The sequence below is a fragment of the Megalobrama amblycephala genome, linkage group LG13, assembly GCF_018812025.1.
Source record: "Megalobrama amblycephala isolate DHTTF-2021 linkage group LG13, ASM1881202v1, whole genome shotgun sequence".
NCBI lineage: Eukaryota > Metazoa > Chordata > Actinopteri > Cypriniformes > Xenocyprididae > Megalobrama > Megalobrama amblycephala.
Window position 1 is genome coordinate 18,380,637 of NC_063056.1, and position 559,566 is coordinate 18,940,202.

At 37.7% G+C, this 559,566-nt stretch overlaps 27 protein-coding genes, 2 long non-coding RNA genes, 13 other non-coding genes and 2 pseudogenes across 74 annotated transcripts; 36 read left to right on the forward strand and 8 right to left on the reverse strand.

Moving 5' to 3' along the window:
• Positions 1-6,192: 6,192 nt before the first annotated feature.
• Positions 6,193-27,287, reverse strand: rasip1 (Ras interacting protein 1). The gene is made up of 17 exons (XM_048153856.1): positions 27,046-27,287; positions 25,708-26,076; positions 24,547-24,668; positions 23,142-23,590; positions 21,561-21,821; positions 21,237-21,466; positions 18,944-19,105; positions 18,333-18,537; positions 13,834-14,132; positions 13,369-13,530; positions 12,451-12,491; positions 9,519-9,673; positions 8,853-8,965; positions 8,472-8,760; positions 8,148-8,311; positions 7,914-8,055; positions 6,193-6,741 (listed from the first exon to the last, which is right to left on the reverse strand). Exons 3-17 carry the CDS (start codon positions 24,666-24,668, stop codon positions 6,563-6,565), a joined length of 2,973 nt encoding a protein of 990 aa, XP_048009813.1. The 5' UTR covers positions 25,708-26,076; positions 27,046-27,287; the 3' UTR covers positions 6,193-6,562.
• LOC125243972 lies at positions 9,538-26,910 on the forward strand. Of its 5 annotated transcripts, none has more exons than XR_007179191.1 (7): positions 9,538-9,615; positions 18,317-18,411; positions 21,308-21,510; positions 21,631-21,829; positions 23,178-23,421; positions 24,519-24,692; positions 26,694-26,907. It is a non-coding gene; the product is annotated as an uncharacterized LOC125243972 (long non-coding RNA). The 5 variants fall into 5 exon arrangements; XR_007179194.1 differs by having other exon boundaries at positions 21,308-21,460; positions 26,694-26,906; XR_007179192.1 differs by lacking the exon at positions 9,538-9,615 and adding an exon at positions 14,048-14,177 and having other exon boundaries at positions 26,694-26,910.
• A 1,435-nt stretch (positions 27,288-28,722) lies between the features above and the next one.
• Positions 28,723-35,846, forward strand: LOC125243074 (cytochrome c oxidase subunit 6B1). 2 transcript variants are annotated; one of them, XM_048152355.1, is made up of 4 exons: positions 28,723-28,862; positions 29,366-29,492; positions 29,900-30,000; positions 35,543-35,846. In XM_048152355.1, exons 2-4 carry the CDS (start codon positions 29,387-29,389, stop codon positions 35,594-35,596), a joined length of 261 nt encoding a protein of 86 aa, XP_048008312.1. In that variant the 5' UTR covers positions 28,723-28,862; positions 29,366-29,386; the 3' UTR covers positions 35,597-35,846. The 2 variants fall into 2 exon arrangements, with proteins under 2 accessions (XP_048008312.1, XP_048008313.1); XM_048152356.1 differs by lacking the exon at positions 28,723-28,862 and adding an exon at positions 28,902-28,925.
• A 2,356-nt stretch (positions 35,847-38,202) lies between these two features.
• Positions 38,203-50,118, forward strand: slc2a3b (solute carrier family 2 member 3b). The gene is made up of 12 exons (XM_048152354.1): positions 38,203-38,410; positions 39,208-39,352; positions 44,457-44,558; positions 44,649-44,809; positions 44,909-45,149; positions 45,709-45,871; positions 46,030-46,217; positions 47,582-47,686; positions 47,874-47,975; positions 48,134-48,190; positions 48,306-48,506; positions 48,594-50,118. The coding sequence occupies exons 2-12, from the start codon at positions 39,329-39,331 to the stop codon at positions 48,849-48,851; spliced, it is 1,602 nt and encodes a 533-aa protein (XP_048008311.1). The 5' UTR covers positions 38,203-38,410; positions 39,208-39,328; the 3' UTR covers positions 48,852-50,118.
• A 7,783-nt stretch (positions 50,119-57,901) lies between these two features.
• On the forward strand, positions 57,902-126,531 carry ephb6 (eph receptor B6). Of its 3 annotated transcripts, none has more exons than XM_048153122.1 (19): positions 57,902-58,011; positions 81,102-81,166; positions 82,338-82,610; positions 88,891-89,054; positions 89,340-89,635; positions 102,939-103,094; positions 105,600-105,871; positions 106,826-106,907; positions 107,744-107,868; positions 110,034-110,196; positions 110,859-110,973; positions 111,111-111,166; positions 111,547-111,663; positions 117,347-117,594; positions 119,138-119,356; positions 119,552-119,701; positions 123,456-123,640; positions 123,727-123,882; positions 125,531-126,531. In XM_048153122.1, exons 1-19 carry the CDS (start codon positions 57,948-57,950, stop codon positions 125,634-125,636), a joined length of 3,012 nt encoding a protein of 1,003 aa, XP_048009079.1. In that variant the 5' UTR covers positions 57,902-57,947; the 3' UTR covers positions 125,637-126,531. The 3 variants fall into 3 exon arrangements, with proteins under 3 accessions (XP_048009079.1, XP_048009080.1, XP_048009081.1); XM_048153123.1 differs by lacking the exon at positions 57,902-58,011 and adding an exon at positions 75,519-75,587; XM_048153124.1 differs by lacking the exon at positions 57,902-58,011 and adding an exon at positions 75,566-75,636.
• A 2,389-nt stretch (positions 126,532-128,920) lies between these two features.
• trpv6 (transient receptor potential cation channel, subfamily V, member 6) lies at positions 128,921-140,080 on the forward strand. The gene is made up of 18 exons (XM_048152373.1): positions 128,921-129,667; positions 129,807-129,882; positions 130,776-130,936; positions 132,141-132,238; positions 132,341-132,463; positions 132,542-132,682; positions 134,522-134,620; positions 134,720-134,895; positions 135,008-135,154; positions 136,312-136,391; positions 136,842-136,977; positions 137,077-137,163; positions 137,285-137,361; positions 137,896-138,061; positions 138,154-138,220; positions 139,127-139,395; positions 139,475-139,581; positions 139,675-140,080. The coding sequence occupies exons 2-18, from the start codon at positions 129,826-129,828 to the stop codon at positions 139,931-139,933; spliced, it is 2,250 nt and encodes a 749-aa protein (XP_048008330.1). The 5' UTR covers positions 128,921-129,667; positions 129,807-129,825; the 3' UTR covers positions 139,934-140,080.
• On the reverse strand, positions 140,057-148,257 carry si:dkey-26c10.5 (uncharacterized protein LOC563797 homolog). 2 transcript variants are annotated; one of them, XM_048152374.1, is made up of 7 exons: positions 147,954-148,257; positions 147,630-147,731; positions 144,075-144,185; positions 142,345-142,461; positions 142,075-142,226; positions 141,877-141,977; positions 140,057-140,534 (listed from the first exon to the last, which is right to left on the reverse strand). In XM_048152374.1, the coding sequence occupies exons 1-7, from the start codon at positions 148,060-148,062 to the stop codon at positions 140,411-140,413; spliced, it is 816 nt and encodes a 271-aa protein (XP_048008331.1). In that variant the 5' UTR covers positions 148,063-148,257; the 3' UTR covers positions 140,057-140,410. The 2 variants fall into 2 exon arrangements, with proteins under 2 accessions (XP_048008331.1, XP_048008332.1); XM_048152375.1 differs by lacking the exons at positions 147,630-147,731; positions 147,954-148,257 and adding an exon at positions 144,270-144,773.
• A 307-nt stretch (positions 148,258-148,564) lies between these two features.
• On the reverse strand, positions 148,565-153,115 carry zgc:92606 (uncharacterized protein LOC100000242 homolog). The gene is made up of 5 exons (XM_048152376.1): positions 152,918-153,115; positions 151,193-151,282; positions 150,733-150,811; positions 150,341-150,459; positions 148,565-149,044 (listed from the first exon to the last, which is right to left on the reverse strand). Exons 2-5 carry the CDS (start codon positions 151,280-151,282, stop codon positions 148,979-148,981), a joined length of 354 nt encoding a protein of 117 aa, XP_048008333.1. The 5' UTR covers positions 152,918-153,115; the 3' UTR covers positions 148,565-148,978.
• Positions 153,116-155,088: 1,973 nt separating this feature from the next.
• On the forward strand, positions 155,089-166,879 carry leng8 (leukocyte receptor cluster (LRC) member 8). The gene is given in 16 exon segments (XM_048153630.1): positions 155,089-155,384; positions 156,314-156,452; positions 156,547-156,690; positions 157,626-157,700; positions 157,809-157,921; positions 157,923-158,227; positions 158,306-158,483; positions 158,687-158,857; positions 159,127-159,345; positions 159,813-159,977; positions 160,139-160,433; positions 160,584-160,685; positions 161,010-161,078; positions 161,158-161,287; positions 162,156-162,363; positions 162,461-166,879. Coding segments are annotated over 16 exon segments (2,517 nt in total). The 5' UTR covers positions 155,089-155,343; the 3' UTR covers positions 162,624-166,879.
• A 570-nt stretch (positions 166,880-167,449) lies between these two features.
• On the reverse strand, positions 167,450-182,700 carry tpi1b (triosephosphate isomerase 1b). Its single transcript, XM_048153631.1, has 7 exons — positions 182,502-182,700; positions 180,263-180,386; positions 180,055-180,139; positions 177,799-177,931; positions 177,629-177,714; positions 177,441-177,528; positions 167,450-168,087 (listed from the first exon to the last, which is right to left on the reverse strand). The coding sequence occupies exons 1-7, from the start codon at positions 182,611-182,613 to the stop codon at positions 167,969-167,971; spliced, it is 747 nt and encodes a 248-aa protein (XP_048009588.1). The 5' UTR covers positions 182,614-182,700; the 3' UTR covers positions 167,450-167,968.
• On the forward strand, positions 168,800-168,855 carry LOC125244274. Its single transcript, XR_007179285.1, has one exon. It is a non-coding gene; the product is annotated as a U7 small nuclear RNA (small nuclear RNA).
• LOC125244269 lies at positions 169,617-169,672 on the forward strand. Its single transcript, XR_007179280.1, has one exon. It is a non-coding gene; the product is annotated as a U7 small nuclear RNA (small nuclear RNA).
• Positions 170,584-170,639, forward strand: LOC125244273. Its single transcript, XR_007179284.1, has one exon. It is a non-coding gene; the product is annotated as a U7 small nuclear RNA (small nuclear RNA).
• Positions 170,943-170,996, forward strand: LOC125244270. Its single transcript, XR_007179281.1, has one exon. It is a non-coding gene; the product is annotated as a U7 small nuclear RNA (small nuclear RNA).
• On the forward strand, positions 171,555-171,610 carry LOC125244268. The gene has a single exon (XR_007179279.1). It is a non-coding gene; the product is annotated as a U7 small nuclear RNA (small nuclear RNA).
• On the forward strand, positions 172,933-172,988 carry LOC125244266. The gene has a single exon (XR_007179277.1). It is a non-coding gene; the product is annotated as a U7 small nuclear RNA (small nuclear RNA).
• On the forward strand, positions 173,763-173,818 carry LOC125244272. Its single transcript, XR_007179283.1, has one exon. It is a non-coding gene; the product is annotated as a U7 small nuclear RNA (small nuclear RNA).
• On the forward strand, positions 174,364-174,419 carry LOC125244264. Its single transcript, XR_007179276.1, has one exon. It is a non-coding gene; the product is annotated as a U7 small nuclear RNA (small nuclear RNA).
• On the forward strand, positions 174,706-174,759 carry LOC125244271. The gene has a single exon (XR_007179282.1). It is a non-coding gene; the product is annotated as a U7 small nuclear RNA (small nuclear RNA).
• On the forward strand, positions 175,232-175,287 carry LOC125244263. The gene has a single exon (XR_007179275.1). It is a non-coding gene; the product is annotated as a U7 small nuclear RNA (small nuclear RNA).
• Positions 176,650-176,703, forward strand: LOC125244275. The gene has a single exon (XR_007179286.1). It is a non-coding gene; the product is annotated as a U7 small nuclear RNA (small nuclear RNA).
• LOC125244267 lies at positions 178,520-178,575 on the forward strand. The gene has a single exon (XR_007179278.1). It is a non-coding gene; the product is annotated as a U7 small nuclear RNA (small nuclear RNA).
• A 1,385-nt stretch (positions 182,701-184,085) lies between the features above and the next one.
• Positions 184,086-184,139, forward strand: LOC125244262. The gene has a single exon (XR_007179274.1). It is a non-coding gene; the product is annotated as a U7 small nuclear RNA (small nuclear RNA).
• A 1,312-nt stretch (positions 184,140-185,451) lies between these two features.
• lpcat3 (lysophosphatidylcholine acyltransferase 3) lies at positions 185,452-211,540 on the forward strand. Of its 2 annotated transcripts, XR_007178930.1 has the most exons (14): positions 185,452-185,669; positions 187,406-187,513; positions 189,806-189,912; positions 191,350-191,443; positions 192,689-192,723; positions 193,915-194,096; positions 195,316-195,424; positions 199,688-199,774; positions 200,659-200,825; positions 200,945-201,092; positions 205,590-205,745; positions 205,869-205,996; positions 206,109-206,175; positions 210,047-211,540. XR_007178930.1 is itself a non-coding variant. In XM_048151938.1 (13 exons), exons 1-12 carry the CDS (start codon positions 185,585-185,587, stop codon positions 205,986-205,988), a joined length of 1,398 nt encoding a protein of 465 aa, XP_048007895.1. In that variant the 5' UTR covers positions 185,454-185,584; the 3' UTR covers positions 205,989-205,996; positions 210,047-211,540. The 2 variants fall into 2 exon arrangements, 1 of the variants encoding a protein (XP_048007895.1); XM_048151938.1 differs by lacking the exon at positions 206,109-206,175 and having other exon boundaries at positions 185,454-185,669.
• A 556-nt stretch (positions 211,541-212,096) lies between these two features.
• clstn3 (calsyntenin 3) lies at positions 212,097-231,953 on the forward strand. 3 transcript variants are annotated; one of them, XM_048151934.1, is made up of 19 exons: positions 212,097-212,421; positions 213,216-213,282; positions 216,389-216,511; positions 217,278-217,488; positions 217,601-217,809; positions 220,541-220,690; positions 220,807-220,992; positions 221,312-221,599; positions 222,977-223,089; positions 223,204-223,363; positions 224,583-224,645; positions 224,822-224,970; positions 225,175-225,323; positions 226,535-226,761; positions 227,248-227,409; positions 227,710-227,855; positions 228,010-228,145; positions 229,684-229,868; positions 230,461-231,953. In XM_048151934.1, the coding sequence occupies exons 2-19, from the start codon at positions 213,216-213,218 to the stop codon at positions 230,608-230,610; spliced, it is 2,874 nt and encodes a 957-aa protein (XP_048007891.1). In that variant the 5' UTR covers positions 212,097-212,421; the 3' UTR covers positions 230,611-231,953. The 3 variants fall into 3 exon arrangements, with proteins under 3 accessions (XP_048007891.1, XP_048007892.1, XP_048007894.1); XM_048151935.1 differs by having other exon boundaries at positions 224,586-224,645; XM_048151937.1 differs by lacking the exon at positions 213,216-213,282.
• A 1,868-nt stretch (positions 231,954-233,821) lies between these two features.
• Positions 233,822-253,602, forward strand: pex5 (peroxisomal biogenesis factor 5). 6 transcript variants are annotated; one of them, XM_048152514.1, is made up of 17 exons: positions 233,844-234,144; positions 234,512-234,570; positions 236,103-236,260; positions 236,937-236,975; positions 237,095-237,212; positions 237,290-237,433; positions 239,178-239,268; positions 239,960-240,050; positions 241,267-241,389; positions 244,916-244,999; positions 245,099-245,218; positions 247,793-247,936; positions 248,066-248,136; positions 248,259-248,480; positions 249,700-249,865; positions 252,397-252,554; positions 252,643-253,602. In XM_048152514.1, the coding sequence occupies exons 3-17, from the start codon at positions 236,147-236,149 to the stop codon at positions 252,881-252,883; spliced, it is 1,926 nt and encodes a 641-aa protein (XP_048008471.1). In that variant the 5' UTR covers positions 233,844-234,144; positions 234,512-234,570; positions 236,103-236,146; the 3' UTR covers positions 252,884-253,602. The 6 variants fall into 6 exon arrangements, with proteins under 6 accessions (XP_048008475.1, XP_048008471.1, XP_048008473.1 ...); XM_048152518.1 differs by lacking the exon at positions 234,512-234,570 and having other exon boundaries at positions 233,822-233,953; XM_048152516.1 differs by lacking the exon at positions 234,512-234,570 and having other exon boundaries at positions 233,844-234,166.
• Positions 253,603-254,043: 441 nt separating this feature from the next.
• cdca3 (cell division cycle associated 3) lies at positions 254,044-258,779 on the forward strand. The gene is made up of 7 exons (XM_048152520.1): positions 254,044-254,240; positions 254,436-254,587; positions 254,755-254,857; positions 255,612-256,222; positions 256,903-257,230; positions 257,718-257,797; positions 258,503-258,779. The coding sequence occupies exons 2-7, from the start codon at positions 254,450-254,452 to the stop codon at positions 258,593-258,595; spliced, it is 1,353 nt and encodes a 450-aa protein (XP_048008477.1). The 5' UTR covers positions 254,044-254,240; positions 254,436-254,449; the 3' UTR covers positions 258,596-258,779.
• A 1,581-nt stretch (positions 258,780-260,360) lies between these two features.
• Positions 260,361-271,818, reverse strand: gnb3a (guanine nucleotide binding protein (G protein), beta polypeptide 3a). 3 transcript variants are annotated; one of them, XM_048153990.1, is made up of 9 exons: positions 268,910-271,818; positions 267,011-267,137; positions 266,766-266,911; positions 266,341-266,404; positions 265,019-265,181; positions 264,797-264,863; positions 264,474-264,675; positions 261,243-261,459; positions 260,361-261,136 (listed from the first exon to the last, which is right to left on the reverse strand). In XM_048153990.1, exons 2-9 carry the CDS (start codon positions 267,065-267,067, stop codon positions 261,030-261,032), a joined length of 1,023 nt encoding a protein of 340 aa, XP_048009947.1. In that variant the 5' UTR covers positions 267,068-267,137; positions 268,910-271,818; the 3' UTR covers positions 260,361-261,029. The 3 variants fall into 3 exon arrangements, with proteins under 3 accessions (XP_048009947.1, XP_048009945.1, XP_048009946.1); XM_048153988.1 differs by having other exon boundaries at positions 267,011-267,150; positions 268,910-271,817; XM_048153989.1 differs by lacking the exon at positions 268,910-271,818 and adding an exon at positions 267,849-268,850 and having other exon boundaries at positions 267,011-267,150.
• A 2,594-nt stretch (positions 271,819-274,412) lies between these two features.
• p3h3 (prolyl 3-hydroxylase 3) lies at positions 274,413-284,462 on the reverse strand. Its single transcript, XM_048153933.1, has 16 exons — positions 284,097-284,462; positions 283,710-283,894; positions 283,410-283,568; positions 280,800-280,986; positions 280,517-280,648; positions 278,678-278,820; positions 278,412-278,501; positions 278,247-278,299; positions 278,084-278,163; positions 277,842-277,969; positions 277,629-277,724; positions 276,150-276,300; positions 275,930-276,047; positions 275,437-275,512; positions 274,920-275,060; positions 274,413-274,833 (listed from the first exon to the last, which is right to left on the reverse strand). The coding sequence occupies exons 1-16, from the start codon at positions 284,383-284,385 to the stop codon at positions 274,666-274,668; spliced, it is 2,196 nt and encodes a 731-aa protein (XP_048009890.1). The 5' UTR covers positions 284,386-284,462; the 3' UTR covers positions 274,413-274,665.
• A 2,555-nt stretch (positions 284,463-287,017) lies between these two features.
• usp5 (ubiquitin specific peptidase 5 (isopeptidase T)) lies at positions 287,018-301,333 on the forward strand. Of its 2 annotated transcripts, none has more exons than XM_048154193.1 (20): positions 287,018-287,351; positions 287,785-287,913; positions 289,286-289,352; positions 289,466-289,593; positions 289,831-289,976; positions 290,096-290,280; positions 291,530-291,624; positions 291,730-291,923; positions 293,581-293,652; positions 294,616-294,706; positions 294,901-295,026; positions 295,111-295,264; positions 295,399-295,573; positions 295,650-295,738; positions 295,878-296,063; positions 296,393-296,536; positions 296,631-296,773; positions 300,193-300,343; positions 300,445-300,529; positions 300,648-301,333. In XM_048154193.1, exons 1-20 carry the CDS (start codon positions 287,244-287,246, stop codon positions 300,739-300,741), a joined length of 2,562 nt encoding a protein of 853 aa, XP_048010150.1. In that variant the 5' UTR covers positions 287,018-287,243; the 3' UTR covers positions 300,742-301,333. The 2 variants fall into 2 exon arrangements, with proteins under 2 accessions (XP_048010150.1, XP_048010151.1); XM_048154194.1 differs by having other exon boundaries at positions 287,019-287,351; positions 295,878-296,006.
• Positions 301,334-301,841: 508 nt separating this feature from the next.
• On the forward strand, positions 301,842-306,618 carry cd4-2.2 (CD4-2 molecule, tandem duplicate 2). Of its 3 annotated transcripts, none has more exons than XM_048154207.1 (10): positions 301,842-302,122; positions 303,083-303,143; positions 303,269-303,427; positions 303,515-303,643; positions 303,746-303,973; positions 304,085-304,329; positions 304,763-304,865; positions 305,295-305,415; positions 305,545-305,616; positions 305,732-306,618. In XM_048154207.1, exons 2-10 carry the CDS (start codon positions 303,107-303,109, stop codon positions 305,853-305,855), a joined length of 1,218 nt encoding a protein of 405 aa, XP_048010164.1. In that variant the 5' UTR covers positions 301,842-302,122; positions 303,083-303,106; the 3' UTR covers positions 305,856-306,618. The 3 variants fall into 3 exon arrangements, with proteins under 3 accessions (XP_048010164.1, XP_048010163.1, XP_048010161.1); XM_048154206.1 differs by having other exon boundaries at positions 301,850-302,122; positions 303,095-303,143; positions 304,082-304,329; positions 305,732-306,617; XM_048154204.1 differs by having other exon boundaries at positions 301,851-302,122; positions 304,082-304,329; positions 305,732-306,617.
• A 14,564-nt stretch (positions 306,619-321,182) lies between these two features.
• Positions 321,183-345,144, forward strand: LOC125244178. Of its 3 annotated transcripts, none has more exons than XM_048154208.1 (9): positions 321,184-321,301; positions 329,999-330,112; positions 335,044-335,141; positions 335,242-335,394; positions 335,496-335,639; positions 338,402-338,650; positions 339,061-339,435; positions 341,695-341,769; positions 344,194-345,144. In XM_048154208.1, exons 3-9 carry the CDS (start codon positions 335,087-335,089, stop codon positions 344,316-344,318), a joined length of 1,176 nt encoding a protein of 391 aa, XP_048010165.1. In that variant the 5' UTR covers positions 321,184-321,301; positions 329,999-330,112; positions 335,044-335,086; the 3' UTR covers positions 344,319-345,144. The 3 variants fall into 3 exon arrangements, with proteins under 3 accessions (XP_048010167.1, XP_048010165.1, XP_048010166.1); XM_048154209.1 differs by having other exon boundaries at positions 321,185-321,301; positions 344,203-345,144; XM_048154210.1 differs by lacking the exon at positions 341,695-341,769 and having other exon boundaries at positions 321,183-321,301; positions 344,203-345,144.
• Positions 345,145-346,020: 876 nt separating this feature from the next.
• Positions 346,021-346,903, forward strand: LOC125280804 (ubiquitin carboxyl-terminal hydrolase 5-like). Its single transcript, XM_048211551.1, has 4 exons — positions 346,021-346,135; positions 346,220-346,373; positions 346,508-346,682; positions 346,759-346,903. The coding sequence occupies exons 1-4, from the start codon at positions 346,127-346,129 to the stop codon at positions 346,901-346,903; spliced, it is 483 nt and encodes a 160-aa protein (XP_048067508.1). The 5' UTR covers positions 346,021-346,126.
• A 5,451-nt stretch (positions 346,904-352,354) lies between these two features.
• On the forward strand, positions 352,355-357,350 carry LOC125244175 (T-cell surface glycoprotein CD4-like). Of its 7 annotated transcripts, none has more exons than XM_048154203.1 (11): positions 352,355-352,569; positions 353,524-353,573; positions 353,699-353,863; positions 353,952-354,080; positions 354,195-354,428; positions 354,553-354,800; positions 355,033-355,135; positions 355,643-355,818; positions 355,906-355,967; positions 356,195-356,231; positions 356,990-357,119. In XM_048154203.1, exons 2-11 carry the CDS (start codon positions 353,537-353,539, stop codon positions 356,993-356,995), a joined length of 1,197 nt encoding a protein of 398 aa, XP_048010160.1. In that variant the 5' UTR covers positions 352,355-352,569; positions 353,524-353,536; the 3' UTR covers positions 356,996-357,119. The 7 variants fall into 7 exon arrangements, with proteins under 7 accessions (XP_048010160.1, XP_048010159.1, XP_048010156.1 ...); XM_048154202.1 differs by having other exon boundaries at positions 352,364-352,569; positions 355,903-355,967; XM_048154199.1 differs by lacking the exon at positions 356,195-356,231 and having other exon boundaries at positions 352,379-352,569; positions 356,990-357,331.
• Positions 357,351-357,793: 443 nt separating this feature from the next.
• LOC125244174 lies at positions 357,794-379,584 on the forward strand. 2 transcript variants are annotated; one of them, XM_048154196.1, is made up of 11 exons: positions 357,794-357,963; positions 365,746-365,900; positions 368,635-368,732; positions 368,833-368,985; positions 369,087-369,230; positions 370,163-370,411; positions 370,826-371,203; positions 372,581-372,829; positions 372,910-373,016; positions 373,102-373,148; positions 378,992-379,584. In XM_048154196.1, the coding sequence occupies exons 3-11, from the start codon at positions 368,678-368,680 to the stop codon at positions 379,020-379,022; spliced, it is 1,413 nt and encodes a 470-aa protein (XP_048010153.1). In that variant the 5' UTR covers positions 357,794-357,963; positions 365,746-365,900; positions 368,635-368,677; the 3' UTR covers positions 379,023-379,584. The 2 variants fall into 2 exon arrangements, with proteins under 2 accessions (XP_048010153.1, XP_048010152.1); XM_048154195.1 differs by having other exon boundaries at positions 365,785-365,900.
• Positions 379,585-397,861: 18,277 nt separating this feature from the next.
• Positions 397,862-405,820, forward strand: cxcr3.1 (chemokine (C-X-C motif) receptor 3, tandem duplicate 1). The gene is made up of 3 exons (XM_048153748.1): positions 397,862-397,945; positions 400,618-401,004; positions 403,304-405,820. The coding sequence occupies exons 1-3, from the start codon at positions 397,892-397,894 to the stop codon at positions 404,042-404,044; spliced, it is 1,182 nt and encodes a 393-aa protein (XP_048009705.1). The 5' UTR covers positions 397,862-397,891; the 3' UTR covers positions 404,045-405,820.
• Positions 405,821-429,223: 23,403 nt separating this feature from the next.
• On the forward strand, positions 429,224-433,839 carry LOC125243551 (C-X-C chemokine receptor type 3-like). 2 transcript variants are annotated; one of them, XM_048153285.1, is made up of 2 exons: positions 429,224-429,805; positions 432,451-433,839. In XM_048153285.1, exons 1-2 carry the CDS (start codon positions 429,572-429,574, stop codon positions 433,141-433,143), a joined length of 927 nt encoding a protein of 308 aa, XP_048009242.1. In that variant the 5' UTR covers positions 429,224-429,571; the 3' UTR covers positions 433,144-433,839. The 2 variants fall into 2 exon arrangements, with proteins under 2 accessions (XP_048009242.1, XP_048009241.1); XM_048153284.1 differs by having other exon boundaries at positions 429,229-429,955.
• Positions 433,840-449,238: 15,399 nt separating this feature from the next.
• LOC125244150 (C-X-C chemokine receptor type 3-like) lies at positions 449,239-452,245 on the forward strand. Its single transcript, XM_048154164.1, has 3 exons — positions 449,239-449,415; positions 449,971-450,357; positions 450,999-452,245. Exons 1-3 carry the CDS (start codon positions 449,299-449,301, stop codon positions 451,608-451,610), a joined length of 1,116 nt encoding a protein of 371 aa, XP_048010121.1. The 5' UTR covers positions 449,239-449,298; the 3' UTR covers positions 451,611-452,245.
• A 39,185-nt stretch (positions 452,246-491,430) lies between these two features.
• Positions 491,431-498,155, forward strand: LOC125243632. Its single transcript, XM_048153405.1, has 6 exons — positions 491,431-491,556; positions 491,650-491,802; positions 491,904-492,047; positions 492,877-493,125; positions 493,541-493,918; positions 497,545-498,155. Exons 1-6 carry the CDS (start codon positions 491,502-491,504, stop codon positions 497,616-497,618), a joined length of 1,053 nt encoding a protein of 350 aa, XP_048009362.1. The 5' UTR covers positions 491,431-491,501; the 3' UTR covers positions 497,619-498,155.
• Positions 498,156-504,444: 6,289 nt separating this feature from the next.
• Positions 504,445-506,389, reverse strand: LOC125243743. The gene is made up of 2 exons (XR_007179107.1): positions 506,126-506,389; positions 504,445-505,431 (listed from the first exon to the last, which is right to left on the reverse strand). It is a non-coding gene; the product is annotated as an uncharacterized LOC125243743 (long non-coding RNA).
• Positions 506,390-520,809: 14,420 nt separating this feature from the next.
• On the forward strand, positions 520,810-520,926 carry LOC125244260 (annotated as a pseudogene).
• Positions 520,927-533,701: 12,775 nt separating this feature from the next.
• On the forward strand, positions 533,702-534,281 carry LOC125280805 (annotated as a pseudogene).
• A 4,419-nt stretch (positions 534,282-538,700) lies between these two features.
• Positions 538,701-541,119, forward strand: LOC125243664 (C-X-C chemokine receptor type 3-like). Its single transcript, XM_048153459.1, has 3 exons — positions 538,701-538,773; positions 539,345-539,731; positions 540,334-541,119. Exons 2-3 carry the CDS (start codon positions 539,375-539,377, stop codon positions 540,943-540,945), a joined length of 969 nt encoding a protein of 322 aa, XP_048009416.1. The 5' UTR covers positions 538,701-538,773; positions 539,345-539,374; the 3' UTR covers positions 540,946-541,119.
• A 3,865-nt stretch (positions 541,120-544,984) lies between these two features.
• cxcr3.3 (chemokine (C-X-C motif) receptor 3, tandem duplicate 3) lies at positions 544,985-549,915 on the reverse strand. Of its 2 annotated transcripts, none has more exons than XM_048153589.1 (3): positions 549,558-549,915; positions 548,727-549,070; positions 544,985-546,967 (listed from the first exon to the last, which is right to left on the reverse strand). In XM_048153589.1, exons 2-3 carry the CDS (start codon positions 549,066-549,068, stop codon positions 546,230-546,232), a joined length of 1,080 nt encoding a protein of 359 aa, XP_048009546.1. In that variant the 5' UTR covers positions 549,069-549,070; positions 549,558-549,915; the 3' UTR covers positions 544,985-546,229. The 2 variants fall into 2 exon arrangements, with proteins under 2 accessions (XP_048009546.1, XP_048009545.1); XM_048153588.1 differs by having other exon boundaries at positions 548,727-549,074.
• Between the last annotated feature and the right edge of the window lie 9,651 nt (positions 549,916-559,566).

The following is a 559,566-nucleotide window of genomic DNA, read 5'->3' on the forward strand; positions in this document are numbered from 1 at the left end:
GTGCAGTGGGTCCTGGGTTACTCCCTGGCGCCTCATGTGGCGAGTATGCAGGCAGTTCCTGGAGGATGAAGGAATTGATATCACTGAATGGCCCCAACGCTTGCCTGACCTAAATCCAATAGAACACCTCTGGGACATTATGTTTCGGTCCATCCGACGCCACCAGGTTGCGCTTCAGACTCTCCAGGAGCTCAGTGATGCCCTGGTCCAGATCCGGGAGGAAAAACCCCAGGACACCATCCATCATCTCATTAGGAGCATGCTCCGACGTTGTCAGGCACTTATTCTCTGGGAACAAGCCTTAAAATCTCACGAAACGCTGGCACCAATGCCTTCCAGGTTTTGGTCTGATACACTGTTGCTCCCAGATACCAGGCATCTGCAGCCAATCACTAGCAAAAAATGTGTCACTAGCAAAAAAAAGTTTGCCAACCACTTTAAACCACAAGTAATTTATTAGATTTAATTTAATAGTGGCTTCCCCAGTGCATGGCTACAACATCCATTTCTATTTTGCGGCAATTTCCCATGTGATGAAAACACTGCTCAATTCACATATTGTTTTTCCTACATTTCTATATGCAGAAATTAAATTCACAACTTGGATGCAAACAGTGTCTGCTTGCCTTGATTGGTCATGCCATTAAAGCTCACTGAATTGAATTGAAAGAGAGAGTAAGAGAGAAGCAAAAAGAAAGAGAGGCCAAGCGCCTGTTCTCAGACAGTGAGTGATGCCATGAGCTTCAAACACAGTGAAGAGGTTAAGTACCTATTATGGGATTGTGGAGGCGTAATAAGACTTGATGGAGTAGACGCAGGCTTGCCACCACAGCCAGGGCCCAGAGATCCCCACACTCTCTGAAAAGAGAGCGTGAGAGAGAGAGAAATAAAGAAAGAGTGAGAGCTCCCCTTCTGTCCCCTTTCTCCCCTCTCTGACACTAATATGGAAAAAACCATGTTTTGAGTGAATACGAATGCAAATATTATTCTTCCTGACTATTACCACTGCAAGCACCTCTGCGCGGGCAGCCAAAGCGTTGGGACAAAAAGGCCAAAGACTTTCTCAGCGCCTTCAAAGAGAGCCTACATAAAATAAACACTGCCATCAGATTACAGCCGCTAACATGGCTCAGTGTTAGGCCGAGGCCGGGCGCGCAACTGCCCGGTAAGTGTGGGGTCCGCTCAGTCAACACGATGACGCAGAACGGAACAAAAGCACGACAGAAAAAGCAGGTCTGTCGGAACACAGCCCCAACCCGCAGCACCGCTGACCCCACCGCCGCTGCCCAGACCCAGAAGAGAGGAGAGAGACGAGGGGATGAGAGGAGCGTGGAGGACAGAAGAGGTGGGATGGCCAAAGGGCTTGAGCCCGGAGTCGAGGTGTGGTGTGCGTTTTGGACGAGACCCCTAAACCCGAGACCAGAGCGGAGACTCCCAGGGAAGGCAAACCTGAAAGAGAGCAAATATAAAACAGAGGGAGGGGCAAGGAAAGGTGGGGAAAGAAATGCAGAGCAAAGGTTAGGGTGGAGTGAGAGAAGCTGGATGAGAGATGTAGGGAGAGGTAAAAGGGACATCTGAGTGGTTGATGTTTAGAGACAGACAGAACGGGAGCGTCACCGGTGGATAACCTCTCAGTATGACATCACAGGGCTCTTCTAATATGGTGGGCAGCGATGACGTAATCCGCCTGGCAGCAGGAGAAAGTGAATCGGTCCCGGAGGAGAGCTTGGGTGTTTCACTCATCCCGCGTCTAACCTCAAACCTACACACAGTCTCTCTTTCCCATGCACGCACACACACACACACACACACTGAAAACACACACGCAGTCCATTTCATATTTCTCTTTTACACATCAAGGATTCGCTTCTGTAAGAATGTAAATGAACATTGACACGTGTTCACTCCCTCTCCATTCACGGATAGAAATACACACGCAAATATGCAAGGATAGATTTTCTCTCTCTCTAACTCTCTCTCTCACACACACAAACACACACACACAGACTTTGTCAGAGCAGGGTAGGAAACTCAGGGCAGCTCAACCTCACTGACCGCACTGGCTGCAGACACATCTACTGCGCACACACGTCTCCATTTATACTATTCACCATCTTTTGGCGCTAGCATAATGATGATTTTTATTTATTTATTTATTTATTTTTAACTCTTAAAGTTCTTGATAAATTAATCAGATTGGATATTTCAGAATTAAAATCTGAAATGTTTTTTAATTTTTTATATTTACTCATATGTGCCCGAACAGGCAAAACAGTCATCTACAATAACAGGAAGCCAGGGATGTGTATCATTCATAATTTAATTAAGAATGCCTTTTAAACTCCACACTGTAAAAAAAAAATTGTTGGTTTAACTTAAAAAAGTAAGTTACCTGGTTGAATTCACTGAAATTAAAAATTTAAGTTAATACAAAGGCAATTGGTTTAACCAACAGAAACTCAAAATATTATGTTATCTGAACCACATTAATTATTTAAGTTGATTTGACAAAAGAAAAAATGTGATAAATCATGAAAATAATTTTTTACAGTGAACTTCAATTACTGAATTTAAATTTAATTAAAATGTGAGCATCAAAGAGGATGTAGAATTCGAATTTAGGAAATAGAATTAAAATGAAGTGAAATTCAATTAACTGTTTAACTGTCAATCAACTAACTTTAACTAGAAAAGCATAGCTGGGCAAAGGCAGTTGAAAGTATAAAAATTCAAATTTTGAAGGTTTATAGGCCTCACAGATGGATGGATAGATATTCAATTTTTATTTAGTTTATATATTTCATGTTTAATAAACTAACCTTTCTGGACCAGGGTGGAAGAACACTTCTGAATAATGCATTAACAGTGTTGTATTTCTACAATATAACAGAAAATAGTAGTAAATATTAGATATTTTTCTGAAAAGCATGGCTATACTAATCCACCACCTAGATCAGCACCAAATCAGCATACAACTGGACAGGCATACAGCCTGAACTAAACATTCATGCTAGTTGGTCTTTTCTGCAGTGTCAGTAAAGCATCTAAAAACAGCGTGATTCCACTTTACTTTAAAATCTTTTCGTTTCATTTCAGTTTTGTATATTTTGTTTATAGTAATTCAGGCCCATGTTTTCTTATCCTTGAACAACATATAAGGTACATCAGCTGAGGAGCAGCCGGTGGCCTTAAGGTTCAGGTTATTTGGGTCGCAGCCTGGAAAGCCCCATGTTGTGTAATGAAGGCAGATCTCAATAAGAACAGGATTAAGACTGTCAGACTATAAACACTTGCTTGCGTCAGAATTTTGAAAACTTGAGCATCATACAATATACTATATGCAGGAGACATGTCGTACGCACTCAAAGACACAGTTAGCCCACGAACACACACATCCCGACACATACAGAGACCCTCCCTTTCTCTCTTTCCTGACTCAGCAGTTTTGTAGGAAACCTGTTCCTTTGAAGAGGGAAGAATCTATCATTACTTGAGAGATGTAGAAAAAGAAAGCAAAGCAAGAATAAGTGCTCCATTGTCTACCCGGTCACCCCTCCTTCCCCCTCTGCCTCCGAAAAATAATTGTGTTGTCCTAATTACAGAGAGGAACTTCAACAGGTGCGGGGAGCTGCACCTGGAGGAATGGGTGTAGATCTACGCTCAGAGTGCATGTGTGTGTTTTTATGGCCGGCCATGTGAGCAATACAGACACACTTTTAAGGACCGGGCAGACAGTGACACAGAAAGAGGATGGGGAGGCTGACTGTTCACATCAACACTGGCATCACTGACCCATAGCTGTATGACCAGTATGGCTGAAAAACATCTTTACTGCTTTAACCCAAATAATAATCATAAATTATTCCATGATGAATGGATGACAAGTTCAAAATAGCCCCTGGACAGTCTCGCTCATAAACCACACAGATTTGCTAATCAGAAGTCGTATAGTAACTTAATTGATTAAATTTCCACCACAGGGAGGCTGAATCATGACTCATGCAAATCTGCCACCGACTTGAGACGATGACATGGCGCGGATGATGGGGTTTAAAACAAACGAGGACTGGTGCCGCTGGCAGGACAAATTTAAAATCCGGAATGATGTAAACGGCTCTCACGGGATCACATTCTTACCGTAAAAACTGCATAATGAAACAATTGACCGGAAGGGACGGAGATCTGGCACGTTGTCAAGATAAAACGCGGAAAAGACAACAGTGTTTTACAATAAGTGTGGAATAAAGACTTGATATGACGTAGGTGCACGTCTTGGGAATTTTTTTTCATATCCTCAAAAACATGCAAATCTAAACAAATGAAGCAAGGATGGGCTTGACGCCACTTCCATCCAGCGCTTCATTTAGTCAAGAACAGTGAGTGTTTATTTTCTAACGTCACTGGGTGAGAACTCAACAAACACTGTGAAGTGTCCTTTCTCCGTCACAACATAAGAGATAGCTCTGTCTACAGTAAATGTACACCAAATACACTTAACCCTGGGCGACGTTTTTAGTACCACTTTCAACCCTGGGTTATGACATTAGCACATCTTTTGCGTAGTAAAATAATACAATGCTAAGGGCCATTCAAACAAGTTGTTTTGTATTCCACTGCACTGCTTTTCGATTGTTTTTCTATGTAAACACGCGCTAGATGTTCGTGTTTGACCATTGTCTTTTGCAGCGTCTAGCATTCTAAAAACTAGTTAAACACAGTAAGTTCAACTTTTAAAAAAAGTCTCTGTATAGACCATTTTTATCATTTCACTACCCTCCCTCTCGCGCTTTTAACAGCAAAAATCATTGTGTGAATGGCGTCATGGACGGTTAGCAACAGTCAGCTAATCATAAACCGCCTTGGGTGCTTACCTCGTTAAATATCCATGCACTTACATGCACTGTGATTAGTGTCCATATCTTAGAAAACGGTTAAATGCCTTAACTGGAGTGTAGACACTATATTATTTGTGTCTGCCTCTCTTAATTGTTTATGTGGTGACAGCCAGAGCAGATTTACGAGGCGAACCTTCCAGAGATTAACAGGTAAATCATGAGCTGCATTCGCCCAATCACTGTTGCTGACCTCATAAATATGTAACGTTATCCTAGATAAATGTCGGAAACCCGAATACCATGCACTACTTAGGCGAATTTGTTGTTGTTGACCTCATAAATATGTAAATATGAACGTTAATCCTAGGTTTAAATGTCGGAAACCCGACTAGCATTAATTACTTAAAGCGAATTCCAAACGACGTTTTTGCACCCTTGCTTGAAGGGGACGCCATTTATAGAGGCGTGAACGAAAGTGAACAACTCAATCCCAAGTCCGTTACATGCGATGGTTTGTCGTGGTAACATTCAATGTGAAGCTAATGAGGAAATTACGTTGTTTTTTCATTGCTCCCTTGCTGCCTTCATTTATGACATACAAATGCTCACTTCAAAGTCCCCACTTCAAGGGCACTCCCCTTCGGAGTGAGTAGGGCATAGGGTATCACTTCCGATTGGAATTTGGTCAAATTAGTAAACATCGTCTAGCTTTATATGAACAATATGAAACACCTTAGAGATAACCCTTAATTATGTTTACCCTAGCTTCAAACTAATAGACCTATCTAAATGCTATTTTAGCCTTACAAATATTTAGGCATACCTTTAAAACCATCGGTTTCATGGAAACTACAGTTATTACTGCAATAAACTTGGTAGCCTATTAGTCGAACCGTCATCAAATAAATTTAAACGAAGAGAAATAAATCCCACATTAATTTTTTATGGCTTTCAGTAGTAACAACAACAATAACTGTAAACTAGTATGTTGTTGCCCTGGTAAATGTTTGTAAGGGCACCTGCAAGTATCAGTATTTCCACTATAAACACATGGCATATAAAAAGTAGGCTATTTATAATTCAAAACCCTTATAGAGTCCCATTTAAATTAGTTTTCAGGATACTGATCCGCATCAATGCATGTCATAAGTGATTTGCCTTTTTAGTGTAGGCTACTGGTGATTTAATTGACCAGTGGTGTCTCTCACTAACTAATCGTTGAATCCATTGCGATCATGCCACCCAGTGTTGATTAATAGAACAGCAGGTGGCCACCACTTTTTCCAACAGCCTCTCACAAAAAATATGATAATCCATTATTAATAATAATAATAATAATAATAATAATAAAAACATGCCAGGGGATAAATGTAATTTTTATTTATTACAGAAATACAAACAGTGAAAAACCTACTTTAATAGAACATTAGAAGACTGTGTAAAATAACAGGCTGACATTTATCATTGCAACCAGGCAATGAATTTCCTATAACATAAACCTTTAAGATAACCAATGCAATGAATTATACATATTTTTAATTAAGCCAGTGTATATCCATTAAAATTAAACAGATGTGCTTGACAGGCAAAGAAAGAAGTAATGTCACCTGAAATGAATTCTACATGAACAGGCCTTTATGTAGCCTATGATAGTATCTAAAGACTGATAGTTTCTCTATATGAGAACTAGATAATGTTCATAATTTCACAACTGGAATGATCTACTGTTACAGTCTAGTCCTCTGATTAGCAGGAAGTTCATCCTGGTCGAGCCCCCACAGGAATGTTCGCAGGCGTGTCACTTCCTTCAGTAGATCAGAGCTTGGGATTGGCTGAGTCAGGTCCAGGCGAGGTGTCTCGTTAGGCAGGATAAGTGGAGGATGGTCCAAGAAACTCTCAAAAATATCTGATAATATGTGAATAATAATAAAGACATAATTATATTGTATTTAGTATAATATCAATATAATATATTAAAGGGTTAGTTCACCCAAAAATGAAAATTCTGTCATTTATTACTCACCCTCATGTCGTTCCACACCCGTAAGACCTTCTTTCATCTTCGGAACACAAATTAAGATATTTTTGATGAAATACGAGAGCTGTCTGACTCCTCCATAGCAATTTAATTACCACTTTCAAGGTTCAGAAAGGTACTAAAAATAGTCCATGTGACTGCAGTGGTTCAACCTTAATTTTATGAAGTGACAAGAATACATTTTGTGCGCAAAAACAAAACAAAAATATCTCATTATTGGCCATCACCTGCGTCAGCATCACACGCATGCGTCATGCTGCTCACATGAACAGCGTCGGCCAATAATGAGTCACCGTTCTGACATAAAACCTGGAAGTGCTGATCGTAACAGTGTAGGAGAATGACACAGAAGGGAAGAAATTGTTGAATAAAGTCGTCATTTTTGTTTTGTTTTTGTGCACATAACATAATTTTGCTTCATAATATTAAGGTTGAACCACTGCAGTCACGTCGACTATTTTAATGATGTCTTTAGTACCTCTCTGGACCTTGAAAGTGTTGGTTAAATTGTTGTCTATGGACGAGTCAGATACCTCTCGGGTTTAATCAAAAAGTTCTTCATTTGTGTCGAAGATGAACAAAGGGCTTACAGGTGTGGAACGACATGAGGGTGAATAATTAATGATAGAATTTTCATTTTTGGGTGAACTAACCCTTTAAACTACAGTTGAAAACTTTGGTCAGTAAGATTGTTTTAATGTTTTTGAAAGAGGTATTTTATATTTATTTTATGTTAAGTAAAAACTGTAATATTGTGAATTTTTTGTTACAATTTAAAATAACTCTATTCTGTTTTAATATATTTTAAAATGCAATTTATTCCTGTGATGTTAACGCTGAATGTCCTAACTGTCACTTTTGATGAATTTAATGCATCTTTGCTGAATAAAAGTATTAATTTCTTTCAAAAAAATCGTACTGAGCCCAAACTTTTGAATGGTAGTGTATATGAAATAAGTAGATGTTAGCTATAGTTTAGGGGTTTATTATCATTACTTTATAAAAATCAGTTTTTATTATTTATTAAAGTTGTTACTCACCACCTCCAAGCTCGGTACCGAGAGGCGGAGCCCACGAGCAAGGCGGGGCTCTCGTTGGTCCAAGCTTATAATGAGTTAGAAGATGGTGAAGCTGGGAAGGACTTAGCAAAGAATGTTCTTCCTGTAAACTTGACCAGGATGACTGAAGGAAGATAGTGGAAATGTATTGTCATGTGACTGAATTATGGATGTTAAAAGTAGCATAGTTATTTCAGTTTGTTCTCAAACTCTCACCTGAATAAGGCGTGTCTTAGGTATGCACAGGAAATTGACCGTAACTGATAGCTTCTTTAGAAACTCTGACGCAATATCTCCAAGGCCTGCTCCTTGTAGCCAGTCCAAGACCAGGTCCAGATTTGTTCGAATTTGAACCGCACGTGACCAAGAGAACAGACTATCTGTTTAAGACGGAACAAACGAATCATTTTCAACATCACACTTGCATTCGTGCCAATCGTCCAGCCATAAACTCGTTGCCATCACAAGTCAGCTGCTGTCATCGCTGCTCGAAACCATGCGCAAACACAACTGTGTTTATGAAAGACTGTAAATTCTCACCTCTCTCCAAGAGTGTGTTGAGAAGAGACGTGTTTGTGAAGAAGAAGAGGTAGCCAAATGTTTGGGAGGTTAGCGGTGGAGAGAGGCAAGCTTCTCGGGAAAGCTGCAGAGAGCAGCGATACACTTCCACCAGTCCAGCGACGGTGGGCGGCAAAGTGGAGACGTCCTCTTCCTCGTCTCCTTCACCTTCACTACCTGCTCTGTCCTTTGCTCCTGCTTTTCCTTTCTTCTTCTCCTCACTGGAGAACGGGTTAGTGTCTAACAGTGCTGGGAGAAGGGAGTATAATGTCTGAAAGAGAGAAAGAAATGATGTTATAAATACATAAAATACATTATATTATATATGTGTCATTCAAGTAGCACCGATGCATATTCTCTCACCTTGGTCAAATGGTAAACACATTGCTGAAAGGTGTGCATAATGACATCATCCAACTGTGCCAGCGCCTCAGAGCAGGTGTCCATGTCAGCCGAGAGCACAGGGTCACCCGGGGCTACAGGTTAATGTGAGACGAAACTTACCATACATAACTCAAAATGTCCATAAAATCACATGGAGAAATTTTCAGATGAACATAAACCATCCCTGGTGACTAAGTAATTATTAACTTAATAATAACTGCAATTAGCTTCAGCATATTTGTTGACAATAAAATGTGTTATTTTATAAGCTCATCTTTGAAAGGAAAATTACTGCTTGTTGACAATGCACAATATTTGTTCATATAACAAACACATTTTGTACAATGATTTTAACGTTTATTCCATGAACTGCTTGTTTTTGAGTTGTATGAGCCATAAGTTAGTACATTTAATATATTCTCATTGTAATTCTATTCAAAGTTCAGGCCTATTTCAGGTCATAATGTTTGCTTAGACTAGCAGGTTTACCAAAAAGGACAAGATGGCATAATAAGAGATGAGAGAAAACTGATTCAGTTTAACAAAAGACATAACACGTCTACAGCAGAAGATATGGCGCATTGTGTAATACAAGTGTTTTTTTGTTTTCACAAAACATGCTGTAATTGCTGATCTCTCGCTCACCTTCAAATTCCCATTCTTTTTCCATGGCTTCGACTTTGACCTGAAAGAAGTTGAGGAGCTCCGTGGCATTGGACATCCAGAACATGAGAGGTCGAAGGTCAGAGGAGAGCTTCTGTACGCTTGGGGGAGGAAGTTCAACCTCAGCCTCTGCTGGGCTGAACACATCAAAAAACATTATAAAACAATTATAAAATGCACACATATATTTATACATTGCTATGTTTAAATGATTTTCTTTCATACTGTGTTTTCAAAATATGGATACATGCATCTGAAATTTTTAGTTTGTGGCATCTCAGGATAATTTCATCATTTCTAACGTTTTCAAACTCTCAAGGCCCGTTCACACCAATAAAGAGAACTATATTAGCGTCCACACCAGTGGACGATATAGTTCTGTTTATTCTAAGCACGCGCTGTAGTTTTGTTGTCTACCACTTTAAATGCCAGAGTTCTTTAAAGCAGGATAGAATCTAATTTTTTATCGTTCATCAGCAAAAATCGTTCTGAAAGTCATTACAATGATATTGTTTCTCTGTGTTGTTGTTGTTGTTATAGTTGTAGTGTAGATTCTGCTCTTCTTTGATATTTAGAAAGATTTTTAGATATCTTTATCATTATCATTATAGTTATCGCCCTTGGTGTGAACGGGCCTTTAGAGGAAAATGTTATAAATATATACACTGATGAGCCAAAACATTATGACCAGTCACAGGTGAAGCGAATATCGTTGATCATCTCCTATCAAGGCCACATATTAAGGTCTGGGTAGATTATATGCAAAGCAAACAATCGGTTCTCGTAATCAACGTGTTGGATGCAGGAGAAATGGGCAGGAATAAAGATCTGAGTGACTTTGACAAGGGCCAAATTGTTTATGGCAAGCCAACTGGGTCAGAATATCTCTGAAATAGCGAGGCTTGTGGGTTGCTACCGGTCAGCATTTGTGAGAAATTACCAACAGTGGTCCAAAGAGGGACAAACCACAAACCGGTGACATTATTTTGGGCACACAAGGATCATTGAGGCAAACAAGATTTTAATGATGGTTATGGGAGGAACACTCTGCTGCGTATGGGGCTGCAGACCAATTAGAGTGCCTATCATGACCCTTGTCCACCTTTGAAAGCGCCTACAATGGATACATGAGCAATGGAACTGGACCTTGGAGCAGTAGAAGAAGGTTGCCTGGTCTGATGAATCACTTTTTCTTTTACATCACGTGGACGGCCGTGTATGTGTGCACCATTCACAGGGGAAAAGTGATGGCATCAGGATGCACTGTGGGACAATGATAAGCCGGTGGAGGGAGTGTGATGCTCTGGGCAATGTTGTCCTGAGAAACCCTGGGTCCGGCCAATCATGCGTATTTAAGGAAGAGTTCAAGGTGTTGCCCTTGCCTCCAACTTCCCCAGATCTCAATTCAATTGAGCATCTGTGGCAGTGGCGATTTCTTTAAGACTGCAAGGGAAGCTCGGCTTCCCTTATAATGTCACAAAATTAATGGTCAAATATGTACTATTGTATTAACATTTTATTGACTAAAAATGCGTTAGAAAACGTTCATCTCAAAGACGAGTTCGTTCAGAATCAGTTACATATAGCAGGTCGGCTGACTCGATTCCTTCTCATACATTCCCGCAGCGTCACAGTGCATTTCCCTATTGAAGCCCAGCGTCCATTGACTTTAATGGGCTGCTTTGAACGTTTTTTTTCAGCGCTTCGAAACTAGACGGTCATTGGATAAACGCTGCGATTATGTCCCGCCCACGGACGCTCAGCGTCTCTGGGGGTGAATGGGGAGTGGGCTGGCCCGGACTCCGAGCTTCTGCGTGATGATTGGAGGGTCTGTCGAAAGACTGCATCTCCTTTTGACTGACAGCGATTCTGTACTATAAGGAATCACTGAAGCTATTCGCGCTCAGTCCCATTGCGGATTTCTCAAGTTCAGTCGAAATAAAAACTGCTGCAACCTATTTCTTTGATATTTGCTTGGCGAAATTGCTTGATTTTCATCATACATTTCACACAATTATACACCACATTCCTTGTTTCAGTTTTACAGAGTTTAATATTTTTTTTTTAGATCGCTCATTCATTCATTCCTTCATTCATTCATTCATTCATTCATATAACGTTAGTAGGCTAGGCTAGCGTCGTGGGTGAAACTGCGAGCTACATCTGCAGGTGTAGAAAGGAGCTTCTCCTGTTTAAAGCGACTCAAGTCCTACACCCGAAACACAATGGGCCAAGGCCGTTTAAGCAGCCTAGCTCTGCTGGCCATTGAGAGGACACTGGTCAAGTCACTTGAAAAGACTCCTAGTTGGTACGACAGGGTCACAGACCATTTTCTTGAAAAGGAACGTAGGGCAGAATTTACTTTTAAATAAATAGACAATTTTATGATGTAGGCCGAAAATGAGCTTCCCCTCTCTGACAGACCAGTAGCCGCCACTGATCTGTGGGATGTGCTGGACCAACAAGTTCGATCCACAGCGGCTCCACCTCACAACATACAGACTTGAAGGATCTGCTGCTAACGTCTTGGTGCCAGATACCACAGCACACCTTCAGGGGTCTTGCAGAGTCCATGCCTCTGTGGTTCGGCACTGTTTTGGCAGCACGCAGAAGACCAACAGCATATTAGGCTGTGGTCATAATGTTTTGGCTCATCGGTGTGTGTGTGTGTATATATATATATATATATATATATATATATATACACACACACACACACACACACACACACACACACACACACACACATTTATACATTAATTATACATTTAAACATTAAATACATAATAGCACAACACATGCTCAGTGCTGGGTAAGGTGAGAGGAATTTGCTGTTTACAGGCCTGTCACTGAGCAACAATGTTTGAACAGTGTATACAGATCTACAGCATGGAGAGGTAGTGCAGATTCTTACTTTTGTGTTGGATGTTTGTCACCGAACTCTTTAATTTTGTCCTGAAAGATGAATAATGGAACAGAGAGAGAGAGAGAGAGAGAGAGATTAAAGCAGACTCGGATGAATGCATGGGTGGGAGTGTTTGGCTGATGTGTCCGGACAATGACAGCACATTTTCCAAACGGGTGGAAATGACATCAGTCAACCTCTGTTTACAAACTACGGCGAAATTCCAGTGAAAGCCCATCTGTGTCTGCAGCTGTGGCTCCTCAACCACAGCTTCACAGAGTAGAGAGAGAGAGTCCATTTTAAGACTCTCCCATACAACACTCTCAGATAAACTATTAGTGTTTGTTGTGTGTTTTAACATTACTCCAGTTTTATCTATGCCTTAGTTTGACAAAACAACTTTGCATGAGCCAAAGAGGGCAGAAAAAGTGTGAGGAACAGTGATGGCCTGTTCAAATCATGTCATGTTCAATATCACCTTTGCACTCCAATAGCCGTCTCAGTGCTCTTATATAACAGCCCAACCCTGTACTTCACTATACTCCTAATGAAGGTTGTGGTTTTACACTTTATGATATTATGATGTTTCATGTCATCTAGACCAGTGGTTCCAAGACTATTTTGTCCCATGAGTGAGGCTCAAGCACCCCTTCATCAACATCAAATCAGACGTAATGTGCTCCTTTTAACTGGATATAGTTTATCATGATCATTAATATTATTACAATTACTATAATTACATTTGATTTGATGGGATGAAAAACATAAATATTTAAAAATTTGTTAAAATAATAATAATAATAATGATATAATATATTTTGTTTATTGTATATTAATTTAAAAACTGTCATTTCTGTTTTATAGGTTTAACCAAAATAAATATAAATAAAGGTTGGCAATCACTGTGCTAGACTTTTGGATACTTACCCAAACAATTCCTTTGATCTGATTGGCTGCCTTTAAAAGCAGTTGTGGTGTTAATTCAGGATCCAGATGTTTAGAGGCGTAGTCAATCATGAGCGACAGAAGATATGCAGGTGCTAAGGCCCCGCCCCCTGAATCTGGACTGGAATTCTTCGAAATAATTTCCTGAAATTAAAGTAGAAGTAGTGACCGATTTGTATAACTAAATATTATGAAGCCATGGCAAAATTTAAACTACTGCAGTATTTGTTACACCAGTGATTATATTTTTCCTAAATTAAGTTTCATTGCAACACTCACTAAGTATGCCATATTATAAACAACATTGATGCAGAACTGTTTTAAATCACTGTAGTCTACAGATTTCTGTTCAGTAAATCATTATGATCTGAACTCTGTATTTACATGCACTACTGTTTGTTTATGACAGATATATCAGAAGGAGTATTTGATTGTATCAGTGTTTACCTGCAGCAGGGCATCGGCATGTTTGGCCTGGAATTTCAGCAGTGATTCTGTGGACCCTAGATACTGCCTGAGCATTTCCTGTCTATCTGTCATCCCGCCAGGGCCGAAGGAAGCTGACATGTCACCTTGCCATGGTGGCGGTAAGGCCAGGGGCGGGGCAGGAGTCACACGGGGGTCACGGTAAAGAAAAAGGAAGTGGCTGCCAAGCCCCAACAAGTCTCCTGGCTTTAGGGCTGCTTCCCTATAAAGTGGAGCTCCATTAAGGGTGACAGGTCCTCCTCTGAATGGACGCGCCAAGGCTAAGGAAGAACGAGAACCAGAAGTATAATTGCAGACAGTATTGGGTGAGCTACTTAAAACATGTAGCTAGCTGAACATGCAACAGAAAAAAGCTAAGCTAAAAGCTGAAAAACATATTGCACTAGAAGCTACAGTACATGGCAAAAGTAGCTTGCTATTTTTTTTAACAAATATGAAATATTTAAAATAGTCAGCTGTAATTTTATCTAATAGAAGAATACATGTTTAAACAAAATTCCCAAAAGAATTAAAACAGAAACTATATTGCTAGTTGTTGTTTGTGTACACTGAATAATTACCATATTCATGTACAATGGTATTTGCTGGGTACTCCAATATACTTTAGCAATACCACAGTACTACCATGGTACTATCAAAAAATACAAAGAAACCCTGTGGTATTTAAGTGATTTTGTGTAATGTTAATATTGGTTAATGTTTTTTTTTTTGTTTGGTAAATGGTTTTACCTGCATCATTTCACAAATGTGAAAGAGTTTTGTTTTTGTTTTTGTTTTGTTTTTTGGAATACTGCAGTATTTATTATAAATGATTTATCCATGCACATCATTATTAATTTTTTTTTAATTCATGTACCCTTGTAATCTTTAATTAATATAACTTTCCCTCCCAATGCAGGGACATCTGTTTTCTGATAATGTGTTTACTGTCACGAGGGCGGGACAACCTGTCACGCACATGACATCACAGCAATAGCAAACCACAACCATGCAATCAATTCCAAGTGCGCAAAATCAACTCCCATCCTACATTATTTCTTGTTTGAGACGGTTTTACTCAGATATATGTCACAATAGGGAAGAAAAGACTATTGCAACCTGTTTCATATCAACTTTAATATTGACCTAGCAATATAAGCTAGTACAGTGGAAGGATTTGCATGTTTTATTTCCATGGGTTGTCGGTAGTGTCTTTTTTGCTGTCCTTGTTATGCCACCTACACACTACACAACTTTCAAAGTCATCAGATTGCTGTTCTTTTCACACTAGACAACTGCCTGTCATCACTGATGTCATTTCCATTAAAAACACATTTGACACTACAGGACTTGGATTGCAGACAGGTCTAGATATTTAGCGTGCTACATATCTCTCTAGCATCAGTGACAGTATTTAGCCTGCAAAATATCTCTCGGACACATCTGACTTCTCTCCGATTGCGTTAAAGGGTTAGTTCACCCAAAGAAATTTAATTTCTGTCATTATTTACTCACCCTAATGTTGTTACAAACCCGTAAGATCTTCATTCATCTTCAGAACACAAACTAAGATATTTTTGATGAAATCTGAGAGTTTTTTTTTATCTCCCATAGAAAGCAACAAAATTACCACACACTGTAAACCCTAACGCTCAAAATACTTATTTCGTTTGAGTAGGACAAACTTAAACAAATTAGTTCAGTTAAATTAACAGTTATGAGTATGTAAAACTTTCTTTTACTTTTGAGTTCACAGCACTGACATATTTCAAGTAAACTAAACTCTTTTAGTTGCAGCAGATTTCTAATTCCCAGCATGCTTTGCATCAGACTGTATAAATGTTGAAATTAAGTGTTATTTTGTGTGTTTTTGCATAATATTAACATTGGGAGACATAAGTTAGTGTTTAATGTTGTGTTATGTTGGGATTGACAGGGGGTTCTGTTATGTTAGTTTTGTAGGGTTACCATTCTGGTGAAGAGTAGACTGTGTGGTTAGGTTGAGGATGGGCTGCAAAACTTTTAAGACCACATATACTGTATGTTGTTTGATTATATACATGCAAGTATATATTGACAGTCTCTTTGATAGTTATAATAGCATGTGTTTTTTGCTAACTAACATTTAACCAAGATTTGAATGTGATGTTTATGTAAATTAACTATATGTACTTGAGTGGGGGAGGCTGAGAACTGTGGGAGCAAAGGAATGCCAGTGATGTGATTGTTAATGAGAGACACCTGTGCACCACACTGGCATTGCTCCACTTCCATGGCTCTCGGCCCCGCTCCACTTGTCACAAAAAAATTAAGTTCTACTAACTAAAAAAAATAAGTTAGTTAACTTAAATGTTTTGAGGTAATAAGTTTCCTCAAATGTTTTGAGTATTAAAGTAGTAAAGACATCGTTAAAATAGTCCATGTGGCTACAGTGGTTCAACCTTAATGTTATAAAGCAATGAGAATACTTTTTGTGCGCAAAAACAAATAAAAAATAACAACTTTATTCAACAATCTCTTTTCTACCCTGTCATTCTCCTACCCTGTTTACGCTGTACAGTGCAGGCTTCCAGGTTCTACGTCAGAACTTCGACTCCGGCTGTACACGTGAGCAGCACGACGCATGCATATGATGCTGATGCAGGAGCTGGCCAATACTGAGTCGCCATTCGGACATAGAACACGGAAGCGCTGCACTGCCTGTACTGCATCAATTGTGTATGAGACTGACATGGAAGAAAAGAGATTATTGAATAAAGTCATTATTTTTGTTTTGTTTTTGCATACAGAAAGTATTCTCGTCGCTTTATAACATTGAGGTTGAACCACTGTAGTCACGCTGACTATTTTAATGATGTCTTTATTACTTTTCTGGACTTTGAATGTGGTAATTTCATTGCTTTCTATGGGAGATAACAAAATAAACCCTCAGATTTCATCAAAAATATCTTAATTTGTGTTCTGAAGATGAACGAAGGTCGTACAGGTTTGGAACGACATGAGGGTAAGTAATAAATGACGGAAATTTAATTTTTGAGTGAATTAACCCTTTAAAACATAGCAACTGTAGCACCGATTTGCCTCCGATTTTGGACTGATCTCCATTAACTGTTGATGAGCGGAAATTCAGGGCTAAAATCGGGCAGAGTGTGGGCAGCATTATAAAGTATCTCGTTAGTGTTTTACTGAGTAAAAAAATGCTCCAAAAGATTAATTCCGTGAGTGATCTGTGTGCATGATTCAGACTGAATTAAAGGATTAGTTCACTTTTAAATAAACTTTTCCTGGTAATTTACTCACCCCCATGTCATCCAAGATGTTCATGTCTTTCTTTCTTCAGTCGAAAAGAAATTAAAGTTTTTGATGAAAACATTCCAGGAATTTTCTCCTTATAGTAGACTTGAATGGGCACCAAACGATTGAAGGTCAAAATTAGTTTCACTGCAGCTTCAAATTGTTCTACACGATCCCAGATGAGAAATAAGGGTCTTATCTAGTGAAACCATCACTCATTTTCTGAAATTTTTTTTAAAATTATATAAGTTTTAACCTTAAATGCTTATCTTGAACTAGCTCTCTTCTTCTTCTCCTCTATTAGAATTCCAGCAGTGTAGACACTGCTAAGTGTATTACTGCCCTCCACAGGTCAAAGTTTGAACTAATTTTTATATGCAATATGCTAGTGCAAGTATATAACAATTAGTTCAAACTTTGACCTGTGGAGGGCAGTAATACACTTTGCAGTGTCTACAAAGCTGGAATTCTAATAGAGAAGAAGAAGAAGAGAGCTAGTTCATGATGAGCATTTAAGGTTAAAACTTATATAATTTTAAATTTTTTTCAGAAAATGAGCGATGGTTTCACTAGATAAGACCCTTATATCTCATCTGGGATTGTGTAGAACAATTTGAAGCTGCAGTGAAACTAATTTTGACCTTCAATCGTTTGGTGCCCATTCAAGTCTACTATAAGGAGAAAAATCCAGGAATGTTTTCATCAAAAACTTTAATTTCTTTTCGACTGAAAAAAGAAAGACATGGACATCTTGGATGATATGGGGGTGAGGAAATTATCAGGAAAAGTTTATTTAAAAGTGAACTAATCCTTTAATTGATAGGGACTGACTCAAAAGATTCTTTCATTTGCGAATCATGTTCGCTAGTCATATTTTCATACATAACTTGATTGCTGAAATGTTGTCAGTGAAAAAGTAATGTTGTAGCGCTATTTAATCAATAAAATGGCTCATATACTAAGATATTTAGTTAAACCACCCAATACCTATTGCACTAGTGTTTCTTCACGTCAGTACTGCCTGTTCTTGTTTTATCACAAATGTTTGAAATCCTTGGTGCTGCATTATTGAATGTGAATGTAAAAAGTGAATCCAGAGCCCAGTTGCAACAAGTTTTGCAGCCTAGTTTTGTGTTGTGAAAGGTTATTCATTGCTTTTATCTGTTTTTAGCTCGGTGTCAGGGTACCTTGACCGCGTGGTTGCTCTGGGACGGCTGAGTCTCTTCTGATCAGGAGGTGTCGGGCAAGCAGGTCAGGGGCTGAGAGGTAAGTGTCCACTTTTAGAGGCCTCTTCCCCTTCCTCTCTCTCTCCCTGTCCATCTCACGCTCACGGAATGTTGGCTTCCGCCCAAAAACATGTGTGTGACCCGTCATTATGTACAACACAAAGTCCTGAACAAATAATAAGCAAGAGAATGAGAGAGTGAGAAGGCGAACGACTAAAGTGGAAAAAAGCTGTTATCATCATCATTGCGGTCTTTACTACAATCTGTGCCATCTCCTATCTTAAGTTACAGAAATACAGCGACGATAAGGAATGAAGAGTGTTACAGTTTTCGACAATATGTGCTTGTGTGAGGTCATTGTGCAGAGATGAAGCAGTAGACACAGCATGCTTGTGTCGGTATTGTCCAGCCCGCGTGTGTTTATAGAGCTTCTGTATGGCTGTTTTGTGCTGTTTGTTCAATGGCCATTCCACTCAAAGGTACGAAAGCTTTGATGGTATGTTGTGATTAGACGAATACAGGTATGATGTCATGGGATGGCTGTAAGATAAGTGAGATGATGCATGTCTAGCCTTGCTCTGGTCATAGCCCTGCAGTAACAGGAAGTAAGGCCGATCTGTCGGTGGAAGGATCAGACTCTGCGACATCACTTCCAGGTCACAGGTGTCTTTCTCTTCCTCTGCTGCACGAGTACGTCTGTCTGCCTCACATCCGCCACCTCTCGGCCCAGTGACCTGAAAAATCACACAAGGATAGTGCTGAGAATTACATGCAATTATCATGACTCACATGTATTAAATTGACTTATTTTGTTTTATTTACTGTGTTAGGGATATATGACATTATAGGACTATAAGGATGCCATTGTGAGAGAGTTTCATGGCCAGTTGATGAAACTGTCAGTTGACCTAATTAGCCATTGCTATATATCTTACCGTTTTCTTTTTTCTTTTTTTGTTGTTGTGAATTCTGCTTGTCAGATTTTTTCAACTATTAGCTAGGGGGTGAAAAGATGTAGCTGGCTAACATAGTTGAGGTTTTGTTGAAATTCCAATAACGACTTGTGATAGTCTTGGTAGCATCAGTAAGAATAGTTTAAAAGATTAGTTCACTTTCAAATGAAAATTACCCCAAGCTTTACTCACCCTCAAGCCATCCTAGGTGTATATGACTTTCTTCTTTCTGATGAACATAATCGGAGTTATATTAATAAATATCCTGACGCATCCAAGCTTGATAATGGCAGTGAGTGATACCAATGAATATGAAGCTGAAGAAACTGCATCTATCCATTATAAACGTACTCGATGCGGCTCCGGGGGCTTAATTAAGGCCTTCTGAAGCAAATGGATGCCTTTGTGTAAAAAAAAAACATATTATGAAGTAAAATATTTACCTTCCATATTCCGTATTCGAAAAAAACGGAACTGGCGTCACGTCAGTTAAGCTTTTTCTGTACGTTGAAAAGGGAAGGTGTAGGAAGTAGCGTAAGCTTTTTGAACTGCAAGAGGCATTGTACTTTCTTCTTAAGTTCAATACAGAAGGCGGTCTGGCGGAAGCTAGATCTTTTACTTCATAACTTGTTAAATATTGATATTTTTTACACAAATGCATCGCTTCGCTTCAGATGGCCTTCATTAACCCCCTCAGAGCCGTGTGGAGTACGCTTTTGATAGATTGATGTGGATGGAGTAAAGATTGGGGTAATTTTCATTTGAAAGTGAACTACCCCAGATGAATAGAGTAAAAAATTAACTAATAGATATCACCATATTTCCCCACTTGATTGATTACATTAAGAATTGCAAACATTTTTTGTATTACAAGTTTTCTGAAATGTTATGTTTAAATATGCAAATGAGTCATTAACTAATTAAATATGCACTAATTTGCATATATTTCTAGAACAAAAATCTGAATATTGGATGGTTCAAAATTCTTGTTTCATTTTTTTGACATATTAGAGTCAAAGGTTTTTAAAGGAGGGAATTTTGGATATCTCTTTTTATCACTCCATAAATCAGAAAATACTGTCAACAGCCAGAAAAAAAAAATTATTTTCACCATTTTTTTAGGTATAAAATGTTGTATAAAATCAGGCAAATTATATATTCACAAATCCCTTTGAAAAAAACCTTCAGAATATAGATAGGAATAAAACTGTAAAGTTTGGTGTATGTACGTTCAGCTGAAGTGGAGATTTCTGACTCAGAGCAGGAAAAAAAAGTAATTTTGAGAAAACACCCTTTAAAGATATGTACTGTAATTGAAATCTACAGACACAAATAGATAAAGTGTGATTTAGTGTGAGATAAAGTGTATCTTTCCACCAGTCCGAAAAAAAAAAAACTATTTATGAAAAGCCACAAAGATCTAAATCTCAAAATTGACAGCACGAAAAACAGGGGTTTTGTAGAGTGTAGAGTGTAGAGATTCCTTAAAAAATACAATCAGTAATGCTTTATCATGTATGACATATTTTTCTATCAAAATTGTTTATGAATTTATTTCTGTCTTGAAGTTTTCTTTATGATGATTTAAATTTTTAAAACAAAATGGGGGGGGGGTGGGGGGTGGAAAGGTGAGTAGAAATCAAGGTCAGTAAGTCTCTTAAAATATGAGATAATTTGAACTTTTCATGACAAGGAATGGTCAGTACAGGTGGTAATATGTTGTCAAATGTACTGTAATATGTTATATGAAATGTACAGTTTCAGTTTGTACATTAGAAGGGTGAACATGTTGGAAAGGCAAGTAGAAATCTGAACTACTGGCCAAGACCAGGCAAGCCCTGCATTTTCAATTTGATTTCCCATTATTGAGGTTGAAATGTATTTAAAAAGTTGGTCTGTATCTTTATTTTACCTCTCCACCTTCAGTTGCTATCATGCTCACTATGTTCTTTCTATCCTGTCCATTGTTTGGGGCATTTCCAGAACGCCGAGGGTCATTGCTAGCGTTGTTGCCCTGACGACGTCTTAGACTCAGGTTCATATCACTAATACTCCTCCTGAGTTCTGTGTTCCGCCCTCGATGACCTCGTTCTTCTTCTGCACCACCCCCGGAGGACATGCGGCTCCGCCTCCAACGTACTCCTGTTACCACAATAGTGTTTTCCCACAAATTAATGGGCACACTGGTTAATACACTTGTAAAATGTCTTACAGTTAAATATGAAGATGTTCCAACCTTGATAGCTCTCTCCATCCCTCTCTCTCTCTTTCTCCTTCTCTTTCTCCTCCCTCTCATATTCATCAAGGCGCTGGATCTCAAACCGTCGTTCGAAACCATCCTTTGGTCTCCACATATCCACTAGCTGTAAGGGGCATTCCCAGGATGCCACGCCCCTTCGGCACTCGGTTTGCCATTTAATGGCTCCATCTGGCTGCTGAATGGGCTTTCCAATGACATCACATAACAGGAAGTCCTCGGGGGAATATTTCTGGAGAGCTGACCAGGTGAACAGGAAGTTAGGACATTCAGAAGGGAATGATACAATGAGCGGGTAAAGCCTAATTTCCTATATTTAATCTGTGATGTCTCCACTCAGAATCCACATTTGATTATTTGCAGCTTGCCTTTGATGTTTTATTTTTCATCCATTACAAGACTGAGATAATGGATGAATGAACCCAATATGCAGCAGCAGACCCATATGAAACTTACATCATTATTTACTCAGCCTCATGTCATTCCAAATGTGCAATTTCTGAAGAATTTTCACTTAGTTCTTTACTTACAACAATTCAAACACCACAAAAGCACCATAAAAGTGATTCATATGGATAATGCACCAAGCTTTTTTGTGAGGAACAGAATACACTACTGCTCATAAATTAGTTTATATTGTTACAAAAGTTTTTTATTTCAAATTATTGCTGTTCTTTTGAACCCTAAACCCTTTGAAACCTAAAAATAATCATGGTTTCCACAGACGTATCAAGCAGCACAACTGTTTTCATCAATAATAATAATAAGAAATGTTTCTTGAGCATCAGATCACATATCAGAATGATTTCTGAAGGATCATGTGACACTGAAGACTGGGGTAATGATGCTGAAAATTCAGCTTTGCCATCACAGGAATAAATTACATTTTAAATTATATTAAAACAGAAAACAGTTATTTAAAATTGTAATAATATTTCACAATATTACTGTTTTTACTGTATTTTTATCAAATAAATGCAGTCATGCTGAGCCAAATGTAAAAAAAAAATCTTGGACTAATGGTATTTTGGCTTTAATGAAAATAAAATAATATTTTCATGATTTGTTATCACAATTTTCTTCTTTTGTCAAATCAACTTAGATAATTTATTTGGTTCAGATAACATAATAACTTGAGTTTCTGTTGATTAAACCAATCGCCATCATTGTATTAACTCAAATTTTTCATTTCAATTAAAGTTAAACCAACAATTCTTTTTTACAGTGCATGTCTATGTGCCATTTCTGAATCTGAAAGGGGTTCGCAAATGAAATTTCAGAGCAACGGTTTAAATTTCATGATATCTGTGACTAGTGAACTGATTATTTTAGTATTTTACTATGTATTTTACTATGTTCCTTGCACAAAACAATTTGCATTATAGGCCACAAGTCTGAAAGACAAGATTTTTTGGATACATTTATGGTGCTTTTGTCTTTTTTGGATTTTGACAGCTGTGGCCAAAATGATGCATCATTTTATGGGACTGTATTTTCACAAATGTACACATTAGTGACCACACCACAACTAACTGTTCACCATTACAGGGAATGAAATACCTGTGTCTTCACTCTCATTCTCTCTTTCTCTCTCAGTGTAGCGGGTGATGACCTGCTGAATGAGCTGGCGAGCAGTGGAGTTCATGTTTGCCAGCAGGCTCCGATAGTTAGCCCCACTGGATAGGGCATCTCCATAGATCTTGACCAGCCCAGGGGCATTAGAGGAAGCAGGAGGCAGGTAGTGATGTGATGAAGGGGTGGCAGAATGCGCCCATATTTCCCTCTCACGTTCTCCAATGGCACGGTCTCGGTCACTGTTGGACCGGCCTCTCAGGAAAAGGTGAGACAGCCTTTTGGCCCTGGACTGCTGATTGGCTGGGCGAGGGCGGAGGAAGGCAGGAGAAGGGGATGGAGAGGGTGGGGCAAGAGAAGGGGTGGAGTGAGAGAGGGAGGAAGGGACTGATGATGGGGCCTCGTGCAGGGAAGTGGCATCTGAGCTAGTTGTGGACCTAATAAAATGAAGCAACAGGACGGAGGTGATATACAAATCATATAGCCTATTGTGTATCAGTTGTTATTATATAAGCTGCCTACATACTGTATGTAAAGTATTGTCCATGTTGATGTCACATGGAATTCTTTACATAATGTGTCCTCCTTTTTTATTGTCCAGATCAATTCATTCATTAAATTTGTTATACAATGACTTAAATACATCTATGATGAACATTCATTTCAATATTTTTTGGGTGTCACAAATTCAAAAATATTAGGGTGGTACAATTGTCTTGATATCTGAATGAAGAAAAAAAAACTTATTAAAAGAATGAAATTACTGAAAAGAGAACCTTATTAAGTAGTCTGGCATAACCGTTTCTTATTATTTCTTAGAGAAAGTATTGTATAAATATTTGAAAACTTTCAAAGTCATGTGGTCAAAGTCAACATACAAGAAGATATGCAAATAAATCAGGAACTTAAATCGAAGCGAGAACCCTTGCAGAATTATTTAAAATCTTTCAAAGTCATGTGGTGCAACCAACACACAAGCAAATATGCAAATAAATCAGGGACTTATATCGAAGCGAGAACCCTTGCAGAATTATTTTAAAAGGCCTTGAATGTGTGTCAAGGTCATACGTCTCTAAAAATATTAGATAATTTGACCTCTTTATGACAAGGCAAGGTTAGTTCAGGTTATAAAATGTCATGTGGTTCGACTCCCCAAAAACTTTATGAATTATTAAATCATGATATTTATTTTTACACGTGACAGATTTAGAGTCATTGAACTAAAAGTTTTGTTGAAAATGGTATAAAAGTTTTTCCATATGAAATCAACATGACTACATTTCTAAGAACTTGGCACATGTGCTTTAAACTAGATTTTTTTTTCCTTTTCTTTGTCATGGAAACTCTTATTTGTCATCGATCCAGAGAGTAAGAGAAAGTTCAGAACACTGACTTGACTGATGCTGCACTGGGCCAACGAGCTCCCAGCTTGGCAAAGTGTTTCCGTGGAGAATTTATCCACAAGCCCACTGGGAAATGGAGCTTCCTAAATCGGGGACTGCCAGACTCCTCCATCTGAGGGAGTGAGAGAGGGAGGAGGTGAGGATTGGATGGGAGTGTGGAGAATGGAAAGATAAAATGGACGAAAATAAATTGAAAAAGGAAGGATCAGGCTAAGTAGGAAAAAGCAAGAAGGGGAAATGTCTTAACAGATGCAGAGAAACACCAGAAGAACATTGACATAAGATAACAATATTAGCTGTCATGCAAGACTTTGAAATTGTAAAAGATTTCATTATCAGGGTTTGTGTCACTGAGATTTATTCCTGTCCAAAATCAGATTTCGGCAGCGAATGACATTCAGTAGACAAATGGCAGGAAAAGCTAAAGTCTCGCTGAATAACCAGGACGTGCCGTGTCATGCATTCTTCATCATCTAACAGTCTATGAGTAACAGAGCATTAACGCAGCTAGCAGGGAATGCCACAAAGTTGACGGCAGGCGGTGAATAGTTATGGCTCTGAGAAAAAGATTTATTTCACATTCATGTCTACATGTCTAATGAAAAGCAGAGGTTTGGCACTGTTGCTCCTGAGCTAAGCAAACTCGTGGAAGTCAAATAAGAGTCAAGTGGCTTCGCCAAGAGGCCATGACGAAGATATCAACCTACATGAAACTATCACTGCTGAGGATCAGCCATGCAAGCCAAACCACATTCTATGAATATCATCCATTTTGTACTTTGATTAAAAGCTCTGAATGTCGGCTATACATAATAACATACATGTTTTTGTCCTCCACCCTGATTGTGGACTTCACCTCCATGTATCCTCTCAGACAGATGGGGAAAACCCCTGAACAGACCCCCTAAGTCTCAGCTGCCCTCTGTCGATCCTCAAAAGTGAAGTTCATTTTTAATATGTTGACTCTGTGACCATAATTGGTTTCATCACATTCTACAAAGTTAATGGTGGATGTAGAACAACCAAGACACAAAATTTACAACATTTGGTTGGGAAAGGTTTTCAGTATATGCTGACAAAAGCTTCAAACCTGTCATTTTGCATCAGTAAAATGGCTTTTCTTACCAGCGAATGATCTGAATGCGACTTACCCACTGTGATGGGCTTCCTCTTTATAACGGGATAAATCTTCGGAATGGCTGTTGTTGTTTGTGAAGTGTATTGTAATAATATTAAATAAATACCAGTGGAGGTCGGCTCTGTCTCCTTATTCCAAAATAATTTGGCTTAAATAGTCCATTTTCTGCATGAGGCCTTGCTTTGATTTACCGGAATTTGTCCTTTCACCCAGTTTTTAGTATGTCTTTTTCATTTTTGATGTAAAAGTTGTTCTAGAAGGGTCCTCTAGTCTTTATTCTTGCTTTCTATTTCTCCGCTTTTCTGCGTCTATAGATAGAGAAGCAGGCCCATTGTTCTAAATGACAGAATTTCCTTCCTCCCCAATGGACAACACCTATATCCTGAGAAAGAGAGAGAGAGAGAGAGGGAGAGAGAGAGAGAATATGAAATTTACACATAAAGGCATGTCAATGACACTGCTGTTTTTACAAAACGCAAGACAAAAAATGGAATAAGCGCAAGTCGGGATATCTAATATGTCCATGCGAAATCAAAACAGGGCCGGAAATTGTCTGACAGTAGGAGAACTCTATAGGCCTTAGTCAGGGTAGACGCCATTTTGAAATCTACGTGGATGAAAATGAGGCTGTGAGGGATAGACTTGAAGTATTTACAGTGGTAAAGGGCCTAGATCACATGTAATTTTCCAACTTTCAAAACTGTTTTCTTCTAGTGAAAGTTCTTTTTGTAAAGATGTTTCGTTTGGCATGTTGTTGAACAACACTACAATCCCTTGAACGCGTTTTACTTCAATACCTCACAGCCTCGTTTTCATTCCTGTCAGAAATTAAATATGATGCTACCCTGACTAAGGTCAATGGGGACAGTCCTCAGGAAATATAATACATCTGAAAGAACTAAAACAGTATATATGTTTATTACCTAAAAGAATGGGCACAAGACTAATTAACACTGGCCTCAGCATGTTTTATTCAACGCTCTTTGGTTTGTGTTGTAGGGCTTCTGAAAAAAAAAAAGAGGAAGCAGGAAACCTGGGACAGGATGTCAAAGACAGAGAGGCACCTGTAACCTTTAACCTTGTCAACAACAGAATGATGTGTCAGGAAAGAAGCATTTGTATATTTATGTGAATGTGTGTATATCTATATATCCTATTTGAGTGTAATGCAAGGTTTGAGAGGTTTATGCACAAAACAAGAATAAAATAGTAAAATAATTATTGTATGTAATTTTCCTATAACAATTATTTTTACTGGAAAACATGACAAAAATATGAAAAATAATTTTTTTTGTGTGTGTGTGTAAAGCAATCATGCTGTTCTACATAACATAAATACACAGACACTCACATGCACCATGTCAGACCAAAAACCATAGCCAAAAGCTTTGAGAGCAGTTGGTCTCTCAGACAGGAAGCATTGACAGCAGGCTGTGAAGGCTCCTGTGCGTCATTCAGACTTGTTCCTCCATGTTTGTTTTTAGTGTGTAAGTGAAAGCTCTTCCTGGCTCCTGGTCAGAGGGAACGTGTTTGGAATGAAGTGTGCATACAGTAGCACACGCTTTCTTTGGTAAAAAGTTACTGTATACATCTCTCACACTCCAACTCTAGCTCGTGAATGAGAAGATGGTTTGGTAGCCAGCAGTGCCCTACAAAGGCAGAGGACAGTAACTACACTGTGCTCAATTATTGTTCCCTATTTAGTGCTGCTGTGCACAGATTCTTTAACTGATTATTAATGATTAAAAAAAAAAAAAAAAAAAAATATATATATATATATATATATATATATATATAGAGAGAGAGAGAGAGAGAGAGAGAGAGAGAGAAAGAAAGAGACCTATATATATATATATATATATATATATATATATATATATATAGTCAAACCAAAATCTATTCAGACACCTTGAACATTTCATTCATTAATACAGTTTATTCACTATAGTTTAAAAAATGGTAATAAAATGTGACAAGATCTCAGAGTTAAACTGTGTCAGAAAAAAAGTAATTTTAATTATGTCAGATATCACTTAAGCAAAACATGGTCAGGTCAAAGTGTATGAATAATTTTTGGTTCCAAATTTTTATCAATTTTACTGGTAGTCCACTGTATGAAGAATTTTTGGGTATAATATTGCACCCACTAGTAAAAATATATAAAAAATATCAAAAACGTCACTATTTACATATATATATATATATATATATATATATATATATATATATATATATATATATATATATATATATATATATATATTATACAGCATTATATATATGTGTGTGTTTGCGTTTGTATGTGTGTGTGTACATATCTGGCTAAAACTGCAATAAACAATACTATTACATTTGTCAGAAAATAATAGAGCAAATATACATTATTGTATGCAAAACTACAACACAAAAATAAAAAATATACAGAAATAAATAAATATCCTGCTCCAGACAATGAATTTAGACCTATTCCAAAAATAAATGCTAAAAGAAACATTCTTTACAGAGTTGGAAAGGTTCTGAACATTAATCATGATATACTGAAGGCCTTTTTCCACTTTATGAATTAACTGTAGCCACTATTTTCATCATGCTCTATTTTGCTTTCAGTGTTTAGTCTGCTAAAATGGTAAGTGGTAAATGTCAATATTAGGTTGTCATCAGTTTACCGCCCCCATTCCAAAGATCAAGTGGAGTGGAGGAACTGAACCAGGACATAGGCGGGTGCCTTACTTTCTGCAGTAAGTCACATCCGTGCTTTCAGTTGTTCATTAATTTCTTTTTTTAAACTTTATATATATATATATATATATATATATATATATATATATATATATATATATATATATATATATATATATAGTATTTTATATTGTATATTGCTATTATTATTTTATTAAAATGACTGACACATTATTTTATAGCCTATTATCGTTTTATACTACTATTATTAATGTATTTGCTTCATATTGCATCTGAAGACTAGAATAAACACAAGAGGAACGTACGAAAATGAAGTGTGTAAATAATAAATAGGCCTACTGAAGTATTGGTCTCGTAAGCCCCGCCTCATCCTCATCCTCATGCTCCCCCCACATATTTTGACTTCCCATAATTCAGTGCGCTTAGAAAGTCTTTCGAGAGGACGTTACGATAAGGGCATAGCAAGAGGTAGGCCTCAGTATTTATATTTGTGTAGTCCAAGTTGTCGTGAAATTGTTTATCGTGTGTAAGGTTTGTTGAAACGCTTTACTTTTACTCTATTGTACAATTCATGAAATATCAACTGGCAGTTTACGAGAACGGGTTATTTGAGGTAGTTAGCGAGCTAGCAAGCGGGCTACTTAAGCCGGTTATACCAAGGTTATGTTACTTGAGTGAATGTATCTGCTGTTTACAGACTATTTAAAACATATTTTACGCGTTTACAGTTTCACTCTTACTTAAAATTTCTCCTTGAAATTATTTAAAAGAGCTCGTTTAGAGTATCACAAGTAAGTTTTAGGGCTCGTATATGATGAGACTCTGGCTGGCGTCAGTTCAAACTGTCTGTGAATATCACTCTCAAATGTCTTATTACGCTCTCCAGCTACGACATTTAAACAGCTCGATGGTGTACTTTAAGTTCAGTACTTTGGTAATGTTGTTGATCTGTGAGTGTTTATGTCACGCAGACCCATTATCTTTGACTGAAGATGGCTGATGTTATTGAGGACAAGATCAAGAACTATAGAACGGCTCCATTCGATGCCCGTTTTCCAAACACTAATCAGACAAGAAACTGTTTCCAAAATTACCTCGGTAAGTACAGTAGAAATTATTATATGATCCATATTTGTACAGAAAATAATGACGTGCTTTCAAATTTTGGGCAGGTAATCTATCACTGAATGCATCATTTATGAAAGAGAGAAGTGTCTTAGATGCTTTTCAACTGTGATTGTTAATAGTATACTGATTTCACAAGTAGTTCTCTGCAGCCTGTTTTGTTCAAGGTCACATCAAGCTGGGTTGTTTGCAGTAAATCTCCTGTTCCTGTCTCTCTGCTTGAGTTAGTCTAGTGCCAAGTTGCAACAAAGCTCTGAAGATATAAGCAATGATGAATCTATTAATTGTTTGACCTTATCAAAACACTGTATGAATTGAATGACACGCGGTGGATGTCAGGGTTTCAGTGCAGATTACTTACTGTTGTTTCTTTCTCTCAGACTTCCACAGGTGTAATAAGGCTTTGTCAAGCAAAGGGCAGGAAACTTCTCCCTGCGAATGGTATCAGAGAGTGTACAAGAGCCTGTGTCCAATGAGCTGGGTGAGTCTGTCTGAATAACTAAGTTAAAATGCCGTAGTCAACATAAAATCCACTTTGAGCCATTTATGTAATACACATTTATCAGTGTGCGTTTCATTAAAATAAATCGCTCTACCTCTGAAATTTCACTTTTCGCTGACGTCACTAAGCCCCCTTAAGTTTTTCTTTCTTTTATATATATACTTTTACAATGTATTTAAATGGTATAATATTGTAAATACACAGCTGTTTTGATAATTCAACACATTTTTTTTTTCTATTTGCATAGGATTGACAGTTCAGCTGTGTCATTTGGAATTATAAAAGATTATAGACACTATTTAGATAGGTGGTCACAACTAAAAAAGTGAAACCAGCAGGGGTGTGCCATCACAAATGGACACTTACCAATCAGGTATTTCATATTGTAAACTACAATAAGAGAAAATGGCACAAAGAGACATCTACCATTCTGAAATGCATTATGAAAACTGGCACCAATCATTCAGAAGTGTGGTGGACCTTGACACCGGCTCTTCTTCACAATGCAGAGTAATGTAGGTCTGTAGATATTATATTAAACTAGATGTCTATGATAATGTGGCTACAGCAAGGCTTTATTAAAGCTTTCAGGCATTTCCAGAAGGAAAGCATGTTCACGTTGTTAAAAATGGTTTTATTTCTTGACATAATTCCATAAAATTATTTGTGAAATATTAAAGCCATAGATGAGAACCATTAACCACAAATTAAATTATATCTAAATTTATTTTGATCAATATCAGACTGATTATGTGTTTTGTTTTTGCTACCGTCTAACTCGCAAACAAATAACAAAAACACCACCCGTGGATCTTCTTCGACTGTCGTAAGTTTTGGTTTATCTTGTGCTGGCCAATGTTACACTTACTTGTACTGACACCTACCGGTGTGCCTGCAGCATCATGAAAAAATAAAGGATTACAGTAACGGATGTAAATGTTAATGCAGTATTTGTAGTGACCCATTATAGATTTATTTTGTGTGTTTCCTAGAATTGCGTCATCAACATACAGTAGCACTGGTATTGCATAACAAATACAAATGTGCCACACATTGACTACACGTGTTTGAAAAATATGACCAATTTGTAAACATGTTTAATTGCTACTTTTTTCACTAAATTAGGCTATTTATTTAGGATTTTGTGTCACAGTATAGCTGTTTAATTTGACTGTTAGTCACTACTGGAGGTGCCACAACATATGGCACCATGTTCTGCAAAACTGTCAGCGGCACATGCCACTATCCACTGACACATGCCAATGAAAACCGGATGTGCCTCTAAGCATAGCGGCATGTGCCAATGGTTTCTGTGCGTAAGTTGCCATGCCACTTAATGTTAATCCTGCTAATTTTTTCTCCTACACTTTAATTGCACTACCATTCATTGTTAATGTTTTGGAAAGAAGATTTTTCTGCACAAGGCTGCATTTAATTGGTGTAATATACTGTATAACTGTAATACTGCAAATTATTAATTTAAAATGACTGTTTTCGGTTTTAAAACAATCATTCTGTTCTTCAGATTAGTTTAGCAGCTTAATATTTTTGTTTAAACCGTGCATTTACATGATTCTTTGAATGGAAAGTAAAAAAAAAAAAACATTTATTTGAAATAGAAATCTTTTGTAACAATGAGTCTAATTAGATTGTGGATTATTCGTGCTTATACACACAGGAGCACTTCTCACGAAACATTTCTGACATATAAATTTGACTTAAATCATAAGCAAATATATTGACTGTCTTCCATTTAAAATCTTCATCCGTGTCATTCGAGTCTGAATAGAATAGTCGAGTCTGAATAGTCGAGTCTGAATAGTCGTTCAGGTTTATTTTCTTAATCACTTTCTGAAATCATATGCAAAGTGTGAAGTTAGTGCCAAAAAGCCTCCACAAAATTGTCTATTGCTCTAATAAAAGCCAATATAATGTGGCTATAAGCCTTTTTTTGTTTTTGTTTTTAAAGGTTTACTTCAGGATTTAGCATTAAGCTTTGTATTAGTAGAATACCACTAGTATTTTCGAATTAGCGTGCTTTCCCCCTTCATATCAGCCCGAGATGAGAGATTTATGCATTTTTATTCTGTAAAAAAGCCTCCGATGACGCAAAAATCGTCATTTTGCGTCATCGGAGGCTTTTTTGGCCAGAGGCTTAAAACTACAGCCAGTAATAGCAGGTAGTTCCGCATTTTTTCACCACGCCCATACATATGCGCTTTTGAGGTTACTCACGGACATAGATCAAAGATTTTATCAAAAGTGGGTGTCAATTATATTTTTAAGCTTACAGTAATTCACTTTATTTTGTCTGCACTACATCAGTGATTCATCTCGCAAATGTATCGGTCTCTGCAGTCATCTCAACCAATACAGCAACAGGCTTTTGTGGTAACGTTAGCATAAATAGATAAATAAACTCAGTTTTACAGAACAGAGGCTTTACTTTGATAACGGTCAACTTATATGCAACTTATATGTAATTGTCTATCTAACGTTACTTTGCTAAGTTTGCAGTTTTACTGCTACCTACAACACTACATATAGGCTACTGTGTTATCAGTCTAGTATCAGCGAGTCTTACCTCTAGGCGAATACGCTTAGTACCAGATGCCCAGGCTGTGAAAGTGAATATCGATGGTATCGCGGTGTCCTTCAGAATGGTTCTCTTCATTGCAAAGATATTTGGTTCGTAGTCCTCGTGCTTGAAATGGAGACTACATATTCTGCGTTTTTTTAGGTTTTCTATAACGGTGTCATCTCCAAACTTCGGGTGTTTGATGGCCCACAGCCACTGTTTACATCGCTCCAAATCTTTAACTTAATTGGAAAATGATGGAAACTTACTTGTCCTTTCCTGGTTTTGGGTGTACATCCAGGTACAAAGCAATTTAGCACCATTTCGCTGTAAATGTATGAACTAACTCACGATTTATTTGTTTGAATTTTCCTGAATGCCGCCTGTAACCGATAGGCGTGGTTTGGGCGTGGCCTCGCAAGGGCAGCAAAACAAGTGCATTCTGGGAGTTGTTGTCTTTCATCCACATTAGTCAAAAATACATTTTCTGCCTTTTCTCAGTCTAGAAAGCTCCAAATTCAAAAATAATTTCACATTTCTACTACATAAATGACCAATTTTAAATACACATTCATCTTTCCAGGGGTGAAGTACCCCTTTAATAAACTTGATCTTGATTACATAAACATGGTAAAGATTGTCTCTTTGGATGTACATGAAGACTCATTCTGTTTATACCCTTTCAAAATGTGGCTGTGTAACAGCATACTTTGGGGAGTTGGCACTAGTGAAAGAATTCTTATAAGCTGCTGGCCATGTTTGCAAACATCAGTGTTACTGGAAATCCATCCAGCAGTTTTGGTATTTCATTAACTAGATTAAGGCTGGCAATCTCTGCAGATTTTCATTCAGTAGCTCCTCACTGCAGAACACACGAGATCCAGGAGGAGGTGATGGGTAGGTTAAGAGATATGTAAAGTGCAAGGAGTTGGATCCAGGGGGTGAAGATGGGTAGGTTTAGATCCAGGGGGCGGTGATGGGTAGGTTAAGGGATATGTAAAGTGCGAGGAGTTGAATTCAGATCCAGGGGGTGAAGATGGGTAGGTTTAGATCCAGGGGGCGGTGATGGGTAGGTTAAGGGATATGTAAAGTGCGAGGAGTTGAATTCAGATCCAGGGGGTGAAGATGGGTAGGTTTAGATCCAGGGGGTGAAGATGGGTAGGTTTAGATCCAGGGGGCGGTGATGGGTAGGTTAAGGGATATGTAAAGTGCGAGGAGTTGGATTCAGATCCAGGGGGCGGTGATGGGTAGGTTAAGGGACATGTAAAGTGCGAGGAGTTGGATTCAGATCCAGGGGGTGAAGATGGGTAGGTTTAGATCCAGGGGGCGGTGATGGGTAGGTTAAGGGATATGTAAAGTGCGAGGAGTTGGATTCAGATCCAGGGGGTGAAGATGGGTAGGTTTAGATCCAGGGGGAGGTGACGGGTAGTTTTTAGGGATATGTAAAGTGCGAGGAGTTGGATTCAGATCCAGGGGGTGAAGATGGGTAGGTTTAGATCCAGGGGGAGGTGACGGGTAGTTTTAGGGATATGTAAAGTGCGAGGAGTTGGATTCAGATCCAGGGGGTGAAGATGGGTAGGTTTAGATCCAGGGGGCGGTGATGGGTAGGTTAAGGGATATGTAAAGTGCGAGGAGTTGGATTCAGATCCAGGGGGTGAAGATGGGTAGGTTTAGATCCAGGGGGAGGTGACGGGTAGGTTAAGGGATATGTAAAGTGTGAGGAGTTGGATCCAGATCCAGGGGGTGAAGATGGGTAGGTTTAGATCCAGGTGGTGGAGACGGGTAGTTTTAGGGATATGTAAAGTGGGAGGAGATCCAACCCTGCCCCCTGTATCTCATGTTCTGCAGTGAGGGCCATCTCCTTTCATTAGTCACCAAAATATTGAGAAAGATTTAGGCATGGTTAGGGTGAAACCTTGCACAAAGAGTTCTCTATTCTCCATTATTGTCACATACCCAACATTTTCCCGGAGTTAGGTTCCACTATCACAGTTCTGATCTTATTACTCAAAAAAAAAAAAAAAAAAAAAACTTTCTCTTTTTTTTTTTCTTCCCAGAATTGCCTGACTATCAGATAACTAGTAGTCCTGGACTGCAGCCAGAATTGTATGTTGAAACTAGTGTGTCTGTTGGGCTGTTTCCATGCCTTTTTAGCTATAACATGTTAGAAGCATCTTGTTCGTTTGAACTTTTTCAGTATTTGCTACCTGAATAAATCAGTTAAAAACAAAAGGGTATATACCAGTTATTGGCAGCAGAAGTTTCCCATCCTGACCATCATAACAAAATGGCCCCTGTTCACAATGTTAGTGTAGATAAGCAACTTGGCTTAAGTAAAAAAACACTTATGCACAATAGGAGATTCTCTACAGAAAAAATGTTTTTGTTATACTGGTTGAAAGTCTCCTCATATCCTGATAACAATCACTGTTAAGTGGTCTAAATGTATTTTTATAAATGTATATCGTCTGTGGAAGTCGTAGAACCATAAAATGTTCATCCAATCTTTAAATTCGGTCTAAACAAAATAATACAATGTTCTACCTGCCTGTCAGCATATGTTTTTACACAGCCTTGCGCACCCTGTTCGCAGACATGCGTTCATGTGTTTTGGAGGTGTGGTGGATTTGGATGGCGATTTGCAGGGAGGGTGGGATCTCAAGCTTTCGATGCTAGCAGGCTTACATTAGCCATTTCCCAGATCTCCTACTGCAACTTTAAATGGAATATTGTATAGTACACTTTTTGAAGTCACAAAACCCTGAAATTTTAGTGAGGGTAATGTTTGAAGTCAACAATTTTCTAATATGTAACCTGATGTAATTGCTCTTTCCCTTCCCTTTCCTTCACTTTTATGAACAGGACACAAGCGAAGTATGATAAGATGTGTGAATTATGTTTGAAATACAATGTGTTCTTGTCTTTGTTGTTTCCTTCCTTCAGGTGGAGAAATGGGATGGACAGATTGAAGATGGAAGCTTCCCTGGAAAAATCTAAATGGTCTCTGTTACCTTCAATTCATGGACTCCCAACATTTTGTAGAGTACCTCATAATAATTATCCCATTTTGATGTTGTCTTAGTTATTGGTTTGCCCGCTGGAGGATGAAAGGTCATTCAGAGTGCATCTTGGAATCACGTGACCTTTTGACCTTTAGCATTTTGAGGTCCTACATTATCATCACGCTTTGTGTCACTCTACATCCTACTGTTGCAATTTACAAAATAAAACGCACAATTTGAACTGATTTCAATGCTGTTGTTTGTTTTGTTTGTTTTTTTATAAAGTGCAAACAAATTATAGTTTGTACTGAGTTTTTCTAAATCAAACATTCTATTAACCATCATACCAAGTCTGACCTGTTGAACATAGTCATTCAGTGGCTTTTGTGAGGTGTGGAGCTGAAGAATATCTGCTATATTAGGGTCTTCAGCCCTGCTCCTGGGGACCCACTGCCCTGCAGAGTTTCATTCCAACCCTGATCAAACACCAGAAGCAGCTAATCAAGATCTTCAGGATCACTTGAGAACACACAGGCAGGTGTGCTGAAGTAGGTTGGAGCAGGGTTGAAGACCTCTGTATTGATGCATTTAAAAAAAAAATGTATGTATTTATTAGACAGATGTCAGATTGCACAAAATGTTAAGTTTGCAAATAGTTGATGACCAAGGTGAACTGTTCTTTCTACATCCCTTATTTAATTAAGATACTGGATTTAACCATATAGACTTAAAGCAATGACACAAAAGCCAAATTCAGTTTGAACAGACAGGATGAGGTTACATGAAATCAGGAAGTTCTATATTAGCCCTCACCCCGCATTATTGGCTGTTGCTTGAAGTGATCATGCTCTTGGCTTTTAAAACAGCAGATGGCGGTAAAGTAGCATGAATTAGCCTCTTGCTGTGACGTAAACCATTGCTAAGACTGAAAAAATGAAGTGATAGCAGTCACAATGTTCCAGTTGCACCTAGAAATTCCTCTATTTCTATATCTTTTTAATATCTGATGCAAACCATGAGGGCAAAAGGACACACAGGAAGTGTATCAATCAAGATGAACTTAAGTCTTTGCAATAATAGTTGTCTTGGTCACCCTGCATAGAATGTAAGTTTAATTATTTGCATGTGTGTGTGATGATGATGATCAAATGTGAAATATATATATATATATATATATATATATATATATACTGTATATATAGGTAACTTTTCTGCCCTTTTTTGTTTGCTATTGTAGGTTTTGATTTGAATTTACATAAGCTGCTTCAAATTTGTTTCAGACTTCTTCACTTTAGTTTAATTCTGATAAACTGCTTTTATTATGTCCCGTAAATAACATCAATGCACATTTTAATGTGTTATCTACATATTTTCATTTGTACAACATTTGTACAAGTCTGTCCATGTTACTTTCAAGTCAGCGACAGATTTGGCACACAACTGAAGCATGTTAAAACTCGACAGTCTGTGATGCTCTAGGATTGTGGTAAATTGGCACCCTTCAGGTATAAGTTTTTTAACAAGTGATTAAAAATGTCGGACTCGTAGAGAATTTGTCTCGAAGAATCCAGAGTTAGTTTATACTAAAAGAAAAAAGGCCACAGTGTGATCTCAGTTCTCAAAATGCGTTTCCTTCAGCAAGTTCCTGTTTATCTGTCTTAAACAGTCAACTAGTCTAGTGTTGTGTGTGTGTGTGTGTGTGTGTGTGTGTGTGTGTGTGTGTGTGTGTGTGTTTTTGACATATCAGGACACAAATTTGTATTATGACATAGGTATTACAAGGAGAGGGTGAATTATGAGGACATTACCCCATGTCTCCATTTTTCAAAACGCTTATAAATCATACAGAATGAGATTTTGTGAGAAACTAAAAATGTGCACAGTTTCCTGTGATGGTTAGGTTTAGGTGAAGGGTTGGTGTAGGGCGATAGAAAATATGGTTTGCACAGTATAAAAACCATTACGCCTATAGAATGTCCTCACAATTCACAAAAACAAACGTGTGTGTGTGTATTATTAGGCTATGCATTATTACATTGTACAAATGACACTTTCATGTCATTTCCTACTGTATCTACACTGCCAGAAAAACAAAAACGCACATCTGTCATTAATTTCAAAGTTATCCTTGATTGTTAAGTGCGTCTAATATGATCGAAATTAATTTGTAATGGACAATTTCACTGAACAAATGACAGCTATATGCCCGTAGGCAACGAAATTGTTATCACTAGATCACACACTTGTATGAAGTGCCAGCAAACCCCGCAAATTGTCCAATCTCGGAAGAGAGGACTACTTGTTTACAAACATAAAAGACGTAATTTTCTCACAGAACCTCTCACATGACAACAATAACCGGTTTATTGTCAGGCAGCAGCTTTTTTTTCTGGTGGGATGCTGCGCGAGATGAACAGAGGCGCGATTCATGTCTAGTCTACTGTGTCGATTAACCAAATAAGGACATAAAATAGAGGCAGGTCTCAACATCTCATTAGCTGCCTATCTAGATAGAGTTCCCAACTGCTCGCGCCTATGATGCTCTGATGTTGTCTAGGTAGGCTGTTCTAGTTTTGTTTTGAGACACGACCATTTCCTATGAAAGGATGTTACGCGAATGAATTAAAATGAAGTTCTCGTTTAATCCGGTGACTCAAATGTTACAGAAACAGGGGGAGCATGGCTGTGACGACAAAAATGCAACGTGCTTGTGCTCGTGTCTCACTCCCCATAAAAACCACGAGCGCGAGAGTGTTTCATCACACACCAGCAACTACTTGATCGACGCACGAGCTCCGCAAACATAAACGTAAATATGACTATTTTACATTATCATTACATAAGAATATAACATACTATAATTAGCACTTGAATGATCTTGATAACAATATTGAGCAAAATTTTGCCTCATAAGTATCTAAACGTTATTTAAATGTTAAAATAGTTTAATTATTGCCTTAAATCGTTATTAAAATAACTATGCATGCAGTAAAGTTTATTGTAATTATTTTTGAACACTTTCAATTTTATTACTGATGAAGAAAATAGATAATCGTTTTAGTTGGAATGACAGAAATTTGCCTAAGGGAATGAAATAAGGATTTGTTTTTACTATAATGAAAAAAAAAGTTTTATTGATATAATTATCAATGTAATACTGTGTTTGTATGAAACTTTTGATGCATAAATGCAGCTATAACTTCAGACTATGTGCATAACCAGCAGATTTGTCTTTAATCAAGGAACTGCATGAAGCTTTTATAAACTAAAGCAAGATTGATTTTATTCACTGGTAGAATATTTAAAATGTCAGAGTACAGGAAAGTCATTAAAAAGTTAGTTAACCCATAAAACCACATTTGAGCGATATAGAGAGGGATGATCTTGAGCTGACAGTGATGCCTCTTATATATGACTTCCACATTTAGGCTACTTTGCAATTTGTGTTGCACAATAGTGATGCTTAACTTACATCTCAACTCAGCAGACATCCGTTGAAGGAAATCAACTTTTTTTCATGGTTTTTCTTAAAGAAGACATACAAGTTTTTTTCATTCCTTTGTGTTACTGAAAACAATTGTTCATATACTTTTTTTTCCACTCTAGAGCCTTTTCCAAATCCAGATTTGTGTTTAACCAAGAGGTTTTACTTGGTTTTACTGCAAGAAGAGGAAGAACAAGACCGCTGTCTCAGCTGCAATAACTGGCTTTCGCAACAAAGAGCAGAATGGAGAAGATGAAAGACAGTAAGGTAGAGGAATTTCTCTGTCACTCTCACTACATACAAGTTGTGATGTTTAGTTCTTCTTTATCGTTAGTAAGAAAAGTCTTTACCATACATCCCTTGTGAAAAAACTGTACTTGCAGAACATTAACTAAATGCCCGCTTAAGTGTACTTAAAGTGAGAACACTTTATTTTACAGTGTCCTTGTTACACATTACTATAGTAATAACTATAAATTTTGCATAATTACATGCAACTAACCCTAAACCAAACCCTAACCCATACATGTATTTAATTAATATTACTTAAATGTATAATTAGACTGTAACAAGGACATCTTAAAATAGTTTAACCTTAACACACTTAAAGGTGCTAAAGATGATGTTTTGTTTTATACATTTTTGCAATATTACTTGAAACTGTCTTTACTAAATGATAAAAGACGATTTATTAGGTGCACTGAAAGTAATAATATTAATATACATCATCTGTGCACGAGGTAGGGCCTTAAAAACATCAGCCAATCATTTATGCGATCATCGCGTAAACGATTGGCCCTCTGGCTTGTCAATCACTGCCGTGACGTTCCTTGTGAGAGACGAGCGCGGCTGCGCTCTCCAGTAACTTTCCACACTCCACAGGCGCCGCATGCAATGTTTTTGTCAGGAGACAGGAGTAACAACTGCAGGTTATGAGTTACATGTGGTGAGTCCGACATAATGAATCCAAAAAACACGACACAGAGAATGCCGGTGTTAAACACTCATGTTCCAATACTCGTGCACGAGTTTTGGGAGGCGTTCCTTTGAAATGAGCCGTGAAGGAGGGGGGCTGTTCTTACGCATGCGCTCATTTCAAAAACTCAGTAACAGTCATTGGATTCTCAGTCGACGAAAAAATCCTCTCTATCACCTTTAAGTACACTTTTAGTACTTTTACCCCCGGTTTCACAGACGAGGCTTAAGCTACTCCCACACTAAAATGCATGTTTGAGCTGTTTTAACTGAAAGCAACTTGCACTGAGATATCTTAACATATGTCAGTGTCATTGTTTTGTCTCAAGATGCACACCAATGGTGTGTTTTTTCTAGTGAAAGTTTATAAAAGCTAATTAAGTGTCCTAATTGAACTAAGACCTAATCCTGGCTTAGGCTAAGGCCTGTCTGTGAAACCGGCTCTTAATACTTTTAATCATTGTTTTAATCATCTATTGTCATGCTTTAAAAAGTACATTTATTTGGATCTGTTGACTAACATACAAGTTTCAATAGAAATGACATTAAAGTAAATTTTAGTTTACTATAAATGCTTGTCAGTACATTCAGCAGCACACTTTAACTTTAACTTATGACATATAGAGATACTTATGTTATTAATGTGCTGCGATTGGTCAGCGCCACGTGGCCGTTATCTGATTGGCTTGAGTAGTCGGTGGGTGGAGTCGACCTATTTGTGGATTTGTCTGAGGTCTTGACACTACAATTGTGTCAGAATCCACAAATGCGTGAGGTGATTCACAAATGCGCGCAGCGATCTACAAATGCACAGAAAGCAATTCATAAATGCACAGGTGGTGATTCACAAATAAATGCAGGCAGAGTTGTGCTTGTGATATAAAAACATATTTGTGAATATGTTTTTTATTAGCAAATCTCATTTTATTTATTTGTGAATTTAATTCATTTTTGTGAAACTCCTAACATATATTTGTGGATCTCATTCTATTCATTTGTGTATATGATTATTTTTTGTGAATATCTTTACATTTATTTGTGGATCATAATCTATTTATTTGGTATTTTGCTACAATTCTATCTCCATAGTATGTGAGTCAGAAAAGCCCCGTTAAGTTCAGCCTATTGCATTTAATATAAATTGATTCTAATTGCAGCTAACATCCAATTAAGTATCTGAAAATATTACATTCAGTTCGTGCTGAATTATATTGAAGTATATTCTTATTTCCTTAAGTACTCTTCTTAAAAATATGCTTAAACTGTACATCTTTTTCACAAGCGATAAGATGCAGAAACTGATTTTTGTGTAATATATACAACTACAAACTACATATACAAGTTTGTAGTTCCTAGATATGTTTTGGCTGCTATTTTTCATAATATGTGCCATTTTAATGGGGAGCCACCCTTTTGGTTACTTTGGTGTTACTACATATTCACGGATATAGTAAACTTTGGTTACCACGTTACCAAGCCATTGCGTTACCAAGAACTGTAGCAAATGTTCAGGGGATGTCTGAGTGGATTTGAAATGTTGTAATATGTTTTTATTGTAGATAAAGCTTGTTTTAGTTGCCAGTAAGGTTTACATTCTGATTGTGTAATGTTTGTGTCGCTAATGTGTTGCACTCGCAGGTTTAACTTGGTATTCTCTGATAATGTCAATTAGTGTAAAATTGATTTGATTAATCAACTAAAGAAATATGACATGCAAGTAACTGTAGTGGGACGTTGTTTGTCCTGCTTTGTCTTGTTTGGATGGTGTTTGGACCAAATCCCAAATGATTCTGATCCTAGTTCTTATTAAGGGAATCATCCTGGAATGTGTAAGACAATCTCTGTGCAATTTTGGAATAAAAGAGAGGATTACAGCATGTGAATTAAGAAACTGAGATGTGCAAAGGAGACCGACAAGGAGAAATGCCTGTTCAGAGCAGGGTTCAGATGGCATGTTCAGACTTGAGCATAATATAAACAGCATTCCGACTGGTTCTCACTTGTTTTGGAATGGACAGACCGAATGGAAATTCCAAATCCAATTGTGCAATTTTGCATCCCCTGCGAATCATTACAAATCTATTAAGTGAGTAATTGAATGTGTTGATGTAATAAATGAATAGGGAGGGAGACTGGGGGTGCAAATATGTGATCTGGTCTATCCTGATCGATAGAGATGAACGATGCAGTGATGGATCACACTTTATCAGCAGAACTAAAATCGTGATGAGCTTATACAGATGGCTCTGGCTTCTTACAGGTCACATGATGACATCCATATCCTTGTTTACAGTCACTCCTCCAGGAGTCAGCCGCTGTTTGTGTGTGTGCATGTTTGGGTGTGTTTAAGTCTTTATCATAACATCAGACTGGTGTGCACACGCAGGAGTTCCTGTGCGCGGGTTTAAAGGCGCAGTGCGCTGTTTTTGTATGAACATTTGCCAAATATTGCATGCAGTAGTGAGGAAGTTACTCAGTCCTCTACAGATTACCATTACTTCATGGAAAACATCATTACAAATGACTTAGTATTAGTACATAATATTAAGTTACTCTCTAAAAGGCCCTACAAACCTATAAAATTACAAATGTCACCCAATACATCCTATAGAACCGGCCATCAGATTATTGTTATTCGTGACTCATTACTCCCCAACTAAAAGTTGGCATGAAATGGAAGTTGCAATAGTCTTTGTGGTGCATATCCGAGTGAAACGGCTTCTCGAACAAGAAAAAATGTAGGGCAATGCTAAGGGGTGCCAGTTTATTGTGCCGGACACGTATTTGTTCAATCAATTGGATTGATTTTAACTCATTAATCTCCGATCAAGTTTATTCTATTTGCAGCCGTACAGAAGTAACATAGCTGACAATTAGCTTAGGTTGCTATTTATACTTTTAATTTGACACAAGAGGGAGACTGTGCGAGACTGTGATTAGGGGGAAAAAATGACACACAGGAACACATTCCAGTTATTATGTGAACTGATTCATGTCATTTTTTTGTTCCACTTTCATACATACTCTTTTTTTTTACTCAATTACTGTATTGTGTAATATGTTGTTTTCAGATGATCTTTGCGTAATATATACCTCATCTGCTTATTTTATGGCAAGTTTGTAGTTCCTAGATATGTTTTGGCTGCTATTTTTCATAATATGTGCCATAGTTTGTAGTAATTCTAATGGGGAGCCACCCTTGTGGTTACTTTGGTGTTACTACATATTCACGGATATAGTAAACTGTGGTTACCATGCAAGAACTGTAGTAAATGTTCAGGGGATGTCTGAGTGGATTGGATTTGAGTTCATTAATGTCTGATCAAGTTTATTCTATTTGCAGCCGTACAGAAGTAACATAGCTGACAATTAGCTTAGGTTGCTATTTCTCCTTTTAATTTGACACAAGAGGGAGGAACAGACGTCAAGTTCACCGCAGCCGGACTGTGATTAGGGGAAAAAATTACACATAGGGACACATTCCAGTTATTATGTCAACTGATTTATGTAATTTTTTTGTTCCACTTTCATAGAAATTACTGTATGGTGTAATATGTTGTTTTCAGAAAAGTTCAAACAGAAAGTTTGAAGGTTTATAGGCCTTACTTTTACTTTTAAACTACTGTGTATATATAAATAGAGAAAGAAAAAAAACGAAAGAAACATACAGCTATGGTTGTCAATAGAATCAAATCAATCAGTCTTTAGAAAGCAGAATAAAAAAAATTCTGTCATTAATTACTCATCCTCATGTCGTTCCAAACCCGTAAGACTTTCGGCTATCTTTGGAACACAAATGAAGATCTTTTTAATGAAATCTGAGAGCTTTCTGTCCCTCCATAGACAGCTGCACAACTACCACATTGACACTTCAAAACAGTCATAAAGTGATTGTAAAACCAATCCATATTTTATTCACATATAAACATTGATCAGCGAATATGAACAGAAGCTCAACCAAACCTGCGTGATGCGTGAAAACAAACCTCTTCCGGAAGCTCAAATGTGCTGTGTAACACACAAGAATGAACCTCATTGCTTTCTTGCACGGTTCTTGAGTTTTTGTTTACCACAAATGATGTGTGAGTTGATGAATATGTGAATAAAAGCCTAAATTCAATCTGTTCATCATATAAAGCGAGCGTTTCCCTTCAGAAAATTTGGAATAAACCACTCAATTCATATGGATTATTTTTACAATCTCTTTATGAACTTTTTGAAGCGTCAAAGTGTCAGTTGCGTAGCTGTCAATGGAGGGACAGAAAACTCTCAGATTTAAGGACAGCTCTTAGAAATAGGTCAGTTTTGAGACTTTGTTGGGTCATTGTTACTTTCATAATTACTCTTGTCATTGATTCTGCATGTCACAGTATGTGTATTCCTTCTTTTTGTTCAGATGAAGGAGGTGACATACTACCTGGTGTTCTGCGTGTCCACGGCCGTCATCGGCTCCCTGCAGTTCGGCTTCAACACAGGAGTCATCAACGCACCCGATGTGGTAAATGTTTCATTAATTGAGTAGCATTTTAGACTTCAAAAAAACAACATAGCATCACTTAATTGTGTCTGTCTCTCTCTTGATGATCAGAAAGTGCAGAACTTCATCAGAAAAGTGAATGTAGAGCGCACTGGAGACCCCATGCAGGACACCACGCTCACAACTGTCTGGAGTATCGCTGTTTCCATTTTCAATGTTGGCGGTATGATTGGGTCTCTTAGTGTTGGCGCTCTAGTTGACAAACTTGGGAGGTGAGGAAATAGTGACCAAATTCAAAATCACACAATTTATTTTGACATAAATCTAATATAAAACATTTTCTTGATTCATCTCCAAAATTCTCTTTACAGACGAAAATCAATGCTGCTGTCCAACATCCTGGCTCTGATTGGTGGAGGCCTGATGGGCTTATCCAAAGTCTTCACCTCCTATGAGGTGATGATAGTGGGCCGCCTGGTGATCGGTGTGTTCTGTGGTCTTTGTACAGGACTGACACCCATGTATGTGGGTGAAATTTCACCAACGGCACTGCGAGGGGCTTTTGGCACCCTTCACCAACTCGGTGTGGTCATCGGCATCCTGTTTGCACAGGTTAGATTTTCCTGTGGATGAATGTAAATAAGAGATTATAGGGATCACGTATATCATATACAATATATGGGATCATATTCTGTCATCATTTACTAACCCATATCTCATTTAACCCATAAAATTTGTGTGCTATAGTATGGAAGCTTGTTTCTGCTACTAAATAAAAAATAAAAAAGGTAATTGCGACTTTTTATCTCGCAATTCTGACTTTTTTCTCACAATTGTGAGTTTACACTCGCAATTCTCGACTTGTCTCTGAATTGTGAGATATAAACTCGCAATTGCGAGTTACAATGTCAAATTGTCAAAAATTTTTGGAATGTCATATATATTTGTGTCAATTTTTATTCAGTGGCGGAAACAAGCTTCCATACTATATCCCTCTGAAGTCACATGATAGCTTTGTGCAAGGGACAGGATGAAATTAAAGTCATTATTCCCTAAAGATCTTGACGTGTCCTCTGCACATTCAGTAATGATGTCAGATTTGTGGAGAAATAATTCTTTTTAAATGTAAATAATTATAAATCAGTCATTTTTGTGTATTTTTTTATGGTAGATCTTGGGTCTGGAGTCATTGCTGGGGTCTCAGTCTTTGTGGCCATTATTGCTGGCTCTGACGATCCTGCCTGCAGTGATACAGAGTGTTATGCTGATCTTCTGCCCAGAGAGCCCTCGATACCTGCTGATCAGTGTCAACCAGGAGGAAGAGGCACGCCAAGGTGAGTCTGTTATGACTGCTCAGGACTAAAAAAAAAAAATCTAGAAAGAGCAGGAGGCATGCAGAACACACCATTTAGCACTGCCCGAGCAACTAAAGTGGACAGTAATTACTCTTCCGCACTGACTATGTTGTTCTCTCTCTTTCTTTTGCTCTCAGTGCTGACACGTCTTCGTGGGCATTCAGATGTGGAGGATGATATTCGTGAGATGAAGGAAGAGGCCATGAAGATGTCCATGGAAAAGAAGGTTTCTATTCCGGAGCTGTTCCGTAACTCCGCCTACAGACAGCCCATTATTATCTCCATAATCCTGCAGCTGTCCCAGCAACTGTCCGGCATCAACGCTGTGAGTCTCCACACTCTTTCACCTACACTTCCCCACACTAGTTACGTAAAAGCTTTACATAATGATCTTTGATTAGCACATCCTGTTCACCCTGTAACATATTTATAGCCAGCAGTGACTGGTTTTCTCGGGTAAAAATACTAAACATCTGCAGTATAATACAAGATATAGAGTCAAACCAAAAATTATTTAGACATTTTTGATATATTTTTACTAGTGGGTGCAGGACACTTTAGTTCATTTATGTAAGTGAGGATAGCAAAATAAACTGTGACATATTATACCCAAAAAGTCTTCATACAGTGGACTACTAGTAAAATTGATAACAAAAATTTGGAACCAAAAATTATTCAGACACTTTGACCTGACCATGTTTTGCTGAAGTGTTATCTGACATAATTAAGATTTATTTTTTTCTGACACAGTTTAACTTGTCATATTTCATTACCATTTTTTAAACTATAGTGAATAAACTGTATTGATGAATGAAATGTTCAAGGTGTCTGAATACATTTTGGTTTGACTGTATAATATATGTACCTTGTAATTTTTTTAAATATATATTTTTCTTTTTCTTTGTCATCTTCTATTCTTGTTTAAAATGCCTCAAATATATATAGGTAATTAAGTTTTTTTAAAATGTATTTTATGATATATAGTTACACGGCTATAAATAATAATAATATATATATAAATAATAAATTTATATAAATAATAAATATAAATAATAATAAAATTGGAGGACTTCAGTATTTATAGTATTGTAATATTGTTGTAGTGGTCGTCTTTTTGCCAGGACAATTGTTTTTTATATTGTAATAGATTATAACATAATAAGCAGGTAAAATTTTAAAACAGTTTCAACTTGTATCAATATATTTTGTACACAAAATAATTTTTTGTTAAAGTGGTATGACTACATTAACACTTAAATTTTAACTTTTTTTAAGTGGTTTGTTCGTCATGGCTTACAGTCACTTCCTAGGAATTATTTTGCTTTGTGGAAGTTTTAAGCTAATAAAATATGTCAACTCAAATCAATATTTCATGTCCATATTAATTTGGGTTGAAATATATATATTTTTTTTAATGCTTAAAACAAGCAGAACTATTTTCCAATGAGTTAAGAAAAATAAACTTAATATTCTCTATAACAAGTCATGCACAATTTTCTCCAGTAAATGTATCTTGTTTTAATAATGTTCAGATATTTTTACTGGAAAACAAGACAAAAATACTGATTAATGAGTGTTTGTTTTAACCCTGAATTCTTAAGCTTCCTTCCATATTTTCCCGTTCAACTTCAAGTATTGACATGAACTGTTCTAGATGTTAAACAGTTGCGTTTTCTGTACATTTTCCAGGTAATTTATTACTCGACAGAGATCTTCCGAAAGGCAGGTATCACTGAGCCAGTCATTGCCACCATTGGAATGGGTGCAGTCAACACTCTCTTCACTGTCGTCTCTGTAAGTTTACACAGCTGAGCTAATATACTCACATAAACTAAACATTTGAAAAGTCCTGTACTGTAGGTAAACAGTTTTACATCACCCTTGCATTTGCAATGTCATGCCCTTGTATATCTGTTAAAATACTTTTGTGAGGGTGGAGTAAAGAACAGTGTGTTGATGCTCCCGCTGCTTTGCTCAACAGCTCTTCCTAGTGGAGAGGGCAGGGAGAAGAACACTTCATATGATCGGACTGGCTGGAATGACTTTCTGTGTTCTGCTCATGACTATTTCTCTTAAACTTGTGGTGAGTCTTGATGTACATTACATAAATGTAATATATATGATCATTAAATGGGCCTACTGATCTTCAGAAGTAAATGGGATAGATTTAACTAGGGATTATTTAAATTAAATATTAGAGAATAGAGACATTACATTTTTATTCATTCATTCTGTCTTCAGAACCCTACAGATGCTATTGCGAATAGCACTGCCACCGCCCAGCCTGCATCCGAAGGGGTGAGTGTGTGATCTTACTAATGAATGCCAACTTACATTATGTTAGAATTCATTCACTGAAGTGTATCTTTCCTCTTTTTTTCTCTTCACAAATGATTCAATTTCCGGCAAGCAGGGAATTTCAGCAGTCAGCATTGTGGCCATTCTGGCAGTGTTAGGATTTGTGGCCAGTTTTGAGATGGGACCAGGACCAATCCCATGGTTCATAGTGGCAGAGTTATTCGCTCAGGGTCCACGCCCGGCAGCCATCGCTGTGGCGGGATGCTGCAACTGGACCGCCAGCTTCATTGTCGGACTGTCTTTCCCACCACTATTGGTAAGAACCTTGTCTCAGAATTCAGCAGTATCACATTTTTCATGGACACAAGAACTAAACATAATTATGACCTTGCTTCCTTTCCAGAAATTGTGCGGCCCATATGTGTTTATCATATTCCTCATCCTCCTCGTCTTCTTCTTCGTGTTTACCTACTTCCGGGTTCCCGAGACCAAAGGCCGGACGTTTGAGGACATTGCCAGTGGATTTTCCAATGCTGCAGGCTCCAACGCTGCCACCTACACATCCCCAGAGGGTGCCATCACTATGCCAGTGTCCCCATCATCAGACAAGATTCAGATGACTGAGCTGGCTGGACAGGAGAAAAGTGGAACAAACCTATAGAGAAACCCCATAATCTACACACAAGATTGACATCCTAAATGGACAGATACAGCTAAATAATGGGCATTATTACAAAGGAGGTATTAGCTTGGATGGTATTGGAAGCCTTTTTATAATTGGCCATTTTAAAGTCATTATGGAGCAAATAAGTGTTACATGTGGTTGCAGATGCATTATGATAAATTGCTGAATGTTTAGTCAGATATAGAGTTTTGTTATATTTTTAAGATAACTAATGTGTATTCTACTGAGCACTAAGCACTTGTCTATAATCATGTGGAATATTAAACTGATTACTATGTATTTAAATAGTTAATTAACATAGTTAATTAACAAATTTCTCATATTGCCCAAAGACTTAAATCAGACTCGCGGTAATTTACGCACTAATCAGACTCTTATGGCCTTTAATACTGCCGTCCTTTAGACAACTTGTTGTGCTGTTATGGCTTCAGTCCATGAGTATCTGGTCTTTTGTGCAAAGGAGTTCACAGGGTCAGTGTCAAAAATGTTATTATTGAGTTGCAACTTAATTCTTATTCTTTTTACTATTTAATTGGATTTAAAATCTTAGATTTTCAATATAATTTTGAGTCCCACAGTACATGTTCAGTTATGTATTTAAGCATGTGATGACGTTTATGTAGGCGATACTGGTGTTAGAAGTCTTGCTGAAGGTACAGTAGGAATCAGTGTTTAAATGGTGTTATTCATCCCTGAAGTATTTCTCATAACGGCTGTTACTCCACCTGACTGTATGAACACTACTGATACAGGATCATATGAAAATTAATCATGACAGCCCAGCAATCACAAGCACACATTTATTGTTTAACATGGATCTATGTGCATCTCATATTTTCAGTTTTTAATTAGACCCCATTTGTTTTTTGGGGGTAATTAGGACTGTTTACTGTAAAAGTATTGCTCAACAAATGTAAATATGAATATACAGTTTTTGTTTGTTTACATTTATTACTGTATTTTGTTGCACTCTGACTGCATGATTGAGATGCTTTGTGGATTTTTACCACATAGGTACCAAAGATTTTTTATGACTGTTTTATATATATATATTTATATATTTTGTTTTATTTATAGCTTTTATAATTAAATATAATTAATTTTGTTTCCAAATTGTGATGTTTTTATAGCGCTTCACTTTTGCTTCAAGCACAATCTCCTAAATATGAGTATATGTAATACCGTAAGCACTTGGAAGCATATTTTATGATTGACAAGATTAAAACATTCCCACATGATTTGATTTGACTTGCGTTTGTGACTGTTTGCATCACAGGAACTCTGTACATATTTTTTGAGACCACTGTCATGTAACGGGCCTTTTCATTGTCGTGACAAGTTGTATCATCAAGAAGTGTCACATAATCAAATAGATATTGCTTCATTTGTAAGCCACAATCATGAGATAGTTGATAGTTGTTATTGTGATAACTGTAATCTAATAATAGCATCTGATTTATTTTTAAAAGAGGCTATTCCAAATGTTTAAAAGGTAAGCTATGTAACTTTTTTTTCCAAAATTGATCATCAATCCTTCTTTCAAAACGTGTTTTTGTCTTACCCTGATTAACAATTGTAAGCCTATTATAATTGTTTATATTTTAGTCGCGTCGGGATGGTTTAGAACAGTGGGTTTCAACCTAGGAGTTCTCAGTGATCCTAAAGGGGGGCCGCGAGATACACTATATTGCCAAAAGTTTTGGGACGCCTGCCTTTACATGCACCGTGAACTTTAATGACACCCTATTCTTAATCCGTAGGGTTTAATATGGAGTTGGCCCACCCTTTGCAGCTATAACAGCTTCAACTCTTCTGAGAAGGTTTTCCACAAGGTTTAGGAGTGTGTTGATGGGAATTTTTGACCATTCTTCTAGAAGCACATTTGTGAGGTCAGGCAGTGATGTTGGCGAGAAGGCCTGGTTCGCAGTCTTTGCTCTAATTAAGTTGAGGTCAGGACTCTGTGCAGGCCAGACAAGTTCCTCCACTCGCTCATCCACGTCTTTATGGAAGTTGCTTTGTGCACTGGTGCGCAGTCATGTTGGAACAGGAAGGGGCCATCCCTAAACTGTTCCCACAAAGCTGGGAGCATGAAATTGTCCAATATGTCTTGGTATGTTGAAGCATTAAGAGTTCCTTTCACTGGAACTAAGGGGCCAAGACCAACCTCTGAAAAACAACCCCACACCATAATCCCCCTCCACCAAACTTTACACTTGGCACAATGCAGTCAGGCAAGTACCGTTCTCCTGGCAACGCCAAACCCAGACTTGTCCATCAGTCTAGCCAGACAGAGAAGCGTGATTCGTCACTCCAGAGAACACGTCTCTACTGCTCTAGAGTCCAGTGGCGGTGTACTTTACACCACTGCATCCGACACTTTGCATTGCAGTTGGTGACGTAAGGCTTGGATGCAGCTGCTCGGCCATGGAAACCCATTCCATGAAGCTCTCTACGCACTGTTCTTGAGCTAATCTGAAGGCCACATGAAGTTTGGAGGTCTGTAGCTATTGACCCAGCAGAAAGTTGGCGACTTCTGCACACTTTGTGCCTCAGCATGCGCTGACCCCGCTCTGTGATTTTACATGGCCTACCACTTTGTGGCTGAGTTGCTGTTGTTCCCAATTGCTTCCACTTTGTTATGATGCCACTAAAGGTGATGATACATGGGGCAACTTTTTGAGCAATGTTGCTGGGCAATGTTGCCGTCAACGGACAACCTGATGAGACACAGGGCAACTAATTAGGGCAACAGACAGTTGGCAGCAACTAATCAGAAAGGAGCAAATCTATTGCCAACTCAATAAATACTTTATTATAAACACTTGTTAGGCACTTTATTTAAACTTTTCAAATATTTTCTTCATTTTTATTAAAAATAATTGCCTTTCCGATCTGATTTGTGACAGGAAAAGGGAGAAGAGCGAGTTCGGCAAAAGGCGGATTCGAACCCGCGTCGATCGCATCAAAAGGTACTCAAGCGTCAAACGCCCTACAGCCTACGCTACTACAGACGTTAAAAAGGCCCGTCTTTTTAGTATTTAACTTAAATCATTCAATAACTTCATTAAAGCATACGCACATTACTTTCGGACAGTTGTTGGTATTTTAAGCAATATATGAGGTAAATTCCCTGTTTTGGGTTGACGCATGACAACTTGCTAGTGTAAAAAGATAAAAGTTCACACTCCTTTTCTCCGCTCCACTGCCGCTGAGAGGCCGCCATCTTGTTTGAATTTTTTCTGAAATCTCCGAACCGGTCACGTGATCGGCTGCTAATATTCTGATTGGAGGATCTCAAAAAATTGCCCACGACCGATCTAACGTATCCAGATATATATTTGTTGCTCATTCTCAGTGGGAAAGTGCAACAGCAACGTTGCTCGGCAACATTGCTCAAAAAGTTGCCCCGTGTATCATCACCTTAACAGTTGACCGTGGAATATTTAGTAGTGAGGAAATTTCACGAATGGACGAATGGCTACAACCTATCACGGAACCACGCTTGAATTCACTGAGCTCCTGAGAGTACTTGAATACTTTCTTTCGTACACGCACAACACATATATTATGTAAACACAAACTTTTATTTTGGATGCGATTAATCGCGATTCATCTTTGACAGTCCTAGCAGAGCCGAAGCACAACTAAAACAATGTTCTTCCGCAGAATGCATACAGTTTTTAACCGCTACAGGGCCAAAAGTTGGTGCACCTTTAAGTATGCACTTTAATTAGACTTTCAACGACAGATGTTTAAAAAACATTAATTAAATATGTGGTTTTATTCTCACTGGTGTTATATTGTTCACTTCCGGTATGACATGTTGTCATATTTCATTTCACTTCACCTGCTCATCCCGTCCTTTGAAATATGGTAAACAAATGTAGCTTTCTGTCCTTGAAGGACAAGCTCACGCCCGAGGCTTACCTCGAGCTTCAAGCTAACCCCGATTCTGACTACGGAACTGGATAAAATAGAGCAGTGGTCGCCAACTATGTCGCCAACTATGTCGCCAACCCGTCGATCGCGATCGACTGGTCGATCTTTATCACTGTTCCAGTAGCTAGAAGTAGTCTGCATTCCTAGGTGCTTGATTTTATACACCTGTGGCCACGGAAGTGACTGGAACACCTGAATTCATGGATTTGGGGGGGTGTCCCAATACTTTTGTTAATATAGTGTAACTTAAAAATAATTTAAATATATTAATATAATTAATTAATTATTAATACATTACATTAAAAAAAAAAAAAACGATGAATTAAAAATACATTTAAAACAAGGCACCACCTCTCTCATACGTTTTCTGTTATTGTTTCGGTTCAGCCCGGGCCGTTTCTCATCGTGCTGCGGTGAAATACTGACTGAATGGTGGCTCAAAACGCAAACTCTCTCAGTTGGAAATGAAAACCAGAGTCGCTAAAAAGGTTTTGATGGATGACGATTGCAAAGAATGTAAGGGCGATTACAGTGACATACAGGAGTCGTTCATAAGGCATGCGCGAGTCCGTTATTATTATGCGCAAACAAACCGCACGTGCGCTCTCGACTCACTGATCGCTATAACATCGTATTTCAACCGTAGTTGTCAAAATTAATGTACTGGGAGTGTTTTATAACGGATGCTCGTCGAACAAGCGTGTTTTGGAGAAGTTTGAGAGGATGAGTGGTGTTATATGTGTAAAATAATTTTGAATGGATCCGCGTATTTAAATTCAGTCCTTTAGTATCTTCCTGTGGTCTTGTTTGGTATGGCAGGTTGACTTGAGCTTATGTGTTTAAGTTACTGTATTAAAGTATGTTTGCAAAAAATAACTGAAGGAAGGAGCAACTTTTCTCTATTTACAGAAATGAGACGCGCACGTGCGAATGACGTGTGTACGCAGTTTCCCTCAAAACTTTGGTTCCCAACCTTTTTTATGCCAAGGCCCCCCTCCTCTCCGAATCAATACTGCACGCCCCCCCCCCCCCTATTTTTTTTTTAAATTCACAAAAACATTTGTAGCCTATTGTAGTGTTATTACTTTTCAACCCCATGTTATTATTTCTTTAAAGAAGAAACTCAAGATATATTTAAATTAGAGCTGTCAAAAGATTAATCGCGATTAATCTCATCCAAAATAAAAGTTTGTGCGTATGCTACATGATATATGTGTGTGTACGGTGTATAATTATTATGTATATATAAATACACACATATTCATGTATATATTTAAAGGTGCCCTAAAATCAAAAATTTAATTTATCTTGGCATAGTTGAATAACAAGAGTTCAGTACATGGAAAAGACATACATTGAGTTTCAAACTCCATTGAAACTCAACCTGAATCAGTGCATAGTTAATGATGCCCCAAAACAGGCAGTTAAAAAATTATTTAAAAAAAATCTATGGGTATTTTGAGCTGAAACTTCACAGACACATTCAGGGGACACCTCAGGTAAATTATAATAAAAGAGAAGATGGGGGTGAAGAGGAACAGAGGAATAACTGTCAGAAAGGGAGGTGGCTGTTTATGATGGAATATTTCATAACAGGTTGTTATGAAAGCCCATTTTTGCCACATAACTAAAAAAACTATGCTTTTATAAATCATAATTGTCATTAAAAAGTCAAAATTATGAATGTAAACGGTCAACATTATGATTTAGTAGCTTAATTTTTTATCATAATTATGTCATAATTTTACTTTTTATAACTTGTAATTTGACTTAGTATGTCTTAGCATGCCTTTTTATGCCATAATTATGATTTTTTTTTTTTTCTTTTTTTCTTAAGCGGTGGAAATGAGCTTCCATAGATGGTGTGTAGGGCACCCAGGGCACCACTGATGTCCTCTGCAGTCACTATGTGTCCACCAGAAGGCGCTGTTTTCAAAGAGATAATTGCACAACACTAGTCTTCAGGAATACAACAGCCTCTATGTCTATATTGAAGAACCTTTGTATATATATATATATATATATATATGTGTGTGTCTGGAAAATGAGAGATAACCAAGGCCAAAAGAAAGTATTCAAAATATGTATTTTTTTCCAGGGGGAAAAAAGCAGTTGAAAGAAGAGAAGAAAAGAAAACACACAGGCAGGTTTCCAAGCTTAATTTACTGAGTGATGCATATTTCCAAAGTTGGCGACTTCTGCACACTGTGTGCCTCAGCATGCGTTGACCCCGCTCTGTGATTTTACGTGGCCTACCACTTCATGGCTGAGTTGCTGTTGTTCGCAATTGCTCCCACTTTGTTATGATACCACTAACAGGTGACCGTGGAATATTTAGTAGTGAGGAAATTTCACAAATGGACGAATGGGTACAACCTATCACGGAACCACGCTTGAATTCACTGAGCTCCTGAGTACTTTCTTTCGTACACGCACATATATTATGTAAACACAAACTTTTATTTTGGATGCGATTAATCGCGATTAATCTTTGACAGTCCTAGCAGAGCCGAAGCACAACTAAAACAATGTTCTTCCGCAGAATGCATACAGTTTTTAACCGCTACAGGGCCAAAAGTTGGTGCACCTTTAAGTATGCACTTTAATTAGACTTTCAACGACAGATGTTTAAAAAACATTAATTAAATATGTGGTTTTATTCTCACTGGTGTTATATTGTTCACTTCCGGTATGACATGTTGTCATATTTCATTTCACTTCACCTGCTCATCCCGTCCTTTGAAATATGGTAAACAAATGTAGCTTTCTGTCCTTGAAGGACAAGCTCACGCCCGAGGCTTACCTCGAGCTTCAAGCTAACCCCGATTCTGACTACGGAACTGGATAAAATAGAGCAGTGGTCGCCAACCCGTCGATCGCGATCGACTGGTCGATCTTTATCACTGTTCCAGTAGCTCGCGAAAATAACAGAAACATGAGTACAAAAATACATTACATTTCTCCAGTCTTTGTACTGTATTTTTGTATTTATTTTTTGTGTTATTTTCTGGAGCTACTAGGACAGACAGATAAAGGTAAATAGCCCACATTATGTCTGAGTCTGTAAATGGCCATTAACAAGAGGCCAGAGACGCTGAAGACGGACACGAAGAGGAGAAAATTCTGTAGCTTAGCAGGTAGAGCAGCTCACTGTTCACGATGCTCGAAATATAGAAAGAAAATATAAATATTGAATTGGAGGTGAGGGATTATGAATTCATCTCTTAAGTGGAGATCAATCTTAAGGAATATTTCGATGGCAATGGCATTTTATTTTCCTCTTACCTCCGAATAAAGTAGCTAATTATTAGCGTAAATAAAAAGCAGTGGTTCCCTCTAATTTGAAATGGCTATGTATTTTTGTTTATTATAAAAATATTAATAATAAATATCGGCAACCAGTATCAGAATCGGCCAATTTGCTTGTAAAAATAAATAAATCAGAGTCTACATTGACCACAAAAAAAAAATACAATGTGGGGTGTCTTTTTCTATCAAGTAGATCTTGTCTTTCAAAAAGGTCGAGGTAAGGGATCTTGGGCTTAAAAAGGTTGGTGACCACTGAAATAGAGGAATAAAATAGATATAAATGTGTAAGGTACAGGTAAATTATAATAAAAGAGAAGATGGGGGCGAAGAGGAACAGCGGAATAACTGTCAGAAAGGGAGGCGGCTGTTCATGATGGTATATTTCATAACAGGATGTTACGAAACCCCATTTTTGCCACATAACTAAAAAAATGATGCTTTTATAAATCATAATTGTCATTAAAAAGTCAAAATTATGACTGTAAACGATCAACATTATGATTTAGTAGCTTAATTATTTACTTTATCATAATTATGATGTCATGATTTTACTTTTTATAACTTGTAATTTGACTTAGTATGTCTTAGCATGTCATAATTATGACTTTTTATGCCATAATTATGATTTATCAAAGATTTTTTTTTTCTTAAGTGGTGGAAATGGGCTTCCATAGATGGTGTGTATAGGACAGTGTTTCCCAACCCTGTTCCTGGAGGCACACCAGCACTGCACATTTTGCGTGTCTCCTTTGTCTGACACACCCATTTCAGGTCTTGAAGCAGGGATGGGCAACTCCGGTCCTGGAGGGCCAGTGTCCTGCAGAGTTTATCTCCATCCCTGATAAAAACTCACTTGCCTATAGCTTTCTACTAATCCTGAAGACCTTGATTAGCTGGTTCAGATGTGTTTGATTAGGGCTGGAGCTAAACTCTGCTGGGCAGTGGCCCTCCAGGACTGAAGTTGCCCATCCCTGTCTTGGAGTCTCTACTAATGAGCTGATGACTTGAATCAGGTGTGTTTGATTAGAGAGACATGCAAAATGTGCAGTGTTGGTGTGCCTCCAGGAACAGGGTTGGGAAACACTGGTGTAGGGCACCACTGATGTCCTCTGCAGTTACTATGTGTCCACCAGAAGGCACTGTCTTCAAAGAGATAATTGCACAACACTAGTCTTCAGGAATACAACAGCCTCTATGTCTATATTGAAGAACCTTTGTATATATATATATATATATATATATATATATATATATATATATATATATATATGTGTGTGTGTGTCTGGAAAATGACAGATGACCAAGGTCAAAAGAAAGTATTCAAAATATGTATTTTTTTTTCAGGGGGGAAAAAAAGCAGTTGAAAGAAGAGAAGAAAAGAAAACACACAGGCAGGTTTCCAAGCTTCTTTTACTGAGTGATGCATATTTCCAATCTGGCTTGCCGTGCCCGATCAGCATGCCAAACCAGAGCCTTCACGAAATGTGACTGTGAGAGCGTCTGTCTCCTGCGTGTCTAGACACTTTTTCTGCGAACTAGCCGAACTCGTTTTAGGCTTTCCATCACGTTGAGTAGCTAAAGTCAGTTTACCGGTCCCTTCATCTCTCTCTCTCCTTGTTCTTTGCTCAATGACTTCTCAGTCATAATCATCATCATACATAAATACTCCTCCCTGCTCCCCCACCCCCTCTCTTTCTCTCCTCTCTTTAATCTGAGATAAAAACGAGTAGACAGACTCCTCCTCCCTTCTCTCTCTCTCTCTCTCTCCTCCTGTCTCCCTCTCCTGTGTTCTTCCTCTCTGGACTTCTCTTGTGTGTTGCTCTGATGGAAATGTGGAGGATCTTTCTGTCTGTCTCTCTTGTGGTCCAGCACAGTTCAGCTGAAGAAGGTATGAAACTTCCTTTGCTCCCCCTGGTGCTCTCAGCCCCCCATGTGTGTGTGTGCGTTTTGGAGGCTCTTACTGTCCGGTCCGGTTCAGAGTGTGTGTCAACATGTGAATGAGTCTCTGAATGAGTTTGTAGGTCTGTTTGTGGTTAGAACAGTTCGCTCTCATTAACATCTGTACATGTGATGGCTGTAGTGCATGTGTTTGTGACAGTCTGAGGCTGGAGATCTGAACGGACCCTTGTACTGTATAATGAGTGGCTGTTTATGAGTTGTTACTGTGAATTGAAGAGCTTTCTGTGGATCCTGCCAAGCTGCGTTTATGCTTAACAAAAGGGTGTAGAATAGAGCCAGCGGAGGGGTGAATAATTTGTTGTGTAACCTTTGTCTCTCTCTGACCCATGTGACCCCCCTTCCCAACTCTCCGGCCCCTTTTTTTCTGATATTATAGCTGTTATAATGGCCCTCCTTCTCCCCATAGACTCCTCAGTACTGTGATAATACAGAGACCCCACTCACCCACTTCACTTCACTGTACATCTCTGCGTCTTTTCATCTGCACTTTTTCTTTCTCTCTGTCTCATTTTTCTATTGGCTAAATGGGGTTTTCAGTCAATGCGTTGCAGACATGAGCAGTTTAAATAGATGGATTGATGAAGTTGGCATCTCATAGTGAGCTCTTGTGAAAAAGCTCTCAGTGACTCATTTTGTGTGTGTGTGTGTGTGTGTGTGTGTAAGGTATTTGGAATGCCAGAGTCTGCTAGGAACATGTTGTGTCACAGAAGCTTGTATCTACCATTCTTTTTTCTAATCTGAATCCGTTATTGTGCTTTGCATTTCAGCTCACATTATGATACGTGTTTATGCGCATGAATAGGAAAGACTATATGAGACTATATGCATTGTAAAAAGTCAAAGGAACTTTTCTACCTGATCTGACCATCAAAAATTACTTTTTTTTTGGTGTAATCAAGGAACATTGCTAAAATCGCATTGCCCCGGGACAATATTTTTATTATTTTCACCCATTCTACACAGGTAGTCAGGTTGATTCTATCATATTAAATAAAATTTTTACTTGCATAATCGCTGTTACCAGTTGTTAATAATTAAATTATAATTTCAGAGTACTTTATTGGCATTATTTTTACCAAAGGATCAGTGTACACCACAAAAGCAGTGACAAAAATGAAAAGAAATAATAATAAATGATAAAATCAATTAAATAAGGTACCAGAAATGGTAGGTAGGTAAGTAAATAAATAACACTTTTATTCAGCAAGGATCCATTAAATTGTTCAAAGTGACAGTAAAGATATTTATAATGTTCAACGCTGATGAGAAATGTTTCTTGAGCAGCAAATCAGCATATTAGAATGATTTCTGAAAGATCATGTGACACTGAAGACTGAAGTATTGATGCTGAAAATTCAGCTTTGCCATCACAGGAATAAATTACATATGGAAATATATTAAAATACAAAACAATTTATTGAAAACCAGTTATTTTAAATGGCAATAATATTTCATGATGTATTTTTTTTTTATCAAATTAATGCAGCTTTGGTGACCATAAGAAATATCTTCGTTGTTCGAATGTGTGTGTGTGTGTGTGTATACAGATTAAATGTTTAATTTCTAAACAATTAGTTGACCATAACACAGAACAGCTGGTTCTTAAGACAAGGGCCTGTCCAAGTGTTTTGTGCTCTTTCCCCCATTTTGCACTAATATTATATTAACCACTGCTGCACATCTGTCCCATAACACAAACTCATACCTCTAATGATTCTAGGTTGTTCCCTCAAGGCCATAACTCTAAACTAATTCAGCAAACCCTGTTACCTGCTGTCCTATAGCAAAATGCTATACCTTTCATCACTTTTAACTAGTCCACAGCCATTCCTTCAGGCCCATAACTCTAAACTAATGCAGTTGTACCTGCCCTCCTAGAGCAAAGGCCTGTACCCTTCATCACCTTTAATTAACTCAACAGCCATTCACATAGACGCTGCCTGTCTATTCACATAGACTTCAAGATCTACGGAAGACGTTTGTAGGTCTCTAGTGACAATGATCACATCAGACACAAGCACTCTTAACTATATTTAGCCTTTTGTAATTAAAGTATTTTTTGTTAGTTGCACTGGCCAATACGTATATTGACACCTAGTGGTGTGAATGCAACATAAACCACAGAGTTTTCAGTTACTGATGCCATTGTAGAAAGGCTGTTTGTAGTCAGCAGTGATTCATTTAGTTTGTAAAAGTGTCAGATAACGGGGGTTACCAAAATAAATTGGGTAGTATTTAGCTGTCATGCGATTTCAAAATGATGGTTTTGTAAGGCGCCCATAAGGTGACTTGTACAATATAACAGCTTTTAGAAGGCTGATATGACTGAAGTCTGTCATGCATATGATTTCAAATGTAATTTTCAAAGTTATTGAATGCAAAAATAATCTCTACTTGGCAACAAATGATCCTACACTACCATTTAAATATATTTTTGTTTGTTTGTTTGAAAGAAATTGATACTTTTATTCCACAAGGATGCATTAAAGTAAAAGTAAATACATTTATAAGGTTACAAAAGAATTTTAAATGGTTCCTTGGAACTTTTAATTCATCAAAAAATCCTGAAAAAATGCATCACTGTTTCCACAAAAACATTTAGCAGCACAAATTATTTCAACATTGATAATAATAAATCTTTCTTGAGCACCAAGATCAGTACATTAGAATGATTTCTGAAGGATCATGTGACAGTAAATACTAGGGTAATTCAGCTTTGCCATCACAGAAATAAATTATATTTTAAAATATATTAAAATAGAAGTTATTTTAAATTGTAATAATATTTCACATTACGTTTTACTGTATTTTTTTATCAAATTTATGCAGCCTTGTTGAACATAAGAGACTTAGAAAAAAAAACTTGTTACCAACCTCAAGCTTTTGAGCAGTAAATTGAAAGAAGAAAAAAAAAAATTGTTTTCAAGTAAAATATCCTTAAAAAATATATTTTCTTAAGAGAAAATATTTATTTTTTGAGAATATATATGCTTACCAAACATTTTTGTTGTTGTAAGCAGAAACTTTACTAAACTAAATGTGATAATTTATGATTAAAATAAGAAAGAAGTGGGGTAAGAAAAATAAACTTAAAATATATTCTCTGAAAACAAGTTTTAATATCTCCAAGTAGCTAGTTTTGCATTTTCAAAATTAATTATGTATTTTTACTGAAAACAAAATTCTGAATAGAGCAGTCCAAACTTTATCAAAACACAATTCAGCTCAGAAAGAGGGAGTTTATCCCTGCCACAATCTTGTCAGTTTGAACTGAAGACAGTGCCATAAGGTCAGTCCCTGCGGTCTGGTTGTAAAACTGACTGTGCTCTCCTTTTGTGGTAATTAGCCTCCACTTGACTCTTCAGGGGTGTTGTGTTGAAAAGGAGATTGTATGTGCAGACAGGGCTGAGTGTAAATGCACACAGCAGGGTGTTCCTCGCTGAGAGAAACAGAATGGTTTAAAAGCCTCACATTCTGGTAAAAGCAGCTTTTACACCCACACCCATGTAAAAAGAGGGAGATGTGAAGGAGGTGAGGAGGATGGAGAGGTGCAGTAAGAGAGGAGAAAAGCACAGTTTCATGTCATGTCTCACACAGTGCCACGAAAAGGTCCCTCAGGCAGCACAGCTTGGGCTTCACTGAGCTTTTCCCCCTCATTGGTAGCTCTGTTTCATGTCCAGTTCTTCTCAGGTTGGATATATGTGTGTGTGTACAGTATAGTTGTGTGTGTACGTGATCTCCTCATGAGTGATCCTGCTGTCAGTATATGGAGTCACGCAGCTGAGCTTTCAGATCTGTACCCATCCAAGCTCAAACTGTTGCCCCAGGCCAAACTACACCACCCCGTTCTGCTCTATCTTCAGCTGTAATATCAACCCTTCCCCTAGCCAGCTTTGGTCACTCACACGGTTACTTCCACAGCACTATATATATATATATATATTGGTGAATTAATTTGTTTTTAATTTGTTTTACTGGAAAATAAGAAAAAAAATACCTTTAAAATATTTAAATACAGTGAGTGAACTCTCATTTGCAAGTCTGTAGTGTAAAGATACTGTAAGATAGAATAAAATATAAATAATGTAAAAAAAAAATTACATTGTAAGAAAATTTCCCCCTCAGAAAGTCCCTGCTCACGAGGTAGTACTTTTTCAAAGTTCAGGAACTTTCGGGGGTGGGGACTTGTTTGCTATTTGAATCAACAATGGAGTTTAAAAAATACAACCAATGGGCCAACGATGAGGTTTAGGCTTCATTAAGCTTATATGCGGAGGACGAAATCTAGCGGGAACTGGACTAATCTTCGTGGTACTTTAGACCGCGATGGAAATGCAGACAGCGTCAGGTCTGGGGGAAAAAAGTTTCTGGGACAAATCGCTCCAGGTAATTTCGTTGGAAAGCAGCTTAAAGGGATAGTTCACCCAAAAATGAAAATTTGATGTTTATCTGCTTACCCCCAGAGCATCCAAGATGTAGGTGTCTTTGTTTCTTCAGTAGAACACAAATGATGATTTTTAACTGCAACCGCTGCCATCTGTCAGTGGTATAATGCAAGTCAGCGGGAACTTGGACTATAAGAGTAAATAAAACACGACAGACAAATCCAAATTAAACCCTGCGGCTCGTGACGACACATTGATGTCTTAAGACACGAAACGATCGGTTTGTGCGAGACACCGAACAGTATTTATATCATTTTTTACCTCTAATACACCACTATTTCCAACTGCATTCATCACTCGATTCGTGAGGTCTGATCGCGCTCTGACAACGGCAGTGATGTCTCGCGCATATACTTCAATGAGTGCGAGACATTATACCACTGACAGACGGCAGTGGTTGCAGTTAAAAATCATCATTTGTGTTCTACTGAAGAAACAAAGTCACCTATATCTTGGATGCGCTGGGGGTAAGCAGATAAACATCAAATTTTCATTTTCGGGTGAACTATCCCTTTAAGTCAAAAAATAATTTAACAAATAACAAATGATCATTTTAAGTTGAAATTTTGAGATATACAGTTCCAATTATGGGACATAAAACCCTATTTGTGAGATACATTATGAAAGTACAATTATGAGAAATAAAGTTGCAGATATAAATTGCAATCGTGTAATATGAAGTCATAATTATATGAATAAAGCTGCAATTGTGAAATATAAAGTCGCTATTATGAGATTAAATAAAATCTCAATGTGAGATATAAATTGCAGTTGTGAAATATTATGTCACAATTAAGAAATAATGTTGCAATTGTGAGATATTAAGTTGCTATAATGAAAAATAAAGTTGCGATATAAAATCACATTGTGAGATATAAAGTTGCAGTGGTGAGATAACATCATATGCAGAGATATAAAGTTAAAATAAAAAAAATAAGATCATAATTGTGAACTTGTGGGGTGAAAAGGCACAATTACCATGAATAAAAAATTATGAATTTATATCTAACAATTGTGAAATATAAACAGGCAATTATGAGATATAAAACCACATTTGGAATTATAAATTGCAGTCGTGAAATACTAATTGAATTACACATTAAGAAATGAAATTAATAAATAAATTTGCAATTGTAAGATATGAAGTTGCAATAATGAGAAATAAAGTCGCAGTTGATATAAAATAACATTGTGAGATAAAATTGCAGTCATGAAATAGTCACAATTATAAGAAATAAAGTAGCAATTGTGAAATATAAAATATCACATTGTGAGATATAAAGTCTCAGTTTTGAGATAAAGTCACAATTATCAGAAACAAATCCCGATTGTAGTTGCAATTGTAAGATATAGAGGTACAAATTCACATTATAAAGTCGCAATAACAAAAAATAAAGTCATCGGAGCCATAGTCTTCTGGTCAGCAATTCAACATACGGTGCAACAGCATTTCAGGCGACCTTGTGGTCCTTTCCCTGTCCTGTTCTTCTCTCTCCCCAATCATTTTCTGTCTCTCTTTCGCTATACTGTTGAATAAAGCCTGAAAATATAGTGTGCAGTTGTTACTTTAACATGATATTTCTACCTGATCCGACTCTAAAACCACTTCATTTCGTTGTTTCCATATAAAGCCCATATTTGAGTACCTGGCAAAACATTACAATGTAGTCTATGCAGCAAAATTTAGGTCTTAAACGGTTGCCCCATGGCAGTAACATGCTGGATGCACAACAATCACGTAAGAAGCCCTTTGTACTTCAGAAAAAAAGAGCGGAAAAGTCAACCCGCTAAGAGCAAAGATGGCAGAACATCCCGAGCTGCTTATTACTGTATGTTCCAACATTCGGCCTCCATCGCTGCAAGGGATGATTTTTAGGACACCGCATGAAATAAGTGTTGTGCTCAACTCGACTAACGTGGCTAAATAAAGGCAGGATACAAAGGCAAAAAGAAAAAGCACTTCACGCTCGCCTGGTGAATTGATGTGTGTGTGTGTGCACAGGTCAAGCCATTGATGAGATCAAGCAGAAAAATACAGCGCGCCTCTAGGGCCAAACGAGAGCCGTCCAGGTCCAGAGCTGCAGGCTATAGGAGAAGAAGGGTGCTGCCAGCGTGCTAGTGAGTCATAAGCAGTGTTTTGTGGAGAGAGACAGACTATATAAAAGCTTCAATTCAAGCTAAACCCAAAATGAGGAGTTCTGATAACATTCACTGACGTGCGTGAGCTTAAATCTGGAATTGTGCTAATCCCTGTCTCATTCTTGCCATCTCTCTCCGTGGTTTGGTGGTAATGAGGGAGTGACTGCGTGTGTCCTGGGGTGACTGTCTGTACACATAGACATCTGGAGCAAATTAAAGAGAAGCTGCCAAAGTTACACACACACACACATATGCATGTAAACACACTGCAACCAAAGGAAAACTTTGGATGCAATGTCACATTAGCACAGTCATGCCCATCTGGGTTCATGAGGGTGCTGAACATATTTTTCGGAATTGGTATGTTTTAAAAAAGTTAATGTGTTTGAATGCATTTAGATTAAGCGAGTATGTATCAAAGTGTTTCTTCAACTACTGCCACTTGTGGACGTTTAGATGCTAGTTTATTTAATTTGCCTATCAATAAGACCTAACAGTGGACATGCATTACAGGAGGATTGTGTCATTTTATTATAATAATAATAATAATAATAATAATTTAAATGACAAATTTCCAAACCTTAATGGCACTTTACAATAAGATCAATAAAGAGATCATTTTAACACAATTAAAGGGGGACTTGGTAGTATTTTAAATACACTGTTTGGAAGTTAGTTGGGCTGATACCAATAACAAACGTCTAACCAATCAGCATTAGGGGGCATATGACAGTTGAGGAGAGAGAACGAGATAGAGGGAAATTTGAAAATAAGAAAAAAAAAACTGCAGAACGAGAGATGGGACACAATACAAAAGAGCTCAAAAGAATATCACTGGAATGAAGGTTTATGCCTTGGCTTAGGACCCGCGTTTATATTAGAAAAGCTTTCCAGCGCTGGAGAGAGCTAAGTAGGAAGGCCTGAAAACAGACGCGGAGTCTGCTTTGATCCTGCTTCTCATGTGAGTACACTGGGTTTTGATTGTCTGGAGCTGCTGTGCTGTTGGCAACTAACAACGAACACTTTGTATTTACTCTTGTGTACTGTATGTTCATTTTTTGTGCTTTCATGTTGTTCATTCATCAACTGTGCTTTATTTTTCGTGAAGCATTTTGTTGCGCGTCAGCTGTGATAAACAGACATCCACTCGCATTGCGTGTGTAACAGTGGCCAGATAGTGAGAGTTTTGCAGTTAAACCACTGCACACTGATGACTGCTAGAGAATGAGGTGCTTAGTGTCATTGATAGTGCATTCGTCTCACATGCCAGCAGCAATTGGGCTGGGGTTCGAGACCGACTCGGAGCAGGGTGGGTAGGATTGGAGGGTAAGTTTTGGAGGCGGAGCAATGAAGAGAGGGGTGGGTTTGCTTGGGTTGATTTCAAATATCAACAATGTCCAAACAGCGTTGTTCAAATTTTTTCATACATTTTGCATAATTTGTCATGTACAGTCTGATTGTGCTCGCGCCATGGCGGATTCGCTATTTACATGGCGGAATTTGCAAGTGGAAAAACTGAATGCTTCTCTAGCGAGGACATTTTCGAATTCCGAATTTTCTGAGGAGACACAATGGCTTTTATATGATGAACAGATTGAATTTAGGCATTTATTTACACATAAACATTGATCAGAAGCAGAACCGTAGTTGACACGCGAGAACAATCCTCATTGGCTCTGTTGAAAATCTCTCAGATTTTATTAAAAAAAATCTTCATTTGTGTTCCGAAGATAAACAAAAGTCCTATTGGTTTGGATGGAATGACATGGGTGAGGGTGAGTAAATAATGACAATTTTCATTTTTGGGTGAACTAACCATTTCATGTGTCTGATTGGAAATGTAAACAGAATATTTTTATTGTGTGCCAAGTGATATTTTACCTTGATTGTTATTTTTTCTTCACACTTCACACATTAAGGCCCCTTTTTTTGATCTAAGTGCATGGTCTAAAGTGCACGGCACAAGTGCGCTTATGGCATGTCCGAATCCACTTTTGCTAGTTCAAGGATGGGAAAAAACGGTTGCTGTGCCCGGCACATGGTCTAAAAGGGTTATCCCTATTCTCTTATTGAGTAATGGGTATGTTTTGGGTTTCAGAGTCTCATCTCCCATTCCCTTTAAAAGCCAGTTGCGCTCGCGCCATGGCGGATTCGCTATTTACATGGCGGAATTTGCAAGTGGAAATACTGAATGCTTCTCTAGCGAGGAAATGTATCTGTTCACGCGTGAGGTTAAAGGGCAAGAGCAGACCATCTGCAGGAAAAGCCGGATTACCCCATAGCATTTTTATCCCTATGCACACAAGAATAATCTGGTACATTGTAATCCTTTTATTTTTAATATTTGGAATTTGTGTCCCTGTGTGTGTAATAAGCAGAGTGTACTCGCTTTGTGCACCCGCATATAGGCACATATTTCTAACGTGCTCTTTAAATAAGAAAACAAATATTGTGCCATTGACTTTAGACCAGGTTTCAATTGGTCAATGCCGCAGTCTATTTCAATTGCCTCAAAATAGCAACACGCCAACAATGCGCCTGCCCTGAACACACATCGTTTTCAGACCAGCGCGCTAATGGGTGCACAAATGGGCGTAAATGCATTTGATATTTAAACAACATGCAGCAGGATGTGAAAACGATAACTGTGTTGGGCTGAAACTAGCAAAAACACTTGCATCATGCCTGGCGCCGCATTACGTAATTATATAAATTCTGTCATCGATTACCTAACCATATTTCTGTCCCTCCATTGACATTCCAAGCAACGAACAATTCGACGTTTCAAAAAGTTCATAAAGAGATCGTAAAACTAATCCATATGAATTGAGCAATTTAGTCCGAATTTTCTGAGGAGACACAATGGCTTTTATATGATGAACAGATTGAATTTAGCCATTTATTTACACATAAACACTGATCAGAAGCGGAACCGTAGTTGACACGCGAGAACAATCCTCATTGGCTCTGTTGGAAATCTCTCAGATTTTATTTAAAAATCTTCATTTGTGTTCCGAAGATAAACAAAAGTCCTATTGGTTTGGATGGAATGACATGGGTGAGGGTGAGTAAATAATGACAATTTTCATTTTTGGGTGAACTAACCATTTCATGTGACCTTCATATAACAAAAAGAAGGTGAAATTAACCCTTAAAACGACCCATAATTGAAGAAACCTTTGCTGTGTATTTAACAAACATTTTGCTTGCATTTGATCACACCTGTGAGCTACACTCTTGCCGTATGTGCGCATATGTGTGAGAGGCTATTCTAGAAAAGTGTTGGAATGAAACACTCACACTTCACTACTACAGCAGGATTAACATTGTAGAGAGTTGTCTTGAGTGAGACTGACTAATCAAGCGTGAACTGGCACAGTGTGTTAACACTTCTGAGAACCAAGAAAGCCAAATACATGCATACTCTCACCCTATAAAGGACAGAAAGCATTACCCTTTCATAAGCAAGCACATATCCCAGAGTGAGAGCAAGTATGAGCACTCAAGTGAACAACTCACAGAGACACACCACTGCTAATGCAAGACACTCACATTTTAATACACAGCACAGACAGGCAATGAAAATAAAGGACAAACTACTGTTTATATATTATGTCTGCTGAACAACAGACTCAAGTTACTCTAATACTCTAAGACTGTCTACTCCAATTAATATTTGTCAGAAATCGACAGTTACTTTGGAAATATTTTCATTAGAAGAACGAAAATAGAATAGAATCCTGAATAAAATCAGTGTATTTGAACAAATGGGTTGGGTGTTTGATTCAGTGACTCACTCATAAAGACAGTCACCTACTGACATAATGGTTTTACCTGCAGAAAGAGTGAAAATCCCCACTACTAATGCAAATTCGGGCACCTCAAATTAATGTTGCATAAGGAAAAATATCATGTTTTGGCCAACGTTAATTGTAATAAATAAACGGCATCAAATCCAAACATATAAAACAAAAGTGACACCTTGCCCAAACATCAAATTTATAAGATATCAACTTGCCCTAGGGATACAGTTCAACCAATTATACAGATGGCTCTTGTATAAATGAATGCAAATAAGTAGATTTAAAGGTGCCCTAGATTATGTTTTTAAAAGATGTAATATAAGTCTAAGGTGTCCCCTGAATGTGTCTGTGGTGTTTCAGCTCAAAATACACCATAGATTTTTTTTAATAAATTTTTTTAACTGCCTATTTTGGGGCATCATTATAAACACGCCGATTTTATGCTGCGGCCCCTTTAAATCCCGTGCTCTCCGCCCACAGAGCTCGTGCTTGCCTTGAACAGTGCCTTAACAAAGTTTACACAGCTAATATAACCCTCAAAATGGATCTTTACAAAGTATTCGTCATGTATGCGGCATGCATGCGTCGGATTATGTGAGTATTGTATACTGTTATATTGTTTACTTCTGATTTTGAATGAGTTTGATAGTGCTCCGTGGCTAACAGGTAATGCTACTCTGTTGGAGAGATTTATAAAGAATGAAGTTGTGTTTATGAATTATACAGACTGCAAGTGTTTAAAAATGAAAATAGCGACGGCTCTTGTCTCCGTGAATACAGTAAGAAACGATGGTAACTTTAACCACATTTAACAGTACATTAGCAACATGCTAACGAAACATTTAGAAAGACAGTTTACAAATATCACTAAAAATATCATGTAATCATGGATCATGTCAGTTATTATTGCTCCATCTGCCATTTTTCGCTATTGTTCTTGCTTGCTTACCTAGTCTGATGATTTGGTTGTGCACATCCAGACGTTAATACTGGCTGCCCTTGTCTAATGCCTTTTATAATGTTGGAAACGTGGGCTGGCATATGCAAATATTGGGGGCGTACACCCCGACTGTTACGTAACAGTCTGTGTTATGTTGAGATTCGCCTGTTCTTCGAAGGTCTTTTAAACAAATGAGATTTATATAAGAAGGAGGAAACAATGGAGTTTGAGACTCACTGTATGTCATTTCCATGTACTGAACTCTTGTTATTTAACTATGCCAAGATAAATTAAATTTTTCATTCGAGGGCACCTTTAAGAATTTGGAGGACAGAATTAACAAAAACCAACATACCAAACCACTGCTAGAAGAAAAAAAAAATTAATTGAGATTTTGACTCAAAACCTTTTTGTTACTAAGACAAAACCATTGTGAGAACTTCTCCATATGACAGCCAGCCTGGTGTGTGTTTCCCAAAGCCAACTATGGTTGCAAGTTCCATCGTTACCAATAGAATTTGTGACCATAGTCGGCTAACGATGCTTTTGGGAAACGCACCCCTTGTCTCCTCCTATAGGTCAGAAATTACTGCAACTTATCTCTTAACCCTCTCACACGCACAGTCTGTCACTATGTTTCTGTCTCTAGCTGCGTGTCTCTCTTTCAGTGCTCCTGTGCTTCAGCTTTTTAAACAAACATTGTCTCTCTCTCCCTCTCTCTCACATCAATAATGTAACTAAATGTATCTCTGTGTTTAAACTCTGACAGGGCCCTTCTGTCACTTTCCTGTTTAATAATAAACACAAAAAGAGGGGGACAGAGAAACAGAGTGAAGGGGACAGTGTGTGTGTGCAACACAGGAATGAGAATGATATGCCAGTGGAGTGCATTACTCTAGCACTTACTTACTTGGTTTGGCCCACGCAGCAGTTTTTGCTTCCATCAGTGTGCAAACAGCCCCATCTCTCTGCATCACAATGGACCCACTGAGTGCAGCCCGGCACTTCATACATGTCCATGCTCAGAGTTACGGGGCTACCTGAGAATCTATTTAGGAGTTTGGGTCATACACTTTTAATTATAGTTAGGGAACTCAGAACGAGTCAAATCGGGGGAAAACCCTGCATGAAACCATTTTAAACTGAGATTAAACACAGATTAGTAAGTAACGGACTAAAGCGTAAGCAGAGTTAAAGGATTAGTCCACTTTTAAATAAACTTTTCCTTATAATTTACTCACCCCCATGTCATCCAAGATGTCCATGTCTTTCTTTCTTCAGTCGAAAAGAAATTAAAGTTTTTGATTAAAGCATTCCAGGATTTTTTTTTCTTCCATATAGTGGACTTCAATGGGCACCAAACAGTTGAAGGTTAAAATTAGTTTCACTGTAGCTTCAAATTGTTCTACACGATCCCAGACGAGAAATAATGGTCTCATTTAGAGAAAAAATCACTCATTTTCTAAAAAAAAAAAAAAAAAAAAAATTATACATTTTAACCAGAAATGCTCATCTTGAACTAGCTCTCTTCTTCTTCTTCTTCTTCTCTATTTGAATTCCAGCAGTGTAGACACTGCTAAGCGTATTACTGCCCTCCACAGGTAAAGGTTTGAACTAATTGTCATATACTTTTGAACTAGCATATTGCATATAAAAATTAGTTCAAACTTTGACCTGTGGAGGGCAGTAAGATGTCTCGTCTGGGATCGTGTAGAACAATTTGAAGCTGCAGTGAAACTAATTTTGACCTTCAACTGTTTGGTGCCCATTGAAGTCCACTATATGGAAGAAAAAAAAATCCTGGAATGCTTTAATCAAAAACTTTAATTTCTTTTCGACTGAAGAAAGAAAGACATGAACATCTTGGATGACATGGGGGTGAGTAAATTATCAGGAAAAGTTTGTTTAAAAGTGGACTAATCCTTTAATCTTGTTGAAGCCACTGTTGAAAGAAATCAACTTTCTTTTTCTTCCTCAATATATTTCATCATGCATTTTTACAAGAAATATGGAAATATAGCCATCCCCAGTGTTGAATAGCATATTCGAATGAATAATTATTTGGTTTAAATCAAAATGAAAACATATCTGGCATGGTGTGAAAAAAAAAATTATCTTTTCTAAATATAATTAGAAGAAATCAGTGATGTAAAGTACTTGATTAAATGTAATTATTTACTGTACTTAAGTACATTGTATTTAAGTGTCAAACTGCCAATGTCATGTGATTTTAGTAAAATATGCTTCATTACATCATAGCCATTTCAAAATTTCTTGAAATTTCAATGGTTTGCCACTAGGGGGCGATGATCTCTGTGAACCAATGAACCAATGCCTATGTCTATTATAAAGACGCTATATTTATTTAATGGTATTAGATGATTTGCTAATTGTGTTTAATAGATTACACCTTCAATAAAACATTTGTAATTTGTTTGTAAAAGGTTTTATGCATGTTTGGGCTAAGTTTTCACTGCATTTACAATGTTCGAACCAGCAGGGGTCACCAGCATGTGGCATTTCGAGCATTTCGAAATTCTCAATTGATTCAAAGTTTCGAAAAGTTTTGTTTCTGCCATATCTTTCATCTACAGGGCAATGAAGGTACTATATTTTGTGTGTTTTGCCTTTACTCACCCAAACTAGTTAACAAGCTACTTTACATGAATGTGAGTTCATTGGCAGGTAGTTGCTTCATATATGAGATAATGAGGATGTGGCTGCATCCGCATTTGGCAAACGACCCTGTGTTTGTGTTCTGGAGAGTGTCAAAGGTTTCTATTTACATGTTTTACAGCGTTGAGCAATGTAGCTGTCACATTCATAGACTCTTATTTTGATATTCTGTTATGTTTCCCTTAGTTTCTGTTTCTCTGCTTTGTTTAGTTTCAGTATCCTTGGTTTCTGATTATGTCCCTGTTTGTTTCTGTGGTTACTTATAATTATCAACTGTATCTTATTTAGTTACTTATTATCCCCTGCATATATACTCCCTGTTCCGTTCATTCCTTTGTCAGTTATTGTCTTGTGTAATGTTGTTGCTCCTGCATTCATCAATAAAGACTGTTTGTAGTATCCCTAGTTTGTGCATGTTGCTTATCCTCTACAACAGTGACAAAAGCCAATCAATACATATCTGTTGATTTCTTGAATGCAGTCGCCAATCAGAGGTGTTTAAGTTACTCAGAATCCACTCATCGCTCAAAAAGCAGTTTTTGTGCAATGCCAAGTTCTGCATGCTCGCGAATCCTCTCATTATAACAACGTGTAGACACAATGTAAATAAAAGATTCATTGTGCAGTGTAGACAACCTCATTGATTATAATGGAAGTTAGTTAGATTGCAATGAACTGGGATGAACTGAACTGAGAACTGAACTTTGTAGTGAATTTAAAGAGAGGGCTCTTTGTGTGCATTCTAGGCTATATGTAATCCATTAAGAATTGGAATAAAAGTTTTGTTTTTCATGCTGCTCAGAGGACCAAAGGCCACACTCTGCAAAGTTTCTTGACATCCACATATACATGTGGGAATCACACTCGAAATTCTATTAAACAGTATTAAAGGGTTAGTTCACCCCCCAAAAAAGAAAAGAAATTCTGTCATGTCATTCCTCACCCGTAAGACCTTTGTTCATCTTCAGAACACAAATTAAGATATTTTTGATAAAATCTGAGAGGTATCTGACTCCTACAGGACAGCATTTTAACCACGATTTTCTAGGTCCGTAAAGGACCACACTAAAGACATCGTTAAAGTAGTCCATGTGACTACAGTGGTTCAACCTTAATGTTATGAAGTGATGAGAATACTTTTTGTGTGCAAAAAGACCTTTCTGGACCTCAAAAGGTGCAATGATGTTGCTGCCTATGTGTGGTTCAGAAACCCTCAGATTTCATCAAAAATATCTTAATTTATGTTCCGAAGATGAATGAAGGTCTTTCAGGTTTGTGATGACATTAGGGTTAGTAATTAATGACAGAAATTTCATTTTTGGGTGAACTAACCCCTTAGGCACTAATTACATTTACTCAAATACTTTACACCACTGTCACATTGCAGCACCATTGAAATGAGTTAGTGAATTTAAAATGTTGATTAAAAGTGGTGAAACAATTAAAATCATAGGCTTAGCCTTCCCCCGGCCATGGGTCAAAAATTAACGGGGTCCTTAGACTTAAATTAAACTAAATCTAGTAATAAAGTGAAAATGAAAATGAAATGAAAAGTGTCGACTGTGGCATTAAATATAGATATGCTCATGTTGCGTTATAAATTGTATGCGTTTTACAGCATTGCGCACTATAACCAATCACACATGATTCTGTTGAGCTTATAATGGCCAATCAGAGGCGTTCAGATTAGTGATTGCTGAAATGCGAGTTTTGTTCAGTGTTCTGAACTGAATTCTGCACTCAGTCTCATCATAAACTGATAAACATAAATAGATTTGGTGATTGTGCTCTTAAGAAGCTAATAAGTGTCTTAGTGAGAAGCTAAGAGAAGTGTCGAAACTAATATAAATAGGTTTTTCTATTTACAATCACAAACATATTTGATGATTTCTTGAACTCATTGGCCAAAATGCATTTTTGTCCAGTGCTGAGATCTTCACAGTCAAATCCTCTCGTTACAGTTCAATGTTGAAAAAAAAAAAGTATAGATATTATGTAGGCTAAATAAGATATTCATCGTACAGTCAGCTTAATCGATTAGCAGAACTTTGTGAGATTGCGATGAAATAAGACGAGTGATAGCTTAGTGATTATAAAGGGAGTGCTTTTATGTATGCTTTCTAAGCAACATATAATTAATTCAGAATTTGAAGATAACATATATTTTGCTGCATTAGTTAAGGCAACGGTTAGGCTACTTATTATTCGAACCGGCTGCCATGCCAAATCATGCATACAGTATGCTTGCCTGTTCAAATTATAGTGGTTTGTGAACATTACCACTTTATTAACAAGAGCATTTATGCTGGGATGTGTAGAAGGCTGATGGTGACGCATAGACTAACTATAATGACATTCTATTTAAATGTGTTTTTATGGAGGAATCGCATCTACCCTAGAGTTGGTTCACCCTCCGCCTATATGATTAAAATGAATGGTGACCACTTACATAACTCAAAACATACTCTTTCCCCTATCCATATAAATGAATTTTAACCTAAATTCTTGATGTAAAACAGCTCATGTTTATTTGTCAACTACCCATCGGAGAATAAATGTTGTCAGTGAAGAAGAGTGACAAGACTCACTTTTCTATTGCCAGTTAGACCCTGTGGAAAGGGGGGCATTTTTAGGACCTCTGTGGTATAGCCTACACTTGGGCATATAAAAATTTTGTTCCGGCCCTGTGAATTCAGTAACAGCCCTGACCCAGAATCATCCCTCCTTTCATTCCATGCTAACAGATGGAGAGGCCATCTGTAAATGACAATTTGGAGTTTCTGGAGACACTTTTAGATCCTTTTAGCACTTTTAGACCTGCTAATAATATAAACAAAGCCTTAAAAGTACCTTTAGAAGTCATAGTTGTATTGGATCCTGATTTCAGTTGTGACATATTTATAACTGGTTGGATCATATTGAATTTGCCTATTAAAGAATCACATTCACTCCCCACATAAACTAACAAACGGTGATGTATTTCAAGGTAAATTTCCAAATAACAATCCACAGTATATGTTAAAATACAGTCCACACACATTGTATTTGCCTTAGGTACATGTATAAAGGTACATATAAGAGAATTAGAATTATTATAAATCATCCTGTGTATAATGAGGTCAAAAGGACGAACTCCCTATGGAGAGACTGTTGAATACTTTGTGTGCTTGAATGTGTTGGAAAAGGAAAAAAATATACTAATATACAGCAAGGTCATCAGAAATTATTGTTTAGGATCAAAGTAGGCCTAAATATTATTTTAAAATCAAATATTAAACTCCCCCTGTAATCAATCATTTTATCCCTTAAAACTCATCTTTGATCATCAAAATTACATATTTAAACGTTTTATCCTGTGAAAAAAATCTTAATGCCTAAAAAGTAGCTTGAATGTAACTTTCCTCATTTAATATAGCTACACGGATCTATGAATATGATAATTAGCCCCGCCTCCACTCACTCGCACGAGCCCAGACGAGATCCATTTGGTCGACTTACTGAGGTAAACGCTGCACAATGGTATCGCTTTTTACAACGTCGGACACATAACGGTAATTAATATGATTAGCGTTTTGCTTGACTACATTATCAAACAACTAATAATGTGTTGCTAATGTTACATAAACCATGTTTACATTAATAAGTCAAGACAGCTGCCTTCTAACAATCAGTTTCCTTAAAAACGCTTTGAACAACTCAGAACATCAAGGCATATAGTTCATCATAATATTCATCATACACCCGTCATATTGTTAAATCTACCCGATTTTTCATATCAACAGAAAAATATACCGGGATAACCTTCTTTTGAGACTCCCTTGCGTGGTCAGTTAATGATATGCTAAAGCCTGCCGGCACATTGACGTGATTGGTTACAAGGTAGTTTGTGATGTCAGAAACAGCAGTGATTTCAAACTGCAGGTTTAAGATTGTCTTTGGTTACTTTTTAAAGAGAAAATACTCAGCAATGGTGTTGACTTATGAATTTGCACATGGTTTGTCTTAAAGCACGTTAAAAACAGCAGATATACATATGAACAACATTAAAAACTCGATTTTGTGTTGACTTTCAAATGTATTCATGAAGTGCATCTGGCCAACAATACTAAGTAACATGACTAGTTGTAAACAACAGTTGAAGCTTACTATCTTAACATATTTGGAATTAACTCTGGGTCAAATATTGTATTAGAAGCCATATTACCAGAGACGGATGAATAAAAAAAAATAAAAAAAATAAAAGGCCTTTGACATGAACAACAGAAGAAAAAGTACTGTTCATACGTTTTTAAAGGTGCCCTAGAATTAAATATTGAATTTATATTGGCATAGTTGAATAACAAGAGTTCAGTACATGGAAATGACATTCAGTGAGTCTCAAACTCCATTGTTTCCTCCTTCTTATATAAATCTCATTTGTTTAAAAGACCTCCGAAGAACAGGCGAATCTCAACATAACACTGACTGTTACGTAACAGTCGGGGTGTACGCCCCAAATATTTGCATATGCCAGCCCATGTTTCCAACATTATAAAAGGCATTACACAAGGGCAGCCAGTATTAACGTCTGGATGTGCACAACCAAATCATCAGACTAGGTAAGCAAGCAAGAACAACAGCGAAAAATGGCAGATGGAGCAATAATAACTGACATGATCCATGATATCATGATATTTTTAGTGATATTTGTAAATTGTCTTTCTAAATGTTTCGTTAGCATGTTGCTAATGTACTATTAAATGTGGTTAAAGTTACCATCGTTTCTTACTGTATTCACGGAGACAAGAGAGCCATCGCTATTTTCATTTTTAAACACTTGCAGTCTGTATAATTCATAAACACAACTTCATTCTTTATAAATCTCTCCAACAGTGTGTAATGTTAGCTCTAGCCACGCAGCATAGCCTCAAACTCATTCAGAATCAAATGTAAACATCCAAATAAATCCCATACTCACATGATCCGATGTATGCAAGCAGCATGCATGACGAACATCTTGTAAAGATCCATTTTGAGGGTTATATTAGCTGTGTGAACTTTGTTTATGCTGTTCAAGGCAAGCGCGAGCTCCGGGGGGAGGGGGAGCACGAGAATTAAAGGGGCCGCAACCTATATATCGGTGCATAGTTAATGATGCCCCAAAATAGGCAGTTAAAAAAATGAATTTAAAAAAATCTATGGTGTATTTTGAGCTGAAACTTCACAGACACATTCAGGGGACACCTTAGACTTATATTACATCTTTTAAAAAGAAGTTCTATGGCACCTTTAATGTTTTTGATAGAAGTCTCAAAAATTTAGTAAATTTAGTAAAATTGTGAAAAACAGTATTATCAGAGTAAAAAACTGTTTTCTTTGTTAATACATTTTATTCACAATAATAATAAATATAAGTATATTTTGCTATTCTAACTGTGCACAATTATACAGAGAGTTGCATTTCATTATTTTCCATTTAGTATCATTTTTCCCCATACTGTCCCTGATTAAAGATCTTTATCAACAACATCATGACAATTGTTACACTAATGGGGAAGTTTCCTTGTGGGTATCCTCTCACTTGACACTAATCAACTGACTAATTACAAACACCAAACTTAGTCAGTTAAAATAATTAAATTGTTCTGCAACATTCATTAAATGTGTTTGAAAGGATGCATGAAATGCCTGAGAGCAATTTACTAACTGCTGATTATCCGCTAAGTGGTCAAGAGTCAGTAAAACTAAACAAGCTAAATCAGCATGAATTTCAGCTGTTTTTAGGAAAATTGCATTTGGGAAAAATATAGACTTTTTTTTATTCTTTTTTTAAACCTTACAAAAAGCAGAAGAATCCAAAATAATGTGCATATTTAATTCATATAAAACCTTTTTGATAACAGTGATTATTCTTAAAGGCACCATGAATTAGTGATTCTTGTTTTTTTTTAATGGAATATTATAGTATTTATTATAAATGATTCTTCACACACATCATTATTTAAAAAAAAAACAATATGGAAGAAGACAATTGCAACTTCCGTTTCACGCTGTCCCGGTACTAATGTTTAACATCAAGGAATGCATAATCCTTTAAAGCACAACATTTCCAAACACACTGTTATAGAAGTGCCCTCTTTTCATGTTCACTGGGTAAAGCTCTCCCAAATCCCAGCCCTGCATGCTCCAAGGCATCACTGTCTTTAGTAGGAAGAGAAGCGATGGATAAGAACCAAATAGAGAGAGACAGACAAGAGGGAAATGATAGATTGGCAGAGAGATTTGTGGGGTCCCCATCTGTGAACATAATCTAAAAAAAAATCTGTTTATGCACAAGCTAGAGAGAGAGAGATGGAGGGGTGGATTTAGTGTAAGCCACAGAATAATATCAGTTTCGTGGTTTTAAGGGTGGATAGAGGTGGGAGGGGTGAGGCAGAATTAAAAACACTCTCATCCTCAGTATATGTGCCAGCTGTGTGTGTGTTTGTATGAGGTTTAAGCCTTCTGTGAGTTTGTTTTATATGACTGCGCTTGTTTTGTGTTTGCTCAGTTTGGTTTGTTCAATTTAAGAGACTTTAGGTTCTTTACACGAGAGTTTGACCCATTTCACGCTGCCCTAGAGGAGCCAGAGCTCAGCCGCCCCTCATCTGGAAAAATATGTGGTATTAAATAAACATGAAACATTTCACAAATAATTCATTTGTAAACAGTACGACTGATTCCAGATAAAAATTCACTCGCTTCTTTTATTCCTCTTTTCACTCTCTTTCTCTGTCGGTGATAAACGGTTTATTAGATGAATGTCAGGGCAAGCATGAGATGATGGGAAAGGACAGCTTAGATGCCGGATTCTGGTCATATCAACCTTTTCTGTATTAAGAATTTTGACATAAGTTAAGCCTGTGGCTCATTTTTCATATAAGATGTTGACAGACGCATTCCAGTTTCATGCACATTTTAGCAACGCATTCCTTGTGACAGTCTTGTATTTTCCTGCTGACAGTGCCCTTATTATGCTATTTTAAAGGTTCCTAATTTTGTTTTGTAGGTCTCCTACAATAGGTTTACAGGCATCCAAGGCCAAAAAAAAAAAAAAACAACCTCTAATTTTCTCATAATATACATTACACATCACCTAATTTCTCAGTCTGAAAACTGTTCGTTTGAAGATTCTGTCTCTCTAAAACATAGACTGCTCTTTCTGAAGAGCATTTTTGAAACCTAAAGCCGGCCGTTGCCATCTTGACAGCGTGTCACCGCTCATCACTCCCGGATAACAGAAAATGGGCAAAGAGGCAGGATGTGGTGACGTGACGGCAGCAGACAAACGGCTAGTGATGACAGCAGCGGCAATCCATCTGTCACTCAAGTGGCCGCGCCTTTAATTATGCCGAACTTTAAGGCTTAATATAATTTAAACGGATGAGTTATAAAAAAATTCACCCCCCCCAGAGTTGTCATTTGCCAAAACCGCAATTTGTACCAGGCTGTAAACATGTTTTTTTCTGCTGTAAAGTTGGGCGTTTTAACATGGGGCTCAATGAGATTCTGCTCTCTTTTGGAGCCTGTCCCTAGCAGCCAGTCAATGAATTGCAGTTTAAGTCACTTCCGTATTGACTTCAAGAGAAACGGGGTGAGGTTGCCGCTTGCTCTAAACCCATCCTGTCTGAGAGCCTACTGTGCTCTGATTGGTCAGACGGATCAGTCTGTTGTGATTGGTTGTCAGAAACTAAACACCTATTACCATATCTAGATTTCAGCTCCAGAGGCTTCTTCATTGCTTGATTCACACTGTAGCTATGTTTCCATCCACTTATTTTTATGCACATTTTGGAATCGCGTAAAAAAATTCTGGATGGAAATGCCAGGATGCGCATAAATTCTAAAAATGCGCATTAAAAACTTAGTTGAGTCGGATAATTTTTTTAATGTAATACAAAAACTACGATGGAAACACTTTTACTGAATAAATTCCTTGATATGCATCAAAAAAGTGTGACTTTGCGATGGGATGGCATAACTGGACCAACCAGCGGACAGATCTCATTGCACAGCATCTGAAATGCTGTTTTGGTCATTCTGAATGACCATTCTGAAAAGTCTGTCGTTAAAGTGGTTCGGTATAGTTCCCTCCCAGAAGTGCCTCACACAAATGCATTCCCAAACACCAGGCATCTGAATGCATGACAGCATTTATTACGTTTTGTCTGTGCAATCTGTTGTGCAAATAATTTATTATATATGAAAATTATTATTATTATATACAGTGGCTTCTACTGCAGCAACTTCCATTTTTCTTAGTGTAATTTAGCGCAAGCTTATCAGGAAGTGATGATTTTGTTCTCTTTGACTCACTGGATTGCTTTATTCGCAAATGTTTTATGCAATATTCCAAATTTACGGACAAGTTAGATTAGCAATTTTGGATGGAAACATAGCTAGTGATACAAAAGATGTCGTTTTCAGCAGTTCAAAATTGATTCTTTGATTGATTCAAACTTTGCAGACATTCACCAATTGCTTAATTACACAATGCAAGAAAGGTAATATTCAAAAAAGCATAATAGGGGCACTTCTATTATCAACTTCTATGCATCTTTTCAGTGTTAATCAGTTTTGGTCCTAACCAGCTGCAATAGAGAATTCATATATATAGATGGTTTCTATTTCTGTAATATAGGGTGGTGCTTGATTTTGTCCATCGGGATTTGATTGGATCGTTAGATGGTTGTGGTTTTGCTATTGCTGTGATCTCATATGAGTGACAGGTCATCCCGCCGGTGAACATGTCTTCAGAGAAGAGAAGCGATGTCACTGCAAGAGGGAGGGGAAGTTATGTTGATTGAAGATTACAAGGGAACGTGAAATGTAAAAATATAATGATGTGCACGGATAAATAATTTATAATAAATACTGCAATATAAAAAAAATAAGAATGAACAATTTTGATTTCATGGTGACTTCAGTGCTGCTATTAGTTAAATCCACTAATAAACTGTCTGTTCATCTGTCTGTCTCTCTCTCTAATTCATCTCAGTTATGCTGCTGGACACTACAGAGTCCACCGCTGAGCTAGGCTGGACAACATATCCTGACACAGGGGTAAGATTCATGCATTAGATTAGAAACCGCAATTTATATGAATCTGAAACAGACGGATCACATTTTTGATTGGATTGAATTTATTGTGTGCGTGTTATTTGTGTCTTTCTATGTTTTTATTGTTTCTGTGGGCCTGTGAGTTTGTACTTCTGTTTTAATCCCTCGTTTCTGAAAACATAGCGTATTTAACCTTCATTCCCTTAATTCCTTCGTCCTCTTCTGTGTGTATTTGCTGTCAGCTCGACTGTGATGTCTCTGTGGCCCTGGGCCGTGCAGAGAGTCTGACCTACTGAGAAGCATTGAACTCAGTCCTCTACTTCCTGTCCCAGCTTCTCTTGCCAGACCTCAGTTCCTCTCTCTCTCTCACTCTTTCTGTCTGTCACTTGGTCTGCATACATATCTTTGTTAATCTATCCATCTGTGCTTTTCTGAATTTCGCCCCCTCTCCTTCACTCATCTTCTCATTCTCTCAAGCTGTCCACCTCATCTTTTTTTCTTCCCGTTCAAGACCATTTCTTTCTTTCGTTCCCTTTTTAGTTCTCTAAACAAATGTTTTCATTCCTCCAGCAGTCCTTTCATGTTAAGTTTTTTGATGCTGTGTTTCTCTCCGTCTCCTCTTAGTCATTCTGTCTGTTTGATTTATTTTCTTCATCCTCTGTCTCGCTCTTTCTCAGCGTGGCAGTTGTTCGCCGCCTTTTTGTGATTCAGTAAGGGTGTGTGTGTCTGTGATTTCTGTATTGTGTATTTCTGGAGAGATTTGAGGTTTGTCTGGGATTTTCAGCTTAAATCACCTGAAGAAGCAGGGAAGGGCAGGGCATAAATCTGATCTAATCTGTCATTTTAACAAAAATGGCATCTTTAATTTTTTTCACAGATCTATGGAATTATTATCTCCGAGCCCCATATACATGCAATAGTTCTCCACACATTATATTTTTATATTCATTGTTTTTTACATGTTTTTTACATATTTTTTAAGTTCAATGATGTCTCTCTCTCTCTCTCTTTATATATATATAATTTTTAAATAAAAATGTCATTAAAAAAATTCAAAAGGGATCTCAGATGTCTGGACCCCATTATATATTTTAAAGTGACTGAAAATGTGGTTGTGCAGTATTCATGCCGCCTCAGGCTCATTTTTATTCTCCAACATTGTTCCTCTTTTCAGTGGGATGAGGTGAGCGTGTTGGATGACAAGGGGAGACTCATGCGTACCTTTGAAGTCTGCAATGTCAATCAGAACCCTCGTCTCCAAGACAACTGGTTGGCCACGCCCTTCCTGTACCGGCAGTCAGCTCCACGGATCTTTGTGACACTCCGTTTCTCGGTTCGTGACTGTGCCAGTTTACGCTCCCCCTCGCCGACATGCAGGGAGACACTGACACTGTACTACAAACAGGCTGACTCCCAGAGAGAGCTGGAGAGAACCTGGGCAGCTGAGGTGAGTGATGAGGGATTATCTCACTTCCGAGGCCCGAACCACAGATTCAAATGAGATTAAAGAAGGATTGAGAAATTTGTACTAAGCTCAAAGTACATGGGTCGATGACATTATTTATATATATATATATATATATATATATATATATATATATATATATATATATATATATATATATATATATATATATAATCGTGGTGTGACTAAAAAGCCACAATCTCCAACAAACACAAAAAAAAAACCTGAAACAAAAATTGATATTGTAGACAGGACCCCTGCAGACACTCATGTCTGTGTGTCAAAGTCAATAAACAAATTATCAGATAACTGACCTTTTATGACAACACAAAGTTAATTTATGTTGTAAAATGTCATGTTGCGCAACTCCCCAAAATGCAATGATATTTATGTGATTAAAAATACAGTAATATTGTGAAATATTATTACAATTTAACTGTTTTCTATTGTAATGTATTTTAAAGTTTTATTTATTCCAGTGATGGCAACAAAAAAGGTCAAAATTTAATTTAATAATGTTAGCATTTAATAATGTGAAAGTTACTGTTGAATTGAATGCATCCTTGCTGGATAAATTTAATTATTTTTTTTTTTTTAAATCTTACTGTCCCAAAGGTTAATGGTAGTGTAATACAACCCAAATTCCAGAAAAGTTGGGACTTTTTAAAAAATTTGAATAAAATGAAAACGAAAAGACTTTCAAATCACATGAGCCAATATTTTATTCACAATAGAACATAGATAACATAACAAATGTTTAAACTGAGAAATTTTACGCTTTACAAATGAGCTCATTTCAAATTTGATCCCTGCTGTAGGTCTCAAAAAAGTTGGCACGGGGGCAACAAATGGCTGAAAAAAGCAAGAAATTTGCTGGGAGAACATCTAGCAACTAATTAAGTTAATTGATATCAGGTCTGTAACATGATTAGATATAAAAAGAATGTCTTAGAGAGGCAGAGTCTCTCAGAAGTAAAGATGGGCAGAGCTGTGAAAGAGTGCATGAAAAGATTGTGGAATACTTCACAAGGTTCCTCAACGTCAAATTGCAAAGGCTTTGCAAATCTCATCTACAGTACATAACATCATCAAAAGATTCAGAGAAACTGGAGAAATCTCTGGGCGTAAGGGATAAGGTATTGGATGCCTGTGGTCTTCGGGCCCTCAGACGACACTGCATCACTCATCGCCATGATTGTGTCAATGACATTACTAAATGGGCCCAGGAATACTTCCAGAAACCATAGTCGGTAAAACACGATCCGCTGTGCCATCTGCAGATGCCAACTAAAGCTCTATCATGCAAAAAGGAAGCCGTATGTGAACATGGTCCAGAAGCGCCGTCGTGTCCTGTTGGCCAATGCTCATTTAAAATAGACTGTTTCATAGTGGAAAAGTGTTCTATGGGCAGACGAGTCCAAATTTGACATTCTTGTTGGAAATCATGGATGCCGTGTCCTCTGGGCTAAAGAGGAGGGAGACCTTCCAGCGTGGAAACTTTATCAGGCAGGAATGGGACCAAATTTCAACACGAAAACTCCAGAAACTCATTACCTTGATGCCCAGATACCTTCAATCTGTTTTGAAAAGAAGAGGAGATGCTACACCATGGTAAACATGCCCCCGTCCCAACTATTTTGAGACCTGTAGCAGGCATCAAATTTGAAATGAGCTAATTATTTTTCCAGAATTCAGGTTGTAATTAAAATTTGTATAAATAAATAAAAAATAAAATAAAATATTTTTTTCAGTTTTTAAATGATTAAATTTAAACCAGTCCTGAATATGGTAGAAATGGTAAATAATAATAATAATAATAATAATAAAATACATAAATACATTTTTTTTAAAATTAAAAAAAAAACCACATAAACCAACAACAATAGAAAAGGTAAAAGAACATGGCTCAGAAAAGAAATGTTCATGCATATTATGTTCTGAAGTGATGGAATAACTTGTGATTATTAGTGAGAAGTATTATCTCCCAAAATCATAGATCCCTACTCAAATTATAATGATTGTTATGGATGGAGATATCTTGAGATCATGTCTGTAGAACAACGTAAGTCTTACTTTCCAATTATCTCATTTCTGCAACATGGTATTAGCATCATAAAACTAACATGAGTGTGTTAGCCTGTTATCAAATGCTGGTTTGTTGGATACCTTGTCCTACACCCACACACAGACATCATATGAAGGATTTTGGCAGCATTCAGTCTTGTACCATTCTGTTTTGTTTGACTGACTAAGATGTACTTGGAACATTTGTTATGATGGAGCCTGAGGATCTATGGGATTCATTTTCAAAGAAAATAAGACCCTTGTGCTCTTTGAATGACTGTATATTGTGTGAACTACATTTCCCCAGATGCATCACTCAGAAGAAAAGACGAAAACTACATAGTACCTGACACATGCCTGCAGGCTTCCAATGAAAAATATATTAATGTAAAACATTAAAGCTAGAAGTGTATCTTTCATTGCTTAAGTAAAATCAAATACTAATTTGTTTTTTGTTTTTTTACGTTGTTCAATTATGTATATCAACATCTTTTGACCATATACCTTTAGACATTTAGAGTGGGTAGAGTGGCTGCAAAGAGATATACAACTCCTACAAGTGCAATTACCAGGTCATGTTTGTTGGAGGAAAGTACACAGAGTGGTTTTAAGACCGTTATGTGGATTCTCAAAGATATGTGTGGCTTATTACTCCTCAGGGGAGAAGATACTGTAGTGCTCAAAACAGTAAATAAAAGCTGTTGTTATTCCTCTGGGAATGTAATGTGCTCCATCTTTATGTAAATCAAATACTTACATTCTAGTTTTATTCTAGTTACATAAAGCTCTTCTTCTTTTTTGCCTTCTTGTAGTTAATCTTTTAAATGCAATGCTGCCGCACTAAAAATAGCTCCTTGAAGGAATAGTTCATCCCAAAACTGAAGCTCTGTCATTATTTAGTCACCCCCATGTTGCTCCAGACCCGTATACTGCTATTTATTCTGTAGAAGGCCAGAGTTTGCAGGTTCCAGGGATCTGATGGCATTTCGTTTGGAGATTTCACTACAATGGATAGCAGGCCACGGCAGCTGCGGGAAAGCAATAGATTGGCACATGTGTCCAAGATTGCGCTGTTGACTTCCACCACTGTTAACAGCTACAATAAACACTCCACAAGACATTAAAAATAACACATTCCAGTGCTGGATCGACACTCATTATAACGCACACGAACAATAGAAAAACTGTTCAACAATAGAGCTGCTTCGTCGTTATTAAATACATCCCTCCCTATTTCAAAAAGTACTGAGGACAAAATTGGCCTTGATAAAAAGTGATCAGGACAGGCCCTATCCACCCAAAAATAACACTTTAATATATTAAATACTTCTATATACAGCTATGTAGTATACACCAACCAGGCATAACATTATGACCTCCTTCCTAATATTGTGTTGGTCCCCCTTTTGCTGCCAAAACAGCCCTTACCCGTCAAGGCATGGACTCCACTAGACTCCTGAAGGTGTGCTGTGGTATCTGGCACCAAGATGTTAGCAGCAGATCCTTCAAGTCCTGTAAGTTGCGAGGTGGGGCCTCCATGGATCGGACTTGTTTGTTCAGCACATCCCACAGATGCTCGATTGGATTGAGTTCTAGGGAATTTGGAGGCCAAGTCAACACTTCAAACTCGTTGTTGTGCACCTCCAACCATTCCTGAACAATTTTTCTTTGTGGCATGGCGTATTATCCTGCTGAAAGAGGCCAAAGCCACCAGGGAATACTGTTTCCATGAAAGAGTGTACGTGGTCTGCAACAATGCTTAGGTAGGTGGTACGTATCATGGACACCCTGACTGGTCTGCGGCTATGCAGCCCCATATGCAACAAACTGCGATGCACTGTGTATTCTGACACCTTTCTATCAGAACCAGCATTAATTTCTTGAGCAATCTGAGCTACAGGAGCTCGTCTGTTGGACCAGATCACACGGGCCAGCCTTCGCTCCCCACATGCATCAATGAGCCTTGGCCGCCCATGACCCTGTCGCCAGTTCACCGCTGTGCCTTCTTTGGACCACTTTTGATAGATAATGACCACTGCAGACCAGGAACACTCCTCAAGAGCTGCAGTTTTGGAGATGCTCTGACCCGGTCGTCAAGCCATCACAATTTGGCCCTTGTCAAACTCACTCAAATCCTTCAAGTTTCAAGTTTGTTTTTTTTATAGCACCATTAAAACAGCAGCAGCTGACCAATGTGCTTTACAACATCAGATAAAATAAATGCAAGCAAAAACAATTAAATAATAATGTCACAAATAAAATGTATAAAATAATAGACAATCTGACCAACAAAATATCAAAAGAAAATCAAAACACCAACAGAATTCAAAATACAAAAATAAACCATCAAGGGACATTTATAATCCCAAATTTATAAAGCAAAGATTTAAAAATGTGTAATGTCAGAGCAGATCTAATATTATCTGGTAGCCTGTTCCAGAGTTTAGGGCCCGCGACAGCAAAAGCACGTTCTCCTCTTTGTTTTAGTCTAACTCTGGGGACAGCGAGCAATCTAAGACTACTAGATCGAAGAGCTCGGGAAGGATTATGTAAAGATAAAAGTTCAGATAAATATTAAGGAGCTGAATTATTTAGGGACTTAAAAACAAAAACTAGAATTTTAAACTACACCCGAAACTGCACAGGAAGCCAATGCAATGATGCTATCACAGGTGTAATGTGAGTGGATTTACGGAGGCCAAATAAAAATCTAACTGATGCATTTTGGACCAACTGGAGACGGGCCAAGGAAGTAGCGTTCATTCCACAATACAGTGAGTTACAGTAGTCTAAACGTGATGATATGAAAACATGAATTACTCTTTCAAAATCATGAAAAGAAAGAAAAGGCTTCAATTTGGAAAGAAGACGGACTGAATTCACTTGTTTGTCAAGCTTCAGCTCACTGTCAAGCAAGACGCCTAAGTTTTTAACAAGAGTTTTGGCTTGAGATGAGACATGATGATCATTAGCAAATTTTGTGGGAATGCCACTATGTGGGCCAAAGAACATAATTTCAGTTTTCTTTTTATTTAGATTGAGAACATTTGATGACATCCAGATTTTTACGTCCTATATACACTCCATCAGAGGGCCCAGGGAGATGTTACCTGAGCGTTTAAGGGGCAGATAAATTTGGGTGACATTGGCATAGCAATGAAAAGATACACCGTGTTTACGGAAAATAGAGCCCAAAGGGAGCATATATAAAGAAAATCCTTACGCTTGCCCATTTTTCCTGCTTCTAACACATCAACTTTGAGGACAAAATGCTCACTTGCTGCCTAATATACCTAGCCTGACTTCGTCATACTCATATTCTAGGCAGAATGTGAGTCTGATACTGCTCCATTGCACTTGAATTATGGGGCGTGTCTTAACCGAACCAGTAAAAAAAAAAAACTCTGAACTCAATTGGATAGACCTACAACCAATCAGAGCAACGCAGTAAGTGACGTATGTTGAACTTGTACTTAAACTTTTGCCGAATCCCGTTGGAAGGACGGCAAACACATCTTTCCCATCGACAAATGCCTTGATTGCGGTTCTTTGTTCGTCTTTTAAAATTAATGCGCTGTCGATTTCTTTTATTACAGACGTGATAGCGGAATCTAAACATCTTACTTCTCCAGCTGCAGTCATCGTTGGTGAAAACCTATTCAACCCAAGCGCTCTTTGATGACGTGGGTGGTTACGTAACCGCAGATAGCCTGTCCATCATCGATTAAAGCCCGCCCTGGCAATTTGATTGGCTCGGCCTTCTGGGAGCCGAGCATAATTACTCCACAATGGATCGGGTCCAGACCGAACTTCCCATCCAAAAGATGTTGTGGGCGGGGTTCGGGCTGGCACCCAGGCTATAATATACCCCACCCACTAACAGGTGTCACGATGAAGAGATAATCAGTGTTATTCAATTCACCTGTCAGCGGTCATCATGTTATGCCTGATCGGTGTATATACTATATACAACCGCTGTTTTTATGAACTCTAACTTTAAGTGCTAGAGGAGTGTGCACATTCTTCAAAATGTCTCCTTTTATGTTCAGTGGGAAAAAAAATCGCAGCATATTAGTTTGAAATGACATGAGAGTGCTTAAATAATGACAGAGTTTTAATTTTGGTGAACTCTCCCTGTTAACATGACTGACATATTATTAATTAGTTTGATAGCTCTCTCGCTCCTACACTGTTCCAGCCTTCCAGTGGAGAGACGAGAGAGGGCTGGGTAAAGATCGACACCATCGCAGCAGACAAGAGTTTCAGCCGTGTGGAGCCAAGTCTACCTCACCAGTACAAACCTGAAAACGCACGACGCATCAACGTCAAAACCCGCAGCTTTGCTCCTCTCACACGCAAAGGGTACGATGACTTCTTTGCCTTTCCCCCATCTCCCTAAAACGCTTGATGAATGATGGTCACTGTGTGCAGATGAAATGAGGATCCCTCTGAATATGGTCACTCAGGATCAAGCAATTCTGCTGAGTAAATATCAGCCACAGTGTTAATATTTGCCATGATATGGTCTGAATATGAAAACAAACAACAGTTATTAGTCTGCCTGGTCTCAATGGATGTTTTGCTGGCTGATAAGCTTGTCGCCTGTCTCTTTTCATTACCCTTTCTCTTTTCTTTCTCTTTTTTTAGGTTTGTGTTAGCAATAGTAGACAGTGGAGCATGCGTGTCACTCATGGGTGTTTCCATATTTTATCGTCGCTGTCCAGCAACCAGTCGTTTCCTGGCCTTCTACCCGGCCACGCCCTCTGGGGCGGAGCCAACGTCTCTTGTTCCGGTGACTGGAACTTGTGTACCCCATAGCCAATCACAGGGTGGGACAGCTCCAAGAATGCACTGTAACACAGAAGGCGAATGGCTGGTGCCTGTTGGAGGATGTACGTGTGATGCGGGATATGAGCCCAATCATAATGGTTCAGCCTGTTTAGGTGAGTCAACAAAACTCACCAAATGTGGAAATTTTGATTCATCTCAGTGACTTCAATCTTTTGAATCCATTTCCCAAAAAGGTTTAGATTTGGCTAGGCCTGTTTAGGTGAGTCCAAAAACATGTAGTCTAATTGTAGGGATTTGTGACTCAAATCTTTTGGATCCATTTACCAAATAGATTTGTTTATTGATTCATTGTGATGGGATATGAGCCAAATCATAATGGCTAGGCCTGTTTAGGTGAGTCAAAAAACATGTAGTCTAATGGTAGAGATTTTGATTTATGTAAGTGAACCAAATCTTTGTGAATTCCTTCACAAAAAAAAAAAAAAAATTGTCCAGATTCGTTCACTGATTTGTTTAGTGATGGATTATAAGCCCAATCATGTTTAAGTGAGTCAAAATATGTAGTCTAATAGTGAGGATTTTGATTAATCTCAGTAAATCTATTTGTCAAAAAGATTTGTTCACTGATTCAGTAAGTGATGGGATATAAGTCCAATCATACTCTGCGTGTTTATATGAGTCAACAAAACATGTAGTCTAATGGTGGAGATTTTGATTCATATCAGTGACTCAAATTTTTTAAATACCTTTGTCCAGATTCGTTCATTGATTTATTCAGTGATGGATTATAAGCCTAATCTTAATGGCTCAGCCTGTTTGGGTAAGTCAAAATTTGTTGTCTAAAAGTGGGGATTTTGATTCATCTCAGTGACTCGAATCTTTTTAAATCTATTTGGCAACAAAATTTCTTCATTGATTCATTTAGTGACAGAATATAAGCCCAATCATATGGGCTCAGCGTGTTTAAATGAGTCAACAAAACGTGTAGTCTAATGATATGAATTTTGATTTGTCTCAGTGATTTGAATCATTTGAATCTATTTACCAAAAAGATTTGTTCAGATTTATTCACTGGCTCATTCAGTGACTGTTTCTGCAGGTTACGCCAGTACTGTAAGTGATGGAAAAATCATTGAATCATTTACTAAACTGATTGGATAAAAAAAAAAAAAAATGTTGTTTGTGCACTTATTAATATTTGCATGTGTATAATACTACTAAGAGACTCTAGATTATTAATATTTGCATGTCTACAATACTAATAAGAGTCTCTAAATTATTAATATTTCCATGTTTACAATACTACTAAGAGACTGTAGAAAAAGTCTTTAAGCATTTTTCTTTAAACGATTTCCCAACAAATTGTGAGTGCCCAAAAAAGATGGAACAGGAGCAATGAATTGAACTGGAACATCCTAAACCTTTGATCACTTGGAATCTGCTGTGGAGCTTATTTATTATTTAGATTTATTTTTTTTTACTTGTGTTGAAGTCATTTTTTGAATGTGTTTGATGCACCATTCTACAAGCCTATAGGTATGTCTAAAGGCAAAATGAAACACAAAATAAATCAATAAATGGAAGTGAAGGGGGGAAAAACAATTTGTTCACATAAAAGATTAATTGAAAAACACATTCGTGAATGAAGCACTGCTAATGTAGTCACATGGTTTCTGTACACTACACTTATATGAATGAAAATGTGGAACCCAGCTGGATGTATTTTTAGATTGCCCAAGGAACCCAGTAAATGAATTTTGACATTTAATTCACACTTCAACATGTCTATTAGTTATAGTAAAAAATCATTTTTTAAAGCAATTTTTAAAATTGACTTTTAACTAACTTGTGTCAACGTGATTTTTAGTGGATGAAATCAGTTCATCTCAAGTTCACACTGGTGTCCTATCAGAGTTTTCACAGCTTAGCATATATGCTATGAGTATGATCCACTAACGTTTGACAACCAGAATACTACTTCTAACCACAAGTCCCCTTTCACTCACCTTATCATTTCATTGTGTATGCGTCATTGTTGTGTCAGTTATCTCTGAATCAGAACTCTGCGGGCTCCCTGTCATAGTAATTATGCACAAAATTTGATGGACAGAAAATTACACACAGTGTATTCAAGCAAACGGGAAGGCGCCCATAAACACAGATCTAATTAAAGACACAAAAGACAAATGCTGCATTGCACGCACTGTGTTTTGTGGTTCCGAGATACAAATTTGTCTCCACAAGTTGGCTAACAAGGGGGTGTCCTCATTTAGAAAAATATTCAGAAGTTAAATGATAACTCTTTAAGTGTAAACTACAAAAAGTTTTATGTTAGGGGTATGTTAGGAAAGTGAAACTTCAAATGGAAATTCAATACTTGACTAAATAATAACTGACCAAAAGTGACAGTAAATACTTTTACGTTGTTACAAAACCTTTTTTTTTTTTTTTTAAATCCTAATCAATTCTTTTAAACATTTTATTCATCAAAGAATCCTGGAGAAAAAAAAAAAAAAAAAAATCAAGGCTTCCACAAACATATTAAGCAGCACCGATGATTTAACTGTCATTTAAATAAGTGTGGGGATATAATTATTAAAAATGGATGTCGCTAGGCAGCTGGTCTTTATTATTTATAATTAGCTTTATATATATATATATATACACAGTACAGTCCAAAAGTTTGGAACCACTAAGATTTTTAATGTTTTTAAAAGAAGTTTCGTCTGCTCACCAAGGCTACATTTATTTAATTAAAAATACAGTAAAAAACAGTAATATTGTGAAATATTATTACAATTTAAAATAACTGTTTTCTATTTCACAAAGTAATTTATTCCTGTGATGGCAAAGCTGAATTTTCAGCATCATTACTCCAGTCTTCAGTGTCACATGATCCTTCAGAAATCATTCTAATATGCTGATCTGCTGCTCAAGAAACATTTAATGTGTACAGTTGTACAAAATATTTGTGTACAATATTTTTTTTCAGGATTATTTGATGAATAGAAAGTTCAAAAGAACAGTGTTTATCTGAAATCTAATCTTTTGTAACATTATAAATGTCTTTACTGCCACTTTTGATTGATTTAATGCATCCTTGCTGAATAAAAGTATTCATTTCTTTAATTTATTTTCAAAAAAATAAAACATAAAATTCTTACTGACCCCAAACTTTTGAACGGTAGTGTATAATGCTACAGAAGCTTTGTATTTCAGATAAATGCTGTTCTTTTGAACTTTCTATTCATCAAGGAATCCTGAAAAAAAAAAAGTACACAACTGTTTTCAACATTGAAAATAATTATAAATGTTTATTGAGCAGCAAATCAGCATATTAGAATGATTTCTGAAGGATCATGTGACACTGAAGACTGGAGTAACGATGCTGAAAATTCAGCTTTGCCATCACAGGAATAAATTACTTTGTCAAATATATTTAAATAGTACACAGTTATTTTAAATTGTAATAATATTTCACAATATTACTGTTTTTTACTGTATTTTTAATTAAATAAATGTAACCTTGGTGAGCAGACGAAACTTCTTTTAAAAACATTAAAAAATCTTAGTGGTTCCAAACTTTTGGACTGTACTGTATATATATATAATATAATAAATGTATTTGTGGGTCAGGTTGTGTTTACATTGCACCTGAAATCAACTATACTGTGCTGACCAGTACCTGTGTGTTTGTATTATCTGTATTTTTCTTGTAACTTTGTCAGCAAACAGAGAGAGAATTTGAGAAATGTTAAAGACTTATTCATCTTTATCATCAACAAGTTCTTCCTTTCCTTATATGAACAATGGAGTGATTAGGTCAGAGAGGAAGAGGGAGATGCAGTAGTGGAAGAAAGAGGAGCTGAAAGGCACTACATTCACTGAAAGGGGTTAATTTCTGAGGGCGATGCAAGTAAATCAGACAAGAAGTTTTGAGATATCTTGAAGACGAAAGTAGAGTGGTGGGGAGATGGAGAGAGAGTGGGGATAAGAGAGGGTTGTGACACATTTAGGTCACGGTGATGTAATGGCCATTCAGCTGAACAAGTGACAGAAACCACAGGGAAGAGGAGGGGGAAGGACAAAGTAGTGGACACAAGTTAAAGACTAGAGGACTGAGATAGCAGAAATTTGTGATGTATTTTCTTGAGTCAGTGCAGCTGTTCCATATTTCATTTAGATATCGATTTGACTGTGTCACATTCAGCAGCAAACTGATTTGAATTTCTCACGTTTTGTCTCCTTGTATTCCAATCATGGCTTGGTAACTGAAGTGACAAGAATGTGAATTATGATTTATGTTCTGATTTTATGACCAATGAGATGACAGTGAAATCTTCACTGCAAAATAAATAAATAAACATACTATTTTTTGTCTTTTCACTAAAAATAGTTAAGCAAGATAAGTTACTTTCAAGGATAAACCAAAACAATTTGATTGTTTGTTTATATATCTTTTAGCTGCTGCTTTGCTGTCTGGTCAAGAGCGTCAGCTTTCTTCAATTGTTTTTCAATTGCCAAAAATAATAATAAGTTTAATTAAAGCTGTAATTGCTGATAAATGATACATGGCCAATAATAAAATTCTTTACTTTTTTGCCTAAATGAATTAAAAATAAAACTCTAAAAACATTAAGGATTAGTTCACTTTCAAATGAAAATTACCCCATGATTTACTCACCCTCAAGCCATCCTAGATGTATATGACTTTCTTCTTTCTGATGAACACAATCGGAGAAATATTAATAAATATCCTGATGCATCTGAGCTTTATAATGGCAGTAAGCGATATCAAATGAGTATGAGAAAGTGAAAAAAAAAATCCATATTTGACAAGTGATGAAGTTAATTATCTAGCTTCCGCCAGATCACCTTCTGTATTTAAATTACGGAAAAAACGTAACTGACGTTGCGTAAGCTTTTTTAACTGCGAGAGTTTTACTCTTTCTTCGTAAGTTAAATACGGAAGGAAGTCTGGCGGAAGCCAGATATTTAATTTCATAACTTGTTATATATGTATTTTTATTTTTATTTATTTTTTTACACAAACGCATCGATTCACTTCAGAAGGCCTTTATTAACCCCCCGGAGCCGTGTGGAATATGTTATGATGGATGGATGTGGATGGAGACACTTCGTTCAGCTCATACTCATTTGGTAACGCTTACTGCCGAGCTTGGATGCATCAGGATATTTATTAATATAACTTTGATTGTGTTCATCAGAATGAAGAAAGTCATATACACCTAGGACGACTTGAGGGTGAGTAAAGCTTGGGTTAATTTTCATTTGAAAGTGAACTAATCCTTTAAATCATTTTAAATGCTACATAAAAAAGTGAATTTAGGCAGTATGAAAATGGATATTGATTTTGAGATCTACTAAAGATTACATTTAATAGTGTTATTAAATTAGTGTTTTTAAAGATTAACTTTAAGTAAGCGTTAGGTGACAGAAAAGGTCATTTAATAAGCTAAAAAAAAGTAAATAGGCATGTAATTAAATATCCAGTATCTACCGACGTGGATAAATTTTTTTCTTTTTTTACGCACACACACACACACACACACACACACACACACACACACACACACACACACACACACACACACACACACACACACACACGGTGTATAGTGAATTCCAACTTAAATATTTTCTGGACAAATGTGTTGATTTACAGTATCAGATTTGAGACTACTAGCTTTGAGCAAGTTGTGTGCTAAAGAGCAAGTCTCAAAGCCCCCAAAGACATGACTGTTCTTTTGCTTTGATCTCACTTGTCCTTCAAGATTGTAGTCACTAAAGCACGACTGAGCAGATGAAACAATTACACCTGCTCATCCACACATGAAAACTTTTTTAGCATAGTGGACAGCTCAATGTCCATCTTTTCATCCCACGTGTGCCAAATATCAAATGTCATTTGTAGAATCTTCTAGACTCTGGCTATAGTTAACCTTTTGTTAGATTTTCTGGTGTTTATGAAGGCAGAGTGACTCATTTTCACTCCTGACAGACTAATATACTAAACAGCATCCCTGAAAGGAGGGGTGATGTTGATTTGCTGTAAGATTTATATCCTCCAAGTTGTTAAGGCCATTCAAATAGCGTTAAGGCACACTCTGGATTCCTGTCATTCAATCACTGGGGTGTACAATGACATTTTTTTTTTCTTTTTTTTTTTTGGTGCCAGTTTGCCCGATTCTCTGGGATGAAAAGGTCTCAGCCTCAGATGTCACGCCTACTGACTGTTGGCTGAATGTCTGATGCCTAAGGCACACAAAATGGGAAACACCTCAGGAGTTTCAAAGTCACCATCTGATTCTACAGGATTTCTGGGAGATGTGTGTGTCTCGTTCTTTAAAGGTGCCCTAGAGTCAAAAATTGAATTTACCTTGGCATAGTTGAATAACAAGAGTTCAGTACATGGAAAAGACATACATTGAGTTTCAAACTCCATTGCTTCCTCCTTCTTATATAAATCTCATTTCTTTAAAAGACCTCCAAAAAACAGGCGAATCTCAACATAACACTGACTGTTACGTAACAGTCGGGATCATTAATATGTACGTCCCCAATATTTGCATATGCCAGCCCATGTTCAAGGCATTACACAAGGCAGCCAGTATTAACGTCTGGATCTGTACACAGCTGAATCAACAGACTAGGTAAGCAAGCAAGAACAATAGTGAAAAATGGTAGATGGAGCAATAATATCTGACATGATTCATGATATCATGATATTTTTAGTGATATTTGTAAATTGTCTTTCTAAATGTTTCGTTAGCATGTTGCTAATGTACTGTTAATGTGGTTAAAGTTACTATCATTTCTTACTGTATTCACGGAGACAAGAGCCGTCGTTATTTTCATTTTTAAACACTTGCAGTCTGTATAATTCATAAACAACTTCATTCTTTATAAATCTCTCCAATAGTGTGTAATGTTAACTTTAGCCACAGAGCACAGCCTCAAACTCATTCAGAATCAAATGTAAACATCCAAATAAATACTTTACTCACATGATCCGACGCATGCATGCAGCATGCATGACGAACATCTTGTAAAGATCCATTTGAGGGTTATATTAGCTGTGTGAACTTTGTAAATGCACTGTATTATAGTCGAGAGCTCGAGGGGCAGGGAGTGCGCGATTTAAAGGGGCCGCAGCCTGAATCGGTGCATAGTTAATGATGCCCCAAAATAGGCAGTTAAAAAAATTAATTAAAAAATCTATGGGGTATTTTGAGCTGAAACTTCACAGACACATTCAGGGGACACCTTAGACTTATATTACATCTTGTAAAAACACCTTTAAAGTGTTAGTTCACCCAAAAATGAAAATTCTTTCATTAATTACTCAACCTCATGATCTTCGTTCATCTTCAGAACACAAATGAAGATGTTTTTGATGAAATCTCAGAGCTTTCTGTCCCTCCATTCACAGCTATGCAACCGAAACTCTGGTGCATTAAAAAGTAATGCATTAAAATAATCCATATGAATTGAGCGGTTTAGTCCAAATTTTCTGAAGAGACATGATTGCTTTATATGATGAACAGATTGAATTTAGGCTTTCAATTTCTTAAGCTCAAGCATGTTTGTTTGATGTGTGTGAGAACCAATGAGGTTCATTGTTGCGTGTTACGCATCACATTTGAGCTTCTGGAAGAGGGTTTGTTCTCGTGCACCAAGCAGGTTCGGTTGAGCTTCTGTTTATGTTCGCTGATCAATGTTTATGTGAATTAAAGCCTAAATGCAATCTGTTCATCATATAAAGCAATCAAGTCTCTTCAGAAAATTTGGAGTAAACCAATAAATTCATATGGATTAGTTTTACAATCTCTTTATGAACTTTTTGAACCGTCAAAGTGGTAGTCGCATAGCTATCTATGGAGGGACAGAAAGCTCTCAGATTTCATCAAAAAGATCTTAATTTGTGTTCCAAAGATGAATGAAAGTCTTACGGGTTTGGAACGACATGAGGGTGAGTAATTAATGACAGAAATTTTATTTGTGGTTGAACTAACACTTTAACGGTCCACCTGGAAAAAGAAATCTTGTGACACCAAAGACCCTCATGGAAGAAGAAAGCCATTGTATTTACAACTGTGATATTGAGCACTTATCAGGACTAACTAAACGCTGGATTTTCAAAAGTATGTGAAGTTCGCCATTGTTGCCGTAAACTTGCACAGCGTTCTTGAATGAATAGCTTAATAGATGCACGCCAGTCTGTTATCATAGGTACATCTATTTCTCATTTTCACGGCCCTAAACATGACGTGAAACAAAACAAATTGTGATTGGTTGCTTTACATGACGGTCAGATGTCCTCTTGTGCGGCCCTTGGCCAGTGAAAGCTGCGATTGGGTTCAGATGTTCTGTCATGAGTCTGAAGGTCTTGCTCACTGATCTGTATAGATCAGTGGTCTTGCTATGCAAGACTAGGTTGTTTATAATATGCAAAGAGCATCGTGATTGTGATGCATACATTATACTGTCTACTATTACTATAAATACTAACTCATTCTACACTGAACACAAAGTGGATAGTGTTAGGCACTTGTCAGTGAATAAAACTAAGCTGTGTATTGCTGTGTATGTTGATTTGTTTTGCCAAAAGAGTTGCCAATTTGTTTTTGATTTTTTTTCTGTGCAAGCATGATTTGGTTTTATCATACTGCAAATCATCCACTATCAAATGATCCTCTGTCTCCAATGGGACATCCAGGAGCTTTCAGTCTCCAGTTTAGCTATTGCTGAACAATTTATTCAAAGGAAAACAAGCGTATTGTATAATGCCAGGAGCCAGCAGAGCATTACAAGCAAATAATTTCACATTAAATTGGATAATTATGGAGATTAATTAGAGAGAAATGTATTTCCTAGGGTGGTTTCTATAGCGGTCTGAGAAGCTCAGCTCAGACAGAAAGAGAGAGAGGGAAAGAGAGAGAGAGTACTAAATAAGTGCATACCTTTTTATGTCTCGTTTTTGAAGTTGTGCATCAGTCACTGTGTTTGTTGTTTGTGTGTTCATGTGTTTATGTGTGTTTGTGTTTGTGCATCTGTGTGCTTTAGTCAGAATGCTGCAAGCCAAATAAAGAGAATGAGAGCAACCACGAGAGGAAGAAGGAGAGCGAGAGAGAAATTGGGTCAGCGATCTAAATACCAAGTACGATGTCAACGGCAAATTATACACTCCACTGAGGTCTCTCGCTCTCTCTGCCCATTTGCTTTTACAGTTTTCCTTCATCTGAATCTTTTTTCAACGTCTCTTTCACTGCTTCTCTGAATACAACATGCTTCCTAATTTAATTTTTCATCTCAGTTTTGTTTTTGTTTGAGGCGTGCTCTATTTAAACTTGAACAGCCCCTCCCCCACCAATGCCTTTAGCTTAATTCTCTCTTGATTTCTCAAACACGCACATAAACCTGCTCAAACCAACATACACTTTCAACATACACTTTTATATAATATAATATAATATAATATAATATAATATAATATAATATAATATAATATAATATAAGAAAAAGGAAATGTATAAACAAAATTAATATTTTTATTTGGTAATGAAGTTATATTTGATTTCTATAATAAAATGTAATTTATAATATAATAGAGTTTTCTGGTACAGCCAAGTGTGTGTTTGTGTGTGTGTGTGTGTGTGTGTGTGTGTGTGTGTGTGTGTGTGCGTCTGTATAGATAGATAGATGAGCAAGGACACATTAAATTGATAAAAAGTAACAGTAAAGATGTTTATAATGTTACAAATGATTTCTAAAATATATCACATTTTAAAATATTTTGCAGCAAAACTGTTTTCAACACTAATAATAATGAAAACATGTTAAGACATTAAGGCATTACTTGCTCACCAAATAAATTTCATTTTAAAAAATATGAAAATATAAAATAGTTTTGTTGTAATAATATTTCACTATATTACTCTTTTACTGTATTTTTGATCATATATATATATTCAAATAAAGATTGTGATTAAATTTGATAGAAGCCTGATAGAATAATCCGCATACTTCCTGAGTTGGCTGGCAGCATCCCAGCCAGGCCACCCACTTTGTCATGTGATGGAGAAGGATAACATAGTGTAAACAACATAATGATTAAATATTTCAAACATTTACTGCCAACACAGTGATTTCAGCCTCTTGAAAACCCTTAACCCCTTCACTCTGCACAATGGATACAGCGGCTTTTCCTCAAGAGGTCATGGTCGGTTTATCATTGTTTGTGAAAGGACACATCTGTGAGATAAAAATGACTATATGAAATTAAATTAATTAACTAAGTTGAACTAACAATGAGCTATATATTTTCACAGCATTTATTAACATTTGTTAATGTTAGTTAATAAAAATGTACATGCCAGTTCACAGCGCATTAAAGGGTTAGTTCACCCAAAAATGAAAATAATGTCATTTATTACTCACCTTCGTGTCATTCTACACCCGTAAGACCTTCGTTCATCTTCGGAACACAAATTAAGATATTGTTGATGAAATCCGATGGCTCAGTGAGACCTCTATTGAGAGCAAAGCCATTCAAACTCTCAAGGTCCATAACATATTTGAAAGAGTTCATGTGACTTCAGTGGTTCTGTCTTAATATCATAAAGCGACAAGAATACTTTTTGTGTGCCAAAAAAAAAACAAAAAACGACTTCAACAATATCTATATGGTCCAATTTCAAAACACTGCTTCAGAGCTTTACAAATCTAATCAGTGAATCGGAGCGCCAAAGTCACGTGATTTCAGCACTTTAGCCATTGGATAGGAGATCTGAATCACTAATTCAAAACAAAAGATTCATAAAGCTCAGAAGCTTCATGAAGTAGTGTTTTGAAATTTGCCCATCACTAGATATTGTTGAAAAGTCATTATTATTTTTTTTTTATTTTTTGCCGCACAATTTTCTTATCGCTTTATAATATTAAGATAGAACCACTGTACTCACATGAACTGCTTCAAATATGTTTATATATTAAACATATCTCTCAATAGAGGTCTCACTGAGCCATCGGATTTCATCAACAATATCTTAATTTGTGTTCCGAAGATGAACGAAGGTCTTACGGGTGTGGAACGACATGAGGGTGAGTAATTAATGACATTATTTTCATTTTTGGGTGAACTAACCCTTTAACTAATGTTAACAGATACAACACTGAAGGCCCTATTTTAACGTTCTAAGCGCATGGTCTAAAGCGCACGGCGCAAATGCACTTAGGGCGTGTCCCAATCCACTTTTGCTAGTTTAAGGATGGGAAAAATGGTCGGCGCGCACGGCGCATGGTCTAAAAGGGCTGTCTCTATTCTCTTAATGAGTAATGGGTATGTTTTGGGCGTAAACCATCCAGAGTATCATCTCCCATTCCTTTAAAAGCCTGTTGCACTCGCGCCATGGCAGATTCGCTATTTACATGGCGGAATTTGTAAGCGGAAAAACTGAACGCTTCTCTAGCGAGGAAACGGCAAGGTTAAAGTACACAAGCAGACCATCTACTGGACATGCCGGATTCCACCAAAGCATTTTTATCTTTATGCACACAAGAATAATCGTTTACATTGTAATCTTTTTATTTTTAATATTTGCCATGTTTGTGTGCTGCTGTGTGTGTAATAAGCAGAGTGTACGCGCATTGTGCACCCGTCTATAGACGCATATTACTAACAAATAACACAACAAATATTGCGCCATTGACTTTAGACGAGTTTTCAGTTGGTCAATGGCGCAGTCTATTTCAGTTGCCTTAAAATAGTGACGTGCCAACAATGTGCCTGAACACACCTCGTTTTCAGACCAGCATGCCCATGGCTACACAAATGGCCGCAAATGCATTTGATATTTAAACAACGTGGCGCAAGATAACTGCGTCAGGCTGAAACTAGCAAAAAATTATAGCATGTCATAAAAACACCTTTTGTGTCTTCAGCAGATCAAAAACTTCTGTTTCAAATCGATGCCATCTCATTAATTAATAAGAAATTTGGGCCAGTTAATAATGCCATAGATGTGTTTTAGATGTGTTCATAGATGTGCTCATTTTATGAGGAAACTAGATGCCTTGTGGCTAAATAGTGGCCGCTAGAGACCTGTGAGATGAGAACCTGTGATTGGCTGATGAGTGGGTGAATGGGGAGTGTGAACAGAAGAGAGAGAATGTTGAGAAGGTGTAGGAGATTGTCTGAGGAGTGAAGAAGATTTGTAGCTAAAACCTGTCTTTTGTCACAGCTATAGGAGAACACATTGGATAATATAATCCAACCACATGAAAGATAGATGGACAATGCTCTTTCTTTTCTCTCACTACGCCCATCTTTCATTCGTCCTTTCTCACTTCTCACACTAGTGTTTAGGAGCGAATATCAAATCTGACAGACAAGTGAGAACATAAAAATCCTTTTAGCTTTTTGAAAACTGAAATCTCTTTCTTGCTCTCTCTCTTTCTGTCATTGAAGTACTTAAACTGCGTTATACGTGCCTGACCTGTCTATTCACATGGGGACTTGTTAGGACTTCAAGGCTGACAAGGATGAAATGGCAACTCTTAGCTCAACCGTAATTATGATAAAGCGTTAAAATGTCACAGGTTTTGCATGACAAAGCACTTCACCAAATCACAGCATTACTGTCACAAGTGTCATAATAGGAGCTCTTCTGTGACTAAGCGAATATATTGTTTGATAAGCCTTATGCACTTGGACATTTCATTGTGGATTATGCAAGCATATTGATTCCCTGATGTAACTCATATTGTGTTTGTTGTGGTTTGTTCTGTGGCCTCACAATTGAAAGGATAGCGGTCATTGCTGAGCGTCAAGCTGGGTCACAATCAATCTCAAATGAAAGGTTTCATAAGGTGAACATATAATAATATCCACTTGCAACAGTCCAATGAAGTAGTATTTTATGCAAAGTACTCAAATTAACAGTCAATCAGAGGTCACATGGTTGTGGCATTGGTTTTGGGTGGCAAGTGGTTCAAACGGCTTCAGATCTGTCTTTTTCATGCAGCATGTTACGAAACTAGAAGCGATTTCTCATTAAATTACATCCTGTCAGAATAACAACAATCAGGCTGAGCGATTTTCCCTCTAACAATGTTTTTGCTCTTTGTTTTCTTGGTAATTATACATGCGACTAAATAAATCAAGTGCCTGTGACAACAATAAACCTTGCTTATTAAATTTGCACCCACTAATTGAGTGTGTTTGAAACAAATTGATTTTCCAATTCTCTTTGCAACAGTTTACGTTTCATTTGCCAGTCAATGCATCCAGTTGGATCATTATATTCCCCTTCTGTACTCGGCATCCAGTTCCTGGTGTAATTGACAGAATTCCAAAGCAGGAATCGGGCACTTTCCAAACAGCTTGAGCACATCTTGTGCTGTAATTGTAATGCTTTTCTTTCTTTTCAACAGCCTGCTCAATTGGGTCCTATAAAGCAGTGGCTGGCTCAGTTTCGTGCACAGAGTGCCCATCTAACAGCAGAACCAGTTCAGAAGGGTCTAAACTTTGCGAGTGTCGGAGTGGCTACTACCGCGCACCCACCGATGCCAACACCACCGCCTGCACAAGTAAGAGAACAACCAGCTATGCAAGAAGATAAGACAATGAACAATACAATGAACAGAAAATCCTCATTTATGGGTCAATTATGTGACGGGTAATTTTTTTTTTTTTTTGTCCAAAGGCCTTAATAATAATAAAAAACAAAGATATGACATCCAAAGTATGTAAGGCAGTACAACTAGATCTCTTTCATTGAATCCAAAAGGTTTTAATTATATTTTGCTACATATAAAGGTATTTTAAAGATTTTGAAGTGTCAAAAGGTCATTCGGTTTAACTGTTCAAAGGCCAATACAGCCATTTTGTTTGTGATTAAAACATGTTAAAATGTAATAAATGTATATATTTTGTATATTTGATAACATCATATACCAACATAGTGCAAAATGGTATAAAAATTATGTGTAGAAGTTGTTGCTTTGTTATGAGAAAAATGTCCAGAAAAATGAATTTCATTGATGTTATTCGGAGTAACCAATATAAAGAGACCATTTTGGATCAAGTCATGTGGTCAATATCATGTGACAGGATGTGACATCATTCAGACACCTGCAAAGGACCACATGGTCATTAAGCAAAGTAACTAACTCTCTGTTAACTATTTAAAAAATTCATGTTTTCACTTGCTTGTACGCATGTCCCGAAACATCCGGTCATTCGGTACAACCGCAATAAAACATGGAAAATGTTGTAATATTTAAAAAATTTGTACTAAATATAAAATGTTTGATTGTCCTTTTGCTAGCTAGATATCAGTCTGTTAGCATTGTTCGAAAATATTGTCATTCAGTAAAACCGAAATTTTGGTTAAACCAAATGACTTTTTTTGGTGACAAATTTTGTCCATCTTGTAGAAAATGACAAAAGCAGTGTTAATTGATTATAAAAGCCACATCATTTTTTTTACATTTTTAAAAACCTTATTTGTCAATGACCCTTATACACTGTCAAGAAAAATGTGTAAAAGAAAAATGTGTAAAACAGTTGTCCCTTTAAAGGGGACAACTTTGTACCTTATCTACCCCTACCAGGTGCATTTAAGTACCTTAAGGTGCTTTTTCACTGTGTGGTATGACTCGGCTCACTTTATTTTGGCTCGGTTTGCTTTTCCACTTAGTACCGCTTCAAAGTGGGTGGGATTAAAGACTGAATGTTATAGTTGTGCCACCACCTCGTCTACTGACCACAATACAGCCATTTATTTTTTTCAAGTTGCGTGCGACAGTCGTTAAAAGCAACTCATTTAAAAAAGCAAACAAATGATAATGCAATGGCTGTTGCTGAGTATTTTAATCTAGCCGGTTTGGTGTCTTGTGTCGCAACTCCAATGACGCTACTAGTGACGATTCTCATTGACAATCAGTGATCGGCAGTGTTTACACGTCACATTTTAGTATCTGTACGGCTCACTTGGAACCTCAACTGAGGTGGTACTAAAAAAAGTACCAGGTACTAGGTTCTGTACACAGTGAGAACCCCCCAAAAGTGAGCCATACCGAGCTGTACCATGCAGTGGAAAAGCGCCATTAGAGTAGCAATATGTACCCTTAAAGAACTACTGTGAACCTTTTAGGGGTAAATAAGGTTTAAAGATGTCTCTTTCAGGGTACTCCCCCAGTGGCAAGCTGTTGCACCCCTAAAGATACAATTTTTGCTGATTTTTTTTTTTTTTTAATCTGGGAGTGTAGGTCAATTACATGACATTTATTACATATTTTGTCTGGATCTATTCATTTATTCAAAAGTACAATAAAAAAGCATAAATCAAAAAATGTCTGGGTGAAACAGTTGTCCTGATATCATAATGAAGCAAAAAGCCATTAAAAAATAATTACTTTTTGAAAAAAATCATTATTATTTCTTGGGGAAAAAATATATTTCAACAAAAAAATCTTTGTCTGCCAAACCAAGTCATGTGGTGTAACCAACATGCAGAAACATTCAGGGAAAAAAAAAAACATAAAACAGGAAATTATATCATAGAGACGACACCCACAGATCGTTGGGGATCCTTTTTTTTTTATTATTATTTGACATTTTTAAGATAACGAACGGTTAGTTGTACAATGTCATGTGTTGTGACTTACCCAGAACTTGATATTTATTAATTGATAATTCTTTTGTAAATAAATAAATAAAATATTTTTTGAAGATAATGATTAACATCTGTACTTCAATTTTAAGTGAACTACAGTATCTGTGATCTATTTAAGCTCTATGCAAAATATTATTACTTTTTACTTGATGGATACTAAAATAATTTTGTTGCAAATGGTAAAAAGTTTTTCAAAACCATATGAAACCAACATGAATACAAAATACATTTTAAAAAATATTTTAAAAGATTTTCTTTTCTTTATTGTGGGCACTCATTTGTCATCAGCCCAATTATTAACCAAATTCCTCAAGTTTAAATTCTGTTCTGGTTTATAGCGGGTAATCATTAGAAGGTTCAGCAGCTGGTGAGCACTTAAGAGTGTTTGTGAATAACTGCAGGTTTTCTTTCTCAGGCCCTCCATCAGCGCCGGTGTCTCTATCATGGGAGTATGAGAGTTCTGAGGGTGGGGTGTCTTTGCGCTGGAGACCTCCCACGGACATGGGGGGTCGGAGGGAAGTGTGGTATGGGGTGGTGTGCCGAATCTGCCCGTCTGCTACTAGCACACCACCCAGCATGTGCTCCTGGTGTGGAGAGACTGTCTCTTTTTCCCCTTCTCAAACTGGCTTAAAGCAGACAAGAGTCACCCTCAAAAACCTGCTCACTAGGGTCACCTACCTCATCCAGGTAATTACGTACAGCACTTTATTTTAGACCAGGGGTGGCGAACGTCAGTCCTGGAGAGCCACAGTCTTCAACCCCAATCAAACACCTGAACAAGCTAATCAAGGTCTGAAGGGTTTTTATCAAGGTTGGAGCTAAACTCTGTAGGACTGTGACTCTCCAGGACCGGGTTCGCCACCCCTGATATAGATCCAGTACAGCATGGTACAGACAAGCAGGAATACAATTTTGGAATGTTTTCTGGATTGACTTGCATCATCACAAACTCAAAAATTGGATTTCATAGTGAACATCATACTTACATACTGATTAAATGAGTGCCTGATATAGGGGAGACCAGGGCAAGTTGTCACATGATAAACCTGTTGTTTGATATTTTTATATTTTAGCTGGATCATGTGTGTATTGTCATTGTTTTGTTGCTAACTTCCCCTGCTATTGATCATTGTTTCTTAAATAAATGGTTTTATAACAATAATAGATATTGATATTAGTAAGAAATGTAACTTGAGCAACAAATCAGCATATTAGAATGATTTCTGAAGGATCATGTGACACTGAAGACTGGAGTAATGATACTTAACTATTACAGGAATAAATTACATTTTTAAATATATTAAAATAGAAAACAGCTATTTAAATTGTAATAATATTGCACAATATTACTGTTTTTACTGTATTTTTGATCAAATAAATGCAGCCTTGGTGAGCGTTAAGAGACAGAAACAGTTAAAAAATTGTGCCAACTCCAAACTTTTAAATGGTAGTACATGTTCCTATACAGAAATTAACCTAGAAAAATAAAACCTGCCCTGAGAAACATTTACTGGAGTAAAAAGGGTGATAACTAGCCCTGGTCTCCCCTATACTGCTACACAATGCTCATTATCATGTCTTAATGCAGCTTATGTGCATGTAAGAGCATAGCTACAAAATGAGCTGTGTATGATTTCACAGGTTCAAGCAATAAATGAAGTGTCAGCGCTGAGCCCTTTTCCACCTCAGTTCGCCAGCATTAACTTCACCACCAGTCAATCAGGTATGAAGAGCATGTAAGCTGGGTTGTTTAAGTGTGTGCACCAAACTGTTTGCACAGTGTATCTATGCTTACTGCATCTGTCTCCTGCCATCGCTGTGTCTAGACGTCCTCCACCCCTCTCTTTCTCTTCCTCTCCCCATGGTCAGCTCTTCCATCCAACACTCTTTTCTCTTCACAATATTTCATCTTCTGCTATCTGGACCCAGGTGGCTTTGGGTCACGATATGCTGTCATCTCATATAATGGTCAGGAAAGCAGCTAGAGAGACGGAAAGAAATGAAAAATGGAGGGAGGATAATCAATGTGGCAGCCCACAGAAACTTTGGAAACAAACGGTGCAATTCAGAAGTCCCTCTCTCGCTGTCTCTCTTTTCGTTTTCTATCTTTAGTAGTAATTCAAGCTCAGATGGGTTCTGCAGACCTGTGTATGATGAGTTTATATAACTCATTATTTAAGTTTTGGGTGCTGCTGATTGAACGGGATTGAGTCACCTATACATGCCCTTCCACATGACTGATTAACAGACAGAGACATTGGTTGAGACGAAGGGGGTCGGGGGCTGGGAAGAGGGTGGGAATGGAGAATGGTTAACTCATGACCTCATTAACACGGATGAGGCTTCAGCAATGTCTAACTAACCGTCAAACATGCACCAAAGCATGAAGTAAATGGCTTATATGTGAATCCACGTGTGTATTATCGCTCTATAATGCTCTTTATAATGAGGAAGGCATTGAATATCTAAAGCATTCAGAGCAGTAGAAAAGTAGGTTGCCTATTATGAAGTGATGAGCCGCCATGTGGTCACTCTTATAATTGCATGATTGTGTCTCAGTGCCTTCTGAGGTTCCCATGCTGCACCAGTTGAGCAGATTTCAAGACTCCATCACACTGTCCTGGCCTCAGCCTGACCGGCCCAATGGTGACATCCTGGAATACCAGCTCCGATACTACGACAAGGTCATTACTGTTATTAAATGAATAGAGCACCCAAAAAAACATTGAAAATGTTTTTTATTCAATATAACTGACCATATGCACAGTTACTTCCTGGTTTTCGTTAAGCCAGCTTGAGCATTTCCGGTGAACTGTTAGTTACTAGCTGTAAATTGACACAAAACCATCAATGGATGACTTTTTAATGTTGTATTTATATTTTAATGCAGTTATCACACTTGCCTAATTTGCCAATAAAACAGTTTTATTTATAAAGACAAAGCTAATGGAAACGTTTGAATAAGAAACGCCTTATGTAATTAGAAACGCACATGCAAAATTTTCTCCAGCACTTAAAATGTTATTTTTAATGAGATGACCAAAAACATTATTTGTTCATCCTTCTAAGATTATCCCCATTTGTAAAACCAAACATTTCAAGATGTAGGAAATCCAACATTTGATAGAAAACACTTTTATTTAAAAATAAAAAAGACATTAATTACCATGATAACCAACAGATGGCGGCAGAGGAGCATTTATTGGCTCATATTAAACATTTCCTGTAATAGTTTTTCACTCAGCTTCGCTTTTGAATAAATATTAAACATTATAAAATAATTCGATTTTAAGAATACCTTTTTTCAAGGTGAAGTGTGAAGTACTCGCAAAATCTCATGAAAAACAATAACTTTTCTTGTGAATGAATTACACAGAAAACACCGCGCTTTCCCTTTGTAATCACAGCAGCTGTTACTAGTGCAGCGCGAGCTCACTTATTTCGGCACACTTGTGAAAACTCACATTTTATTCAATGAAACTAACTAAAGTGCACAATAAATCTTTAATTTACAGTGTGTTGTTGCTTTTTTTTCTCACGAAAGTGTGAAAACTCCTTAGCTGAGGAGGAACACTGAGGGTCGTCTTACGTTTGAATAACTAAATTAACACTAGGCCTATTTAAGTGACTATATTCTGATTATAAACTAAGTATTACACTATTGATGCTGTTAAAGTTAACGTTACCTCAGGACATTGAAGATACTGAAAACACCAACAAGTGACATCTCACCGGAAGTTTTCCAGCTGTATATATTATTGCGGAAGTTTTTAAAGGGATAGTTCACCCAAAAATGAAAATTGTCCATTGATTTACTCACCCTCAAGCCATCCTGAGTGTATATGACTATCTTCTTGTAGACTCCTATGCTTAGTCCTCCAAGGTTTATAATGGTTGTGAATGGGGGGCCGCATTTTGAAGTAAAAAATAATGCATTCATCCATCCATCAAGAAAGTAATCCATACGACTCCAGTGGGTTAATAAAGGCCTTCTGAAGAAAAATATACATATTTAAAACTTTATAAATCCAAGTAACTGCGCAAGTCGATTTGCGCTAAATGAGTAATCCTCTGACGCAATATATGACGCAGGATGTAGGAGTATCGTAAGCTTAGCCGTCTCTCGCGGTTTAAACAAATAGGGCTGGGCAACAAACTCAAGCTCCTCTTCTCTTATATCAAAATCTTCTGAAATTTCTCTTTAAAAAATTATCGTTTTAGACTTATAATCTGTGACTGGTGGTTTGTTTTGCTCTATTCTCTGCGCCTCCACGTTCGTCATTACGTTGTGCGTCAGGTCAAAGGATAGTCTTCCGATGCGAATCGACTTGCGCATTCTACGTACAGTCGTCCGCCGGAAGCTAGTTATTTTAATTTAAGTTTTAAATATGGATATTTTTCTTACAAAAACGCATCACTTCACTTCAGAAGACATTTATTAACCCCCTGGAGTCATATGGATTACTTTTTTATGGATGGATGCATTATTTTTGACTATCAAAAAAAAGCCCCCATTCACAACCATTATAAACCTAGGAGGAAAGTTTTTGTTAATTGAATTAAAGCTAAAAAAAAAAAAAAAAAAAAAAAAAAGATTTATATTAGATGAAAAACTTACAATTTATAACACTTAACTTAGCCTTGGCAACTAACTAAAACAAGTTCAAGTAGTAAAATTACTAAAACTGAAATAAAAATAAATTAAAGCTAGATGACAAAAAAGCACAATACTGAAACAAAACTGTAAATGACACAAGGGTGAGTAAATGACATCATTTTCATTTTTTGTGAACTACAGTAAATGGATGGCCCTTATTCTCACAGAGATGGTTGTTTCTCTCTCTGGCAGGGGTCTGATGAGGACAGCGCTGTGAGCGTCTTCAGTGAAACAAACACAGTGACAGTTGGAAGCCTGATTCCAGGCTCCATCTATGCCTTCCAGATCCGTGCTCGAAATGAGAGAGGCTACGGGCCCTACAGCCACACTATTTACTTCAGCACCCTAGCGATGGGTAGGCCAAAAATATGTTATGTCACACATAATTTATCGTTCTAGCCTGCATATATGCAAGCTTACTCATATGCTATTAACTTTGCAGCCTCAGTAACAATGGTGTCTTCTAGTTGTATATTTAGTAAAATTGCACCTTAGAGGATAATTACTGATTATGCTCTTCAGAGTTCATTTCTTTTCATTTTTCAGTCTGAGTATAATAATTACAGTATAATGAGAGATGCCATTTTTCTTTACTAATGCTTCAGTATGAAATGCTTCTTGTTCAGTATGCATATGACCTATGCTTAGGTAAATATATACACTAACTTTTACACGAAATACATGAAATTTTACAACATCCTAATGTTATCATCTGCAAACAATATAACAATTTAATCTTTTTTTTTTAATTAATACTTTTATTCATCAAGGACATATTAAATTGAATAAAAGTGACTGCATGTTGTTACAAAAGATTTCTATTTCACATAAATGCAGTTATTTTGCACTCTATTCATGAAAGAATCCTGAAACAAATCAGTTTCCACAAAAATATTTTCAGTGTTACTTTAAAACTCTTACCCACCCCACATTTTTGAACAGTTTTGTGTGTGAATATAATATTAAGTTATTAATTTTGTTTAAACTAATTAAGTATTGCCATTTTTCAATTTGTAGAGGAACAGTCAAAGCAGATTCAAAATCGCCTGCCCCTTATGATCGGATCAGTAATGGGCGGAGCAGCATTTCTATTGGTTGTGATAGCGATCATCATTGTGTTTGTGTTTCGAAGGTATGTAAATCAAAACCCTTAACCACAGCTATTGTGTAATATAATATATAACCAAAAAAAGGACTGTTTATTGCATATAAAATTACAAAAGAACATAACAGTTATTGTGTCTTAGTTATTCCATCTTTTTCCACTAGTAAAAGGAGAGAGAGCCCTTATAGTGACAGACTTCAGAGATACATGAGCAACAGAGGTGAGAGCTTAATGTCTTTGTGTGAACTACATTTGTGTTTTCTGTTCTTCAACAGTCACTACATATGAAGAGAAAAAACACTTCATGGGCTGTATTCAGATTACTTTGTAATTATTGCTATTATGTAATAACTGTGTTTCAGTAAAGTCTACACCACAATTAGGAGGGGTTTAGGAGAATTTCTGTATTTTGACAACGGATGATAAATGTGTCAGTAGTTTTATGTTTGTAGTGCTGACTGTGGTGGACATATCTGTGGTATTTCTTTACTCAGTCTGAAATCTTGAGCGCACACTGGCAGCATGTTTGTGACAGAACCAGTCATTAGAACATCTCTGTGGGTGAAACCTGAAACTTAAAGTGGATGTTATTTCATTCAGGTGGGGTGAAATATTATGTGGATCCCTCTACTTACGAAGACCCCAGTGAGGCAGTCAAAGAATTTGCACGAGAAATCGACCCTGCTCACCTTAAGATTGAAGAGGTCATTGGTGCTGGTTAGTACATGTGTGAATGTTACATTTCCAGAGTCATGTTAACATTAAAGGATTAATAATAATAATATGTTTTATTTATTTAGCGCCTTTCAGGAACCCAAGGACGCTTTACACTAAGTTGCTATATACATATAAGTATACAGTCAGTATACAACATGGAATCAACCAGATGGAACAGACAAAGAAAGTTAATCTACATTAAACTTACAAAAACAAGCATAGAGCTGGAAAATTGAGCCAGACAATCAATTAACAAAACATAAAGTGAGTTTTGAGAGCAGTTTTAAAGGTCTGAAGAGAAGAGACATCATGAAGGTCTTGTGGTCGTGAGTTCCAGAACTTAGAAGCTGATATGCTGAAAGCCCTACCACCCACACAAGATAGACGGAAGTTGGGTACTGCAAGCAAGTTTTCAGAGCTCGATCTCAGAGTATGGGCAGGGACATAGGGGATAATCAATTCGGAGAGATAGGAAGGTGCTAAACCATGACGAGCCTTAAAAACTAGAGTAAGAATCTGGATGCGGTAACTAACAGGGAGCCAATGTAGTTGCTGTAAGACAGGGGTGCTGTGAGCTGATTTTTTGGTAAAAGTGAGGGCCTGAGCAGCTGAATTCTGAATAAACTGCAAGCGATTTATGACTTTTTTGGGTAGACCATAAAGTAAGGAGTTACAATAATCAAGACGTGAAGTTATAAAACAACAGTTTCTGCATCTTTGAGATTTAGTGAGGGTCTTAAAGGGATAGTTCACCCAAAAATGAAAATTTGATGTTTATCTGCTTACCCCCAGCGCATCCAAGATGTAGGTGACTTTGTTTCTTCAGTAGAACACAAATGATGATTTTTAACTCCAACCGTTGCCGTCTGTCAGTCAAATAATGCGAGTGAATGGTCACACAATCTGTAAGAGTCAATAAACACGCACAGACAAATCCAAATTAAACCCTGCGGCTCGTGACGACACATTGATGTCCTAAGACACGAAACGATCGGTTTGTGCGAGAAACCGAACAGTATTTATATAATTTTTTACCTCTAAAACACCACTATGTCCAACTGCGTTCAGCAATCGCTTGGTGATGTCTGATCGCGCTCTGATAGCAGCAGTGATGTCTAGCTCTCATTGAAGTATATGCGTGATAAATACTGTTAGATAAATACTGTTCGGTTTCCCGCACAAACCGATCTTTTCGTGTCTTAGGACATCAATGTGTCGTCACGAGCCGCAGGGTTTAATTTGGATTTGTCTGTGCATGTTTATTGACTCTTACAGATTGTGTGACCATTGACCAGAGGTGTAAAAAGTACTCAAAAATGTTACTCAAGTGAAAGTACAAGTACTGAGTGAAAATTTTACTCAATTAAACGTAAAAGTATCTGGCCAGAATCATACTTGAGTAAAAGTAAAAAAGTACTACATTAGAATTGTACTTGAGTATTAAAAAAGTAAAAGTAACAGCAAGAACGAAAACTAGAGATTCTTGTTTAAGCTTTTAATCTCTAAAAACATGAAGTGAATGAACCACATACAAAGTTTTATCCTCCTTTAGAACTGTTTATGTTTAATTGTATTTAATTATCAAACTAGAGAACTAACTAAAGACTAAAGACTACTACCTAATGCCAATATGCAACATGCTACTCAAAGTTGCAAAACCTCGGATTTAACTTGAGCAGAAGCTGATTTTCAAAATTGTGAGTGTCAAGCCTAGCTCTTTTGGGGCTAAAAATCAATCCTGCAGTGCCTGAAACACTGGTGTCTGAAACACAGGCCAGATATCCATCCAACTCTTTGCTGGCTTCATGTGCTGTCTGTTTCAAAGAAGTGAAAAAATCTTCATCATCAGATGAACTGTTGGCCACGGGTGCTCTTGATTCTGTGGCTGATTTTTGACTTCCTCCATTTTCTTCCACTGACTGTTATACAGTGGGTACGGAAAGTACTCAGACCCCCTTAAATTTTTCACTCTTTGTTATATTGCAGCCATTTGCTAAAATCATTTAAGTTCATTTTTTTCCTCATTAATGTACACACAGCACCCCATATTGACAGAAAAACATAGAATTGTTGACATTTTTGCAGATTTATTAAAAAAGAAAAACTGAAATATCACATGGTCCTAAGTATTCAGACCCTTTGCTCAGTATTTAGTAGAAGCACCCTTTTGATCTAATACAGCCATGAGTCTTTTTGGGAAAGATGCAACAAGTTTTTCACACCTGGATTTGGGGATCCTCTGCCATTCCTGCTTGCAGATCCTCTCCAGTTCTGTCAGGTTGGATGGTAAACGTTGGTGGACAGCCATTTTTAGGTCTCTCCAGAGATGCTCAATTGGGTTTAAGTCAGGGCTCTGGCTGGGCCATTCAAGAACAGTCACGGAGTTGTTGTGAAGCCACTCCTTCGTTATTTTAGCTGTGTGCTTAGGGTCATTGTCTTGTTGGAAGGTAAACCTTCGGCCCAGTCTGAGGTCCTGAGCACTCTGGAGAAGGTTTTGGTCCAGGATATCCCTGTACTTGGCCGCATTCATCTTTCCCTCGATTGCAACCAGTCGTCCTGTCCCTGCAGCTGAAAAACACCCCCACAGCATGATGCTGCCACCACCATGCTTCACTGTTGGGACTGTATTGGAGAGGTGATGAGCAGTGCCTGGTTTTCTCCACACATACCGCTTAGAATTACGGCCAAAAAGTTCTATCTTGGTCTCATCAGACCAGAGAATCTTATTTCTCACCATCTTGGAGTTCTTCAGGTGTTTTTTAGCAAACTCCATGCAGGCTTTCATGTGTCTTGCACTGAGGAGAGGCTTCCGTAGGGCCACTCTGCCATAAAGCCCCGACTGGTGGAGGGCTGCAGTGATGGTTGACTTTCTACAACTCCCATCTCCTTCGACTGCATCTCTGGAGCTCAGCAACAGTGATCTTTGGGTTCTTCTTTACATCTCTCACCAAGGCCCGATAGCTCAGTTTGGCCGGACAGCCAGCTCTAGGAAGGGTTCTGGTCATCCCAAACGTCTTCCATTTAAGGATTATGGAGGCCACTGTGCTCTTAGCAACCTTAAGTGCAGCAGACATTTTTTTGTAACCTTGGCCAGATCTGTGCCTTGCCACAATTCTGTCTCTGAGCTCTTCAGGCAGTTCCTTTGACCTCATGATTCTCATTTGCTCTGACATGCACTGTGAGCTGTAAGGTCTTACATAGACAGGTGTGTGGCTTTCCTAATCAAGTCCAATCAGTATAATCAAACACAGCTGGACTCAAATGAAGGTGTAGAACCATCTCAAGGATGATCAGAAGAAATGGACTGCACCTGAGTTAAATATATGAGTGTCACAGCAAAGGGTCTGAATACTTAGGACCATGTGATATTTCAGTTTTTCTTTTTTAATAAATCTGCAAAAATGTCAACAATTCTGTGTTTTTCTGTCAATATGGGGTGCTGTGTGTACATTAATGAGGAAAAAAATTAACTTAAATGATTTTAGCAAATGGCTGCAATATAACAAAGAGTGAAAAATTTAAGGGGGTCTGAATACTTTCCGTACCCACTGTAATTTCCAGATCAACAAAGAGTATAGAACCCAAGAGGCGACACTCTGATACTTTTTAGGCAACAGTCACTAGATGGCGCTCTGGTAGCGCGGCCGCCATTATGGGGTGAAAATATTAACTGGACCATTGAATCCTTCACATCTTACGCACCCAAAATCGGTGAATTTCACTGCCAAATCAGAAGCACAGTAGAACATTTTTTTAAATTAAGTCACCAGTAAATTGTATGATCCTACAGTAAATGTTGTATTGTCTTATATACGTTTTATTTTACCAGTTGTGGAATCCAACCATTCATCCATCTGAGGTAACGTAGTTAGCCTACTTTATTGAGCATTTCCATTTTATGAAACTTTACACATTTATTAATAGTAAATTAATAATTAATTAATTTAAGATCATCATGTTTGCAGTGAACAATATATTTCAGACATAGTGGAGTAATAATAATAATATCTAGATCTGAATTGAAATAAGCTATATTGTATGTTTTAATGGATCACGCTACAAACATAATGATCTTATGATCTGCTGTGTCCATTATCGCATAATTCCCGCTTTTGGACACTTTCAATGGACATTAGACAACACTGCAAAATCAAGCTGTTATATTCATATATTTATTGTCCAACATTCTCAATTTTTCTGATGCATGTCATAATTTAATTTCATATGTCGGTATTAATTCAGTGTTTATAAGTCTAATACTAATACTAGATCTTTTAAAGAGTTTTAACCCAAACTGACTGAGAGTAAAAAGGTTTTGTGAAAAAGTTTTTTTTTTTTTTTTTTTTTTTAACAAAGCAGCTGATATTGCCATAGAAACTAGTGGACTGCCAAGTCGCCTTCACCCCAAAATGGCGGAAATGCAAGGCCGCTGCTGGCGCAGGTGTTGCAATGGAACATTCTGTTGAGTGTCGCTTCTTGTTAGTGTATATTCTTTGAGGTCAAGGTGCTGTGCATTGTGGTAATTGATGTGACATGACGTCACTTCCAAAGGACCAATGAACATGACTGACCAATTTCATGGAATGTGAAAATGAATCTCATTGAATAAATAACCTTTAAATTAAACTGGTCATCAGCACAATTCAATTGGTTTGGTAATAGCAAAAGAAAATTGAATGAAGTGATCTCCAAAAAATAAGTACTTTTTGACTGTAAATAAAATTGTAAGGAGTAAAAAGTACTCTTTTTTCTCAAAAAATGTAATCAAGTAAAAGTAAAAGTATTGACTTTTAAATGTACTCAAGTAAAGTAAAAATACCCAAAAATAATACTTAAGTACAGTAATCAAGTAAAATTACTCAAGTACTTTACACCTCTGCCATTGACTCGCATTATTTGACTGACAGACATCAACGGTTGGAGTTAAAAATCATCATTTGTGTTCTACTGAAGAAACAAAGTCACCTACATCTTGGATGCCCTGGGGGTAAGCAGATAAACATCAAATTTTCGTTTTTGGGTGAACTATCCCTTTAAATGGACAATGTTGCGAAGATGGAAAAAGCAGGACATGACAAGCTTGATTGATATGGGGTTCAAAACATAGTTCTCTTCAGAATTAAAATTTCCTGATAATTTACTCACCCCCATGTCATCCATGATGTTCAAGTCTTTCTTTCTTCAGTCGAACAGAAATTAAGTTTTTTGAGGAAAACAATCCAGGCTTTTTCTCCATATAGTGGACTTCAATGGGAACCAATGGGTTGAAGGTCCAAATTGCTGTTTCAGTGCAGCTTCAAACGGCTCTACACGATCCCGAGGAATAAGGGTCTTATCTCCAGTGTGACTATGTAATGTATGAAGTCGTGGATGCGCACCGCAGAGCTAGTGCAAGATTAGCATTTGTGGTTGAAAAGTATCTACATTTTTATTTTCGACCTTCACCTCGTTGGACCTCGGTGAAATCCACTATATAGAGAAAAATCTTGGAATGTTTTCCTCAAAATCATCTTGGATGACATGGGGGCGAGTAAATTTTAATTCTGGAGCGAACTAATCCTTTAACTAGACATAAAGCGTATGAATCAGATAAAACAGGCATTATGGACTTTTTTAGTTTTTGTGATTTGTTTAAACCTTAGTTTGAAATAGAACAATCTAATGACTCGATTTCTCTTTCTAGCTCAGTTTGGGGAGGTGTCCCGTGGCCGGTACAGGCCACTAGGTCGTAGAGAGGTGTTGGTTGCGGTTAAGACTTTGCGTTGGGGAGTGACAGACCGTGAGAAGAATGTGTTTCTCAGTGAGGCAGGAGTCCTTGGCCAGTTTGACCACCCCAATGTGCTGAAACTAGAAGGTGTGGTCACTCGCTCCCCTCCTGAACGTATTATCACAGAGTTTATGGAGAACGGACCCCTGGATGCCTTTCTCAGGGTAATATATTCAAATCACTTTTTTATTTATATAAATTAAATATATTGTTATATTATATATCATTATATCATCATACTGTATTATTTAAAATATGACAAGATGGAAGAGTTTATGGAGAATGTCCTCTTACATGTCTTTCTAAGAGTAAGAAAAAGTGTCTTTTTTTTTGAGGTTTATGTAATATTAGCAACACATTATTAGCTGTTTGATAACTTAGTCAAGCCTAAAGCTCATCATATCAATTAACGTTATGTGTCTGATGTTGTAGAGAGCGATAGGACTAAATAAAACGCATTACCATTCTTATACGTTGACTTGTAGATGACCCTATATAATGTGCTCTTCCTCTTCCTCATATGGCTGAATTAAACCAATATTTCCACTTAGCAGTTACTACAGTTGAGTGGAGGTGGGCTAATTTGCATATTCATGTTCCACGTATACTAAATGAGACAAGGGTGTAGAGTTACATCAAGCTATTTAAGGCATGAAGAAATTATTTCCACAGAAAAAAAACATTTAAATAAGTCATTTTGATTGTCAAAGATGAGTTTTGTGAGATAAAATTATTGAATGCAGGAGGACTAAATTATTAGAGTTTATGGAGAATGGCCCCCTGGATGCTTTTCTCAGGGTAAGAAAAAAATGACAAGATAAATTAAATTATACTATATAATAATAATATTCATATAAATTATATACCATTATAATATATCATTTAGAAATGACAAGATGTTTTACTCTTCATACAAAATGATGAAACATTAAATTAAAAATGTTATAAATGTGATACACTCAAAAAAATGAATTGTTGGATTTACTTAAATAAGTGTCAAGCGGTTTCACGCAACAATATTGAGTAATTTGTACAAAAAACTATTTAGTTGAATGAACAAAAGAAATTCAAGTAAAGCTGACAAAATTTCTTTAAGTAAATACAAATCATTTGAATGTCGCTGTTACATAATATTTATATGTGCAGTTTACTTAATAATGTTATGTTGATTACGTAAGGTGGACACATTTTTTTTTTTTTTTTTTTGAATAATCATTTAAATAAAAAGGATACAACATATCAGAATGCAGCCCCTCACCCCAAAATGCACTCAAAAAATAACTAATTGAACAAACTCTATTGAATTGAGAGCAGGAATTTCATCCTATAAACATGAGTATATGAGCGCGCACAGCTTAAACACAGGTGACACTTCTGCATGATGGTAACCACAAAATTCAAAAACATTACAGAAACTACTCTAAATGTCCAATGCAGTCCCTTGCAAAGCATGCTGTGAACTACGGATCCACTGCACAGTTAGTTATGTCAACAATAATGTGTGCGCTTCACACAGCAATGTTAAGTTGACTGAACAAACACTTACTAAGTAAAGCTGACAATACTCAATTTTAGTAGAAACAACGCAGTTAAATAACATTCATGTAGTTACATGAGTTTAAGTAATGTGAACAAGGGTGGTTTGAGTGAAACTAACAACAGTGAAAGTTCATTTTTTTTGAGTGTATATATTTGTAATTTTTAAAGGAAAACGAAGATCAGTTCAGCGTGTTGCAGCTCGTTGGCATGGTGAGAGGTGTTGGAGCTGGAATGCGCTATCTTTCGGAGCGGAATTTCGTCCATCGTGACCTTGCTGCGCGGAATGTCCTGGTGAATTCGAACCTGGTTTGTAAGGTGTCTGACTTCGGCCTGTCACGTTTAATGAGGGGTCTGGACCACAACATGCCCACCTACACTGCTTCACTGGTGCGTTATAGGAAGATTCCTGTTAATGTACAATACAAAACACAATTTAAATATTCAAAAGTGTGGATGTGTGGAAATTCCTTTCATTTTCAATTCCTTCCATTCTTGCTGTGGTGTGTCTTTATTTAGGTGTAGACATCTTTGTTAATTTGCGCTGTCATTGCATTTGCTCTAATTATTCTTTCTGTCTTTCAGGGGAGTAAGATCCCTGTGCGGTGGACAGCGCCCGAAGCTTTCCAGCATCGTAAATTCAGTTCAGCGAGTGACGTGTGGAGTTTCGGGATACTCATGTGGGAGGTCATGTCATATGGAGAACGTCCGTACTGGGACATGAGCAACCAAGAGGTGAGCATTATATATTTTACAGTCACACTTGCTGTCACAAAGCAATTATATAAACCAAATGTACACTAGAGGGAGCTGTCGGACTGTTTGATAAGCAGTTGCATAAACAAACCTCAGTACAGTACTGAGTATGTGTGCAGTTCACTGCTTGGGGTTTAGCAGTACTGTGAGAGTGTGACATTAAATGGATTTTAGAGAAGTTTACAGGCAGCTAGAACTTTTTCTCTTTAACTTTTTGATTTTATGCGTGTTCGCCTCAATTAAATACAGCATTGAACGCCTATTTTTTTTTCAGCTATTTTGATTCCAGAGGTATCTTCCCCAGTTTTTTTCTTTATAGGGATTGCAAAGGATTATAAAATAATAAAGAGCTCTAAGACATGAACCAAGGTGACCAGCACCAAGACTTTGATTTGCAGCAAAAAAAAAACAAATATTTGAATGTTTAAAGGTACACTATGTAACTTTTGGCGCTCTAGCAGTTAATAAACAAAACTACATGCATCTTGCAGAAGAACATTGTAGCTGGAGCTAGTTTTCTCTGTTTATCTATATGACATGTCACGCAGGTACTGGGATACTCCGCAGCAGTTGTCGTCCCGACTGGTCTAAAATAATCAGAATATAAACAGTTATTATAGGCGTATCATTGTTATAGGTGATTCAAGATAAAACAAAAACACGGTTTGGAAGATGGATTCATGATGTACTTGCTCATTATATATATTTTGTAAATTTTGAACAAAAAACTGTTACATAGTGTACCTGTGAGGATAGCAAAATAAAGTAAACTAAAATTCTTCTGAAACCAAAAATTCTTCATACAGTGGACTACCAGTAAAATTTCAAAAAATTTGGAACCAAAAATTATTCAGACACTTTGACCTGAATATGTTTTGCTTAAAGGAACACTCCACTTTTTTTTTTAAAATGGGCTAATTTTCCAACTCCCCTAGAGTTAAACAGTTGAGTTTTACCGTTTTTGAATCCATTCAGCCGATCTCCGGGTCTGGCAGTTCCACTTTTAGTATAGCTTAGCATAGTTCATTGAATCTGATTAGACCGTTAGCATCTCGCTCAAAAATGACCAAAGAGTTTTGATATTTTTCCCATTTAAAACTTGACTCTTCTGTAGTTACATTGTGTACTAAGACCGACGGAAAATGAAAAGTTGCGATTTTCTAGGCCGATATGGCTAGGAACTATACTCTCATTCAGGCGTAATATTCAAGGAACTTTGCTGCCGTACCATGGGTGCAGCAGGCGCAATGATATTACGCAGTGCCTGTGACCCCCTGCTTGCACAGGGAGCGTGCCTTGCAACCATGGAGACATTTGTGAGAGACGCTGCATAATATCATTGAGCAAAGTTCCTTGAATATTACGCCTGAATGAGAGTATAGTTCCTAGCCATATCGGCCTAGAAAATCACAACTTTTCATTTTCCGTCGGTCTTAGTACACGATGTAACTACAGAAGAGTCAAGTTTTAAATAGGAAAAATATAAAAACTCTTTGATCATTTTTGAGCGAGATGCTAACGGTCTAATCAGATTCAATGAACTATGCTAAGCTATGCTAAAAGTGGTACCGCCAGACCCGGAGATCGGCTGAATGGATTTGAAAACGGTAAAACTCAACTGTTTAACTCTAGGGGAGTTGGAAAATGAGCCTATTTTCAAAAAAAGTGGAGTGTTCCTTTAAGTGTAATCTGACACAATTAAGATTAATATGAAAAAAATCCCATAAACACACTCCTAAACCTTGTGGAAAGCCTTCCCAGAAGAGTTGAGGCTGTTGTGGCTGCAAAGGGTGGGCCAACTCCATATTAAACCCTACGGATTAAGAATGGGGATGTGATTAAAGTTCATGTGCATGTAAAGGCAGGCATCCCAAAACTTTTGGCAATATAGTGTATATACAATACTGCACAAAAGTCTTAGGCTACCATTAGATGTTGTTTTAGCAATGATATAATGACTATATATAATTATTTCTCAGTCTCTTTATTAGAATATAAACAGAAAATACAGTCAATTTGTATGCAGGATTAAAAAACTGAAGAATACAAATCTGAAAAAACTGCTTTTATAGGCTAAAGTGGCAAGCATTTATTGACCTCCCCTTACACTTGAGCAATAGCAGGAACCATCTCTATTATTGATTGATTGATTGAATACTTTATTGAACAAGAACAATCAACACGAAGTGTTCAAAAGGATAAAAACACAAAAAGCCCATAGGCTTATTTCCATTGTGGATGGAAGATGAGTAACAGTACATGTACTAACAACATTGAGGACAATGAAGAAAGGGAGCATAAAAAATACAAAAAAAATAAACCAAAAACACAAAATAAAAACACAATTCCCAAAAGACAAGCAGACACACAAGTAGTCAATACAATATTCCTACTACTTCAAGAGTTTCTATTTCCTTACTTTTTTCTTTTTTTCTCTTCATAAGTTTAATAACCAATTTTTTATTGAAAATTTAAAATGATAATAGGAAGAGCTCAACAGTTTAAGGTTTAAAGGTAAACCATTCCACAAGACAGCTGCAGAGTATAGGAAAGAGTACTTTCCCACACAGCTCTTAAAGCGGCAGGGCCTGTAATCGGTGGAACTCCCCCTGGTGCAGTAATTGTGCATATCACTAATTTTTGAAAAGTAATCACATAAATACTTGGGTGCCAGATTATTTCTTATCTTATAAACTAAACACAGTTTAAGTTGAGAAACACTCTCCTCCACTCTGAGCCACCCAAGACTTGAGAAATGGTCAGGAAGAAGATGAGTTCTAGGGTGTAATTTAAGAATCACTCTGATTAATTTATTTGGACAGATCTGTAGCTTGTCTTTAAGACCTTTAGTAGTGCCTGTGTACCAAGATGTACAGGCATTGTCAAGATGACATTGAACAAGCGCATCAGCCAGGATTTTTAATGTTTTACCATCTAAGAGGCTGGATATTCTTGCCAGGAACTTAGTCCTTTGGCTTATAAGCTCCCCTGACAGTTTGTTATCTAATATACAGCCCAAGTAAGAAACTGCTTCCTTGGCTGTAATTTCAACAATACCTACGACTACCCTAAAACCCATAGCCTTTTTCAGTTTATCTCTGGACCCAAAAAGAATTGACTCTGTTTTGCCAAGGTGGATAGACAACTTGTTGTCTGTTAGCCAAATACTGAGGTTAAGGAGTTCCGAACTAAGCAGCCTTTCAACCTCTGATTTGTCTTTATGAGAGACTAGAAATTAAACCTAAATGGAATGGAAAAGGACTGGAAGGCCAAGAAAATGTTCAAAATCTGATGAGAAGTTTCTCCGAGTTTCTATTTTGGAAAAATGGAAGAAGTCCAGGAGGTCATAATGAATACTGATTTTTGCTTAAAGAAACAATTTTGTTCAGAATTTTTTTTTACTTTTTTTTTGGACATATTTCCTGTATACTGTTTGTATCGTAATAAAGAGGCTGAAAATAAATATGGATGGTCATTAAAAACAACAAAGCTGGTGACCTAAGACTTTTGCACAGTACTGTATATATGGTAACTCAGTTACCAAATGAATCACTGTTACCAAATATTTCCATAACATCTTACAAAATGTTTTTTTTCTCATCTTATTTCTCTTTTCTTCTTAGTTCTTGCTTTTTCGGTTCCTTTTTCCTCAGAATAATTGTCCATTCCTATTTTTTTTTATTTCTCTGTCTCATACAATGAGTATCGTGTGTCTTCTAATTACCCTCTCTAGGTGATGAAGGCAGTGGTCGATCAGTACCGTTTACCTGCTCCGAACGGCTGTCCTCCGGCTCTTCACTCTCTAATGCTGCAGTGCTGGCAGGCCGACAGGCAGGACCGGCCAGGCTTTGATACTCTCCTGTCGTCCCTTGACCGTCTCATTCGCCACCCTGCCTCCCTAAAGGCCGAACACAGTCGGTGAGATGCTCAAAACTACATTTACCTCTTTTTATTATTAGGCAACATTCTGTTTCATCTTTTACAATATTCTCCTCTTTTTTTAGTCCCAGCCAGCCACTCTTAAGCCCCACTCCTACTGACCTCTCATCAGTGACAACAGTCGGTGATTGGTTAACAGCTCTAAAGATGGACCGGTATAAGGATGCGTTTGAGAGAGCACAGTACCACAGTTTGGAAAGAGTGAGCATGCTCACAATGGAGTAAGTTAAAACACACAATTTTTACACTAGATTGTGAAACTTATAATGTCCAACATATTACATACATTTTCTTCATTTTTTTTTTTTTTTTTTCCTTTCAGAAAGAAATTAAAATTCCCAGGACAGTGTCCTTTCCACCATATCTCTAATTATTTAATGTGTTTAATAGCATTCTGGGATGGACATTTGAAACACTTTTGGAATCAAATAGCCAACTCCTTTTCTTACTAATGCTAATGTTGTCACAGCTAGTATTTTATGCATCTTAAATACACCCAATTAAATCATATTTTCACACTTCTTTCATAATTTGATATATATATAATTGGATATTTTATATATATATATAGTTATGCTCACCAAAGCTGCATTTATCAAAAATTTGATCTTTTGATTAATAAAAACAGTAATAATGTTAATTATTATTACAATTTATATATTTTAAAATGCTATTTATTCCTGTGATGGCAAAGCTGAATTTTCAGCTTCATTAGCCCAGTTTTCAGAAATCATTCTAATATGCTGATTTGGTGTATTTTTTTCTTATTATCAATGTTGAAATAATTTGTTTTGCTTAATATTTTTGTGGAAACCATGATGCAATTTTTTCAGGATTCTTTGATGAATAAAAAGGTCAGAAGAACAGTATTTATTTGAAAATCTTTTGTAGCATTATAAATGTCTTTACTGTCACTTTTGATTAATTTAATGCATCCTTGCTGAATTAATTTCTTTTAAATTTTTTTAATGAAATATTGGTTTATTTTATTTTCATTCTTTGTTCCTAGATTAGGTAATTAGTCATTTTAATAAGAACAATATTATTTTATTCATATTTTAAGATTAAATATCTGGATCTGGTACAAGGGTTAAACAATAAAATCTATACATAAAAAAAAAAAAAAAACGATTTAAAGGGTTAGTTCACCCAAAATGAAATTTCTGTCATTAATTACTCACCCTCATGTTGTTCCACACCCGTAAGACCTTCGTTCATCTTCGGAACACAAAATAAGATATTTTGATGAAATCAGAGAGGTATATGACATTGACAGCAATATAATCAAAACTTTTCAAGGTCAAGACATCATCGACATGACTACAGTGGTTCAACCTTAATGTTATGAAGCGACGAGAATACTTTTCATGTGCAAAAACAAAACAAAAATAATGACTTTATACAACAATCTCTTCTCTTCCCTGTCATTATCCTTATGCAGTTGACACAGTAAGCACAGTGAAGGCTTCCGTGTTTATGTCCGAATGCCGGCTCAGTATTGGCCAAAGTTGCACACGTCAGCAGCACAATGCATAATGAGTCAATAATGCCAAAAATGAGTCGGCGTTCTGACGTAGAACCTGGTAGCGCTGGACGTAAACAACGTATGAGAATGACACAGAAGAGACGATATGGTTGAATAAAGTCATTATTTTTTTGTTTTTGCGCACAAAATATTCTGGTCGCTTCATAAAATTAAGTTTGAACCACGTCGATGATGTCTTTAGTACCTTTCTGGACCTTGAAATTGTTGATTATATTGTTGTCTATGGACAAGTCATATAACTCGGATTTCATCAAAAATATCTTAATTTGTGTTCTGTGCGAGTGCTGTGGATGTAATGTATCCTTTCTCTCTTTTTCGCTCAGGGATGTTCAGGCTCTCGGAGTGAATCTACTCGGTCATCAGCGGAAGATCGTAAATGCAGCTAAGCAGCTCAGGACACACCTCACTCAGGGACATGTGGAGGTCTAACGCGTCCCGCATTGTGTCGACACAGCAGTGCATGCTGGGAAATCTATCCCACAAGAACACTGAAATAGAGACGAGGACGACAAAAAGAGCCTTGAGTGAAAAAGAAGAGTTTTGTTAGGAATTATTCGCCCATCTGTTCCACCCCTTGCTGAACTGTTGTCTTCCACATTCTTCTTTTGCTTACTCCTTCGGTGTTGCACTACCTCTCACTTTCTAACTTTTCAGTTCATTACTCGATGGCATTCAGTATGAACTTGCGCCTTAAGAACACAAAAAGAAAGCTCCTTCACAATCAGTTGCAAGGACAATCAGAGACTTTAAATAGAAAGTAAATGACTGTTATGTCTTGTGGTTGAGGGCACTAAAAGTTTTTTTAACTATACAACCTAACAACAGTTGGTTGATAAACTGAAAACCCCATAATAACCACCACAAGGCCCTCAGTACTCTGCTTAAAGTCATGTTTCTAATCAGTATTTTGCCTTGTTTTCCAGTAAAAATATCTAAAACATTAGGTTGAGAGCTTGTTAATTATTTTTCCCCCTTTTTTTTAAGAATGCGTAAATATTCTTTTCAGAAAATACACAGATCTTTTAATGTTTTTGAAACATTATGCTCACAAGGACTGCATTTATCAATTGTAATATTGTGAAATATTACTCAAATGTAAAATAACTATTTTCTATATTTAAATATAATTTATTTATAATAATAAAATAATATCAGAAATCATTCTGATGCTGATTTGCGAGAAACATTTCCTATTATCGATGTTGAAAACTGTTGTGATGATTCATATTTTTGTGGAATCCGTGACTCATTTTTTTTCAGGATTCTTTAATGAATCAAAAGTTCAGCATTTATTTAAAATAGAAATCTTTTGAAACATTATAAATGTCTTTACGGTCACTGGTTTGATCAATTAAATGTGTCTGCTCAACAAGTATTCATTTCTTTAACTATTAATAATACTATATAAACTGAAAAAAAATTCAGTTTTGCTTTGTTTTATGGATTTTATTTTTACTGGAAAACAAAACAAAAATAAGTTTGCACTGTATTCTAAATGTACAGCTGTATAATATCATACAATACTTACAGCAGGTTATTCAGAGACACAAACGGTAAAGTTTTTGCGAGTATCAATCGTAAGGCCACAGTAGTTCACTGCTTACCTAAGACCTGTGATGTTCCATCATCTCACCTGTGACCATCATTTCACATACAAAGGCACATCTGTGCTACTGTGAGCCCATTTCCCTTCACCGGTCCTAGTCCAGTCCACTAGCAGGCGTGTTCTCAACACCCCGCAAATGATGTAGCATTAACACACACTGTAATATATGGGCATTGTGAAGTAAGTGTTGCAGTAAATGTGATCACAATTGCTGGCTGAAGTGAAAGAGAGAGATGTGCTCCTTGTGTATATTCTGTGTGCGTGTGTGTGTGCCAGATTTACAGTATGGATGAAACTATTTAGTGCTGCTGGAATAAATAAAAATGTGTGTTTGAGTGTGTGAATGGATTCCTTTGTAAAGAAATGTGTAAAAAGGGAGTGTATGATCAAGTGGATGTATATTTGAATCTGTTTGATTGTACAGTCGTTCACCACCGTTCCACTACTGTCCAAATTTGTAAAATATACGATTTTGTTTAAAGATGACTACTGAATTTGTTTATGTTATCAAGTTCAAAAAAGCCTGTACTCATTACGTTGCTAAAATGTCCTTGTTTCCCATAAACAGCACAGAGTCAGCAAAATGACACTTATCACACCGATCAGTGCGTCAGCTTTACCTGGAGGTGGATGAGATTCTCAGAATGAGATCTGAGTATGATCTGATAGGGGTAATGGACACAAAATCCACACATACACAAGTTTACTGCTTTAAATGAAAGTAAATAAATATATTTTCTCATTTAGGAAGGATGCATCATACTATGGAAGCTCTTTTCTTTTTATCTCACAATTCTGACTCTTTTCCCCTCAGATATAAAGTCACAATTGCAAGTTATAAAGTCAAAATTGCGAGATATAAACTCTCAATTCAGAGAAATAGTCACAATTGCGAGGACAAAAAAAAGTCCCAATTACCTTTTGCATTTTTTATTCCATGGTGGAAACAAGCTTCCGTATTAAACTGATCAAAAGTGACGGTAAAGAATTTTGTTGTTTTGAAAAAATTACTATTTCAAATAAATAATGCCCTTTGAAATGTTATATTCATCAAAGAATCCTGCAAAAAAAGCAAAATATTAAGCAGCACAACTGAAAACATCCTTATGCGTAAACAATATGTTGCAAAAAAAACAAACATGCACACCCACTTGTTTTTGACGCTAAACAAGTAAATTGTTGCTGATTATTCGAAATATTTACTCTGATAATATCGCACATACTGTAGCATATAGGTTTGTTAAACGTCTCCTGCAAAGACTTATTTAAGTGCTATAATAACCATAACTCTACATTCATGCTACACTTTGACCTTGCTGAACTTACCTGAAAATGCCCATTACATTATTGCAACAAAATAAGTTGTTTGCAAACATTTGTGGTAGGCAGGATGAAATCACACAATAATTTGCACATGTAAATCTTACAACATCTTAACATCAAAAAAAAAAAAAAAAAAAAAAGTTGTAACACCTAAAATCAAATTAAAACGCATGCCTTGGTTATCAGGCTGTTCTGAAGCTCCAAAATAACATCCAGCAAATATGTGCTTTTTAATGCAAAACAACACATGACTAAGATAACTGGAAGAAGAAAAAAATAACATCCATTACTTCACAACATGCGGTCCAACTAACAATCTATAGATAGTATCCCATAATGTGTTTCTGAGCCCTTTACACAAGCCATTTAAAACACTATTGACCAACCATTATGACTCATGTCCCTGACCATCAAACATTTGTCTTTTACACTATCAAAACTCACCTGAAACATATTTACATTAATATATAACATTTAGCCAAATGTAAAACCTTTTGCAAATGTATACATTCAAAGTTGATATGCACAATATATGAAGTTTCACTGACGTCCTCACCGGCACCGAAATTGTTCTCTTGGTTAACCAAAACACTTATTTCTTCTTTGTGATGTAAACATACAATTAGGCCTTGTTTTTTAGGCCTCTAGTGTTTGACCACTATGTATTATGCCTTAAATGACCCTATATTACACAGCCACTCTGATGTTGTTTTTGCATATAATGTCCCCTTAATCCCAGATTTTATCTTGATGCTAAAAACGTTTCAAAAATGTTAGTAAAACTGTGCTTTATGGACACCACAGTAACCAGTTAGGAATCTACATAGTCTAAAATTGGTCATTTATTGCTAATGTATGGAGCACTGACAGACATCAGAGGGACAAACTGGAATTCCACTGGTCACGTGACTATTTACACCATGTAAAAATGTTCACGTAAAGTCAAGACAATTTATTTTGTGTGTGTGTGTGTGTGGACAACTTTTTTTGCAAAATGCTTCAAAAATCATTTTAGACTATCAAATGTTGCCGGTTGAAATTACAACGATATACCGAAAATCAAACGAAACATTTATGAGAACTTTCAATGAATCTACTACATCATATTTTACGTTAAACTAAACCTCGTGTGTTTCGCTCGTTGAGAGCTTGACGGATGTTTTTTGGTAGCTTAACCACATGTAAACGTCCGCTTTGGAAGACCTACGTGCAAAACATCATTAGGCCACCTTTAGTGGGGGAACACATAAGTGGTCTGTCCTGTTAAGTTGGAAGACGTGAAAACAATTATGAAAACCGGTTTATGCCTTGACCTGGTGTGGTGGTATCTGTCCGACCAGTCCTTCACCACATTACTGAGAGAAGAAGTCTTGTAGTCTGTCACTGGCTCTCAACGAGGAACACTCTTTGGTTTTACGGGGATTTAGGAGTGAATGATCCAGTGTTCAGCGGAGGAGAACAAACGCTCATTGACCGGACAGTGATCAGGCGTTAGGCCCTCTACCTCGAAACCGACCGCGTTCCCATTAAGGTGAATGTTCCCGGCCACTGAAAGTTGTTTTGAATCATCTGGAACATCCTGGTATTCCTCAGCTGGTTTGAAACAGGTTTGCTGTACATTTATCTGACACAGTGTTTTAAATGTGCTGACTTATATGGTTTTGTTACAGATAGCCCACTCAGTTAAAGATGAAGGGTGAGGACCGGAAAATATGGACCACGGACCAATCTCGAAACTCCATAGAGGTACATAGTGAAAGCCCCTTTAAGTTTTTAAAGTTTTTTTCCTTTAATCCTAATCAAGTAGATCACTTAGTTAAGTAATTAAGTAAGTAAGTAAGTAAATAAATAAATAAATCCTAAGAAAGTAATCTTGAACAGTAAGGACAGGTTTAAAGCTGGTATTTAAGTTGTTCACACAACATTTATATTAACTACAAACACAAGTATTTAACACAACTAAACTACACTGGGTCACTCACTGGGCTCGTAAACCTCTGGATCCTCTTCTGCTGTCCACCATGACGTCCTCCTCCCTCCTTTCTAAGCTCAGCTTAGACGTATAAATACTGATGTCAGACTGCTTACTTTTCTATTGTCCACTGACATTCAAACAAGCATGCTGTACACCAATTACTAAGAATAACACTGGAATAACATATTTAGGATTTTTGTAAGGTAGGTGACTATTGCTTTGAATGTAGGCATCTTTGGCACAGTCTTGTAGCATGTGCATAAATAACTGATGGTAATGTTATGAAAGTTTTTTTATTAGATTTGGCAGAAGAATTCTAAAAATGTTAATGTAAAAATGTGCTTTGTCTGGTAACATCTAAATTAATTTTATTCTAGTCAAAAATATTATGAAATTACGTAATGATTTTGTTACACCAACAAAATTAAAGTTTGTAATCAACGTTTGTGTAATAATGACTAAAAAAAAACATTACATTTAAAGGAATTATGAAGATAAAGTATAGGCTACTGATAATTGTATACTTAATTGTAAGTAATGTTGAATGAGCCAATGAGGAGGGAAACCTCTTCACCTGCATGTTAAATATAATGCAGAAATTCATAATTCATTTTTGAAAATCACAGTTTACTTGATTTGGTAATGTGGATTTTTTTCTTGTCAGTCTTTTTGGTCTGAAACTCCTCCAGAAACCATGTCACCAGCCATCTCCAGAACTGCTGCAGGAGAGATAAATCACTGGTGGAGCCAAATGAAGTTCCGCCTTCAGCACAGAAAAGGATGGAATGAAATGTTGGATGAGACCTTCCTCATGCAGAACAAAAAGTGAATAACTTACTATTTTCAATATAATAAATTAGAAACTACATTTGCATTTCAAGAAGGAAATGTTAGTGCTTGCAAGCAGGGCTTGACGTTAACTTTTTTGCTCACCAGCCACTGTGGCTATTGGTTTTCCAAAGTTACTAGCCACTCAGAATTTTCACTGGCCACAATTTTGACAATCTATACTACTGGGGAAAAACTGACATAAAGATATTTTTAATATTATCTAAATATAATTTGGCAACAGGTATATTATGTTGCTGTCACTTTAAGACCTGATGCACGGATCCATTATAGTGTTATACATGCATTTTCTTTCTCAACTGTTTACTTTCACTTAAAACATAACATGACAGTGTTTGCATGAATATTCACCAAGAACGTATTTGACTATTTAAGCGCAATAAGCAGTGAAAAATAACTCAATTTAGTACTGAGAGTCAGCTTTATGTGCACGCACTTTGGGTGTGAGCACAAAATCTGTGGGAATGAGTAAAATTATGCACAATACGTGCAATCCCACGCTGAAATTCAAATCTTGTAACACCAACAATATTCATCCGGAGCAAGTGAAATGAGTGAGGGGAGGCAGGTTTGTGTGTCAAACTTGCTGTCGGAGAGATTAGAGAGAGAGGAAAATGATTGCGTATCAGTCCTGCGGAGAATGAGTATAGGCGTTATGTATAGATAATATATGTTATGTTATATATATAACATGTAACGTTATATATAAGTTTTTTATATATAATATATATATATATATATATATATATATATATAGGTGAGTGTATATATAAGCATTGCGGTTTATTTCAATATCGAAAAATCTATATTTTTGACAACACTACATTGCACTTAGTTTATTATTTGAGATGTCTTTTTAAAAGACTACAAGTAAGAATGACTGCGTTACACACCACTGCTGAAATCCACCTGCATTTGGTGGGTTGATGGGTGTTAATGTCAACCCCCACTTGAAAGGCAGTAAAAGAATAATGCCGAAGTGCTGATAAATTTAGGTTATAGATTTTGATTCTGTGTAAATATATACAATGTATGCAATATTTTAACAATATTTAAAGTTTATTCTTAAATTATCCACCAAAAGTTTTAATGGAGTCTGAATTAATTTCAGAAATTTGTGTAGAAATCCTGATTTCAGCTCCCACCTGTGGTTATATTCATTTCTCTTTGTGTTCTGCAGAGTAAATGACATCCCCCTGTTTTCCGCCACTAAGGAGAACAATGCAGCCTGTATAAGGAAACTGCTTGACTGTGCAACTACAAATATCTTTGAGAGAGGTAAACCGCAGTTTTTTGCCATTATTTTACATTATATACCTGGTGCACTGAATGACAAAGACATAATTTAAATGCGGATATGACACTGTGTATGCATTCCAGGTGAGCTTGGTGAGACGGCTCTGCATGTTGCTGTGATGAATGATAATTTTGAAGCGGCTGTGGCATTAATGGATGGAGCACCTGAGCTCATCAATGAGCCTATGACCTCTGAACTCTACCAAGGTCATTATTTAAAAAAATCGAAAGGTTCATCAAACGTTTATGCTAGAAGATCTCATGGATGTATGCTCTCATTGACAGGTTTAACAGCCCTTCACATTGCTGCAGTTAACCAGAATGTTAACTTAGTCCGGGAGTTGATAACAAGAGGAGGTGATGTGGCAACACCCAGGGTCACAGGCATGTACTTCCGCAAAAGAAGAGGAGGACTTCTGTACTTTGGTAAGATGCATATTTCTATTCTGTTAATCATTTTTAGGAACTATTTTTATTAAGGGGATAGTTCAACCAAAAATGAAAATTCTCTCATCATTTACCCATCTTAATGCCAATGTATATGACTCTCCTTCTTCAGATAAACACTAATGAAATCTTTTTTTAAGAAAATAATCAATGGCCTGGTTTCACAGACAGGGCTTAGACTAAGCCAGGACTAGGCCTTAGTTAAATTAGGACATTTAAATGGATAGTTCACCAAAAAATTTTATCATCATTTACTCACCCTCATGTTGTTCCTGTGTGAGTTTCTTTTATTCTGTTGAACACAATTGAAGATATTTGTTTGTAACCAGAGAGTTGATGGACCCCATTGACTTCCATAGTAATTTTTTTCTTACTATGGAAGTCAATGGGTGCCATCACCTGTCTGCTTACCAACATTCTTCAAAATATCTTCAATTGTGTTCAACAGAAGAAACTCTTGCAGGTTTGGAACCACTTGAGGTTGAGTAAGTAATAAAAAAAAAATCATTTTTGGGTGAACTGTCCCTTTAAGTAGCTTTCATAAACATGCCTTAGAAAAAAAACATTACTGGTGCACATCTTGAGACAAAACAATATGTCAGTGCAAGTTGCTCTCAGTGAAGACAACTTAAACATGCATTTTAGTCTGAGACTAGGATTAAGCCTTGTCTATGAAACAAGCAGGCATAAATCTGCGAGTCCATTTAATGCAAGTGAACGGGTGCCGCTCGTTTGATGCTTGAAAAACCACACACAGCGATCGTGACGGTAATCCCAGTCAATGAATCAATGTCTTTTTAAATTAAACTATAAATGTGTATAAGAAAAATACTAATCTTTTTAGTTACACTATTGATGGTCCCTTTTAGACATTCTGTTGACTATAAGTAACATTGAACCTACATGACAACTAACTCTCATTAGAGTATTAGTTGAGTATTAGTAGACTGTTAGGGGTAGGGTTAGTACAATAAGGGGTTAGGATTAGAAGAGTAAGTTGACATGTACTTGCAAAGTTATTTATACTATGTAGAATGTCTGTTAATAGAATATCTAATATCAAAATAATGTTTTACCATTTTTTTTAACTATAAATCATTGTTATACGAGTGTTGTGTTGTGAAGTTCATGTGAGAAGTGGCATCCTCTGCGCTTCTGTGTTACTTCTCGCACAAACTTAACAACAAACTTATGTTTATGTCAAGCTAAACTTGTGAACACGGCTAGGACTGTTTGCCAGAATCGATGGTTTATAGATTTTAAAATACTAGTACTTTTCTTACACACACCTATTGTTTCACTTCAGAAGACATTGATTCATCCAGTGGGGTCATATAGATTACCGTCACAATCGCTGTGTGTGGCTTTTCAAGCATCAACCAATCGGCACCCATTCACTTACATTATATGGATTATTTTCCTAAAAATCTTTGTTTATATCTGAAGAAAGAAAGTCATATACTTCGAAAAATGGCATTAGGGTGTGTAAATGAGTACATTTTGGTCACACTTTAGATTAGGGTCCAATATTCACTATTAACTAACTATTAACTATGACTTTTGCCTCAGTAAACTCCTGCTGTTTATTAATAGTAAGGTAGTTGTTAAGTTTAGGTATTAAGGGTTGCAGAATATGGTCATGCAGAGTAAGGCATTAATATCTGCTTTATAAGTCCTAAACTGAAGAACCTAAACTAAAGTGTTACCAATATTTATTATTATATTTTAAGTTGAAATGTGGATGAGCATCAAGAGAGATGAATATTACTATTTCCCATGACTGTTGCATACATAAATAATTAAATTGTGTAAATGTAGGTGAACACATTCTGGCCTTTGCAAGCTGTGTGGGTAATGAAGACATTATGTCCATGTTGATAAAAGCTGGGGCAAATATTCGGGCCCAGGATTCCCTGGGTAAGTAAAAATAACCTACTGGCCTAATTAGTTATTTTACTCCCAATGTGACAAATATATCTGCATCTGTGGTTATAACTTTCTTTTTCTCATGAACAGGTAATACCATCCTGCATCTGTTGGTTTTGCAGCCCAATAAAACAACTGCATGTCAGATTTTTGACGTTCTGATGTCACAAGATGCAGATCTGGACCCCACCATCCCTCTAGACATGATTCCCAACTACAGAGGCCTAACACCATTCAAACTCGCTGCGAAGGAAGGCAACCTTGTGGTGAGAAAAATATTTTTTCATGCATCTCTTCCAAAAACATGCATCATTTCTGTCACAGGATTAACATTTTGCAGCTTTTAAAGAGCATGTTAATGTTTGTGATGCTACGCAGGCCTTTCAGCATTTGGTTAACCGCAGACGGGTTATCCAGTGGAGTTTGGGACCATTGAGCTCCAACCTTTATGACCTCACTGAGATTGACTCCAGGGTGGATGACCTCTCAGTGCTTGAGATTATTGTCAGCAGTCAGAAAAGAGAGGTGTGTAAATGTTACAGCATATCAAACAGGCCCTGACAGGAAGAACCTCAACAGTTCACAGCATTTGTAAACATTAGTAATATTAATGGTGCCGTAGAACGTGTTTTCAAAAGATGTAATATAAGTCTAAGGTGTCCCCTGAATATGTCTGTGAAGTTTCAGCTCAAAATACCCCATAGATTTTTTTTAATTAATTTTTTTAATTGCCTATTTTGGGGCATCATTAAATATGCGCCGATTCAGGCTGCTGCCCCTTTAAATCCTCGCGCTCCCCGCCCCTGGAGCTCGCGCTTGCCTTAAACAGCATAAACAAAGTTCACACAGCTAATATAACCCTCAAAATGGATCTTTACAAAGTGTTCGTCATGCAGCATGTCTAATCGTGTAAGTATGGTATTTATTTGGATGTTTACATTTGATTCTGAATGAGTTTGATAGTGCTCCGTGGCTAAAGCTAATGTTACACACTGTTGGAGAGATTTAAAAAGAATGAAGTTGTGTTTATGAGTTATACAGACTGCAAGTGTTTAAAAAATGAAAATAACGACAGTCTTGTCTCCGTGAATACAGTAAGAAATGATGGTAACTTTAACCACATTTAACAGTACATTAGCAACATGCTAACGAAACATTTAGAAAGACAATTTACAAATATCACTAAAAATATCATGATATCATGGATCATGTCAGTTATTATTGCTCCATCTGCCATTTTTCGGTATTGTTCTTGCTTGCTTACCTAGTCTGATGATTCAGCTGTGCACAGACCTAGACGTTAATACTGGCTGCCCTTGTGTAATGCCTTGAACATGAGCTGGTATATGCAAATATTGGGGGCGTACATATTAATGATCCCGACTGTTGCGTAACAGTCGGTGTTATGTTGAGATTCGCCTGTTCTTCGGAGGTCTTTTAAACAAATGAGATTTATATAAGAAGGAGGAAACAATGGTGTTCGAGACTCACTGTATGTCATTTCCATGTACTGAACTCTTGTTATTCAACTATGCCAATGTAAATTAAATTTTTAATTCTAGGGCACCTTTAAAAAAATAATAAATAATAATATGTAGTAACAAACTGAACCCTAGTGCTTTATCTGGGGTGTTGTTAGTTCATCTCTTAACTAAGTGCTTTGTGCCTCGTCTCTGTCTCAGGCCAGAAGGATTCTTGAGTTGACTCCAGTGCGACAGCTCGTGAGGCTGAAGTGGAATCTGTATGGGAAACATTACTTCAGGTGCCACACTATCACATACTATAAAAACAGCATTTAAACAGTTAATCTTTTTATTTAATTAATAAACTTTAAATAATGACAGCGGTTTCAGGGTATGTTTACATGACAATGATGTACTAAAAATGGAAAAGGAAACGTTTTTCCTTTTCATTTTTCGCACACAGATGACAAACATTGTCAAATAGTTGACATTTGAGGCTTAATGATTTTTTTCATAATCGTGCAGCCCTAGTGTAATGTGACATGTTGAGGTTTAAAGGAACGTTGTCATGTTGTCCTTGTCGTACCTTTTTTTTTCTTCTGCTGACTGTAAAAGCTTCAAGCTTTTCCACATATTCAGCATTTTTTCTTATTTTATCAGAATTATTTCACTTTGATAGCAGTAGTGTGCAGTATGACGTTTATGGTTTCAGCCAAACTGATGATGTTGCTCTATTAATCTGTTTACAGGTTATTGATGCTGGTGTACCTGCTGTATATTAGCATATTCACGCTGTGTTGTATAAACCGCCCCCTGAAGGACATTCCTGAGAATTACACCAAAGCAGACAATGACAACACCATAAAAGTGCAAAAAAGCTTCACGGTGTGACACATTATTCTTTTTATGTTACTGTTTTCAAAGCACTTTTATATATGTTTGCAAGTACCTAATCTCTCTTTCTTTCTGTGTGCACGTGTTTAGGAAAGCTATCGGACCTATAAAGATCACCTGCGTTTAATTGGAGAAATTATAAGTGTCATAGGAGCAATCGTTATTCTGCTGATAGAGGTCAGCAAAATTTTCCCACACAACTCAGTCTGACTTTAGAAATATTATGTTATAACATGTATTATTGTATTAAGTATTATTGGTATTGTGTCAAAACCCTCTTATATTGAATTATTTTCAGATTCCCAGTATTTTGAAAGTGGGGGCTAAACGCTATTTTGGCCAGTCTGCCCTTGGAGGCCCCTTCCATGTCACTTTGTAAGTTTACCTTGTTATGCAGTCTGTTATCGCCGGGGTTTTCAAATGTGGTCCAGGAGCCCATAATATGTTACTCCAGTCTTCAGTGTCACGTGATCCTTCAGAAATCATTCTAATATGCTGATTTGGTGCTCCTTTCTTACTGTTATCAGTGTTAAAAACAGTTGTGCTGCTTCTTTTTTTGTGGAAACTGTGATACATTTTTTCAGGATTCTTTGATGAATAGAAATTTAAAAAAAAAAAATGATTTGAAACATTTTTGTGACAATGTAAAAGTCTTTTGATTTGATCAATTTAATGAGCAATTGCTGAATAAAAGTATTACTGACCCGATTAGACAGTATAAATAGATTTTTATACATATAAAATATACCGTTGCCTTTATATTACAGGAAGAGGGTCCATCACTTGGGGATAATCATATTGCAGGTCTTTGGCATTAAAACATTTGAAAACCCCAGCATTTTTGTTAAATGAAATAAGTTTGACTTCATGCGTTTACTTGCACTTAATTCCCTTGTATTTCTGTGGCAGGGTAAGCTATGCGTGTCTGGTTGTGATTTTGTGTGTGCTGCGCACCACTGGAATAGCAGAAGATCTTGTGCCGATGGCTTGGGCTCTGGTTCTTGGCTGGTCTAACGTTATGTACTTCGCCCGAGGTTTTGAGATGCTGGGACCTTACGTCATTGTGATTCAGAAGGTGGAGCATTTTGCTGAGGCAGCCTCTTACTGTTGTTGGGTTGAAGACCTAGCATAGCTTAATAATGTATTTGTGTTGATGTTGTTTTGCAGACAATATTTGGAGATTTGACAAAGTTCATGTGGTTGTCTCTCATCTTCCTCATTGGATCCGCAACCGGTTAGTTCAAATACAGTTGCATCCCCAGATATTCATTCGCAGAGCTGGGTAGATTGCATACCGTTACTGATTTCAAATTACATGATGAAAATTGTAATTAGTAATGTAATCTATAGGTAATATAATTGGACTACTTTTAGATTACTTTTGACCTAACTTGTTTATCACATTGATTTTGATTGGAACAGGATAAACTTGTACCAAATTGATATAAAAATACAAAGAGAAGGAAAATATATGCCATTTTTTATCATCAACTACATAAGACATTACATTATATCAGGGTTTCCTGGGGTTTGTGAAGGAACTATAAAGCTAATAATTAATTTATACAAATGTAAAATTATAAATTGCTGAAATTTCCGAAGGTATAATTGCGGTAAGCTTTTTTAGAATTAAAATGTTAATAAAATTAAATAAATTATGAACAATTTACTTTATTTTGTAAATCATAAAAAAGTAAACGCCAACTGTAATCTGATTATGAGCTGATTATTGTTGTTTTCAAACGTAGTAGACCTTAGTCGATGTAGCGCCATATTTAATATTTTTAAAGGTATGAGAGAGAGAAGTACAGTGTGTTCAATAGATTGTACTGTTCTTCAACAACATACCGATTGTTCAGCTGACAAAAACATCTTTCCGAAAAAATAAAAATAAATATCCTGATCTAGGACCTTTATACATTGTGTTGCTGGAAATAAAGACAGTAGGTCTACCCCTTACAGCCTCGTTTTCATCTGCATTAAATTCAATATGGCGTCTATCCTGACTAAGGACTATAATCTAATTATAAGTACTTAATTTTTGGAATCTGATTCCATAATACAAATTACAAATAATCAGTTACTACCCTGCACTATTCATTTGTGAATTTGTAATGTAAATATTGACTTCCTTTCTCAGGTTTGTGGGTCTACTACATGACTCAAGAATCTTTAGCTTTACCGCCATACCGCTCGTTTCCCATCACCATCTTCACTCAGTTTGAGCTGAGCATCGGTCTGATAGACTTGCCAGTGGACCACACTCTCTATACACATCCAGTTGTGCACTGCGTTCACATCTACTTCAGCGTGGTCTCTTACATCCTCCTGTTCAACCTTCTGATCGCCATGATGAGCGACACGCAGTGGAGGGTCACCCAGGAACGTGATGAACTCTGGAGGACTCAGGTTGGTATCGTAGCTAGTTCAGTCCCACAGTAATTGTTCCGGAAGCATGTTGGGTGAAAATGGGTTTCTCTGTTTGTAGGTGGTGGCCACTACTCTGATGCTTGAACGGAGGCTACCACTGCGTCTGTGGCCAAGACTTGGTGTCTGTGGCCTGGCGTTTGGCCTTGGAGAATGCTGGTATCTCCGGTAAGGACACCCTGAATCACAAATCCGATACAAAAGCATCATAAAACACTCTTATCTTTAGTCTTATTCATTAACAATATCTCATGATTCCAGAGTGGAGGACCGCAATGACCCATTGGTGCAAAAGATGAGACGTTACGTTACCGCATTCTCAAAGGATGGAGAAACAGCCAAGGAGAAGGAGGATTTAGGCAAGAGTGACTCTGGAAATCATCCAGAGCAAAGCAATTTTACTAAGAGCAACAATGATAGAACCAACAGGAGGCCAAGACAATGCTGGCAGATCATTCGCCAGAGTATAGAATGTGAAAAGGAAGAAAATGTGGATTCCCCTGATTTCAAGTATATCTAAAAATGGCTCAAGTGGTAATGTTTAGGTGATATGACATTCTTAATATTTAAAGGGTTCCTGTTAAATTATTCTGTATTCTTTTAGTGTTTTATAATATGGTATAGGTGTGCACCATCAATATTGTTACATATAAAGGTGGAAGTTTAATTATGAAATACAAAAAGAGACATTTCAAAGAGAATGTATGTGCAATTCAGTACATTATCATGTGAACACTAGGCATTATTAGTGCAAATTAACAAGCTTTGTGCAAATAATCAGTAGAGTTAGACATGAGTGCAGTTGTAATACAAATAAAAGGGACAGTTTCTAAAAACATTTTGCATCTATAATGCTTCGTAATGCATGCTGTACAAAAAAGGCCCAAATGTCCCTATTTCTGATCTTTAGAGAAATTATGATTGTCTTGATTATGTGTTGAGTAATGATATCCAGATATATAGTTGGTTTTGATTGGTGTAGTTGATCTTCTGACATCTACATCTTCTGACAGATGTACTGTAAATATAATTTGCAGTGAGATGGGCGCCAGCTCCGTTCAGGTGGTTCATTTGCAGCCAGGATGGCACAATCTCCAGTAGAGGAATCATCTCCCCAATATCTGTGTGCATAAAGAAGCATAGTCAGTCATTAGCTACTAAATCACATTTAAACAAATCTATTCATTTTATAATGCTTGTTTGTTTTTGTAACCATATGATGAATTATTCATGGAGGCTTGAAGGGTAAGGTGTAAAAAAAACTGCAAGTGCCTCCTTGAGTTTATTTCCTATTTTATTTATATTTTTCTGCTGCTGCAACAACAAAAATAGGCAAAACATTCCTGAATGATTTTTCATATTTCTTTCTTTCTTTTTTTGTCCACTTAGAAAATATAAATAATGTTGTGAATAAACTTAGGGACTTCAAATCAGAATTCACCTTTAAACACTTTGCAATAAGGTCTTATTTGTTAGCATTAGTTAATGCATTAAAAGGGACCTATAATGCCCCTTTTACAAAATGTAATATAAGTCTCTGGTGGCCCCAGAATGTGTCTGTGAAGTTTCAGCTCAAAATACCCCACAGATCATTTATTATAGCTTGGCAAATTTGCCCCAATTTGGGTGAGTAAAAAAACGCCATTTTTGTGTGTGTCCCTTTAAATGCAAATGAGCTGCTGCTCCTGGCCCCCTTTCCAGAAGAGGGAGGAGCTTTAACAGCTCACGCTTCAGTTGCTCAACAACAACAGAGCTGGAGAATCTCACGCAGCCAAAATGAGGATTGTCAGTAACAGTGCCTTAAATTGTTCAAACCAGAGTCGGACATTTGGATGTTTCTGAATGGTTAGTGGATAAATGTATGTAGTTGCTGTGGAGTTGATTCAATTCATTGACTAGCATGTGCCGTCATGTTAATCTTTTGTGCAAATCCAGCATTGAATTGAATTGACCCTCTTTTGTGAAGTAGACCGGCGTAAAATGACGGCATGTTAACAACACTCTACTACAACTCTTCCTCTTCTTTGTTAATGTTAGTTAATAAAAATGTTCGCATGTTCATGTCAGTTCATAGTGCATTGGTGTTACAACATTTCATCTTACAAATGTATTAGTAAATATTGATTAACTAATATATATATAAATGCTATAGAAATATTGTTCATTGTTAGTTTGTATTAACTAATGAGGTTAATTAATGTTGAAACCTTAATAAAACCTTACTGTAAAGTGTTACCAACGTTTTTCTCTACCTTTTCAGAAATCAATGATCTTCTCATTTCTCCATGGAAAAAAAAATCTTTTTTTTTTAAATTTGAAAAATCTTTGGGAATTTTTTGCCAGCATAAAAATACATCCTGTAGGAAACCAATTCAGGCAATTTAAAAAATAATAATAATAAAAAAAAAACTTTTTTTTTTCACATTGCCCTTCAATGTGTTTTCAGTCACAATTTCTCCTCACCTCACTGTCAATACAGTGTTGTTAATCCATATCCATTCATTTGTCCCCACATGACTTAGCCCAATCCAGTAGTGCAAATTCCCCTTCTTGCTCAGATACATCTGCAGAGATGAGATATTGTCGAAAGGCATAAAAATACATTTAAATGAGATTCGCTCCAGTTAGCTTTAATTTGACCTTAATTCTAGATTTACTGACCTGCACACGTTCGTTAGTTATGACGGCAAGATCTCCTCCCTTCCTCTTGCATTCCTCCCTGCTCTGCTGCCAGGGCAGGCGGTTTTGAGACAGGAAGTAACAAGTATTCTCGAATCTCAACCAACCCTTGCCACACTCTCTGCACAAATGTTCTGCACACATACATTTAAGTGGGGAAACAAGAAAACTCTGAAGTGGTGTAAAAATAAGTTGCATATAGAAAAAAAGAAAACTTTCAGACAACCGTATGTCTGTTGTTTACAAACTCACGAGCTCCTTCAATAGGCTGTTGGTAAACCTCTTGGCATTTCTTCAGGCTGCATTCCAGCTGTTCCGGTGGAGATCTGTCGATCTCCTCTACCACATGACATGGCTGCGTCCCAGTCACTGTTCGTAACATAGTCGAACAATGTTACAGCACATCTGACCGCTATAAAAAACTATTTTCAAGGCAATCACCATTTCCAACAAAATACCATAATTGCCAGGATTATTTTTTGTACTGTAAAGTCAGAATCTGTAATTTTGTGTAACTTCCTTTTTTTCTATTGTTCTAAAAACTGCACCCACTTGTAATGCTTAAAAACATACTGAAAACAATTCACAATCATTCTCAAAGTGTGTTATGATAAAATGGTTTTAATTCAATCATTATGGAGTAACACAATTTAATAAAAAAAGAAAGAAAGAATGTTAAAGAACTCTGGCCAACAGGAAAAGTGACATTTCCTAGTTAATGTGGCCTTTCATAATGTTGCAATACAATGTATTGTATAGAAGCCTCTGTATTATTCTATAGTTTATGAACAGGTTTATAATCATTGTACATACAGCTGTTAGTTTTGTGTATGGAGAAAATTACATCCATGAATTTAGCAGCATTGTCCACGTTAACACATGAGAACAGCATGTGTTAACGGTTAGATCGTAGAAAAATGCAAAATATGTTTAATTAAATTTTTTATTTGAATTCACTAAAAAAAAAATACAGCTGCATAACATGTTGAAGGGCCATAAGTGGTTCTTTAAGTATAGGTCAAACACCATAAAGACCACAGATTGACCATTTTTTGAAATAGTTATTATTTTTAATAAAAAAATATATTAAAAATATAAAAAATATTTAATAATAATAAAAAACTAAAGTTAGCTTATATTTTGTTTGTTTATATATTGTTTGTATTGTAAGCCTGTTTTCAATATCAAAAACAATGTGGTATTTATAGCATATTTTTGACCAAAATAAACAAAAGACAATAAAAGAGTTAAGTTACTAAAACAATACTATAGGTTCCAAGTTGTCGGGTAATATGGAGGAAGATTTACAATGTGGGTTTACTTTTAAACTGTAACATATTTGGATATAAATTTAGTATGTGCAGGATGATGATGCATCAGCTAATGTGTTATTATAGGAAATAAATAGAAACATTTGCTAATTTAGTTATAGCACAAAATGTAAGATATTAAAAGAGGGGTAACTTTAATATAATTCTTATTTATATATATATATATATTTTAAAGTGTCATTAATGTAAAACACTAAATCAACTATTTCATTTAACATGTTATTTTGACAATTTAGTTGATTAATTGAATAACCAATGACAGACAAATCAGAATACCGGTAGCCTAAAACAGATTTGTCTGAAAGGTAAAATTATTCTCTGATTTATTATTATACAGGGATATGAATAATTGACCATATTTTAATTAACGTTATGTCGTAATAGTAACTCTATGAATGCAAATTTAAAGATTTCATGTAATTCATGGAAACACTGGATAACCTCCTCATTAATTACAATAATTATTACATTTAAAAATAACAACACTAGTAACAACTTGCCACTTGGTGCCTTCTGTGCCAATTATGGGTGGCCATCTTACCCCTAGGGTCTATTTTTTTTTTACTTCCAAATAAAAACTATAACGTTTACTCCACAAATCTAAAAATAAAAAAAATCTTGTCCCTACATAAAAAAGATGGTTATACTTACACTTCATGAACAGAACAAGGACCACAATCATCAACAGGACGCAGATGACAAAAAGAACCAGTGAAATGATGCGATAAACACGAACTTTCCGGTGAACATCTGGTGATGCATCTGGAGAAAAACATGATACGTTTGTCGTTACAAGGACCGTCAAATGGCGGAAGTCAATAGATGTGCAATCACAACATTCATCACCTGAATCCGGCTGCAGCTTTTTCGGTTCAGACTTGCCGTCTGCGTACTTGCCGAAATTGCACAGTTTTACGTACATGTCTTTACCAACGCAGATTCGGCTCAATTCGACGAAGGGAATAATCTACACAGCGTTCAGTACTGTAGTGCGCACTTGACCGCAGCTCGGCTCTTTAAATGGGCGCACAAACACAAAACGGGGGGGTTTCGACCGCGCGCAGGGGCTTTGAAGGCTTTTTTCACCCGTAACTGTAGCAACGCACAGTCTGACGACGACGCTCCGCAACACAATACCAGCTCTGTGTCCTCGTGTGACCTTATGAAACCTTGAAGTGCAAAATAAGATACCCGCTGTCCTCCAGAGAGCAAAATATGCAGCTGTGTCCCAGATATGGTTTTTACATTTTGAACTATGGTCATACAAAAGACTCTTATCAAATTACAGAGCAATCTATAATTGATGCAGGCCGATGGTAACAGATGTTCCTAACCAGTCAGGGGCGGCGTTTACGTATGGCAGTTGCCATACCCTGCAAAACAGGGGACATAAACAGCTCGTTAGTTTTGGTGCTTCTGGTTGGCCTTTGGCAGAAGTTGCAGCCTTGAAAAGCAAAACCACCGCGTCCTAACCAAACGCGACGCAACAAGATTTTCAGCTGCAGGCTAGACACAACAATGTCAATCAAAATAAACACAGCCAATCAGAAGAGCGTGTGGGCGGGCTCTCTCTGAAAGCGCACTGCATTCGCAACGAAATTGATCAGTACAATATCAAATTCCTAAATCTTAATCATGTTAAAATGGTGTAACTTACACCATTTCAACATGATTAAAAATAGGCTACATACTGAGTGACTTTTTTTTATTATCATAGAATACACTGAGTTGACAGTCGTTGTTTCCTTTAAATTATTTTCAAGGTCTGAGGTGGATTAGCCTGTCCATTGTTGCTTTCAGTAACATAATGTCTATAAAGGTCACGAAAAATTATATTCAAAAGAACATTACATGAGATTATCGTTGTCATACTTTGTATGTTGTTCCAGCCGCAGAAATAGAAACTAAAATACAATCGACGCCGCGTATCGCCGTTGCAGGTCGTTAGTAAAAACATTACAACAGCAACAAGAAAACTCTGATTAAAGTTATTTTCTTTATCTCTGATTAAAATATTTTCTGCTAGATGACGCCAAGTTTGAGCACAGAATGTTGGGACATGCAGTTTTCACTTCAGCGGCCGCTGGAAAAGAATAGGGATAGGACTCGGGAAGAAATCATGTTCATGGATGTAATTACTAACATTACTGTAGTATGAAGCAGAGCAGCACTGAGTGTTGTGGGAGCTGAACGAGGCCGCTGGAGCAACTTTTATTATGTCACAGTCGCCGGCGCTGCTTCCGCTTTTCCGGTCACGAGTAGCCTATGAGGTAACGCAGCTCTGTTTATCATATTAGATACATTTGAGAATGTTGAAAATGTTATAACGTTACTCTGTGCGTTCGCTCGGTGGCTGCTGTGAGACACGTATTGCACACTGGAGTAAGCTAGACCGATTTTAATATCATATTAATAAATGCTGGTTTGTGTTGATAAATGGCATGCAAGTAATTTTAAAACATATTGTATGATGAAGAAAATTCATTAGGCCTTACTGTTACTAAAAATAAAGCTGCATCTGATTATGTTAGCTACTTCACAAATTAGATTTTTTCTCTGAGGCATGGTAAAGCATGGTACTCGCAAAAAATCTAGAAAATTAGATTTAAACAATTAGACTAAGCATGTTGAGCTATATAACAATAATTAGTTTTCTGTCTACAAAACAGTTGTTCCCTTGTTTATTAAAACGTGTAATATTTTAAAGCGTTTTTGGTGTTTCCATGGTTTCTACAAAATAAAACCGGAAACCGAGGGTAACGCGGGTATGATGCAATTGACAGGCGACTCCCCACACGTCCCTGAGCCTTGGTTAAAATTGCAATTTTCTCACGATTTACAAATAGTTGCAAACATTTGGGATATTGTAAGTACTCAAATGAACAAAATATATAACACTAGCCTAGTGGTTTTTGGATATTTTACTGCAAAATTCTTACATAATGCACCTTTAATATGGAAAAGATACATTTTCTCGCTTGTCGTGTCGAGTCTTGTTAGGACACGGTGTAGGTAGGGCTGGTTTAGAATTTGCATTGACTTCATATTGTTGTTAAATCTGTGAATGTACGTGGATTTTTGTCCACATTTTGTTTACATATAATATGGTTAACCTACTTGGGAATGTCATTGCCCTACTTGGGTTTTTGTGAAACGCCGCCACTGAGATGTGTTGCTATGAAGCATTAAACTGTTTATATTAAACTAAATAAGCACAACTCACAATGTTCCCCAAAACCTGGATATCAAATATTTTTTTGCACAGGTACATAAACTGTAAAAAAAAAAAAAAAAAAAGCTAGCAATTTTAAAGGTAAAGAATATGCTGATGTAAAAAAAAAAACTTGTTAACTGGCAATGGCAATTAACATGATAATATGCGGTAAACTGTTTAGTAATAATCCAATTCCCCAAAATAAGAGCATCAAATATTTTTTTTTTACATTGCATAGTTCCCTGGAAAGCAAAATATTTTGCACTAGAACGCAAAAGCAGTGAAACATAAATTTTCTTCCCATCTCTATTATTTTCCATCACCACATTCTTTTTGGTGCTCCTGGGAATTCACTGGGAAAAGGGGCATTTCCTGAAATCCCTACATCACAAGTGATTTATGTTTCCTTTTACATTTTTTATGCCCTAATCTACTGTCACCTAAATGCCATTTGGATGCATGTAGCATGCAACATTACCATAATACATGATTTGGTTCTGGTAAACACAACTACTTTGTTTGTTATTGTAAATTTAACCGAATTTACAGTGTAGACAATTTATGTACATCTTTTACAGCCTTTTATCTCAAGATCAGAAATAATAGTTTTGTTCAATACTTTGCTGTAGCTCACTGACCACTTCATCAGTTTTTCTTTTTCTCCATCTGTTTTTGTTCCTCTTTTTGGCCTTTTTTCACTTGTCCTGTTTTAGACCAAAGAGACAGCTGGATCCTCTATCATACATTTTATATCACACAATAAATATGCGTATGAATTCCTGAAATGCATATACATTAAAAAACAAAAAAAATACAACATTGTTTTGAATACTTTCTAATTTATTTCATAATTTTAACTTTTGCACACAACACATGCAGAACTCAAACCATCCTGGCATGAGTACGTTTATTCACTTTATCCGCAATTAACTGGCCTAAACTTTGCAGTGATATGAAAATTAGTTTTGATGAGTGTATAAAAAGTGTGTTACCTTTATTAACGGTATAAGAGCGAGTTGAAGTGGGCACACCATACACATGCTCAGATGGGTTGGTGAGAGTGGAGTAAACATTCCCTTCATCTACGGCCTCCTCTGCGATGTTAAATAGAAGAACAGTTAGATATGAGAAGAAAACAAAAGAAATAAGCTTAGTGACTTGTATATACGATTGGATCAGAGAAATTAGGTATCGCCCTTCTCACATAATGCAGTCTCTTTCACTGAACGCACAGTGAAGGGTGGAGTCATGGTTTTTAAACTTCAACAGCGCTAGTAACAACTTATAAATAATAAATATTTGATGAAACATTTTACCTTTTGTCTCCTGTTTCTCATCTTCTTTTTCCACATTCTTATTTCCCTTATCCTCCTCAACCGTTGCAATCTCCTCCAACTCCACTTCTACTTCTTTCTTGCTCTCCATGGCTTTATTTTCTGCCTGCCAATTCCCTTGAGTTTCGTTTTCCCGACTAATTTGTCAGAGGTCCCAGTAGGTGCAAGCTCTTCAGCAAAACTGACTTAATTTCCTATTGTCTTTGACAATTATTCTGAGGAAAAAAATGACACAGTAATACCAGAAAGGCTTTGCATGTAAATATGCTGACCTGATGCGAATACTCTCACACCAGGATAAATCTGAGCATCGCACATGATCAGTTGTTTTCCCGCAAGTTCCTCATTACACTTCGGCACATTGACACTTCTCTCTTTTTCATACCATAAAAATGAATCAAACCATTAATCGTGTCTTATTCCAAAGGGAAATGAATTCAAACAAATTAAACACTAGTCTCTGGTGGCTCTTTAAGCCTTCTAAGTGTTAAATGTTAAATATGTCTAAACATTTCTGAATAGAAAAAATAGTGGACAAGAATGAATAAAATATGTACTAAAACATTATGCACAGACAAAAAAAGAGGCTAAAATATTTTAAAGATTTTTATTATTATATGCACAAAAGTTATTGATAATACTTTACAAAAAAAGAAAAACAAGAACAAAAACCTATTTGCATTACATACAAATGATGCGCTCCTGGGAGAGAAAGACAAAATCAGTACTTGCTTACTCTACTACTGTGTTTGAAATTGATCTGTTTTTGACCTCTGACCTCTTTCTCTTTAGTGTCTCTCAATTCTCAAGTCCCAATACTTTATTGCCAAGAATCTGTTTAAAGAAACACACTCGTATCCCCCAAATACTGATAAATGCAAACAGCACCCCTCAGTCCCCATCATGAACAATGCCCCCTGTAGGTACAATGTATTGAATGTGGGATAATAGTGGTAAAATAACGTATCATCTTTCTCTCTCTTTCTCCAATCCTTGCGTCCTCTGTCTCAAGCACCGTAAACACTCTCATTACTGTATGTCATGTACAGGAACAGGTCTTCCTCGTGGTGTTCCTGAAAACAGACAGAGGTGATACATTTAGATCAGAAATTGTATTCATGTATTTTTAAATTGTATATTAGTTTAGATTCAAATTATAAAGTAAAAAAGTGTGTGCATATAGACTACTGTTCAAGCGTTTAGGGTCAGTCTCAAACTGCATGTATCAAACTGCCAGTCACATGATTTTGATGAGTGTTTTTAGAAACGTTACAAAATTTCAATGGTTCATGTGACTTTGTAAAGAAATAAAGTCGTTATTTTGTTTTTTTTTGGCGCACAAAAAGTATTCTCGTCTCTTCATAACATTAAGGTTGAACCACTATAGTCACATGAACTGTTTTTAAATATGTCTTTAGCAACTTTCTGGGCATTTGAAAATGTTAATTATCTTGCTGGCAATGGAGGCCTCACTGAGCCATTGGATTTTATCAAAAATATCTTAATTGTGTTCTGAACATGAACGAAGGTCTTACGGTTGTAGAACGACATAAGGTTGAGTAATTTTAATTTTGGGTGAACTAACCCTTTAACTATATCACATTTTATAGGTTTTTGTCTTTGTTTTTTTATTCATGACTTTATTTATTAATCATGTACTAATTAAAAAGAACATTTATACACTGCCCAGCCCAACAAAAAAAAAAAAAAAAACTGGATTTGGATTTAAATAGGCAAATGCTTTTTTACAGTGATTATTATGTTTCTAGCATGTTTTATGTTTGGCAACAGCTCTTCTAACCCTAAACAATGGAGTGTGTAGCTTTTCATTTCTTAAACAAACATGTATTAAGATGTATCATGACAATATTTTAGGATGAAAATGTCATCAGGCTCAAATTGTGAAATAAATAGTTGGGAGGGAGCATAAAGAATCATTTTCACACATGAATTGGCAACTCTGAGTCCAACCTTAAATTCATTGAATGTGTTTGGGATGTGCTGGAGGAGACTTTACAGAGTGCTCACCTCTTGCATTGTCAATACAAGATCTTGACTGAAAAACTATGCACCTCCTGATGAAAATAAATGTTGTGATGTTATTTCCATCAAGAGGTGCATCGATTTTTGGTCAAGATCTTGTATTAACAATGCAAGACTCAAGCACTCTGTAAAGTCTCCCCCAGCACATCCCAAAGTATGTCACCAAACATATAACATACTAGAAACATAATAATCACTGCAATAATGATCCAATCATAGACTCTTAAGCATTTGCCTATTAAAATCCAAGCCGAAATTTATTTTTTTGGGGCCAGGCAAATATGAGTATCTTACTCAGAACTAGTAAAGAGGGGTGCTTGAGTTACCTCATACACTGCAGACAGAGGGGAACTGGATGGAGGAAGGGAGTTTTTAACGAAAAAGAAGAGCGCTTCTTCTGGCCTCATAGACACCCGCTGTCTGATCAGGAAGCAGAGCTGGCCGACTGCAAGAAAAAGTGCAGAGAATGTCAGTCAGATCAAAACTGAAAAGTTTGTAAACAGTTTCATTTCTTCCTCAAAAGAAAGATTGAAATAGGGAAGTTCAGGGTCAGACAGAGTCTCATAAATTCTGAGCGGCCTTAATATACTGGCATATATCATTATGCAATGGTTATGGACAATCATGAGAAGAGGTGAATTTTCCAGTAAATTTACAGAAATTACATAATGCTGAGGACATGTATGAAATGTTGAGAAATGTATGAAACAGTTGTTACCTGTTAGGTCTGAAGGAACAAGGTATTTCTTTTTGTCAAGTTCAGGAGCTCGTGACCTTGCAGCTCTCTCCACAATTATCTAAAGAAACAAATAAATAAATATACAACTCTCCAAAAACATTCCTTTCAGAGCAATATAATATTCATTGAAAATTCTATCATCACTCTCATGTCATTCCATACCTGTATGACTTTCTTTCTTCTGTAAAACATAAAAGAAGATATTTCAAGAAGTGCCTCATACAGTGGAAGTAAATGGTCACCAAAACTGTTCGGTTACCAACATTCTTCAAAATATCTTCTTTTGTGCCCCACAGAAGAAAGACAGAAATACAAGTTTGGAATGACTTGAGTGTGAGTAAATGCTAATTTTTGGGTGAAGTAAAGCACTGAACCATCCTAATAATGCAACTGAAATGTATTCGTGTTTGTTATTATAGTTTCCAACCATGAGACTGACCGGAATTTTATCCGGATGTTTGGCGCGGACTCTTTCCCCCTCCGCTCTCCTGACCTCCAGTGGAACGCTTCGCTGATACTGGCTAGACATCTGAGGGCCGAACAATAACATCAACATTAAAATATAACTAACAAAAACATTTCAGGCTTCCTCATTTGATACATTAAATCATCTGCCTGATTAGTTATTGGCATTCATACACAGACAGAAATAAACACAGTGTCAGATCTGCATATTATTAAACATTTTTTATTCTCTGAATTAGTCAACCATATACTCTAGAAGTAACAAATTATTTTTCATCAAATGCTCTGGTCATTCTGCCACCCCACCGTGGGCTCTTCCTCTCCTTTGCCCTCAGTCCAGATGTTGTTCACATATACTTCTGCCATATGTTAAAATTCAAACCATGTGTAATTTTTCTACAAACCTAACACAAGCATTTTTTAAAGTCACCATGAAATCAAAATGGACTTTTTTTAATGAAATATTGCAGTATTTTATTAACGATATGTTTAATAATTAAATGATCCATGCATATCATTTTTTTTTTTTTAAATTCATGTGCCATCATAATCTTTATTCAAAATAACTTCCCTCTGATGACATGTTCATCGCCATGAGGGCGGGACAACCTGTCACTCAAATGAGATCACAGCTATGAAGGGCTATAACGAATAGAGTAGTCAAAGTTACACACTGTCCGCATTAGTTCATCCTGCACAACTTTACAGATTATTATGGCGTTTCATTGAAGTTTGTGGAAAATGCTTCAGAATCTTCTATTACTGTGGAACTAGACAGACTAGTGATGCCTGTTTGTTTTGTTTATGTTCACCCAAACATCCACTTGTGCCCTGCAGAGAAACCTTACATAATACAGACGTGCACACCCACCCCATTAGAACAGAAATTAAATACTCTCATATGACATTTTTGCATTTTGCCTTCCTATTTACTTTAATGTCTGAATTGATGAGTGTGTAAAAACATACCAGAGATTTTAGGGTCAATATCAGATCATGTATGCCAAAAATGACTCTGACCTGAGGGTGTCTTTTTCTGTGCCCTAAATAGCATCTTTTTTTTTTACTGAGCACTGCAGTTAGAGTTGCACTATATTCCTCACAAACATGTATTACAGTATGTGTAGTGTACTTCTTTTCTGGACAGGCACCATGGTAATTACATGTGCTTACTTGTGTAAATACCATGGTATATGAATATGATAGTTATTCACCACCGTGGTATATACCGTGTAATATCATAATTTTACCATGGTAACGCCATAGCATTTTTTGTAACCGTTGCCTGTATCCGAAACAGTTTGGAAGCCGTGTGACTCTTAGTGGTGTTGCAACAGGGAGTGCTGCAATGCGAAAACATGTCCTCCACAGTAATGCCCGCGCCTGAAACCCTCACACTCATAAACAATAATAATCTGCTGCCGTCAGAAAGTACATGATACTGTAAGATAACTGCGCCCATAACAACTGCTGAAGACGCGAGGCCGCGAGTTCACATGATATGATATGAGCTGCTGCTCCACACGATCCTTGATCAGGGAACAAAGTGAACTTAGTGCGGGTAACCGCGGGGCTGGTGTCTGACACTTTGAGCCACCACAACTCCACAACCGTTTCCACCATGAAACTAACCTTATCCACATTAAACCTCACACTGGGTGTGCTGATCATTGCGGTAAACACACAGAACATACGTTACCTTGGACGGCTACTGATAGATTCAGTAAGAAGTCAAATGTAACGCCCGTCTTCCCCGCTTGGACGAAGATCAGATGCCCGTATCAGCGCAGAATTTATGTTGGTCTCCAAAATCAATAACTTTATATTATAAATCGCCTTCTATGTTAAAGATGTCGACTGGCCCACTTCTCCCACTATAACAACAACAAATAATGTACCGCCTCATTCTGGAAACTAACCAATGAGAACTATAAAAACAGACTGACATAACGTCTAGCCATTTAGGCGAGAGAGAAGGCGGGATTTGAATGTGTTGACAGTGCTTCTATTGGCCAGAGTGAGCTGTCGCTCAAGTGTCCCCCTAGGTCAGTGGAACCAATCAAAATCGAGCAAAATTAGGCCAATGAAGAGAGCTCTACAGTATCTGTGTTACGTGTCTGACGTGTCCTTTTCTAGGCAAAACCAGCATGTGATTCTGGTTACAACCCAGGACAGAGACTGTATGTTTTTCTTAAACAACACTATGCACGTAAAAGTGTGACATTCGCCATTAACGCCCTAATGGTCTTCTTAAAAGATATTTATTTATTTGTTAAATAAATAAGTTAGTGTTTTAATTCAGTTTACTAGAACTATCAAACCTGGCGAAAACAAAGTGACAAAAGTAAGCTAGAACACAACTATACAATACACATACAGTATACAGTTGTATACAACAATACTTGTATCTGACCAGTGGTTGTCACTGATAAGAATTTCCCAGGCTTTATTATGCGCAGTGGCACAACAGTCATTACAGACTGACCCAGAAAGGGATTCAATTCAATTCACATTTATTTGTATAGCGCTTTTCACAATACATATCGTTTCAAAGCAGCTTTACAGAGAATGCAAGTCAACATCACAATTTAGAGAATGCAGTTAGCTAATAATGTAATAGTTTGGGCAAATAATTTACAATCCCTGTTAGCAGTTTAATTGAAGGTAGAAGCAATGAGCTCCTGGAAATAATCAATATATATTAACAATAATTAGGATATATAGAAATTTGGGAAAGTGCATGTTGATCCAGTTGTTGCGTCGTCTGGACTTAGAGGTGCCAATTCATGTGTGAATATGATTCTTCATGCTCTCTGAAACATTCTTTCACAATTTTAACCCTGATGAATCATCCTGGAATATGGCCATGATACATATTCCTGAGCAAAACAGAAAAAAATGGCTGACTGCCACTGAATCCAAAAAGACTGAAGAGGTCTAGAAAATACAAAATTTATTTGATCAATTGGATTCAGTGTGCGGTCAGCCATTTTGTCTGTTTTGCTAAAGTATATCTTTTTTGGTTCTACGCACTTGAAGGAAAAGGAAATTTTTTCAACTGAGAGCGCAACAATTTTTTCTGATGCATGATACATATTCCAACATGGTTGTTTAAGAAATTAAATGCAACACACTCCATCTGTAAGAGTTAAAAGAACCATTGCCAAATATAAGAAACATAATAATCACTGTAATAATGATCCATTCATAGGTTCTTAAGTATTTACCTATAAAAATCCAAACAGTGACTTTTTTTTTCTTCAGTTTTTTATCTTATTTTAACGCTTGTTTTTATCTTGTTTTTAGGCCGGGCAGCGTATCTTGATTTTTTTCAGTTGTTTTATCTTATTTTAATGCTTGTTTTTATCTTTTTTTTAATTTTATTTTATTTAAGTCATCTTGAGACCCTCTTGGAAGTTTGTTGAGGCCCCTGGTTGAGAACCACTATTCCTCAGGGATCCTCAAATTAGTATCAGATTTTCCACAATACTTATTTATATCAGTTTGCTTGTTTTGTATATTGTCTGTAATGTTTATTACTGTTCTTATTTATTGCAATATGTTCTGTGTCTATTGTGTGAATTCTGAACCTTGTTTTTGTAATGTACACCTTTTTAATGATATGTATTTATTTTATTGTATGTTGTACATAGAATAAATCTTGGGGCTGCTAAGAAATATGGGAAATATTATATATATATATAATCGATTGTTATAATCGATCGAACTGAATCGATTGTTTTATTATGTTAGAAAGGCCAATTTTGGCCTTCTCTGTGTCGGTTCAGCTGTTCGTGTGCAGAACATTCTGTCGTCCTATCAATGAGAGAAGGTGGCAGAATTTCCGGCGTCATCACCATCATCATCATCTTCAGCCATTTTGTTAGAGGTGTTGACGTTTAACCGTAGAGTTCGGCGAAGTAGTTGATATGGGCTCCAGTATAATCCAAATATCAACTGGAACTTGGTTTATTTAAGGTATTCGGTATTTACTACTGTTAAGCAGCTTTTGTACGCGATTTTCTACAAAACATCCTATTCTGAACGTTAGAACTATTACTTTTCTCATATTTGCGTAGAATTTTCGGACGAGCTAACAGTAGCTAATTCGTTAGCTCTGGCAAAATGGCTGCGAACGCGGCACAGCAAGCCCCGACAACGAATTGGTAAGATTTATACACTTTACAAATCCATATCATCATAGTACACGTCGTTTGCCACACCATTTTGACTTTTAAACGGTTGCCTTTTTACAAATGGAAGACATTAGCAAACATATATGAGGTTAAATGGGTGTAAATATGCGTACATACCCCAAGTGTGTAACGTTAGCGAATTCTTTTGTCACAGTCACTTATGACTTAGTTATTGGTTGAAAACGACATTTAAATTTTAGTTTAAATGACATTAGAAAATTTAGTCCACATTCAAATTTGTCTCAAGTCGAATTAACGTTTGACCTGTGTATAGACCTTATTCACAGCAAGCCATCTTTGATTTTAAACTGCTACGAAAGCGAGGCTGTGAGGGATAGATATACATCTATTCGGTGGGTTGTTGTACTGTTATTTAATGTGTTTTTGGATTGTTCTGCTGACGAAACACTGTAAAAATATCTTTCCAAGAAATTTCAATAGACAAAAAACTCCCGACAGTATGAGCTGTGGAAAATTGTAAGTGATCTAGGAGCTTAATACAGCTTTTTACAGCGGATGCCATTGAAAACACGGTAAGTCTATCCCTCACAGACTCGCTTTCATACCTGTCATGGCGCAGCTCTGAATAAGGTCTATTAGAGGCCTCATTACATCCTTGATTGTAGTCTTACCATTATGGCATTTGCCAACACACTTTTTAGTAATGTAAGCTAGGCGTAGAATGGGTAATAACTGTTAACAAAATGTTCATGACTCACTTTCAGATATTAAAGTGTACAGATATTGTTATAAACTGGTTGCTGTTAGTCAGTTTTTATTTGTATGTGAACTCTTATATGTTGCATGGGTCAGGGTCTTGTGTAGATGCCTAAAAGTGTACTGGAACCTTCTAGATATGGTATAACCTAAAGTCAGATATACATTGTTGTCATTCACAGGCCGTATGGTAGTAATTCAGGTGGAGAGGGCCCAGTCCATGAAAACCCAGAATGGGAAAAAGCCAGACAGGCTCTAGCTTCCATCAGTAAAAGTCAGAACTCAACCAAGACTTCACCAACCAATCGCACCGCCCAACAGGTTAGTGTTTTTTAAAGTTGCATCACCTGTGTATGCCCATTTTGTGTTGTGTGGTTAAATGGTTGATTCTGTTCTGTTTTCTATTGTTTCTTAGGCTGAACAGTACCAGACGACAGTTACAGACTCCTCTGCAATGCAACAACAGCAGCAACAGTACTATCAGCAGTGGTATCAACAGAACCAGCAGCAGTATGCTGGTTACCCATATCCCTATAACTACTACTACCCCATGCCTCCGGTAAATAAATGCACTCCTTCGTATTCTTCCAGCATGTACCTGTATACAGTCTGTTTGTGTTTGCGTTTCCTATACTAAAATATAATGCAAGTATAATAGGCCTAGTCTTTTACAGTGAACTGAACTACAACTGCTTTCTATAGCTGAATTACCCTGCATCTGCTTCTGGCAGGATAACTGTAGTAGGTTTAATAAACCGTCTGCAGTTAAAAATGAACATAGAAACTGCTACTAATTTTAATAATAAGAATGTTTTACATTTTAACATTTTACTTTAATTTACTCTAGATGAGTTAAATTAAAACATTACATGACTTTTGCCCTGATTTTTGCTCAGATTTGCAGTTTAAAAGAGTTAATGCTAGTTACTGAAAGTTGGAGCCCGAGTTGACGTTTCACAGAAAATCTATAATAAAAAATTATTAGTATTATTATCAGTTGGATAATATCAACATATTTGATATATTGAGACAAATTTAGTTAGATTTTTATTAATATGTTTGAATTGGGATTTATTTTTTTATATTCAGTTTTGTTTGTCAAGTTTTACTATTTTTTTCTTGTTTTGTTTTTTTTTCTTTAAAAATGTCTATGTAGTTTTTATTTTTATTCAATTTTCTATTTTTTTTTACATCATTAAATTAATGTTTAACACTGAGCGTGAAAACACCGAAGAAAAGTATTCCGGAAGAGAGAACACAATCGATGCTGAGTTAATCATTGGTATCTGAAAACAGATTTATTCTCACATGTTCTTTTACAAAATATAATTTATATTAATTTTCCACAGAATTATGCAAACTGAAGAGCTTGAAACAGCATACAGAACGCAGTTTTCTTCCGTGCATGTGTGTTATGAGTCATCATTAGAGCTGTCAATCATATTATGTGATCATAATTCACTTTTTTTTTTTTCTTTTTCTCCCTTCCTTCAGTATGGAGGATCATATCCTCCAGGACAGTATGGTGTTCCAGGGGGCTACCAGACACCCACTACACCCACTGGACAGGTATAGACTTTTATATATCATTGGGAGCTACTGCTGGCCAAATGTATATCACCTGGTTGTGTAAATTAAGTAATTCATTCCTTCTCCCTCTCTCTCTCTCTCTTTCAGACCCCTTCCATGCCTATGGTGGATGATCAATCCTCCAGCTATCCCTCCCAGCCCCCTCCTCCTGCAACCCCTCAACCTCCCCCTCAGAGTCCTACATCCTCTGACCAGCCCCCACCCCTCCTCCACCCCCATACCTCCCCCACCCAATGCCCAGTATCCTCCTCCACCATCCCAGACCCCCTACAGCCCTAATGGTACCATGCCATACAGCCCTACGGATTCCAACCCCATGATGCGGGGCTACAATCCTGGGCAGATTCGGCCAGGGTACCAGGGTTACCAAGCTCCCCCATATCAGCCCCCTCAGCAGCAGGCTCCAGGACAGGGCCCATATGGAGGCGCAGGCATGGTGGATTGTAAGAAACCTAACACTGGCAATATGAACAAAGGTGGACAGCAGCTGTGGCAGCGCATGAAACGTATGTGTCTCTGTGTGCTTGTGTGTGCTGAATATGTCATTTTAAGAATATCCTCCTAATGTTTTCTTTCTTCAACAGAGGCTCCTGGAACAGGTGCTGTCAAATTTAACATACAAAAGCGCCCATATGTCATGGCCAGTCAGAACTTCCCTTCAGCTGAACAAGCCCCTGGATTGGGATCCCCCAATGCGACAAACCCATTGCCTGGGTCTGTTGTTGCAACATCTACAACTTCAGCCGGAAGTTCCCAAACTCGGTAAGCGTACTGGCTAATATTTACAATTAAAAGGCTGGTTGGAACATGCTTGTGTCTCCGTAGCAACCGACTACATCTCTCTAGATTGAACAGATAATTAGAGCTGTGCATTTGAATGCATTGTATCACCCATATTAGCTCAGTGATATTAAATTAATGTCAGAAATCAATAAAAACATTATCTTTTTGGGGGATTCTTGAAGGCCTCAGGACTGGCCACAGGCCATGAAAGAGTATGTACAGCGTTGCTTCACAGCCTGTGAATCTGAAGAGGATAAGGATCGTACAGAAAAAGTACTGAAAGACCTTCTGCAGTCCAGACTACAGGATGGCTCTGCTTACACCATTGACTGGACCAGAGAACCTCTGCCAGAGTGAGTTGCATCTCTATTCTGTAATTTTCTATTTTTTGTAAAGTTCAGCATTCCTTGTTCTATAAGTGGATTATTCAAGCTACTTAACTATTGGCACTAAACGTATATGAAATAAATCCTAGTACAAGATTTTTTTCAGTAATTTTAAATCTAGGTATAATCAAGTTGTTTTTACTAGGTGCCATTTTGGTCATTCAAGATGTAGACTTAATGCGGACAAGGTGTATAAAATAAATAAATTGGCACTAAATAACTGTTTTCTTTATCAGCCTGAAGCAAAAGCAGTCTCGCTGGGAGGTGGTTCCTCAACGCTCTCAGGAGAATGCTCTTGGGAGAGGTGGAGCCACCCGTGGCAGAGGCGGGGCCAGGCTGGGTAACTACAGAAATGTCTTTTCTCAGAGAAGCCCCTCCTCCAGCTCATCCCACTCCTCATCACGATCCCCATCCCCTCACAGCCGACACAGGGACAGGAGTAGACATCACCGCAGGTAATCCACAGGGTTGCAAAGTTACTTATTTACCAACACTTTAATGTACGGCTGTCACGATTCCTCAATTAAATTTAAGTACTCGGTTTAAAAAAATGCTTGATTGCAGTTTACCCCTGTCGATTAACTGGTGAAATACCGGAAATGCCACATTCCAAGAACGAGAATCCATGAACCACTTTATCAGACCACTTTATAAAGTTTTGTTCAATATAACCATATAATTATTTGCTTTTGGTACTTTATTTGAACCAATTATTATTGCCACATTGTTGTTATATAGTTATATATATATATTTAATAAATTTTAAAGGCTATTGTTTACTACTTTAATTACCACAAATTATCCAAGAACTCTCGATTACCAAAATAATAATTATTGACAGCGCTACTTTAAATCATCACGTGAAGTATTATAGAAATTGGATATCAGCAGAATTTGAATGGTGACTCTCTTTCTTCTGCAGTGATTCTGGCTCCCAATCAGATAGCAGCATGTCAAGTGATCCTCGCCTCCCATTGTCCCGGCGGCAACAAAAGGGTGGCCGAGGCCGTGGGGCAGAAAGAGAGCGAGGTAGAGGAGCTGCAGGAGAGAGAGGCAGAGGAAGAGGCAAAGCAAACAGAGGGCGAAGGTGAGATATCATTGTTTGTTTGTACACCAAAATTAAATGCCAATAATGTTTTTAACATTAGTTAGCCAATGTTTTCATGACATTTTGGTCAGTATGAGACAAAGTAGCCAATTTAATACATTGCTATTAGCCTCACTGCCTTCTCCTCTGACTTTTATCAGAAATATGGAAGACCTAACGAGCGGTATTGGTAAAAAGCGGAAAGGTGGTAATGCAGGCCTTGACTTTCATGACCCAAATCGTGAAGCAAAGAAGCAGAGCCGTGCAGCACGCTTCCACACTAAATTACGCACTGAGCCCTTGGTGTTAAACATCAATGTTTTTGATGTCCCCAACGGCACCCAGGAGGGGCTGAGTTGGGATGAATGCCCCATAGTCGGCACCTGCCAGGACATCACCAAAAACTACCTGCGCCTCACCTGTGCTCCTGACCCTGCAACCGTCAGACCTGTACCTGTGAGTGTTTCTGAAAGTGTTGCTTTTCTTTAGGGATCTGTTTAATGGTTATAGATCTGTGATTAACACTGGATGCTGTATGTGTTATTCATGGGTTGTACAATGGCAGTTTCATTGAAGATTTGTATTGAATCTTTTCTTATATTTCAGGTGTTGCGCAAGTCCCTGATTGCAGTAAAAGCTCATTGGAAAACCAATCAGGATTACTTGTACGCATGTGAACAAATGAAGTCAATACGACAGGATCTCACTGTGAGTAACACTTACTAGTACCACTTACCTGCCTTACTTTTTTTCTCATGTGCCCCCAGTTTCACAGACGAGGCTTGAGTTAGTCCTAGACAAAATGCATGTTTGAGCTGTTTCAACTGAGAGCAACTTGCACTGACATATCTTAAAATATGCCAATGTTATTGTTTTGTCTCAAGATGCACACCAGTAATGTTTTTTTCTGGGGTACGTTTATTAAATCTACTGAAATACCCTAATTAAGAACTAAGGCCTAATCCTAGCTTTGTCCAAGCCCTGTCTGTGAAACCGGGCAATAGTGTCTCATCTTGAAATCTTGTCATTCAGGTTCAAGGTGTGCGTACAGACTTCACCGTGGAGGTCTACGAGACTCATGCTCGCATCGCTCTGGAAAAGGTATGTGGTGTAAAGTCAGCTTTGATTTAAACGGCACATTTATCCTTTTTTGGACTAAACATATATTTCGACTTGTCAGGGCGACCACGAGGAGTTCAACCAGTGCCAGACCCAGCTGAAGGCCCTTTATAAAGACTGCCCATCAGACAACGTTGGAGAATTCACTGCCTACAGAATTATCTACTACATCTTTACTAAAAACTCTGGAGGTATAAATTGCCTTTTCTGTTTAATCACTAGTTCAAGTAGGGCTGTGCGATATGACGATATATATCATTACCATGAAGTAAAAGGTCTATCGTTAGAAATTTTGCTATATCGTGGTATGTAAATATATTGCACTATTGACACTTGAGAGTGATAAAATGCATGAATGAGAATATAAAGAGCGGGACGTGCTTGATGTTAAGAGTTATAAGCGGAATATATCCTGAAAAGGAATTCGGTGCAGCGCTCGTGCTGACTGGCACACTGCCAAAGTGCACGCATGAAACCTGCCTCTCAGAAGGCGATCGCGAATTAGAGATGTTTTCAATGTTTAAGTGTATTAAGCACAATAAGTAGACACATTATTAATGCTAATCAAACAACAAAAAAGAAAATCTCACTGCTTTCTTTTTGTAACTTTAATAAGAATAAATGTATATTTAATTTACACAGTAATGAATATGCTTTTTTTTTTTTTATACCTGTTGATTACTTTATACATTTTCTAGTGCTTGAAGTTTTTTCATGTAGGTCTATTTCATCTGTCTTTGTTCTATTGTAGTTTGTTTTATTTGCTCTTTATCACAGTTTATTTGTCTTCAGTAAGCTTGAGAGTTTTTTTAGGCTAGTATTAATTTTTAAAATTCTATTGAAATTGGTGATAATTATGAAATTTCAATGATATGGACAATTTTGATATAATCTTATTTAAAGCAAAAACAACTATATCGTGATATATATCGTTATCGTGATATAAAATTACTCATATCGTGATATAAGATTTTGGTCATATCACCCTGCCCTAAGTTCAGGTATTACTTTTACTATTTTGTACTCCAATTTTTATTGCTCTTGCTGCATTTATCTTAGACCTGACCACCGAGCTTGTGTACCTGACCCCTGAACTTCGTGCTGATCCATGTGTAGCTCATGCTCTTGAGCTCCGTACTGCCTGGGCTCTTGGAAACTTCTACCGGTTCTTCAAACTCTATCAGAAAGCTCCACGTATGGCTGCTTACCTTATTGACAAGTTTGCAGAGCGTGAAAGAAATCTAGCGCTGAGGGCCATTCTTAAAACGTGAGTACAAATGCCAGGGAAATTACTTGCAAAAAATTATGCTATTGATGATTTGAAGTCTAAAGTTTTCCCTCTAATTTTTCCTTTTCTGTCACAGGTTCAGGCCCTCTGTGCCGGTGGAGTATGTGCAGTCCAGCTTGGCCTTCCCAGATTTAGACTCATGTTTAGCATTTCTAGCAGGGCTTGGGGTTACATTCACCCCCTCTGACCCAAGCAAAATAGACTGTAAAGTCAGCACATCCTGTCTTACAACCTCGTAGTATGGGGAAAGGGTTGACCAGACGATTTACACTTAAAGAGCTTATAAAGACAGAATGTAGATAAGGGACCAGATATCTGCATAATAGACACATATTCAGAGTCTAGAGCTGATCATATATATGAGAGATATCTCAGATTTATTAACTCTTGTAGAGTGATGGACATTCTGACAGATGGACAGTTGACATCCATATACAGGGATTTAGGTGTCATTTCAAGACCCAGTATAGTCTATTCACACAGCCCATTTAGTGAAGTATCAGGCAACCAAGTACTTGCAGATTATCCCTTATCCTAATAGAAAAAAGGAACACAGGGCAAAGATCTGATGGGGTCAGGTCAGCAGGTCATGTCAGGTCCCACGTCATAGAGCTCAAAAAGAATTTTCAAGCTAACAGTGTTGTGTGTTCTCATGTTTCTCTCCTCTCAAGCAAACAGCCACAAAGCTCAAGACCTGAAAACATCACAATTAATGCTGAATATAATGTGAGCCAGTTTCCACCAACAGCGTACCAGCTCATCAAGTCTGTGTGAAGGCAAAGGATTATTCTTCAAGATTTTTTTCATCTTTAATGGACTTTAAAGCCAAGTGAGCTTCAGTGCAATCCTTCAAGCAAGAAGATGGTTTGTATGCCCTATCTTTCTCTTTGCCTGAGATGTCTTCAGTAAGTCAGGTGGAGGTGCCTCACTTCATCTCTAGGATCCTTATGCCCATAATATTTGGACTGAGTTAAAACAAGGTCACCTTCAGAAATGCAGATTAGGCCTTATTTTTGCACCATCACCAGTTCTGCCCCCCCTTTCCACACAGTCCCACACGACGTTCAACACTCAAGAAGCCGGGCTTCATTAGTCATAGATACCATCCTAATCATTCCTCGACACCCAGGAAGCACAGCTCAGTGACTCAAAATCTTTCATTTCCACCTCAGCTGTGATCTGAATAGGGCCAACCGTTCTAAAGTCATCCAGGTCCATCTAGGGCCACTAAGTTTCATTCACCACTAAGTTTGACCACAAGCCACTGAAGATCCAAGTCTCCTCAAGCACCACCCAACATAGATGGTCCCTACACCCAACACGCAGTCAGCCTGACCAACTTCATTCATTCAGAAGGAAACGCAAGATCAGTTTTCCCTCAAAGCAAGATGGCGGTTGTAGCCTGTCTTCTCTCCACTAGCTACCTCATTCCTGCAAGGGCATCCACTCTCCTGCTGGGGTTTGGAAACACATGGGTTTGTATGGCTCCTTAAGCTTCGGCCACATCTACTGGTAATGGCTGGTAAGAAGGACTTGATGTTTTGAAAAAGCGTGGTGGATCTTCGTTCAGCTTGGGTTGAGGTGTTACCACGTTGAACGACATGCTTGGCTTGATGTCTTTTAACCCTGCTGGCAGGTTGTGAATTTTTCATCTCATTTTGAAACGGGCCTAATACTGAACCCTGTTGCACCCCTTATCTGTAAGATCGACACCAAAAGATCTGCTCATTTTACACGAATATTACTGTGGTGCAGTAGTAAGTCTCAGAGATTCATATGGCATCGTGGTCTTAATCTAGCCAATTGAAGCATGAACATTATAGTAAAAAAAATTGTACCAATTCAAAGTTTTACAAAGTTCATCTAATGCTCCTTAATATCTAATGGACTGCTTTAAATTTGTTTCATTGGAGTCGTCACCCAAACGCCATTTTCACTGCAAATGAGTGAGGAGCTTTTTAGCATTTTTGCTGTCCAAGTAATCAGGTTTATTAAATGCGATTAACATTCTTCGAGCATGGATAAGGCTTGGGTCTGAAATATGTGTGCTTAAGCAAGATGTGCTCAGGGCCACTATGAGCAGAAAGCATCCCTAATATCTCATCTGTGAAATATGTACATACGTGCTCATGCAAATAATGTGAGATTTATTTTTCTCTCATAGTACTTTGGTTTATTAGTTTATTTTTGTTTGTACAATGGTAAGTGTCATTTTGATTTATTCAGTAATTTTGCTGGCAGTTTTTAAAGTTTAAATATTTTGGGTGGTGAGCAGGTGCACACTGATACGCAGTTTAGTGCAAAGTGAAATTTTCACATTAAAATTCTTCTAAAAATGTCATGCTCCCCTAGACACGAAATAAATTACATGTTAGAAAGTAAGACTTAGAATCCACACTCATGTAGGAGGCAGAGATTCATGAATTGACAATGTAATGCCAAATATATCCCTTGTTTATTGTTAATATTCCCAAGCAGTTATTTTTGTTTCCTGTACTTATTTCTTTGTCATTTTAACTTAATTGCCTTCCTTCCTGTTTTGTTAATCTTCCTCTTTTCCCCATTCAGCTTTTTTTCTTTTTTCTTTTTTTTTTTTTGCGCATTCATACCTGTAATAAACATGTTACTTGTTAGACACCAAACTATCCAACAACAAGGGGAATATTTGGTTTAAGAACAGTTTCTAACACATTACATATTGTTTGTCTAGATTTTTTTTCTTCCAAAGATATTAATCCTTTAAATTGTAACGTGTCCTAAAGGGATAGTTCACCCAAAAATGAAAATTCTGTTATTTTCTCACCCTCAAGTTGTTTCAGACCTGTGTTCAGCAGAAGGAAGAAATTCATACAGGTTTGGAACAACTTGAGGTTGAGTAAATGACACATTTTTCATTTTTTGGTGAACTATCCATTTAACTGATGTGACTTTGAGGTCAAATGAGTACTGAAGACTGCAGTATATATAGAAGTTTGGTTAATGTTTTTCTTTTCTTCTTTTTTTTTTTTTTTTTTTTAAGTTTATTTTGACTACTTTAGGGCTTCATTCTGTTTGAATGTTTGTATTTGATTGTACATTGTAAATGAATAATTTGCTGATGCTACTGGTTGCCACACTGACTTTGCTCTCCTCTCCTTCTCAACCTTCAACCCCTCCCATCCCTTGTTCTCCTCTCTCCTGCACTCCTTCATTACCAGATCTCTCTCTTCTTGCAGTCATGCCCAATCGGAGCAAAGCAAGAGATGAAAAGATGAGGGCAAAACTAATCCAGAGGCACACTGGAAAATGGCCATTGAGACATCCAGACATCGGCCAATTGAATCTTCAATGTGCCTGTTGTTGTCTGATGCTTGTCATTTTGAGAGCTTGGTGATTTTCAGTTTGCATTGTTTTTCTTTTTTATGCCAATCTCAATTTCTATAAAATGACAAACACCTTGTCAGTCTAAAGATGATGTATGGGTTGTATTTCAGGATTGGCTCCATGTAGTGTTTAGTAGAATTGCTGCTGTATGTTCAGGTGTGTCTTTTGTCTATTCTTAACATTGTTTATTTATTTATTTTTTTTCCTAACTATCTTTTGTGTTAACTGATTTAGTTTTTTTTTTTTTAAAGCAATTACTGTACTTAACTGCTGTTTTGTTTTTGGACTGAACAGGTTTCTGATGTTTAACTTGGAGGTTTAAAATAAGCTGTAGAATTGCATACTTGACATACCTGGACATACAGATGGTTAGAGACATTTTAAACCCCTATATAAACTCTAGGTATCTAAGCAACAGGTTTGAGAAATCCTTACAGTTAATGTCCTCAGGTCTTTAAAGTTCACTGCAGTTTCTAATGATAATGGAGATTGGCTGCCCATAATGAATATTACTTAAGGATTGTCCAAAGCAATGTTAATCTCAATTGATGCCACTGTTTTTTCTTTCATGAAATGTATTTTTAGCCTATGCTGTTGTAGTCGTGTAATATTTTCACAGCAGTATTACTAACGGTCTTGTCCCTCTCTTCAAATGTTGCCTGTCCTCTTCTTGCACATCGAATTTCTTTAACTTCTTTCCTCTGCATCAAATCTTTGCTTTTCTTTTAGTTCATATAGTTTGTTGTACTTAGATTTGCCTCTGTAAGTGTTCTCTTACATTTTCAACTTTAGCCATTGACTTTTTGCCTTGTCTCATCCCTATTTTTTTTTTCTCCAGCCATCTGATTTTTTTTTTTCTGCATGTTCCCGTCTCTCTCTCCTTTTCTTCTGTATTGTACTATAATGCAGTGTTGCGATTTGGTTTATATTTGGTCAGTGCTTGGCAGTAAGTATTTTGACAGGACTGTGCTTGTATCTGTTTCTTCTTTTACAGCTCCATCTCTCAAAGCCCTAATGTCTCTGCCCTGAAAGAAAATACTGCCGTTTGTAGATGCTGATCTGTACATAATGTACATACTTTATCTTGTGAGAAAAATAAAGCAAAATAAAGAATATGATGTACAGATTGTGATCCAGTGGTGGAAACCATTAGAATTGTCTTCTAAATATGAAAAGTTTGTGTGTTCCCTGCTGTGTGTTTTATAAAGTAGTTTAGAACCTAGTAAAGTATATTTCACTTTAAGTTTGAAGTATGATAAAGTGATTTATACAATACAGGTACACTAACATTAAATTGGAGTCACTAACATTTAATGCTTTAAAACGGCAAGGTTTCAATTAGATGCTGTTCTTTTTAACTTGGAATCTGAAAAAAGGTACCAGATTTTCCACAAGTATTAACATTCACAATGGTTTTTAACTGATAAAAGTCAAATCAGCATGATTTCTGAAGAATCATGTGACTGGTGTAATTATGCTGAAAAATCACTTTTGCCATCACAGGAATAAATTACATTTTAATTTGTTATAATATTTCACAATATTACTGTTCTATTTTTCAAATTCATTCTTGGTGAGCATGAGATTTTTTTATTTTTATTTATTTAATCTAACCCCAAACTAAAGGTATGTGTTTGTGGCTACAAAAATGTAATTATGCAGAATGTTCCAGTAAAATAACTTGAGACAACAGTAAAATTAGTACTGTTTCTGAAACATTTATTAGAATATTTCTGTCTTATCCTTTATACCAAATAATGTTGGTTATTACATATGAGCACCTTTGCGACAGGCCAGTCAGAGACTCTCTTTGAGGGACAGGAAAACATCAGGACAACCACATTCATGGAAAGTAGTTTCACTTGAATTAAAAAGATGCTGAGGTTGATTGACTTCATCGTATTTTTGACACCGTGTACACAAGAATGTTGGTAAACATTATTCAAGTAAAGGCGTGGGCCCTAAAGCCCCATGATGGTTCTAATTACAGTCCTGTACTTCACTACACAAATAGGAGGGTTTAGACACTCAGTTGCACGCATTTCAGTGGAATAAAACCCTTGAGTTTTTAAGTTTGTATCAATCTGTCCCTTTATAATAACAATACAAAAAACAAAAGTGAAACAATAGCAACAAAACCACAATAACACTTTCTAAAGAAGAGCAGGATTTGGGAGCAGACCTAAGCCCTAAAGTTTAGATAGATGATGGTTTCAGCTCTTTATGCTTTCGCATTAATAATGTCGATAAACTCTGGTTTCAGGGAAGCGCCGCCCACCAGGAAGCCATCCACGTCTTTCTGAGAAGCAAGCTCCTTGCAGGTCCCTCCGGTGACAGACCCTGAAATGGTAGACCATAAAAAAGGTTACATTTTCACCAAGACTTTTTTATATAAAGAGCAGCAAACATAAAATATTTTTTATTGCTGATGATATTTGGATCTGCTGTTGCTTAGAAAATGTCTTAATCTTCCAAAAAGTAAAGCAAACCATTCACTAAGTGCCCTAAAATAAGCACAGCTTCATCAGTTTATAAGAATAAATTACACTGCTATCATGTTGGAACACTCTTAGGGAATAAAAAAAAACAAAAAACAAACAAACAAAAAAAAACTATATTTGGTGAAAAATATTTCTTGAAATATTGTCCAAGTTGGATGTTTCACATCAGTGGAATTTCTCTATGCATGGCATTATTTTTTTTATCTTGTTTATATGCTAACATAAAAACTTGTTGAGAAACAGTACATGTAATTAGTAGGGCGTGACATATTTTGGGGGCATGTTTAAATTGCATAATAATGCCTTTCACACATTGAACAATCTTGTTTGTTTCAGTCTCTCATCTCGTAATCATGACTTCAGAAGTGGGAATTATCAAATTTCCGATAACATGTGAGGGCAGCATTAGTAGCAGGTAACATTGATGGGGGTGTGTTTAAATTTGCATAATAATGCCTTTCACATGTTGTACTTGGTCTTGTTTGCTTCAGTAACCATGAGTGAGATAGTCGTTCAAATTGATGGAAGAGATTCAGTGAACAATGATTAGCTAGAAATTCACTCTTTTAGTATTTGTCTAGTAGGTTTTCTATTAAAGAAAACCCATTCATAACTGTTGAAAGAAAGATTTTTATTTTTAAATATCATGAAAGTTTGAGCTTGAATTTTTAAAATGAAATAATATTGTAGTTCTACATGTGGTGGTATTTTAAAGGTGCCATTGAACGTTTTTTTTTTTTACAAGATGTAATGCAAGTATAAGGTGTCCCCTGAATGTGTCTGAAGTCTCAGCTCAAAATACCCCCAAAATACCCCGATTCATGCTGCAGCCCCTTTAATTCTCGTGCTCCCCGCCCACGGAGCTCGCGCTTGCCTTAAACAGCATAAAGTTCACACAGCTAATATAACCCTCAAAATGGATCTTTACAAAATGTTCGTCATGCAACATATCTAATCGCCTAAGTATAGTATTTATTTGGATGTTTACATTTGATTCTGAACGAGTTTGATAGTGCTCTGTGGCTAAAGCTAACATTACACACTGTTGGAGAGATTTATAAAGAATGAAGTTGTGCTTATGAATTATACAGACTGCAAGTGTTTAAAAAAATGAAAATATCATGGAAGTTTGAGCTTGAATTTTTAAAATGAAATATTGTAGTTCTACATGTGGTGGTATTTTAACTTATTGCTCATGTGCCATCACAAAAACTCTAATTAGCATCAGGTAACGTTGATGGGGGTGTGTTTAAATTTACATAGTAATGCCTTTCACGTGTTGAACTTAGTCTTGTTTGTTTGCTTCAGTCACCATAAGTGAGATAGTTATTCAAATTGATGGGAGAGATTCAGTGAACAATGATTAGCTAGAAATTTGCTCTTTTAGTATTTGTCCAGGAGGTTTTCTATAAAAGAAAGCCCATTCATAACTGTTGAAAGAAAGATTTTTTTTTTTTTCGAAATATTGTGGAAGTTTAAGCTTGAATTATAAAAGGTGCTATCAAACATTTCTTTACAAGATGTAATATAAGTCTAAGGTGTCCCCTGAATGTGTTTGTGAAGTTTCAGCTCAAAATACCCCATAGATTTTTTTAACTGCCTATTTTGGGGCATAATTAGAAATGCATCGATTCAGGTTGCGGCCCCTTTAATTCTCGTGCTCCCCGCCCCCGGAGCTCGTGCTTGCCTTAAACAGAATAAAATTCACACAGCTAATATAACCCTCAAAATGGATCTTTACAAAGTGTTCGTCATGCATGCTGCATGCATACATCAAATCATGCGAGTATAGTATTTATTTGGATGTTTACATTTGATTCTGAATTAGTTTGATAGTGCTCCGTGGCTAAAGCTAACGTTACACACTGTTGGAGAGATTTATAAAGAATGAAGTTGCGTTTATGAATTATACAGACTGCAAGTGTTTAAAAATGAAAATAGCGACGGCTCTTGTCTCCGTGAATATAGTAATAAACAATGGTAACTTTAACCACATTTAACAGTACATTAGGACCATGCTAACAAAACATTCAGAAAGACAATATACAAATATCACTAAAAATATCATGATATTTTCCATTCGATGGCACCTTTAAAATATTAAATATTACAGTTCTACATGTGGTGGTATTTTAACTTACTGCTCATATGCCATCACAAAAAATCTTATCCAGAAACAGTATATGTAATTAATAGCATGTAACGTTGGTGGGGGTGTGTTTAAATTTGCATAATAATGCCTTTCACGTGTTGTACTTGGTCTTGTTTGCTTCAGTCACCATGAGTGAGATAGTCGTTCAAATTGATGGAAGAGATTCAGTGAACAATGATTAGCTAGAAATTCACTCTTTCAGTATTTGTCTAGTAGGTTTTCTTTAAAAGAAAGCCCATTCATAACTGTTGAAAGAAAGATTTTTATTTTTAAATATCATGGAAATTTGAGCTTGAATTTTTAAAAGTGAAGTAATATTATAGCTCAACATGTGGTGGTATTTTAACTCATTGCTCATGTACCATCATAAAAACTCTTGTCCAGAAACAGTATGTCTAATTAGCAGGTAACATTGGTGGGGGGGGTGTTTAAATATGCATAATAACGTTCACACGTTGAACTAAGTCTTGTTTGCTTCAGCCACCATCAGTGAGATACTCGTTCAAATCGATGGGAGAGATTCAGTGAACAATGATTAGTTGGAAATTTGCTCTTTTAGTATTTGTCCAGTAGGTTTTCTATAAAAGAAAGCCCATTCATAACTGTTAAAAGAAAAATATCTTGGAATATTTTGAAAGTTTGTACTTGAAGTTTCAGAATGGATTACCATTACAGCTACGCAATTAATGTTATTTTGTGTTATGATGGAATAGATTTAACTTCACTACAACAGGCTAAAAATTTACTCTTAGTATTTGTCCAGTAGGTTTTTTTTTTTTTTTTTAAAAAGCAAGCTCTTTTATAACTGTTGAAATAAATATTGTGAAAGTTTGATGGTGTTTTTTAGTGAAGTAATATTACAGCTCTACGTGTGGTTATTTTAACTCATTGCTCAGGTACCATCATAAAAACTCTTGTCCAGAACAGTATGTGTAATTATGCTGCCTTCACATGCTCTCAGAATTATTATAAACGAGTTTCCTAAGTAAAAATTGCACATGAACACCCTCCCATTTCGAAACTTGAACGCAATGAGCTCGTAAATTTGCATAATAATGCCTTTCACGTGTTGTACTTGGTCTTGTTTGCTTCACTCACCGTGAGTGAGATAGTCGTTCAAATTGATGGAAGAGATTCAGTGAACAATGATTAGCTAGAAATTTGCTCTTTCAGTATTTGTCTAGTAGGTTTTCTCTAAAAGAAAACCCATTCATAACTGTTGAAAAAAAGATTTTTTATTTTTTGGGGGGAAATATTGTGTAAGTTTAAGCTTGAATTCTTAAAATATTAAATATTACAGTTCTACATGTGGTGGTATTTTAACTTACTGCTCATATGTCATCATAAAAAATCGTATCCAGAAACAGTATATGTAATTAGTAGCATGTAACGTTGATGGGGGTGTGTTTAAATTTGCATAATAATGCCTTTCACGTGTTGTACTTGGTCTTGTTTGCTTCAGTCACCATGAGTGAGATAGTCATTCAAATTGATTGAACATTTTTTACAAGATGTAACGCAAGTATAAGGTGTCCCCTGAATGTGTCTGAAGTTTCAGCTCAAAATACCCCCAAAATACCCCGATTCATGCTTCCCGCCCACGGAGCTCGCGCTTGCCTTAAACAGCATAAAGTTCACACAGCTAATATAACCCTCAAAATGGATCTTTACAAAGTGTTCGTCATGCAACATGTCTAATCGCCTAAGTATAGTATTTATTTGGATGTTTACATTTGATTCTGAATGAGTTTGATAGTGCTCCGTGGCTAACAGGCTAATGCTACACTGTTGGAGAGATTTATAAAGAATGAAGATGTGTTTATGAATTATACAGACTGCAAGTGTTTAAAAATGAAAATAGTGACGGCTCTTGTCTCCGTGAATACAGTAATAAACAATGGTAACTTTAACCACATTTAACAGTACATTAGCAACATGCTAACAAAACATTTAGAAAGACAATTCACAAATATTACTAAAAATATCATGATATCATGGATCATGACAGTTATTATTGCTCCTTCTGCCATTTTTCTTGGTTGTTCTTGCTTGCTTACCTATTCTGATGATTCAGCTGTGCACATCTAGACGTTAATACTGGCTTGTGTAATGTCTTGAATGGCTGGCATATGCAAATATTGGGGGCGTACATATTAATGATCCCGACTGTTACGTAACAGTCGGTGTTATGTTGAGATTCGCCTGTTCTTCGGAGGTCTTTTAAACAAATGATATTTACACAAGGAGGAAACAATGGAGTTTGAGACTCACTGTATGTCATTTCCATGTACTGAACTCTTGTTATTCAACTATGCCGAGATAAATTCAATTTTTAATTCTAGGCCACCTTTAACTTATTGCTCATGTGCCATCACAAAAACTCTAATTAGTAGCATGTAACGTTGATGGGGGTGTGTTTAAATTTGCATAATAATGCCTTTCACGTGTTGTACTTGGTCTTGTTTGCTTCAGTCACCATGAGTGAGATAGTCATTCAAATTGAAGGGAGAGATTCAGTGAACAATGATTAGCTAGAAATTTGCTCTTTTAGTATTTGTCCAGTAGGTTTTCTATAAAAGAAAGCCCATTCATAACTGTTGAAAGAAAGTTTTTTTTTTTTTTTTTCTTTCAAAATATTGTGGAAGTTTAAGCTTGAATTCTTAAAGGTGTTATCAAACATTTCTTTACAAGATGTAATATAAGTCTAAGGTGTTTCCTGAATGTGTTTGTGAAGTTTCATCTCAAAATACCCCATACATTTTTTTAACTGCCTATTTTGGGGCATAATTAGAAATGCACCGATTCAGGTTGTGGCCCCTTTAATTCTCGTGCTCCCCGCCCCCGGAGCTCATGCTTGCCTTAAACAGCGTAAAATTCACACAGCTAATATAACCCTCAAAATGGATCTTTACAAAGTGTTCGTCATGCATGCTGCATGCATACATCAAATCATGCGAGTATAGTATTTATTTGGATGTTTACATTTGATTCTGAACGAGTTTGATAGTGCTCCGTGGCTAAAGCTAACATTACACACTGTTGGAGAGATTTATAAAGAATGAAGTTGTGCTTATGAATTATACAGACTGCAAGTGTTTAAAAAAATGAAAATATCATGGAAGTTTGAGCTTGAATTTTTAAAATGAAATATTGTAGTTCTACATGTGGTGGTATTTTAACTTATTGCTCATGTGCCATCACAAAAACTCTAATTAGCATCAGGTAACGTTGATGGGGGTGTGTTTAAATTTACATAGTAATGCCTTTCACGTGTTGAACTTAGTCTTGTTTGTTTGCTTCAGTCACCATCAGTGAGATAGTCATTCAAATCGATGGGAGAGATTCAGAGAACAACGATTAGCTAGAAATTTGCTCTTTCACTATTTGTCTAGTAGGTTTTCTATAAAAGAAAGCCCATTCATAACTGTTGAAAAAAAAAAGGTCTCTTTGAATATTTTGAACTGTTTAAGAGTGAGATATTATTATAGTCATGTAAATGGTATTATATGGTGTTGTTGTGATGGAAGAGGTCTCATTTCACAACAACCAGATAGAAATTTCCTACTTTGTTTTTTTTCCCAGTAGGTTTCCTTTAAAATGAAGCTCTTTTATAACTATTGAAATAAAGAAGGGAGTTTGAGCATGGTTTTTCATAGTGAAGTAATATTACAGCTCTACGTGTGGTTATTTTAACTCATTGCTCAGGTACCATCATAAAAACTCTTGTCCAGAACAGTATGTGTAATTATGCTGCCTTCACATGCTCTCAGAATTATTATAAACGAGTTTCCTAAGTAAAAATTGCACATGAACACCCTCCCATTTCGAAACTTGAACGCAATGAGCTCGTAAATTTGCATAATAATGCCTTTCACGTGTTGTACTTGGTCTTGTTTGCTTCACTCACCGTGAGTGAGATAGTCGTTCAAATTGATGGGAGAGATTCAGTGAATAATGATTAGCTAGAAATTTGCTCTTTTAGTATTTGTCTAGTAGGTTTTCTCTAAAAGAAAACCCATTCATAACTGTTGAAAAAAAGATCATAGAAGTTTGAGCTTGAAATTTTAAAAGTGAAATAATATTATAGCTCAACATGTGGTGGTATTTTAACTCAATGCTCAGGTACCATCATAAAAACTCTTGTCTAGAAACAGTATGTCTAATTAGCAGGTAACATTGGTGGGGGTGTGTTTAAATTTGCATAATAACGTTCACACGTTGAACTAAGTCTTGTTTGCTTCAGCCACCATCAGTGAGATACTCGTTCAAATCGATGGGAGACATTCAGTGAACAATGATTAGTTGGAAATTTGCTCTTTTAGTATTTGTCCAGTAGGTTTTCTATAAAAGAAAGCCCATTCATAACTGTTAAAAGAAAAATATCTTGGAATATTTTGAAAGTTTGTACTTGAAGTTTCAGAATGGATTACCATTACAGCTACGCAAATAATGTTATTTTGTGTTATGATGGAATAGATTTCACTTCACTACAACTGGCTAAAATTTTACTCTTAGTATTTGTCTAGCAGGTTTCTTTTAAAAGCAAGCTCTTTTATAACTGTTGAAATAAATATTGTGAAAGTTTGATGGTGTTTTTAGTGAAATAATATTAGAGTTCTACATGTGGTGGTATTTTAACTCATTGCTCAGGTACCATCATAAAAACTCTTGTCCAGAAACAGTATGTGTAATTAGCAGGTAACATTGGTGGGGGGGTGTTTACATTTGCATAATAACATTCACATGTTGAACTTAGTCTTGTTTGCTTCAGCCACCATCAGTGAGATACTCGTTCAAATCGATGGGAGACATTCAGGGAACAATAATTAGCTAGAATTTTGCTCTTTTAGTATTTGTCCAGTAGGTTTTCTATAAAAGAAAGCCCATTCATACTAGTTAAATGACAGATATCTTAAAATAGTTTAAAGTTTAAACTTGATATTTAGAAAAGAGAAGTAGTATTAAAGTACCATAAATGGCGATACTTTGTTTAGATATAGTATGTATAATTAGTAGTGATGGGCAGATCGAGGCTTCGTGAAACACTGAAACAGTTGAAGCAAATGTGCCGTAATGATTTGAGGCTTCGAAACAATCTGACACCCGTCTCCATGGTGACCCCTAGTGGTCAGAACAGAGGAAATGCAACAAAACTCAGGCCAAACATGCATTAAAAATACCCTTTAACAAATGTATTGCAAAAGTTTTATTGAAAGTAAAATCAATCAAATGTAATTAACTAATCATCTAATAAGATTAAATATAGAGTGTCTGTATAATATGTGTTCTTTTATCAATTTTAAAGGCTTGTTTCTTTGTTCCATGGCTCAAGCTAAACAGGCCAATAAGAGATTAATAACTACCATTATTAATTTTAATTATTCTAATGTATAATTAAAACATCTATAAATGTATAAAACTGATCGGAGATCAGGCAAAACCATAGGGTAAAGCCCTAAACATTTGTTCAATAGTTCTCAGTAAATCAGCATGATTCATGGGTTCACTTTATCATCGCCCTCTATCGGTGAACCATTGAAATTTCGAACCGTTTCGAAACAGTGATGACGTAACGAAGCCTCGTTTACTAAAATCACATGACTTTAGCAGTTTGATACACGCTCCGAATCACTGATTCGAAACAAAAGATTCATGGAGCTTCATGAAGCAGTGTTTCGAAATCGGCCATCACTAATAATTAGTACTAGTGGATGAAGTTTTTTCCTTCAGTCACATGAGTGAGATACTCACAGTCATGGGAGAGGATCACAGCAACAAAGATTAGTTGAAAAATTCTGTTTTATTATTTGTCTAGTTGTTGTTCTTTAAAAGGATACTCCTTCATATTGGTTAAAAAAATAGTTTTGTTTGTTTTAAAGGGTTTAGCAACAGTCAAACATCCATGCATGTATGTACTAAAAAGCAATAATATTTATTATCTAGAATCAGTCTTGGGAGACTTATTCAAATTTGCTACCCATAATGCCTTTCACTTTAAGCGGTTCAGATGTTACTATGGATAAGAGTGGAATACTACATAACTTGCTATTTTTGGAAAAAAAAACAAAAAAACAAAACAAAAAAAACACTGTAAGTGAAGCAATATTCATTAATTCATGATGCACATTTTAAACAGTTTAATGCAACATTGCTGTCATTAAACGTCAATCACAACCTCATCACTTCAGTCACCACGAGTGAGGAATCCACACACACTGATGGGGAGCTTCACTGCACCAAAATATGGTGGAAATTTGCTCTTTTAGTATTTGTCCAGTAGGTTTCCTTTAAAAGGAAACTCCTTCATACTTGTTAAAAGAAAGATTTATTTAAAGTTTGGCTGAAAATGAAGTTAGACTAGAGCAAAGATTTACATCTACTTTAAATGTAACATTTTGTAACAATATGACATGCTTTATTCACAGGACAATTTTGATTATAAACAACTGAATGTTGTTACTATATACACTTTTGTCAAGAGTTCGCTAAAACATACAGTTTTTATGTGTGTTTATGTAGTTGTGTGGGATGACTATAATAAATCCCTACTTAATGTTTCTATATAAACACTGAAGTGAATATAAACCAGAATGAACTATAAACTTTCCCAAACAACCATAAAGTAACCAGTGCTTACAGTAATACATGGCACTAGCGTCATGTCAGTATGTGTATGGGTTACATTGGCACAGCAGTCCACTATAAATTCTCCAGTTCTTTATTTACATTCTTACACATTCATAAGCAGTGGCTGGGAGGTTATTCAGTATTAAGTAATATCAAGTGAAATATTTGATATAACCTGTTTAACAAATTTAATTTAACCAATTAAGTGTTGGCTACAAAATTATCTTTAACTTGGTTCAGTCACCATCATTGGTCTACCTATTGAAAGTGATGAGTATATATTATATTATATTATATTATATTATATTATATTATATTATATTATATTATATTATATTATATTATATTATATTATATTGTTTACATGTGTATTGTTCTATGAGGAAAAAGATGGCAAAATTTAGAGGACTGACCTCCATAAATGATTCTGACAGAGCTGGCAACAGCCTCTGAGACGTTGGCCTTCATCCACTGCCTGAGCTTGTCATGTACCTCCTGAGCCTGTAAGAACAGCAGAAAGAGACTGAGTCACTGAGGTAATTGAAACCAGGCAATATGTATGAAAAGCCTCCATGTTCTAATCCAAACGGCTCGTCTGTACCTGTTGGGGCGATGCAGTTTTTCCAGTGCCAATGGCCCAAACAGGCTCATAAGCAAGGACCACTTTGCTCCAATCCTTGACATTATCTAAAATAGATGATAGTCTTATTTTAAATACAAGGAATGATTAATTTTACACACACATACACACTTCACTAAATTGAAAGATACCTGCAATGAACTTGGTCTGCGCAAAAACAACTTTCTCTGTGATTCCGGCCTCCCTCTCGTCCAGCTTCTCACCGATGCAGGCGATCACACCCAAACCGCTCTCAAGAGCATGAGCGACCTTCTGTCCAATCAACTATCAGAAAAAATACATTCAAAGAGGGAGATCAGAAAGTTCTTATGATTTATTAAGTGAAATGGTGACCTTTTATGAGACCAGTATATGCTTTAAACTTAAATTTAAATGTTTCTTATTTTCTTATTTCATTATTATTACTAGACGTACTAAATGTAATTTCTGTCATTATGTTTAAAGTGTCTAATGATATCTAAATAATATCTATTAAATTCTGTTAAATTCCATTATTTTCGTAAAAATTCTCATTCAGAAATTATGCATGTCAAATCTGCATATCCATAATAGTTGATTTTTAACCACGAAAGTAATAATTAAATCATAAGAATGTTTTTGTAATTTTTCTGTTCAAAGAAATGTACTACCACAAACACAGTGCTACATTTACCCCATTGCTGTATACGTTTATGTCCAGAGACAGTATGGGCAGGAGTATAGGAGGTGAGAGGATTGTATGGGCTGTTCAAATTTGCATACCCATAATGCCTTTCAATTGTTCAAATGCTGCTAAAACATATGCAAGACTCAGTCACCACCAGTGAGGTACCCACTCAAATTGATGGGAGACTTCGCTGCACAATTAGTAGTTAGAAATTTGCTCTTTTAGTATTTGTCTAGTAGGTTTTCTATAAAAGGAAGCCCTTTCATAATGGTTAAAAGAAATATGTCTAGGAATATTTTAAAAGTAAAAATGTGACAAATTTGCATTATGCCAGCCTATGGTTTTCATTGGCTGCTCTTGAATGTCTACATTGAACCATCCTCAAACACTGTAGTTGTAGCTGAGGCCTGGAATAGTTTGGTTCGTGTTGTCGACATGTCAAGAAGATGCTGTTTTCAGCGCTGTGAATCCACTTTGCATGCACTTTCAAACAATGAGGACTCATACTGGAATTATAATGGAAATATCGACACCACTGTTCATATCACTGGGCCTCTTTTATAAAATGATGCACAGAAACCGTCTAAAATTTGATCTTACGATCATTTCTCCGTTGTGCGTATGTGCGATTCATAGAATGAACATACACAGAGAAAACAAGCGTACACCTCTTTCAGATGTGAAATCTGTAAATCGCAAATAATTTTGAACTTGCGCACTGAATGGCTTCAGTTCTCAGTGTTTTAAATGACACCTAATTAATGTCATTTGCATATAAATGATCACCAGTCACTGTCCAAATCCTTGGTGAGCTGTAAAAATAGCTTAGATTTCCAAAAACCTGCAGTAATCTGAAAAGGAAAAGTGCGTACATCTGCTCTAAGCCCTTTTCCACGTCAAAGACTGTTTTTATAATATGAGCGTTAGCGTGGATTTAAGCGTACACACACTCTAAGATCAAATCTGTGTGTACACACACTTTATAAATGAGGCCCACTGTGTATCAAATAGTGTGGAAGCCTCTGGAGCTGAAATTCAGATATGACAATAGGCGTTTTGTTTCCTACATATGCTGTAAGAAGTCAACCAATCAACAGACTGCCATCTGACCAATCAGAGCAGAGAAATGAGGTGCTGTGCAATGTATACAATGAGAAAATTAAAGTGTTTTTTTGAACTCTGAATGCTTGTAAACCTATTGTAGGAGACCTACAAAACAAAACTGGAACCTTTAAAATAGCATAATAAGGGCACTTTAACTTCCATTCACCTTGTTTGTTTCAGTCACCACAAGTGAGATACTCATTCAAAGTAATGGGTGGGATTAGAAAAACAGTAGATTTTCTTAAAAATGACTCCTCCCCCCAAATATCTTCTTTAAAGAAAGTTCACTTTTAAAATGCTTATGCAATGTATATTTTGTGGTTTTATCTAAAGAGAAGGAAACTGTATCCATAACTGAGCACTATGTTTTATACGGTATGTGCTTAAACATTGATATGTATAGAACAGTACAGCTGCTACAAATCAATCTACACACAAGGGGGCGGTAAAACACATGGTTTTAGTGTAGCTTTTCCAAAGTCAACACATTACACTTAAATCAAATACACTAATGAAATTATGCACAAGAAAAGATTGCTCAAACACATGGAGTACTACATTCACTACTCTACTACAGCTGCTGATTTATTCTATAATTAAAATAGGGTTTTCTATAACATGTAAGGCACCGAGTTACCTCATCACTCTCTCCAAACACATGACGTCTCTCAGAGTGTCCCAGAATCACCCATTTCACTCCACAGTCCTTAATCATCGCTGGGCTGAAAGAATAAGATGGATCTTTTATTGTGACAAATATGAGTAAAAACAGAAAAAAGGGCTATATATTTTCATTTTCATTTTTATTTACTGTCTTTCTAGACTGTAAACGGGTTGATGTGTACCTGATCTCTCCGGTGAAGGCTCCCTTTGCAACCTTGTAGCAGTTCTGTGCAGCCACCTCAATGTTAGGATTCAGCTTGGACCTGGCGAAGTCGAGGTAGATGGATGGGGCTCCACACACAACATCTGTCAAAAAAGCAAACGGGTTAGAAAACATCCTAAATTGTTACTGCAGTGCTTTTTTTTAATGTGACAGACCACCATGACTGCTGTCATGTCACTAACAAATAGATGTTAATGTCCCGGACATTTAACCATTCAGATTACCGACAGGACAATCATGCTCAAGAACACTGCAAGATGGAAAGCAAAGTTCAGGAAAGTGTAAGCGAAGTTCAGGAAAATATGGACAGATTTTAACCCTATAAAGCCTGTTGTATCATATTTGACACATGGATTTCTAAGGCCTCTAAATTATCAACATCAAAACTTTACTGAAAAAGCACTTGTACACAATCTACTACATGCCTTCTGATCTCTGATTAAAAGTTCATATTTTTTTAGCAAGTAAAAGACCTGTTAGTATAATTGTAAAAATATCCACCTTCCGGTCATGGCACGAGTGTCTTTTTGCTGTGAAATCTTTCAAGATAGACTTGATTATCCATACATCTTTTTTCCTTTTAAAAATATCATGCATCATATATGAAACAACAGGCTTTTGAGGAACATTTATTTGTACATCACTGCATTGCATTATGTTTTGCTCCCCACAATACAAACTACAGCTTTGATGATAAAACTAAGCATTTAAATATCATCTTTCTAAGATATTATTGGAAGATACAGAGTGACAATTGATATTTATATGCATTTTATGCAAGTAGTCGGTTATGCTTTGCTTTTATAAAATAAATTCATTGAATTACGTTACAAGCTAACAGAATTTCTTCTCACTTTTTAGCCATATAAATAACATCTTCACCAAATTGCATGTTTTTGCTCAGTTTGGGCCTCTGAATAAAACTTTCTCCTCAAGTATATTCAATATTCTCACTATATCATACTATATTAGCCATAGAAGCCTGATGTATGAAATATGATACATTTTTAAAAATATTTTGTCTAAAAGGTTCAATAAACTGTTTTTCTTACTATTGTTTTATATGTCAGGTTTTACAGTGTTCGTATGATTTTTAAGGCTAGACTGCATCACCATTGGAGGTGGCATTTATACTGTAAAATTATCTTGGGTCAGCCTAAATTAAACTCACTGTAAAGGGCAGGCATATCTGGCGCTTCGTCGCCTTGATAAAAGGTCAAAGGAAAAGTTACTCATATGACTGCATACTACACAGGCCATGAAGTAAAGCAAAAAGGCAAAAGCTAGTCCGATATATGACAGTCTGACCCTTGACCTTTGCCAGTCAAGCGCTTCTCTCGGGTTTCAGACCATGAATGAAACAGGCGACACACAAGCAGCGTGACTTTTGGACTATACCGATTCAAAGTCCACAGTTGTGCCACTGACAGATCAACTCTGTCTGGATTCTCAAATAAAGCCCTGGAAAACCTCGGAGAGTGATGCAGGTTTGCGTCACACTGAATAGCGGAAACAGAGTTCATTAATCACTCAAAATGCGTAACTACTATAGTTGTTTTTCCAGTGTCATATATATATATATATATATATATATATATATATATATATATATATATATATATATATATATATATATATATATATATATATATATATATATATATATATATATATATATATATATATAAAGAAATAGCATGAGCTAATATAGTACAGTTTTTCTGATAGACCGAGCATCTCACTCATCCTGTCATTTGATTTGACAGGCTTTGAACATGCACTCGGTGGCTACGTGCTGGAAATCACACACCCATCCCGAGCTTAACCCTTGAGTCACGACACAAAATCAGCATCATTCATTCACAAAACGACGTGCAATCTACTCTTTGATACAGAATTACAACAGCAACTGGTTTAAACGTTTGGGCACAGTTTATGCAAGACACATGTCTACAAGATTAATCAAGATAGTTACAAGCAATAGAATGATTTACCCTGTAGAAAACGGAGCTGTTACCATATTAAATAACTACAACGATAAGAGCCTGTTAGTGATGCGCTTAAAGGCGATGGCAGCTGTCAAAAGTCCCGCGTGAATGTCATTTCAGGGTCAATGCAGCGGGTTGCACAACCCCAAAAGGCCTGTGTTTGCAACGGCGTGTGATTGTGCTGAAGAGGAAACTGAATGAAATTCTCACCGGTGTCTGGGTTGAGTTTGGCGCTATTCAATGTGTTGGCGAGCTCTTCAATGCTCTTTTTGTCGCCGTTCAGTTTCCAGTTGCCACCGACGAAAAACTTCCGGCCACTCATGACTGCAAAAGTGTTGCTTTTACCAGAAAATATTTGATGTTGGAAAGAGACGGAAGACCTCCAGTGGAAGAGACAGCGAGGAAATTCAGTCCGCTTGAGTTTATATAGCGCTGGCGACTAAGCCCCGCCCCCCGGCGCTTGCGATTGGCTGAAGACGACACGCGTGAATGTGCTCTGATCAGAGGAGAGAGAGTGAGCTGCATCCACTGTTCATCATGGCTGTGCTTTGAAATGTTTCATTTGGTTCATTTGTTTATGGCATGCTCATCATAGGGAATAATATTAATATTTAATATTTAATTAATCCAAATAATTCGCTACTTCTATTAGTTAAATTTAGTATACATAATAAATGTAAATGTGGAGAAATAAGCCTGTCAGAAGTCAGAACGTCAGAAGTTCAACAATACCTAAATTACAACAATACCTAAACAAAATCTAATATGTGACCCTGGATCACAAAACCAGTCATAAGGGTCAATTTTTTTTTTTTTAATTGCGATTTATAAATACTAAATAAGCTTTCCATTGATGTATGGTTTGTTAGGATAGGACAATATTTGCCTGAGATACAACTATTTGAAAATCTGGAGTCTGAGGGTGCAAAATAATCAAAATATTGAGAAAATCACCTTTAAAGTTTTCCAAATGAAGTCCTTAACAATGCATATCCACTCACAAAAATACATGTTTGATATATTTACAGTAGAAAATGTACAAAATATCATCATGGAACATGATCTTTACTTAATATCCTAATGTTTTTTTGGCATAAAAGAAAAATCAATAATTGTGATCCATACAATGTATTGTTGGCTATTGCTACAAATATACCCGTGTGACTTATGACTGGTTTTGTGTTTCACGGTCACATACTAGGCTATATCAAGTTTAAAAAATAAGAAAGCAAAAATGTGTCAATATCTGTAAACATTTTAATGTTTTATTTATATTTTAATGTCTTTATTTATTGTTTATCCTAATGTAACCACTGACTATTTGTTCATCTTTAAAATCAATAAAAATATTCACTGCTTTCTATAGTGATATAGAGATGAAAGGAATCACATTCACATGGGCTGAGGCGTATTATCGGTGTGTGGGCGACTCTGAATATTTTTAAATAATTTTAGTATTTTTAATTCTTGCACTTATAATCTTTTACTTTTGATACTGAAAGAGGAGAAAGCGAATCTATCGGCCAATAGGGGGCGGTGTGTCTTTGGAGGTGGGATTAAATTTGCATTCCCACAATGCTTTTCGCTAAAGACGTTTTCTGTTATTTTAAGTTATTTAAAGAAAAAATATTGCATGAAGTACACGAACGTTTATTAATGAAACCATTATTTTAGGTTTAATTGGTCTTCTGATATCTCTATAAATGATTTTACATTTTACTCCAGTTATGTAGTCACCGTAATCGATATGCCTGTCGAAAGTAAACAGGACGCTTCTTCGTGCAAGAAAATATGGAAATTTGCTCTTTTAGTATTTGTCCAGCAGGTTTCCCTTAAAGGGAAGCCCACCTTTTTGATTGTCAAAAGTAAGATAAACGAGGGGTAGTTTCAGATTTGATAATGAGATAAAGCGAGTACTTTGTAACTTGTGTAATTGTGAGATGATATTGTGGACTGTATCAATTCAATTTAATATGTATTTGTATTTATTACAATGCATGCTAATAAACATCAGTGTTAAAAATGCACAGTGTAAACATGTAACATTGCTTATTTTCATTGCTTAGTTTCTGTACAGGTCACAACAATGACATTACTGACAGTAAACAGATACAGATATTCAATACATAAATGACAGCATAGCTCACAGAAATACACCATTCCCAAAAGAACAACGCATTAGCTTTGTAACATACTAAAAAAGTGAGTCCAGATCTGCTTTGCCCTGTGTGCCATTGTTTGAAACAAACAAACATTATTGTACATTTGTGTGCAAATTATGTATTATACAGTTGTTTAAATAGAATAAGAAAAGTTTGTGCTCGAAAAAGAAAGAAGTCTAATAATAAAAAACTGAAACAATATAAACTTTTTTTTTCATTTATCAATATATTTTGCAAGTACACACAGAAAAAAGGGGTTTAAAATTGTACCTTTAGGTGTACAACAGCTTGTCGTTGAAGCAGTACACTTAAAATTACATTTTTTTTACCTTTTTACTCCAAAAGGGTATTTTTGTATTATATTATATAATTATTTAATTATTAATAATTATTATTTTTGTAACTCGGAAAGGTACATTCCTAATATGTACCTTTTTTGGAGTAAATAGGGTACAATAATGTACTTTTACGGTTACTGACCCCAGCGACAAGCTGCTGTACCCCTAAAGGTACAATTTTAACCCCCTTTTTCTGTGTGTAATTTAAGGCATTCTCTTTTAGAGCAGCTTGAAGGATGTAAATGCCACAAACCTTCGAACAGGAAACAACACAAACAGTTGTGCAACAGGATAAGTTCAGCAGGGTGTTTAATGGACGTGATTGCAATGTTGTATCACACGATGGCTGTTTGGTTTGACAAACACTAGAGGGCAGTATAGTGGCGCTGCTTTATCATCTTTATCAGGACACTTTATTATATTAATAATAATCAGGACTTTAGTTTATTCCTGTGTCATTCGTTATATTTGTTGTTTTACAATCCAAACCCAATCTCGTGACTAACAATGTTTCCGTTATTATAAATGGACTCCTGAACTAAGTAAACAATCTCATCCCTTATTTAGCGTCATTTAGGTGCTTTGCTATGAACTGCAATGGCACAAGTATTGCGCAAGGCGTTTGCGAAAGCTGCGAGTGAAGGTCGAGCGCGGGGGTTCACTGTGAATGGAGTGAGAGGTCGCGGACCCGCGGTAGGAGGAGTAGCAGGACGGAGTTAAGGAGAGCGCGAGCGCTCACGAGCGCCACACACTCACGGAAACCCAACCGCAGCTACTTCCGCCCACACTAAAGATGGCGGCTCCCTTCTTGGAGAAAATAGCCGAATATTTCGGTTCACCCGAACCGGCTATTCGATTGATTTTGTCTGTCTTATTAGGTAAGTGAACGGCGCACGAGCGAGATCTTTTAGGCTCTGCTGAGAGCTGGTGATGGGTGTCGTTAGGAGTCCTTAGAAACGTGGACAGTTATGTAGTTGTAGTTGTATTAGAAGTGTGCTCAAGTCACACGTCAAGCCCAACCTGTTCCCAGCAGCACTACAGACACGGAACCAACACCAACTCTCTCCATTCACACCGACTCTAGCCAAAATCAAATGTCGACGAGGGTGACCTACATGCCACGCGAAATTTCATGGTTAACTGAACACAACTGCAAGGATTGTCATGAGTGCAACTAGTTTAACTCGTTAGACCTTCATCTGACAGCTGTCTTTTCATTTTGCTGCTGTGTTTTAGTTCTTTGACGTACAGTTAGTTTTAAGGATTCAATGCAAATGAAGTTTGGTTTGAAGGTCTCAGGTTACAGGTTGATAAGAATAGGGGTGTGAGAGCAGATAGCAGGGTTCCCTGTACTTTGGCCAGGTGCATTGCAGTGGACTGCTTAACCACTTGAACCAGATGAATGATATTTGGGGCATCTGACCGAGCTGGGGAATATTTGCATGGTTTCAGTGGAATGACTATTGTAGTGTTTCTTTGTGGTTCATGATGTGTTTGTAATATATTTAGTGTTACTAGTCCCTCAACAAAGTTTTTATCATATAGATCCTCAGAACGATGCCTGCTAAACTTCCACAGCTTTTAGATTTTAACCTGTGCATGATACATATTTTGATGAAACTGTTTTCATTGTAATGATGTATTCAATGAGGGTGGTGTGAGGAAAAATATCAAAACATTTGAGCTTTTTTACTATGGATGCACAAAATATTCCATCTATTTTTACATATAGATCACCTTCAACTGATGCTCAATTAAAGCAGTTGTTATTGTTGAACAACACTAAAAGTATTAGTCAAAAATTAGACTTGGCATCTATTAAAATAGGTTTAAGCTGAAGTTCTATAATTACTAAACCTAAAAAACAACTAATAAAAATGATAAAAGCACTTAATAAAATTACTAAAAATTAAACAAATTAAAATGAAACCTGAGAACGTAAAAAAAAAAATGCTAATTCAGAATGTTAATAAATATTATAAAAGTATATAAAAAACTAATCTTTAAGAGTACTAAGCATGTTAAATGTAATCTTAAGCACATATCAAAGTGAAATTAGTGAATTTTCATACTGTACATTATAGTGTTGTGATTCCTGAAATCACTTGCAGTATTAAACTTTTATTTCTAGTGTTTGTTTGAGTCTAAATAGTATAGAATTTTAATATCGGCCATATTAGTCAGTTATTGGCCATAGCATGAAAATATTCATCAGCTTATTGATTTTATAATTATATTATTAATATAATACTATTATAATATATATTTTAATATTAGATATTAATATTTAATGTTGGTGCACCCTTAATCTATTTACTTCAGAGCTCTCTTGTCTCGATGTAGGCATCCATTGAGAATCTCCAATCCATCTAGAAATCCAATTTTCTATATTCTTGCTTGATTTCAAACTAACCACACCCTCAAAACAGATCTTACACATTCCTATCCGTCTTAACGCTCCGTCAAAGCTTACTCTAGTGTGTCACGCCCTCACAAATAAAATTTAGCTTGTCAAATTTGTTATGTGGCATGCCACACGTTCATGCAGGAAGCATTTATCTACAGTTGCCTCACATTATATGCCTAATCTGTTTCTCTCTCTTTTCCCCTGTAGGTTATCCCTTTGCACTGGTGTACCGGTGGTTTTTCTTTCATCAGTCTGCGACAGTTGTTCATCTCTTCCACACATTCTCCGGCCTGGCACTAGCCACGTTTAATTTTGGTGAGATAGAGAATGAAGCAGGGATGGAGTGAGAAACTGAAAGATCTGATAACTAGTGTCTTTACAACTGTAACATGTTTAAGTGAGACCTTCTAGCTTTTTTTAGCAGCACACTACTGGTCAAGATTACATGAATGTCAGTCTTATGATCTACGGCAGGGCTTGTCAACTAATAGCGGTTCACGGTTAGCGACTGTTGGTCCACCATATTTAGACTGGAGCATTTTTCTGCTTATAGTTCAGTGCACCTAGTTTCCTGCAATCTTGAACTTGCTCTGTTCACACAGATTTTATCACATCTTATCTAATTACACAAGAAGAGTTGAGTCTAACTAGATGGACATACAACGTATGTCAGTTGCATTCTCAATATTGAATGACATCAAAGTGGGTTCAAACATTGTTTTCTTGCTCTCAGTTTAAAAAGGGAAGACAAAGAAGATTACATGTTTTTATTAAGTTCTAAAAGTATTATTAATGTAATATCACAGTTTTGTTTTTGACTTCTTTTTCTTTTTTTGCTTATGTGGTTGATTTATGTCAAAGATAAAGACTTTTAGCTTATCTTTTTTAAATTTGTTTTTCAGTTTCCTAATTTCAGAACAGTTGCTCTAAAAATATTACAGTACCGTTTGAAGCAAAAATTTGTTGAAGCCTCTTAAGCTCGCCAAGCCTGCATTTATTTGATCTCAAATACAGTAAAAACAGTAATATTGTGAAATATTTTTTACAAATTAAATTTTTTTTTTTCTATTTTATTATATGTTAAAATGTAATTTATTCCTGTGAAAGTAAAGCTGAATTTTCAGCATCATTACTTCAGCCTTCAGTGTCACATGATCCTTCAGAAATCATTTTAATATGCTGATTTGCTGCTCAAGAAACATATATTATTATTATCAATGTTTAAAACAGTTGTGCGTGTTAATATTTTTGTGGAAACCATGATACCTTTTTCTTTCAGGATCCTTTGCTGAATACAGTGTTCAAAAGAAATAGAAACCTTTTGTAACAATGTAAAAGTCTTTACTGTTACTTTTGATCAAATACGTCCTTGATGAACAAAAGTTTTCATTTTGTAAAATTTTTTTTTTCGAATGGTAGAGTATATTTCATAAAGTTAATAAACACAGCGTTAAGTGTTTTTAGTTGTATTTTTAATGATAACATGTTTGACGTCCAGCTTAATTATTTATTTTTGGCCCCTGTCATTTCCTCTTGAGGCTATTATAGTTATTGACCATTTAGTGTCCTTGAGAATAATGGAGGGAAAATGAAGGCTATCCTGACTAACCGCTCTACAGTTTGTGGTAATGATTTCCTGGTGACTGTTGCTTTGACATAAAGAAGATTGTGACAGAGAGACATGAGGTTTTGTCGCCATGGCAATAACCCCTGGTGGTGAGAGCGTAGCTAATGAGAATATGAGTGGCAGGTCGAAAAGCAAGCTAATGAAAACAGATGAGTGTTGTGTTGGGAAATGCGAAAATTAACTTGTGCTTGTATTCTGTGTATTTGATTTCTTTTGTGCTGCGTTTGGATCTAACAGCAGGTCTGTCTCTCTTTGTCATTATCCGAGATATTTTACTTTTGTTTGTCATTGACTCTGAAATCTGTCTTTCTCTAACTTTTTCCTTTGTCTAACAAGAAAGGATCTTTTTAAAGGGATTTTCTTGTTCTCATCATCATTTACTCAACCTCATGTTGTTCCAAACCCGCTTGACTTTTCTCCCGTAGATCACAAAAGAAGAATTTTTGAAGAATATCCCAGCCGCTTTTTTTCCATATAATGAATATGAATGGGAACAGGGTCTGACAGGCTCCAAATTGTCAAAAAAATGCACCACAAAAATATAATTAAAGTATCATAAATGTAGTATTTCTATATTTTTCACAATATTTCAGCTCTTATAAAGTCATATAATATGTTTGTGCATTAAACATGAAAAACAATACATAGATGACTTTTCTGATACTTTTAATGGTGTTTTTGTTATTTTGGAGCTTGACATACCCAATACTCATTTGTTGTCATTATATAGAAAAGAGAGACCTTCAAAAATATTACTCATTCAGTTACAAAAATTCTCCTTTTGTGCTCCACAGAAGAAAGAAAATCATACGGGTTTGAAATGACACAAGGGTGAGTAAATGATGACACAACTGGCATTTTGGCTGACGTATTCTGTTCGATTTAAAATCTTTATATTGTAGATCTGAACTGTTATATTATGTCGTGGTCAGGTACCGCAGGAATGCAATAACTCTCGTCTCTCCGTGTCTTACTCTCAGGGTCTCAGGTCTTTCACTCCTTCTTATGTGTAGTCATTCAGTTCTTGATGCTGAGGCTGATGGGAAGGACAGTCACATGTGTTCTGAGTAGCTTTATCTTTCAGATGGTGAGACAACACACATTTACTTTTCTTTATCTTTTTATCAGTTATTGTGCTCTAGATGTGATCTTGTGCATGAACTGTTGTAAGCTTATCAATACCATATTGAATCATGTATTTAAAGGAGCAGTTCACTTTCAAATAAAATTTTCCTGATAATTTACTCACCCCCATGTCATCCAAGTCCTTCTTTCTTCAGTTGAAGAGAAATTAGGGGTTTTGATGAAAACATTCCAGGATTATTCTCCTTATAGTGGACTTCAATGGGCACCAAATGGTTGAAGGTCAAAATTACAGTTTCAGTGCAGCTTCAAAAGGCTTTAAAATGATGCCAGACGAGGAATAAGGGTCTTATTTAGCGAAACAATTGGTCATTTTCGATAAAAATGTAAATGTATATGCTTTATAAACATAAATGATCGCCTTGCATGTGCTTCTGCCAAAACCGCACTTTCGTATTCTTCAAAACGCTTACGCTAAATGTCATACCTATTCAACTTACGGAAAAAATGGAACTGGCGCTGCGTTCGTTCTGTAAGTAGAATAGGGAAGGTGTAGGACAGCGCAAGCTTTTTGAAGAATACGAAAGTGCGGTTTTGGCAAAAGCACATGCAAGGCGATCATTTGTGTTTATAAAGCATATACATTTACATTTTTATTGAAAATGAACAATTGTTTCGCTAGATAAGACCCTTATTCCTCGTCTGGCATCATTTTAAAGCCCTTTGAAGCTGCACTGAAACTGTAATTTTGACCTTCAACCGTTTGGTGCCCATTGAAGTCCACTATAAGGAGAATAATCCTGGAATGTTTTCATCAAAAACCCTAATTTCTCTTCAACTGAAGACAGAAAGACATGAACATCTTGGATCACATAGGGGTGAGAAAATTATCAGGAAAATTTTATTTGAAAGTGAACTAATCCTTTTAATCCTCATTTTAATACTTGGTGAAAAAAGTACCAGATTGATACTTCATGACTTGTTTTACTCTTTTGAACATATGATGACATGCTTCAGCCATCTTCCATGAACAATGTTTAATTTCATGTCAAGGTCACACAGACCCCACACAGAAAAAAACATGGTTAAATTCACAATGAGATTTTCTGCCTGGTGTACACATTGCAAGAGATACACTCCTGCCAGTTTTCTGTTTTTATTTCTGTAGTGTTACCCTACCGTGTTTTTGCTGAGGTCAAATTGACCCAAGCAGAAGCAAATTTACTGGAATGTCTACCAGTCATTTTTCTGAAAACTGCATGTCTGCTGTGGTAGAATAGAGTGAAAATTTTTTTTATTGATAAGGCCAGAGGAACCTAAAATGTGAGGGGAAAATAATATAAAGTATAAAGTTAACACATCTTTAGGGTCTCTTTGAACCCAGACATGAAAACATGTCAAAAGAACCTCAGGGTGTACAATGTCTCTTTTTGTGTGGCAGACATATCTGTTGACGGGTTATTACTACACAGCTACAGACGAGTATGATATCAAATGGACCATGCCTCACTGTGTCCTCACACTCAAACTCATCGGTATGATGCCTGCTTTTGATTCCCATCTTTTCCTCTGACTTTATATATATATATCATTAATTTTATGTTGGTGTTAATAAGTGGAAGATGTTAAAACACAGAATTACACACTAAAGTCAATCATCTTTAATCCTACAAGTGAATTTAAGAATCACATTTTATAATATATAGTATGTTATTTATTTTTTCTATGGTGTTATTTGTAGTTTTTTAAGATTAGTTAAAAAAAATAGAGGAAATGAAAGCACAATAAATATCTACTGATAAACTTAATTAAAATGATATTGTAGATAACTGATATGTATTGTACATCCCTATCTTACATGTACCTTGGTATGTTATTACCTTGGTACATGTTTTCAAAACCATGGTATTTTTTTTTTTTTAACTTTATTTGGTAACAATTTATTTTACAATGGCCTTGTTACACATATAACATGTAGTTACCGTAGTAATAACTATAAATTATGCATAATTACATGCAACTAACCCTAAATCAAACCCCAATCCTAACCCTAACCCTATACTAAGTATATGTAGGTAATTATTATTAGGGTTGTCAAACGATTAATTGCGATTAATCGCATACAAAATAAAAGTTTGAGTTTGCATAATATATGTGTGAGTACTGTGTGTAATTAATATGCATATATAAATACACACAAGTTAATGTATATATTTAAGAGAAATATGTTATTTATGTACAAAATATTTGTATTTATATATATATATATATATATATATATATATATATATATATATATATATATATATATATATATATATATATATATATATAATATAAATTATATAAAAATATAAATAAATACATGTAAATATTTCTCAAATATATACATGAATGTGTTTGTATTTATATGTACATAATAATTACGCATAGTACACTCACATATATTAGGCAAACTTAAACTTTTAGTTTGTATGCGATTAACCGCGATTAATCGTTTGACAGCCCTAATTATTATTACTCAGTACTTAAATGTATAATTACACTGTAACATGGACACCTTACAATAAAGTGTAACCCTTTATTTTTTGTGTACTATTGTAATTACCATTGTTATTACTATTTATTTAATATTTTATCACTATTTTGAAAATTTTCACTATATAAAAGACGTATTGTCTGCAATATTGTTGTTTTATGTGATCAGCATCACCGTTTGTTTTTTTCTCCGCCAGTAGTGCTCGTCATGTTACTGATGACGATTCATTCTCTCATTGCAGGTTTAGCGCTTGATTACTATGACGGTGGAAAAGAAGTGAGTGTGACTTTATGAGCTGCTATTAACTTCTACCATTTCTGTCTTCCTTTGCTCAGTTTGTTCACCTGTCATCCTCCTATCGTTATCTCACTGCTTTTCCTCTTCCTGCATCACTCTTTGTATTTTTATTCATGATTTGAGCACAAGGAACTGATGGGGAACCATAAAGTATCTTCTTCAGTTGTGTAGCAGACGTTCTGCTAAATGGCCATTATGGATCAGTGTAATGATGCCCGGCAAGGTGAAATGTAGTGAAAATCCCTGAGATGTAATTGTGTAATCTTTTAGTTCTATGCTGCAGTGATTTCATCTGTGGCTCATATTAAACTCCTCTGTCTAAATATTAATAGTAGCCATGGCTTGACACAGTTGGCATCATGTGTTTGTGTGTAAGAGGTTATATCTGTTGATCTCACCCTTTGTGTCCATAAATGTAGCCAACCTAGAAAGCCAGTTCTTACTCATCTTGAAGCAATGTTTTATTGAGGCTGTAAAGATTACCATATGACCGAAAATAGACCCTGGTTACACCTGGTATTAACATCCGTCTCAGATGATCCTGTCGCCGTTTACACCTGGTATCACGCGTCTCCTTTGACCAGCTGTGACAACACTTAATGCATGTTGAGAAAGTGCAAAAAAATTAGCAAAAATACTGCATATTTGTAATTTAAATCAAGTCACAAATGTGGTGTTTCACTCTCATAATGTGAAAAAGAAAATCACTAAATGTCTTTGATCCTGTATTAAGTACTGACCTCTTGTGACCAAATCACTTGATCTGGATCTTGATACCAGGTGTAAAAGGGTTCATACACTTTTCTTTGCTCACTGGCATGACTATAGTGCTTTCAAAACAAGAGAACTGTTTGAATTACAGTACACAAGTTTGGGTCGGTAAGATTTTTTTTTTTTTGAAAGATAATATAGAAAACTGTTATTTTAAATGATAATAATACTTAACAATATTACTGTTTTACTGTATTTTTGATCAAATGAATGCACTCTTAGTTAGTATTAGAGACTTCTTTCATTAAAAAAATCTTACCGACCCCAAACTTTTAAATATAGTGTATATCTGTCATCTATGACATCTATGTCAATAAGTTTTGCAATTTATTTTCTACAGCCAGGTCCAATTTCCCAGTCCCTCTCTTTTAATTAATTAACTCATTTACTTTTATGTAGCAATCTCAGATTACCGCAGAGCAGAAGAAGTCTGCCCTCAGCTGTACGCCGTCTCTGTTGGAGGTCTTTGGATTTTCATACTTCTATGGAGGCTTTCTGGTAGGGCCTCAATTCACACTGCGAAACTACCAGATGCTGGTGTCTCGAGAGATGTCCGATGTCCCCGGACAACCACCTAATAGGTAAGTGCACAAAATTTCACAAGCTCAACAATACTAGCTTAGCCAAAGTCTGTCAAACCAATCATTTTACTTGCTATGAACAGTTATTCATCCAAAGTGTTTTGCAAGAATCTTTTGTCCATTACAAGGACATTGACTTCTTTTACTTGCTCAAGGATACCGTGATAATGAACAAGTCTTAGTAACTCACTCTTGTGACATGCCTAATCTCTGTGTTTGTCGTAAATCATTAAGCTGTAGGCATTCATAAAGGCACTGCATGCTGTAATGATATTGGATTGCTGTACAACAGGCCCTAGAGTTAGAAAAATGAATTACAAATGAGACATTTCTGGTAAAAATAAGATATTATTCCATTTTGACAAGAAATCAGTTTTCTTACTGTTAAAAATGAACATTCTGTGTTTTGTTGTTTGAATATGAATTGCAATACATCATATCATGAGGAAGACAAATGATTACCAATGCATGAAAAGTCAATCAGAATGCAGACAGATTTTGACACGCTTTTCCACACATCATTTTTTTGATTATATCCCTATATGTGAGCAGAGACCAATCATATGGAACAGTGAAACCACTCTCTATAACATTATATTGAAAAATATCACGGTCTTCTTTATTCCCATTGTCACATTGTATCTCTGCTCATTTGCATAAAGTTAAGGTTTTCTCAACATTATCAAATTGCTGTGCTCACATATTATGACTCCAATTGTCGCTTTAGCTGGAAATTGAAATGAGTGATATGTATTTTAGGCAGCACTGCTTTTGACCACAACTTTACTACTGATCCCTTATAGTCCTCTGTTAATTAACTATTTAATCTAGGGCTGTCAAACGATTAATTGCGATTAATCGCATACAAAATAAAAGTTTGAGTTTGCCTAATAAATGTGAGTGTACTGTGTGTAATTATGATGTATATATAAATACAAACACATTCATGTATATATTTGAGAAATATTTACAAGTATATGTATTTATTTATATATTTATATAATTTATATTATATATAAATAAAAATATTTTGTACATAAATAACATATTTCTCTTAAATATATACATTAATTTGTGTGTATTTATATATACATATTAATTACACACAGTACACTCACATATATTATGCAAACTCAAACTTTAATTTTGTATGCGATTAATCGCGATTAATCGTTTGACAGCCCTAATTTAATCTAACAAACGTTTCTTCCTCATGCAGTGTGGTTCCAGCAATGAAGCGATTCGGTTTAGGTCTGATCACCCTATCAATCTTTGCGATAGGCGGGCCGCTCTACCCAGCTAGCTACTACTTAACAGATGAGTTTGAGGTAAGTAAATCAATGTTAAGTGGATTGTGACTGAACATACACAGTCACCAATGAATGTTTACTAATGAAGTTCAGTTGTACCTGTATCTCGTGAGCTGCCACTTGTTTTTGTTCTGTGATTTTTTTTTTTTTTTTTTTTTTTTTTTTTTTTTTTTTCCCCTTCAATGTGGTGCTGATGCCACCGAAAGCTCACAGTCTGAATGAGAGCACTCTTCTGTCAGGTCTAGCCTTGGCAGCTATTTATATATCATTTGGAAATGAAAAATGGTTGCTGCAAGCCAAATAACTGCATTTTGACTGCTGCAGAGGAGCAAGTTAAAATGAGTTCACACAAACAGTGAAAAATATCAAAAATTATTCACCGTTAGGGGTGTTCATGTATAACAAAGACTCAGTTGTATTAATTTAATCAGTTTTGCTTATCAAGTTTCAATTAATACATTTCAGCACAAACTAATTGAGCAATCATTCAAGCAGTGAGCCAAATCTGTAACTCTCACCGCATGTTATGTGTATAGAACGTGTGGCTTACGTACTCTTGCCTTGTAAAAAATAAAGCAGTCGTGATGTGATCAGGCGTGGAAACGTTTTACAAACAATGATTACGTTTACTTCAAACATTATGTGTTAAAGGGATAGTTCACCCAAAAATGAAAATGCCGTCATCATTTACTCAGCCTCAGATTGTTCCAAACATGTATGAATTTCTCTCTTCTGTTGAACACAAAAGAAGATATTTTGAAGAATGTCGGTAACCAAACAGTTGATGCACCCCATTGACTTCCATAGTATGAAAAAAAATACTATGGAAGTCAGTGGGGTCCCATAAACTGCTACCCATATTCTTTAAAATATCTTCTTTTGTTTTCAGCAGAGGAAATTATATTAAAGGTGGGGTGGGTAGTTTTTCAAAAACAAACCCACCCCTCTCTGCAATGCTCTGCCTCCAAAACTCACCCTCCAAACTCTGCTCCGAGTCGGTCTCGAAACCTGGCCCGTTCATTGCTGGCAGGCGAGGCGAGTGCATTAACAATGACACTAAACACCTCATTCTCTAAAGGTCATGCAGTGGTTTACCTGCACAACTCTCACTATCTGGCCACTGTTACACACACAATGCGAGTGGATGTCTGTTTATCACAGCTGACGCGCAACAAAATGCTTCACAAAAAATAAAGAGCAGATGATAAATGAACGACAAGGAAGCACAAAAAATGAAAGTACAGTACACAAGAGTAAATACAATCAAGAGTTTGTTGTTAGTCACCAACAACACAGCAGCTCCAGACAATTATGACACCCAAACCCAGTGTTACTCACATGAGAAGGAATCAAATCAGCCTCCGCGTCTGTTTTCAGGCCTTCCCACTTCAAATCTCCCTCTTGCTTGTTCTGTCTCCTCAACCTTTATACGCCCCCTAATGCTGATTGGTTACATGTTTGTTGTTGATGTCAGCCCGACTAACTTCCAAACAGTATTTTTGAAAAACTACTTACAGCACCTCTGAAGTGTCTTGGAACGTGCAGCATTATTCAATGTGTTGATGTAATTTCAACTAAAACAGGAAGACAGGGCAATATATCGAACTGCCCCGCTCCTTTTTTAAAATAGCCAATAGCGTTTCGTTTTTATCACAACTCGGCCAGAGCTGCTAAACTCAGTAAAACCTGTTTCCTTTTAATATCTAACCGTATCTCCTCCCAATCTCCTCTATATCACTTTAATATACAGCATTCTTTGCAGAATTGAAATGGGTCTGATACCTTTCATGGTCTCAGCCGACTCACGGATATGACCCTCTTTGTGCTCTTGTGTCCCTGGGCCAGAGCAGACTGTGCTCACGTTGAGGTGTTTCACGTTATACTGTGAAAACGGACTTTATTCGCGTCAAAGGAAAGCATGTTTACACTGTCTGAATCGTTCCCTATTCTCTATATAGTGCACTATGTGCCATTCACCATGTAGAAACTAGTAAATGTGTGAGCAAATGACCGATTTCAGCCGCAGCTTCAGTGTTTGTTGATAGTTAAGGAGAGGGCGGGACTTTAGATTCTAGAGAGCATTTGATTGGACAGAAGATTTGATGAGAAGCTGAAGTGCGATGTGATGTCATGAAAATTCAGACTGTACGTTTTGAATACTCCTAAATGTGAATTTTGTCATTGTTTTGGAACACACCAGCTTATTCATAAGGCTAACATATTCATTCTAAAAGCTAAAAAAAAATAATTTTGATTTCAGGGGGACTTATGATGACAGAATTTTTTTTCTGGGTCAATTATCCCTTTAAAAAACAACATGACGACAAGCATCATTATCATGTTGTTATACACACTATACTCTCATTGTGTGGTGTAATTTGGCATATTTTACAAACTATACAATAAAATTTTATTGGACAAAGAGTCATATCCATATTTTCTATAAATATTATCGTTATCATTAGTAATATAGTGAGTTCTAGTAACATAGCGAATCCAAATGAGTTTAAACCATAGACTGTAAAAAAAATATGGACGTAGTGTCCGTGATGTCACCCATAGATTTCTGAACAGCAGTTTTGACGCGTAAATGAGGCCGCGGCCATCTTAGCTGCGCGTCACAGCACGTCACTCCCGGATAACTGAAAATGGGCAAAGAGGCAGGGAGGTGGTTTGAGCTGATGTGACTGGTTGCTGAAACCACGCCCGCCTAGCTCGACGTGACCATATTAGCAAGCAAAGGAGCTATCTATCTAGATACTATCTAAATTATTAATGAAGATAAGTTTTATCATCAGAAAGTTCTAAAGGTTTACTGTCAAGCTACGGTGTTTTTTTAAGATATAGATGCTCCAACACCAGTAATTTGTGTTGGGTGTGCAAATAACAACATGGAAAATCAAAATGGGACTTCATACCTTTTATAATAGAGATCGCGAGATGAATCCAATCTGTGGCACTTGGGTAAAATATAAATGTCCATTGCAAAACAAAAAACAGTACTTTTTGTCCATGAAATATTGATATTTTATCCTTTGTTTGCATAACATTTCTTCTGAATGATCTGCTCTCTGTCATCGTTCTTCAAGAAATAATGCAATCTGAGCAGCGTTTATGTTGTAAAACTGTATACGATCGTATCTAACAAACAAATGAGCCGTGTCCAAAGTATATTTTTTCAAAATAGTGCAGCAGTTTTAGTTATAATATACAAGCAGTGCTGTCAGAGTTGTATATCCTCCTGGTATTGGCGTTGTAGTAAATCTCACAAACAAAACTTTCAGCCAATGCCATGATCCAACAACGTGTGTTCTGTTTCTTCCGCACAGACACACATCAGTCTCGAATATTATGCAGCAAGCCATATTTTATAATTGTATAAAATAATCGAGCACAAATACAGCTGAGATGCCAAATTCAGCGGCTGGAATTAGCTGAGGTAAAGTGACGGCTCACAGACAGCAGCGGCATCTACCTGTCACTCAAGTGACCACGCCCTTAATTATGCAGAACTTTAAGGCTTAATATAATTTAAAAGAATGAGTTAGAAAAAAATTCACCCCCCTCACAGTTGTCATGAAGGGCAAAATTAGCAGTATAGACCAAAACCACAATTTGAACCAACTTGTAAACATGTTTTTTTCTGCTGTAAACTTGGCCAATTTAACATGGGACTCAATGAGATTCTGCTCTCTTTTGGAGCCTGTCCCTAGCGGCCAGTCGATGAATCGCAGTTTAAGTTACTTCCGTATTGGCTTCACGAGAGACTAGGGGAGGTTGCCGCTTGGTTTAAACCTAAAACAAATTGATTTATTGATTTAACATTGCTCAAATACTCATATAAACGTCTGTTTATTTAAGACAAGATAAATATCTTCCAAAATATGTAAATAATTTATTTTGGTTTTAGTACAATGACAATATAATTACATATTTTTTAAATTATGTTTTCAAATGTTGAATTAATACATTGCCTTTATACAGTAATATCACATAGTACTTTATACAAAATATGGTTTTAGGACCCTTGCAAGGGGATCATCATATATAATTGTTAATTTAATCAGTTGTTGATTTGAATGACAAACACCTATGAAAAATCTTGACATCCCTATTCATTGTTATCATTTGAATCTCTTTCTGCAGAAAGACAGTAATTATTTGATTACTGTATGGGATGTAAAAAACATACTATTTGTTTAAAATGATTTTATAAGGCAAAAAGAAGATTTTTAATAAGATGCATCAAAAATGATTCATTTCTTCTTATCTGTGATTCAGGCACATGCATTCTGGTACAAATGTGTGTACATCCTAGTGTGGGTGAAAATAAACCTGTACAAGTACATCAGCTGCTGGCTAATCACGGTGAGTAAACGGCACAACCACAATCCCACGTTAAGAGCACACTTGTGGTAATTGAGAGTCATTGCATTTCATGCTGTACGCCCTGTCAGTGTATCTTAATTATCTTCTTAGTGAGGTTTTAGGTGTGTAACAAGTCAATTACAAACAAGACGTGGCTTTCTTTTTCTAGCTGAGAATGTGAAACTAGAAGTACAAGCCACACCTGATCAGGTTGAGAGGATGCTAAACAGGTTTTCAGGATTAAAACTGTCTGTAGATTGTGTATTTGTAGGTGTGCTTGCATTGTTTAGATGGTTTTCTTTGACATTCAGTGCCCCAATTTTTAGTTTTTATTAATTTATATATTTATTTAAGACTTAGGTCATACTTTAAATGCCTGAATGCCATTGCATTGGATAAAAAAACAAGATAAAACTAAAATAAAGTCTTGCGCCGTGTCTACAACGAACGCAACCATTGTCGCTCACATCACAACAGCTAAAAGCTGTCTACACCTGAGGCGATAAAGCGCATATGCTACTAAGCATTTAACCTTTGTGTCAGTACGTCATAAATAGAACGAGGCATCAGTTCACAGATTTGTCGCTCACTTCACACTGCATACACTATAGATAACATCACTGATTATAATGGGTTCTATTGTCTTTTTTCATGCTGCTCACATCCGGTGTAGTTCTGAACAGCATATCTGTTGTTTTATGATTTATAACCAAACAATATCATATATAATTCCACTTGGGAATGGTATTTTGTATCAAATGCAGTGACATTCATACAGTTTTTAAAATGTGACTTAAGTGTCCAAATACTTTTTGGGGCTGCTGTAGCTTTAAAAGTGTTCTGTAATCATCCCTAAATATACATCTATATATCTTTATGTTTAGGAAGGTGTGTGTGTACTCTCCGGGTTGGGCTATAATGGGAAAAACGAAAAAGGGGAGCCCCAATGGGATGCCTGTGCCAATGTGAGGGTGTGGCTATTTGAGACCACGCCCCTCTTTACAGGCACCATCAATTCCTTCAACATCAATACAAATGCTTGGGTGGCCAGGTATGCTCTCTTTTATGTATTTGACATTTATTGATATCAGTGGCTTTTAAAATGTAATTGTTTTTCTTTTAAATGTATGCGTCAGTTCACTTTCTCTTCATTTTTCTTCTACAATACAGGCATGTGTTTAAGAGGTTGAAGTTTATGGGTAACAAGTTGCTGTCGCAAATGTTCACATTGTTATTCCTGGCTGTCTGGCACGGCTTGCATTCAGGATACCTCATCTGCTTTTCCATGGAGTTCATCATTGTCAATGTAGAGAAACAGGTAACCATGGCAACATTACTATACCAGACATGAGGTGTGAAGTTGTTTAGAATCAAGATGTCTAAAGTCTTTGAGTCAGTTACTTTCATTGTAAGTGACTCATTTCTGAAAGTTTACAGCTTTGAAGATATAGTGTTTCTGAGTTTAGGATCTCACTGAGAATTTATTTTACATGATTGTCTTGCTCCTACATAAGTGATGAAGCAAAACTGCATTCTAGAATCATGATATATCAACTGTATCTTATTAAATATTAAATGTATCTTGAACAGCTTAAACAGGACACACACGCATGTTTACTTAGCTATCTAAATGGGGACATTCCATAGACATAATGGTTTTTATACTGTACAAACTGTATATTCTATCCCCCTACATCACCCCTACTCCTAAACCTATCCATCACAGAAAACATTCTGCTTTTTTTACATTTTTAAAAAGCCTTTAAAGGTGCCATCGAATTGAAAATTGAATTTACCTCGGCATAGTTGAATAACAAGTGTTCAGTACACTGTGTGCAGAATTATTAGGCAAGCTAACTTTCTGATCATATTTTTTTTCCAAACACATTTTACCAATTTCAATCCACATCAATCTTAATAACTACTATTAATAATGTTTTTAATCATTTATAAGTGATATATAATTGTTCATGAAGGCTGGAAATGAAAAATGCCTTATATTCAGGTGTGCAGAATTATTAGGCAGGTTTGCTTTTACAGGCAAAATGAGCCAAAAAAGAGATTTAACTTAGACTGAAAAGTCAAAAATGATTAAATACTCACGAGAAGGACGCAATACTAATGCAATACTAGAAATTGCAAAGTTAAAGCATGACCAATGGACAGCAAAATGCTCATTGGGTCAGCGGGGTCATACAAAAACAGGTGGAAAAGAAAAGACACATGTTAACTGCAAAAGAGTTAAGAATTAAGGTGAAGAGTTAAGTGTGAAACCATCAGGAACCTTTTAGTCTCCAGCGCCACCATTTTCCAGAACTGCAACCTACCTGGAGTCTCTAGAAGTGCAAGGTGTCTCAGAGACTTAGTTAGGTTAGCTAAAGAATCCTAAAAAATGACCCGCTCTTAATAAGAATCACAAGCTGAAGTGTTATAAAATACATGAAGACTGGGTTTTTATAGGCCTTATAGACAGACAGATTGAGAGTGACTCCTGAAGGACCAGCACCACATCCTCTTTTACCACTGTTTGAAGAATTTATCTTCCAGAATCTGGCAGTAAGTTTTGGAAGATCATTTTTAGTCCATCTCTGCAAGACGGACATTTCAGGATAAGAGAGGGACTAAAAGTAAACTCCCACACCTTACTGCCAGATTTTGGAAGATAAATTCTTCAAACAGTGGTACAAGAGGATGTGGTGCTGGTCCTTCAGGAGTCACTCTCAAGCTGTCTGTCTATAAAGCCTATAAAAACCCAGTCTTCATGTTTTTTATAACACTTCAGCTTGTGATTCTTATTAAGAGCGGGTCATTTTTTAGGATTCTTTAGCTAACCTAAGTCTCTGAGATCCTGACACCTTGCACTTCTGGAGACTCCAGGTAGGTTGCAGTTCTGGAAAATGGTGGCGCTGGAGACTAAAGGGTTCCTGATGGTTTCACACTTAATTCTTCACCTTAATTCTTCAATCTTTTGCAGTTAACATGTGTCTTTTCTTTTCCACCTGATTTTGTATGACCCCGCTGACCCCATGAGCATTTTGCTTTCCCTTGGTCATGCTTTCACTTTGCAAATTCTAGTATTGCATTAGTATTGCGTCCTTCTCGTGAGTATTTAATAATTTTTGACTTTTCAGTCTGAGTTAAATCTCTTTTTTTGGCTCATTTTGCCTGTAAAAGCAAACCTGCCTAATAATTCTGCACACCTGAATATAAGGCATTTTTCATTTCCAGCCTTCATGAACAATTATATATCACTTATAAATGATTAAAAACAATATTAATAGTAGTTATTAAGATTGATGTGGATTGGAATTGGTAAAATGTGCTTGGAAAAAAAATATGATCAGAAAATCAGCTTGCCTAATAATTCTGCACACAGTGTACATGGAAATGACATACAGTGAGTCTCAAACTTCATTGTTTCCTCCTCCTTATATAAATCTCATTTGTTTAAAAGACCTCTGAAGAACAGGCGAATCTCAACATAACACCGACTGTTACGTAACAGTCGGGATCATTAATATGTACGCCCCCAATATTTGCATATGCCAGCTCATGATCAAGGCATTAGACAAGGGCAGGCAGTATTAACATCTAGATCTCTGCACAGCTGAATCATCAGAATAGGTAAGCAAGCAAGAACAATAGCGAAAAATGGCAGATGGAGCAATAATAACTGACATGATCCATGATAACATGATATTTTTAGTGATATTTGTAAATTGTCTTTCTAAATGTTTCGTTAGCATGTTGCTAATGTACTGTTAAATGTGGTTAAAGTTACCATTGTTTCTTACTGTATTCACGGAGACATTCTGTATAATTCATAAACACATCTTCATTTTTTATAAATCTCTCCAACAGTGTGTAATGTTAGCTTTAGCCACGCAGCACTATCAAACTCATTCAGAATCAAATGTAAACATCCAAATAAATACCATACTTACGCGATTAGACATGCTGCATGATGAACACTTTGTAAAGATCCATTTTGAGGGTTATATTAGCTGTGTGAACCTTGTTTATGCTTTTAAAGGCAAGCGCGAGCTCCGTGGCCGGAGAGCACGGGAATTAAAGGGGCCGCAGCCTAAATCGGCTCATATTTTAATGATGCCCCAAAATAGGCAGTTAAAAAAATTAATTAAAAAAAATCTATGGGGTATTTTGAGCTGAAACTTCACAGACACATTCAGGGGACACCTTAGACTTATATTACATCTTGTAAAAAAACGTTCAATGGCACCTTTAATTACTTTATTATTATACCAGTTTTACAAATGAGGATATCCCTAAAGGGAGTTTTTTTTTGAGATTTTCTCAGGTTTTGGTCACTTCTGGGTTCAAATTTGTCTCCAAAATATAGTTAAGTAGGTATACACACACAAACACACACACACACACACACACACACACACACACACACACACACACACACACACACACACACACACACACACACACACTGTTCAAGAGTATTTTATGCTCTTCATGCTCTTGTCTTATGCTCACTCAAGCTCACTCTTTATTTGATCAACAGGATTTGAGTATCAGTAATATTGTGAAATATTATCACAATTTAATATATTTTAAAATGTAATTTATTCCTGTTATGGCAAAGCTGAATTTTCAGCATCATTACTCCAGTCTTCAGTGTCACTGAACTAAGTCACATCTTATTGACAGATAAACCACATGCTGTTATTTCAGTGATGTTGTTAATGTTGTGGTTATTTCAGTATACAGTTTTCTTTGTGCGTTCTGTGCAAAAGCGTACAGTTAAAGTAAACTTCATCATTCAGCTGAACTGTATACATGCATTTTAGACACGTTTTGTTCCATCCATGCAATAAATGCATGTGCTTGTTTTGGGCGTTGAGCGTTGTTTTGTTTTTAGCATATTTACTACTGGGCTATGACCCTTTTCAGGGGCACCCAAAATTACAATTTAAAATCAATCAGAGCTATAGAAGTGTATCTTCATATTACAAACAAAGCATCATGTAATGAGAAGGCTGCTTTCTACAACCTTTTATATGCTGTGGTCATGGCGAAATGTAATCTTTTGTTAAAAAAACCCCACAAGAATTGAAAACAACAGTGAGGAATCGATTCTTGGAATGGACTCTATCGATTCCAGAACCAAAAATTTCATAATCGAACAGCCCTAGTAGCAGCTGCAGCTGTTTTGAATAGCTTTCTTGTGCAACACTATCTTACAGGTTGTAGACAGCTGTGAGTATGTGAGGAAGCATCTCACCCTTGTAGTCCTACTTTAAAAATGACAAATAGTCCTCATGTCAGAAAATGTGAGACATCAGTAGACATTAAATGAAAGTCAATGGAATATTTACAAATGACATTTCCTGTCTGAGCCAAACATATTTTTTGATGAATGCTGATGGTACAGTTTGATCATTAACCTTCTCAGGAGAAAAAGAAAACAAGACGAAATGTAATATTATTCAGTGAAATATGGCTCTAGGCAAGAATGAAACTTTGTGCATGTTTACTTGCGGTATGCGTCCACCAGTGCGGAGTGAGTAGAGCGAAGCGCTTTCGCTTTGTTTTTTATGGGACCTGAGCGACACACTCATACAATGAAATTGACATGGTGACAAAGCAAGCAATATTTTTACAGCATTTATTAATCTAGGTAAATGTTTATTCTTAATGTATTAAGTAATGTTCATTTGTGTATTAAAAAATGTATTAGACTAGCATTTTGGGGAGAATATTGAGCGTTTCTTACGCGTACGTGGACACATGCCAGTAGACAGAGGATAAATGTAATATAACTGTTCTGTAAATATTTTTGCAGGCTCAGGCACTGGTGCGGGACAGTCCTTTGCTGACATCCATCGCTCAAAGTCATCTGTATCCACTAGTTTATGTAGTACAGCAGTTAATTCACTGGCTATTTATGGGATACCCTCTGGTGCCATTCTGCCTCTTCACTTACGACAAGTGGCTCAAGGTTTGTACTTGCTCCTCAGGGATTCGTTAATCATTAATCTGATGTTGGACGTCCATGATCCTAATCTCCTTTATCAAAGTATTTGCTATTGTCATTTACATTTTGAATGTATTTGTTTTACAGGTTTACTACTCTATTTATTTCTGTGGTCACATCTTTTTCTTCGCTGCCTTTCTCGTTATGCCATACCTCCGCAAGGTGTTCGTGCCTCGAAAAAGAGGCAGTGAGAAAAAGGAGGATTAATTAAAAAGGTAAATTTAGCATCTGTCTGTTCGTGACTCTCCTGTTTGTGCCACCTGTCTGTTCTCACTGTTTGTGTGGTCTTTTTAGTGTGACTGACCTTTTTTTTTTTTTTTTTTTGAGTGTGACACATCTATTATTTCCTGTGTTTGCGGCAGCAGTGGAAGCTTATGCTACTGCTTCAGATCATGTTAGTAGTTGCATCAACACCTTCACAAAGTCTGTTGTAAACTCAAAATATTCTTTGGTCCTTTTTACGTGGTATTTACATCTATCGCTTGTGAGCTGATCTGATCGATCAAAGAAATCATTCTAATATGCTGATTTGCTGCTCAAGAAACATTTCTTATTAGCATCAATGTTGAAAACAGTTGCGCTGCTTAATATTTTTGTGGACATCATGAGGATTTTTCAGGATTTATTTATTAATAAAATGGACAGCATTTTTTTTTTTATATATTATAAATGTCTTCAAAGGGTTAGTTCACCAAAAAATGAAAATTATCCCATGATTTACTCACCCTCAAGCCATCCTATGTGTATATGACTTTCTACTTTCAGCCAAACACAGTTGGAGTTATATTAAAAAAATATAGCTGCAAGCAGCAATTACGGGGCCAAGCACAAAAATGGCACAAGAAGCCAGCCAAGAGCATCAGACTAACTGCAACAGTGAGCAATTAAAGACCTATTAAGATCATTTTAGGCAAAAGAACTGAAAAATTATATGTACTGTCAAAATAAAGGATTTACTGGTTCATCACTTTTGACCAATGGGTGGCGCTGTGTCCAAATTGTTGTGGTATGGTCAGAGTGAGATGACAACGTCACAGCATTGCAGAGATACAGCTTCAAGAGTCATTTTTGCATCATGCCTCGAATTCGTTGCTCCGGTATATGAAAACCGTTTGATGTATCGACTTGATATCCATAACTTTTTGTCAGCATGGTCTGAAGATGATATGGTTCGATTTTGGTGAAAATCAGAGCAACGGTCTAGGAGGAGTTCGAAAAAGTAGGTTTTTAAAGAAAAACAATATGGCGGACAGGAAGTTCAGCCATATTTGATATCTATTAGGGATGGGCGATCTATCGCATGCGATTCTCACGCGCATTTCGTCAGTAAAGCCGGTTCCCTGATTATCGCTAAATCGCCATCACCTGCTTTCAAATGGAGCGCCATTTAACAGACAGAGCTGTAGTTCACTGATAAGCCACGCAATATCACGTTCATATCGCAGATGAATCGCCTTCGATAATGAACGCGATATTTGCGTGGCTTATTTTTGCTAATGCAAAAATATCCATTTTTCATATCTTCGCACCAGTAGGTGGCGCTGCGCCAAAACACTGTATGATGCCTCAGGTCATGCTTGTGATGACATGTACCAAGTTTGGTCAGAATACAATAAAGCGTTGCAGAGATACAGCCTTACGTCCGTTTTTGCAAGCGCTTCGTAAAATTCGTTTGCGTGTTTTTCGAAAACGGTTTGAGGAATCGACTTTCCATAACTTTTTGTCGGCATGCTCTGAAGATGATCTGGTTCAATTTTCGTGAAAATCGGAGTAACGGCCTAGGAGGAGTTTGTTAGGGCATGGTGCCATAGACCCATACCGAGTTTAATAACGATATGCTAATGCATTCGTAAAATACAGCATTTTAGCACAAAATTCAAAATGGCCAACGGCCAAAATGTTCGATTTGGGAAAATTTGATATCATTCGACTCGGCATGATGCCCCAAATCTAACCAAATTTATGATTTTTGGACAAACCCATCAGAAGTTATAAGCAACAATATCCATTTTTCATATCTCTGCACCAGTAGGTGGTGCTGCGCCAAAACACTGTATGATGCCTCAGGTCATGCTTGTGATGACATGTACGAAGTTTGGTCTGAATACAATAAAGCGTTGCAGAGATACAGCCTTACGTCCGTTTTTGCAAGCGCTTCGTAAAATTCGTTTGCGTGTTTTTCGAAAACGATTTGAGGAATCGACTTTCCATAACTTTTTGTCGGCATGGTCTGAAGATGATCTGGTTCAATTTTCGTGAAAATCGGAGTAACGGCCTAGGAGGAGTTTGTTAGGGCATGGTGCCAAAGACCCATACCGAGTTTCGTAACGATATGCTAATGCATTCGTAAAAAATACAGCATTTTAGCACAAAATTCAAAATGGCCGACGGCCAAAATGTCCGATTTGGGAAAATTTGATATCATTTGACTCGGCATGATGTCCCGAATCTAACCAAATTTATGATTTTTGGACAAACCCATCAGAAGTTATAAGCAAAAATATCCATTTTTTATATCTTCGCACCAGTAGGTGGCGCTGCGCCAAAACACTGCATGATGTTTCAACATTCAAAAATTTCAACATTGCTATGGACACAGTTCAGTCTGTCCTCTAACTGTGTGCCAAATTTCACAACTTTCCCACAAGCGGAAGAAGAATAATTAAAAAGAACGCCAACAGATACAATAGGTGCCTAAGCACCTTCGGTACTTGGCCCCTAAATATTCTGGCTCTTCCAAGCTTTATAATGGGAGTGAATAGTAACCGTGATTTTTGAAGCCCCAAAAAAAGTGCATCCATCCATCAAAAAAGTAATTCATACATCTCCAAGGGGTTAATAGGGGCCTTCTGAAGTGAAGCGATGTGTCTGTCCGTGCGTTCACGAGAGAGTCGAGTTCCAGCGTATGATGTAGGATGTAGGAGTAGCGTAAGCTTAGGTGAAAGTATACTCCTCTTGTGGTTCAAACAAATTCGTGACCAGTGTTTTGTTTTGCTCTATCCTCTGTGCTTCCATGTTCATCAGTACGTCATGCGTCAGGTCAAAGTTCATTCTTCCGCCAGATCTAGACTCGTGTACAGAAGCCAGTGATTAAAGTTTATAAAGTTATAAATATTGATATTTTTTCTTACAAAAATGCATCGCTTCACTTCAGAAGGCCCCTGTTAACCCACTGGAGCCATATAAATTACTTTTATGATGGATGAATGTGCTTTTTTTGGCCTTTTTAAAATCTTGGTTACTATTCACTCCCATTATAAAGCTTGGAAGAGCCAGAATATCATTTAATATAACCCCGACTGTGTTTGGCTGAACGAAGAAAGTCATATACACCTAGGATTTCATTTTTGGGTGGACTAACCCTTTAATTTTGATCAATTTAATGCATCCTATGTTGAATAAAAGTTTTATTTATTTATTTATTTATTTTTATTCTGACTTTTGAATGGTAGTGTGTCATTTTATCCATGTTACTGCATGTTGATAAAGCACAAAATGTCAAAACAAATAAAAAAAAAAAATGTAAACAAAAGCATAAACAATCAGCACACCGTTCTTCCAAACCTTGCAAATATTCTTGAATTTTGATCTCACCTCAAGCGTGATATTTCGAGTAGAATTCAATTAAAATAAAAAGTTTGTACATATATTGTTTAGTTAGGATAACGTTAAGATAAAGATGAATATATAAAAAAATTATGTACATAATGCACATAATTGGTTCTTTCTTTAATTCCACTAGAACTAAAAAAAACTAAAACTCCCGGAAGTGACGAAGAAAGAGTTGCGTCTCCTTTTTATTCTGACCCAAATCACTTGAACCCACATCACATCTTAATTACGGCTTCCGAACGTGTACGTAGGATCTTCCCAGGAGGACTTATAAGTAGCATAATCATACTTCATTAGATCATGACTGATGATTCGGTTAGGATCAGTGTGACCATATAAGCCATTTAATTCCTGTAGGAAAAATATATCATCCTCTCTCTCTCTCTCTCTCTCTGTTTTTCACTGGCACTGCGGCAATGTTTCATTCATCCGTGTCTTCATAAAATGTCTGTTTATTTGTTGCACCACAGTTTTTCCATTCGAGACTTTTTTTTCCCTGTTATCCAAGTGTTTTGTTTCTGATCAGAGTGAGGCTGGGCTGATAACTGACAGAAACCTTTTGCAGTCTTTGACTAAATGTGAATTAGTTAGAATTAATGACTGTGTGAAAAAGTAAAATGATCATCCCTTTTTTTTCCCAATTTGTCTTACAGGTTTGTTTGCGGCCATCTAAGTTTGACTGAAGTGAACTGTGACTTTTAAAGAACACCTGAAGAGGACAAATTTTAAGGCCTTTAGTAATATATTACTATTTACATACAGCACTGATGTATGTGTACAAATGTTAGTGCGTTTGAAAGTTTTCTCATTCTTTGGGAATCGTGGTGGACTATAATGAAAAGGGTTAAAAGCTGCAGAAGTACAAACATTTCTGAGGTTCAATATTCGTTAAATAAGATTTACTGATGTTTGGTGGCTGAAAATAATTATACTGTATCTGCTCATACCATTGCACTCATTACTCACAGGAAACAGGAAATGAGATCATTACTAATCAGAACTGGCTTTTGCTCTCGCTGAGGACGTGTGTGCACTTTTAGAGGGAATGTAGAGCATGATTTTGAAAGATGGAAACAAATGAGACCTTTTTTTATTTTCTTTTGCTAGCAACTCCCAACTTGCTTACCTTTAGATTGAAAAGAAAAACACTGAAATGTGAAACAAACATAAGAGTGAGCAGTGACTGAACACTCACCATTGCCTGGCATTATAAATGAATGTTTTTCATTTTTATAACCATTTTTGTCTTGTGATCAGACAACTTCTGATGGGGGACCTTCTCATTTTTTTTTTTTTTTTTAGGAAGGGGTTTTATGATAACTGCTTTTTTTTTATAGGTTTTTTTTCTGACACACTTTCATAAAAAGGCTCATCATTCTGTCATCTCATCCTCTCACTCCATTTAACACTGTCAGTCCATCCACCTGACCTTTTCTCATTCACTCCATTTTCTCCAGCAAATCTTTGTCCAGTGTATGAGCACAAGCAAAACAGAAACCACAGAAATGCATCAACACTACTCACCGGAATCATATATGAGGGTAAATTTGTGTCAATATTATTAAGAGCAGAGTATTATATATATATATTTAAATTATAAGTATTTAGTGAGCAATGAACTAACTGTGCACATAAAAAAAAACTGCTGTTATTCAGATTGAAAAAGTGTGTGTGTTTGTGTGTTTTTGTGTACAGTCCTTTAAAAATGTCATTGTGTTGCATTGCACAGTGAAGTTATTTTTATACTTAAAAAAATTTCAACATTTCTCATCGAACATCAGGTCTTTTTTTCTTTGCCATCTGCTCTCAGTAATTCCTACGCATATTTGCCTTCATATCCGTTCTGTATGACATGACATATTGAAGACCCTTGGCACAAATGTACATCACTCTTCAGTGAGGACCGATTTTTAAAACCTGCACCCAGATTCAATCCGAAGAAGCAGAGGCTCACTGTAGCAACGGAATTGTTTTATAATATTTATACATGTGGTTGCAAATTTTAATGATGTAAAAATTGTTTTTGGGAAACAACTACTACTGCCTTACTGCTACCAAATGTACAAAAAAAAAAAAAAAAAAAAAAATTACTTTTAAATGAAAACGTTTTTTGTAATATTCATTAAAAATGCTGGATTTTAACAAAACCTGCTCCGGTGTGTTGTGGTGTTTTTTGAATTGTGGTGTCAGGGTTTTAGGTCTGTCTGTCTGCTGTGGGAGCCGATATGACGTCATCTTGCAGTCTGGGCCCTTGGGCTGAAGCACAGATTGTGATAGTGGGGAGTTCAAACGCATTCGCAAATGTCCATCATTATGGACTCGAAGCGGGAATAAATGTGTGGTTTGAGGATAAGTAGTAGTATGCACGAGCCCTCCAGATGCTTCCCTCCCAGCCAGATGTATCACACAGCCAGCCATCGCGCTGACTTGGGGACTGCTAATCGGAATCAAAAAATGTTTCCTACTATTGACAATGCTTAGCTTATTAATATTAAATAGTTTATGTTAATGCCGCTTGGTAGCTTCCTATAGCAACGGTTTGGTTGTTGCATATTAACTACTCGGCTATAACGTCACGCGGTTGTTCTCCAATGAACGCGGCCTGGCTAATGAATATTAATGAGTTACGTTCTGGCCTTCCAATGGCGGGGGGTTGTACTGTGAATATTAAGAACCAAGCCTTCGTCGCAGTAGGATTTGTAAATTCGCTTACCGGAGGAGAGTCCTGAGAGCGAGAGAGACGCAGTGTGGGCGGGTTAAGAAACTGCGAGAGGGAGGAGATATAACCACTGTCTTTTTCTCACGGTGTCCACCGAAAACGGGGGCATTGGTTTCTTGGTATCTAATCTTCAAATTCCAGTTCGCTCCTTTTCATAGTTTAAATAATTTCGGGAGGCACCGGAGGCCCCATCGCTCCACCCGTTGCGTTCGGTGTGCTCGTGTGTCGGCGGGCATCAGGCTGTCATAGGTGTGAGCGTGTGACGGATGCCTAGAGGAGACTGAGCAGGGTACCATATCACACCTCACGGTAACGTACATTTAATCCCAAAATATTATTTCTGATTCGGTTCTTGCGCTTACGACAGGGGTTAATACATTTAAATATGTTTAAAATATATGATTTCAGGTCGCTTGAATTTATTTACAGGCTTAAAAAAATCGATTCATGTTTGTCGCATAGATATATGAGTGAGCTGTAACACATTTAATGCCGGTCATTTTAATAATAACGCGTTTGAAACATCAGTAGGTTATATCACATATCCGTTCGTCATTCAAGTTGGCAGCTTTTAATCTTCATTTATTTAAAAACGAATATTGATGTATGTAAATGGCACATATACATCTTTTCAAATCAGATGTTATTCGAGGACATGCGTAATGGATCACATTTGATATTCTGTGAACAAACCTGCCAATGTGATATCCGCGTCCGCGCGCACAGTCGCGGGGATACACCTGCATGCGCGTGTTAACGAGGATGCGCAGACTTATCAATTTCACGCGCACTCAAATAGCTTAATATAAAGGTTTTATTGAGTGTTGGGTTTCACTCGTAAATATGGACTATAGATACTGTATCTTAGATGTAAACCAGACCTACTCGGCCATACTAGGCCACAAAGATGATGTCAAGGATGTTACATATCAAATTCACATTTACCAGAGCGTAGTATTTGTCTTTATGTTTACGTTTAAAGAAATGCAAGCAAGGAGATATGTCTGTCTCTCTGTCTCAGTCATTGTCCTCTATCTTAAACTGCTTTATATCAGGTTAATGCATGATATTTCCCTCTGTCCTTTCCTTCCTTCCTCCCTCAGATGGCCAGAATGAGTTTTCTCTCCTTTCTCCTCTTTTGCTTGACTTCGGTTGCCCATGGCAACAAAGGTCAGTCTCCTCCATCCTTTTGAATGTTGATATTGAGCATTGTGTTGATGATTAAGTACGAATGAGTGTATTATTAACATTTTTGCTGGCAGCTCTGGCACATACAGTTGATTGAAACCAGCCACTTGATTCATTTTGCTGTATGTTACAGCTGTAGAGTATAAAATGTAAATTCGCCTCCTGTATGAATGACAACAGTAGATTTTGTAGAGATCACAAAAGGTAGGCCGCGTCTCAAGGTGACATGGGAAGAGACAACATGATGAAAATATAAGAAAACAGAATGACACACTGAAAGATAGGAGGAGTGAATAGATGACAGCTAATGACAGAGATATGTAGACTAACTGTTGGGAGAGCAAAATTTGGAGGAGGACAGAAAGGATGCTTAGATATATACTGTAGGATCTCTCTGAGATAGAGAGGAGGAGTGAGAGGTCGACTCTTGTCCTTGAAGAAAAGGGTGAAAGCTTATCTATTCTCGTCTCAGCTATTTTTAGAGATGTGGGAAACCGGAGATGCTATATTTCTTAATTTACGGCTAATGTTTCTCCGTCTGTGATCACAGACGTACGTAGCCCATTCTATCTATCCTCCGTCGCAGCTGTTGTCAGAGTCGTTCAAAGCGCTCTGGTCAGTGTGTGAAAGCGGCACGTGTGATAAATGGAGTGAGATGCAAAGCGTTGTCTCTCATTCTGTAATCCGAGGAGTAATCCAGTGGTCTGATGCTCAGATTAATGTTATATGGCTGAGTGAGGGATGAGAGGGAGGAATGCAGGCGTGGGTGGGTGGGAGAGAGAGGGATAGGTAGAGAGATAAATGGCAAAAAAACACAGACTGACTTGAAAAATGAGAGCAAGTTGGTCAGGATGCAGCCACACATGAAAAATCTTTACATGCAAGACTGGTGCATTGGGTAAGTGGTCAACAAAACTGTCTAATACTAGGATAATATCATATGACCAGTCATTTTAATGAAGCAGGGATCAATAATAAGGATTAGTAGTAATGACTTTTTTTTTGCACAACCGCAAAAGAATGATTTTTATTTTTAAAGGGTTAGTTCACCCAAAAATGAAAATTCTGTCATTAATTACTCACCCTCATGCCGTTCCACACCCGTAAGACCTTCGTTCATCTTTGCAACACAAATGAAGATATTTTAGTTGAAATCCGATGGCTCCGTGAGGCCTACATAGGGAGCAATGACATTTCCTCTCTCAAGATTCATAAAGGTACTTAAAACATATTTAAATCAGTTCATGTGAGTACAGTGGTTCAATATTAATATTATAAAGCAACGAGAATATTTTTGGTGCACCAAAAAAAACAAAATAACGACTTATTTAGTGATGGCCGATTTCAAAACACTGCTTCATGAAGCTTTGGAGCACAAATGAATCAGTGTGTCATATTTGCAATACGTATTTGCTAGAAATTATGTTGTATTAACAAAGTTCGGGAGGAGCATGTTCAGATAATCTACCAAATCAGTGCGAAATGAGACTTGTATACAGCCGACTTACCTCTGTTCCAGGACAGTTTTCCAGCATCCCTCCTCCACCCCAACTCCTCACTCTTTATTTTTACTATCGCAGCCAGGGATTGGGGGGTGGTGGGGGTGCTCTGGGTTTGGGCCAGATTTTTGGTGTGGACAGCACACCAAATACACATAATATTCTATACTATCTGATAATATTTAAGTGTGAACTCGTGAAATATTTATTTTTTAATTTTTTTATATGGTTTAGTTTTTTTAAAATAGTTCATTAAATTGATATTTGTTTACATGAATGCTGATATATTTAATATATAAATGTACACTACAATCCGTAGTATAGTACAATCCAGTAATATTATGAAATAAAACTACTATTTAAAATACCTGTTTTCTATTTTAATATATTGTAAAATGTAATTTATTCATGTGATGGCAAAACTCCAGTCTTCAGTGTCACATGATCCTTCACCCTCATTTTTTTTTTTTGTAGATAAATCAAAGTAAATTTGATGTTAATTATACTGCTCAATATGAAGTTTAAAAGAACAGCATTTATTTGAAATATAAATTGCTACAATTTCTTGCAATTTTCTAATTTCTTTACTGTAACTTAAAAAAACAAAAAAACAAAAAAAAAACAACTTGCTGACCCCAAAATTTAAATGGTATATATGACAAAAATAAATGCAATTGCTTGAAATTACACAGCTATAATGTAACACCAATACTCCACAAATAAAACACACTGGAAAACAATGGCATACAGATGCAAAAATATGATTGGTTTGCAGTTTTGCAGTTTTCGTACTTATGTTTTTAAGACTATCAGAATTCATTTTTACAAATTTGACAAAACCTCCCTAATGTTAACAAACTAGATAACATTATCTCATTGACAGATCTGCGGAATTTGCAACAACAATGCAAAATACATCACAGAAAACCAAATGTTTAAATTGCAAGACATAAAAATTGGAAATTTAAGATAATGAATGTAAGATTTTTAGTGGGAATGCAGCCAGAAAGACCCACACTTATTGTTAAAGATTTCTCATTTTCAGGGAGTTTGATGTAGGTTTGCATGGTTCTGTCTTTCTCTGAGCGTTCACAGAGAGCTATCTGTCTGCATTTGAGTGATAGGCGCAATATACCTCACGGTATGCGATCAGGCCAAACATCTCTACACCTAATTACTCTGCAAAGCAGTGAGGCATAGCATACTCTGTGTGTGTGTGAGTGTGAGTGTGTGTGTGTGTGTGTGTGTGTGTGTGTGTGTGTGTGTATGTGTGTCCATCACACAGTTTTGGTGGATCCCCAAATGGGTATGTTTGTAACTTAATGTGCATGTGTTATGCATACATACAGCTGGCCGAACCATTGCACCATCTGCCACTAATGTATATTAGCACAACTTTTTTATTTGTTGCAAATCCCTTCGACTTGGTCTGCTTGTGTTCGTCTTTGAACCTCTGTTCACTCACCTTCATAACGGTGTGTTATAAATAGTCTTGTCAAAAAAAAAAAATAACAGTTTGTTCTGAATCACAGATTGTTCCTGCATGTCTCTCACACCTGTCCCTTGCTTTTGTGATTGTTCTTTCTCAGCCAATAAACACAAGCCATGGATCGAGACGGAGTACCAAGGGATCGTCATGGAAAACGACAACACTGTCCTCCTCAACCCTCCTCTATTCGCCCTGGATAAAGACGCACCGCTGCACTATGCTGGTAAAGATGCTGATAATGTCGCACGTTTACGTGTTATAGTCATGCTGTGATGATTAATGCACTTAAGGTTACATTAGCAAAGTTTAGTGGGCAAAAAAAGGTCCATTGTGTATTGTCAATAGCACAGCTCACTCAGAAGTCACTTTCAAACCAAGCAGTTTTCTGTTGGTCAATGCAGTGAAATTGGCTTGGGGAAATCCTTTGTCCTCACATTATATTCTTGATCTCATGGATTCCTATTGAAAGTCCTGGATGTCACTTGTGAAAATTCACAGAACAACGATAAATGTGATCACACAGGTAGTTATAACCTTTTACGCCTCAAGTGTGAAAAGGAAACACTAGTTTTGCATAATCATATTACTAGTGGATTTCCAATTGACAGGGTCTAGTTAAGGGTTTGATGTTATTTTGAAGGGGAGGGAGCAACATTGGAGCTTCTAGCAGCTAGTTTAGTATTGCAGTGAGTAATTACATGTTATGTTTACACAAATTACACGAATTACACAGGGATTAAGGCTGACAGACCTCCCCCCTCCGCAGGCTGAGCTAACATTCACAGTGCCGTGTCATGTGTGACAGCACTTCCTGATCGCAGACAAGTGTTTACTTCCAGAAGAACACTCGGCAGCCCTTTTCACATCATTTCACACATTAATGTTTTTTCACTTGTGGCGTTTTAAATTAGGATTTTATTCAAGGGTTGTCACCTACAAATAAATTTTATTCAGATGTAGTCAATGCAGACTTCTGTTTCTCTTTTCAGGGGAGATCTGTGGGTTTAGGGTTCATAACGGACCGGGTGGTTCTGGTTCAGCACAGTTTGAGGCCGTGGTGTTGGACCGCTCCACTGGAGAAGGTCTGGTTCGGTCCAAGGAGCCTCTGGACTGTGAAAGCCAGAAGGAGCACAGCTTCACCATTCAGGCGTATGACTGTGGTGAAGGTCCTGACGGCAGCAACAGCAAGAAATCCCACAAGTAATTCAGTTTTCCTAAAAATCTGGGTTTTGCAAATTCATGCAAAAACCCATTTTGTTGTTCTCCATTTTAGATTCTAAATTACACTCTTAACTGTTTTTTTTTTTCCAAGGGCCACCGTGCACGTTCGTGTAAATGACGTGAACGAGTTCTCTCCTGTCTTTGTGGAGCGTCGGTACGAGGCGTCTGTGCCTGAGGGTCGTCTGTTTGATCGTATTGTGCGGGTGGAAGCCGTGGATGCCGACTGCTCCCCTCAATACAGCCAGATCTGCTTCTATGACATCATCACACCCAACGTCCCTTTCACCATTGATAACGATGGTGAGAACTACAACTCCTGGCATTGAAAAACACAGATACGCAGTACACTTCCTCACAGTACACTTCTGATGTAGGAGTGAACTAACTCAGCACAACTTAACAAAAATAGTGATTTTAATATATGTGATAAAAATACATCATAATATAATATACAATATAATATGTAATATACAGAATTTGGAGATTAAATAGATATTGGTTTGAATATAAATATATTTATTGGGGGTGTAAATCGGACAGTTCATCACGATTCGATACAATATCGATTCTCATAGCCAGCGATTTGATATTTTCCAATACCTCAAAAAGTTCTGTGATACGATTATGATACGATTCGATTCGATCAATATTTCGATATTTTGAGCCTATTTTACACAACCAGTTAAATTTTTATTAACTCACAACTGCAACCAAAATATATAACAAACATTTATTTCAGAATTTCACATCCTGAACCCTGATTGGGACATCCACAAATAAAAAATTCACACAGTAATCTAATGACAGCTTATGACATGACAACAGTCAAGAAAGTATTTTAGTTCTGTGCTAAAATGTGTAATGTCAAAAAACTGATAAACAAGGAATACATACACACACACACACACATAATTAAAAGACATTTCTTTTAAATGTATAGCGCAGGTTTTTAATGAAGCAACAACATATTATAGGTAGGACAAAACAAGACAGGCTATTAATATTCTTTCATTGTGCAAATTTATTATAAAGGCTCTAATACAGAGCGGCACAAAGCACTTGCGCGCATCCCGTGTGCAGAATGATGTGCTTGAAGCAACACAGAGTCACAGCGCGTGGCGCTCCTATGCGGCAGTTTATTGACCATATTCTTTCAGTGACAGGTCCATCTACTGTCCCGAGTGTCTTTCACAAGTTCTGAAAGGTAGTTTAAATGAGAATACATGCGTTGGCGATAATGCATAGACTGATATTGTGTGAAAATGTGGAGAGTGTTAAAACAAAGGTGCCTCTATAATTAGCCCACAGGTATCGATTTTTTACGCATTGCATCGATGCATCGGATCGTTAGACATTAGATTGATGTATCGATCTATATCGATGTATTGTTACACCCCTAATATATATATATATATATATATATATATATATATATACAGCTATGGAAAAAATTAAGAGACCACTTAACATTGATTTCTGAACTTGGAGTGGTCTCTTAATTTTTTCCATAGCTGTATATACACACACACAGGTTTTTTTAATACAATATTGTTCTATATTTTAGTCTGGTGTTTTAATGTCTTTAAATTCGAGCTAATATCTATTTAATCTCCAGGTTGATGATTAATATTTAACATGAATAAAAGGTTTTATGCTGTCGCCAGTAGCTTCCATACAAGATCAAGGCTGTGAGGTTGGAGGCAATTTAACTCTAATTATGAAATTAAAAAAAAACTGTTGGACTGAATTAAAAAATGAACCTTTAAAACGCATAATGAACATTTTTTCTCTGAAGTATGTAGGTGAAGGCTGTTTTTTACTAGCTATCAACATATTTTAATAAAAAGGATTTAAAGGTATGAAAAATCTGTATCATTTTCCTTTATGTCCTTCTAAACCTGTATGACGTTCTTTCTTCTGTGAAACATAAAAGATAAAAGAAGACAAATTTCGTTTTAAAAAAAAATGAAAAAAATCAACAACTGACTACAATAGAAGCCAGTGGTCTGTTTGGTTACCGACATTCTACAAAATGACTAAATTATGACAGAATTTTCATTTTTGGCTGAACTATACCTTAATTCAGATAATTATAATGTAGGTCCCTGTGTAAATGTGAAAATTAAAGAGCATTATTAATAATATGATATTATTAAAGCTGCAATATTATTACTTTGATATGTGCTTTTTTTATTTAAGACACATTTGATTAATATTATTTCATTTTTAGGGTGTTAAAATTGCTTAAAACTGCTGTTACATTCACCCCCATAATATTATTGTAATATATAACATTATAATCATCATTTTATGCAATGGTTCCAAATATATGTTTATCTCAGAAGTGTCATGTCGATGTTAAGCTGGTTTTTAGGGTAACATCCAAGTTCTCTGAACATCCCAGTTCTTGCAGTGAGACTGAGAGAGAGTCACCCTTCCTGATCGTTCAAAGCAGATCAGAGCACCCATTGACAGACTGAGGAGGAGGCGATCAATAGCCGACATTTTGTAACATGACAAATGCTGATGAAGAAGGAACTGGCCAATGGAAAGAAACCGAAACTTGGGAGAAAGATACATTGAGGAAGGCGCACAAGGGAGAGAAGTCCTCCTTTTAGCCATGACTTTGCAGATTTTTCTGCTGTAGTGTGTGTGGTTTGGTTTCCTAATTAGGGTCAGTCAGACTCAGGCTGTACCAGACACCACTGTGTGAATATCCTTTTATTTATTGTGCCACTTCAATATCGTTCTTTTACTCACTCTCACTCTCTCTCTCTCTCCTCCAGTCCACTGTCGGCCTTCACCTGTCACTCTCATCTTTCATTGCTTTGTTTTTGCTCTCATTTTCAGCTGCTTTTGATGCTTTTGCTTTCTTTATCATATGCTCAGTGTCCCTGGCATTATTCAAATGGGTTTATAATTTCCAATCAGTCATCAAAGCCTCTGGCTTTCAAATATTTTAACATTCTCTGTGCTTATTTTTCCTATCTAGCCAGCTATATAAACATCTCTCTATCTCTTACAAATCCAGGGAACATAAAGAACACTGAGCCACTGGACTCCAAACGCCAGCGTGTCCACAGTTTCTGGGTGACAGCATTTGATTGTGGGAAGAATCGAGCTCAGGCTGATGCTCAGGTCATAGTCACAGTCAAACCTTCCTGCAAGCCAGGCTGGATAGGTATTTATTTATTTATTTATAAACATTTGGCTGTGAATCAAACATTATTAAAATTTGATAACATTATGTCACGATATATGTTATTTTATATTATTATATGTGTGTTTGAATCACAGGATGGACAAAGCGCATCGAGTATACTCCTGGTTCCGGCAGTATCCCACTCTTTCCGAACCTGCACTTAGAAACCTGCGAGGAGACAGTTTGGAACATCCAGGCTACTGTTGAGCTTCAGACGGGTCATATTGGGAAGGGCTGTGACAGGGACAGCTACTCCGATCGATCTGTGCGCAGACTCTGTGGTACGTTTGTAAATGGTGTCAATTTCTGATTCGGGAAAAAAAATTGTTTTTCCAATAAATTATCTACTGTTTGAATTTGATGATGACAGACCATCGTTCATTACAATTAGACATGATTAGCGGACAGAAAATTGAGGACTTGGAGTTTATCTGTTGTGCCCAACTGTTCATCTCATTTAGAGCAGATGGGAAAATGTCCCAAATCATTCCGTTCTCCTCAGATTAACAGCAGAATGAAAATCCCATCAAATTAGGGTTGTTCTTGCTGACACCAGCCCTGTTTTCAAATCAATAATGTGTTGGCTTTTAACATTTTCAGGTGCTGTGAGGGGTGAAGTCGACCTCCTTCCACCTCCATCCCCTGCAACCAATTGGACCGCCGCACTGCCGACTCTACCATCCTCTGATTCATCCCTGGTCTTCTCCTTCAATGGCTCCACCCATGTTGCTGTAGTACCTGATTCAGTTGCTTCAGCAGTATCCGGCGACCACTTCACCCTGCAGCTGTGGATGCGAAGAGGAGGTGCCAGCGCTCAACCACCGGCCAATCAGGCGAGAGGAACCCGTAAAGAGGAGGAGACTATTGTCTGCAGCACTGTAAAGAATGGTCAGTCTGTGCTAGCTTTGTCATCATGCCAATATTTCAGTAGTCGATACTAGTGGCAGTAAAATTCAATATCACAGAAAAAAAGAATATGTTGTTGACCACACATTTTTATGTAAAAAGTTACAATTCCGTTCAAAATGTTGTGGTCTGTAAGATTTTTGATAAAAATATGTAGTAATACTGTGAAATATTATTACAATTTAAAATAACTGTTTTCTATTTTAATATATTTTAAAATGTAATTTTTTCCTGTGATGGCAAAGCTGAATTTTCAGCTCCAGCCTTCAGTGTCACATGATCCTTCAGAAATCATTCTAATATGTTGATTTTTGAAAAAAATTGAAAACAGCTGTGCTGCTTAATATTTTTGTGGAATAATTTTTTCAGGATTCTTTTATGAATAGAATACTCAAAAGGACAGAGTTTATTTGAAATAGAAATGTTTTGTAACATTATGAATGTCTTTACTGCCACTTTTGATCAATTTAATGCATCCTTGCTGAATTAGTTTTGAAGTATTCATTTCTTAATAAAATCTTTCAGACCCCAAATGTTTGAATGGTAGGGTACATATTAAAATAAATATTAACAAATTAAATTAAAACATTGGAATGTAGTCTTTTTGAAGTATTTATAAGCATTGCTTCTAATTATTCATGTAAAAATAATACAAACAATGTATTTGGCTGCAGTTTCTAGTGCACAAATCTAATATTTTGACACATATCAATAATACCAAGATAAGCATTTTTGACAATGAAACTTGGCACTTAAAGGTGATACAGAGGATCTTTTCGTCGACTGAGAAACCAAAGACTGTTAGTGAGTTTTTGAAATGAGCGCATGCGTCAGAACAACCCCCCTCCTTCACAGCTCGTTTCGAGGGAGCGCCTCCAAAAAATCATGCACGAGTGTTTACCACCGGCATTCTCTGTGTCGTGTTAGTGGATTCATTATGTCGGACTCACCGCAGGTAACTCATAATCTGCAGTTGTTACTCCTGTCTCCTGACAAAAACATTGCACGCGGCGCCTGTGGAGTGTGGAAAGTTACTGGAGCGTGCAGCCGTGCACGTCTCTCACGAGGAACGTCACGGCAGTGATTGACAAGCCAGAGGGCCAATCGTTTACGCGATGATCGCGTAAACGATTGGCTGATGTTTTTAAGGCCCTACCTCATGCACAGATGATGTATATTAATATTATTCCTTTCAGTGCACCTAATAACTAGTCTTTTATCAGTTAGTAAAGACAGTTTCAAGTAATATTGCAAAAATGTATAAAACAAAACATCCTCTCTAGCACCTTTAAGTACCAGTACCTTTGACACCCCATGTTTGGGCTGCTCTACTAAACAGTGTTCTGATCTCATTTCCAGATGACTCATACTCTCATTACTCTTTATCGGTACATGGCTGTCGTCTCTCTCTCTTCTATTGGCCGGATGTGTCCGCCGCAAGACCTGTCAAATTCCTTTGGAAACTGGAACAGGTAAACTAACCTGTCACAGGAAATAACATATTGTTTTGCATCATATAAATATACATCTGGATGTGTACACCTTGTTTTAGAGCTTAGCTGAACTTTGACCTCTGTTTCTGACAGGTGTGTGACAGTGAGTGGCATCACCTGTCCCTTAGTGTGCAGTTCCCCTCTGTCACACTCTATGTGGATGGTGTGACCTTTGACCCTGCACTCATCCATGACAACGGAGCTATCCCCAACCCTGCACCACACCAACGGCTGGTCATTGGAGCATGCTGGGGTAATTTTACAGTTAGTCATATGTGATAAATTTTCAACTAGTGTGAAGATATCATCAGTAGGTGGAGCAGAAATCTTTAGTCATGTTCTTTTCTGAGACTTTGTGTGTTTCAGCTATTAATAGACTCATATATTATTCAGCTAAACAGAACCGTTCTTACACACTGTGGCACTCATTTAGTGTGTGTGTGGTAGAAAGATGCCCAAGCTTTCAATCTCCTGCTGTTCTGCTAACTGGGTCACCATTTAAAATGATGTTTTGACACTGCTGAGGCTTTAAGTAATAGTTAGCCTAATTATGACATTATGCCATTATTTACTTACCCTCGTATCATTTCAATCCATGTGCTGTACTCGTTATTGTTACACAGCTTTAGCTATATAAAACCATAGTGACTAGGGACTCAATAAAGACAAAAAAATAAAAAACACCATCAAATAAATATAGATGTAGAAGTTTCCTGAAACAGTCGAAAATTGAAGTCGTTACACTGATAATCTTCACTCCACCAAAGTTTGTATCTAGCCTGCATCCCGATGAACAAAAATGGTGCATTGATGCCAAAATGGAATTTGTATGGCTTCAGAAGCATTAGAATATAGCAAACAAGTGATATGAAGAACTTGTATTTTTTTTCTTCTAATAAAAAATAACAACACACACTACCATTCAAAGGTTTGAGCTTAGATTTTTTTCAAGAAATTAATAATACTGTTATTCAGTAAGGATGCATTAAATTGATCAAAAGTGACAGTAAAGACATTAATAATGTTACAAAGGTTTCTATTTCAAATAAATGTAGTTCTTTTGAACTTTCTATTTTTTATAATCTTAAAATATTACGCAGCACACCTGTTTCCAACATTGATAATAGTAAGAAATGTTTCTTGAGCTCCAAATCATCATATTAGAATGATTTATGAAGGATCATGTGACTTCAAGACTGTAGTAATGATGCTGAATCTTCAGTTTTGCATCACATATTAAAACAGATAAGTTATTTTAAATTGTAATATCTCACAATATTACTGTTTTTGATGTATTTTTGATCAAATAAATTCAGACTTAGCGATCATAAAAGACATTTGAACATTAATATAGGTTTCAATGACATGTAGGTGAGTTAAGAATGACAGTTCTTTCCATTTTTAGATGAACTATTCCTTTAAAATGAATGAATACAGCTTTTTATCTATTTCCTTTCTCTTATTCCTCCCAGTAGAGCCAGAAGAGAAACCGAAAGACATTGTGAACAACACCATGCCAGAGAGTAAAGACACAGGTGAGGTGCACACCAGTTTGTGTGTGGATGAGGGTGCGCAAGCATTTGATATTCAAAAGCCTTCTGGGATCAATAGAGAGACTCAATTAAGTGCCAGCATGTGTTTAATGCTCTTAAAAGAGTCTGTATCGATTCATATTTATATATACTGTATATCTTCTCATTTTGGCCCACAGGGAAGTTTGTCAGTGGTTACAAAGGGCTTTTGTCAGGAGTAACAGTGCGTCCAGGAAATGTGGAGCCACACAGTGTAGTGGAGTGCCTGTATGCATGTCGAGAGGGGCTTGATTTCGGAGACCTTGAGACTTTGGGCTCAGGCATGAAGGTACATTCAAACGATGACTTACAGTTTGATAACTTTACATTTTTACCCATAACACAAATGTTCTGCTTTGTTGTTTTGTCTAACTGAAATTATTTTCTGTAGTACTCTGTTAATAGAGCTTAAGTTGCATTTTAGCCTGGAATATTCTTGTAAAATTTAAACTAGCTTGATTTTTTTTTACTAACCCCAGTTTATTTTCCTCAGGTGCATGTGAACCCTAGCCAGTCTGTGCTGGTGTTAGAGGGAGACGACATTGAAAGTTTCAACCGTGCTGTTCAGCAGGTGACATACAGGAACTCTCTACGATTTGCCACCCCTGGTGTACGTCCGTTAAAACTCACTACCTCTCTCAGGTACATGACAACTCACATGCTGAAATAATGATCTTTCTTCAGCATTTCAGATTAACCATCATATCTAAAGTCATATGAATTCAAACTCAATATTATTTGTCATTTTGTCAGAAAGTTTATTTACTGCAGTGGCCAACAGTAGGTTAGTTTGTGTTCAACTGCCTAAGCTGAAATTAATATACTGAAAAAAAGCGAATTAAAGAGAAGGAGAGGAAACATTCAACTGCTAAGTGCAGAGTAATGAAAATCTGTAAAAATGTTGTAATTTAACTAAAACCATTTTGTTAATAACAGCTCCGTCTGTTTTTTGGCAAGCATGTATATTAAAGGCTTTACTTAACTGTAACCAGATATCAAGTCAAGGGGTCGTGATGAGCAGCTGTAGCATCAACGATCAGCCGTAGATAGACGTAACCAGCTGCTCACAATAAACAGATTAATTTGCACATATTTGCCAACATATGGGCACACGTTTCTACATACAGTAGCGTGAATACTGCCACGCAATCAAGTATTAATTAATAATATAACATGCTGATTAATTCATAAAATGAATCACAATTAATCATATATACTTTACCATTCTAAAGTTTGGGGTCAGTAAGATTTTTTTTCTTTTATTCAGCAAGGATGCATTAAATTGATCAAAGGTGACAGTAAAGACTTTTAATTTGTTAAACAATATATATGTTTCAAATGTTTCAAGTATTTTCAACATTGATAATTATAAGACATATTTCTTGAGCACCAAATCAACATATTAAAATGATTTCTGAAGGATCATGTGACACTGAAGACTGGAGTAATTACTTCTGAAAATTCAGCTTTGCCATCACAGAAATAAATTACTTTTTAACATATATTAAAATAGAGAACAGCTATTTTAAATTGTAATATTATTTCACAATATTACTGTTTTTACCGTATTTTTGATTAAATAAATGTTGAGCAGAAGAGACTTCTTACAAAAATGTTAAAAATTCCAACACACCCCAAACTTATGAATGGTGGTGCAGATCAGTAATTTATACATTAGAAAAGACCCCAAATAAAAATATTACATTATTATATTAGACAAGTCAGCCTAAAGCATTATTAAATGTGTTGAGTTTTAACATATTATAATCATAAAGCATTCCAGAAAAATGACACAAAATATTTAGATGCTTTATTAAATTTAAATCATCATATTTGTCTTTATCCTTCTCTAGGTGTTTCAGTGAAGAGAGCTGTCTCTCTCTCAGGCAGCTGGAGGGTTACCTGGTCGTGCTCCAGCCTGACGCCCCGCAGATCTCTCTGTCTGGGGTGGGACCCCACCTGGCCCGACCAGCCGCTGAATTTGAGGGCCCTCAAGGGGTTCCCTTGTTTCCTGAGCTCCGTATTGTCTGCTCCTTGTCTCACGCTGTGAACACAGCTGCTCAGGGCATGGAAGGAGGAGGTAAGCTTTGAACATCTCACCTAAAACAGTAATCTGTGAACCTACAGCTTGATGGATGATCTCTATAAGGGCTTTTTATCAAAATGGATTCTATTCATTTACTTCTGGAAAATGATCTACACATCAGACCCTGTAATAGGCCAGAGGCTCAACTTGATGAATAACTAAGAACAAAAAATCTGCAGGCTAAGAGCTTGTTTTGGTTTTGTCTGGAGGTGGTACAGCATAGATAGGTTTTCTATTAAAGAAGTCAAGGTCAGCCCATCATCAGATATTTGCATGTTAGTATGCAAGCGTTGTCTGTCTATAGAAAATGTGAGCAAAACAAGCAATGGAATTGCTTATCTGCTTACAGGTTAACTAACTCGTTCTGTTATCTGTAACTTTAAGCTTGTGCAATGCAGGAGACAGAACTTTGCTCTCTTCTCACTTCAGTTATGGCCAAAGGCTAGAGAGTCATCCTATCTTTTTCTGTCTTTTTATCAGCACTGATGTCAGATGCTGTTGCTCACACTCTGGATGGATGTGAAGTCCAGCCCTTGGGGGAGGAGCTAAACACAGAAAGGGAGGAGCTTCTGGTTGACATGGAGGCGTTAAGAGAGAGGGGGCTGGACATCATTAACACAACGGCCTACATTGCCATCACTGGTAATTTTTCCATCATTAACTTAACAGCTTACATTGCCATCACTAAGAAAGTTTGTCTTAATTTTGAACAATATATATAAGTTGTTATACTGAATAGTGTTTTGTGCAAGGTTTTGTGCTTCTTCAAAATAAATGCCATTTGGTTTAATATTTTATTAAATAATTTAAAACATTTATACATGTTTAAGTGTTACTTTAGTGTCTGAACACATTTAGGCTTGTAAATGCAAATCATAGAACCACATAATGAATGCATTCTTATTTATTTTTTACAATAAAAAGGCCTTTTCTCTCTTTCAGGAGCGGAGTCTATCTCTGTGTATGAGGATGTGTTGCGCTCCATTCGCTATCGCTTAGCAAAGGGCTCTGCTCGGTTTGAAAGAAGGTTCCGTCTGTCGTGCTCAGAAATGAACGGCCGGTACACCAGCAACGAGCTCACGCTTGAGGTAATAACACCACTGAACACGTGACACTGATATGGATCCTTCAGTCTGGCCTACAGCACGCTAACCCAGTATACACACTTTCTGTCAAAGAACACCATTGAAAGTTCACACACAATCTCACTGTCTTTTTTTGTTTTCTCTTACACTTGCTCAGGTGAACTTCCTGCATTCTCTGGACAGTCTGTATCATCCGTCTCATCTGCTGGCGTCTCAGCAGCAGTTCCTCCACCCATCCCATCACACTGGAGAACTGAGTGGACACACACTCCCCAACCCACACCGCAACTCAGGTACATGTCTGGAATATGTAAACACAAATATATATATATATATATATATATATATATATATATATATAGATATATATAGATATATCTCATTTTCCTCCTAAATAAAATACATTTTTGGTGATTAAAGGGTTATTTATGGAAGCTTGTTTCTACCACAGAATAAAACTATTTAAAAGATAATTGAGATAACTTTTTATCTCACAAATCTGACTTTTTTTTTCTTGCAATTGCGAATTGATATCTCGCAATTCTGACTTGTTTTCTCATAATTCATATTTTATATCTCGCAATTCTGACTTTTTTCTCACAATTGCAAGTTTATATAGTCAGAATTGCATGATATAAAGTTGCAGTTGCGAGTTATTAAGTCAGAATTGAGATATAAAAAATAAAAAAAATCAATTGTGAGTTTATATCTTGCAATTCTGACTTTTCTAACACAATTGCAAGTTTATATCACGCAATTCAGAGAAAAAAGTCAGAATTTGTGAGATGTAAACTCGAAATTGCAAGAAAAAATTCAGAATTGTGAGATAAAAAGTCGCAATTACCTTTTTTTTTTTTTTATTCAGTGGCGGAAACAAGCATCTATAGTTATTTAAGTCATTTAAGCTCTTAAGGTCAATAGAGTGCCTCAGGGATGACGCATTTTTGTATGCAAAACCCGGAAGCGAGTTAGCATTTTAGGGCTTCCGGTTCCAACGCCGTAAAGTCTATGGGTTTTTTGAATGGGTTTTTTTCTAAATCGCCTGAAATAAGGTCTGTGGTTAACAAAGCCTCTAAATACTTTCACGTTTTTATCTATGACATAAAACAGACCAGTTATAAACCACTTGTGATTTTTTTTAAACTTTTACTGTGTCTTAAAATCGGCGGTTGCTAACAAATTGCTAAAAGGGACTACTTCCTTTAGTGGGGACTTTAGACGTCATCATTAAAAACGGGATATTTGAACAGCATTTCTCATAAAAAAGTGGAAAAGTATTCATAACAGCACAGATCATAATCAGCGAGCATGTTTTTAAATAAAGTTGTTTTCTAAATAAAGTTTGAGGAAGCGTGGTGGTGGTGACGTTGATCCGCGACCATGGTGTGCTGTAGTCCGTTTATAGCCTACTGTTAGCTTTTTATATCTGACGACTTTATTTAGGCTTCAAAATCTATAAATGTTGTGTTCACTTGTAAAGATTATCTTGATAGACAAAACGTGTAAGTGTTATAACCCTTTGTTAAACACAGAGCTTATTTTCTGCGATTTTCCAAAAGTCTATGGAAAAAATGCATAGGCTTTCAATCGAGGGAACCCGTGCGCCGCTAACTTGCGGGTTGGCCTACAAAAACGCGTCATCCCTGGGGTACTCTATTTATAATGTTAGTAAATGGTCTTTTTTACTGCAGAGAAAGTTTTGAGTTCTGAAACTTACATTATATTGTAATAGTATAATCTCAAAAGTTTTATTCCTCATGATATAACCCTTTAAAAAATTATAGAAAATAAAGAATAATCATAATCTCTCTCTCTCTCCTCATGCGTACAGTTGTTCCAGGAGCTGCAACTGTCATCATCATGGTGTGTGTGGGTTTCTTGGTTGTCATGGTGATTCTTGGTGTCTTCCGCATCCGTTCCATCCACCGTCGTGGTGAAGGAGCAAGAGGCGGTGGCAAAGAGGGCAGTAACCAATGGGATGATTCGGCCCTCACCATCATTGTGAACCCAATGGAGGTATGAATCCAAAACTAGATCAAACTACTGATCAAAAGTTTGGGGTCGGTACATTTTTTAAATATATTTTTGAAAAAAAATCTCTTATGCTCACATTTATTTGATCAAAAATACTGAAAAAAACTGTAATATTGTGAAATATAATTTAAAATAACAGTTTTCTATGTGAATATATTTTAAAATGTCATTTATTCCTGTTATGGTAAAGCTGAATTTTCAGTATCATTACTGCAGTCTTCAGTGTCACATGATCCTTCAGAAATCATTCTAATATGCTGATTTGGTGCTCAAGAAACATTTCATATTATTATCAATGTTGAAAACAGTTGTGCTGCTTAATATATTTGTGGAAATTATGATTCCCTTTTTTCCCAGGAGTCTTTGATGAATAAAACATTTAAAAGAACAGCATTTATTTAAAATATAAATCTTTTTTAATGTTATAAATGTCTTTTAAGGCTTCCTTGCTGAATTAAACTATTAATTTATTTAAAAAATCTTACTGACTCCAAACTTTTGAACTGTAGTGTATCAGCATTATTACTGATGTATGTGGGATCTTACACATCTCACTTTTTATTCTCTCTCTCAGACATACGAGAACCGTATGGGCATTGCAACAGATATTGAAGGAGAGTGTGATGACGAGGAAGAAGTTGTGGATTCGCCCGATGATACCAGTGATGACCAACGAATCATCATCAAGAAAGAGGGAAGAGACTCCGCCCCCAGACGCTACTGAGCCAATTAGCCAAGCCCACATTCTAAAACTTCACCCACTCATTTAAAATACAGGAATATACACACACAGACGCACCATCAAAGATAATAAAAAGTGTCTAACACACCTGTGACACAGTTATAGGATCTCAGCCTCTGTGAATGCAATGCTTCTCTCTGGAATGTACGCTCCCACAATGCACAATGCATTCCCTCTTCGCCACTCTCGACCCAGATCCCAGTATTTATTAATGGCACAAGTATGTTCATTCATCCTACGACCTTTCCAATTGATGTGCTCACATCACTGTATCAAACACAATGAAAACACTAATTGTCTACTCATAAAAACGAATTGACTCCGAATGTTTTAAATTACAGCCTTTTGTAAGTAATATAATGTCAGAAGCTGTATTTCCTCTGCACAATCTTGATACATTCCTTGAACAAATTCACATGTACAGATATAGAGGACTAGTCAGTAAAGGTGTTTCGTAATAGTGATAGACTGCAGCTAGGTATGCAAGTGCTTTCTTTTAAGCATCACAATACACACGCACGCACGCACGCACAAAACTTTTGTGCACCTCTTCTCACAACCTCACAATAAACACAGTACAGTGCAATGCCCTCTGCTGTAACAGAATGTTAGCTCAACCTGGGCAGTTTTGATTGTACTTAAATGTATGTAAATACAAATGACTACTACTATTATTATCATTTTTTTGTTGTTCCATTATTTGCGTTCATTTTCAGTCTTTGCACTTTCAGATAGGCTAGGCTAGGTATTTTTTTCTAATATCTCTACTGGTAATATACAGTGATAATGACAATAATAGTATTAGTAATAAGAGCGGTAATGATTGGCTTGATGAATGTCTATTTAATTGTGTGTTCAATTGTGTAATTTAAAACTTGTTAATATCTGATCCACAGTGAAACAGAAAGGCACATTATTGTTATGCCTAGAACACGTTCACTCTGCCATCATCCTCCCGCTCTCTTTTCTCCCTTGTCCTTTCTCTATCCTTACACTCTTTAGATACTGCCACTGCTTTTTTGGTTTTTGAATGTACAACTGTGCCACCCCTTCCCTCCTTCCAGCTCGCACTTCCCTCTCTTTTCCCGTGACTATTTCTCTGTCTGTGTTAGTGTACAGTGGAAACCTGTCAGTTTTTGCAGTGTGATATTAAGAATGGATAAATTTGCATTAATAAGCTATATTATTACAATGGTTACCATTGGGACAATTAACTATACTTATAGACACAATGACATGGATTATATGGATTGATTGTTATTGATAACCGTCTGAAGAAATAATCTGTTCAAAAAATTCATAATAAAAACACACGGATGACGTCAGCAGGTGCTCTCTGGTTTTTCTCATGTTGGTAATGAAAAGGGGATAGTTGCAGACTACAAAATATTTCAAAATTAACATAATAAACAAATGAAATATGACCATAATTTGATTATTTAGAGAGCTGTGAATGGAATTGATTTCGTTAGGCAGTACATGTTCATTCCTGTTAATTTTGGAATACATAACTAACAATATATTTGGAAATATTTTAGGTGTTTCTTGCTTTAAAGGATTAGTTCACGTTCAAATTAAAATTTCCTGATAATTTACTCACCCCCATGTCATCCAAGATGTTCATGTCCTTCTTTCTTCAGTCAAAAAGAAATTAAGGGATTAAGGAAATTAATCCATTCCAGGATTTTTCTCCTTATAGTGGACTTCAGTGGAGCCCAAACGGTTGAAGGTCAAAATTACAGTTTCTGTGCAGCTTCAAAGAGTTATACACGATCCCAGACGAGGAATAAGGGTCTTATCTAGAGAAACCATTGGCCATTTTCTTAAAAAAAAAAATAAAAAAATTATATAAGTTTTAACAATAAATGCTCATCTTGAACTAGCTCTCTTCTTCTTCTCTATTAGAATTCCAGCAGTGTAGACACTGCTAAGTGTATTACTGCCCTCCACAGGTCAAAGTTTGAAATAACGTTATATACTTGCACTAGCATATTGTATATGACAATTTAGTTCAAACTTTGACCTGAGGAGGGCAGTAATACACTTAGCAGTGTCTACACTGCTGGAATTCTAATAGAGAAGAAGAAGAGAGCTAGTTCAAGATGAGCATTTATTGTTGAAACTTATAATTTTTTTTTATTTTGAGCGATGGTTTCTCTAGATAAGACCCTTATTTCTCATCCACTGAAAACTGTAATTTTGACCTTCAACTGTTTGAAGGACAATGAAGTCCACTATATGGAGAAAAATCCTGGAATGTTTTCATCAAAAACCTTCATTTCTTTCGACTGAAGAAAGAAAGACATGAACATCTTGGATGACATGGGTGTGAGTAAATTATAAGGAAATTTTAATTTGAAAGTGAACTAATCCTTTAACTACTACATATGAATACAACAAAATGGCAAAAACTTGCAAAAAAAAAAAAAAAAAAAAAAAAAAAAAATGACACGAAAAGCTCAATACATCAGAACCAGATCAAATAAAAGACAGAATAAATAAATAAATTTAGGCAGAAAAAACAGACTGTGCTGTGACTTTGTAAGGGCTTCTGAGAAATGGTTTAATTCATTTTATGAATATAATAAACAGAGTGTGTGTGTGTGTGTGTTAGTAAGGAATCTACATTTATTATAATGTTATTAATCAAATAAAACAAAACAGCAGTCTTTGGTTGTTCCATTGATTATATTTTATAAGGTGAAAGTAAAGTATCAGCAACCACGGCTTTTCCTATCAGACAATACTAACTACTTTGAAAAAGAGAGAATAAATAAATAAATAAATTAATTAATTAATAAATAACTGGAAAACAACGGTAGAAATGCAATGGATTAAAAAATGGATTTAAAAAATACAGAAATCTGAACAATATTATTGAAATTGCAACTAACTTGTTTATTCCCATCCTCTTGGGCAACATGTTCGTTATAATGAAGCTGGACCAGAGCATATTTCTGTTTCTAGTAGCTATAGCCGTTTTATACCAATACTCCCCTAAATTACAAATTACACGTAATATTAATTTTCAAAAGTTACAGAGCTCAAAAGATACTGCACAACAGGAATGAATTTAAATTCTTTAAAGCACATTTTCCTGGTTGTTGAAACAATAGGTTATCAACCTGTCACTCAAGGCATGCGCTGTCACTTTAGGAACTTTACGTAACTTCAGCGTAAATCTCGCTCCGTCCGTCTTGATGCTCTGCACAGCTCAAAGCGCTTGTCTTTACGCAAACAGCGTTTGTGAATAGCCGAAGCGTAGCGTGTAGGATTGGATTCGTGTGGCTGGTTCGCTCATGTTTCAGTGGGCCACACGGGGAAGGTAAATAAAGACAGGACGGTCACCAGCGCAACATTTACCCGTCAGGTACCGACAACCAGGGGACCGTGAATCTCAGACGTCTTTTTAGGGCCTGCTTCGATCTGTCGTGTTTTGTTTTTGTCTAAACTGCATTACTCACGGGATAAAAGGAGAAAGAGAGGAGAAGAGAGGTGTCAACATCGCCTGTGCAGGTGAAAGGAGTTTATTTAGCTTGTATGCTAACTGCCTGCAACATATTTGACTTAGTTGACCTGCTAGCTTCATTGTTATCATTCATAGCTGCTGCACAAACACAGCTGGGAATAGCTAACCGGTTGTGGTCTAACGTTAGTTAGTACGTTGGGATGTTCAACTGACATTTGGAAAAAGCGACACTTGCATTCAGTAATGTTTCTGTGCTGAAGCCAAACTGAAACTAGACAAGAGCCAGATCAGAGCAGAAGAGTTCAGTAGCCTATGTATGTCATGTAGTTTTCAAAACAGTGATCAGACGACCAATTCAACCGGTGGCCATTCACAGCACAAACACTCTGGTTCATCTCATTGATTTTTCATCAGAGGGGTGACATACACGAGGGAAGCAGGTTGTTTGGGAATTATTGCATAAGGACAGCAAGGTAAACCTGGTCAGTTTGTGCACAAACATGCAATCTTGGTTAATTGTTAATGGCTGTTTTCAGGAACAATGAAATCTGTGTAATCCTTCTAGTCTGGTTAAGCTGATGGAGCATATGTTTATGTCAGTGGAAAGGTAGCTAAGTCCACAGGATTTATCTCAAGCCGATGATTCATTGTCTTTCAGGCTCTGTTTTGTTTGTGACCGGTACAGTGGCGTAGTTATTCACCCATACTGCTTAAGAAATGCTTTACAATAATCATTATAGATTTTTATTTGTATAAACAGACTAAGATGTGTAAAAAGGCCAAGAATATCACTTTCAGAGGCACAATGATCTCAGTAACTTTCTATGTAACTAACCTTTGGGTTACACAGTCTAGAGGTCCTCAGCCTGGGGGCTGGAACCCACTAGGGCCTGAACAAACTTCCAAGGGGTCCTCTTAAAATTTAAATTAAGACAAAGCAACAACAGTTAAAATAAGCTAAAACAAAATCCCATATAATTTATCATTTTGATTTCTAGACCTGGAAAATCATCTAAATTATTGAAATGAACATTTTATAATGAGTATACATTTTTGATTTACAGCATATATGTTATCTACTTACATGTACTACATGTTCAAATAAAGTTTTGATGTCAAAATGATGAATTATGGGTATTTATCTGCTCCATGAATAATTCTACATACCTTAGTATATGAATTGTTTAAAATGTACAACAGAGTGCATAAGATTCGGTCCAATTTTGTCTGAATGTCTGAAAAAAAAAATCGCAGACAGGCTGAATGACAATGTAAATCCACTCACTGACAGTAGGTGGCGCTTATGGAAGCAGAAATAGAGCCATTTCCCTGGTCTGCACAGCGCCGCTTCAAGTCGAACACACCATAAATCTGCAGTGGTCAGGTGGTACAAGTCGTAGCTCTCAGAAAATTACAAGTGTACACCTTGTAATTACAAGTTCTACAAACATATGAAGGCTTTTTACAGTTCAGAATTGTTATGGTAATTACAACATGGTGTGAATGCAGCTTTAGTCAATACACAGAGGCAAGAAAAAAAGAAAATGCCTTCGAAACTTTTCAGAAGACGGTCAGATCCCTTCATGTAACATATATTAAATCGTTCATACATTCATTTAAATAATCTCCCTCAGCATTCTTGTAAAACTGCTCACTGCCTCACCATGTTTACGCAAATCAAAACCTACGCTGCTTGACTGTTGCTAACTTTTTAAATGCTGGATACTGCATTTCAAATCACTGTAAACAAATATGGTTTAATGATAATTAAATTATGAAATGTAAATGTTAATACTAACCATCTGGTGTTTTTATCATCAAACTGTTAACCGTTTCATCCCTCAGATAAATAGTAATGAAAGCCAAAATATTAAATGCCATAGATGAATATTTCCTGAGTAAGTTTTGAAAACAAAATTAGGGCTAGGGGGTCTTTGAATAATATTATAGACGGTGGTGAGTAACAACATTCTACTTAATGATATTTCATGTACTTGTCTTGTAGATATCTCAAGGTTTTAGTTTGATCCAGCCTTACGGTGTGTTGCCATGGCGATGCGGGAGTTAGTGGAGGCGGAATGTGGGGGAGCCAATCCCCTTATGAAACTGACTGGCCACATGACCCAAGAAGGAGGGGCCTGGAGACATCGATCAACACCCACTGTAAGTTACTAAAAATTGTATTTGTAACCGTAGCAAATGTTTAGCTCCAACCCTAATCAAACACTCCTGAACAACTAATCCAGGACTTCAGGATTACTAGAAAGCTGCAGGCAGGTGAGTTTGATCAGGGTGGGAGCTAAACTCTGCAAGAAAGTGGATCTCGAGGGCCAGAGTTGAGAACCCCTGATGTAAAAACACTGATTTGCGTGGAATGTGTCGATGCATCATACTGTTTACAATCATCCCTAATGATGGTGGCTCCGGCTCTCAAGCATGCTGAAGATGAGACTCTATCCCAAAAACTTGAGTCCAATCATCAAAAGTTTGTGAATTCAATTTTGTTTTTTACGGATATGAAAACTGCATTCTATAACCAAACCGACACCTGCAAATTAGAACTCGCAACCACCCTGTGCTGTCTGAATAAAACATTGAAAGATTAAGGTTATTATTTACTGGTAAGCCAACCAAATGATTAATTGACTGTTCAGAAAGTAATTAATAGATGTATTTGAAAATTATTATTAGTTAGATTATTCATCTAAAAATTCATTTTTATTTATGCATTAATCGATTATTTGCAGTGATTAATCAATTAATTTATCACATCTGCAAAAAGTCATTAGTTGCAGCATTGAAAATAATATTACGCTTCTTTTACTCTTTCCCCCCATAGATTCCTTCTACTTCAATTGAAATAGCCACAGAAGAGGAGGTGTGTCTTTTTTTATATATATATTTTAAAGTGTTTACAATGACCTGATCAGTTTGTGTCAGGTGAAGAAATCTGTGATCATGTCCCTGTAATGATGTCCTGTTGTTTTTGAAATCCAGCTGGTGAGTGAGTTTCTACAGGCCCCACAAAGACCTCCTCACAGTTTTGATATGGGTCAACTGCTGGAGGAAATGCAGCAGATAGATCAACAGAGCTACAGACAGGCTCCACAGAGAGGTAGCGTGCACAAACACACATCCAGACAGATTTCAGCACATTTCAATGTGGTATAACTATATGTTTTCATTTCTCAGCTCCCGACGTGGCTGCTCTGGCTCTGTCTGGCGATTGGGCGGCAGAGTTCCTGTCTAGTGCTGACTCCGCCTCGTCTTCTGGACAAGCTGGTCTGGATCCAGCTGATGCTGATTGGACCAGAGAATTCATCAATGAAGTTGCAGGTTAATATATATGTGTGTGTGTGTGTGTGTGTGTGTGTGTCATGGCCAAAAGTTTTGACAGTCATATCAATTGTGTGTTTTGCAAAGTTTGCTGCATCAGTATTTGTAGATAATTTTTTCACGTTTCTATGGTATACTGGAAAACAAGTATTTCATAAGTTTTAAAGGCTTTTATTGGCAAAAGCATTCAATATATGCAATATTTACATTGTTGACTCTTCTTCTTCTTCTTCATAACCTCTGAAATTCACTCTGGCATGCAGAATATCAGTTTCTTGGCCAGATCCTGACTAATGGTGAAGCATTCTTGACTTCTTAGTGCTCTTGATCACATTTGAGGGCTTTTGCTTGTTCATTTGCCTTTTGAGGATTGACCACAGGTTCTCTGTGGGATTAAGATCCGGGGACTTGCCTGGCCACAGATCCAAAATTTCAATGTAATGATCTCTGAGCCGCTTCACATGGTGCTCCATGTGCCTTGTGACATGGTGCTCCATCATGCTGGAAAATGCACAGATCATCACCACATTGCTCCTGGATCATTGAGGGAATTTTAACTTACAGGACATTCTGATACCATTCTTTATTTATGGTGGTGTTTTTGGGCAGAATTGTGAGTGAGCCCACTCCCTTGGATGAAAAGCAACCCCACACATGGATGGTGTCAGGATGCTTCACTGTTGGCACGACACAGGATTCATGGTAGTGTTCACCTTTTCTTCTCCGGAAGAAGCGATACATTTTCCAGATGTCTCAAACAGTCGGACAGGGGCTTCATCTGAGAAAATAACTTTGCACCAGTCTTCTGCTGTCCAATCCTTGTACTTCCTGCAGAATTTCAGTCTGTCCTTGATGTTTTCTTGCAGAGAAGTAGCTTCTTTGCTGCCCTTCTTGACACCAGGCTGCTGTCCAAAGTCTTTGCCTCACTGTATGTGCAGATGCACTCACACCCACCTGCTGCCAATTCTGAGCAAGCTCTGCTCTGGCGGTGACACGATTCTGTAGCCGTCATGGTGCTTGCCAGACACTCTGGGACATCCTGAGTCCTTCTTCACTGCAGTTGAACCACTCTCCTTGAAGTTCTTGTTAATCTGATAAATGTTTCTTTCAAGTGCAATATTCTTTGCAGCAACTTCTGTGCATGTGAGGCTTTTGATGCAGAGTGATAATGGCTGCATGTCTTACGTTGAAGGCAACCTTTGCTAATACAAGAATACTATGATTGGAAGCACTTTATCCCACCTTTTTAAAAAAAACTGTCTGCTCTTATAATCCAGTCTGATTGATTGAGTGATTGACTAGTATTTGTTCACACTTTCCCAAGTGCTGATGATATGATGAGTAAAATGATATTAGCTGGTCATTTTAAGTTAAATTTGATTTTTTTTGTGTGATAAAGTTCATTTTTGCGTTTATTTAAAATGCATCTGATCACTCTGCAGAAAAACAATGTGAATCAACATCACCACAACTGAAGCAGCAAACTTTGCCAAACACAATTTATGTCACTGCCAAAACTTTTGGCCATGACTGTGTATGTACTGTACATATGGCACATATTTTATCCTTTATTAATTTAAGATGCTATTAGATGTCATTAAAATATCATTCAATGTTATTAGGTGACAATTGACAACTTTTCACTCATCTTTGCCCAGCCATCCTTTCATTCTCCATAGCTTTACTTTTTCTGTTATCTTTTACTATACTTCCATCACTCAGTTCCCTTCCCTTTGTCTCATAGACCCCGGCCGCTGGGCAGAGGAGTACCTGGAGCAATCAGAGGAGAAGTTATGGCTTGGAGATTTGGGAGAAAGGGAACAGGACAAAGAATGGTATTTTGTGTTTCTTGGCATGGCATAAGAATAAGACTTATAATAATAGTAAAGACTTATAATAATAATAATAATAATAATAATAGACTTGGCATAAGAATAATATACACTATCGTTCAGAAGTTTTGGGGTCAGTGAGATTTTTTTTTTTCTTTGAAAGAAGTCTCTTATAATCACCAAGGCTGCATTTATTTGATCACAAATACAGTAAAAAGCACTATTGTGAAATATTATTACAATTAAAATTGACTGTTTTCTATTTTAATATATTTTGAAATGTAATTTATTCCTGTGATGGCAAAGCTGAATTTTCAATATCATTGCTCCAGTCTTCAGTGTCACATGATCCTTCAGAAATCATTCTAATATGCTGATTTGGTGCTCAAGAAACATTTACTATTATTATCAATGTTTAAAACAGCTGTGCTGCTTAATATTTTTGTGGAAACTGTGATACATTTTTTAGGTTACTTTGATAAATGGAAAAATCAAAAGAACAGCATTTATTTGAAATATGTTTTGTAACATTATACATGTCTTTACTGTCAATTTTGATCAATATAATGCATCCTTGCTGAATAAAAAAATCATACCCAAACTTTTGAGATTATACTAAGGTTTGATCAAGAGTAATGGATGTCAACAGTGTCCTGATCCTATCCTTACTTTAATGTATTTTTTATCCTTTCAGGACACAAGAATACCAGTCAGGTGAAGAACTACGTCAAACAGCGAATGAACTCCTTGCCAAAGTGGACGACCCTAAACTACAGAACACAGAGGTGAGAGCAAAAGGAAGGGTCTCCCTGCTGCGGTCTGTGCTGTTTAAGTGTTCTCTGAGCCGCACCTGAAACACTTTAGTCAAAGTCAACACATACACTGATACATTAAACAACCATGCACATATTGCACCTAAAACACAAATTGTAAATTACTTCTAAATTAATATTCCATTTTAATATGATTAGTCTGTTCTATATAAGTTGCTATATTGCTTGATAACCACAAACTACCTATAGTTGGGTTAATAAACTCTATTACTTGGTAGAAGAATTGTTTGTTTATTCTGATGAATAAATTATTAATATTAATAGCTTAATAATTTAATGGTAACACTTTACAATAAGGTTCATTAATTAACGTTAGTTAATGAAAATACAGTTCATTGTTTGTTCATGTTAGTTCACAGTGCATTAACTAATGTTAACAAGATTTTAATAATGTATTAGTACATGTTGAAATTACATTAACAAAGCTTAATAAATGTATAAGTGCAGTTCATTATTAGTTCATGTTAACTAATGTAGTTAACTAATGTTAAGTAATGAACCTTATTGTAAAGTGTTACAAAATTGATTTTACCAGAGGGCTTTTGGCAATCCACCTTGGTTGAATCGCTGTAACGCAAGGCCTCTCATGCTGTATTAAATGTAGCAGAACTGTAATTTTCTTAACAAAAGTTTATGAAAAATGTTTTTTGCTAGACATTTGACTAAAGTGTATCTATTTCAGAATAAATTTGCTCTGCCTTCACCAATGCCACATCACTTAAGTTAAGCTAAAACCATGTTAATGTTGTCTCAAAGGAATTGTTTTACATCCCAGTATGCACTTCTGGGTTATTTTTAAAAGGTTAAGTAATACATTATTGAGGACTGATCACAGATTCTCCATGAGATTTAGATTATTATTATTTTGGTTCATTTTTGCCTTGTTGTAGATGAAGTGATGTGACATTGTTCATGTTTTCATGGGCATTTCTTCACTTATTCATATTTCTCTCTTTTTTCAGTTAACTCTGCTCTTGCTTTGTCATATAATTTGAGAAATGTCATGCCTTTGGCCGTTACTCCTTCCTCCTTGTGGTTTACTTGTGTCTGACCATAACTGTCAAGAAGAAACCACTGATGGACTTGTGTGTTTGTGTGTTCACAAACCAATGTGTTTCCTGTTAGCAGTAGATGTGTAATAGCTGTTGTTGTTGTTGTTATTGTGTAGTTCCTGCGGTTCATTAGGCAGATTGGCGAGGGCAGTGTGACTGTGGAGGACAGAGCAGGAAAAGAGCACACTGATAAAGCACAGGCCAAGGAGGCACAGCACTGGGCCTCAAGCCTCCACCAGGTACGAGCCCTTCTCAGCTCCTCTGATAGAGGAAACACTGTGAAGGGTGACACTGCAGCCCCTTGAGAGCCATCTTGGCTCTGCTCACGCTGTTTAGGCAACGTTAACTGTATCTACATAGCATATTTGCACTGCTTGGTTTTAAATTATTACCAATGAGAAAAACCGTTTTGGATAGCTTAATTCGTTTCAGAGACTGGACTCATACATACAAGGATGCATTAAATTTATCAAAAGTGAGAGTAAAGACTTTTATAATGTTACAAAGATTTCTATTTCAAGTAAATGCTGTTCTTTTGAACTTTAGATTCATCAGAGAGTACTGAAAAAAATGCATCACGGTTTCCACGATTTTAAGAAATATATAAAAAAAATATAAGACTTCTTTCAAAAACATTAAAAAATTCTTACTGACCCCAAACTTTTGAATGGTAGTGTAACCTATTTTCAAAATCATCTATGTATTTGTAATATTTTATTATATAATTTTTATTCATATGTTTTAGACATACAGTTGTAATATTTAATAGTTAATAACAAAACATGATGTAAAATGAATAAGAAATATTATAGATTCTTCACTGTTTCTAGGTCATCAATAAAAATTGTTGAGTTAAAGGTGCCCTCGAATGAAAAATTGAATTTATCTCGGCATAGTCAAATAACAAGAGTTCAGTACATGGAAATGACATACAGTGAGTCTCAAACTCCATTGTTTCCTCCTTCTTATATAAATCTCATTTGTTTAAAAGACCTCCGAAGAACAGGCGAACCTCAACATAACACCGACTGTTACGTAACAGTCGGGGTGTACGCCCCCAATATTTGCATATGCCAGCCCATGTTCCCAACATTATGAAAGGCATTAGACAAGGGCAGGCAGTAACGTCTAGGTAAGCAAGCAAGAACAATAGCGAAAAATGGCAGATGGAGCAATAATAACTGACATGATCCATGATATCATGATAATTTTAGTGATATTTGTAAATTGTCTTTCTAAATGTTTTGTTAGCATGATGCTAATGTACTGTTAAATGTGGTTAAAATTACCATCGTTTATTACTGTATTCACGGAGACAAGAGAGCCGTCGCTATTTTCATTATTAAACACTTGCAGTCTGCATAATGCATAAACACAACTTCATTCTTTATAAATCTCTCCAACTGTGTAGCATTAGCCGTTAGCCATGGAGCACAGCCTCAAATTCATTCAGAATCAAATGTAAACAATATAACGGTATACAATACTCACATAATCCGACGCATGCATGACAAACACTTTGTAAAGATCCATTTGAGGGTTATATTAGCTGTGTAAACTTTGTTTATGCTGTTCAAGGCAAGCGCGAGCTCCGTGGGCGCGGAGCACGAGAATTAAAGGGCCAGTAGCCCTGAATCGGCTCATTTATAATGATGCCCCAAAATAGGCAGTTAAAAAAATGAATTAAAAAAAATCTATGGGGTATTTTGAGCTGGAACTTTACAGACACATTCAGGGGACACCTTAGACTTATATTACATCTTTTTTTTTAAAGTTCTAGGGCACCTTTAATGCAGCTTGAACTCAAATGATTGTACTGATAATATAAAAATGTATTAAATTAGAAACAATATTATAAGTATTGGTCCAGGACTAGGTCTACAAAGGACTAGGAAACAGGACCCTGTTTTTAAAAATTGGTTTTATCTAGGGCTGCAACTAATGATTATTTTGATAATTGCTTAGTTGGTCGACTATTTCTTTGATTTATCGATTAATCTGATTTTTTTTTTTTAAAAAAGCCCAATTTTCTTTTTTTATTTTATTGACAAAACACACTATTCCACATCCTGCCCACTGCTGTCCTTCATACAAACATGCCAACTGAATGCTATGAAAACATATAGTGAATATATCCATATATATGGCTATGCTATATGCAAAAGAGATATAAAGCAAAAGGACAGTTTAAATACCTACATTAAAAATGAAGATAATATATACTCAGTGTTAACAGATTAGAGGAATGTTCTGCAGGATCACACATTCACTCTGGACACAGTAACCTGTTACTGTCATTTCTTTATTCTCTAAATGTAAGAAACGTCTTACGTTTATATTCAATTACACGTTGTTATCCCTTTACAGTTACCACTCTCATAAAATACATGAATTACATGTTGATTTTTAAACCTAAATTTACTGTCCAACAACAGATATTTCAGAAAAAAAAAATTTTTTGTTCTAAATATTAATTGTCACCCTCTCTTTAATTCGTCCCGTCTGTTTCATGCGCATGCACGCGCCGGCGCTCATTCAGTAAAGTGTGAAGTTTAACGCAGATCGTCAGGATGAGCAAAATGGAAATACTCACGTGAATTTGTAACACTTAAAAAATAAGGGTATAACCGTAAAATGAAAGTTTTGCGTTGAGGAAACGTCACACATTAAACAGCACACGCATCTGTCAAAGCGCCTGACAGGGCAAGCCATGTTAAACATTATGCTAATGCATTATGCATAAAGCTTAAAATAAATAATTCTCATGTTTAGGGCAGCTTGGGTCATGTACCTTTCCCGCAGCAGCTCCAATATTTTTAGATGCATTTATTCATAGAAATGCGTTTATTCAGTGCTGTAATTTGATGCAACTTTTTGATTTGATTTTCATTATCGATTTTATTGATTAGTTGTTGCAGCCCTAGTTTTATCCCATGGTTCAAATGAGCAATAGTTTAATTGTGATATCTCCTTCTTCTTTCTGTCATGGATGGGTGTCATGACATCTTGATCCCTACATTTAAACCACCATCCATACCTAAATTTTCCCGCTATCCTTAACAATCTCACGCTAAACGCACATTATCCATAAATACCCCTCCCTATACCCTCTGTCCCATACTGGCTGCCCAGCTCCTGGAATCAGGGGAAGGGACTGTGGAAGTGGAAACTCGAGAGGGCAAAGAGAAGAATGACAAAATTAAAGCTAAACAGGCAGAGCAATGGGCTTCTCTCGTCAGGCAGGTAGGACCCTGATCACCTGGCAACAGTGATGCAGTAGTCCTGAAATTTGTTTTGTCTGTTTTTAGGCTTGTCGTGTTCATTATGTTAACTAGCCCCTGCTGACCAAACCTTTTTTGCTTTAGACTTGCTTTAATTTAATTGTGCTTTTAACACAATTATCGCTGCAAGACACCAGGCCTGTACAGCTAATGCCCTGCTCACACTGCTTTTCATTTGTGCCCAGCTACTGAAACCACTTTGACTTCCTGCAATAGTGAAGGTACATTGAGCATTGCTTGCTATTTTTAATATAAAGAGGAAAGGAAAGATGGATGAATGAGGGTGAGATTTTTTTTTTTCTTCCTCTGTTGGCCTTTCAAGCCCTCTTTCTTTTTCCATTACATTCTTTCTTTATTCCCCCACTCTCATTCATCACTGTATGTTGTCTTTTGTCCCTTCAGCTGAGTATTGTTTAAGCATTTGCAGGCTCTGTGATGTGTTATGGAGGCTGTTAACAGACTGGCATGTCACTGTGCTCGGTAGGTTTCGGCAGAATCTGCAGAATCTTGGGTAGATGAATTCACTACTTATGGGCCAGACTTCCAGCAGGCCAAAGCAGCAGTGGAGGTGAGCTAGGCTGCACACTTGCACACATATACATGAACTTGATTGTGATGTCCTTGCATTCATTGGTGCTTGTGTGCTGTTTTTTGTGTGTGAGTTCAGAGTGATGTTGATTTCTGGGAGAAACTCCAGCAGGAGTGGGAGGAAATGGCGAAGAGGGATGCTGAAGCTCACCCTTGGCTCTCAGACTTTGACCAGATGCTCAGCAGCTCTTACGACAAGGTATCTGGTTAATGTAAATGTACACCTGTGCCCATTTACAGCATGGATACTTCCACCTAACTGAAACTTTGAGCCCTTTCCCAGGCTGCAGTCTGTGCTTTATTACAGTTTATACAACGGTTAGTTACAGTCTATGATTCTGCTTTGGCTTCACGTGGAAATATTTTAATAGAGTGCCTATTTAATAGGTTTTTTTGAATGGGTTTTTGCTAAATCGCCTGAAATAAGGTCTGTGGTTAACAAAGCCTCTAAATACTTTCAAGTTTTTATCTATGACATAAAACACACCAGTTATAACCCACTTGTGATTTTTTTTTTAACTTTTACTGTGTCTTAAAAACGGAGGTTGCTAACAAATTGCTAAAAGGGACTACTTCCTTTGGCGGGGACTTTAGACGTCATCATTAAAAACAGGACATTTGGACAGCATTTCTCATGAAAAAGTGGATAAGTATTCATAAGAGCACAGATCATAATCAGCGAGCATGTTTTTAAATAAAGTTGTTTTTTAAATAAAGTTTGAGGAAGCTTGTTGGTGGTGACGTTGATCCGCGACCATGGTGTGCTGTAGTCCGTTTATAGCCTACTGTTAGCTTTTTATATCTGACCACTTTATTTAGGCTTCAAAATGTATAAATGTTGTGTTAACTTGTAAAGATTATCTTGATAGACAAAACGTGTAAGTGTCATAACGCTTTGTTAAACACAGAGCTTATTTTCTGCGATTTTCCAAAAGTCTATGGGGAAAATGCATAGGCTTTCAATCGAGGGAACCCGTGCGCCGCTAACTTCCGGGTTGGCTTACAAAAACACGTCATCCCTGGGGTACTCTATTGGCAGAGCACAAATAGACAAAATAACAATAAAATGTATGTTACTTGATATTAATTTCTTGTTTACTGAACTGTTGTATAAGAGCAATATCATACTCACAATCATGCTGTTACCTGTGGCCAAATCACAGTTGTTGTGATATTCAGAAGGACAGCATCCTAAATGTTGCATATTACATAATCACTCTTTTTATACCAAGTTTACATTTTCTGCACAAAAATCATTTGACATTTTTTTTCTTTAAAGGGTTAGTTCACCCAAAAATGAAAATTCTATCATTATTTACTCACCCTCATGTCATTCCAAACCTGTAAGACCTTTGTTTATCTTCAGAACACAAATGAAGATCTTTTTGATGAAATCTGCGAGCTTTCTGTCCACTACCACTTTTGATGCTTCAAAATGTTCATAAAGAGATCGTAAAACTAATCCATATGAATTGAGCGGTTTAGTCCGAATTTCTGAAGAGACTCGATCCTTTTTATAATGAACAGATTGAATTTAGGCTTTTATTCACATATAAACATTCATCAACTCACATATCAGTTGTGGTAAACGAAAGCTCAAGCATGTTTGCTTGACGTGTGCGAGAACCAATGAGAATGTTTGGACGCAGCACGTTTGAGCTTCTGGAAGAGGTTTGTCCTGATGCGTGAAGCAGGTTCGGTTAAGCTTTTATGTTTGCTGATCAATGTTTTTATGTGAATAAAAGCCTAAATAAAATATTTTCATCATATAAAGCATACAAGTCTCTTCAGAAAATTTGGACTAAACCGCTCAATTCATATTGATTAGTTTTATGATCTGTTTATGAACTTTTTAAAGCGTTAAAGTGTCAGTTTTAGTCAATGGAGGGATAGAAAGCTCTCATATTTCATCAAAAATATCTTCGTTTGTGTTTCAAAGATGAACGAAAGTCTTACAGGTTTGGAACGACATAAGGGTGAGTAATTAATGACAGAATTTTCATTTTTGGGTGAACTATCTGTTGAAGTGTGTGTGTGTATGTATATATATATATATATATATATATATATATATATATATATATATATATATATATATATATATATATATATATATATATATATAAAAATATATATTTTTTTTCAGATTCCAAATACACAACCGTTCAAAAGTTTGAAGCTTGTAAGAATGTTTAATGTTTTTTGAAATGTGTTCTTATACTTATCAAGGCTGCATTTATTTGATTGGAAAAAAAAACAGCAATACTGTGAAATATTATTACAATTTAAAATAAGTTTCCTATTTTTAAATATACAAATTTATAAAATATATACATTTCCTATTTTTATTAAATATAAATATATAAAGACAAAATTTAACTGGATTTAATTTAACAGCAGCCATTATTCCAGTCTTCAGTGAGATTCTTCAGAAATCAATTTATTTCACATTTTTTAAATTTTAATTATTGTTAATGTTGTTATTATTAACATTATATAAAAGCCTTTACTGTCACTTGTAATCAGTTTAATGCACTCTTGTGGAATGAAAGTATTAATTTCAAAAATAAAATAATAAAAATTAACAAAAACATTTTTTAATAGTAATAAAAAAATATATATATCTTACTGACCCCAAACTTTTGAACAGTAGTGTGTTTTATTCAGTTATCCAAACTTTTTCAGAGCATGGCAAAAAAAAATTATGAGAAAAATTATTTGTGAATGTTTACTTTCATGTATCAGTGTGAATATGCCTTTACTATTCTCCTAGGGATATCAGTTTGAAGAAGACAACCCGTACCTGTCTCACGAGGATCCGTTTGCTGAGGGCGTGAAGAGGATGGAGGCGGGGGACATTCCTGGAGCCGTACGTCTCTTTGAAAGCGCGGTTCAGAAACAGCCAGACAACCAGCTGGTCAGAGCCTCATACGTATAATCTTGACATCCAAAAACTGATGATACATTTTGTCTCAAGGGACTCTAACTTTGTTCTGCTGTCTTGTTTGTCTTTGTGAAACGCTGACTGTGTGTGACGATACTGCAGGCTTGGCAATACCTGGGCACCTGCCAGGCAGAGAACGAGCAAGAGTTTGCTGCTATCAGCGCCCTCCGCAGGTGAGAAGTGTAACTTCAACCTTACTGTTCACATCAAGTAAATTCTCCTGACTGTGACATATCTGATTTATTAAAATATTGCTCCAGCCTTTTTAAATTCAAGCCTCAATTGCTGTTTTCAGATGTATTGAGCTGAAAAAAGACAATCTGACAGCTCTCATGGCTCTAGCTGTGAGCTTCACCAATGAGTCACTGCACAGACAGGCCTGCGAGACGCTCCGTGATTGGTTGAGGCACAACCCTAAATACCGGCAGATCCTGGAGCAGCATGAACGAGAGAAGGAGAGGGAGGGCGTGAGAGAGAGGGAGAAAGAGAGGGAGAGATTTGGATCTCTTCTGCCAGAGTAAGAGGATTCTTGAATGCAGTAATGAAACATTTTGTGTTCAAGGTCTGAAAAACTTATACTGTTTATTTCCATTGAAACACTGTGTCCTAACAAGATGCAAGCTATAAAAGGCATCTCTTCTGTGATCATGTTGCGATCATGAGCAACATTAGATTTTGTTGATTGCACCGGTTACAGCACACTGAAATCTCATTGAACGAAGTATCGCTCCTCATGTACACTGCCGTTCAGAAGTTTGGGTTCAATAAGATATTTCTGAAAGAAATAATACATTTATTCAGCACTTTTATTTCAAATAAATCCTGTTCTTTTGAACTTTTGATTCATCAAATAATACTACAAAAAGGCACGGTTTCCACAGAAATATTAAGCAGCACAACTTGATAATAATATGAAATGTTTCTTGAGCACCAAATCAGCATATTAAAATGATTTCTGAAGGATCATGTGACATAAAAAAAAAAATTCAGCTTTACTAAATGGTTAGGACACGTTACTGTAACCAAGGTATCTACTTTACAAAAAAACAAAAACTGAAGGACGAGTCAGAATTATTTTTACCACAAAAACAAATTATGTTATAAACTTGAACTTTTATTGGACACAGTGTTCCTTTAAATCTTATTCATGATTGTACAACACAGTTTTCAGTGCCTGCCTACACCGGCATGAGACATGCATAAGTCACTGGACAGGGCATTGTAACCAAGCAACAGATTTACGTTTGTCACCGATCATAAACGAGCAGTGCTCTAAAAATACATCTAACACAAACACAGGTGTGAGTTCCATCTGCACACAGCATTGTGGGGTTGCTGAATATACAGTCGACAGTGCAGATATTAATACTTTTTGTATGACTCAGGAATGATTATGCACTGTCTTTTCTTTATTGAAAAATATTTTCAAAAAAAAAAAAAATCTACTCACCATTTTGTTCCAAACCTGCTTGACTAACTTGACTATTTGGAGCACATAAGGAGGGATTTTGAATAATATTCTGGCCTAATGAAAATGATTGAGCGCTGGGTTTCTTAAGCTCCAGAATGACAAAAGCACCATGAAAGAGGCATAAAATTAACTGTATTCCAAGTCTTTTGAAGCCATATGATAGCTTTGAGGTCATGTGGGCGAGTTAATAATGAGTATTTGAGTTTTTTGGGGGAAACTATCCCTTTAAGTTACAGGCTAATCTAGTTCTTTCCCTCTTTCTTAGGGCACTGTTTGGTGATGTGCAGACGTTGTTTTTGAGTGCAGCAGCCGCTGACCCCACACGGGTTGACCCTGAGCTGCAGTGTGGTCTGGGCGTTCTCTTTAACCTGAGTGGAGAGTATGACAAGGCTGTGGACTGCTTCTCTGCCGCCCTGTCTGTGACGCCACAGGTTGGTTCATTCGCACTTAAGACAGCGATACACCAAGGATGATAACTATAATGATAAATGTAACTATTAACTTTTTATTAATCATTCTAATTCTATGAGAATAGAGGGTATGCATAGACGTCACTTTCCCGCCGGAACGCGCTGCCTCAGCTCGACTGAGTTGCAAAAGAACCTGCTGCGAAAACACGAGTAAAACAAACGATTATGCTAAAGGTTGTGCTCGAAAGTGTTCCTTATGACATGTCAAAGAAACCTAATCCATGGATATTGACATGCAGCCAGGAATCATGTTTCCTGACATTTATATGTGCCTGATTTCGACGCCGGGGAAATACATAAAGCAAATCTGCCTGTGAACGCCTTATATAACTACAATATAGGTTGGTCTAAATCAGAGTGATCAGTTATATCAATGTTATATATTTCGTCATATTGTCAGTGTTTATTTAAAAACATCCAATTATGCAGAATATAAGATGGTAAATATTTAATTGATGAGTTGTTAACACAATATATAACAATACAATATATACGGTATGATTTTACCCCAAAATCCAACATTTTGGCACAAAATGATAACTGCAAAACATGTTTCTCTGCCTGGAGTCCATCTGTTTCTGTCAATTGCAGTGACCTATTTGCTTCTTTTTTCTGTAGCTTTCAGCAGTCTGTAAAAATATACCTCAGATTTTGTGTCAAAGCTATTTGTACAGTCAGTCGCAAAGCTCTTTCCCATTTTGGATGTGTGTTTTTCACGGCATTCACACTGAGAACCAATGCTGCCACTTCACATAGGGAAGTTCACACCACAGCTATAGGCCTTGTCCAGACTAATACGTTTTTGTTTGAAAACGCATCTTTTTCTCTCCGGCCTGGCCTTCCGTCCACACTGAGACTGTGTTTTTGTTAAGGAAAACAGAGCATTTTGAAAACGCTCTCCAAAGTGGATACATTTGTAGAGTTGTTGTGTGGACGGTGAAAATGGAGGTATTTGAAAACAATAACATGTTTAGTCATGTGACACACATTGTACCCATAGATATCAATAGTTATACCGGCATCGTTGTGCCTGCTATTTACATTAACAGTATTGCTCAAGATAAATGCTCCTTTGTAGAATCTTTGTATTACATTAGTGCAAAGATGACAGAGAATTTACTCACATTTGCTGTCCTGCATGGCAAAATATGACAGTTGCGTTTTAAACCGGATTTTGAAACCAACCTGGACGCAACAGAGAGTGATGCAATATTATACTAATAAAATGATTGTGCCAGAAGAATAGCGTTAGAACTTAACTGCTATCTCTGCATCATCTTGTGAGCTTTTAGTGTTTTACGCATATGAAATAAGGTGATTTAAGCGTTTCAGATTTGATGAGCCACTTTTGGAAAACGCTTGAAAATGCTCAATGTGGATGAGGAGCGTTTTTAAATTAACTGCGTTTTCAAATGTCTCCGGATAAATGTAGACATAGCCATAATGATAATGACACAGAGAAAACATATAATTGGAATCACTTTCAAAATGATTTTTTTTCAAGCTGATGAATGATAAAAACATTGTCAGAATCCACCCAACTTTAAAGAGCTTGAGCATTTAATGTCAGCATGAAATAGAAGTTGCAAACATCTTTACTTTTGTCACATATATCCAAGACAAATGACTTCTCAAACAAGAAAACAATGTAGGATGGGACTTGATTTTGTCCATGGGGAATTAATTGGATTGTTGGATCATTGTGGTATATTATTGCTCTGATCTCATTTGAGTGACAGGTTGTTTCACTCTCACACCAGTAAACACGTCATCAGAGAAGAGATATCTGCGATATTCCATAAAAAAATTCCATTTTGATTTCATGGAGATTTTAAAGCGGCAAGCGCCAAAACTGCAGCATATGCTTATAACATAGTTTATAGTTATAGAAAAGTCCCTTTAAGACAAGTCATTTCACTCGGCGGCCATCTTTGAAACGCCTCTCTCGGGCATCCTGGGCATCATGCCCTATCTCTTTGAATGGGGAAACATCAAATTCTCCAAAACTGTTCGCCAACCTTACGATTACATTTCATATTTGAAATCACCAATGAAATCTGAGAACAGCTGTCTTATAAATGTTTTATCCAAACGCTCGAATCATGACAAAAACTGTATTTTTTTAGGCTGGATCAAGCTAATGCGCATGCGCAGACCTAAATGCGCGTCTCTTCTGCCATGTTTCAGAGGCTCGCGTCTGACTGTTTCTATAGAAACAGGTGCTTCTAACGGCTGCAGTGACGCGTGACTTTACCAGTCGGCGATTGGCTCTTATTTAGAAGGCGGGACTTATTCCGCCATATTGCGCGTTACACTTTCTCCCATTCAAAACAATATGAGTGACACGTCTTGTGTTATTCTATAGTCTTTGGTTATAGTTACCTTTTATAGTTATCATTGTTAGTGAACAGGCCTTTACACATTGTTGTATTCTACACATTGTTTTTCAATATTTTAGTTCACATTCTTCCTTCTCTCAACCCTATGTGAAGGATTATCTGCTGTGGAACAAGCTGGGAGCAACTCTTGCGAACGGTAATCGTTCAGAGGAAGCGGTCGCTGCTTACAGACGCGCGCTAGAGTTACAGCCTGGATTTGTACGCAGCCGATACAACCTGGGCATCAGCTGTGTCAACCTGGGTGCACACAGGTTAGTAAAAGAAGAAAGTAAGCAATCATCGGGGTAAACAAGCAAACTAAAAGACTACAATAAATGCCACTTCTCGTTTCTCCATCAGGGAGGCAGTAGAGCACTTCCTAGAGGCCCTTTCTCTGCAGCGACAGGCCGCAGGGGATGGAGAGGGAGGTGCGAGTCGAGGGCCAGGTTCAGCAGTGACTGTGATGTCAGATAACATCTGGTCCACCTTACGCATGGCATTGAGCATGATGGGAGAAAGCTCGCTTTACTCAGCCGCAGACCGGCGAGATCTGGACACGCTGCTGGCGCACTTCTCCCATAGAGAAGGAGAGACGGAATGAAGGATGGAGGAGTTGAAGGAGCGCAGGAAGATCGTATGTGAGTGTGGAGAAGCTTGTTTTGGAGAGAAAACATCAAGACCGAAGGTGTACATTTCAACAAAGGGGCATGACGTTTAGAGGTGCTACAATGTGAGGAGAAAAAAAGTGTGAAACACCCATTTAGCTCCAGCACTGCATTAATGGACAGACAGATGCCTGAGAAAAAAGGACATGTGGAAAAGCCCATGGTACGGTTTAAAAACACAACAGTATTTATATGGTTTTTGTAAGTTTACGCTTACAGAGAATCTGTTGTAATTCTTCCATTTTGTTAATCTTGAAGATTACCTTTCTGTCCTTCTCAAAATTACAGTAATATTTGGAAAATAAGGTCCCTGCACTGTGAGCTCAAAAGTACTTGCCTCTGTTTGACACAGAGAAGAGGGATGCGGAGATATAATTGTGTTGTACGTCACTACAGCTCCTGTACAAAGTATCAGTGATTTGCAAGCCTTAAAGTTATATTGGCAACTACATTCATAAGCAAGGGAAGGGTTGTGAGACTGAAAGACATGTCTGTAAGCACTCTTTCTTATCGGATATTTGCTCTTGCTGTAAAATTATTTGCTTAATTGTAAATTCTACTTGCCATATTGTGTATTGTACCATAATTATTAATGTTTTGCATATAGCCAATTCAAATTGCTATTACTTCCAGCAATAAAGCTTTGACAAAAATGCTTAGTAACTTGAGGGAAAATAATTTTCATATTTCCAAGCATAAGTAAATTATAGGGTGAATTCAGGTTGATTGGGAGAAAAACTGTCTGAATCAACCTGAATTCACCCTATAATTTTATGATCATGTGATACATTTTATAATTACTTTCTTTGTGACTTTATTCAGAATTTGCTATTAGCAATAATCAAAATAGTAAAACTAAAACTCACTTTTTAAAAAAAATTAATTATTTGGGTAATTTAATAACGTATGTTTTGTAACAACAGAAATGCAGTTTGTTTACTCAAAGTATTCAAAGAAGACGTCAGCAGTCAACATGCGGCTGTATTTCAAATCGCTGACACACGCCCAATAAACGCGTATTTACCGTCTCGTCCAATCAGAAGGCGCAGAGGCAGGAACTCGCGTTCTCTTATTGGTTCGTTTAAAAATCGCCGCAAACACAGAACGATCCATTTAAATGCTCTCGCTCGAGTCATAAGGAGTTTGGATTAGAAGACGAGTGAAGTGTTTCTTTGTTGATATCTGCTTTATACATGTATATGTTTAAAACGTGACAGAGAAACATTTAATCTGATCTGGCGTGAAAGATAAAAGGAATATATAGTGGACTGCGCGTGGAAAACGAGCTTTAAGGTGAGTTTGATTATTGAACAACTGTTTATTTTGGTAAAGCGCTAACGTTACACGGCACGATGCGCTTCTTGATCAATGTAATTTTTAGCTATTGACGCTTTGTAATGCGTGCAAAAAATCGGCGTTTTAAAGTTTTTTTACTTTTTTCTCTTCTTACCCTGCATGTTTTTATAAACAATGCTGTTTTCTGAGTAGCATACAGAGTAAAAATGGGTGCCAGTGAAAGCAAGCTGTCTGTGGCATCAACACCAAAGGTAGATCCGAGCCAGCGGCCGAAAGCCGCGCGTGTGGCGAGCCTCGCAGACCCGCGTTCACCGTCCTGCGCTATCGACCGCACACCTATACAGGTACACAGTTAACAACACTTACTTTTATCACAGTTTAGCTAAATTAAGTGTTGAATGATTTAGTTGCTTATCGATAAGCCGGACTGTGATGTGAAGTTTTGCATTTCTCATCCTTATGAGAAGTGAGCAATGAACAAAATAGTTGAATTGATTGTATGTTCCTGTAGGTGGGTGTGGCTTACTCTCCTCTTCCTGTGGTGGAGTCAGTTGGGCCTGGATTTGTTGACCCCCGCTCACCCACGCCTGGCATTACTCGAACACCAATAAAGGGTAAGTGAAGTGAAATGTTGTCCATTACATGGGATATGCATTTCTGCATTCTTCATTCAAAATATTTAAACATGGTGAAAGGAGCTCAAGCTGAGAGCAAATTAATATTCATTAGCTCAGCCCTTATTAATATTCATTAGCTCAGCCCAGTCCCTGCCCACTCTCCGGAAGTGTTTTTTCCATAAAGACTTACAAGCCATGAACCAAACCAACCATTTGAGTGGAATCACATTTTCTCACCAGGATTTTGTTGAAGAAAAAAATAATTTTAAATGATGTTGGCTGTTGATGACAAATGCATACACTGTTGATCAACAACCTCATCTCGCAGTAGATCTGTTTTTAGGGTTTGTAATTTATTGTAAAGCATCAGTTTCCCTATGTAGAAAATAAATGATTTTTAATTCCGGAACCAGTTGTACTCTATAGTGAATGAGCAAAATTTGCAATTGAAGTGGTGACCGATCTTTTCTTCTTTATGACACATCCAAGAGGGAAAAAATTATAAATAAAGAAAATGCAGGGTGGGGATTTGGATCCATCCATCAGTTGTTGATTGGATGGAGTCAGATATGAATGCGAGCTTGTAGTTGGTTGTAAGAAAGGGGTGGAAGCTTTGTTTAAAAATGAGTCAACATTTTTTCAAAAGAAATTTTAAAATGAAACATGCATGGATTGATATTTCACAATAAGATCAACAACAAGCATTTATAAAATGGATCTCAAATCTCAAACTCCTTTGTCTCCTTTACAGTGAGCGTCACATCTCTCGCCCGGCGGCTGAGCACCTTCTTTCTCAATGATGTTAAGTCTGGTGGCGACTCCATTTCTTCTCTTCCTCCGGTCTCCTTTACCAAACACCCCAGCCTGCCCAGTGTGGCTCGGCAAAATGACACAGGCCCCAGAGAGCCCCTGCTCCCTGTGGTAAAAGATCAGAACTCAGCCTCCGTCCGTGAACGCACAGATGCCATGTTCACCCCTGCGCCGTCCTCTCCTTCTGAGGGCTACGGCTCCATTTGCTGCAGCCCGTTTGTGTTGGTTGGAGACACACAGATGGAGGTAGAGGTAGATACTGAAGCCTCGCTGGAAGAGGGAGAGGAGGCTCTGCTGCTTGGCGCCTCGACATTAAGGAAAGAGCTTAGTTTGAGTCTTCTTGCGTGTCGTGAAGGTGTTTATTCCTCTTCTCTGGAGGAACGACCTCTGACTCCTCTTCCTCCTGCTGAGAGGCAAGCGAATGAAGATCATTCCTATGCACTCTTCTCAGTTGCCCAACCGTCCACAGAGTCTGAAACATCCACACCTGTTACTGAAGCTCTCGTGACCCTGGAGGAAGCTGAGGTTCCATCCCAAATGTCTGAAGAACAGGTTTGTTTTTGAGATTTTTGAAAGATTGTTCAAAAGTTTGGGATAGGCCTATATATTTGCAAGAATGCATTAAATTGATCAAAAGTGATGGTGTAGACACTTGTTACAAAAGATATCTACTTCAAATAAATGCTGTTCTTCCGAACTTTCTATTCAAAGAGTCCTGAAAAAATAATCATGGTTTGCAAAAAAATATTAAGCAGCACAACTGTTTAACATTGATAAGAAATGTTTCTCAAGAAGCAAATCAGCAGATTAGAATGATTTCTGAAGGATCATGTGACATTGAAGACTGGAGTAATGATGCTGACAATTCAGATATGCTATAACAGGAATTATATTTTGAAACGTATATCAAAATAGAAAAGTAATATTACAATATTACTGTTTTTAATGTATTTTTCATCACATAAATACAGCTTTGACTTTTTGAAACATTAAATCTTACTGATCTCAAATTTATTAATGGTTGTACATTTTTATCTATCTACACACACATTTTAGTTTTGCTTGTCAGCTTTTTAAAAATACACTGCATAATTATATTAAAAGTTATTACAGATTTTTGAAGTTTTAACTTCAGGACAGGTGGAAATCTGAACTTTTGGCCTGATTTGGCACCAGAAACAATCCATGCTGTTCCCTGTGAGAGACTAAACATTTGTTTGTCCCTCCAACAGGTCACAGCTGCTCTTCCAGAGTCGAGCCATGAGCAGCCAGAGGTGAGCAAACCTCTCACACCTCAACCGGCTGTTGCCTCCAGCATATCCAGCACACAGGTCGAAACAGTCCAGTCTGGCATCCGTTGTCTGAAGTTTGACACCCGCAGCCCCAGTCAAGCCATTTTTAAGCCCCAGTGGTTGGGAGTGGGCTTCGGGACCGCTGGTGTCAGAGCAAGAGGGGTACAGGGACGTGGAAAAACCTCTGTCTCTTCACCGCTCTCCACCAAAAACACAGCCACAAACGAGAATAACAACATGGTTGTGCGTGCAAAACAAAGACCGAGAGGTAAGTGTGTTTGTTCGCCACATTGTTGTGTGTCATTAATCATTCTGCTGGTGACCAGATACTTTTTCATCCACTTAATTTTTCAACACAGACATTCTTTGAGTGTGCAGGAATTCCAATTCATTAGCTGTTATAGGTAAATAAAGAATAACAGTGCAGTTAAAGTTAAAACTATTTGTGCTACAAACCAGTATGTTTATGATTGATAAAGTAATATTATAACAAATACCAGTTTGCAATATCAAGCATAACAAACTGATTTTGTACTGATAAAATAACTGAATGACACTGAATGAATGACAGATGACTTTGGAAACCTCGCACATTCAAATTACAAATGGCTGCATTGCTCTTACGTTCAATGTAAGGTGGAAAGAAGACTAATAAAATGAGAAATCTGTATCTTTAAGGGTTTTTTTTAACACACATTTTCTCTGTGGTTATAAAAGTATCAAATTGTGAGGTATTTGCTTGTTTAATATTACAGAAAAAGTTCTGATTGGTGAGGGCAGATCGCCTCTGCAGATCCTGAGAGAGGCTAATTCACCCAGAGACCGCAACTCACAGGTAATCACACCTTTCTTAGTTATTAGTTATACTTTGGGGTTCCTACACAGTCTAGAAAAGTATGGAATTTGATTTGAGTAATTTCCAGGTCTGGATAAGTGTGGAAAAACAAAAACGGAGTATGGGGGAAAAGTGTTTCTAGACTATTGCACCTATTCAGTTTTCTAAAATATAAAATGAAGAATTTCTAAAAATAAATGTATCATACAAGGAGAGAGTTTTCATGGCAATGTTTAGAGATTGTCGAAAACGACTAAATGAATTCAAGACGCACATCAACTGTTTGTCTTTACCGTAAGCAAGTCTCTTTTGAACTTCACTAAAATAATGTGTGAGCCAATCAAACCAGCAACAGATAAAGGAGCAAGCCATGATCTAAATCACACTGTACTTTGCTGTTTGGTGATTGTGCAGCATCAAACCACATTTACTGATGTGTCAGAGGTAAATATGCAAGTACCTTGAGAAAATATATTTACAGATAACTGTACTATACCAAATATAATGCTGTATGAACAGTTTGTTAAATATGGTGTAAAACTACAGAGAGGTTTGGAAATTTGAGTCTGGAAAGGTATGGAATTTTGAAATGGAAAATGTGTAGGAACCCTGTGTACTTGAACCTCAGTGTTCATTTTACTGTAGGCGTCCATGTTATGTAATCACTTTCATCTCTTGTAAATGGATCTTCATGTTTCTCTTCAGATGAAGCTGAAAGTGTCCACCCCTGAAAAACAGAGATTCAGCCAGATGGACAGGAGAGCTCTGATTCTGTCACTCAACAAGGAGAACGAGTGAAACAAACTGGGCACACCAGGATAAATCCAGCCAACACTATGTATATACTACAATTTTAAACCTTAAACTACATGATCATTATTTTTTTCCCCTATTCTTCTACTGTTTCTATGTGTGTTTGTTTGTAAATAAACACTTTTTTTTTTTTTTTTTTATGTAAATAAAATTTAACATTTGATTTTAATTTTGTTTCTTCTTTTTTGAGCTGGTTTGAGGACATTGGATGAAACTATTATTCCCAAAAACATATGCTTGAACAGATTTAAATCTGTTTTTGCTACAGACTTTTCACAAAGCAAGTGATAACGCTGCAATATACCACTACTGCAGCCCTGCAATTATTGAAAAATAACAGTTCTTCAGCACAATTTTGTCAGAGGTCTGATTTGCACCTCCGTTTTAAAAGCGGTGTTAATGATTCATCAGAACTATTTTGTAATATCAAAGCAGTTATCAGATATTTACTATTCAACAGCATTACTCCAGTCTTCAGTGTCACATGATCCTTCAGAAATCATTCTAATATTGTTCAAGAAACTTTATTATCAGTGCTGAAAACGGTTTTGCTGTTTAAAGGAGTAGTTCACTTTCAAATACAATTTTCCTGATAATTCACTCATCCCTATGTCATCCAAGATGTCCATGTCTTTCTTTCCTCAGTCGAAAAGAAATTAAGGTTTTTGATGAAAACATTGCAGGATTTTTCTCCTTATAGTGGACTTCAATGGAGCCCAAACGGTTGAAGGTCAAAATTACAGTTTCAGTGCCGCTTCAGAGGGCTATAAACGATACCAGATGAGGAATAAGGGTCTCATCTAACGAAACGATTGGTCATTTTTGTAAATATATATGCTTTATATAAGTAAATGATCACCTTCCAAGTCGTTCTGGCAAAAACCGCACTTTCGTATTAAAAACGCTTACGCTGTATGTCCCACGCCTTCCCTATTCTACTTATGGAAAAAATGGAACTGGCACTGTGTTTGTTCCGTAAGTAGAATAGGAAAGGCGTCAACAGAAGAAAGAAGGACATGGACATCTTGGATGACATGGGGGTGAGTAAATTATCAGGAAAATTTTATTTGAAAGTGAACTAATCCTTTAATATTGTTCAAGAAACTTTATCAGTGCTGAAAACAGTTTTGCTGTTTAAAGGATTAGTCCATTTTCAAATACAATTTTCCTGATAATTGACTCACCCCCATGTCATCCAAGATGTCCATGTCCTTCTTTCTTCAGTCGAAAAGAAATTAAGGTTTTTGATGAAAACATTGCAGGATTTTTCTCCTTATAGTGGACTTCAATGGAGCCCAAACGGTTGAAGGTCAAAATTACAGTTTCAGTGCCGCTTCCGAGGGCTTTAAACGATACCAGATGAGGAATAAGGGTCTCATCTAATGAAACGATTGGTCATTTTTGTAAATATATATGCTTTATATAAGTAAATGATCACCTTCCAAGTCGTTCTAGCAAAAACCGCACTTTTGTATTCAAAACGCTTACACTGTATGTCCCACGCCTTCCCTATTCTACTTACGGAAAAAATGGAACTGGCACTGCGTTCGTTCCGTAAGTAGAATAGGAAAGGCGTCGACTGAAAGTGAACTAATCTTTTAATATTTTTGTGGAAACAAATTCTTTGATGAATAGAAAGTTCAAAAGAACAGCATTTATTTTAAATGTTTACTGTCACTTTTGATCAATTAAAAGTATTTTTCCATCAGATATGAGAGAGAATAAAAATTTTTATAGGAAAAAACGAGTCGAGTTTGTCAGTATTTATTTTATTGGCCTGAATAAGCAGGGAAAAAAACATGACACTATCAGTACACTATCAAAAAAATCTAACACTAAACTTAACAAAAGAAGTTCAATCTCACTAAAACTCATTTAATCTATAGTTTGTAAACCACATTTTATAAAAGTGAAAATGTCATTCTGTGTAGACTGAAATTTTATACTCAATCTTGCACAACTATTTTGGCAACCTCTTGTCATATAGGTTTGATAGCACAGGATGCATTTAGATATCAGTAAGCGTGATTCAACTAATGTTGAAAGACTTATTTCATATGCTATAGTGATAATATGCTGTAACACACCCTTGTGTTAATGACCCTATCCAAAAATTACCTCACAAATCACCAAATAGGTCATGGCTTGGTAAATGCCCACTTTTGCAGTTAGCAGTCCCTGAAAAAAACAAGTTTTCTGTTATTGCATGGTTTCTTTGACAAGACTATTCTACAGATCAAGCCCATCTCTAAATGAGGTTTTCTTATTCACAATCTTTCTTGTTGTGTCGGCACAACAAACATATCTCTTTCCCTTCCTACTTATACAACTATATCCCATAGTTCTGTTCCAATTGTCCCCTTTACATTTTACCCTGTCTTTGACATATTCTGATTTTGCCTCTCTTTGAGACAGCGTTTTAGTTCCAGATCTTCAGAAAGCTATCCCATGATCCTGTGCAGCAGGCCATCCCATCAGGTGTCACGCCGATACAGCTCACTCTGTTGTCATGACCAGACAACACTCCTGTAAAAGACAATCACTGTTTTATTACAGATATTTTAGCATCTGATGTTTTTTACCATTCTTCTGAAGTTCACATCCATCATTGTATCTCGTTCCAGTGACTCACCCACTCTCTCCGCCTTAAGCGAGTCCCAGATGTTGCAGTTGAAGTCGTCGTACCCAGCGAGGATGAGTCTTCCAGAGAGGGAGGGAGCGATGGAGGTCACTCCGCACATGATGCTGGAGTCCTGGTACGTGATGAGCTCCTGGTCTGAACGCAGGTCGTACAGCTTGCAGGAAGCGTCGTCTGAACCTGTGATCACTGCATTGCCATTGGGGAAAAACTGAAAAGAAAAATGAATATATTTATTATAATATATTGCAAAACTTGCTGCCACTATGCTAGGATGTGCTATGGGATTGCTGTAAGGAGTTTTGAGAGGTTGTTAGTGTGTTGCTAGGTGGTTTCTTAGTTGTTCTGGGTGATTGATTTCTAATCCAGGTTAAAAGAGACCAACCCGATGGGTGCATCTGAAATCACATTCTTCCCTTCTATATAGTAGGTGAAAAATGAAGGCAAGGCAATTTTATTTGTATAGCACCTTTCATACACAATGGTAATTCAAAGTGCTTTACATAAAGAGGAATAATAAAAATAGAACATAAGGAGTAGAAATAACAGTAAAAACAGAGAATTTTGCTATCTGGATGGATGAGCCAGGAAGTCTTATGGAGTTTTTTTTTTTTTGTTGTCCGTCAGAGTGGATCTAAACGGATCTATCCATCAGAGCAGATCTAAATGGATCATCCTAACACGACAGGACTGCTACCTGTTAAGGCACTTCAAACTGATAAACAAAATTTCAATCTCCTCTTTTGCCAAGACACCTCAAGCTGCGCCACACAGCCCTAATCCCCCTTCCGGAGATATCTTATCTCTGCAACGCAGTTCAAATTTCCCCTTTGGAAAGTGTCCTGACTATAATCCAGAGATATCTTAACCATGCACCACAGCTCAAATTTCCCCATGGTTTGTCCCCTTATCCAAAGAAAAAATGAAAGGTGAATTCGGACATACTTCCTTTCTCAGTATGTGACAAAGGAAGTATGTCCAAATTCACGGAACTCATAAAAGAATAGGCAAAAAGTACCCAGATGACCTCCTACTTCTGCTTACGATGGACACTTAATATCCCATGAGGCCACGGGAGAAGATTTGTGAATGGCACGACCCAACTGATGCTGGTAGGTCATGTGATAAAGGCAACATGGTGAATGTAGTATGTCCAAATTACATTCATACTATTAGAACATACTTTTTTTAGTGGCTGTGAAGTAAGTACTTATTCAAGAGTGTATGTGATTTTGGAGTGTAGAACAGATCCTGGAGATCTACCTTCCTGTGAAAGATTTGCTCCAACCCTGTTAAAAATGGAAAACTTGTTATGCTTTTTGGCAGTTCATTTCCATGACAGCTGCATTTTGGGGGCCTGAAAATGCAAAATTTTGAAAATGAAAGCAGCTAATTAAGTTCTTCTGGAGCACTTGATAATTACAGACAGGTGTGTTGGATCACGGTTGGATCTGAACTCTGCAGGTAGGTAGATCTCCAGGAACAGGATTGGGCACCCCTGCTTTAGAATATTTCTGGTCCCAAAAGATGACTTGAGCCCCTTCCTCAATGTAAATCTATGGGATTTTTGCTCATTGTGTTAATTAAGCAAAAGCATATATCCAACAAACTGCACAGTTTAATGAATCATTCATGTTCATAGTACCAACGGTGTGGGATAATCTTCATGTCAAAGTTAAATACATTGGTTTAGGGCAATTGTTGTCAACCAGGGGGCCTCAAGATAACTTAAAATAGTTTAAAATTTGACAAAATATGCATTAATATACAGCTAAAAAAAACAAGATATTTCTTATTTTAATTCACCCCGTCAACATCAGTCTTTGGGGAACCAGGACTCCGGCAGTCTTTGAAAACCTGTATATATGAGGTAGTCAAATTTTAAATGTGTGATTTTTAGAACTGGAAAAATCATGTAAATTAATAAAATTGTAAAACTTATTAAAAATGTTTTTGTTAAAACTGAACTAAACTAAACTAAAATATATATATTTAAATATTAGATGCAAAAAACTTTTTAAAGTTAAATTTTAAGAATTTAACAAAAACAAAAATAAAGCTTAATAAAAAAAAATGACAAAAGCATATAACAAAATTACTAAAACAAACTAAAATGAAAATGAATTAAAAAAAATCTAAAAATAAAAGCTAATTCAATATTTAAATAAATACTATAATACTATATAAATAATAACACTTTACAATAAGGTTTCATTTGTTTACATTAGTTAAAGGTGCTAAAGAGGATGTTTTGTTTTATACATTTTTGCAATATTACTTGAAACTGTCTTTACTAACTGATAAAAGACTATTTATTAGGTGCTCTGAAAGTAATAATATTAATATACATCATCTGTGCACGAGGTAGGGCCTTAAAAACATCAGCCAATCGTTTACGCGATCATCGCATAAACGATTGGCCCTCTGGCTTGTCAATCACTGCCGTGACGTTCCTTGTGAGAGACGAGCGCGGCTGCGCGCTCCAGTAACTTTCCACACTCCACAGGCGCCGCATGCAATGTTTTTGTCAGGAGACAGGAGTAACAACTGCAGATTATGAGTTACCTGCGGTGAGTCCGACATAATGAATCCACTAACACGACTCAGCGAATGCCGGTGGTAAACACTCGTGTTCAAATACTCGTGCACAAGTTTTGGGAGGCGTTCCTTTGAAATGAGCTGTGAAGGAGGGGGGCTGTTCTTACGCATGCGCTCATTTCAAAAACTCACTAACAGTTTTTGGATTCTCAGTCGACGAAAAAATCCTCTCTATCACCTTTAACTACATTAGTTAACATGAACTAACAATGAACAATACTTCTACAGCATTTATTAATCTTAGTTAATGTTATTCTCAACATTTACTAATACATTAAGATCAAAAGATGTGTCTGTTAACATTAGTTAATACACTGTGAACTACATTATCAAGAACATTTTTAGTAACAAACATTAACAAAGGTTAATTAATGCTGTAAAAATACACTGCTCATTGTTAGTTTGTGTTAGTTAATGCATTAACTAAAGTTAACAAATAAGACCTTATTGTAAAGTGTTACCAATAATACTAAATAAAACTGATTCATGGGCATTTTTATACATTTGTCTAGATACCAAACTATTTTAGCAGTTGAAACTGTTAGAAAACAACTTGTCTAAATTACAAACTGGAGGCTTATATATTGTTGTTGACAGTGGGGTGACTTGGAGTCAAAAAGGTCTTACCCCAATGGCATTGATGTCACTCTCATGGCCTCCAAACGTCTGTCTGCACTGGCCCTCACGGATGTCCCACAGTTTGGCTGTGAAGTCACAAGCTCCTGAGATGAAAGTGTTGAAGTCAGGGGACACAGCCAGAGACATACAGTCTCCCAGATGGCCAGCAAAGACGGTCTTCTCTGTTCCTGTCTCAATGTCCCACAGAAGACTGGAAAAGGTCAGAGGTCATGTTATTTAAGGAGGTAAAATGTGCTGATCTGAATACATCATTTGCGTAAAAATGTTCTTTTCTCTTTTAGTTAGCTTTTAAAAATCTAAAGTGAATGTACCAGGTACAGTCTCCAGAGCTGGTGATAATCTCACTGTCGCTCAGGAAGCGGCAACAGGACAGGTAACCTGATCAACACAAAACACAAGACAGAGATTCAAATAATATACATTAAAAACAGATATGTCAGAGAGGCAGTTGGCTGATATAAAATATATCATGGGCTATATATGGCTCTTGTGTATTGCTAATATCGGTTTGCATGAGAAGTATTTATTCTCACCTGTGTGTGCTGCGAGCTCGCGCATCACCTTCACGTTACCATCTTTGCCCTTCAGGTTATAGATGGAGCACATGTTGTCAAGTCCTCCACATGCCACCATGTTTCCTGAAGGTGCGTACGAACATGTCATCACCCATGAGGACTTCAGGGGGATTGCATGCACCTAGACCACAATCAGAGACAATAGTTTGCTAATATTCTACAGATTAAGGTTTATTGACAAATGAAAAATTCATGAAAAATTAGAGTCAATTTCAGAGTAATTTCCAATTATATTTGTTCATCAATGAAATGTATTTTCACATTTAACTAATTGGTTAAGCCCTGATGCTAACATGGCGTTAAAAATTCCATAAACAAACAAACTAATTGGTTAAAGGGCTAGTTTGCCCAAAAATGACATTTCTGCCATCATTTACATTGACTTCCATTGTATTTTTTTGTTCATATAATGGAAGTCAATGGGAAACGAAACTGTTTGGTTACCAACAGTCTTCAAACTATCTTCTTTTATATTCCACAGTACAAAGAAAGTCATAAAGGTTTGGAGCGACTTAAAGGTGAGTCAATAATGACAGAATTTAAATTTACTAATTAATTTTGTTATATATTATTATAGTAAAAATAGTGTTATCAAAATTCAGTGTCATCAATTAGCCTAAAAGAACACTTTGAAAACTAACATTTTAAAAATATGAACACTTTTGTGAATCTGAAATTTTTTTATCAGAATGGTTTTGTGAATGATTTACACTAAAAGTTATTCTGCTCATGTTTCATGAATGAGGTCTAATATTTCACAATTGCAACTTTCTCTTATTTGAGACTTCTCAAAATTGGGATGATTGTCTGCTCATAATTGCATAATTATATATATGTGCCTTTATCAACTGTGAGATTTAAAGGCACAATTGAAAGATATAAAGGTGCAGTTATGACAAATAGAGTCATTTGTGAGATACAAAGTTGCAATAGCACTAAATAAAATCAGAATGACGTAATTTAAATATGTTGCATAAAGCAGCTTCCATGTTTTCAAAAAGAACTGAAAGTGTCTCAGCCTTGCTTTCGTGCTTCATGTCATTTAAATATGTCTCCTCCCTCTTGCACACAAATGTGACCACTGGCAGAAACTGATTTACTTAATAGCCTTCACCAGAAATGATTTGCATTTAAATGTGCGTGACAGCAGCTCCAAGTCAAAGCAACAGATTTTGTAAATTATTACGTCTATAACAATTAGTAATGATAGGCTCAATGATTTTTAGCCTTTTTGTAGTTAAGGACTAATATCAGACTGACACTGAAAAACCTTTCAGTACCTTATTGGTGGAGTAGCTGTCCCATACAATCAGTTTACCATCTTGAGACGCACTAACACACAGTCTGAGAGAGACAAAAAGAAATATCAGTTAGAAAATAAATATGTTAGGGGACCACAACAGCGTTATTTTAGTTATATAATGTATATAATGCATCAGTAAATGATGAATTAACATTAACTAAGTTTAATAAATGCTGTTGAAATATTGTTTATAGTTAGTTCATGTTAACTAAAGTAGTTACCTAATGAAACCTTATTGTAAAGTATTACCAATTACCAGTCTTTGCCTAAATAAAGCATAAGTCTATTAAAAATGACATATCAGTATCATGTAAATGGCTGTGCTTGTAGACTAGTACATGTGGTACAGCATGTGTTGCTTTTATTTGCATATAGTCTAGATGGAAGCCTTATTGTGTTTACTTTGAGTCTGTCCCCCAGTGCATGGCATAGATTTTGGCCAGATGTCCTCTCAGTGTCTTCCTGGTCTTTAGCTGGACACGTCCCACAACAGCTGTCCCCGCCACATGATCCTGCAGCGTGAGGTCCTGCACTGCTTTACGAGCCGCCTATAGAAAACAGATATTACAGCTGATCATAACTATACATATTCTGTAAATCTACGTAAATGTTTATGATGTTAGGGCGAAAAAACTATTGGCACTAACAGTGATTTCATCCTTCAGGCTCTCCGCCTCCTTTCGCAGTTGCTCCATTTCACCCATGGCAATGGTTGTCAGGCACGGTCACCCACAGATACAGACAGGAAGTGAGCTCAGTAGAGCCAAGAGAATGCTGGGGAAAACTCCTAAATGTGAATATACATTTAATTGTTTCATTAATCATGACAGTGCAATTTATTTTACTGCTTGTGGGAAAGGCTTGTTGTTGTTGCTTTCACTGTAATATATCTGCAGTCGCCCCTTCAACAGCTATTTGCAATTCAAACTCCCTTCGACCTGGTTTGCAAATCCTCACAAATAAGGATGCATGCAAAATTTCACTTGTGCCACCACCACAAACATGCAAGGGCGCAATGAGTCAGAGTCAAGCACACTGACATACAAGAAACTGCTTTATCTAATATCCATACACCTGCTCTCATATAGAAAGATATTACACATATAGATAGTTTAGTTCATAAATACATTATATACATCTACAGCACACTCGTTTTTGGGTACGTCCAACTGCTCCTGTGAAATAAAAGGGATGATAAGTGTGACTCTATGAGCACATTACAACTGCTTTAATTTGTAATATTCTTGAGCCCTCAGAAACAATACATAGATTTTTTTTTTTGCAGAAAGCATTACTGAGATCTATGTTATATATTATTGATGATGTTAAACTCTCTCAGTATTGTCATCTATAATAATTTTGCCCTTCATTTTGGATGGCTAACTCCAGTTTGCTCTTATAATTAGTGTGCTGTCAGTCGTCTTAATGAAAATATTTTTTTGCGAGTCATAAAGCATACCTCTAAGTTTAAATATCATGTCTTACCTTACAAAGGAAGATTAATGTAAGTTATTTCCTTTTGTTGAATTCTTTTTTGAATCTTTGTGTATCTCCTGAGCTCTCATGACCAAATGACTTTTGCCTAAAATTTGTTTGAGGAGAAAGCGAGAGAATAAAGGGTGTGGATGGGAGAGAGGTGGGCCGGTGGGAGGGAGCTGTCCTGTTAAGGACATCAATAAATAGTCCCTGTTCTGGAACTCAAGGTGAACACCATACCTGGATTTTTTGACATCGGTATGAATTAAAAGATAATGTTATTACCAACAAGACTGTGAGCACCAAATGCCATAACCAGAAAGAGATAATGAGAGAGAGAGAGAGAGAGGCAGGGGAGAGTGAGTTTAAATCCACACTGCTGAGATTTTAAAGGAGGCCTTTTGAATCAAATCTGCTCTCATCCGATTATTGACTGCTCTTTGCATCTGGATAAGAGCTACAGCAAAGATGGGGAGGGGGATAGATGGATAGAAACGGAGAGAGAGAGAGAAGAGAAAGCTAGGAATGGGTGTGAAAGTGTGGCCTAGCTATCATTTAAATTTGAGTTTTCAGCAAATTATGTTAAAGAACAGTCTTTTATAATATTATTCAGTAATCTCAAAACTTTTTATGGTTAAAAAAAGTCCTATAACTATTCATACATAACCTAAAAATGATGTCTAGCTGATAATTTACATTCATTGTACTGTGATTAACTATTAGGTCATTGGAAATGTAGAGAAATTAAGTAGAGAAATTATTCGGTACAATTTTGTATTCAATAGCTTATCTCTTTTGATATCTTAAAAAAACCCCATTTATACTACCTAAAAATGAAAAGGAAAAAAATGACAGAATTGTTGCTACAGACCAAAAACTCAATATTTTTATGGATTTAAAGCATAAAACTGATTGACACTTATGTTATGGTTTGGTTCTGATTTAAAATGGACATTTCCGAGTGGAATTCATTATCAAATCTTAACTTTGCCATATTCATAAGTTAAAACCGTAGCAAACAAACCCAAAATATAGAAATGAATAAGTAAAAAAAAAACTCCATCACTTACCTGTTCCTCTTGGATGTTTCTCCGCTCTAGTTGTATTTCTTATTCCTTTCCAATTCTCTATCCACTTGTCTTTTCTCGGGACACTGTTCATTCAGGTTTTCTGCTTTACGCACCTTCTGATCCCCCTCTCTCTCTATCTCTGTAAACTCTATGATGCTTTTGTGATGGCTAGATGAGGATTGGAGGGGATGAAGTGAGATCAGGGCTGAAAGGATAAAGCCTTGGATGGAGAGAGCGAGAGGGAGGGAAATCTGTTAGGAGAGGAGAGAACAGAGAGCAAAAGACAAGAGAACTAAATAGTGGAGAGAATCAGGTCATAGGGTCACATGACAAAAAAGCAGGTGCGTGAAGGGCCAGGTGAGGGAGCAGAGAGGATAGATTTGACTTTTTTCCCCCGTTTAGTATTTAATAATGCCAATGCTGGCTAAATTTGCTTTAAGGTGAATAGTGCTCAGCTAAGGTTTTAGACATGATATTGGACTGAAAAACCCCCACAATGACAAAACTATGGAACAAAATTGTCCAGACCCGATCCTGAAGGCATTGGCGATACATCCCTAAACTCTGAACATAGATGTCCCAGAAAACCAAAACTTTTTTAGATGAGGGTCATGGCTACAGAGGCCTATTAGTCACGAATGAGCAGGCAGAATATCCACAACATTCTCATTGTGAGGAAGCTGAAAACAGTAAATAATGGATTGGAGAGACATTTCTATGTATGGAGTGATGAACGGTTTCAGATCACTGGGAGTTGGTGTTGCGTACACCTTGGAAAATGTTTCAAAATGAGTGATATTTATACTTTGAGGTGAGCGGAAGGCTATGGTAAAATTACACAAGGTACAATATGTTTTATTCTTAAGAGTGTAAATGCTATTGTAACAAAACGTAAAACACATTGTTTTAGGTACAAAAATGAGTGAGGATGAATTTTGTGGAGCAAAAGAGCTTAAAAGCCTGTGAACATTTAAGGCTTTGCTTAAATCAATTTTAGTGTCCTGATTTAGAACTGACAAACTATCATTATCATAAATATAACTCGTCCTCCCCCACCTCGCAGAGCTAGACAAAACATCGCAGCATGGTGGATAAAATCATCACCCGATTTAGAAGGAGGGGGGGACAACGCAACCCATGGGTGAAAAGGATTATATTCTATTAGGACAAAAGGGAGTGGTTTACTTTCGCATGGATGAACGTTGAGGAAAAGTTATGTGCAGCATTAGGTTCGGTGTCATGTAAAAAACCCTTTGTTGTAAAGTATAATTAAGTCGTGTGTATTCATGTTGTATAGTCTGCGTGTGTGTAGGTGGGTCTGGTTTTGCCTACATCATGGGAAGCAAATGTCTCCACAAATTGTGAAATCAGCCAAAATGTCCACAAAGATAACAGCTTATTAAACATGCTAAATAGTGTTTCAATGAAAATGAAAAAAATTTAGGGAGGTAAAGGGGAAAACAAAACATCACTAGCGTAGTTAATGGACCATAAACAATGAAACTTCAGATTTATATTTGTAAATGTTATTTTTATTTTATATATATATATTTAAATATATATTTTATATACATTACTGCCCTTGAATTTGATTGGTCCAGCAGCTTTCCGATCTCGGCAGAAGTAGTAACCATCCAAGTATTTTTCACATACTCTTACAAATTCTAATGAATTCAGCCATACTACTCAAAGTGTTTTTCACATTCTATATATCATGCAAGTACAGTTTCAGATGCAGGTCAAAACAGCACTTTTCACTGTTTGTTGCACATTTTAGACATACTCTCAGGCTGTGAATTTTAGTGGTGGGAATTTTTCAGTGGGAGGTTACTTACACTGTTATGAAAGTAGGTGGCGATGTCCTTACAAATGAGTCATTGAATCATTCATTTAACCAAATTGTTGAACAACGCTGATTTGTTCAGGAACGAAACTCATTATGTTGTACAGGGATGCATTTGATTCTGCTTTGTTTGGAAATATTTTTCATTGGCGGAGGAAAAAATATGCAAGGTATCTGGCAATACTTTGTCTAATATGCAAGTTATTCAGTTACTCGTTTAATTAAAGTCTGCATGAAATCCAAATTGACCCCATTTACTTTGATAGCGGACATTACTAGTCAAAATGAATGTAGAGAAAAAAAAAATATTTAATTTGTCTTCATGTTAAAAGAGGTGCTCAACCAACTGAAGAGGAGGTGCAACCAGAAATCAAAAGTTCATCTCAGGGTGTACTCACACTAGGCACGGTTGCCTTGAACCGAGCGCGATAGCACTCACACTGCATGTGAACCGCGCTCGAGCCCAACTGAACCGTGCCCTGTCCCACCTCTTCCAAGCGGGCCAGGGGTGGCTAAACGAACCACGCCCGGGCACGGAACAGAGCGATCACACTTGTCAAACGAAACGGGCTTTGGGGGTCAAACGTGCTCGGGCATGGTTCAGAGCGCCAAGTGTGAGTACACCCTCAATTGAAGAAAAGGTGCAACAGTCACTCTAGAAGAAAAAAGTTTGGACTTTATTAGTTTTGTTTCTGCCATTTTCAAGACCTTCTTCAGACAAATTCATAATCTTTAGTCAGAATCTGAAAATTTGCCGCCCCCCTGGAATGGCGTTCCTTGTCCCTGATGATGTCAGTTTGGCAGCTGTACCGCTCACTGCCCTTCAACCATCAGTCTGCTGCAAGCTAGAGATGGCGAATGGGTACGCTAAAATCAAGCCCCGCCCTCCATTTTTTCTCATTCAATATTCCATTTCACTCTGAAATACATCACAATACTGAAGTCATTCGCAAACTTCCGATTCACACAGACATTTAAAGGGTTAGTTCACCCAAAAATGAAAATTCTGTCATTTATTACTCACCCTCATGTCGTTCCACACCCGTAAGACCTTCGCTAATCGTCGGAATGCAAATTAAGATATTTTTGATGAAATCCGATGGCTCCGTGAGGCCTGCATAGGGAGCAATGACATTTTCTCTCTCAAGATCCATAAAGGTACTAAAAACATATTTAAATCAGTTTATGTGAGTACAGTGGTTCAATATTAATATTATAAAGCGACGAGAATATTTTTGGTGCACCAGAAAGAAAAAAAAAACGTCTTATATAGTGATGGCCGATTTCAAAACACTGCTTCATGAAGCTTTGGAGCATAATGAATCAGCGTGTCGAATCAGCTGTTCGGAACGCCAAAGTCACATGATTTCAGTAGTTTGGCGGTTTGACACACGATCCGAATCTTGATTCAAGAATCATAACGCTCCGAAGCTTCCTGAAGCAGTGTTTTGAAATCAGCCATCACTAAATAAGTCGTTATTTTGTTTTTTTGCCGCACCAAAAATATTCTCGTCGCTTTAGAATATTAATATTGAACCACTGTACTCACATGAACTGATTTCAATATGTTTTTAGTATATTAATGGATCTTGAGAGAGGAAATGTCATTGCTGGCTATGGAGGCCTCACTGAGCCATCGGATTTCAACTAAAATATCTTAATTTGTGTTCCAAAGATTAACAAATGACTTAAATTACATTATTTTCATTTTTGGGTAACTGTTATAAAAACAACATCACTCGCAAATCACAGCTCTTGCTCTTGTGATATTGCCTAAACAATGAGTGTTGGAATGTAAATGGACAGTGAAGTGAAATTTGACAATATACAGTTTCACACTGAACTTTCTTAATACAGAAAAACACTACAATTTCATGAAAGCATTGTTCACCGGTTTAAAAAGAATCAGAGCGACTCTTGATGTGTCTAAAACATCCTACACTCTAAAAAATACTGGGTTAAAAACAACCCAAGTTGGGTTGAAAATGGACAAACCCAGCGATTTGGTTGTTTTAACCCAGCAATTGGGTTAAATGTTTGCCCAACCTGCTGGGTAGTTTTATTTAACTCAACTATTGTTTAAAAATTACTGTATTTCTTGCTTAAAATAACCCAAAATATGTTGGAAATGAACATTTATTATTGCTGAATAAATGAACATTTATTAATAAGTTTAATGAATAATAATTAAGCAATAAACATTTATTAAATTGCTTATTAATAAATGTTCACCTTTTGATTATTATTTTTACCTCTAGTAATTATGTCTGATTTTTCATTTCCAACCTATTTTGGGTTCATTTTAAGCCAGCAATATAGTAATTTTTAAACAATAGTTGAGTTAAATAAAACTACCCAGCAGGTTGGGCAAACATTTAACCCAACCACTGGGTTAAAACAACCCAATTGCTGGGTTTGTCCATTTTCAACCCATCTTGGGTTGTTTTTAACCCAGCATTTTTTTTAGAGTGTAGAGGACCCAGCCACTTGGCTAAAAATGGACACACTGTGAAAAACCTGCAGCTGTGTGATTACATTGAGAAATCCAGGTTAAACAAATGTCTCACTCTTGGTTATATGTATGAGAATGCAGCATCGACCGTTCCATTATCACTATTAATATTCACGCTCTTCAGCACTGGACGAAATCCTGCATAACTCCAACATGTTGTGTAATATTATATGTTATCATGAGGGAGAAAGAGATTATTCATGAACGCATCTCAGTGAAAGTCAAACGTCAGTGGAAACGGGTCACAAGGGTCTTAGTCATTTACCTAAGAGGTATGTCCATACATCTGCTTTGCTCTTAAACACTTAACTATTTTCCAGGCCTAAGTACCAGATGCATAGGATCATATTAACACCTTATGCACCATTAGCCATTCTGCCCTCTATTTTACAGCACAATGCAGATTAAACGCATACAGAGGATCAATGGCCAAGCGCAAGTATGGCAAGAGCTGGTGTATTAGAGGAGGGTCAGTGATATTAGGGTTTGGGTTTAATGGAAGGGGCGTCATGTTGAAACGGGGAGTCGGGTATGAATGATTACATGATTTCTTGCCTGGATTATTATTCCATACTCTAAATGGGAGATTTGTAAGCTTCATAAACAAATGCACTCATTTATGAGGGATTATCTGTAATCTCGCTCTCCGTCTCTCTCCCCCTCCCTCTTTTTCTCTCTCACTCGTTCCATCAGTGCTAATGTGCCACACCTCCCCTCCTCCCTCACTCCACTCGTTTTAATGTACCATCATCTAGATCTATTAAACACTTGAACCTTCTGTCTTTTTTCTCTTGGTTTTGATTCTGTGAAACAATAACAAATTAACGATAAATGTGCGCAGTTATATTTTGTTTGCTGCGTTGATCGATATGACAGTGGTCTTGGGTATATACTGACACCTAGTGGTGTGGATGTAGTTTCACGCAAAAACCCTGCGCCATGTAAAAGTTGTTTACACGTTTTTAAATTTATTACGTTTAGGTGGTTACTGATCTCTTGTGTAAGTGTTTTGTGTGTACATCATTTACTATTTATTAAAAATACTATTAATTTTTAATAAGTAAAAAAAAATAATGAGGAAAAATTGAGTATGTCTTTAATAATTAATAAATTATAATAAAGAAGAATAAATTACTCCCTAAATTACATAATTGGCACATTCGCTGCTTCTTTATTCTTTGAAATACTAACCAGAATCAAAACACAAGACATACTGAAACAAGGGCACAAACACATAAACACACACACACGCACATAAACACACACACACGCACAAATACACACTCACAACAACAGACACAGAAAACCATGTGGAACAGGTTCATGAAATGACAGGGTGAATAAGCAGCATGGCATTTAATGTCCATGGATGTCTATTTTCTGCTCATTCATCTGTCATTCTTACAGTTCATCCCGTCTGCCTGTCACTCTTTCTCTCTCTTTGCTCCTCTCTTTTCCTTGGCTTCTCCCACTGCGGGCAGATTTCAAGGCGCTCTCAGTATCAACCTTCTCCTCTTTTACTACAATCTGTCCATCAGCTGCCCATAAGGCTTCAGCTTCCTCACGTTCCTAAAATGAAGTTAAACATATGAGTTAGTGCACATAACACCTTTCCTCTTTTAGCATCTCTGGAAGTTCCCATAAGGGCTCCATACCATATCTCTGTGGTGCTTTTCAGTGGTGAACCAGAGTGCCAGTGCACATCTTCGACCCTTCGTTACTGCGGTAACTCCGTGTGGATTGACAGGTCCTGATGTAAATCCAACAAGTCGCCCACAGCTTGGTTTAACCTTTGCCTGAAAGAAGAAAAAAAAAGATATAGAGAAAGTTTCGGGCAAGCATTAGGTCTCATTCACGTGTGTACACACAAATTTGAGCACAAAAAAAGTACAAACGTCTTTTTGCAAGAAGTTATCCTATGCATACAAATACAAATAATTCACGTAATTATTAGTGAATGAGACTCATTATTTTAAATGTTATTCAGGAGCAGAGCTAAATTGAGAATCAAATTTTTTTTTCTTTTTTCAAACAGAGATCATGTTTCAGGACTGACAAAAATAACATGAAATTTACTAGAGGTTCTGACAAAATGTTAATCGCTGCAGTCTATTTAAAATGTTTAATTAACAATGTAATCCAAATTAGTGAATATTGGGAAATGTATCTTACGGTGACTGTTTTGGTGTCTCGATCAGTGAAGAAGAAATCGCCTCCTTCAAAATTATCATTCAGGTAAAGAACTGCACTGTAAAGGCAACAATACAAACAAATCAATGTGTGCATAAAAAATTAAATATATTTTAGGCATTTTCATTATTTTCCAGATGTTTCCTTTCTATTCAAATGAGGCTCATAATGCTGGATTTACAAAAGTCAGCGCTATTTACCTGATACAATCAATGCTGCACAACTAATCCCAACAGAAAGCTGGCAGTAAGGGACTTTTATTTAAATGTTTCTATATATTTTGTATTGAACATTTCCAGCAGTAATGGTAGCCAATTGAAGTAGACCACACACTGTCTTTAATCATATGAATCTTGAATCTTCTGAATTTATGTTTTAGTAAATAAATGTATGCAAATGAAGGAAGCTATCAGCAAGCCTATTCATTCTAAGTGAATTTCCTGTGTGTTTTTCCTACATCTACACATCTGTGCACCTGAGATCTCGATGAGTGAATGCAGGAGCTTCTCTCCAGCACTGCCTGGTTTCTGGCTCCAGGATGCAGTTATCCACATGAACTGGGTGAGAAAGGTCTGACCGCCCCTCTTGCTGTCCTTTACACACATAAAGTCATATAAGCACTGAGCAAGACATTAAAATAATGTGTGTTTATGTGTGAATGATTGTTCCTGTTAAAGCACTAAAGAGTTTTGTACCTGGGATGGCGGAGCGGCACACCAAGTGTGTGTAAGCAAAGTAGAGAGAAGAGTGACTTCTGAAGTACGAGTCCATCAGATCTTTTACAGTCTCCCCGATCTCATGCAGCAGCTTGGCATCTGATTGTTTGACCAGCCCATCCTGAGACAACTGGAAAACAGATATTTTCTAGTATATTATCTAGGATATTTGATGTGAGAATGTCTATAATTATATGAATCATTCTAGTATGTGTCATGAGTAGGGGTGTAACGGTACATGTATTTGTCCCGAACGTCACGGTACGGATGACATGTTTCGGTGCATACAGTCAGACATTCGTCACAGGCAATCCACACTCAATCCAGAAGGGGGTGTGCACGGTAATGCAACCCTTGTTTGCTAACCGCAACAACAGGAAATGCACAGAAGAAGAACAGACGATCTATGCATAGATATGTTTACGTGTAATAATCTCTCAACCAGTGTTTCAACCCCAGAAAGATATAAATAAAACAGCTTGAGAATAATAACTCTCGCAGCATTACATTTACCTCAGGCAAGTCATTTAGTGTCCACAGCATGTTAGTTCACTAGAGAAATGAACTCTAGAGGGGAGCATTTCACTAAATATATGCACTATATTAGCTTATACAATCACTTTACCTATAATGTCTTAGTTATTAAATATATATTTATATTTATATATATATATATTTTTATTTGAGTGTTGATTAAAGGTGCTCTAAGTGATCCTGGGTGGATGTAACTTCCTGTTGACGTTCGAAGTGTTGTCAAACAAAACAGAGGCTAGCTAGACCCTCCCTCCTCCTCCTCCCCCCCCCTCCCCGCCGTGCTTCCTGAAACAGTCATGAACGCGCATTTAAAATCATTCTTGTCGGTTATTGGCTGGAGCATGTTTATTATGATTCGTGGTCCAGGCTGCACCAGTTTGTTTTTGTTGCCGTTTTTGGAGCTTGTGGCGACTACAGAGACCGCGTTTTTTTACAGTGTGTTCAGGGGACAGGCAGCTAGCGGATAGTGAGGAGATGTTTGCTGTATGTGACAAAAAATGTTTTGGCCTAAAAACGCGTGACATCGCTTAGAGCACCTTTAATATATCTAAAAATAAATAGCAACTGAATTGAATAGTTTGGGCTCTGTTGTTAATTATAACCTTAAATATAATAATGTTGTAAAGTTTAATATAATAATATTATAGAAATGTGGAAGAAAGGGCTCGCCGTATATAATTTACAACATTAGCTACGATAGATTTTTTTTATCCTTAAGAAAATGTTAATTATAATTGAATTTATTTAAAGAGAGAGACACAATTTGTTCAATAAACTACTGTTTATTAAAAAATAAGAAAAAAGAAGCAATTTTATGTTTAGATTTCTCCCCCTATCAATCTGTGACTTCAATCCCGAGGTACGTACCGAACCATCTTGTTTGTGTACCATTACACCCCTAGTCATGTGTGAGTAATATTTCACCTTAAGTGCTCTGAGAACAGTCAAGCCCTCAAACTTCTCATGTGGCGTGTGAGGAGAGCGTCGCCCCCGGTAACCATCACCCACTGATGCAGCAACCTGTTATCAACACATGCAGAATGTGAGGGGAGATTTTTTCAGCTGCTCTCTGGGCATTGCACCGTTTGAAACAGTAGTTCACATGGCAGATTTTTAAATGATTATTAAAAAGCTCACGGTAGCCAGCTGCATCAAGCGATCACATTCAGATTGGGATAAAACTCCATCCAGCACTGCACGGTTGGTCCCGTTTAGCCCCTGATCATCCATAGTGATTGTTACGCCAACCACAGGAATAGGACCACCTGAGTCAAATGTTATATATTTAACTAATTCAATTCAATAATTATATTAAATTACATATTATAAATATTACAAAATGATGGAAGGAAAAGGGTGGACAGAAACAGGGCTTGTACCTGCATAAAATCCACTGTCATCCACTTCTTCCACTTTCTGGCCCTGCTTCAGTTTCTCATGAAGCTGCTCTTTCTCTGCTCTGAGAAGAAGAAAAGTTTGAAGCGGCCAGGAAATTAATCTCACCAATTCCTTTTTTGTCATTTTTCTATTTCCCTGTCTCACCTCCAGGTTTCTCGCAGAGATTCAGGCACAACGTCCTCGGGTGTCCACAGATCCTGATGGGGACAGAGAGTGAGACTGAGGCCTTTTTTGGCTAGTTTCAGAAAGTAGAACAAAAGGTGAGAGGTGAAAGACAAAAAACTCCAGCAAAAGCAATGAGGCATATACCGGGTCACTGAATTTAAAATCCAAGTTTGCCATCCCAAAGTACAGCAGTCTCTTCTCTTGCAAAGCTCTGCTGACATACTTGGCAATTTTCTATGAGAAAAAAAAAAAAGATAAAATGGCCATTTTAAAGTCTGTATTGATTTTTCTCATTGACTCATCCATTTATCCATCCATCAAGCAGACAAACCCATCTATAAATGCAAACATTATTCTTTCTACCCCATCTCCCATGCTTCAAGATTATTCCACCAGTCCATTCATCATACCGGCATAGGGCCTGTTTCCTGAGCCTCTGTGTCGCCCTCTAGAGTCTGAGAGTAGAGCTCCATGTTATTAAGTGAGTCTGAATCTGTGGGGTAAAAGAGCAGCAAGGAGCGCAGGGTCTCCACCGCCCCCTTCAGGTCACCAGCTGCAGAATGCCAAAGAGTGGTAACAACAGTGTTTGGTTAATGATGGTTCTCAAACTTTTCAGGTCAAGCACCAACAAACAGAATAGCATTTAGTTTTTTTTTTTTTAAACTGAGGTACTCTAACTGTGATTGGAACTTGAGAACAGTCAACACCACCAATTAACCAGTGTTTTTATTGTTAACAAACTCTTAAAAATAGTTTTTGCTAATTGAAATAAAGCTGAAATAAAAGATAAATATTAGATGAAAAACTTTTACAAAAATAAGAAATGTTGACTTAACTAACCAAAATAAAATAAGTTGTTACTTTTAAAATAAAAGTAAATTAAAGCTAAATATGCCAAAGCACATAAAATTACTAAAAACTTACAATTAGAATGAAAATATAAAAATAAAGGCTTAATCAAAATATTATTAAACAGAATATGAATAATACTAAAATAACACTGCTATTCACATCCACATTGCAACAAAAAAAAAAAAAAGTAGGCTATGCCTGTGTTAGAGTCATTGATGCTGGTATTAAAACTGTATACAGATCAGAAATTAGAAATAACCAAGGAAAGATACTATACATAAAATTAAACTCAAATGAATAAATTAAGTATTGCAAATTTGAGTCGTCTCACATATTATGAGGGAACCACTGTGTTCATGTTTTACATTGGTGCCCTTACATTCATAAACTGTATAATAGAGTGCAAAAGAGCCCGCCCACTTTTTCAGCTGCGTTGGTTCCGGATGGTGTTTTAAACTTTGAACCAAGCCAACCAGCTACAAGGTGAATCACAACATTACAAACTTTGATTTGAAGCAAAAAAGTAATTGAGGGAACGAACTACAAGCACTGCGAACAGCATTTAAAGGTGCCCTAGATTCAAAATTTGAATTTACCTCGGCATAGTTGAATAACAAGAGTTCAGTACATGGAAAAGACATACATTGAGTTTCAAACTCCATTGCTTTCTCTTTCTTATGTAAATCTCATTTGTTTAAAAGACTTCCGGAAAACACGCGGATCTCAACATAACACCGACTGTTACGTAACAGCATTATTGGGCACCTTTAAAATTATGGAATGAACAGAATTAAAAATGATAAAGAAATATAAAACTACTCATTTAAAAATGTTGATTTTATACAGCAAATATTTCAGTATTTTGAGAACGTAAGGAAATAGACTCGATTATGTCATTTGTGGTGCTTCATGGGAGTAGGGCGGCACTAATGAGATCTTGTGGCATGTTTTTCTTGTTTCGACTCTGATTGGTGGAATTTTGTGTACAGCATCATGGGTAATGTAGTTTTTCACAAGGAATTCTGCTGATAAAAACAATTATTTTAAAACTAAGTTGAAATAATATGGGCTAACATCTTCAACAGAAGCAAATACTACCGATTAACAACATAGTAGCTCACGGTAAGGCTGTCTGTTAACAGTTTCAAAAAAAAAAAAAAAAGCATTTTACTTCCGGAACCTGACTGTTGCACTCTATTACATTTTTGAAAAAGAAATAAAACAAAACACTGTTTATCTCCAAAAATAAACCATGAAGAACAAAGAAGAAAAACATAATAATGGATAATTTTTAATATAATTTAAATAACAAAAACACTGTAATTTGTGAGTAAACACGGGCAGGAAACATCAGTGCTTGTGTATTAATAACATGTGACCTATTAATGACATCTGACCTTTGAATTGTGCAATATGTAGATGCTCAAGCTGTAAGGGCAGAAAGTCTTCCAGAGCAGAAACCCTTCCAGGTCGCGTTGACACTAAGGTCACGCATGTCTGTTTGCATGACAGCAAGGAGAGAGAGAGGTCTGAAGAGACAGAAGGACTGAGTTTACTCAACTGTTTTATAATAAAAAATAAATATTACCAGTTTGACTATTCCTTGAAATAATCACGTGTTAAACTTCTAATAGTGGCTGCAATAACTTGATAGACTTTGTAAATAAACATCCTTTTCACCTGCAGCTCTCTCATAAACACCACGTGCATTCTCTGGCTCCTCCGGAAGGACCCGTGGCGCCATCTCACACTGAGCTCTGCAATCTTCTGTCTGCTTGAGCGTCTCATTCACACAGTCCTTCCACTTCTTCACCGCCTTCACCCAATCAGACGAGCTCTCAGCCAGAACGGCTGCATCATACATCTCCTAAAAAACGATAAACAATGTGAAAAAAGATGGGAAAATGATAGAGAAAGGGGTATTCAGGACAGCTAATGTGGTTAATTTCAAAACTTTTATCATTTTAATTTCATAATAGTGGTTAGGAAAGAGAAAAAGAGGAGTGAGGACAGTGAGGTGAAGAATAAGTATGTAATTGACAGACGTTATCCACATACTCAGCTCTAAGACAAAAGACTGCTCGGTCAATGTGGGAAGAAACTGTCAAAATAACAGGCTGCACAACACAATAGAAAAACAAGACAACTATCATTACTCACAACACTACTTACAGTCTTGAGAACTGCTCAGATGTCAGTAAGCACACTGAACCATTCATGCAATTCGATTGACAAAATCTATTTATTTGCTGGTGACATTTGCAGCAGTGTTATTTTAGTATTGTTTATCATCATCAAGATTTTGTTAGGTCCTCATACACAGATTTCCATAATCAACATACATAACGTTACATATTTCTTGGAAAAGGGGTAAGCTTGAGTCCTAACTTATTTTACCTGCCTCTTTTTCATTATAATTATATTAAGCTTCACTTCCACTGCAAAGCTTAATTTATACAAATTTTAAGTTAAGTTAAGTTTACTTAAAGGATTAGTCCACTTTTAAATAAACTTTTCATGATAATTTACTCACCCCCATGTCTTCCAAGATGTTCATGTCTTTCTTTCTTTAGTCGAAAAGAAATGAAAGTTTTTGATGAAAACATTCCAGGATTTTTTTCCATATAGTAGACTTCAATGGGCACCAAACAGTTGAAGGTCAAAATTTGTTTCACTGCAGCTTCAAATTGTTCTACACAATCCCAGACGAGAAATAATGGTCTTATCAAGAGAAACAATTACTCATTTTCTAAAAAAAATTTAAATTTTATACATTTTAACCAGAAATGCCCATCTTGAACTAGCTCTCTTCTTCTTCTCTATTAGAATTCCAGCAGTTGTAGATACTGCTAAGTGTATTACTGCCCTCCACAGGTCAAAGTTTGAACTAATTTTTATATGCAATATGCTAGTTCAATAGTATATAACAATTAGTTAAAACTTTGACCTGTGGAGGGCAGTAATACACTTAGCAGCATCTACACTGCTGGAATTCTAGTAGAGAAGAAGAGAACTTGTTCAAGATGAGCATTTATGGTTAAAACTATATAATTTTCTTTTTTTTTTTTCAGAAAATGAGCAATGGTTTCACTAGATAAGACCCTTGTTTCTCATCTGGGATCGTGAAGCTGCACTGAAACTGTCATTTTGACCTTCAACTGTTTGGTGCCCATTGAAGTCTACTATATGGAAAAAAAATCCAGGAATGTTTTCATCAAAAACTTGAATTTCTTTTCGACTGAAGAAAGAAAGACATGGACATCCTGGATGACATGGGGGTGAGTAAATTATCAGGAAAAGTTTATTTAAAGGTGGACTAATCCTTTAAGATAACAATTCTTAAGACTTTCATACATTAAGACTGAAAGTTACACATTACATACATTAATAAAAAAGTATTACACAAATTATTAAATACTTTATAAACTATTATAGTATTTTGAATTAGCATTTTTTATATTTTCAGTTCTCATTTTAATTTTATTTTAAGTTTAATTAATTGTGCTTTTGTTATTTTTATTTGTTAATTTAAAAAATTAAGCCATTTTTATTTCAGTCTTGGTCATTTTAATAATTAAACTTATTTAAGTTAGTGTCAAATTTGGTATTTTTAAGTTTCTTAAGTTTAAGTTTATCTAATATTTATAATTTATTTTATTTTAGCTTTGTTTAAATTAAAGGAAATTATTTTTTTTAGTTTTGTTTTAGTTGTAGTTAAAAGGTTAGTTCACCCAAAAATGAAAATTTCTGTCATTAATTTCTCACCCTCATGTCGTTCTACTCCCATAAGACCAAATTAAGATATTTTTGATGAAATCCCAGAGGTATATGACTTGTCCATTGACAGCAATTTAACCACCACTTTCAAGGTACAGAAAGGTACTAAAGACATTGTTAAAACAGTCGACGTGACTGCAGTGGTTCAACCTTAATTTTATGAAGCGACGAGAATACTTTTTGTGTATAATAATATCACATACGCTGGCATTCTGATGTAGAACCTGGAAGCACTGAACGTAAACAACGTATGAGAATGAGAAATATTTTAACAAGGTCTTTTCTACCTTTCTGGATCTTGAAAGTGGTGGTTAAATTGCTGTCTATGGACGAGTCATATACCTCTCAGATTTCATCAAAAATATCTTAATTTGTGTTCCGAAGACAAACGAAGGTCTTACGGGTGCGGAATGACATAAAGGGTTAGTAATTAATGACAGAATTTTCATTTTTGGGTGAACTAACCCTTTAACAATAAAAACCCTGATTGCTTTTCTCTATTGCTGAACTCACCCAGTGTTGCTCCCGCTCTCTCTCTCTGTCCTGGAAGGATTCTTCTTTCACTCCTATCATCCTCCTGTACTTCTCAATGTTGTTCCTCATCTCCAGGTGACTCGGATTGGCCACAAAGAACGTGTGAGCAGCTGAAGCTGCTTTGTCCATTTTATCCAACTGTATAGAGGGGGTAGAGAGTTTAAACTTACAAAACAAGCCAGGGCAGCCTTACTCAGACCATTCAAGGTGTGTTGTGATAAACATATCTAATTATTATTTGCCTGATTTCACGTATAAACATATGATTACTGATTTTACCCTGTAGTAGGTGACTTGCAGGTAGTTGTAAGGGTTGCGTGTTCCAAATTCATACTCAATGTCTGAAGATACTGGGAGCAGAGCAGCAGGAGAAACACTTCGACCCACACAGAACTTCACACACTCGGCCTGCACCTGGATCCAGTCTAGTATCCCCAGGTCCCAGAGAGTAGCATCCGCTGTGTCTACACACATTAACATGCAATGAACAGGACAAGTCATGGACAACTCCAGTCTCCAGTTTGCAGAGCATCATGTTTTGTATTGTTGCATTAGTTTTAAGCACTGTAATTGAGTGACTTACTCCACATCATTGAAACACTCACACACTGTGATGGAGAAACGCAAAACACACTTTGTGCATCAGTACAAAAAGTTAACAGTTACCTAGTTTAGAGACTTTGTCATCTCCTGCTGTTAAACACTCGTCGTGACATTTTCGTCTGGTCCGCAGGAGCATGTCTCGCGTGGAAATGGATTTCTCCAGGAACTCCGCCGCGCGCTCCCAGTCCTCCCTAAAATACGCCCGAACCCCGCGGTAATAGAGCTCATCGTAAGGGGCTAAAAGTCCGGATGAACTCTCTGAAGATAGTCCACTGCCTGCAGTTATAAACACACAGTTGAGAATGAAGAGGGACGCCACGTATACAGGGACTGTGTTTGAGTGTAGCGCCATAATGCAGGACTCTAGTGCGAATGAAGGGAGCGAGGAGGAGGTCCCACACAGGAATGAGGGGAATACGTGCCTGGCAGCGAGAAATATAAGGTTAGGTACAGCACGAGAGAGGAAACTACTGTGTCTGTTTGAAGACACGTTTGCTTATAAAAATCTAGTAATTATTGCTGCATTATTATTTTGTGTTTATTACATATTTACTTAAATACTGTCTATTATTACGTAATTACTAAAAAAAGGTTTTAAGTGGTAAGGTTAGGGTTAATATAGTACCTAAAGCATAAAGTAATGTAAAAACCCCTGTGGTGAAAATCAAGTTTTAAATGTTGCTTCAATGCCTTTGTGGTGTTTTTAATATGCTTTAAGACAAACTATGCGCAAATTCATCAGTCAGCTGAGTATTTTCCCCATAAAATTGATCCGTAGACTACCAAAGACAGTCTGAAAAACCGCCCCTAATTCCTACCGTCAGTAACCAATCCCGTCCACGTGCCCCGCCCCGGGTTCTCCTATCATTATTTCTGATTTTAACGCAGCTATGCAGCTGTCTGAGATACCGAACATGGTTTGTGTAACATTAGCAACACATTATTAGGGTTTGTTAGTCAAGCCAAATGCTAATCATATGAATTCCGTTGTGTCGACTTTTATTCAAACTCTGAATGAATTATACATAGCTAAAGACTTACAATCACTAAATTTCATTATAATCAATAAAGTTGTCTACACTGCACAATCAATCTCTTATTTAAAGGATTAGTTCACTTTCAAATTAAAATTTCCTGATAATTTACTCACCTCCATGTCATCCAAGATGTTCATGTCTTTCTTAAGTCGGAAAGAAATTAAGGTTTTTGATGGAAACATTCCAGGATTTTTTTCCATATAGTGGACTTCAATGGAGCCCAAATGGTTGAAGCTCAAAATTACAGTTTTCAGTGATCCCAGATAAGAAATAAGGGTCTTATCTAGAGAAACCATCGCTCATTTTCTAAAAAATAAAAAAAAAATATATATATATGTTTTAACCATAAATGCTCATCTTGAACTAGCTCTCTTCTTCTTCTTCTTCTTCTTCTTCTTCTTCTTCTCTATTAGAATTCTGGCAGTGTAGACACTGTTAAGTGTATTACTGCCCTCCACAGGTCAAAGTTTGAACTAATTGTTATATACTTGCACTAGCATATTGTATATGACAATTTAGTTCAAACTTTGACCTGAGGAGGGCAGTAATACACTTAGCAGTGTCTACACTGCGGAATAAAAATAAAAAATAAAAAGTTCAAATAGAGAAGAAGAAGAGAGCTAGTTCAAGATGAGCATTTATGGTTAAAACGTATATAATTTTTTTTTTATTTTTTAGAAAATGAGTGATGGTTTCTCTAGATAAGACCCTTATTCCTCGTCTGGGATTGCTGTAAACTGTAATTTTGACCTTCAACTGTTTGGAGGCCATTGAAGTCCACTATAAGGAGAATAATCCTGGAATGTTTTCATCAAAAACTTTAATTTCTTTTCGACTGAAGAAAGAAAGACATGAACATCTTGGATGACATGGGGGTGAGTAAATTATCAGCGAATTTTGATTTGAAAGTGAACTAATCCTTTAAATCGTGCCGAGACTTTGTTAATAAGAGAATTTGCAGAACTGAACAAAACTCCGGAGTTTTTACCTGTGAGAAGATTCTGAGTAAATTAAACACCCCTGATTGGCCACTGCGTTCAAGAGATCAACAAACATGTCTGCGATTGGCTACATTGCTCACCGCTGCGAAAACACGTTGTAAATAGTAACATTTGATGTTCTCTAGAGGGCAAACACAAATTCGCACTGGAGCGTCTCCCAAGATTTTATTACAGTATCAACTGAGCTTGAGCTTGCTTTTGTTTGAGGCCTGCTTGTATAATTCGCTCTTCCTCTGAATAAGTTTGTTCAAACATATATGGTTGAATCAAACATATTTCCACTTGGATCAGGGAGTCCAAGCTAGTACAACTGAGTGGAGGCGGGGCTAATTTGCATATTGATGGCCCACGTATATTAATTTAATTCTAATTAATTTAAATGAATTAATAATTTCATTTTTTTTTCTTAATTCTGCAAAATGACTTTTAGAGCTAGGGTTAAGGCCCGTTCACACATAGGACGACAACGACAATTATAGTTTTATTAATCGCTTTAATTTTATGAGAACTGTCAAGTCCACACCACAACTAGGTTATGAAGATAATAATAGGAACGATTGTTGGTTGATTCATCTCATCGCTTACTTTTTTAGTTATAATCTGATGCTTAATCTTTGCGTGGCTGTACTTACACTCCCAGCCGCATGAGGCCAGTATAATTATTTACATGAGGTAAAATTTTCCGCTTTCTCATTTTGTCAACTGTCATGGCTTCCATATTACCGTAACACATAAAATACATGAGAATTCACAATATAGTTTATAATTTCTCCTCAGTGATGATGCCCTAAAGAAAGCATTAATTACGCCAAGGTTGCTACGGTACATTAAACAATCATTTAACTCTCGCATTAAAGACGTCACACAAGTGTGCATATTTGCATTTAATGTAAAAAAATTGAAATGTGAAAAATATTGTGCGCACATTTTAGAGACTTCGCGGTCAAACATTTGCGGCTGTAATGCGTGCAGTGCGAGTGTGTGCAGCGCCCCTGGCCTCGAATGAAACACACTGGATCCTCAGCAGCAGCAGCTTCTCATTGAGGGGAAACAGAGAGAAAGAAGGGGGCTGTCAGAGACCTGAAGCGGACTGTATTTCAGGAGCGGGGGCCAAAAAACCCAGGCGGGCAAGCGTGTGTGTCGGCAAGAAGGCAAACAGTGTTTAGTCAGAGATGACGGAGGTTAGCGAGATATTGATGTCGGTTCTGTCTACTATTCGGGTTCCGAGGCCCGGAGATCGTGTTCACAAAGACGAGTGCGCCTTCTCATTCGCCAGCCCGGTGAGTTCTGGAGACTGCACAGTCATCGCGCACTTTTTTTGGTTTGCATAAGGTTGCTGTTTTGCTTTTGTCTTCTTAAGAGCTGTGAGATACTGGAATGTTTGCTAACTAGCGCTTATTTAGTGCACAAGTTTGCACTATTTTCCTTTATTATGTCATCATTGCACTGTTTACTCTGCCATCTTTGGTCACATCTCGACTAAACCATTCATTTTCAGCAACTTTAATTTATCCGCTGATATGACTTTAGCTAGTTGTGAGCTAGTTATAACGCTAACTTGAGCTGGTAGCTGCAAAGTTTCTCATCTTGAGAAGCCTGTGTGTCATACGCGTCAATGTTATTTTGTGGTGTGCGCGTGAGCCAGCCTCATTGAGCGCGTGGTGCTGCTGACCAACAGTATTTTGTTATAGCAGTTCTTTCCAATTGTTTCAGGAGAGTGAGGGAGGCTTGTATGTCTGTATGAACAGCTTTCTCGGCTTTGGAAGCAAGTACGTAGACCGACACCACGCCAAAACCGGTCAAAGGGCTTACCTGCACATCACCAGGACCCGGAAAACACAGGTAAGCACATGCCACATCATTCGGTGCATTTATGAATAATTGTCATGTATGATTTGAGTAAATGATCATAAATCCTTAAAGCTACTTTAAAGACAACTTAAAAAAAAAAAAAAACCCACAAATTAAAAAAAAAAAAAAAAAAAAAAGATTGATGTCAAACAGGTTTCCTAAACATTCCTCCTTTCTTTCATTGGCCAGACAAACGGAGTCCCGCCCCCCACACTCACGCCATTGGTTTAGCCAGTGTTGCTGTTTCAGGCTGGGTGGGACAAACTAAGCAATGATTTATGTTCAATAGTTGGGTTGGGAAGAAAAATTATATTAATTTTCTCCTTAGCCAAATTGATTTTTAATGATAATGTAATAACCAGTAAAGCCAGACTTGTTGTGAGCTACAAGGTTGTTAATCAATGATATATTGAAGCCATCAGCCTAGATTTTCAACTAATTTGTTTAAAGGTGGAATTCCTGTTAAAAAACTACATTACCCATGAATGTCCAAAGAAACCTCCACTAATCAGAATCTCCACAAGCAAATCATGCCGAAACAGCTCTTATTGATTACCCACTTCTATAAAGCTCTGCAAATGTCATAACAATCAATCTCCCTACACTTTCAAACGAATTAAATATTTGTATGCATATTTTGCTATAAATGCAAAATATATTGCTTCTATGTATATAATCAACATCTTTAAGGCAGTATTTTTATATTTATCCATTATTTTTAATTGGTCATTTACAAAGCGTTATGGGATTGTAGTTTATTAAAGCCTTTAAGGTTGACATGAAATGAAAATTCATCCTGTCTATTTTCTAAGTGCGTTTTATAGATCTTATTGAGAACAATTCATGCCTGTTTCATTTTTTTTTTTTTTTTTTTTTTTTTTTTTTAAATGACCTCATAATGTTTAATCAATATGACATAACAGGACCTTTCTGTGTAAATGACAGGCTTTTCTGCAAGTTCATGTTTATCCGTCTCCACTTTTGAATGCAATGCCCACATCTTAAAATCCACTGAATAATTTTCAAATACTTTTTTGATTCATATCAAAATTTGTAATGATGTGGTTCACCTCGTAGCTGGTTGGTTTGGTTCATGGCTTATAACTCTCGAATTTAAAAAAAAAAAAAAAAATGGTAAAAATGTAACTAAGGCTGATTTAAAATTGGGTGGGCACTGTATAGCGGCACAGACTTTTTTGGAAAATGTCTCTGCATATTAATATGGTATAGGAGAAAATATTTTAATCATGTCACATTATGCTTTTGTACTAAGCAAAAACGAATTGCACAACCAAGTTTTGCAGTGTCTCATTTCAAGTGCTGTTCTTCTGGCAAATATAGACTAACCTTGTCTGTCTATCAGAAGGAGGATGAGACCAGTACTGGATCAGGTGACCCTCCAAAAAAGAAGCCCACAAGACTGGCCATTGGTAAGCACCTGCTTTCTTTTGCCTCATATTTTAGTACATGCTAGTTTTTATTGTTAGTAAGCTTATTTAATGAAACCTAAAAAGGCTGTAAAGTTTGCATGTGTTTCTCGTAGGAATTGAGGGAGGGTTTGATGTTGATCAGGAGCAATATGAGGAAGAAGTCAAGGTGGTTCTGTTCCCAGACCGACAGGAAGTGACATCGGAGGATCTAGCCTCCATGCCAGATGTTGTTCGGGAGCGGGTGAATGTCATTTTATTATATTGAAATGAATAATATTATGTAATAATAATAATAATAGATTTGTGGATGGCATGTTTAACTTTCTTATTAAGCTGTAATATTCTGTTTATAGACTGTAATGTCTTTTGATTTATGTACCAGATATAAAGCTATGTAGTGATAATTATCTAAGTGTAAGCTGAATTTTCTAACGGAGCAGACTATCATTCGCTGTTTTGGTGTCATTCTCGGTTGCAGGTGTCTCTGTCGATGGCGGGGCTGCAGGCAGCAGACTCTGTGTCACACGCTCTGCAGGTGCAACAGTGGGATGGCGAAGTACGACAGGAGTCAAAACATGCAGCTGAACTTAAACAACTCGACAATGGGGTCAAAATCCCTCCGAGGTATACACAAGTGTGAATGTTGTTGACACATTTGATATGTACTGCTAAGCTCTGAGAATATGATCCCAGAGAAAGTTACAGTTAGTGATTGCATTTGGATACTCCCATCTTTCTTTCAGTGGTTGGAAGTGTGAGGTATGTGACCTCCAGGAGAACATCTGGATGAATCTGACAGATGGGAAGGTTTTGTGTGGGCGGAGATATTTTGATGGATCAGGAGGAAATAACCACGCCCTCTTGCACTACCAGCAGACTGGATACCCATTGGCTGTCAAACTTGGCACAATAACACCTGATGGAGCAGGTGAGATTGTCACATTAAATCTATTGGAATCTAGTTAAATCATGTTGAAGTTGAATATTTCAAGCCAGTGAAGTTAAAGGGTTAGTTCACCCAAAAATGAAAATTCTGTCATTTATTACTCACCCTCATGACGTTCCACACCCCTAAGACCTTCATTAATGTTTGGAACACAAATTAAGATATTTTTGATGAAATCCAGTGGCTCCATGAGGCCTGCATAGGGAGCAATGACATTTCCTCTCTCAAGATCCATAAAGGTACTAAAAACATAGTTCATGTTCATGGTTCATGTGAGTACAGTGGTTCAATATTAATATTATAAAGCGATGAGAATATTTTTGGTGCGCCAAAAAAACGAAATAATGACTTATATAGTGATGGCTGATTTCAAAACACTGCTTCAGGAAGCTTCGGAGCATAATGAATCAGCGTGTCGAATCAGCGGTTCGGAGCGCCAAAGTCACATGATTTCAGCAGTTTGGTGGTTTGACACTCGATCCGAATCATGATTCGACACAAAAGATTCATTTGTGCTCCGAAGCTTAATGAAGCAGTGTTTTGAACTCGGCCATCACTAAGTAAGTCATTATTTTGTTTTTTTGCCGCACCAAAAATATTCTCGTCGCTTTATAATATTAATATTGAACCACTGTACTCGCATCAATCACTCATCCATATAATGGCAGTAAATAGAGACCAACATCAAGCTTTTTAAAAAAAGATGTAAAAGTATCACTGAATGATCCCATGGGTCACGTGCCGTATATTCTAACCATATATTCCATTTTAGGGTGAACTATCCCTTTAAGGATATTTAATTAATTTGATTAAAAATACAATAAAACTGTAATATTGTGAAATATCATTACATTTCAAAATAACTGTTTTCTCTTTCAGTATATTTTAAAGTGTAATTTATTCTTGTGTTGGCAAAGCTGAATTTTCAGCATCATTACTCCAGTCTTCAGTGTCACATGATCCTTGGTGCTTGGTGCTTGGTGATTGGTGCTTAAGAAGCAGTTATTTTTATCATCAATGTTGAAAACACTGCACAATGCACTGCTTAATATTTTTGTGAAAACAGTAACAGTTGTCCAGGATTCTTTGATGAATATAAAGTAAAAGTAAAAAAAAAAAAGAAAAAAGATCAATTTACAGTGTACTTGCTGAAAATATTTATTTACTGACCCCAAACTTTTGAATGATATAGTGTATATTTGATGACATTGTGTGATGTCTGTCTTTGCAGATGTCTATTCATATGATGAAGATGATATGGTATTAGATTCTAAGCTTCCAGAGCATCTTTCTCACTTTGGCATCGATATGATGACTATGGAAAAGGTACAGTCATTCTAAAAATCTCTGTAAGATGGGCTTTCATTCTTAAATTGCTTAAAAAGCTGTTCAGAAAGGATTCTGTTAAGTGTGTCCCTCCCTCTATGTTAGACGGAAAGAACCATGACTGAGCTGGAGATCGCAGTGAACCAGCGTGTGGGAGAGTGGGAGGTGATTCAGGAGTCAGGCACCACTCTGAGGCCCCTGTGGGGCCCGGGGCTCACCGGTATGAAGAACCTGGGAAACAGCTGCTACCTCAACTCTGTCATGCAAGTGCTCTTCACCATCCCAGACTTCCAGACCAAGTTAGTTTCTCTCAGAGTGTTTGTGTGATATGTTAGTGTTTTTGCCATGTTTGTCATACACACTACTGTTCAAAAGATTGGGGTCAGTAAGATTAAATTAATAATACTAATACTTTTATTTAGCAAGGACACATTAAATTTGTCTAAAGCTTGCGACACACTTAACGACTAGCTAAAACATTCTAAGACTGAGCTCAACACATAAAGACTGTTTCCTTCGACTGAAGCAGATTTAAGTACTTGCCCACAGAATTAAACAAACACCGACTGAGCGCAACTGGCTCCGACTCTGCGCGTTTGGGCATGATCAGCTGTATTAAATTACATTCATAATCGGCCTTATAATCTTTAAGTTTCTCCAGCTTAAAATGACAGTAAAGACATTTGTTACACACAATTTCTATTTCAAATAAATGCTGTTCTTTTAAACCTTTTATTCATCAAAGAATCCTGAAAATGTTTCAAAGATATTAAAGGGATAGTTCACCCACAAATGAAAATTTGATGTTTATCTGCTTACCCCCAGCGCATCCAAGATGTAGGTGACTTTGTTTCTTCAGTAGAACACAAATGATGATTTTGAACTCCAACCGTTGCAGTCTGTCAGTCAAATAATGGGAGTGAATGGGAACACAATCAATAAGAGTGGAAAAAACTTGCATAGACAAATCCAAATTAAACCCTGTGGCTCGTGACGGCACATTGATGTCCTAACACACGAAACGATCGGTTTGTGTGAGAAACCGAACAATATTTATATAGTTTTTTACCTCTAATACACCACTATGTCCAACTGCGTTCAGCACTTGGTTAGTGAGGTCTGAACACGCTCTGACAGCGGAAGTGATGTCTTGCACTCATTGAAGTATAAGCACAAGACATCACTGCCTTTGTCAGAGCGTGATCAGAACTCACTAAGCGAGTGCTGAACGCAGCTGGACATAGTGGTGTTTTAGAGGTAAAAAATTATATAAATACTGTTCGGTTTCTTGCACAAACCGATTGTTTCATGTGTTAGGACATCAATGTGTCGTCACGAGCCGCAGGGTTTAATTTGGATTTGTCTATGCAAGTTTTTTTGACTCTTATTGATTGTTCTCATTCACTCCCATTATACCACTGACAGACCGCAACGGTTGCAGTTAAAAATCATCATTTGTGTTCTACTGAAGAAACAAAGACACCTACATCTTGGATGCGCTGGGGGTAAGCAGATAAACATCACATTTTCATTTTTGGGTGAACTATCCCTTTAAGCAGTTTTAACATTTACAATCAGAAATGTTTCTTGAGCACCAAATCAGCATATTAGAATGATTTCTGAAGGATCATGTGACACTGAAAACTGGCGTAATGACTTCTGAAAATGTGACTTTACCATCACAGGAATATGTTACAATTTAAAATGTATTCAAATGGAAAACTATTATTTTAAATCATTATAATAATTCACAATATTGGTTTTTAATTGTATTTTTGATTAAATAAATGCAGCCTTGGTGAGCATAAGACTTAAAAAAAAAAACTTACAGATCCCAAAGTATGTGTATTAGACATGGATGTTTTATATAATTTTTATGTTCATAAGTTTACAATTGCTGAAATAAAATAGCCTCTAAATGCGTCTTTTGTTCCTCTCACTCTCTTTGATATTCAGATACGTTTCCAACATTGACAAGGTCTTTGCTGAAGCGCCCAGTGACCCTACCCAGGACTTTAAGACTCAAGTGTGAGTATCTGACCCACTCTCAAATGCACATGTACTTTAAAATATGGGTGTTTAAGGATGGTTCACCCCCAAAATCCTGGTTTCTTCAGTAGCTTTCATATCTCATTCACACTTCCACATTTAAACTTGGCAGGCCATATTTGGTTACAAAACACATGGAATTTCTAATCACTAATCATTTCAGTCAAACACATCTTGATGCCCAATGTTTGAAAGCACACAAATGGAAATTTTGCTATGTTCCTCACACAAAGCCTTTGCATAACTTCAGAAGATCTGGAATATAGTGCACTTGTTTTATGCTCTACTTTTATTTAGCTTTTTTTTTATCGTATTTAGAGATAAACAGCATCCTTATACAGGTTTAGAACAACATGAGATTGACTTAATGATGACAGTTTCTGGCTGTACTTAACCCTTTAATCCTATTAATGATGATACTATACGGGCTTCATTAAAGGGATAGTTCACCCAAAAATAAAAAGTTATTTACTCGCCCTCAATTTGTTTAAAACCTGTATGAATTTCTTTGTTCTGTTGAACACAAAAGAAAATATTTTGAAGAATGTTGGTAACCAAACAGTTAATGGACCCCATTGACTTCCATACAATTTTTTTCCCCCATTTTATAGAAGTCAATGAGGTCCATCAAACTGTTTGGTTATCGACATTCTTCAAAATATCTTTTTTTGCAGAAGAAAGAAATTCATACAGGTTTGGAACAACTTGAGGGTGAGTAAATGATAATTTTTATTTTTGGGTGAACTAACCCTTTAATACCATACTTCCAGCAGAGGTCACTATACATCAATTCTGACTGCTATCTGAAAGAAAACAGGGAAAAAAACATGAACATCTGCTTTTTTTTTTTTTTTTTTTTTCAAAAAGCATGAACACTATAGCGGTTTGATGTTGTAACCAAAAATGATGTTTTTCTCTTTCCTTTTCACTCTTTAATATCAGAGCAAAGCTGGGCTATGGCCTTCTGTCAGGAGAGTACTCTAAGCCGGCCCCGGACCCTGGAGATGACCCCAGTACCTCCACCGAACCCAGGGTACACGCACACACCCACCCAACTCTTAATGATTCACTGGATCTCATTCAGGAAACATGAGCAGATTTATTTGTAAAATATTAATGAATTCATTCTAATGGAATGTGACAGTTTATGCAAGACAGTACAGAAATTCATTCTATTTATGTTCAGTCGTTGAGATAAAGCCATTCCTAAATATTTTGTTTGTACAGGGTGACCAGGTTGGCATAGCACCTCGCATGTTCAAAGCTCTGGTTGGACGAGGCCACCCTGAGTTCTCGACCAATCGGCAGCAGGATGCACAGGAGTTTCTTCTTCACTTTATAAATATGGTGGAGGTAATGATGATGACTTTCTCTTGCTGTTCTTGTTTTTCTCTACTTGTACATTCACTCATTTCAGCTTTTCTTTATGTTGGACAGAGGAACTGTCGGTCTGGCATGAATCCATCAGAAGCTTTCCGCTTCCTGGTGGAAGAGAAGATCGTTTGCCAGCAGTCACAAAAAGCCAAGTATACCCAACGAGTGGACTACATTGTCCAGCTGCCCGTTCCCATGGATCAGGCAACTAATATGGGTTAGACACTTGTTGAAATGTAGTTCACATTGAGAACTTACTGGGAAGACTGGATAAAATAACAGTAGTATTCCTCTGTGGATCCATTGTTTTATCCTTCCTCTCATTTATCATCTTCTCTTCCTGTTTATCAGAGGAGCTACAAGAAGCTGAGCGTCGTCGTGAGGAGGCGGAGTCAACTGGAGCCCCTCCCCCTGCTGTGACACGTGCTCAAATCCCATTTGCTGCCTGTTTGGCTGCTCTCAGTGAACCAGAAACACTCACAGATTTCTGGAGCTCTGCAGTGCAGGCCAAAACCACTGCCACAAAGTAATTAATAATACTTATTTTCATTTCAGTCAGTCTTTGCATTTCTTCTGTGTGTTTATGCATCTTTGTCTCTTAGGACCACTCGCTTTGCTTCGTTTCCTGACCATCTTGTTATCCAAATCAAGAAATTTACCTTTGGCTTGGATTGGGTTCCTAAAAAACTAGGTGAATTATACTTTTTTTTTTTTTTTTTTTGGCAATGTCTGATACTATAACATGTTAAATATATAAATTGAAATAATTCAGATAATTGATTGACAGCCATAGTTTGAAGACTAATATGATCATGTGATCATTTTATTAGATGTGAGCATTGATGTTCCTGACACGCTGGATCTGAGCGCACTCTGTGCCATGGGACAGCAACCAGGGGAGGAGCTTCTGCCAGAGGTGGCTCCGCCTCCTCTCATGACCCCCGATGTGGAGGTTAAAGGTATCCTGGGTTCCCACGGCAACGAGGAGGACGACTCTCTCTACTCCCCACTGCTGTGTCAGTCTATCTTTTCTCCTCTTTCTGACTGCATCTGTCTTCACTTTAGTCTTTCCTTCATTTTCCTTTGCTTTTTTCTTTTTGTCTTTTGTTAATTAAGTTAATTTGCTTTAGTATGAAATAAACACTTTTTTATATGGTGCACTCTTTATACATATGCAATACAGCCTCACTCAGTATTTAATTTTCAGTTCAACTGAATTGAATTTATCTTGGATTTAAGCATTGGTTAAACTTCTTTTAATTTAATTTTGATTAGCATTCAGTCTGTGTAAATATTCCTTCTATCAAAAGATGTGTGTAGACCACTCTCTCTGTCTGTCTCTCAGCTCCAGTGTTGGATGACTCCACAGTGTCTCAGCTGTGTGAGATGGGTTTTCCACTGGAAGCTTGCCGGAAGGCTGTGTACTACACGGGCAACACTGGCATCGATGCTGCTATGAACTGGGTGATGGGGCACATGGAAGACCCTGGTAAATGCATTCATCAATGAGTGTCAGCTGTGAAGGGAATTTAAAGCAGTGTGCAGATTTAGAGTAAGAATTCTCTGTGTGTGATTTTCTGCAGATTTCGCCGCACCTTTAGTGTTGCCTGGCTCTAGTTCTGCTCCTGGCACAACACCCACGGAGAGTCTACCTGAGGAACACCTAGCAACCATTGTTTCTATGGGCTTCAGTCGAGATCAGGCCACTCGTGCTCTCAGAGCTACGGTGAGAGACATCACTTGTTTTCTTAAAGGGTTAGTTCACCCAAAAATGAAAATTATCCCATGAATTACTCACCCTCAAGCCATCCTAGGTGTATATGACTATCTTCTTTCAGACAAACACAATTAATTATATTAAAAAATATCCTTGCTCTTCCAAGCTTAATGTGAATGGCGAATTCCAAAATAGCGCATCCATCCAACATAAAAGTAATCCAAAGGTTAATAAAGGCCTTCTGAAGCGAAGCGATGGGTTTTTGTAAGAAAAATATCTATATTTAAAACTTTATAAAGTAAAATAACTAGCTTCTGGCAGACAGCCTACGAACATTGACTTGGGCCAAAAGAGTAACTTCTAAAGTGATGTATGATTTAGGATTTAGGAGCATCGTAAGCTTAGACGCGTAAGCTCTGTGTTTGTCAGTGCGTCATGTGTCAGGTCAGAAGTTACTCTTTTGGTGTAAATTGATTTGCATAGGCCGTCTGCCGGAAGTAATTTCTTACTTAAAAAGATTTAAAAATGGATATTTTTCTTACAAATCCCATCGCTTCACTTCAGAAGGCCTTTATTAACCCATGGAGTCATATGGATTACTTTTATGATGGATGGATGCGCTTTTTTGGAGCACAATTCACTACCATTATAAAGCTGGGATATTTTATAATATATCTCAGATTATGTTCATCTGAAAGAAGAAGGTCATATGCACCTAGGATGGCTTAATGTTGAGTAAATCATGGGATCATTTTCATTTTTGGGTGAACTAACCCGTTAACCAGATACAAAATAAAAAATATATTGATTGATATGATTTTTCAACAGTGTTTTATAGATAAACCTACTTATAGCTGCTTTTTATGTAAGATGTTTACTCAAATATGGTATGCTTTGGTGTCCCATTGTTTTTTTTTTTGAGAATTATAAGACATGGTAGAATATATATTTTTCTGTTGTTTGAATACAGGTGCTGGTCATATAATTAGAATATCGTGAAAAAGTTCATTTTTTCATTGTAAATTATTTTAAAAAATGAAACTTTCATTTATACTAGATTCCCTACATGTAAAGTAAAACATTTCAAAAGGTTTTTTTTTTTTTTTTTTTTTTTTTTTTTTTAATTTGTTGATTAGAGCATACAGCTCATGGAAGTCTAAAATCCAGTATCTCAAAATATTAGAATATTTACATTTGAGTTTCATTAAATGACCATCCCTACTGTATAAATTCCGGGTATCTCTTGTTCTTTGAAACCACACTAATGGGGAAGACTGCTGACTTGGCAATGGTCCAGGAGACAATCATTGACACCCTCCACAAAGAGAGTAAGTCACAGATGGTCATTACTGAACGTGGTGGCTGTTTACAGAGTGATGTATCAAAGCATATTAAATGCAAAGTTGACTAGAAGGAAGAAATTGGGTAGGCAAAGGTGCACAAGCAACAGGGATGACCACAAGTTTGAGAATACTGTCAAGTAAAGCCGATTCAGACACTTGGGAGAGCTTCACAATGAGTCGAATGAAGCCGGAGTCAGCGCATCAAGAGTCACCACACCCAGACATCTTCAGGAAAAGGACTACCAAGCCACTTCTGAAACAGAAACAACGTCAGAAGCATCTTACCTGGGCTAAGGAGAAAAAGAACTGGACAGTGAACAGTGGTCGAAAGTCCTCTTTTCAGATAAAAGTAAATTTTGCATTTCATGTTGAAATCATGGTCCCAGAGTCTGAAGGAAGACTGGAGAGGCACAGAATCCAAGCTGCTTGAAGTCTAGTGTGAAGTTTCTGAAGTCATTTCTGAAGTAATGATTTGGGGGGGCCGTGACATCTGCTGGTGTTGGTCCATTGTTGGTCCAAGTGCAAAGTCAATGCAGCCATCTTCCAGGAGATTTTGGAGCACTTTATGCTTCCATCTGCTGACAAGCTTTATAGAGATGCTGATTTCCTTTTCCAGCAGGACTTTAGCACCTGCCCACAGTGCAAAAACCACTTCCAAGTGGTTTGCTGACCATGATATTACTGTGTTTTATTGGCCAGCCAACATGCCTGACCCCTGAATCTATGGGATATTTTCAAGAGAAAGATGAGAAACAGTCGATCCAACAATATACAGATGATCTGAAGGCTCAGTAGTGCCTCAGCAGTGCCACAGGCTGATCACTTCCATGCCACACTTCACTGATGCTGTAATTTGTACTAGGAGCAAGTCATTTGCTGTATTATGTACTGCCGACCAAGTATTGAGTGCACAAATGAACATACTTTAAAGAACTTGAACTTTTCTGTTTTGAAAATCCATTTTTTGATTGATCTTAGGAAATATTCTAATATTTTGAGATACTGGATTTTGGACTTTCATGAGCTGTATGCTCTAATCATCAAAATTTAAAAAAAAAAACTTTTGAAATGTTTTACTTTACATGTAGGGAATCTAGAATATATGAAAGTTTCATTTTTAAAAATAATTTGCAATAAAAAAATGAACTTTTTCACGATATTCTAATTATATGACCAGCACCTGTAGTTCTCTTAACAAAAAACTTGCAATTACTCATCTCTCTTAAAAGCTACTTCTGTAATTTTACTGAACAATTAATAATATACATCAATACACTACGCACATAAGTTTTGGGTCAGTAATTTATTTATTTTTTTATTAAAGGTCTCTTATGCTTACCAAAGCTGCATTTATTTGATGAAAAATACAGTCAAAAACAGTAATGTAAAAAATATTATTACAATTTTAATGTGATGCAAAGCTGAATTTTGGAACCACCTACATTTTTTCAGGATTCTTTGGTGAATAGGAAAAAAAGCATTTGCTTAAAATGAAAATATTTTATTATATTATAAATGTCTTTACTACCATTTTTGGTCAACTTAATGTCTATGCTGAATAAAAGAATTAATTTTGCATTCACCAAAAAAAAAAAAAAAAATCTTACTGACCCCAACATTTTGAACAGTTGTGTAATCTTATGATATTGATATTCTATGATTTGTTGCAGTAAAAAATGTTCTCATAGTTAATTAAATTACCAAAAGCATAACATTGTCCCCAATTTTGCAAGCAACCTAATTACCACATTGTTTTTGTCACTACCAAAAATATCATAATCCTTTTAAATTGTGACACCCAAGAAATAACATCACTTGGATTGTCTAGTTAATGTGAAAGAAAGAAAGAAAGAAAGAAAGAAAGAGAGAAAGAGTGTAAAAGAAAGAAAGAAAAAGAAAACACAAAATCACACAAATTAGGGTCTTACATTTTGGTAACAGGTTACAAAAATTGCAAACCTCAAATAAAGTGAACAGAAAATAAAACCTCTCAAAGTCAGTGTGTTATGAAGGCTACACACTTTTTCACAGACCATTTGTAGATAATTTTTTTAAGCCCTATTTTGTGAATTTCTGTATTTGCAGAGTAATGTTCTAGAGCGTGCGGTGGACTGGATCTTCTCTCATCTGGATGATCTGGAGTCCATGGATGTGTCTGAGGGTGGACGCTCAGAGGGAGGAAGTGAAGCCAGTCGGGAACCTCCTCCAGGACCACGTGTCCGTGATGGACCAGGAAGTAAGTGTGTTTGTGTGGCATTTATCAATTTATTATTATTATTTTTTTAATATTATGCTCTCTTCTAATGATTTAAACCCTTTCTCATTTTTGTCCTGAAGAGTATGAGCTTTTTGCGTTCATCAGTCACATGGGATCGAGCACAATGTGTGGTCATTATGTCTGCCACATCAAGAAGGACCAACAGTGAGTGAAGTTCTCTCTCCATCAGCTGACTCTACTCCCGCTATCATTATTCATATGCAGCACTTGTACAGCAGTATCATCTTCTCAGTATTAATTTTCTTCTTCTTGTTTCTTTCAGGTGGGTAATCTTTAACGATCAGAAAGTTTGTGCCTCTGAGAAACCACCTAAGGACCTGGGCTACCTTTACTTTTACAGGAGAGTGGTGGAATAGAGTAAACTAGAATAGTATCTTTCTCTCTTTCACCCAGACACACACTCTCACACACTTCTCTATCTGATTTACTGGGAAAAAAAGTAGGCCCAACTCCTGCTTCTGAACCGATGCGCCATTTAATAAGTCAAAGCACTTCTCCATTGAATTTATTCACTTCCGAGAGAAATCGGACATAATAAAGATGGAATGGAAAAAAAAAAAAAAGAGATGTAGGATGTGCGGATTAGAGTGTTCTTACTCGAAACGCCCATATGTTGTACAACGCCTTACCACACACTCTAGTCTCCTTCGTGCCTCCCCCTGATTGGATTGTGGCTGTTGTGACATCATTGCTTCTAGAGCTAAGCTCCACCTTCCTTCCCTTCATGTGTTCCAGAATGTTTCTGCAAAATGTTTAATGACAAGTTAATATCACTAAATCACAAAAAACAGCTAAATATTATATATTGGAATTTTAAATTTAAAAAAATGAATGCAAAAGGTATTGTGCGGTTTCAATTTCATCCTTATGATTTGTTCTCCTTTTTGGGGGGAGGAAAGAATTCCTTTTGTTCTTTTTGCTTTAAAATAAAAATGTGTCTCTTTGCTTCTTCTGACTCTGTGTCTTGTGATTATGGTGTGTATGGAGAAATTTTCTGCCACATGCAGTGTCAGCAGGAATGATCATTTTATAGGAAGAAACTGATATGAATGCGTTTACTGGCAAAACTAAAAGTGCAAAGATTGATAAATGTAAAAGCAATTAATTAAATATAATTATGTATGAATGTAAAAGAGAGTAAAAAATACAAATGACATTCAATTGAGCATATCTGGTTAACAATGGAAAGTTAAAGTCGTTTATGTCTTACTGTTGTCAAGCTTTGATGGTAAGTAAATTACAAAGTCAAAGCTCTTGGTATCTTATATAAATCTGCATGGCGTAAACGTCTGTACTGAGTGGTCAATACTTGCATCAGTGTGCACATGCTATTTAGGCTTTAAGTGTACCCTGACAGCAACATAGTGTGGCCCAGATCCGGCCCACATCTGGTACATGTGGATTACATGCGGATCAGATGTGGGCCAGATCTGGGCTGACACTATGTTGCCGTCAGGGTAAAGTGCTAGCATTTTTCATTTTTAACAAATATATTACGTTATTGTGACCATGTTTATAAGCTTAATTCTCAAATCTAACAAGGATTTCCCACTGAGAAGTGCATGTGAGGCCTTTTCTGCCCTACAAAAAAAAATCTTCCGCTTTCTTACTTCATTTCAGTTTCTAGTGCAGGTTTTCGTGTTGGCTGGTTTCTCACACTCGCTGGTTTTTGCCAGTTGGACTAAAGGCGCAGAATTTCTTTGAAACTTTCAGCAAAACATAAAACAGCATTCAAACGTGAGTATAAACAGCAGAGCTTTTAACTATAGTTTAAAATATAATACCTTACTTGCATAAGCAAAGGGGTTTAAATAAAAAGAAGGGAAAAGGGGGGGGAAAACAACATAAAAAGACATTGAACAGAATTTTGCTGCATGTGGTTTAAGTAATGATAAATCTGTCTTAAATTTCTTGGTGAGATGCAGATATTGTGTTTAACAACCAAAAGAGGACACGATCATGATGCTCATTTATAATTTTTTTTTTTTCTAATCTTTTCTGTATTTTTTAATATAAATTTTCGTTTTATCTTTTCTTTAACTTAATGATTTTTAAACATACACTGATATGGACTGACTTTAATAATGAATGTAATATATATACATATAAAGTAAACAACAAACAATCACAAGATTATAACGTAACTACAGGATTTTGCAGGATTTATGAACATTTGTCAGCTGGTCATCTGTAGAATAACAACAGCAGATTAAAATAAAAATGCTAATTTGCACCACAAACACTCTACAATAAATGTAGCCTATATTGTATATTACTGTACATTAGAGACAACATTATAAAGCTTTAAAGAAAATATATATATAAGAGGACAAACATTTTTGTTCAATTGTTTGTTTTTGTTTTTTCTGTGTTTGTGTACAATTTGGAGGCATCATAACTTGTTTAGCCAAATAGTGTCTTGGATATTTATCTCAAAATGGTTCAAGTTGAATAGGACCATCATTTACTGTGGGTTAAAAAAAGAGATCAAGAGAGAATGAAACAAAATGACTGAAAGCAGTTGCACTTGTGGCTCATAGCCACATATGTTGTTTTCCAGTTTGTTTGTTTTTCTTAGTTGTAAAAACATAGGCCTCTTTTCATAAACAAAACTTATCAGATTCTCATTGAATAAATAAATAAATCAATATAACGCTGGGCTTTTGATTTAAAAATAACCTTTATCTTTTCATTCAGTATATTTCTTAGAAAAGGAACAGAATGCCAACTTGCAAGATCCTCTTTTTTCTTCTTCTTGGTGAGCATAAATAAACTCATAAAGTGCATTTTAATATTCTGAAGTACCTTTTATTTAAAACAGTCTGTAATTACTCTTCCTGCAAAACTTTGCTTTCTTTTACTCCCCTTACTTCTCTCCATCAGCACTGTGTACATCGTGTGGGGAATGTGATGTCAAGTATGGTCAAGTCGGGGGTGAGGTTTCCATGGATTGTGGAGTACCTCAGAACAGTGATGTAGAATGGAAATTGAATGACATTCTCATCATTAAAATTAATGGCAGACGTGGAACTAGACAGAAGGGTATCAGTTTCTTCTCCTTTTGATACAAAAATGATTGAATATGAAGTATTGTGAGTAGTCACACTATAACTGATACTATTTTTAAAGGTCCTTCCCATATTAAGGATAAAGTAAGTGTAAATGGAGGATCTTTGAAGGTTCCCAGACTGGAGACAAGAGACTCTGGAGTTTATTCCTGTAATTCAGGAAAACGATACACTTTGCATGTTGTGTCAGGTGAGAAATGACAGCAGTGGCGAGAGAAAACAGTTGTCTTTTTTTTATGTATTTAATTTTAGAATAATTGTATTTTCTTTTGCTCCTGTTTTTCTCCCTCAGTCTTTGCTAAACCAGGCCCAGTGCTGGTGCAGTCTAGTAGTGCAGAGCTGCACTGTGACATTGATGGAAACCCAAACACTGAAGTACAGTGGCTGAGTCCCTCTAATGATAAAAAAGATGATAAAAAACAAGTAATTCACCTGAAGTCTGTGACTTCAAATGATGATGGCCAGTGGACATGTCTGATCAAGGATGACTTGAAGCTCAGTTTAAAATTGACTGTTGTTGGTTGGTGTCCCTCAGTAGTTGTTATTAATTTTTTTTTTTTTTTTTTTTTTTAAAGTATTATCATATTTCACATTTCATACTATAAATGACATTCGTCTGGGTCTCCAGCAGGTCTCCAGACCACAGCTGTTAAAGTTCCTGAAGGGGGCAACATAAAGCTGCCCTGTTCTCTTCCTCGGAGTGTATCTCAACGTGTTGTGGGTGGGAAATGGACGGCTGACCACCTCCCCACAGTCTCTTTCCCAACCTTGAAGAACACGGAAACCAAAGGCTTACACTGGAGTGGCGATGATTCATCAAAAGTCATATTTACTAGTGACCAACTCAACATAAACTACGATGTCATGTTGATAAATGTGAATACCTTACACTGAACTTTTTTTTGCAGTGATGTCATAGAACAGGGGTGCCCAACCATGTTCCTTCAGATCTATCTTCCTGCAGAGTTCAGCTCAACACATCTGTCTGTAATTATCAAGTGCTCCTGAAGATCTTAATTAGCTGATTCAGGTGTGTTGTATCAGGGTTGGAGCTAAACTTTGCAGGTAGATCTCTAGGAACAGGGTTGGGCACCCCTGCCATAGAAGAACCATTTTGGGTTTTTCAAAGAACCTTTCAGTGAAGAGAACCATTTTTTTTACTGTGAAGAAGTTGTAAAATGTATAATCTAGTGCAATGAAAATGCTCCATGGATGTTTAAATGTTCTTCATGATGGAACCACAGATGCCAATAAACAACCTTTATTTTTAAGAGTGTAAGATGACAGTAGTTTCCTCTTATTCTCTCAGGCGCAGCCTAGTGATGAAGGGAAATATGTGTGTACTGTGGAGTTTGAGGGAGGAGTGAAGCTAACCGCAGAGACGAATTTGATGGTTGTGGCCAAACCTTCAGGTAAAACAAATCTACATTTCACAACTTTACAAAATCCGTCATATCAATGCCTGGTTGCATAAAGCACCTTAAGTTATTCCCTTAAGTATGAGACTCAAGCCGTGATTTCCCCTTACCTAAGGGAATGAATTGAGGGTGTTGCATATAATCCCTTAAACAGTTCTCTTAGGTAAGGGAAACTGTTGTGTTTCATGAGAAGTGTATACTTCTTGATGAATATGGGAAAAGCAATTTTAAAAAGCAAACTTAATCCCGTTGTTACTGCTGCCATAAACAGTGGGAGGAAATAACAGAGAAAATTAACGCACAGAATCTAGTAGTAAAGAGGTGTTTCAGAGGTCATAAAAAAATCTCTGTGGTGGCAAAAAAAAAAGAAAGAAAAAATGTATTTTAAGTGTATTTTGTTGCCATGCGATAACAAAATTGCAGGTGAAGGACCGCCGCCTGAATTGTCAGTGGTCCAAGACATCCTTGGGGTGGACTCCCCTGTCCTGGCTGGCATCTCTGGTGGTTTAGAGAGTGAAGCTGAACCAGAGGAACATAACACAGAGTGAGAGAACATTGTTGTCTTAAAATCAAATAAAATTTATCACTGCTGAGGATAAAAGATTTAAAAATCACGACAGGCATAATATGACAACAAAATGATATGATCATTTGTATTTGTTTCACATGTTAGAACTTCCCAGCAATCAAAGCAGCTTCAACACCGACAGAGCGGCAGCAGTACGCCAAACCAGGCAGGAACCAAGTGAGGTTTTATTGCTTCTTTGTTAACAATTATTAGTCTATTGTTATTTTGACTTGGAACAGCCTATTTTTAGACTATTTAGACATCATTTCTCCAAAACACTTTTGAATTACAGAAAGAAGCAAATACCCTCTCCAGCTGCTATAAGAGAAGAACTGCTGGAACTACAGAGAGACGTCCTACAGCTACAAAAGATAAAACTGCAGTTGGAGATCGAAAAACTCAAAAAGGAGAAGTAAAATCAAGACCTTTAAACTTTCTTAACAACAAACTGCAGCTACAAATTGAAGGGAAAATAACAGTCACATCAATTGAACAATCAAAACACCAATAATAAATATATAGCTACTATATTAATACTACTAATAAATAACATTACTTTTAATTGCAACTACTAGCCTACATTTTATCATTAAACATTACTAGGCTACTACTACCAATACATTTTATCATTAATATTGCTACTAACATGTTTTATTTTTAATATTACTACTGTTACAATACTTGGATATGTTACTCATTAAAGAATGCATCCACGATGGCATCTCTGACAGCAAATCCAGCCTCGAATCTTGTTGCAGAAGATTTGCTTCATGAGCCTCATCTTCTTTATGACCCTCTTCTTTAAGCACATCCTCCTCTACGTAGGCAGAAAACGTCTTCAAAATGTTAAAAAGAACAACACATGGGACAATAATTTTGCAAGCCCTTGGAGGCTCAACTTGCAGTTCACTGTGGAGATAGTGAAATCTGTGTTTAAGCTGTCCAATCGTCCTCTCAACTGTAGACCTTGTGTGTGTCAATCCATTGTTTTATGTTTCCAACAGAACCATATAAGTTATTGGCGACCGATGTTAGAGATCAGTCAATATTGAAATATATTGGAATTGGACATTTAATTGTGTATTTCCCCTGTTTTTACATTTAGACTGTTTGCTGTCATCTAACTATAATTCAATAAAATATAACTTTTCATACTGTACATATGTGATGCTTAAATTTTTGTTACATTTAAATTTTTTTTTTGTGCTTTATTTTTTATTTAGTTAGACAGAATAGTAAAAAAGCTATTGACCATAACATGGAAAATTATGAAAGTGAAAGTGACCAAGTATACTCGGAATTTGTGCTCTGCATTTCACCCATCCAAGTGCACACACACAGCAGTGAGTATTGAACAAACACACCTCAAGATTTTGCTGTGACGCCAGGGGAGTGATTGGGGGTTAGGTGCCTTGTTCAAGGGCACCTCAGTTGTTAGGAATTGAGAGTGTAAAAGAGCGCTGTTCATTCACTCCCCCCACCTATATTTCCTGAGACCTGAACCTGCAACCTTCTGGTTACAAGTCTGACTCTCCATCCATTAGGCCACAACTGCCTCAGCTTATTCGTATCAGACAGAATTTTAATATCGCTGCATTCCTACAGGGATGAACATAATTCCACAATAGAAATGATGCCCTTTTATGCCAAGATCCCAGATCAACAGCTCAGTCTTCATCTTGATCACTGAACAGGTGGACAGGAAGTCACTAAAGTGAAAGTGAAAACACCTGCATGTGGGGGAACATGGACCATAAGGATGTGTTTGGCATACAGCTGTGGGTCTGGATTGCTGTAGGAGCCACACTGTAAAAAATAAAAAGTTGAGTTAACTTAAAAAATAAGGCAACTAGATGCAAAGCATTTTTGAGTTTACTTTACTTTAGTGGTTGAAGTTGTCAAATCATTTTTGAAAGTTCACTAAACTTATTTGATTAAGTTGATTACACTTTCCTCAGTAAGTTCATCTAACTACCAGTCCAACTCAAAGAAATGAGTAAGCTCAACTACAGAGGTCCTGAAGTTCAGTAAACTCATAAAAGCTTTGCAGCTGGTTGCTTTACTTTGTCAAGTTGATTCAACTTTTGCCAAATATCTCACTTGTATAGCCCTCACATTAAGAATGCAAATGCAGGGAGTACAAACCAACAATTCTGCAAAACAAAGTTTCTGTCTGCGTGAGGTACATATATTTGAAGGTGATGATGTTCTACTCCACTCTTTAAGATTTATTTAAAAAAAAGGTTTATGTACTAAATTAGAGTACAAACTGGAATAAATAAATGCTCAACCCAATGATTATGATTATGATCCATATGGATTTCAGCTACTCACATTGAGGGCATAAATCAAGCCAAAGAGATTAACAGCTGTGGCAAAAATCTTGCACATTATCTGGCCCAATCTGCTCTTATACTACAGAGAGGCACCTTATATTTGAGTTTGAGTGGATGGTGGTCTTCAACAATGGTTAAGATCCTAATTTTTTCCCCTTGGGTTGTCTTCTGTGTCTGTGTCTTGCAGTAGAAATCAGCATAAAATTAGGATCAAAACCAATTTTTGATTGAATTCCATTGGACTACAGAGTGTTCCTAAACACGTGCTCATGTAACTTAATTTGGGCGGTCATGTTTTTAAGCTTGATCAATTTCGCCATAGAACTAAAACTGATTATAGACTGAATATAGTTCCCAAGCCTAAACAATGCCACACCTGCATCTGTGCTGTTAGATGAAATATCAGCATTGATGTGATTACCTGTGGCACTCGTCCATAGCAGAATCCATGGTCATTCTGATTTTATGCTTTTTATATTGTTTAAGAGAGATAGGTCACCGATTATGAATGTAATTTGATACTTATGACTGATCATGCCCAAATGTGCCGAGTCAGAGCCAGTTGTGTTCAGTCGGTGTTTGTTTAAATTCTGTGTGTAAGCATTTAAATCGGCTTCAGTCGAAGGAAACAGTCTTTGTGTGTTGAGCTCAGTCTTAGAGTGTTTTAGCTAGTCGTTAAGTGTATCCCCGACTTAAATGATTAAATGATGTAAATGTAAATGTAAATCACCAGAGTAATCCACTACATATGTATAACTTTCAAGCTGCCTTTATGTCCTTTTTGGACTTTAAAAGTGTTGGACCCCATTGACATGAATTTTGTGAACTAAAAAATCCTTCAAAAAAATTTTAGTGTTCACTAGAAGAAAGTAAATTATGATTTTGAGACAACATAAGGGGTGAGTAAATCATTTAATTTCTTCTTGTTTATATCTTCTATGTTCATATTTTTTCATATTACATTACATAGTAAATTTTATTTACTCGGCTATTGTTTTGAATACCAGAAAAGATCTGCTGATGACACACATCTTCTTACCAGGCAAGTCTTCAGGATGTTTCCAGACTTTTCCCTCATAAACAAAGGTAGACCTTTGAGAGTTGTAGCCTTTCTTTGAGCAAGAACATTGGAGTTTCTATCTGAAAGACAGAAAAACAAATATGAAACAATGTCAGTCACCATGGTTGACAGACAAGAGTCCAAAGGGAAGCAGGTGCGCTTGCTGGCAAAAGGGAGGTCAGGAGCGCCTTCGATAAGAGCATTGAACAGTGCAAGGTTGATGGCTGAGTTGTCTGCCCACAGTGCAAGAATGATGTCTGTTGTTGTTACATCATTCAGCTGCAGGTCTGCCATGACCTTGGGGCAGTAGGAGTCAGAGTCTTGAACAGAGTCTTGTCAGAGTTGAAAAGTGCAGAGTAGCGAACTTGACCCTTGCTCTGGTGCTGAGATGGTATTCCCATGGCTGGCTGTGAGATTTCCCATGACCCCTGTGCCCTGACGGTCTGGCTCAGGTGATCCGGGTGTCTGGAGAGGCAGAGGTTCTTGCACTTGAGCCCAATTTTTCAGCTGTCTGAAGTCCAATAAGGACTCAAAGCGATCTAGCAGGTCTTTGCCATTGAGAAGGGGATATGTGTCCATTGTACATGGTGTACCAGGCTCGTTGGACCCATTGTTAGGTGAATGGGAGCTATCTGTTCAAGTTGGACCTCATTTTGGCTGTATGATTGCACATTCAGCTCACATTTTTGGGATCTGAGAGTTCGATTTTGTCTCTTAGCTTCAACTCTGTGTCTGTCAAAGAGGTTTGATGACATCAAAGTGAAATCTGTTCCCGTGTCTTCCAGGGCTTCAATTCTTATGTAATTTTCCAAAGTGATGGCTAGGTAGAGTTTCCGGGCCACTCCCTTTTCGATCAGATTCCCCAGGAGTCTTGGTACTGGGGATAGTGTGCAGACCAACAGGCAGTTGGGGCTGGTCCCATGTGGTTCATTAGGGAGGCAGACAACCAAAACAGCACTTTATGGTACCTTGGAGTCCTGGTTGAAAGTGTGATGAAGTGGGTTGGTTTGCTCTGGATGTGCAGCCGTCAGCTGAGATGATTGGGTGACACTGTCACTTGGTGAGGGTTAGCTGGTTCTGTGGTCAGTGGCTGGTCAGCAGGGATCTGGGTGTTAGGTTCAGTCTCTTTTAAAAAGTCTGTCACTGTGGTGGTGTTGTGCTAGATGATCCCAGTGTGTGGCGGGGCTGGATGATTGGGACATGGCGGCTCACTGCAAGTCTCTGCAGAATTAGCGAGCTACGATAGTATGTGATCATGTATGCTGTAGGTGTGATTTTGACTAACTGGTGCAGACAGTTATAGGGATGTAGGCCAGACACCTATTGTCTTTGGCTGTGAATGGCCAAGTGGGGTGCTAATGGCCGAGCGCTGAATCTAAATAAACATTTTGATGGGCGGTAGCGGGTGGGTCATCTAATGACTCTGGCTGCTTGGGTTGTCAATCTATTATTCAGCTTTCCTTGATGGCTCTCATAGGCTCTGCCTTTACGTGAACTGAAAGAAACAAAACACAACAGAACAGCAAATAGAACAGAACAAAATAACAAAAACAATTAAAGAGAAAAAAAATAAAATAAAATAAGAACAGGAAAAGATAGAGGGGAGAACAAAGCCTAAGCTTACTATCACAGCTAAGGTTTATGAAAGGCCTGACAGAGTGGGGGTGCTGTCGAGTTATAACACCTAGGGACATGGTATGGCTTAAGAAAGAAAGGATGGGCCAAACACTTAAACGACCAGAGAATACCTATACTCTATGGCTTATAAAAAGTGAATGGGCTGTATGCCATTTAACTATGCCTGGGGTGAAATGAGATTGCTCAGGTGAGAATCAGGCAAGGCCAGCCTCCCTGATGGTCCCAAACACTCGACTGCAGTGTCCCCGGGCCCCTCGTCCCCCTTGTACCATGATGCAACCACTCAAACAGCTATGACTTTTAGCACAATTGGGCAGCACTTAGGTGAGGGCGTTAACGGCTAGACTGCAGAGTGAAAATTGGGTTTCCCCTGAAGCCCCTTTGAAGTTGGCTATCTCAGTGGCTAGGTACTCCCAATGGGTGAGTTGTCACTGTGGAACTCTAATCAGAGTGATTAACCAAATTGCCCTTGTGGTCAGCTGGACTCATCGACTTCACGTGGAGTGCCCAATTGCCCTCAACCTAAAATGAGTTTGACACCCCTGGTGTAGGATAATGAATGAAGATTGAAGAATGAAGATGATAATGATAATTATCAGAATAAACTAACTAAAGGGAAAATAGAAATAAAGCAGTAAAGCAGAAATAAAGCAATTTAAAGTGGAATCACAGAAGAAAAGAGAGCAAAGCCTTCAGTATCTGAGAATACCCACAAGGGGGAGTGTTACTAATTAGCCAATGCCAATGGATGACACAAAGAAAACTTAATTTAAATTAAAATTAAAACTTTGTTTAATTAAATTTAAATTAGTGTGTAAAGTAAGAGATTCTTAAGTGACAGAATGATACTAAAATAATAATAAAAATAAAGTAAAGGAATGAAGGTGAAAACGCTAATACAATTAATAAAATAATTGAAAAAGGAGAAATTGAATTAAAATAATTCAAATGAAATAAAAGGAGTGAGAGGGAGGAAATTGATTTAGCTGGGAATGCCCACAAGGTGGCATGCTTCCAGTTAGTAAATTCCCAGGGTTGTATTTCATTTCAGAAATACAAGAAATGAAAGTAATTATAATAGTAAACAAAAATAAAACAGCCAATAGGAAAATTTAAACACTCAAATGAAATAACAAGGGAGAAAGAAGAAAAGCAGACCTAACAAAGAATGCCCACACGGTGGTGTTAGTGGCGTTAGGTGTTTAGTCAGAGGTACTGCGACCTATCCTAAACTCAGTCGTGATTCAAATCTGAGCGTGTTCAGTGTGAGATTATTCTCTTCTTAACAGCTGATTTACTGCAACTATCACGAGTACAATCTTTTAGATCTCGGTAGATCCTTTTGTGCCAGTTTACTGCACAAGAGTGTGTAGCAGATGAAGTACACAAAAATATAACCAACAGGATTTTTATGCTGTTGTTACAAATTAACACTTGATCAGGTTTTAAGGACTCCCATTTACATATCCATCAGATACTGGCCTGCAGTGTTTTCTGATTAGATTTGCATAAGGTGTGCATTAATTAGCTAGGCTAATGGTTGACCTTAAAGGTGGGATCAGTAGATTTTAAAAAATGCTGTTGGATATTGTTGATATTTGAAATCAACCCAAACAAACCCACCCCTCTCTTCATTGCTCTTCTCCAAAACTCACCCTCCAATCCTAACCACCCTGCTCCGAGTCGGTCTCGAACTCCGGCCCATCCACTGCTGGCAGGCGAGGTGTGTGCACTAACAATGACACTAAGCACCGCATTCTCTAGCGGTCATCAGTGTGCAGTGGTTTAACTGCAAAACTCTCACTACCTGGCCACTGTTACACATGCAATGCGAGTGGATGTCTGTTTATCACAGGTTCATGAAAAATAAAGCACAGTTGATGAACAAACGTCAAGGTAGCACAAAAAATGAACGTACAGTACACAAGAGAACAGCACAGCAGCTCCAGACAATCAAAATCGTGTTACTCACATGAGAAGCGGGATCAAAGCAGCCTCTGCATCTGTTTTCAGGCCTTCCCTCTTAGCTCTCTCCAGCGCTGGAAAGCTTTTCTAATTTAAATGCGGGTCCTAAAGCGCTTGCCCAGTCATAAACCTTCATTCCAGTAATATTCTTTTGAGCTCTTTTGTATTATGTCCCATCTCTCGTTTTGCAGGTTTTTTTTTTTCTCTTATTTTCAAATCTCCCTCTTGCTCGTTCTGTCTCCTCAACTGTCCCCCCTGTCCCCCCCAAACGTCCCCTAATGCTGATTGGTTACATGTTTATTGTTGGTATCAGCCCGACTATTTTCCAAACAATGTTCTTGAAATTCTACTGAGTCCACCTTTAAGAGAGTGAGATCGCTTAGATTAGATTAGAATGATACTTGCATGGATTTTTGGTGCTGAGTAACGGATGGATGCGAGACGGAGATTCAGTGCGTTCCTGGGCTGGAGTTCGTTGGTTTCTTCCGTGCTGGGAAGTTTGAACGGAGGTAACTTGAAAGCACGTTTTGCCCGAAGATGGTCATCCAGTTAGAAGTAGTAGGAGAAGCAAAGATGAGAAAGCAATGAGAGACCGCATATCTCCTCGGGTAAACTGTCCAATCCAGAGTATGTATTTTGAGCAGGAGAGGGCTCCCTTTGTCTCCATTTACAACCTAATTTGCATGTTTATGGTGGTGTCACGATTAGTACAGTTTTACCCCAAAGTATAGTAAAAATAACATAATGCATTTTAGCGTAACATAATATACATCATCAATTAAGACCAGAGAGGATTAAATAAAGACCAAATACTATAGGGTGGGAAGACATTAAAACACATATGCTTATAAGCATTTAAACTTATCCTACAATAATTAAAATCGTAACTAGGCTAATTACGACATGGGGACATGCATACACACAGGAATATATCATATAACATTCTGGGATAGCTTAATTATGAGTTAAATTCAGAGAGTTTCTCTATGTGTGTGTGTCATGTGTGTGTGTGTTATGTGAATTGGGGGTCTTTCCACACTGTCTGTTGCCACTTGGCAACAGACAATAAAAATAATCTGTAATAATAACAAAAGATTGAAATAGAAATGCTCATTTGTACCACAAACATTCTAAGCAAAATGTATACATTACTATATATTACTTTTTTTTTTTTTTTTACTAGTTTCTTCCTATGCCTTCTAATGTTTGTGTACAGTTTGAAGGCATCATATATCTTGCTGGTAATAACCTGTTTTGCTTAAAGTCCCTGTAAAGTCAATTCTGAGAATTCTTTCTAAACACTTTATAAATGTTACAAATGTATTGCTGAAACACATTACAAAGTCTGTGAATTGTGTAATGCTTAATTGTGAAGTTGGAGCGTTAAACAGTTTTTCACCAAGTCTCTGCTCAGGATTTTTTGGGCGGAGCTAAAACGGGGGTCTGATGACGCACTTGGACCCCCGAGCATAGCCCCTCCCCTAACACTATATAACTGTCGATGACGCACAGAGCGTGGCGCCGCCTATACAGCGGTTCACTCGCTCAATCTGAAGTGTCATTACAATTATACAGCCCTTTGCACATTTAGCTAGTAATGCCTTCGTCACGCAAATGCATATTACATGGTTGTTTTAATATACAATATGCTCTGTCTCCTTATTTAAATTTCCTAAAACGATGATATGAAGGATTCTAAAGTGATCGTTCTACACCGGATAATTTTACAAACTTTCATCAGACAGCTGGGATTCACAGATAATCCGCTGTTTTTGGTGAATGTGACTGAACAGACCTCGGCCCCCCTCCCGCCTCGGCCTTCCTACCGTCCCACCGATAACCGATGATATATGGGGACGGACAGAGTCTCTCCCGCCCCGGCCTTCAGCCTCCCGTCTCGCGGCGCCGTCATTTGTCGACTCGACAACAGTCGGCAGTTCGTGCCCACCAATGAGTGTAAGTTGCTGAGTTTGCTTATGTTATAATTAGTAGGTAGTCCACAGTAACTCTACTAAAATTTGCAACCCTCTAAAAATGATTCTTTTTATATGCATCAGTATGTTTGACTAATTAGACAAGTAAGTTGAGACGGCAGCTCTCGCGAGTGGGTGTGGTTTCAGCGCCGACAGTCTATGCAGCGGACACGCCCCCAGCGTTTGAGAGCAGAGAGCGCTGCCTATTTTTTCGAGATTTTGATAACTTATTTCATTTACTTGCAGATTTTTTTAATCATTTAAATTTGGCTGGGTGGTTAATAACACATTTTTCTGCGGTGTGACAAACTCAGAACACATACTTTAAAATGACTTTACAGGGACTTTAATAGTAATACAATTGTCTTGGATATTTATCTCAAAATATTCAAATTCAAATTTAATGAGTTGAAGTTAGGACTATCATTTTCTTGGCCAAACATTTACTGAGAATAAAATGAGATAAAGAGAGAATGAAACAAAATTACTGAGAGCAGTTGCACATGTGGCTCACAGCCACATATGTTGTTTTCCTTTTTGCTCTTTTTTTTCTTAGTTGTACAAGCATGGGACTCTTTTCATTTACAAAAAATAAATCAGATATGATTGCCTCATTGAAAATAAATTTCAGTATAATGCTGGGCTGCACTGCAACATTGACATCTAAAAAAAAGTACAGTGGCTGAGACACCCTAATGATCAAATATATGGTAAAAAAGAATTCACCTGAATTTTGTGACTTCAAAGGAGGAAGGCCAGTGGACATGACATGTCTGTTTAAAGATTTGAAGCTCACTTTAACATTGACTGATGTTGGTCAGTATCCCTCGCTAGTTGTTATTCAGAATACGTCCCAATACGTACATATCACTGCAGTTTCTAGCAGAAATGTACACAAGAGACAGTAAAACAGCAAGCACTTTTAATCGTTTTCACACATAATTATGATTACAGGGCCAGATTATGTATTCATAAAGACTTGTTTTCACATGGCTCCTTGCACAATAATGTTATGACCTCAAAACACTTTTTACCATAGTGCATGATTATAAACGAATATATTTTGGAGTGTACATCACTTACCCAGCTCCAGATGTTCAGTTTTACTGACTTTACAAGCTTGCTCGATAGCTCAGCTGGTATAGAATAATACTTGCGATGCGAAGAGCTCGGGTATGAATCAAAAATTAGAATGAGAAAATATTCCATATTACAAAAATAAAACAACTCAAATATTACAAAATGTGACAAAGGAATACTGTCCAACAGCGACACAGCACGTAAAGTTACAGCGGGAGTCCGCAACTCTCGTTCCTCCCTTCATTGCGCTATGACTGGATATGATTGGTTTTTGCGATAAATCCCGCTTCTTTTTTTCGTGTGCGTTCCGCGCGTCATTTTGAATGAGCAAAATGATGGCATCAATGGGAAGACTAATTAGATATCCACCCACTTAAGGGTTAAGAACCCACTTAGATATCACCACCTTATGTCACGTCAAATTTCAAACTTGAAAAGATCTTAAAACATGATGACTGCGGGGGTTTTAGTGAGCAATCAGCTTGGTAAAATTAAAGATACATCTTCATGTCTGTGAAAGAGTGTTTACTAAGCTTGACTGATGATCAGAAATAAGTTGACTATTGAAAATCAATACACCAAGAAATGAAATATATTGTTTAACCCTCTATGGTACAGTTTTGCCTCCAGGCAAAGTAGTCTGTTTTATTTTGTTTTTAAAAAAAAGTGAGACTTTTAAACTAATTTAAAATCATTACAGTGAAAGGGAAAACACCTGCAGGTGGTGGAACATGGAAAAAGAAATGTTTGGCGTATAGCCGTGGGTCTAGATTGCCATGGGAGCTTGTATTATTCACAGTTAGGCTTACTAAAAGTTTGTATGGCCTTTATATTGCTTTAAAGGGATAGTTCACTTCAAAATAAACATTTTGGCACAAAAGAAGACATTTTGAAAAAACGTGTCAGTTTTTTTGTCAAAGAAAGTCAATGTTCATAGTTTCAACGTTCTTCAAAACATCTCTGTTACATATGTACAGTATCTCATAGAAGTGAGTACACCCCTCACATTTTTGTAAATATTTTATTATATCTTTTCAAGTGACAACACTGAAGAAATGAAACTTTGCTACAATGTAAAGTAGTGAGTGTACAGCTTGTATAACAATGCAATTTTGCTGTCCCCTCAAAATAACTCAACACAGCCATTAATGTCTAAACCGCTGGCCACAAAAGTGAGTACACCCCTAAGTAAAAATGTCCAAATTGGGCCCAATTAGCCATTTTCTCTCCCAGGTGTCATGTGACTCGTTAGTGTTACAAGGTCTCAGGTGTGAATGGGGAGCAGGTGTGTTAAATTTGGTGTTATCACTCCCACTCTCTCATCTCTCACTTTAAGTTCAACATGGCAAAGAACTCTCTGAGGATCTGAAAAAAAAAATTGTTGCTCTACATAAAGATGGCGTAGACCATAAGAAGATGAAGACCCTGAAACTGAGCTGCAGCACGGTAGCCAAGACCATACAGCGGTTTAACAGGACAGGTTCCACTCAGAACAGGCCTTGCCATGGTCGACCAAAGAAGTTGAGTGCACATGCTCAGTGTCATATCCAGAGGCTGTGTTTGGTAAATAGACATATGAGTGCTGTCAGCATTGTTGCAGAGGTTGAAGGGGTGGGAGGTCAGCCTGTCAGTGCTTAGACCATACGCAGCACACTGCATCAAATTGGTCTGCATGGCTGTCGTCCCAGAACGAAACCTCTTCTAAAGATGATGCACAAGAAATCCCGCAAACAGTTTGCTGAAGACAAACAGACCAAGGACTGTTTGTCTTCTGTTGGATTACTGGAACAATGTCCTGTGGTCTGACCAAGATAAACTTATTTGGTTCAGATGGTGTCAAGCGTGTGTGGTGGCAACCCGGTGAGGAGTACAAAGACAAGTGTGTCTTGCCTACAGTCAAGCATGGTGGTGGGAGTGTCATGGTCTGGAACTGCATGAGTGCTGCCGGCACTGGGGAGCTACCGTTCATTGAGGGATCCATGAATGCCAACATGTACTGTTACATAATGAAGCAGAGCATGATCCCCTCCCTTCAGAGACTGGGCCGCAGGGCAGTATTCCAACATGATAACAACCCCAAACACACCTCCAAGATGACTACTGCCTTGCTAAAGAAGTTGAGGGTACCTAAACCCTATTGAGCATCTGTGGGGCATCTTCAAACGGAAGGTGGAGGAGCGCAAGGTCTCTAAAATCCACCAGCTCCATGATGTCATCATGGAGGAGTGGAAGAGGACTCCAGTGGCAACCTGTGAAGCTCTTCTGAACTCCATGCCCAAGAAAGTTAAGGCAGTGCTGGAAAATAATGGTGGCCACACAAAATATTGACACATTGGGCCCAATTTGGACATTTTCACTTAGGGGTGTACTCACTTTAGTAGTCAGCGGTTTAGACATTAATGGCTGTGTGTTGAGTTATTTTGAAGGGGACATCAAATTTACACTGTTATACAAGCTGTACACTCACTAATTTACATTGTAGCAAAGTCTCATTTCTTCAGTGTTGTCACATGAAAAGATAAAATATTTACAAAAATGTGAGGGGTGTACTCACTTCTGTGAGATACTGTAACCCTCATTCCCTGAAGGAGGGAACAGAGACGTAAGTCAGAAATGAACCGAAGAATTGGGATATCGCATGAGAGCCCTATCACCTTCGAGTGTCTACTAAACGAGCCAATGGACATTGGCGTGTAAGATTTGCATGTCGCACTCCACCCCGCAGAGCAGGTATAAATACGGAAGTGCACTCTTTTTTTTTTGCTGAGAGACAAGCACATGGCCCACACTCAGTTCCCTGTTCCCTCCTTCATTGAACGAGGGTTACATACGTAACCGAGACGTTCCCTTTCAATTGGTCACGTTCGACGTACATCAGTAGTGAACCGACAAATTGGGATCCCGAATAAAACACCACAGTTGCTGACCCTTCCAGCGCCTGGCGCTGCTGCGGAGACCACATCCTGCTCGAAAGGAGGTGACATGTGGGAAATACAAATATGGACTGGCCAAGGGGCAGTGCACATGTGGAATGTCCCTGGGATGGCTCCAGCCACACAGGGGAGAGACAACATCTGGCAGGGATGGCAGAACAGACTCTGCCAAGGGAAAGACCCGGGCTCACATGGAGATACACATATGAGACCGCCGTAGGGGTCGCAACATGACACCCAGCCTAGCACAGGCAAAGTACACAAGTGCTTGGCCTAGTGACAGACACTCCATAATGTCTGTGGCCAGAAGGGGTGGCAGAGGAACTCAACAGGGTTAATTTGCTGGAGGGGGAACTTACTGGAGCAATAAGTGCACTTATCCACTCAGAGAGGAGGGTGTGGCACAGCAAGCCGAGACAAGAACGGGGGCTCCAGGCATTAATGGCCACTGGGGACGAGCATGCAGGAAGCAACCGGTCTAAAGCGTGGATGGGACAGAGCAAAGCCAGGGCTGGGTCTGCCTTCTCCGAGCGCAGCACTTGCAGGTTCACTACCTGATCTCTAAAGGGAGTGGTAGGAACCCCGGGCACGTATCTTTCAAGATAACGTGAGAGTCAGCCGGACCGAATTCCAGGCATGATTGATCGACCGAAAATGCGTGCAGCTCACCTACCCTCTTGACAGAGGCCAGTGCAACCAGGAGATCTTAAGGGACAGAGTTTTCAACTCGGCTGATTGCAAAGGCTCAAAGGGTGGTCTCTACAGAGCGGTAAGCACCAGAGACAAGTCCCAAGAGGGTATAGAGTGCGGACGAGGAGGATTCAGTCTCCTCGCCCCCCTCAGGAACCTTACGACCAGGTCGTACTTTCCCAAAGACTTACCTTCAACTGCAAAACACAGGGACCCGGCAACACAGCCCGAAGTGAGGTCTGATTGCTGGAAGCAACCTAGTTCCACAGTGGGGCAGGAGGTGTGTGAGATGGCGTACTTAGCGCGGCCTCCACACACACACTGCTGCCAGTTGGTGATATGAGAGGGGGCTGAGGGTGGCAAGGCATAGCATGGAGGCTGCTGCTTGGCAGATTTAGCGGGAGTGGAGGACGACGCAGGCGGGCACCCTTGGCGCCAAGCAGGCGGGAGGGGCTGCAGCCAGCAGCTAGGTGGAGGCAGCATTGCCTCCGTCTGCTTCTGTGTGGCAGGTCTCGACCGCGTCACTGAACAGGCCAACCTGGGAAATGGAGGAGTCCAGGAACCGATATTTATCAGTCTCTCTCATATCTGCCAGGTTAAGCCACAGATGGCGCTCCTGGTCCAAGAGTGTGACCATCACCTGACCACTGGAGCGTGCTGTCAACTTAGTCAGGTCAGTGGCGGTGTGCATCTTGTCCAAGAGCTGTTGGTCAGGGCCACCCTGGGGCATGTCCTTTGGCCTGAAAGACCTGTAGCAGGGCCATGGCATGCAAGGCAGAGGCAGCCTGTCCACAGGCTCTGTAAGCCTTGTCCATTAAATTAGATGAGAACTTACAGGCCTTGGATGGGTGATGCGGATTACCCTGCTAGGTGGCAGCCGTTGGACATCTGCATTGCAACAACATGCTCAACCGGGGGGATCTCCATATCCTTTGGCCGCCCTGCCATCCAGGATGGTGAAGGCGGAAGAAGGACCGGACCGGTTTCTGACAGAAAAACTACACTTGAGCCCGACCCTCTCGGCGGCCCGGGAAAGCAACGCTACTCTCGCAGAAGTACTCAACGCAAATCAAGTAATGCATACAGTTATATTTGCGTTACTTTTTCTCACTTGGGCCGGGCTTGCTTGTTTGTTTTTTAATAACAAAGTAATTTGTTACATTACTAGTTATTTGAAAAAAGTATTCTGATTATGTAACTCATTTTGGTTATTGATATTTCCTTATTCGTTTTCATACGCGTTAAAGCATAAATGAACTACAGTGTTAAAAACAATAATACTACAGTATTACAGATGTCTCACAGCATTTGTTTGTTTTTAGAGCTGAGAGTGAGGTGGAAGAGCAAGAGGGGCCGCTTCCAATAAGACATGCACTTTTTGCTTACATGAATGAATATGCCATAGTTACTGTACCTTTAAAACAAATCATGTATATTTTGCAGAGTATATAAATGTTTTCACAACTGTACTTTTTGAATGACAATATTTAAAATTTTCTTTCAGAAATAAAATTTTAATATTCTTTTAACATGCTTCTACATGGGTGGGGTGCTGTGTGTGTGTGTGTGTGTGTGTATTTACCCATATTTGCACTATAGCTTTAATGAGCAGAATTAAACTGGTGCAGCTGGAAGTTTTAGTTCACAGGTGTCCATATGTGCACAGCTGTTCACAGACATCAAAACAAACAGAACAAATGGCTCAAATGTTTATTTTTTATGTAATTATATACCGCAATTAATAAATTATACTTGCAATCCTGCAATTATACTTGATTATGACTACAAAAGTGTGTCTGTGTTTTGGCATAGTATAACATAAAAATGCACTGTATAAAAATACAAAAGACATCGGAATGCAAGCGAAAGGAGCTCTAGGAAAGGCTCGCTGAAGCAGACTGAAGGCCTTTGGTGTGATGAATGATGTGTGGCAATGATATCGAGGTGAATAGCACTGAAGTGTCAAAGTACAAACAAAGGCATACAATACCACAGACACATGAGCGTAGAGCTGCGCGAATCACGTTGCAGTTTCCTGTCCTGTGTGTGTGACTGAGTGTGTTTGGAAGAAAATGTCAGTGTAGCTCTGAGTTCCTAAACAGAACACACAGACACACACACACACACACACACACACACACACACACACACACACACACACACACAAACACACTTTTCATCGGAACTGTAAGTATTGCTGTTACTATGACAAACACAAACTATGCTGCTTTTTGTTATTAGTCTGCATTTCTGATATATGTGTTTTGTTGTTTAAAGCTAAAAGTGATTTGTCTTCAGTTAAATGTCTGACCAAACGATGAGCTATAAAATATTCCATTAAAAATGACAGTGGTGGAGATGTGTTTGTTCCTTAATGATGTTTACAAGCAGCTTGTTTTGTTCATTAAAATAATATGGTCATATATAGTGTTTTAAAATTGTATTGTAGTGTGAAGTTTTGGATGTCGATCTGATGTTTTTGGTGTGATGTCTGTAATCATGAAACTGAATGATCAACATTAATGACCATTTTAAGAAACATTTTTAGGTGTATTGATATATAGACAGTATACTAAATGTTTGTTTGTTGTTCTTATGTCTTACTACATAAGTTTTTGTGTTTGTCAATGTGCATTTGTAGATTATGTTTTATTACTCTTGTTGTAGACATACAAGATTTAAAAGTCAGCCTTCACTGTGCAGAATATTAACAGATATTAGGCATCGTATTATTAAGTCACTTGTGTTTAATTCTAGCTGTTCTGTAGGCCAAGGCCTCAGAAAGAACCATTACTTGAAAATTCACAATTATTTGTTGTCAACAGACAAACTCTAAGAAGACTTTAAGTAGTGTTCAGGTTTAGTGTTTTGTAATCTTGTGTGATAAGCTGAAGGTTTATGAAGTTTCAACAGTTTTGTGATGCGTTGAATGTTCACGCGGATACACTGAATCAGTGCGATTGAATACTTTTTTATTTGCCTTTTTGTATTTGCTACATTTAGGCTACTTTAAATCATTTGAGGTCATTGAGATATCAATTTAAAAGTGAAAACATTTAGGTAATACTGAACAGAAACAGCTAATTTTCATAAACAAAATTCACAAAATTAGACAATATTTAGGCCTACATTTAAATTGGAAAATATTTTTTTTTTCATGTTTAAGTCACTAGTATACCTTTCCCAGCCAGCCTTTCCCTTTTTGATTCCGTCTGTGCAGCAAACGAAGTCTGTGGACAGCTTTTGGACTATGAATTATTAATTTTAATAGACACCATCCTCAGCACCCAATTTTACTAACTGAAATCCATCCACATTAATTGCAGTTTATCAAAACACATTCTATACAATGCCCACTTAAAAATTGTCATTGCATTAGATACAAAATATCAATGCAAAAATGTACCATCTGCACAAAAAAGAAAAAGCTGCTACAGCTTTCATCATCTAACTAACTTTCTGGTAACACTTTACAATAAGGTTTATTAGTTAAACATTAGTTAATGTATTAACTAACATGAACTAACCATGAGCGATACATTTGTCACCGTATTTACTAATCTACGTTAACATTAGTTAATGAAAATATGTTGTTCATTGTTTGTTCATGTTAGTTCACAGTGCATTAACTAATGTTAACAAGATTTTAATAATGTATTAGTAAATGTTGAAATTAACATTAATAAAGATTAATAAATGCTGTATAAGTGCAGTTCATTATTAATTCATGTTAACAAATGTAGTTAACTAATGAACCTTATTGTAAAGTGTTACCAACTTTTCTTATTCCTGTAGCTCAAACATGCTTTTACCAATGGAAAAAAATTGAGTTTGATTCCCAAGGGACACATGAACCTGATAAAATGCAATCGAATGCAATGCAAGTTGCTTTGGATGAGAGTCTGCCAAATGTATACATTCAAAACTGGTATTAAGATGCTTTTTAGTGATGTATGAAGTCAGTTCCCAAGTTTACACAGGTGTCCAACCAAAGTAACCACAGGTGTATCACATGACAACCCAAGTATCCAAATAGTATAATAGTACTTTTATAAACGTGCCCTAGAAAAAAACAAACAAACACATTACTGGTGTGTATCTTGAGACAAAACAATGGCACTGACATATTTTAAGTTATGTCAGTGCAAGTTGCTTTCAGTCAAAAAACAACTCAAACATGCATTTAAGTCTGGGACTAGGCTTAAGCCTTGTCTGTGAAACTTTGTCTGTGTTAATTTATCGTTTTGTCACTTACAATAACTCAAGTAGTTAATGTCAAATAATGTCAGATAGTATTCTTGAAAACTGTCAGGTTAAAAAACAACAATAACAATGCCATTTGATATGATAATTTGTTATCTAATGCAATGGTATTCATATATTTAAGTGTGGCTTAGGTGTCCAAATACATTCTGTGGCCAATGAATTGCATTACAAATACAAACCGATGCCCGATCATAAAAAACAACTGCGTGATTGTCAGACATCACTGCCTTTTGTTGAAGATCTGATTTTGTTTGTGGATTGTTGAGGAAAATCACAAACAAAACATAGAAGTAGGTCTGCTATCCCTCGTGACATCAATGTAAGGACTTTTTCAAGAGTCCAACACATTTTGTTCCCTCATGTGGATAAAACTTGCAAAATGGTGACATTGTTACAGTGTAATTGTAATCACAAATAAGTACTGAATTTTAATTAATTAAGGACATGTACTTACTATAAGGTTAAGGTTTGGTTTATTTATTCTCATTACTATAGTAATTAGTTTACATGTAAATGTCACCTTAAAATAAAGTGTTACCTAAACTTGTTTTGTCAGTGGTTGTAGATACAGCAGTATTAATAATCACAGTATAAAGGGACTTTCACATATCACGTCTTTTGAACGCTCAAATTCGTTATTTCAAATGTAGCTGCACGGCAGGCACGCTAATAATGGAAGCGACGCGCACGCGGTGCATTTTTCAGAACTTTCAGAACTTTCAGAATGCCACAAGCGGCACATCCTGATATTGCTGATTAGATTCCTGGGTCAACATATTTTGTTGATCCTGGAACAACATTCCAGTCTGAAAATTTAGTCTTAACCCTATTCCTACCCCTAAACCTAACCCTACCCATAAGTTATCCCAAAAATCAGAGGGAATTGATAGATGAATAACACTGATGTAGAAGCACCAATTCATGATTTTAAGCCTAAACTTGACATAATCTGTAAACGTTTCCCTCAAATCTGATTGGTTGATTTGAATGTTGTTCCAGGATCAACAAAAATGTTGACCCAGGAACATGCTGAACTCAGCAAAATCAGGTTATGCGTCATAAGTGCACCGCAGGTCATGTGACAAGAACCAACCGATCAGCTTCAGCCTTTCCGTAACAAAACATCAAAAGCTCAGCCGAACAGCTGATCATAGCTGTACCGGGTATTTTTTATATCTGGTCTCCATAAATATATCTAGTAGTAAAGTTAATAAGGGCTAGAAATCAATTTATCCTCTGCTGAAACTTCTTTGTCGTCGTGGAGAGCGCAGTTCATGGTTGCATAGCAACAACAGATGCCACAGGAGCACAAGTGGATTGGAAAGGAGGAGAAAGCAGCGCAACCACGCTTTCCATGCATTTTCGACGTGATATGTGAACGGCCCCTAAACCAACAGATTATAACAGTGTATTTTATGTCTAGCATTTGCTGTTTAATGCAGTGGCCTGTAGTTGAGAAAGCGGCACTTTGTTCAGTGATAGAAACAAAACTTTGAAGTGGAGGACAGAAAAAATATTTAAAGACACACTAGCACAATGAAAAAAATCTGTATCAAAATTATTTGATCATCGCGTAAACGATTGGCCCTCTGGCTTGTCAATCACTGCCATGACGTTCCTTGTGAGAGACGAGCGCGGCTGCGCGCTCCAGTAACTTTCCACACTCCACAGGCGCTGCATGCAATGTTTTTGTCAGGAGACAGGAGTAACAACTGCAGATTATGAGTTACCTGCGGTGAGTCCGACATAATGAATCCAAAAAACACGACACAGCGAATGCCGGTGTTAAACACTCGTGTTCCTTCGTGCACGAGTTTTGGGAGGCGTTCCTTTGAAATGAGCTTTGAAGGAGGGGGGTTGTTCTTACGCATGCGCTCATTTCAAAAACTCAGTAACAGTCTTTGGTCGACGAAAAAATCCTCTCTATCACCTTTAAGCTCAACATATTACATTACCTTTACGAGTATCCATACACACAGGGACATAAAATACATGTTGTTCATCCGTTAAACATTTTATATACAATATACTATTAGCCATTGTAATATATACATACATGCATACAGTTCAACTTTGCGCATACATGCATTTTTGTCAGCTTATGAAGGAGAGTTTGGACAATGTACGTATGCAATATGCCACACATGAATATTAATCTTTAATATAGTGGCACTCCTACATTAATTAAAGTAGCAGTCAGCAGATGTTTTGAATTAAAAGAATAGGATAAGTGTGCTTTAATAGTCAAGGAAACATCCTTTTTGGGTGTCCAGTGTTACATCACAATGGGTCCGACCCTTAATTTTCATTACTGCAGCACGTGACAATGAGTGTGAAACAGTGACCTTAAAGGAATAGTTCACCCAAAAATTAAAATTCTGTCATCATTTACTCACCCTCAAGTAGTTCCAAACCTGTAAGAGTTTCTTTCTTCTGATGAACATAAAAGAAGATATTTTGAAGAATGTTGGTAACCAGACAGTTGACGTTAGCCATTGACTTCCATAGTATATTTTTTTCTACTATGGAAGTCAAGGGCTACCGTCAAATGTTTAATTACCAACATTCTTTAAAATGACTTTTTTTGTGTTCAAAATAAGAAAGAAACTCTTTCAGGTTTAAAACAACTTGAGGGTGAGTAAATGATGACAGAATTTTAATTTTTGGGTGAACTATCACTTTAAGAATTAAAAAAAAAATAGAGAGTGCATCTATGTTAGATGTTGGTGTTTAGAGTGCTGCTGTTATGGAGCAGTTTTCATTATGACAGCAGGATTCCCTCTTTCACAAAGTGTGTCAGACATTTTTCTCTATTTGTCATCTTCCTAGTTTCATTCTGGAACAGAAAAAATGTAATTAATGAGAAAGGGTGATGATCTGGGTCTGCTGTTATGGAAGAGGCATTCAATAAGGTGTAGTCAGTATTTTTTATTATTATTTTTTTTTTGAAAAATATGTTTTGTTTAATGTTTTTAAACTTCTTTTAGAAGACACTGAGGATGTTCAAGTGATTAAAGAAGCATCATCTTTACCAGATGTGAATTGTATGGCAGCCCCCATAAAAAAAAAAAGAAGTATATTTTGAATTCAAAGGAACTCCACTCGAAAACGAAAATGAGAACAAGTATATATAGGAAATGACACTATAGATGACAGATTTCTGAAAATATGTATGACTTTTTAAGCATTTCTGTGAAAATACATTAATAGAACGGGCCATTTACGGATAGGCCCATCAGCAGAAAAACACAGCGTGCAAGAAATAAAATGACGTGAACACAACAATTACGCAACGGAACAGAATCATCATCTATACTGTGAGGTTTCGAAATTTGCAGTCTAAAATATGATCTAATCTTCTGTACATTAATCTAAAAATACACATTTTCATAAGCCTCAGACCAAATGTCAGTAATCTCTCTTTCTCTCGATATCTCTTTCCACTGACATTTAGCCATACTTGCATTTCAAACCTACAGGACCTCATTAAATGTAACCTTGAAAACTCAAGAACGAAAGAGACAAATGCAATTTGTCTTTCTATGTAATTTCCACTTCCTTTTCCAAAACAGCTTGTTCACCATGTGAAACTCTTATTCTAGAAAACCCAGAAGCTGTTGCCTGCAATGGCGTCCATCTTAGCCTTCTTCAGCGCTCTGCACACCTCAGACTTCTTCAACATTTCCTACGTCCCACAGTCTAAGCAGATGTATGTGTGAATCACTAAACGTTCCTGAAATTTCAGATTCAAATTTCTGTTAAAGCCCGTCCACACGGAAATGCGTTTAACTGTATAAGTAAAAATTTTGTATCATATTGGCGTTTCGTCCAGACAGATCCTGAAACCTCTATTTTGTTAAACCGGGTCCCAGAGTGGATAAAGCTTCGTGTGGATGTGGCATTAGTCATGCACCCTTAGTGAATTTCTCACAATATATATACAATTATCGCATAATTTTAGCAAACCAGACAAAGATTGTAGATAAAATGGCAAGAAAAAAAAGTAAAGTGTAGATTATTTGCCCCAAAAAGTCCTAAAGACTCCTTTATACAAGTTACAAGGTATGATGTGTGGGAGATGAAGACAATATCAGTCTTTGGTTCTTCAGTCGAGTACAAACAGAAATGACTTGCTGAAGGGGAAACACATAACGAAAATCTGTATGGGACATATTGGAATAAATCGCCCACTTTTCTTGCTTGCTTTCTTTCTTTCGGTAATGATTATGTTGGTGTCTCAACACTCTTTCAGTCTGTGAGTAATGAGGGATCCCTCTAAAATGGGTCTTTCCTTTTACCTCCGAGAGAAAAATGAGAATCAAGGAGAATGTGGATAGACAGATAGACAGATAGAGAGATAGATCTATTGATAAAATAGTGATCTTAAGAGTAAAGATGTGCATGAAGCTAAAGGTATTTTTTTGAACAAGATGCATGGCAGGAAGAGGGAGAATGACAGAGAGGTGAAACCTCAGACACAGATGTGAGGCAGGCAACATGTTTGTTTCAACCTTCATGTGGTTCCCCTTAGCAAACCACTCCTGTCCTACAGCTAGAGTACCTGCCCCATTTTATTCTTTTTCTGCAGGATGCTTTATTCACTCTTAAACATGTTACTGTTTTACATACTGATGTCGTTCCACAAAGAACTTTTTCTGTGTCTTAACAAAACTGAACAACATCAATGCACTTTCATGAACCCAGAAACTAATATGCTGAGCTGAAGAACTGAAAATATAAGATGAAGATATTTCTTCATCACCAAAGAAGCATATAGCCAACTCAAAATCCTTACAGCGTTGGTTCTTATTAAGAAAAGCGTTCTTTGCCAAACCCGAAGTGCTGCAAAGAACGACTGAAGAACCTTCATTTTTAAAAGTTAAAAGTGCAGTTTGTAAGAATCGCTCTGGCCTTCTAAATCCTCTTAAATGCAAATCTAAGAGGACGCTGACTTGACATAAAATTTTTATTTGGCTGTCTCTTTTTTGTTTTTTCCTAAACATCATTTAGTTTCTCTTCGTATCCTTCAGCTTTCATTTCAGTTTAGTTTATTTTCCACTAAGGAACCACAATGGTTTGAAATTCATCTTGAAGCAGAAGTGATACATTACAGAAAAAAACTTTAAAAATTTTTTTTAACATAAACCCTGGCCTAGTTTCACAGAAACTTAGCCTAAGCCATGATTATGTCTTAGTTCCATTTGGGCATTTAAGTAGCTTTTATAAATGTTCTCTAGAAAAAAACAAAAAACAAACAAAAAAAAAAACATTACTGGTGCGCATCTTGAGACAAAACAATGGCACTGACATATTTTAAGATATGTGAGTTGCATTTGCACTTTTATTACTTTTCAAATTCTGTTCCTGTTTTGTGTTTTTGTGCAAATCTAACACAATAATCAGAATAAGAATCAGAAGTCAATGAATTTGGGCGTATGAACTATTTGTTTTGGTGAGTTACAAAGTATAAATGTAAGAGATAAATTCTAAAGAGAAGAGGAGCTCTAAAGAGAAGTATTGTGCCGAAAGACGCTGACTTGACATGAAATTTTTATCTGTCTCTTTTTTGTTCTCTTATCCTAAACATCATTTGGTTTCGCATCGTTTTCTTTAGCTTTCATTTCAGTATTTGTTTAGTTTATTTTCCACTAAGGAACTGCATTGGTTTGAAATTCATCTTGGAGCAGAAGTAATACATTACAGAAAAAAAAGTTAATATACCCCCTTTATGAGATCAGCCCAGTTTTAGAAGAAGTTAAGTTGTGCTAATTTATTTTAATAATATAAGAATTGGTAATCTTCAGTTTACCCATTACATTGCTCCTTTAAATGATATAATCTATATTTGAATGCATTTTGATCTTCATATTTGCCTCATAATTGCATATTATATAAGTATAAATGAAATGAGTTGCATTTGCACTTTCATATACTTTTCAAATTCTGTTCCTGTTTTTTGTTTTTGCATGTGTCTATGTGTGTTTTTAGAACTAACATTTTAATCAAGAAAATATTTTCTGTACTTTACAGTACCGGGCATCTACATTTTATTCAAATTCTCTGTCAAATCAAATTTATCTGTGAATGTACAGCTAACCATTTTAAGGTGTTATATGCTGATTTAGCACACTGAGATAATTTGTACGAGTCACAATGTTTCAAGTTATTATACAAATTACACTGAATTATCTGTTCATAGTACAGTCATTATTTGTTGTAACATTCCACTCATATTTGCTCAAGCTGAGCAGGTTAATAGTAGAATTAGGCATTGGATCTTAAACAGATGATAGATGCTAAAATTGTATGTAATGCTTTATTCAGAAAAGTAAGGAAAATGGAACAACGTCGCAACACGACAATGTCTCAATTTTTCTGGTTATCATTGGAAAACTTCAAAAATCAGAATTCAAACTTCAAAATTTTATGTAATTTAATTATTGACATTTAAACTTTTCAACATTAATCTGAATGTAAAATTCCCTATGAATTAGATATTTATTATGAATTATTATATTGTTCGAATAATAATGTTTTGGAGGGAGAAATTAATGCTTAGATTAATTAATTAATTAACAGCTTCATGTCAATAACCGGACGTCTTCTTTCACCTCTCAGGCCAATCAGACAGAGGGGAGGCTTCAGCGAATGTTAAATATAAATATTTTTGGCCTGAAAGTGAACACATCCACTGCACAACTTTGAAGAGGAACAAAGTATTTTGCGCATATGGTGAGTATATTTAGTAGATGTACATTTAATTATAAACTGTTTAATTACACTTGGCAACTTTAATCAGGTTTTATTATGGATGATTTTATTTAATCTGTTTTTATGTTTCTCTAGATCAGAATAGGGGATAAAATCCTTTTTCTTCCTTTTTAAAGTTATATTTCCTTAGAAACTAAAAGCTAAATGAACCTACATTATTTACAGTGAAATACTATAGAAAGAAATGGATGAATTGCATAGAAATTAACAGGAATTAATCTTTGCACTCTATATTTTCGGTTTGATTAAACTGACGGCATATGTTACATGGTTCATAGTACACCATGTAACATATGCCGTTTCTGTATGCCGTTCATACAGAAACTAGAAAACATTCCTATACACAAAATATAACATAAGACATCAGATGTACAAGGGATGTAAAACAGACCTATATTCTCTGGTGAATGCAACGCCGTGAAAATGAACTGAAGAACTTTTACACATTTATGAAGGACTATTATAACATGAACAATTAGTCACATACATGATATTAGAACATGAGTGTTTATATTTCCACTGTCCTTAGTGCTAAACTGAAGGAATAGCACTTTAGAGAATTAAAATAGCTTTGAATTTGATTAGAATAATTTTATCTCAATCTAAAAAAACTGAGTCCATTACTTTTTTTCTGAAAGTTTTGTTTCAAGTTCTTGGTCTTACTAATGTTCCCCTCCCTTCTCCTCCATCTCTGTGTGTCTGTTTACTGTTTAACCATTACAATTGCTAAGTTCACCATTTGACATTTTTGTAATAAATGGCAGCAAAATAAATAAAAGGGAAATTTTAATTCAGAATCAGAGCAATAAAAACATTTGGACCTTACTTACAAATGGTTGAAACTATAATATTTGTATGTCACAACTAATGGTTTTAAATTTACTTTCATATTTTATTCAGATTTTTTTTTTTTTTTTTTTTTACCCAAACAACATCTTACGTTTCCAGGATGCAACCACTGGTCATTGAGTGCTGCTGATTAATGATTTCATTAGCCATTGATAAAAGTGTACATCTTTTTTTCTTTTCCTTCTTTTTTTTTTTTTGTGTGGAAAATTGCACTTTTTCATACTGAAATTAACCAGTATGAATTAAATTATTAAATTTAAGCCATATCATATATGCATAAATAGCATTAACCACAAGACCCACATAAATATTTAGTATCCCACTCCGCATGAAAATGAATATTCCTTATGGCTAATTACACATTATTTTGAACTATGTGTTGTTGAAGTTTTAGTACTTTTAATAAAAATGTAACTATAATGAACAAAAAGTCACAAACTTACATTTATGTTTTTACATTTTATTGCATCCCTTAGAAATCAAACCCATGACCATGGTGTTACTAATTTAGAAATCTAAATATGAGAAATATAAAGAATATTACAAATTAAAGTCAAACACGTCTCAGGTTATGTCTGTAGCCATAGGAACGAGATGCTGCATCAATGATGCTTTGGAAACGCCTCTGCGTGAATGCGTCTGAAGCACGTGTGTCAACTAGTCCAATGGCGAGAGTGAACGTCACGGGCGGGTGACGTCTCAACCAGTAAAGCATTAAAGCACATCCAGAATAGCCAGCATTAGCTTTAAATGGCCGAAGCAAGTCGATCACAGGGGCGAAGGAAGTATGGCAAAGTGACGCAGAGTCTAGTTCACTTCTCAGGGAACTATGGTTACAGACGTAACCTGAGACGTTCCCTTTCAAGGGAATTCACGCTGCGTCAATGGTGCTTTGGGAACAAGAATGCCCAAACGACATAATTACAAGTTCCTGTCCGTGGAATACTGAGAGCAATATTAGGACATAAGCACCCGTGAACCTGCAGCAGCGTCTTGGTCAAGGTTGTAAAATCTTACGAAAGTAAGCGGAGAGGACAAGCCTGCCGCATTGCAAAGGGAGCTGCAGAAAGACATTCTAGCACAATAACCAGATCCCAAGCTGGAACTCTGCAATGACTTGCAGGCCTTAGCCTCAAAGTGCCATGAAGGAAACATGTTATGAATGGGTCCCTCCCAAAAGATAGACCACTCACAGGAATGTGGTAAGCCGCAAAGGCCGTGTACCTGCATCATTACTGAATCCCACACCACTCCCAAAAAAGTGTTCCTCTGAGCTGGAGAAAGCACACTCTTCTTAGCATTCAGTCTCAACCCCATCTCAATGTCAAATCGCCATTTGTTCTGACTTTGCTAGAATAAGCCAGTCATCTATGTAGTTCAGAATATAAATACCTTGCAGCTTGAGTGGCGCCTGAGCTGCATCTACACATTTCGTGAACGTGCGGGGTGATAGAGCTTGGCTGAATGGAAGAACCCGATACTGGTATGCTTCGCCCCCAAAAGCAAACCTGAGGATCTTCCTGTGTTGTGGAAGAATGGAGACATGGAAGTATGTGTCCTTTAGATCTATTGTGACAAACCAGTCCTCGGATCTGATTTTAGTCACAATCTGCCAACATTTTGAACTTGAGCTTCTTGGCTGAAAGATTCAGAAAACGAAGATCTAAAATAGGATGCAGCCCTCCATCCTTTTTGGGAATAATGAAGTACCGGCTATAAAACCCGAGATATCTGTCAGAAGGGGGAACCCGTTCTATAGCTGCTTTTGCTAATAGGGATTTTACTTCTTGTTCCATCACCAGAGCCTGCTCGGGAAGTACTACCATATGTAGCACCTTGTTGAAACATGGTGGAGGAGAACCAAACTGAATTCTGTAACCTTTTTCTATAATATACAGGACCCATTGAGATATATTTGGCAGAAGCCTCCACTCTGCCAGAAATTCCACTAAGGGAACCAGCCTCTTGAGGCTGGCTTCTGGTGTATTCAGAGCAGCCACTTCGGTGACCTGAAGAGAACTGGCAGGAAACACCCGAGTTGACTGCTTTTTGACCCTCCTCAGAGGGTGTGTCACTGATGTAGTGTCTTGTGATTGACTTTGAGTCAGAAGTTCGCTGGAGACTGCTGCGCCCCAAAGCACCAAGGGTGGCGGGGTTGGAAGAATGTCCCCTTTGAGGGCACAAAGGTGGCACTGGCACCGTATAATGAGGTGTACACTGCTCCACCCCAGAGGGGGCTGCCCTCAGAAGTCTGACACTGATAGTGTCAGGACTTCTTTTTAGCCGAAGCCTTCTTCACAAGAAGAAAGTTCCTCAGATCTGTCTTCTGGAGGCTTCAGCTAAGAGTGTCATCCTGTGCCCCATGGTTTTTATAGGGGGACAAGAAAAGCAACACTCTCTTTTTGTTGAGCCCTGTGTGAGGAGCTATTTGGCTGGGGACGGCTAGGGAGATACCGTTTGTACGCATCTGCCTGCTTTTTACCCTCCTGAAACCTCTCAACAACATTATTTACTGTGTCGCCGAAGAGGCCAGATGGCGAAAGCGGAGAGTCAAGGAGAAATGAGTTGTCTTTATCCTTAATATCTGAGAGGTTCAGCCAGAGATGCCTCTCAGTGGCCACTAGGGCTGCCATAAACTGGCCAATAGCTCAAGTGGTCTCCTTTGTGGCCCTGAGAGAAAAAATCTGTAGCCCGATGCAATTCTCGAACCGCGTCAGGCCCCACCCCCTTGCCCTCATTCAAATCCCTCAGCATGTCCGCCTGATACGCCTGCAAAATAGACATGGTATGCAGACACACACCAGCCTGTCCTGTCAACACTCATCTAGTTTGCGCCAATATTCTCCACTGAGCAATCAATATTTAACTTAGACACAGCGCAAGTAATCACCTCCACCTCATAATATCTAACCCCTCAGAATCAGATATATGAAGCACCTGGCTCTCCCCCTGGGCGGAAGAAGCCGCAGAGCGAGCTCCCGATCCCAGCGAGAGAGTGCTGGATCCTGTGGGTTAAGGCAGAGAATCCCTCCATGAGATCCTTTTGTGAACCCCACGATCTTAGCTTCCATGCTGCCTTGGCAGCAGTGGGGCCAGAACCGTGAGGAACACGAAACAAACACATAACACACAAGTCATGTATCCCCACCTGTTAGGAAATGAGGGCAGGAAGGAACACACTGCTTGAATGCTTGCTTATTCGCCATTATTACAAATACTGTGATTGTGCTGAACTAGATCAGCTCTGGCACTAACAAATAAGACAAACAGTATGACACAGAATGCTTGCTGAGGCACAGAAGCTAAACGCTGACTATTCCAGATGTGCTTTTATGCTTTCCTGGTTGTGACGTCACCCGCCTGTGACGTTCAGATGTGCTTCAGATGCATTCACAAAATGGTGTTCCCAAAGCATCATTGACTCAACCTTAAAAGTGAATTAAAGGATTTACAAAGAACGCATTGTAACAAATTAGTCTGCATTTTTCTAGTTTGAATTGTCTCTATCTCTTCAGAAGGAGTAAAAGGAGAGATTTGTGCGAATCGGATACACAAAAAGAGAAAAAAGCGAAGATCAGATATAACAGATATAACGCACGCCGCACTGCAAGCTCAGCGACACCACCAGCAGCGGCATGTGGTGTTCTTTTTTCTGTGTGTAAGCGTGGAGAGATCCGCCTTTCGTGGAACAAGGGAGGAAGAGAGGGGGTGTTTTGGAGGAGGAGGTGAAGAGGTGAAAACGAGAGGGATACGAATATACTCCCCGCACAATCTCAGCCCACCACAGACACACCTCTCTGCATCTTTGTCTTGCCGTCTTTCTAGCTGTTGTTTTTCATGTTTCTTCACTGGTTCTTGTCTTCCTTTATGTCTGTAACCCATAGCCCACCACAAAGCTTCTGTCTCCCCCTCACCATCCTGCACTGTTTCTGTTACCGTTTCTCTCAATCACTCAAAAAAAATCTGAGCCCACCACAAGCCCCTTCCTTCCTCTGTGCTGTGTGATGCTCTTGGTAGTACATTTCTCTATGGCTGTCTTACAGATCACCCTTCAAACATCCTCTCTGGTTCTGCTCTGAGGACAGAATGATGTTTTGTTGGATATTAATATCGCTACTTGTACAATTTCTCAAAGCACAAGGTAAGTTGCAAATATCTTGACAGTTGTTATATGGTGAAGAGCATGACATGGAGTCTGTATAAGCATTCTTCTTCTGACCGATGTGATCTTCTATCATCAGAAAGCCCCATAGTAATTTACGCACAGATTGGAGGGGCCGTTACCATACCTAGAGATTCATCAATAACAGCAGATAACGTTTATGTGAACTGGTACCGCGGCTCAGATAAAAGTCCAATTATCAGCAGGAACCCTCAGGGTGGGATCCAAATGGGTGAGATGCATGTTTTTACTGAGTTCATGTCTTTTTTCTCCACAATAATAATCAGGCTACCATGTTTGATATAACTGCACATGTATGTTTGTCTTTTTTAGGGAAAAATGTTAAAACACATGCCTCTCTGTCATCAAATTACGATCTCCAAATCTCACCAGTACAGGATTTTGATTTTGATGTTTGGCGCAATGAACAACATGTACTAATGTCTATTTATGTCAAGACCTACAAACTGTACCATGGTAAGACTAAGTACAGAAAGTGTGTGAGAAACAAAAAGTAAAAAAGAGACCCAAAGTTTACAGCCACAAAATCTCTTAAAGGGATAGTTCACTCAAAAATTGCTTCATTTTTTATTCTGTGAAACACAAAAGAAGATATTTTAAAGAATGTTTTAGCTGTTTTTGTCCATACAATGGAAATCAATGGGTTCCAAAACTGAGTTTCATTGTATGGAAAAAAAAAAACAATAAAAAAAGTAAAATAAATAAATAAATCAATCAATCAAAAAAAAATAAATAAATAAAAAAATAAAAATAAATAAATCTTCTTCGTTCCCCAGAAGTCAAAATGTTACATAAATAAATGATAAATATAAATAAATTATGACAGAATTTTCTATTTTGGGTGAACTTTTCTGTTAATTGCTCTCATATATTTTCCAAAAACACTCAAGGTGTGAATTAAAATTATTATTATTTTTTTTTTAATGCCATAAACCAACAATACAATGAGATATATCATTGAAGTAAAAAATATAGCAACTAAAATAGAATGAAATAACAATGCCAGAGGACAAGAACAAAATTATAACAAACAAAAGGAAAAGGGTGCTACTTTATACATCATATCTGCTTACAATGTTATAAGCTTGAATTGCCTTTTTACTTATACAATTACGCAAAACAGAACAATACATTTTAAAATCATTTTTAAAGCAAAAAAATAAAAAATAAATTGGCTTGCAGTCAGACCTTTTCATCTTATGAATGTGAAACTTTCCCATTAATATTAACAATTGTATGAAGTATGCCTTCTCTTTCTCAGTCCCATAATCATTAAAGTGTATCATTATATCAAGTCCACTCAACTGCAATTCAATGTTCAATTTTTTCTTAATTAAATGCTCCACATCAATCCAAAATTTTTTTGTATGTATACAATGGAAAAATAACTGAAAAATAGTTTTCTTTTCACCTTTACAGAAATTACAAGAGTAACCAATATCTAATTTAAACCGTTCCAGCACATGTTTTACTGGGTTTATTCTATGCATTATTTTAAAAGAGACTTCTTTTACTTTATTATTAACATAGAATTTATCCACTGTTCACCAAGCTTTACCCCAATTCACATCTCCAAACACAGAAGACCAGAAAAAACGAGCTGGAGGATAAACAATATTATTAAGTATATTTCTAATATAGTTATTTGAGACTCTATTTTGTAAAATATTTGTATTACCAATAAATATTTTACCCTTGATATCTGTAAAATTTAGATCTTCCTCTTGTAATGCATTCCTAAGAAGGATCAATACTTTTTGGGGAATTGCATCCAATACAACAGCAAACTCCTTGGCCTAACTGGTATTTTAAATTTATTCAAAAATTCTCAGTAAATTTTCATCATTATTTAAAAGCTGACAAACTAATATAATATTGTTTTCAACCCTGTAATAAAAAAAGAGATTTATTTTTGTATAGGATGTTCCAAATATAATATCTCCTAGGTGAAAAGTTATGCTTATAGACCAGTGTCCATGCCATGAGAGCTTGTTTATGAAATTTTGCAGGCTTAACCGGTATTTTTTCGATTGAATTATTACACTTTAATAAAAATGAGGTCACCTAATTGCTTGAATAGATAATTGGGAAAGGAGTTCCAAATACTATCTTTATCTTTTAAATATTGAATAAGTCAATTTATTTTAAATACATTGTTTAAAGCATCATAACTCAACACCTCTAAACCACCATGATCTTTGGAATTGCATAAAATTTCTTTTCTCAGATAATGAGGCTTGTTTTTCCAAATAAAATCATAAAGTATTTTATCTAATTGTTTGGTAACTTTAGGGGGAATGTCCAATGATAATGACGCATATACTTTTTTTATACCCTTTATAACCACATATTAAACATCTGAAACATTCTTTTAATCTGAAACATTCGTTTTATTAATAAATGGATTAAAGTTTAAACTATTATGCAAATATTCATCTTTACATATAACAGCTCCCAGATATGTTACTTGATTTGCAATTGGAATATTACAGATTAGTTAAACAACAGTCTATAAGAGGAAACAGAACTGACTTATTCACATTAATTCTTAGCCCTGATACATCTGAAAAAATCTTTTATGCATTTCACTGCTTTAATGATTTCATTCCTATCCTTCACAAATACCTCAGTGTCATCTGCAAATTGACACAGCTTAAATGTTTTTCCTAATGCTGTAATTCCTTGAAAATGTCCTTTTTTGATGTGAAGGGCCATTATTTGTGTTGCTAACAAAAACAAAAAGGGTGAGATCGGACACCCCTGTGTAATCCCCTACTTATTTCAAATCTACCTGATGTCCCCCTTGCTAATTTTACAGAACAGTTTTTCTATTAGTTCCTTTTTCAAAGAGATGACTGGATGACTCTACACCTACTGCTGAGCTCGATTCAAGATGTGAACACTGCAGAAGTAGTCTGCCCCCTGTATCATAGGGCTGAACTGCAAAAAAGAAAAAAATACATAAAAAATGAATCTATGAATATATTTTATAATCATCAATCTTACTAAACTCATAAAGACGATGATTAAGTCATATAATTTACCCACTAGAACGATTTTAATGTTAATTCGGCATATTTGGCAGTATGAACAGAATTAAATGGGTTACTCCACTCTCACATACACTTTGATATTTTTGGCTATAACTTTACACATTACATGATAAGATTATCTAATGTTGCATATTCCACCTTTCAACACATTTTTCTCTATTTCAGTCACTATACCCAAAGTGCCAGCCGTGATGTTTGGTGAGTCTCTGTCTCTGGAATGTAAAACTGAGCCTAGTTCAGCGAGGCCCAGAATAACGTGGATTCCACCTGAAAACTCAGGTTGTCATGAAATCAAGCGTTATGGAAACACAATTTCAGTCAAAGATGTGTCCAGGTGTCATAGTGGTGTTTGGACATGCCAGGTGGAGTATGACGGGAGAGAAACTAAAGCAACAACAACTGTTTTTGTGATAGGTGAGACGCAGTTGTTAAACACTCAGTGTATCTATCCATTTATTAGTTTTCACATTCTGAGCATTGTTTACAAAGCAATAAGAAATGTATAATACACAAGAAACAAAGAAGATGATTACAGTCAAGATCTATAAGTAGGAGGAATATGGTGAAATTATGTCAAATTTAGCAGAATAATGATGGAGAACTGATAAAAGCTTGTTTACTCTCACTTTTTGTAATGCTAAATGTAAATATATAAACAATATTTAATATAATTTTAATAGAATATAAGTATACATCTGTTATTTCATTTGAATTATGTCAATAATTATGTTATTATTATTTATTTTATGTTTTATGATTATTTAAATTGCTGCTGCTTAATAAAAATAATAATGTTCCCTTTATTTTCATCTCTTTTCCTCTAGACCTCTCCCCTTCTCCTCCAGATCCGATTTATACCTCTCTCTCCTCGTCCTCTACAGTCAACATTCCATGTTCCCTGTCATCTAACATTCCCTGGTCCGTGTTAAATGAGACAGGCCTCCAGGGTGGTAGTTGGAGCTTCACTCCTCTCAGCGATCAAAACCAGCAGACTCTCCTCAGCCTCAGTGTTGGTCCTGTGGTCAGATGGGATGTCACACCGGGCACAGACAGCAGGGTCAAGGGAAGAGAGATAAAAGACACGGATCTATCGATTCATAATCTGCCTGTATCAGAGAAGATCAGGGGGGAGTACAGCTGTAGCCTGACGTTCAAGAGCAAGACCCTCAGCAGAAAAGTCAAGGTGGAGGTTCTGCAGGGTAGGTGAATGACAAGTGTTGGGGGTCTAGTAACTAACCACACTACTAACTACTTTCAGTCAATATTGTGAATAGTGTAATAGTGTAGTTTTGACCAGTGTTGGGGAAGCTAATCTGAAACTGTAGCTTGACAAGCTACAAGCTACTCATATGCTAAAGTAGTTAAGTTACATTTAAGCTACCCTTCTGAAAAAGTAGTTAATATCTACACTACAGGCTACTATCAAAAAGTACAGCTTTTTTTTTTTTTTTTGTTTTTTTTTTTTACAATAACATTGTTACAAATAACTGAATAATTGTTAATGAAGAATGTTAAAAGTACATTTTTTGGGGTTAAAAACAATATGCAATGCAATTATGATTTCAAAGAGTAGAGTGAATTCAGGTTGATTGGGACACTTTTTCCCAATCATTTCAATGGTGGTAATGAACAAATTTAGTTTGTGATCTAATAAGAAGACGCTGCCCTGCTTCACTGCATTACAGGCTCATGACTCATCAGAATGCAAAACGGAATGTAGCTTTCATGCTACACCGCTACTTTCTGGAAAAAGTTGTTAGCTACTGAAAAAGCTACACTGTTTTAAAAGTAACTGAGCTACTGACAAGCTACTGAAAAATGTAGTTAAGCTACTTGTAGCTAGCTACTCCCCAACACTGACGAGACCACAATTATGTTGTCCGTCCTGACCAATATGTGACACCCCATCAGATAGGGTAAGAAATGCTTGAGTGCCAGAAACACTGCCAGCAACTTCAAACGATTTATGTGCCAGCCACGACGCACTTCGCTCCAGACTCCAAAGGTCATGTGTCCTTCATAGACTGCCCCACAGCCTGTAATGGATGCATCCATCGTCGTGATAGTCTTGCAACGACAACAAGCCCCTAGCTGAACTCCTCTGCGGAGTAGCGGGAGCCTCATCCATGGACGCAGAGCATAAAAGCCTCTGTGCTTGACCAGGACTTAGCGGAAAGGGTGGCAATGAGGTGAGATCCCTTGGCTTTTGACCCACCATTGGAATGGTTTTATGTGGAGCAGGCCCAGCTGACAGACAGGGGACAATGCTGCCATAAGGCCCATCAGTCCGTGACATAGACCAACATGGACTAGACAACCTATCCTGAAGTGACTCAGACAGTCTTGTAATGACTGAATGTGTGTGGGAAACAATCGTGCCCACTCTTTGTCATAAACTTGTCCACCTGCCTATGACCCCAAGGCACGAGAGTGGCAGAGACCTCTAATGCAGGGAGCTGTCCAATCGCCCCATCAGGCTGACCACCCACAACGGCAGTGGGGGAGGGGGGAAAGGTTTGAACGCTGCCATAAATGGGCCACACACATGAACTCTGAAGGCTGGGATGCACAGGCTATCTGACGCAATGCTTGTCGATAGGGCCCAACCTAAACCGCCCAAGGCGCACTTAGCGGCGGGACAGTTATGGCCGGAGCTAGGAGGCCACAATGAGAGAGGTGAATACGCTTGAGATTGTCCAAACTCTCCAATGGAAGTCCTGGTCTCCGAATATGAGTGAAAGGTTCAGGAACTTCTGTTGGGGGCCTGAGAACATGAGGGGGGTTCCATAGGTGATGGTTCACTTTGCTGTACCTTACGGGAGCACTATAGAGAGGACGAGTATGAACGAACTGACAGTGGTTGTCGTTCACCCTCCCTAGACTTGTGTGGGATGAGCTGACAAAAACTGCAGACTGCTGTTTTGCTGCTTGAAATTTTCCACCATAGCAGTCACAGACTCTCCAAATAGGTCGTCATTAGACGTGGGGGCGTCCAATAAGAAAGACTTGTCTTTTTCTTTAATTTCAGTAAGAGTAAGCCAAAGGTGGCGCTCTAGTGTTACCATTCCCAACAGTGACCTGCCTATTGCGCGGGCAGTATGCTTGGTACTGTAGCTCTCAGCGACAAGTCACTAGCCTGTCTGAACTCCTTAACAGCCTCAGGAGTCAGGCCTTCTCCCTCATCCAGCACTTTTAGTAAATTAACTTGATAAGCCTGAAGCACAGCCATAGAATGAAATGTGGCTGCTGCCTGTCCAGCGGCCATGTAAGATTTACCAACCAAAGGGAAAGTAATCCTACATGGTTTGGAAGGCAGCAGGGGCGTGACTTCCATGATGGATAGAATTATTGTCTTAAAATCAAATTTATTACTGCTGAGGATAAATGATTTAAAGATCATGACAGGCGTAATATGACAACAAAATCATATTATGATTTGTATTTGTTTCACACGTTAGACCTTCCCATCAATCAAAGCAGCTTCAACACTGACAGAGCGCCGCCAGCAGTATGCCAAACCAGGCAGGAACCAAGTAAGGGTTTTATTGCTTCTTTGTTAACAGTTATTTTAGTCTATTGTTAATTTGACTTAGAACAGCCTCAAGATTATTTTTAGACTATTTAGACATAATTTCACCAAAACACTTCTGAATTACAGAAAGAAGCAAATACTGTGGTGGAAATTCACAAGTGAGAATAAAGTCAGGCCACTCAATAGTAAAATTATCAAACCAAATTTTAGTCCTTCCAGGATTTTGCGATTCTGCGATCACTGAATTTATCGCAAAATCAAGTAAACTCCAGAGGATCTTGCATTTTTTCTTAATTGCCACAGATTTTCCACAGATTTTGGACTTAGACATGTACCGTGACGCCATCGCAACATGCATGTTTGAGCCACTGCACAGCTCGGACCAATAATAGACAACACGTCGCGACTGGAGTTCAGAGCAGCGGGCCGATCTCGATCACACAACATTTCTACACGTGCGCTGAGAAGAAACCGCTTGAGTTTACCGCAGAATTAACTTAATCGCTGTGAAATCTTGGGAGAAGCGTTCACATTCGTCTCAGAATTTTCTTGAGAAACATTGGCAGAAATGGTCTAATGTTTTTGGTTGCTTTTAAGTGCTTCACACAACTTTTCCCAGCACTTCAAAGCTTTAAACATTGCCCAGTTTGAATGTTATTTTTAATGTGATCTCCAAAACATTATTTGTTCATACTTCATAGTTTGTCCCCATTTGTAAAACTAAAGGTTTCACGATGTAGGAAAGCAAACACTTATTTAGAAATAAAAAATAATAAATTACCACTGTAGTAGATGCTGCAGAGGAGCACTTACTGGCTTATTATCCATTTCCACAACCTCGCATATATATTTTTAATATTTATTAATAATAATAAAAAGTGAATTCAATCAGCATCTCAACTCAAGCTCAGTCAGTCCTCACAGCATTATCAAATCAGGGTCTGGTGCCACCAGAACTTAAAGGGTTAGTTCACCCAAAAATGAAAATTCTGTTATTTATTACTCACCCTCATGTCGTTCCACACCCATAAGACCTTCGTTCATCTTTGGAACACAAATTAAGGTATTTTTGATAAAATCCGATGGCTCAGTGAGGCGTCCATTGACAGAAAGTTAATTTACACTTTCAGATGCCCAGAAAGCTACTAAAGACATATTTTAGACAGTTCATGTGACTGCAGTGGTTCAACCTTAATGTTATGAAGTGACGAGAATACTTTCCGTGCGCCAAAAAAACAAAATAACGACTTTATTCAACAATATCTAGTGATGGGCGATTTCAAGACACTGCTTCATGAAGCTTTGCAGCTTTCCAAAACTTTTGTTTCGAATCAGTGGTTCAGAGCGTGTATCATGTGATTTCAGTAAATGAGGCTTCGTTACATCATAAGTGTTTCGAACCGTTTCGAAATGTAATTATTTCACACGGGGGGCGATAATCTCTGTGAAACCATCGAAACATGCTGTAAATATTGCCGCAAATTTTGAGAAAAGCTGCCGCAAATTCAGTCATTTTAGTCCGCAAAAATCAGAAAAAAGTCCAGCGAAATCCTGGAAGGACTGAAATTTATTTCTGAAAATCGAAATTCAGGGTAGTCTCTCTTGCAACCAAACCATACATCAGAGATATATAAAGTGAGCTCCAAACAAAACAGAGTATTTATTCAGTCAAATCATACATATTAATTTTTCAGCAAACAGACTTTCAAAATTGATTGGATAAACAAATGAGTAAATTATCATGAAGCCATCCTACTTCCTTAAATCTTAAGTACAATTGAAATCATAAGTTCATTGACATCCCATAATTAATCATCACCATCATCCCATAGTAGTTGTGTCCACCTGACATGTAAATAATTTTTTAATTGGAAACATCTTATCTAACTCCCTAAACTTCTTCCCAGCTATCTGACCTTGACATTATTCTCAAGTTGCTTCTCACAGAAACTGTAGATTAGCTTTGCAACATCAAAGAAAGACTGAAAAGCATACAAAACAATATCTTTTAGTTTTTTTACCAAATGTATGACAGAAAAGTAACCCAATACTTAAACATAAAAATAAAAGGTGACATATGTATATCTCTGTGCTCATCAATCAAAATCGAATGACTTACATGTACGACATAACCACCGTCGGACAGCGACCTGCTTGTAACTTTTGGTTCATCCCCTTATGTTCTTAGATAGTTAGCACTCTTTTGAAAAGTCCCTCAGTCAGAAACAACATATCTTAAAAACAATTGTCAGTACATGCAATGGTTATACACATATATCTATATGTCAACAAACATAATTTAAAGGTTATGCAAAAATCATGTAAGGAAATCTATGTAACTCATGTAAGATTAACAAAATTAATCATGTTTAAGCAGTAGCATTGATTGAATACAAATAAGAAAATAACATTTCTCTTGCATTACCCTCTCCAGCCACTACAAGAGAAGAACTGCTGGAACTACAGAGAGACGTCCTACAGCTACAAAAGATAAAACTGCAATTAGAGATCGAAAAACTCAAAAAGGAGAAGGAAAATCAAGACCTTTAAACTTCATTCTTAACAACAAACTTCTGCAGCTACAAAGTGAAGGGAAAATAACAGTCACATAAATTGACTAAAACTATGTTTTATGACAGACCTGACAAGTTTTGTATTAAGTAATTTTAAGAACAAATATATTAACAAAACACCAATAATAAATATAAAGCTAATACATTCATATATAATATTAATACTACTAATAAATAGCACTGCTAATAAATAACATTACTTTTAATTGCAACTACTAGCCTACATTTTGTCATTAACATTACTAGGCTACTACTACCAATACATTTTATTATTAATATTGCTACTACTAATAAATTTTATTTTCAGTATTATACTGCTACAATACTTGGATATATTACTCATTAAAGAATGCATCCACGATGGCATCTCTGACAGCAAATCCAGCCTCGAATCTTGTTGCAGAAGATTCGTGAGCCTCATCTTCTTCATGACCCTCTTCTTCAAGCTCATCCTCCTCTTCGTAGGCAGAAAACGTCTTCAAAATGTTAAAAAGAACAACACATGGGACAATAATTTTGCAAGCCCTTGGAGGCTCAACGTGCAGTTCACTGTGGAGTGAAATCTGCGTTTAAGCTGTCCAATCGTCCTCTCAACTGTAGACCTTGTGTGTGTCAATCCATTGTTTTATGTTTCCAACAGAACCATATCAGTTATTGGCGACCGATGTTAGAGATCAGTCAATATTGAAATATGTTGGAATTGGACATTTAATTGTGTATGCTCATTTCCCCTATTTTTACATTTAAACTGCTGTCATCTAACACTCTCTACAATTCAATAAAATATAATTTTTCATACTGTACATACATTTTTGTTACATTTAAAATTATTTTTTTTGTGCTTTATGTTTTATTTAGTTAGACAAAATTGTAAAAAAGTTATTGGCCATAACATGTGATGTGTGATGTGTGGTGTCCCATACTCAGAATTTGTGCTCTGCATTTCACCCATCCAAGTGCACACACACAGCAGTTTCATAATTATTTTCCATGTTATGGCCAATAATCTGGTGAACAGGTATGAGTGTATATGCTGATGACACACATCTTCAGGATGTTTCCAGACTTTTCCCTCATAAACAAAGGTAGACCTTTGAGAGTTGTAGCCTTTCTTTGAGCAAGAACATTGGAGTTTCTGTCTGAAAGACAGAATAACAATATGAAACAATGCATGTTATATCCAAAGAGAAGCATGGGACTTAGCTTGACAAACAGCTGGCACAATTTAACCTTTAACTAGAGATATATGATCACGTGCTAAATAATTACCTGATGATCAAGTTGGTCTAGGAGGATCTTCATCTCATCTCCATTCTCTGTACAACTTAATGTGTATTCATTCAACAAAGAAAAAAGGGGGCTCTTCGGATTAGTTTGTGTGATCCTGATACTCAGATATTGAATAATCAGATTATAAAAAAGAATCAATACAGAGTTTTCACTGTATTGATTAAATATGAATTTATTCTTGAAGATACAAAAGAGCAGAGACCCTGGAGATGACCCCAGTACCTCCACCGAACCCAGGATACACGCACACACCCAGCCAAGTCTTAATCCAAATTCACTGGGTCTCATTCAGGAAAGATGAGCATAATTTATGTATAAATCATTCATAAATTGATTCTAATGGAATGTGACAATATATGCAAACACAGTACAGAAATTCATTCTGTTCAGTTGTTGAGAAAAAGCCATTTATAAATATGATTTTGTTTGTACAGGGTGACCAGGTTGGCATAGCACCTTGAGGATGTTCAGTAATTTCTTCTTCACTTTATAAATATGGTGGAGGTAATGATGATGACTTTCTCTTGCTGTTCTTGTTTTTCTCTACTTGTACATTCACTCATTTCAGCTTTTCTTTATGTTGGACAGAGGAACTGTCGGTCTGGCATAAATCCATCAGAAGCTTTCCGCTTCCTGGTGGAAGAGAAGATCGTATGCCAGCAGTCACAAAAAGCCAAGTATACCCAACGAGTGGACTACATTGTCCAGCTGCCCGTTCCCATGGATCAGGCAACTAATATGGGTTAGACACTTGTTGAAATGTAGTTCACATTGAGAACTTACCGGGAAGACTGGATAAAATAACAATAGTATACATCTGTGTTTCCATTGTTTTATCCTTCCTCTCATTTATCATCTTCTCTTCCTGTTTATCAGAGGAGCTACAAGAAGCTGAGCGTCGTCGTGAGGAGGTGGAGTCAACTGGAGCCCCTCCCCCTGCTGTGACATGTGCTCAAATCCCATTTGCTGCCTGTTTGGCTGCTCTCAGTGAACCAGAAACACTCACAGATTTCTGGAGTTCTGCAGTGCAGACCAAAACCACTGCCACAAAGTAATTAATAATACTTATTTTCATTTCAGTCAGTCTTTGGGTTTCTTCTGTGTGTTTATGCATCTTTGTCTCTTAGGACCACTCGCTTTGCTTCGTTTCCTGACCATCTTGTTATCCAAATCAAGAAATTTACCTTTGGCTTGGATTGGGTTCCTAAAAAACTAGATGAATTATACATTTTTTTTTTTTTTTTGGCCATGTTTAATACTATGACATGTTAAATATATAATTGAAATAATTCAGATAATTGATTGACAGCCATAGTTTGTAGACTAATATGATCATGTGAGCAGTGACATTCCTGACACGCTGAGTGCGCTCCGTGCCATGGGATAGCAACCAGAGGAGAAGATTAGTTCATTTGAATTTATCTCAGATTTAAGCATTGATTAAACTTTTTTAATTTAATTTTGATTAGCATTCAGTCTGTGTAAATATTTCTTCTCAGGCAATGTACTAAACTGGCATCGATGCTGCTATGAACTGGGTGATGGGGCACATGGAAGACCCTGGTAAATGCATTCATCAATGAGTGTCAGCTGTGAAGAGAATTTAAAGCAGTGTGCAGATTTAGAGTAATGATTTTTTGTGTGTGATTTTCTGTAGATTTCGTTGCACCTTTAGTGTTGCCTGACTCTAGTTCTGCTTCTGGCACAACACCCACGGAGAAAATAACTAGCTTCTGGCAGACGGCCTACAAAAATTGACTTGGGCCAAAAGAGTAAATTCTAAAGTGATGTATGATGTAGAATGTAGGAGTATAGTAAGCTTAGACGCGTAAGCTCTGTGTTTGTCAGTGTGTCAGGTCAGAAGTTACTCTTTTGGTATAAACTGATTTGTGTAGGCCATCTGCCTGAAGTTGTAGATATAAAGATATAAAGTATAAAGATTTAAATATGGATATTTTTCTTACAAAAACCCATCGCTTCACTTTAGAAGGCCTTTATTAACCCCCTGGAGTCACATGGATTACTTTTATGAGGGATGGATGTGCTTTTTTGGAGAGCCATTCACTACCATTATAAAGCTTGGAAGAACTGGGATATTTTATAATATATCTCTGATTGTGTTTGTCTGAAAGAAGAAAGTCATATACACCTAGGATGGCTTAAGGGTGAGTAAATCATGGGCTAATTTATTTGGGTGAACTAACCCTTTAACCCTTTAATGTTCAAAAAAAGAGAGAAGTAAAAAAAACCCCCACAAAATCACACAAATTAGGGTCTCACAAAAATTGCAAACCTCAAAGTGAACAGAAAATAAAACCTCTCAAAGTCAGTGTGTTATGAAGGCTATGCACTTTTTCACAGACCATTTGTTTATTTTATTTTTTTTGAGAGATTCAAACCTTCTTTTGTGAATTTCTGTATTTGCAGAATACAGGTGCTGGTCATATAATTAGAATATCATCAAAAAGTTGATTTATTTCACTAATTTCATTCAAAAAGTGAAACTTGTATATTATATTCATTCATTACACACAGACTAATATTTTTCAAATGTTTATTTCTTTTAATTTTGATGATTATAACTGACAACTAAGGAAAATCCCAAATTCAGTATCTCAGAAAATTAGAATATTGTGAAAAGGTTCAATATTGAAGACACCTGGTGCCACACTCTAATCAGCTAATTAATTCAAAACACCTGCAAAAGCCTTTAAATGGTCTCTCAGTCTAGTTCTGTAGGCTACACAATCATGGGGAAGACTGCTGACTTGACAGTTGTCCAAAAGACGACCATTGACACCTTGCACAAGGAGGGCAAGACACAAAAGGTCATTGCAAAAGAGGCTGGCTGTTCACAGAGCTCTGTGTCCAAGCACATTAACCCTCTGGAGTCTGGGGCTGATTTGGGGCTTGGAGAAGTTTTGACATGCCCTGACATTTGCTTTTTTTAGTTGTTCATAAACATATAAATGACAAAAGTGTCATTACACTGTATTCAGCACAAACTAGGCTACCATAATATGTGAGGAACATGTATGTACATGTTTGTATTTTTGAAGGAATAATGTTTATGCGTGGTTATTGAAAAAACAAAAAACTTAAGTGACTGAAATAAGGTCAAAAAAAAGTATATTAAATCTGTGTTCACACGACTTCTGGGTATTGGAGGTTGTAGACTAGAGTTTTTGCTTCAAAATTATGTAAAAATTATAAAGCCTACTTGTTAATATAAAACAATATATTGATTTAGTTTTTGTAAGACACTTTTTGTCAAGAAACACAGTATGCGTGGAGGCATGAATCATCATGAATAATGGGTCATTTACACCTGAGAAGACAAAATAATCACATAATAATGACCTGAAATGACTTGCATATTAATGAGGCCTTTCAGTCAGGTAGGCTGTGAAAAAACCCTCTGTGATCATGTCTCAGCTCACTTTTAAATAATGGTATTCTATTGTATTCTTTAAAATATAATGTATTTCTGTGATGCAAAGTGTCTGAACAATTATGTAACCTCTATGGCATTTCATATATGCTTTTAGCTTAAAAGCATGCACAAATATTGATGGATTCTTATATGTTTATGTCAATATTCTATACTGAGGAGTAATATTTATTCAATATTTATTATCATCACTATGAGTGCTGGATACTGTGTTTTCAATTCATACTTGCAGCCGGAGGGCGCTCTGTACACCTTTAGTCCACAAATTATTCTAAAGAAGAAGAGGACATTTCAGGAATGGTGTTTTCAATTCATACTTGCAGCTGGAGGGCACTCTCTGTGCACCTTTAGGCCACAAATTCATATAAAGAAGAAAAGGAACCAGGAACTAACGGCATGTCTTCTAGAGGTCGCTAACCATGGCTTTAACATCCAGATAAACACTTTTCAGGACAATAAATACACGATTGAGACAATGCATACAAGTATTGCCTCTGAATTTGCCTCTGAATAGCGCTCCCTCCATGGGCGTGGCCGCATTAGCGGATAATGAGCTGAATCACGGACTTCTGACATGGCTCTCTTTTCATACAGATTACATAAACACAGAATGTTTGTTTTCGATTTGACTTGCATGATTTAAAACCTGACATTTCAACGTTTTTTAGACATAAGTGTCATTTTTTTGTCATTAGTATTCACAAGTTACAGTTCATTTTCTGAGAACTACCAGATTGGACTTCGTGCAGAGGGAGACGAGAGATCACGCATCATGTTAGTTTTCTTTATTTTACAAAAAGCACAACGTGTTTTTACTCTGAGTGTACACAAATAAAAGAAGACATTCTATAGTTTCAATTGATATATTACTTATGTCTCTATGACAAGAAATGACGGAGTATTTTAAGTCTGTTTTGCTGCAATGTGAAAAAAATCCTGCAAAACACGCCGGCGCGTTTTCAGACCTCAGGGAGTTAATAGAGAGGCGAAGGGAAGGAAAAGATGTGGTAGAAAAAAGTGTACAAGCAATATGGATAACTGCATCCTGGAGAGGATTGTGAAACAAAACCCATTCAAAAATGTGGGGGAGATTCACAAAGAGTGGACTGCAGCTGGAGTCAGTGATTCAAGAACCACTACGCACAGACGTATGCAAGACATGGGTTTCAGCTGTCGCATTCCTTGTGTCAAGCCACTCTTGAACAACAGACAGCATCAGAAGTGTCTTGCCTGGGCATTTTGTATTTCCTTTGGAAATCAGGGTCCCAGAGTCTGGAGGAAGAGGAGAGGCACACAATCCACGTTGCTTGAGGTCCAATGTAAAGATTCCACAGTCAGTGATGGTTTGGGGTTCCATGTCATCTGCTGGTGTTGGTCCACTTGTGTTTTCTGAGGTCCAAGGTCAACGCAGCCATATACCAGGAAGTTTTAGAGCACTTCATGCTTCCTGCTGCTGACCAACTTTATGGAGATGCAGATTTCATTTTCCAACAGGACTTGGCACCTGCACACAGTGCCAAAGCTACCAGTACCTGGTTTAAGGACCATGGTATCCCTGTTCTTAATTGGCCAGCAAACTCGCCTGACTTTAACCCCATAGAAAATCTATGGGGTACTGTGAAGAGGAAGATTCAATATGCCAGACCCAACAATGCAGAAGAGCTGAAGGCCCCTATCAGAGCAACCTGGGCTCTCATAACACCTGAGCAGTGCCACAGACTGATCGACTCCATGCCACGCCGCATTGTTGCAGTAATTCAAGCAAAAGGAGCCCCAACTAAGTACTGAGTGCTGTACATGCTCATACTTTTCATGTTCATACTTTTCAGTTGGCCAAGATTTCTAAAAATCCTTTTTTTGTATTGGTCTTAAGTAATATTCTAATTTTCTGAGATACTGAATTTGGGATTTTCCTTAGTTGTCAGTTATAATCATCAAAATTAAAAGAAGTAAACATTTGAAATATATCAGTCTGTGTGTAATGAATGAATATAATATACAAGTTTCACTTTTTGAATGGAATTAGTGAAATAAATCAACTTTTTGATGATATTCTAATTATATGACCAGCACCTGTAACAAGTCAAAGCACTTCTTCATCGAATTTATTCACTATCGAGAGAAATATATAAACATAATAAAGATGAAGAAAAAAAAAGAGATGTAGGATGTGCGGATTAGAGTGTTCTTACTCGAAATGCCCATGTTGTACAATGCCTTACCACACACTCTAGTCTCCTTCGTGCCTCCCCCTGATTGGATTCTGGCTGTTGTGACATCATTGCTTCTAGAGCTAAGCTCCACCTTCCTTCCCTTCATGTTGTCATAATCACCAGCTGGAGTGCCCTAGATAGTCACCGGAGGGCACTCCACCCCAGACCATTGCCACTCATTCATGGACTTCATCCCTACAATCCTTTGCCTGGACTCATCATCACTGATCATATCCAACTGTGCTTAGTTACATTATTAACCCGGCCTATATAAGCTTGAGTCTTTCAATCAGTCTTTGTCAGTCGTTGTCTTTGTGAGGATGTAGTGTGTGTGTGTGTGTGTGTGTGTGTGTGTGTGAGAGTGTGTGTGTTTTGCCCTGTGTTTCTGGTTTTCTTGTTCATGTTTAGATTATCTCTTGTTTTATAAAATTTCTGCTTGCATTTGGATCCAGCCTCTCCTCTTCCCTGCACTGACATGTTACACGTGTTCCAGAATGTTCTGCAAAATGTTTAATGACAAGTTAACATCACTAAATCACAAAAAAACAGCTAAATATTATATATTGGAATTTAAAAAACAAAACAAAAAATGAATGCAAAAGATTTTGTGCGGTTTGATCATTCAATGATCATTTTATAGGAAGAAACTGATATGAATGCGTTCACTGGCAAAACTGAAAGTGCAAGGTTGATAAATGTATAATGTAATTTATAATTAAATGTATGAAAAAAGTGAGTAAACAACACATTAACAACATTAAGCACATCTGGTTAACAGTGGAAAGTTAAAGCGTTGTTTATGTCTTACTGTTGTCAAGCATTGTTGGTAAGTAAATTACAAAGTCAAAACTCTTTGTATATATTATGTGAATGCATGGCGTAAACGTTAACGTCTACTATACATCAGTACTTGCATCAGTGTGCACATGCTATTTAGGCTTGTTGGTTTAGGTGTAAAATACTAGCATTCATTTTTAATAAATTTATATGTATATCATGTTGTTGTGACCCTGTTTATAAGCTTAATTCTCAAATCTAACTAGGATTTCCCACTGAGAAGTGCATCTGAGAGGCGTTTTCTGCCCTACATCGGTTGTTGCTCTCCAAAAAAACATTTTTTTTTTCTTCCGCTCTCTTACCTCATTTCAGTTTCTAGTGCAGGTTCAGATTTTCGTGTCGGCTGGTTTCTCACACACGCTGGTTTTTGCCAGTTGGACTAAAGGCGCAGAATTTCTTTGAAACATTTTCAGCAAAACATAAAACAGCATTCAAACGTGAGTATAAACTATAAAATATAGGTTATTACCTAATTTGTCTTGCATACGTGAAGGGGTTTAAATAAAAACGGGGGAAAATCAACAAAAAAATATGCAACAGAATTTTGCTGTATGTGATTTAAGAAAAGATAAATCTTAAATCTTTAAGTCTTAAATTTCTTGGTGAGAATCAGATATCGTGTTTAACAACCAAAAGAGGATAGTCTTTTAACACTTGATCTGTATGCTTAGCTATATATAATTTATATCTTTTCTGTTTAAACATTTGCATTTTATCTTTTCGTTAACCTTACTGCCTTTAAAATATATCATCATATAAATATTAGGACTGACTTACACTAATAATAAATGTAATATAAAAAGTAAAAATAAATAAATAAATATAATTGCTTATTTTAAGAAATGAAAAGTAAACGTCAAATACGATTACAAGATTATAAAGTAACCATATGATTTTTTTGACAGGATTTATGAATTTGTCAGATGGTCATAATAACCTGTAATATTAATCTGTAATAATAGCAGATTGAAATAGAAATGCTCATTTGCATCACAAATGAGAAATGTACATTGTAATATACTATACATTATAAAACTTTGATATAAAAAAAGGACAATAAGTGTCTTGGATATTTATCTCAAATGATTCAAATTTAATTTTAATCAGTTGAAATTAGGACTATTATTTACTGAGGGAAAAAGAGTGAGATGAAGAGAGAATGAAACAAAATTACCGAAAGCAGTTGCACTTGTGGCTCATAGCCACATATGTTGTTTTCCTGTTTGCTCTTTTTTCTTAGTTGTAAAAGCATAGGCCTCTTTTCATATACAAAAAATTTTCAGATAGGATTTTTTCATTGAAAAACGCATTTTTCAGTATAAAAATTCAGCATAACGCTGGGCTGTTGATATAAAAATAAACTTTTGCTTTTCATTCAATATATTTTTTAGAAAAAGGAACAGAATGCCAGCTTGTAAGATCTTATTTTTTCTTCTTCTTGGTGAGCATAAATAAACTCATAAAGTGCATTTTAATATTCTGAAGTAAATTTTATTTAAAACAGTCTGTAATTACTCTTCCTGCACAGCTTCGCTTTCTTTAACCCCCCTTACTTCTCTCCATCAGCATTGTGTACATCGTGTGGTGAATGTGATGAGTTCGTCAAGTATGGTCAAGTCGGGGGTGAGGTTTCCATGGATTGTGGAGTACCTCAGAACAGTGATGTAGAATGGAAATTGAATGACATCCTCATCATTAAAATTAATGGCAAACGTGGAACTAGACAGAAGGGTATCAGTTTCTTCTCCTTTTGATACAAAAATGATGAAAATATGAAGTATTTTGAGTAATCACACTATAATTAACTTTATTTTTAAAGGTCATTCCCATATTAAGGACAAAGTAAGTGCAAATGGAGGAACTTTGAAGGTTCCCAGACTAGAAACAAGAGACTCTGGAGTTTATTCCTGTAATTCAGGAAAACGATACACTTTGCATGCTGTCTCAGGTGAGAGACGACAGCAGTGGCGAGAACAAACAGTTGTCTTTTTAATGTATTTATTATTATTATTATTATTATTATTATTATTATTTTAATATTTGCTCCCTTTTTCTCTCTCAGTCTCAGTCTTTGCTAAACCAGGCCCAGTGCTGGTGCAGTCTAGTGATGTAGAGCTGCACTGTGACATTACAGGACACCCAAACGTTGAAGTACAGTGGCTGAGTCCCTCTAATGATAAAAAAGATGATAAAAAACAAGTAATTCACCTGAAGTCTGTTTCTTCAAAAGATGATGGCCAGTGGACATGTCTGATCAAGGATGACTTGAAATTCAGTTTAAAATTGACTATTGTTGGTTGGTGTCCCTCAGTAGTTGTTATTAATTATTATTATTATTATTATTATTATTTTTAGTTATTATGATAGTTAGTTATTATTTCACATTTCATACTATAAATGACATTCGTCTGGGTCTCCAGCAGGTCTCCAGACCACAGCTGTTGAAGTTCCTGAAGGGGGCAAAATAGTGCTGCCCTGTTCTCTTCCTCAGAGTGTATCTCAACGTGTTGTGGGTGGGAAATGGACGGCTGACCACCTCCCCACAGTCTCTTTCCCAACCTTGAAGAACACGGAAACCAAAGGCTTACACTGGAGTGGCGATAATTCATCAAAAGTCATATTTACTAGTGACCAACTCAGCATAAACTATGATGTCACGTTGATAAATGTGAATACCTTACACTGAACTTGGTTTGAATGAACTATAGATAACAATTTCATGTTATACTCTTAAAAAATAAAAGCGCCAATTTTTGGTCCTCGAACAGTTCTTAGAGTACCATTTTTTTTGTGTGTAATTTATAAAATGCATAATTAATGGAATCATGTATGCCAGTAAAGAAACTTTATTTTTAAGAGTTTTTTTATGTTGACAGTCATTTCCTATCTTATTCTCTCAGGCGCAGCGTAGTGATGAAGGGAAGTATGTGTGTACTGTGGAGTTTGAGGGAGAATTGAAGCTAACTGCAGAGACAAGTTTGACCGTTGTGGCCAAACCTTCAGGTAAAATAAATCTACATTTCACAACTTTACAAAATCAGACTTCTAGGGATGTACTTTAAATGTCAAAACCATTTCAGTTATTGGCAGCCGTTGTTAAAGATCAGTCCACAATTAATATATGTTGGATTCAGACATTTAATTGTGTATGCTAATTTCCCCTATTTTTACCTTTAGACTGTTTGCTGTTGTCTAATGCTCACTTAAAATTAATATTTAAAAACAATAATTGAGTAAAATATAATTTTTCATACTGTACATTAGTTGATAACCTAAATTCTTGTTACGTTTAAACTGATTTTAACTGCTTCATTTTTCATTAAGTAGTAAAAAAAAGTAATTGGCCATAACATGAAAATAATTATCAGCTTATTGGTATCAGCCAGAATATTAATGTAGCTGCATTCCAACAGGGATGAATGTAATTCAACAATAGAACTTAAGCTCTTTATGTCTAAGCAACATCCCAGATCAACAGCTCAATCTTAGTTTATAACGATCACTGAACAGGTGGACAGGAAGTCATTAAAGTGAAAGGGAAAACATCTGCAGGTGGTGGAACATGGAGGAAGGAAGTGTTTGGCCTACAGCTGTGGATCTGGATTGCCGTAGGAGCTAGTTCTCTGGTTCTGATCGGACTTATAATTGTGGCTGTTCTTGTCCGGCAAAGGAACAAACGAATGAAGGTGAGAGAAAGAAAGGAAGGAAGAAAGCCAGCAAGCAAGCAAGAAAGGAAGTGACTCATTTAATGTTTTTTTTTCTTTATCTAGAAGAGAGTGAAAAAGCTGAGATCCATGCGGCAGCCCCTTACAGCCAAAGACTACTGCCGATGCAGGTACCTCCTCTTCCTTTACTCTGTGTAATAGAGTGAAACTGGTATTACTCACAGTTAGGCTTAAGTTTGTATGGCCTTTATATTGCTTTAAAGGGATAGTTCACTTCACAAAAGACAAAAGACACAAAAGAAGACATTTTGAAAAACGCATCATTTTTTTTATCAATGACAGTCATGTTCATAGTTGTTTTAACGTTCTTCAAAGCACCTTCTTTTGTGTTCTACAGAAAAAAGAGAGTCAAAAAGGTTTGGAATGATATGAGGGTGAGTCAGTGATGACAAATTGTTCATTTTGAATGAACCTATCCCTTTTTCTAATGCTGCCATTTCGTTATATATTCTATTAAAATTAATTTAATTTAACATCAGTATTGGTTGATATTGCGTATTTAACTGTTTCTGCTCATTTCCCTGTTGTTACATTTAGATTACCATTGCCTTTTTCATAATTATGCCTAAATTCACTTTCAAGCATTTTAATAGACTGATTGTGATTTTTAAAAACTTATTTTGACAAAATTGTGTGGAATTTAAATAATATGTCATTTTTACAAAAAGAATATAATTTTTATATCTGTGCATCCCTATTGTTTACGTAGTTGCTGGTAATGTACAAAATGGATAAATATACTGTAGGGATGTTATATTCAGTGTTGGGGAAAGTTACTTTTAAAAGCAGTGCTTTACAATATTGTATACTCACTAAAAAAAGGTAACTAATTACATTACTTAGTTTTTATAAAAAAGTAATGTGTAAAGTTATATTTTCATTACTTTTTCTCACTTGGGCGGGGCTTTCCTAATAAAGTAAGAAGTAATTTGTTACTTTATTAGTTACTTGAAAAAAGTAATCTGATTATGAAACACACATTACACACATTTGGTTATTGATATTTCCTTATTCGTAGTTAATTCATACGAGTTTAAAGCATAAATTAACAACATTGTTAAAGCAATAATACTACAGTATTACAGATGTCTCACAGCATTTTTTTTTTTTTTTTTTTTTTTTTTTTTTTTAGAGCTGAGAGTGAGGTGGAGTTGGTAGGGCAAGAGAGGCCGCTTCCAGTGCCCAGACAACAGCGCAACCCGCGTACACGTACAGCAGGACCGAACCATACAATTGAGAAGAGAAGAGAGCAAGACTACTGAGAAAAAAAATCATGCCACACTGGGCCTGTGCTTTTAAATGTGCTTTTTGCTTAATGATGCCCACAAATAAGACATGCACTTTTTGCTTCAGATGAATGAATATGCCATGTATACATCATGTATATTTTGCTGAATATATAATATAATTTTTTTCACAACAACAATGTTGAATATTTCCGTCTTTCTTTCAAAAATAAAAGATTTATATTCATTTAACATGCCTCTACATGTGTTAAAAGTGGGTGCTGTGTGTGTGTGTGTGTGTGTGTGTATGTGTGTCTCTGTTTCCCCTCATTTGCACTATAGCTTTAATGAGCAGAATTAAACTGGTGCAGCTGGAATTGTTTTAGTTCACAGGTGTCCATATGTGCACAGCTGTTCACAGACATCAAAACAAAAAGAACAAATGACTCAAATGTTTATTTTTTATGTAATTATATACAGCAATGAATAAATTATACTTTCATATGAAGAAAATTAATCTGATTTTGAGTACAAAAGTGTGTCTGTGTTCTGTCATAGTATTAACATAAAAATGCACTGTATAAAAATACAAAAGACATCGGAATGCAAGCGAAAGGAGCTCTAGGAAAGGCTCGCTGAAGCAGACCGAAGGCCTTTGGTGTGATGAATGATGTGTGGCAATGATATAGAGGTGAATAGCACTGAAGTGTCAAAGTAAAAACAAAGGCATACAATACCACAGACACATGAGTGTAGAGCTGCGCGAATCACGTTGCAGTTTCCTGTCCTGTGTGTGTGACTGAGTGTGTTTGGAAGAAAATGTCAGTGTAGCTCTGAGTTCCTTAACAGAACACACACAAACACACTTTTCATCGGAACTGTAAGTATTGCTTTGTTACTATGGCAAACACAAACTCTGCTGCTTTTTTTATTAGTCTGCATGTATATGATATATGTGTTTTGTCGTATAAAGCCAAAGGTGATTTGTTAAATGTCTGACACAAACGATGAGCTATAAAACATTCCATTCAAAATGACAGTGGTGGAGATGTGTTTGTTCCTTAATGATGTTTACAAGCAGCTTGTTTTGTTCATTAAAATAATATGGTCATAGGCCTATATAGTGTTTTAAAATTGTATTGTAGTGTGAAGTTTTGCGCAAATGTTTCGGATGCCGATCTGACGTTTTTGGTGTGATGTCTGTAATCATGGAACTGAATGATAAACAAAAGTTTAATAGCTTAATGATAACATTAATGAGCATTTTAAGAAACATTTTTAGGTGTATTGATATATAGACAGTATACTAAATTGTTTGTTTGTTTTTCTTATGTCTTACTGCATAAGTTTTTGTGTTTGTCAATGTGCATTTGTAGATTATGTTTTATTACTCTTGTTATAGACATACAAGATTTAAAAGTGTCAGTCTTCACTGTGCAGAATATTAACAGATATTAGGCATCGTATTATTAAGTCACTTGTGTTTAATTCTAGCTGTTCTGTAGGCCAAGGCCTCAGAAAGAACCATTACTTGAAAATTCACAATTATTTGTTGTCAACAGACAAACTCTTATAAACTGGGTGAAGATTAAGTCAAAGACTTTAAGTAGTGTTCAGGTTTAGTGTTTTGTAATCTTGTGTAATATGCTGAAGGTTTATGAAGTTTCAACAGTTTCGTGATGCGTTTAATGTTCACGCGGATACACTGAATCGGTGCGATTGAATACTTTTTTATTTGCCTTTTTGTATTTGCTACATTTACTTTAAATCATTGATTGAGGAATTGAGGTCCTGAGATATCAATTTAAAAGTAAAAATGTGTACATTTAGGTAATACTGAACAGAAAAAGCACATTCTCATAAACACAATTCACAAAATTAGATAATTTTTACATATAAATTGGAAAGGATTTTTCACTAGTATACCTATATCACATAACGGATATGTTGGTTAAAAATTTCAAGGTACAGGTTTCTTCAAAATGCCGACCTTTCCCTGTTTGATTCCGTCTGTGCAGGAAACGAAGTCTGTGGACAGCTTTTGGATTATGAATTATTTATTTTTAATAGAAACCATCCTCACCCTCCACTCAATTTTACTAATGAAAATCCATCCACAATGCTGCTAGAGCTTTCGTCATCTAGCTAACTTTTCTGATTTTACCAACGGCAAGGTGTTGGGTTTGCTTTTAAGGCGACGCATGAACCTGATAAAATGCAATCGAATGCAATGCAAGTTGCTTTGGATGAGAGTCTGCCAAATGTATGCATTCAAAACTGGTATTAAGATGCTTTTTAGTGGATGTATGAAGTCAATTCCCAAGTTCACAAACAGAGTAACCACAGGTGTATCACATGAACTCGTCTGACAACCCAAGTATCCTTCTAGTCTTGAAAAGTAAGGCCTGGTTTCACAGACAGGGTTTAGATTAAGCCAGGACATTTAATTAGCTTTTATAAATGTATAAAAATACTGATGTGTATCTTGAGACAAAACAATGGCACTGACATATTTTAAGTTATGTCAGTGCACGTTGTTTTCAGTCAAAAATCAGCTCAAACATGCATTTTAGTCTGCCTTGTCTGTGAAACTAGGGGTTCATCTATTGTTTTATCACTTACAATACCTCAAGTAGTTAATGTCAAATAATGTCAAATAGTAAGCTTGAAAATTGTGAGATTAAAAACAACAATAACAATACCATTTGATATGATATTTTGTTAACTAATGCAATGGTATTCATATGTTTAAGTGTGGCTTAGGTGTCCAAATACGTTCTGACGCCAATGAGTTTCGAAAGAAATACAAACAGATGCCCGATCATAAAAAAAAACAACAACTGCATGATTATCAGACATCACTGCCTGTTGTTGAAGATCCCAAACAAAATTTAGAAGTAGGTCTGCTATCCCTTGTGACATCAATAAAAAGTATATATACTTTTTCAAGAGTCCAACACATTGTGTTCCCTCAGGTGAATAAAACTCGAAGATGTCATGTAGACATTCTGTTTGTCAGGGTATAGCAATGTCTTGCAAATGTCTGGGTATGGTTATATAACATGCTTTTTATATCATGCTAAGTATTTTCTGAAGATATCACTCCAGCATAACTGACTTTATGCAACAATAAACTATTCTCGTGTAGCGGCACGGCATGTAGAGACAACTGTACCGTAGGAGCTTTAATAGATTTTGGCGACTTGATCTCGTTCTGTCATGGCTTGATGTACCGCCCGATTAAAAAACATCTTTCCAAAATTCAACATATCAAGAGCACTTTTGACCTTAGATGCAGCTCATGGAGCACAGTGAGAAAACGATAAACATATTGACATTTTTTAATAATCACCTTGGGTTACACTTTATTTTGAGGTGACATTGTTACAGTGTAATTACATAAATAAGTACTGAATTTTAATTAAGTAAGTACATGTACTTACTATGGGGTTAGGGTTTGTTTTAGGGTTAGTTGCTTTTAATTATGCATAATTTATTACAATAGTAAGTACATGTAACTTGTAAACAAGTCACCTTAAAATAAAGTGTTACCTTAACTTGTGTTGTCTATGGTTGTAGATACAGCAGCATTAATAATCACAGTATGAAACAACAGTGTATTTTATCTCTAGCGTTTGCTGTTTAATGCAGCGGCCTGTAGTTGTGAAGCGGCACTTCGTTCATTGATAGAAACAAAACTTGAAGTGGAGGACAGACAAAATGTTTCAATGAAAAAAATATGGATCAAAATTATTAAATGGGCACAATCATAAAATCCAGTATCAGCTGTTTGCGCATGCATTTGTTATACGCAACGTACAATCTGTCCAATAACAGAATAATAAGCTCAACATATTACATTACCTTTAAGAGTATCCATACACACAGGGACATTAAATACATCATTTAAACCTTTTTTTTACAATATGGCATTAGAAATTGTAATATATACATACATGCATACAGTTCAACTTTGCGCATACATGCATTTTTGTCAGCTTATGAAGGAGAGTTTGGACAATGTATGTATGCAATATGCCACACATGAATATTAATCTTTAATATAGTGGCATTCCTACATTAATTAAAGTAGCAGTCAGCAGATGTTTTGACCCAAAATTTAAGGAATCAACATGAATCAAAAGAATCAGTCAGACAAATGTGGAACGAGTCGTTAGCGGCACAAGGATGTGCAATTTTTAGAGCATTAATTTCTGTAAAATCTAATGAACATTAAGTTCTTAACCTTATGTTAATTTTTTTAGCAGCTTGGATTTTTAGAGTCATTTAGATGTTATCAATATAATGAAAGTCACGATTGGTTTACAGTATTTTATGTACTTTTAAATACGATCATCGGACAACATCTCTTGATCTTCTGAGAATTCAGTTCAGCAAAAAATCCTTCTCTGACTGTAAATGATGAAAAATGAGGCAGTAAATCATTAAGTCAGCATCTTGATTCCAGAATACATTTGTGTTTCATAGAATCTACATTGGATTTGGAATCACATTTGGATGAGGAATTAAGAGTGCTTTAATAGTCAAGGAAACATCCTTTTTGTGTGGTCCAGTGTTATGTGATGGGTGTGACCCTTAATTTTCATTACTGCAGCACTTGACAATGAGTGTGTAACAGTGACCTTAACAAGTTTAAAAATAGAGAGTGCATCTGTGTTTGTTTCTGGTGTTTAGAGTGCTGCTGTTATGAAGGAGGGAGTAATTTTCATAATGAGAGCAGGATTCCCTCTTTCACAAAGTGTGTCATACAGACATTTTTCTCTATTTCTCATCCTCTCACTTCAGCTTTGTCCCACACACATCCCACACATTTTGTCAGAGTGTTTTCCTAGCTGACGGTAGTTTAATTCTGGAACAGTAAAGTATTCATGAGAAAGAAAACAACAAATGTGGACCTTTATCCTTTATGGATGATCTGGGTTTGCTGTTATGAAAGAGGCATTCAATAAGTTCTAGTCAGTAAATTTTTTTTTTTTTAATGTTTCATTTTTTTAACTTCTCTCAGAAGACACTGAGGATGTTCAAGTGATTCATTCAACTCAGCACAGTAAACAAGCATCATCTTAACCAGATGTTAACCAGATCTCACCCCCCCCCCCCCCAAAAAAACAAAAAAAAAAAACAAACAAAAACAAACTACATTTTGAATTTAAAGGAACTCCACTTGACAACGAAAATGAAAACAAGTATATATAAGAAATGACACTATAGATGACAGATTTCTGAAAATATGTATGACTTTTTAAGCATTTCTGTGAAAATACATTAATAGAACGGGCCATTTACGGATAGGCCCATCAGCAGAAAAACACAGCGTGCAAGAAATAAAATGACGTGAACACAACAATTACGCAACGGAACAGAATCATCATCTATACTGTGAGGTTTCGAAATTTGCAGTCTAAAATATGATCTAATCTTCTGTACATTAATCTAAAAATACACATTTTCGTAAACCTCAGACCAAATGTCAGTAATCTCTCTTTCTCTCGACATCTCTTTCCACTGACATTTAGCCATACTTGCATTTCAAACCTACAGGACCTCATTAAATGGAGGAGGTTTGTAACTGAAAACTCAAGAACGAAAGAGACAAATGCAATTTGTCTTTCTATGTAATTTCCACTCCCTTTTTCAAAACAGGTCGTTCACCATGTGAAACTCTTACTCTAGAAAACCCAGAAGCTGTTGCCTGCAATGGCGTCCATCTTAGCCTTCTTCAGTGCTCTGCACACCTCAGACTTCTTCAACATTTCCTACGTCCCACAGTCTAAGCAGATGTATGTGTGAATCACTAAACGTTTCTGAAATTTCAGATCTGGTAGAGGGATCCCCTGTTAGTCACGCTGCTTTAGGAAATTTTTCACAATATATGCATAATTATCGCATAATTTTAGCAAACCAGATTGTAGATAAAATGGCAAGAAAAAAGAAAAGTGTAGATTATTTGCCCCAAAATGTCCTTTTTACAAGTTACAAGGTAAGATGTGTGGGAGATGAAGACAATATCAGTCTTTGGCTCTTCAGTCGAGTACAAACAGAAATGACTTGCTGAAGGGGAAACACGTAACGAAAACCTGTATGGGACATATTGAAATAAATCGCCCACTTTTCTTGCTTGCTTTCTTTCTTTCGGTAATGATTATGTTGGTGTCTCGACACTCTTTCAGTCTGTGAGTAATGAGGGATCCCTCTAAAATGGGTCTTTCCTTTTACCTCCGAGAGAAAAATGAGAATCAAGGAGAATGTGGATAGACAGATAGACAGACAGATAGAGAGGTAGATATATTGATAAAATAGTGATCTTAAGAGTAAAGATCTGCATGGAGCCAAAGGTATTTTTTTTTGAACAAGATGCATGGCAGGAAGAGCGAGAATGACAGAGAGGTGAAACCTCAGACACAGATGTGAGGCAGGCAACATGTTTGTTTCAACCTTCATGTGGTTCCCCTTAGCAAACCACTCCTGTCCTACAGCGCTGAAAGATGCTCTGGAGTACCTGCCCCTCTCTCTTGCTTTTCTTTAATGTATTTTTTTTTTTTACTGCAGGATGCTTTATTCACTCTTAAACATGTTACAGTTTTACATACTGATGTCGTTGGATAATCTTCGAAGTTCCACAAAGAACCTTTTCTGTGTCTTAACAAAACTGAACAACCCCTGACAGCAACAAAGTGTCGGCCCAGATCCGGCCCGCATCTGATCCGCATGTTATCCACATGTACCAAATGTGGGCCGGATCTGGGCCGACACTTTGTTGCTGTCTGGGACATCAATGCACTTGTGCTTTCATGAACCCAGAAACTAATATGCTGAGCTGAAGAGCTGAAAATATAAGATGAAGATGTTTCTTCATCACCAAAGAAGCATATAGCCAACTCAAAATCCTTGCAGCGTTGGTTCTTATTAAGAAAAGCGTTCTTTGCCAAACCCGAAGTGCTGCAAAGAACGACTGAAGAACCTTCATTTTTAAAAGTGCAGCTTGGTTAAATAGGCGTGTAAGAAGACTTGTGAATCGATCTGGCCTTCTTAATCCTCTTAAATGCAAATCAAACACAATAATCAGAATAAGAATCAGAAGTCAATGAATTTGGGCGTATGAACTATTTGTTTTGGTGAGTTACAAAGTATAAATGTAAGAGATAAATTCTAAAGAGAAGAGGAGCTCTAAAGAGAAGTGTTGTGCCGAAAGACGCTGACTTGACATGAAATTTTTATCTGTCTCTTTTTTGTTCTCTTATCCTAAACATCATTTGGTTTCGCATCGTTTTCTTTAGCTTTCATTTCAGTATTTGTTTAGTTTATTTTCCACTAAGGAACTGCATTGGTTTGAAATTCATCTTGAAGCAGAAGTAATACATTACAGGAAAAAAAAGTTAATATACACCCTGTATGAGATCAGTCCATTTTTAGAGGAACTTGAGTTGTGCTAATTTATTTTAATAATATAAGAAATGGTAATCTTCAGTTTACCCATTACATTGCTCCTTTAAATGATATAATCTATATTTGGATGCATTTTGATCTTCATATTTGCCTCATAATTGCATATTACATCATTTGCACTTTCATATACTTTTCAAAATCTGTCCTTTTTTTGTGATTTTGTGTGTGTTTTTAGAAATAACAATTACATCAAGAAAATATTTCCTGTACTTTACAGTACTGGGCATCTACATTTTATTCAAATTCTCTATCAAATCAAATTGATCTGTGAACGTACAACTAACCATTTTAAAGTCTGTATATGACTTTCAGTTATTTAAGTTATACAAATTACACTGAATTATCTATTCATAGTACAGTCATTATATGTTGTAACATTCCACTCATATTTGCTCAAGCCGCATACGCACTCGAGTCCCAGGTGCAGGTTAATAGTAAAATTAGGCATCGGATCTCTTTAAACGGATGATAGATGATAAAATTGTATGTAATGCTTTATTCAGAAAAGTAAGGAAAATGGAACAACTAAATGACAAAAGAGTAATAGAAAGAGTTTCTTCTGTCGGGTTTGGAGGGTCATGTGCTGATAAAGATGTTCATTCGTAATAAAAAGTGTTTTTAAACGGAGAGGATTAGATAACATATCTATAACGCTCATGGTACTGACACTGAGATTTAAAAGTATAAATGGACATGATCAGTTAAACAATGATGTGGCAAACAAACAACGAACCTCAAAAACAGAAAAACCTAATTTATATAACTAGGCTATTCAAAATAAAGTAGGATACAGGTTTCACAGAACATGTTGGTCTTTATATGATAATAAAATATATCTGTCATTATTTATTGCAGACTAGAAAAACCTACTCAGAACTTTTTGCTGCGCAACACGACAATGTCTCAATTTTTCTGGTTATCATCTGAAAACTTACAAAACGTTAAAATTTTATGTCATTTAATTATTGTCATTTAAACTTTTCAACATTAATCTGAATGTAAAATTCCCTACGTATAAGATATTTATTATGAATTATTATATTGTTCGAACAATAATGTTTTAGAGGGAGAAATTAATGCGGTTAGAAAAGTAATTATTGTACACATTTTCTAGCGACAACTCAGATTTTCCATGGAAAAAGGGGAAAATGCAAAAAAACCAAATTCTCTAAAAAAAATCTGTTTAATTCAACAGCTTCATGTCAATAACCGGACGTCTTCTTTCACCTCTCAGGCCAATCAGACAGAGGGGAGGCGTCAACGAAGGTTAAATAGAAATATTTTGGCCTGAAAGTGAACACATCCGCTGCACAACTTTGAAGAGGAACGATAAAGTATTTTGCTCATAAGGTGAGTATATTTAGTAGATGTACATTTAATTATAAACTTTAATCAGTTTTTATTATGGATGATTTAATTTAATCTGTTTTTATGTTTCTCTAGATCAGAATAGGGGATCAATTCCTTTTTCTACCTTTTTAAAGTTATATTTCCTTAGAAATGAAAAACTAAATAAACCTACATTATTTACTGTGAAGTCTATAATACTGTAGAAATTAATGGATTAATTACATTTAACAAATTAACAGGAATTAGACTTTGCACTCTATATTTTCGGTTCGATTAAACTGACGGCACGTGTTACATGGTTAAAAACTTGGTTCATACAGAAACTAGAAAACGTTCCTATACACAATATAAAACATAAGACATCAGATGTACAAGGGATGTAACACAGACGTATATTCTCTGGTGAATGCAATGCTGTGAAAATGAACTGAAGGACTGTCTTCGAATCTATTATAATATATCATGCTATTAGAACATCAGTTTTAATATTTCCTCTGTACTTAGTACTAAACTGAAGGAATAGCACTTGAGTAAAGCATTAAAATAGCTTTGAATTTGATCTCAATCTAAACAACAACAACAACAAAACATGCTTAATTAAGTCCATTACTTTTTTTCTGAAAGTTTTGTTTCAATTTCTTGGTCTTACTAATGTTCCCCTCCCTTCTCCTCCATGTCTGTGTGTCTGTTTACTGTTTAACCTCCATCCTGACCACAGCCCTGATCATCTGTCTTTCTGGGTTAGTTGTTCAGGTGCAGTCTCTGGCTGTCTTTATCTCTACATCTGTCGTTTGTGTTTCTTTGTGTGCTTCTTCTTCCTCTGTTCTGTTTCTCATTCTTCACAAACTTTTCCCTCATTTCTTTGCTTCACTAGATACTTAAAACTTACATCAGATTACAATTGCTAAGTTCACCCATTAGACGTTTTTGTATTATATGGCAGCAATATAAAGGGAAATTTTAATTCAGAATCAGAGCAATAATGGTTGAAACTGTTATATTTGTATGTCGCAACTAACGGTTTTAAATTTACTTTTATATTTTATTTATAAGGCAGATGTTTTTTACCCAAAAAACAGCTTACATTTCCAGGATGCAACCACCGATCATTGAGTGCTGCTGATTAATGATTTCATTAGCCATTGATTAAACAGTGTGCCTGTAAATCTTTTTCTTTCATTCTTTATTTTTTCCCTTTTTTTCAATATAAAATTGCACTTTATTATACTGAAATAAACCAATTTAAGCCATATCATATATGCATAAATAGCATTAACCACGAGGCCCATGTAAATATTTAGTATCCCACTCTAATTACGCATTATTTTGAACTATATGTTGTTGAATTTTTAGTACTTTTAATAAAAATCTAACTGGAATGAACAAAAAGTCACAAACTGTTCTATGTACTATTGCGTACTCAATATCCCAAGCAGAATTTATATTAACTATACATTTACTTAAAAGCGAAAGTACATTTGTTACAAGAAAATCCTATTTCTTTCATAACAGCTTTATCTTGTATTATTTTACATATAAATTCAATGCTTCATACTATGAATCTTGATAAACTGAATCTAAACAGCCACTTTTTGTTATCAGTGATAAATCAAAAATAAAATAATAGAACATAATTTTAAAACCAAAACTGAAAAAAAATCAAGTTGGAACAATATCATTTCACAGTATATAATTCAATTTTCTTAACTGTGCATTTATGTTTGAGCGTTTTTATCTTAAAATAGTCATACGTTACATTTACGTATTTGGCAGACAATTATTCCTAAGTGATTTACATTGCATTTAACCTATATATTTATTGTAACAAATGTACTTTCTCTTTTAAGTAAATGTTTAGTAAATATAACTTCTACATTGGATAATTTGCACCAATATAGTTGAGTACGCAATAATATACTGCATAGAACAGTTTGTGACCTTTTGTTCATGTCAGTTACATTTTTATTAAAAGTACTAAAAATTCTACAACATATAGTTCGAAATAATGCGTAATTAGCCATATGGAATATACATTTGCATGCATCCCTTAGGAACCAAAGCCATGACCTTGGCGTTGCTAATTTAGAAATCTAAATATGAGAAATATAAAGAATTTTACAAGTTAAAGTCAAACATTAAAGGATTTACAGAGTGCACTTTGTAACAAATCAGTCTGCAGTTTGAATTGTCTCTATCTCTTCAGAAGGAGTAAAAGGAGAGATTTGTGTGAATCACATGCACAAAAAGAGAAAAAAGCCAAGATCAGATATAACAGATATAACGCACACCGCACTCCAAGCTCAGCGACACCACCAGCAGCGCCATGTGGTGTTCTTTTTTCTGTGTGTAAGCGTGGAGAGATCCGCCTTTCGTGGAACAAGGGAGGAAGAGAGGGGGTGTTTTGGAGGAGGAGGTGAAGAGGTGAAACTGAGAGGGATACGAATATACTCCCCGCACAATCTCAGCCCACCACAGACACACCTCTCTGCGTCTTTGTCTTGCCGTCTTTCTAGCTGTTGTTTTTCATGTTTCTTCACTGGTTCTTGTCTTCCTTTATGTCTGTAACCCATAGCCCACCACAAAGCTTCTGTCTCCCCCTCACCATCCTGCACTGTCTCTGTTACCGTTTCTCTCAATCACTCAAAAAAAAATCTGAGCCCACCACAAGCCCCTTCCTTCCTCTGTGCTGTGTGATGCTCTTGGTAGTACATTTCTCTATGGTTATGTCTTACAGATCACCCTTCAAACATCCTCTCTGGTTCTGCTCTGAGGACAGAATGATGTTTTGTTGGATACTAATATCGCTACTCGTTCGATTTCTCAAAGCACAAGGTAAGTTGCAAATATCTTGACAGTTGTTATATGTTGAAGAGCATGACATTGAGTCTGTATAAGCATTCTTCTTCTGACTGATGTGTTCTTCTATCATCAGAAAGCCCCATAGTAATTTACGCACAGATTGGAGGGAACGTTACCATACCTAGAGATTCATCAGTAACAGCAGATAATGTTTATGTGAACTGGTTCCGCGCCTCAGATAAAAATGTAACTATCAGCAGGAACCCTCAGGGTGGGATCCAACTGGGTGAGATGCATGTTTTTACTGAGTTCATGCCTTTTTTCTCCACAATAATAATCAGGCTACCATGTTTGATATAACTGCACATGTATGTTTGTCTTTTGTAGGGAAAAATGTTAAAACACATGCCTCTCTGTCATCGAATTACGATCTCCAAATCTCACCAGTACAGGATTTTGATTTTGATGTTTGGCGCAATGAACAACATGTACTAACGTCTACTTATGTCAAGATCTACAAACTGTACCATGGTAAGACTAAGTACAGAAAGTGTGTGAGAAACAAAAAGCAAAAAAGAGACCCAAAGTTTACAGCCACAAAATCTAAAGGGATAGTACACTCAAAAATTGCTTCATCCTTATGCCATTCTTTCTTCTGCGAAACACAAAAGAAGATATTTTGAAGAATGTTTCAGCTGTTTTTGTCCATACAATGGAAATCAGTGGGTTCAAAAAGCAACACTGGACCTCACTGAGTTTCATTGTATGGACAAAAAAAGAAAAAGAAAGAAAGAAAGAAAGAAAGAAAGAAAGAAAGAAAGAAAGAAAGAAAGAAAGAAAGAAAGAAAGAAAGAAAAATAAATAAATAAATAAATAAAAATCATAAAAAAATCATAAATAAATAAATCTAAATCTAAATTCTTCGTTCCCCAGAAGTCAAAATGTTACATAAATAAATGATAAATGTAAATAAATGATGACAGAATTTTCTATTTTGGGTGAACTTTTCTGTTAATTGCTCTCATATATTTTCCAAAAACACTCAAGGTGAGAATTAAAATGAGTTTTTCTATTAGTTCCTTTTTCAAAGAGATGACTGGATGACTCTACACATACTGATGAGCTCGATTCAGAATGTGAACACTGCAGAAGTAGTCTGCCCCCTGTGTCATAGGGCTGAACTGCAAAAAAGAAAAAATACATAAACAAAGAATCTATGAATATATTTTATAATCATCAATCTTACTAAACTCATAAAGACGATGATTAAGTCATATAATTTACCCACTAGAACGATTTTAATCTTAATTCTGCGCTGCATATTTGGCAGTATGAACAGAATTAAATGGGTTACTCCACTCTCACATACACTTTGATATTTTTAGCTATAACTTTACACATTACATGATAAGATTATCTAATGTTGCATATTCCACCTTTCAACACCCTTTTCTCTATTTCAGTCACTATACCCAAAGTTCCAGCCGTGATGTTTGGTGAGACTCTGTCTCTGGAATGTAAAACTGATTCGAGTTCAGCGAGGCCCAGTATAACATGGATTCCACCTGAAAACTCAGGTTGTCATCAAGTCAAGTCTTACAGAGAGAAGATTTTAGTCAAAGATGTGTCCAGGTGTCATAGTGGTGTTTGGACATGCCAGGTGAATTATGACGGGAGAGAAACTAAAGCAACAACAACTGTTTTTGTGATAGGTGAGACGCAGTTGTTAAACACTCAGTGTATCTATCCATTCATTAGTTTTCACATTCTGAGAGTTGTTTACAAAGCAATAAGGAATGAAAAATACACAAGAAACACAGAAGAAGATGATTACAGTCAAGATCTATAAGTAGGAGGAATATGGTGAAATATGTCAAATTTAGCAGAATAATGATGGAGCACTGATAAAAGCTTGTTTACTCTCACTTTTTGTAATGCTAAATGTAAATATATAAACAATATTTAATATAATTACAATCTAATATAATATATGTATTCACCTGTTATTTCATTCATATTATGTTATTAATTATGTTATTATTATTATTATTTTATTTTACGTCCAAAGCTGGTACAAATTGCTAATAATAATAATGTTCCCTTTATTTTCATCTCTTTTCCTCTAGACCTCTCCCCTTCTCCTCCAGATCCGATTTATACCTCTCTCTCCTCATCCTCTACAGTCAACATCCCATGTTCCCTGTCATCTAACATTCCCTGGTCCGTGTTAAATGAGACAGGCCTCCAGGGTGGTAGTTGGAGCTTCACTCCTCTCAGCGATCAAAACCAGCCTCAGACTCTCCTCAGCCTCAGTGTTGGTCCCGTGGTCAGATGGGATGTCACACCGGGCACAAATAGCAGGGTCAAGGAAAGAGAGTTAAAAGACAAGGATCTATCGATTCATAATCTACCTGTATCAGAGAAGATCAGGGGGGAGTACAGCTGTAGCCTGAAGTTCAAGAGCAAGACCCTCAGCACAAAAGTCAAGGTGGAGGTTCTGCAGGGTAGGTGAATGACAAGTGTTGGGGGTCTAGTAACTAACCACAATACTAACTACTTTCAGTCAATATTGTGACAGCACTTCCATAATATTTTTCCCAGTGACAAGCTTCATTTTCCACCAAACACGAAACATTGCTGATTGTTACTGCACAAGTGTATTATGTGGTGACATAATAGTTTTTTTCTTTATAACATAATATATATTTGTATGTTGGCACATACAAATTTGAGAAAATTAGGTCATAAAATGTACTTGCATTTAGTGAAATTGGTTTAGGTTTAATGCAGTTGTCTAGATAAATCGGGAATGCTTGATATTAAAAAGGAGGGTAAAGAATTCAGGAATTTAGAAACTGTATAAGAGTTTGAAAATAAAAAAAAATTTAGAGAATGTATTTTATCACTTAGTGCCATTACTGAGCACCATTATTACATAATTGAATACTTTGAATCAAATTAAAATAGTATGCTTTTCAGTGCATCTAACGGAGTTGACACAAATTAAGCTATGAAATTAATAAAAATCAAATTTTAGAATTTTTTTTCATTTTTTCATGTTCCCTTACCATTAGCTGGAATCTTTATCTACAACATAAATCCATAATTTAATATTAAAAAATAAAAACTAACATCTAAAACCTGTTTTGTCTTTTATCTCAAGAATCAGCGAGTTCATAGTTATACCAAGTACAAACAAAAGATACTAATTAAAAATATGTTTATAATTATTTAAACTTAAATGGTGTTGCATTAATCTTGGACTTATACTGACACCTAGCGGCCTGAAAAAGTTGTATGTTTTCAGTTACTATTATTAATTTATTCCAGCAGTAAAAGTATCCAGTAACACCTCTAATTGTCTGTTAAAATCACTGTCTTAGTACATTAATCCACGTTAAGCCTTTTCTTATAACGGTTTTCTATGGGAGAAAAAGGCTTAACGTGTTATAAAACGCGTTAAGATCATATTTTGGGCTCATATGATTTTTTGCACATAGTATACTTTATTAGCATGATATTTAGTGAGTTTGGTCTGTAAAAATCACTGTCTTAGTACATTAAGCCACGTTAAGCGTTTTTCACGTTAAGCGTTTTAGAATGTCCCACACCAGATACACATAACCTTTACTCTACTTAATGTAAGTTCGAATCGTGAACTAGATTAGCAGCAGTGCAATGCAGATTTGAATGTTCGCTGTGACATAGCCGAATCATTGTCTTTTAGGAATTAATATCGCGTGGGTATTTGAATTGAGATCGCAATTAACAATTAATCATGCAGCTCTTGAAATTGAGAATGTACATTTCTGAGACTTTTCTTACAATGCAAACTTCTTGACTTACTTGTTTTAAACTCTGTACACTTCTCCTTCTACTAGTTAACTCTTCTGGTGGTTCTCGAGTACATGAAGGCCAAAGCGTGAATCTGACATGCACATTGGGACATTCAATTGCCTCTGACCTAAAGGTGGATTGGAAATGTCCTCTTCCTTCCTGCCCTCCTCCCAATCCTCAACATTTGATATCCATCCCTGAAGTGACAATGCAGCACAATGGCCAATGGAAATGTCAACTCTTGCTCAAAAACGGGACGATGCTGACATATGCTGCACTATCATTAAAGATTGGTAAGAGAAGTGAAGGAAAGATGGAGAGAATGATACATGTGCAATAAAATATGTAACACTGTCAATAAACTGTTTCACAGAGAAAGCTCCAGTGGACGTCTGGCTTTGTGTTGCCATAAGCAGTGGAGTTGTGGTCTTCATCTTGCTCATTGTTATCGCCATTATAGGCTTTCGCAGACACAAACAGGTAAATGTTTGTAGTTTAGCACACTTCTGTCATTTGTGAAGTGTTTGAAAGGTGAAAATATATATATGTTTTTCATTCTTAACAGATAATGATGTACAGACGACGCAAGACCAGATACTGCTGCTGCAAAAAGTGAGTTTGGTGTTTGTTATAGGCCTATATGATGCTTTCAAAATACAGCTGGGGCTGGCGCAAAGTGCGGCATCGGCATCTCACAGCAGCACTTTCGGCGGGGAGAGATTGTTCTCCCTCGGTAGAAATCGCGGGGGCTTTGGGGGAGAAATGGGAACGCGGGGGCACCGCGATGCGACCACAAAGGGCACTTTCGCGATCAAAGGGGCAGGGGCTCAAGCAATGTAGTTAAAAAAATATTACATCAAATTATGTAATTGGCCAGTGGCAGGTGCTGCCGAATAAATTCTCTGGCTGCTGGAGATGGGGCTGTAGCGACAGATGCTGCAGAAAGTCCATAGCTGCTGGAGATGCTGCCGGAAGTGCCGCTGCTAGATGCAGATGCCGCGGCTGCTGGAGATGTGCCGAAGAAGTGCATGATTGCTGGAGATGCCGCTGGAAGTGCCACTGCAAGATGCCCATTCCCATTCAGTCGGTCACGTTCAACGTACGTCAGTAGTGACCGACGAATTGGGATATCGCTAGAGAGCCCTATCAGCTTCAAGAGAACTAAAACAAGCCAATGGAGATTGGTGTGCGATATTTGCATAATGCGCACCGCCCCCAACAGGTGGATATAAATAGGAAGCAGATGCAATCGCACTCTGTCTTTCGCTTCGGAGCCAACACTTTGGTGTCCTGCAGCTTCTAAAGAAGACTATTCAAGCCTCTTCATCGGCCTTTGGTGTTGGAGTGACGGCACAGCAGCGAGTGGAGCCTGAGCCTGGAGAACTACATCTGTTTCGCTGTAAATCCACGCTGTTTAGTTTGCGATTTGGGCCGGTTCCTCCCGTGTTTGTTTGAACACGCTGGTCACGCTCCCTGCATGCCTCGGCACTAAAGAGCTGAAATTTCCTCTGTCTTTGTGACTCAGGAAGTGAAAGAGCTTCACAGACAGACACTGCGTCTTTTTCAAGACGTCATTCAGTCTGTGCGTTTCTGGAGGTGGTCGTTTCCTATCCTCGCTGATGGCCACAATCACTTTCTCTCATGTCTGCTTAGCGTGCTGAGACTGTGTTTGTGGGTGGTTCATGTTCTCGTGAAAAAAATAAGAGCATGCCCACGTCGGCGCGTTGTTGTCTCGCCTTTCTCGTAAGGGCTTGAGCGCTCAGCACGCTGTGTGCCGTCGAGCTGCCGGTTGACAGCTATGGCAACCCAGCGCGTTGTCTGGCGCTCTAAATGCACGGTCGAGACTCGAATGCCTTTTAATGAGGTGAGTCCCCTCACTTATTCCCTGATCTAGTTATTTTTCTGAATCAGAAAAATACTACTTCGGTTAATAAGCTTGGGTGACCAGAGGATCACAGTGGGGCAATACCCGCCGAGCCATTCTCCGTGGGCCCCCCACTCCTCTAGTGCATCACAAACATGTTGTGACTATGTTCGTGGGTGGTTCATGTTTAGTACAACATGGCCACGTCGGCGCCCAGTGCGCTGTGTGTCGTCCAGTTGGACGGCCACGTTCACTGTTCAACATGGCTGGTAGCTTCTGCATGGATTGCTGGTCCTTCTCATGGGGGACCTAGCGTCTTAGTCAGAGCTTCAGCAGAGGATCAGATGTCGACTGCTACATTGGAGAGAGTGTTGTTGGGCTCTGAACATGAAGATGATGCTGAGCGTCCCACGGTTGTGGTGTGCTCGTGCTGAATCAGATTCAGACTTGACAACCATGCTTTCCCGGGCCTCTGGGGGCGTTGTGCGACGCGTACTCGCCTTGCCCCCGCCCCCTGTCTTAGCCCGGAAGTGCATGGAAAAACTTGTCAGTTTTTAAGCCTTTTTTTGGCGTCAAATATGGAACGCCAAAAGGGCCATAATCTGCATTGCAAGTTTTTTCTCTCTCACTACCCTCTAGAGTGGGGTGGCAGTGCTACGGGCACACCACCTCTGCCCTGCATGGGTCTTGGCCCCGGCAAGTCCATGGTAGGCCAAAGCACTCGTTGCATATGGGTAGTTCTGAGTCGGGGTTGAGCTACGCATGATGCAAGTCATAGCGCAGGCCCCTGGCCAGACTATGTCCACCATGGTGGTCCAGAAGCACCCCTGGCTAGCCTTGTTGGGATGTGTCACCGTCAAAGTTCGCTTTCTCGATGCGCTCATCTCACAAGCTGGCCTAAAACCCAGCCCGCCCAGCCCGCAGTCAACACAGTTGGGTAGCGGGTAGCGGTCCTGGAGATAAGGCGACCTGGAGCTGAGGTAAACAGTTCTTTCGGGAGACGATGCTGGCATCGCTCCCTCCCCGGAGGAGGGCCGGGTGGAGAATTTTGGTCTGTTCCGCCGCTGGCTCTCCGGAGTCCAGCGGTACCCACAAAGAACTGTTTTCTGATCCTCCGGGTCCCAAGAGGGTGTGGCTGGCAGTGTGTGAGGCCCCGCCTTGCCACTCCCAGCCCCCTCTCACTTACCAGCAGGTGCCAGTGTGATGGTGCAGGCTGCGCCCCGTGTGCCGTCTCCCATACGCACTGCTACCTTGCAGAGTCTGATCACACTCTGGGCCACTACCATGCCGTCCGAGTCGGGTCCCCGTACTCTGCTTCGCTGCCCCACTCCCGGTACGTCTGTGGTGCGTTTGGTCCTGCTGGCTCGGTGTCTGGAAGCCTGGATAGCGCTCCCCAGCCCATCCCGCTGGCTCATTCGTACTATCAGACTCGGCTATGCGATTCAGTTCGCCCGGTGTCCCCCGGTTTTCAGGGGTGTCCACTACACTCAGGTGTCACTGGACAATGCACCTGTTCTCCGGGCGGAGATTGCTGTCCTCCTGGTGAAGGACGCAATCGAGCCGGTCCTTCCAGCCGATTTGAAGTCAGGGTTTACAGCCCCTACTTCATTGTACCCAAGAAGGGCGGTGGACTACGGCTAATCCTTGGTCTGTGCGGCTTGTACCGGTACCTTCTCAGGCTGCCGTTTAAGATGCTCATGCAGAAGCGCATTTTCGAATGCGTCCGTCCCCAGGATTGGTTTGTAGCGACTGACCTGAAGGACGCGTACTTTCATGTCTCGATTCTGCCTCTCCACGGATCGAGCATATCAGTACAAGGTCCTACCCTTCGGGCTGGCCCTGTCGTGCCGCGTCTTTGCGAAGGTTGCGGAGGCGGCCATTGTTCCTCAATGACTGGTTGATCCTGGCCAGCTCACGAGAGCAGTTGTGCGAACACAGGGATATGGTCTAGCTCACCTCAGCCGGTTGGGTCTTCGGGTCAACTGGGACAAGAGCAAACTCGCCCCTGCTGATGTACACTGCTGATGTACGTCGAACGTGACCAACTGAAATGGAACGTCTCGGTTACGTATGTAACCCTCGTTCCCTGAAGGAGGGAACGGAGACGTATGTCCCGTCGCCACAGTTTCTGTACCCTCGCTGCAGTGCGGACACCAGTTGTCTCCTCAGCGAAAAACAGAGTGCGATTGCATCTGCTTCCTATTTATATCCACCTGTTGGGGGCAGTGCGCATTATGCAAATATCGCACGCCAATCTCCATTGGCTTGTTTTAGTTCTCTCGAAGCTGATAGGGCTCTCTAGCGATATCCCAATTTGTCGGTCACTACTGACATACGTCTCCGTTCCCTCCTTCAGGGAACAAGGGTTACATACGTAACCGAGACGTTTTGCGCCAACCCTCTCTCTCAAAATAACACATACAGTTGCCCCAAAACATATTTGGACACTTAAGCTATACAAGTGAAATACACCAAGGAGGATAACTATAAAGATAACAATAAAAAATATAGTTCTAAAAATTGTTCTCAGTATTAAAGAATAGGAGAGTTCACACCCCAGCTATAATGGCAGCAGCACAGAGAAACTCATTGGAACGATAAAAACATTGACAGCCAATCAGAATCCATCCTGCTTTAAAGAGCGTGAGCATTTAAAGTGACAGACAAGAACAACAAAACGACATTGTCCGCTGGAGTGGACGATAATACACTGTGCCAAATTTATTATGCAAGTGACATATCAGTAGGATTTCAGTACAAGGAACATTCAAATTTTAGTTTTTTAAAGAAAGTGTTTGTTTGATTTCTCCATATCTTTTTAGATAACTGGCATCAATCTCAGACAGGTTTGTTAAATTGTTTGCCACGTCTTCTTAAGTGAATGGAAAACTTACTTAAAGAGGTTGTTAAGCAAGTCGCAGTTCTCATGCAATATGTAGGTGAAATGCATGAAATGCTGCAATGTCTATCAAAAGGCATGAAAACAACTAATATTGTGTGAAAACTAAATGGATATTATCAAAGTATTTACAGCACAAGAGAACTGTTCAGATAAAACCTTATTAAGGAAAGTTTCTGTCAAACAAATTAATTGTATTAAAATGGCAGTTATAAAAAGCCAGTGTTGAGCAGCAAACATGTGAAGCTCCTGGTGTCTCTGGAATCTCAAGAAGCTCTCCATGCAGGCCACCACTAACCAAAGCTCACAAAGAGAAATGTTTATAGTGCGTGTAGAAATGCATTTTCAAACAGTTTTATTTCTGTGGTGTTTTTTACAGCATGGTATAGTGCGTTTTCCTGAATGAAAATGCTTTTATTTCAAAAGGCACTATCCTTGTTTTTATAACATAGTAGAAAATGGACAGTTATAAACTTCAAATATCTTGCAGAAGTCATTTCGACACCCTCAGAGACAGGACAACATGTTCTCCAACCAATACACCTATAGGTCGTTTGTCACTTCCCTGAAATACGACCCATAGGAGCATTTACTAAAGTTGTGCCCCTATCGACAAAATATCAATACATTTTTTTGTACATACATTGCATTTAAATGAACACGTATTTTGATTGGTAATGATAGTTTACATCATTTCATGACGTAACATGACACTGTCATTATTTTTAGGCCAGCTAGAGGGCGCATGACTTTAAAAAGTAAATATAGGTCGTTATAAGGTGCTTGAAAAACAACCTATAGGTTCGTTTTTTTGGAGGACAGTCTGCAGAGACCCTAAAGGGACCTTCCATCTCACTTCCCAATATTCCAGCCCAAATCAACACCTGCCAGCTCCTTGCTGGAGTCGCAGTCACTCACCAACCATCCAGAAATCCATCCATCTTCTAGACCATCTATTGTAGTACAGCATTCGTCAGTGAATAAAACTATTTAAAAATTAGACTTTGTGGATTCTACACCTACTGTAAACATTTTTCTTTGCGATCTTTGGTAAGAGGTGGCTGAAATGCAACTTTACGCACAACCGCCAGCCTGTGTGGAGAGCTTCTTGAGACTCCGGCATAAGCAGCTTCAAATACATGTTTGCTGCTCAACAGGCTTTTTGTTATCCTTTTAATACAATTAATCTTTTTTAACAGAAACTTTCCTTAATAAGCCTTTATCTGACTGAATTCTCTTGTGAATTCTCTAAATCACTCACAAATCTCCATTCAGTTTTCACACAATATTAGTTGTTTTCCATTTACCTAAGTAGACCTGGCAAACTATTTAACAAACCTGTCTGAGATTGATATGTAAAGTTATCTAAAAAGATATGAAGAAATAAAACAAACAAACACTTTCTTTGAAAAAACGAAAATTTGAATGTTTCTTCCTATTGATGTCACTCACATAATAATTTGGAACAGTGTATATTTATCTTTTTAATTATCATTCTTGGTGTGAACAGGCCTTTAGACAAGTTGTTTTAAAATAATTGCAAAAATTGCTCAGAAATGCCTAGCATAATTAGTTTGCAGATGACACATTTTGCTAATGCACTGAAATCACATTTACATACAGTTGAGCAAAGCCTTGCATCATCCTCATCATCATGTTTGGTTTCTCTCTTTCTCTCTCTCTCTGTCTCAGTCCGCAGCCAAAGGGATTCTACAAGACCTGAGGATCCTCAGCTTTTTTTGTTTTCCTAAATAACCATGTACATGTAAATGTACAGTTGTATCAACAAAGACTCTCAATGCCAGAACTGACAGTCTTCATTGTGCAGATGATGCTGGTATATTTTATTATTGTCAAATACTCTCATAACCACGCTATATGAACATGCTTGATAGAAAGCAATGTTATATGCAACTCAAACAATATGCTGCATCCCTTTGGGTTGTAAATAACATGACATACTGTATTATAAAACTTGTCTGGATGATAAAAGTGTGAAAGATTATGTGTTATTTCCTAATACATAGTATAGTACTAAAACAAGGAATCTTTATCTGTACATTTTATATAACCAGAGTGCCTCATTATAATGTGCTATTATTTTTCATCTACTGTTTTCACTTACCTCTTTATTTTCTGAATGCTCTTTTACATTTGTAAATTAACTTTTTTCTCTGATTTGCTTGTATATCTTTATTTGAGGAAAAAAGCAATTGAAAAATATTCATAATGTAAAATAAAAACACTTGATGAAATAAAATTGTATGATCATTCTCACTCCAAAATGTCTTCATTTAAAGTCAACATGAAATGGAAGAAGGGATGGTCTTTTCTTTCCTATTGTGATTAAAAATTACGAGGGCAAAATAATTAAAATATAAAATAATTAATAAAAAATATGTTGATATGCATGAATATCTATAATATTTATAATAAATGCTGCAGTATTCCAAAAAAAAAAAAAAAAAAAAAAAAAAAAAGAATAGTCAATTTTGATTTTAGTGTGACTTACCATGCATGTTCTCATTTGTATTCATGTATAGTATGGGCTAAAGTGATGTCCGGCCTAGGAAAATTGACATTATTTAAATATTTTTAAAAGCTTGTTAAAGATTTTGTAAGCATATTGCACTTGTGCTTGGAGTCAGTTGATTTAATAAAATAAGACCTGTAGCTGTAGTTTTTGCTAAATAATTTTGTCAGAAAAATACCTTATCCAAGTTAAGGGTTTTATTTTTCCCTCATATTTAAAATACTTAAAAAGTATAAAATATTTAATAGAACTTGTAGGGTCATTAAAACAAATGATCCCTCCAGACATCACTTATGGCCACTACAGAATACATACACACTCCCACATGTTTATAATAGGATAAATAGATTTTTTTACATTATGGAAGTATTAAAGGTGCTAAAGAGGATGTTTTGTTTTATACATTTTTGCAATATTACTTGAAACTGTCTTTACTAACTGATAAAAGACTATTTATTAGGTGCACTGAAAGGAATAATATTAATATACATCATCTGTGCACGAGGTGGGGCCTTAAAAACATCAGCCAATCGTTTACGTGATCATCGCGTAAACGATTGGCCCTCTGGCTTGTCAATCACTGCCGTGACGTTCCTTGTGAGAGACGTGCGTGGCTGCGCGCTCCAGTAACTTTCCACACTCCACAGGCGCCGCATGCAATGTTTTTGTCAGGAGACAGGAGTAACAACTGCAGATTATGAGTTACCTGCGGTGAGTCCGACATAATGAATCCACTAACACGACACAGCGAATGCCGGTGGTAAACACTCGTGTTCCAATACGAGTGTTTACGAGTTTTGGGAGGCGTTCCTTCTAAGGTGGGGGGTTGTTCTTACGCATGCACTCATTTCAAAAACTCAGTAACAGTCTTTGGTTTCTCAGTCGACGAAAAGACCCTCTTTAGCACCTTTAAGAACTCCTTTCTCTCTGTATGATATTAGTGTTATGGCATGTTGGTTGTCATGTGATTATGAATAGCCCAGAGTTATTATCATTAATTTAGTTGTACCAAATTATTTTGTGATATATGTTCACTTGCACCTTTTACGCAAAATTGGAATTGCAAGCGTTTCATACAGCATTAAATAAATAAATAAATGCTAAACTGAAAAGCTATGTCAAAGATTTTGGAAAATTTGCCATAAAAAATAAAACACGTGGTATTTGATTATTTTCTGTTTGTTATGTTTGGCTTGGTGAACACCTTTTAGCTATTATTATTCTCTTTTAGCTATTATTGTTTTAACATCTATGTAAAACAGGGTAACTCTTAGTTTTCTCCACTAGATGACAGCAGAGCCAATAAAATGCATTTTATTGCTGAGGTTTGGAGAGAAATGCTGACACATCCAGAAACAAACATCAGTTATAGATCCTGCAACCTCACTTATAATTTCATATGTTCCATTAAATTCAGTATTTTAGTTGTATTGAATTATCTTCAACTATTCAAAAAAGTATCTACAAAAAGTACCACACAAGATAGCCTGCTAATAACATTAGGATCTTAAAAGTCAGTTCAGAAGCTGAAATCTTCCCCTATACCCTTAAAGGATTAGTTCACTTTCAAATGAAAATTACCCCAAGCTTTACTCACCCTCAAGCCATCCTAGGTGTATGTGACTTTCTTCTTTCTGATGAAAAGTCTTGTTAAATCTAAATTGAAAAAATATCCTGATGCATCCGAGCTTTATAATTGCAATGAGCGATACCAATGTGTTTGAGCTGAATAAAGTGTCTCCATCCACATCCATTCATCATAAACGTACTCCACACGGCTCTGGGGCGTTAATAAAGGCCTTCTGAAGTGAAGCGATGCGTTTGTGTAAAAAAAAAATCCATATTTAACAAGTTATGGAGTAAAATATCTAGCTTCCACCAGACCGCCTTCCCTATTCAACTTATGAAAAAAGCTTAACTGACACGACGCCAGTTCTGTATTTTTCATAACATTGATTCGCTTCAGAAGGCCTTTATTAACCCCCAGAGCCATGTGGAGTACACGTTTATGATGGATGGATGTGGATGCATGCTGTTTCTTCAGCTTCATATTGGTAACACACTGCCATTATAAAGCTCGGATGCGTCAGGATATTTATTAAAGGTGCCGTAGAATGTCTTTTCAAAAGATGTAATATAAGTCTAAGGTGTCCGCTGAATGTGTCTGTGAAGTTTCAGCTCAAAATACCCCATAGATTTTTTTTTATTAATTTTTTTAACTGCCTATTTTGGGGCATCATTAACTATGCACCGATTCAGGCTGTGGCCCCTTTAAGTCTCTCGCTCCCTGCCCCCCCGAGCTCTCGACTATAAGTGCAGTTATACAGTGCATAAACAAAGTTCACACAGCTAATATAACCCTCAAATGGATCTTTACAAGATGTTCGTAATGCATGCTGCATGCATGGATCAGATCATGTGAGTAAAGTATTTATTTGGATGTTTACATTTGATTCTGAATGAGTTTGATAGTGCTTCGTGGCTAAAGCTAACATTACACACTGTTGGAGAGATTTATAAAGAATGAAGTTGTGTTTATAAATTATACAGACTGCAAGTGTTTAATAATGAAAACAACGACATGGCTCTTGTCTCCGTGAATACAGTAAGAAATGATGGTAACTTTAACCACATTTAACAGTACATTACCAACATACTAACGAAACATTTAGAAAGACAATTCACAAATATCACTAAAAATATCATGATATCATGGATCATGTCAGTTATTATTGCTCCTTCTGCCATTTTTCGCTATTGTTCTTGCTTGCTTACCTAGTCTGATGATTCAGCTGTGCAGAGATCCAGACGTTAATACTGGCTGCCCTTGTGTAATGCCTTGAACATGGGCTGGCATATGCAAATATTGGGAGCGTACATATTAATGATCCCGACTGTTGCGTAACAGTTGGTGTTATGTTGAGATTTGCCTGTTTTCCGGAGGTCTTTAAAACAAATGAGATTTACATAAGAAGGAGAAAGCAATGGAGTTTGAAACTCAGTGTATGTCTTTTCCATGTACTGAACTCTTGTTATTTAACTATGCCAAGGAAAAATCTATTTTTGAATCTAGGGCACCTTTAATATAACTCCTATTGTGTCCATAAGAAGGAAGAAAGTCATACACTTAAGATGGCTTGAGGGTGAGTAAATCTTGGGGTAATTTTCATTTGAAAGTGAACTAATCCTTTAAATAGGGCACTTTTTGAGGGGACAGCCATTTGTAGTGGTGTCGAAACCATAGTGGATGTTATCAAGTGCACTCGTTCAATCTCACAATGCATCGCAATAACGAGTGTACAAGCGGCGTATGCACAACCATAGACATAATTAAAAAAAAAAAAAAGAATTTATATGTCTTGGTGCTCAACAGCTAAGGAATACCCATAATGCACTGCGAGAATCGGGCACCGAATGAATTCCCACGTCTGACCAGAAGATGGCGCCAGCAGCATTTTTTTTCTGCATGCATTTTGTGGAAGAACATTGCTTTGGTTGTGCTTCATCTCTGGGTGGTTGTGCAAAACATTCAGTTTAGATGGACAGGATGCTGACTAGCTGATGACTTCACTGTAGCTATAATTACCATTAAAAGACACGACACTTCCTTGAAAAAAAAAAAAAAAAAAAAAAATTCCAGCACAGCTCTACAACCATTATGAAATGACCCCTCACAATATAAATAATGCTTTACAATGAACACTGTTAAGTAGCCTAATAAAAACACTGTTGCTTTTACAACATTACAAATCCCTCAGTTCTCGCTGTCTCAGAAAAGCCAAGCCAATGTTAATTCTCATTTTATTATGAGCTCTGTAGCATTGTTTACAGATATTATTATACACAATTTCCTGCAAAACCATCCTGACAGCTCTACATTATAAACACTTATGAAAGGCTTACCATAGTAAATCAGGGTAAGGCAAAAACACATTTTGGAAGAAGGATTGATGATGTATTGACTGATTATTTAAATTTTGTTAATTTGGAGCAAAAAAAAAAAAAAAAAAATGCTTAGTGTACTTTTAAATAAATTGAGTACAAAAATTCTCTCAATCCAAAAAATATTTCACCATTTATCATTCCAAAATTTTTCTTCTAGACTTTATTCTACCCCAATTTGGAATAAATATTCCTTTGAAAATATCAATGTGCATCACTAGTGAAAGACCACAGATTAGACCACAGATAAAGACCACAGTTAGGGAAGTCATGGCCTATTGGTAACCCGATTCAATTCTCAATAACAGCAGGAAATGACTAATGTGCAATGGGTTAAATGCAAAGGATACCATACTTTGCCTTCACATGAAACCCACACACACAAATACTGTGTTTGTCTATATTGAGTTTGTGAATAATAGTGCTTGATATCTTGTGTTATGTGATTCTCAGTGAACTTTAGATTTTCTTCAAGGGAAAAGATCCATCAACACTCATATTCCCTTGACATGATACTACGATAATACCAACCTTTGTTAACATGCTTACAAGTAGTGAATTTGAGTAAATCTGTACTTTATATCAAGGGTGCTCAATGGAGACCTACCAAGCTGAATATCTGTATTTTATTTTATTTATTTAGTTTGACTCGAATGGGAACTATGCAACTACTTCAGTAAGAAGAAATAAATCATATGCATTATGCAAAGTATTTGTAGGAAGTTCAAGAGTTAACATACTTACCGTATGCTCTGCGAAAGGGGCCAGGGGCTTAAGAAGAAAAGTGATATTTCCTGTCTGCAGGTTTTTTTCTTTTCTTTTCTAGCACAGCACAGGAAACCACAGAGGTGTAGCGGGCACAGAAACTCAAGAAAGACTCAAATGTTTTTTTTTTTTTTACAGATGTTACTTTTGTCACAGTAACAGTCACCTTGAGAGACAGAGCAAAATACACGCATCACTTGACAGAAGTTTAAAACACAGGTCAGAATGTGGAGAAACAGTTGTGCGGTCATACTCCATCCCACCTCTCAAAATGGGTGAGAACGTGGTAATGTGGTGGGGTGCATCTTCTATTCATCTTGTATATCGAGGAAGTGAAGGGGTTTTGAATTATCAATGTGGCAGTGTTGTTGCAGTTGTTTCTATGATTGTATTTTAAATTTAAATTTGTCTGAAACTGCATTTCCTGACAATCGTCAGAATCATTCAGTTGTCAATCAAATAAACATCATAAAATATTTAATAACCAAACACATTTCCTATAAAGATAGATAAACAGCAGTTTTCTCTTAGCCTCAGCAATTCCCTCTCTTTCCACTTCCCTAAAATCTTTTTTTAAAAAAGCCATTCTTCATGATTTGTCAAGGGTCTTGCTGTTGCACCCAACCTCTTACAGCTTTTGTCATGTGCCTAACTACTATAAAAACAGCATTATTCTCTGAGCAGCAAAAAAGAAAAAAAAGAAAAGTTGTAATTTCTGCAGGATACCATGACAATATTGATAAACAAGAGTAAAAATTAAATGAGAAGTCTTGTTATAGAAGTAGTGCAGTGTCATGAAAGTTACTTTTTGTCTTAGTATTCTCAGTTCCTCAAATGAAACAAAACCATGGCAACAACACCTGCTGCATTCAATATTATTTTGTTTTACATATTAACAGAACAACCCATACTGACATGATATTGTTACTGGAAAACAAGTCTCGCTGTTACATGACCAATTTTCCCCCCAACAACTGATCATAAATATTAACCTAATAATTACTAATTTCCTAGTTCATATTTCACTCATTTTTTGTTTGCTAAGTCAAACAGTCCAAAAAGATATAAAGTTAAAGTCATGTTTATGTGAATGAGAAAGGGCCAAAGAGACCCTGAGCTGCACATACCGGATAAGTTATTTTCTTTTTTTGTTTCTATTCTTGTTCTTAATCTAACAAATACCGCAGAGATTACGGACACAGAAGTAAAGTATCTACTGACTCACCAGAAACACAATCCAAAAATAGATGTCATGAGTAGCCTTCAGTTTACTAACATTTATTTGTTTTATGTATAGACAATACTACCACATATATCCTTGGTATTTTAATTCAATAGAAAGATAGAAACAAACATTTTAACACACACACATTTGATTTCCATAATTTGTCGCTGAAAAGTTTCAGCTACAAACTAGGTCAGACTTCCTCTGACTGCAGGTTTAATTACTCAAATGTTGCTACTGCTAAAGAGGTCAGTTAGTGGTAGCAAACACCATGTTAAATGCCTGTACAGTAGGCCTAAATTATGTCTCATCTGAACATGTTTCCACTATCTTTTTAAAGGGATAGTTCACCCAAAAATTTAAATTCTGTCATCATTTACTTGCCATTCCAACCCTGTAAAACTTTTTTTTCTGTGAAACAATAATATGATATTTTTATTTTATTTTTTTTGTACCAGGGCAGTTTCCTCACAGAACGCAGTGCCTCCTCAAAAAATTAAAATAATCCTCAACACAAAAATAAAAGAACATAATTATTAGAAAATATGATATTACAAAGTGTATAAATCACTTTTTCTAAAGTGCCACTGTCCGAAAGCAACAGCAGCAGTTAAATTCACAGTGTGAAACAGCATCTCTCTTGCCTCCCCTGAACCTATTGAGTTTTGCATGCCGTGAGTTTGTTGGGGTGTAATTGAGAATGAACAGGCAAAAGTCTCTCTTGGCTGTTCAAGCAATAAATGTTGTTTTTGTGCACGCTTTCTGTGTCTGCAAATCAGTCTGAGTTTACAAATAATGGTGAAGACTAATTCAAAAGTAAGTAAACAATTTGCCCACTTAAATATCTCCACTTGATGTCACGTCAAAATCACTTGAAAACATGATCTATGAGTTTTTTTTAGTGAGAAACCACCTTGGTGAAATTAAAGGTACTTCTATAGGTCCAAGATCATCATGACACTTGCAGTGTTTACCAAGCTTTGATCACTGATGATCCAAAAATAATGTGACTATTAAAAAGAACAGCTGAACATCAGTCCACAAATAAAATATACATGAAATATGAAATGTGCTACTGCGTTCTTATAGTTATTTTGGATTAAATGTAAAAATGCCTAAAAGGCTCTAACTTGATGAGAAATATAAATAGAACATTATTGTTAATGTAAAAATACAAAATAATATAATTATTCTTAATTTATTTATTTAACCTGGAAAACATGTGTAACTGCACCATGAATTTATATTGGATTAAAAAAATGTATAAAGCAGTGAGGCCTCTTCATTTCAGTACACCTCTGCATGCCACTGCTTTGTAGGGGAAAGCAGGTCAAGAATAGAAGTGAAATATTATGACATTCCCCATTGGCAGGGCACGTTGTAACATTTAAGAGTCATGTTGTAACTTGTTATATGATCTAATAAAAAAAAAGGAGAATATGAAATATTTTGTCAAAGAAATAAAATTATCAACCTTTTCCATTTAAAATAATAGCACTTTTATTAATAAAAAAAGAAGCAAATTTTGGAGTTTGACAATGAACACTGCAAAACGCAGCTATTGCATAATTCAACATAATGTGGTCAAATAGGAATAGGTGAAGAAACACATTTACACCTTCAGAAAAACACTTAGCACGAGCTTAACATGACACACCCCTCCCTCCACACACAGCGCTCACAGAACAGGACACGAAGAGAACGCTTTACATTTCTTTTTTAAATTTCTGAACATTGAATATTGACTCTCAGCCTCACCATGGTTTCTCAACAAAACGTTATAAACTAAACTAAATAAAAACCATCCCTTTTAGATACTGTATTTTAAAGATGATTTTGTAATCCAAATTAGCTTTACTGATATTTAGGAAAGGGTTTAAACATTTTTTTTCATGCGTGTTCAATGAAACATAAACAGTTATTGCACATGCACCTGTGGAACAGTCCTTAAGACACTAACAGTTTACAGGAGATAGACAATTAAGGTCACAGTTCTAATAACTTAGGACATTAAAGAGACCTTTCTAACTATGAAAAACACCAGGAGAAAGATGCCCAGGGGTCTCTGATCACCTGCGAGAACATGCCACAGACCTGCTGCAGGAGGCATGAAGAGTGCAGATGTGAACAGAGCAATAAACTGCAAGGTCTGTAATGTAAGACAGTGCTAAAGGGAGACAGGAAGGACAGCTGATCGCCCTTGCAGTTCCAAACCACGTGTAACTATATGTGTCCCTAGACGTGTTCGAGAACTTGCAAGACACGTGATTTGGTGAGAGAGTGGAGCACATTTCACAGCAAGAACTGGTAAATCTGACTGCTACTAATTCCATTTCTGTTCATCATATTTGTTCAGTTTATGTCTCAGTTGTTGATTTTTTTTTTATGTTCATACAAATATTGACACTTTTTAAGAAATTTGTTGGGGAAAAAATAGTTTAAAGTGAAAGGACGTTTCTTTTTTGCTGAGTTTATATGTGAATGACATCACTAATGTCCTAGAATAGCTAGTAGCCAGTGTTGCTAATAGCTAACCTGATAGTGTCTTCTGCTAGTTAGCTAAGCATTATCTGTGATTGGAGATTAAAATGATAGCAGATTTGTCATTTTAAATAAACACTAAAAACTGAGATGAAAAATTCACTTCAAATAAGATATTTACTTTTGCTATCATGTTCAGCTATATCTTCCAAATATTTCTGAATTTTGATCAGTCATGGCCTAATGGTTAAAGAGTCAAACTTGTAACCCAAAGGTTGTGGGTTCAAGTCTCATTATACTGGCAGGAACAACAACTAGTAAGTACACTAAGCTTTGTCTGTTACAACTATCCTTACTTTGTACCCCACTTTCCCCTACATAGAAGTAAATGGTAACCAAAATACATTGGTTTCTAACAGTTCTTCAAAATATCTTCTTTTGTGTTCCACAATGACATGAGGGTGAGTAAATGACAGAAATGTCATTTTTGGGTGAACTAGCCCTTTAGATCGCCTGAAAGTCCTGAAAATGAATCATGACTGTAGTGACTTTTACCTGACGTTCTCCGTCATGAAAATAATTTTTTACAGTTATTTTACAATAATTTATTACAATGTTTTATCAATAATATATGTTTATCAATCATAATGTTCCCTTTCAGTCGGTCACGTTCGACGTACGTCAGTAGTGACCGACGAATTGGGATATCGCTTAGAGAGCCCTATCATCTTCGTGTAAACTAAAACAAGCCAATGGAATTGGCGTGCGATATTTGCATAATGCGCACCGCCCCCGACAGGTGTATATAAATAGGAAGCGGATGCAATCGCACTCTGTCTTTCGCTTCGGAGCCATTCTCTGGTGTCCTATTTAGAAGACTCTTTTCTTCGTTTGTTATTTATTCTAAAACAAAAAACAGAAGAGGATCACAGCGAGCTTTTAGTGCTGGTGAAGAGGGCACGTTCAGCGAGGTCGCGAGTGTCCGAGGAGCTGAGCTATAAGCTCTAAAACTGCTGTTTTCACAGCAACACAAAGAGTGTGTGTGTGAGCGATTTGGGCCGGTTCCTCGGTGTGTCAGGGAGTGGTGTACCTGACACATCGCGTCGCTCCCTGGGTGCTTCAGCACGAGTGAGTTGACTTCCCCTTCTAAAAGAGCTTTACAGACGAACCCTGACAGTATGTCATTTCGTCTGTGCGTTAATGGATGCGGTCGTTCCCTGGTCCCTGCTGATGGGCACAATCGTTGCATCTCGTGTTTGGGCATTCTGCACGCTGAAGCAGCTTTTGTGGATGGTTCATGTTCCCATTGCGGGAACATGACCATCGCGGTGCTGAGGTCGAGGCTCTCCTTCCTGAAGTCTCAGGAAGCGGGGGTCCCCTCTCCTATGCCGCGTACGACCGTTTTTTCCGGCCCCCGGAACCGGAATGACGGTACGGCGCTGTATAGAGAGGGCGACCTGAGGATTCCGGTCAGGGCTTTCCCGCCGAGCGGAAACGCTCCTCGGGCCCCTGCCGCCTCATCAGCACCGCAACCCATCGTGCCACCGTTGGTTTCCGCTGGGCCCTCTACGGACTGTCCAGCCGTTACCTTTGGTGTGCTGGCGGCGGATCGGATGTCGACCGCTGCGTCGGAAGGTGAGCCTGAGTCCTCGGGGGAAGATCCGGACGCGCTGCCACCCGGGACGGTAGTGTTGCCCGAATCGGATCCCGAGCTCGCGGCTGTGCTCTCCCGGGCCGCCTTGTGCGTCGGGCTTGGGTGGAACCCTCCACCCTGTCCCGGCCCATCTCGGTTGGACGATTGGTACTTGGGGGGGGTCGCGCTGGTCAAATCCAGCGTCCCGCCCCAATGCCTTTCTTCCCGGAAGTACACGAGGAGGTGACCAGGTCTTGGCAAGCTCCGTATGGGGCTCGTACAGGGCCTGGTCCCTCGTCCGCCTTCACCTCCCTGGACGGCGGGGAAGCCAGGGGGTACGCGAAGCTCCCGCCAGTCGAGCGGTCTGTTGCGATGCAGTTGTGTCCAACGACCGCTGGCGGGCGCGGTGAGCCGCGTCTCCCGTCCCAGGCCTGTGATTTCTCAGCCGGTCTGACTGAGAAAGCTTACAGTGCCTGTGGGCAGGCTGCCTCTGCCCTGCACGCGATGGCCCTTTTGCAGGTCTATCAGGCAAAAGCGCTGTCGCAGATGCCCCAGGAAGGTCCTGACCAACAGCTGCTTGGGGAGCTGCGCGCTGCCACTGACCTTGCCCTCCGGGCAACGAAGGTGACAGCGCGTTCTGTTGGCCAGGCGATGTCTACACTGGTAGTCCAGCAACGCCACCTCTGGCTGACCTTGGCAGACATGAGGGAGACCGACAAACATCGGTTCCTGGATTCCCCCGTGTCTCCGGTCGGCCTTTTCGGCGACGCGGTGGAGAGCTGTGCCCAACAGTTCTCCGCTGCACAGAAGCAGGCTGAGGCTATCAGACATGTCATGCCACGGCGGTCCGCTGCTGCCTCCACCCAGCCGCCCGTGGCTCAGCCTCAGCCCGCTCGTCGCCGAGGGCGCCCGCCTGCGTCCTCCTCCGCCCCTGCTAAGTCGGCAAAGCAGCAGCCTACACCAGCCAAACAGCAGGGTGCCGGTCGCGGACGTGGTGCCCAGCCCGTCTCTGCCAAGCCAGGTGGCAAGCGGTCGGGGAAAACTCGGCCCTGAGACGGGCGACCTGGAGCGGAAGGTTCCTGCCCTTCGGGAGAGTATTCCATCTGCTCTCCCACCCCCGGAGGAGGGCCGGGGGGATTTTGTGGCGTCTGTCTATCTACCGCCGCTGGCTCTCCGGAGTCCAGCGGTACCCACTTTGCCACAAAAAGAGCAGTTTCCTCAAGCTCCAGGTCACAACAAGGTGTGTCTGCCAGTGTGCCAGGCCCCGCCTCGCCGCTGGCAGCACCCTCCCCATTCGCCAGCAGGCGGCAGTGTGATGGCGCAGACCGCGTCCCGTGCGCCGTCTCCCATGCACACTGCTGCCTCGCAGAGTCCGACCCCACTCGCGGCCGCTTCCAAGCCGCCCGAGTCGGGTCCCTCTCTGCCTTGCTGCCCCACCCCCGGTGCGTCTGTGGTGCCTTTGGTCCCGCTGGTTCGGAGTCTGGAGGCGTGGAGCACGCTTCCCAGCCCGTCCCGCTGGCTCATTCGCACTATCAGACTCGGCTATGCGATTCAGTTCGCCCGGCGTCCCCCGGTCTTCAGGGGTGTCCACTTCACTCAGGTGTCGTTGGACAGTGCCCCTGTTCTCCGGGCGGAGATTGCTGTCCTCCTGGCGAAGGATGCAATCGAGCCGGTCCCTCCAGCCGATATGAAGTCGGGGTTTTACAGCCCCTACTTCATTGTACCAAAAAAGGGCGGTGGGCTACGGCCAATCCTGGATCTGCGCGTCCTGAACCGGTATCTTCACAAGATGCCGTTCAAGATGCTCACGCAGAAACGCATTTTCGAATGCGTCCGTCCCCGGGATTGGTTTGCAGCAATAGACCTGAAGGACGCGTACTTTCATGTCTCGATTCTACCTCGACACAGACCCTTCCTCCGGTTTGCGTTCGAGGGTCGGGCATATCAGTACAAGGTCCTACCCTTCGGGCTGGCCCTGTCACCCCGCGTCTTTACGAAGGTTGCGGAGGCGGCCATTGTTCCCCTCAAGGAACAGGGCGTTCGTATTCTCAACTATCTCGACGACTGGCTGATCCTGGCCAGCTCGCGAGAGCAGTTGTGCGAACACAGGGACATGGTTTTAGCTCACCTCAGCCGGTTGGGTCTTCGGGTCAACTGGGACAAGAGCAAACTCGCCCCCGGGCAGAGGATCTCTTATCTCGGTCTCGAGCTAGACTCGGTTGCACGGACTGCGCGTCTCACCGAGGCGCGTGTCCAGTCGGTGTTGAACTGCCTGAGTTCGCTCAAGCGCAGGACAGCGGTTCCACTGAAAGTTTTTCAGAGGCTCCTGGGGCATATGGCATCTGCAGCCGCGGTCACGCCGCTCGGATTGCTTCATATGAGACCGCTTCAACACTGGCTCCGCGGCCGGGTCCCGAGATGGGCGTGGCAGTGCGGCACGCTCCGTGTCCCCGTGACACCGAGCTGCCGTCGCACCCTTGTCCGGTGGTCGGACCCTTCGTTCCTGCGGGCCGGAGTACCCCTCGAACAAGTGTCCAGGCACGCTGTGGTCTCCACAGATGCCTCTGCCACGGGATGGGGGGCCACGTACAACGGGCATGCAGTGGCAGGTCTTTGGACGGGGCCTCAGCTGCATTGGCATATCAATTGCCTCGAGTTGCTAGCGGTTCGTCTTGCGCTGGCCCGCTTCAAGAAGCTGTTGTCAGGCAAGCACGTTCTAGTCCGCTCAGACAGCACTGCGGCCGTTGCGTACATCAACCATCAGGGTGGTCTACGCTCCCGTCGCATGTCGCAACTCGCCCGCCATCTCTTGTTGTGGAGTCAGAAGTATCTGAGGTCCCTTCGGGCCACTCATGTCCCAGGTGTGCTCAACCGTGCAGCCGATGCGCTGTCACGGCAGCCTCCACTTGCGGGCGAGTGGCGGCTCCACCCCCAGGCGGTCCAGCTGATTTGGCAGCGTTTCGGCGAGGCCCAGGTAGACCTGTTTGCCTCCCCGGAAACTGCCCTCTGCCAGTGGTTTTATTCCCTGACCGGCGGCACGCTCGGCACGGATGCCCTGGCACACAGCTGGCCCCCGGGTCTGCGCAAATATGCGTTTCCCCCAGTGAGCCTTCTCGCACAGCTCCTGTGCAAGGTCAGGGAGGACGGGGAGCAGGTTCTGTTAGTGGCTCCGTATTGGCCCACTCGGACCTGGTTCTCAGACCTCATTCTCCTCGCGACAGCCCCTCCCTGGCCGATTCCTCTGAGGAAGGACCTCCTGACTCAGAGACGGGGCACCCTGTGGCACCCGCGTCCCGATCTATGGAACCTCCACGTGTGGTCCCTGGACGGGATGCGGAGGTTCTGAGTGATCTCCCGCAAGCGGTCGTAGACACCATCACTTCCGCTAGAGCTCCTTCCACTAGGAGTCTCTATGCGTTGAAGTGGAACCTGTTCGTCGAATGGTGCGCCTCTCGCCGAGAGGACCCCCGATCATGTTCGGTCGGATCCGTGCTTTCCTTCCTGCAAGAAGGGTTGGAGCGAAGGCTGTCTCCCTCCACCCTTAAGGTGTATGTTGCCGCTATCGCCGCACATCACCACGCAGTTGAGGGTAAGTCCCTGGGGAAACACGATCTGATCGTCAGATTCCTGAGGGGAGCGAGGAGATTAAATCCTCCTCGCCCTTCCTCCGTACCCTCTTGGGATTTGACCCTGGTTCTCACAGCTCTCCGGGGTCATCCCTTTGAGCCTTTGCAATCAGTCGATCTGAAACTAATGTCTCTTAAGACGGTTCTTCTGGTTGCATTGGCTTCCCTGAAGAGGGTAGGGGATCTGCATGCATTTTCGGTCGACGAAACGTGCCTAGAATTCGGGCCCGGTGATTCTCACGTTATTCTGAGACCCCGGCCTGGATACGTGCCCAAGGTTCCTACCACTCCCTTCAGAGATCAGGTAGTGAACCTGCAAGCGCTGCCCTCGGAGGAGGCAGACCCAGCCCTAGCTTTGCTCTGTCCCGTCCGCGCTCTGCGCGTTTACGTGGATAGAACGCGAAGCTTCAGGACCTCAGATCAGCTCTTCATCTGTTACGGAGGCCAGCAGAAGGGAAAGGCTGTCTCCAAGCAGAGGATGGCCCACTGGATAGTGGATGCCATCGCCTTGGCGTATGAATCCCAGGGCGTGCCTTGCCCGCTCGGGTTGAGAGCCCACTCCACCAGAGGGGTGGCCTCTTCCTGGGCGCTGGCTCATGGCGCCTCGCTGACAGATATTTGTAGAGCTGCGGGCTGGGCGACACCCAACACGTTCGCTAGGTTTTATAGCCTACGTGTAGAGCCGGTATCTTCACGTGTACTCGCATCCACTAGTCGGTAGACGTGCTGTACCCACTCTAAGTGTCGGCTTGCAATGCCATTCCCGCCACTGGCCGGATACGTGCATACTTCTCTCCAGTCGTGTTCCCCGCTTGGCGAACCCTGTCGAGCTCCTCCGCCTCCCCCTTCGGCTCGGACATTGCGGAGTGTCTGATGCCAGGCCTACATCCGTCGCTGACGCTGTCTGTTGGCTGGGGCCCATATGTCGTGACCCCTCTACGTGAGCGGTCCCATATGTGTATTTTCCACGGTTTAAAACTCCCTACGGGCCGAGTCCGTGTCTTTCCCTTAGCAGAGCCAGCTCTGCTGTCACCTGTCAGATGAGTCTCCCCCTAACCAGGTGGAGCCATCCCAGGGACTCCATATGCGTACTGCCCCCCGGGCCAGTCCATATGTGTATTCCCACGTAAACTCCTCCCCCATTGGGTAGGTAGTGGTCTCCGCAGCGTCCCTTCGGGTTCGCTTCCCCAGTGTGTCTAGTTTACTTAGTGGGTAGTGGTTAGACAGCAGTAGACTCTCTCGGTGTAAGCTCGCCCCCTTCACCGTCAGCCGGTGCTATGGGCGGCTGAGCTTGCGCTGGGCACTGGAAGGGGTTTCGTAACTGTGGCGTTTTAGTTGGGATCCCAATTCGTCGGTCACTACTGACGTACGTCGAACGTGACCGACTGAAAGGGAACGTCTCGGTTACGTATGTAACCCTCGTTCCCTGAAGGAGGGAACGGAGACGTACGTCCCGTCGCCACAGTTTCTGTACCCTCGCTGTAGTGCGGACACCAGTTGTCTCCTCAGCGAAAAACAGAGTGCGATTGCATCCGCTTCCTATTTATATACACCTGTCGGGGGCGGTGCGCATTATGCAAATATCGCACGCCAATTCCATTGGCTTGTTTTAGTTTACACGAAGATGATAGGGCTCTCTAAGCGATATCCCAATTCGTCGGTCACTACTGACGTACGTCTCCGTTCCCTCCTTCAGGGAACGAGGGTTACATACGTAACCGAGACGTTTTATCAATCATATTTTCTTTTACAATGTTTTATCAATCATATAAGAAAACCATTAGTTTGAATAATTAAACAGCCAGAAGTGTTTTGTAGACCTTATGGCCTATGCATGAACAACTGTCACAATGTCAGGAGCACTGGAGAAGGTCATGTGACCCACTGAGTATTTTGCCAAGTTAGGGTATTTCCAGGACACTGCAGGTGGTTGTGAGAATAAAATCATTACCATGAAATGAAGTGAAGATGTCATAGGGAGGGTTTCCTCCTCTGGGAAGGAGCCAGGTGATTGTTTGGAACAGATGTGGTGAACTTTGAAGTGGCTGAGTATTGCAAAATAGCAAATAAGAAAAAGGTATAAGAATGGCTCTCTGGCCAGAGACACACTCAGATGTCCTGCAAGCATCTCGGCTTTGTTGCCTATAGGAACTGCAGCATTAGAGTTATATTTACTCAAGTACTCAAGAATGAAAATTTCAAAAGTCATTGTTGAAAAACAGCACATGCTTGTTAGGTATGTTTTGAAGCATGGCAGCTGGTTTGAGCTGGTTTAAGCTGGCCCTTAATTGGTCCTTACTGGTCATGAGCTGATTTAAGCTGATCAAGTGCTGGTCCTAAGCACAATGTAAAAAAGTAAAAAAAAAAAAAAAAAAAACGGCATCTGTGGTTGCCAGAACTGTAACAACATTCTGTCAAATTTACAGTAAAAAAACATTTCGTTAACTGATATAATGTTAATTTACCAACCTAATGAAGTACTAATGTCTGTTTTGTACCTTTGTAATACACTGACAACCACCAAACACAGTGGTGATGAGAGTCACATGATGAATCAAAGTTCATCAAAGGCAGCTTTTCCAAAAGCTGAGAAGGACAATACTAACATATAGAAGGTGAACAGTGTCATTCACACAAACACTAAACACCATCATGATAACACACATGAAATTTTAAAAATGCAATAAACATTAATTTAACAACATTAGATGGAACATAAAACCCTACATAACTGGATAGAAAAAAATAAGAAAAACTAAACAGTTATTTCAACGTCAAATGTGAAGTGTCATGCAGGGTATTGTGGGAATGCCAATTTATGTTTTTTCATTGTAAATTATAAAATGACTTGTTATTTTTCAGTTCCAAAAACTGTAAATTTAACGGTATTTTATCATAAAATGACATTAAAATGTACCATTAGATCTATTACAGTTATTCCCCGTATATAGTATGGAAACTTTCTATAAACCAATGAACTGTTTTTTACCGTAGCATTTTTACAGTCTTTTACTGTTAAAATCACAATCATTTTTTTACAGTGCAACTGGCTCCAGCTCAGGACCAGCTTATAACCAGCTCATGACCAACTAAAGACCAGCTTAAAGCATTCCTAGGTCTCTTTTTGAATTATATTTGTACCACGGGCGGTACAGTGGAATCCTAAGGGGATAAACCAGTTCAAACCAGTTGCCATGCTTCAAAACATGCCTAAACAGCATATGCTGTTTTCTTCAACAGAGGTGACATTTCCTTATGTCACTTACATCACAGAATGTTACCCCGAAAGTCCAGTGAGAAGTTTTTGGTTGGTGTGGGCTGGTATTTTAAGGTCTGAGGCTGTTTTCTATGGTCATGAGGTTTGCAAGTACAACAAAAATTGACAGGTGGTACCTCTTATCCCCATGTGCAACTTCAACTGTATTTGACATATAGGCCTACTGCCTATTTAAGAATTGAATATTTTGTCAAGATTACCTTTCTTTATCTGAACCGCACATCTGATCTGTCTTTAGCTCTCTCTATATCTATGCTCATCGTCTCCCAGTTCCCTTTTCTTTTACTTAAAAGTACTCTGCCAGATTTCTCTTCTCTATTCTCCTTCAAACTTTTTCATTTGTAGCTTTCACTTGACTAATAGTGACAAGTAACCTGACACTAACAAAATCTCTGCACCTATAAGGTAGAAAACCAAAACCAGATAACAAAAAGTACAAATGAATATACGTGAGCAGCGATGTGTGCAAGTGAGAATGACAAAAAACTGAAGAACAGGACGTGGTGTAAAGGTGTGAAAAAAACATCCCGTTGCATGAGCATCTGTGACATAAGGATGAAACATGATGGAACAAAAGAAGTTTTACTTTGCAAGAATTACTTTTACAAAATCAGCAACTTCATACTGATGGAAAAATAAACATAAACTTGATATATTTGTGATACAAAAACAGATAACTGGTGATAAAATATCAAAGCTGGGCTGATTTTATTGTTTTATGATTGAAATGTTGAAAAAAGACTTATAAATTACATAAACATAAGACTGAAATATTGTCAATTAGCATACATAACTACAATTACAATATCTCTGTAGTTGTAGTTTGCTAGACAACATAATCTATAAGAATGACAAACAATAACTAATGTAATGAACAATCAATGTTTGTCAGCCTATCATGCATCATATTTCTGCATTTCCCAGAGCATCACATTTCATTGAGAAGGCAAAATGAACATTTGAAATAGAATTGTGAATGAGTGCAACTGATCGTTATCATATTTCCTCTTTTAAACCCTGGTGCTCCCTTGCCACTGTCTCCTCCTCCTCTGTCTCTCTTCTGCTCATCTGCATGCCGTGACCTTTAGGTCTATTAATGTGTAACTCTCAATGTGTCAATCATTTCAGTGCCTCTCGACCACTGTGAGTCCTACATTCACACAGGTACGTTTTCTTCCTTCCAGACCTTGTTCTTTTATGATCTCCATCCATCATAACCATAGATCGGTCACATTGTATCATTGCTCAAATGAATGTTTAACTGTTGTTTTAATTTTACATTTGAAGATGATCAGTGATCAACTAATTTTATTTATTTATTATTGGATTTATTTCTCGCTATAATATTTTGTGCATTTCGCTTTTGTGTGTTTCGAATTGCTTCGAATTACACTGTAAAAAATTACCGTGATTTTCAGTCAGTAAAAGATTGTAAAAATGCTGCGGTGAAAAACTGTTAATTGGTTTACAGAAAGTTTCCGTACTATATACGGTGAATAATTGTAATAGATCTAACGGTACATTTAATGTAATTTTACGGTAAAATACCGTTAAATTCACAGTTTTTGAAAGTGAAAAATAACAATTCATTGTAAAATTTACAGTGAAAAACCGTAAATTGACATTCCCACAATTACCTGCGTGACACTTCACATTTGATAAATTTTTGTTGAAATAACTCTGTTTCGTCTTAGTTTTTCTCATTTTTTTCTAATCAGTTATGTACATTAGGGTTTTATGTTACATCTAATGTTGTTAAATTAATGTTTATTGCATTTTTAAAATTTCATGCATGTTACCATGATGGTGTTTAGTGTGTGTGTGAATGACACTGTGTGCTCCTTCTATATATTAGTATTGTCCTCCTCAGCTTGTGGAAAAGCTGCTTGTGATGAACTTTGATTCATCATGTGACTCTTATCACCACTGGGTTTGATGACTGTCAGTGTATTATAAAGATACAAAACAGATATTTGTACTTCATTGGGTTGGTAAATTAACATTATATCAATTAATGAAATATGTTATTTTACCGTAAATTTTACTGGGATTTTTTTTTTACAGTGTACTGAAATCCAATGTTAAATATACATATTTAAAATGTAAAATTCACATGTAACTCCGTAAGTATGTTTATGGTTTGATGTCATTTTTACAGTATTGTTCTGGTAACCACAGCTGCCGGTATTTTTCCGTAGAAACAACAGGATTTTTTTTACAGTGTACTTTAATGATTACAATTACAATTAATGATTTTAAGATTTCGATATTAAAAGTTAAACAGACTGACATTATTGCAACTGCATGATGATACATGAGGGGAAATACCAGGGGGTGACAAATATCACCTCCAGAGTTTTCAGGTTTCAATTACAGACATTCAGAACATTATTGTAAATAACACTTTCGCATAAAGTGTAGGGTTCAGGACACTATAAGTTCTGAAAGGGGGGTTATCGCAAACATTTTAGGGTCCCCAAAAACCGTTCATTGGACAATTCTTAAAAGCGCCATCTTTTCTTAGTGTGAAGAACATTTTAATAATCTAAAGAAACGTTTTTCACTATAAAGAACTTGTTGGGGAATGCAAAGGTTCCAAAAATATACCTGTAAAATAACAGAAAAAGTACTGGCAGCTTATTACCCGGACATTATCCAGTAACTTTACGGACATTTCCTTTTACCCTAAACACAACGCAATGAAGTTCAAAATTCTACACTTGTAAAAAATATATATGGAAAATTCCATTATATTATTACAGTACATTGTGCCCTATTTTTATGGATTTTTTTTAGAGTGTGGAATCATTGACGCCAATAAAGAAGCTTTATTTTTAAGAGTGTGCCCAAACTACCCACAGTCTCATTTTCAATGAAATGGTGCTTTTACCAGGAACGTCCACTCAGGAAGGTGTTAGACTGATACATCAGCAACAAACCTGAAGGTCATAGTTGATTCAGCTTAGTTTCATCAGTGATGAGAATCTGAATTGCATTATGACAGATAGACATCAGTGATGAATGCGCTTTGTGGCCAATGTGGTTTTTCATTTTCTCTTATCTGTTCAGTCGAGTGATTCACATAATCTGTGAATATGAAAACACCTGAAAAAATCAGTTGCAAAAGCCGCTGTAACTTCACTTATAAAATCCTGAATTTTGCTCCTGCAAAGATATGAATATATGAAAAGGCTATGAATGATTCCTAATATATACAGCAATATACAACATTCTGTCATCATTTACATCTTGTTTCAAATCTGTAGAAAAATTCCTTCAGAGAAACACAGAAGAAGCTATTTTTATGAATGTTTAAATTGTTTTGTCCATACAATAAAGGTCAGTGGGGTTCAAAAAACATTTGACCCTACCTTCATTTTATGGACAAAACAAACAAACAAACAAAAGACAGAACATCTTATTTTGTGTTCTATAGAAGTAAAAAAAAAAGAAAAAAGTGTTGCACGGTCATACAGCGACATGAGGGTGAGTAAATGATGACAAAATTTTTATTTTTGGGCAAAGGACCCCTTTAATTTGAGCTTGTGTCTGCCATGATATCTCATCATTGCCCCCTTCTGGTCAAAACACGTTGTTTCAGCAAAGTAAAATGTAAGGCTAAATTGAAACTTTACCCTCAGACTTTAAATCGCACGTTCAGACAAAATGCTGCCAAACACAAAACAGCACATTCACTAGTTTAACATCTCACACTTAAAACACTGATTAATAATGGACACTCATGAAATTATTGTATAGCTAACTAAATAAATAAATGCTGTATTGAAAATAAATTATAGAAATAGATACTAATTCTAATATATGTTTCTCTGCAGACAATGAATTTTGATACAAAGATGACCTTCACAATGGATGCCCTTGGCTTTACTGTCGATTACAATGACAGCTACAGTGAGATTTATGAAGATGACTGCTGTGGTGAAGGACTTGTGTGTGATCAGGAGTCTAGCATGCACTTTGATTCCATTTTCATTCCGGTCCTTTACTCTCTGGCGCTGGTAGTGGGGCTGGTAGGAAATGGGCTGGTTCTGGTGGTAATGTGGAAGAAAAGGGTGAGCTTGAACGTTACAGACATCTTCATCCTTCACCTGTGCTTAGCAGACACTCTGCTGCTGCTGACGCTGCCCTTCTTGGCTGTAGAGGCAGTGAAGGGGTGGATCTTTGGCACAGCGCTCTGCAAACTGAATGGAGCTCTGTTCAAGGTGGGCAAAATCTCTGAGGCCAAGAAGTTTTGGCGGGAGTTTTTATGGCAGTAACATTTATAAAATCATTTGGTCCATTGCTTCTCAATTTTATTGCCTATATTCAGTGATAGAATTGAATGAATTACAATAAATTCTATTATAGACATTCACACTGGTAACCTAAAAATGATAACATCTAAATAAATGGTCAAAAATATTATTTAATATTGCTGAATCAACATAAATGCATTAATTTATACTAACAAAATGAATTTTTATGGGTTAAATCAAGCAAAAAAAAAAAAAAAAAAAAAAAAAAAAAAAACCAAACAAACAAAAAAACAGCTCTATAAGGTAACAATTGCAGACTACCACATTGTACAGTACAGTTGGAGGAACACTCTTACATTTACACTTAATTCTTTAGCAGACACTTTTATCCAAAGTAACTTACAAATGAAGAGACCAATAGAAGCTATCAAACCAACAATAGTACAACAATATGTAAGTGCTGTGTCAAGTCCCAGTTAGTCTAGCACAGGGGTGTCGAAACCCTGGCCTGGAGGGCCACCGTCCTGCAGAGTTTAGCTCCAACCCTAATTAAACATACCTGAACCAGCTAATCAACATCTAACTAAGCATACTAGAAACTTACAACCAGGTGTTTTGGAGGTGGTTGGAGCCAGGGGGGTAAATTTCATCAGACCGTTCTCTTTGGTTCAATGAAAAAGCTGACTAAATTGGCCAAAATATTCTTCTTCAAAATCATTTATTTATTGCAATATTTTTTAAGTTGTTTACAACCAAGTCACCAAAATACGATGAATACACATTGAGCAAAACCCAACACACAACAGTAAATCTATTAGCCTTATTACAGTTCACATATTCTTATCACAATGTTAGTTGTTGTTGGTGTGGGTGACTTAGTATCCAACAAGCTAGCAAACAAGCTAGGTAACATTATAATCGCTAAAACAGCGGATTTACAGAAAAAAATCATCAGTTATATATAATTATTAGTGATGGGTGATCTCAAAACACTGCTTCATGAAGCTTCGAAGCTTTATGAATCTTTTGTTTTGAATCAGTGATTCGGAGCGTGTATCAAACTGCCAAAGTCACGTGATTTTAGTAAACGAGGCTTCATTACGTCATCACTGTTTCGAAACATTTCAAAACAGTTCGAAATTTCAATGGTTCACCGATAGAGGGCGATGATAAAGTAAACCCATGAATCATGTAGCTTCACTGAGAACTATTGAACAAGTGTCTATGGGTTTTACCTGATCTCTGATCAGTTTTATACATTTGTAGATGTTTTAATTAGACATTAGAATAATTAAAATGAATAATGGTAGTAATCTCTTATTGGCCTGTTAAGCTTGAGCCATGGAACAGAGAAACAAGACCTGAAAATTGATAAAAGAACACATATTATACAGACACTCTATATTTAATAGTATTAGATGATTAGTTAATTGCATTTGATCTTTTTTACTTTCAATAATGCTTTTGCAATACATTTGTTAAAGGGTATTTTTAATGCACGCTTGGCCTGTGTTTTGTTGCATTTACACTGTTCTGACCACTAGGGGTCACCATGAAGACGGGTGTCAGATTGTTTCGAAGCCTCGACACATTACGGCACATTTGCTTCAACTGCTTCAGTGTTTCACGAAGCCTCGATCTGCCCATCACTAATAATTATAACTAATTACTCATCGTCAGTATTAAAGATAAAATAATCACTTCATCCGATGTTTTTGAATAAAATATCCTTGACAGCCTACTTACTGGAACTCTTCTCAACTAACTAACGTTACTGTCTGAAGAACTGTTCTCTCCCGCCGGCGCCGCCAGACTTCTAGTGTGACGTGCGCGGTGGACCAAACCACTGTGAGGCAAGGGAGGTGTGACTCAAAATGTTTCTAAACTTAAAACGCCCGTTTGCATTTGTATTGCTTTACTACTAACATAATTATTTTAAGAATATATAATTTATTTACAATACTTAGCGTGGTTTTTAATTATATTTTTGGGGGGGACTGCACTCAGATGGTGGGAGCTAAACTCTGCAGGACAGTGGTCCTTCAGGTCCGAGTATGGACACCGCTGGTCTAGCACGATACAAATTTTTAAAAAAATAAATAAATAGAATATAAATTGAATAAAATAGTAAGTGTTATTATTAATGGTAGTATTAATGATTTAAAGAACCTTTTGACAAATGCAGTTGATTGAGCTTAACTTGTACTGGACCAGGAATATTGCTTTAAGAAACAACTTCTCTCATTCTCGCATCTTTCTCCATCAGATCAATTTCTACTGTGGCATTTTCATGCTCTCCTGCATCAGTCTTGACCGCTACCTGTCCATCGTCCACGCAGTCCAGATGTATTCTCGTAAAAAGCCCATGGTGATTCACTGTTGCTGCCTGATGGTCTGGCTCTTCTGCCTTCTGCTCTCCATTCCTGACTGGAAATTCCTTGTGGCCGTCAAGGACAGCAGACGTCAGGATAAAACAGAATGTGTTCCATTTTACTCCTCTGATCGTGAATCTTGGATGCTTGCCACTCGTCTGCTCTACCATATTTTGGGTTTTGCTATTCCAGCAGTATTGATGCTGTTCTGTTACTCTTGTATCCTCCTGCGGCTGAGACGTGGCTCTCAGGGCATGCAGAAGAAGAGGGCCATCCGTGTCATCGTAGCCCTCGTACTGGCTTTCTTCATCAGCTGGACGCCTTATAACATCACCCTCATGGTTGACACCATACAAAGTAATTTGTTTAATGTGACTGTCAGTCCCATTAACCAAACATCTTGTGAGAGCAAAACAGCATTGGATGTAGCTCTTACAGCAACTTCCACATGGGCCTACTTACACTGCTGCGTCAACCCAGTCCTTTATGCTTTCGTGGGGGTGAAATTTCGCAAGCACTTGCTGGATATGCTGAAACCACTGGGCTTCACGCTGAAGGGCCCAGCAGGCGTGGTGTCACGGAAAAGCTCTGTATGGTCAGAGTCAGTGGACACCTCTCACACATCTGCCTTCTGAAACATCATATGCCATCAAACCAATTTATGTACAGTCAGGAACCATGTCATCTTTTTCTGCAACCTTTAACATCTGTATCCATATTATGTCAGAAGAGTATGGCTTTAAGTATGCAAGCATTTCCGTTCACACCAAGGATGGTAACTATAACTAGTTTTAATGATCATGATTCATCTGAGAATCATGAAGTCCACACCACAACTATGAAGATAACAACGCAGAGCAACGATATCACTGGAATCACTTTCAGAATGACTTTTCCCAGCTGATTAACAATAAATCCATTAACAGACAATCAGAATCCACCCAACTTCAAAGATGAAGTATATAAGATACATTCTCTAAACCCAGTTTATCGTACATTGATTACTATTAGTATGTCATTCATGGGTTTATCTCCCCCAAAAGTGTAAATGTTGAGCTTCTCAGGCACCATTAAAACATTGAGAGCATTCTGCTCAGATCCATCAATCTCTTTCCAGCTCAACTTATAGTGTGAGTTTGGGGCGTGGCTACTGTAGCAGGTGGAGCCAAAAAGGGTGTTTAGCCGGAGTGGATGGGACCATGACTGACGCATTACATGGGAAAAGACATTCAGCTTCGGTTACAGAAATGCAAGCCAAAATTTGCTGCATTTAGACCTTCAAGTAATAAACAGGTCATGAACACGTCAAAGCGCATGGGGCATTGCGATGCGAGCTACAGCGGACTCTTCAATATCATACAGCATCATCATGTACCCGTTCAGAAAGACAAATGTACATGCTCCAACAGAAACCTGAGCTTTTAATGGCAGCTGCAGTGACAAAATGACTTTACCAATCGGTGATTGACTTTTTTATTTAGAAAGTGGGACTTATTCTGCCATATTGCATGTTGGACTTTCTCCCATTCATAAGTAATATGTTTGTATATCTAAAGTGATATGTTGGATGGGTTTATTATAAACGAGGCGCTCGGGTTTGAATTAGCCTCTTCAGTTACTTCCTCATGACACATAGCAACACAGCTTAAAGTATTCCTAATATGTACTTTTATTGAAAGTAGCCAACATTTACCCATTGAGACATGCTTTCACAAGCACCCATAAGAGCTGTGATGTTCGAGCTGGGGAAGGCGAAAGGGGCGTTGGCAAGGTTGTTTGAAAATAATGCTTTATTTTTGTAATTCTGCTAGGTGCCACAAGTGTCGCACAAACTACATACTTCACCTTTAAAACAACAGATGACAAAACTGCAGCATATCACTTATAATAAACAGAATATTAGTATCCATTGGTGTGGACTGTAATATTTATCTTTATTCTTATCTTTATAGTTATCGTTCTTGGTGTGAACAGGTCTTTATTCTCACGACTGTGCTGATTAACATGCATGAATATAGAGAAGTCTTTTATCTTACTTTCATATATTTCTATTTGCACATGTGTAAGTTACTTTAGGTTATTTTTTGCATTTCTCATTTGCATTTTTGCATTCTCATTTGGATCAGACTTTTGAAAATACAGTTATACAATTTAAAGTTCTGGAGTTATTGTATGTAGTGTCTAGAATTGTTCTTAAATGTATTTGTTAATTGTCTTATGTTTTTATTTTTTACGACAATGTTTTTAAATATCTCATTTTGCTGTAAACACATTATTAAAACATCTTAAAGGCCTACTTGTGATGTAAAGCAAAACTGCAAATGTGTATTTTGGTGCTTACTGTCTTCTTATATTTTGATGTACAACTTTGTTGAACCACTTTGTATAAATAAAACCTTTATTTCAAATTAGCTTCAATATAAAGGTCATGATATACCCAGTGAAGTTTTTTTTTGTTCTTCGTTTAGGGGTAAAAAGTAGTTTGAATGCATTTAGATGAGCATGTAAATACAGTATGAGCTGCATACTTTCCTTACAATAACAAAATAAACACAACAAAAATGACAATAGTGAGAAAACAGTAGTTAAGAAAGCATCTGATCATAGCAATGTGGATGTTTGCACAAGCTTTGCAATTCAGCACTCCAGTCAGGTAAAGTCACATTTATTTATATAGTATTTTATACAATAGATTAAACCAAAAAGCTTTACAGCATTAAACATAAAAAAAACAGTGTAAATGTTGCTTTCAATTAGAATTACACTCCAGTTTTTATAACAAAGCAGCTCTCCAGAGTTTATAGGCTCGTTCGACTTCATGCAGCGCTGCACAGACCGATCAGTGTATGACATTAAAGTAGTGCAAGAGCGATTACAGAGCAGACAGCTCCATATGCTTTTGAATCACTCTCACAGTACTTTGATGTCATACAGCGCCAATCAAAGTCTTATGTTTTTTACTCGTAGACGTCTGACCTTGACAGACTCAAAAGTCAACAGAGGAAATGATCCGGAGAAGATTTCCACATCAAAGAAGATGGAGCCTCAGAGTGCACATATCTATTATGTAATTGCCTCAGACCAATGGTAGTTTAAAGGTGTTTACCAGATGGAGCAAACTTTTCTGGAAAGTTTGCTTTCACAAACTGTTTCAATCTCCAGAAGCAAATTCCAAGTGAACTTCCTGGTATATTGGGGCAGTTCTATGAAGACATTTAAAAACTAATCAAAGAATCTTGAATTCAATTCTGAATAATACATGCAGCCAGTGCAGGGATCTGAGTGTTGGAGTAATATGATTTCTATTTTTAGAGCGAGTTAGCATTCATGCAGCTGCATTCTGAACTCTTTGTAAGCGTTTAATAGAGCTCTTTGGTAACCTGGGTGTTCTGGGTGGTTGCTATGCAGTTGCTAGGGTGCTCAGGGTAGATAGATAGATAGATAGATAGATAGATAGATAGATAGATAGATAGATAGATAGATAGATAGATAGATAGATAGATAGATAGATAGATAGATAGATAGATAGATAGATAGATAGATAGATAGATAGATAGATAGATAATCACGTTCCCACGAGTTGCAACAACAAAACTAAGTGATCCGACATGTCCCGGTCACTGTGACACAAGTATTATCAACATTTTATTATGTAAGCTTTATGTTACACCTCAAATGACAAGTAATTTATAGTGTTAATTAATTAGCGAGTCCATTAACTCATTCTCTCAAATGGCTTGGGTATGTAGAGCTTTCGCAGCTTATGGACTGCATGCCGCTGGAAGATGACCCTGAATTCATTCTTCCTCTTCTTCTGAATCATTTTCTGGTTCAAACATATATGGCTGAATTAAACCAATATTTCCACTTGCCATTGTGTAGCAGTTACTAAAGTTGACCCAGTCAAACAGGTAGTCCGAACTGGTGTGATTGAGTGGAGGCAGGGACTAATTGGCATATTTTCATACAGTATCTGCATATACTAAATTAGTTACATTCAAGCTATATTATGGCAAGAAGAAATTATTTTCACCAGAAAAAAAACTTTAAATGTCATTTTGATGATCAAAGATGAGTTTTAAGGGATACAATTATTGACTGCATAGTAAATGGCAGAAAAAAAATCAGAGGTATACATTTTGTATAGTTTGGGCCAAAGATTCAGGGAAACCAAGAATGTAGGGTTCCAAAGTTATGATCCAAAATGCCAATTGCCTTGTAGTGCCACCTAGTGTCAGACAGATGTGTGGGCAGAAAATTAAGGAAGAAGAAGAAGTAGAAGAAAATTAGTCACACAATAGGGTTCCAGCACCTTCAGTGCCCTAAAAAAACATGAGGTCCAAGGGACTACCTGCAGGATGCAGAGCACAGAGCCTATTTCTCACAGATATAATTACACATAGTAGGCCTATAGTGTTCATATGGTTTCCTTTTCATTGAAGTCTCTATGGAACTGCTGATGAGCGTAAATTAATAAGAACACATTGAGTCATAATTGAGTCATATTTGTGATTTGCTAAGTAATGCGTGAAGAGTGTACCTCTGTTTACCACATGTAATGCTGGAGTGGTTAGCTTACACATGTCCCAGATCTGTTAAAACAAGACATGTCAAAACAAGTCTGTGTAGACACATCCTGTAAAAATGAAACGTGTGATGTTCAAGCTATTCTGTTGTTCTCAACCATCATCTGCCAGGGTAACTATACAACACAAACTACCTTTTTGCTACTGGTCCAGTCAAAAAACTAAAGAAAAAAACAACAAAGGAACGTTTTCTTCCTTTCTTCACTTTTTCTTTTTCCTATTCTCCATCCATGATGTCCATACATCCATAATGGTAACATTATATCATTGCTCAAATGAATGTTTAATTGTTGATGTTGGTTCCATGTATGTTAAAGCTTCTTCATGGAATCATCAATGTCAATAAGGAACATTTATTTTTAAAAGTGTAAATACCCACAGGCTCATTTTCAATAAAGTGGTGCTTTTACCAGAAAATGAACACTCAGGGAGGTGTTAGGTACACAACAAATGTGAAGGTGATTTAGCTTAGATGTGGCCAGTGTGGTTTTACATTTTCTCATACCTGCTCAACTGAGTGATTCACAGAACAAGAAAACACTGTAACTGCTGTAACTGCACTTTTTGCTCCGAAATAGAAATGAATATATGAAAAGGCTATGAATATCCTAATATATGTAGTAATATAGGCATCATTTACTTATCATTTACTTTTGTTTCATACCTGTCGAAAAAATGTCCTTCAGCGGAACACATAAGAGGATATTTTTATGTTTAAACTCTTTTGTCTGTACTATGTAATAAATAAAAACCATTGGACCTTATTAGCTTTCATTTAAAAAAAAAATGAATATCTTCTGAATATCTTCTTTTGTGTTCCACAGAACCAAAAAAAAGTCATACAGGTTTACTAAACTGGGCAAATTAGCGTGTGAGCGCAATCCCAAAAAAACGCTGATGGGAATGGAAAGTTCTCCACATGATCTACTGACGCAAATGCAGCTGGATCATTTCCATAATGACCAATCCAATCTACCAAGTGCAGCGCAAATTATTGTCAGGTTTAAAATATGCTTTTTTGGGGTGGTAAATAATGGTGCAAATACTAGCCTAAATTGACTAGCGCAAACTTTAGTAAATCATCTTGCAAGATTAATTTAAATACTCTCCTGCCATAAATTTTGCATCTGAAAGGGAAACTCTTACAAATGCATATGCAATAAAGTCAGCTGCAAAAAAACAACCCTGTCCACGCCTTTTCAGCACACGTTTTTCACTGCATATCTTTTGTAAATCCTGACAGTAGTTTTTAGCGCCAAACAAGCCAAAGGTTTTGCGGTGGCGCATGCTATTATAGCAGATACTATTTGCACCTTAGTGTAATGTAGTAAGTATCTTATAAAACAGTATGAAATAATAACAACATATTCTGTGTATATGATTATATTTATTAAAATCACAAATGGATGCTGGTTTATTGGGACATTACTTTTACCTATCCCTTCCCCTACACCTACTCGGTTAAACAATTTATTCTATTAAATACCAGTTAGTCACTTAATTTCCATTATATTGATTTTTTTTTATTTTTTATTTTATTTAAAATAAATGTCCACTGATTGATCCACTGCTTCTCTATTTTATTGTTTTATGCATATCTTCATTGGCTGAATTGTATGAATTACAATATTCTATAGAATATACATTCAATTGGAGGTAAAGGAATATTCCTTTATTTCTTTTTCTATTTAGAATTAAAGGAATATTTTTGGAGGATTCAGAAATATGAAGCTTATAATTTCATAAAAGCTTACATTAATTGTTTTTATAAAACTTTAGCTGTATTATTTGAGCTGTATACCTATAGCTGTTGAAATCATTTTCACAGTTTTAGGGTTTACAGAGTTTCATGGTAACAAAGTTGTAAAATTGTATATAACTTTACATAGAAATGGTTAATAAGGGATATTTTACAAGTATTTTACAAATCTGCCCCATTAATTTCTCAATATAACCCAGATTTTGGCTTTTTTAAAAAGTGGAAAATAATTTATGTTAAACAACAGATGCTGTTGATTGAGCCTAACTTCTACTGAACTGAATATTGCTTTAAAGGGGTCATGACATGAGAAAAAATATTTGCCTTCATCTTTTGATATATAAGAGGTCTTTGTACCATTAAAACATCCTACAAATTTCATAGCTTAAAATATCCTCCTCATTATAAAGAAAGCGTTTATTTAATCAAGCTCCAAAAATAGCTCATTTTGAAATTGCGGGATCTGACGTCACACAGGCACATATGACTGCCTCTAGAGCAAGACATCGATGAATAGTTATCAGAATCAGAATGCTTTATTCGGCAAGTGTGTGAACACAAGGAATTTCTTGGTACATACAGTCATGTGAAAAAGTTAGGACACCCTATTGAATTCCAAGGTTTTCTGTATCAGGGCGTAATATAAAATCATCTGGTCCTTGGCAGGTCTTAAGGCCCTGGTATACTTCAAACGAAATCGAAGAACGAACTGATGTGAAGTCATTTCGAACAAAATCAGGCCAAAACGAAGTTCGTTTTGTGTTCTTTTTGGAAGTTCGAAACGGCTTGCCAAAGCGAACTTTCAGGAAAAGTTCGTTCTAGCTGCAAAACACCTTCGTACTACCATTGGTCAGTGACAATAACGTAACAGGACGACAGCGCCAGACTAACAGCCTGAGGCCGGAAGTGGGCGTAGCAAATTTATCTTCGTAGGCATTGCTCCATTTGGAGCTTTTTAAAGTTTAAAACCATGTTCATGTCAAATATTTTATTAAAATGATCTAACCGAAATGACGGAGATGATAGATATATACTCACGTTGTATACATGAAATCAAAATTGACCTTATTTATTTTGTTAGCTCAAATTGCTAGTTTTGTGGTGAACAATTCATCCGTGCAAGTCAATCCACACAAAAAAATTTTTGGCTTCATAATATTTAATCAAAATCTGAAAATGCTCCTCCCCTCTGCAACGGTGCCCCTTCTCTAATGACGTCAGTTTGACGGCTTGGGTTGAAATCGCTTAAACCACTCCCCTCCAACCGTTAGTCTGCTATGAGTAGGGCTGTAGTCAAGTCCACCTTTGTCGAGTCCAAGTCAAGTCCAAGTCCAAAAGGTTTGAGTCCAAGTCAAGACCGAGTCCAAAGAGGTTCAAGTCCAAATCAAGTCCAAGTCCAAAACGTTCGAGTCCAAGTCAAGTCCGAGTCCAAATGAGACCGTCAAGACAGAGACAGAAAAAAAAAGAATCCTCTTCAAGACCACATACACATACATTTATGTGATGCAAGAGACAGCATATCTTAGATTCTAAAATAATAATTTTGCGTTATTATTTTTTGCATTATTACTTGTTTTTAAATTCTCTACAACTGTGGTTCCCAAACATTTTACAGTCGGGTACACCCTGTGGCATCTCTTCCACTTAGACTGCTGCAGTCACACCTTTTCCATTAAGGGACAATATTTTACCCTTTAAACTGATTGTGCATTAAAGTGCTTTTTTTTACCTCTATAAATTCCTTTATAAAATAAAAAATGTTTTACATTAAAAATGTCCAAAAGAGAAATAAGCAATGATGTTAAAACGTGTGATACTTTAAAATATTGAACTAAGTAGGTGGCGGTAAGTCACTGTCTTAATGAGTGAGTCATCGAGTCAGTCATTCATTCATTCAGTAGCGAAGCAAGTGGATGTATTTTTGAAAGGGTGATTGAATTATTGACTCTCATGTTTTTTTTTTTTCACAGCCACAGATTCGTTCACAAAACATCTATATCAGTCTCAGTTCTGCTGTGGCTTTCGTTTGAACTAGAGATGCGCTGATTGCAATTTTCTTGGCCGATTCCGATTTCCGATTTTTGGATAGTGTGATCTGCCGATACCTATTTTTGCCGATTCTGATTTTCTTTCTAAGAACTATAATTGACAGCATATACAAACAAAAATCTACCTTTCTTCAATGCAAAGTTTTATTTTCATAAAAAAAAGTAAAACTCAGTAATAAAATAAGAACAAATAAAAAAAATTCCAAACAGCAAATAAATGCAATAGAATAGAGAGCTATGAAACTAAGTTTTTCAGGTTAAGTAGGTTTTTATTTAGATAAGAAATACTACTGAAATTAAAGTAATCAAATATAAAATAACACATCCATGTTGGTTACCTTAATTTCTGTATTTTTTATTGTAAATATTAAATACAGATTTATTCTTACCATTAAAGTTAAAAACGTATTCAGTCAAGATCAGAAAGTGATTTTCTTTGTCTTTTTCTTTTGTTCTTTAAATAACATGACAGACAGCAGCAGGAATATTCGACTGCTGTGCCTTTAAGAGTTTATGAACGGACCCAATACTGTTACACAACATGCGTTCTCTTTCTTAGCTATTTAACGATCCAAAACTGACTGTGTTTATCTGAATAATTGCCAAGACGAGCATTTTGACAATTTTGTATGTATTTGATCTTTTAAGCGCAGTAAGCCACTCATTTTGGTATTTGTGACTCTGTTTGACTTCTGTCTGTTTGAGACTGAGCGTGGCTTATTCGCTCCACTGATCAGTGGTGATCAGTGGTGCGCGCGGTTTCGGTGTGAGCGCGAAACCTGCGGGAACCGGAGCGAATGAGACGAGTGAGTGAGTGAGTGAGAGAGAGAGGAGGCGCCCACGCGAGTGTGTGTCACTTCACCTCGAGAGAAGAGTCCGAGAATGCGCAGCTGACGTTATTGCCTGTGCGTCGCCGCTGGTAACAAAAAAGATCGGCTCGGAATCGGTAAGAACAGTGAGACTGACCTGCTGGACTCGGTCGAGACCAACTAGAACTTTTGGCGAGACCAATGACCAAGTCCGAGTGCAAATACCAACGAGTCCGAGACGAGTCCGAGACAACAGAAAAACGTCTCGAGTCCGGACTCGAGTACTACAGCACTAGCTATGAGCGAGCGATGGAGAGGAGGAGTGCTGAAGTAAAACTCTGCCCTCTGTTCAATATTCTGTTTCACCCGGAAATACGTCACAACACTGAAGAAAAGTCGTTTGCAACTTCCGGTTAATAGCTTAATCATATAGCCTACACACACATAAAAGTTACTATCTATCTATCTATCTATCTATATATATATATATATATATATACAGTGCCTTGCGAAAGTATTCGGCCCCCTTGAACTTTGCGACCTTTTGCCACATTTCAGACTTCAAACATAAAGATATAAAACTGTAATTTTTTGTGAAGAATCAACAACAAGTGGGACACAATCATGAAGTGGAACGAAATTTATTGGATATTTCAAACTTTTTTAACAAATCAAAAACTGAAAAATTGGGCGTGCAAAATTATTCAGCCCCCTTAAGTTAATACTTTGTAGCGCCACCTTTTGCTGCGATTACAGCTGTAAGTCGCTTGGGGTATGTCTCTATCAGTTTTGCACATCAAGAGACCGAAATTTTTGCCCATTCCTCCTTGCAAAACAGCTCGAGCTCAGTGAGGTTGGATGGAGAGCATTTGTGAACAGCAGTTTTCAGTTCTTTCCACAGATTCTAGATTGGATTCAGGTCTGGACTTTGACTTGGCCATTCTAACACCTGGATATGTTTATTTTTGAACCATTCCATTGTAGATTTTGCTTTATGTTTTGGATCATTGTCTTGTTGGAAGACAAATCTCCGTCCCAGTCTCAGGTCTTTTGCAGACTCCATCAGGTTTTCTTCCAGAATGGTCTTGTATTTGGCTCCATCCATCTTCCCATCAATTTTAACCATCTTCCCTGTCCCTGCTGAAGAAAAGCAGGCCCAAACTATGATGCTGCCACCACGTTTGACAGTGGGGATGGTGTGTTCAGGGTGATGAGCTGTGTTGCTTTTACGCCAAACATAACGTTTTGCATTGTTGCCAAAAAGTTCAATTTTGGTTTCATCTGACCAGAGCACCTTCTTCCACATGTTTGGTGTGTCTCCCAGGTGGCTTGTGGCAAACTTTAAACGATAAACTTGCCACTCTTCCATAAAGGCCAGATTTGTGCAGTATACGACTGATTGTTGTCCTATGGACAGAGTCTCCCACCTCAGCTGTAGATCTCTGCAGTTCATCCAGAGTGATCATGGGCCTCTTGGCTGCATCTCTGATCAGTCTTCTCCTTGTATGAGCTGAAAGTTTAGAGGGACGGCCAGGTCTTGGTAGATTTGCAGTGGTCTGATACTCCTTCCATTTCAATATTATCGCTTGCACAGTGCTCCTTGGGATGTTTAAAGCTTGGGAAATCTTTTTGTATCCAAATCCGGCTTTAAACTTCTCCACAACAGTATCTCGGACCTGCCTGGTGTGTTCCTTGTTCTTCATGATGCTCTCTGCGCTTTAAACGGACCTCTGAGACTATCACAGTGCAGGTGCTTTTATACGGAGACTTGATTACACACAGGTGGATTCTATTTATCATCATTAGTCATTTAGGTCAACATTGGATCATTCAGAGATCCTCACTGAACTTCTGGAGAGAGTTTGCTGCACTGAAAGTAAAGGGGCTAAATAATTTTGCACGCCCAATTTTTCAGTTTTTTATTTGTTAAAAAAGTTTGAAATATCCAATAAATTTCGTTCCACTTCATGATTGTGTCCCACTTGTTGTTGATTCTTCACAAAAAATTACAGTTTCATATCTTTATGTTTGAAGCCTGAAATGTGGCAAAAGGTCGCAAAGTTCAAGGGGCCGAATACTTTCGCAAGGCACTGTATATATATATATATATATATATATATATATATATATATATATATATATATATATATAGCCTATGTGCAGGGATGGATTATGGGTTGTGTGGGCCCCTGGGCAAAACGTTCGCGAGGCCCCCACCCCCCCCTTAAAAAAAAAAAAAAAAAAAAAAACGGCAGCATTGTCTGGGACAGCTAGTTGTTACGTCATCATGCCACTTGTGGGTCCAAACTAGTGCGGCGTACGCGTACCGTGTTGTAAAAGCAGAATGATGTTGACAAAACTATCTTTTGCCGCTTTTTACCTCGGAAAAAGTGAAAAGAAGGTGGCTTAAGTTGATACAGTAAGTTGGATCTCAAATTATAATCAGTACAGCCTAATGCCATTACCTCACGTTAATGTTAGCACCAGGTTACCCATCATCTCTGTTTATAGAGACAGGTAGCAACGTAGCACAACCAGATCGTACCATAACAAACATTATTTGTTTGAATTATCCAGAATGTGCTAGTTCGAAATAGAAATGGAAATGTCTATAAAAGTGAACCAAAATGCCATGTACCTGTTATAATCTGCAATTGTTGCTTTGCAGCTTTCCCAAAGAAGACAATTACATCCTCGTAGCTAGGGGGCAGTCATATCATGCGCAGGGCCAGGAACAAATAAATTCAAGGACACCAACAGAATGAAATGGTAAAGTAAGCGAAATCACAAATACTACCCACCCGTGTCATATTTAATAAACCAATAACTTAGATAAACAGCAGGTTTTCACGTGGGTTGTCAGAATGTTGTGGAGAAGTGCGCTCATGTAGTTGAGAGGTGGCCGGGCGTTGGCTTGCCAGATGCAAGTTGACATGTCACATGTATAAATCTGACGATGGTATAAGGTGCAACAAATAGACCCAACAAGAAATATGATGCGCTCAAAATAATATGTGCTGTGAATTTCTTGCCAACTAGAGCCACGGCTGGCAAATGATAAATGAAACCTATTGTCCTACCCAGAGGCGTAGCACCAAATTTTGGGCCCTGGGTACAAACCATCTTGCTGGGCCCCCGTACCAAATACCATAGTGATACCAATGGGTGGGGTATTGCATTTTTATCATAAAAACACTTAAAGGTGCCAAAGAATGCTTTTTCACAAGATGTAATATAAGTCTAAGGTGTCCCCTGAATGTGTCTGTGAAGTTTCAGCTCAAAATACCCCATAGATTTTTTTTAATAAATTTTTTTAACTGCCTATTTTGGGGCATCATTAACTATACACTGTTTTTTTCAGCGCGCCGCCCCTTTAAATCGCGTGCTCCCTGCAACACGAGCTCTCCACTATATTACAGCGCATTTACAAAGTTCACACAGCTAATATAACCCTCAAATGGATCTTTACAAGATGTTCGTCATGCATGCTGTGTGCATACATCGAATCATGTGAGTAAAGTATTTATTTTGATGTTTACATTTGATTCTCTATGAGTTTGAGGCTATGATTTGTGGCTAACGGCTAATGCTACACTGTTGGAGAGATTTATAAAGAATGAAGTTGTGTTTATGCATTATATAGACTGCAAGTGTTTAAAAATGAAAATAGCGACAGCTCTTGTCTCCGTGAATACAGTAAGAAACGATGGTAACTTTAACCTCATTTAACAGTACATTAGCAACATGCTAACGAAACATTTAGATACACAATTTACAAATATCACTAAAAATATCATGTTATCATGTCAGTTATTATTGCTCCATCTGCCATTTTTCGCTGTTGTTCTTGCTTGCTTACCTTGTCTGTGCACAGATCCAGACGTTAATACTGCCTTTCCTTGTCTAACACTCGAACATGGGCTGGCATATATGCAAATATTGGGGGTGTACATATTAATGATCCCGACTGTTACGTAACAGTCGTATGTTGAGATCCGTGTGTTTTCCGGAAGTCTTTTAAACAAATGAGATTTACATAAGAAAGAGGAAGCAATGGGGTTTGAAACTCAATGTAGGTCTTTTCCATGTACTGAACTCTTGTTATTCAACTATGCCAAGATACATTCAATTTTTGATTCTAGGGCACCTTTAAAATGCATACAAAATAAGCCACACTCTGATTAATATATTTTTGTCTGAAACTGAAATATATGGCTTCAAATGGTTGCTAAAATATCCTTTATTGTCACAATACCTTTTTTAAAGTGTACGCTAAGTACAAGTTAATTGCGGATTATTTGTCTGTTTAAAATAAATGCAGACTATAGAATCACAGGGTACACTAACCGCCAAACTAGACATTCAGTCTTTGAATTACGTTTTAAAATAAGTCATTTTCAATCATTAAGATGTGCATTAAACGGAGAACAATCCTGTACTTAATGTAAGAGCGTGCGCGAGCTAATGTGCATAACAATGCGGTAAAATAGGCGCTAACGATCTGTGTTTTCGCGGGTGTTAGATTTTGACAATGGAGGGAAATATACAGTGTTTTCATGTAAACTTCTGACTCTGGGGAGAACTGCAGCAGAAGAGGAGACAAGCTGCGCAGCTGCCTGGAGTGGCAGTGTGTTGAGCTCCCAGCTCCGCCTCCGTCTGCTTCTCACTCCCTGTTATTTACCCAGAAATATTGTTTGCTCGCTATGTAGGGTGTGATACTATAAAGTATTGGTATATTATTCAAATAGAGTACGAACATAAATGTATGTTATTCTACCTGGAGTAGAATTTATGTTAAAACAATGTCAATGCTCTGATGCATTTGGAGCTCACCTTTCTTTTCAAAAAACTGAGTGAGCAACTGCTTGCCCTCATTTGCCTTTCTCTCTTTAATCTTCTTTTCTTTTCGTTTTTGAGCCCCTTATTTTCCTTTCTTAAGGAAAGACATGACTCTTCCCCTGTCTTCCTAGTTCATATCACGGCTAACTCCAGCTCCTGTCTCATTAACTGATTCACCGCAGGTCCGCAGCAGAAGCACCTGACCTGCGGGTCGTACCATTTACATTGATTCGAGAGGGGTGGTGGGGCCCTGCACAGCATGAAAATGACTTTTGTTATACCAAACCAGTGCCTAACTACAAGTTTAGTTTTGCACAGGAACTTTTTTATTTGTACATAAATGCTATACAAATGTTAGTGTATGTATATGCATGTATAGAAAACTGACTTCTAAGGGGGGCCCCCCCTGCCTCGGGCCCTGGGTACTCGGTACCCTTTACCCCCCCAGTCCGACGCCCCTGGTCCTACCTTAAAACTTCGTAGCTATGACCCTGTACTGCCGCCACCGTTTCATAATGAACTGAACATTTAAAACATACTACGTTTTACAACGAGCTAAAATCGAAACCGTGATATGGCTTTGTGCCTATATAAAACAGCAAAAGACAGCGATTAATTATATATACACTCTGTCTGTGCTGCGTGTTTTAAAGAGAAGTGCGCACATCTGCGCACGCGATCGGCTGGTGATCTGGTGATCAAAATAAAAGCTCAAGGATTTATCTTTTAAAAAGAAATCGTACAAAAGTATTGTAAAAAAGATGTTTGAACCCTTTTTAATGTCCAGGTACAAGTCAATGCTGTTTCTTTGTTCAATTTGCACACTGTACATGGGTTGAAGCTCTTAATTTTGAGTTTCCAGAGAGCACCAGATTGATGCATTTAACCTTAAAATTTTCAAAATTTTCTTCCGGGGGGGCATGCCCCCGGACCCCCCTAGAGCTGGTACGTCCAACAAAGTTTTACAAATTACAGTGTCAAATAATGTACATTTTCTGAACAAGAATACGTCAACAAAAGCTCCTTTCATGTCAGTAAAGCTGTTAATACAAAATTAAATTGTCTTTGGACAAATATAGATTTGGTCTAAGCCCCGAATGTTTACAATGTCTGGCTCCGCCCCTGATCATCCCATTTCTATTCAGCAGCCTGGTTATTACCATGGGAAAAGATAGGTCTCTTCCCATGATTTACGCATTGCAAGGAGTCCAATGTGAAAAAAACTGTTATTAACACCAACTTTCTCAAATTAATTCAAATATTTATTATTCGTAGTGTCATTATTGATGTCACGTACATTCACATCAGAAGAGACCAGAGCGACGAAAGTCATTATTTCTCAGCGAATTGGCCGAACAAAGCAAATTCACTGGCAGCGAAGCGAATTGGGCGGGCCAGAGCGAAAAAGAGAAGTTAAAAGTCAGTTAACCTTATGTAATGAGTTATGACGCAGTTCGGTGAAAACCAATTCTAATATATAGATTTACCAACGCCCCACGGTAACAGGCTAAATCAAACATTCCAATGAGCGAACAAAGTGAATAAAGCAAATTCAACAACGAAGCTTCTTCAACGACCTTGGCGACGTGTTCGCTTTGGTCTCTCCTGGTGTGAACGTACAGTGAGAGCCATGTTGGGGCACGGTTAGTGATCACACTACATGTGTACCGTGTCCAGCTGAACCATGCCAGAATCCACCTGTGTACCATATCCCCGTACAGAACGGAGTGATCAGGGGTGTAGTGGTAAAATAAGAATTCTGTGATCACATTTTGTGCATAAACTATACTATGATGTGCATTTAGATCAATTGAGAAGTGGGTAAACTCTAATTCTGAAATTTCAGGGATGGGTAAACCGTGTTTACTTGCGTTTAGCCTCCACTACAGCCCTGGGAGTGATTACACTGGTCAAACTCTTACACTGCTACACTGGTCTGGGGGCCACTCAGCGGGCAGGTTAACCGCCTCCATCCCACCATGCTACCGCTCCCTAGTCAGAGGGCCTTCTGTAAGTCTGTTAACACGCCCCCCTCCCCTCCCCCAGAAGCCAGGGGCCCCATGGTAGGGGCCCTTGTAATCAGATGGCCCTCTAAAGGTACACTACACCCTCCTCCCTAGCCTAGGGCCTCCTAGTAGGGCCCTCATAATCAGAGGGCCCTCTAAAAGCCCCCAAAGCCCCCATCCTCCCTATGGCCCCCTGGTAGCCAGGACCATAATAGGAGGGCCTAAGAGGGCCTTCTAAAAGTAGGCTCCCATGCACCCATTTCCCTTTAAAGTTCCTATAGCAGGGCCGGGGGCCCCCTGAAAGCACCGACCTCCCCCCCCACCACCAGCACCACCACCACAACCACCACAATTCAAGGGCCCTTGGCAGCCAAACGCCCTCACTATAGGGTCAGGGGCCCTTGTAGGCAGAGGATCAAAGAATGTAGGCCCTCTAAAATAGACAAACGAAAATACATTGTTGATAAGCGTTGCAAATTGTTTTGGGCTAGGGGCCCCACGGGCCCCCTGCACCCCTAGGGTCCCTGGGCAGCGGCCCCGCTGGCCCGGTTCGTAATCCGTCCCTGCCTATGTGTGTGTATTAAAACCCCCTTGTAAACTTTTAAATATTTTTAAAGTTAAAAGTTCATCAACTTGTTATATGTCTTAATTAACTGAATATAAATTGAACATAAAGCTTAAACACTAAAAATGATAAACATTTATTAATTTGTCATAAAATGTATATTTTATTCAAGCATTTCAGAATGAACCATTGTTTTTCATAATATAATACACATTACACGGTTGTACACTAGATTGCATGGATTAAGCAAATTCAGATCAATCAAAAACAAAACACAAAAGTTATTTATTTAATTTTAATAAAATGTACTTTTCCCTCTAAGTAGAAAAAGCATTATATAGCTACTAGCTGTGCTTTGCTATAAAAAAATTTTACAAAATCAAACCAAAGAGTGTAAATTAAACAGCAGGTACATGATGCACAGCAGGTAGTGTACATGATGACAAATTAAATCTATTAAAAAAAAAAATCTCCATAAACATGCAATTAATTACAAGACTCTTTTTGTCCAGACACTCATTAAATGTCCATATCATCCTTAATTTGGAAGCAAAACACTAAAGGCTCTTTGGCCAGTTGTCTGTCATCATCCGTTTCAGCCTGTGAATGTTGAAGAAGCTATTTTTTCTGGTCTTCCTCTTTCAATATCAGAAAGCACAGCTCCTCTACTGAACCCGTGAAGACTTGTGGTTGTTGTGCAGCCATTCAAGTGCAGCGCAGAAGTCTTCTGTGAACCGTGGCTCCTTCATGAGAGAAGGATACAAACAAATGGGATGAAATGTAAGAAGTGTATTTAACAATACTTTGTGTTGTAGTCAGGATGCAGCACAGCATATATAATAAAGTTTTGACATTCTGTTTTTTCGTTTATATATTGAAGACATAAATCATACCCTGTCACTAATGAAATTTTTAAAAAAGGCAAGCAATTCACATGGCTTTTCACACTGCACTTAACCCCAGGTTATCGTCGTTCTAAACACCACTTTTAACTGTGGGTAAAGTAATGCTCCACACTTATATATTTACATGCTTTTGACAGTCACAGAAACACAAATTCAGCATTTGAAAGAAAAAAACAACAAATGCTGACAGAAAATGCAACAATTGCAGTGCAGAAAATACTGTTTAATTCTTTTATAGTCTGAAATGGCCATTCAGGATAAACTTGATAGTGAAGTTGACTATATATGTAATGAGGATGTGCAATGCCTGAGCATTTATGTAAACATATTGTGTGCTTTGTTCATCCAATCAGTGACACTAACACTGCAAGTATGCAAATAAGGATGTTAACCCAGGGCTTACACATTTATTATTAGTAAATTAATAATTGTAGCCCTGATTATTTTTGTAAAGCTGCAATCCGCGATTTTTCCTCTTTGTCGCCATCTCTTGTTTGAAACCTGCAATTGCAGTCATATGCGGAACAGTTATCTGTACGTGCGTTGTGCCTCGGCACAGCTCGTCAGCGCGGATGAATCTAATGTTTGCTGCCTGTCAGTCACCGCACCGGTGTGGATACTTAACTTCAGAATCACACATTCTACGTCTTGAAAGTATGACCAAAATAAGAATTTTCACTGGAAAATATCATCTGAACAAGTAAGTAACATGTCTGCCACTTTCGTTTTGACCAACTGAGGAAAAAAGCATCAGGCCTACAATAAATTGCGCTGCCAATGATGATTAAATCTAACGATCGCTTAGCTCGGATCATGCCAAACCGTGCAAATTATTACTGTTATATTGTTCTCAAATCATAAATGTTAACAACATCAGCATTACTATGACTATGTGTATATTAGCGTTACCTGTAGATTTCAATTCCTGTAGCCACTCCACAGTCCAAAGTATTTTGCTTTTTGACTACAGGTGAATCTCCAGTTGTCACTGATGATTGTCATTTGGACCTTTCTGGTTTACAATCCACCATAAAAATGATAAGTTTAATTATTTCAGCTGCTGTGAGAACAGGCTATAAATTATCCGCTACCAGCAGTATCCTCACGTGATAAAACCGACTTGCCTGGACTCCTTCCTTTCTGTTTACGGACGTGACGTAATGACGCACAGAGGAACTGCTGCATGCTCAAATTTCCCGCGGAAATCCACCATGTCACTCTTATTATAAAGACCCTCCCGAGTCTTCGGGTTTGAGTCGTTCGTTCTTTTGTCACGTGACTTGACAGCTTTGGACAGAGAAATTAGTTAATTTACAACTTTCCTTACAAACGGGTGCATATTCATTATCATTATTATTATTATTATTATTATTTACTCTTACAGTTATGTGATGTGTTTCTGGTCTCAAATTATTGCTTTTAATTTCTGTCACGATGGTTCTTTTCCATAACACTGAATGCGGTATTAAAGATAATAAAGAGTTGGTTATGCTTTAATTATTTATTTTACTAGTCTAATCTTCATAAAATACAATACCATGTTGTATTTATGTATTTTGAGTTAACCCTTTAGATTAGACTATAGTGTTACTTACTATACTTTTGTAACCTATGACACTTTAGACAACATTGTGCACACGCTCTTGAATTATTTTTTATTGTATATTTTTGTGCCAGAAAAAGCTTTAGCAAAGAGGATAACTGTTCCAAAATGAATTAAAACAATTTAAATAAAAAATACAAGAAAATTAAAATATATGAAAGCCACAGAGCCTTAAAATAACTAAAACAAAACATTGCACAACAAGCTTTTTTTTATATAATAAATAAAAATAAATAACACTTTTGTGCCAAAAAAGCTTTCTAGCAAAGAGAATAACTAATATAAAAATATTAGTGCTTTTGTAATTTTAGGTCACGTGACAAAAGAACGAACGACTCAAACCCGAAGATTCGGGAGGTGAACTAATCAATTCTCTTTCCGGCTCTGAATTGTGAATTGAGCTAAGATAAGGAGATAGTTTTGAACACTGGCTGGTTATGTACTTGCTCAAAAATTAATTTTGGATCATTTTTAACCAAAAACTGTTACGGACTGCAGGTTTAACAAAGCAGCTGATATTGCCATAGAAACTAGGCTGCCGACACGCTTTCACCCCAAAATGGTGGAAACGCAGGGCCGCTGCTGGGCGCCGGCGTTGCAATGGAACGTCCTATTAAGTGTCGCTTCTTGCTAGTGTATATTCTTTGATACCGCTTCGGAGGAGTATTCAAGGCTAAGCGTATCCCATCATGCATTATGTTCGGGAACCCACATGCCCCGAAATCGCGAGATGTCAAGGAAAACATTCCACTGTAAGTTAAATTAATTATATATTACAAATAATTTGGTAGTAAAATATATGCAATGTTAGTAGGCTATGTGTATTTTGTACAACATTTGCAAATGCTTTTTATCACTTAAAGAAGCACCACAATTTTAAAATAGTCTCTTCTGTTAGTTACATAGCGACCACTGAACAGACATTTAGAAGTGTATTTTAGAATGCAGAGTACTGAAAATAATAATTAATAAAAAAAATAAAATAAAAAAAAAACCTGTAAATGCTTGCATTTTTTGCAACATTATAAGTGTGTCCCAATGAGCAATTAAAAGTTCTACTTGCACACTTGCAGTTACAGTTTTTACAGTTTTTTTTTTACGCAATGTTACGCATTTAGTAGGCTATGTGTATTTTGTACAACAATTGCAACTGCTGTTTATCACTTAAAGAAGCACCACAATTTTACACTAAATGTGTCCCAATGGGCAATTAAAAGTTCTACAGACTTGCGGTCTTCACACCTACTTGCACACTTGAGCCAAATACAGGAAATACATCATGTAAGTAGACAAGTGGTCTAGTGCAAAGACTGCAAGTGTGGGTATTTGGACAAGGCTTGTAAGTTAAATTAATTATATATTACATTATAATTTGGTAGTAAAATATAAAGTGTTTTATTGATGGAAAGATGAGTAGGTTATGTGTATTTTGTACAACAATTGCAACTGCTGTTTATCACTTAAAGAAGCACCACAATTTTAAAATAGTCTCTTCTGTTAGTTACATAGCGACCACTGAACAGACATTTAGAAGTGTATTTGAAAATGCAGAGTACTGAAAATAATAATTAATACAAATAATAATTTTTTTTTTTTTTTTTTTAAAGCTGTAAATGCTTGCATTTTTTGCAACACTAAGTGTGTCCCAATGGGCAATTAAAAGTTCTACAGACTTGCGGTCTTCACACCTACTTGCACACTTGAGCCAAATACAGGAAATACGTCATGTAAGTAGACATGCGGTCTAGTGCAAAGACTGCAAGTGTGGGTATTCGGACAAGGCTTGTAAGTTAAATTAATTATATATTACATATAATTTGGTAGTAAAATATAAAGTGTTTTATTGATGGAAAGATGAGTAGGTTACATGTATTTTGTACAACAATTGCAACTGCTGTTTATCACTTAAAGAAGCACCACAATTTTAAAATAGTGTCTTCTGTTAGTTACATAGCGACCACTGAACAGACATTTAGAAGTGTATTTTAAAATGCAAAGTACTGAAAATAACCATTTTAAAAAAGCTGTAAACGCTTGCATTTTTTTGCAAGACTGTAAGTGTGTCCCAACGGGTAATCAAAAGTTCTACACACACTTGTGGTCTTCACGCCAACTTGAACACTTGAGCCAAATACAGGAAATACGTCATGTAAGTAGACAAGTGGTCAACCTGTGTTTTTCATGTTTCTTAACAGGTAAGCTGACAATAATCACTACTGTAGTAATGCCCAACAGTACTGTGTTCATGTAGAGTTTTAGTTCGCGCATGAATCACTAAGAAATATTGACTTTAACTGTGATTAAGAGTGTCGTACATAAAATGGTGGTCAAGATTATCAATTCTAAGAAAGACTAGTAACTTTCAGCATGATCAAATTGAGAAGTGGGAAAAATACATATAGTTGAGATATATAAATGCAAACGAGTCATGATGATTAACTAAATAGACGTGTATGAACATTGATTAGTCATGTGTAGTGATGTGCAGCCTGAGTTAAGAAAGCACACATTAACATAATAAAACCTCATTTAGTGTCACTCTGTCAGCCATTGCAATTAAAAGCACATTCAGGATTTACTGTTAATAAGAATTCAAGTAAGTTTCAGTGGTAAAATACTTTTATTAATCATTTTGCGAGATTGTTAGTAACTGCTGTTTTGTTAAAATCTAGTTCATGAGAGAAAGTCAGTTCATTAGCATATTTCATAGAAGATTAAAAACAGTGATTAAAAAGAGTATTAATACCGTTTCAAAATTAATGCTGAAGTAATAGGGATAAATGCTGAAAAAGTTATTTTCATAGTTATGTTTGAGTTTATGCATTACCCGCTTGTATTCATTTTAAAGAAGTTTGTGATACTTCAGTGATGTTATTTAACATACTTTTCCTTAATACTTTGCGAGAGTGAGCACCGAACATCTTCTGATCTATTTAGTGACAATTTTAATGGATTTAGAGCAGGTATTTCTTGAGAATTGAGTGTGGTTTAAAGAGTAAAATGTCCATTGCCATGTATCTGTGTAGACATTTGTACGATCAGACATATTACTGTTAATGATACTCTGTTAAGGTACCTGACGCTGATAGAATAGAAATAGTATTCAGTATGTGATGAGTGTCGTGCACACGCGTCGGAAAGTGCTCCTTGTGAACCTGTCTTTTTCATGTTTCTTAACAGAAATATATATATATATATATATATATATATATATACATACAGTGGGTATGGAAAGTATTCAGACCCCCTTACATTTTTCACTCTTTGTTATATTGCAGCCATTTGCTAAAATCATTTAAGTTCATTTTTTTCCTCATTAATGTACACACAGCACCCCATATTGACAAAAACAAAAACAAAACAAAAACACAGAATTGTTGACATTTTTGCAGATTAATTAAAAAAGAAAAACTGAAATATCACATGGTCCTAAGTATTCAGACCCTTTGCTCAGTATTTATTAGAAGCACCCTTTTGATCTAATACAGCCATGAGTCTTTTTGGGAAAGATGCAACAAGTTTTTCACACCTGGATTTGGGGATCCTCTGCCATTCCTCCTTGCAGATCCTCTCCAGTTCTGTCAGGTTGGATGGTAAACATTGGTGGACAGCCATTTTTAGGTCTCTCCAGAGATCCTCAATTGGTTTTAAGTCAGGGCTCTGGCTAGGCCATTGAAGAACAGTCATGGAGTTGTTGTGAAGCCACTCCTACGTTATTTTAGCTGTGTGCTTAGGGTCATTGTCTTGTTGGAAGGTAAACCTTTGGCCCAGTCTGAGGTCCTGAGCACTCTGGAGAAGGTTTTCGTCCAGGATATCCCTGTACTTGGCCGCATTCATCTTTCCCTCGATTGCAACCAGTCGTCCTGTCCCTGCAGCTGAAAAACACCCCCACAGCATGATGCTGCCACCACCATGCTTCACTGTTGGGACTGTATTGGACAGGTGATGAGCAGTGCCTGGTTTTCTCCACACATACCGCTTAGAATTACGGCCAAAAAGTTCTATCTTGGTCTCATCAGACCAGAGAATCTTATTTCTCACCATCTTGGAGTCCTTCATGCGGGCTTTCATGTGTTGTTTCATGTCCGTTATTTCATAATTTCCACTTTTGGAGACTTTTGCTTTAACGGACATTAGACAACACTGCAGTGTTGTCTAATGTCCATTAAAGCAAAAGTGTCCAAAAGTGGAAATTATGAAATAACGGACACAGCAATGCATCATGTATTTTAAGATCATTATGTTTGTAGCGTGACCCATTAATACGTACAAATATATATTTAAATTCAGACCTATATTATTACTATTACTCCACTAGGTCTGAAATATATTGTTCGCTGCAAACATGATGATCTTAAATTTATTAATTATTAATTTACTATTAATAAATGTGTAACGGTGCATAAAATGGAAATACTTAATAAAGTAGGCTAACTACGTTACCTCAGATGGATGAATGGTTGGATTATAAGACAAATATATGTAGGCTAATATATATATATATATATATATATATATATATATATATATATATATATATATATTTCCTGTTTTTTGTTTTTCAAATACGATCAGTTTTACCAGGAAAAAATATTCTTGTCGCTTTGTAATATTAATATTGAACCACTGTACTCACATGAACTGATTTAAATATGTTTTTAGTACATTACTGGATCTTGAGAGAGGAAATGTCATTGCTCTCTATGTAGGCCTCACAGAGCCATCGGATTTCAATTAAAATATCTTAATTTGTGTTCCAAAGATGAACGAAGGTCTTACGGGTGTGGAACGGCATGAGGGTGAGTAATAAATGATAAATGAGTAATACAGAATTTTAATTTTTGGGTGAACTAACCCTTTAAAGGACAAACAGCTCTACACAGTGCGTTTGCTTGACTGGCTACTCTCTTCTGTCTCAGACGATGACATATTTGTCCTCTGTTGGCCACCATAGCTTCTTCATCTTGCAATTCGCAACCTCACCGCTAGATGCCACTAAAATTTACACACTGCACCTTTAACAAACTGGGCCCTGTCATACACCCGGTGCAATGAAAAGCCAGGCACAAAGCAAGTGTTTTTTGCTAGTTTCAGCCCGACGCAGTTATCATTTTCACATCCTGCGCCCTGTTGTTTAAATAGCAAATGCATTTGCGCCCATCTGTTCGCCCATGGGCGTGCTAGTCAGAAAACAAAGTATGTTCAGGTGCATTGTTGGCGCGTTACTATTTTGAGGCAAATGAAATAGACTGTGCCATTGATCAACTGAAACCTAAGCCATTTCTCAATATGCGTTCTTGTCTGTACTTGTGTTCTTGTGGACTTGTGAAACGTCATCAGTCGCTGCCCAAGTACTGTTCCAATTCAAAGTTCGCATCTAGTCAAGTACAGTTCAAATCCCTGGATGTGTTTTGATCCGCCCCTTTTATGGAGAATGCATCGAGAGGTGACTTGTGCAGACTTGAGACAGTGAGGTATCCCAGAATGCATCTCGTAAGTGTCGATAATAAAGGAGAAAACCTGCGTAATTTAAACGCATCACTGTTTTTATGTCTTGATATGTAGTTTTAATAGTTTTTCAGGCAAGAATGTACTGGTTTAAAGCTCAATTTTGTGATTTATTGATAAAGATAGCACCTATTTTAAAATTTGATCTGATGTTTTCGGAGTTGTGAGATCCAGGCGATCAGCAGGCAAACTCATGTACCCAGCTGAGAACAGCTTTAGCTCGGCTTATCCTTCTGATGTTTGCGGCTGGCTCTGATGTCTCTGTAGTGGTTAAACACAAGATATAATTTGTCTTTTATATATCTAATGGATGATCTTTGGTGTCATGAATCGATAATTTGTTCCCTGGCAAATCGTTTTGGCTGAGGGGAAAGTGAAGTTTCATAACTTTATACATTTAGGCTATTCAACTTTACTGTTGTAGCGTAGAGCGCTGACTTTGTACAATTGACTGAATTGTTTGTTCTGTTTCTTATGGTATAGCTTGTATACCTTTTACTTATACTTGATGACTATTACTGATCATTAAAACTGACATTTAACAAAAAGAGGCAGGGTTTCATTTTATTACAGTGAAGATAATCAGAGTATGCACATATTGTCTGAACCACATAGAAATGTTTAATATTTTTAAAATGTAAATGAAAAAAGGCAGGGTTGTGTTTTATTTCTCATTTTGTTATAAATACTATACATGCAGCGAAGATGCAGCTAAATTTCAATGTTGAATTTAAATCCACACAATTTATATTATGATCACGTCATATGGCAGTAAACATTTTTAGTTTTTTTTTTTCTTTTAATCTAACACTATAAGAGGGAGTTATTTCTTTTGAAAATCAGTTGCAAATGTCAGTTTCATCAAACCTTTCAGTAAAGATTCAAGATGATTTTGATCCATTGGATCGCTAATCATCCACCTGGACAATTGTTAACCAATTTTACCTTATATTAATAAAATAAGAATCATGTATAAGAAAAAAATTGTTTAATAGCCTATGCTTATTTTGTTCACTAGTGGTAGAATCAATAAAGAAGAAACCACATCTTCCGTATATAATTTTATTTTATTTTTTAAAAAAAGGGAAAAGGAATGAAGACAAAAGTACACAGACCAATAATGTTGTTGTGGTTAGCTTACACATGTGACCCAGTTTGGTAAGAATGAAACAAGATGTTCAAGCTATTCAATAATCAATGATCAATAATCATCTACCAGGGTTACTACAGCACACACACTACTGGCCTGGCAAAATTACAAAAAAACAAACAAAAAAAACAGGTATGTTTTGTTTCTTTCAAACTTTTCCTTTTTCCAACTATCTAATATCTCCATCATCATATATCCATACTATACATTCATAATGGTCACAATGTATCATTGCTCAAAATAGCACACTCAAAGTTTAACATCTCACATTTAAAACACTGACTCATGAACACTCAAAAATTATAGCTGAAAATAAATAAATACTGTATTGAAAATAAATTGTAGAAGTAGATACTAATTCTAATATACGTTTCTTTGCAGAAGATGGATGTTGATAAAAAGGTGACCTTCATGATGGAAGACTTTTACTTTCCTGCTGATTACAATGAAAACTACAGTGAGAGTTATGAAGACGGCTGCTGTGGTGAAGGACTTGTGTGTGATCAGGAGTCTAGCATGCACTTTGATTCCATTTTCATTCCGATCCTTTATTCTCTGGCGCTGGTAGTGGGGCTGGTAGGAAATGGGCTGGTTCTGGTGGTAATGTGGAAGAAAAGGGTGAGCTTGAACGTTACAGACATCTTCATCCTTCACCTGTGCTTAGCAGACACTCTGCTGCTGCTGACGCTGCCCTTCTGGGCTGTAGAGGCAGTGAAGGGGTGGATCTTCGGCACAGCGCTCTGCAAACTGAATGGCGCTTTGTTCAAGGTGGGCAAAATCTCTGGCCAAGAACTTTTGGTGGTACACTGCTTGATTCACTGCTTCTCTATTTTATTGTTTTATGTATATCTTCAGTGATTGAATAATATTAATTACAATATTCTATAGGATATACATTCTGTTGGAAGTGCATTCTTAAAACTAAAGGCTGTTTTTGCAGCAATGCCACAGAAGAACTATTTTGTGTTCCCCATAGAAACTTTAAAGGTGTCCTAGAATTGAAAATTGAATTTACCTCGGCATAGTTAAATAATTAGAGTTCTGTACGTGGAAATGACATACAGTGAGTCTCAAACACCATTGTTTCCTCCTTCTTATGCAAATTTGATTTTTGCAAAAGACCACTGAAAAACAGGCCAATCTCAACATAACACCGACTGTGATGCAACAGTCGGGATCATTAATATGTACGCCCCCAAATTTTGCATATGCCAACCCATGTTTAAGGCATTAGACAAGCCAGTATTAACGTCTGGAGCTGTGTGCACAGCCGAATCAACAGACTTTATGCAGGTAAGCAAGCAAGGACAATAGCGAAAAATGGCAGATGGAGCGATAATAACTGACATGATCCATGATATCATGATATTTTTAGTGATATTTGTAAATTGTCTTTCTAAATGTTTCGTTAGCATGTTGCTAATGTACTGTTAAATTTGGTTAAAGTTACCATCGTTTCTTACTGTATTCACGGAGACAAGAGCCGTCACTATTTTCATTATTAAACACTTGCAGTCTGTATAACGTAATTCATAAACACAACTTCATTCTTTATAAATCTCCAACAGTGTGTAATGTTAACTTTAGCCACGGAGCACTATCAAACTCATTCAAAATTAAATGTAAACATCCAAATAAATACTATACTCACATGATCTGATGAACACTTTGTAAAGATCCATTTTGAGTGTTATGTTAGCTGTGTGAATTTTGTTTATGCAATGTATTATAGAGTTGCGAGCTTGTGGGGGGGGAGCGCAAGCATTTAAAGGTGACGCACAGAAACGGCGCATTTCTAATTATGCCCCAAAATATACGCAGTTAAAAAGTTGGATAATAAAAAATCTATGGGGTATTTTGAGCTGAAACTTCACAGACACATTCAGGGGACCTTAGACTTATATTACATCTTGTGAAAAAAGGGTTCTAGGGCACTTTTAAGTAATCAGTTCTTAAAAGAAACATTTTTTTCCCTCTTAGTGAAGAACGTTTTAAAAATATAAACTTTTATCCTCTATATAAAGGACCATTTGTAAAATGGAAAGTTTCTTATTAAAGGTTCTTCATGGAACCACCAATGCTAATAAAGAATCTTTCATTTTAAAAGTGTATTAAAGGAACATTCCTTTATATTTATTTTTGGAGGATCTAAAGTGAAAGTGAATCTTATAATTTTATAAAAGAATTTACATTTATTATTATTGTAAAACGTTGTGTATTATTTGAGCTGTATAGCTGTTTAAATCATTTTCAGTTTTTTTAAGAATTGTAAATCATTTTTGTGTTAAAGCTGCAGTCCGTAACTTTTTTTGGTTAAAAATTATCAAAAATCAATTTCTGAGCAAGTACATAACCAGCCAGTGTTCAAAACTATCTCATTATCTTCGCTCGATTCACAACGGTAAGCTTGTAATAATGTTTTATAATAAGAGCGACATGGTGGATTTCCGCGGGAAATTTGAGCATGCAGCAGTTCCTCTGTGCGTCATCACATCACGTCCGTAAACAGAAAGGAAGGAGTCCAGGCTAGTCGGTTTTATCACGTGAGGATGCTGCTTGTAGTGGATCATTTATAGCCTGTTCTTACAACAGCTGAAATAATTAAACATCATTCTGATGGTGGATTGTAATCTAGAAAGGTCCAAATGAGACAATCATCAGTGACAACTGGAGATTCACCCATAGTCAAAAGCACAAGACTTTGGACTGTTGAGTGGCTTCAGAAATTGAAATCTACAGGTAACGCTATTACGCTAATATACACATAGTCATAGTAATGTTGTTAACATTAATGATTTGAGAACAATATAACGGTAATAATAATTTGCACGGTTTGGCATGATCCGAGTTAAGCGATCGTTAGATTTAATCATCATTGGCAGCGCAATTTATTGTAGGCCTGATGCTTTTTTCCTCAGTTGGTCAGAACAAAAGTGACCACATGTTACTTACTTGTTCAGATGATATTTTCCAGTGAAAATTCTTATTTTGGTCATACTTTCAAGACGTAGAATCTGTGATTCTGAAGTACAGTATCCACACCGGGGCACAACGCACGTACAGATAACTGTTCCGCATATGACTGCAATTGCAGGTTTCAAAAAAGAGATGGTGACAAAGAGGAAATATAGCAGACTGCAGCTTTAAACAACATTATGCCACAAAAGCTGTTGACTGAGATTAACTTGTACTGAACCAGGAATATTGCTTTAAGAATCAGATTTGGGTTTTCAGTCTCTCATTGTCACATCTTTCTCCATCAGATCAATTTCTACTGTGGCATTTTCATGCTCTCCTGCATCAGTCTTGACCGCTACCTGTCCATTGTCCACGCGGTGCAGATGTATTCTCGTAAAAAGCCCATGGTGATTCACTGTTGCTGCCTGATGGTCTGGCTCTTCTGCCTTCTGCTCTCCATTCCTGACTGGATATTCCTTGAGGCCTTTGAGGACAGCAATCGTCAGGATAAAATAGAATGTGTTCCGCTTTTCCCCTCTGAATCTTGGCATCTGTACTCTCGTCTACTCTACCATATTTTGGGTTTCGCTCTTCCAGCACTAATGATGCTGTTCTGTTATTCTTGCATCCTCCTGCGGGTGAGACGTGGCTCTCAGGGCATGCAGAAGAAGAGGGCCATCCGTGTCATCGTAGCCCTCGTACTGGCCTTCTTCATCAGCTGGACACCCTACAACATCACCCTCATCTTTGACACCATACACAATAAGCAGACCATCAATTCCACAACCACATCCACATTCTGTGACAGCAACATCGTATTGGATTTAGCTCTTACAGTAACTTCCACATTGGGCTACTTCCATTGCTGTGTCAACCCAGTCCTTTATGCTTTCGTGGGGGTGAAATTTCGCAAGCACTTGCTGGACATGCTGAGACCACTGGGTTTCACACTGAAGGGCCCTGCAGGCATGAAGCAACAAGATCATCAATTCCAGTAACCAAACATTCTGTCACAGCACCACAGCATTGGATTTAGCTCTTACAATTACTTCTGCATTAGGCTACTTACACTGCTGTGTCACACCAGTGCTTTACGGTTTCGTGGGAGTGAAGTTCATCTAACTGTTGGTAAATATAACGATAAATGATTTTAATAATCCTTTTAATTCTATAAAAATGGGGAAATCCATGCCACAGTGAAAATGGAACTTTATAATTGGAATCACTTTCAGAATGACTTTTTCAGCTGAAGAATGATAAAAAGATTGACAACCAATTAGAATCCAACCAATTTTAAAGATCTTGGGGGATTAAACCAACAGATGACAAAACTGCAGCACGCCACTTATAATAAACATAGCAATAATGTCCATTGGTGTGGATGCTAATATTTATCTTTATTCTTATCTTCATAGTTATCATTCTTGGTGTGAACAGGTCTTTAGTCTCATGACTGTGCTGATTAGCATGCATGAATATAGAGAAGTCTTTTATCTTACATTCATACAAAGTTCTGGCATGAAACTCTAGATGGTGCAGACTAATAGGTCCTTTAACACAACCTGCTAATTATCGCATCATTATCTGTAGGTCACAGATGATTGGTTCCTGCTGTATTAGTAGCCAATGAGCTTGCATGCTTAATCTTTAAATACATGAGTTAGCATTGCTTAGTAGCGCAGCATGCTTCAGAAATCATCTAAGATGAGTACATGGGTTTTACACATAGACTGTAAAAAAAATATGGACGTAGTGTCCGTGACGTCACCCCTAGAGTTCTGAACAGCATTTTTGAAGCGAAAATGAGGCCGCGGCCATCTTAGCAGCGCGTCACCTCACTCCCGGATAACTGAAAATGGGCAAAGAGTCAGGATGTGGTAGTAGCCAACGTGACCATCTTACTATCTAAAATATTAATAAAGATAACAAGCTATATCATTATAAAGTTCTAAAGGTTTACTGTCAATCTACGGTGTTTTTATTTTTTTATTTTTTTTTAGTAAGATATAGAAGCTCCAACACCAGTAATTAATTTGTGTGGGGTGTGCAAATAAAAACAGGAAAAATCAAACGGAACTTCATACCTTTATAATGAAATAGAGATCGCGAGATGAATCCAATCCGTGGCACTTGGGTAAAATGTCCATTGCAAAACAAAAAAACAGTAATTTTTGTCCAAGAAAGCGTTAAATCCATGAAATATTGATATATTATCCATTGTTTGCATCACATTTCTTCTGAATGATCTGCTCTCCATCATCGTTCTTCAAGAAATAATGCAGTCTGAGCAGCGTTTATGTTGTAAAACGGTCTGTGATCGTATATATCTCACAAACAAATGAGCTTGTGTACAAAGTATAATTTTTCAAAATAGTGCAGCAGTTTTAGTTATAATATCCAAGCAGTGCTGTCTGAGTTTTATATCCTCCTGCTATTGTCATTGTAGTAAATCTCAGGAATTTTTTTTTTGCCAATGCCACGATCCGACAACGTGTGTTCTGTTTATCTTCCACATGCGTTCACATGTTCACAGATGCACATCAGTCTCGAGTCTCGACCATTAACACAGCCATATTATTTTATAATTGTATAAAAAAAGAGAGAGAGAGAAAAAAGCACAAATACGGCTGAGATGCCAAATTCAGCGGCTGAAATTAGCTGAGGTGACATGACAGCTCACAGACAGCAGCGACATACCTGTCACTCAAGTGACCACATCCTTAATTATGCAGAACTTTAAGGCTTAGTATAATTTAAACGGATGAGTTATAAAAAAAAATTCACCCCCCTGGCCCCCTCAGAGTTGTCATGAAGGGCAAAATTAGCAGTATAGACCAAAACCACAATTTGAACTAGACTGTAAACATGTTTTTTTCTGCTGTAAACTTGGCCTTTTTAACATGGGACTCAATGAGATTCTGCTCCCTTCTGCAGCCTGTCCCTAGTGGCCAGTCGATGAATCGCAGTTTCAGTCACTTCCGTATTGGCTTCACGAGAAACTGGTGGAGGTTGCCGCTTGGTATATCACTGTGCATTTTTGCGTAGTCTGCTTTATCAATTCTATGTCATATCAACAGTCTGTTTAATTCTTAGAGATAATTACTAAGCATTTTAACAGCTAGCGCATATGCATGTTGTATAATGATACAGAGACAAGCTTGCTGAACTTTAAATGGAAACAGGTTTCGTTTTTGTATCATATTCTAACGAAGCTACAGCAAGTATTTTGTACAGCAGCAGTATAGATAACAAATTCAGATAGCAATGAATATCAACAACATAACATAGAACGCAGTAGACGTTGCGTGCGTGCCGCGTACAGGTCTAAAGTTACCTGTTGCTATTGAGTGAGAGGAGTTTGTGTTGGCTAATGAGTTGATCATGCAATGTGAATATATCATGATTAAAATGCAAACACTGTTTTCATCTTATTTACATACTAAGTACGTGAGCAGCTGTATTCGGATTTTATTGGGCATATACTTTTTCATACTACAGGACGAACAGCGATTTTGCAAGGTCGGTAAGTAATTAATGGATTTCACGTAGAATGATATTTATCATTTCTGCTTACCCTAGAGTGTGCCAAGGCAGTTCCATGTATTCTTCAAAGGAAGCAAGAGCACCTCAGTATGCTTTATGTATTTTGTGTTTTAATCTGTATAGTATAATTTGTTGCGCTCTGTATAACATCAGGTGTTTTCTATATGCAGCGTGTTGCAGCGGCAGGAAGTGTGGCCGAATTATGGACACGCTTTGTTGATCTGAGCAATTGCTGCATGTCTGTCAGAAATCTCTCTCTGCTTGCCGAGGTATTTAACAGGAGCGTAAACAGAAGACACTTTGCAGCGTGGTGGTCAGCCATTGATGTAGCGGAAATTTTGAGTTCGCTACTGAGATAAGTGAACGTTCTACACGCTCTCGTGGCCATACGTTTCATTTGTGTTTATCTGTGAGGACTGACAGTCGGTTGCACGCTGAGAAATGATGTTATGGGATTCACTGTCAAATTGCATCAACTGACATAACCATTGCATATGGGACAAGGATATAATAGAAATGCATTAGCATGTAACTCAGACAAGATAGAATATTAATTAAAAATATATTTAATAATAGTTTCTATTCTCATTTATATTATGACTTGTAAATCTAAATGTTTCATAGTATTGCTCAACTTCAACAACTTCAAGGCTGATGTTTCATGTACCTACGTGTTTTGGGCTGGGTCAGCTGATGCATGTTGGAGTCATGCTCATTAATTTTCCGTTCATCCGAATGGCAGGCACACATAGATGGCATACACATGGTTCCTATGGCTCTTCGGAGCAGCAGCAGTACATATGTTTTGGCGGTAGATCTGCTGGGGGGTTAGGGTGAACCATCATCTTGCCTTCTGCATTGATGGGGGATCTCTGACATCTCTGGGGTTGTATTGTCCAATTTCATGTCACCTGCTCTGTTGGGGGGTTATTCATGTACGCTATATTGTACAGCAGCAGCATGTCTTACTTGCTCACAGCAGCGGGTCGTGTATGCATTGGCAGCAGCAAGTCCCGTACTTGCTCTGCAGCAGCAATAATCAACAGCAGCAGCAATAATCAACAGCAGCAGCAGCAATAAAGCAGCAGCAGCGTAGCAGATCTATTCCGCCAAGACCAAAAATATCTACATTGTCATATCCATTACCATACCAAACACTCCGAGTTGTCATGACAGAAATACATTTCTGTTTGCACATGTGGTTACTTAAGGTTATTTTTTGCATTTCTCAAGCGTAATTGACTCCTTGCAACTCACACATTTTAGAGGGAGATAAAAACAAGTTTCTATTTTGAGAATATAGATCACCCTTTAATACTTGGCAGATGTGTCCAATACATCAGACTTTTGAAAAAGAGTGAGCAGCTGAATTTACTTGTATATAGCCAACATTTTGAAGTTATGTAGTGTCTAGAAGTGTTCCTGATTTTACTTTTTAACTATCTTATGTTTTTATTTTATATTTTATGCTGATAATGTGATTTCAAATCAATTTCAATTTGTTATAGCCTAAATAATAAAAAAACTATATTCTTGTCATGTACAGCAGAACTGGCTGCAAATGTGTATTTGTGTATGTTTACTGTCTTTTTATATTTTGATATAGGCTATAACTTAAATTTTTTTTTCAGTTGTGTTTGCATAAATCATGTAGCTCCTACAGAAAGTCTGTTTAATGCTGTAAAACTGCAATAAAATTAAATAGAAATTACAATGTACACAGTATGACTTGTCGATTGTTGATACGTGGGCCTATTAAATTTTCTGTAGTATGAGATTGTGATGTGCAACAATAAAACCAAATTTGCAATAATTATAATTCATGCTATAGCAATGTGTTAAAATATGCTAGCAACATGCTAATTCATGCTAGCAATAGGCTAATTCATGTTAGCAACATTCTCATGCCGACCTGTTAAAACATTTTTCAAATGTGTTAAAACATGCGAACAACATGCTAATTCAAGTTAGCATTGTGAAAAAACATGCTAGCCAATTGTACAGTGCATACAGTAGCTATGTTCTATGAAGGTCCCCAGCATGCAATGCAGCATGAATATTTGATACTTGTTGGATTTCTTTTAGCAGTTTGTGTTGTTGATTTATTTTGTAATGTTGAGTTTATTTATTAGTTTGTCACCATTGTTGTGTTCTGTAGTATTTATGTATTGATGTTTGTGCATCATTAGTGATGCTTAAAGTCTTGTGTTGCAGATTCTCAGCAGTTGCTTCACTATTGCGAAAGATCCCTCTACAAACGGCTATGAATTTGCTCTGAAACCTGTCCCAATTGTTTTTTCCAACTATCTATCAACTATAATGTACTTATTTGTTCATATTGTATTGCAAAACACTTTTGCTGCTATTGAGGTGGATACGGGTAAGGTTAGGGACAGGTTTAATTCACAATATGACAAGCAAATTAGCATTTATGATGCTCATATTTTATGACCCTCTACTACGGTCACAATTCGATGCTCACAGAATTTGATGTAACACCGCCACCTACTGGCGGTTTTAGTTTAGAATATATAACAGTATTTCATTTCCCCCAACAGTTCATATTTCTATATTTAAATTTTTATATAGAATACCTATTATTCTCATAACATTATTTAGGCGGTTGTTATTGCAGTGTAAATGGATTTTGATAAATGCTAAAGGTGGACTGTTGATACTGATTTAATTGAATTGGTATAACAACTCTGTATATGGTCTTCAAAATATGCTTTCCTTTTCATTGAAGCCTCTAGGGGGCAGCTGACGAGTACAAATGAAAATGAACACATTGCCATGATATTATTGGTATCATAAAAACCTTTAAAGTCATATTTGTTAATTTTGCTAAACAAGTAACTGAGTTTACATCTGTTTACCACATAATGTCCATGTGATTTAGATTCCACACATGACTCAGCTCTCAGAAGTTGACAGACCAGTTAAAACAAGACATGTCAAAACAAGTCTGTTTAGACGGACCATCTATTCACTCTCTCTCAAACACCATATATCATGGTTACAATAACACACACTACTTTTTTGCTACTGGTCTGGCCAAACAAAAAAAAACAAACTAACTAACTAACAAAAAACACATAACGAAAGTGGTGTTTATATACTTTCATTTTGTTCATTTTCCTTTAATGTAAAGGTGACTCATGGGAAATATCTGTAGGAATATTGATGATGTCAGATCGCATGACAATGCAATCATGCTGTCCTCTTCACAGTAATACTCACCACATGTTCTGTTTCAGAAAAGGAACTGAGAAGGGCGAGACACGTGGTTATTTTTGTGTGCATATCATCAGAAGTCCTTACCATAGATTGAAAGGTTAAATATCACTACCTACATAGAACTTTCTAAGAAACCAGTCTATTTAAAATACACAGTCTATGTTGACAAAGCCATTGGGGTGGATCACGTATTAAAATGTGTTTGCCAGTTTAAAGAGTGCTGTCCTGTGCTATGCACAGGCCTTTCTGTTGTTCAAGATGATGGCATCCTTAAAGTATTTAGAAGAACACTACACTGCAGTAAAGTACAAAGACTAGAGCACATACAGTTCCAAGCACCACAATATGAAAGTAATGTAATCTTATTATTTTTGGATTCCTTTAAGGTCACATCTGAAAATAAAGTCAGGTAAAAAGCTATATCATTATGAATTTAAAATAAAACTATTAAAACTAAGCAATCTTGTCTTGTTTCACCAACTATTTTGCACAGCCATGTATGTATGTATGTATGTATGCATGTGCTATACAGACATCTAGTGGCTACAGTATGGTATTACAGAGTGTTTTTTTATTTCTTTAACATGTACAAGAAAAAATACGTAAAGTTTTCACTGTCTACATATTAGTCTATTTTAAAATACATGTTGATCAAGGCTGTGATCTTTCTTAATTTCACTGACTGACCCTGGACTTTAGCGGTGAGAGTTCCCTTTTGTGGAGACTCTTATGTTAATTTCTACATTTTCCAGCTAATTTTTTTTTCACTAAAAAACGTATGTAAAACTGCGATTATACAAACTACTGAATTTTAAATCAGAAACAAACGTCTCAGGTTACGCATGTAACCATGGTTCCCTGAGAACCCCTTTGGGGAACGTCACATGTGACCCGGTGTCTGAAAGCCAACTATCCAACAACTCCAATCTCTATTGGCCGGCGACAGCCTGTGACGTAATAAGGCGGGACCCGGTAGCATATAAGGAGCGCCTAGAGAATCAGTCAGTATCTTATCGTCTTGAGGGACTGTTCAGCAGGCAGCCCGAGGCATGGCAACGCAGAGTCTCGTTCCCTGTTCTCAGGGAACCGTGGTTACATGCGTAACCTGAGACGTTCCCTTTTTGAAAGGGAACTCAATTCTGCGTTAACCTCTTTGGGGAATGATATACCCATGCCGCCATGCTCGAGGAGAGTGCATGCCAAAGATGGCTAGACAAACGTCCAGCAGTTTCAGATAAACTGCCGGAAGCAACTCCCCCTCGGGTCACGCAAGGCTGTCAGTGACGGCATTCCCTACGGCCAACAGCCCAAGCTGAGCCTAAAAGAGGCCTTCCGCAGAAAGCCTTCCAAGGCTGCTCAAGCTTCTGGGACCAACATTTCCGCAGAAAAGTGGTACCTTAAATTGAATGTGGCCAGGAAACTGAAAGGAACCTCGGCCAGTCACTAGAGGGGAACAAAGTCACCCTCAGCGCCACCAGGGAGGCCGAACTGATTTGTTGAAGGACAAACCTAGTCTAGGCCAACCCTGTCTGTTGCACAGAATCTCCGTAACGCATTCTTCAGAGAAGAGAGCAGGTAAGAGCGACTGTGAATGAACAGTAAGCAACTCAAACCCATGCGCAGAGATGGGCATCCTGGAGAGTAGAATTCAGCTGAGCGCTATAAACCCTTGTATTGAAGGGAGTATAATCCGCTCATCCAAGGATCTACTCAGTGTCTGACTAATGCACTGAGGAGGCTGTGCGCTAGAAACCCTGATACAGGGGAGCACAAACCAGCCTGGGGCTGATCTCAGTGGGAGACTTCATAGAAGTCTACGACCAATGACCAGCTTAGGGAGCTAAGCACAATTACACAGACAACCCAAAGGGAAGTACGAAGCTCACCTAACAGATAGACCATACTGTAGGCACATAGTCATCGAGGCCGGAAAGGGGCCTTCAACATAACTAAAGTTCTAGATAAAGAACTACATATCACACCAGAAAACTCAACCATGGTGGTATTCCAAGGGAGGCCTATAAGGCCACTCACCTGAAACCTAACATGCTGGGCACACAATCAACCATGTGATTATGTAACTGTGAGTGCCCACAAAGCAGTCCATCCAACACAATCCAACGAGCAGTGTACTCTGTAAAATAACCTTTTACTCTTTAAAGCAAGAGGAGTACAACATCGCGTGCTATAGAAGGCCCGCTGGGCCTATAACCTCAGCAGACATGTGGCATCAGCTCGTGGCAGTGTTATCAAGCTCCAGGCGGGACAAATAACCGAACTGCAAAGGAGGTTAATAAGTCACCTGGAGCCCTGGCCAGCCAGTGGCATAAAATTCCCTTTACTCTTCTTAGTAAAGAAGTGTAAATGGTACATGCCAGCATGTTCCTAACGGAGGCCCAGAAGGCCTACCTGTCACACGCGGCACCAGCTAGCGACCACTAAAGTTCTAGGAGCAAAACAGAACCAAGTTATAAACAAGGTAACTACTTGGCTCAACTAGAGCTAACGGAGACCATGCTCAAGGAAGTAAATGCATAAAAACTGAACAGCAGAGCGGTTTAATACAAGAACTTACTCTGAGAGGCAAGCCACTCAGAAATGTACTCAGAAAAGCATCTTTTACTGTCAAATAGAGAGGAGTACTTAGCCAAACTCCAACATGATACACAGGAGGCCTATAAAGCCTACGACTTGTATGCACGTGGCGTCAGCTAGTGGCAATCATGACTTATCCATGGTGATGAGTTATATAGAAACCAACCCAACTGTGTCAACATGAAAACTGAAAAGCAGGCCTGGCAAGGCCTACTACTTTTAGCAACATGTGGCGCCAGCCAGTGGTCATAAATTGGGACCAAGCTCAAAGGGGTCCAGCTCTAGACCCAACAAAATAATTGTGGGTAACTAGCTACAACAACCTGAGCTAAGCCTACACATTCTAACAGGCAATTTACCAAAAATTACATTGTACAATAAATATGCTAACATGGTCTAAGGGAGGCCTACAAGGCCTACCACCTCAAACAACATGAGCATAAGCCTGAGGCAGTGCTAAGATACGTGAGCAAACTCATGATCATATACCAACAGCGCCCAAGATACAAGCTGTACTTAGGAGACTAACAATAAAGAGCCAACAATCTTTACAGTATATGTAAAACAGCTTCTGTGGTCATGACTGACTGGGAGCTAACAGAGATCATCTTTAATTCTAACCAGAAATAAGACTCTCTACACTCAACCTGAGTGTGCAATCCAACAGGTGATGCACTCAGTGAAACACTAACCGGGGAGTACAAAACACCACATTCTTAGATAGAGGCTAATCACAGCCTGCTATCATAGAAACAGGTGCTAACCTGTGGCAGCACTAGAGTAAGCTTACATATATTTATGTATGTAGGGCCAAGGCTTAGAACCCAAAGCAAAAATAAATGCTTTGTAATACATGCCATCCAAACAGAATAAATGCTTTCACCAGACAGATCTGTAGATCTGTGCTGAACCCTTGAGAACGGAGGCTTAAATACTAGCACCGTAGCTCAAACTTGAATATAATGCTGCATTCACGCACCCTCGTATTTACCGAAATCTTGAGATGACAACACGTGACGTATTCGGAGCGGTTCACGTCCTTTGACTGGGAATTATGTGTTTCTATGGCACTACAACCAACGCCTAATGAATCTACAGCGGTCAGGTGGTATAACAGCCACGTGGTACATCTGGGAGCTTTCAGAAAACTCCCATCTTACAAGCTGTAATTACGAGCTCTATGAGGACGTGAACGCTTTTTACAAGCAGGAATCTCGTAACTACAGGAATTACGAGGCCATGTGAATGCACCTTACAAGACTTACAAGGGATAGTAATAATAAGGGTGATGTAGTAGACAAACACCTAACCTAGCTCTAGCCTAGCCACTAGCTATGGCCTACTGGACCAAGCAAAGCCTGGGCTTCGCTTTAAATCCTCTCAGATATGAGGAGAAAATGAAGCACTACAAGCCAATAGTGCCAGGCGGCTGATTAAAGCCGACCTGCACACAAATAACTGAAGTGACGAGTGCTAACTTAAACCAACTAACAGTATTAGCTGAGAAGCTACTCTAATATAGGAGGCTACAAACTAGCGGCCATAATGCGGCCTGCATTTGAAAAATAGCCAACTACCTAATGATTCAGTTATTTTGCCCAAAAAGAACCCCTTCTAACTTTACTGACTACATGCTCAGGAAAGCTATACAGGAAAAACAAGGTCTACACTTTTTATAAACATAAAAATATAGACCCAGCTTACCTCCTGCGGCTCATAGAATGAATATAGATCTCATAGATTTCTCCTCATTTTCTTGCATGAAGAAGGATGAAAATAAAAGGTTCTTTTAAGCCTAAAAGCACTTTTCACTATCAAGCCAGAAGGCGGCCTTTGAAAAATATTATCAAAGGCCCAGCCATCAGCCTGACTGTTAAAAAAGCACCTGAGCATGTAAAATGAAACCAAAAACTCAGGAGGCGGAGGAAGAAGGGGCGAGGGCGAATGCAAAGTCACCTCTCGCAATGAGAAGGAATCTATTACAGATGCTACTGGTGTAAGTGATCGATCACCTCCTCCCTTTTTTTTTTTTTTTTTTTTCCCTGAAAAAGGATAGAATCTAGGGTTCTTTTAAGCCTAAAAGATCCTCTCATTATCAAACCGAAAAAGCGGTCCGACAGAAATATTCACTATGGGCACTATGGGTAGTATCTATGCATGATATAAAATATATATACATGCATATAAATAAGCATATATATATAATGCACTACCTAATATAGGAGGTGAAAGAAGAAGAGAAGAGGGTAGAAATAAATCGCCCTTATATAGCTGGGGAATCGATTACAGACGCAATGGTGTTTACAATCGATCACCCATCTCACTCTTGCTTCTTCCTCATCCCGTCTGTCTGGGCTCAGATACAAATCTGAATGGCTAGGGGGTTTTCCATGCCCTCCCGATCTCAAACGAGGAGATCAGGAAGGAATGGAAAGTTTATGGGAGCTGCAGCATTTATGGAGAGAAAAGAACCGCTTGTCGAGCCGTCTGCGCGCGACCCCTTTCTTAACGCGTTCTCATGGCAGCTGCAGCCTACCGAAAAGCGCCTCCCAAAAACACCAGCAGCTCCACATACACAGCAGCCAGAGGAGCGCTCGCTGCCGGACGCAATGACATCAAACACGGACGTCATCGTCATCCAACAACTCATCCTCGTCAGCCCCAGGGAAGCCGAGAGAGAATACAACTCTCTCAAACTTCCCAACGAGCTCACCTGCGAGCCCTATGATTGCAGCCGCCGTTTTGCCTCAGCACATACGGGGCCAGAATCACCAGGTGCAGATGCGGACACCTCTTCCCTCGAGAAGAGTGCCGAACGAGAACGGAGCGTCCCGATAGAGAGACGCTCACAGTAAACGACAGACAAACACACAGACAGCACCCTCAAGCACTGTCTATGCGTGCTCCTCTCCAGACAGAAAACACTCAGAAATGTGTATATCAAGTGTCAAAAACCTGGGACACAGATGAACACACTCTCTTGAACGTTTGTAAGGCATATTATGGAATCCCTTACTGGAGTCGACATAGTTGCGATCAGACAGAACAGACCCGAAAGACGGATTCTCTAGGCGCTCCTTATATACTTCCGGGTCACGCCATATTACGTCATAGGCTGTCGCCGGCCAACAGAGATTGAAGTTGTTGGATAGTTGGCTTTCAGACACCGGGTCACGTGTGACGTTCCCCAAAGTGGTAAACGCAGAGTTGAGTTCCCTTTCAAAAGGGAACACTACATTTTAGCTAACATGATTTCTGTGTTAGTCGTAGGCCTAAATGTTTAAGTTGGATGTTAAGAAAGCCTTTTGGAAGCCATAATTTGCACTGTTCAACCATGTTGTTTCCTTTTCCCTATTTGAAAACAAAATAATTTCCAGACACTGGAAGCATCGTAATTAATAACTTAGTTGAGCCTCAACCTGCGTCTGAGGAGAATGATTGTAGAATGATTATTTCCACATGCACCAGCAGGTGGCTCACGTGAGTCATGACTGGCAACAGAACCAGGAACTATAAACAAGTAGCGCTTAATATAGGCTACAAAATACTAACTTATTTAGCTTTAAATTAAACCGTTGTAATCCTTATAGTATACCCAATTTTCCAAATGTAACTGTATTCTGATTACTTTGTTTTTTTGACGTAACTGTTTACAGAATTACAGAATAACTGAATTACAGTTACCAATTTTTTGTATTCTGATTAGAAAGAACATTTAAATATGACTAAGCAGGAAAAAATAGGCTGCTAATAATAATAACAATAACAATAACAATAATAATAATGTAGTACACATCTGGAACAGAAGACAGAAGTGTGCATTACCGTGTACCAGTCATAACTGGCTGTTTGCTGACAAGCTTCTTAAAAACAGATCGGGTCAGAATGAAATTATATATATATATATATATATATATATATATATATATATATATATATATGTCATTTTTTGTAAACATTTTTACAAAAAAAATATCAGATTTAACCTTGAGATTTGAAGTATTAGATAGCTTAGATATTTGCAACACTATCTACAATGATACTAATAATTCTTAATTTCTGATAGAAATGCAAAATCAATCAGTAGTTATTAATAGAAAGAGATACAAACCTTTACATTCAATCGCGTTTGGTCCCCTTTATTTTTGATCACAGTGCATACACATACAAACTTTGTCCAAAAGTGCGCACATTTACACGTTTACCTCAGATTTCATTAGATAGAATATAAGCCGGGCCAAACGCAGGGTTTCATAATTACCAAGGTCAGAAGATGCAGTTTGCTAAGGGGGTACGGGGCATGCCCCCCCCTAGAAAATTTAGATTTCCTTGGTGTACATATGTGCATTTTATACTACAAAAAAACTTTACAAAACATTATAAGTTAACCTCAAGGAACATATCAAAATTAAAAGAAATTCCATGTCATTACCCCTTTAAGAACCAACTTTGGGTTTTCAGTCTCTCATTGTCATCTTTCTTTATCAGATCAATTTGTAATGTGGCTTTCCTGCATCACTTGACCGCTACCTGTCCATTGTCCATGCAGTGCAGATATATTTTCGTAAAAAGCCCACGGTGATTCACTGTTGCTGCCTTTTGGTCTGACTCTTCTGCCTTCTGCTTTCCATCCGTGTCATCGTAGCCCTCGTACTGGCCTTCTTCATCAGCTGGACGCCCTATAACATCACCCTCATTGACACCATACACAACAACCAGACCGTCAGTGCCATTAACCAAACAACTTGTGACAGCAACACGGCGTTGGATGTAGCTCTTATAGTTTCTTCCACATTGGCCTACCTTCACTGTTGTTTCAACCCAGTCCTTTATGCTTTAATGGGAGTGAAATGTCACTAACTATAGGGAAGTCCACACCACAAATATAAGGATAACAACACAGAGGAACTAGTTGGAATCACTTTCCCAGAATGTCCTTTTCCAGCTGATGAACAATAAAAACATTGACAGCCAATCACAATCCAACCAACTTTAAAGATCTTGAATGTTTAAACTGACAGATGACAACTGCAGTGGGCCACTTATAATAAACATAACATTATTTTCTGTTGGTGTGGATGCTAATATTTATCTTCATACTCATCTTTATTGTTATCTTTCTTGGTGCTTTATTCCCATGACTGCACTGATTCCCAGGTGAAAAAAAAGTTTCATAAATTACTTAAAGTGCTCTATTTTCATGCACTAATTTTATACTTAATATACAAAAAATTCTTCTTTAGTACTCCTTAAGATAATCTTAAGAACATCATCTAAGTGTACTCAACTGCTATTTTGAGACACCATGAATATGAACAAAAATGTGCTTTTAAAGGTGCAATATGTAAATTTTAGGAGGATCTATTGACAGAAATGCAATTTAATATACATACTATGTTTTCAGAGTTGTTTATAAAGACCTTACACAATGAACCATTTTGTTTTTATTACCTTAGAATGAGCCATTTCTATCTACATACACTGCGGGACCCCCATGTCAAGTCGCCATTTTGGGCTGGCATGTTTCTACAGTAGCCCTTAAAGGACAAACAGCTCTACACAGCACGTTTGCTTGACTGGCTACTCTCTGCTGTCTCAGACGATGACATATTTGTCCTGTGTTGGCCACCATAGCTTTTCCATATTGCAATTCGCAACCTCACCGCTAGATGCCACTAAAATTTACACACTGCACCTTTAACAAATAGGCCCCCTCATACACCTGGTGCAATGAGAAGCCAGACACAACGCAAGTGTTTTTTGCTAGTTTCAGCCCGATGCAGTTATCATTTTCAGAAAACGAAGTGTGTTCAGGTGCATTGTTGGCGCGATACTGTTAAGGCAAATGAAATAGACCAACTGAAACCTAAGCCATTTCTCAATATGTGTTCTTGTCTGTACTTGTGTTCTTGTGGACTTGTGAAGCGTCATCAGTCGCTGTCCAAATACTGTTCCAATTCAAAGTTCGCATCTAGTCAAGTACAGTTCAAATCCCTGGATGTGTTTTGATCCACCCCTTTTATGGAGAATGCATCGAGAGATGGCGATCACCAGGCAAACTCATGTACCCAGCTGAGAACAGCTTTAGCTCGGCTTATCCTTCTGATGTTTGCGGCTGGCCCTGATGTCTCTGTAGTGGTTAAACACATATAATTTGTCTTTTATATATCTAAGGGATGATCTTTGGTGTCATGAATCGATAATTTGTTCCCTGGCAAATCGTTTTGGCTGAGGGCAAGTGAAGTTTCATAACTTTATACATTTAGGTTATTTAACTTTACTGTTGTAGCGTAGAGCGCTGACTTTGTACAATTGACTGAATTGTTTGTTCTATTTCTTATGGTATAGCTTGTATACCTTTTACATATACTTATGATAGCTATTACTGATCATTAAAACTGACATTTAACAAAAAGAGGCAGGGTTTTGTTTTAGACTATGTTATATTTCATTTTGCAGTGAAGATAATCAGAGTATGCCTGAACCACATAGAAATGTTTAATATTTTTAAAATGTAAATGAAAAAAAGGCAGGGTTGTGTTTTATATTTTGTTTTGTTATAAATACTATACATGCAGTGAAGATAATCAATGAACGCATTGCCTGAACCACATTTGTGAGGCTAGTGAGGCTATGATTAAGATTTTTTAAATTAAAATAAAACGTGGCAGAGTAGTGTTTTATAACATATTTCATTTTATTGTTGGCTAAAATATACAGCGATAACTGGAGTAGCCAGAGCGAGCTGAGTGACGTTATCAAGGACGCTGCTGTACCATTTGCAGAATCACTGGACCTGTAGCCTAATTGCTGTCTTAAGGAATATGACAGTTTGTTCTGTGTAGTATTTCAATTATATATTATATTCTAAAACAGCCGGGCAGGAGAAACTGAGGAAACACAACCGTTAACATCAATGAGACAAACAAAGAATTGTACAAAAACAGGGAGTATATATACACAGACTAAAAGGAGTTAAACAGTATTACAGATTGATGAACTAATGAGTTACCAAGGAAACTAATAAGAACAGGCAAAGGGGAACAAGGCAAACAGAGAGAAAACAAAACTAAAATAGAACATATGTGTTACAATATTATAGTTTGTATGAAAATATTACATGATTTTTTTATTGTGTTTACTTAGTTTTAGTTTGTTATACAACACATTTCACATAGAGTTTAAGCAGCTCACACAAATACACTGTTTAAATGGTTAGAAGGTTACACATATTAAAATATATATATATAAAAGTTTTGAGCTGCAAATGATACGTTCATTTGAAATTGTGCTGTGACATCCTATGACATGCGATTTATCTAAATTTCAATGTTGAATATAAATCCACACCCAATTTATATTATGATCACGTCTACTGGCAGTAAACATTTTTACAGTTTTCTTTTAATCTAACACTATAAGAAGGAGTTATTTCTTTTGAAAGTCAGTTGCAAATGTCAGTTTCATCAAACCTTTCAGTAAAGATTCAAGATGATTTTGATCCATTGGATTGCTAATCATCCACCTGGACAATTGTTAACCAATTTTACCCTATATTATTTTAATAAAATAAGAATCTTGTATAAGAATAAATAGTTTCTATAGCCTATGCTTATTCTGTCCATTAGTGGTAGAATCAATAAAGAAGAAACCACATCTTCTGTATATCATTTTATTTTATTGTTTTTAAAAAAAAGGGGAAAAGGAATGAACACAAAAGTACACAGACCAATAATGTTGTTGTGGTTAGCTTACACATGTGACCCAGTTTGGTAAGAATGAAACAAGATATTCAAGCTATTCTATCACTTTCAATAATCATCTACCAGGGTTACTACAGCACACACACTACTGGCCTGGCAAAATTACGAAAAAACAAACAAACAAAGAAACAGGTATGTTTTCTTTCTTTCAAAATTTTCCCTTTTCCAACTATCTATCTATCTATCTATCTATCTATCTATCTATCTATCTATCTATCTATCTATCTATCTATCTATCTATCTATCTATCTATCTATCTATCTATCTATCTATCTATCTCCATCCTTCATATATCCATGCTATACATTCATAATGGTCACATTGTATCATTGCTCTAATGAGTGTTTAATTGTTGTACTAATTTTACATTTGAAAATGATCAGTGATCATTGTATTTTATTTATTATTGGATTTATTTATTTCTATAATATTTAGTGCATTTTAATGTATATTTCCATCCCATGTAAGCTATAAACTAAAGTAACTTTAAACTTTAAACAGACTTTAAACCGCCACATTCACATAAAATGCTGCCACACACACAAAATAGCACATTCAATGTTCAACATCTCACATTTAAAACACCGACTCATGAACACTCAAAAATTATAGCTGAAAATAAATAAATACTGTATTGAAAATAAATTGTGGAAGTAGATACTAATTCTAATATACGTTTCTTTGCAGAAGATGGATGTTGATAAAAAGGTGACCTTCATGATGGAAGACTTTTACTTTCCTGCTGATTACAATGAAAACTACAGTGAGATTTATGAAGACGGCTGCTGTGGTGAAGGACTTGTGTGTGATCAGGAGTCTAGCATGCACTTTGATTCCATTTTCATTCCGATCCTTTATTCTCTGGCGCTGGTAGTGGGGCTGGTAGGAAATGGGCTGGTTCTGGTGGTAATGTGGAAGAAAAGGGTGAGCTTGAACGTTACAGACATCTTCATCCTTCACCTGTGCTTAGCAGACACTCTGCTGCTGCTGACGCTGCCCTTCTGGGCTGTAGAGGCAGTGAAGGGGTGGATCTTCGGCACAGCGCTCTGCAAACTGAATGGAGCTCTGTTCAAGGTGGGCAAAATCTCTGAGGCCAAGAAGTTTTGGTGGTACACTGCTTGATCCACTGCTTCTCTATTTTATTGTTTTATGTATATCTTCAGTGATTGAATAATATTAATTACAATATTCTATAGGATATACATTCTGTTGGAAGTGCATTCTTAAAACTAAAGGCTGTTTTTGCACCAATGCAATAGAAGAACTATTTTGTGTTCCCCATAGAAACTTTAAGTGATCAGTTCTTAAAAGAAACATTTTTTTCCCTCTTAGGGAAGAACGTTTTAAAAATATAAACTTTTATCCTCTATATAAAAGGACCATTTGTACAATGGAAAGTTTCTTATTAAAGGTTCTTCATGGAACCACCAATGCTAATAAAGAATCTTTCATTTTAAAAGTGTATTAAAGGAACATTCCTTTATATTTATTTTTGGAGGATTTTTATAAAAGAGTTTACATTTATTATTATTGTAAAACTTTGTATTATTTGAGCTGTATAGCTGTTTAAATCATTTTCAGTTTTTTTCAGGAAATATATTTGTGTTAAACAACATTATGCTACAAAAGCTGTTGACTGAGATTAACTTGTACTGAACCAGGAATATTGCTTTAAGAATCAGATGCAGTCTCTCATTGTCATCTTTCTCCATCAGATCAATTTCTACTGTGGCATTTTCATGCTCTCCTGCATCAGTCTTGACCGCTACCTGTCCATTGTCCATGCAGTGCAGATGTTTTCTCGTAAAAAGCCCACGGTGATTCACTGTTGCTGCCTGATGGTCTGGCTCTTCTGCCTTCTGCTCTCCATTCCTGACTGGATATTCCTTGAGGCCGTCAAGGACAGCAGAAGTCAGGATAAAATGGAATGTGTTCCGCTTTACACCTCTGATTCTAATTCTTGGCATCTGTACTCTCGTCTGCTCTACCATATTTTGGGTTTCGCTCTTCCAGCACTAATGATGCTGTTCTGTTACTCTTGCATCCTCCTGCGGGTGAGACGTGGCTCTCAGGGCATGCAGAAGAAGAGGGCCGTCCATGTCATCGTAGCCCTCGTACTGGCCTTCTTCATCAGCTGGACGCCCTATAACGTCACCCTCATCTTTGACACCATACAAAACAATGAGATTTTCAATTCCAGTAACCAAACATTCTGTCACAGCACCACAGCATTGGATTTAGCTCTTACAATTACTTCCACATTAGGCTACTTACACTGCTGTGTCACACCAGTGCTTTACGGTTTTGTGGGGGTGAAGTTCATCTAACTGTCGGTCACTATAACGATAAATGGTTTTAATAATTCTTTTAATTCTAAAAAAATGGGGAAGTCCATACCACAATGAAAATGACAGAGGAACTTTATAGTTGAAATCACTTTCAGAATGACTTTTTTCAGCTAAAGAATGATAAAAACATTGACAACCAATTAGAATCCAACCAATTTTTAAAGAGCTTGGGGGATTAAACCAACAGATGACAAAACTGCAGCACGCCACTTAAACATAATATCGTCAATTGGTGTGGATGCTAATATTTATCTTTATTCTTATCTTTATAGTTAACGTTCTTGGTGTGAACAGGTCTTTAGTCTCATGACTGTGCTGATTAGCATGCATGAATATAGAGAAGTCTTTTATCTTACATTCATATATTTCTATTTGCACATGTGGTAGTTACTTAAGGTATTTTTTTGCATTTCTCAACCATACTTGATTCCTTGCAACTCACACATTTTAGAGAGAGATAAAACAAGTGTCTATTTTGAGAAAATAGATTACCCTTTAAAGGTGATAGAGAGGATCTTTTCGTCGACTGAGAATCCAAAAACTGTTACTGAGTTTTTGAAATGAGCGCATGCGTAAGAACAGCCCCCCTCCTTCACAGCTCATTTCAAAGGAACGCCTCCCAAAACTCATGCACGAGTACTGGAACACGAGTGTTTACCACCGGCATTCGCTGTGTCGTGTTTTTTGGATTCATTATGTCGGACTCACCGCAGGTAACTCATAATCTGCAGTTGTTATTCCTGACTAAAACATTGCATGCGGCGCCTGTGGAGTGTGGAAAGTTACTGGAGAGCGCAGCCTTGCACGTCCCTAGCATTAGGCTAATTCATGTTAGCAACATGAATTCATGCCAACCTGTTAAAACATGTTTCAAATGGGTTAAAACATGCTACCAACATGCTAATTCAAGTTAGCATTGTGATAAAACATGCTAGCAAATTGTACAGTGCATACAGTATGTTCTATGATCCCCAGCATGCAATGCAGCATGAATATTTGATACTTGTTGGATTTATCTTTTAGCAGTTTGTGTTGTTGATTTATTTTGTAATCTTGAGTTTATCTATTTATTGTCACCATTGTTGTGTTCAGTAACATTGATGTATTGATGTCTGTGCATCATTAAGTGATGCTTAAACAAAGTCTTGTGTTGCAGAATCTCAGCAGTTGCTTCACTATTTTGAAAGATCCCTATACAAACGGCTATGAATTTGCTATGAAACCTGTCCCAATTGTTTTTTCCAACTATCTATCAACTATAATGTACTTATTTGTTAATATTGTATTGCAAAACACTTTTGCTGCTATTGAGGTGGATACGGGTAAGGTTAGGGACAGGTTTAATTCACAATATGACAAGCAAATTATTTATGATGCTCATATTTATGACCCTCTACTACGGTCACACAATTCGATGCTCACAGAATTTGATGTAACACCGCCACCTACTGGCGGTTTTAGTTTAGAATATATAACAGTATTTCATTTCCCCCAACATTTCATATTTCTATATTTAAATTTGTATATAGAATACCTATTATTCTCATAACATTATTTAGGCAGTTGTTATTGCAGTGTAAATGGATTTTGATAAATGCTAAAGATGGACTGTTGATACTGATTTAATTGAATTGGTATAATAACTCTGTATATGGTCTTCAAAATATGCTTTCCTTTTCATTGAAGCCTCTAGGGGGCAGCTGACGAGTACAAATGAAAATGAACACATTGCCATGATATTATTGGTATCATAAAAAACTTTAAAGTCATATTTGTTAATTTGCTAAACAAGTAACTGAGTTTACATCTGTTTACCACATAATGTCCATGTGATTTAGATTCCACACATGACTCAGCTCTCAAAAGTTGACAGACCAGTTAAAACAAGACATGTCAAAACAAGTCTGTTTAGACGGACCATCTATTCACTCGCTCTCAACCACCATATATCATGGTTACAATAGCGCACACTACTTTTTTGCTACTGGTCTGGCCAAACAAAAAAACAAACAAACTAACTAACAAAAAACACATAACGAAAGTGGTGTTTATATACTTTCATTTTGTTCATTTTCCTTTAATGTAATGGTGACTCATGGGAAATATCTGTTGGAATATTGATGATGTCAGATCGCATGACAATGCAATCATGCTGTCCTCTTCACAGTAATACTCACCACATGTTCTGTTTCAGAAAAGGAACTGAGGAGGGCGAGACACGTGGTTATTTTTGTGTGCATAAATAGTAAGTAGTAAGGCCTGCCCAGTTGGCCCAACGGCGGTTTCCCACCGGGCGGGGAAGGTTTCTTGCACGTTCGGTCTTTTCAGTGTGGCAAAGTAGTTTAATTCCAATTAAACGTTTATCTGACTCCATTTTATTATGACCTCGAATTTAGTTTTGAATGCCAATTGATAATTGACAATTTATACGATAATTTATCTAGACATTTGATTATTCTATTTAACTCTTTACTCTTATTGTACTTGTTTATTCGGTTCTCAGAGTCAATTGCATAACAACTTAGTTAAAGTCAAGCAGTTAGTCAGAAACCTAGTATCTCGCCAGATGTGCCCCATGCTCCATACAATCCGAGATCTAGTATGTACTTAACCCTGGTCGTAGATTTGCGGTAACAACGGATACATCGTAATCTACTGAAGTCAATAATTTCAGAGTAAGTCAGAATAAAGCCAAATGTAACAATTTATTAATCAGGTAAATGTATCATGCCAATTACATAATCAATTTAAAGATGATCAATACAGAACATCAAATGCTCAGAAATAGAGTAAAAGATGCATACATGACATTAGAAAAATACACATTGCTGAGTGTCTGAAGGACACCCAGCAATGTGGGCTGATCTGATGTGATCACAGGATCGAGCCCTGAGGCTCTTGCAACATCTCTTTAAATACTCAGACCAAGACAGAAACTTCTTTCAAATGGAAACATGAGTTTACAGTAGTAATTTGCATTAATCAGGGTCCTAGACTAAGTAGTTTACACCTTTTGGGGACAGAAAGCCATTTGCATGAAAGACTCTGTGAAGGTGGACACACCCATTACAGAGAGCAAAATATCTCTAAAATCTTTAAACCTTTATTACCTTCTGGTTTACTTCTGTGGGAATGAGACCTTTGTACCAGTCGCACTGAGACATTTCAAATAATACCAAACATGTATAATGTTGTAAGATAACTGTTCACATTAAACCATATAGATTTTATAGTGAATTTCAGGTCATCTTTGCTTGTAGAGAGAAGAGGGGGTGAAGGAAGGGAAATGTAGATTAAGGCATTGCTGAGGTGTGGTCGACTCAGTGTGATTAAGTCTCAAATGGGGATGCTAATTGTGCAAGAGAGAGTTCAAATGTTTCCATTGTTTTCTCAACGAGTAGCCCTTTCTCAGTCCAGACAGTCCGGCATTAGTCTTACAATGTTGACAAAGCCATTGGGGTGGATCACATGTATTAAAATGTGTTTGCCAGTTTAAAGAGAAGTTGTGTGCTATGCACAGGCCTTTCTGTTGTTCAAGATGATGGCATCCTTAAAGTATTTAGAAGAACACTACACTGCAGTAAAGTACAAAGACTAGAGCACATACAATTCCAAGCACCACAATATGAAAGTAATATAATCTTATTATTTTTGGATTCCTTTAAGGTCACATCTGAAAATAAAGTCAGGTAAAAAGCTATATCATTATGAATTTAAAATAAAACTATTAAAACTAAGCAATCTTATCTTGTTTCACCAACTATTTTACACAGCCATGTATGTATGTATGTATGTATGTGCTATACAGACATCTAGTGGCTACTGGCTACAGTATGGTATTACAGAGTGTTTTTTTTTATTTCTTTAACATGTACAAGAAAAAATACGTAAAGTTTGCCCTGTCTACATATTAGTCTATTTTAAAATACATGTTGATCAAGGTCGTGATCTTTCTTAATTTCACTGACTGACCCTGGGGCTTTAGCAGTGAGAGTTCCCTTTTGTGGAGACTCTTATGTTAATTTCTACATTTTCCAGCTAATTTTTTTTCGCTAAAAAACTTATGTAAAACTGCGATTATACAAACTACTGAATTTTAAATCAGAAACAAACGTCTCAGGTTACGCATGTAACCATGGTTCCATGAGAACAGGTAACGAGACTCTGCGTTTACCGCTTTGGGGAACGTCACACGTGACCCGGTGTCTGAAAGCCAACTATCCAACAACTCCAATCTCTATTGGCCGGCGACAGCCTGTGACGTAATAAGGCGGGACCCGGTAGCATATAAGGAGCGTCTAGAGAATCAGTCAGTATCTTATCGTCTTGAGGGACTGTTCAGCAGGCAGCCTGAGGCATGGCATGGCAACACAGAGTCTCGTTCCCTGTTCTCAGGGAACCGTTACATGCGTAACCTGAGACGTTCCCTTTTTGAAAGGGAACTCAACTCTGCGTTTACCTCTTTGGGGAACGATATAGCCATGCCGCCATGCTCGAGGACAGTGCATGCCAAAGATAGCTAGACAAACGTCCAGCAGTTTCAGAGAAACTGCCGGAAGCAATTCCCCCTTGGGTCGCGCAAGGCTGTCAGTGACGGCATTCCCTACGGCCAACAGCCCAAGCTGAGCCTAAAAGAGGCCTTCCACAGAAAGCCTTCCAAGGCTGTTCAAGCTTCTGGGACCAACATTTCCGCAGAAAAGTGGTCCCTTAAATTGAATGTGGCCAGGAATCTGAAAGGAACCTCGGCCAGTCACTAGAGGGGAACAAAGTCACCCTCAGCACCACCAGGGAGGCCGAACTGATTTGGCGAAGGACAAACCTAGTCTAGGCCAACCCTGTCTGTTGCACAGAATCACCGTAATGCATTCTTCAGAGAAAACAGAGCAGGTAGGAGCGACTGTGAATGAACAGTAAGCAACTCAAACCCATGCGCAGAGATGGGCATCCTGGAGAGTAGAACTCAGCTGAGCGCTATAAACCCTTGTATTGAGGGGACTATAATCCACTCATCCAAGGATCTACTCAGTGTCTGACTAATGCACTGAGGAGGCTGTGCGCTAGAAACCCTGATACAGGGGAACACAAACCAGCCTGGGGCTGATCTCAATGGGAGACTTCATAGAAGTCTACGACCAATGATCAGCTTAGGGAGCTAAGCACAATTACACAGACAACCCAAAGGGAAGTACGAAGCTCACCTAACAGATAGACCATACTGTAGGCACAAAGTCATCGAGGCCGGAAAGGGGCCTTCAACATAACTAAAGTTCTAGATAAAGAACTACATATCACACCAGAAAACTCAACCACATGGTGGTATTCCAAGGGCGGCCTATAAGGCCACTCACCTGAAACCTAACATGCTGGGCACACAACCAACCATGTGATTAAGTAACTGTGAGTGCCCACAAAGCAGTCCATCCAACACAATCCAACGAGCAGTGTACTCTGTAAAAGAACCTTTTACTCTTTAAAGCAAGAGGAGTACAACATCATGTGCTATAGAAGGCCCGCTGGGCCTATAACCTCAGCAGACATGTGGCATCAGCTCGTGGCAGTGTTATCAAGCTCCAGGCGGGACAAATAACCAAACTGCAAAGGAGGTTAATAGTCACCCGGAGCCCTGGCCAGCCAGTGGCATAAAATTCCCTTTACTCTTCTTAGTAAAGAAGTGTAAATGGTACATGCCAGCTTGTTCCTAACGGAGGCCCAGAAGGCCTACCTGTCACACGCGGGACCAGCTAGTGGCCACTAAAGTTCTAGGAGCAAAACAGAACCAAGTTATAAACAAGGTAACTACGTGGCTCAACTAGAGCTAACGGAGACCATGCTCAAGGAAGTAAATGCATAAAAACTGAACAGCAGAGCGGTTTAATACGAGAACTTACCCTGAGAGGCAAGCCACTCAGAAATGTACTCAAAAAAGGATCTTTTACTGTCAAATTGAGAGGAGTACTTAGCCAAACTCCAACATGATACACAGGAGGCCTATAAAGCCTACGACTTGTATGCACGTGGCGTCAGCTAGTGGCAATTATGACTTATCCATGGCGATGAGTCATATAGAAACCAACCCAACTGTGCCAACATGAAAACTGAAAAGCAGGCCTGGCAAGGCCTACTACTTTTAGCAACAGTGGCGCCAACCAGTGGTCATAAATGGGGACCAAGCTCAAAGGGGACTAGCTGTAGACCCAACAAAATAATTGTGGGTAACTAACTACAACAACCTGAGCTAAGCCTACACATTCCAACAGGCAATTTACCAAAAATTACATGGTACAATAAATATGCTAACATGGTCTAAGGGAGGCCTACAAGGCCTACCACCTCAAACAACATGAGCATAAGCCTGAGGTAGTGCTAAGATACGTGAGCAAACTCACGATCATATACCAACAGCGCCCGAGATACAAGCTGTACTTAGGAGACTAACAATAAAGAGCCAACAATCTTTACAGTATATGTAAAACAGCTGCTGTAGTCATGATTGACTGGGAGCTAACAGAGATCATCTTTAATTCTAACCAGAAATAAGACTCTCTACACACAGTGTGCAATCCAACAGGTGATGCACTCAGTGAAACACTAACCGGGGAGTACAACAAAACACCACATTCTTAGATAGAGGCTAATCACAGCCTGCTATCATAGAAACAGGTGCTAACCTGTGGCAGCACTAGAGTAAGCTCACATATATTTATGAATGTAGGGCCAAGGCTTAGAACCCAAAGCAAAAATAAATGCTTTGTAATACATGCCATTCAAACAGAATAAATGCTTTCACCAGACAGATCTGTAGATCTGTGCTGAACCCTTGACAACAGAGGCTAAAACACTAGCACCGTAGCTCAAACTTCATGCACCCTCGTATTTACCGAAATCTTGAGATGACAACACGTGACGTTGTATTCGGAGTGGTTCATGTCCTTTGACTGGGAATTATGCATTTCTATGGCACTACAACCAACACCTAATGAATCTATAGCGGTCAGGTGGTAAAGCAGCCACGTGGTACATCTGGGAGCTTTCAGAAAACTCCCATCTTACAAGCTGTAATTACGAGCTCTATGAGGACGTGAACGCTTTTTACAAGCAGGAATCTCGTAACTACAGGAATTACGAGGCTGCGTGAATGCACCTTTATTCCAGGGGCTCATGGGAAGACATTATAAGGCATGACAAAGTTCTAGAAAGTGGGGCCTAGCAACACTGCATAACTTATCTCCTCAAAGATAAGGGCCTACCACCTGGGAAAAACAGCACCAGGAAGGCTAATAACAGCCTATAACCTTAGCTGTTAACCTCAGCCATAGCACCTACATAATAACGAAGGGGAAATGGGCATGCGGCCTAACAACTCCCTCAGGAGGAGGCCAGAACTAGGAACTATACAAACTTACAAGGGATAGTAATAATAAGGGTGATGTAGTAGACAAACACCTAACCTAGCTCTAGCCTAGCCACCAGTTATGGCCTACTGGACCAAGCAAAGCATGGGCTTCACTTTAAATCCTCTCAGATATGAGGAGAAAATGAAGCACTACAAGCCAATTGTGCCAGGCAGCCGATTAAAGCCAACCTGCACAAAAATAACTGAAGTGACGAGTGCTAACTCAAACCAAACTAACAGTATTAGCTCAGAAGCTACTCTAACATAGGAGGCTACAAAATAGGGGCCATAAAACGGCCTGCATGTTGTGAAAACTAGCCAACCTAAAGCTACAGTTATTTTGCCCAAAAGATCCCCATCTAGATTTACTGACTACATGCTCAGGAAAGCTATACAGGAAAAACAAGGTCTACACTTTTTATAAACATAAAAATATAGACCTAGCTTACCTTCCTGCGGCTCGTAGAACAAAGATTTTTCCTCCTTATTTCCATGCATGAAGAAGGATGAAAAAGTTCTTTTAGGCCTAAAAGCACTTTCACTATCAAGCCAGAAGGCGGCCTTTAGAAAAAATATTATCAAAGGCCCAGCCATCAGCCTAACTGTAAAAGAAGCACCTGAGCATGTAAAAAGAAACTCAAACTCAGGAGGCGGAGGAAGAGGCAAATGAAAAATGCCCCTGCAACGAGAGGGAATCGATCACAGACGCTATTGGTGTATGTGATTGATCACCTCCTCAAACCTGCTACTTCCTCCTCGAGTCCAGCTGTCTCTGCACCTTGCTCTGAAAGAGAAGGTGCCTGAGCGGCTATACTGGACCTCTGGCCCTGTCTCAGAGCCTCAGCTTGAGATAAGCCAGCCTCCTGATAAACTACATGCTCAGAAAAACTATACAGGAAAACAAGGTCTTATTTTAAACACATGAAATATAGACCCTCCTGTGGCTCAAAGACCGAAGACTCCTAATAATAATTTTTTCACATGAAAGGATAGAATCTAAGATTCTTTTAAGCCTAAAAGATCCTCTCATTATCAAACCGAAAAAGCGGGCCGACAGAAATAATTACTATGGGCCCAACCATAAGTCTGACCATAAGAAGTATCTGAGCATGATATAAAAAATATATATACATGCATATAAATACATATATAATACACACACACATATATATATATATATATATATATAGGAGGTGAAAGAAGAAGAGGAGAGGGTAGATATAAATCACCCTTTAAATAGCTGGGGGATCGATTACAAACGCAACGGTGTTTACAATCGATCACCCATCTCACTCTCGCTTCTTCCTCTTCCCGTCTGTCTGGCTCAGATCCAAATCTGAACGACTAGGGGATTTTCCATGCCCTCCCGATCTCAAAAGCAGTGATCAGGAAGGAATGGAAAGTCTATGGGAGCTGCAACACTCATGGACAGAAAAGAACCATTTGTCAAGCCATCCGCGCGCGGCCCCTTTCTTAACGTGCTCTCACGGTAGCTGCAGCTCACCAAAAAGCGTGTCCCAAAAACACAGCAGCTCACATACCCATCAGCCAGAGGAGCATTCACTATCGGACGCGATGACATCAAACACGGATGTCATTGTCATCCAGCCACTCATCCTCGTCAGCCCCGGGAAAGCCGAGAGAGAATACAACTCTCTCAAACTTCCCAACGAGCTCACCTGCGAGCCTTATGATTGCAGCCGCCGTACTGCCTCAGCACACACGGGGCTAGAATCACCAGGCACAGATGCAGACACCTCTTCCCTCGGGAAGAGTGCCAAACGAGAACAGAATGTCCCAATAGGGATACATTCACAGTGAACAATAGACAAACACACAGATGGCGCCCTCAAGCACTGTCTATGTGCACTCCTCTCCAGACAGAAAAAACTGCAGAAACATGTATATCAAGTGTCAAAAACATGGGACATGGATAAACACATTCTTCTGAATGTTTGTAAGGCATATATAGAGTAACCCCTTACCGGTATTGAAAACAATGGCATAGACAGAACAGTCCCGAAAGATGAGAAGATGTTTCCTCAGGCACTCCCTTTATACTTCCGGGTTCGCGCTATGATGACGTCATAGGCTGTCGCCGGCCAATAGGATTGGAGTGGTGTGATTCTTTGGCATTTCGGACACTTGTTACGAGTGACGGCTCCCCATAGCTGTAAATGCAGAGTTGAGTTCAGCATATGCTGGTAAGGTAGGTTTTGAAGCTGGTATGCTGATTTGAGCTGGTTTATGCTGGTCCTGCTGGTCCATGCCAACATAAACCAGCTCAAACCAGCTTCAAAACCTACCTTACCAGCATATGCTGTTTTTTTTCAACAGGGGAAACAGACATGCATGTTTATTTTAGCTATTTCGTCAGTGAAACAACACACTACAGCCTGTAAAACTATTAAATAAATATTGGTAAATAATGGTTACCTAAATAATAAGAAAGTTAAATATTATTTTAAAAAATTGTCGTTTTTTATTTCCACACAAAGATGCGTCATATAGCCAATGTTATTATAGTCTTTGATATAGCCTACAGCTCTGTGCTTTGAGAGTGATGTGGGACACAAACAGGAAAGAGACCATTTATCTTTAATATCTTCATGTTATCTCCTGATGTTACAAGCAACTGACAGTTGTTTTAAAAGGTCTGAAGAGCAAGTTTTATCCTCCGCAGGGGCAAGACATTCAGGCTATGTTTGAAAACGAAAGTAAAAATCACCGGTGTGTGTGAAACGCGCTATACAAATAAACTTGACGCATCTTATAAAGACTAATGACAAGCACAAATTGTGTTAAATTGACGTGCAAGCAAAAAGGTTTCTGTTCCACAGTAAAGAATGTGAATAGCCTATAATACAAAACCCCCAATAGCTTGCTCTCCATTGTTGCATTTCCATGGATGAGACATGCAGATAACTACGTACTGTACTTCAAAGATTTTTCAACCTTCATTGAATTTTATGTATAATCAATGAACTTCAACAATTTTGAGTGAATTATGAATTATGTTTAATGTTGTGGAAATTAATTTTTCATATGCTTTTAACCTGTATTCTTGTGAAATATGATGCTTATGGAACATGATATGATGTTGGCTTCATTGGTAATGTTTAACATAGTGTTAACATAGATGTTAGAGATAGAAAGAGCAAGATATGGTATGGGGAAATGCAAGATGTATGTTAAAAAAACATGTCTGTGCTAACAATGGGTGGAAAGTTACAGCCGCTAAGAGATGTTCCAAATATGGTAAAAGGACAGAGGCTTCAGCCTTGGAGGTTAGAGATATAAAAGTGAGGGGAAGCTTTCGTTCTTGGTCTTACACTCTGCAGCTACTTGTGTTTCTGTATGACCTGTCTGACCTTTCTTGCAAGAAATAAAAGCTTTAAAGACAATTGGACGTGTTTGTCTCTTATGCAGTTGTTACGGTACACAGGAGGCAGACACAGATGTAACAGGTATTGGTAGTTTTATTGACCACAGTAGAGCAGAGGATAACACACAGGTGAGTGAACTGGTTGTATATAATGTAGAACAGGTAGTTTGAGGAATAGTTACTGTCCTTTCTGTTGCAGGTAGAGATACGTTGGAGCTTGGAGATCGCTGGAGTAACTTGGAGCTGGCTGAAACACACCCACACAGCAGACGAGGCACACAGAGGGAAGGAGACACGCTGGAGACAGGTGAGTATACGAAGAGGAGTCCTTGAGGTAAGCATTACAGGAAGTATATGTGAACGAGACCAGACATAGAGTGCTGTGTGCGTGTGTGCTTTATAGTGCTGTTGATGAGTGGGGTGATGAGGTGCAGGTGGCGGTGATCAGTACTCTGGAGATAGCGTGTGTTGTGATTGGGTGATGTTGGAACCTGACGTGTCTGTGACAGCAGTAGAGTCGGAGATGATTTTTTGCCACAGCATTTAACTTTCTATTTTGTCAAAATATATAATTGCAACAGTTCTATCATACCTAAATTAAACTCAGTACAAAGAAAAAAAAGTTCTCTTTTGAATTCCCATTTGCTAATGTGGAAGCGGAAGTCAACAGCACATTTATGCCAGAATGTAAAATTAATGTGATACATTAAGTGTGATACATTTTTGTTTGTACTTTATAAATTAACGCAAAATTAGGATCTTCTAATACAAATGCACATTCTCAAATTTATGCATAAAAAAATTACATATCAGCTTGTGCCTTATATTGTGATCTCATATAGCAGAATATTTATTCCAGAGAAATGTGACGTGTATATATATATATATATATATATATATATATATAGGCCCTTCATACATGCATATGCCCTTTTGGTTATTTCATGATTAATAGACGACAGAACTATGCCGTTGCATGCTCGTTTCTTTTTCGCGTTATTTATAGTGAGTAATATACAGTGCGCCGTATTTGCGCATGATTGAAAAGTGGTGCGTGGTCTTGCAACCCACCAGCTGAGAAACATTTACGTAAGCTATATATAATGTTCGCCATTCACTGTTGTTCTGCTGAGGCTCATTCGGCATCTGTATCATTTCCGCGAGCTTTGACTTGCGCCTGGCGCTGAGGCGAAGTTGGAGTGTGTGTCCGAAAAGTCTCCCGTTTTTTTTTTTTTTTTGTGGTCTTAAAGAGATGGTTCTGCGTTTAAATAAACAATAAACGCAATTCTTGTCAACAAAATAAGTAGACAGAAACAGCAGTTGTGAGCGGGGTGGCCAAAGGGGTGGCCAAGCTTAGGCCAAGGGTGGCCACAGCCACCCCTGGCCACGCCCCTGGCTCCTAGATTTAAAAAAGGCTTTTGACACCATTGATCATGGCTTATTAATGATGAAAATCATCTCGGTTACATATGTAACCGTAGTTCCCTGAATAGGGAACGAGACGCTGTGTCAAACGCTTTAGGAACACCTCTGCGTGATTGCGTCATGAAGCGCGTATGAAATTAGTCCAATAGGGTGATGGCCTCAACCACCCACTTGCTCATTCGCTGCTTAGATACAGGGTGACCTTTCCTAGGTGACCCGAAACAGACAAACAACTGGTAAAGATTTTCTCCACAGGGCAGCTCTGTGGACATAGGCATCTAATGCCCTGACAGGGCACAGCAGATTAAGCTTTTCCTGGTCTGACGTCCAAAAAGGAGGATGACGGAAGGCCAGCAGCACGATAGGCCTCACAGTATTAGTGAGGACCATAGGAATATTTGGATGCAAGAAAGCTTTAACCCTGCCGGGTGCAAATTCCAAGCACATGGGAGATACCTAGAGGGCTTAAATGTCTCAAATTCTCTTGAGAGATGAGATAGCAAGTAGAAACACAGTTTTAAGTATGAGAAACTTCTCAGGGACTTCTTCAATAGGCTCGAATGGGGCCAGAGAAAGGCCTTGTAAAACAACGGCAAAATCCCAAGCCGATACCCTTGTGCAAACTGCTGGTCTAAGTCTCAAAGTGCCATGAAGAAAACAAGTAATAAGCGGGTGTCTCCCCAAAGATACACCACTCAAGGGAGCGTGATAAGCAGCTCCAGGCAATTTATTGTGCCAGGAGAGATGATGGTCCTGCCATAGTCCTCGAGCAGAGCGACCACTCATGATCGTCCCCCAGCCCGTGAGGGATGCATCTGTTGTTAGCGTTACGCGATGACCGAGAGTTCCCAGCACAAGTCCCTGGGACAGAAACCAAGGTTGTTTCCATATGACTAGGGCATGAAGGCATCGCTGCGTGACCCTGATCACACAAAAAGGATTCCCCCCTCGGTAGGAACCCCCTGGTTTTGAGCCACCACTGCAATGGTCTCATGTTCAGCAGGCCAAAAAGTATCACGTTGGATGCTGCTGCCATCAGAACTAACAGTCTCTGAAACACAGTTTGACAGTGAGTGACTGGCCTAGCTTTATGTCTGTAACGGCTGAGAGAATCAATGCTATGTGAGCAGGAGACAGATGAGCACGCATGACATTCGAATCCCATACCAAGCCTAGATAAGTGGTTCTCTAAGCAGGAGAAAGCACACTTTTCTTTGCGTTTAGCCTCAACCCCAACCTTTTCATGTGGGCGAGAACAACATCTCGATGTTGAACTGCCGTCTGCTCTGATTGAGCCAGAATCAACCAATCGTCTATGAAGTTTAGGATGCGGATGCACTGCATTCGCAAGGGCATCAGTGCCACGTCTACACATTTGGTGAAGGTGCGGGGTGACAGTGCTAGGCCGAAGGGAAGAACCCGATATTGGTATGCTTCGCTTCCGAAAGCAAACCTCAGTAACTTCCTGTGTTGTGTGAGGATTGATACATGTAAGTATGCGTCTTTTAGATCTATCGTGACAAACCAGTCCTCGGACCTGATTTGTGACACGATGTGTTTGATTGTGAGCGTCTTGAACTTGAGCTTTGCTACTCTTCAATTTAGCTGACGTAGATCTAAAATCGGACACAATCCCCCATCTTTTTTTTGGAACAATGAAGTAGCAGCTGTAAAATCCTGTTTCACTGCTGGGAGGAGGAACCCTGGACTCACTTTATATTAAGTGGCATTAACTACTATGTACTTACATTTAAATTAATAATTTGATACAATGCACTTATTGTGTACATCTGTCACAGAGACGGTCTCTGTGGTCCCCTCCGATCGCCACCTGAGGGCGCCGTCACCGGAATACTAACCCACCTAAGAACTACAACTCCCACACACACACCTGGACTGATTCCTCCTCCCACCTGCAGTGCATTCTCTGGACTATAAAAGGACTTCCATAACCCATCATGCTTCGCGAAGTCTTGTTTTGCATTGCATTCATTACTGAGCGTTTTCCCTGTGTGTTGATATCCTGTGTATGATCTTGGACTGCCTAACTACCTCGTTTACCGTTCGCCGCCTGCCTTGTATTACCCCTGCCTGTTCTCTGGACTATTCTGCTCTGTCTGCCGCCTGTCCTGACCCACTGCCTGGTATTGACCCTGTCTCAGTCTGTTCTACGTTGTTCCTGTTGCTGTTTTCTGACCATTGCCTGTACGACTACGATTACTTAATAAAGCTGCATATGGATCCCACTGAGTCTGCTGCCCTGTGACAACATACATGTTTTTACATTGTACTTATATTTTAAAAACACCTGCATGTAATTACATCTGTAATTAATTTCTGTAATTACATTTATAATTACACTGTTGACCCATCCCTTAACCCTTACCCCTACCCTTAAACCTACCCATACCACCAAAGCTTTCCCTAACCCAATAAGTACATTGTACTTATTTTTTGATGTAAGTACATAGTAGTTAAGGCCACTTAATATAAAGTGGGACCCGAACCCTTTCTATAGCCTCCTTTTGCAGCAGAGTCTCTACTTCCTGTGCCAACACCAGAGCCTGCTCGGGGCCCACCACTGTGGGCAGAACTCTGCTGAATCGGGGTGGGCGTGTTCTGAACTGAATAGCATACCTCTTTTCTATCGTGTGCAGGACCCACTGAGATATGTTTGACAGACATTTTCTTTCTGTTAGAAAATCTACTAAGGGAACCAGCCTCTCAGTGCACCAGAGAGCGCAAGCTACCCTTGAGTGACTCACTGGGAACTACTGTGCCCTGGCATTGCAGCGGGGTTGGCAGAGCACCCCCCTGAGAGCACCGAAGGCAGACAGGCACAGGTCATACATATAAAACTAATATAAATCCAATATATATGTTACAAAAAAGAAACATTGACTATTATGAACCAACTAATAAATTGTTTAAAAAATTACATGCTTTAAAATTTGTTGATTAAGTGGATTTTTATACTGCACAGGTAATGTATAAGGTATATAATAATTTACTACCAAATTGGGTCCCACTTTATATTAAGTGGCCTTAACTACTAAGTACTTACATAAAAAAATAAGTACAATGTACTTATTGTGTTCATATTGTATTGAAAAACACTTTTGCCGCTATTGAGGTGGGGTACGGGTAAGGTTAGGGAAAGCTTTGGTGGTATGGGTAGGTTTAAGGGTTGGGGTAAGGGTTAAGGGATGGGTCAACAGTGTAATTATAAATGTAATTACAGAAATTAATTACAGATGTAATTACATGCAGGTGTTTTTAAAATATAAGTACAATGTAGAAACATGTATGTACACAATAAGTGCATTGTATCAAATGATTAATTTAAATGCAAGTACATAGTAGTTAAGGCCACTTAATATAAAGTGGGTCCCCAAATTGTATCCAAAGGCTGTTCACAATAAGAGAAAGTCAGCATAAATGAAGAGGATTATGTATGTTTAACATAACAAGGGCAAGAACTAATATAAAAAGTAGAAGTATATATCTGTCAAAGGGGTATATTTATGGAATAATTGTGATAAGGAATTAAAATTTTGTACTTTGCAAATTTAAGAAAATGTTTAAAAACAAGGTGATAAACAATTATATAATTTATTATGAAATATTTGAGTATGTAATATTTAAACTATTGTATTATTATTTGAAATGTGTATTTTTGAAATTATCTATGTATATTTATGGAAAATGTCTTGTGTTATCTTGTAGTAATCAAGTCCAGGGGGAAAAGGTGACATTCATTTGATATATATGTATAAAGGGTAGGCATAATAAGCAGTGGCTTTAGCCTACACCTTTTCGGTTATTGTGTATATTTTTCTTATGAATAATAATTGATGTCAAGGACCGAAATAATTTTTATTATTATTGTTGTTGTAGCGCCACATCAGGGTCTGAGTAGACCTATGTAGCCTACTTTTCCTTGTCAGATTACTGCAGTTTTTTGGAAATCTAAGCTATTCTTGCAGCTCGCCATTCTAAATTAAAGGATTTGGACAATGACTGGTGATCTTTTATATGTAAATTACATTAATTAATGTCATTTACAACGCGGAGAACTGAAACATTTCAAGTTCAAGTTCATTTGGGAATTATAGATTTCACATCTGAAAGAGAGGCAGATGCTCGTTTTCTGTGTGTACGTTCATTCTATGAATCACACGTATGCAGTTATCGTAAGATCAAATTTAGGACAGTTTCTGCATAACATTTTATAAATGAGGTCCCATTTGAATCTCCCTCACCATCCTGTTTCTGTTATGGTTTCTCTCTATCACTCAAAAGATCTGAGCCCACCACAAGCCTCTTCCTTCCTCTATGCTGTGTATTGCTCTTGGTGATACATTTCTCTAATACAGCCTAACCCTAACATTTTCTTAGAAAAACTAAAATCTGAATGTTTATTCTACTGAAATCTTACTGATATGTCACTTGCATAATAATTTGGAACACGATGTAGCTACTGTATATATAGATTTTAGTTTTTCTAAGAAAATGTTTGTTTGTTTGTTTGTTTATTTATCTATGTATTTTTAGATAACTGGTATCAATCTCAGACAAAATAATTTGCCAGGTCTATGGAAACGCTACTTAGAGGTTGTACCACATTATTAAGCAAGTCACAGTTGTCATGCAATATGGGGAGGAAGAAAGATCTTTCTGAAGATGAAAAGCATGAAATAGTCCAATGTTGTGCAAAAGGCATGAAAACAACGAATATTGTGTGAAAACTGAATGGAGATTATCAAATTATCATAAAATTTGTGAGTGATTTAGAGCACAGCAGAACTCTGTCAGATAAAGGCTTATTAATGAAAGTTCCTGTCCAAAAACAATTAATTGTATTAAAAGGGCAGCTATAAAAAAAAGCCAGTGTTGAGCAGCAAACTGGTATTTGAAGCTGCTGGTGTCTCTGGAGTCTCAAGAAGCTCTCCATGCAGGCTGGCAGTTGTGCGTAAAGATGCATTTTAGCTACCACTAACCAAAGCTCACAAAGAGAAACATTTACAGTGGGTGTAGAAATACATTTTCAAACAGTTTTATTGCTGTGGTGTTTTTTGCAGCATGGGATAGTGCATAGTACATTGTATTTCAGAAGGCACTATCCTCCTTTTTATACCATAGCTGAAAATGGCCAATTATAAACTCCACATATCTTGCAAAAGTCATTTTAATACCCTCAGAGACCCTAAAGGGACCCTCCATCTCACTTCCCAATATTCCAGCCCAAATCATCACCCGCTAGCTCCATGCTGATGTTGCAGTCTTGTTGAAATGTGGTGGCCATTCACCAACCATCCAGAAATCCATTCATTTAGACCATCCATTGTATTATGCCATTAGTCAGTGAATAAAACTATTTAAAAATGAGTCTTCATGTATTTCTAAACCCACTGTAAAGGTTTATCTTTGTGAGCTTTGGTTTGGAGTGGCTGAAATGTATCTTTACGCACAACTGCCAGCCTGTATGGAGAGGTTCTTAAGACTCCAGAGACACCTGTTTGCTGCTCAACACTGGCTTTTTTTTTATAGCTGCCCTTTTAATACAATTAATTTTTTTGACAGGAACTTTCATTAAAGGGTCATGAAACCCTAAACTAAATTTTCTGAGATTTTAACAGAGGTATGCATGTTGAACATCATTGAATACAATGTTAGCATCTGTTAGATTTAATTGTAATGGGAAAGTGTCAGGGTTTCGGCCCTGACAGCCTTGTCTGTTTTGTCTTTGTTTAATGTGTCCTTGTTTATGTTGTGTCTGAGCACATGGCTTTGTCTGTGTTTGTGTTTGCCATGTGCTCCTCTGTTCCCTCCTCCTTGTTTGTCACCACACCCTCTGGTCTAGTCATTAGGCTTGTTTGAGATGCGCCTAGCCTCACCTGAAGTTCAGCCGAGAGTAGGCGGCTGCAGTTAGGGGAGGAGTGAAAAAAGTGCAGGCAAGACGAACAGTTCTCTGTTCTCGTAGTGGATCAGAACCTACGAGATCAAAGGCAGATATCGCGGAATTCACACTCGTGCACTGTGTTGCTGATAAACTGGATGTAATTTAAGTTCTGTTGCTTTTATATGAAAATAAACATAATGAACAATACACCCAAAGTACTTGTTATTTATTTCCATTCGAAAGATGTGTGTATCAATCATTTTTACTTTAATTATATACATGTTTTTATATATATTTTTTTATAAATGACAACGTTCGCATAACCCATAGAGAGATCAGTTTGGGAATATTCACACATTATTTTTACACATAAAAACATGATATTAGAGTTTTAAAATCAAACATTTTAAATCAGATCAATACATCACGGTTGTTTAAACCAATAAGCTTTAAGCTGTGTCGTCAGCAAGTCATTTCCCATCGTGCTTTTGGTCAGCGCAGTCGGTGGAGAGCAACTGCGCTCGACTGCAGAATCCGACACGTCCGCCTCGCACTCGCGAGAGGTTTTTGACACACGTCGGCATGACATCAGAGCAAGGCGGCCCACCCTCGGACACATTTCTAACCGGCATGCATCTCGCGGTGATCACCGGTGATCGGTTCTGCGCAGAATTTGCTCATCTCAAACAAGCCTAATGTTCAGTCCTTGTTTGTTATTAGTGTTCTCACCTGTTCCCTATCTTCCCTGCTCCCTTTCTTGTTGAGTCCTCGTTAGTCTAAGTGTTGTCACCTGTTCCTCGTGTTCTTTGCCTCCTTTATATAGACCACTTTGGAGCAGACGTCACAATGATGTCACTTGCAGCTGCGCGTGCATAGTGGTTGCAGAAAAATAGCGGTAGCAATTGGAGGAAAATGTGCAAAATCCACAGAATAAGAGAAAAATGTTTTGTTGTGCCTCTGGATGTTGGAATCAGAATGCAAAAAATATATAGTCTTCATTTTTAAAGAAAACCATCGTTGAAAACGTCCTTTGAAGCTAAACGGAGACGTTTCACAGACTGGACTGATGACACCTGCAAGGATTAGTCTACTATTAAAGCAGGAATTTGATGCACACAGTAAGTTTACATAATATTCACATATGCAGTTCAGAGGACATACATACATACATACATACATAGCAGTTACAGCATGAAATAATATTTAAACCTATAACATTTTACATAGATAACTTTTAAACATAGTCTATCAAATTTTTATTTCACAATTCTGACTTTTCCTGCATTTATGTGTTTATTACTCCCAGTTCGGACGTTATAACTCGCAATTGTGAGTTTATTTCACAATTCTGAGGGGAAAAAAGTCAGAATTGCGGGATAAATTGCAATTCAGAAAAAACAGAATAACGAGTATATCTCACAATTCTGTTTTTCTTTGTAAGAAATGTGAGATATAAACTCAGATTTGTGAGAAATAAAAGTCAGAATTGTGAGATATAAACTCGAAATTAACTTTTTTTTATTCTTTTATTTCGTGGCTTCCATAGACTGCCGCTGCTCAACTGTCATTTTCTGCAACCAGGTAGGCTCCGTGCTTCGTGCCTGTATTCTAGTCTTTTGTTCACCTAAGCTCATAGCGTTTTGTGTAGGAGATTCTCGTATCCATTTTGCCATTGTTGTCTTCCTTGTTTCAGACCATCTAACCACCTGTCATGTCTAGTCCTGGTAGTGTCTCTGGTCTCCCCCTGTCCTGTCCTACAGACTGAGGATCCCTGTGGCTGCTATTTCTCCCCGCCAAGCAGCAAGACTGGTTCAGTGCCTGATCGTATCTGATGGTTCTAACTACTTATGCTGTTTGATCCTGTCTGGCTCCCGCTACAGCTTTGGGCCTCATACTGCGCACCTGCCAATGTTCACCGGCCTGCTTACTACCTGGGCTGTTCTCAGTGGCTGTTCCCTCAGCGTGCTTGTCTTTGTGCCTCACCCCCTTCCTACCATATGGACTGTGTTCACCTCCTCACCCTCAATATTCCAAGTCTTGTCAATAAACCTGTAAAACTCATCCTGCGTTTGAGTCCTCCCTCACAGATCCCTGACAGAAAGTGGTTTATTTTGAGAATATTTCCGCTATTTTTCATCTTCCGGGTTTAAAATCTACCCCGTGTCCATGTCACAGGTGGTGACTAACGGTGCACGATAACACTTAGATGACGCGTCGTTGTCTCATAATTAATGAGACTGAGTTTTCTTATCCTATGAGAAGACACCATCTCTTAATTATTCAGGACACAATGTGATTCTTTCAACTGATAGACATCAAACTGTTAGATAGCTCAGTAGGTGAGAGGCGTTCATGAGTATAAAGTGTTTGTTTTTGTGGTGTAAAGTGTTGCATTGCTTTCCATGTGATGCTGACAGCCTGATAGACTGCCTGCAGGCGGTTGGTTAGTCATCACATACTGACACATTGAAACTGTTTGTGTGCAGCAAGCATTTTTCTTCTCGAGAGCTACGATAACGGGAGAAAGGTGGACTTTGGCCTTATTCATTTGTTTTTGCTTTGTAAGAGTTTCTGCGTCACAAGTTCTCTTCAATATCTGTGTTTTCAACACAAACGTGATTCATCCACACTGAGAGTGTCACCGTTCTTTACGGCTGTTATAAAACGCCGAAAAATAAGTCTCAAAACTTATCAAAGATGCAACAGCATGTTTTCATTCGATGCAGAGAACAAAATGCGAATGGGTGTGCATTTATTTGTGTATTAAATTATAGCAAATACCATGTGCATATTGTGTTGCATGTAATGTTAATTTGCAGCGTTTATTTGTTGGAAGCTTTTTTTTAATGTTTTTAATGAAAGCTAAATAAAACTGTTAGTATAACTGTTATAACTGTTGTTTCTTTCTTCTGCTGAACACAAAGGAAGATATTTGGAAACAAGTTTGTAACCAGGCTGCTTTGGAGCACCACTGACTTCCATAGTAGGAAAAAAAAAAATACTACGGAAGTCAATGGTGCCCCAGAACTGTTCAGTTTCCCCTAATCTTCAAAATATCTTCCTTTATGTTCATCAGAAGAAAGAAATTTATACAGGTTTGAATAACTTGAGGGTGAGTAAATAATGACAGAATTTGGGTGAACTATCTCTTTAATTTTCTTTAGGCCTAAGTTATTCAACATTTTCTTCAACATTAAATGACGTGGAGAACAAGTTATTCTGAGCAAACATGCTTAGCTTCATCCCTCTTTGTCTTACAAATCACCCTTTATGAGCTGTGGATCATAAATTGAATGGGATTGATAGGGACCCCTTCCTGAGGTCCGGAAGGAAGTGTTTCAGGGCCTGAAACACTGCCAACATCTACAGGCAATTTATTGTGCCAGGAGAGATGATGATCCTGCCATAGACCTCGAGCAGAGCGACCACTCATGATCGCCCCCCAGCCCGTGAGGGATGCATCTGTCATTAGCGTGATGCGACGCCTAAGAACTCCCAGCCCAGGTCCCTGGGACAGAAACCAAGGTTGTTTCCATATGATTAGGGCACGAAGGCATCGCCGCGTGACCCTGATCACACAAAAAGGATTCCCCCTCAGTGAGATCCCCCTGGTTTTGAGCCACCACTGCAATGGTCTCATGTTCAGCAGGCCAAAAAGTATCACATTTGACGCTGCTGCCATCAGAACTAACAGTCTCTGAAACACAGTTTGACAGTGAGTGACTGGCCTAGCTTTATGTCTGTAATGGCTGAGAGAATCAATGCTATGTGAGCAGGAGACAGATGAGCATGCATGACATTCGAATCCCATACCAAGCCTAGATAAGTGGTTCTCTAAGCAGGAGAAAGCACACTTTTCTTTGCGTTTAGCCTCAACCCCAACCTTTTCATGTGGGCGAGAACAACATCTCGATGTTGAACTGCCATCTGCTCTGACTGAGCCAGAATCAACCAATCGTCTATGTAGTTTAGGATGTGGATGCACTGCATTCGCAAGGGCATCAGTGCCGCATCTACACATTTGGTAAAGGTTCGGGGTGACAGTGCTAGGCCGAAGGGAACAGTAACGTCCTGTGTTGTGTGAGGATTGATACATGTAAGTATGCGTCTTTTAGATCTATCGTGACAAACCAGTCCTTGGACCTGATTTGTGACACGATGCGTTTGATTGTGAGCATCTTGAACATGAGCTTTGATACTGTTCAGTTTAGCTGACGTAGATCTAATACCACACCTTTTCTATCGTGTGCAGGACCCACTGAGATATGTTTGACAGACATTTCCATTCTGTTAGAAAATCTACTAAGGGAACCAGCCTCTCGAGGCTGGCCTCTGGTGTAATATGGGAAGCCAGTGCCACAGTGCCCTGATGTGGCACCCTGGCAGGGAACGACTGGCTTGGCTGCACCAGAAAGCGCGAGCTACCCTCGGGCAACTCGCTGGGAACTACTGCGCCCCGGCATTGCAGCGGGGTTGGCAGAGCACCCCCCTGAGAGCACCGAAGGCAGACAGGCACCGTAATATGAGGTGAACGCCGTCTGGCTTTGGAGAGGACCACCCTCAGGATCTTGACACTCTTGCTGTCAGGTTGGTAACAAAGCAGTTTAACTGACCATCTTGCAATGTGTAAGCCAGTGCGATTCATGCCTTTTGTAGCAATTAGAGTTGATAGCGCTTGATGGTCCGTTCTGAGAGTGAATCTTCTCCCCCAGAGGTACATTCTCCAGCGTTCCACAGCAAAAACACATGCCAATGCATAATCAGATGCATCCATTGAGACAAACGTTGGCAAGTTGAGATCGAAGGGTGCGAGATCTGGACTATGTGTAAGCAGTGTTTTCAGTTTTTGAAAACTGTCCTCCGCCTCAGGCGGCCAGTCCATGCTTGTTTGTGAAGCCATTTTTAGCAGGCGCCATAAAGGATCAACATGCAGGATCAGCATGGTTGCATAATTAGGAATGAATTTGCTTAGCCACGAAGTGAAACCTAAGAATGAGCGAAGTGCAGTGGCATCTCTAGGAGCAGGTGCGCTTGTGATAGCGGCCATGTGATCCATACTAGGGCGCAAGCCTTCAGCTGAAATAGTGTGGCCCAAGTATGACCCACTCTGCTGGGCGAATGTATTTTTGTTGAGGTTCAATTTCAGGTTTGCATTCTCGAGGCACTGTAAGACAGCCTTCAGACATTTGTCATGTTTCTCCTTTGTTGCACCATAACAGATTATATCATCCAAATAGCATTGACAACCTGGCAGATGTCCTAAGAGTGTGTGCATCATTTTTTGGAATGCAACGGGTGCCGAAGCGAGACCATAAGGGACCCGCGTAAACCGGTACAGTCCCTCGTGACATAGAAACGCAGTCAGATTTCTGCTTTCCACAGCTAGAGGCAACTGATGATAAGCACTCTGTAAGTCAATCTGCGAAAATACTGTGGCATCTTTCAACTCCGCAAACAACTCTTCCATATCTGGTAGTGGGTGTAAGTCCACAATGATACTTTTATTTGGTTCACGTAAATCCACGCACATCCGGATTCCTCCTTGTTTCTTTTTCGTCACCACTAATGGTGAAACCCAGGGGCTCGCATCTAGGGGCTCTATGATTCCAGCTTTTAGCAGCCTTTGGATCTTATTTGACACATCCTGGCGAATGCACAATGGAAGCCGGTGGACTTTTTGCTGCACAAGTTTAATGGTGTTGTCCACTTGCACCTTATGTACAAATCCTTTAACACACTTGCCTCTTTAATTGGTCAGAGCAAAACTCTGGGGTTGGTTTGTGTCCGGTACTGGACACAACAGGCTGCTACTGCCCAGCAGCTGCAGAGACTTGGGTTTGACAGGGGAGAAACTGCTGCAGCGCTGCAGCTTGCTTCTTCAACTCCAAGAACCTCTCTGTGACGGATGTGATAGCATCACCGAAGAGGCCGGAGGGATTAAGTACGGAGGGATTAAGTACGGAGGGCTAGGTCATCTGACTGACGTAACTCCTGGATCATGTCTGCACCCACATATAAATAATGTAAAAAGTAAAATTTCAAAATCAATTGCAATATTAAATAGAACAAAGCATATATTTGAATGAAAACTCATTATATGTTTTGTATTGTCATAGATTGTCATAGATCGCTCATAGTTCCATACATGATTTATTGTGTGGAGGTTGGTGTCATCCATATAAAACTAACATAAATCCAATATATATGTTACAAAAAAGAAATGTTGACTATTATGAACCAACTAATAAATTAATAAATTACATGCTTTAAAATTTGTTGATTAAGTGGATTTTTATACTGCACAGGTAATGTATAAGGTATATAATAATTTACCACCAAATTGTATCCAAAGGCTGTTCACAATAAGAGAAAGTCAGCATAAATGAAGAGGATTATGTATGTTTAACATAACAAGGGCAAGAACTAATATAAAAAGTAGAAGTATATATCTGTCAAAGGGATATATTTATGGAATAATTGTGATAAGGAATTAAAATTTTGTACATCACTTTGCAAATTCAAGAAAATGTTTAAAAACAAGGTGATAAACAAATATATAATTTATTATGAAATATTTGAGTATGTAATATTTAAACTATTGTATTATTATTTGAAATGTGTATTTTTGAAATTATCTATGTATATTTATGGAAAATGTCTTGTGTTATCTTGTAGTAATCAAGTCCAGGGGGAAAAGGTGACGTTCATTTGATATATATGTATAAAGGGTAGGCGTAATAAGCAGTGGCTTTAGCCTACACCTTTTCGGTTATTATGTATATTTTTCTTATGAATAATAATTGATGGCCAAAACCAAAATAATTTTGTTGTTGTTGTTGTTGTAGCGCCACATCAGGATCTGAGTAGACCTATGTAGACCTACTTTTCCTTGTCAGATTACTGCAGTTTTTCGGAAATCTAAGCTATTCTTGCAGTTCGCCATTCTAAATTAAAGGATTTGGACAATGACTGGTGATCTTTTATATGTAAATTACATTAATTAATGCCATTTACAATGCGGAGAACTGAAACATTTCAGCTGCATGCAAGTTCAAGTTCATTTGCGAATTATAGATTTCACATCTGAAAGAGAGGTGTATGCTCCACCAGTTTGTAAGGTCTGCCTAATCGGCCTAGCGGTGGTTTCGTACAGGACAGGGAAGGTTTCTTGCACATTCTGTCTTTTCAGTGTGGCAAAGTAGTTTAATTCCAAGTAAACTTTTATCTGACTCCATTTTATTATGACCTCGAATTTAGTTTAGAATGTCAACTGATTATTGGTCATTTGTATAATAATTTAACTCTACATTTGATTATTCTATTTACAGTGGGTACAGAAAGTATTCAGACCCCCTTAAATTTTTCACTCTTTGTTATATTGCAGCCATTTGCTAAAATCATTTAAGTTCATTTTTTTTCCCCTCATTAATGTACACACAGCACCCCATATTGACAGAAAAACACAGAATTGTTGACATTTTTGCAGATTTATTAAAAAAGAAAAACTGAAATATCACACGGTCCTAAGTATTCAGACCCTTTGCTGTGACACTAATATATGTTTAACTCAGGTGCTATCCATTTCTTCTGAGATGGTTCCTTGAGATGGTTCTACACTTTCATTTGAGTCCAGCTGTGTTTGATTATACTGATTGGATTTGATTAGGAAAGCCACACACCTGTCTATATAAGACCTTACAGCTCACAGTGCATGTCAGAGCAGATGAGAATCATGAGGTCAAAGGAACTGCCTGAAGAGCTCAGAGACAGAATTGTGGTAAGGCACAGATCTGGCCAAGGTTACATAAAGATTTCTGCTGCACTTAAGGTTCCTAAGAGCACAGTGGCCTCCATAATCCTTAAATTGAAGACGTTTGGGATGACCATAACCCTTCCTAGAGCTGGCCGTCCGGCCAAACTGAGCTATCAGGGGAGAAGAGCCTTGGTGAGAGAGGTAAAGAAGAACCCAAAGATCACTGTGGCTGTGCTCCAGAGATGCAGTCGGGAGATGGGAGAAAGTTGTAGAAAGTCAACCATCACTGCAGGCACATCCTGATTTTGCTGAGTTAGATGCGTTCCTGGGTCAACATATTTTGTTGATCCTGGAACAACATTCCAGTCTGAAAATTTTGTCTTATCCCTATTCCTACCCCTAAACCTAACCCCACCCATAAGTTATCCCAAAAATCAGAGGGAAATGATAGATGAATAACACTGATGTAGAAGCACCAATTCATGATTTTAAGCCTAAACTTGACATAATCTGTAAACTTGTCCCTCAAATCTGATTGGTTGATTTGAATGTTGTTCCAGGATCAACAAAGATGTTGACCCAGGAACATGTTGAACTCAGAAATATCAGGTTATGCATCACTGCAGCCCTGCACCAGTCGGGGCTTTATGGTAGTGGCCCGACGGAAGCCTCTCCTCAGTGCAAGAGACATGAAAGCCTGCATGGAGTTTGCTAAAAAACACCTGAAGGACTCCAAGATGGTGAGAAATAAGATTCTCTGGTCTGATGAGATCAAGATAGAACTTTTTGGCCTTAATTCTAAGCGGTATGTGTGGAGAAAACCAGGCACTGCTCATCACTTGTCCAATACAGTCCCAACAGTGAAGCAGGGTGGTGGCAGCATCATGCTGTGGGGGTGTTTTTCAGCTGCAGGGACAGGACGACTGGTTGCAGTGAGGGAAAGATGAATGCGGCCAAGTACAGGGATATCCTGGACAAAACCTTCTCCAGAGTGCTCAGGACCTCAGACTGGGCCGAAGGTTTACGTTCCAACAAGACAATGACCCTAAGCGCACAGCTAAAATAATGAAGGAGTGGCTTCACAACAACTCCATGACTGTTCTTGAATGGCCCAGCCAGAGCCCTGACTTAAACCCAATTGAGCATTTCTGGAGAGACCTAAAAATGTCCACCAACGTTTACCATCAAACCTGACAGAACTAGAGAGGATCTGCAAGGAGGAATGGCAGAGGACCCCCAAATCCAGGTGTGAAAAACTTGTTGCATCTTTCCCAAAAAGACTCATGGCTGTATTAGATCAAAAGGGTGCTTATACTAACTACTGAGCTATGGAAGTAAAATAATGCCAAATGTTTTTGAAATAAAAAGCTTGTTGAATTGCACTATTTGAAAAAAATATGCATTACATTAGCTGTACTTGCATTTAGATGCACTGTATTTTTAAGGCTTGCATTTTTATGGGCTGAAATTCAACATGGTCGTATATTTAGGCTTTGAATATTTCAATTAAAAATATTTCACACACATTTTCATTATTAAAAATTCAATAATTCATATTCACCTTTTAGATTTCACTTCCAAAATATTCATTCTGTTTAAAAATACAACCTATAAAATTCGACTAGCAATTCTCAGTCCATTTTATTTCGCTTTACAAATTCGCTTCCACAAATTCAGTGGCTCAAATTCGGCAGAAAATTCAACATTTCACATCCGGGAACTGCAGGAAGAGCAGTAGAGTGCCGATGCATCATCTCTATCTGCTGTTAGTCTTCTTCACCAGCAGGTGCCGCTAGCGGCTGTTTAGGAAGACCAAAGCAACGCTAGTAAGTCATCATTCATTCATAAAAACGGATTTACAGAATTAGAGCAAGCGGTAAGTGAATGTGTGATGATTATCAGGGCCAGTATAAATGCAGAAAAGCTGATAAAGACACAAAAGCTGCATTTATGTTTAATTCAGTGTATTTACGCTTACTTTCCCTGTGTAGCTACAGCTTTCTCTCCAGTGAACAAGATAACGTTATTGCCCGATGCTGGTGTATAGATCAAACGTTAAATCTGAGATAGACATATATTTCTCTCTGTTGTTTAGTTTCCTTAACTTTGTATCGCAGCGCTGTGTTGTAATACTAGGGCTTCCCTCATCCGTCATAGCTGCCATCAGGACATATAAACTCTTAACACAGCTTAATGGACTCGTACAGTGATATAAAAGACCAAACTCGCACCTCATTTGTGATGTAGGTTAGACTATATAGGCTCCAAGAAAGCAGATACTGGCATTAAGTTGATTTGACGCTGAACGTTTGATTATGATATTCGCAAAGTTAGGGACTGTCTCTAAAGTTACAACATTCTGTATTCACGTTTCTACCTTCAATAGCATTTAAAGAGAATGACTTAGTCACAAAACCAACTGTAAATTGTTCATCTAGGTGTCAGGTATAATGCAAACCTTTTAGATTTTTGATGTTTATTAAAATAAAAGGTAACACTTTATATTAAATAGTTGATATGAACGAACAATGAACTGCACTTCTACAGCACTTACTAATCTTTGTTAATGTTAATTCCAGCATTTACTGATACATTATTAAAATCAAGAGTTGTATTTGTCAACTTTAGTTAATGCACAGTGAAGTAACATGAACAATGAACTGCTGTATTTTTATTAATGTTAACAAAGATTAACAAATACAACAACAAATGTGTTGCTCATGGATAGTTCACATTAGTTAATACATTATGAACCTTACTGTAAAGTGTTTCCAAATAAACTGTCAAGTAATATGTAAAGATTGCTATGTATTTCACTACTGTATTGGATCATACAAAAAATGCCATAATTTAAAGCTCAATAGCATTTGATGAGAATGATTTACAATCACCAAAACTACCTGTGAAGTGTTCATCTATAGGTGCCAGGTCGAAGAGTGATGCACCCTTCTCTCTCTCTCACTCTCTCTCTCACACACACACACACACACACACACACACACACACACACACACACACACACACACATATTCAAACACACTTAACTCAAAGTACATGCACATATACTTTTTCTTTTTTTTACACATTCATCACACAATTAGTTCTACTTAGTTAATTTTATTTCTAAATTTTATTTAAAATTTGTATAAGCAGGATAATCTATGATCAGGTAAAATAAAAAATGAACAAAGTAAAAAAAATTGTGTGATGAACGTGTAAAAAAAAAAAAAAAAAGAAATAGTATATATGCATGTACTTTGAGTGAGGTGTGTTTGAATATGTATATGTGCATGTGTGTCTACAAGAGTTTGGTAGAAGGTAGAAACGTGAATACAGAATGTCGTAACTTTAGAGACGGTCCCTAAATTTGCGAATATCATAATCAAACGTTCAGCGTCAAATCAACTTAATGCCAGTATCTGCTTTCTTGGAGCCTATATAGTCTAACCTACATCACAAATGAGGTGCGAGTTTGGTCTTTTATATCACTGTACGAGTCCATTAAGCTGTGTTAAGAGTTTATATGTCCTGATGGCAGCTATGACGGATGAGGGAAGCCCTAGTATTACAACACAGCGCTGCGATACAAAGTTAAGGAAACTAAACAACAGAGAGAAATATATGTCTATCTCAGATTTAACGTTTGATCTATACACCAGCATCGGGCAATAACGTTATCTTGTTCACTGTAGAGAAAGCTGTAGCTACACAGGGAAAGTAAGTGTAAAGACACTGAATTAAACATAAATGCAGCTTTTGTGTCTTTATCAGCTTTTCTGCATTTATACTGGCCCTGATAATCATCACACATTCACACATTTGTAAATCCGTTTTTATGAATGAATGACTTACTAGCGTTGCTTTGGTCTTCCTAAACAGCCGCTAGCGGCACCTGCTGGTGAAGAAGACTAACAGCAGATAGAGATGATGCATCGGCACTCTACTGCTCTTCCTGCAGTTCCCGGATGTGAAATGTTGAATTTTCTGCCGAATTTGAGCCACTGAATTTGTGGAAGCGAATTTGTAAAGTGAAATAAAATGGACTGAAAATTGCTAGTCGAATTTTATAGGTTGTATTTTTAAACAGAATAAATATCTTGGAAGTGAAATTTGAAATCTGAATATTAATTATTTAATTTTTAATAATGAAAATGTGTGTGAAATATTTTTAATTGAAATATTCACAGCTTAAATATATGACTGTGTTGAATTTCATCCCATAAAAATGCAAGCCTTAAAAATACAGTGCATCTAAATGCAAGTACAGCTAATGTAATGCATATTTTTTTTTCAGTTAGAGCAATTCAACAAGCTTTTTATTTCAAAAACATTTGGCATTAATTTACTTCCATACTGAGCAAAGGGTGTGAATACTTAGGACAATGTGATATTTCAGTTTTTCTTTTTTAATAAATCTGCAAAAATGTCAACAATTCTGTGTTTTTCTGTCAATATGGGGTGCTGTGTGTACATTAATGAGGAAAACAATGAACTTAAATGATTTTAGCAAATTGCTGCAATATAAAAAAGAGTGAAAAATGTAAGGGGGTCTGAATACTTTCTGTTCCCATTGTAACTCTTTACTCTTATTGTACTCGTTCATTCGGATTCCTATAACGCTTTAAGTCTCACATCGGCCGGGTATACGATCTCATACGCACAATCTCATCAGTCTTGGTCATTAGACAGAGGCGATGACTAATATTCTAGATGCCGTACCCACTTTGCTCATTCTAGAATACGTTTATTTAGTCCCCATAGATCTGAACACACCGAATTAAGGTAAGATTACTTTTAACCAGGGGCCATGACCATTACCATAAAATCAGGCTGACCAGTTTAGCTTCCTTTAGTGGTAACTTTACATAATCATGCAGTGGTTTACCCACAGACACTTTGTTAGAATAATCTCACCAAAATCAGAGGTTGAGGCCCACCCTGTTTAGATTGGTCTAGCAACACTCTGTTGCTCTAAAAGGAAAAAAAAAAAAAACATTATTAGCCTACACAGTCTAAGTATACATAACTAATAACAATGTGTTAGTCAGAGCTCTAAAACATCAGTTGGTGTGCCCCAGTGCTCCACCTAAACTGTACTTTAGTCCGTTACTAACCTGAGCGTAGAAATGTGGGGTTATGGACAACGTAATCTACTAGAGTCAATAATTTCAGAGTAAATCAGAATAAAGTCAAATGTAACAATTTATTAGTCAGGTAAATGTATCATGCCAATTACATAATCATTTCAAAGATGATCAATACAAACATCAAATGCTCAGAAACAGAGTAAAAGATGAATGCCTGACATTAGAAAAATGCACATTGCTGAGTGTCTGAAAGATACTTTAAATACTCAGAACAAGACAGAAACTTCTTTCAAATGGAAACATGAGTTTATTTGAATTTGCATTAATAAGGGTCCTAGACTGAAGGTTTAAACCTTTTGGGGACAGAAGGCTATTTGCATGAAACACCCTATGAAGGTGGGCACACCCATTACAGAGAGCAAAATATCTCTAACATCTTTAAACCTTTATTACCTTCTGGTTTACTTCTGTGGGAATGAGACCTTTGTACCAGTCGTACTGAGACATTTCAAATGATACCAAACATGTATAATGTTGTATGATAACTGTTCAAATTAAACCATATAGATTTTGGGTGAATTTCAGGTCATTTCTGCATGTAGGGATAAGAGGGGGTGAAGGAAAGGAAATGTAGATTAAGGCATTGCTGAGGTGTGATTGACTCAATTTGCGTCTCGAATGGGGATGCTAATATTGCAAGAGAGAGTTCAAATGTTAATTTCCTTTGTTTTCTCAAAGAGTAGCCCTTTCTTGGTCCAGACAGTCCAGCATTAGCCTTACATATTTTCATTCTATGAATCACACGTATGCAGTTATTGTAAGATCAAAGATCAACAGTTTCTGCATTAACATTTTATAAATGATGTCCAATTTGAATCTCCCTCACCATCCTGTTTATGTTATTATTTCTCTCTATCACTCTAAAGATCTTAGCTCACCACAAGCCTCTTCCTTCCTCTATGCTATGTATTGCTCTTGGTGATACATTTCTATACACCGTGTTCCAAATTATTATGCAAGTGACATATCAGTAAGATTTCAGTAGAATAAACATTCAGATTTTAGTTTTTCCAAGAAAATGTTTGTTTGTTTGTTTATTTATTCATGTATTTTTAGATAACTGGTATCAATCTCAGACAAAATAATTTGCCAGGTCTATGGAAACCCTACTTAGAGGTTGTTCCACATTATTAAGCAAGTCACAGTTGTCGTGCAATATGGGGAGGATGTAATGGTAATGCTCTGCTTCTTCAACGCGGTCTACCAGGTCATCTGCAAGTGTAGCAGCTCTCAAAGTGTGAGCCAAAGCTGAGGCTGTACAAGCGCAGGTGGTCTATGCAGAAGAGGAAGCTGAAGTAATTAAACAACAAGCTAAAATGCAGGCTCAGCTACATATTTTAAAGATAAAGAAAGAAGCAGCCGCTGCTGCAGCAGAAGCAGAGATACTGGAAGCAGCCGCACAGTTTGAAGAACAACAGCCTTACAGCAAAGAACATCTGTGCGACCACCCCGTGGACTCCAAGAAAAAGGTTCAAATTTTCATTGAAGGTCAAGTATCCTCGCAAAGCAACCAAGTGCCATCACAGCCTCAAATCTCAGTCACGAACCCCTTCTACCAACATGATAACACAGGAGCAGGACCATCACCAACCCCCTACATTACTCCTGTAATCAAGCAAGAAACCCCGCAGCGCAGACAACAATGGCCGTCCATATACATGTCAACACCACATCCTAACATATCACATCCAGTTCTTAATCATCAACACCAGTCACTCAGCTCAACGCCCACAAATCCTCAACAGACATCTACGGTAAATGATATGGCTAAATGTCTAATGAAATGTGAACTGGTGTCAGCCACTTTGCAAACCTTTGATGATGACCCATAAAATTATTGTAGCTGGAAATCCTCATTTCTGAATGTGATTAAAGGCTTGTCCCTGTCCCCTAAAGAAGAATTAGATCTACTTGTAAAATGGCTTGAACCAAAGTCAAACCAACAAGCTAAAAGAATCAGTGCGGCTCAAATCAATGATGCCGCTGAAGCCCTTAACATGATCTGGCAGCGCCTGGAAGAAACCTACGGAGCACCTGAGGTAATTGAACATGCACTCTTTCTAAAGGTTGAAAACTTACCTAAGATTACAGCTAGAGACTCAAGTAAACTAAGGGAACTAGGAGATCTCTTGCAAGAACTACAACTAGCTAAAGCAGAGGGTTATTCACCTGGGCTAGCCTTTCTGGATACAGCTCGTGGTGTTAATCCCATAGTGAAAAAGCTCGCTTACTCCCTACAAGAAAGATGGATCTCACATGCATCCAAATACAAGGTAGATTACAATGCCACATTTCCACCATTTTCTACCTTTTCTAACTTTGTACGGGAGCAAGCACGCATAAGAAATTATCCTAGCTTCTCCTTTCTGTCAGCAGCGCAGTCCAAGTTTGACAGACCTGTTAAAAACAGTACTCGCCCTATGATTTCAGTGAAAAAGACAGAAATAGCACAGAGTAATGAAACAACAGATGTTAGTGAGGATCCAGACAAACAATGTCCTTTGCATAAAAAACTGCATCCCCTCAGGAGATGTCGCAGTTTCCGCAGCAAGTCCTTAGAAGAGAGAAAAACATATCTGAAGGATAAAAACATATGCTTCAAGTGTTGCGCATCAACCAAACACCAAGCAAAAAACTGTCAGATCAAAGTCACCTGCAAAGAATGTGGGAGTGAAAGACACAATACAGTGTTACATCCAGGCCCACCCCCTCCTAACAGCATCACACCGCCGTCAGAGGTGAAACAGCATGGCGAGGAGCCTGAGCTTAGCACACCATCAGTCTCAGCTACAGCAATGTGCACAGAGGTATGTGGCGAACAGCGTGGCTCAAGGTCTTGTGCTAAAATATGCCTAGCCAAAGTGTATCCATCAGGTCAGAGGGACAAGGCAATAAACCTGTATGCTGTTATGGACGAACAAAGTAATCAGTCTCTTGCCCACTCTGACTTTTTCGACATCTTTAGTGTTAATAAGCCTTTATCTAACCAAGTTCTGCTGTGCTATAAATTACTCACAAATCTTATGATAATTCGATAATCTCCATTCAGTTTTTACAAAATATTAGTTGTTTTTATGCCTTTTGCACAACATTGCACCATTTCATGCTTTTCATCTTCAGAAAGATCTTTCTTCCTCCCCATATTGCATGAAAACTGTGACTTGCTTAATAATGTGGAACAACCTCTAAGTAGGGTTTCCATAGACCTGGCAAATTATTTTGTCTGAGATTTATACCAGTTATCTAAAAAGACATGGATAAATAAACAGAAAAACTAAAATCTGAATGTTTATTGTACTGAAATCTTACTGATATGTCACTTGCATATTAATTTGGAACACGGTGTATAGACGTCCCACTGCCATATCTACTCGATTACCATGTTCGCATTTAAAGACATTACTAAGTGTCTTAAGTGTATTAAATGTCTATGGTTCCAGGGGTTAATGTTAAAGTTCTTGTATGTTCAGTTAATTTTGGAGCAAGAACCCCCATAAGGAACCATACTGCCAAAAATAAATTGTGTTCAATAAACTCAAGTAACTTGCCAAAGTGGTCCTGTCTGAAATACTATTAACTTGACACTGATTAAAGGTGTTAACATTGCACAAAGTAACCACAAGCAAGGAATAAAGAAAATACTAAGTAACATAAATAACTTTGTAGCCTATCTCTGTTATATTTATGGCTGTCAGTACAGCGCGAATTCTGAGAATATGAAGGTGATAAACAATGCAATAATTTACATTAACCAAAGCTGTAACATGGCAGATAACTAAAGAGCACAAATAAGTAAACAAACTTACATTTTTATCATGAACAGACACATATAAGGTAAACTTTGAAGGTTAAGGTGTATGACGATATGCTGTGTGTTCTGTGTGCTGCGCTGGCTGACTGTTCAGGACGTTTCCTAACTCGCCACCTACAGTTGGGGCCAGAATTATTGGCACCCTTCATAAATATGATCAAAGATGACTCTAAAAATAAATCTGCATTGTTTATCTTTTTAATTCATAAAATTAGCAAAAATCTAACCATTCACTGAAGGAAAAGAATTGAAAGTGGGGAGAAATTACATTATGAGAGAAATTATTTTCTACAAAACACGTTGGCCACAATTATTGGCACCCCTAGAATTTTTTATGAGTAAAATATCTCTGAAGTATATTCCCATTCATATTTACATTTTTTTTTTAGCTCACCAGGTTGATCATGAACATGAAATTGTCCAGCCATGACTTCCTGTTCCACAGGAGTATAAACATGTGGAAACATAAAGGCCAAATTCTCGTAATCATTCATCACAATGAGAAAAACCAAAGAATATAGTTCTGATGTGCAGCAAAAGATTGTTGAGCTTCACAAAATAGAAAGTGGCTGTAAGAAAATACCTAAAACATTGAAAATCCCAATTTCCACTATCAGGGAAATAATTAAGAAGTTCCAATCAACTAAACATGTTACAAATCTACCTGGAAGAGGACGTGTGTCAAAATCGTCCTAATGCGCAGTGAGAAGCAAAGTTTGAGTGGCCAAAGACTCTCCAAGGATCACACCTGGAGAACTGCAGAGATTAGTTGAGTCTTGAATCTCAGAAAGCCTAAAAAAATTATCAAAAGCACCTACATCCCCACAAGTTGTTTGGGAGGGTTTCAAGAAAAATCCTCTGCTCTCATCCAGAAACAATCTCATATTCAGTTGTCAGACATGACTGGAACTTCAAACGGGATGAGCTTCTACGGTCAGATGAAACTAAAAAAAGAGCTTTTTGGCAGCAAATCCACCAGATGGGTTTGGTGCACACATGGATAAAAAGTGCCCCATGCCCACAGTTAAATATACTGCTGGATCTTTAATGTTGTGGGCCTATTTTTGTGCTGGAGGTCCTGGACATCTTGTTCAGATACATGGTATCATGGATTCTATCAAATACCAATAGATAAAAAATCAAAACCTGACTGCTTCTGCTAGAAATCTTATAATGGGCTGTGGTTGGATCATCCGTCGGCACAATGGTCTAAAACAAACATCAAAACCAGCACAAAAATGTGTCACTGAGCACAAAATGAAGCTTCTGCCATGGCCATCCCAGTCCCCTGACCTGAACCCTAAAGAAAATGAGTGGAGTGAACTGAAGAGAAGAAGCACCAACATGAAGCTGGAAATCTGAAGGATCTGGAGAGATTCTGTATGGAGGAATGATCTCTGATCTCTTCTCAGGTGTTCTCCAAACTCATCAGGCATTATAGGTGAAGACTCAGAGCTGTTCTCTTGGCAAAAGGAGGTTGCAAGAATTGAATAAAAGGGTGCCAATAATTGTGGTCAATGTGTTTTGGAGAAAATGATTTATTTCATAATGTTATTTCCCCCCCACTTTAAATTCTTTTCCTTCAATGAAAGGTTAGATTTTTGCTAATTTTATAAATTAAAGATCAAAAGGATAAACAATGCAGATTTATTTTTAGAGTCATCTTTGATCATATTTATGAAGGGTGCCAATAATTCTGGCCACAACTGTAGTGTCCTTTCCAGCATCACCAATTAGCTTGTCACTGATTGGTTAAATCTCCTTTATATATAGTATATATCTAACATGTAATGTTGAAGTGAAGCACAACCAATGAAACATGTTTTGAACATTAAAGGCATTCTTTTTTGCTTGGAAAAATATAGCCAGCCCTATAAGCCCATGCACATTTTCTTTCTTCCTTGTTTTCTTTGTCTCGCCTTAATTTTCTTTAGGCATAAGTCATTCAACATTTTCTTTAACATTAAATGACGTGGAGAACAAGTTATTCTGAGCAAACTTGCATAGTTTCATGTATAATTGATCTATTTAGGCAAATAAGAGGTTACAAAAAGTAAATAAGGTCATGATAGAAAGGATAGTTTCTTTAATTTGTTACAACAAAGGAATACTAACATGGTAACTTCTGACCAAAAAGAGGGGGAATTATAATAGATATATGAATTTCTGATGCTCAGGAGGAGAACAGCAAGTTCTAAACCAGGGGTTATCAGCTCTGGTCCTCAAGGTCCACTTTCCTGCAGAGTTTAGCTCCAACCCTAATCAGTTGAGATGTTTAGATGTGTTATCTTACAAACCAGATTCTAAAAAAGTTGGGACACTGTACAAATTGTGAATAAAAACAGAATGCAATGATGTGGAAGTTTCAAATTTCAATATTTTATTCAAAATACAACATAGATGACATATCAAATGTTTAAACTGGGAAAATTTATAATTTTAAGGGAAAAATAAGTTGATTTTAAATTTCATGGCATCAACACATCTCAAAAAAGTTGGGACAAGGCCATGTTTACCACTGTGTGGCATCCCCTCTTCTTTTTATAACAGTCTGCAAACGTCTGGGGACTGAGGAGACAAGTTGCTCAAGTTTAGGAATAGGAATGTTCTTGTCTATTCTTGTCTAATACAGGCTTCTAGTTGCTCAACTGTCTTAGGTCTTCTTTGTTGCATCTTCCTCTTTATGATCCACCAAATGTTTTCTATGGGTGAAAGATCTGGACTGCAGGCTGGCCATTTCAGTACCCGGATCCTTCTTCTACGCAGCCATGATGTTGTATTTGATGCAGGATGTTGTAATTGATGCAGTATGTGGTCTGGCATTGTCATGTTGGAGAATGCAAGGTCTTCCCTGAAAGAGACGACATCTGGATGGGAGCATATGTTGTTCTAGAACTTGGATATACCTTTCAGCATTGATGGTGCCTTTCCAGATCTGTGAAAGCTGCCCATGCCACACGCACTCATGCAACCCCATACCATCAGAGATGCAGGCTTCTGAACTGAGCGCTGATAACAACTTGGGTTGTCCTTGTCCTCTTTAGTCCAGATTTTAGAGTCCATTCAGAGTCCATTTTAAATGAGCCTTGGCACAGAGAAAACGCCTGTGCTTCTGGATCATGTTTAGATATGGCTTCTTTTTTGACCCATAGAGTTTTAGCCGGCAACGGCGAATGGCACGGTGGATTGTGTTCACCGACAGTTTTCTGGAAGTATTCCTGAGCCCATGTTGTGATTTCCATTACAGTAGCATTCCTGTATGTGATGCAGTGCCATCTAAGGGCCCGAAGATCATGGGCATCCAGTATGGTTTTCCGTCCTTGACCCTTACGCACAGAGATTGTTCCAGATTTTCTGAATCTTTGGATGATATTATATACTGTAGATGATGATAACTTCAAACTCTTTGCAATTTTTCTCTGAGAAACTCCTTTCTGATATTGCTCCACTATTTTTCGCCGCAGCATTGGGGGAATTGGTGATCCTCTGCCCATCTTGACTTCTGAGAGACACTGCCACTCTGAGAGGCTCTTTTTATACCCAATCATGTTGCCAATTGACCTAATAAGTTGCAAATTGGTCCTCCAGCTGTTCCTTATATGTACATTTAACTTTTCCGGCCTCTTATTGCTACCTGTCCCAACTTTTTTGGAATGTGTAGCTCTCATGAAATCCAAAATGAGCCAATATTTGGCATGACATTTCAAAATGTCTCACTTTCAACATTTGATATCTTATCTATATTTTATTGTGAATAAAATATAAGTTTATGAGATTTGTAAATTATTGCTTTCCTTTTTTATTCACAATTTGTACAGTGTCCCAACTTTTTTGGAATTGGGTTTGTACCTGTGAATCATTTATCTTTATTTTTGTAATTTTTGTATTTTTTAAGCTCATTTTTATTTATTTTTAATTTCGTAATGTTTTATTTAACAGGCAGTGAGTTCAATTAATCTGAGAGAAGGCTATTGTCTTGAAAATAACAATAAAATGTTGTTGGTGTTTTGGTAGGTTTTCACTGAAATTAGAAAATCCTAAATAATCAATTAATTAGGCTATACCTTTTATTAATGCATTGCTATTATGTTGTGGGAAGTGGTCTATAATCTTTTAAGTTCATCATCATTACTGAATCATTAGAAGTTTTGGGTTGTCAGAATGGTAGCTTCATGAAAAATATTAAGAATAAAATTCAGAGTACATGTTCATATTGTGATCCAATGTGTAGCACCTGCGTACTCCAATGCAATACTTAAGCTACTAGGTTCAGGAATGGGGGGAAGAAATATAAAATTAGATTTAAGACCAGATCTTAGATCTTTTATTAAGAATATCTACAAAAAATCCAGCACTTTACCAAGACAAACAATACACAGAACAGTCTGACAAGTAATACAAGTAAAGTCTTCTTTTCTATTTCTTTTTAATTAGAGAAATTTAAGAAGTAGTGGATCCACTTGAGTTTGATAGTCTATTATGAGTCACACTGTTTTCCTAAACCTAAGACATCAAAAGTAAAACCTCAGAATGACACATTCCAGAATATTATGTTTATAGATTATAATGACTGAATTTATATGTTCATCTTTAAAGTTGTTGTTAATAATTGCAACTCTGTTGGTGTATAGTCCTAATCTCCAGGAGAAAGTGAGTGAGGAGAAAGTGAGTGATTTTTTTTAAAAATGTTTTATTTTTTTATTATGCTTGTGAACAGTAGATTTGTATAGCTATCTACAATTCACAATATATAGCCTATCAACTACCAAGAATATATTCAATGTCATCAGAACACATAGGAAAGTACAATCAAAAAGTTAACAATGATAGATAAGAAAGATAAGAAAGGAAAGAAAAAAAAAAGCTAGAAAAAACACATGAGGGTAAGATATTAATTTACTGTGGCAGCGACGTACTTCTCAGACGTTAGTGTCATGCGTCTGTGATGCGACGTAGGCTTACCCCTTCCCTCATATAAAAGTACACGACTATCTCCTTCGGTAGGTTATCTCACTATCACCCTTCATCCTCTCTGGTTCTGCTCTGAGAACAGAATGATGTTTTGTTGGATACTGATATCGCTAATTGTACGATTTCTCAAAGCACAAGGTAAGTTGCAAATATCTTGACATATGGCGAAGAACATGAAATGCAGTCTGTATAAGCATAATTCTTGTGACCGATGTGTTCTTCTGTCATCAGAAACCCACACGGTAATTTACGCACAGATTGGAGGGGCCGTTACCATACCTAGAGATTCATCAGTAACAGCAGATAATGTTTATGTGAACTGGTACCGCGGTTCAGATAAAAAACTAGTTATCAGCAGGAACCCTCAGGGTGGGATCCAAATGGGTGAGATGCATGTTTTTACTGAGTTCATGTCTTTTATCTCCACAATAATAATCAGGCTACCATGTTTGATATAACTGCACATGTATGTTTGTCTTTTGTAGGGAAAGATGATAAAACACATGCCTCTCTGTCATCGAATTACGATCTCCAAATCTCACCAGTACAGGATTCTGATTTTGAAGTTTGGCGCTGTGAACAACATGTATTAACGTCTACTTATGTCAAGACCTACAAACTGTACCATGGTAAGACTAAGTACAGAAAGTGTGTGAGAAACAAAAAGCAAAAAAGAGACCCAAAGTTTACAGCCACAAAATCTCTTAAAGGGATAGTACACTCAAAAATTGCTTCATCCTTATGCCATTCTTTCTTCTGTGAAACACAAAAGAAGATATTTTGAAGAATGTTTTAGCTGTTTTTGTCCATACAAAGGAAATGGGTTCCAAAAGCAGCACTGGACCTCATTGAGTTTCATTATGCACAAAAAATATATTAAATAAATAAAAGTAAAATAAATAAATAAATAGATAGATAAAAATCATAAAAATATAGGCTAAATAAACAAATTTTCGTTCCTCAGAAGTCAAACAAGTTTAAATAAATGATGACAGAATTTCCCATTTTGGGTGAACTATTCTGTTAATTGCTCTCATATATTTTCCAAAAACACTTATTAAAATGAGTTTTTCTATTAGTTTCTTTTTCAAAGAGATGACTGGATGACTCTACACCTACTGCTGAGCTCGATTCAGGATGTGTGCACTGCAGAACTAGTCTGCCCCCTGTATCATAGGGCTGAACTGCAAAAAAGAAAAAAAACATGAAAAATGAATCTATGGATATATTTTATAATCATCTATCTTACTAAACTCATAAAGGCGATGATTAAGTCATATAATTTACCCACTAGAACAATTTTAATCTATAATTCTGCATATTTGGCAGTATGAACTTAAATGGGTTACTCCACTCTCACATACACTTTGATATTTTTGGCTATAACTTTACACATTACATGATAAGATTATCTAAAGTTGCATATTCCACCTTTCAACACCCTTTTCTCTATTTCAGTCACTATACCCAAAGTGCCAGCCGTGATATTTGGTGACTCTCTGTCTCTGGAATGTAAAACTGATTCGAGTTCAGCGAGGCCCAGAATAACGTGGACTCCACCTGAAAACTCTGGTTGTCCTGAAATCAAGCGTTATGGAAACACAATTTCAGTCAAAGATGTGTCCAGGTGTCATAGTGGTGTTTGGACATGCCAGGTGGAGTATGATTGGAGAGAAACTAAAGCAACAACAACTGTTTTTGTAATAGGTGAGACGCAGTTGTTAAACACTCAGTGTATTTATCCATTCATTAGTTTTCACATTCTGAGAGTTGTTTACAAAGCAATAATAAGGAATGAAAAATACACAAGAAACATAGAAGATGATTACAGTCAATATCTACAAGAATGACGAATATGGTGAAATATGTAAACTTTAGCAGAATAATGATGGAGCACTGATAAAAGCTTGTTTACTCTTATTTTTTTGTAATGCTAAATATAAATATATAAACAATATTTAATATAATTTCAGTATAATATAATGATAATTATACACTTGTTATTTAATTTGTATTGTTATTAATTATCTTATTATTTGTTTATGTTTTATGTTTATTTAAATTGCTGCTAATAATAATAATAATAATAATGTTCCCTTTATTTTCATCTCTTTTCCTCTAGACCTCTCCCCTTCTCCTCCAGATCCGATTTATACCTCTCTCTCCTCATCCTCTACAGTCAACATCCCATGTTCCCTGTCATCTAACATTCCCTGGTCCGTTTTAAATGAGACAGGCCTCCAGGGTGGTAGTTGGAGCTTCACTCCTCTCAGCGATCAAAACCAGCCTCAGACTCTCCTCAGCCTCAGTGTTGGTCCCGTGGTCAGATGGGATGTCACACCGGGCACAGACAGCAGGGTCAAGGGAAGAGAGTTAAAAGATGCAGATCTATCGATTCATAATCTGCCTGTATCAGAGAAGATCAGGGGGGAGTACAGCTGTAGCCTGACGTTCAAGAGCAAGACCCTCAGCAGAAAAGTCAAGGTGGAGGTTCTGCAGGGTAGGTGAATGACAAGTGTTGGGGGTCTAGTAACTAACCACACTACTAACTACTTTCAGTCAATATTGTGACAGCACTTCCATAATAGTGTCGTTTTCTGAGTTACAAGCTACGTTTTCCAACATGTAACAAAACATTGCTCATTGTTTCACAACTGAGTGATAATCAGATGCGCTCATCCAGGTCACCTAAACTGACGTCTCTCATGTGTAGCACTGGAATGGCTGATTCATTTTAGTCAATCGGTTTGTTCAGACACATCGTGTAAGTGAAAGGACAAAATCAGATTTGAGTGGGAGGCATAATTGTTCTTTATAATATAATATAATATAATATAATATAATATAATATAATATAATATAATATAATATAATATAATATATATTTTTATGTTGGCACAATTTTTTTTTGATTAGGGCATAAAAATGTTATACTCACATTTTAGTGAAACTTGTTTAAGTTTAATGCAGTTGTCCTGACAAATGAGGACCTCCCTCAAAATGGGGTCTCCATAATTAGCAGTTCACTGATTCATAATATATAAGGTAAAAAAAAAACATGGCCTACATAAAAACATGTTCTTTTATGTTAAAAATGAAGAAATTCATAGAAATAAAAATACTTAAAACGTTACATCAAAAGGAAATATGTATACTCCTGGCATTCATTGCATACATTTTTTTAATAATTTATTTTCTATTATTTATTTTATTTATTTTATTTGCTTTTTTAAAAGAGGACAATGCACATTAATTAACACAAGAAACAAATCTCTTATGTAAATGTGCCAGATTTAGCCATTCTGGCTAATTTTCATCTGCAGTCCCTGGCAGATGAAATAAAACAAAAAACAAAAAAGTACATACAAAACCAAAAGCAAACAAGGAATCACTATTTATGAGGACATATTTGATTATCCAATAACCACCCTTTTATCATTTTAGAGAAAGAAGCAAGCTATGTAATATTTCTTAGTTCTATGGATATAGTATTCCAAGTATGTACTGCTCTATAAGAAAATACTGACTGCCCAAAAGCACTTCTTCTATGAGGTATTATACAGTCCCCTCTAGTAGTGGCTCTAGTAGATGAATTAAAATTTTGTTTAATAAATTCATTAAGTTATTTTAAATATTCTACATGTGATTTAACCTGTCCTCGGCATGAGGTCACAATGTAAAACTGCCAAACAAAGTGTTTAAATATGCAACAGATTAAAAAAAATACATTTAAATTGAACGGCCGAGACCTGTAAGATATCAAAAAAATACAATATTTTCCATATCTATCAAAGTTGTGTCCTCACATTGCAAATCCATTATGATTTTTATAAATGAGGAACCCTTTTTTATTTCCTGCTGATTGTGGATGCCACAGTAAGACACTTAGTCCTGGAGGATTTATTTATATATATTTTTTTATTTTAAACAAACAATGTTGAAGTCTCTCTGGTCACACATTTAATATTGTCTTCTCAGTGTGATAAATTCTCTCAATATCTGTGGGATCAATCTTGTCATTTTGCTACATTTATATAGGCGGCTTCAACTGAGGGGAAAAATGGCTCCACTGTACAGCATGGATAAGAAAAATATTACATTTTTTCAACTCTGTCAGATGTCAACTCCATCAGGTTTTACGTCTGATGGAGTTGATTTGTAAGCTGCTGAAGGAATTGACAAATATATATATACAGTGGGTACGGAAATTATTCAGACCCCCTTAAATTTTTCACTCTTTGTTATATTGCAGCCATTTGCTAAAATCATTTAAGTTCATTTTTTTCCTCATTAATGTACACACAGCACCCCATATTGAAAGAAAAACACAGAATTGTTGACATTTTTGCAGATTTATTAAAAAAAAAAAAACTGAAATATCACATGGTCCTAAGTATTCAGACCCTTTGCTCAGTATTTAGTAGAAGCACCCTTTTGATCGAATACAGCCATGAGTCTTTTTGGGAAAGATGCAACAAGTTTTTCACACCTGGATTTGGGGATCCTCTGCCATTCCTCCTTGCAGATCCTCTCCAGTTCTGTCAGGTTGAATGGTAAACGTTGGTGGACAGCCATTTTTAGGTCTCTCCAGAGATGCTCAATTGGGTTTAAGTCAGGGCTCTGGCTGGGCCATTCAAGAACAGTCATGGAGTTGTTGTGAAGCCACTCCTTCATTATTTTAGCTGTGTGCTTAGGGTCATTGTCTTGTTGGAAGGTAAACCTTTGGCCCAGTCTGAGGTCCTGAGCACTCTGGAGAAGGTTTTGGTCCAGGATATCCCTGTACTTGGCCGCATTCATCTTTCCCTCGATTGCAACCAGTCGTCCTGTCCCTGCAGCTGAAAAACACCCCCACAGCATGATGCTGCCACCACCATGCTTCACTGTTGGGACTGTATTGGACAGGTGATGAGCAGTGCCTGGTTTTCTCCACACATACCGCTTAGAATTAAGGCCAAAAAGTTCTATCTTTGTCTCATCAGACCAGAGAATCTAATTTCTCACCATCTTGGAGTCCTTCAGGTGTTTTTTAGCAAACTCCATGCGGGCTTTCATGTGTCTTGCACTGAGGAGAGGCTTCCGTCGGGCCACTCTGCCATAAAGCCCCGACTAGTGGAGGGCTGCAGTGATGGTTGACTTTCTACAACTTTCTCCCATCTCCCGACTGCATCTCTGGAGCTCAGCCACTGTGATTCTTGGGTTCTTCTTTACCTCTCTCACCAAGGCTCTTCTCCCCCGATAGCTCAGTTTGGCCGGACGGCCAGCTCTAGGAGGGGTTCTGGTCGTCCCAAACGTCTTCCATTTAAGGATTATGGAGGCCACTGTGCTCTTAGGAACCTTAAGTGCAGCAGAAATTTTTTTGTAACCTTGGCCAGATCTGTGCCTTGCCACAATTCTGTCTCTGAGCTCTTCAGGCAGTTCCTTTGACCTCATGATTCTCATTTGCTCTGACATGCACTGTGAGCTGTAAGGTCTTATATAGACAGGTGTGTGGCTTTCCTAATCAAGTCCAATCAGTATAATCAAACACAGCTGGACTCAAATGAAGGTGTAGAACCATCTCAAGGATGATCAGAAGAAATGGACAGTACCTGAGTTAAATGTATGAGTGTCACAGCAAAGGGTCTGAATACTTAGGACCATGTGATATTTCAGTTTTTCTTTTTTAATAAATCTGCAAAAATGTCAACAATTCTGTGTTTTTCTGTCAGTATGGGGTGCTGTGTGTACATTAATGAGGAAAAAAATTAACTTAAATGATTTTAGCAAATGGCTGCAATATAACAAAGAGTGAAAAATTTAAGTGGGTCTGAATACTTTCCGTACCCACTGTGTATATATATATATACACACACACACACACACACACACACACACACACACACACACATTACCATTTAAAAATTTGGGATCGGTAAGATTTTTAATGTTTTTAAAATAAGTGGACCAAGGCTGCATTTATTTAATTTAAAAATACAGTTAAAACAATAATATCGTGAAATATTATTACAATTTAAAATTGTGTGTGTGTGTGTGTATATATATATATATATATATATATATATATATATATATATATATATATATATATATATATATATATATATATAAGCTTCTTGTATTTTTCAGGTCAGCTTATGGAGACCCATGAGACATACTGCTTAAAGGAGAAAAGCAAACCACTGGAAGGATTGTTGAATTAAATTAAATATTAGATTAAAAAAAATAAATAAATAAATAAGTTGTTACATCTTGTCAATCATCTGTTTAAAATGAAATATTTGTTAGTACTTAAATCTGTTGTAACCTGTGTTGGATCTTTGTCAACACAGTCAGTAAGGTTTTTGTTAATTTTGAAAGAAATATTTTATTCTTTTTTCAATTTATTTTGTTAAAATATTAAAACATCAACTGAAGAGCATATTATGTATTATTTACCCAAGGACATTGGTTGTTTAATATTAAAAAAGAGGGTAGAGAATTAAGGAATTTAGGAACTGGATTGTTCATGACAGTTTGTTTGAAAACAGAATTTTTAGAGAATGTATTTTATCACTTAGTGCCATGATTACTGAACACCATTATTACATAACTGAATACTTACACTGTTTAGAAAAAAAAATAAAATGGAGAAAAAAAAAAAAAAATAGTATGCTTTTCAGTGTGTCTAGGAGTTGACACAAGTTAAATTGTGAAGTGAATAAATGTCAATTAAAAACATTTTCATAAAAACATGTTCTATTAGCTGAAACCTTTGTCTACAAATATATCTATTTCTAATAATGTATTAAAAAACAAAACAAAAAACTAACATTTAAAATTTGAGTTCATAGTTATACCAAGTACACACAAAAGTTACTAATTTAAAAAATGTATGTATATAATTATTTAAACTTAAAGGGGTGGTGCAGTGTTTTTTTTCTAGGCTTGATTGTGTTTTTGGGGCGCAGTTTAACATGTCTTAATGCTTTGTTTTTTTGAAAATGCTGTATTTTTCATATATTTTACCTTTATTCTACACCTCTGTTTCCATTGTCATATGAACGGCTTGTTTGACTTCCTGCTTTTTTAAATTTTTTTATTATTTTTTTTATTAAACTTTCAAAATTACAGATTTCAAGAGCAACAGAACTCCACACATTTCCACATTTTTCAAGTATACAATTAAAGAACAATAGATAAAAAAAAAATATTAAAAAGGGCATCACAAACATTTAGCAAATATACAGTTCTTTGGGCTTTTCATTTTTTTGAAAACTTTATAGATTCTAAATAACCTTTAAAGACTCTTTTAAAATGAGCAAAATTGGGTTTAGAGTTATTCCATTTAGATTGATGAATGAAAAATTTTCCTGATAACAAAAACAAATCGACAATATATATTATCCTTTTGGAAAAGCATGTGAATGAAGTAAAACAGAGGACAAATTTAAGACTATGTTGCAGTTCATTTTAACACTTAGAAATGGTGACATCTAATACCAAAAGAAAGATGAACAGGCACATTCAAAAAATAAATGCCCAATAGACTCTCTTTCACCATTACAAAACGAGCAATCAATATCCAGATGAAAATGCTCTAATGTTTCTTTCACAGGATATATTCTGTGAGCAATTTTAAATGACACTTCTTTGGTTTTATTTGTTACACAATACCGACTAAGAACTCCCCAAAAATGTTCCCACTCAAATGAAGGAAACATATTAACCCAAACAAATTTAGATGGAGGAGAAGAGATATTAACAAAAAGAGATCTAATCGATTGGTTACTGCATTTATCATTAATTAAATCAAGTTTATCTAAAAACAAATGTTTACTTTACTCCCTACAGTGTTACACCAAGTACCCTGATTTCTGAATAGAGATTTTGGCAGAATTATAATTCAGGACAATTCAAGACAATACAATATTCTTTAACACTTAAATTTAAGACATAGTTCATTAATACTCAAAAACTGACCATCAGAATTCAACAAGTGACCAACTAATAATATATCAGACTCAAAACAATGTCAAAAAAATAAAGATTCTTTTTGGTGTGTGATATTCTTGTTATTCCATATAAAAAAGAAGTGAGGAGAGAAGTTGTGCTTAAAAGCCAAACACCACGTTAAAAGGACTTGCCTGTGAAAATTAGATAATTGAAGAGGTATTTTGTTAATATGAAAACTGTATCTAAGAAAAAAATGTATACCACCAAGGGTCAGGGTTCTGTCACTTCTGTCTAGTTTATTTCTTGGTTTCGTGACAGACCTCTGACACTCCCGTTCTTGTCCTGTTTTTGTGTGAGCGTACAGTCTCAAGTGTTCTCGAGCCATGCGCTCTCTTGTCTGCGTGCCTTGTTTCATGTTGGGAGCGTGGCGTTCGGATCCCGGCACGGTCCAGTCCTGTCTTTTATTGTGAGCGCACGGCCGAGTGTTCCTTCACTTGCCGTGCGTTCTTGTCTCATGTTTTGTCTCTTGTATTGTCATGTTTTGTTTCCACCTGCCGCGTGCTTTCATGTTTTGTCTTTTGTGTAGCACGCAGTCTGTGTTTCACGGGCTGCGTGCTCTCATGTTATCTTGTTTTTGTGTGAACACGTGGCTTATGAGTTTTCATAGTTGCGTGTTCATGTCTTGTCTTGTGTAAGCACATGGCTTGTGATTTGTCTTCATTGGCCATGTGTTTGTTTTTTTGTTTTGTTTGGCGTGAGCACATGGCTTGTCTTGTGTTTCTTTGTGCCATGTGCTCTCATGTCTATTGTCTTGACCCCGCCCATCTTGTTACCTCGTTATTGGTTGATTTGCCCCACCTGTCCTCCCTCATTACCTGCCTTGTTTGCTCTCCTATTTATTCCCCTTGTGTTTGCAGTCCTGTGCTGGTTCGTTGTCATATGTTTCCCTTTGTGCAGCCAAGTCAAGTCAAGTCAAGTTTGGCAAGTCTGTTTTTCCCCCCATGGGGTAGTTTTTGTTTTATTTTTATTATTGAATAAAGCCTGCATTCCTGTAACTGAGTCCTCGCTCCTTTCACCACCACCAAACCTGACACCAAGTTGTTTAAATAAATGGTTAGGGAAAATATTCCATATAGAGCAATTATTTTTAATAAAATTTTGTAACCAAATTTTTTTAAAAGTGCTATTCAAAGTCGTAAAATCCACAACATTTAAACCACCCTGATAATATGGAATGCATAATATATTTTTCTTTAAATAATGAGGTTTGTTTTTCCAAACAAAATCAAATATTAACTTGTCAGACTCTTTGGTAAATGTCTTGGGTACAAATAGAGCTTGGGAGATACATGCAGATGTTGACAAACCTTCAGATTTAGACAGTAAGACACAGACAAATCTCTCTGCAACCAAGAGTTAAATTTTCTTTTTGTACTGTTGAGAATTGGATCAAAATTAAGAGAATCACAATAAGATTCATCTTTACAAAGTTTTACACCAAGATATGTGACTACCTCCTTAACAGAAATTCCATCAATTTCATCAAAGTTAACACTTTTAACATTTGCTAACATTAAGGTTGAGACCAGATACCTTAGAGAAATTATTTATGGTACCAATCGCTTTGCTAACCTCTGCAGCATTTTTTAAAAAGAGTGTTGTGTCATCGGCCAGCTGACAAATTTTTAATTCATTCACAAAAATGTTAACACCTTGAAAGAAATTCATATTTACATAGCAAGAAAGAACCTGTGTGACAAGCAGAAAAAGAAACTGAGAGACTGGACAGCCCTGTCTAATGCCCCTAGAGAGAAAAAACCTACAAGAAGTCCCCAGAGCTGCTACATTCTGTGTACAATTGCCTTTCTAAAAAAAGATTCCAAATTTAAAGTATTCTAATGTTGCGAACATGAATTTGTGCTCCACTGTATCAAAGGCTTTATTAAAGTCAATAAATAGTATTAGGTTGTCATCATCAAGAAGGTGACATCAATAAAATCAAAAATAAGACGAATATTGTTGCATATATGTCTCCCTTTCATAAAACCTGACTGAGACTGATCAATTAGGGAATCCAAACCTAATTTCAGCCTGCTGGCAAAAATAAGAGAAAACAGTTTGGCATCAGTGTTTAATAAGGTTGGGTCTCCACCCATCTAGAGATAGAATATCCTTATTTGGCTTCGGTATTAAGGTAATTACACCCTGTCTAAGAGATGGAGGTAAAATGCCATTCTTTATAGATTCATTAAACATTGCTAAAATAAATGGGGAAATGGCATCTCTGAAAGTTTTAAAGAATTCATTCGTAAGCCCATCATTACCAGGAGATTTGTTGTCCTTGAGCTTCTTAATATTGTCAATAATTTCAGTAATACAAAGTTTTTTCTCACAAATGCTGCCAAATTCATCGTTAACAAAGCTATTATCCAATTTTTCTAAAAAGGACTCCATTGAGGGATACTGAATTTCAGAGCTAAAATACAAAGTTTGATAAAATTCTTCTATATATTTTGAAATTGTACACTCTAAAAACTAATTCAGGGGACCTTTAGTCATTACCTAAATATATATATTGTTGTGAAATAAAAAATCAAGTTCTGAAATGCTGTTAGACTTTTTACTTGTAATTGTTATTTTATTGAGCTTGGATGACACCCAAATTATGCCTATTGATTTTATATACTATCATGACTTGTCATAGTTTAACATTTTCAGTTAATCAAAAATGTATTTAATTTTAAGTTCTGTTAATGTAAAATACAATCTGATGACGTGTAAACGTGTTTCATTGTTTTGAGTTGTATGCAGGGGCGGTCTGGCCATCTGTGTGATCTGGAGAATCACAGAACGGCCGGTACTCCAGGACGGCCGACGGGCCGGCCCACCACCCGTCACGCACGCAGTCATCACCTGTTTTTTTCCCCCACTAATCTGTTTCACACTCCAGTACTGTAGGTGGCAGAAATGCACCTTTAAGTTGTATGCCAGCTGCATTGGCCGTGGCTGCCAAGTAAGGAAAAGAAGAAGTGGAAGAGTAGGAAGAAACCAACAGCAAAGACGTTAGATAGAAGAAGCATAGAAACAAACAAACAATATGCATAACGCGGCCGCTGGTAAAAAACGGAAAGAAAAGGGTGGGGCTGAGAAGGCGAGAGAAAAAAATTGCGGAATTTAGATACTGAAGCCACTATATGAGTATTCAAGTTAATCTAGAATAATATGCTTTTAACACAACATCTAGTCAACATCAGTGCTATGCTATAATTTGGATGGTATAGTATCATGAGCCACAATTAAAGTCTTGTGACACTCATGCCAGGCGTTATTGTTGTTGTTGTCAAGTTTCCGCGCCGATTGCTTTGGGCCGGGCCTAGTCAAAGTCCAGGGCCATTTTTTAGTCCCAGTCCGTCCCTGGTTGTATGAACACTTCTTTTAATTTAGACGAACTTAAGTTAAGTGAAACTGGGCTGGGATTTATATTTCCCATCATGCTTTGCCCATGGCACTTGAAAGGGAGAGTAAATGCTAAAATTAAGTGTTATATAATGTTTTTTGCACAAGATTAATGGTAACGGAGATTTAGCAGTAATTAGTGTTTTGTTATGCTAATTTAGAAGAGTTTCTGTTAATGTGGGTTTTTGGAGATTTGCCATCATGGTGACAAGTGGTGCTTGGTAAGTTCATGTTAGAAATGCATTTTATTGTGTCCAAAAGCGTCTTCACCTTACTTAAAACATTATGTTGGATCAAATTAAATAGTTGCATTCATGTTGACAATTATTAAGTTCATGTTACTTAGAAATGTTTTTTTATTGTGGCAAAAAAATGTCTTCACCTTACTTAAAACATTATGTTGGATCAACTCAAAATATTGCTTTGAATTAATGTAATTCTCCCAATTGGCTTAAGTTAAAAATTCTAGTGGAAAACGTTAACATATTTTTTTTTGTTGAACCAATGTTTTATTTTTTAGAGTGTAGGTAAATCATCTGTTACAGTGTTATTTATGCGTAATTTATTAATTGATAATCTTTCACCATTTCTTTTTTCCAAAGAATAAAAATATCTTGTGTTTTTTTCACCATGTTCAAGCCACTTCCTTCTGGAGCGTATGAAAGCACCTTTTGCTTTCTCCTCATACAATAAATCCCCTTGTAACTTTCTGAGATTTTGAGTATCTTCTTCTGTTAAATCTGTTCTATCACACAGGGCACCAAACTCTTGAATGATGGCTTGCATTTTGGCCTGTTTATTTTTGGCAATTTACTCATTTTAATTGCTAAACATCTTACTTTATATTTTTATAATGTCCCAATGCAGCCCATATTGGTTAGTAATTAAACTCTGTTTATAGTATTTATTAATTATTCTTAAGACTTCCTGTTTATCATCATTTAATAATAAAGAATTGTTTAAAATCCAGTATCCACTTCTACTCATACTGTCATTAGTGGTAATGAAAATTTGAATAGATTTGTGGTCTGTAAAAACTGCAGGATCAATAGTAACGTTGTCAATTAATGATGTCAACTCCTCTGAAATTGACCATAGATCTATACGAGACTGCAAAGACAAATCAATATTTTGCCATATACATGAGTTTTTGGGGGTTCATTTTTCACCAGATATCAACAAGTCCTAAATTATTGCATAACCCAGGAATAATTTTGTTATTAACATCATCTTTTACTCCTTTTGGAGGCCATCTATCTAAATTATTATCTGGGACTACATTAAAATCACCCCGGGCCCCAAGTATAAATTTTGCGTTCACGTATTTAGTAGATAGGTCTGAAATGTGTTCTTCTAATTCATGAAGTAAAAGCAAATTTGTAGATTTGCAATTAGTACCATAAATATTAGCAATAATATATTGTTTATGAGAGTCCTGTAATATGAGTATTAGCCGCCTTCCATTATTATTACTTTCGTTATGAAGAATTTTGCCCCTGAAATTTCCTTTGAGAATAGCGACCCCTGCTGATCTATTTGTACCATGACATAACCAAATGTCCTGACCCCATTGACTTTTCCAAAAATTATAATCATCCTTTGAACTATGCGTTTCTTGTAATAAATTAAAATCAGTCCTTTTATCTTTCAAAAACAAAAACACAGCCTTTCTTTTATTTATATCACAGATGCCCCCAACATTAAGAGAAACTAATGAAAAAGACTTTTAGAGATTAGAGATAACTTGAACAACTGCTATAAACTCGTTTACCAAGTAGAACAAACAATTCCCGGTTCACAGGATTTGTCCTCTTGAGGATGCAGCCTTCGAAATGAAATGAAATGAGACACAGCTTTTGTCTCGATGCTCTGTCAGTGGGCACCAAATCCTCCTTGAATTGCAACTTGCTGGTCTTCAAGTATTCGCTGTTTTTTGCTGCTCTCCAGAAAATATCTTTCTCAGATCGTGAAATGAATCGAATGATCACAGGCCTGGCTCGCTGGTTCTCACTATTAAGCCTGCCCAGTCGATGAGCCACAGTCGATGAGCCACATCAACTGTGCTCGTGATGATGTTAATAACACCTCCTTGACTCTGGCTTTGACATCCTCTTTGCTATTCTCCGACAGCCCCACCTCCTTGCATAATGTTCTGTGTCGGACAGTCTCTCTTCTAATTTCGCAATTTTCTGTTCATAAGCTTCATGTTTCTGTTTGTGAACGTCCATTTCAATGTGAAAGCTGCCCACTTCGTTGTATATGCAGTCCACTTTCTCCTGCAAATCTTCGACTAGCACAGCATTTTCGGAGACTTTTCAATTCAATTCTGTCCAATCTCTCGTTAATTAAGTTATACAAATCAATCATGGCCCCGCCATGGCTAAGGTAAAGGCCAACTCAGTTCAGTTCAGTTAAAACTTCTTGATATTCACAGTGTAAAAGTAGATAGAGTTCAACAATTAAACACACAGTTCATAAAATATATTGTTTGTCGTCAATTCATAATAAAAAAAATTATGTTAGAAGGGTAAAAAACGGAAAACGTAACTCCACTTAAAAAAGATCGTCTTCACCTACCGCCATCTTGACTCACCCCTGACTTCATGCTTCTGCTTCTTCCGCTCCCTACAAAATATGCAATGTGCTCAGATTGGTATTTTTCATATATTTTACCTTTATTCTACACCTCTGTTTCCACTGTAATTTGAACGGCTCGTTTGACTTCCTGGTTCTATGAAGCCCCTCCCTCCAAAATATGCAGTGTGCTCAGATTGGTTAGATTGATTAGCTGGCCCAGTGTATTGTGATTCGCTGAAGCGTCCGGAAACGCCACGCCCCCTACCATTAGTTGCTTCAGTGGAAATGTAAATAATGGTGTCTATATTGTTGTATCAAATTGAGCCAAATCAGACCCAGATGAAGAGTGTAAAGCAGAACGTCTGCAATCGCAGCTTTTAAAGGATGTTTATGAATGGTATTTCAATTTGTATTTGTCAAAGTGTTTAGATATGCTGTCACTGCTGTTTGTTAGCTTTCAATATACAGTTTTATCCTGATTAAAGCTTTACTGTAGCCGAATACATGACTGAGTAGTAGCATTTTTGTAAAGGTAGCGTATAATTTATAGCATAAATTGTTTGTCTATGAACATAGAAGTTTGTTGGTGTTTGTTAGAGAAGTATATACTAGAATTTAGCTAACTGGTTAGCGAAGCAAAAACACGGTCTTTGTTTCCGTCCTTGATGCAACCAAAAATAGCAACAGAACTATACATTTAAAAGACATGTTCAGACATGTTCAAACAATAAAATGTACTTACAGTTTGATGCCCATAAACAGTAGCTTCTGCTTTTAAAGTGGGAACTGCTTCTTTCAGTAAAAGCCTTTGTGCAAATCCAGCACTGAACTCATGTAGATTCTGGAAGCTGTCTTCCACAGCGCATCCAGTGTAGAAAATATCATATAAGCTGATGCAGAAACTTGGCAAAATGAGATCCAGGCAGATGATAAAGTTGATGAAAAATTATTTATTCATTACAATTAAATTTAGCCTCACACGCTAACCTTAATCGATAATGAAAAATACTTGATAAAAACCAAAAGGTAAAATAACAACCATAAAGAAGCAGTCAATAGTTAATAATAACATTTAGAGTATTGTAAAATTTAGAGTATTGTATCTAATAGATGAAGATCAAAAAAAGAATTAAAACATACATTTGCAGATGAGAGAGAGAAGCAGAAGACAAGGAGAGCAAAGGAGGGAAAAAGCTGAATTATCAACAACTCAGTCCATATTATACCATAAGTATACAGGGAAATTCCCAACCCACACAAACTGATGTTTTTGTTCTAAACTGATGTTATTGTTCTAAAAGAAGAGGTTAATTTCACCCATTACGTCATCCACTGGTCCAGTGTCAAAAATAGTTGTTTTAACCCCTATAGGGAATTTTGCAAATCTTACATAATTAAATGTCAGCAAACATTAATTCTGAAAAAACACTACTTCTGCAGCACTTGGCAGGCGTCCAATGTATAACCACAAACGTGTCAGCATGACCTGGCTGTCACACTGGAGCACTTGAAGAACAATTGAACATAGCAATCATACTCTTAAATATAAAATAAATATAAGGGTACAATAACAAGTAAATACTTGAAAATATGATAAGAATTAATCTATAAAGTATGAGTACATAAATATAGGAAATCAAAAGTGAAACTGATAAATCATAAGCCATAAACGATTAACATAAATATTAATAAAAATGCATGAATATGAATATTGACCATTTCGGATCCATCAGTCCCCCACTTGAGTCTTGAGAGACTCATTACAAAATTGTCAAAAGATATGAAATGGATACCGAATAAATTGAATATAAAAGCATCACATCTAAATGAAGCTGCGGGTACCTCTCTAACCCCAGCTAACTGCATAAAATATTGACTGGAAGCCTTCACCAGGCTGGTCCGACGAGGGCTACTAGAAAAACCCGACCCCGAACGTCCCCTGGACTTTTGCTGGGTTGAGGACTTACCGCAACTATCAGGCGGATAAAATTTCTTCCATTAGTCTTAAATTGTTAGTTTTAGTAAAGAATCAAATTAATTTGCCATAATAAATTGTGAATTCAATATCAACTAGACCCAAATAAAAACTAAGAAAAATTACATAACATCAGATGTATCACACAAATAGACAAATTAAACAACTATATATCATTTGATAACCCTAAACAACTCAATCCTTCAAAGTCTCAATCTCTCCATTCTGTGCTGCAGCAGTAGGATGATGTAATCAGTTTCAGTCTTTCTGTGGACTTCCCCTTGTGCTGCAGAGCACTGAGGTGCGTGCTCGTCGATCCTTCCTTGGTTCTGGGACACTCTTGATCAGGTGGAGCAAACATTGGGCTTTTAAGCCACCAGTTGAGTTTACTCATTCTCTTCGTTGACCCTCCTAACGGACACTTCCTTTCCAGTGGTCACAATCAGGCGTCACACAGGAAGAAGAACTTGTTTGATGAATATACCACACATAATCTCCTGATTACATCTACTCGTACTGAACCTAGACATGGAGAAGATATAACGCACACAAGGAAAAACAAAACAAAAACAACAACCACACAAGACAACAATATTGTCGTTTTTCACATGATTAACAATACATTAGCACTCGGATTAGGATGAATTTCAGCAATCAACAGCACGGCTTTGACCTGTGAATGAATACCCTGTAATGTTTTTGTTAGAGACAACAGATATTTACACATCACCCTGTCCAGTCCTCCTTGGGGTAACAAAACCTGTGAAAATTCATTTGGTGTGAGAGTTATCCAGGGCTGTTCAGACCATGATATTCCTTTATCTGGCAATATCATACATAATTAATTTATTGTAATATTATTTTCTTTGTTGATTAAATGAGTAAATAATTTCTTATTTTTACACAATAATATAATATAAATTCCTCTACCTGGATAACACTCATCCCACCTTCAACATGTTAATAATCACAAAACAATACATTATACATTCAGAACAGATTCAGTTCATTCAATGGAACTCATCATGACATGCTGGAAAGAAAAGTAAAGTTAGATGTGGGGTAAACAGGACAAGATTGCTTGTTCTGCTTTCCCAAAGTTATTTTCCCCTGCGCAGGTGTGGCATTGTTTCATTCTGCCACAATAACCCAGGTCAGGATTATTAGCCAAATTCATCCATGACCATTATTTCATTAGGCATAATTCATATAATGTGCCCATTTTAGAAAATTTGAATACAGCTGTTTATGGCATTTTTCTTTGCCTTGGTGCACCATCACTCACACACACACACTTTCACACTTTTATGTCTCTGGCCAGAGTATAATTTTTTTGTTTTTGTCACTGCATATGCAAACAGTGAACTAAATGGGGAATAGATATTGTTAAGGGTGGAATACCACCGAGTCCAATCGAATCAAACTCTTTCGACGATGTTGAGAATGATGAAACATAGGCACTGTGGCATTCCCCGCGCAACGGTGTCTAGGTTTTTTTTTTTTTTTTAATGATTTAGTCAGACGACGTTTGTCACAATAGAATTGATTTTAACACAGCAAAAACAAACACCAATTTTAAAGAAATATATATATATATATATATATATATATATATATATATTTTTTTTTTTTTTTTTTCAAGCCTAGGCATGCCACGAATAAGAAAATTAATTTCGCAAATATATTTTATTATTCATCTATGAAAAAAAAGTATCCTTTCTACAGTTGCTCATGAGCTGTTCTAATAATAATAAAAAACTGGAGATCTCATAATTTTGGATCCATGGTTAACCATAATCATAATCTCTGATGACAGCATTGTGATGAAATAATTTGAGTTTTTTTTTTCTCATTATAACTAAGATGGAGTGACTAATATCATATCTCTAACCTCCATATTCTATTTAAGAGAACTATGTAACACACATGTCTGTCCTGAGAGCAAAGTTTAAACTCTCTTCATTGCACAACATTCTCTAACTAAGTCCAAACCCAGTTTAACTGAACATCCATCAAGCCAACACTTAACTTCCATTTCATAAAGGGTTGGACTGGTGCTTATCAACAGAAAAGTGCAGTAGGTTAACAAAATCAAGAACTGCTATGAGACTATTATCAAGTTGTAAGTTGTGATGACAAGTCTAATTTTGAAGCATTCTCTGCAGTGATCACAGTAAAGGCAGTACCTGCATCCACACACGAGGAAGAGAGGAAGTCCCCCACTCGAAGGGTCAGTTAGTCAGTTGAGCCTGTTTGGCAGTTTTAGTGTCCTCCTTCATCCAGTACGTTGGGTCACTCAGTCTGTCATGAGGACCAGGTGGAGCATGAGGTTGACTCTGAATGCAGCCGTCTTTTTCTCTCTGCATCATGGCAGGATGTGTTGTTTCTGCATTAACTCAGTCTTTTCGTTGTCAGCCCTGAGATGTTTCAGCTTCCTCTTTCAGGGGTTAGCTGGAATCAGGGGTGCGCTAAAAGCCCATCAACGAGGTGCCTGCGTTTCTCTGCAGCCTGGGTCTTTGAGTCTCTTTTCCCCCACTGGCATGCACAGTCCATTCACTCTTGTTTGTGTTGGGACATCTTCTTCTGGAAATTGAACACTCAGAGAATGCATAAATCAAATTGACCCCACATAAATTGTCATCACAACCGAAAATGAGCAATCTGCTCAGCTTTTACTTATTTTAAGAGTCTCATCCAATTGATAACAGCAGTTCTAGATTTTATTTTTAATAAAGCAAGTTCTTCCTTGCAGAAAATAGAGCAAGCAATTTCTTCTTTGCAAAATGCAGAAAAGAGCAAACTAAACTATATTTCTAATTATCTGTAATTCTAATTTTATTAACATATAGATTATACTCACAAATACAGCAAAATCAAACAAAACAAAAACAAAATGAAACTTTTCTTATTTTACCTAAATCAATTTAATATTAACTTAGTCACTCAATCTTGTTCTCATTCAACACAATGCAAAAGTTATTTCCATTAACACTTACTAAAAAAAAAAAAAAAATCTCTACAATAGATACAATTTCAAGCTGTCCACCATGGATTATGAATACATATTTAAGACATCTTCAAATCACTGATAACAGAATATATTAACCTATATTTTTGCTTCATTCAGTTAATATTGTACTATTTATTAATTTCTCTTTTAAGTAGCTCCACATTTCATATATATATATAGTATTTTTCTTTAACCTTTAACCTATCTGAGACAATGCATAAAATAATAATAACAAAACAAAACTAATCAGCAGAATTATCGAAGTACAACTGTACATATCATATCACTAAAATTTGGAATACAATACGTTAAAGATAGCAGCACACTCGATCTAACACAGCTGGGACAGAACAGAGCAGGAACTCGAAACTAACTTCACCTCATCAAAGTGACTTGGAGGAAATAGTGGCAAATAGCCATTAATTGATTTTTTTTTTTTTTTTTTTTAAGCCTATTTACAATCCAATCTCCTTTAGAAGACGGACATTCACATACAAAAATAATTGCTGATGTGCTGCTCTGCTTTGACACCCACTCTGACAAGATCGAGTTATGTAGGACATTTTAAAAGTTATTTAGCATTTTAGGGTTTTTAGTGCCTTGCAAGGACTTAAGAACACAAAAGAATAGGTCATGACCGAATATAACTTCATCTATTAGATAAAACACTCAAGATACCCAAAATTTGTGGTTGAACACAATGTTAATGATTTTTCTTTCTTCTTTTCATACAATAATTTCTACAAATTTGCACACTTTAAATTTCTGCTTTCTGGATTTAGACAATTTCAATTTCTCTTGGATTTAAATTTAAAAATTGCTATATTATTTGCCAATGGATCTCAATTCAATAATTCAGCAAGGCCAGTCTTTTCTTGTTATCGTAATTGCAGAGCCCTTTTTAGAAGCTTCTACCCAAACACGAGTTGACTTCACAGACTTTCAATAAATCTACTCAAAAACACAGTCTCACCCGAGGATTAGCCTAAACGGGGAAACAAACGGTAGAATATATTGATATCAAACAACAATAATTGTCATCCTCGCAACAGAGCTCTCCCTCACTTTTCTCCCCGTATTCTGAATATTTCAGTTGATAATTCAATATCAACACCAATCAATGAATATTCAGTAATTAAACTCATCGGGGTCCCGGATTCGTGATTATTTCTTTGGCTGCAGTCCAAAATTATTGAAATATCACATCCTCATTACAGCAGATAGCTTCAAGGCTCAACAATTCGAAAAACAGCAGACTAGAAACAGAGGGTTTTTCTACTCACCTCTCTTTTAATCCTTGCAGTGCAATTCATTTATTCATTCATTTTTTCATTTGGCAGACGCTTTTATCCAAAGCGACTTACAAGTGAGGAATACAACAAGCGAGTCGTCATGACGAGGCAGATAGACAAGAAGTGCTCATAATACAAGTTATAGGCAGTGCTCAGATTATCCTAAACTACAATAGAGAGGGATTAGAGGAAGTGAAAGGATAGGAATAAGAAGGGTTTTTTTTTTTTTTTTTTTTTTTTTTTTTTTTAAGATGAGGTTAAGTGCTCACAAAAGAGATGGGTTTTCAGCTGTCTTTTGAATATTGCCAGGGATTCCGCATTCCGGATGGAGGCAGGAAGATCGTTCCACCAGCAAGGAACAGTGAACGAGAACGTTCTGGAAAGTGATTTTGTGCCTCTCTGTGATGGTACCACAAGCCTTTGCTCCTTTAATGAGCGCAGGTTTCTGGTAGGAGTGTAGACTCGTAAGAGTGAGTGGAAGTAGGAGGGTGCTGAGCCTGTGGCAGATCTGTAAGCAAGCGTCAACGCCTTGAATTTGATGCGAGCAGCAAGTGGTAGCCAGTGAAGAGAGATGAAGAGAGGCGTGACGTGGGCTCTTTTGGGCTCGTTGAAGACGAGACGTGCTGCTGCGTTCTGAATCATTTGTAGAGGCTTGATTGTACATGATGGCAGTCCAGCCAGAAGAGCATTGCAGTAATCAAGCCTAGAAATGACCAGGGCCTGGACCAGAAGTTGTGTTGCATGTTCTGTTAGAAAGGGCCTGATTTTCCTGATGTTGTATAGTGCAAATCTGCATGACCGAGCTGTCTTTGCAATGTGGTCTTTGAAGGACAGTTGGTCATCAAGGATTACTCCAAGATTTCTGGCCGAATTTGACGGGGTAATTGAGGATGTACCTAGCTGGATGCTGAAATCGTGATTTAGAGTCGGATTGGCAGGGAAGACGAGAAGCTCAGTCTTAGCCAGGTTGAGCTGTAGATGATGTTCTTTCATCCATGCCGAGATGCCCGCCAGACAGCTTGAGATTCGTGCAGCTACTGTGGGATCATCTGGTTGGAATGAAAGGAAGAGTTGTGTGTCATCAGCATAGCAATGGTAGGAGAAACCATGTGCCTGAATGATGGGACCAAGTGATGTAGTGTAAATGGAGAAGAGGAGGGGTCCAAGAACTGAACCCTGAGGAACACCCGTGGTCAGTTGATGAGCTTTGGATACCTCCCCTCTCCAGGCAACCCTGAAAGACCTTCCTGTGAGATAGGATTCAAACCAGAGAAGCGGAGTACCTGTGATGCCCAGTGATGAGAGGGTGGACAGGAGGATCTGATGATTCACCGTGTCAAAGGCAGCAGATAGATCGAGCAGAATGAGAACTGATGATTTGGAATCAGCCTTTGCAATCCGCAGGGATTCAGTGAAGAAGCATAAAGAAGCAGTCAATAGTTAATAATAACATTTAGAGTATTGTAAAATTTAGAGTATTGTATCTAATAGATGAAGATCAAAAAGAATTAAAACATTATACATTTGCAAATGAGAGAGAAGCAGAAGACAAGGAGAGCAAAGGAGGGAAAAAGCTGAATTATCAACAACTCAGTCCATATTATACCATAAGCATACAGGGAAATTCCCAACCCACACAAACTGATGTTTTTGTTCTAAACTGATGTTTTTGTTCTAAAAGAAAAGGTTAATTTCACCCATTATGTCATCCACTGGTCCAGTGTCAAAAATAGTTGTTTTAACCCCTATAGGGAATTTTGCAAATCTTACATAATTAAATGTCAGCAAACATTAATTCTGAAAAAACACTACTTCTGCAGCACTTGGCAGGCGTCCAATGTATAACCACAAACGTGTCAGCATGACCTGGCTGTCACACTGGAGCACTTGAAGAACAATTGAACATAGCAATCATACTCTTAAATATAAAATAAATATAAGGGTACAATAACAAGTAAATACTTGAAAATATGATAAGAATTAATCTATAAAGTATGAGTACATAAATATAGGAAATCAAAAGTGAAACTGATAAATCATAAGCCATAAACGATTAACATAAATATTAATAAAAGTGCATGAATATGAATATTGACCATTTCGGATCCATCATAAGCTCAACACACCTGCCTGGAAGTTTCTATGCCTATTAAGACCTTTATTGGCTGGTTCAGGTGTTTAATTGGGGTTGGAGCTAAATTTTGCAGGACAGTGGCCCTCCAAGAGCAGGACTGAAACATGTTGGTTGTCATGTGATTATGAATGTGATTATGAATAGCCCAGAGTTATTATCATTAATTTAGTTGTACCAGATTATTTTGTGATATTATTGTTCACTTGCACCTTTTATGCAAAATTGGAATTGCAGGTGCTTCATATAGCATTAAATAAATAAATAAATAAATAAATAGGCTAAAATGCTAAACTGAAAATGTGTCAAACGTTTTGGAAAATTTGTCATAAAAAATAAAACACATGGTATTTGGCTATTTTCTGTTTGTTCATGATTGGCTTGGTGAATGCATTAAACAAGAGTTCCCTTTCGATACTCTCACTCATACTGCGTATGGGGAAAAGCTCCTTTTTCCTCCTCGCTGAAGCCTTTTTTAATAGCGCAGTGTAACTGCACGTCTATTGGCTCAAAGGAATGAAACTCTTTGAACCAATGACGGCGCGGTGTAGTCGCGCGAGCCTATGGCGAAACAGCGTGCCAACAAGGCCGCCAAAATGGGCGTGGCTTATGGCTATATAAGCCGGCGTTTCGCCATGGGATTCAGTTCTCTCTCCTTCAGCGACGACTACGCTTCGCTGGATTCCTGCTGATCGCCTTCGCCGCTGGAACGAGCTCTCTCTCCGCCGTAGAAGAGGCTTCGCAGAGGACAGCTGAAGACCGCCGCCTGCTCCCGCCGGCGCCGCCACAGACTGCCGCCCAGAGGGCCGATCTCAACCGGCCGCCGCGAGCTTCCGGTTTCGCTCTCAGCGAGTCTCCTGCTGCCATCCGGCAAGCTTTAAAAGCGCCTTCAAGCGGATTCTACCGCCACTGCTAAGAGCTTCTTCCGCGGTCTATACCACTCTAAAAGAGCCCACCCAAGTGCCGTTTTAACGGCGGCGGCGTTGTTTTAAATGCCGCGCCACGCTTGTGGCACCTGCAGAGCCCCTCTGCAGGACGATGACGGCCATGGTGAGTGCGTCGGATGTCTGGGCAAGTCCCACGCGGAAGCCGCACTCACCGAGACTTCATGCCCGCACTGCGAGTGCATGAATCTCGCTTCTCTCTGCGCTAGGATCGCTTTCTTCACTGAAAGCGGCTCCGCTTCCCGCGCCTTCCCATCTTCTTCCTCCCGCGAGCCGGCCAGGAAGAGACAGCGAGGCAGAGGAGCTCAGCGACCGGAGTTGGGTGAGCTTACGCCAGCCCAGTGCCCGCCTACTTCTCCCTCTCCCGCGAGAGAGCCGTCCCCCGTCCTCTTCGCACGCCCGGAGCAGCGTCCCTCAGTGGAAGCGAGTGACCTCGTCTCCTTCGGCGGCTCGGAGGATGAGCAGCTCGACGACTCCATGTCGCTCGCAGCATCTGAACCGGAGGAGTGGGCTGGCGAGGAGGAGCCCGCCCCCCTGCCGTCACTAGAGCCCATTGACTCCAGGCCAGGAACGGACGCCGAATTACTCTGCATCCTCTCCAAGGCCGTCGAGGAGCTCGACCTGGAATGGGCTGCACCTGAAGAGCCGACTCGCAGTAGGCTGGATGAGTGGTTTCTGACGGGGGCCCGCCAGACCCCTCGCCAGCGATCTGCGCCCTTCTTCCCTGAGGTCCACGCGGAGCTGACGAAGTCGTGGCGCGCTCCCTACTCCGCCCGCCTTCGAACCTCTTCACCCGCGGCTCTCACCTCAGTTGACGGCTCACGTGAGAAGGGCTACGAGCAGATGCCGCCGCTAGACGAGGCCGTGGCCGCTCACCTCTGCCCGCCCGCGGCCGTGGGCTGGAAGAGCAAGAGGGCCCTTCCCTCCAAGCCCTGCCGTACGACCTCCGCCATTGCTGGCCGAGCGTACTCCTCAGCAGGACAAGCTGCGTCAGCACTACACACCATGGCCATCCTTCAGGTCTTCCAGGCCAAACTCCTCCATACCCTGGACGAGTCTGGAATCGACGCGCTGGCCTTCCGTGAACTACGCAGCGCCACTGACCTGGCCCTGCGCGCCACGAAGACCATGGCCCAGGCCATAGGGAGGTCCATGGCCAACTTGGTTGTTTTGGAGCGTCATCTCTGGCTCAACCTCACGGAGATTAAGGATGCAGACAAGATGGCCTTCCTGGACGCCCCTGTCTCACCCTCAGGTCTCTTCGGGCCAGCTGTGGAGGGGTTCACCGAGTGCTTCTCCGCTGCACAGAAATCGTCCCAGGCTATGCGACATTTCTTGCCTAAGCGCTCCAGCTCTTCATCTGCTGCAAGTCGGTCCAAACCTGCGCCGACCCAGCTCCAGAGCAAACCCGCCCGCTCCGCATCTCAAGCAGCGCCACCTAAGGAGCAGCGCCAGCGAGCCCGCCCTGCGAAGTGCTCCACGCTCCCGAGACGCCAGGGTCCCCGGCCAAAGATAGTGCTGGACCCGACGCCTCCGGCGTCTTCCTGATATACAAGGAAGAAAGAGGATGGGGTTAAGTCTCGCCATGGCCGGACCACCCCAAAAGCTCTCTCGCATGCATTCCCCGCCACCTCGCTTAGTTCCAGGTGTTGGGAATCATCGGGTCACGTGCCCTGGGCCCACAGATGTTGCGCCCACACAAACCGCCGTTTTAATGGCGAACCCAATATTTTTAAATTCCCAAAAAGAAAAAAAGCAAATTTCCTCATCCTGTAACGACGGTACAAAGACCCCTGCACAGCGGTCTGTCACCGGATGCTATTCAGCCACTGGTCACACGGGTAGAGGCCTGGCAAGCCATCCCAGATGTGTCGCATTGGGTCATAGGGACCATATCCCGCGGCTATTCTCTGCAGTTCACCCGAAGGCCCCCGCGCTTCAGCGGTGTGGTCACCACTTCAGTCAAAGTGGACGACGCGCATGTCCTCCATGCAGAAGTGATGTCTCTGCTACAGAAGGGAGCCATAGAAATTGTTCCCCCAGCAGAAAGCGAGTCAGGCTTCTACAGCCGCTACTTTGTTGTCTCAAAGAAAGATGGCGGTCTCAGACCCATCTTAGATCTCAGGCTTCTAAACCTCTCCCTCATGAGACGGAAGTTCAGAATGCTAACGTTGAAGCAGATCCTCGCGCAGATCCACCCCAAGGACTGGTTCTTCTCACTGGACCTGAAAGACGCATACTTTCACATCCAGATAGCCCCCCACCACAGGCGATTCTTGAGATTCGCCTTCGAGGGTGTGGCCTATCAATACAAGGTCCTGCCCTTCGGGCTGTCTCTAGCTCCCGCACGTTTACCAAGTGCATGGACTCGGCGCTTCTCCCTCTGAGAGAGATGGGGATCCGAGTTTTAAATTACCTCGACGACTGGCTCATACTGGCCCAGTCTCGTACCGAGTTAGAACACCACAGATCCATGCTCCTCAACCACCTTCAGTGCCTGGGACTCAGGGTCAATTTTGCCAAGAGCTCGCTGCTCCCCAGCCAACGTATCACGTTCCTGGGCGCAGTCTTCGATTCAGTCCATATGAGGGCTGTAGTCTCTCCAGAGCGCACTCTGATGATTCAGAAGCTCTCGGCATCGATCAGGAACAATGTCCGTTACCCTCTGAAGTCCTTCCAGAGGATGCTGGGACTGATGGCTTCCGCCTCCCCGGTACTGCAGCTCAGCCTCCTCCGAATGCGGCCTCTGCAATACTGGCTGAAACTCAGGGTTCCACTGCATGCTTGGCGGCATGTCCGCTTCTTAGTCAGGGTCAATCAGGCCTGTGTCACAGCTCTGAGACCTTGGACAGACCCCAGCTGGTTCAAGCGTGGAGTTCCCCTTCAGGCGGTGTCAAGAAGGAAGGTGCTCTCGACGGATGCCTCCAACACGGGTTGGGGAGCCGTTTTCGAGGGCAGACCGGCCTTCGGCTCGTGGACCCACGAGCAGAGCCATCTGCACATCAACTGCCTCGAGATGCTGGCAGTAGAATACGCCCTGGCCGCGTTCCAGAAGTTCCTGAAAGGACACCACGTCCTGGTCCAATTGGACAGTATGACGGTCGTGTCATATATAAACCACCAGGGAGGCCTATCGTCCAGCCGCCTTTGTGCCCTGACAAAGCACCTCCTCGAATGGACGTCATCAGACGGATCAGGGATGACAAACACAGAGTCCTCTTGGTGGCCCCACTCTGGAGGACCCAAATCTGGTCCTCTGAGCTGTTCAGGCTCTCCACAAGAGCCCCATGGCCAATCCCCCTGAGACGAGACCTCCTCTCTCAGGCAAAAAGGACGATCTGGCACCCCCAGCCCGAGCTATGGGCTCTGCACCTGTGGTCCCTCGATGGGAGCCGATAGATCTCCCTGGGAACATTCTGCACACCATTTCTCAAGCTAGAGCTCCGTCTACCAGGCGTCTCTATGCTCAAAAATGGTCGGTCTTCGTTGACTGGTGCTCAACGCACAGCGTCAACCCTGTGGAGAGTGACATATCTCAGATATTGTCTTTCCTCCAAGAACGGCTGGACAGAGGTCTCACCCCTTCCACGTTCAAGGTCTACGTTGCAGCCATTGGAGCGTTCCACGCCCCTATCGCTGGCCAGACGGTGGGAAGAAACGGCCTCATTGTCCGTTTCCTAAGAGGTGCTAGGCGTCTTAACCCCCCTAGACCACTTACCGTTCCCTCTTGGGACCTCTCCACTGTCCTTGCAGCCCTCAAGGGTCCGCCCTTTGAGCCGCTATGGTCAGCTGATCTCCGGCCCTTAACGCTCAAAACCGCTCTGCTACTCGCACTGGCATCGGTTAAGCGTGTTGGCGACCTGCAGGCCCTCTCTGTGAGCCTGCATGCCTTGAATTCGGGCCCAACGACTCTAAGGTCATTCTGAAACCCAGACATGGCTATATCCCCAAGGTGCTCTCGACCCCGTTCAGAGCACAGGTTTCAGAGCACATTTCCCTCTCGGCGCTACCTCCTTCTTTGGATGAGCGAGAGGTGCAATTGCTCTGCCCCGTTAGGGCATTGAGGGTCTGTATTGAGCGTTCCGAACCGTTCAGGCAATCGGACCAGCTCTTCGTCTGCTTTGGAGGCCGCACCAAGGGGTCTCCGGTCTCAAAGCAACGCCTCTCGCGTTGGATAGTCGACGCGATTGCTCTATGCTACTCCTCTATGGGCCTGGACTGCCCCATAAGAGTAAGAGCCCATTCCACTAGAGGCATGGCCTCATCCTGGGCATGGTCTAGTGGTGTTTCTCTCAAAGACATCTGTGACGCGGCCGGCTGGTCCTCGCCGTCCACTTTTGTCAGGTTTTACAACTTGGACATCCCGACCTTACATGCTCGGGTCCTCTCGGTGTGATATGACGGCCTCTTCGAGCCCCGTCGTCACGCCTCCTCAGGGGTCTCCCTGCTCCTGTACCTAGGGTTCGACGGCCTTGGCCCCTCACGTATCCTCTGGGCCCCCTCGCGCCCATGATATGTTTTGTCGTTCCCTGTCGTGGCACGGCGTGATTGTATTCGTTCCCCATACACAGTATGAGTGAGAGTATCGAGAGGGAACGTACTCGGTTACGTACGTAACCTCGGTTCTCTGAGATACGGGAACGAGTAATGCGTTTTATGCCGTGCCCCGACACTGCGGCTCAGTGTCGTCGCTTCAGTCGAGTTTTAACTGAATCCCATGGCGAAACGCCGGCTTATATAGCCATAAGCCACGCCCGTTTTGGCGCCCTGTTTCGCCATAGGCTCGCGCGACTACGCCGCGCCATCATTGGTTCAAGGAGTTTCATTCCTTTGAGCCAATAGACATGCAGTTACACTGCGCTATTGAAAAAGGCTTCAGCGAGGAGGAAAAAGGAGCTTTTCCCCATACGCAGTACTCGTTCCCGTATCTCAGGGAACCGAGGTTACGTACGTAACCGAGTACGTTTTCTCCACTAGATGACAGCAGAGACAATAAAACACATTTTATTGCTGAGGTTTGGAGAGATATGCTGACACAGCATTTCTCTCCAAAACAAAACATCTCTGAAACAAGACATCAGTTATAAAACCTGCAACCTCACTTATTATTTCATAAGTTCCATTAAATTCAGTATTTTAATTTTATTGAATTATCTTCAACTATTCAAAAAAGTATCTACAAAAAGTACCACACAAGATAGCCTGCTAATATATAGGATCTTAAAAGTCAGTTCAGAAGCTGAAATCTCCCCCTATACCCTTAAAGGGATACTTCACCCAAAAATGAAAATTTGATGTTTATCTGCTTACCCCCAGCGCATCCAAGATGTAGGTGTCTTTGTTTCTTCAGTAGAACACAAATGATTTTTAACTGCAACCGCTGCTGTCTGTCAGTGGTATAATGCAAGTCAGCGGGAACTTGGACTATAAGAGTAAATAAAACACGACAGACAAATCCAAATGAAACCCTGCGGCTTGTGACGACACATTGATGTCTTAAGACACGAAACGATCGGTTTGTGTGAGAAACCGAAAAGTATTTATATCATTTTTTACCTCTAATACACCACTATGTCCAACTTGGTCTGATCACGCTCTGACAACGGCAGTGATGTCTCGCTCTCATTGAAGTATATGCGCGAGACATCACTGCCGCTGTCAGAGCGCGATCAGATCAAACAAATCGAGTGATGAATGCAGTTGGACATAGTGGTGTATTAGAGGTAAAAAATGATATAAATACTGTTCGGTTTCTCGCACAAACCGATCGTTTCTTGTCTTAGGACATCAATGTGTCGTCACGAGCTGCAGGGTTTAATTTGGACTTGTCTAAGCAAGTTTTATTTACTCTTATTGTAGAAGTTCCCATCCACTAGCATTATTTGACTGACAGACAGCAACTGTTGGAGTTAAAAATCATCATTTGTGTTCTAGTGAAGAAACAAAGACACCTACATCTTGGATGCTCTGGGGGTAAGCAGATAAACATCAAATTTTCATTTTTGGGTGAACTATCCCTTTAAAGGATTAGTTCACTTTAAAATGAAAATTACCCCAAGCTTTACTCACTCCCAGCCAGCAGCCATATCACCCTGTAGCCCAAGACCGGTTGCCCACTGAAGCTAAGCAGGGCTGAGCCTGGTTAGTACCTGGATGGGAGACCTCCTGGGAAAACCAGGTAGCTGCTGGAAGAGGTGTTGGTAATGCCAGCAGGGGGTGTTCACCCTGTGGTCTGTGTGGGTCCTAATGCCCCAGTATAGTGACGGGGACACTGTACTGTAACAAGCACCGTCCTTCGGATGAGACGTTAAACCGAGGTCCTGACTCTCTGTGGTCATTAAAAATCCCATGGCACTTCTCGTAAAAGAGTAGGGGTGTAACCCCGGTGTCCCGGCCAAATTCCCTCCATAGGCCCTTACCAATCACGGCCTCCTAATAATCCCCATCCTTTGAATTGGCTCTTTCACTCTCTCCTCTCCACCTACAGCTGGTGTGTGGTGAGCGCACTGGCACCGTTGTACTGCGGCTGCCGTCGCATCATCCAAGTGGATGCTGCACACTGGTGGTGGATGAGGAGAGACCCCTGATATGATTGTAAAGCGCTTTGGGTGTACAGTAGTACATATGAAAGCGCTACATAAATGCCTCATTCATTCATTCATTCATTCATCCTAGGTGTGTATGAGTTTCTTCTTTCTGATGAACAGTCTTGTTAAATCTAAACTGAAAAATATCCTGACACATCCAAGCTTTATAATTGCAATTAGCGATACCAATGTGTTTGAATGAGCTGAATAAAGTCTCTCCATCCACATTCATCCATCATAAACATGTACTCCACAGCTCCGGGGGGTTGATAAAGACCTTGAAGCGATGCGTTTGTGTAAAAACAATCCATATTTTTAACAAGTTATGGATTAAATTATCTAGCTTCCACCACACCGCCTTCTGTATTCAACTTGGGAAGAAAAAGCAACGCCTCTTCAATGCTTTCCCTATTCATCTTATGGATAAAGCTTAACTGACGCGACAGCAGTTGTTTTTTTAATAATATGAATACGGAAGATGGTCTGGCGGAAGCTGGATATTTTACTTCAACTTGTTAAATATGGATTTTTTATTTTATTTACACAAACGCATTGATTCACTTCAGAAGGCCTTTATTAACCCCCAGAACCGTGTGGAGTACACGTTTATGATGGATGGATGTGGATGCATGCTGTTTCTTCAGCTTCATATTGGTATCGCTCACTGCCATTATAAAGCTCGGATGCATCAGGATATTTATTAATACAACTCCGATTGTGTTCATCAAAAAGAAGAAAGTCGCTTATGCTTATGGCTTGAGGGTGAGTAAATCTTGGGGTAATTTTCATTTGAAAGTGAATTAATCCTTTAAATAGGGCACTGTTTGAGGGGACAGTCATTTGTAGTGGTGTCAAAACCATAGTGGATGTTATCAAGTGCACTCATTCAATCCCACAATGCATCACAATAATGAGTGTACAAGCAAAGTATGCACAACCATAGACATATTTTTTAACGTATTTATATGTCTTGGTGCTCAACAGCTAAGGAATACCCATAATGCACTGTGAGAATCGGGCACCGAATGAATTCCCATGTCTGACCAGAGGATGGCACCAGCAGCATTTTTTTTTGCATGCATGCATGCATTTTGCAGAAGAACATTGCTTTGGTTGCGCTTTGTCTCTGGGTGGTTGTGCAGATGAATATGGTTATTCTACTGCTCATAAAACATTCAGTTTAGTTGGACAGGATGGAAAGGATTTCAAGCTGACTACTGATGACGTTACTGTAGCTATAATAACCATTAAAAGACACAACACTTCCTTGAAAAAAAAATTTCCAGCACAGCTCTACAACAACCATTATGAAATGATCCCTCACAATACAATGAACACTATTAAGTAGGCTAATAAAAACACTGTCGCTTTCACAACATTACAAATCCCTCAGTTCTCGCTGTCTCAGAAAAACCAAGCCAATGTTAATTTTCATTTTATTATGCGCTCTGAATCATTGTTTACAGATATTATTATATGCAATTTTCCGCGAAACCATCCTGACAGCTGTACATTATAAACACTTATGAAAGGCTTACCATAGTAAATCAGGGTAAGACAAAAACACATTTTGGAAGAAGGATTGATGTATTGACTGATTATTTAAATTTTGATAATTTGGAACAAAAAAAAAAATTTCATAGTGTACTTTTAAATAAATTGCATACAAAAATTCTCTCAATCCAAAAAATCTTTCACCATTTATCATTCTAAAATCATGACATATCAATGTGCAACACTAGTGAAAGACCACAGATTAGACCACAGATAAAGACCACAGTTAGGGAAGTCATGGCCTATTGGTAACCCGATTCAATTCTCATTAATGGCAAGAAATGATTGCATGCAAGGCACCTAACCCCCTGTCGCTCCCCAGATGTGTGCATCTACGGTTTGCAGTGTGATCACGACTCACTACTCCTAATGTGCACTAACTGGATGGGTTAAATGCAAAGGATACTATACTTGGCCTTCACATGTCACACACACACACACACACACACACACACACACAAATACTGGGTTTGTCTATATTCTGTTTGTGAGTAATAGTGCTTGATATCTTGCTTTATGTGATTCTCAGTGAACTTTACATTTTTTTCAAGGGAAAAGATCCATCAACACTCATATTCCCATGACGTGATACTATAATGATACCAACCTTTGTTAACATGCTTACAAGTAGTGAATTTGAGTAAACTGTACTTTATATCAAGGGTGCTCCATGGAGATCTACCCAGCTGAATATTTGTATTTTTTTTTATTTCTTTATTTAGTTTGACTCGAGTAGGAACTATGCAACTACTTCAGTAAGAAGAAATAAATCATATGCATCATGCAAAGTATTTGTAGGAAGTTCAAGAGTTAACATACTTACCGTATGCTCTGCGAAAGGGGCCAGGGGCTTAAGAAGAAAAGTGATACTTTTCTAGCACAGCACAGGAAACCACAGAGGTGTAGCGGGCATAGAAACTCAAGAAAGACTCAAATACATGTTGATCAAGGCCGTGATCTTTCTTAATTTCACTGACTGACCCTGGGGCTTTAGCGGTAAGAGTTCCCTTTTGTGGAGACTCTTATGTTAATTTCTACATTTTCCAGCTAATTTTTTTTCGCTAAAAAACTTATGTAAAACTGCGATTATACAAACTACTGAATTTTAAATCAGAAACAAACGTCTCAGGTTACGCATGTAACCAGGGTTCCCTGAGAACAGGGAACGAGACTCTGCGTTTACCGCTTTGGGGAACGTCACACGTGACCCGGTGTCTGAAAGCCAACTATCCAACAACTCCAATCTCTACTGGCCGGCGACAGCCTGTGACGTAATAAGGCAGGACCTGGTAGCATATAAGGAGCGCCTAGAGAATCAGTCAGTATCTTATCATCTTGAGGGACTGTTCAGCAGGCAGCCTGAGGCAACAGCCCAAGCTGAGCCTAAAAGAGGCCTTCCGCAGAAAGCCTTCCAAGGCTGCTCAAGCTTCTGGGACCAACATTTCCGCAGAAAAGTGGTCCCTTAAATTGAATGTGGCCAGGAATCTGAAAGGAACCTCGGCCAGTCACTAGAGGGGAACAAAGTCACCCTCAGCGCCACCAGGGAGGCCGAACTGATTTGGCGAAGGACAAACCTAGTCTAGGCCAACCCTGTCTGTTGCACAGAATCTCCGTAACGCATTCTTCAGAGAAGACAGCAGGTAAGAGCGACTGTGAATGAACAGTAAGCAACTCAAACCCATGCGCAGAGATGGGCATCCTGGAGAGTAGAACTCAGCTGAGCGCTATAAACCCTTGTATTGAGGGGAGTATAATCCGCTCATCCAAGGATCTACTCAGTGTCTGACTAATGCACTGAGGAGGCTGTGCGCTAGAAACCCTGATACAGGGGAGCACAAACCAGCCTGGGGCTGATCTCAATGGGAGACTTCATAGAAGTCTACAACCAATGACCAGCTTAGGGAGCTAAGCACAATTACACAGACAACCCAAAGGGAAGTACGAAGCTCACCTAACAGATAGACCATACTGTAGGCACAAAGTCATCGAGGCCGGAAAGGGGCCTTCAACATAACTAAAGTTCTAGATAAAGAACTACATATCACACCAGAAAACTCAACCACATGGTGGTATTCCAAGGGCGGCCTATAAGGCCACTCACCTGAAACCTAACATGCTGGGCACACAACCAACCATGTGATTAAGTAACTGTGAGTGCCCACAAAGCAGTCCATCCAACACAATCCAACGAGCAGTGTACTCGGTAAAAGAACCTTTTACTCTTTAAAGAAAGAGGAGTACAACATCACGTGCTATAGAAGGCCCGCTGGGCCTATAACCTCAGCAGACATGTGGCATCAGCTCGTGGCAGTGTTATCAAGCTCCAGGCGGGACAAATAACCGAACTGCAAAGGAGGTTAATAAGTCACCCAGAGCCCTGGCCAGCCAGTGGCATAAAATTCCCTTTACTCTTCTTAGTAAAGAAGTGTAAATGGTACATGCCAGCATGTTCCTAACGGAGGCCCAGAAGGCCTACCTGTCACACGCGGCACCAGCTAGCGGCAACTAAAGTTCTAGGAGCAAAACAGAACCAAGTTATAAACAAGGTAACTACTTGGCTCAACTAGAGTTAACGGAGACCATGCTCAAGGAAGTAAATGCATAAAAACTGAACAGCAGAGCGGTTTAATACAAGAACTTACCCTGAGAGGCAAGCCACTCAGAAATGTACTCAGAAAAGCATCTTTTACTGTCAAATTGAGAGGAGTACTTAGCCAAACTCCAACATGATACACAGGAGGCCTATAAAGCCTACGACTTGTATGCACGTGGCGTCAGCTAGTGGCAATCATGACTTATCCGTGGTGATGAGTCATATAGAAACCAACCCATCTGTGCCAACATGAAAACTGAAAAGCAGGCCTGGCAAGGCCTACTACTTTTAGCAACATGTGGCGCCAGCCAGTGGTCATAAATGGGGACCAAGCTCAAAGGGGACCAGCTCTAGACCCAACAAAATAATTGTGGGTAACTAGCTACAACAACCTGAGCTAAGCCTACACATTCCAACAGGCAATTTACCAAAAATTACATGGTACAATAAATATGCTAAAATGGTCTAAGGGAGGCCTACAAGGCCTACCACCTCAAACAACATGAGCATAAGCCTGAGGCAGTGCTAAGATACGTGAGCAAACTCGTGATCATATACCAACAGCGCCCAAGATACAAGCTGTACTTAGGAGACTAACAATAAAGAGCCAACAATCTTTACAGTATATGTAAAACAGCTTCTGTGGTCATGATTGACTGGGAGCTAACAGAGATCATCTTTAATTTTAACCAGAAATAAGACTCTCTACACTCATGTCCACTCAATCCAACAGGTGATGCACTCAGTGAAACACTAACCGGGGAGTACAACAAAACACCACGTTCTTAGATAGAGGCTAATCACAGCCTGCTATCATAGAAACAGGTGCTAACCTGTGGCAGCACTAGAGTAAGCTCACATATATTTATGTATATAGGGCCAAGGCTTAGAACCCAAAGCAAAAATAAATGCTTTGTAATACATGCCATCCAAACAGAATAAATGCTTTCACCAGACAGATCTGTAGATCTGTGCTGAACCCTTAAGAACGGAGGCTAAAACACTAGCACCGTAGCTCAAACTTGAATATAATGCTGCATTCACGCTCCCTCGTATTTACCAAAATCTTGAGATGACAACACGTGATGTTGTATTCGGAGCGGTTCACGTCCTTTGACTGGGAATTATGCGTTTCTATGGCACTACAACCAACGCCTAATGAATCTACAGCGGTCAGGTGGTATAACAGCCATGTGGTACATCTGGGAGCTTTCAGAAAACTCCCATCTTACAAGCTGCAGAGATGTATGGTAACGAAGTAGAACTACTTCACTACTGTACTTAAGTACTAAAAGGCGGTATCTGTACTTTACTAGAGTATTATTTTTTTCTCCTATTTCCACTTTTACTTAAGTACATATTTTCGATGAGTTTAATACTTTTACTCCGATATTTCTTTATGTGCTGCATCGTTACTCGTTACAATTATAAAAATGTTACGAATCATTCCATTCCAAACCCACATTACCACTGCCAGAACGGTAGATGGCAGGTTTGATGAAGCTGGCACATCATTGAGCGGATCAAGCGATTAAGAAGACTGCGCGTGCTCCCGTTCTGCCTTTTGATCAGAGCGTGTTTTATAGGTTAATGGTAGTATAGATTTACACTGACATAACTAATGCATTGAAATGTTTTTGGCGGCCGCCAAAGCCTTATTTGTTCGGTGAGTGATGTAGAATAGAATGACTGCTGCGCTTGTCAGGGCGCATATAAGAACGAGCAGCGAGAGAGAGAGAGAGCGCGCCCCGGCCGCGCGCGCGCATTCACCGTCTCACGAGTGCTGTCTTGCTCTCAAATTGCTCTCTGTTTGTTTACATAGTTAATGTGCACGGTGAAGTAACATATACAAACAATGAACAGCTGTATTTTTATTAACTAAGATTAACAAAGATTAATAAATACAGTAACAAATGTATTCATCATGGTTAGTTCATGTTGGTTATTAGTCTAATACATCAACTAATGTAATGTTAACAAATCAAACCATATTCTAAAATGTTACAAACAAATCATTTACTCAGAACACCTCTTGAAATGAGAATATAAGTGTGCTTACCCCATTTTTTTTTTAATAAGACTGGTTAGTAAGATTTAATCTTAGATTGGAGTGAGGTTAAAATAGAAAAAAGTGCAAAGCAAGTTGTTGTTAGCTAGCTGTTAATTTTATTCAGTTGTATATGGTAGAAAATTAGACTATTAAGGTCATTGCACACTGAGTCCGAAATTCGCGTGCGAAACTTTCGCACGTTAAAAAATAAATTCGACCTCACGTTATGTCAATCACGTTTGCACACTGCCTCCGAAACTTTCGTCCGTCAAAAAAATATTCGGATCAGGTTCGATTTTCTGCGTTTTTCGCATCCGTGGCACGCATTTTGAGAGACGTTTTGACAATTCAGAGCCACCGTACGCGAACGCAAAAATCCAGAATGCCATCTGACAAGTTGATCCACGTCTTCTACAGCACAAAACAGCAGCACTGAAAAAACAAACAATGTGAGGAATACAAAGAGACCGAATATAAAGACAGATTGTGCCAGTAGTAAAGCATCAAACAGAGCCACTGACATCCTGAAGTAAACTTTGAAACGCTCGGATAATCCCGCAGCTCCTTGATGAGGTGAATTCTCCTTTCTCTCTATGCAATCTCGGGATTGAATGGACCCAATATTTCCTCTTTCTTTTTCTCTTTTTAAGAAGAGAGGAGACAACTAATCGTGCTCACTGCTTGAAGACTTCATTTTGTATTGTTTTGCGATTTGTTTTGCGATTTTTTTCGCAACGCATTCATTAATACGCATCGGACTCAGTGTGCAAGGTCTCTGTGCGTGACGAATTTTTAGAATTGCGAATACGAAAAAACGCATGCGAAAATTTCGGACTCAGTGTGCAAAGGCCTTTAGTCAAAATAAACTTGATCTGTTTTTGTTTATTTAAGCTCAGTGTTTTTAGGTGCTCTAATCACTTTTGTTTTTACATAAGAAATACTTGAATGTGGCCGACTGGCCTTTGAGATCTTTTAGTTGCCCTAACAAGTTGAGGGTGAAAAGAAAATGTGTAACTTCCAAAAATGACTGCTTTATGCACACTAGCTTAAAGGTGCCCTAGATTATGTTTTTAAAAGATGTAATATAAGTCTAAGGTGTCCCCTGAATGTGTCTGTGAAGTTTCAGCTCAAAATACCCCATAGATTTTTGCCTATTTTGGGGCATCATTATAAACGCGCCGATTTTATGCTGCGGCCCCTTTAAATCTCGTGCTCTCCGCCCACAGAGCTCGTGCTTGCCTTAAACAGTGCCTTAACAAAGTTTACACAGCTAATATAACCCTCAAAATGGATCTTTACAAAGTGTTCGTCATGCATGCGGCATGCATGCGTCAGATTATGTGAGTATTGTATACTGTTATATTGTTTACTTCTGATTTTGAATGAGTTTGATAGTGCTCCGTGGCTAACGGATAATGCTACACTGTTGGAGAGATTTATAAAGAATGAAGTTGTGTTTATGAATTATACAGACTGCAAGTGTTTAAAAATGAAAATAGCGACGACTCTCTTGTCTCCGTGAATACAGTTAGAAACGATGGTAACTTTAACCACATTTAACAGTACATTAGCAACATGCTAATGAAACATTTAGAAAGACAGTTTACAAATATCACTAAAAATATCATGGTGTCATGGATCATGTCAGTTATTATTGCTCCATCTGCCATTTTTCGCTATTGTTCTTGCTTGCTTACCTAGTCTGATGATTTGGTTGTGCACAGATCCAGACTTTAATACTGGCTGCCCTTGTGTAATGCCTTTCATAATGTTGGGAACATGGGCTGGCATATGCAAATATTGGGACGTACACCCCGACTGTTACGTAACAGTCGGTGTTATGTTGAGATTCGCCTGTTCTTCTGAGGTCTTTTAAACAAATGAGATTTATATAAGGAGGAAACACTGGAGTTTGAGACTCACTGTATGTCATTTCCATGTACTGAACTCTTGTTATTTAACTATGCCAAGATAAATTCAATTTTTCATTCGAGGGCACCTTTAAGAAGGTAATAAGCTATGGAGGGAAAAAAAAAAAAAAACAAGCAGGGAAGAGAAGGGAGGGATGCTTTAAAGGGGGAAGGGACATACTTAATCTGTTTTTGTTTACAAAAAGTTACAGCCAAAGGAATTGTGATTGTCCTTTAGGTTAATCATTTGAAATAATAAAAACAATATGATGTTCAAACTTTTGACTACTTTCTTTAATAACTACATAACACAATACTTGTACTTTTACTTTCAGTACTTGAGTAGTAAATTTTAAAATAAACTACTTGCAATACTTAAGTATAAAAAATGTTAAATACTTTAATACTTCTACTTAAGTGTGGTGCTTAAAGAGCACTTCAACTTCTACTCAAGTCACTTTTTTGATAGAGCACTTGTACTGTTTACTGTTTGTTTACTCAAGTCTGGGTCTCTAGTACTTTATACATCTCTGACAAGCTGTAATTACGAGCTCTATGAGGATGTGAGCGCTTTTTACAAGCAGGAATCTCATAACTACAGGAATTACGAGGCTGCGTGAATGCACCTTTATTCAAGGGGCTCATGGGAAGACATTATAAGGCATGACAAAGTTCTAGAAAGTGTGGCCTAGAAACACTGCATAACTTATCTCCTCAAAGATAAGGGCATACCACCTGGGAAAAACAGCACTAGGAAGGCTAATAACAGCCTATAACCTTAGCTGTTAACCTCAGCCATAGCACCTACATAATAACGAAGGGGAAATGGGCATGCGGCCTGACAACTCCCTCAGGAGGAGGCCAGAACTAGGAACTATACAAACTTACAAGGGATAGTAATAATAAGGGTGACGTAGTAGACAAACACCTAACCTAGCTCTAGCCTAGCCACTAGCTATGGCCTACTGGACCAAGCAAAGCCTGGGCTTCACTTTAAATCCTCTCAGATATGAGGAGAAAATGAAGCACTACAAGTCAATAGTGCCAGGTGACCTGATTAAAGCCGACCTGCACACAAATAACTGAAGTGACGAGTGCTAACTCAAATCAAACTAACAGTATTAGCTGAGAAGCTACTCTAATATAGGAGGCTACAAACTAGCGGCCATAATGCGGCCTGCATGTGAAAAATAGCCAACCTAATGATTCAGTTATTTTGCCCAAAAAAAAACCCTTCTAACTTTACTGACTACATGCTCAGGAAAGCTATACAGGAAAAACAAGGTCTACACTTTTTGTAAATATAAAAATATAGACCCAGCTTACCTCCTACGGCTCATAGAATGAACATTTCTCCTCATTTTCTTGCATGAAGAAGGATGAAAATCAAAAGTTCTTTTAAGCCTAAAAGCACTTTTCACTATCAAGCCAGAAGGCGGCCTTAGAAAAATATTATCAAAGGCCCAGCCATCAGCCTGACTGTTAAAAAAGCACCTGAGCATGTAAAATGAAATCAAAAACTCAGGAGGCAGAGGAAGAAGGGGCGAGGGCGAATGCAAAGTCACCCCTCACAATGAAAGGGAATCTATTACAGATGCTACTGGTGTAAATGATCGATCACCTCTTCCCCCTTTTTTTTTTTTTTTACCTAAAAAAGGATAGAATCTAGGGTTCTTTTAAGCCTAAAAGATCCTGTCATTATCAAACCGAAAAAGCGGGCCGACAGAAATAATCACTATGGGCACCATGGGTAGTATCTATGCATGATATAAAATATATATACATGCATATAAAATACACAAGCATATATATATATATATATATATATATATATATATATATATATATATATATATATGCGCTACTGGTGTAAGTAATATAATATAATATAATATAATATAATATAATATAATATAATATAATATAATATAATATAGGAGGTGAAAGAAGAAGAGAAGAGGGTAGATATAAATCGCCCTTATATAGCTGGGGGATCGATTACAGACGCAATGGTGTTTACAATCGATCACCCATCTCACTCTTGCTTCTTCCTCATCCCGTCTGTCTGGGCTCAGATACAAATCTGAACGGCTAGGGGGTTTTCCATGCCCTCCCGATCTCAAATGCGGAGATCAGGAAGGAATGGAAAGTTTATGGGAGCTGCAGCATTTATGGAGAGAAAAGAACCGCTTGTCGAGCCGTCTGTGCGCGACCCCTTTCTTAACGCGTTCTCATGGCAACTGCAGCCTACCGAAAAGCGCGTCCCAAAAACACCAGCTCCATATACACAGCAGCCAGAGGAGCGCTCGCTGTCGGACGCAATGACATCAAACATGACAACAACTCATCCTCGTCAGCTCCGGGGAAGCCGAGAGAGAATACAACTCTCTCAAACTTCCCAACGAGCTCACCTGCGAGCACTATGATTGCAGCCGCCGTTTTGCCTCAGCACAAACGGGGCCAGAATCACCAGGTGCAGATGCGGACACCTCTTCCCTTGAGAAGAGTGCCGAACGAGAACGGAGCGTCCCAATAGAGAGACGCTCACAGTAAACGACAGACAAACACACAGACAGCACCCTCAAGCACTGTCTATGCGCGCTCCTCTCCAGACAGAAAACACTCAGAAATGTGTATATCAAGTGTCAAAAACCTGGGACACGGATGAACACATTCTCTTGAACGTTTGTAAGGCATATTATGGAATCCCTTACCGGAGTCGACATAGTCGCGATCAGACAGAACAGACCCGAAAGACGGATTCTCTAGGCGCTCCTTATATACTTCCGGGTTGCGCCATATTACGTCATAGGCTGTCGCCGGCCAACAGAGATTGGAGTTGTTGGATAGTTGGCTTTCAGACACCGGGTCACGTGTGACGTTCCCCAAAGTGGTAAACGCAGAGTTGAGTTCCCTTTCAAAAGGGAACACTACATTTTAGCTAACATGATTTCTGTGTCAGTTGTAGGCCTAAATGTTTAAGTTGGATGTTAAGAAAGCCTTTTGGAAGCCATAATTTACACTGTTCAACCATGTTGTTTCCTTTTCCCTATTTGAAAACAAAATAATTTCCAGACATGAAAACGTTTTTGCCACGGGAAGCATCGTAATTAATAACTTAATTGAGCCTCAACCTGCGTCTGAGGAGAATGATTGTAGAATGATTATTTCCGCATGCACCAGCAGGTGGCTCACGTGAGTCATGACTGGCAACAGAACCAGGAACTATAAACAAGTAGTGCTTAATATAGGCTACAAAATACTAACTTATTTAGCTTTAAATTAAACCATTGTAATCCTTATAGTATACCCAGTTTTCCAAATGTAACTGTATTCTGATTACTTTGTTTTTTGACGTAACTGTTTACAGAATTACAGAATAACTGAATTACAGTTACCAATTTTTTGTATTGTGATTAGAAAGAACATTTAAATATGACTAAGCGAGAAAAAATAGGCTGCTAATAATAATAATAATAATAATAATAACAATAACAATAATAATAATAATGTGGTAGACATCTGGAACAGAAGACTTATGTACAGAAGTGTGCATTATGTACCGTGTACCAGTCATAACTGGCTGTTTACTGACAAGCTTCTTAAAAACAGATCGGGTCAGAATGAAAATATATATATATATATATATATATATATATATATATATATATATATATATATATATATATATATATATATATATATATTTATATATAATTTTTTGTAAACATTTTTACAAAAAAAATATCAGATTTAACCTTGAGATTTGAAGTATTAGATAGCTTAGATATTTGCAACACTATCTACAATGACACTAATAATTCTTAATTTCTGATAGAAACGCAAAATCAATCAGTAGTTATTAATAGAAAGAGATACAAACCTTTACATTCAATCGCGTTTGGTCCCATTTATTTTTGATCACAGTGCATACACATACAAACTTTGTCCAAAAGTGCGCACATTTACACGTTTACCTCAGATTTCATTAGATAGAATATAAGCTGGGCCATACGCAGGGTTTCATAATTACTGAGGTCAGAAGATGTAGTTTGCTAAGGGGGTAGGGGGGCATGTTCCCCCGAGAAAATTTTGATTTCCTTGGTGTACATATGTGCAATTTATACTACAAAAAAACTTTACAAAACATTATAAGTTAACCTCAAGGAACATATCAAAATTAAAAGAAATTCCATGTCATTACCCCTTTAAGAACCAACTTTGGGTTTTCAGTCTCTCATTGTCATCTTTCTTTATCAGATCAATTTCTAATGTGGCTTTCCTGCATCACTTGACCGCTACCTGTCCATTGTCCATGCAGTGCAGATATATTTTCGTAAAAAGCCCACAGTGATTCACTGTTGCTGCCTGATGGTCTGACTCTTCTGCCTTCTGCTTTCCATTCCTGACTGGAAATTCCTTGAGTCCGTCAGAGACAGCAGACGTCAGGGTAGAAATAGAATGTGTTCCGCTTTACCCCTCTGAATCTTGGCATCTGTACTCTCGTCTGCTCTACCATATTTTGGGTTTCGCTCTTCCAGCACTAATGATGCTGTTCTGTTACTCTTGCATCCTCCTGTGGCTGAGACGTGGCTCTCAGGGCATGCAGAAGAAGAGGGCCATCCGTGTCATCGTAGCCCTCGTACTGGCCTTCTTCATCAGCTGGACACCCTACAACATCACCCTCATTGACACCATACACAACAACCAGACCGTCAGTGCCATTAACCAAACAACTTGTGACAGCAACACAGTGTTGGATGTAGCTCTTATAGTTTCTTCCACATTGGCCTACCTTCACTGTTGTTTCAACCCAGTCCTTTATGCTTTAATGGGAGTGAAATTTTGCTAACTATAGGGAAGTCCACACCACAACTATAAGGATAACAACACAGAGGAACTAGTTGGAATCACTTTCCCAGAATGTCCTTTTCCAGCTGATGTACAATAAAAACATTGACAGCCAATCACAATCCAACCAACTTTAAAGATCTTGAATGTTTAAACTGACAGATGACAACTGCAGTGGGCCACTTATAATAAACACAACATTATTTTCTGTTGGTGTGGATGCTAATATTTATCTTCATACTCATCTTTATTGTTATCTATCTTGGTGCTTTATTCTCATGACTACGCTGATTCCCAGGTGAAAAAAAAAGTTTCATAAATTACTTAAAGTGCTCTATTTTCATGCACTAATTTTGTACTTAATATACAAAAAATTCTTCTTTAGTACTCCTTAAGATAATCTTAAGAACATCATCTAAGTGTACTCAACTGTGCTATTTTGAGACACCATGAATATGAACAAAAATGTGCTTTTAAAGGTGCAGTATGTAAATTTTAGGAGGATCTATAGACAGAAATGCAATTTAATATACATAACTATGTTTTCAGAGTTGTTTATGAAGACCTCACACAATGAAACGTTTTGTTTTTATTACCTTAGAATGAGCCATTTCTATCTACATACACTGCGGGACCCCCGTGTCAAGTCGCCATTTTGGGCTGGCATGTATCTACAGTAGCCCTTGACCCTCTGGAGTCTGAGGCTGATTTGGGGCCTGGAGAAGTTTTGACATGCCCTGACATTTGTGCTTTTTTCAGTTGTTCATAAACATATTAATGACAAAAGTGTCATTACACTGTATTCAGCACAAACTAGGCTACCATAATATGTGAGGAACATGTATGTACATGTTTGTGTTTTTGAAGGAATAACGTTTATGCGTGGTTATTGAAAAAACAAAAAACTTAAGTCACTGAAATAAGGCCAAAAAAACATTATTTAATCTGTGTTCACAAGACTTCTGGGTATTGGAGGTTGTAGACTAGAGTTTTTGCTTCAAAATTATGTAAAAATTATGCTGACTACTCTTTCATATAAAACATTAGAGAGATTTAAATTTTCTAAAACATCTTTGGTCAAGAAACACAGTATGCGTGGAGGCGTGAATCATCATGAATAATGGGTGATTCTCACCTGAGAAGACAAAAGAATCACATAATAATGACCTGAAATGACTTGCATAAATAATGAGCTCTTTCAGTCAGGTAGGCTGTGAAAAAACCCCCTCTGTGATCATGTCTCAAAGCTCATCATGGTGTAAATCAAACATACAGAAAAAACAGCAATACTGTGAAATATTATTACAATTTAAAATAATGGTATTCTATTATATTCTTTAAAATATAATGTATTTCTGTGATGCAAAGTGTCTGAACAATTATGTTACCTCTATGGTATTTCATATAGGCTTTTAGCTTAAAAGCATGCACATTTGGAGAAATATTGATGGATTCTCATATGTTTGTCAATTTTCTATACAGAGGAATAATATTTATTCAGGATTTATTGTCATTACTATGAGCGCTGGATACTGTGTTTTCAATTCATACTTGCAGCTGGAGGGCGCTCTGTGCACCTTTAGTCCACAAATTCATCTAAAGAAGAATAGGCAATCCAGGAACTAACCGAACTAACAGAGGCCAGAGATCGCTAACTATGGCTATTCAAAACACTTTTCAAGACAATAAATACACGATTGAGACGATGTATGCATGTATTGACTAAATTTGCGTCTGAATAGCGCTGGTTCTGTGGGCATGGCCACATTAGCGGATAATGAGCTGAATCATGGACTTCTGACGTGGCTCTCTTTTCATACAGATTACATAAACAGATTATATTTGTTTTCGATTTGACTTACACGATTTAAAACCTGACATTTCAACGTTTTTTTAGACATAAGTCTAATTTTTTTGTGATTAGTATTCACTAAGTTACAGTTCATTTTCTGAGAACTGTCAGATTGGACTTCGTTCAGAGGGAGATGAGAGATCACGCATCATGTTAGTTTTCTTTATTTTGCAAAAAGCACAACATTTTGTTTTTACTCTGAGTGTATAAATAAAAGAAGATATTCCACAGATTAAAATGGTGTATAACTCTTAATTGTATGTGCAACATTGACGGAGTATTTTGAGTCTCTTTCACACTGGTAAGAAAAAAAACGCGGTGGTATCGCCGGCAATACCTCAGACCTCAGAGTGTTAAAGGACAAACAGCTCTACACAGCACGTTGACATATTTGTCCTGTGTTGGCCACCATAGCTTCTCCATATTGCAATTCGCAACCTCACCGCTAGATGCCACTAAAATTTACACACTGCACCTTTAACAAATAGGCCCTCTCATACACCTGGTGCAATGAGAAGCCAGACACAACGCAAGTGTTTTTTGCTAGTTTCAGCCCAATGCAGTTATCATTTTCAGAAAACGAAGTGTGTTCAGGTGCATTGTTGGCGCGTTACTATTTTGAGGCAAGTGAAATAAGACTGCGCCATTGACCAACTGAAACCTAAGCCATTTCTCAATATGCGTTCTTGTCTGTACTTGTGTTCTTGTGGACTTGAGAAACGTCATCAGTCGCTGTCCAAGTACTGTTCCAATTCAAAGTTCACATCTAGTCAAGTACAGTTCAAATCCCTGGATGTGTTTTGATCCACCCCTTTTATGGAGAATGCATCGAGAGATCCAGGCGATCACCAGGCAAACTCATGTACCCAGCTGAGAACAGCCTTAGCTCAGCTTATCCTTCTGATGTTTGCAGCTGGCCCTGATTTCTCTGTAGTGGTTAAACACAAGATATAATTTGTCTTTTATATATCTAACGGATGATCTTTGGTGTCATGAATCGATAATTTGTTCCCTGGCAAATCGTTTTGGCTGAGGGCAAGTGAAGTATCATAACTTTATACATTTAGGCTATTTAACTTTACTGTTGTAGCGTAGAGCGCTGACTTTGTACAATTGACTGAATTGTTTGTTCTATTTCTTATGGTATAGCTTGTATACCTTTTACGTATACTTATGATATCTATTACTGATCATTAAAACTGACATTTAACAAAAAGAGGCAGGGTTTTGTTTTAGACTATGTTATATTTCATTTTGCAGTGAAGATAATCAGAGTATGCCTGAACCACATAGAAATGTTTAATATTTTTAAAATGTAAATGAAAAAAAGGCAGGGTTGTGTTTTATATTTTGTTTTGTTATAAATACTATACATGCAGTGAAGATAATCAATGAACGTGTTGCCTGAACCACATTTGTGAGGCTAGTGAGGCTATGATTAAGATTTTTTAAATTAAAATAAACGTGGCAGAGTAGTGTTTTATAACATATTTCATTTTATTGTTGGCTAAAATATACAGCGATAACTGGAGTAGCCAGAGCGAGCTGAGTGACGTTATCAAGGACGCTGCTGTACCATTTGCAGAATCACTGGACCTGTAGCCTAATTGCTGTCTTAAGGAATATGACAGTTTGTTCTGTGTAGTATTTCAATTATATATTATATTCTAATACAGCCGGGCAGGAGAAACTGAGGAAACACAACCGTTAACATCAATGAGACAAACAAAGAATTGTACAAAAACAGGGAGTATATATACACAGACTAAAAGGAGTTAAACAGTATTACAGATTGATGAACTAATGAGTTACCAAGGAAACTAATAAGAACAGGCAAAGGGGAACAAGGCAAACAGAGAGAAAACAAAACTAAAATAGAACATATGTGTTACAATATTATAGTTTGTATGAAAATATTACATGATTTTTTTATTGTGTTTACTTAGTTTTAGTTTGTTATACAACACATTTCACATAGAGTTTAAGCAGCTCACACAAATACACTGTTTAAATGGTTAGAAGGTTACTCATATTAAAATATATATATAAACGTTTTGAGCTGCAAATGATACGTTCATTTGAAATTGTGCTGTAACATCCTATGACATGCGATTTATCTAAATTTCAATGTTGAATATAAATCCACACCCAATTTATATTATGATCACGTCTTCTGGCAGTAAACATTTTTATAGTTTTCTTTTAATCTAACACTATAAGAGGGAGTAAAGATTCAAGATGATTTTGATCCATTGGATTGCTAATCATCCACCTGGACAATTGTTAACCAATTTTACCCTATATTACTTTAATAAAATAAGAATCTTGTATAAGAATAAATTGTTTCTATAGCCTATGCTTATTCTGTCCATTAGTGGTAGAATCAATAAAGAAGAAACCACATCTTCTGTATATCATTTTATTTTATTTATTTTTTTTAAAAAAAGGGGACAAGGAATGAACACAAAAGTACACAGACCAATAATGTTGTTGTGGTTAGCTTACACATGTGACCCAGTTTGGTAAGAATGAAACAAGATGTTCAAGCTATTCTATCACTTTCAATAATCATCAGGGTTACTACAGCACACACACTACTGGCCTGGCAAAATTATGAAAAAACAAACAAACAAAGAAACAGGTATGTTTTCTTTCTTTCAAACTTTTCCCTTTTCCAACTATCTATCTATCTATCTATCTATCTATCTATCTATCTATCTATCTATCTATCTATCTATCTATCTATCTATCTATCTATCTATCTATCTATCTATCTATCTATCTATCTATCTATCTATCTATCTCCATCCTTCATATATCCATGCTATACATTCATAATGGTCACATTGTATTATTGCTCTAATGAGTGTTTAATTGTTGTACTAATTTTACATTTGAAAATGATCAGTGATCATTGTATTTTATTTATTATTGGATTTATTTATTTCTATAATATTTAGTGCATTTTAATGTATATTTCCATCCCATGTAAGCTATAAACTAAAGTAACTTTAAACTTTAAACAGACTTTAAACCGCCACATTCACATAAAATGCTGCCACACACACAAAATAGCACATTCAATGTTTAACATCTCACATTTAAAACACCGACTCATGAACACTCAAAAATTATAGCTGAAAATAAATAAATACTGTATTGAAAATAAATTGTAGAAGTAGATACTAATTCTAATATACGTTTCTTTGCAGAAGCTGGATGTTGATAAAAAGGTGACCTTCATGATGGAAGACTTTTACTTTCCTGCTGATTACAATGAAAACTACAGTGAGAGTTATGAAGACGGCTGCTGTGGTGAAGGACTTGTGTGTGATCAGGAGTCTAGCATGCACTTTGATTCCATTTTCATTCCGGTCCTTTATTCTCTGGCGCTGGTAGTGGGGCTGGTAGGAAATGGGCTGGTTCTGGTGGTAATGTGGAAGAAAAGGGTGAGCTTGAACGTTACAGACATCTTCATCCTTCACCTGTGCTTAGCAGACACTCTGCTGCTGCTGACGCTGCCCTTCTGGGCTGTAGAGGCAGTGAAGGGGTGGATCTTCGGCACGGCGCTCTGCAAACTGAATGGAGCTCTGTTCAAGGTGGGTAAAATCTCTGGCCAAGAACTTTTGGTGGTTATATTAATTACAATATTCTATAGGGTATATATTCTGTTGGAAGTGCATTCTTAAAACTAAAGGCTGTTTTTGCACCAATGCAATAGAAGAAATATTTTGTGTTCCCCATAGAAACTTTAAGTGATCAGTTCTTAAAAGAAACATTTTTTTCCCTCTTAGGGAAGAACGTTTTAAAAATATAAACTTTTATCCTCTATATAAAAGGACCATTTGTACAATGGAAAGTTTCTTATTAAAGGTTCTTCATGGAACCACCAATGCTAATAAAGAATCTTTCATTTGAAAAGTGTATTAAAGGAACATTCCTTTATATTTATTTTTGGAGGATCTAAAGTGAAAGTGAATCTTATAATTTTATAAAAGAGTTTACATTTATTATTATTGTAAAACTTTGTATTATTTGAGCTGTATAGCTGTTTCAATCATTTTCAGTTTTTTTCAGGAAATATATTTGTGTTAAACAACATTATGCTACAAAAGCTGTTGACTGAGATTAACTTGTACTGAACCAGGAATATTGCTTTAAGAATCAGATGCAGTCTCTCATTGTCATCTTTCTCCATCAGATCAATTTCTACTGTGGCATTTTCATGCTCTCCTGCATCAGTCTTGACCGCTACCTGTCCATTGTCCATGCAGTGCAGACGTTTTCTCGTAAAAAGCCCACGGTGATTCACTGTTGCTGCCTGATGGTCTGGCTCTTCTGTCTTCTGCTCTCCATTCCTGACTGGATATTCCTTGAGGCTGTCAAGGACAGCAGAAGTCAGGATAAAATGGAATGTGTTCTGCTTTACACCTCTGATTCTAATTCTTGGCATCTGTACTCTCGTCTGCTCTACCATATTTTGGGTTTCGCTCTTCCAGCACTAATGATGCTATTCTGTTACTCTTGCATCCTCCTGCGGGTGAGACGTGGCTCTCAGGGCATGCAGAAGAAGAGGGCCATCCGTGTCATCGTAGCCCTCGTACTGGCCTTCTTCATCAGCTGGACGCCCTATAACATCACCCTCATCATTGACACCATAAAAAACAACGAGATTTTCAGTTCCAGTAACCAAACATTCTGTCACAGCACCACAGCATTGGATTTAGCTCTTACAATTACTTCCACATTAGGCTACTTACACTGCTGTGTCACACCAGTGCTTTACGGTTTAGTGGGGGTGAAGTTCATCTAACTGTCGGTAACTATAACGATAAATGGTTTTAATAATTCTTTTAATTCTAAAAAAAATGGGGAAGTCCATACCACAATGAAAATGACAGAGGAACTTTATAGTTGAAATCACTTTCAGAATGACTTTTTTCAGCTAAAGAATGATAAAAACACTGACAACCAATTAGAATCCAACCAATTTTTAAAGAGCTTGGGGGGATTAAACCAACAGATGACAAAACTGCAGCACGCCACTTAAACATAATATCATCAATTGGTGTGGATGCTAATATTTATCTTTATTCTTATCTTTATAGTTATTGTTCTTGGTGTGAACAGATCTTTAGTCTCATGACTGTGCTGATTAGCATGCATGAATATAGAGAAGTCTTTTATCTTACATTCATATATTTCTATTTGCACATGTGGTAGTTACTTAAGGTATTTTTTTTTGCATTTCTCAACCATACTTGATTCCTTGCAACTCACACATTTTAGAGAGAGATAAAACAATTGTCTATTTTGAGAAAATAGATTACCCTTTAAAGGTGATAGAGAGGATTTTTTCGTCGACTGAGAATCCAAAGACTGTTACTGAGTTTTTGAAATGAGCGCATGCGTAAGAACAGCCCCCCTCCTTCACAGCTCATTTCAAAGGAACGCCTCCCAAAACTCGTGCACGAGTATTGGAACACAAATGTTTACCACCGGCATTCGCTGTGTCGTGTTTTTGGATTCATTATGTCGGACTCACCGCAGGTAACTCATAATCTGCAGTTGTTATTCCTGTCTCCTGACAAAAACATTGCATGCAGCGCCTGTGGAGTGTGGAAAGTTACTGGAGAGCGCAGCCTTGCACGTCTCTCACAACGGCAGTGATTGACAAGCCAGAGGGCCAATCCGCGCACGTCTCTCACAAGGAACGTCACGGCAGTGATTGACAAGCCAGAGGGCCAATCGTTTACGCGATGATCGCGTAAACGATTGGCTGATGTTTTTAAGGCCCTACCTCGTGCACAGATGATGTATATTAATATTATTACTTTTAGTGCACCTAATAAATAGTCTTTTATCAGTTAGTAAAGACAGTTTCAAGTAATATTGCAAAAATGTATAAAACAAAACATCCTCTTTAGCACCTTTAATATTTGGCAGATTTGTCCAATGCATCAGACTTTTGAAAAAGAGTGAGAAGCTGAATTTACTTGTATATAGCCAACATTTTTAAGTTATGTAGTGTCTAGAAGTGTTCCTGATTTTACCTTTTATCTTTATTTTTGTAAAAATATTTTTATTTTATTTTTATTTTATATTGTATGTTGATGATGTGATTTTAAATCGATTTCAATTTGTTATAACCTAAAATAATAAAAAAAAACATTATACTTGTCATGTACAGTAGAACTGTCTACAAATGTGTATTTGTGTATGCTTACTGTCTTTTCATATTTTGATATATAACTTTGTTTCATTTTTTTTCAGTTGTGTTTGCATAAATCATGTAGCTCCAATGAGAAGTCTGTTTAATTAATGCTGTAAAACTGCAATAAAATTAAATAGAAATTACAATGTACACAGTAGGTATATGACTAATACACATTGTCAATACGTAGGCCTATTAAATTTTCTGTAGTATGAGATTGTGATGTACAACAATAAAACCAAATTTGCAATCATTGTAATTCATGCTATAGCAATGTTAAAATATGCTAACAACACGCTAATTAATGCTAGCATTAGGCTAATTCATGTTAGCAACATGAATTCATGCCAACCTGTTAAAACATGTTTCAAATGGGTTAAAACATGCGAACAACATGCTAATTCAAGTTAGCATTGTGATAAAACATGCTAGCAAATTATACAGTGCATACAGTATGTTCTATGATCCCCAGCATGCAATGCAGCATGAATATTTGATACTTGTTGGATTTATCTTTTAGCAGTTTGTGTTGTTGATTTATTTTGTAATCTTGAGTTTATCTATTTATTGTCACCATTGTTGTGTTCAGTAACATTGATGTATTGATGTCTGTGCATCATTAAGTGATGCTTAAACAAAGTCTTGTGTTGCAGAATCTCAGCAGTTGCTTCACTATTTTGAAAGATCCCTATACAAACGGCTATGAATTTGCTATGAAACCTGTCCCAATTTTCAACTATCTAACTATCAACTATAATGTACTTATTTGTTCATATTGTATTGCAAAACACTTTTGCTGCTATTGAGGTGGATACGGGTAAGGTTAGGGACAGGTTTAATTCACAATATGACAAGCAAATTAGCATTTATGATGCTCATATTTATGACCCTCTACTACGGTCACACAATTCGATGCTCACAGAATTTAATGTAACACCGCCACCTACTGGCGGTTTTAGTTTAGAATATATAACTGTATTTAATTTCCTCCAACATTTCATATTTCTATTTTTTAAATTTTATATTTAGAATACCTATTATTCTCATAACATTATTTAGGCAGTTGTAATTGCAGTGTAAATGGATTTTGATAAATGCTAAGATGGACTGTTGTTACTGATTTAACTGAATTGGTATAACAACTCTGTATATGCTCTTCAAAATATGCTTTCCTTTTCATTGAAGCCTCTAGGGGGCAGCTGACGAGTACAAATGAAAATGAACACATTGCCATACTATTATTGGTATTACAAAAACCTTTAGTCATATTTAATTTGCTAAGTAATGGTACTTAACTGAGTTTACATCTGTTTACCACATAATGTCCATGTGATTAGATTCCACACATGACTCAGCTCTCAAAAGTTGACAGACCAGTTAAAACAAGACATGTCAAAACAAGTCTGTTTAAACAATACTGTGTGTCGTGTTCAATCTTTTCACTCGCTCTCAACCACCATATACCATGGTTACAATAACACACACTACTTTTTTGCTACTGGTCTGGCGAAACAAAAAACAAACAAAAAAAAAAACTAACAAAAAAAAAACACATAATGAAAGTGGTGTTTATAGCTGAGTTTCTGAAATTTCATCTATATCTACTTTGATTTTGATAATTTTCCTTTGATGTAATGGTGACTCAAGGGAAATATCTGTTGGAATATTGATGATGTCAGATCGCATGACAATGCAATCATGCTGATCATGTTCACAGTAATGCTCACCACATGTTCTGTTTCAGAAAAGGAACTGAGGAGGGCGAGACACATGTGGTTATTTTTGTGTGCATATCATCAGAAGGCCTTACCATAGAAATTTTAAATATCACTAGCTACATAGAACTTTCTAAGAAACCAGTCTATTCAAAATGCATAGTCTGTGTTGACAAAGCCACTGGAGTGGATCACATGTATTAAAATGTGTTTGGCAGTTTAAAGAGAAGTAAAAAGTTGTGTGCTACACACAGGCCTTTCTGTTGTTTAAGATGATGGCATCCTTAAAGTATTTAAAAAACCCTACACTACAGTAAAGTACAAAGACTAGAGCACATACAATTCCCCTCTTTCCTCTCTCTGCTGTCATGTGTCATTGGGGATATTCCGCTCATGTGAACAAAAAATAATTTATGTCCGAGTCTGAAAATCCCAACAACAGTCTTTCCCAACTACCAATTCACCCTCTGAATATCGCACAGGAAGAAAGTCCTTCCTCTAAAAGGTCTGAGAAGAAAACATGGTTATGCAACACGAAAGAAAGAAGCTTTCATGACCCCGTCTCACAGGAAACTCTAAAAACATCAAGTCATTCTTTCTCATTTGAGAGCAATTATTAAACAACTGAAATGTACTTTTTTTTTCTCTTTCATAAACATTTACTTAATATTTTCAGTTTAATAAAATTAGCAGAACATAAGCTTTCAACTACTTCAAAGTGAAGGTAAGAATTTGGGACATTAAAATAGCACTGTGTTCATTCATATAGTTCATAACTCTTGTGTGACAGGACACACCCTTCTAGAGACCACTGGCCTGAAGACTTCTAAAAAAATGTCACTGTCATGACTTCCTGTCATGAGAACAGAAACATCTCAACAGCTGATGGTGGTGATGATATTTTGACACATATTTCAAAATGATTTCTTTCAACTACTGCAGACTTTAGTAGATAAAAAATAAATGTATTGTACAGACATGGATTTGACATTTACATGGTTACAATATGTGACATTCCTCTGTTATGCAATTATAATATTAATGCATAAACATGTATTATCCATTGACAAGGCTGATTTTGGAATTGACATCAATTGAACAGTTCCGTTATCAAGCAAGTAGGCACAGTCTCTACCAAAATGCCAAATATTGTAAACTCTTTTCCAAAACACTTTGGTCTCGTTTACACTAGTGCATTTTTGTTTTAAAACACATAACTTTTGCTACAGTTACGCCTATCGCTTACACTACTCCAGTGTTTTCGACCCTCGAAAACGAAGACTTTTGAAAACGATGGCGTGGCTGCCCACGTGAGCTCTGCGTATCCTTGACGACCGTGTAAACAACAACATGGAGAATGAACAGCAATCTTTGCTGGCTTTGTTGTCATTTTTAGCAGCCATTGTGCAGTAAAAAAAAAATAAAAATACTCCAGCTATCTATATGCGCAAGAGGCAACTGTTTACACTTGTACGCGCATACCCAGTGTGCATGAACGGTCATGTAACATGTTTTCAGTCTTGTAGTCAGTGTTGCCAAGTCAATTAGGCTACTTTTGCACTGTTGCCGCAGGTTGTTTTTTATATCCACGGGTTCAAGCGACCCCAAATAACATGAATGTGAATTTAACCAGGGGAACCCTACCAAAAACACGGATTTTACCCCCTGGAACATGATTTTTACCAGAGGTCGTTTTAAAACAAAAACAATCCTCGTCTATACTGGCGTACTAGTGTAAGTGGGGCCTTGCAGCAAAAAAAAAAAGATGAATAAATAAATATTTTATATATTTATAATAAATAAATATAACATTTGACAGAGCAACAGGAAATAATCAGCATTATGATATTTTTACTTAATTAAAGCGCAAATGAGTTGGCCAGCATTTTTTATTCTTTTTTTAAGCATTTTTCATTCTTTCTTAATAAGAGCACAATGTGTCCTTTATCATCTATTATAATGGAGAATTTTGCAGAATGCATGCACAAAACCCTTTGGAGGACGCTAATTCATGATCCAACATTGGGTTATTCCATAACTAGTAATATGTCAACAAATCTAATGCTTACGTTAAATAAAGTATTCATAAAATACATTTACGGAATTATGAGTTTCAGAGCAACCAGCAGTCAATGTTTTATGATTTCAGGTATCATAATCCTGGGGTTTTATTGTTGGTTAATGTCATTCATAGGTTGAAGTGAACCTTGTTCCTCTTGGACAGAAGCATTCCTGTTTACTTCAGCAGAGTCCCAAAGCGAAACTTCATTACTGTCTGTTTCACAAGTACTGAACTTTATTATAGTCAGTGTGCGTTGCCGGAACTCTTTAGAGAGACAGAGGTAGATAACAGGATTGATGATGCAATGAAGAAGTCCAAAAATGGCTGTTATTTTGCTAGCTGTCCACTGCCTCCCTACACAGTCGTCTGCCCCTGCTGAGGAGATGCTGTCCACTGGCTGAGCTGTGTTCACGATGAAGGTAATGTTGTAGGGTGTCCAGCAGATGAAGAAAGCCAGCACTAGGGCTGCAATGACAGCTGTACTTCGGCCCTTCTTCTTCTGCTGGCACTTGGAGTTGTGCCATAGTTTCAGCAGGACGGAGGAACAACAGAACAGCAGCACAAGTGCTGGTAGAACAAAGCTCACAATATGTGGAAAACGAGAGGCAAGACGGCAGGTATCAGGTGGATAATAACATTCTGCTGTATCCTGACTTGTTTTGATAGGCCTCAGATAGATCCAATCAGGGATGGAAAGGAGCAAGCAAATAATCCAGATAATCAGGCAGGAACAGTAAACCACCACACTTTTTTTACAGGAAAACATCTGTACTCCACGGACGATGGACAGGTAGCAGTCAACACTGATGCAGACCAATGTGAGGATACCACAGTAGAAATTGATCTGAAGAGACAGTGAAAGAGAACAGTTATTACAATACTATAGCACACAGTCAATGACAAATTAGAATATCCACAATACAAAAGAGGAAATATAATTTAAAAACTACTTTAAAACATGTCTGTTTTTAGTCATGTTGGTTTCATATGGTTTTCAAAAACTTTCAAGATTTTTTTTTATTTTTTTTTTTATTAGAGAACAGTTATTAAAATACTATGGCAGACAGTTAATGACAAATTAGAATGTCCACAATACAAAAAGAGGAAATAAATAAATAAATATTATATATATATATATATATATATAATATATATTTGTTCTCTCTTGTTTTTGCATGTATATTCATAATTTCTTTGTATGACAGCCTGGCCAAAGATTCATTGCGTTACCACAAATAAAACAATTGACTACAAGCACAAATACATAATGTGATTACAAAATCTTTAACAATTTTTAAATATTATTGAAATAAAGGGTGAAGATGTCTAGGCAGGACATCACTTTTGGTCTCACAGATACATAAACACACACACACACACACACACACACACACACACACACACACACACAGGTTTATTTTTGTTTTTGTGAGGACATTCCATAGGCGTAATGGTTTTTATACTGTACAAACTGTATTTTCTATCACACTACACCAACCCTTCACCTAAACCTACCCATCACAGAAAACTGCACATTTTTACTTCCTCACAAAATCTCATTCTGTATGATTTGTAGGGCTGTCAAACGATTAATCGCGATTAATCACATACAAAATAAAAGTTTGAGTTTGCATAATATATGTGTGAGTAATGTGTGCAAATAATATGTATATATAAATACACACAAATTAATGTATATATTTAAGAGAAATATGTTATTTATGTACAAATGTATTTATATATAATATAAAAATATAAATAAATACATATACTTGTAAATATTTCTCAAATATATACATGGATGTGTTTGTATTTATATATACATAATAATTACACACAGTACACCCACATATATTAGGCAAACTCAAACTTTTATTTTGTATGCGATTAATCATGATTAATCGTTTGACAGCCCTAATGATTTGTAAGCCTTTTGAAAAGTGGGGACATTAGGTAATGTCCTCATAAGTCACCCTTTCCTTGTAATACCTATGTCATACCCATGTCATTATACAAATTTGTCCTGATATGTCACAAACACACACACACACACACAAGGTCAAAATGTTGGTCACACTAAACAACTTAGAATCAGTATTTAAAAAGATTTATATATTAAATGAATGCAATATTAAAGATTTTTTTCTTCATTATGATATCAGGAGTACTATATCACCCTTACATTTTTGACGTCATGCCCGCCCCCAAAATATAAAAATTAAAAACATGCTTATTATAGAAGGGGTGTATTCATGTCTTTTATAAGTAGGCCTATATATTTTAATGTATTTTAGGAATAAATGAATAGATCCCTAATCTATAGATTAAAAGATACAAAATAAGATCATATTACACAAAGTTGCTTTAACAACTTTATTTATTAAAAAAATAATAATAATAAAAAACTTTACCAGATCCCGTCAATAGATATACATTTCGCCTGATATCCAAAACCTGCCATTCCATACTGTCAGCTTGAATTTCAGAGTGCCATTACCTCTTTAATCATGTCTGATGATTGTAGCTGTTTGTACAATGAAAATGGCATTCAACCCAATAAAGTCTACAGACTTATCAGATACATCAATCGTTTAGTAACTCACCTTAAACAGAGCTCCAGCCAGTTTGCAGAGCCCCGTGCCCATGAACCATCCCTTAACCGCGTCTGCAGCCCAGAGAGGCAGTGTAAGCAACAGCAGGCTGTCCGTTACACTCAAATTAAGGACGAAGATGTCCATCACACTCAGCCTCTTACGCCACAGTATTGTCAGCACCAGTCCATTTCCCAGCAGCCCCCATACGAACCCCACAGAGTAAAGCAGGGGAATGAAGATCGCCAAGGAGCCAGAGACCGTGCTGGGAGGGCAAACCTCATCCTTGTATACATAATCGTCATAGTCGAAGGTTTTGTTCTCCTTAAACAGTCCGTGCAGGTCTAAATCCATGTCTGACTAAAACAAAAACAGACGTAAGGGTCAATGATAAACTGCAGACTATCAGATAGCAGCTACTTATGAGTCGAGTTGTGAACCCTGGCGAGTGTTAAATGTGCAAACATCACATGCTGGGTTTTCACATGATGTTGCAACAATAGTAAAATGGAAAGTAAAAGAGTGGGTGGGACAGCTGACTGCTGTAAAACTGAAGAGATGAGTACGCGCGTGCACAAAGGAAAAAAATAAACCGAAACCTGCTTTGACATTGAGCTGCTGTTTGCTAGTTCATACAGATATGTTGGTGTTTTAAGTTTGAAAACCTTAAACACTGACTTTTAGCTGCTCTTAAATTGTTAAGTTCAGTCGAGAACTGTTTGATAAGTGCGGCTCTAATGTCAGCGATCCAATTCTAGCTATCTGTACAAAACACAATAGTACAGCAGTTTGAACCGAAGGAGACATAATCATATATACATACAAGAGCCGAGAACAACTTACAGGTGTTGCCATGTTCTTGATTCTCCTTGTCTCTTCCTCGTCCTTTTCTAAGCAGTCCGCATTTTCTTTAGTTTTGCATAACCCATCTGCTGGGAATCGTATGTTTGCTCACTGGTGGTTAGTTAAAGTTACCGTGCACGCGCAGAGTGAAAGAAGAGCAATAGGTAACGATGATCCTGCTGCACTTGTTTTTCTTCGTCTTGACACCTATCACTTCATCCGGATAGCTCTCTTGTTCCCTCCTACCCACTATCACGTGCACTCTTGCCCCAAACTGGTTATATCTAAAAATATATCTCACTAAGTAACACACTTTGTATTCGACCTATAGTGTTTTGGTTTGCACCCAAACGCTCCATTCGCTACACTTTGTTCTCTATCGCCATCCTGCGGCACCTTGAACATTTCATTCATTAATTCAGTTTATTCACTATAGTTTAAAAAATGGTACTACGATATGACAAGAAAATCTTAATTATGTCAGATAACACTTCAGCAAAACATGGTCAGGTCAAGGTGTCTGAATAAATTTTGGTTCCAAATTTTTATCAATTTTACTGGGAGCCCACTGTATGAAGAATTTTTGGGTATGTCACAGTTTACTTTATTTTGCTGTCCTCACTTACATAAAGGAATTAGTGTCCTGCACCCACTAGTAAAAATATATAAAAAATATCTGAATAATTTTTGGTTTGACTGTATGTGGACAATTAACAGGATCAGTCATATTCAGTTCGCCCAACAGGGATTTGATATGTAGGATCGTTTTTTCTCAAGCTCTTAAATATTTCTTATTCAATAGTTCTCAATAACACCATTATTCCATAACACTCTCCATTACAGCAAAACTTGATACAATAACACAAAATGTTTTCAGACTGTGATGATATTAATAACACACTAATACCAATACTGATAATAACCATGAAACAGAAATTTAATTTATTATATGTAATATGGTAGAGGCTTTTAAAGAGAACAGTTGCATTGCGGAGTAGGCTATGCTGCTCAGTGGCGCCTGCAGCTGTACGGCTGTACGCACTGTGCGTACCTTGAGAGGGCGCTAATTAATGCCGTTTTTATTTTTTTCATAATTTTTAAATTGATTATTAAAATCTATCTCGACATATTAAGAGAGAAAGAGAGAATGAGAATACATAAAGGTGTGCGTTTGTGTGTTGTAAAGTCAAACGTGTGTATGTGCGTCTATAAGTGGGCGTGGGGGATATGGGTGAAAAGAAATCTGATTGGCTAGTTTAGTTTCATTTTTTTCCACATATGAAAATTGACGTTACAAATAGTTAATGTTTAAAAACAGGCTCAAAATGAGCAAACGCTCTCTAAAACAGCTAAATTCGACTGAAACATTTGCAAAATGGCCTAAAACTATTGAGTAGAGATGAAGAAATGAAGCTTTTCTCTAAAGGTTTTGGGAAAGGTTTATGGTTTCAAACCAAGCGGCAACCTCCCCCTTTCTCTCGTGAAGCCAATACGGAAGTAACTTAAACTGCGATTCATCGACTGGCCGCTAGGGACAGGCTCCAAAAGAGAGCAGAATCTCATAGAGTCCCATGTTAAATTGGCCAAGTTTATAGCAGAAAAAAACATGTTTACAAGTTGGTTCAAATTGTGGTTTTGGTCTATACTGTATTTTTGCCCTTCATGACAACTCTGAGGGGGGTGAATTTTTTTATAACTTATCTGTTTAAATTATATTAAGCCTTAAAGTTCTGCATAATTAAGGGCGTGGTCACTTGAGTGACAGGTAGATTGCGCTGCTGTCTGTGAGCCGTCATGTTACCTCAGCTGCCGCTGAATTTGGCATCTCAGCCGTATTTGTGCTCGATTATTTTATACAATTATAAAATATGGCTTGCTGCATAATATTCGAGACTGATGTGTGTCTGTGTAGATGTGCATGCATGGGGAAGAGACACAGAACACACGTTGTTGGATCGTGGCATTGGCTGAAAGTTTTGGTTGTGAGATTTACTGCAATGACAATGGCGGGAGGATATCAAAATCCGACAGCACTGCTTGGATATTATAACTAAAACTGCTGCACTATTTTGAAAAAAAATATACTTTGGACACAGGCTCATTTGTTTGTTAGATACGATCGCTGCTCAGATTGCATCCTTTCTTGAAGAACGATGACAGAGAGCAGATTATTCAGAAGAAATGTGACATGTTTTTTTGTTTTGCAATGGACATTCATATTTTACCCAAGTGCCACGGATTGGATTCATCTCGCGATCTCTATTTCATTATAAAGGTATGAAGTCCCATTTGATTTTCCATGTTGTTATTTGCACAACCAACACTACTGGTGTTGGAGGATCTATATCTTAAAAAACACCGTAGATTGACAGTAAACCTTTAGAACGTTCTGATGATAAAACTTATCTTCATTAATATTTTAGATCGTATCTTAGATAGATAGATAGCTCCTTTGCTGCTAACATGGTCGCGTCGAGCTAGGCAGGCGTGGTTTCAGCAACCAGTCATATCAGCTCAAACCACCTCCCCGCCTCTTTGCCCATTTTCAGTTATCCGGGAGTGACGTGCGGTGACGCGCAGCTAAGATGGCCGCGGCCTCATTTAGGCGTCAAAACCATAGACAGTAAAAGAAATGGACACAGCGACCCCATTGGAACTCAATTGAGACAAGTGAAGCCCATTTTTAGCGATTTTTAGCACTTCCGTTTCTGACGCGCAGACTCAAACTAAGCTTGATGACGTCAGCAACCTGTCTGACAGATGTAAATCTTCTAGTAGCTGTGCGTCCAAACTGCCATCGTTAATCTTGCAGAGACGGCGAGCTTGAGCGGGGAGTTCTTTGGCGTGAGTGAGCAGGAGTAAGTATTCTGATTAATTATTTTGTATAGTATTTTAAAATGTAACGCCAGTACGCCATATTAAGTTAATGCATACTATTGCCAGCGAGCTTCTCCTCCTGTCTGTACGGTAATTTCTCTTCCTTGGGCACTGGTCAAAACTGCTGTTCAGAACTCTATGGGTGACGTCACGGACGCTACGTCCATATTTTTTTACAGTCTATGTTTCAAACATGGTTTCAAAGCATCAAGAGTGTCGAAAACAGTGCCATCTTGTGGCAGGTAAGATTTACAGCACCCATAAACTTGAATGCGCAATTCCGCTGTTTTATCCATTAAGCACAAACAGCCTGACGACGCTAAATGTGTTTATTTCAATAATATAATTCACATATTAAATTTGGCAATAGATGAAATAGATAAAAAAAACAATAATTATAATAATAATAATAATGCATACTGAGTTGTTTGAGGCAAGTAAATTGTGTTGTTATTTTATTGTAAATACTGTTTAATGACAGAACATATGATGATGTAGTATAGGCTACAGGTTTATATATTTAAAATGTTTAGTAAATGGACTTGAACTTCCATAGTGGTCTGGATTCAAACATTCTGACACGCAAAGTATTCACTTGATGGAAAAAATGCGACGCTTCGTTTCTCTGAAAACAATAACCACTTTTCGGGACAAAGCTGCTCAGAGACAACGTAAAAAACAAAACAAAACAAAAATTTCACGAAGCATCAAGCACATCAGAGTGCAGTTACATGCATCAGATTTTCTAAATGGGGAACATGAAAGAGACAGTCGATCACTCAGGGTCTGTGCGTACCCTGAGATAAAATCCTGCAGGCGCCCCTGATGCTGCTGATAAGACACTGGCTGTAGCTGACGCACTATCAAGGGGCCCAGATCACACTGCAGAGAGCACGAACAGCCACGATGGGGTAACTGCACACATTGCTCCTGTTGTAGGGCTGCATGATTTGGAGAAAAAAATCTAATTGCGATTTTTCTGGTTAAAATTGCGATTTGTGATTTTATAAAACATGATTTTTTTTTATTTTTATAAACAATACCAGGCTTGTTTTGCTTGTTTGTAGTGCTGCACAATTTGGCCCGAAATTGTGTGCTAATATATTATTTTGACTAATAATTTTGTATTGTTATTATCATCATTATTGCTAAATAAAAATATTAAACCAAATAAGAAATTTCACTGTTGTAATAACTTTCATAATTAAAGTATTTAAAATTAGTATTTAATTATAAATAACTATAATAATTAGAAAATAATATTTAAAACTTGTATGACAAAATGTGGGGTTACTGTTAACATGCATGTAGTATGTCTATAAATCATTAGAAAGTTCTAAGGATTTATTATCAAATATTATATTATTATGATAAAAAAAATCTGTCTCAATAATTTCTTTATTTTTGTCAGGAGGTATGCAAAATCAAAAATGGAGTCCATGTATTTCATATGAACTACGTGCCTCTTATGCATCCACTGTGAAAAAAAAAAAAAAAAACATGTACACTTACGTACGCTGGAGAAAAACATAATGAATATATGTTTCCCTCAAAGTTCTTTAGAGAGAGGAATTATTTTTCCTATTTTTACCCTGAATAGGATTGAGTGAGCTTTACTGGGTGCTAAACATGTCTGTTTCATACTGGACGCCGGAGGGCGCCCTGCAGCAGATACTGCAAATTCTCCAAATCCCCTATGGGCATCATGCTATCGCTGTGACTGAATAAAAAGAAGGTAGAAACGCTTTGATTGATTAAACATGAATAAAATAAACAGACGACTACAACAATACATGGGCTGCATCCGAAAACCTAGTCAGCTGACTTGTTGCCTCGCTGCCCTGTCAGGCAATGACTTGTAAGGCAGCGTTTGTGCATGAAGGCACCTCACGAAACTGACTTCTGAGGCAGCGTAACAGTTTAATGATCTACTAGAGCAAAATAGCATGAGCTTTGGTGAGAACTAAATATTTAATTACTACAGTAGTAATTTCTCGCTATGTTGGTCAATGTTGGTCAAAAACATACATTTACACACAAACTCACCAGCAAACTCAACTTTCAGACACCATCTTTATTTTTCTCAAGTGTCACACAATGGAAGCACAGGATTGTGGGATATCAAAGGCAGCGAAGGATACATCTATGCTGCCTTCAAATATCGATCAGATGAAGGTATCTCAGGAAACAGGAAGTGAAGCTAACATTGGATTCGGACGTGCCTTGATGCCTTCTTACCTTGAAATGTGTCCTCCAAAGGCAGCATTTTCCAGTTTTCGGATGCAGCCATGGTTTATATGTTGTTTTCTTCAAGCCTTCTCGGGTATTTCCGTAATAATAAAGTATATTTATAATCCAGTGCTAATCAAAATGCTATTTAAAACACTCAACTGACGTTATGAAGTGAGTTTTGAGTAAAAGCACATTAAATGTTGTCTTTTGTTAGAAAAGAAGTTCATAAAGGCTTCTCATGTTTGGAAAGTTTGTATATTTGACGTGTGTTGCATTTTCTGATGCAGTGCTCTCAGTTGGAGCGTCATTTACTACTGATCACAGAGCAGCTCTTCACTAACACGCTGTGTACATATTTATATAATTAAAAATCGCAGCCTTTGCGATGTCATAATCGCACTAAGACAGGCGCTACAGCAATCTGTCACTATCATGGTCACGACACATTAAAGAGCCACAAAACGGTTTTTATTGTTTGAATTTCTTTAAAAACTACACAGTTTTAAAGCTGGGACTTTGTTTAATATCATAACCTGGTTTGTCTTGTCTGTCGATGTGTTGTCAGTATCCTCTTTGTTCTGCGATGTATACAGCACCATGGCTTGTCGGACAAAGCAACAGTAACTAAGGGGGGCGGGTCTTTGCGAATGGTCAATTACGATTAATCGTGCAGCCCTATCCTGTTGTCAGTAACATCCCTGCAACTTCACAGAAAATGGACCTCATCAGGATACACACTGAATCAGACAGCCAACTGCAGTCAATCCTCTGGTTTGTTAGGAATGGTTGGCCATAGAACATCAAACACACCTGAGACCATCCAAGAGTATTTTCAGGTGAGAGGAGAGCTGTCTGAGTTCCAAGGCTTAGTCGTGAGAGGCAGAAACATTGAGATCCTGTCATTTCCTGCCACCTCTGCTAAGTGATTGGAAAACTCAAAGCCACCTTTGCCCATTTTGGGATTGCACGTGAGTTGAGAAGTGACAGTTGCCCACAGTTTTCTAAAGAATTCAGAGACTTCAGTTCTGAATACAACTTTGTTCATGTTACTAGGGGGGTTCAGCCCAGCAGAAATACTGTTGGGGACCGTTCAAGTTTTTTTTTCCACACCAAGGTCTTATGTAATGGAAATGCCGGAAGGAAAGCTGATTAGGAGAAATTGTTGGCACCTTCAGTAGCACACTTCTTCTGCAACACCAGAATGCACAGTAGATCCTGAAAACATGGATCTTACAGATTTGAATGGATTAGTGCACATACAGCATAGGACACACCCACCTTGACACAAAATGCACCTACGCAGACACATGCTGATCTTACAAATGCCATCTCATCAGGCCATGTGCAGCAGTAGTAAGTCACAGTAACTCACTCAGGGAGAGTGTGTAAGCCTGTGCAGAAGACTGAATTATAAATAGGTGGATGTTCTTTATTCCATATATGAGACTGTTAAATCATGAACTGGGAAAAAAAATAAGATTCAAAGTGAAAGTTAATTTGTCTGTATTTATATATTATGCATGCATAATATATAAATATGGGTGTACAAACGTGCAAGCCTGTGCAAGACATGCTGACTGTACTTAGTGGAATATAACGTGTTGTACTGAGATTAATAGTGCTTAACCATGCTTCACTGGTAGAGTAACATTCACAATATGGACTATCAACAATGTGTGCACTATATCTGCAAGGTATGGACTTCATATTTGTATGCTGTGAGCTTGACCTTGAAATGAGACATCACAGGAAGCTAATTAGAAGCAAAGTTTATTGGAGCACAATAAAGAAATTACACAGTTACAACTGTTACATTGGTACTGAAACCAAGGAGGAGTGTAGACTGCGAGTGGCTTCCTGAGGCGGTGGTGCTGGAGCGATGACACAACAGGTGGGACTCAGGTGACAACAGGTGGTGCTCCTGGTTCGAGGTGGTGTGGCTGCCGTCCGAGAGGGAGCGGAGGAGTCACTGCCGTTCCCCGTGGGCGGGACCCAGTTGCCGTCTGCGAGGATGGGGTGGAGCAGGGAACGGGGGACTCTCTTCCGGTTGCCCTCAGCTGGAGGAGCCATTGCCAGCTGCCAGGGGGTGGAGGACGATTGAGCCGTCCACCAAGCATCCACTACCATCGCATGGCACCACAAGGAAGAGCCTCTCGGCTGGCTGAGGACTGAGCGACAGTGTGTCTGGGAACTGGACCAGTAATTTTTTTTTTCTCTTTTTCCACTCTCCACTCTCTCATATCTGTCGCTCCGTGTGCTTCTCCTTTTCTCTCGTCTCGTCCATCCTTTTCCCCAGGTGCTGCAGCTGCCCAAGACTGGCCCCCATCCTACATGGGGCGATGGGGATATGTGACAAGCAGGGCAGCAAGCAGGAGCCGTGAAAGAAAGGCATAAAGCCGGTGGAGTAATTGCTAAGGAGCGTCACCTGTGCACTGCACCGGTCTCGTATCTCTCATGGAGGAGCTCCGGAAGCATAAAGGGAGGAGCGACAACAGTGAAGGATAAGAGAGGACCAAGCCAGGACTATTTTATGTTGTTTTATTTATGTGTGTGTGGCAGTTGTCTGTGAGGGACTGCTGCTTTTCACTTTGGTTTTATTGTTTGTTTATTTTATAAATTAAAGTTACGTTTATAAATTAAAGTTATGTTCACCGGTCTCCTGAACAACGATCTGTGTTACATGTCGTAATGAAGCTACCTTTCAAATTGAGAGAATGCTGGAGAGAAAGAGCATGTGAGATAATGGAAATGAACCAAGGCAGAGTCAAATTCTCACATGTTGTGAAGTTCAACGACATGCAAAAATCTGATCCTGTGTTTGGATGAATTCAGGATAAGGAACCAAATGCAGTGAAACCTAGCAAGACATTCAAAGGGAAACAGTTTTGCTACCAATGTTGTTACTTCAGTACCAAGGAGAAATGAAACATCACAATAGAGAAACCATTCTGTGTACAAGACCAATGATATGTTTCAGAAAGGTGCGATGCTTTTAAGAAGAAGTCAACGAGAAAAGCTTGATTTTTTGAAAGGAAAAGGAGTTTGTTTCAGCTGTTTGAAATATGGACATGTAAGTAAGGAATGTGACAAATGCCTTGTGTGTGAAGTTTGTAGTCAGACACATCCTTCAGTATTGCATATACATCACAAGCCAGTCTTGGAGGACAAGGGGTAAAGAAGCAGCCTCTGCCCAAACTTGTGGATACAGGGGCAGGTAACGAAAAATACTTGCTGTCAATCATCCCAGTGCAAGTAAAATCAGCTAAAGGAGACAAACTGATTAAAACTTATGCATTTCTGGATCCTGGGAGTTCAGCTACATTTTGCTCAGAGCAGCTGATGAATTAACTAAATATCAGAGGTAAAAGGATTAACATTTTTCTGTGCACTATCTGACAAGAGCAGTCTTTTGTAATGTTGTTGCTGGTTTGGAGATAACTGGAATCAACAGTAATCATTTCTTTTCCCTTCCTGAAGAGAATGCCTGCCAATTTAGACAACATTGTAACACAGGAGGAAATATCCAAATGGCCATATCCGGACAGAGTGAAAATCCCACACATTGAGGCTAATGTCTATCTACTTTTTGGAGCCAATGCATCCCAAGTGATGGAGCCATGGAAGGTAATAAATAGTTCTGGAATGACCTGTTAGAAAGCTTTGTCTTTTTTTCTTTTTGAGGTAAATGATTGAGGTGAAAATGGTTTTGTGATTACAAATGTAATAATGTCATGATTTTATGACCAAATCTCTGTATTACTGCATTAATTGTTATGGCTCTTTTATGTATATTTTGTGTTATTGTTATGTCTTCCTGCCATAAGCAATTATATATTTGTCCATTGGGTGGTGCTCTGATATTGCATATTAAGGGCGCCTGGGTAATAAGACAACAGGTGTCTATTATTGGTAGTGGGGAAGCATGCAGTTTTTGACCTTGCACTGTGTTTACGAACGTGCAAGCCTGTGCAAAATATGCTGACTGTGCTTACTGGAATATAATGCATTGGACATAGATTAATGGTGCTTAACATGCTTCACTGGTAAAGAGTACATTCAAGGAACAATATAGACTATGTGCATTATATCTGTATGGTATAAACTTCTTGTGAACTGTGAACTAGAAATCACACACCACAGAAAGCTAATTGGAAGAAATGTTTTGCATCTCGTATCTTTGTTCAAGGAGTTTGTATGTGTCAATTGCCTGTTACCAATACCAGCGGCTTAATGGAAAGCCATAACAAACACTTAAATTAATATAAAAATAAATTGTTATCCACATAATGACAGAAACATTACAGACAACTCACCGTGTTTTCCACCATGGTGTTATGTTTTCATGTTTAAAACTCCACCCCTTCTCTTGTGGCCTGAGACGTATGGCCTGGCTTCTGTGGCTTCACTTTCGTGACGTAACGCCGCTTTGACTGTCGGAAAGAAGTCTGATGCGGAACTTGCACCAGTGCGGCCCTGTCCCAATTGCACACTTCATGTGCACTTTTGGTCTTGTGGACTTACAATGGAGCTGCGTGCGCGTGTCTGTTGGGTGTCCCATTCGTCATTTAAGCTTAAAGAAGGGTGATCGTGAGTGCCCCATTTGCGGCTGCTATGTGCCCTCGATGCGCACTTCTGCTGAGCCCACAAGACTGTGAGCTACGCAGAGTACTTTACCCGGCAGTCAAACTGGCATTACATCGTGAAAGTGCGGACTCAGAGGAAGACCGTGAGGGTTTAGGGTGCCATTTGGGACAAGGCCTTAATAGCACTTTCAGTCTTGTAGACTAAAGGTGCGTTCACGTGGCCTCGTAATTCCTGTAGTTACGAGATTCTAGCTTGTAAAAAGCGTTCATGTCCTCGTAGAGCTCGTAATTACAGCTTGTAAGCTGGGAGTTTTCTG

Excerpts from the sequence above, each read along its gene's own strand:
- tpi1b (XM_048153631.1), bottom strand. The coding sequence starts at position 182,613 with ATGAGTGGCCGGAAGTTTTTCGTCGGTGGCAACTGGAAACTGAACGGC. Across the intron at positions 180,387-182,501 it reads CAAACTCAACCCAGACACCG|ATGTTGTGTGTGGAGCCCCA; the intron begins GTGAGAATTTCA and ends CTTTTTTGACAG. Across the intron at positions 177,529-177,628 it reads AAACTGCATCGCCCCAACAG|GCTCAGGAGGTACATGACAA; the intron begins GTACAGACGAGC and ends CTGTTCTTACAG.
- gnb3a (XM_048153990.1), bottom strand. The coding sequence starts at position 267,067 with ATGGGTGAAATGGAGCAACTGCGAAAGGAGGCGGAGAGCCTGAAGGAT. Across the intron at positions 264,864-265,018 it reads CGAGCTCGCAGCACACACAG|GTTACCTGTCCTGTTGCCGC; the intron begins GTGAGAATAAAT and ends TGTGTTGATCAG. Across the intron at positions 264,676-264,796 it reads AGCTCTGGAGACTGTACCTG|TCTTCTGTGGGACATTGAGA; the intron begins GTACATTCACTT and ends GACCTTTTCCAG.
- ephb6 (XM_048153122.1), top strand. The coding sequence starts at position 57,948 with ATGGAAATGTGGAGGATCTTTCTGTCTGTCTCTCTTGTGGTCCAGCAC. Across the intron at positions 81,167-82,337 it reads CAACATATCCTGACACAGGG|TGGGATGAGGTGAGCGTGTT; the intron begins GTAAGATTCATG and ends TCCTCTTTTCAG. Across the intron at positions 89,055-89,339 it reads GCTCCTCTCACACGCAAAGG|GTTTGTGTTAGCAATAGTAG; the intron begins GTACGATGACTT and ends CTCTTTTTTTAG.
- trpv6 (XM_048152373.1), top strand. The coding sequence starts at position 129,826 with ATGAAGGGTGAGGACCGGAAAATATGGACCACGGACCAATCTCGAAAC. Across the intron at positions 132,683-134,521 it reads AGGAGGACTTCTGTACTTTG|GTGAACACATTCTGGCCTTT; the intron begins GTAAGATGCATA and ends GTGTAAATGTAG. Across the intron at positions 139,396-139,474 it reads ATGAACTCTGGAGGACTCAG|GTGGTGGCCACTACTCTGAT; the intron begins GTTGGTATCGTA and ends CTCTGTTTGTAG.
- LOC125243551 (XM_048153284.1), top strand. The coding sequence starts at position 429,572 with ATGGATGTTGATAAAAAGGTGACCTTCATGATGGAAGACTTTTACTTT. Across the intron at positions 429,956-432,450 it reads TGAATGGCGCTTTGTTCAAG|ATCAATTTCTACTGTGGCAT; the intron begins GTGGGCAAAATC and ends TTTCTCCATCAG.
- si:dkey-26c10.5 (XM_048152374.1), bottom strand. The coding sequence starts at position 148,062 with ATGGAGAGCAAGAAAGAAGTAGAAGTGGAGTTGGAGGAGATTGCAACG. Across the intron at positions 141,978-142,074 it reads TAACTAACGAACGTGTGCAG|ATGTATCTGAGCAAGAAGGG; the intron begins GTCAGTAAATCT and ends TCATCTCTGCAG. Across the intron at positions 140,535-141,876 it reads AACACTGTATTGACAGTGAG|ATATTGGGGAGATGATTCCT; the intron begins GTGAGGAGAAAT and ends TTATGCACACAG.
- LOC125244174 (XM_048154196.1), top strand. The coding sequence starts at position 368,678 with ATGATGTTTTGTTGGATACTAATATCGCTACTCGTTCGATTTCTCAAA. Across the intron at positions 369,231-370,162 it reads GATCTACAAACTGTACCATG|TCACTATACCCAAAGTTCCA; the intron begins GTAAGACTAAGT and ends TCTCTATTTCAG. Across the intron at positions 372,830-372,909 it reads TGCACTATCATTAAAGATTG|AGAAAGCTCCAGTGGACGTC; the intron begins GTAAGAGAAGTG and ends ACTGTTTCACAG.
- cdca3 (XM_048152520.1), top strand. The coding sequence starts at position 254,450 with ATGGGTGCCAGTGAAAGCAAGCTGTCTGTGGCATCAACACCAAAGGTA. Across the intron at positions 257,231-257,717 it reads TGCAAAACAAAGACCGAGAG|AAAAAGTTCTGATTGGTGAG; the intron begins GTAAGTGTGTTT and ends TTAATATTACAG. Across the intron at positions 257,798-258,502 it reads CCAGAGACCGCAACTCACAG|ATGAAGCTGAAAGTGTCCAC; the intron begins GTAATCACACCT and ends GTTTCTCTTCAG.
- p3h3 (XM_048153933.1), bottom strand. The coding sequence starts at position 284,385 with ATGGCGCTACACTCAAACACAGTCCCTGTATACGTGGCGTCCCTCTTC. Across the intron at positions 277,725-277,841 it reads GCTTGATGCAGCTGGCTACC|GTTGCTGCATCAGTGGGTGA; the intron begins GTGAGCTTTTTA and ends TGTTGATAACAG. Across the intron at positions 276,301-277,628 it reads CTGTTCTCAGAGCACTTAAG|TTGTCTCAGGATGGGCTGGT; the intron begins GTGAAATATTAC and ends TCTGTTTTCCAG.
- pex5 (XM_048152518.1), top strand. The coding sequence starts at position 236,147 with ATGGCGATGCGGGAGTTAGTGGAGGCGGAATGTGGGGGAGCCAATCCC. Across the intron at positions 237,434-239,177 it reads ATTCATCAATGAAGTTGCAG|ACCCCGGCCGCTGGGCAGAG; the intron begins GTTAATATATAT and ends TTTGTCTCATAG. Across the intron at positions 247,937-248,065 it reads AACAGCCAGACAACCAGCTG|GCTTGGCAATACCTGGGCAC; the intron begins GTCAGAGCCTCA and ends ACGATACTGCAG.
- rasip1 (XM_048153856.1), bottom strand. The coding sequence starts at position 24,668 with ATGGAGGAGTCTGGCAGTCCCCGATTTAGGAAGCTCCATTTCCCAGTG. Across the intron at positions 14,133-18,332 it reads AGAGCAACCACGCGGTCAAG|CCTTGGCGCGTCCATTCAGA; the intron begins GTACCCTGACAC and ends GTTCTTCCTTAG. Across the intron at positions 13,531-13,833 it reads ATGCCGATGCCCTGCTGCAG|GAAATTATTTCGAAGAATTC; the intron begins GTAAACACTGAT and ends CTTTAATTTCAG.
- cxcr3.3 (XM_048153588.1), bottom strand. Across the intron at positions 546,968-548,726 it reads TGGCTGGAGCTCTGTTTAAG|ATCAATTTCTACTGTGGTAT; the intron begins GTGAGTTACTAA and ends CTGTCTCTTCAG.
- LOC125243074 (XM_048152355.1), top strand. The coding sequence starts at position 29,387 with ATGGCTGATGTTATTGAGGACAAGATCAAGAACTATAGAACGGCTCCA. Across the intron at positions 29,493-29,899 it reads CTGTTTCCAAAATTACCTCG|ACTTCCACAGGTGTAATAAG; the intron begins GTAAGTACAGTA and ends TCTTTCTCTCAG. Across the intron at positions 30,001-35,542 it reads GCCTGTGTCCAATGAGCTGG|GTGGAGAAATGGGATGGACA; the intron begins GTGAGTCTGTCT and ends TCCTTCCTTCAG.
- LOC125244150 (XM_048154164.1), top strand. The coding sequence starts at position 449,299 with ATGAAACAAGATATTCAAGCTATTCTATCACTTTCAATAATCATCTAC. Across the intron at positions 449,416-449,970 it reads ACAAACAAACAAAGAAACAG|AAGATGGATGTTGATAAAAA; the intron begins GTATGTTTTCTT and ends GTTTCTTTGCAG. Across the intron at positions 450,358-450,998 it reads TGAATGGAGCTCTGTTCAAG|ATCAATTTCTACTGTGGCAT; the intron begins GTGGGCAAAATC and ends TTTCTCCATCAG.
- slc2a3b (XM_048152354.1), top strand. The coding sequence starts at position 39,329 with ATGGAGAAGATGAAAGACAGTAAG. Across the intron at positions 45,872-46,029 it reads GGAGGAAGAGGCACGCCAAG|TGCTGACACGTCTTCGTGGG; the intron begins GTGAGTCTGTTA and ends TTTTGCTCTCAG. Across the intron at positions 47,687-47,873 it reads CTCTCTTCACTGTCGTCTCT|CTCTTCCTAGTGGAGAGGGC; the intron begins GTAAGTTTACAC and ends TTTGCTCAACAG.
- cd4-2.2 (XM_048154206.1), top strand. The coding sequence starts at position 303,107 with ATGCCAACTTGCAAGATCCTCTTTTTTCTTCTTCTTG. Across the intron at positions 303,644-303,745 it reads CACTTTGCATGTTGTGTCAG|TCTTTGCTAAACCAGGCCCA; the intron begins GTGAGAAATGAC and ends TTTCTCCCTCAG. Across the intron at positions 305,617-305,731 it reads CCAAACCAGGCAGGAACCAA|AAAGAAGCAAATACCCTCTC; the intron begins GTGAGGTTTTAT and ends TTTGAATTACAG.
- lpcat3 (XM_048151938.1), top strand. The coding sequence starts at position 185,585 with ATGGCGGCTCCCTTCTTGGAGAAAATAGCCGAATATTTCGGTTCACCC. Across the intron at positions 194,097-195,315 it reads CCCGGACAACCACCTAATAG|TGTGGTTCCAGCAATGAAGC; the intron begins GTAAGTGCACAA and ends TTCCTCATGCAG. Across the intron at positions 199,775-200,658 it reads TCAGCTGCTGGCTAATCACG|GAAGGTGTGTGTGTACTCTC; the intron begins GTGAGTAAACGG and ends CTTTATGTTTAG.
- usp5 (XM_048154193.1), top strand. The coding sequence starts at position 287,244 with ATGACGGAGGTTAGCGAGATATTGATGTCGGTTCTGTCTACTATTCGG. Across the intron at positions 291,924-293,580 it reads ATCCCAGACTTCCAGACCAA|ATACGTTTCCAACATTGACA; the intron begins GTTAGTTTCTCT and ends TTTGATATTCAG. Across the intron at positions 293,653-294,615 it reads CAGGACTTTAAGACTCAAGT|AGCAAAGCTGGGCTATGGCC; the intron begins GTGAGTATCTGA and ends CTTTAATATCAG.
- clstn3 (XM_048151934.1), top strand. The coding sequence starts at position 213,216 with ATGGCCAGAATGAGTTTTCTCTCCTTTCTCCTCTTTTGCTTGACTTCG. Across the intron at positions 213,283-216,388 it reads GGTTGCCCATGGCAACAAAG|CCAATAAACACAAGCCATGG; the intron begins GTCAGTCTCCTC and ends GTTCTTTCTCAG. Across the intron at positions 226,762-227,247 it reads TCAGGGCATGGAAGGAGGAG|CACTGATGTCAGATGCTGTT; the intron begins GTAAGCTTTGAA and ends TCTTTTTATCAG.
- LOC125243664 (XM_048153459.1), top strand. The coding sequence starts at position 539,375 with ATGATGGAAGACTTTTACTTTCCTGCTGATTACAATGAAAACTACAGT. Across the intron at positions 539,732-540,333 it reads TGAATGGAGCTCTGTTCAAG|ATCAATTTCTACTGTGGCAT; the intron begins GTGGGTAAAATC and ends TTTCTCCATCAG.
- zgc:92606 (XM_048152376.1), bottom strand. The coding sequence starts at position 151,282 with ATGTCTAGCCAGTATCAGCGAAGCGTTCCACTGGAGGTCAGGAGAGCG. Across the intron at positions 150,812-151,192 it reads AACATCCGGATAAAATTCCG|ATAATTGTGGAGAGAGCTGC; the intron begins GTCAGTCTCATG and ends TTGTTTCTTTAG. Across the intron at positions 150,460-150,732 it reads TGTTCCTTCAGACCTAACAG|TCGGCCAGCTCTGCTTCCTG; the intron begins GTAACAACTGTT and ends TTTTTCTTGCAG.
- LOC125244175 (XM_048154197.1), top strand. The coding sequence starts at position 353,537 with ATGCCAGCTTGTAAGATCTTATTTTTTCTTCTTCTTG. Across the intron at positions 353,574-353,698 it reads CTTATTTTTTCTTCTTCTTG|CATTGTGTACATCGTGTGGT; the intron begins GTGAGCATAAAT and ends TCTCTCCATCAG. Across the intron at positions 355,968-356,989 it reads AAAGACTACTGCCGATGCAG|AGCTGAGAGTGAGGTGGAGT; the intron begins GTACCTCCTCTT and ends TTTTTTTTTTAG.
- LOC125244178 (XM_048154208.1), top strand. The coding sequence starts at position 335,087 with ATGATGTTTTGTTGGATATTAATATCGCTACTTGTACAATTTCTCAAA. Across the intron at positions 339,436-341,694 it reads CAAGGTGGAGGTTCTGCAGG|ACCTTCCCATCAATCAAAGC; the intron begins GTAGGTGAATGA and ends TTCACACGTTAG. Across the intron at positions 341,770-344,193 it reads CCAAACCAGGCAGGAACCAA|CCTCTCCAGCCACTACAAGA; the intron begins GTAAGGGTTTTA and ends CTCTTGCATTAC.
- cxcr3.1 (XM_048153748.1), top strand. The coding sequence starts at position 397,892 with ATGTGTCAATCATTTCAGTGCCTCTCGACCACTGTGAGTCCTACATTC. Across the intron at positions 397,946-400,617 it reads TGAGTCCTACATTCACACAG|ACAATGAATTTTGATACAAA; the intron begins GTACGTTTTCTT and ends GTTTCTCTGCAG. Across the intron at positions 401,005-403,303 it reads TGAATGGAGCTCTGTTCAAG|ATCAATTTCTACTGTGGCAT; the intron begins GTGGGCAAAATC and ends TTTCTCCATCAG.
- LOC125280804 (XM_048211551.1), top strand. Across the intron at positions 346,374-346,507 it reads GGATCAGGCAACTAATATGG|AGGAGCTACAAGAAGCTGAG; the intron begins GTTAGACACTTG and ends CCTGTTTATCAG. Across the intron at positions 346,683-346,758 it reads ACCAAAACCACTGCCACAAA|GACCACTCGCTTTGCTTCGT; the intron begins GTAATTAATAAT and ends TTTGTCTCTTAG.
- LOC125243632 (XM_048153405.1), top strand. The coding sequence starts at position 491,502 with ATGATGTTTTGTTGGATACTGATATCGCTAATTGTACGATTTCTCAAA. Across the intron at positions 493,126-493,540 it reads AACAACTGTTTTTGTAATAG|ACCTCTCCCCTTCTCCTCCA; the intron begins GTGAGACGCAGT and ends CTTTTCCTCTAG. Across the intron at positions 493,919-497,544 it reads CAAGGTGGAGGTTCTGCAGG|GTCAGCTTATGGAGACCCAT; the intron begins GTAGGTGAATGA and ends TGTATTTTTCAG.